Genomic DNA, 576,716 nt, shown 5'->3' with positions numbered 1-576,716 from the left:
CAATACTATATGAGCATCAATTCTGATGGAAGCGGCTCTCTTCAACAATGAGAGAATCCAAATCAGTTCCAATTGATCTGTAATGAACAGAACCAGCTACATCCAGAAAAAGAACACTGGGAAATAAGTATGGACCACAACATAACATTTCTACTCTTTCTGTTATTGTTTGCTTGCATTTTTGTTTTTTCTTCTCAGGTTATTTTTACCTTCTTTCTAAATCCAATCTTTCTTATTCAACAAGATAATTGTATAAATATGTATACAAATATTATGTTTAACATATATTTTAACATATATTTAACATGTATGGGACTACCTGCCATCTAGGAGAGGAGGTGGAGGGAAGGAGGGGAAAAGTTGAAACAGAAGTTTTTGCAAGGGTCAATGTTGAAAATTTAAATTATGTTTTGATAAAAATATTGTGTGTTGGGTTAAAATTTTCAAAAAAGATTTTGTTTGCTTGTTTTTTTGATTGTTTTGTTTTATTTTTGTTTTCTTTTTTTTTTTTTTTTTTTCACCCTTTTTTTTTTTTTTTTTTTTTTTTATTTTTATTTGGTTTTGATGGGTAACTTTTAAAGATTAAAATTAAACCTTTGTTAATTTTTTTTTCCCCTTGAAAAGGATAAGTGTTTAAATTTTAAAAAAAATTAGTTAAGATAATGCAAAGTTATTTTTTGTAAAAAAATGACTGTTTGTTAAAATTAGTTGTGAAGGAAATTGGGTTGAAAATATAGGTTGTTAAGTAATGATTTTTTTCCCAGAGTTTTTTTTGGGATGCTGGTTGGTTCTTTGCAAAGAAATATTTGGTTGATTGTTGCTAATGGTGGTATGCTTGGTATATTGTGTATTGTTGGGGATATAATTCTTTCCTGTTATTTATGGCAAGTTGTGTAAGTTTTTGAGGGTTTCAAATCTCCTTTGGTTTTCCGAACAAAGTAATATTCTAATTTCTATCCCAAAATTTTTCCCTTTTTCCAACTGATGGAATCCTTAGTTTGTTTTAGCTTTTTAAAAAGGAGTTTTTAAAAAAATTCTTTTTAAAGGTCCCTTTTTCTTTTTTTTTTGGGAATAATTGTAAATTGGATCAAAGGGGGTGAAGTTTGTAATTTTTTGAGTGGTTTTTCTTTGGTTGGTTCTTCTTACCCCTTGTTTCGTTTTTGTTAAAAAATTTTTTTTTCCTGTATTTTTTGCCTTGAAGGTGGGAGTGTTCTTGGTTGTTTAATTTTTTTTCTGATTAAAATGGCTTGGAGCACTTTTTTGCGGTTTCAACCTCTGGGTTGGCTTTTTTTGTTTTTCGTTGGGGAATGGGATTTTTTTAAATTTTTTTCATTTTTGGAAATAGTGTTTGCTTAAAAAATTTTTCCCAAAGTTTAGTTCCCAATTTGTTGATTGTTTTTTTTGAAAATTTTCATTTGGTATAATTTGTTTTTTTTTGTTTCCATAATGATTCTGCTTTTATAAATCAGGTTGGAAGGGTTTAAATACTTTTTTTTTTTTTAATTTTTTTTTTTTTTTTTTACTTTTACCTTTTGGATTGTTTTCTCATATTGAATTTTGTTTTTTTCAAAAGTGTTTTTGGGGTTTTGGGTTTGCGCTAGGTTGTAGGGGATGTTTTTTGCCAAATTTTTGTTTTTTTTGCCAATAAAATTTTTTTTTCTGCCTTTAAATTATTTTGGCTGGGGGTGGGTTTTGGGTTTTTGTTTTGGGTTTTTTTTTTTTAAACTTTTTTTTAAATTTTTGTTTTTCGGGTGGGTAAATAATTTTTTTGTTTTTTTTTTTTTGGTTTATGGTTTGGGAAATTTTTGGTTTGGTTGTTTGCGGGGCTTGTTTTTTTTTTTTTTTTTAAATTTTTTTTTAAATTTTTTTTAAAAAGTGATGGGATGGGTATTTTTTGTTTTGTGGGGTGGTTTGTTTTTTGTTTTAATGGTGTTGGTATTTTTTTTCATTTTTTGTTTTTGCTGGGATCAATTTTTTGGATGTTGGGGTTTTTATTTTGAGTGTTTGGGGTGGGGCCCATTTTGGTTAAAGGGTTTAAAGTTTAATTTTTTTGAAAGTTTTTTTAAAGTTTTTGGGGTTGGAAATGTTTTGGGGAGGGGTTTTTTTGGCTTTTTTGGTTTTTTTTTGTTTGGTTTTTTGGTTTGGGTTTTTTGGGCATTTTAAATTTTTAAATTTGTGGGGGTAAATTTTTTTTTTTTGCTTGGGGGAAATTTGGGTTTAAATTTTTTTTCTTTTGGTTTGGAAATTAGTTCATTGTTGGGGTTTTTTTTGGGGAGTTGTTTAAGTGGTTTTTTTTGAAAGGGTTTTTGGTTTTTTGAGTTGGGGTTTTGGAGGAAAAAAGGGGAAATTTATTGGTTAAATTGGTTTTTTTTTCATTTTTTGGTGGGTTTTTTTTTTTTGGGCATTTTATTTTTCTTTTTTAAAATTTCAAAGTTTTTTTTTTTTGGTTTTTGGCAATTTAGTTTTTTTTAGTTTTGTTTTTTTTCAATATTTTTTTCCCAAGAATTTGTAGTTGGGGTTTTTAATTTGGGTTTTTTTGGGTAATTTTTTTTTTTTCTTTGTTTTTTGTGCCTAAGGGCCTTTTTGGGCTTTTTGTAAATTTTGGTTGGTTTAAGGGTTTTTTGGGGGGTTTTTTTTTTTTGTTTTTTTTTTGGGGGCCATTTTTTGGTTTTTCCCAATTTTTTTAAAATGTTTTGTTAAAAGGATTTTTTCCCCATTTTTGCTTTATGTTTTTTAGGGAAATGGTTTAAACTGGGGTTTTTTTTATTTTTTTTTTTCGAAATTTAAATTTTTAAAATTTTTTACTTTTTAATTTTTTTCTTTTGTTTGGGGTTTGATTTGAGGGCGGGTTTTTGTTTTGGCTAGTTTAACCCCAAATTGGGAGTTTGGGAATATGTTTTTATTTTTTTGTTTATGTTTTTTGGGGTTGGCTAATGGTTCCCTTTCTTTTTGTTCCCTAAGTTGTTTTGTTTTTTTTTTTTAATTGTTTCCCTGTTTTTTTTTTTTTTTTTTATTGGGGTTTTTTTTTTGGTTTGTTTTTTTTGGGGGGTTTTATTTTTTTTTTTAAATTATAATGTATTTCCTGTTTAAAGTTTGCTTTATTTTTTGCCCCCCAATTTTTTTTTTAACTTTTGTATTTTTTCCTTTTAAATTTTTTTTTGATTTTTTTTTTTTTTTTTTTTTTTTCCCTTTTTTTGTTTTTAAAAAGGGGAAATTTTTTAAAAAATGAAATATTTTTTTTTTAAACTTTTTTGGGTAAGATTACCTGTTTTTTTTTTTTCCCGTTTGTTTTTTTTTTTGGGAGTGGTTTTTTTTTTCCTTTTTTTTTTTTTTCCCTTTTCTTCCTTTTCCCTTTTTTTTTTTGTTTCATAAATTTAAAATATTTTTTTTATTGTTTTTTTCTAAATTTTTTTCTTTTTTTTTTTGGTTTTTGGGGGCTTTTTTTGTTTGTTTGGTTTTTTTTTAAAAATGGGTTTTTGATTTTCCATCTTTTCCCTGGAAGAAAATGTTTAAAAATGGGTAGTTTATTTTGTATTTTTTTTGGCCTTTTAATTTTTATCCCTTTTCTTTCTTTAATTTTTAAAATTTTTTTTTTTTTTCTTTTATTTAAATGGTTTTTTTTTTTTTTGAAATTTTTTTAATCATGTTCTGTTTAATTTTTTTTTTTTTTGGGTTTTTTAAATTTGTGTTTTTAATGCCTATTTTATTTGCTATAATTGGGGTTTTTTTTTGTGTTTTTAAAATATATTGGTTTTTTTTTATTGTTTTTGAAAGTAAAATTTTTAGTTATTTTCTTAATTTTTTTTTAATTTTTTTTTAAGAATAAATTTTTTTTTTTCCGTTTTCTTTGTTTGTTTTTTACTGTTTTGTTTAATGAATTTAGTTTTATTTGTTGTTCTAATTTTTTTTTTTAATTTTTTTTTTTTTGTTTATTTTTTAAATTATTGTTTTGGTTGGGAATTTCCTTTCCTTTTTTTTTTTTTTTTGAAATTTTTCTTTTTAATTCAATCCATTTTTTTGATTCTTTCCAATTCTTTTATTTCTTCAAGTTCTTTGCTTTCCAATTCCAAAATCCACTTTCGGAATTTTTTTTCAATTTAATCTTTTTTGAATTTTTGTTTTTTCCAATTTATTTTTTTTGCTTTTGGGAATTTTTTAATTTTCAATTTTATTTGGGTTGTTCTTTTTGGGTTTTTTCTTTCCTTTATTTTTTTAATTCTTTTGAGCTTTTAAGGTTTTTTGGGATTTAAAAACTCTATTTTTTTTTGGGTTTTTTTTCGACCCTTTTTTCTTGAAGTTGTCCCTTTTTCTTTTCTTTTTTCAGTTTTAAATTTTTAAAATTCTCCCAAAGGTTTTTTTTTTCAAAAAAATTAAACCTTTCCTCGGGTTTGTTTAATTTTTTCCCTTCCCCCAAAATGGATTCCATGGTATTTTAAGTGCCGTTTGGGTTTTTTTTTCCCCTCCTGGGAAATTTCCCCCAGGGGACCTCTTGTGGGACTTGAGTTTTGTGAAAGCCCGGTAACCCCCCCTTCTCATGAACGCCCGGGAAAAGTCTCTTTTTTTAGTAGGCCTTGGAGGCTTTGGGGGCTTTCCCGGGGCAGGGGCAAAACCCCAAAAACCCCTGAGGGGTTGGGGGGCTTGGTTTGGATTTTTCCCCGGGGTTCCCGAACCTAATTTCTCCCCCCGTTCCGCCCCCCCAAACCCTTTTTGAATGCAATTTTCCGCGGGGGTTTTTTTCTTTTTCCAATTGTGATAAGACATTTTGGGAGGCTGAAAATTTTGAAAAGGGGGGGCTTAGAAAGCCGGGCTTCTTGCCACCCCCCCCCTTTTAAACCTAACCCTTTTCCCCCCCATTAAAAATTTCCAAAAAAAACCCCTTCAAAGTTTCCTTCTTTTGTGATCTTCCTTCCTGTTTTGAAACCCTTTGAACTTTTTTTGGCCAATCTTTCCCTTGGCTTGACTTTAATTCTAAGATTTTCTTTCTGTTTGTTTTGTTTACTGATTTCTCATCTTAAAGCCTTAAACAGAAGCTGGTCTTTATCCTTTGTTTTCCTTGTATTATTCAGCTCTGTATTACAATGAAGTTTTCTCTGACCCTGAACATTTCAGATACCAGTGGAATGCCTTACTTTCAATTCTACAAAGGGAAAAAATGGAAAGAAACTTTTCACATACTGAGTCCTATAAGATGTATGTAGTAAAAGTATAGAACAACTCATATTTCCTTTGTTCATTCAGTCTTTCTGATGTCAACATTTATTCCTAATTACAAGGTCAGTTTTCTACATATAATCAAAACAGAAGGCTTTGATGTACAAAATAGACAACCATATGCGGTCACTGAAACTCCACCTGACCTATTCACAGCATTTCCCATTGGCTTATAATTCAAACTTTATATTCTGGTCCAAAGTATATTTGGAATCTATTTTATCCTCTCTCCTTTCATAGGTTTTAAAACCAGAAGTAATTTAAGTAAAATCTAATCTAAGCCCTTCATTCTATAGAATAAGATAATGAAATAAATGACTTGTCCAAAAACACACAGAGAGTAATTAGCAAATATAAAGTTCAAACCCAGAACCTCTTATTTAAATTCAGTGTGCTTTGTGCTACTTTTCTTTTTTCCTTCATTCCTCCTGATTTAGCTTAGCCCATAATTTAGAAACCAATTCAATCTATATTCTTGCATTCCTATAAAACTCCATTTAATCCTCCACTTTGACCTACCTTCCTTCTAGCTGAAAGTCATATTATCGATAATAGGATATAGTACAAAGAATACAGAACTAAGAGTAAAGAGATCTGGTTTGACATCTTGTCTTTGATACTTGCTAGCTACCTAAACTTACAAAATTCATTTTGGAGAAGAAATCTGGGAAGATGGCAGAGTAAGTCAGAAAATTATAAGCTCTCCAGATTTCTCCCACAAATAAAACAAAATTGTGCCTCAGGGTCAATGTAGACTGGTAAAAAATAAGACTTCAGGCAGAACAGAGGTCCTACTGGGACAACCAACTAAGTGTGGAAGTAAGACCCCAAGGCAGAAATTTGCCTGGTCCTCTGGGACAGCATGGGAAGTCAGAAGTCTGGGAACCTCTGCTGACAAGGAATAGGAGGCCCCGCTGTGCTACTGAGAAGTGGCCCTGGGCAAGAAGGAACCAGCAGAGAGTGCAGGAGCAGTACAACAATGATGCTGCTGGCTTCAGTGCTTACAGGAAGGTGGAGTTCTTGGTTTTGAGTTACGGCTAGAGGGAAGAACTGAAGTTAACAGTAACATGCCCTCCACCCTTAGGATTAGAGGCAATTATACTAAAAAATAAAAATTAAAAAAAATAAACGGGCAAAAGAGAAAGAATCCAACCATAAAAAGTTACTATGGAGAGAAGACCAGGGTTCAACTTCAGAGGAAGACTGGCAAAGTTTTAAAAAAATCCTCTCCTACCCCAAAGATTAATGTTAAATAGTTACCTGTCCAAAAAGAATTTATGGGAAAACTCCAAAAAAAGACTTTTAAAATCAAATGAGAGAGACTGAGGAAAAACTGAAAAAAGAAAAAGAACAATTCAAGAAAAACAAGATTATGAAAAGAAAGTCAATGAACTAGAAAAGGAGATTAAGAGTCTTAAATGGACATTCAATGAACTGTCAGAGGTTCAGGATTTTGTTGCAAACAAATCTCAACTGGAAATTTTACATATAGAACCAAAATCAAAGACTGATTTCAAGTAACACAATAAGGACTATTTATGTTATATACATTATATATATAATGTGATTCTGAAATACAAAACCATGCAGAAAAAAGATAAAAATAGTAAATATAGGGGAAGAAGGATTGGTAGTTCTGAAAGCCTAATCACATTGAGAATGGGTTAAAGAGGGAATAATACATAACTATATACCAAAAAGGGTATTTAGCACCCTCCAAAATCTATAAAGAAATGAGAGAGGAAAGGAAAAAGGTAAGGTTCAGTATAGAAAAATGTGTAGATTAATGGGAATGGGATAAGTTGTGTAGATTAATGGGAAAGGGAGAAAGGGAGGAAGGATGAGTAGAGAAGATAGGATTCTTAGGGGAGGTTAAGTAATAGCAAAGCAAATTAGCAGGTAGAAGTAAAGTAGAAGAGTTAGCAATGACAAGAAATGAGATAATGCATATATGTATATGTGTATGTGTGTAAACATAAACATAAGGAAGCAATAAAAGATGGGCAGTTCTGAATACAATGTGTTTTATTATTATATATGATTTTTTGAAATGAAAATGTGTTGTATATTTTGAATCATCTTGTATATTCTACTGTGCACTTGACAATTTTTTTCTTTTTCTGTTTTTTCTTTTTTATATTTTCCATTTCAATTTTGAAATAAAGAAAAACTCATTTTTACCATTCTGAGTCACAGTTTCCTCTGCTGTAAAATGGGGTTGACATACCTGTACTGCCTTTCTTGAAGCTAGGTTGTTGGTTTGTTTATTTGCTCATTTGTTTTAATATGGGCATGAATTGGTAAACCCCTCAGCCCTAATTTAAATCTCTATCCTAGTTGCTACTAAGCACATTAGATAAATATAAAATGGCCCAAACTAGTTGATTTGCACATATAATGCAAGACATAATATGTACAATTGGAGGGGAAAAGAACAGAAAAGGATGGTTATAGTCATATTCTAGTGTGAGCCAAATACTTTACATTTGGGAGAAGACATGATTAAACTCTCCCCATTCCAGAAATACACTAGAGCAAACCAGTGCCCTCCAGCAATAATGTTATCATAAAATTCCATAATAGTAGGTTATTTGATGATGGGTTAAATCCTGAAGCTCCAGAGACCTCAGGTATGCGTGCAAAACATGACAACTACAATTCCACTAGAACATCATTTGAGAAATAATACCATGGGCATATTCTGTCTCTTGAATAAAATAAGCAAAACTCCCATCAAATTACTATGTGAATGTTTCCTACTCATCTAGACAATTCTTGAGACACAGACTAAGCTGCAAAACAAATGGAGATCAGATTCACAATATTCCATTCTAATGACTAAAATGAGGTGGTTTACTTAGCTGTAGATTTGGGTAGTATTTGCTATTTGTATATTTCATTGACCTCATAATATATTTATTCTTGCTAAGATGAAATCTAAGTGATTGTTTTAGCAATGCTAATCTTCAAAATAATTATTTTTATTGTCAGGGGCAATGATGGCATAAGCCCAAAATGAAGAGATTAATAAGGGATTTGAACTATCTGACCTTTGGTGTCTCAAATAGCACTACAATTATGATCCTGTAATCCTGCTTCTAAATAAAGACTGGGAAGTTACATAGAGAATTAGAGACAGTCTACCTGTAGAACACATCTCTTTCACTATCCCAAAATTTCCATTGAAGAACAGGTGCCCATTATCATGAAGGCAAATAAGACCTTCACTTTCTATTGCACTGGAGGAGAGAGACAATTATTATATAGTAAGCAAATGTGTTATTTCTTTTATAAATGAACCAGAATTAATACTTTCTGAATAATAATGCATTTTTAAAAAAATTCATATTCTCCTATACTCCTAGTTTCTTTCAATTGGGCTTTAAATAAAATATCTAAACATTGTTTACCTGCTCAAACATCTTCTATGGCTCCCCATTGATTCTGGAATAAATTACAACCTCTCCAACCTGGCAATTTAACCTCCCTACAATCTGGTTCCAAGCCACCTTCCAAAATATTCCATATTAGTTATAGTTACATACTTTGCATGCAGTTTTAAATAAACTGTTATTCTGTTCCCCATATTAAGTGATTTCTGGTATTCAGACTTTGTGCAGTTTATCTCCTGTATCTGGAATATCCTTCTAATTTCTTCCTCTTAGAATACTTAGTTTTCTTTCAAAGTTCAGCCCAAAGGCCAGTCCTTCCACATATCCCAGTAAGAAGGTAAGCTCCTTAATGGTCAAAGTCTGATTTTTATTTTATCTGTGTCTGACACTTAAGAAATGATCTTGAATTGAGATGAGTTTAATTTAATTGAATTAGATTGGATCAGATAGTCAATTCCCATTGTCTCCAAAGGAACAAATAAGAGAAGCCATCATATTCAAGTTCTTCAAGTAATAATAATTTATAGACTATATTGAGCTCCTTAAGAGGCTTTCTACTTCTTATCAATATTTTTAAAAGCCTGTTTCTGGCATTTGAGTAAGCATTTGATAAAGAGATTTTAAAATTTTAGTTGAATCATTTTCAGGAATATCAAATATGTTTAGAAATAATGATTATGAGAGTTCTACATACAGAAAAACAATGTATGAAAATGAGATTTTGAGTACCTTTTTATTCAGATATGATCCTTATCTTGATATCAGGGGTTTTCTTTTCTTTTTCAGTGTAAAAGTAGCTATAGCTCTAGAATAGTACAGCATAACCTTTTCCTTTCTTTCCATAAGACTTTATAGTCTTGTGTTAATAGTTTGCAAATGGCTCTTTCCAAGCAGCCTAAGACTTTAGGCACTTTTAAAATCTACTTTCCCCCTGGGCAAGTTTAGGGTACATTTCTGTCATATGAAAATTTTACATTGGAATAAAGGTGAAACAGAAGGAATTATTAGCTCAAGATATGATTCATTCTATATGATATCTATTTCTATTTCTATGCCAAAGGGATTGTTTTAAAGGTTGCATCAGAGGATTATTTAAAAGGTCTAATCAACCAATGTAACAAAAAGTTTAATTCAATGTAGGCCTTCCTGGGGAAATATCAGATGAGAAGTAGGAATGAGAGGGGGAGCAAAAAGGGAGACAGAGAGAGACAGAGACAGAGAGAAAGATAGTTTTGGTTTCAAGAAGAAGCTTGAGATCATTAATACCACTACATAATTTTCCAAATGTAATTTAACTTCACTCTTTTCTCTCTAATCAATTACAAGCTCTTATCATTAACCATTCATAGAATCTATCTAAAATATATGTGTTTTGGGGGCTAGTTCTATAGCTTGCATTGCCAAATCAAAATCATAAAGTGGATAATAGACACTTTTCATCCACTTTTTGCTGTTGCAGTTCTTGTTTCCTCAATGTGGATATTATATGTCTGAAAATCATGTAATTCCCCACTCAATGAAGAATTCATCTTTTAGATCACATGAACTGCAGTGGAGAAGTATGCAATGGATTGAATAGGTACAACATACTACCAATAAAAGATGGTATAGGTAAAAAATCAAAAAGATATAAGAGATATACTTGATCAGAAAAGAAAATGAATGGTTGTTGCAAGCCTGAAGGCTCCACTTGCATGTGCACAATGTAAAAAAATCTGTTGGAGAAATTCATTTTGGTTATTTAAAATGCCATTTGTTGACCTTGTTCCTGGTCTTTGTGATTCCTCTCCCTTGGTAGTGGGGAAGGGGTGGGAAGAGTGAGGTATTTGAATTCATGATTACAGAAAAAATAAAGGGAATAATAATGACAATGTATAAAAGCCATTCTTTATGCAGATATTCTTTATATTATTTAAATACTATACAAGAAGTATAAAAATCTGTTCAGAATCGCTAGATGGATTCAGGGGCATCAAAATGACATTAGATCTGAAGTCAAGAAGATTCATCCTCAAATACTTACTAGCTATGTGATCTTGGGTAAATTACTCTACCTCAGTTTCCTCATCTATAAAAAGTAGATGAGGCAGCTAGGTGGCACAGTGCATAGAGCAACAGCCCTGAAGTCAGGAGGACTTGAATTCAAATCTGGTCTTAGACACTTAACATTTCCTCTCTGTGTGACCCTGGACAAGTCACTTAACCCCAACTGCCTCAGCAAAAAAAAAAAAAAAGTAGATAATTGTAATGGGCTGAAGCTGGAGTTGATATACTGAGGTCCCAAGCACGTGAGGCTAAATAGTAGTTGGGCCATACTCTATTACTATATATGCTTGGAGAAAGAATGGCTCCACCTATTCTTTGTGCAAGTCCTGATGTGTTGTATAGGAAATGACGATTTTGGTGAGTGGAGGCAGAGGGGCAGAGAAAAGCGGAGAGATACTGACTGGCTTCTTGACACAGCTGCTCACATTGCTAATCCCCCTTCACCTCCAATCCTTCTTCACCTCTATTAAGAATAAAGATTGAAGATTTTCCCTTAACCTGAATTCCTGACTCCGGCTGATCTTAAAATATGCAGTCATCACAGATAACACCTACCTGTGTGAGGCAGCTAGATGTGAAATCAAGAATATTTAACTTCCTGAGTTCAAATCTAGCCTCAGGCACTTACTCATTGTGTGACCCTGCACAAGTCATTTAATGCTGTTTCTCTCAGTTCCTCATCTATAAAATAATCTGAGAAGGGAATGGCAAACCACTCTAGAATCTTTGCTAAGAAAAGCCTAAATGGAGTCATGAAAAGTCAGACATTATTGAACAAGAAGTGAGGTTAAAGTGAATTATTAATCAAGTGCTTTGCAAACCTTAAAATACTATGTAAATCCTAACATATTATCATTGTCACGCAAAGCAAAATTAAAAACTAATTCCATGGGAATTATCAGCTCAGAAACAAAACCTTAAAATTCTAACATGTTCTATTTCACCATTCAAATACAGAGTCCTTTGTGGCATTCAGTTCCTTACTCAGAACCATTCTCCAAATTTTGAAGCTGGCTCAAATCCAGGCTGAAATTAGTTTAGGCACAAACATCTTCTACTAATTAAGAGAAGTACAATCATTATAGAACTAGGCTTGGAGTAAAAAGAAAACATGAAATTCAAATCTGCCCCTGATTCTACTAGTATGATCCTAGACAAGTATTTAACCTCATTTAGTCACTGTTCCTTATCTTTAAATTGAGAGGTGTTGGATTCATTGGCCTTTAAGGTCCCTTTTAGCTTGAAATCTATAATACAATGATAATTGCTGGAAGTTCTTTTTGCACAGAAAAGATACTCAAGTCATGAGAATTATCAGTCTTTAAAAAAAAAAAAGAAAGAAATCAGATCTGGCATTGAAGTGTCCTGATTCTATTGGGTGTTCTCTGTTCCTCAAAAGTTTTCAGCATTGACAAAAGATTGGGGAAAGGAATACCTTGAGAGAGAGGGGGGCAGAAACCAGATCTATGATTTCTTATTGGTATAGGGATTTTTCAATTAAAAAAAAACTCCTTTTACCAGTGCAGATGTGCACTGGCTCTGCCACTTATAATCTTACAGAATTGCTTGAGGGTATTGAGAGAGAGGTTGTGACATATCCAGGGTTGCCATCATCATTCATATCTAACACCAATACAACACTTTGAAGTTTGCAAAGTCTTTTACAAATGCTGTCTTCTTTAATAGTCACAACAACCATTATGGCAGAGGTTATAGTATACCCATTTTACAGTTGAGGAAATTGAGTCTGAGAGAGGTCAGGTGACTTGTTCAAGATTATATAGCTAGTGAATGGTTGAAACAGGATTTGACCTTAAATCTTCCTGAATCCAGATCCACTATTCAGCACTTTATCAAATACCCTGTATAACAACCACATAAAAGATGCTTGTTTAAAAAAGATAAGTATCTTTTGTATAATTTCACAGTTCCACTTAAGCTGTTCAACATATTAAAAGTAAACTTGCAATACTTTACAAAAGTCTATCCCCAAGTGACTCTTCAGAAAACAAAGGGATGCTAGCTCTTCAGGGATTCAGGGATTCAGGGATTCAGGGCCAATGAGACCATTGGCCAGAATGAACTGTGAAATATCAATGTATATTATTTATATTTTTGAGGGGATCAGAAACAATGCCATATAAAGATGTTTTTGTCTCTATTTTTTACAAAATCACTAAATCACAATATCTTGGAATTTGAAGAAACTTTAAACATCCCATGAAACTCCAAATGCAAATCATGATACTTAACTCTCCCAACTTCCTCATCATCACCTCCCCTCCCCCAGAACCCCAGGAACCTGAGAACCTCCTTGGTGCTCATAGGTGAACATTTGCTTTATCTTGCCAAGAACCAAGTCTAAAACTTACATTGCCCCAAAATCATGGTACACAACACGACTAATTCCAATTCTCCTTTGTAGTTCTGGATGGCAGCCCTTTGGGAGAAGATATTATCTATCTTGTGAATATTTGTTTCTTCAACAATTAATACAGTTCCTGGTATATAATAAGTGCTTTAAAATGCTCTGTTTATCTCTTTACTTATCTAAGTATCTATCTTTCTAAATAATTTAATGCCCAAACATGAATCTCCTATAAAATATGTGTTGAATTCAATTCTCTTTTCAACATGAATTAATAAAACACAACTAGGAAAACAAAACAAATGACAAAAAAATCAATTGGACATGAACAAATGAAGCTAAATACTATGTAATGAATAAGTTTGGCCAATGGAAAAAAATGAGAAAATATAACTCCTTTTTTGGAGAAGTGTAAGATTTTAGAAATAAAATATTCCATATAATGTCAGATATTTAATGCCTTGATTGGCTTTGCTGAATGGGTTTTTTTTTTCCTTTTTAAAATCTTTGTTATAAGAGATAGTTCATTGGAAATAGGAAGAGAAAAGGATATATTCAAAGTAAAGAAGCTATAAAAATAAAAGAAATTGATAAGAAATAGGATCTTTAAAAATAATGAAGGCAATATTGGAGGGGATGTGGGGAAACTGGGACACTGATGCATTGTTGGTGGAGTTATGAAGGGATCCAACCATTCTGGAGAGCAATTTGGAACTATACTCAAAAAGTTACCAAACTGTGCATATTCTTTGATGCAGCAGTATTGCTACTGGGCTTATATCCCAAAGAGATGTTAAAGAAGGGAAAGGGACCTGTATGGGCAAAAAATGTTTGTGACAGCCCTTTTCATAGTGGCTAGAAACTGGAAATTGAATGGATGCCCATCAATTGGAGAATGGCTAAGTAAATTGTGGTATATGAATGTTATGGAATATTATTGTTCTGTAAGAAATGACCAGCAGGATGAATACAGAGAGGCTTGGAGAGACTTACATGAACTGATGCTAAGTGAAATTAGCAGAAGCAGGAAATCATTATACACTTCAACAACAATACTATATGAGGATCAATTCTGATGGAAGTGGTTATCTTCAACAAAGAGGATCCAAATCAGTTCCAATTGATCAGGAATGAACAGAACTAGCTATACCCAGTGAAAGAACACTGGGAATTGAGTGTGGACCACAATATAGCATTTACACTCTTTCTGTAATTGTTGGTTGAATTTTTGTTTTTCTTCCCAGGTTATTTTTACTTTCTTTCTAAATCCAATTTTTCTTGTGTAGCAAGACAACTATATAAATATGTATATATATATATATATATATATATATATATATATATAGTATTTAACATATACTTTAACATATTTAACATGCATGGGACTACCTGCCATCTAGGGGCAGGGTGGAGGGAAGGAGGGAAAAAGTTGTAACAGAAGTTTTTGCAAGGATCAATGTTGAAAAATTACCCATGCATATGTTTTGTCAATAAAAAGCTATAATAAAAAAGAAAAGATCCAAAATAATGAAGGCAAGCTGATCCGGATGTATGTATATATATATATATATATATATATATATATATATATATATATATATTTTATTATAATAACTTTTTATTGACAAAACCCATGCCAGGGTAATTTTTTACAACATTATCCCTTGCACTCACTTCTGTTCCAGTTTTTCCCCTCTCTTCGTCCACCCCCTCCCCTAGATGGCAAGCAGTCCTATATATGTTAAATATGTCACAGTATATCCAAGATATAATATATGTGTGCAGAACCGAACAGTTCTCTTGTTGCACAGGGAGAATTTGATTCAGAAGGTAGAAATAACCCAGGAAGAAAAACAAAAATGCAAACAGTTTACATTCATTTCCCAGTGTTCTTTCTTTGGGTGTAGTTGCTTCTGTCCATCATTGATCAATTGAAACTGAGTTAAGTCTCTTTGTCAAAGAAATCCACTTCCATCAGAATACATCTTCATGCAGTATCATTGTTGAAGTATGGAATGATCTCCTAGTTTTGCTCATTTCACTTAGCATCAGTTCATGTAAGTCTCTCCAAGCTTCTCTGTATTCATCCTGCTGGTCATTTCTTACAGAACAATAATATTCCATAACATTCATATACCACAATTTACCCAACCATTCTCCAATTGATGGGCCAGATGTATATTTTTTTCAGATGTATATTTTAAGTCATAAACAAATTCATCTGAGGAACTAGTTATCTATATAGGTAAGAGCTAGAAATTTGGTCCCATGTGGAAAAATAAGAACCATCTAATGGAGGATAACAGAACTATGAAAATCATCAAAGGATATAGAACTACAGAGAATAATTAATGAAGATTATGAAGAGCTACCGCCACTAACTGTAAGCTGAGAGATACCAGACAAGAAAAGTATGATATAAGAAAACAAAGTGACCCCAGAAGAGAACACAATCATGGGAAAATGTTCTCCAGCCTCTCATACTACCCAGTCTGAAACACTACCCAGAATATGCCAGGTGCCAGAATATGAAACGGAATGGATGCCTAGAAATAGGATTATTTATTAAAAGGTCTCTTAATTTTCTGTAAATTTAACTGTGAGTTTTTCTCTGTTCATTAACTTGTAAACAAAAATATTCTTATATGTAGTAAAGGGAAAGGGGAAAATGAAAGCTACCAAAGGTGAGAAAGAAGGCTTGACTTACCTAATAGTTACAGGCTCCGATTAGATAGTTAGGTTTTTATCACTAGTCTAGAAGCAGAAGCTGCACAATCACTTCCAAAGTATATTGTAAAAGAAATTCCTAAGTTATTAGTTAAAATAGTTGATCTTCAAGCTCCTTTCTAGCTCTGAGATTTCATGATAATATAATTTTAAATGTTAATTTCAAAAAATTGCATTTTCAGATTTTTTCTATTTTATGAGAAAAAGAATTTATTCATTGATTCATTTAAGTATTTATTAAATCCTTACTATACATGAAATGTTGTTCTAAATAATGAGAGGAATAAAAGAATAATGCAAGATCTCCCCTTCAAAGTGATTATAATCTTATTAAAAAGAGAAATACCTAAAGACTGAAATTAAAAAAAAGAAGAAGAAGAATAAAAATGAGCAGATTATTCTGAGTTCAAAAGGATAGTAAAATTTTTGGTTCTGGATGAAAATCTTACATAGAATTTATTTTTGAGCAGGATCATGAATAGTAATCTAATTTCCACAAGATGGAATAGAAAGGGTTCTATGTGTAACAAGTGGCATAAAAAAGTAGAATGGCAGGGTAGATAGATAGGTAGACAAATAGATAAAACTAAAAATACCTACAGAACGAAATCCTAGTATTAATTCACCAAGAAACATGACTGTCAAACTTTAAAATTATTTTTTCATAAAACAAATTTTATATGTAATCAAGACAAAAATAAAAACCTTTCCACATTCCAATCAGCACAACATTATTGTTTTTAAAGAAATGGATGGAAGAGGGAAGCAGGAACTCACCCAACCTCTCCCCCCAAACTGCTCTAAATTCCTTTAAATAATGGCTCTAAATAAATATCAGATCATCAAAACACCAAAAAGATGGAGTAGAACCTTTTCCAGCTGAAGATAACTTATAAGGTCAGTAGAAAAGGTCTGTGGAGTCAGGGTGGGAGCACAGCATGCCTCCAGTGTAGGCCACCCCACACAGCCCCATTCCCAATCCTAACCTACCCCAAACATCAGCTTCAACACAAGACTTATGAATTAGTGGCAGTACTCGTGACTTCCAGACTTCTCAGCCCAAAAACACCAAAGAGGATTTGAAAGATCAGTGGAAAATGTCTATGGCAACAGGGTGGGAATCTAATGTGCAATTCCAACACAGCCGCAGACCCAGACCCAGACCCAGCATGAGCCAACGCTCAGCACTAGTCTAGCAGGATTCTATTGCTTTAGCACACTAGATCTTACAGCTACAATGGGGTGGGGACACTTCTAACAGTTCCAGGCAGAAAAGAGGACTTGTGGTCAAGTTCCTAAAAGGGTCTCTGAAAACAGCTTGGGATCTTCTACCCTGAAAACAAAGCCTACTTTAATAAAGAGTTAGGAAAATGAACAGACAACAGAAAAATTTTCTGACAATAGGCAGTTACTATGACAAGGAAGATCAAAACATATATTCAGAAGGAGATAACAAAGTCAAAGCTCTTACATCCAAAGCCTCTAAGAAAAAATAAGAATTGGTCTCAGGCTATGGAAAAGCTCAAAAGGAATTTTGGAAATCAAGAGAGATAGAGGAAAAATTAGGAAAAAAATTGAGGGTAGTGCAAAAAGAAATACAAAAAACGAATGAAGAAAAGAATGTTTTAAAAACAAACTTGGCCAAATGGAAAAGCAATTTTCACTCACTGAGGAAAATAATTCCTTAAAAATTAAAACTAAGCAAATGGAAACTAATGACTTTATGATAAATCAAGATGTAATAAAGCAAAAAAAAAAAAAAAAAAACCAATGGGGGACATGATATATCTCTTTGGAAAAACAGCTGACCTGGAAAATAGATTTAGGAGAGATAATTCTAAAATAATTGCTCTACTTAAAAGTCATGGTAAAGAGAGAGAGAGAGAGAGAGAGAGAGAGAGAGAGAGAGAGAGAGAGCGCACCTAGACATCATCTTTTAAGAAATTTTCAAGGAAAACTGTCCTGATATTCTAGAACCCGAGGCTAAAATAGAAATTAAAAGAATCCACCAATCACCTCCTGAAAGAAATCTCAAAATGAAAACTCCCAGAAATATTAAAGCCAAATTTAGAACTTCCAGGTCTAGGAGAAAATATTGCAAACATCCAGAAACAATTCAAGTATAGTAGAGCCACAGTCAGAAAAAAGAGAGGGCATGCTGGGGGAGGGAATGGTTAGTAGCAAAACATTTTTGAGGAGGACAGGATAAAAGAAGAGAGAGAAAGAATAAATGGGAAACCCAGTTGGCAAAAGTAATTGTAAAAAAGAATTATAAAACAAGTTTCTCTGATAAGGCCTCATTTTTCAAATATAGAGGAAACTGAGGCAAATTTACAAAACATAAGAGTCATGCCCCAATTGATAAATTATCCAAAGATATAATCTATGCCCAAAGGACTATAAATTCATAAGTATCCTTCGACTTACTAGGCATGAATTCTAAAAGAGACTTAAAAATAAAAGAATAATTACCTATATGTACAAATAATATTTATAGCAGCTTTTTTCATGGCAAAAACCTGGAAACTGAAAGAATATCTATCAATTAGGGAATGGTTGAATAAATTATGATATGTGTTTAAAATATTATATAACAACAATATATGGAAAATTATGAGCAAGATACTCCCAGAAAAAAACCTGGAAAGTCCTCCAAGAACTCAAGTAAAATGAAATATACTATATCCAAAGAAATAGCAATGTTCTGGGACGACCAGATGTAAACAATTGCTATTCTTAGCAGTACAGTGATCCACAACTATTGGGAAGGATTAAAAAAATCCTGTCCAGACTAGTATTCATTCTCATTCTTTCTCTCTCTCTCTCTCTCTCTCTTTCTCTCTCTCTCTCTCGGATTTTTTTCGCCTAAGAGTGGGAGATCCATGTTTTCTTTTACAATATTCATTTTATAGAAGTCACATATTTTGCATTCACGTGTGGTTTCTTAATTGGGGTGAGATAGAAAGCCAAAAGTTTTAAAAACAAATATAAAAAAATTGTAACTGGGGAAAATATTAAATAAATAAATTAAAAGTGAATTAGAAAAAATAAAATATTAGTTTTTAAAGAAGAAATTAAAGGAAAAATACTTTTATATTTCAAAAAGCAAGAGATTAATTTACATTTAAAAACTATAGATCTAAATTTAAGAATCTAATAAAATATTTGGATATTCAAAAGGTCAGAATAAGTGTCATTCTTTCAAAAGAACCCAGAGGTATTATGCAATATAAAAATTGATCAAATAGAAGATAAATAGGTTTAGGTAACAGTTGAGAGATAACATTATAAATATAACATATGACAACAAAAAAATTCATATTTGTATGTGTCAAGAACTAAACAAGACCACGAATATGGAAAATTGTAGTCTGATGGGAGGTCTGGATGTTTGTTTGTTTCACAACAATTTGTACATTGAGAGACATTTGAAAAACAGCAGTGAACGAAAAACCTATAGCATTAAAGAAAAGGGAAGGGAATCAGAAGAATACAAGTGATCAGTAATTTAATTGCAAAACCAAAAAGAAAAACCTCATTTAGCCACTAGCAAATCAATATGATGTGGCAATAAGTTATTATAAAGGTATTTTTGAAGTAGAACAAAGAGTCAGGATGAAGATTCCAGGAAAAAAATTATTTAGATTTAATAGGAGAAATAGAGGGTAAGCTTTTAATTTTCCTCCTGTCTTTAGGGTTGTGAGAAAATAGAAATGAAATATTAGTGGGGAAAAAATCACAGAGGGAAAAGTAAATCTTTGAAACCACCAATAGACATGGAATATTCTGGAAGCATGGAGAAGTAATTTCACAGAGTTGAGAGATAATGAGACAGAGATTTGAAATGAAAGATATTGAGATGTTGGAGATAATTCAAGAAAATAGCTTCTCCAAGTCAGGGCCATGCTTTTCCAAGAAACCATTCTGGATTTGGGTTGAAATAATTAGAATATTATGGATTCAGAACACAGAGAATATTGAATAATCTAAAGTAATGAGAGCATGATATGAAAAGAAAAATTACAAGTAAAAGATAAAGAATCAAAACAGGTTCCATTAGAAGGTATGTTCCAGAAAGGCCTGGAAAGACTTACACGAACTGATGCTGAGTGAAATGAACAGGGCCAGGAGATCATTATATACTTCAACAACAATACTATATGATGACCAGTTCTGATGGACCTGGCCATCCTCAGCAATGAGATGAACCAAATCAGTTCCAATGGAGCAGTAATGAACTGAACCAGCTACACCTAGAGAAAGAACTCTGGGAGATGACTAAGAACCATTACATAGAATTCCCAATCCCTATATTTTTGCCTGCCTGCATTTTTGATTTCCTTCACAGGCTAATTGTACAAAATTTCAGAGTCCAATTCTTTTTGTTTGGTCATGTATACTTATTTTGTATTTAAGTTATACTTTAATATATTTAACATGTATTGGTCATTCTGCCATCTAAGGGAGGGGGGAAGGGGGGAGAAAGGAAAAATTTGGAACAAAAGATTTGGCAATTGTCAGTGCTGTAAAATTACCCATGCATATAACTTGTAAATAAAAAGCTATTAAAATTTTAAAAAAGAAGAAGGTATGTTCCACTATGTTCCATTGCCTCTTTCAAGAATAACATCCATGAGAATAATATTCCTTGGGGGAATTTCAAAGTACATTATAAAACATTAATTATCAGATTATTTAGTTATGATTTTAATAGAGTATATAACAGGGAACTGTCCAATAGGAGCCTAGACCTTCCAGAATAAGTAAGCTGCTCTACCTGTCACCAATATGATGGGGGTTGTAATGGAGGAGTCAGTTTGGTGAGCTTGCTTCTGGAAATGTACGATGTTAGTGCAAAGTCTCTGCCTTCAACTTACAATATTGCTCATATTCTGAGACTATTTCCTGTCTATTTCTTACATGGAAGAGAAAAGCCTTTTAACTGACTGCTGAGTAAGAAATTAATGTGCATATGATAGACATGAACAGGCAAAATAAGTCTCTCTTATTCTTGGTGGTAATTAAGGCAAAAAAATTTTTCTAGGTATATAGAGAGATGGCATAACTAATCTATTCTTCCTACTTAGGCTGACCATTATATGGCACTGTTGTTACTTCTTTATGTTTTGTTTCTTCTTTCTTGTTCTTATAGAAGATAAAATGAAGTTAGTTGTGATCTTACAAGATTCTAAGAGTCAAAAGAGTAACCAGAATGATGAAGGCAAAGCCTAGAAAGAATCCAGACCTGTATTGACCTACTGGATCTGTTAATGGATTGAATCAGAAGCTGAGATTTCTGGTCTTGCAAAAAAAAGAAAAAGGTGCAACTCATTCATTGATTATATTACACTCAGAAGTCAACTTGATTAAAATGTCTTGTAATCACCACTTTAAATCTACATCTATCCACAAGGACTAAGAGGTGTGTAGAAGAGAGAGGATGTGCTTAGTATCAGAGTTGGTATACTTTGGTTCTTGTATGTTTTTTCAGTAAATATGTCTTTGTTAAAGTAATATTGAAGACATAGTAACAGCCAAATGATATTGAAGCATTAATTATTGAGGTTAAATTAACTAGTCAATGGATATTGAAGGAAATATCTCAGAATGGGGGCCCAGTAACTTTGCTCTAGGGACATGAATCACTGCTGTTAGTGGGATAGGAAGATCATGAAACTCAGAGTATATATTACCTACATAGATCAACACAATAGTTTAGATAAATATGGGTCAGAAGCAATAAAAAATTAACACTCAGTGTCTGATAAATATAAGAACACCTTTTATTTTTACAAGAACTAGTGGATAAACTAAAAGCAGTTTGGCAGAAATTAAGTTTTGATCAATATGTTGTACCATATATCTAAGATAGATAGAATAGAGTGCTCAAGCTGGAGTCAGGAAGACCTTAGTTCAAATCCAGATACTTACTAATTGGGTGACTAAACAAGTGCACTGTACCTCTGTCTGCCTCAGCTTCATCAACTGTAAAATAAGAATAATAATAGCATTTATCTCTCAGAATTATTATGTGGATAAAATTAAATAATTCTTGCAAAGCATTTTGCAAACTATAAAGAGTTATATAAATTCCAGTGATCATTATTATTACTATATATGAAAATAAGTTTAAAATGTACATGAGACAAATATAGAAGACCACATCATTCTGAAAAATAGAGGATGACCAAAGGAGATAGTTTTCATAATTCTAAGAGGTGCATTATTTTTTTAATGAATATATTATTTTTTCCAATTACATCTAAAAATAATTTTAGCATGTATTTTAAAGCAATCTTAGTTTAAAATTTTCTTCTTCCCTCTCCTACCCTCTCCCTGAGATGGTAAGAATTTGATATAGGTTATGAATGTACATTCATAAAAAACATATTTCCATATTAATCATGTTGTGAAAGAAAAAGACACTCCCCTTCCCTTCCCCCCTAAAAGAAAAATATGAAAAAATAAAGTGAAAAATAGTATGTTTCAATCTGAATTTGGACTCCATCAGTTCTTTTTCTGGAAGAAATCATAAGCTTTCAGAATTGTCTTGAATCATTGTGTCTGAGAATAGCTAAGTCATTCAAAGTTGATTGTTAACATGATATTAGTATTACTATACAATTCTCTCCTGGTTCTGCTAACTTCGCTTTGTATCAATTCATATAATCTCAGATTTTTCTGAAATCATCCTGTTCCTCATTTCTTATAGCACAATAGTATTCCATTTCAATCATATATCACAATTTGTTCGGTCATTCCCCAATTCATGAACATTCAAAGAAAAGTGCAGTTAAACAAATGATAGATGCAATCTTGAAAGGCAACCTTGTCAATTCAGATTACCTAAATCAAAGCTTCTGTATGAACAAAATCAATGAAGTTAAAATAAGAAATTTAGTTGAGAAAAATTCTTTGTCACTGATAAAGATCCAATATCTCTAAGGAATCAAGAGTGTTTCCTCAATGAAATACATATGACCAAGTTAAATTCAAAAGAATCTCAAGAATCAGAGCAATTTTAGGAAACTAACAATCATGTGTGCACATGCATGTATATGAAACAGTTTAGAAAAGGTGGAAGGATCTTATTTAATTTCACCTGATTGGCTTTATATTTCTAAAGTTACAAGAAAGGATGTAGTAATCCGCTAGCCTGCAAATCCTAAGGGAAAAATATTTCAGCAATAGGAGTAACCCAAAGCTTGGATCATTTTACAGACTCTCTTTAGTGAAGAAAATGTCTATATAAGAGGAGTAACTCCTCCAGTCTGTCTCTTTTCATCATGGAAGTGAAGTTCCAGATAGAGTCTACAAACATCTCAGAGAAATAAAAGAATGTCTCTTCTCTCTAAAACTCTCCCACCAACCCCTTCTCTCATACTGGAATACAGCTTTGAATGAATGCTGACTTTCCACAAGAGTCTCATGCAAAATGATTCAGGCTTTGCTTGAAAACTGGGTTCACATATAGTATTGGGGGAAAGGGGAAGGACAGTACAAAAGGAAGAAAATACAAGCAAGGAGCAGTAAGTAGTAAGAAGGAAGTAAGGACAATAAAGGTCTATCTAACAGAAGAAAAAAGATTTAGTTCAGAAAACCAAAAGATTTTATGAACTCTCGCAACCAAAGAATATGTAGTTTCACAGTGAATAATCATTATGAACAAGCCTCTGATTATTCTCTAGTGTTTGGAAAGTTATGTGTGGACAAATTATGAAACTGCGAAGGACATTGAATTCCATTCCTAGCTTTCAAGCATGCATTTCTCTGGGACTATTGATTGGTTGCAGCCCATTTAGCATATTCTCATGCACTATTATATCTAGCAGAATCACTCTAAAAAGAACATGAAATGTTTCCACTGAGACAAGCTTGTTAAAGTAACTCGAGTGTTACTCCTCCTCCACAGATTGTTTGTCTCATTCCCCACATCATGTGTTTGAAATCTTCCTTTTCATTCGATTCAACAAGCACCTATTATTTACTGTATAACAAATATAAGAATTGTCAATACAAAGACAAGAAGGAAACTGAAACTGTGTCCTCAAGAACATTGTGTTTAATTGGGAAAGGGGTGGAGGTAAGGGCAATACCTCTACAGATAAGTAAATAAAAAATATCTAAAAAATGAATTTAAAAATATTTTGAAGGAGAAAGAGTGAATCACTAACAACTGGGAGAATGAGAAAACAACTCTTGTAGGAAGTAGCCCCTGATCTGAAATCCAAAGGAAGCTAATGACTCTAAGAAACAGAGATGAATAGAATCAGAGAGAGGAACAGAGTGAAGGAGGGAAGGAGGAAGGGAGGGAGAGAAGAAGGGAGAGAAAGAGGGAGGGAGGGAGGGAAGGACAGAGGAAAGAAAGAAGGACAGAGGAAGGAAGGAAGGAAGGAAGGAAGGAAGGAAGGAAGGAAGGAAGGAAGGAAGGAAGGAAGGAAGGAAGGAAGGAAGGAAGGAAGGAAGGAAGGAAGGAAGGGGGAGAGGGAGGGAGGGAGAAAGAGAAGGAGAGAGGAAGGAGGGGAGAGAAGAAGGGAGAGAGAGAGAGAGATTAACAGAAGTTAGTTGACTTGCATAAAAGACAGATTGTGTCTGAGGTAGCATTTGAATTCAGGTCTTTCAGAAGACTCCAGGGATAGCTCTGTACCACCTAATTGCTTCAATTAGAGGAACATAGGATTAAAGACTTTCAGCTAGAAGAGAACTTAAAAATCAACTAGCTCAATACCTTTTCCCTTTCAATGTATTGATAAACGCAAAGACTAGAACCCATGAGTTAAGTGACTTGTTCAAAATCACACAGATAAGAATATTATGTACAGCTAGGAGGACAGTTTGCCTGGAATACTGAATAGGTGATGGGGAGTAATGTCTGGTCGGAACAGCTAGATTCAGAAGGGCTTTAAATGTCAGCGAAATCTGTATTCCATTCTAGAGGCAATAGTAAAGCTCTGAAACTTCCTGATCAGGGAAGTCAGGGATATACTTTAGCTCTGAAATTTGGTAGCTGCAAGGAGGACAGTTAGAGGACTGAGCATGGGGCAAGGAGATTATTTTGTTTGCTACTGCAGTCATGTAGGTAATAAATAACTAGAGTCTGAACTACAAAGGGAAAGTTCTTTCCTTCTTGTAATTTTTCTCTTTGCATAGTAACTATTTCTCTTCCCCCCTAGATTTTAATCACCCTGAGAACAGGATCCTCTCTCTCAGTTAGGTAATCTCTTTAGCTCTTCCCACAAAGACTCATTAAATGTTTATTGAAATAAACTTACAATTATGTGGAGGGCAAATAGTATGGTGGCAAATGGGATAAAGGTCTATACCTAGAGCCAGGAAATCCTGAATTCAAATCCTGTTAGAGATATTTGCTAGCTCTGTGATCTTCAGTAATAATAATAATTATTAATAATAATAATAATAGTTGATATTTTTGTTGCACTCACCATATGCCAAACACCATATTAAACATTTTGCAATTATTATCTGATTTGATCCTCACAGCAACAGGAGGAGGCAGATGTTATTATCCTAATTTTATAGTAAAAGAAACTGAGGCTTACTAAGTAACTTACCAAAAATCATATAGCTAATAAATGTCTGAGACTGCATTTGAACTCAGATCTTCCTGACTCCATCTAGGTTGTCCATAATAAGTAATATATTACTTATATAGGCAATTACTATTATAATTAATATATTTATATAAATGATATAATAAGTAATATAACCTGTCTCAGTTCTTGTTTTCCTAACTATAAATAGAAATAGAATTGTTTAAAGCTCAAATGAGATAATATGTATAAATCACTATATAAATGTTAGTTTTTATTATTGTTGTTAATATTATTTCCCAAGAATCGTCAGCCAAGATACCACTATCCTGAAAGTCCCACATCTAGATTTAGCTATTCAAGAGAAATTTATATATTTGAACTGCACTTGGGCCAAAAACATTTTATAATGATTAAGATGGTGACAACAATTTAAAGCAGCATCAGCTAATTGCAGAATTGAGGAAAAGAAAGTAATTAAAATTAGAGATGAGCCAGCAAGTAATTGACCTAACTGTGAGCTTGGAACACCTACCAATCTGTATGTACTATTCTACTGATCCCCTTAAAAAGGAAACACAAAACTTTAAAATATTTTTCTGCTCCTCTTAATTAAGGTATATCATTACTTATACTTATACTTATTTATTTATATATACTTATTACTTATACATTACATATACTTATACACTATAAAATAACAACAAAAATTACCTCACCTAGAATAACATAGAATGAATTATGACTTAGATCAATTCAATAAGAATTATATCTTTCATTTGCCAAGCACTGCGCTACATTCTGGGGATACAACAACCACAACATAACACAAACAAACAAACAAACAAACAAAGATTCCTTGTTTGAAGGAGCTAATATCTTAGTTAAATACCACTGAGTTAAAATAATAATAATAATAATAATTTTCCTTTAGGTAGGAAATTTCTATTCAGCACTAACACACTTTGCAATATCAAATCTAGCCTAAAACTTTGTTTCAAAAAATCACTTTCAGTGTTATGAAATGAGACAACATCACAGTTTTCACAGCTATGACCTAACTGAAGAGTTCTTAACCAGAAAGGTGCAAAAAGAATCACAAGGGATAAAACCAGATGATTTCAGGTACATGAAATTAAAAATCTTTGCAAGAATCAAATCAATGGTGCAAAAAAAAGAAAACTATAAAATAATCATAAAAATCCTATCATTAAATATCTCCGATAAAGATATAGATCTATATAGATATAAATATCTATTTATATCTATATATGTAACATATAAACACACAGATATACTTGACTACAGAGCATTGAAATAGGAACAGTTGATAGAAACTACTTAGCACAGTGTCTGGGGCATTATAAGTACTTTATAAAAACTAGTTTTGCTGTTATTATTTTACTACTATTAGTAGATGCAGAGAGTTAAAGTTACAACTGATTTAAAGAAAAATTTCCTAATGATTAGAAGTATCCAAAAGTGGAATGAACTGCCTTAGAAAGATCCCCCTTACATGGAATCTTCAGAGACAGTATGACCATTTAGTAGGCTTGTTGTATAGGGCGTTTTTTAAGGACTGAGTTAGATAAAATGGCTTCTGAGGTTCCTTCCACCTGTGAAAATCTGTAATTTTGTGATATATTACCTTACTAAAAGTTTAAGACTGAAATTGAAACAGAAGGCTCGCTTCATTGTAATTGTCCCACAACAAAAGGCACATGTTCACTAAGCAGCACAGTTGAGGAGAATACTTGGAAAATTCCATTAAGGTTGAGAAAGAAAAAGATGATCACTGGAGTTGATATCTTTGGTGTAGAGGGCAGGAACTCTGGAGAAATATACTTGAAACAAGGTGTTAACTCAGTGGAATTGATGAGATGATTGTTCTCTAGTTCACATATATTTAGTATTTAGCATGGTGATGGAATGGTTCTCTAGTTCACACATATTCAGTATACTGTAATGATGTAATTGTAATGGGGTATTTAAACTGGGGACAAAGTCAGACTCAGAGAGAGACTTGTTGAGACTAAGATTGGCAGGCTGTTGGAGGAGACTGGGAACAGTCAGACTGTGAATCAGACTACTGGAGGAGACTGAGACTGGGTCAGACTAAGACTGCATCAGACTCTGACAGACACAGACTGTGTAAGGGACAATAAAGACTCTAGACTCTTGTCCATTGTCGTGGTGTCTATCCTGTTGAGAACAAGGCACTTCCAGAGGACCTCCAAAAAGCAAGCCTGAACAATACACTTTGGTATAGTCTCTAGGAGCTTCAACCTGAAATATCTAAGCAACTTCAACAAAACAGCATGGAACCAGTCTCTCACTCTTACCTAGGATCTTGCAATCAAGGGCAAAGTGAGGCTAACACAGAAAAGGAACTGCCAAGTCTGAATTATTGGGTGTAGATGGCCTAACATTTAATCTTTACATATTTAATTGTTTTCCTTCAGAAACTAACAATGAAATTTTGCCAACATTCTGTGCATACTAAACAATATGACTTTGACTTTTAGAATAAGTAAAGAAAATTAATATAATTTGATCATACTATTTGGCACTTTTTAACTTCCAGAGTCAATGCTTACCTGGCATAGTCTCAGAATTATTCTCCAAGGGGAAAAGTGCCATGAAATTTTTTTCTAACCTAGTGCTGATGCTTACAGCAAAATGTTTAGAATGCTATACTTCTGACAGGTTATAGTTTCTTTTATCTTCCTTCCAAGTCATACAGATGAAAGCTAAAATATGGGTTGATAACTCTGTTAATATCACTTCACAAAAATGGCCAAAAAAATTGTGAACTATACATATAATGATGGACACGGCTGTTGACACAGACTCAGAAAATGCTGGCAAGTGGGTTTAAAATCGTAAAGGTTTATCTTTATTATACAGTTGGACAAGGTTGAATGCCACATGGGGAAATGAAAAAGGGAAAAGGAAAAGACCTTTCAAAAACAAAGGAAACATCCTGCACCTTGGAAACACTTGAATAACTCAACTATATAAGGAGAGATTAGTGAGACAATGAATTTGACTTAAGATACGTATTGGGGCAGTGAGGCAACAGAATGGGTAGAATGTTGAGCCTGAAGTCAGGAAGACCTGAGTTCAAAAGCATCCTCAAACATTTACTGGATATATGTTTCTTGTTTAAAGGTATTAAACATCAGGGAAACAAAGAGGAATCTACTTGCAATCCCAAGCTAAAGTTTATTGCTCTTGCTGAACAAAGTACTGTAAAATCTCAACTGAAGAGAGATTTATACTACCCAACTGTGCCAGAAGCTGAAAATAATGAAAACTGCAGTTTTCCTTTAAAGAGTGAAGTCAGAGAGTCTAACAGATTGATATGTTGAGCTGAGATGCCACACCCTATGAATAGTCCAGTTTCATAGCAATTGGCTATATCCAGTGACCAAATGACTGGTCCAGTCTGTCCTGGCAGCCTAGGAGTAGGGCCACTTTCCTGGCTCAGTTCCACAGTATCTACCCAGCCCATAATGACCTGCCCATAACAGTTCAACCACAGTCCAGTTGACAAGTGATCTTATTGGACTAAGACAGCTAAGCCTGATAAGCAGCCAGTTCAGCATTCAAGCCCTCAACATGACTAGGCTCATTAGCAGATTGACCTGTCAGGTCAGAATACTTTATCCTATGAGTATAAGGGGTAAGCCTACATGAATGAGCCATCAATCAGAGATGCCCTTCCCTAAAAACAATCAGCCCAGTCAGACTAGCAGCAAAATAATTCATTCATTACTACCACCAAAATCTGACCCCACAGGGGATTTTGTATGTATTTGTATGAGATTATAACCCAAGTTTCTGATGGAAAAAAAAAAACTTTGCAACCATTATTTTTGAGTAAATGTTGCATCTATTGACAAATTGTTAAAGGGAAGCATATTTGTGAACATGAATTACCAGTATTAGGCGAATAACTACCCATAGCATTATCCCTAGAACCCAAAGAGTAGTAGCAGTTGTCCCTCTGGGAACCCAAACTCTCAATATTAGTGCAGGGTACTGTATAACTTTAAGAAACCATTTCAAGAGCCCAGATGAAACAATCCAAGATTTTAGTCTCAAAGCCTCTCTATGAAAATCTGAATCTAGCCCATTTTAGCTTTTCCTAAGGATATCCTATTTTCCTCCCAAAACCATTAAGTTTCAAAGCATGGAACATAGAAAAGATTTTATTAATTTGCCTGTAACGAACAGATAAGGGATTTACACCCAAATCTGTTTAGCAAGGGAATGGATATATATTCCACTGCCAAACAAGTGCCACTTCTTACTTTCCACTCCCAAAATCGTTTGGTTTCAGGCCTCACAATAGATTAGGACCATTGCAGCCAGAGTTCCAGTAGCCTGAGCACCCTGCTCTCTTGGTTATTTGAGCCAAATGAGCAATTGCTCTCTCTTCAGCTCTATGTCGTCTTTAGGGTTCACATCATCTGTATTCTAGTATCTGCTACCTTTATCCAAGTTTTTGCTGCTTTCCCTGATCACTACCACCATCACCATCACCATCCCACCACATTTTACAGAATTTTTCTATAGTTTGCAGATTGAGCAGACAGCCTAGCAGTCTTTACCTTCACCTATCATCTGAAGTGGCCTTTCGCATTCGTGCCATCTATATTTTTATGCCTGTTAACATCTCCTGCCCAGAAGTATTTGATGTCCTCCAAAATCCTTCAAAAGAAATACTTCCTATCAATATGTCTGCTACACATATGCATGTGTATTAGAGTATATATTACATACTGGGTAGAACCTGTAATTTCATTGATACTGGGAGCTCACTGGTAAAAGAGTTCCCTTTGCTTCTGCATATTGGAATATACTCTTCAATTTACAGAATTAAAGAACTTCCTGAGGCAACGAGAGGAGATTAAGTAATTTACTGTGTCAAACTGCTAGTAAGTATCCCAGGCAGAACTTGAACACAAGTCTTCATAGCTCCCAGTGCAACATTCTATCCATAACAATCCACATGTAGTATATGTTCTTACAAGTATGTAGAGATGCACAAAGTCTTCTAATTTATAAAATTTGGGTCAAAATTACAGAAATCTTCAAATTAAAAGAACAATTAGTTTCTAAGCTCCAACTTTCAGAAGTAACAAATTGTGTGGCCTTAGGCTAATTATCCTCTGCCCCTCCCCCCAAACAAAATTATAGGAATTGTCTCTCTGGTTTTCTGTAAAATGAATAGATTAAATTAGATGATATCTGAAGTTCACTGAAGTTCTAAATCATTGAATTAACAATATTTGAATCAAATTAGAGCTCACTTATGCTTCCTTTCTATTTTTTCCCTCATATCACTCTCCCAGTCTGGGATGCTCAACAAATTTGACTTTATCTGATCCTTTCTTGCTCCCAAAAATAATATATAAATCTTTTAATTTTTGTCCTTTCCCCTTAATTCCCTAGACAAAAAGAATTTTTTTTAACTTCCAGCAATTTCCTGTTAGACTTTAGTGATCATCACTCAATCTTCTTTTTCCTTTTTACAAATCCCAATAACTCAGACCTTCAGGATTTTCCATTTTAATGTCTCAGTTAGCTCTTTACTTTGGGGGAAGTTAACTTTTCTACCCATTGACCTAGAATGACTTCTGAGCATCCTCTTTACATTCTTTCTCTTGAGTGTGAAATCCAATAGTGCTCCCAGCAAGAGTCCCCCAAGACAAACTTTCATTCTTTTATAAGCTCTCCTATCTCCTGCTAAGAGATAGATAAATAGAATGTTGTATCTGAAGAATAGCAAATAAGTCTCTTTGGCTGGAACATAGAATGATGGAGTGATAAGTATTCATCCTAGAAAGATGAGTTGGAACTAGATTAGGAAATGACAAGTAACAAATAGAGGAATTCATGATCTACTCTAAAAGAAATAAAGAGTTACAAAAGTTTATATTTATTGGAACAGAGCAGCATCCCAGATGGGTGCTTTGGGAATATCATTTGGCAGTTGTGTGGAGAATTGGACAATTAAAAGACTGGTGATGTTCAAGTGAAAGGTGACAGAGACCTGAATTAGGATGGTGGTTGGGTAGGTAGCAAAAAAAGCATAGATTGAAAAGATATTGCAGAGGTAGCATCAATACACATTTGAAATTTATTGATTATGGGACAGAGAATGTGAGTGAAGAGTGAAGAATCTATTTTTGGAACAGCAAGAGGGTTGTTAGGATTTGTATTTTTGTTTGTTTTTTTAATATGTTTTCTTTAATAACTTTTGTTTTTCTATTATACATCTTCTATATCATGAATTTTACAACATTCAATGTTTTATGGTTATCGTTATTCCCCTTTATATTGTTGTACTCATGCATTTTCTTTCATTAACTCTACTTAGTTCACTCTGCATCCATTAATGTAAGTCTTTCTGTGCTTCTCTATAGTCATTTTTTCATTTCTTACTGCACAATAATATTCCATTACATTCATGTACTACAATTTGGTTTAGCCTCACCAATCAATGATATACTTTGTTTCTAGTTCTTTGTTACTACAAATAGTCTTTTGTAATTTTGATGTATATGAGGAATTTTTTCTTATCAATGATTTCCTTGGGATATATTTCTAATAGTATAATCTCTGGGTCAAAGAGTATATACAGTTAGCAATAAATTCACATAATTCTGAATTGCTTTCTAAAATAATTTTATGGATGCAAAGCTTCATTATCAATGCACCAACACACCTATCTTTCCATAATCCCTCCAAATCTATTGTCCTCATCTTTTGTCATTTTTGCCAGTTTACAGAATGTGAGGTGAAACTTCAGAGTTGTTTTTGACTTTCCTTTCCCTTATTATTAGTGATTTGGAACATTTATTCAGGTAGCATGTGTGTGTGTGTGTGTGTGTGTGTGTGTGTGTGATATCCCATTTAAAATATGCCATAACTCTTTTAGCTGTAGCTTCTTCATCAATTTGTTTGAGTCTACATTTTCACTTTTGTTCATCTTTCTGATAGATTTGTTCAAATGTTAAAGAACAGTATTACAGTCTGCTACTTTTATTCTATTACCATCTATGTCATCTTGTAAATTAGTTGTTCCTTTATAAATTTAGAAACATAGCATTTCAAGCATAAAAATTTAATATTTAATGAAATTTCCTTATTTCCATATCTACTTTGATTTTTGTTTTTGCTTTATTTGACAAGCAAGATTGCAGTTCTTCCTTTTTTGGGGGCGGGGGGGTATTTACCTTATTCAGTTAATTTTGCCCTAACATCCCATTTTTATTCTGTTTTTCTCTTCTTTTTAGGTTTCTTTCATATAAGCAACAGATTGTGAAACTGTTTTCTTATTGAAATTGTCACTTGCATCTCATTGGCTTGCTTAATGAATTCATCTTTAAAGTTATTAGAATAAAGTTTATATTTTCCTTCATTTGTATATCTAATACTGATTTTATTTAACTACAACTTTTTTGTTTCCCTTTTCTCTTTTAAAACAGAACTTTGTCTCTTTGGTTATTATTATTTTTTATTTTTTGCTTAATCTTAGTTTGGCTAACCTATTTACCTAGCAAAATCTTTCTTCTCCTTAATTCATTCTACATGTATAACATCTTTCCCTAGTTTCAGAGTTTTATTTTTTTTTCCTTCTCTTTTTCGACCTTCATTTTATTGAGATAACTGATTCTTCCTTCTCTTTTTTTCTCATTTCAATTGTTAATTAAAATCTTCCTTCTTCTTCTTCCTCTCAATTTGTTTGAGTTTGGTTGTTGTTGGGTTTTTTTTTTTCATTCTCTGTGCACTTTTTTCTATGTAAGTTTCTTTATCTTGTTTGCTTCATTAATTCTCTTTTTGTCTACTCTAAACTTTATTCTTTGATTCAAAATCTTTAAATTATTCCTTCTCTAATCTTTTTATCTTCCTCATGGAATTAAAGTTTCTAAAGTCAACTTTGACTTCATTCTTTAAACAATTTCTATGCCATTGTTTTGTAGATCTTTCCTTCTCTCCTTTTTTTCCCTCCCTCATTCTAAGAAATGTCAGTTCCTATAGGAATAGAAGTAATTCTATATATTAGAAAGTTCCCCATGTCTCTGATCATGCATCTAATTTTACACCTCTTCTCATGATCAAATCATTTCCCATTTGCCTTTGGATCTTTGATCCATGACCTCCTATCTGGAAGAACCAGTTTAAGGAAAAGATAATGGCTTCTGTTTTGGATTTAATATGTTCAAGATCCCAGTGGGACATCCAGGCAGAAATTTTAGCAGGTAGTTGAAGATTAAGGATTAGAGTTCAGGAGAGAAATGAGAGCTAGAAATATAGATTTTGTAGCCTTTTACTAATTTCTTATTTTTCTGGCATTCCTTTCCTGTAAATAGCATTATGCTCCAATCAATCATAGCACTTTTATAGATCTCCAATAATTATAGCTATCATTTATACAGCACTTTCAGGTTTGTATAGCATTTTACAATTAGGATCTCTCAAATCTCACAATCAACCTAATAGGTACTATTGTTAATAGTTCCAATTTACAGATCAGAAAATTGAGGTTCAGTTAGTCAAATTAGTTCCCTGTAGCCATACATCAAGTAATTCTCTGGGGTAGATCTGAACCCAGGCCTTTCTGCCCCAAGTGAAAAATACTATCAATTTTACCATGCTATTCCACTCTTATACTTCTAATGAAAATACTATATTATGGTTGTAACACTATTAGTCTTCCCTTATGTTTAAGTTACTTGAAATGCTATCTCATTTTTAAGGCATTCTGTGAATCAATACTTCATAAGCCTCTATCAATGTGTTCATTCTTATCAGTGAGCCAGAGGGCACTTGTTCAAAATGAAAGGCATTTAATAAAATAGTATAGTAAATAAAGTGACAAGAATAAATACTGGTCCCTCTTACACACATAGAATATATTTTCTCATAAGTTGTTATATTACTATTGGAAAAAAATTACAAATGTAATAACTATGTGGATTCAGAAAACACATACAAAAAGAAAGTATACATATAAAGATACAAATAACCAGAAGATATGTATTATGAAGCACACACCAAGAAATTGTGTAGCCAAGAGATATACAGAACTGTTACCAATGTTTTCTGTTAAACGTCTCTCTACACTTGTTCATCATATCTCTTCTCTCTGCTGAGCACTTGTACTGAATGGCATCATGGTCAAGTTACTTTATATTATAATTTATTGGGTTCCACAGATCTAAACTATTCAGGATTGGGCAACTATTCTCTATTACTTTCTGCAATACAATTATTTTACTGACTAATTTTGAGTTATAAGCCACAAAACTTCTAGTCAAGAACCCAACAAAGATAATAGAAAGTCCCAATCTAAAACTAAATCTGTTCTTTGAACCCAATAAGGAACTCAGAGTTATCTTTCCTCTGTCCCCTAGATCCACATTCCTTTCTTTTTATGCACATCTGCCAGTAACAGATGCTGGTTGGCCCTTTTTTGTTTATCTCTTCATATCTACATAGTTATCTATGATAAAATCAAAGAAACTATTTCTATTTGGTCCGATTTCCCTACTTGAATGTAAGCTCCAGGAAGGTAAGAATCATATCATGTGTAAGTCAGATTTCTGTATATAGGAGACCCCCAATAAATATCTATTGTGTTATTTATTATATTATACTATAATATCATGCCTCAAAACTTTAGCTCTCAAAAATATATTGTAAAATCTAATGAAATGCAGTGCTTCACTCAGTCTTTATTATATCCTCACTTCATTCTGTGATATTTTTTCAACCATTCAAGTTAAAAACAGAACTATACTAGATATAAGAATAAATGAGCTTGAACAAAGAGCTCATGTGACAGTTTGGGTTCAAGAGTTTCAAGTGACTAAGCAGAAGCCCTACATTTCATTGCAAATGTAAATTAATATAAGATTCAAACATTAGAAACTATAAAAGAGTATTAGTTATCTGAGGTTATGGATACATGAAAAACAAAAAGAAAGAGAAGATAAAAAACAAGTCTGAAGATGATGAATCTTGCTATTGTTAAATGGTGTGATTTGAAAGAGTGCTCTCTTCATGATTAAAGGAATTTTATCAATCTGAAAAAAATTATAATTCATATTCTTTGTTATGATGTAGTTTACTTATAACAATACAAATATGAACATACTAAAAATAGTAAATTCAACAGAATTCACCACAAACTTATAAGGAATTAATTAGTTGTAAGAAAGTACAAAAAAAAAACTTCTTCTTATATATTCTTTAGAGATATAGAAGATATAAGGATATAGAAAGCAATAAAAAAAAACAATACAGCAGTGGATAGAATACTGAATTTGGAGAAAGACATGGATTCAAACGCTGCTTTTGACATTTACGTATATATATTATATATACACATATACATATATACATTATATACACCTAAATAATTGTATATAACACAAAATATCTAAGCCTCAGTTTCCTCATCTGTAAACTGGGGGAAATAATGTCTATTGTATCTCCTTAACAATGCTCATGTGAGATAAGGCATTAAAATGACTTTCAAACTTTAAATAATAATAATAGATACCAATTACACAAATAAAGCTCCTAAAAAGTACCAGATTTTGTGCTAAACACTTTACAAATATTATCTCATTTCATCCTCACAACAACCTTGGGAGGTAGGTGTCTTTGTTATTCTCCGTTTTACAGATGAGGAAACTAAATCAGACAGAGGTTATGTGATCCAAGGCCCCATACTCAGTAAGTGTTGAACTTGGAATTGAACTCAGATCTTGACTCCAGTTCCTACACTCTACCCATTGTACCACCTAGATGACCCTATGTAAATATAAGATATTATTTATCATTATAATTATAAAATTAAAAACTATTAATAAAGATCAAAGTAGCAAAATCACAAGAAGTATATCTTTGACTTTTTAAAATGTTTTCATTTCTAGAGACTTTATATTAAAAACTTGGACTTCAGAATTTGAGATTTAGCCTACAATAAAAGGTCACAAGCCACCACTGAACTTGCATGCACCCTAAAATAGAAAGAATACTATCAAAGCTTGCCATCTTAAAAATCTGACTTTTATTTAAAGCCTATGTTTCATCTATAGTTATCTGGTTATTGGTGGTAGGACAGTCATTAGGGAAAGTTAAATCCCATGTGTCTAGGCAGTCTTTTGCTGTTAATGTTGTTCTAGTTGGCACTTTTTATTTAAAATCCTAATAGCAATCATTAAAATTCATAAACCTCAATACTGCCAAAATATGGCATGGTAATGGTGATGGCATTGTAATGGTAATTGCATGGTAATATGACCCAGTGAGAGGTAAAGCACAATTACCGACTTCATCAGCCTGATCAGAAGATTTGACAATATTAAAAGACAAGTCCAGAGAGACTGAAATAATCCCTATAATTAAGATTCCATTTCTGAGGTCTCTGGCCAACCTTTTGATTCACCCCAGATTTCAATAAGGATGTTTAGTTTTATTCTTCCATAAATATATCCATAAAATGATATTCATTTTCTGAATCATGCTATGAGTTACTATTTGCAAACTGACTACTAGAAAATACTTTTGTTTACTGAAAACTAATGAAGTGAATGCTATTCATTAATTCTTTATTTTCACCTTTACTTTTATCACACTATAAATAAGAGTAGTTCCAATTTTTACAGGCTTAACAGTTTATAAGGCACTATCCTCACCATAGTCCCTTGTACAAAGAGCTATAAAAACTGACAATTGTTGTATTTTAAGTATGTTTAAGCAGAATCAAATCATAACTCTAGCAATTGAAAACTTGTTTTTATTAAATATGCCTCTCTTATCAATGAGGGTACTCTTTCCACCTTTGAAGATTGAAAGCCATCTATACTTGATCTTGTATGAATTTTCTGGATACCATAATTGCTCCCTAGAACAAGCATTAGAGGGCTTCTTTTCTCCCTCAATACATGAATATGTACTTTGTCCGGATTTTGATATGCAGTTGTATGGGCAACTTATAAAGCTGATCCATTAAAAAATTGATATTGAACAATGAAGATGAACAATAAACTGTTTTCATAATTAGACAGAAGGAAAGAGAATGTTTCATGGCACTTGATATACAGGATACAAATAGGAAGCCTATTATCCTATACTCTCTCAATTTGACTGGCCTATCACTTTTTCAATTAATTCATTTCCTTCTTACTGCCATTTATAATATTTCTTGTTATAAGACATTGTTGGGAATACAATGCAAAAAGTTACACCCACTACTTCTATTAATTCATCATTAGCTTTGATTTTTTTTCTGATATCATGGCATTTTATAATTTGGAAGAAATTTGTGTGAGGAAAATAGGAAGTAAGGATAGAAGGGAGGAAAGAAATAATAATAATTACTGTACATTTTTGGCAACTATGCAAAATTCTGAGAATACAAAAACAAAACAAAAAAAATAGTACCTGCTCTCAATAAGCTTGCATTCTATCAGAATAGAGGGGGATTTCATATGTATATAAAACTATATACAAAATGCATGCTGAGAAAATACAAAATTAATCTGGTAAAAGAAACACTAACAACTAGAGGGATTATGAAAGATCTCAATAATTCCTAAATAAATATTTATTTGATTTGAATTGTTGATTTGAACTGAAATGAACTGGGGAATGTTATAACAGAGAAAAAAACTTTGTTCATGTCTCTCTGATTAGTAATATCAAATGATTCAAAATACAGTGAAATATGTGCTCATGAAAAGGATTTTCCACTGGCATGATATCCAATTCCAAGTCTAAATCTAAGGAGGATCTCTCAGAAATTATAGAGTATTTCAGAATTTCCTATTTGATTCTAACATTGCTCTGTAACACTACTGAGACTCCTAAGTGATATACATATCAATCAAAAAGTATAGCTATCCATATGGGAAAAATTAAGTGGATAAAGAATGAACTTTGTCAAGATTTTTATTTGCAGTTATATGGCAACCCATAGAGCTGATCCATAAACACACTAACCTCAGACAAAAAAATGACAATAAATGAAGAATAAACTGTTTTCAGAATTGGACAGAAGGAAAGAGAGTGTTTTATGGCACCTGATACATTACAGAATTCTTTAGAATCCTATTTAGACTCTAGGATTTTTTTACCTGAAATATAGGTCAATTCCTATTCTTCTGGTGATGTTATAAAGCTGTATCATAGATTATTACTGATTCAGAAGATTTAAAGTTGAATGTTAGCTGAAGGACAGCTAATAGTAGTGGCTAATAGTAGGCAAGAATAAGTTGAAATACATTATAAATGAAGAATTGTGCAGCAGGAGTACAAAGCATGTTATCAGGGATAAATAACACAAAAAAGGTAGACTGATAATGTAATTAAAGAAATGGATAGCTAATGAGCATATTATGTACTTTACTAGCACATTCACTATGTCAACAGTTTTTCTCTATTCACTCCCTTCTTAACCCCATACAATCTAGCTTTTGACTTTATCATTCCACCAAAACTGCTCTCTCCAAAATTGCCAGTGACCTTGCTTACCAAATCCAATGGCCTTTTCTTACTACTCATTTTTCTTGATGTCTCCACAGCTTTTGACACTCTTAATCACTCTTCTCCTTGTTACTCTCTTCTCTCTGAGTTTTCAGAACTTCAGAACATTATTAATTCCTGGTTCTCCTCCCACCTCTCTGACTACTTCTACTCAGTCTCCTTCACTGGATCCTAAACCTCACATCCTGAATGACATCTTCTAACCATAGTTTGCTTTAGGGTTCTGTCCCAGGTCTTCTTTTCTCCCAATACTATTTCACTTGGTGATCTCAATAACTCTAATGGATTGAATTACCATGTTTATGATGATGTTGATGATTCTCAAATCTACCTATCCTGCCTCACCTCTCACATCTTCAATTGCCTTTCAAACATCTCATATTGTATATTTCCAAATATGTCCAAAACAGAACTCATCTTTCCCACTAAATTCTTCCCACCCCCTTCCTCTCTTATAGATGACAACAACATTATCCTAATATCTGAGTCTCTAAACCCACATGTCATCCTCACTATCTCTCACTCCCTATATTCAGTCTGTTGTTGAGGGCCAGTCTGGTGCGTGCCCCTATTACCTCATATCATAACTCTTGAAATAGTCCATTGGTGGGTCTGCCTGATTCAAATCCCTACTCACTTCAATCCATCCTAAAGTACAGCTCCCTCTCTATCTCTGTCTCTCTCTCTGTCTCTCTCTCTCTCTCTCTCTCTCTCTCTCTTTCTTTCTTTCTTTCTCTCACTCTTCCCCTTCCACCCCCCCATCTCATACCCACCCACCTACCCACCACATACACCACTATTCAGTAAATTCAGGTGGCTCTCATCTCTAGGATGATAAAATATAAAATACTGTTTGGCATTCAAAGTTTTTCATAACCTTACCTCCCTCTTATTTTCTTAGTCTTCTTACACCTCCCTCACTATCCACCAAAGCTTTGACACACTGACACTTGCCTCCTGTCTGTTTTGCAAGCAAGATTCTGACTCTTTGTGTGGCAGTTCACTATGCCTGGAATGCTCTCCCTCCTCATCTCTTCTTCCTTCTGACTTCTCTTGCTTCCTTTAAGTCCAAGATAAAATTTCATCTTTCATAGGATATGCTTGAGAAAGAGCAGTTTGATATAGCAACTAAGATCATTGGTAACTTTGGAGAAAACAGGTATCCTAATACCTCATAATTCTAGTGCTTTTCTTCTCTTAATTATTTCCTATTTTTCCTGTAAAAAATCTTTTTTGTATATATTTGTTTCCATGTTGTCTTCCCCTTAGATTGTAAGTTTCTTGAGGGCAGGAACTGTCTTTTGCCTTCTTTTATATCTCCAGCACTAGGCATAGTGTCTGGCCAGTTGTAGACATTTACTAAATGTTTATTCATTGATTGATCAAGATATCTAGAGAAAAGTTCCCAGCACAGTATCCAGGTCATTTGTGGAATTTTAAGAGATGCACAGGATGAAAAGACAGAGATGAGTTGTAATCTATTTTTGAACTAAGCACCTGCATCATTTAGATCAGCAGTCCACAGAAATAGTGCCAAATAACAAATAGTTAGCAATATCCAAATAGAGCCAAACTCATACCAGAAAATATTGAAATAGACAAAGAAAGACATTATATCCTAATAACTTTTTTGAAATATGAGGATATATCAAATGTATTTGCATTTAATAGCTGCATCAAAATTCATAAAGAAAAACCTCATAGCTTTTTTGTTAAAAAAAAAAAATAGGGGATTTTTCCACCTCATTTCCAGTGCATTTTATGTATCCATCAAAGAGATAAACAAGGAAGAAACTAGGGAGCTAAACAGCATTAAACTAGACTGCATTGGAAAACTTAATAGGACAAAGAAAAAAATACAACTTCTTTTCCAGAATTTATGAAATTTGTAGAAATGAATTGATCAATTAGCAAGCATTTATTCAGTGCACACCATATGCAAGGCAATGTGCTAGGACTACAAAGAAAAATGTGAAAACAGTCTCTGTCCTCAAGGTACTTATTTTCTAGCTAGATTAAACAATATGCACATTTGACAAGAATATATAAAATAGATACAAAATCAATACAAAGTGAATGAGGCTGAAGAAGGTACCAGCACCTAGGGGTAATCAAGAAAAGTTTCATATAGAAAGTATCACTTGAGCTGAACCTTAAAGAAAACTAGGATTTGGAGAGGAGGAGAGAATATATTTTCTAGGCAACTAGCACAAGGTACAGAGTCAAAAAATGGAGAGCCATGTATGAAGAACAGCCAGAATGTCAGCTTCTCTGGATTATTCATAAGGGATCGTAAAATTCAATAAAACTAGGTAGGAACTTGATTGTGAAAGTCTTTAAATGCCAAATAAAATTAATATTTGGTCCAGTAGCTAATAGGGATATATAAGCAGACTGTGGCCAGATCTATATACATTATTTGGGATGAAGAAAGTCCATAGTAAGAGCTGGGATTTCTAAGAGGAAGTCAATCTTATAGATAAGACAGCATTATAAGACACAGAGATTTGAGTATACACTAATGGACAGAGTACCATGACACATATGTAGCTAGAACATACGTACTTCTTGATTTCATACTTAAGAAAAGCTTCTGCCCAGGTTGTGTGATATCTAATAGATCCTAGATATGTAAAATGACCCCATGCAAGAGAAGTGATGCATTCTCATTTTGGGCAGATTCCCCAATCCCAACTGGCTGTATTGACCACCTCGCAAATATACAACTAGAGATAGGAAGACAAAAAAGATCCTGGGATTCAACCAAACCAGAGGCAGAACTAGTATCATAACTGTTAGCACATATTATTGTTCTGTTTTCTACTCTATTTTATATAAACCTAAGTAATTCTATTCTTCCATAGACTTTGTTGATCCTGGGTCAACATTTATGACATTTTAATACTTGAACTTCAAACAGCTTTCTGAGCCCCTTAGCAGAAGAATCATTGAGGTCTGACAGACTATTAAGCACTAAAATTACTAATAAATAATTATTCAGTAAATCAAAAATGAAGACCCATATAGGAAATAATGATTGGATGAAAACAATGAACATCAAATTATTTCAAAGATAATGAAAATATAGATACGATACATCAAAAAGCAGTATATGCTGTATTTAGCAGTAAATGCCATATTTATAGCCCTAAAAATCTATATCAATCAGAAAAAAGAGATTAACTAATAACATCTGCATTTTAATTGCTTAGCAAAGCAACAAACTAACAGAAACCAAAGAAAAATAAGCAAGGTCAAAATAGAATTTGCAAAACAGAGATTTTTAGAAACATGTAATTCATGTGTCATGATGTAGCTGAACTAACTATAAATTGCTTGCCTTGGAAAGCCTGGTTTTCTTCAGGCAGAAATTGAATCATAAAGAATGAACCACGGGAAGGGAAATGCCTAAGGGGAAGGAGGACAATGGGTATTAGATGTGTACTGGCAGACCTAGCTCTGGCTTTATGCACACCTTCAGACAATATTATCACTTAAAACGTTCTTGTTCAAATATGGGATAAACTAGATGCCCAATGAGGTCCCTTGCAAATCTGAAATTCCATAATTCTGTGACATCAGCAAAAGTAATAAATTAGAAACAAGAGATTACAACAAGGGCAAAGACATCAAAAAATCATAAGTGATTAAAAAGTTCTATTGCCAATAAATTCTAGAATCAAAAAGAAATGGAATGTTATCTATCAAAGGATAAAATAAGCAAACTATAAAAAAGCAAATAGTAGGCAAAATGAATGAGTCAATCATATAAGAGAAAATTGGTAAGCCATTAAAATTTTTCCCAGCAAAAAATCTCCAGTCAAATTCATAAGCCAATTCTTCCCAACTTAAAAAAAAGAAAACAAATAAATTCTATATGTAATGAACCTATGCCTGGGAATTTTTGCTTTTCTCTCCATGCATTACTTTTCCTAAAAGGTTGCGAGTCAAGAGTTTTGTAAGCATTGTAAGTGATTCCACAGGGACTCACATGAAAAAAACACAAGGACCCTCAATAGTCCTTTAACTTTGCATTTGAAGATCTGAGAGAATGGGATGTGTGAAATACAAAAGGAATAGATGGGAACTAGGGAGTCAGCAAAATGAATATGGTCTTTTTTCCATAGTCAGAGAATGACATCAAATTACTTCCACTAAATACATATGGATATATAAAGGTAAATCTGATATGGAAGTAGAGCTCTGTACAGAGCAAATTAATTTCTGACTAGTTGAGTTGATGACTGAACAGATTGATATGTTTTTATAGCTGTTTGAGTCAAATTGAAGAAATGCTTTTCCCAGTTGACTATATAACTATCCCTCCTAAACTCAACCAGAGTCAGGATATTTGCATGAAGTAATATATTTATTGTTTCTTCCACAATGAAGTGAGAGCTTATAAGTATAATTTCTCCTTTAAAAAATGGATAGACAAAATGGTTGTTTCTTATTAGATATACATCTTATAGTAGCATCTTATAACCCTCTTACTTGATCCAATTAAACTGCTTCCTACACCTTCTATAAATCTTTGATTGTATATACTGAGAAACAACAAAAGCATGCTGAATTGGAGTCAGAGGAGATAGATTCAAATCTGGCTCCTGGCTAATATTTACTTTTTTATTTACTGTTACTATTCACTATCTGTTCTCTGTCAGACAGGAAGAGAAGTGAATCAAAGATGCATATTGAGGAGTGGGTTTTAGCAAAAAAAAAAATCACATCTTTGTCAGAGACTTCAGTAGAAAAATAGTGAGGGTTAATGTTAAAAGAATATGAGATGAGTAGAGAGGGAGCATTCACTGAATGGCTTCAGTTTCTTAGATTAAGTATGAAATGAGGTTGAAATTTCTATCATAAAAAAATTCTAAAAGATACTTTAAATAAAAACTAATAAATATGTTGACTAAGAACCAAAAAGAAGGATACCAAAAAATCCCAAAAGTATACAGAGCAACTTAATAAAAAATTAGTAATTCACAAACAGGTTGCTGCCAAGTGGCATTGTTGGTTGTCACAAAACTTTCTATTTAGTTCCACATTCCTTGATTATTTATGTAAATATGTGTGTGTATGTGTGTATATATAAACATAAAACATGAAATTTTTCATAGTTGCAGTTTAAGCCCATTGTGTCCTTCCTAGCTTTAAATCCATTACTATTTCTCCTAAATAGAATCAAGTATAGATTTCAAATTAAAGAAAGAAGTTTAACAAAAATGCCATCTTGTTATATATGACTTATACATGTATTTATATGTACAAATGCATGTTATATATGAGTAAGATAAAGTTACATAGTTCCACTGAAAGCCAACTCATGGAATCTTTCTCTGTGATATCAAGATGTTATTTGGACTCAAAAAGTGTAACATTTTGAATAGACTCCAAGAAAAGATAAAACTTCATGCTTGAATCAGAAAACTTTATTGAACCAATGAATGAAGGTGATTGCTAGAAATAGCTTCATTTCATATAAAGATACCATATAGAAGGTTGTGTTTGAATTAAATTAGAAGACTTGTTTAGTATTCTGAAATAAAAGATGAATAAGAAGAAAACATTAAAAGTAATTAATAAAAATACAATGTATTTCTTAACATTCACTTTCAGAATTGAAAAACAGACTAAAGCAGATTTGTGAAGTACTATTACAAAAATCCATATCATTGTAAGAAAACATAGGACCCATCACCCTAAAATATCTGTTGTTGTTCAATTGTTTCTGAAGCATCATGATCCAATAAGGGGTTTTCTTGGCAAAGATACTGGAGTAGCTTGCTATTTTCTTCTCCTGATCTTTTTACAGATGTGGAAACTGAGGTAAACTGGGTTAAGTGACTTGCACAGGACCACATAGCTAGTAAGTATCTGAAGCCAGGTTAGAACTCATAAAGATGAGTCTTCCTGACTCCACACCCAATACTCTATCCACTGTACTACCCAGCGGCCCTAGGAAAAAAATAACATTCACATACCAAAAAAGAGGATAAAGATTGATAGATATTATTACAACAAACTATAAACAGGTCAAAAACCTATATAAATACTTTTGAAATAAGTAGAAATCATTTCTTTGAACAATAATAAAAGCTGATAATAGATATATCCCAGTGGATTTGTCAAATGCAATTTAAAGTAGCTTATCTCCAGACAAAGTCTGTGAAATGGTTAAGTTCCAAGAATCTAAAGTCTTGCCCTAGGTGAAATCCACATGAACCAAGCAAAACATATGTCAACAGCAACAATTGTTGAACAAATGGCTAAGTCATGAAGAATTGTTCATGGAAAAAATAGTGGTGTATGAAAAATTACAGCAATGTGTCTTAGTGATCAATGTAGATTATTCAAGGAAACAAAGGAGAGAATGCAATCCTCCATTGTTGGCTCTAAAACTTTAATACTCACTTACCACCTAGAAAAATATATATTGGTGGCTTTCAATACACATCAGAAATTTACTTTCTTTCTTGAACTATTGAATGCAAAGTCCCTCTACTATAAACTTAGACTTCAAAAAATCCTTCAAAATTTAGTTACATTAATCAATTGCACTGCAACCCATTCAACCAAAATATGATCCACTAAACTATAAAAACCTAAGCATGAAGTTTTTAATAGATGTGGGCATATCAAACCTCAGTCTTAAAGTTACAAGTAATAAAAAGCTTTTGGAATATAGATACAAGTCAAAATCTACAGGAAAAGAATATCATCCCTACTATCCTTCAGTGCCATTAGAGAAGTACTAAGAAAATACTAGTACTAAGTACTAATAAAGTATTTATTGAATTCATAGAGGATAAGCAAAATCCTAATTTTTTATTTACCTAGGAAATAAAATTATTTTATCTATATGTTTAATAGTCTATAGAATATTGAATACAAACCAATAATAGCAGATTAGCAATTATATACCATTGTCACTATCCTTAGTTCCTACCTCTAACATTGCTGTCTATTAGTCATTTCAAATTGGATTGCACATAAACATCCCAAATTAAACATTTTGAAAAAATAATATAATAATATATAATAAATAAATAAAATATTATTTTCAGAAATTCTCAATCACTATCAAAAACACCTTTGACTTACCTAGGTATTTAACCTTGTGGTCATCTCTGATTCCACAATCTTTCATCTTTTGCACTAGCTATTCTCATGGAGTTATCCTCAACCCCACCTCTTAAAATCTATGGTTTTCAGCAAGACTCAGCTTACATGCTGCTTTCTGCAAGAAGACTTTCCAAATCCTGCTAACTGCTACTGCCTTCTGCTCTAGAGTCCCTTGTCTCTTTATATATCTCATGAATCCCTACTCATATGCATGTTGTCCTCAATTAAGTTGTAAGTTTCAGAAGTAACAAAATTCTTTTCATTTTTTCTTGAATTCACAAGCACAAAGTAAGCTCTTCATAAATGTTCATTGATTGATTGATTTTTTGCCAGGGAAAACATTTAGAATAATTATGCTATACTCATCCAAGAATTTGAAATACTTTCCAAAGGGAACAGAGTAGAACTTAAATTTCACTAATTTTTTTTTATACTTAAGGAAAATTTTACCACTCTATTATATGAAAAATGTTACATTGGGATGACATGGAAATGTTAGTAAATAAAGCATATTAAATGAATGAAAACACATTAAAACATTTAACAAATATAACTATTAAACTTTAAGGTATAAAAAATAATTTCTTACTATTTGGTAAATTCATTTTCTTTCCTACATAAAACCCATTTCAAATCCACCAACCTTTTCATGAAGTATATTAGGATTTTGAGCCAAAAGGGAATAAAATCAACACTTCTGAAGATTCATACTTCATTATTTGTTTCCTTTTAATTTCCTTAATATCCTCTTTATATGTGTGATTTTTATTCATTTGGACTTTAAAAAGACTGTGGAGTTACCTTAATTATTTACACTAGAAGGAGTATTTTTAAAAACCTAAAGAAGCCAATTATGATTTCAGAGAAGAAATAATTCAACATAGTTAAGGCAGCATGTTGTATACATAGTCAGATATGGTTGCTGAAACAGGAATTTTTTTCTTACTCATTTTTTTATTTGTATAATAAAGAATTTAGCCTGAAATAGGATAGGGATAGAGATCTTTTTTCAGAAATAAAGACAAAAGGAATCAGTAAATCATGTTGAGTAGAGAGGGGAGGGATAAAATAATTTGCTATAGCTTGTAAAAAAAAAAAAAAAGATACAGAGGCACTGGACTGGTAAACAGAGAGGCAGCTTCAACACTCCTCAATCTTCTTGTAATGAGGATGAATTAATCATTCAATGATTTTATATATATATATACCCAAAGGGAGGAAAGAGTTCTGTGGCAATGTGAATATCTTCACACATCTACCTTTTAAAATTGAGAATGTTATGAATGAATAAAAACTTGTTTTGTGGGGTTAAACAAGAATCCAAATTAATTTATGCAGGTTGAGATTGAATGAAATTACATGTGTGTTCCCACAAGGTTAAACTCTTCTATAACATAAGTTTTGTGAGCTAAGCTATATTCGTCACATGTAGAGAGAGCACTGGGCTTGGAATCAGGAAGATTCACCTTCCTGATTTCAAATCTTTGAAATATTTCAAATAGTTGAGTAACTATTTGCCTTAGTTGTTCCCCTGTAAAATGAACTGAAGAAGGAAATGGCAAACCACTCCAGTATCTTTGCTAAGAAAACCCTGTATAGGATCATTAAGAGCCAGACATGATTTAAACAATTGAACAGCAGAAAGAAAAATAAAATATTTATAGTGTATAGAATATAAGGAATTGATGGGTTGGTTGAGTGTTGTCCTTCATTCTTGAAGAGGACCACAATGGCATTACTTTGTTAGAGTCATGTTACAGTATGTCTGACTATGGCTGATCAGACCAATATGAGCTCAAAATGCTCTGCCAGAAACAGTACATAAATAGCCCCTATCAATACTGTGTGGCTTCTCCAACTTTGCATATCTCTTATTTATTCTGAACTAACTCAGTTCTTTGTTCATAGAGCACAGCACCTTCTCTGATTAGGGCATCCCATGCTGGGTAGTCCTGTGCCAATATCTCCCATGTCGTACAATCAGTTCTAAAGTTATAAAGGAGACCTTGAGAGTGTCCTTGGATTGCTTTTTCTGACCACCTTGTGAGTGCTTGTCCTGTGTGAGTTTTCCATAAAAAGGCAAGAGTATATTCGGCATTTGAACAATGGGACCAGCCCCATTGGAGTTGTGCTTTCTGAAATAGAGTTGGAATGCTTGACAGATTAACTCACGAAATGACCTCAGTGATTAGTGTCTTATCCTGACAGGTGACCTTCAGAATCTTCCTGAGACAATTCAAATGGAAGCCAATAGGTTTTCTGTCATGGCGCTGGTGTATTGTCCAGGTTTCACAAGCATAGAGCAATGAGGGTAGCACAACGGCTCTGTAGATCTTCAGTTTGGTAGTCAGTTTAATGCCTCTCTTCTCTCACACTTTCCTTTGGAACATCCCAAACACTGCACTAGCTCTAGCATTGTGTGTGTTAATCTCATTATCGATAAATATGGATATCACTGAAAAGTGTACTGCCACAATGAGAGAATTTATTCACAGCATTTTAACAAGGCAAATAAGGAAAAGTGCATAGAGAACCAAGGTGGAGTTAGGAAGACTCACTTCTGAATGTTGACTGTGTGCAAGTATCTTAATCTCTCAAGATCCCCGGATACTCTATAAAACTTTGAATTCCAAAGAAAGTATTGCTATTTATTGGGGGCTCCCTCATTAAAAGTCCCTTATGCCAGTATGAAGAGCAGTCAAGTGGTACAGTAGAGAGAAAGGCAACCAACTACGTACAACCAAAATCTAGAAAGGATAAATTGGAGATCATCTCAAATGAAAGGCACTAAGATTAAGGAATATAGGGAAGGGAAGAAGGAATTTTATAGAGAGTTGAAGGAAGTCAGGAGGCAGAAATGAGGAACCGAATTCCAGGCATGAAGAACAGCCTATAGAAATCCTCAGAATTTAAAGATTGTGAATAAGGAACAGAAAGGAGGCAAATGTCACTAGATGAGAGAGTATGTGAAAAGGAGTAAGATACAAGAAGACTGAAAAGGCAGGAAGGAACCATGTTATGGAGATTTTTAAAATCCAAACAGAGAATTTTAGATTAAATCTTGGAGGATTCACTGGAATTTATTGAATTAAAGAGGTGTCATGGTCTGACCAGTACTTTAATTCATCAGATGAATTAGAATGGAGAGAAATTTGAATCAGGATAACCAACCCATATGTTATTGCAATATGTATGTGTGTATATAAAGACACACATATGTATGTATATGTAATATACAATATCGTATTTTATATAAGTGTTTAAATATTCCAATAGATCAATAATTATATCACTATAGATACTCTCTCCAATGATGCAGATGGAACAATTTATATGAATTTCTCAGTGACTCTCATTCTATTTCTCATAACTTCACTTCAGAGAAGTCCATATAACTTTTTAAGGCCTTACTCAAATCCATTTGACATTTCATAGATACTAATGATGGACCCTAGCTGTCTATCACTCTTGCTATGTGTCTGGTCCATCTCTTCAAGGATCTGATGATGTCATTTACAATATTAATGCTGTAATTTTTTGTAATTTCTCATTTGCAATCTATTATATCCTAATAACATACTCACAATGAACTTCTTAGTCGCCCTTTGAGTGATTCTTAACTTTAGTTCTTTAGAGGTGTCGTAGCTCATGACTCATGGTCATGCAACAATACTCAAAGTATATTGAAATGGAACATTGCTTCAGAAAGAAGCTTAGAATTTATCATTAAATGCACTTCCCCACAGACCAATACAGACTGTTTTTCATCAATTCAAGTCTTCATCCAGTCCACTGTCCATTTATATTGTGTCTTTCATGAATGTATTGTTGGACAAACTCTTTTTGTGTCTATCAAACTTCACATGATAATGTAATCAATAGTCATTCTCTCTTAACTTGATTTTTCTATTGTAGACAGATAGGAAATATTATTTTGAGTGATGATGGAGCTAATTTAAGAGATCAGATAATGTTTCAGTGCTTAATGTAATCTAACAATGTCTTACACAAACAAAAGCATCTATAGAACAGGAGTGGGAAAACTATAGTCCACTGGCTATTTTTGTATGTCCAAGAAGCTAAGAATATATGTTTGCATTTGTAAATAAAGTTTTATTGTATTTATAGATGTAAAATCATTCTTATTTCTCAGACCATACAAAAACAGGTAAATGTGAAAAATAGTAGTTTGCTGAACCCTACCAGAATAGCATCTGTAAGATAAACTGTCTGATTTATATGATTTGTTTTATCTCTTTGGTGAAGGTGAAAGAAGCAACATGGTACAGAAGAAAGAACACTGAACTACAGTGAGAACACTGTTCAAATTCTCTTTCTGTCCCATACTATTATGTGACTAAGAATCCCTTAATGTCTCCAACCTGTTTCTTCATCTTTAAGATGAAAGATTTGTATGAGGGTCTCTGAAATTTCTTTGACCTTTAAATTTTTGATCCTATGAAACTTTGGAAAACATATATCTCTTTGTTTTATGCCCCAATTTATGATGATAATAGGAAAAATATATCTATTAATATACTTTTTCAAGAATTTTAAAATTATTTTGAAATAGATATTGATAGACATTTTCTTAAAGGAGTATCGTTAATCTTGCTCTAGAGGGTCAAAGATTTTGTTTGGTTTTTTTGTTTGTTTGTTTCTTTAACACAATAATAACATAGTGATATCTTGAATCTCTCCACTGTCAATTGTGTAATTACAAAGATAAGATCTCTTTTTAGCATATTATTTGCAAAAATGTATATCATTCATTCTCATATCATCAGCAAGGATATCATTGATGCATGTATAGATTATCCTGATACAATGTTTATATAGATAGAAAATTAGACCAAATATTGATATTGTCTCAACAACTACCTTTTTCTGATTATATTAGGATCCATATTTTCCTTATACTTTTAGTATCTTATTTTTAGAATCAATACCCCCCAAGAGTTTCTCAACATGTGCTTCCTTCAATTCTCCAAACTTTATTTTAGCAAATGCTTCCTTTTATGCATAATAGATGTAGTGTAATTATTTCCCTTAACTTTGGTTTCTTTAGTGTTTTCTTCCTACTCGTTTAGATTATGTACTGTCAAGATCCAAACATGATGAAGAGTTGGTTATAAAATCCTATAAAAATTTCTTTTATTTTTTTGTTCATTTATTGACATCCTTCCAGTTTCATCTATAAATATTCTTAGCAAGAAATGTTTTCTTAGTTTTCTCACTAAGCTTTCTTTAAATTTGTTTTATCCTTTGTTGCTTCTCGGTGTTTTATGAGGCGATACATATTACAATCTTCCACTATCTTCCATAAAATTTTATAAACCAATTTATATTCTAAAACCTGTATCTTTATTGCCATATCTTTTTACTTGTCAAGGAGTTTAAATATTTACTGATTAAGGTAGTTTCTTGATATTCCATAATGGCAATAAATTTTACTAAACTTTTTTTGAAAATGATTATTAATCAGAATCAATGTCCATTCTTTCATTCATTTCCCATTATTTTTTGCATTAACTGCTTATATTGGGTTGGAATTGTTTTAATATCATATATCTGCCTTATTTTTACTTTTTTTTAGTGTCATGTGCTGTTTGCCCTAACAAGTCATTGATTTGACCATGCAGACAGCTAATTCAGTAACAACTCTATCACCAAGAATTGGATTATTTCTTATCAACTAAAATTTACTGGGTTTCTTTTTTATATTATTTGGTGCTTTGCATATTCAGTGTCTTTTAGTTATTTTATCAAAGAATATATTTATGATGTATAGGTGTAGTATTTCTTTATAGTTCAAAATATTTGTCTCTTTTATTTCTCACACATCAACTAGATTAGGTTTTATTTTTTCTTTACTTTTTTACTTCAGATTCAAATCAGTCTTATTATATGTCTACCTCTGCATTAATGTCATCATATTATCAACATATATGTTGATCTATTTTCAAGAATATGATCAAGTACCTTAGAATTTCTTTACTTCTTTGTCCTCTGCAACAGATTTGATAATAAACTATGATTATTTTTTTGTTTTTCCTTTTGATATTTATCATGAGCTCTGTAATATAAAATAGCCAAATGTCCCATTAAATGATGTTTCTTGTTGCTATTAATTATATAATAAAGACCAGCTCTGACAAGTAATTTACAGAACTATTTAAGGAGAATCTGTGATCAATCTTTCCTTTTGGCCTTAGCATCCTTTGTCTCCTTTTATTTATGGGAATAATGCAAGAGTGATGCAATTAAGTATTTTTTACTAATTATGTCCACTTGTAAGTCTTTGAACAAATACTTCACATTTAAAGCACAAACAGTTTTTGTTAATGGCTATTGATAATCTAAAATCCATAATTATTGGCACTCTCTTACTCGTGTTCTAACATTCTCCCATGAACACTGAAGAATGAAAGATTACTTCAGAGGGCTGAGGACCATTTTGCATTTTACTTTGTTTCATAAGTGTCCACAGAAAAAGAATTTATCTCTGAGTAGCAAGCTTTACATAACAATGAGGCCTCTCTATATTTAGCAAGAGTGGTCCATTATATATATATGTTATTAATATCAATATTGATAGTATTATATTATGTATATACATGTATTATTAGATGAATAATACATTATTAATTACATATGTATGTGTTGTAAAATGTGTGCATGAGTAGATGACAAGTAGATAAATTAGATTTTTTAGGTGAGTATAATTCCTTAATGTGGGTATTCCATCTTCCCATGTATATTTAAAGAACTCTTCCACACATTAGAAGGTAACCTTTATAAATTATTATACCAAAAAAATTAACTCAGTAGCCAACTTTCTACTTATGAATCTCTTTACGCTTAGAGAGATTTGTCCTCAGTCAACAATCCATCATTAGGAAAGCCATTATACTTTATTATAACCTACTGGAGCTTTTAAGAACCAAGACTACTTCCACTCCACAATAAGACATTAGAGGAGAATATTAATAAAGTTATTATTGGAAGTCCAGAGATTAAAAATAAATAGGTTCTCCCTTCAAGGAGACTACAATCTAGTTATATCCTACTTTTAATAAAATTTAGGAGCATGACACCATGCATATTTGGGGACTATGAAACAAATATTAGTTGATGCCTAGTATCCAAACTACTGATCTACTCATCCTGTTGTAGAAATAAATAATATATTATTATACCAAATTATTTTCATTGAAAACCATGAAACTCATTCTATCTTTGTTTTCCTCATAGTAAAGCAAAAAGGAAATGTAAATACTGAAATTCCCTTGCACTAACACTCATTTGTTTTTCTATCAGTCACCCTAAAGCTTACCTAGCTTAATGAGCTGTGAAACATCCTCTCACAGTGTGGTGATGTTATGGGATGAAATCAATACTTTTTTCCCCATTTCCCCGATCCTCTTCAATATAACTTAGATATTTCTCTCAGTGTGCTGTATCTTCTTGTTCCTTGGAGGTAGCCAATGACAGAAAGAGAAAACACTGACCACTCTCAGGTTTTATGCTGCTATAACTAACAGTTCAATCAATAAACATCCTTAAAAGTTGGCTTAAAAAAACTGCTCCTAGCAGAAAGGTGTGAATAATATGCAAAACTCTACCTTCACTCGGAATTCTATGAATCTGATATGAGGCTGAAGGATGCTTTATTTCTAATTTGAAAGCAAGCAACAAATGAAGTCACTGGAGGCAATCTATAATGTCTTCTATTACAGAGAGTACTTTCAAAATGACCTATTCTAAAGCAGAATGTTCCCTGTAGTAAGAGAACAGTGAAAATAATGAACCATTGCCCCCATAAAACATTTTGATAAATATCTAGTTTTAATAGGCCACTTCACCAAGATTAATCTTATTGGAGGACAGTCTGTTTTCTGTCAAAATTAGCTAGTAGTATCAATAAAAAATATTTTGTCTAAATGGCAACTAAATTGCCATTTAGTTTTTGGCAAAATAACTATTTTTAGTCCTTAAACATGAAAAATGTCAATTAACATCATTTCTTCACAGAACATATCATTATAACTTTCAAAAGAATGTTGAGTCTTGATCTTTTATTAGGTTAAGGAAATATTAATGTAAAGCCATGATCCCTTAGATGTTGCTAGTACTGACTCAAAAATCATTGGTAATTTTTGTCCCATAGTTGGGTTGACAGAAAAAAAAATCTATTTTTCTATATTTTCTAAAAAATATATTCTAATAGGTTTATTTAAAACAAGGAGTATATCTTTGAAATCTCATCACTTCTCACAATACTTTACACATAATAGTCATTAAGTGTTGTCTAGTACCTTTCAATCTTGGTGGAAAAGAATTGTAACCACTTTGTAAACTCAAGAATAGATAAAGGATCTCATTTATCTTTGGATATCTCTCAGTGGCTAATATAGCTAATTGTACAAAGTAGGTACATAATAAATGTTATCAAATTGAATAATTGCAATCTGTGAGGTCCCCAAATGCCCCTCAAATGTTGACCTTTAAAAGTTTTTCTAGATTCAGTGGAATTTATGTATAATCATCCACTCAAAAATTATAGTTGATGTGTGTCCCTCCTTTGTTTTCTTTTGTTAGATCTATCAGAAGATGCATTTCATGGGGCAGCTAGGTAGAGCAGTAGATAGAGCACCAGCCCTGAAATCAGGAGGACATGAGTTCAAATCTGGTCTCAGACAACATTTCCTAGCTGTGTGACCCTAGGCACAACAATTGCCTCACCAAAAAAAAAAAAATGCATTCGTTAAAAACAAAAGCTATTTAATAGCTAGCATAACAAAATAAGAAAAATTCCTTCCTTATATATAATATTACCTCAGTACTCATCATTAATTAGTTCCAGAAGGCCCAAGAAATACTGAAAACAACAAGTACCAAGTGATTATTTTTCCATAAAGAGTATATTTCAAGTCCACAGCTTAACCACCCCTTCCCATCCAATTCTACAAAAGAGAAAATGGGTCTTCCCGCTATGAAGAAATGAGCCACAGCCCAGCCCAACTGAGTTCCTTTCTTCTTAACCCAACTCACTTTCCTCAACCTTAATACTACTTTCCTAACCCATTCTTGGGAGTGGGGAAGAGAGATTGATGTCAAAGTGGAAGCTAGGTCTGTTCTCTCCATTGTACAAGGGCTCTAGTCAAGGTTCAGGGCTCAGGGCTACCCATGTCCTGCCTCTTCTGCTGCTGTCGCCACTGCCTCTACTGTTTGATCCACCTGCCCTGCTGCTGCTCCTACTACTTCTCCTCCTGCTGAGCATGCTAGCTGCTGGATGCCCCTCCCAGTACTACTGTTTGGTAGCTGGTAGACTACCCATTGCAGCCACATGGTTCTGAAGGAACTGCCCGAACCTGCTCTACAATGTGCACAATATATCTGGTCAACCTCACATTCCCACTGCTCAACCAAGACAGCAGGCAAGTGCTATGAGTGCTGAGTAAGCATCAAGTGAGCAAGCATTTTTTGAGTGTCAAAGCAGATGAGAGCTGAGGTACCACTGGGATTACATTCTTCTATAGGTTAAACCAATATCAATGGGACAAGGTGCATTTATCATGAACACATGTGTAAAGAACAACCCATACCTCTAATATTAAAGAGATTCTGATACCCTATAGAAATGTCATGTGCTGCTCTTATTTGGTTTCTGCTGAACTTCTCTAAGCACCCCCACTATCAACTGTTGTCTACTGGACTTTAGCCATGATATGGCTTTTTCCCCCTAGGGGAAAATTGGCTAATTCTGCAGTTTATAGCTCGTAATGCTGGCTTTATCACTTTGTGATATAAACTTCAGCCACTTGTCTCAAGAAGCTAGCTAGAAAATAACACAAGTATATTGTCTATATTTTTAAACTCCTTTTTTGTGTTCCTACCAAATACATTATAGTTCAAAGCTTCTCATAAGAGATATGATCCCATATGGAGTCACATAACTGAACATGAGGGTCATCAAAAATTTGGCAACAGTAAAAGATACCAAATATTCCACCAAGATTTAATTATTAGTATGCATGTCATTGGTATACAAATTTACTTTCATCTTTAATAAATAATAAAATTCTATGTATACCAAACACTTATTTTAAAATAAATTTATTTGTAATTTATTATCATTAAATGTTTGATTTGTATATCTATCTTACATACCTATATGCCCAGGGTAGCAAAAAGTTCTCAAGCAAAAAGAGGTTACAAGAAAAAATTTTAAGAAGTGTGCTCTATTAAGTTATGTTGAAAGTATTCCTTTTAACTTCTGTCATAATGCTGAGACAGAATACCTTCATATCATCCTGGAAGTTCTACTTAATAAAATTGCAAAGGCACTGTGAGAAACAGTGATAAAGGAGTTCCCTTTAAACCTATCATGCCACTGGTTTCTGCAGAAATCAACTCAGACTAAAAAATTAATTATTATAGTGATATTATTATTAGTGATATTAGTGACTTTTACCTTCCCATTAGTATTCAAAATTATTGTAATATTTACTTTTAATTTGAAATATTTAAATAAGATCCTCAATCTTATAAGAATTAATAGAAAGTTATTTAGCTAAATTTAGCTTCTGACTCTATTAATACTAGATGATATTCCCATTACATGGAATTTGGTACTTATTCAAATATTCATATCATCATAATGACATCAACACTATCTAGATGGTAGTTTTGAAGTTGGAAACTACTGGAAATACAAAGAATCTCTCACTATGTGAGAGTAGAAGAGACATTAAGAATTATCTAGTACAAATATTTTTACAATTAAGAAAACTGTGGCCCATTCAGGAAAATTAACTATTGGTCAGTCACATGGAAAGTTCATGGCAAAGCCAGAACTGGAGTTCTCTTGGTGTCCAAGCCAGTGCTTTTTCCATTGAAACATGTTAAAGTTTCAGTCTTATCAAATCATTTAAAATAGAAAATAAATGCCAGGTCATTAAATCCAGAGAACAAAAACTACATTAAGTATCAAATTCTATAAACTATAAGGCTTTTCTTTAAGTTCCCAAAGCAGTACTAGGAATCCATCCTATAATATTTCTAATATCATTATCTTGCCCAAAATCTTTTGAATAATCTTTTCTCTCAGTGGAAATAGTGTGCCCTCACTAATTGGTTATATAAGATACTTTGGTACATTCTAAAAGCCTGTAAAGACTAATGATGTCATGACATATAGTCACATTCAAGCCTATTTATAACCTCAAGATAATACCTTATTCAAAAATCCTCATACTCAAGTGGGAAGAAATCTTCTACAATGTGGTGCTATAAAAAATAAGCTTAAGAATTCATTGTTTCCAAATTTTGAGAAAAATGCAGATGAAGACTACTGTTTCAAAGCACAGTAGTTTCTTCAACTCTAATTCCAACCTTACCAAACCTTAATCTGTGTGTGTATGTACTGAGACTACTTAAATTAGCAGAAAAAGTAAATCATAGTAAGGCAATACCCTAGATATATATTTTTTTTCTCTACATAATCTAATAGGACCACTTACCCCATAGAAAAAGAAAAAAACAAGAAACCAGTAAGATTATCATTACAGAAATTTTAAAGGCATTTATGGTCTATTCCGAGCATTCCTAAAAACTTTTTTAAATTGCTAAGAGTTTTGTGAAGATATTTCTCAGCATTGTTTTCTTAATGCCTTGATACCATGAAAGTAAGCATCTGTGTTTCAGAATGTTTTACCACCAGTTATGATCCTTCCCTTCACCTTTCTTAATGCTGTCAATTCTTCAAGGTCTATGTCAAGCCCTACATCCTTTCCCAAATTAGCATGGCTAGCAGTGAATTCACTCCTTCCTAACATCCTACAATTTATAGGACTCAATCTGGTACTTATGTATGGCTTCCATTGCTATTTGCTAACTATGATTCTGTATCTGGTTTTTCACGAGAGGCTTAAGTTCCTTAAAAACATGAGAGTGTTTTCAGTTTATTGTAAATTTTCCCACAGTTCACTGACATATGGTAACCACTTTTTAAATGGAATTGAATAGTGACTTCCCCAACAGAATGTCAGTTCCTCAATGACAAGGACTTTTTATCTTTGTATCCTTATTACCTAGGACAGTGGCTATAGAAATAGGTGATTAACGAATGCTTTTTAGTGATTAGTTGAAATGCTTAATCAAAAGCTCTTCCAGATAACAAACACTCATCATCTTCAAGGTATATCAATTAAAAGCTTTCAAATTATAGGGGCCTAGCACAATAATACAAAATCATGTGGGAATAGAATGAGGCAAAAAAGTATTTACCTCTTTCATGGAGCCTGTGAAATGGCAAAGATCCAAGAAGAGAAGCAAAATACTTTTTATGACTAACATATTATAAACTGTCAACAATATGCCAACAAAGAAAAATGGCTCTCAGACAGATTTGTTTATCATTCATGTTGCCCTATGTGTTATTGGACTTGGACCAAGAATGTTTTCAGAGAACTTAAAAAGGATGACCTTACATTGTAACATTTTTATTCAACCACAAAAAGCATTTATTTTGTTGTTCTGTGTAATAATCCTCAGAACATTAAATATAAAAGAGTTACAGTAGGATAGTAACTTGTTGCAAGTTTATATCTGAGCCCCATAAAAAAGATAAGAATGAGATGCTAATAATGATGGAGCATTATTACAGACAACTGTTGTCTTCACTCTCCTGGTCATAACACTGAGTCATAAAAATTAAGAATAAATTTAATAGATATTGTCATATCAAATACACATAAAATCTAAGATACGTGGAAACAAAAATAAATTTTAAAATATGAGAACATTGAAGAAAAAACAACACAGAATTATATGGGAACAGCATTCCCATAATCATGTCTTTTAGTGCAGCTAATGAGGGCTGAGGGTACCAAAGAAGAGGTAAGGCAGGAATTGGTGAGGGTCAGCTATCCAAGGCGCCAGTTCTGATGAAGGAATTTCGCTAAACCCAAAGACTATGGTAGAAAACCTTATTGTTAAAGAAATACCAAGAAGTATTCTCTTGGCAGGCATGTCAATCTCAAGAGAGAAGTGATCTGCAAAGAGTCATTTTCTGAAGATCCATTTTATGTGAGTCTAAGGGGAGTCTGGAGTGGATGTGAAATCTTGCCGGGGGTTGTGACTTCCTCCAAAAAAGCTTATCTTGCTCCAGAGGATGTAAGACCATTTGGGTTTGTAGATTAAAGGAGACATTTTGTGGGTGATTTTACATAATTTTACAGGGCTGGTTCAGATCAAGCAGAGTTTTACTGTCATCATAGCTATACCAAGATTCTTTTGCAGAACCTACAGAAAATGAGTTTATATCTGAATGGAGTTTATTAAACTCCAAAACCATTATTTTATCTATCTCTGAAACAGTTGGTAAAAGTGAATATATAAAAGAATAACAGAATGATAGTAGTTTTGTGCTATGACTGTTTCTATCTGAATTCTATGAAACAATATGAAAAAAGATATTCTATAAAAATATAGATAATAATAACCCACATTTATGTATGAGCCAATTCTGTCACAGATACTGTTCTATGTGACTCTGAGCAAGAATCTTTTAGGCTGTTTTTTTATCTATAAAATGGAGATAATGATAGTACCTACCTAACAGGACTGTCAGAATGAAATAAATTTTTTTAAATTGTATAAAGGTGTGTAGTTATTATATTGTTTCAGGAAAGATAGTATAATAGAGAGTTATACACCTGGAGTCAAAGCACCTCAATTTGGGCCCCAGCTCTTCCCCTTACTATGGGTGTAGCCTAAGGGTAATCTCACTTTCTTTCTGTTGATCTCAATTGGCTCTTTAACAAAATGAGGGATTTCTACTAACTGACCTCTAAATTCACTTCGAGCTCTATATCTCTGATTCTATGATCTTCCCTATCAATCTGTCAAAAAGCATTTAAATGCCTACCAAGTGCCAAATACTATACTAAACTCTGGGAATGCAAATAAAGACAAAAGATAATCTCTGCTTTCAAAACATTCACAATCTAATGGGGGAGACAACAAGCAAAGAAATATACACAAATAAGGCATATCAGGATAAATAGGAAATAATTAACAGAAGAAAAATTAAGAAGGACTGGGAAAAACATCATGTAGAAGATGGGATTAGAATTTTGACTTCAAGAAAGCCAGGAGATAAAACTGAGAAGAAAGATCAGTTGAGCCACTGGGAAGAGCCAGAAAAAATGCTGGAGGCAAGAGATGGATTTTCTTGTTTGTGTTATAGCAAGGAGATCAGTGTCACCAGATTAAAGAGTACATGGCATTTAGTAAGGTATAAGAAGTCTGGAACAGTGAGGTGGGGGATGGGTTATGAAGGACTTTGAACATTAGTCAGAAGAGTTTGTATTTCATCTTGGAAGTAAAAAGGATGCACTGGAGCCTATTGAGTGGGATCTGGGGAATCCTCATTTTAGGAAAAACACCTTGGCTGCTGAATTGAGGACAGTTCAGAGAGACACGAGTTTTAAGACAATCTGACCTACCAATACTTTATTGCAATTGTCCAAATGTGACGTAATAAAGACCTGTGCCAGAGTGATAGATGTGTCTGAGGCAAAGAGAGAGTATATTTAAAAAGACATTGCAAAGAGAAAAGCAACAAACCTTGACAACAGATCAGATATGAGGGATGAAAATAGTGAGTTGAGGCCTTTAGTAGGTTGTGAGCCTGGGAAACTGGGGAGACAGTGATACCTTCCACAGCAAGAGGGAAGTTTGGAGGAAGGATCATTTAAGGGGAAAGACAATTAATTCAGTCTTGGGTCTTTTAAATTTAAGATGACTACTCTATATTCAGTTCAAGATGGTAATGTAACATTGGAGGTCAACAGAGATGTTGAGGAAGGATAGTAGATTTGAGAATCATCAGCATATTGTTTTCTTTCTAAGAATGTTTCAAATACCTCTTTATTACTGCATGTCCATTTTTCTCATTTATAGTCAAACTTCAGTATACATTCCCAATGAGTACTTGTTGGAGTCCAGCTCCTGTAGGTAATTAAGCATGTGGAAACTGGGGACAGGAGAAAGAATTTGGTTAGAACTCTTCAAATTTTATTGATCAGAGAGACAAATATATATACTTCCAGTGCTTATAGGCTTAATAGGAAATACATTTCTTGAAGTCCCGACATCTTTCCTAAGAAACATGATGTAAATGATTAGGCCCTAATCTCGGTTACTTAAACAGACATATAAATAGTCCAGCGTGAACCTTTTCCCCAAAATGCATTTAGTATCCACTGCGAGCTGCTTTTCCTGTCCTAAGATCAAAGATAAGCCTTTGATCCATTATATAGTATTTTTTACATTTTGTTTCAGTCAGTAGATTTCTAATCACATATTAACAAATATTTCTCTGCAATTTCAATCAGAAGAGGGAGGATGATGAGCCAACTTACTGTAAGATTCAAGACCTAGAATGGATTTTTACTTCCTGTCCCTCTACAAGTACTAATGTCAAAGAGATGGATGTTGAGGGGTTGTCAGGTCAATTTAGCATCTATTGATGCACACAACAAAAGTATACAACAAAGAATGGCTCTAAAAAGAATGACAATAAGGCTTTGGAATGTGGTCTTGAGCCACTAGCCCATGATCCCAAATTAAACTAAGAGAATAAATCTCATAATGAATTTGTTTCAAATATCCCAGAAAGTCAGGTAGCCTTCTCCCTGATTTTAGCAAGGAATCATTTTACTTTCCCCATGGTATTCACTCAAAAGAAATAGAAATTGTTGGTCAATGTATATGCCTCTCTCTGAATGGCTAGCAAATAGTCTAGGGATATTGAGTTGCCTAACACCATTTGAATTTAAAAAGTTAGGTTCTTGTTTAATGAACACAACTCAGTGGATACCCAAGTCACTGGCATGTGCTCTTGGGAAGGTAGAAAAACTCAATTATATGCTTATGAGATTGATCTTTCTGAGTTCAAATCTGGCTTAGAGAATTTAGGCTTAGCAACCATGTAGCCTTTGCCAAGTCACCGAACCCCATTTGCCTCAGTTTCCTCATTTGTAAAATGAGCTAAAAAAAATGGCAAGTCACTCCAGGATCTTTTGACAAGAAAACTACAAATGGGATCACAAAGAGTATGACACAACTGAAGAAGAATGTGAAGAAACACAACTGAAGAAATACATACCAAGTATCAGAATATCCAGTGCAAATATATAAAGAAAGGAAATGAAATGGTATTTTGAAGAACAGCAGTTTTGAAGAACAGTCTACCTGGTCTACAAAGAGCAGGAAAGGGGAGTAATATAAAAAGCTTGCTAACAAGGTTGTAAAGGACTAAAAGCTATCCAAAGAAGCATATGTTTTATTCGAGGAAGACATTCAAGATTTTTCAGTTGTTTAATGACTTTATCAGAACCACAGTGAAAGAAAAGTCACTTTGCAAGATATATGGATGACTAATTAAAGTAGGGAGAAACTTGAGGCAAAAATATGAAATGTGAAATTATTGCAATACTAAAAACAAGAGATGATAAAAACCTGAACCAAGATGGCAGCTGTGTGAGTAGAAGGAAGGGCATGAATATGAGAAAAGTTATGGAAGAAGAAATGATGGGATTTAGCAACAAATTGAATATGTGGGGTGGAAGATAGTGATAACTCAAAAATAAGGACAAGGTCCTAAACCTAAGAGACTGGAAGAGCAATGGTGTCCTTTTGTAAGGGAAAAAAACTCAGAAAAAGGATGTATTTGGGGGGAAGATAATATGTTTTGTTTTGGACATGCTGAGTTTGAAATGTCTCTGGGACATTCATTTTGAAATATCCAATAGGCAGTTGGTGATGCAGAGCTAAGAATCTACATAAAAATAATTAAACCTGCAGAAACTGATGAAATTATAAAATAAAAAAATGTAGAGAAAAAACATAAGAGACTCTTGGACAGATAAGGTCAATATGGGTTCATGACATAGGCATAAAGAATGTGATTATAAATAAATTAGAAGAACATAGGATAGTTTACCTCTCAGACCTGTGGAAAAGGAAGGAATTTATGATTAAAGAGGAACTAGAGATCATTGCTGACCATAAAATAGAAAATGTTGATTATACCAAATTGAAAAGGTTTTGTACAAGCAAAACTAATGCAGACAAGATTAGACGGGAAGCAATAAACTGGGAAAACATTTTTACAGTCAAAGATTCTGATAAAGGCCTCATTTCCAAAATATATAGAGAATTGACTCTAATTTATAAGAAATCAAACCATTCTCCAATTGATAAATGGTCAAAGGATATGAACAGACAATTCTCAGACGAAGAAATTGAAACTATTTCTAGACATATGAAAAGATGCTCCAAGTCCTTACTAATCAGAGAAATGCAAATTAAGACTACTCTGAGATATTACTGCACACTTGTCAGATTAGCTAGAATGACAGGGAAAGATAATGTGGAATGTTGGAGAGGATGTGGGAAAACAGAGACACTAATACATTGTTGGTGGAATTGTGAATACATCCAGCCATCCTGGAGAATGATTTGGAACTATGCTCAAAAAGTTATCAAACTGTGCATACCCTTTGATCTAGCAGTGTTACTACTGGGTTTATATCCCAAAGAGATTTTAAAGAAGGAAAAGGGGCCTATATGTGCAAGAATGTTTGTAACAGCTCTCTTTGTAGTGGCCAGAAACTGGACACTGAGTGGATGCCCATCAATTGGAGAATGGCTGAATAAATTGTGGTATATGAATATTATGGAATGTTATTGTTCTCTAAGAAATGACCAGCATAAAGGCTATTAAATAAAAATTAAAAAAAAAAAAGAAATGACCAGCAGGATGATTTCAGAAAGGCCTGGAGAGACTTACATGAATTGATGCTGAGTGAAATGAGCAGGACCAAGAGATAATTATATACTTCAACAACAATACTATTTGATGATCAATTCTGATGGACATGGCTCTCTTCAATAATGAGATGAACCAAATCAGTTCCAATAGAGCAATAATGAATTGAACCAGCTACACCCAGCGAAAGAACTCTGGGAGATGACTATGAACCACTACATAGCATTTCTAATCCCTTTATTTTTGTCCATCTGCATCTTTGATTTCCTTCACCGGCTAATTGTACATTATTTCGAAGTCCGATTCTTTTTGTACAGCAAAATAACTGTATGAACATGTATACATATATTGTATTTAACTTACACTTTAACATATTTAACATATTGGTCAACCTGCCATCTGGGGAAAAGGTGGTGGGAAGGAGGGGAAAAGTTGGGAGCAAAAGGTTTTGCAATTGTCAATGCTGAAAAATTACCCATGCATATATCTTGTAAATAAAAAACTATAAAAAATATAAAATAAAATATGCACAGATAAAAAAGAGAGACTCTTAGACAGAACTGTGGAGTACATTCACAATTAGGAAAAAGAATAGAAATGATGATGAAGTAAAAGATACAAAGAAGAGCAGTCAACTAAGAAAAGAATCAAGAGAGTGGTGCCATGAAAACCCAGAAGAAAAAGAACATCAAAGAGGAAATGTTCCATATTATCAAATGTTGCAGAGAAGACAAGAAAGATAAAGCTGTGAAAAGATCATATTTGGAAACTAAGAGATCATTGGAAACTATAAAGAAAGCAATTTTACTTAAGTGATTATGTTGTAACACAGATTGTAAAGGGTTGAAAAATAAGAAAGAGAAATAGAGTCAAGCAAAACAGACTTGTTTTTAGTATCTCTTTCCAGAATCAAACCCTAACTCCAACATTTACTAATTTTGTGATCATTAGTAGCTCAACAAAAATTTATTAAATTTGCTGTGTGCCAGGAATTGTGCTTTGTATATGCTAAATTCACATAAGAAAGTCACTTAAATTGTCTGAGATCAATGTCCTTGTCAGTAAAATGGAGGTAATAAAAACTGAAGTATCTATCTCAAAGGATTGGATTGAGAATCAAATAAAATTATGCACATGTGATATATTATATATAATGATAATATATAACATATATTACCCTTTAAACCTTATAGTATTGTATTAATGCTAGCTATTATTATTATCCCCATTTTATTATTCCCATAATCATACTGTAAGTGGCAGAGCTGAGGGCTTCCCTCAAAGGTTAATGGCATTATCTTTGTTCAACCTGTAGTGTCAGAGAATGAACTATTACCCAAAGGAATACTGGAATCTTAGATAACTATAAGTTTATATGCTGAATATAAAAGTGTCTTTGAAAAGACAAGAAATATTCAGCTCAAAATAAAGAGACCTATATCCCTTCCATGTGTTAGTCATGAAAGTCTAGCTGCACACCTTATTTTAAAGTTTTCTATTTGTGATTTGTGGCCTTTTCTTCCTGACATCAACTCATTTCCCCTATGACTCTGTGCTCCTTTTGCATTCATATAGCTTTTCTTGGGCAAATCTATCTGTGGCAATACTGTAGTCCCAATGACTGATTTCTGATGCTCACCTATTCTCAAGCTAGATTGGAATGTTTCCTTACTTCTGAGAGACACAGTAAATGAGGCCATCTGCAGCTTTTTGAAATCACACTTAATTTTGCATTCATAGCTTTCATATTACAAATTTCATATTTCTGAATTACAATTTGCCAATGCAAAGATTTCTTGTTAACAGATTCCAGCCTCCACCTGTGGAAACCATTTTTTCCCTCTATAGAATCCTGGAAATTTATAATATGTAAAGTCAAACCCAAACATTTTCATTTAATTAGGGTCCAAAATAATAAAGTTACTTCCCCAGAGATATCCACCTAATTAATGGCTGAGCTGGAACTAGAAATTAGATGAGCTTTGTCTCAATTCAATGTTTTTCACTCTTATTAAAACTTTATTAAACTTTATTTCTAAGTACAAGAAATCTGTGATTTACAGATTTCCTTGTGTACATGTGACTCAGAAAGCCAGGTGATATAAATAACCCCCTTCCTTCATACTCTTTTCCTGCTATAGAAACTGTCTCTAACTGGAATCCTCACTTCTCACTTCATTTTAGTAATGGTAAATAAAAACACACTACCACTCCCTTTGAGTACATAGAAAATGGAATTAAGTGGAAGGAGGTCAGAATAAATCTGATCCACCCTGCATTATAACCCTAAATTCATTTACCTTTGACTGACTCCCCATCTTTAGCACCTGACTCATAAATATAAGTAAAAGGAAAGAGAATAAAGCGAAGAGCCAATGGAGGAAAACTTATCTAGTCCCATCCCCTTCTCTGGAGCCCAAATCTCCACCCCACAATCCCATCCCTTCTACTGAATCCAGCATCCCAAGTCATTGGAGTCATTACCAATAACCTGAAGTATAGAACCTCTTACTACAAGAGACTATTGAGTGAGAAGACATATATTCCTAGCAATGCAAGCTCAGTGAGTTCTTTCCTCCTCCAAAAAAAATTATCATGTATGATACTTAAGTTCTATAGTATTCTTAGTCCTTTGGCATCAAGAACTCTGGTTCCAATTCCACCCTTGACATTTCCTAGTTGTGTACTTGGGCAAATCAGTTCTTTAAGCTTTGGGGTCAAATTAATTTTACCTCTTTTTTTTTGAAAAGGTTACCAGGCTAGATGAAGAAGTTTATAGATAAAAATTGCCTAAATTTTAACGAAGTATTTGACAGAGTTTCTCGTGTTATTCTCATGGATAAAATGGAAAGACATGGGCTTAACACACTATTAGGTGAATTTAAAAATGGCAAAATGTCTAAACCCAAAGAGTAATTGTTTATTGATGTTAATTAAAAATGGCATGTCTAACAAAGTAACTCAGATGTAAGTCCTTGCCTTTGAGATGACATAGTCAGACATGCTTTAGAAAGTGTTACTCAATCATAGAGTACATGCAGGATAATAACATATAAGAAAACTGGAAATATAGGAGGGATGAAAAATTATAAATGCCAATCCAGGTTCAAATATAAAATACTCTAGCATTCAAAGGTCTTCATGCTGGTGCTTCCAACCTTTCTATCTTTCTTATACCTCACTCCCCAACATGCACTTGGTAATTCATTGTCACTGACCTCCTACTTTAATCATACAAATTTGTCTCTTAATCCTAGACATTTTTACTGTCCTCCAAGCATTCTCTCAATCTTCATTTCTGCATCATAGTTTACCTAACTTCCTTCAAGTCCCAGCTAAAATTTCACCTTCAACAAAAAACCAATCCTGATACTCTTTAATTCTAGTACCTTTCCTATTGATTATTTCCAATTTATTGCTTAAATACATGTAAAGTATTTGTAATATATATATATATATATATATGTGTGTGTGTGTGTGTACATGTTAATTACACATAGTGGTTTGCATATTGTCTCTTTCATTAAACTGTGAGCTCTTTGAGACTAGGTATACATTTCTATCTTTCTTTAAATTCCTAGTATTGCAATGCCAGGTAGAGAATGGATAATTGATTCCAATGCTTTTGTTATAGATGATTCTCTGTATGCTCTGTAAGAAAAGAATCATGATAGTTGCACTATCCCTCCTCTGCCACTTGAGAGGGTTGCTTAAAACCATAAAATGTAATTTCTTATTCATCTCAGTAGTAGTAGTAGTTTTAATAAGTCTTTTTTTCTAGGTCAGCTTGAGAACCTACCCTTCACATACAGCATTGGCTCGATGGGAAAATATACAAGATACAAGTAAACTTACATATAAGTCTTTGGAACAATGTAATTGTTTATGAGTTGGGTTGTGTCCATGATCATCCTTTTGTTATGTGTTTAAATGAAATATCTAAGGACCCCAAATAAATTAGAATATCTGCAGCCTGAACCACAATCCTATCTAATCCTTGAAATGGGTTTTGGATCAATTCCCTAAATTTCCCCAAAAAGGGCTTTAACCTATTGAAAATGATAGCATCTGTATACTGCAATTTATGTTACATTATTATAACAATCTAGGGCAATATGAATTATCATTTCCATCAAAGGGACTGGCATAAAGACATAAGGCAGGGTACTATGTTTACTCACTTGAACTGCTCAAGCTTGCAATAACCCACTCTGCAGCTGCCATCTAGTCCTCTAATTGGAATTATATTCCTTATCTATTACTTCAGAAGTAGCCCCTTAACGTAAATATCCTTTACAATGATGACTTCAACAAAAATATTTATTGTATTCCCATGTTATTAGTTGCAAGCCACTAAAACTTGCAGTGTTTTTACCATCCTTTCTCTTCTGTCCTCTTGTCAGAGGAAAACGTAGTCCTCCATTTTCCTTACCAAGGCAAACCCATTCACCTCAGCTCTCTATTCCCTCCCATCTGCTTTTTACTCTGTCAGTTCATGAGATTGTGCATATAGAGATAAAAGAGAGCTAATTGCCAGATATCCCCCAATATCAAGATTACAATATCCAAAATTGAATTTTCCTTCTTAAGCCAGCTTCCTCCTTAACTTTTCTCTTTTAGTTTATCTACTGCCTTGCCTAGTTTCAGCAAAATAAGATGCCCACTAATCACTTCCCAAATCACCATCATGCTGCTAACTCAAGCCCTAATTGATTTCACCTCCCTCAATTTCTTGTTCCCTCTATTTAAAGGGCTTATAGACACTGTTAAACTCCTCCTATTGCCTTCTTTTACAAGAGGGCAGAAACTAGCCTTGGCTCAACTCCATTTTACATCTGCCCTGCCTGGTTTCAACTCTATGTAACAAAATGTCTTTTAACCAAATGTCTACCCATCCACCCTTTTCTGCCTCATTTTCATGTTATTTAGCTATTTAAATTTTAAGATCCTTGAGAACAGGGACTGTCTTTTATATATTTTATATTTATTATTATTATTATTATATTATTATTAATTATATAATATATAATTATATATTATTAATTATTAATATAATTAATATAATATATATTCAATATAATTCAATATAATTATATTCAAATTATAATTTGATTATATGTCAAATCAATAGGGATACTGATTGATATATCCCAACACATTATCTGGAATGTCATAGAAGGTTAACAAATGTTTATTGGATTTATTAGAATTCATGGTTCTTTTTGTTCTTCTTACCAGACTCCTTTTTCCTAATGTTGATCTAGATGTGTTTACTGGCTCCATGATCTTAATCAAATCATTTACATTCTTTGAACCTGAGCTTCTCTCTCTCTGGAATGACAATATTATACTGAATCATTTCTAAGGTCCCTTACAGTTCTTACATCTAGTCATCTGTGATATGTAATTACAAAATCAAGAGTAATTTTTTCATGATGTTACAAACACAGTGAAAATTTGAAATCACAATTTTACCCTACTAAACTTATTTTCTGTTCTGTCCATTAAAACATTTTCTTATGATACAAAATCCTCACCTTCTCAAAGTTGTGTGTTCTTAACCTTCATAACTGATTTATGCATAATTAATGCACAAAATATCAATTTAATGATAAAAGGTCAATCATCTCAATAATAGGCATTTTAATACTATTTTAAAGACAATAGTCTAATATATATAATAGTAAAAACTTTTGTATTTACATGTTATTTTGAGGATTGCATATAATTTTACATATATTATAGACTCAGAACTGGAAAGTATTTCATAGGTCATCTTCTAGTCCAATTCCTTCATTTTATAAAAGAGGAAATAGATCCAGGGGATCAAGTGCCTTGCACAAGATAATGCACAGTTAGTACAGATGTGGGATTTAATCTACACCTTAAAAAAAAAAGTCTGCCATCACCGTAATGAAAATAGCTAACACTTGTGTACTATAGTAAAGGGATCAATTAGAAAACTCCTGATCAATTGAGTCCCTCAAAACCCACTTGTTGAAATTGTAACATTTGAAGCAGGCATAAAAAGAATGAGCTGTCAAAGTTTTCTTCTTTTCAGACTTTGAAGAGTAGCACTCACAGCTTATAAAAGACATAGAGCTTTAAATGACCCAAACTCTAAGTGACATCTTCACAGATTGTAAAGATAATGAAACTGAATATAGTCCATTTGTTTCTTATAAAGGGTTCACCCCCTTTCAGTATCTGATGAGACATTGTAAAGAAGTACTTACATCTTTATCCATTTAGGAGTTATGGGTGGATTAGGGGAAAACATCTCTCAGATCATATGACTGTACATTTTCCTTTATCCCAATAAAAGATCAAATTTCTACAAAAGAGAAATTAAACATCAGAGATCAAACAATTTCAGTTGTCTCCATGATTACCTAGAACCCAAAAGAAAGGAGAAAAAAATTAATGCCTATCCTGAACTCATGCACTATCACCCTCCCTCAATGCATACCACCAGCAAAGTTGCACTGATTCAAACAATTTACTCATGCTTGCAACAAAACCCAGTTTTACTCTCTGACTCCTCCATCTCCTTCCTCTTTTCAATGCTATGAGGATCTTGGCTTCAAACTACAGAAATTTGCCAAGATCAAAATAGACACCACTCTATCATCACTGTGTTGCAAAATATCTCTGTAGGAAAATAAAAAACATACAAAGTGGAAAGGATTCAGGTCTGGGCTCGAAATAGAGCCCAAATCCACCTCCACCCTACCACCTGAGCCTTGGATAGCCATACTACAGAAATCAATCCCAATCCCATAAAAATTATCTAAATTGCCAGCACTGTGACAGAGAACTGAAAAACAAAAGAAATGAGATCAGATACTATTTGTGTTAGGGAGCTGTACATCACTCTAAACCTGGAGGAAAGAACTCAGTACCCAGCTGAGGCCAGTTCTATCCCTTCTCCTACTCCCCTCCCCCCCAAAAAAAAATACTTGGAGCTCAGATCTATGTTGGTAAAGTATCAAATGCCCAGCTTGTAATGAGATTAAGACATGTTAAGATCCAGCCTCCAGAGAAATGACATCAGAAGAAAAAGAGTTAGCAAATGAGAAATATAGGGGAAATAAGGGAGGGAGAAAGAAATTAACAAAGATGTCAGATGAAAGAAAATTCAAAGACCTTGAACATAAGCAAATAAATCAACAGGGAAAACATTAACAGAAGAAAAAATATGGCATTTAGATCCAATCCAATTCAAGCAGTAATGAATAAATACTATACAACGAAGAAAGATGATTCAACACTTGATGAGGCAGAGGACCTTGTGGAATTTGAGGTAACATGGAACCACAGCATACTGCTCCTGAGTGGTTTAAAAGAGAAATGAGAAGTGTGAGAGCAGAATTAAGATCATGCACAGCATAAATATTTGACATAATAGAAAAATTTGAATCTGAGATGGAAAGACTCACCAAAGAAATAAAAGAGAGAATAAGAAATTAGAAACTCAAATATATAAAGGACAATCTAAAAGCAGGAGAGTAAAGATTAATAACATTAAAAGAAAATATAAGGATTCATAGAACAATCTTAGTGCCATAGAGCTCTCCCAAAAATAAACCCTGAACACATTGTAAGGGAACTGAACAGGACTTCTTAATATAGAAAATTAAGTACCAATTGAAATAATTCTTAGAATTCCTCCAGAAAAAGCCACCAAAACTGCAAATTACAAGGTACCTAATGGTTAAATTTAACAATTAATTTCTAAAACTAGGTCTGCAAGGGATGAAGAGAAAACCTTCAAATACAAAGAAAAGGAAAATCAAATGATACAAGACTATTCTTCACACACCAGAAAATGCAAAAGGGAATGGAATGATATATTCCAAAGAGCAATAAAGTTCAGGATGTAGCCTACAGTCACCTACTTTACCATTCGAAGCTTGATTATAAATGAGAAAGATATGCAATAATAAAGAGATATTTGAAACATTCTTAGAAAGAAAACAATATTTGAAGAGATTGTTTGCTTCTTGAATATTCCAGTTAACAGAAAGCCAGGAGGTATGAATCAATATAGTAGTGAAGGACAGCAACCTCAACAAATTGACAACAGAGAAAGCAATAAGAAATATTCTAAATGTACAAAAGGAGAGAGAGGTGAAGGAAAATGTTAGGTGGAGTTAATGGTTAAAAAAAAAAGGTACACATGGAACATCTGGCAACACCTTGCTTAAAGGAGAATCATGGGAGAGTGGGGGGGGAGGACAGAGAACTACATTGCAAAATAGGAGGGTGAAGGAAAGGAAAAGCAAAGCATGGGGATAGAGAGCAGTGGATGGTATGCTGGGGTGATATCTTAATCTAGCAATCAGTGGAAGGTGATCTCTGAGGTTTTTCAGGAAAAGAAGAGCCTGCAGAGGAATTAATGAAGAGGAGGGGAAAAGGGTTGAAATGGGATTTAAAAAATGAAGGAGGCCTTGTTTCCATATTGTGAAAGAATTCCACTGATGACTGTCCTTTTGGGTGAGAGAAAAATTCTGTGAAGAAAGAAGAATGTTTTGTATTAGGTGTTATTTGGGGGACTTGACACTCGAAAAGACCACTTGTCCTACATTGGGAGGAGGGGAGTTGGAACACCTAGAAGCAACTTGCCACTGGGAGTCTGGGAGCATATGAGCCCAGGAAAAAGGTTTTGAGGCAAATGAGGAATTACATAATTAGGGATATAGTGGAAAGAGCCCTACTCTAGTGTCTTCTCTGATACCTGCCATGATTGCATTGTTCTGGGAGTGGAGCACAATAGAGAAGGGGAATCTTTGGAACAAGCTCTATAACTATCTGGATGGGAGAGTCTAGAATAGATATCTTAGAACCTTTGATTGCATTAGAATGCAGAGAAATAGAAAGGCTAGGTAATTATAGGGCCATGAATCAGAGAATAGACAGAAAGAGGGAATATATAATGAAGAGAATGTGAGAAATTCTTTCTGAAAAAGGCACAAAAAATGTAATAAAGGAAAGGAAATATATTTGACTATGGAGAAAAAAAGGAGAATTATAGTCAGATAAAAGCAAAGCAAGAAAAGGGAATATGGAAAACCCTTAAAAGGAAAAGGATGAAAAATGAGAGGAAAAATTCAGGGATGAGAGGAAGAGAATCAGTAGAAACAAGGTCACGTCCTCTGCTGCTCTGTTGTTCAAATATGAAATCCTTGAGGGGAGAGACAGTATTTTGCCATTTTTTTTTCTTTCTAGCTCTTAGAACAATACCTGGCACACGGTAGGAATTTAATAAATGTTTCTGGACTGACTATGCCATTTCAGTAAGTGCCTTTATTTTTAGTTAATTGTGTTAACTGGTAAAGTAAACATACTGGTAAGGTGTATTTACTATTCTTTTGGGAATGTCATATCACAGAGAACCTTGAAACTAAGGTAGTTATCCCTCAGGAGATTCTACTAGTTAGTGTGATTTGGGAGAAGATAGTCCAGAACAGCATTATACATTTACATACTACTTTAAGATTTATAAAGCACTTTATGTACACATGGTCTCATTTAATCTTCACAACTTGCCTATGAAGCAATTGCTGTACAAGTCTGATTATTTCATTTTACAGATGAAGACCGTAAGGCTCAGAGACAGTAAGTGATTTGTCTAGTGTAACATAATTTAGTAAATACTAACATAGGATTCAAACCTAGGTTTTCTTGACTTCAGGTTCAATGTTCCATTCATTATATCATGATCCCATTTGAGCCTCTCAAAAGCCCTATAAGATAGAAACTACAAGAATTACCAACTCATTCTATAGATGATGACATTAAGCCTAAAGAAATTAAAGAATTTGTCCATGGTCATATAGCCAGTAAGTGTCAATAGGATTTAATTTGAGTTCTAGGATCCTATCCATTATCCAAATGCCTCTCTGAATCACACATCATAGATATACGACTCATTGCAAAAAATGATCCTCCATTAAAGTGCTCCCCTCATGTCTCCTTGTGGTGGGGTTCTTGCTTCACAAAGGGTATACTAGTAAAGCACAAGCTCTGTCCAAGCTTATAGAAATGAAACTGATAATCACTGATGCACCAAAAATACAAATATAAGTCAGCAAGAAAGCTCCTGCCCTCAAGGGGTTTACACTCTAATGAGAGAAATTAATGTATAAAAGAATGACAGGGAGATGGAGATGATGGCCAAAGTGCTGGCAGAATAAATCTCACAATCTGCATTGGTAGTAGGAATTTCCTCACTGGTAGTTCTGTACACCAATAAAAACATAGATTTCAACAGTAATAACAACAACAAAAAGATTTCAACAAAAATAACAACAAAAATTTAAGGAGAAAATAAGCATAAAGTTTTTTAAGGTCTCAAATAACAGAAAAATTGAAGTGAAAAGGGGTTATCTAGAAGGTTCTAGAGAAATTTGAGAAAGTTTAGTTTTATAAATCTAGGGAAAATATTTAGAGATTTCTAATATATAGTAGAACCTTAACTTAATCAATCAATAAACCTTTATTAAGCTCTCACTATATGCCAGGTACTCTGTTAAACAGTTATAGTATATTACCTTTTCAATCCAATTAAATGGATTCACATTTTATGTATAAGATATAAAATCATTTGATTTGATAATTCTTTACATCACCAATGAATTAATTTTATTAAAAGTCAATAATCAATAATCACAGTTCTAATACTAAATGATGATGGCAGCAGGCTTCTTTAGCTATTTATGGAATACAGTAATAGCATAGATAAAACAAGCTCTATGGCTGGGTTGTTACTTGTGCTGAAGTCAATGGAAACACCAAAGGCAGAAAGAATCTACACAGCTGGAATTAGCTTGTCTGTCCAGATCCATTTGTTTCAGTAATTACATTATTTTTATCTAATTCCCCTACCAGCAACCTCCTGTGAGTTTCAATTGGTTACAACTTTTTTCACTTACCATCATCTACTCAGTGTAGTGTACTCAGCAACACATTTCAAAAGGAAATGAAATGGGATGATTTTTGTGATGTTTTGGGATGGTGATTTGGACTGTGGGTCTTCTTTTGAAGCTCCTGCATTCCTGAATACAAGAGTTCTGTGCTTCAGTTTTATATATAAAAGGAAGTATGAAAAGGCATCTTACCCAAGAGAATAGGATATATAACGCATAGCTTGACAAATCTGTGCACAGGAAAGAGACATGAAGTAAGAAAAACAGTCTTTAAACTGGACATCAACCCTTTCTTATTAAAGGGGTTGTCTGTAAAGCACTTAACACATTCCCTGCCACATAGTAGGTGCTAAACAAATTTTTGTTTCCTTCCATCCCCTCCTATATGAAGGTAGTCATTCAGAGATGGAAAAAGCCAGAATTTGGCTTTATATAGCATTTCTAAAATGGAAATTCTAGGATTGCTTTAAATAGTTATGAATCACTGATTCCATAAAATTCAAAGGACAAATACTGAGTCACTTTCTGAGTCTACAAATCTACACTATGATGTTTAATAAAATTTCTTGATAATGTGCATTTCCTAGAATACATGAAGAGAGGGAAAGCCCAGATTATCTTCTTGGTCAACCATCAAGAAAGCTTAGCCCATCTATCAACAAATTCCAATCAGAAACAAGGTTATGTGATGATAAAATATGATGGACTTGATGGACTTGACTCTTTTCAACAATGAAATAAATCAGGCCAATTCCAATAGTCTTGTGATGGAACCATCTTCAACCAGAGAGAAGACTATGGGGATTGAACATAGATCACAACATAATATTTTCACCTTTTTTTAAATCGATGTTTCCTCGATTTTTTTTCTCATTTTTCTCCTTTTTGATCTGATTTTCTTGTGCAGTATTATAAATGTGAAAATATGTTTAAAAGAATTGCACATGTTTGACCAATATTGGATTGTTTGGTGTTTAAAGGAGGGGAGAGAGGAAAAAGGAGGAAGAAAAATTTGGAACACAAAATTTTGCAAGGGTGAATGTTGAAAATTATCTTTGCATGCATTTTGAAAATAAAAAGCTATTAATTAAAAAATAAATCTTAAAATTCCATCCCTTTGTCTCCTTATCTATATTGCATCCAATAATTTTTTACCTGTGTAACATTTTAACTTACAAAATTATTTCCTCAACAATCCAATGAGCTGGATGATATAAGATCTTTTTCATTTTTGGTAAGCAGTCTGAGGTCAAGAAGGTGTCATGCCAAGTTTATATTGTTTATGCTTCAGCTCTGAAAATGGTTTAAATATAAAAGTAAAATTATGATAAATTTAAAGGCAATACAGAGCAAGTGAAAATTTCTTGAGAATAATATGGTCACTTATTAAGTGAAAAATAGGAAAAGTATGGGCAGAAAAGAATAGAAGAGAAATAAATCTAGCTTTGCAATTGAGTTATTTTTGTTCTAGAGTATCTTTTGATTTCGGCTAGTTATTTTGGCTTCTCCTTTGAGTCAAACACAAACCAAGATCCTATCCTTGAGATGTTCTCTCCATGAGCCATTTCTTATATAGGAATGCCAACTTTGTCCAACATTAGCATTTAACTCCAAATAACAGCTTAGTATTTCTTCTTATTGTCTTGTGAGGTAGACATGCCATGTTCATTCCAATTCCATAACTGTTTTCTAAAAGTTTCTTAAAGAGAAAAGATATGGAAAATTAAAATTCTACTCCACATCTGCCTCATCACACTCTTAATTAAACCCTACTTTAACTCATGTTTAACTCGATTCAACAGATATTTATTAAGTATGTGCCATGCACAAAGAGAGAGGAAGTGGACAGAGAGCCAGCTCAGAATGAGTAAGACTCGATTTCAAGTCCTATTTTGGATACTTCCTTGCTGAAAGCTTGTTAACATTAATGTGTGTGTGTGTGTGTGTGTGTGTGTGTGTGTGTGTGTATGTATGTATTGAATTGAGTTCAGACAAGTTCTGGTCATGAAGCCCTGCTACAAGTCTCTGGTAGAAATCAATCTTTTCTCATTGTTGCTGTTACTCCTCATTGTTAGGGCTACAGATCATTGTGCAATCATTAGTATAAGTATTAAGATCTCCCCTCACTTTCTTGGATTCTCCCACTAGACTTAGTTAGAAGTTAAACTTCTGTTTGATTCCTGACTTTCCTGACCCTAGCCTGTTCTGTTCCACTCCAGTCAGCCACAGGTTAGAGGCTGATTCTATCTAGCTGACATTAATTGGTGTCAGAAGTGGGATTTCAAAGTGAAGGAAATAGCTTGCAAGCAAAGATACATGTGCCAGACCCTTGCCCCTAGTGGGGTGAGAGAAGGAGGAGGGAATCCCAAGGCAGTGTGGGGAGATCTCAAAACTTATACCAATGATTACGTAGTGAGCTGTAGACCTGACAATGGGAGGTGACAATAACAATGAGACAAGTTTGATTCATAGCAGGTCTTTATGACCAGAACTTGTCCAACCTCAGAGAACACCTGGTGTGATTTTGCCAGAGAGTGAGTTCAAAGGCTTACTGTGATGCCAAATTTAGGGCAGAGTTTGTTTATTGGGCTTTAGCCCTGAAAAACAAGGTATCGCCTAATATCTTGATAATATAAGCACACTCCCCCGCCATATATGCTCATTCCCTCCCTCCTCCAGATCTCTTTATTTAAATAGATTGCCCAAGGCTGGGGTTAATTTAAGAAATAAATCATTTAATGTTCAGGTCTAGCCCCTCATTGTAATATTCATCCTTCATTAATTGTTAACCAATCAAGGTTGATGCCCACTCTGGGAACACCTATTTTTCAAAGGGTATATAAACTGTGAGCCTGACACCAAGATTGTCTTTGGTCTAAGAGAGAAACTGCCAAGTGACCACTCTTTTATTAATAGAATGATAAGATTACCCGAAAATTATGTCTCTTGAACTTTTTTTAATCACAATAGTCTAAAAACTATTTATCACATTCTGCTTCATATTGAAGTTATTTGTGAAGATAATAAGTTATGTTATTATTGTTATGCTACCTTCTAGAATCCAGAATGAGCCTTTGAGCACTAGACTAGGAGTTTAAAAACTTAAGATTCTAGTTCCAGCTCTGTTTGTGAACTTGGGCAAGTCTCTTTCTCCCTGTGAGCCTGAATTTTAAAATGAAATTAGAATAGATTGATGATTCTCGAAACTGTATCATGCCATGAGTGCAGAAATGTGCCAAGAGCTTTCCTGAGTATAACACAAAAAAAAATCATGTTCCTTTATTCTAAATAAAAGAAATATAAATTTTACTTACCAAGATTATATAGTATATAAGTATAGTCTTTTCAAAATGACTCTACGTAGTCAATGACATCAAAACATGTCAGATATTGAGCTCTGAAAGAATTCAATAAAAATTTATGTTCTCATTGAAGGAAAATTGTACATGTTTAAGTCTTTTAACTGTCTCAGAGTCTTGCATATTAAAACATTCAGTGAGCCTTAATTGTTTCTGACAAAGAATAGGTATCATGAGCAAAGTTTGTGAATCATTTTCCTAGATGATCTTTAAATTTGCTTCCGCTCTAAAAGAACACTACTTAAAAAAAAAAAAAAAAAAAACACTCACACAGTTAATATCTCCTACCAGCTATTAATTTTTCTGAAACAAAATTCTATTCACCTCCTTGGAACAGCAAAATTGTTTTTGTTTAATCTATCCATGAGCACAAAACTCTGTAGAAAGATATAGATATTTGGTTCCAAAATATTGAACAAGAAGCCTTTTGAAAATAGTCTCATTTAGCAATCATTCAGAGATAGTAAGACTGAATATACTTTCCATAAAGTCACTCTAAAGTCTGAAAAAAAATGAAATGCATTAAAATAAAGTTTCATAGCCTCTGTTATGGTCATTTCCCCTTCCTTATAGTTACCAAAGCAAACATCAAAAAGCCTGATGATCTGCCCATTTGTGAGGGTAAAGAAGCTACATAGATGTTTGTTCACTTAGCTTAGAGTAAAAGACAAAAATTATGGGTTATAGGTCTGAGTCATATTCAAAGCATCATTGATTTGATTTCATAAAATAACTTCCTTGCAACCTTTTATTCCTGGTCTATGATACTGTCATTATTTTTTAGTTCTAAAATCAAAACTCTCTTAAACATTGTCGTTTTGATTAAATTACCCCAAACTGCCAAGTTGCTGAAGAAAAAAGGTCACTCAAGTTGCCCTATGAATATGCAATAATAACCTTAAAACCAAAGAAAAAACCCCACATTTTAATCTGGCAACTTATTATTCATTATATGTTAGCATAAAAAATACAAGATAATATTGCCTTTCAGCATCTGTGTAATAATGTCTTGCAGAAAAGGTTATTAACTCCCTTTAATTGCAGTCAGCATTTATTAAGCATCAATCCACAAAGTACTGAGCTAGACTCTGAATAAACAAAGGAAAAAAACTCTCCTTGGCCTCAAGGAGCTTACATTCCATATAAAGAACACATATTAAATTAAATTAAATTAAATGCACAAATTAAAAAAAAAAAACTTTTCTAAGTCAAGAAGATCTGGGTTCAAGTCCTACTTAGTGATATGTGATTCTAAGCAAAACACTTATCAGAGTGTCCCCTGTCAACTCCTATTAAGTTGCATAGCAGCAGTTGCACCTGGGAAGAGATATTTACTCACTACGTAAAAAATTTACACAATGAAATCATAAGTCTGATTTTTAAAAAGAGAGAGAGTAAAAGAATATATGTTAACAACTGTGGGATCAGGAAAAGGTTCATGTAAAAGGTGACAACTTTGTCCTATCTCAAAGAAAATTCTGAATGCCAAGAGTTCTAATTATGGAGTCATTTGAAACATAATGATTTGTTGTTGTTCAGTCATGTCCCCTTCATAACTTCATGACCCCTTTTGGGGAGTTTTCTTGGCAAAGAAACTGGAGGGGTTTAACATTTCCTTCTCCGGCTCATTTTACAGATGAAGAACTAAGGCAAAAGAAAAGAAAAGAGTTAAATGATTTACCCACAATTGAATAACTAGTAAGTGTTCAAAACCAGATTTAGACTCAGTTCTTCACAGCTCCAGGCCCAGCATTCTGTCCACTCTGCCACTTAGCTGCCCTAGACGTTGTGTTAATGAAACTCACAATGGAATTTAAATTTGAAGACTGAAAAAAGATTACAGTCAGCCCATTTTTAAGACTCTGAAGTAACAATTCATTGTCTATGACATAGCTGAGGCTTTCAGATTTCCTCCTACGTACAATAGAGAGCTGACCTATTTCTATTGCCATTATGTATGGGCTGATTGCTGGGATGATTAAAAACTTTCAAAAGACATGGTTTCTGGGTAACAATCATTTTATTAATAAGGCCAGCCAGCACATTGTTAATAAAAGGATGGTCATTTAGCCCTGTGTCTTATACCAAAAACAATCATGGGACTGGGGGTATATAGGTTCTTTTGGAAGAGGAATGGCAAACAATTCTGATGAACACAATAGGAGGTGGGTTATATTAAAATGAAGGGCTGAGAGTGACATCATGTCACCTTTGGATAAAGAAACTATCTCTATACTCTCTATACTCAGACCAACCCAGGCCCGGACTACCTCTTCTAAGAATGTGTGCCCATCCAAACCTGAACAGGAGACAATAGTCTCACTAGGGTGGAGACTAGTCATATGATCAGATGCCCTTCAGGAGACTGAATAACATCAGGACTTTAGAAAAGCAGGGAACTCTGAATCTTTCCAAATCATTAGTTATTAATAATTATTTCTCTTATTGCCAAGCTGCATTACAGCCTCTTCTTCACCATGCTTTGTTTTCTACATGAAGCCTTTTCTGATCCATTTCCTGTCCTCCTTTCCAAACTACCTTGAATTTAATTATTTTATATAAATTTGTATTTATATGATGTTTATATGTTTATGTACTTGTTGCCTCTCTATTAGTTAAATCAACCAGCATTTACTAAGCCCCATGAAAGTGAGGATTGCTTCTTCATACTTTTATCTCCATCATTTAGCACAGTACCTGTGGTGTTTTAATACATACTTAGTTCCTGTTAAGAAAAGCCTACTTTCCTTTGTTTGCCCATTCTCATTACAAAGGTATGATGAGAAAACCCTTTGATAAGAAAAGACAGCATTAGTTGAGAGGGAGATGAAGAGGCATATTATCCCTATAGGCAAATAAGATCTTCTATTGAGTTGGGAAAATCCTTGAGAAGCAATAGCAGGAAAACAATTTGCTAAAACATCTGTCGAAGCAAAAAGCTCCAGCTCATTGGAATTTCACTTATTGAATGCTCAAATGCCTGCCAGAAAAACAGAAATCCAGGCACCACTATATCAGCAAGAAGAAACTATGAGCAGTAGTTACTGTATTGGCATCTATTCACTGCTAGTTGGTTTAGTTTTTCTTCTTTGCATAGCTCAGGAAAAATCAGGTTGAGTCTGAACTTGTAAGTCAGGTCTTCATTATCACATGCATCTCCCCAACAAAGGTTTCTCTAATTTGTCCCTTGTAGGATTCTGTCCCAAAGCCAAATTAGGGGCTTGGAAGAGCCATGGCAAAAAAGAACACAGATATCCCACTCATTATGTAATTTTTCAATCAACTAACATCTGTAGGCTTGGAAATAACATCATTTGAAAAGTATAAAAAGGCCTGAGCCAAGAAACTCACTGTTTACTGACACAACCCACCCCCACTTTGGTATAGCTCTATCTTTATAGTAAATGAAATATATAACAAAGGAAATGACCCTTTGAATGTTTTAACTAGATTTCTGAATTCTATCCTGTCAATCAAATAGGAATCTAATTCCATTCTTCATTCTCATTTCTATAGAAATTTATCCATTCCTCCTTTACCCCCAGTCTCACTTTCCTCCATTTGAAATCACCTTGCTAGACATAAGTATTTACACTATTTTCTACCTTTGAATCCTTTTCACCATTATTCTATTGTTGCTAAACCTTTTCCAAACTCCAAATTAGGTTACCCACATAATCTTCCTTCTTTTTTCTCCACTTCTAGATGCTACTGAAGATAGTCACACATCAAGCTGAACCCACTTCAAATTTATATTATCTGTTCTCAGTTGGGCCTTCACTAGTACACAGCAAATTTTTAATCCTTTTCCAATTGACTTTTATTGTATTCCCTCCCCCAGACCCTCACATCCTCTTCCTTGAAAAACTATCGACAAAGTCAAGATCTATCTAATTTTACTATCATACAGACTTCATCTCTCAATATTGTGCAAAAGAATAACACAACAGACTTCAACAAATACTTTACTGAAATTGAAGTATTTAATGTGTATAGCATTGCTTTAGCTCTACCTATTAATCTATTCAGGGAAAAAAGAAAATGAAGTGAGTAGAATATTGATGAAGTCATCCTGGCTCTTAGTGATTCTTGTCTTCCTAACTGTTCACAAACCATCTCTAGAATTTTGCCAAGAATTGAAGTCATGCATCATTCTGGAATGTGAAGACTCTATTCCAGGGGTCCTCAAACTTTTTAAATAGGGGGCCAGTTTACTGTCCCTCAGACTGTTGGAGGGCTAGACTATAGTAAAAACAGAAACTTTGTTTTGTGGGCCTTTAAATAAAGAAACTTCATAGCCCTGGGTGAGGGGGATAATCATCCTCAGCTGTCGCATCTGGCCCATGGGCCATATTTTAAGGACCCCTGCATTCTCTTTTTTTTATTTGAAAAATTGGATTTTTGCCCATCTTGGAGCACTTCTGTTTTACATGATTTTTTAATCAGTTATCACTTCTTCCCCTTCTTTCCAAATCATAGGGTATATAGTTCATCTGGGCCTGGTGACTTGAACTTTTATGAGACTAAGTACTCTCTTACTGTTTCCTCTCTTATTTTGGATTTCAGTTTTCTGCTAGTGCCTTCTCTATTTCCCAGTTTTAAAAGTATTGTCCTTGGTAGAATGAGAGAGAAGCCAGAAATATTCATCAATTTCTCATGACAAATCACTGGCAAGATTAGCACTGACACAAGTCTTCTTGACACTAATTCCAGGGTTCTTTGTACTATATCACACTTCCTTTCTAGATAAGACATGTATGTTTTTTCCTCAAGAAGCTTACACTCTAGTAAGAACTGAAGACATAAGGTAAGAAGATGAGATAATAGATCAATTTTAGCTAGAGAATCAAGGAAAGTTTCCTGAGGAAAAAAAAGTTGGATTTAATTTGGATCATGTATTTGTTTCTAATGTATTAGAATGAAACCTAACAAACACATATAGAAAAAGCATCTAGCCTTGAGCTGCTCTGTATCACCAGTTTATAATAATTTTGTATGGAACATTTAGAGAAAAAGCATGGTAGGCATAGTGGTTGGAAAGCCTGCCTCATAGTCAAGAAGATCTGAGTCATACAAATGACACATATTGGTTATGTCATGCTGGGCAAATTACTTAACTTCTCAGGATCCCTAGGCAATTCTCTAAGACCAAAATTTTTAGAGTAGGTGGCAATCTGCATTTATAAATGCAGTTTTCTCACTAAAAATTTCCAATTCCAATGAAATCATAACTCTAGTTGTAAAAAATCTCATATTATTTGGAATTTCTGATTTTATTACTATGGAAATTCCTTTATCCAGCAATAATGGCAATCTCTCTAGGAGATGGCAAGTAGTTTTCAAGAGACATTGAGGACAAATCATTCTAAGTCAGTATTAAAACAATAGAGATAGAAAGCTCATTTCTATACTTATATACAATGTTTTTAGTCTGGAAGAAGATACCAGAGGAGACATTATATTAGTACATGATATTAGTATATCAGTATATTAGGGCAAATTCTAGAACCCTGAATCCTCTAGAGTCCATGACAAGGTAGAGGAATAGAATTAAAATGCTACAAGGATCCATCTTTCAATGACAGTTATTCCTTCTATCCTACTCTACAACAAAGAGATCATACCCTTTCTTTGATTTAGCAAATCACCTTCAAGAATTGCAGCATTCAAAAAAAAAAAAAAAAGACAAATCCTCCATTGGCCAACTTAATGGTAGGTCTATTTAAAGTTATCTCAGTTCCTACTCGAATTCCCTACTGGGAAATATCTGCCAGAGATTGTATTCTGAGGACCCAGAATTGCTTCCTCTCCACAATGAAGCATAAAAGGAGGGCTTCAATGGAGAAAATTTGTAATGAATATGATATTATGATAAATTACTATTTAACAAGAAAGTCACAAAGCCTCCAGCTACTATAAATAGGAGAATATCTATATCTTCACTGTTCTCTCCCTTTTGTACTACCCTAAATAACTAAACTATAGCAGGTTATTTTACATTTCTTTCACTGAGCATACATCTTATGCTCAAGGCAGCAGACAATTGATAAGTAATGAGAAAAAGTGGATATCTACATCATTTTCTTTAACACACCAAAGATTTCTCTTATTTTACTTCAGGAAGAAAGAGATGAACATGAATAAGGCATTCAGTCAATGCCAAGTGAGAAGTAATAGAAAGACTGCTGCCACTGGAAGTAGAGGCTCAGAGATCAGGTGTTAACTCTACTATTTATTAACTGTGTGACTCTGACCAAGTCACTTCTCAGTGACTCACTGAGCCTCTGTTTTGTCACTCATAAAATGAAGACAATCATTATTGTACTCTCTACTTCATAGGGTTGCTGTGAAGAAAGTCTTAGTAAAACACAAAAAACTCCAGAAAGGTGACTTGTTCTGGTGTTATAATGAAGCACTATTAGAATAGTAGACTATACCTTGCTGTCTCTAACATGCACATCAACCATATTTGTTATGCATAATGCTCCTGTAACAGCTCCTTCAGGGATAGAAGGACTATAATTATTTCCCAGTCAAGTCCACCAGTCAAGTCTGCAAACAAAATCTTTGTTTCACTCTGGCATCTGGTTTCCCTTGTCTGCTAAGCTTGGCATTTGTCCCTTTTTTTCTCATCCAACAGCTATAAGATGAGCGAGCCAAGTGACAGGAATTGTTGTCTTATGCCTCCCCTAAGATGGTTCTCATTCTTTTTGTTAACTCACGTACAAACAGCTACAAAGCTAGATGTGTTTCCTGAGTAGAAAAATTCATTTAAGAATCTAAAGGTAATACTGACACTGAATCTTAGCAGATGTTAAACAACTAGATCAGTTATTCTACAGGAAGACTATGTTCTTCTGCTACTCATAATCAAAATGACCATTATTATCATGAAACTGAATGTGAATAACATGGAAAATATAAAATACTTGCCTAAACTATATGCTATTAATCCGTATCAGTCACAAAGTAGGAATGTGCCCCAGGTATATCTCTTAATGTCAAGGGAAGTAAATTATCTAAAGTCACACATTCATATACATACACATATACAGTACCAAATGCTATATTCAAACCCAGCTTTTCTGACTCAAACTTATGTCCTTTTCCCCTGAATTGTGCATGGACAGAATCTATGGAAATTAGCTAGGATGATCAGCGAGTAAGTAATCTCTGCCTATGACCCCAAATGGAAACATCATAGCACAACATTTCAGAGGCACAGAAAAGTGATTTTCTCCCCATTGTCAAAATATGCTAGCTAAGTCAAGGTAAACTCTGTATCTCATTTTGCCAAAATATGAGCTGGTTCACAAAATTTCTGATTTTTAACAAATGAAAACTATCAGGTGAATAATAAAACAAAATACAAATCCCATTTCAGGGATAGTACTCCACATTATTTTTCATAAGAATAGGATACATTGATGATAATTTAGAATGAAAATATCTTTTGAATCCACAGTTGTCTCCAGTATTTTTAGCATGCATTCTCTTAAAAATGGTAACATAATCCTACTCCCTAAGTTTGTAAAATGGAAATAATAGTGGCAACTACTTCCCCTGGGTTGTGAAGATAAAATGAGGTTATATTCACCTAGCACTTTTCAAACCTTAAAGTAATATGTAAATACTAGCTATTTTTTGGTATTATTATAAAGCAAATCTGTCTGATAGGCACTACCTCAAAATTGCCCCCAAAATGGCATTTAAGAGTAATGCCTATTTCTTATCTTATTAAACATATCTGACTCTATCCATCCTAACAGAATTGACCAAACTCTAATAACTCTTGTCGTTGTTTTGGCATCTTAAAGGTAGGTTTCTTTATAAAGTGATATAATTTTGAGGGGAGAGAAATGACTTTACCTTTAGGAGCTGTGAGATAACACAAGTATAAAATTAATGTGAAATTAGATTAAGTTTTTACTGTATAGACATAACTTTCCTATTGCTGTTCAAAATCACATTTATCAGCAGGTGTTTCATTTCTAAAAGACAACTCTTTGAGACATTAAGCATAACTTCATACCACACAGGAGAATCTTTAATCATATTTGCCAGCATGATGGGGGTTAGGCAGTAGCAATTCAGCTGGGAGTAACCTGGAGCCATCTGGCCATAAAAATATCAGACTAATACAATGAAGCTTTAGTTTCTTCCTTTCCTTACTTTAAATAAGATTAAACCAACCCATATAAAGGGAATTAAATACTAGGATAGTAATGTAATGCTGATAATCTGAATCAGCTTTAACCTGATCTTATCATATACCATTAGATTTCAAAGTCTGTCCTTTTAAGAACAATCTTGGCTATAATTCTATACTTCAATGGTTCTGTGATCTCCTTAATGTGGTAACTCCTTCCAGTGGTGAATATTATGATCCATCCATGCCTGTCCATACTATTTGACTCTTGACTACAACTTCCAACAAATTTTGCACAGAGGGACCATCCAACAAGCTAGAAGTCTTCCTCTAGCTCTCTTAACACTGCATTGTCAATGAAAAATGTATTTTAGGCACAAGAATACAAAAAAATACTTTTATTAATTTATTTTTCTTCTAAGTTCACTTTGTTTTTCTAATTTAGAGAGGAAAGTAGCTTCCAGAGCTTTTATCCCACAGATGGTAAGGGGATAGAAAAACTGCTGAAAAGGGGATTGCCAGAGTCTCTTTGCTAGCACTGAGGCAGAACTCTGTTGCTTTGCCTATGCTTGAATCCAGGTTACAGTTCTATATGGTAGTCCCAGGATGAGGAGAAACACTAGCATACTTGTAGTTACAGGAGAGCAGTCACTCTCTTCACGGTTCCAGGGCAGAAAAGAGTGCTTGTGGTCACTCACAGGCCTGAACAAAGGCCAGAAGAGGAATGAACCCCTCCCTTATATTATACCACCTTGGAAGAACTGAAAATTTATAGGTCCCTATAAAATAGCTACACAAAACCCATGGAGCTTGTGACAATGTACCTTTCACCCTAGAAGCAGAGCCTTACTTTATTGTTATTTTTATTTTTATAATAGCTTTTTATTTTCAAAATATATGCAATTTACCCTTGCAAAACCTTGTGTTCCAATTTTTTCTCCCTCCTTTCCCTTCTCTCCCCTTCCCTAGGCAGCAAGTAATCCAATATGTTAAACATGTGCAATTTTTCTAAACATATTTCCACATTTATCATGATGCACACACACACAAAATCAGATCAAAAAGAAAGAGAAAGAAAAAAAAGCAAGCAAAAACAAAAAAGGTGAAAATACTATGTTGTGACCCATAATCAGTCCCTATAGTCCTTTCTCTGGATGCAGATGGCTTTCTTCATCACAAAATTATTATAACTGCCTGAATCACCTCATCATTGAAAAGAGTCAAGTCCATTTCATTTAATAACCACTTACTCTTGTTGCTATATACAGTGTTCTCTTGGTTCTACTCACTTCACTTGGCATCAGTTCATGTAACTTTCTCCAGGTCTTTCTGAAATCATCCTGCTAATTATTTCTTATGGAATAATAATATTCCATAACATTCATATAACTTACTAAGTCATTCCCCAACTGATGAGCATCCACTCAGTTTCCAATTCTTTGCCGCTATAAACAGGGCTGCTACAAATATTTTTGCACATGTGGGTCCTTTTCCCATTTTTATGATCTTTTTGGGATACAGTTCTAGCAGAGACACTCTAAATCAAAGGGTATGCATACTTTGATAGACCTTAGGCATAGATCCAAATTGCTTTCCAGAATGGTTGGATCAATTCACAACTCCATCAACCATGTATTAGCATCCCAGTTTTCCTAAGTCCCTTCCAACATTTATCAATATCTTTTCCTGTCATCTTAGCCAATCTGAGAGTTATGTAGTAGTACCTCAGAATTGTCTTAATTTGCATTTCTCTAATTGATAATTATTTAGAGCATTTTTTCATGACTAGAAATGGTTTTAAATTCTTCATCCAAAAATTGTCTATTCATATCCTTTGACCATTTATCACTTGGAGAATGGTTTTTATTCTTATAAATTTGAGTCAAGTCACAACATATTTTAGAAATGAGGCCTTTATCAGAACCCTTGGATGTAAAAAATTTTTTCCAGTTTTCTGCTTCCCTTCTAATCTTGCCTGGATTAGAAAGAAAGAAAGAAAGAAAAGAAAGAAAAGAAGCAACTTTTTAACTTAATATAATCAAAATTATCCATTTTGAATTTTATAATGTTCTTAATTCTTCTTTGGCCATAAATTCTCTCCTTCTCTGCAGATCTGAGAGTTGGACTATACCTTGTTTTCCTAATTTGCATATAGTATCACCCTTTATGTCTACCTTATCTTGATTAGGGTGTAGGGTGTTAGATGTTGCTCAATGTCTAGTTTCTGTCATATTGTTTTCCAATTTTCGCAGCAATTTTTGTCAAATAGTGAGTTCTTATCCCAGAAGCTAGAGTCTTTGGATTTATCAAATATGAGATTACTATAATTACTAACTATTGTATCTTGTGAACCTAACTTATTCCACTGATCAACTACTCTCTATTTCTTAGCCAGTACCAAATAGTTTTGATGACTGCTATAATATGGTTTTAGGTCTAATACAGCGAGACCATCTTTGTTTGCAATTTTTTCCCATTAATTCCCTTGAAATTCTTGATTTTTTTTTTGTTCTTCTAAGATGAACTTTGTTATTACATTTTCTAATTATGTAAAGTAATTTCTTGGCAGTTTGAATGGTATGGCACTGAATAAGTAGATTAATTTAGATAAAATTGTCATTTTATTATATTAACAGAGCCTTAATTTATTTTTAAATTTTTTTATTATAGCTTTTTATTGACAGAACATATGCATGGGTAATTTTTCAACATTGTCCCTTGCACTCACTTCTGTTCCAACTTTTTCCTTCCCTCCCTCCACCCCCTCCCCTAGATAGCAGGCAGTCTCCTATATGTTAAACATGTTAAAATATATCTTAAATACAATATATGTGTACAGATCCACACAGTTCTCTTGTTGCACAAAAAAAAATTGGATTCAGAAGGTAAAAATAATCTGGGAAGAAAAACAAAAATACAAATAGTCCAAATTCATTTCCCAGTGTTCTTTCTCTAGGTGTAGCTGATTCTGTCCATCATTGATCAATTGGAACTGAATTGGATCTTCTCATTGTTGAAGATATCAACTTCCATCAGAATATATCTTCATATAGTATTGTTGTTGAAGTATATAAGTGTTGAAGTGTATATCTCCTGGTTCTGCTCATTTCACTCAGCATCAGTTCATGTAAGTCTCTCCAAGCCTCTCTGTATTCATCCTGCTGGTCATTTCTTACAGAACAACAATATTCCATAATATTCATATATCACAATTTACCCAACCATTCTTCAATTGATGGGCATCCATTCAATTTCCAGTTTCTAGCCACTACAAAAAGAACTACCACAAACATTTTGGCACATACAGGTCCCTTCCCCTTCTTTAATATCTCTTTGGAATATAAGCCCAGTAGTAACACTGCTAGGTCAAAGGATTTGATGCACAGTTTGATAACTTTCTGAGCATAGTTTCAAATTGTTCTCCAGAATGGCTGGATCCATTCACAACCCCATCAACAATGCATCAGTATCCCAATTTTCCTGCATCCCCTCCAATATTCGTCATTATCTTCATGTCATCTTAGCCAATTTGACAGATGTGTAGTAGTACCTCAGTGTTGCCTTAATTTGCATTTCTCTGATCAATAGTGTTTTAGAACACCCTTTCATATGAGTAGAAATAGTTTCAATTTCATCATCTGAAAATTGAACAGAGCCTTGATTTACCAAAGAGTTAGGTTAAGTTATAGGCTGGAGAAATGAGCAAACAACAGAATGAGATTCTAATCATAGAAAGTTACTATGATGACAAAAAAAAAAAATACACATTCAGAACAAAGTCAAATTTTCTACATCAAAAGCCTCAAGAAAAATATGAATTGTTCTCCAGCTGTGGAAGAATTCAAAAAGAATTTTGAAAATCAATAAGAGAGGTAAAGAGAAAATTGAGAAAAGAAGTGACAGTGATGCAAAAAAAAAATCATGAAAAACAAGTCAACTTGATAAAGAAAATACACACACACACAAAACACTGATTTTATATATGGTCATAATTACACTTTATAAAACAGTTTAGGCCAAATGGTAAAATACAAAAAGCCAATGAAAAGAAGGATAACTTAAAAAAACCAGGGGTAACCAAAGATGGAGGGGAGATAGAGGAGGGAAGGGGAATTCACTGAAGATAACAATTCTTTTAAAAGTAAAATTTTATTAATAGAAAAAGAGGTGCAAAAATTCACTGAAGGATGTAGAGTACGGGCTAGCTCCCTGGAGGGCTTCAGGGTCAGCCAGAGTCAGAATAAATCAAAGTCCTTGGTCTTTAAAGGGAGAAGTGAAAGAGGCAGGCTATCAGAATCCTGGATTCAGGAGTCTGGAGTCAGCAACTTCTCTCCTCCTTGTCCTGCCACCAAGTGCCTCTGCCTCCCTCCCTCCACCCTCCAATCCTTGCCTATGATTATCTTAAGGCCAAACATTCAGCAAGCACCAACAGTGAGAAGAGCCATTTATCTAAACATATGCTAATAGAGTCATTGTCTCACATCAAATAGGTAATTAGCCTTAAGTGCTTAGTTGTCTGATTCAAGCACACGTTTTTTGGAGTTTCCCCCCTCTCTACAGAAGGAAATAATTCCTTAAAAATTAGAAATGAGCAAATGGAAGCAAGTTACTATGACTCATCAAGAAACAATAAAACAAAACCAAAAGTGTTGGAATACATGGGAGCCACCTGACAGTGGCTGCTGGAGATCCAGCCCCAGACCTGCAGAAGAGATCTCTTTTTATGAGAGGATTATACAAGAAGATTGAGAGGCAGTTGCTGTTGTCTGACCTCTATGAAAGGCCATTGCATTGTCTGACCTCCCTCCTCTTCTCTCTGCCTCCAATTTTATCTCATTCCCAATCCACAATATCTGTGTCAGCAAAGGATGCCTTGCAACTCCTTCAGATGCTATGATTCACAGCTGTGGAGGCTCCCAGAGAATTGACCTGTCCTTTAACACAAAAGATTAAAACAATAGAAATCAATGTGAAATATTTCATGGGAAAAAAACCTGACTTGGAAAATAGGTGCAAGAGAGATAATTTAAGAATTATTAGACTATCTGAAAACCATGATCAATAAAAGAGTTTGGGTATCAAGAAACTATCAAAGAAAACTGCCCTGATATTCTAGAATACTCCAGGAATATTAAAGCCAAATTCTAGGCAAGGAGAAAATATTAGAAGCAGCCAGAAAGAAACAATTCAAATATCATGTACCCACATTCAAGATAATATAAGACTTAGCAGCTTTTACTTTAAAGGATCAGAGAGCTTGGAATATGATGTTCAGGAGGGCAAAGAAGCTGGGATTACAACCAAGAATCACTTGCTCAGCAAAACTGAGCATAATTCTTCAGGGAAAAAACTAGAAATTCAATGAAATAAAGAATTTTCAAGCATTCTTAATTGAAAGACCAGAATTGAATAGAAAATTTGACTTTCAAATAGAAGATTCTAGAGAAGCAAAAAATAAATAAACAAGAAAGGGAAAATATAAAGAACATAATAAGGTTAAGCTGTTTATATTCATAAATGGGAAGATGATACTTGTAATTCATAAGAACTTTCTCATTATAAAGTAAAATATAAGAATATTTAGATAAAGAGCACAGATATTAGTTGAAGGTGAAGGGATAATATCTAAATAATTAAATTAAATTAAGGGGTGAGAGAAGAATGTACTGGGAGAAAGGAAAGGGAGAGGTGAAATGGCATAAATTGTCCACCATAAAAGAGGCAAGAAAAAGCTTTTACAATAGAGGGGGGAAAGTGGGAGGTGAGGGGTAGTAAGTGAACCTTACTGTCATCAAAACTAGGTCAAAGAGGCCATAATATATATCCTCAATTGGATATAGAAATGTATCTTGCCCTATAGGATAGTAGGAGGGGAATGGAATAAGGGAGTACAGATTGGGAAAGGGGCTAGTCAGAAGCAGGGTGAAATGAGAAATAGAAAAGAATATGCAGGGAGGAAATAAAATTATCAAGTGTAAAAAAAATTGAAACAAGTTTCTCTGATAAATATTTCATTCTTAAACATGTAAAGAACTGAGTGAAAGTTATAAACATAAGAGCCATTGCCCAGTTGATGAATGTGACTTTATTTCCCTGAATTTGGCTGAGATTAGGACCCAAGAGTGGTGGTAAGATTGAAGAACATGTTTCTTTGTATCATTTTCATATCAATGAATGTTTCACAACAGTTTTGAAGTTATTAGACATTGTTAGCTGAATTAAAAATGGACATAGTCTAGTTTATTTTTCTGGAGATTCAGAACCATTCTAACAGTTCCAAATGACAGTCAACTTAACTGTAGACAAATTGAGGAGTATAATAGGAAGTATTTAATAAGTGTTTAACAAACTGTGTGTTTAAGTTTAATTAGTATTGTTAATACTTTTAAAAATCTAGACAACAAATAAAACAATAAATTAAGACCTAATTTGTAGCAACTACTGTTTTCTGAGATATAAATGCTCACATTTTATTGGAAGGTATGGCACAAGATCATACTCATATCAAAGAAACTGTTCTCTGTGCAAAGCAGAATTGCAGTAGCTCAAAAGAAACATGACATGCACAAATTTAGGAACTTCTCTATCCCAAATATTCATAAGGACTATTTATACCTGACATGTAATACAGCCCTCTAAGATACCATTGGTTTGATCTGCCACAGCTGGACATACTGCATCACTGACACCAATATTGTGATGTCATTTTGATCTTCTTTGACTATGAAGAACAACAATGAATTAATAAATAAAATATCAACATCTGGAATGCCAATTAGAAAGCCAATTAGAAATAGTTCTAGGTTATCTCTGAGTGAATTCCAAAGAAACCTTGTCTTTAAATTCTTCTTGACATTGTCACTCTCAATTACTCTGTTCATATTAATGATCTTCGGTTTGTTCAAGTTCCTAAATTGTTAAGAGTAAAGAATTTGTTATGTCTACTTATGCCATGGGGAAAAATGAGAGTGAGTGCAGAGAAACCAGCTTTATTTTGTGTAGGGACTTGCTTGAGTCTAAGATACATGAAATGGGTGCTATTTACTAATCATAGTGACAAAAACAGTCTACTATGACATTGCTATGGTTCTTGATTATAATTACTATTATTAGTTAATAAAACTACAATAATACTATAGTTTAAATGTCATGAGCTACAGATTGGGAAAGGGGCTAGTCAGAAGCAGGGTGAAATGAGAAATAGAAAAGAATATGCAGGGAGGAAATAAAATTATCAAGTGTAAAAAAAATTGAAACAAGTTTCTCTGATAAATATTTCATTCTTAAACATGTAAAGAACTGAGTGAAAGTTATAAACATAAGAGCCATTGCCCAGTTGATGAATGTGACTTTATTTCCCTGAATTTGGCTGAGATTAGGTTTCTGGGGCTAGATTGAAAACCTCATCATCATATTTAACATGATTATTCTGTGGGGAAATGTTCCATGTTCCAAACAGACAAGTCATAAACTTATGTAAGAAAACCAAATAGTTTGTTGGGAATTATCTCTATAGAAAAAAATGTCCTTTTATTTAAAGAGAGTCGTGAACAACTCAAATCCTACATTTTTAGATATTTTCCATTTGTGAAAGATATGAGAAACTTCTTTAGACAACTGTTATATCAAAATGTTCTTAATAGATCTCTGAAATGATTTTTCAAGGTTAAAGGAAATATGAGTAAAATAATTAGTACTCATAAATCCTAAATGCATAGTGAATAAATACTTCCTTGTTTTTATTATGATCCCATTTGTGTTTTATGTCTGCCATATATTTAAATCAAATAATCTGAATTGAATTTAATATTACAAAATAATTTTAATTCATAGCTAATGCAATTCATACTGTATCCAGGGAGTTTGGCTTCTATACAGAAAAGGAATCAAAACTTTCTTTTGGATATGAAGCAATTATATGAGTTAGAGAGAGAGCTCTAAGATATCTCTGTTGTCTCAGTTTTGCAAGTATCATAGTTTGCTAAAGACATAAATATAAAAATCCTTTAAAAAAAAAAAGCAAAAAAAGGACACTATATTCTCGGGACACTTCATTAACAAGCTACATGTTTTTCACATGTAACAAAACTACAACTTTTCCACTATTTACATATTTGAATATGGAAAAGATTTTTCTTTATTGTTCAGTTGTTCTCTAATTTCACATTGACCTGATATTTCTGGGACTGCCACTAAATGTCTAAATGTAAGTGAACATAAATAAGATTTTCTGAAGCTGATGTCAACAGAGTGAAGACTTAGTTATTAAAGAGCAAATATTAGTGGGACTACAATCAATTTATTTGGGGAGAAAAGGAAAGAACTGGCATTTTTTTGACCTTGAGATTATGAAACTATTCAATGAATAGAATAATTGTATAGCTGGGTCTAGTATATTATTTGACATTCTCTTTCTAAAACACTAGTATCATAATCATCAAATATATGTTTGATTGTTATGTGCATGTCATACTTAAAATTTTTATTCTGAATTACATTTACAAGAGAAGCAGCTTGGGGCAATGGATAGACAGAATCCAAAAGACTAGCATTCAAGTCTAGCTTCTGACACATACTGGCCACTGACCACAGGCTCATGACTCTAAGGGTAACTTCTCAAAGTTAACCAGGCAAATCTTTTATTGCTAAGAAGATATGATATACCTTGAAACTAATTGGTTTGTTAATAATTATATGCAGCAATTTTATTAGCTAGAATCAGAAAGAATTTCCTCACTGGGAATTGCCTGCATGATGATGAAATCCATGGGTCTAGAACTACAAAATCAAAGAAATCCAATTAAAAAAGAAATTGACACCATAAAGAAAAATTAAGTAAGAGCATTCAGGTAGTGTGCTACATGAATTAGGGGAAGTATTATTAAAATTCATTTCATGATTTCATTAATTTAATGAAGCTTCCTTATCCAAATTTCCAATACATGGCCTTGTGTTCTCTACATTTTTTGCAAACAAACCACTTAACAAAGAAGTCACTGAGTCAAAACATAATATTGAGAAGAATCCAAGAATTTCTCTGAACACAATAATTTTTTTTATCAATTCCTTTGGGGAAACAGAGCAACTTAATATTAAATTATGCCATCAAAATGAGACAAGATGGTTATCAATTAAGAATAAAGAGGAAAAATCAAGTCTTAAATTTCTAAGCCAGATAAAGAATTGAAAAATGATGAGCTAGAGGAAGAGACTACAGAGAGACAAAGTCTTTCAATTCCTTTCCTTTTTTCATCATGATAGTAGTGTCTCTTTTCCATTTCCTGGCTGATAGGTACTACATAAAGATGTTCCCTGAATTCTCTCTCTGAAAGTCCAGGTTGTCTATTAGATTTTACTTTTTGTTTCAGATTGTGGGGAAAGGACCAAAGTGGTGAAGAAAATTTTAATGAACTAGTCTCAAGGAAATACCAAAGAAGCATGGTGTAATTTAAAAATCACTCTGGTCTTGTGAGTCAGGAGAAACTTGAGTTCAGCTTCTTTCTCTGACATTATTTTTGTGAGTTTTCGTTTTCTTACTCAAATGAGGAAATAATATACTGTGATAATATACTGTACTGTGAAGTAATATTTACTTCACAAACATTGTAAATGAGGTTTTTATATATTGTCATTGTGTTTTCCTGTTGATATCATTCAATTGTTTCAGCCATGTTGTACTCTTTGTGATCTATTTGGGATTTTCTCAGCAAAAATATTGAAGTGGTTTTCCATTTCTTTTTCCAGCCCATTTTATAGATGAGGAAATTAAGGCAAGCAGGGTTAAGTAGGTCTTTTTATGACCTAAGGTGGCCAGGAAGCCATAACAATATAGTAAGAGATCAATAGGAAGCAAGTCAAAAAAGTTCTGGAGACAAGTTTAACACCTTTCAGGGAAATCTGGTCTAATTCACATGTATATATGGGGTTGGAAGACACTGGAGGGAACATGATATATCACTATCTACCAGAGTGATTTTAAACCAATGAACAAGCATTAATTAAGGGTTCCTATGTGACAGACCCTCTCTTAAGCACTAGGAATAAAGAAAAACTATAAACAATTCTTGCTTTCAAAAAGCTTATATTCTAATATGGAAGAAAACACATATATAGAAAGGTGTCTACAAGATGCATATTGAGTAAATAGAAAGTTTTGCCAGGAATGCAGAAGAAGCTGTCATCTGAAAATTTAATGAGTGTATAATCTATGGCTTTATAGAAATCATTGATAAAAATGATAAACAACATAGGATTAAGTACAAATCCCCAGGAAGCTCTTCATTAGAGGTCTTTTTCCAAACTAATTTCAGTTAGTGACTGGGTCTATTTATTCAACCATTTCATTTACAACTTAGCTGTATCATCATCTGTCCATATTTTTATATTCCCTCTATCAGAATAGCATTTTTTCATTAAATCTAGGTTATATCTATTCACAACACTGCCCTGATGTACCAATCTAGTAGCCTTTTCTAAAAATGCAATGAAATTAAACTATTATATCTCATTTTTGGTAAAGCCTCAAGAAACTTCTTTTTAAAACAGATAAATCTCTATTCTTGATGGTATTGTCATTAAAATCATCATTATCAGGGCAGTTAGGTAGTGAAGTGGATAGAGCACCAGCCCTGAAGACAGGAGGACCTGAGTTTAAATCTGGTCTCAGACAATTAACACTTCCTAGCTGTGTGACCCTGGGCAAGTCACTTGACCCCAATTGCCTTAAAAAAAATCATCATTATCTGAATCTAGCATAACAGGTGGAAAGTTACTAACCTCCTCAAAGTAATTCTCAAACTCCAGATAACTCAAGAATTATCTATAAGAATATTTAAGGATATCCATCAACCATAGGAGAGAGTCACAGGACTTGGAATCTGGAAGTCTTAAGTTCAAATTCCTGAACACTTTACAGCTATGAAACCACAAACAAGTTGTTTAACTTTACTATGTCTCAATTTCCACCTTTGTAAAGTGAAAGTGTTGGACTCTGTCAATCCATAGCAAATTCTAAGATTCCTATCCTATTCTGACTAGCAATTTTTAATCATACTCTGCTCCCAAGGTAAATTCCTGGGAATCTCTGCTGTTTATAAGCAGTTTCTAATCATCCTTGTTGTAGGACACCTCTGCAACCCCTGCCTTCTTGCAATTCAACTACTCTGTTGATGCTACCAGTGATCTGCCTAAAGATCTGTCTAATTAGACTAGAAATGGTCTAAAACAAATCCTGTGGTTTTTCTAGGAATGTGCTATAATCTTGCAACAAATAACTTATGATCCACCTGCTGTTTCATCTATATAACTAGCTGGCCCTCCTAAGTGTATATAACTTCTCTCTGTAACTCCCTTTATTGAACTTCCCTATCTGAGTAAGACAATGATTGCTATGAACCATAATTTTTTGACCTTCAATAAATGTCTTACTTCATTTATTAATTACCACTTTAATCTCATTTTTACATAGGGTTAAAAACTCGATAGCCTTGAAGATCTCTTCTAGACTAATTATATGACACTAGCAAAACCCCTTTGAGCTGAGAGGGGTGTCACTATCATTAAGGTGACAGCATAATAACAGTTCATGAAAGCTATATTAGAAGAAGCTGTTTTACAGTTTCTCCTTATGTAAGTTTACTCACTGCTTTCATTCAGCAAAAAAAAATCTCCTTTTTACTCCATGCTTCTTCCCCATGATTTCTACTCACTAGTATCTCTCTCTTTTCCAGTTCAGAAATTACTAAAGTGCCATTAACCATAAACTCTGTAAAAGCTTTCTCTCCACAGTTTCTCCAATTGCATAAATAATGTGTAGGAGAAATAGGGACCCAAAGCTACATACCATCTCAGCTTTTTAAGCATCAGAAGAAGTTATTAGGCCCCACCTTGCCCGAACACCCACTTTCTCCATGCTCAAAACAAGGACAGTAGAAATAAATACAACTCTCATAGAAATATATATGTATGTGTTTTTGTGTGTCTGTGTGTGTGACACACAAACACACACACATACTATCACCCACAAAATGATAACGATCCATATCCAGATGAAATTCCCTAGTGCCATTCTCTGAATTTTCACAAGGTCTCATTGATCTCTGAATCTAAACTCTCATCCATACTTCTACCAAAACACTGCCTATCCATCAATACTCCCATTCTTAATTCACCTCTCTATAAGCTCAAGGGCCCAACTTCCTTCCCACTTCCATTTTAAACAATGATCATTAGAATCAAAGGGACAACTAGATATTAACTAAATGTCCAGAGAATTTGAAAATATTACTAATGGTAATAAGAACTCATCTGACTGCAGTACCTTCCCTACATAGCTGTTTTCAAATCAGGTATCTCCAAATGTCAAATATCTTAGGAGACAAAGATGGGAAGGCATAAGGTGTGGTCTGTGTAAACCTTACTCGATCTACTAGATACCTTTTGATGACTGATTAGTTCACAATGCTATTGTAGTGAAGGAGAGCTTTGATTTTCTCTTCCCGATTCAGTTGATGTAATCACAAGATATAGTCAAAATAAAGAGTTATTGATTGTTAACATATTGTTGATACATGGTGATTAAGTATAATCACCCCTCTGTTTCACTCTAACTGAGAGAAGAGGCAAAGTAAATGACTAGACAGAAAATTTCCCATGCCTCTAGAGACTTCAAATAGTGAAGTCCTGGTAGCAGCAAGGATTAAAAAGTTGAAGCCACTTTTCAACAAAGGAGTGATTCAAGGCAATCCCAATAGTCTTGTGATGGAAAGTGCCACCCACATCCAGAGAAAGAACTGTGGAAACTGAATGTGGATCAAAGCATAGTATTTTCATTTTCATTTTTGGTGATGGTTGTTTGTTTGTTTGTGATTTTTTTCTTTTTCATGTTTTTTTTCCTCTTTTGATATGATTTTTTTATGTGTGTGCAACATAACGAATATGAAAATATGTTTAGAAGAATTGTACCTGTTTAACCTATCTCATTTGCTTGCTGTCTTGGAAAAGAGGGAAGGGGTAAGAGAAAGAGAAAAATCTGGAACACAGTTTTGGATGGATCTATCATCTATTAAAAATAAAACATAACCTTGCAAAAGTTAATGTTTATACTATCTTTGCATGTATTTGAAAAAATGAAATACTATTAAATTTTTTTAAAAATTGAAGTCAGCAGTCAAGAAAGAATTCAATTAATTGTCTCTTGAAAGAAGAGGAGAATGTTTCTTCTCCTCTCCTCTCCTCTCCTCTTCTCTACCAACAATGGTAAGAACACACCCTATCCAATATTTGAAGAGTCCATTTGGAAGGTTTCAAGGAACAGTTAAAAGAAAAGAGATATGCATTTCAGATAGATACAGAAAATCAATCACTTGATTCTAGAAGCAGCTTCTTAGAGGGGGACCTTTGGAAGCAAAAAGGAGAACCAGCAAGACTACTCAGGAAAAAAAAAGACTTTAAGAATCAGTAATACCAGGGAGGAGAGGAGCATGGTCATATATTAACTACACCATGTTGTCAGTCAGCTCTTAGTATTCAAGTTAACAGGCCTGAATAAACTATATCCCAAGGTGTTGAAAGAATTCTTCAAAATTACTTCATATCCCATATTAACTAACAAGATTATAAGATGATCAATTCCAATGGACGTGTCTCTTTCCAACAATGAGATGACTGATGCCAGTTCCAATGATCTTGCGATGAAGAGAGCTATCTACACCCAGAAAGAGGACTGAGAGAACCAAGTATGGATAACAACATAGAATTTTCACTCTTTTTGTTGTTGTTTGCTTGCATTTTGTTTTCTTTCTCATTTTTTCCTTTTAACCTCATTTTTCTTGTGCAGCAAGATTATTAAATAAATATATATACATATGTTGGATTTAATATATATTTTAACATGTTTAACATATATTAAGATTACTTGGCATCTATAGAAGGGAGTGGGAGAAAGGAGGGGAAAATTTGGAATATAAGGTTTGGCAAGAGTGAATGTTGAAAAATTATCCATGCATGTTTTGAAAATAAAAAGCTTTAATTTAGAAAAGAAAAGAAAATTGCTTTATATCTTTGTAAAGTATGTTCTTTTGGGGCAGCTAGGTGACATAGTGGATAGAGCACCAGCCCTGAAGTTAGGAGGACCTGAGTTCAAATCTGACCTCAGACACTTAACATTTCCTAGCTGTGACCCTAGGAAAATCACTTAACCCCAATTGCCTCAGGAAAAAAAAGTATGTTCTTTTCATAGGTGAGGAGTTTGGTGCTGAAAGTATAATTTTATATAAATAAAAAAGGATGGAATAAAGATTTTATGTAAAGATTTTAATTTAATACTGTTAGCCTGCCACAAGTTTCTCCCCATTCCAGTCTATCTTCCACAAAGAGATTTTCTTAAAACACGGACCTGACCATGTCACCTGATTCAGTAAATTCCCATGGCTCTCTTTCATTTTCAGGATCAAACACAAAATCCTTTTTTGGTATTCCAAACCCTTCATAACCTCAATATCACTCACTCATCTCCCCTTTCCAGTCTTCTTACTCCTCACATTCTCTCCTCAACTCCCATACAAGACATACATTCTCCCAATTCTGAAAAATGTTTACTAGCTGTGTCCCCCATTCCTACAGTGCTCTCCTTTCTCATAGTCATCTCTCATGAGCCTTAGCTTCTTTAAAATTCTAGCCAAAATCCCACTTTCCACCAAAAGCCTTCTCTTTATTTAACAATATTTTATTTTTCCAAATACATGCAAAGATAAGTTTTCAACATTAACCTTTGCAAAATCTTGTGTTCCAAATTTTTTTCCCTTCTGTCTTCCCCAAGACAGCAAGCAATCTGATAGAGGTTAACAAATGCAGTTTTTCTAAATATATTTCCATATTCATCATGCTGCACAAGAAAAATCAGATCAAAAGAGAAAAAAATGAGAAGAAAAAACAAGCAAATTAACAACAAAAGGTAAAAATACTATCCTTTGATCCAAATTCAGCTCCATAGTTGTCTCTAGATGCAGATGGTTCTCTCCACCACAAGTCTATTGGAATTGCCTTTAATCATCTCATTATTGAAAAGAGCCAAGTCCATCACAGTTGATCATCATCTAATCCTGTTGTTACTGTGAACCATTGGTTCTGGTCACTTCACTCAGTATCAGTTCATGTCAGTCTTTCCAGGTTTTTTCTGAAATCAGTCTGCTCATCATTTCTTGTAAAATAATCCAATATATTCATATACCATAACTCATTCATGTGTTCCCCAACTGATGTTTATCTACTCAATTTCTAGTTTCTTATCATTACAAAAAGGGTTGCTACAAACACTTTTGCACGTGTGGGTCCTTTTCCCTCTTTGATGATGTCTTTTGGTTATAGACCCAGAAGAGACACTTCTGGATCCAGGGGTATACACAGTTTTATAGTCCTTTGGACATAGTTCCAAATTGTTTTACAGAATGGTTGGCCCATTTCATAACTATATCAAAAATGCTTAATGCCAATTATTCCACATCCCCTCCAACATTTATCATTATCTTTTTCTGTCACCTGATCCTCTTTAATTGTAGTACCTTCCCTCTGTTAATTATTTCCAATTTTTGGAAAAATATTAAATGCTCTTGGATAGGGCGACCAAATATAATAAAGATGACAATATTACCTAAACTAATCTATTTATTTAGTGCTATACCAATCAGACTCCCAAAAAATTATTTTAATGACCTAGAAAAAATAACAAAATTCATATGGAAAAACAAAAGGTCAAGAATTTCAAGGGAATTAATGAAAAAAGAATCAAATGAAGGTGGCTTAGCTGTACCAGATCTAAAATTATATTATAGAGCAGCAGTTACCAAAACTATTTGGTATTGGCTAAGGAATAGATTAGTTGATCAGTGGAATAGGTTAGGTTCAAGGGATAAAACAGTCAACAAATATAGCAACCTAGTCTTTGACAAACCCAAAGACCCCAGCTTTTGGGATAAGAACTTACCATTTGATAAAAATTGCTGGGAAAATTGGAAACTAATATGGCAGAAACTAGGCATTGATTCACACTTAACACCGTACAGCAAGATAAGGTCAAAATGGGTTCATGACCTAGGCATAAAGAATGAAATTATTAATAAATTAGAGGAACACAGGATAGTTTACCTCTCAGACCTGTGGAAGGGGAAGGTCTTTATGACCAAAGAAGAACTAGAGATCATTACTGATCACAAAATAGAAAATTTCGATTATACCAAACTGAAAAGTTTTTGTACAAACAAAACTAATGCAGACAAGATTAGAAGGGAAGCAATAAACTGGGAAAATATTTTTACAGTCAAAGGTTCTGATAAAGGCCTCATTTCCAAAATATATAGAGAATTAACTCTAATTTATAAAAAATCAAGCCATTCTCCAATTGAAAAATGGTCAAAGGATATGAACAGACAATTCTCAGATGAAGAAATTGAAACTATTTCTAGTCATATGAAAAGATGCTCCAAGTCATTATTAATCAGAGAAATGCAAATTAAGACAACTCTAAGATACCACTACACACCTGTCAGATTGGCTAAGATGACAGGAAAAAATAATGATGATTGTTGGAGGGGATGCGGGAAAACTGGGACATTGATGCATTGTTGGTGGAGTTGTGAACGAATCCAACCATTTTGGAGAGTAGTTTGGAACTATGCTCAAAAAGTTATCAAACTGTGCATACCCTTTGATCCAGCAGTGTTACTACTGGGATTATATCCCAAAGAGATTATAAAGAAGGGAAAGGGACCTGTATGTGCACGAATGTTTGTGGCAGCCCTTTTTGTAGTGGCTAGAAACTGGAAACTGAATGGATGTCCATCAGTTGGAGAATGGCTGAATAAATTGTGGTATATGAATATTATGGAATATTACTGTTCTGTAAGAAATGACCAACAGGATGATTTCAGAAAGGCCTGGAGAGACTTACACGAACTGATGCTGAGTGAAATGAGCAGGACCAGGAGATCATTATATACTTCAACAACAATACTATATGATGACCAGTTCTGATGGACCAGGCCATCCTCAGCAACGAGATCAACCAAATCATTTCTAATGGAGCAGTAATGAACTGAACTAGCTATGCCCAGAAAGAACTCTGGGAGATGACTAAAAACCATTACATTGAATTCCCAATCCCTATATTTATGCCCACCTGCATTTTTGATTTCCTTCACAAGCTAATTGTACAATATTTCAGAGTCTGATTCTTTTTGTACAGCAAAATAACGTTTTGGTCATGTATACTTATTGTGTATCTAATTTATATTTTAATGTACTTAACATCTACTGGTCATCCTGCCATCTGGGGGAGGGGGTGGGGGGGTAAGAGGTGAAAAATTGGAACAAGAGGTTTGGCAATTGTTAATGCTGTAAAGTTACCCATGCATATAACCTGTAAATAAAAGGCTATTAAATAAAAAAATATATATTTATAACACATAAAAAATAAAAAAAATTATTTCCAATTTTTTTCCTATAAATAGCTTATTTGTACATGGTGATTTGCATGATTTGTCCTCAGTTTTTCTGAAAGCTCCTTGAGGACCAGCAATGGCAATTTGCTTTCTGTGTGTACATAGCACTTAGTATGTGCCAGTTCTACAGTAGATGAGCAATAAGTATTTACTGAAGGACTAGATTTATTATTCTATGACTTGCTCATGTTCACATTTGTAAAACTAGTTAGCAGCAAGACCAGTAGTAAAGTTGAAAGTGGGTGATAGAGCTTCTAATTCACTGAAAATATATCATGTGAAATTTAATTCCAGAATATCTAGAAGAAAGGAAAGTTAAAAACAGGAGGAAAAGAAATTTTAAAGCTTAAGAGTCTATACTTGGTAAAAAATCTCTAAGCCTGTTATGTTTATGGTCTGTAATATGTCATTACAAATTTGACTAATTTTTATTTGAGAGAGGATGGGTAGGTGGAGGGATCATCTATTGAACAAATTTTTATTAAGCATCTTCTCTAAGGTTCCCAAAGATACTGAAAGCCTTTTCAGGCTGCCTCACAATTGCCAGCATCATTATGGGGAAGGGGGAGGGGAGGTTTGTTTCAGAAACAGCCTTGAAAATTGTCTTCCTTCTTTTTCTCCGCTGAATTTTTACCTAAACTCATACTAATCTTAATGCAGAATTTTTTTCCCATCATAAGCTGAAACAACAGCTTTATCTCAAGTAAGAATTCTTGTTTTTATCAATTACTTCAACAACTCAAATCATTGGGGGAAAATGTGTCTTTTCATTTGGCTTCTCAGGTGCTAATCAATTGCTAATTATCTTTACCCATATCGACCTTCTCCTGCTGTTTTTGCCATATAGATTAATGAATGACATTATGAAGGGCCCAATATCACACATGGGGAGAAATGGATTGATTCATGCATTATTCACTACACATAAACACATACACTTTTATGGAGTCTGAAGGATTTCAGAAGGAAGCACTAGGGAGGGAGACAATCAAACATGCAAAGACAAGAACCTAGGACAGGAAAATGATTTACCAGAATTTTAAAGGAGAAAAATAAACCAATCTATGCAAAAACTTAGAGGCTTGAAGGGGGGAGGTGGGGAATGAAAAGAGGGAGAATCAGTATATGCCCCTGAGTGAATAATCTACTGTATAGCACTCAAGTGATCTGGGGCTTAATATAAAGAAATGGAGTCCATCTGTGCCTGTGGACAATAGCAATTGAGTACTTGTGGCTCCTGTTCAAATACAGAGGGGGATTTTTTCAGTCTTATAACAAAGAAATGAACTCAAAGTAGGTAAAAACCATCCTGCCTCATTGTTGGCACCCTTTTTTCAATTATACTAATAACAGTTCATATCTATAGGATGCTTTCTTTACAGTGTCACATAACTGGGAACAAAGGAAAAAGAGTTCACTTTTAATTAGGAGAATCAAAACTAGTTTCATGGAGAAGGGGCAATTGAATTAAACTTTTAAAAAGTTTTTTTGTATTGATGTAGAATCCACCTCCCTTTATCTTCTATCACTTGAAATAACTGGGACTGTGGGGTATGGGTAGAAATTAGAAAGAAGCTGAATTTAACTGAGTATAGACAAAAGCTTTCTAAAAATTAAAGTTTCTCCAAGGAGACATTTTTCATCATTATTATATATGATAATGTCCTTGAAGTATAGCTTCTCCTTTCTTCCCAACCCAAATGAAGACAGCACATGGCAAATATATTAAGCCTTTGGATTGAATTGTCTAGGTTGCTTTAGAATTTTCCCTTATCATTAACTCAAGCTTAGCAATGCAGAGTTAGTGATGAAATTATTCTCTGTAGTGAATGCCTCCTATATAGACTAGGAACATGATAATGATAATAATTGCCCCCACAATCTAAAGCACTTCCAGCTTGGAAAAGGATTTTCCAACCTGACCTCATTGTACTTGTCAGTAAATTGAAACAATGTTATTAATTTTTTTTCTATATTCTTATTAAGTAGCCCTATGGAGGAGATACAAAACACAAACAAAATGAAACAAACTGTAGAAAATGAAATGGGCAAAATTGAGGAAATTCAAAGACCATGTTTTTCCTAGTGTAACATATAAGGATCTTGAACACAGGAACAAAATCTTTCTTTGTATTCTTAATAGTGCCTAGTATATAAATACTCAATAAATGCACAGCAGAATTAATAACAGCAGAGAATAAAATGGAAGAAAGACTAGTGATCATGATGAGAATATTCTGTTTATATATTACAGTAAATTTGGAGAGTGAGATTAGAAGACAGATAGGGGTAATTTCAAAGGTTATGTGGGGGAGTTTATAAGGGAAAACAAATCAGTGAATTTCAGGGCCAAGCTAGAACATGGAATACCCCAACTATACATAAAATCTGGGTTGGAAAAATTATATTTGACTAGATCAGCAACCTAGTTGCTAGTGTCCCCACAGTGTACACCACTAAAGCATGAAATACAATAAAAAAAAAAAAGCTGTTAAGATCAAATTCTTTTAGAATATAATAATAAATCAACAAAAAAAGCATTTATTAAGCTCCTACTATGTAACAGCACTGTTAAGCCATAGGGCCATAAAGATCAAAATGAAATAGTCCCTTATCCTCAAATAAATAATTATAAGCAAAACCATATACAGAGTATAATGTAATTAAGAGGCTTTTTGAACCCTTCCTAGTTTCCATTTCATATTCAGAAAGGGACTTTCTGGGGATCTGAAAAGAGCACAGATAACAGTAACACCAATGTGAGTAGACATCATGACAGGTAAACTGATTCTGAGTCTCAAGACCCTGAATCTGGCTTGTCTTCCACATCACTTGCAAGTTCAAAAAGGCCTGGAAATTATTGTGTCAGCTGCTTCCTGAAGCCTTGCAACAAAAGTGTAGATGCACCTGGCCATTGCAAATTTCTGCAATATATTTTTAAAATATTTCTCTCTTTTTTGGCATCTTCCTTGGAATTGTTGGGGTTTTATGGATTTTCATCCTCCATCCTTCCTCGCAAAGAACACCCATCCTAAAGCAGCTGACAAATGATTAATATGTACTTTCAAATACTTTATTGGTTTGTGTATATAACATAATAGCAAGAGTATACCTTCATTTGATAAAATCGATTAGAGAATTCTATAACTATTGTTTGATAAACAAAACTTTATCATTGTTAGAATCCTAGTGTTAACTCAACTTGAAACAAGGTGATAACTCAAGGGAGAGGTTAGAATTCTAGTGTTAACTCAATAAAATTGATATAATGCTTATTGGTTCACACCTTAGAGCTAATCCTTACAAAGTGATAAATCAGTTGCCTAATTTAGCATGGTATTTAGCAAATCCTCTAGCTCAAGCAGTTAACCTATCTAACTCCCTTCTATTTACCACTTTGGGGATTTCTCCTTATCATCTGGTAATTACATTGGAAGTATTTTGCATTAAAAGGCCTGTATTCTCCCCAACTGTAAACCTGATTGCTTTTCTGTTGGTTGATGACATCAGAGTCCTGAATTTCTAAATACCCTCTGGGTGTAACTTCAGCTGCTATCATGGGCCCTGCCTCTCACTTCTCTGGGTCAATCTACATTCAGAGGCCCAGTGAAAGCCTCGTACATTTTGGACATGGGATTTTGGGTTTCATTTTGGACATGGGGTTTTGGGTTTTATTCTCTCACCCTGTCCTCTCACTCTATCTCTGTACCTACACTGAGCTCTAAGATTACCTATTTTTTCACATTGAAAACATCGACAAGTTTCTCTAGAAGTCCTTTGCTAAGAGGGACCCTGTCTTCCCATGTTCATCATAGTTTGGGTATAATAGCATTTGTGCCCACTGTGGCACAGCGTCTTATGATCTCCTCTAAAGGAGCATCTTTGTCTAGTCCCCATATAGTTCTTTTGCAAACCTCATTGACATTTTCCTTAGCCAGATGTCTGTTCATTATTTCTGTGGCTGCATTATCTCCAATGGTTCTTATTACAGCTATTTGCAAATGTCCCACAAAATCTGCAAAAGGGACCTTGCTCTATTTTTGTGAAAGCTTTACTTCCATCTTTCTGTCCAGAGAGAGGACTCCAAGCTTTTATTGCAGCCTTAGAAATTTGCTCATATACTGGTATGAGATAATAAATCTATTCTGAATTCTCTCCATTCTGACCTTCACCAGCTAGTTGGTCAAAAGTGATTTGTCCAATAGCTCCTCTTTGCCTATTGCATTGGGCTTGAATCCTACATAATTCATGAAACTCCAAAAGCCACAACAAATTTTGTCCAGGTTCTAACATATCTTTGCTATGGATTTCCAATCATTCGGGGTTAAGATTTCATAAGACAAATTATCTAGTAACAGCTTAATATAAGAGGATGTAGCCCCATATATCATGATATTCATAGCAAAAGGATGATTGAAAGGATGATGAAAAGCTGATTGATTCAGGATTAACTTCTGCTGACTATTGATATTGTAAATAGTATAAAAATTGTTATACTTCACTAACCCATAGGATTGCCACTTCTTGGATATGGGTGTTCAAGAGTTTAAGGATAAATAAAGCAAGAGAAGAATCTTCAGAGACATTAGGACTCCAACAATAGCTCTAACACTTCCGAGAACTAGAAGCCTCCCAAAACAGAACATTGCTTAAAGTTATTAGCACTGAGTCTTCCAGCCATATGGTGTAACTTGATGGTAAGAACAAGTTCTCATCTGAGGCAACCATTGATTGGTTCTCTTTTTTGTAAGACCAATAGTTAGTTCCCAATTTAGATTCAGAAAAGGCTGGGTTTGAATTCTGAACAGACAAGTTCTATTTGTAATCCTGAGCAAGTCAATGACTCTTTCTAAGTCTCTGCTTTTAAAACTTTAAATTATTCATATAAACATAAGCTAATATTATTATTTATTATTATATGTAGCAAACCTAAGGATATATCCCAATATATTCAGGAATTAGGGAGCAAGAGGTAACAGCTGGCAAAGTGCCAATCTAGAATCCTTGCCAATAAACAATTTTATTCTAATAAGTGGTAAATGTGGACTCTTTTCTTGACTCCCAACAAGCTTTAATTTAAAAAAAAAAAGTCTTATGATATTAACAAAGTAGATAGCACCCTGATGGTGCTATCGACTGGCATACTTGCATCAAAGAACTAATCCTCCAGTATTAGACAGTTAATTCTACCAATATGTAAAATCAAGAATACAGTAGTAGCAGCTTCCTTCTTCCCTCAGAAACTGAGAGGCATTAAGTAAAAATAATAATAAGAAGAAGAAACTAACTCACATTGGAATTTTCAAAGTTCACTTCTCACAACAACACTGTGATAAAGGTAGGCATGGTAGTATTATTATTCCCATCGAATGAAATGACATGAAATTTCAAAATAAAATCATGGAATGAAAAAAATTAAAGATCAGAAAGGAACAAAATATTCAAACCTAGATCTCTTGACTTCAAACACAGTGCTATTTCTACTATGCTATGGGACCTGTAGCATCCTGACAAGTTTATGGAGGAAAATCATTGATATTGTTTGGTTAGAACAATTTTGTAGATAAGATAAAGAACAAAAATTCTTTAGCAAATTTTCTTCATAATCTCTGGCAAGTTAACATGACATATTACACGGAAATACATTATACTATGTATGAACTCTCAATTAAACAGCAGAATTGGGACCTAAAAAAAACTTTAAATAAAAACCTTCCCAATTATTCCCACAAATAAAATCTCCTGCTAGGAAATGTTTTATAATATTTATCATGTGCTTTCTTTTTCTTGTTTCAAAATCTTCACTTCTATTGTGCTCCTAATTACACAGTGTAGTCACTTTCTTTCCCTGCAGACATTTCTACCAGCTGGTTACCCAGAGATTGCTATCCTATCTTCAGATTGTAATTCAGTCATTTAGTTGTATCTGACTGGTTGTGACCCCATGGACCACAGCACACAAATATTGTTCATGGGATTTTCTTGGCAAATTTACTGGAGTGTTTTGCCATTTGCCTCTCCTTGATTGCGGCAATCAGAAGTTAAGTGACTTTCCCCACTGTCACACAGCTAGTAAATATCTGAAGCCCTATTTGAACTCCTGACTCCAGGCCTGGTACTCTATCCAATGAGACATCTATCTATCTCCTAACTTCAACTTCCCTTGTAATCCTTTAACTTCAATACTTAATTATGCCTGAACATGGAGAATATGAGCTATTTGGAGTCAGAAACTGTTTCACTGTTGTATTTAAGGTGTTAGTCTTCATGATTTTGTTTCTTCATCTAAAAAGGAAAGTTTTGGTTCTGATGTGTTCTGAGATCTCTTTCAGCTTTAATTTTCTATTAAGTTAGTGTTATTGCTGTTTTCCCCTTTGGTGGATGTCAGCAAACATAGACTTTGAATTTCCTGCTGTTTGAATCTCATCCTGAAAACTTCACAAAACCTTAGCATAAATGCTTGTAAAAGTTCCATCCCTAAATCATTATCAGGATTCCAAAATTCATTCTATTTCAAAACCTCATTTTGACCCATAATCATTTCTAACATAGGGTTTGTTCACTCTATGTTTGTAGTAACATGGTAGAGAATGACCTTACTAAACATTTTTCTGAAGAGATTTTTGTGGCTGTAATAAATGAAAGAATTTCTAGTATTCCTTATGTTTTCCACCAATTGCATTGATTCGTGAGATTTCAAAAGGAAAAAAAAGTATAGTCTGTGTTCTCTATTGTTTTCCAAAGAACAGAAGAAAATAAAGCTTTATGGTTGGTTAGCAAAGAATAGTAGCAAAAGTTTTGTCAAACACTACATTCCTATTGGTTATGCACTAAAGTTGGGAGTTATCCCAGGCAGATTTTTTATTATAATCTAATATATATAAAGGAGCTAAAATTTATTCACAGTCAACCACCACGTGTTGCTTTCTGTGCTCAGATACAAAACAGTATCTCGATCTTAACATAAGACACCATGAGAAAAAATACATCTCATCATTTACCATTGCTAGGCAATGAAACTCATGTGGGACCCAAGACCTCTAATGAATGGTTTATAAATTGTGTTAAATGTAACTCCTCTCTGGAAAACTCCCCAAATTATCAGTCTCACTACCCAAAAGGCAGCTAACTGCCACTCTCAGGGACCTAGGGATAATACTATGCAACTATATTTTTAACATTATATTTCTTGAGCCTCCACCAAGGTGCTTCCTATTAACAATCAGCAAGACCTGAGTAGCTTTTAGCAAAGGCATTTACAAATATATTATATCAGGAACCATTGGTAGAAAGCATTCTTCCCTAAATAAACTCTTCTACAAACATATACAAGTCCAAGGGGAAAGGAAGCAATTGTAATGAGACACATGTGTAGGGAACACATGTGGCAAAGGAATGACATCTCTTGGTAACAGATGTCCCTTCTCCATAGAATTTCCATATAGCTCCCCTAGTGTACATATCTTTGCTAGATTGGCCATTCAGCTGGGTTACTAAATATAGTCTTTTCTTACCTTACAACCAATACTTCAATCCATCATTAGGGGTCACACTTTCCGAAATTTATAAGACAAAAAACACTGCTGTGTACTCTTGGACTAGACACCTATCTTGTGTGTGTGTGTGTTTACCCAGTATTCTAGACAGTGCAAAAGTTTACTCTCTCCATATCTATAAAAGGAACTTAAATCTACCCATAAAAGGGACTACTATGTATAGAAGGATTTTACATCATTGGATACAAGTTCCCCTGCCACAAACTAAATTATATGTATTATATCATTCCCCACCTAAAAGTTAGAATATATAATCATTCTACTATGTCTGGTACAGGGTTAACTACAAATACCAGAAGCAAAAATTCTACTTCTCCCTACTTATATGAATGGGTTAAAGTTGGCTCCAACACAAAAATAATTCAGATGCCCTTCCTAGAGCTATTAGAATTGAACCCTTCTTACCTCTATATCCCTATTGTATTATCATTTTTACCTATATTTTAATCCTCCATGTGTCAATTAGGGCTAAGCCTTGGTAGGATATGGTCAATAAAGTGATTACACAGACACCCAAATCTTAGGTGCAACAAATAAAATTGCTGATATTCAGGGAGGTATCTATATGGGAAGAAGGAAGTGATGCTAATAGATGGATTTTAAAAGGATCAAAATGATATAGATATTATTGATAAAAATATAGAATGTTATTACTACATGGTACCTTAAAGATAGTGTAGTCCATCCTTTTTGAAGCTATAATCTGATTTCACTCACAATTATAAAAGCAAAAAGTTGTTGGTACCCTTCCCCCATTCTGCAGATATTACCCTTCATTCATTCAACAAACATTTTAAACATCTACTTTATCCAAAGCACTATGCTAGAGACTGATTCAATATAAAGAAGAGAAGATTACTGTTCTCAAAGAGCTGACTGTCTAGTATAGGGATAATATGTCAAATTAGAAAATATGTGTATATGTGTGTGAGTGTGCATCTGTGTTAAGATACATACAACATTCCTATAAGTTCATTAGAGAAATACAGAACAAAGTTCAATTCTTAATTCAACCTGTTTTTAAATTGCTAATGTGAAAACACTTATGGTTTTCCTCTGAGTCTCTGAACCCACTAGGAATGGCCTCAAGATCCACTTTAAAAAAGACCAGCAATGTATTACAATGAATTAAAAGAAGAATATAGTAGGCAATGATGATGTTAATGGATAGGGCTATCAGTATTAGTAATAGATCCTATATACAGTTCCAAATGGGGCATTATAGAATCCTGAATCTCTCTCAATGTCAGCTCCAGGTAAAAGATGTTACAATTTGTAGGAATACCACATAGAGCAAACTGCAACATCAATAACTTTCTTTGGCACTAAAAACCTAGTGGAACTCATTCTGACTTTAGAAAAATGGCTATTTAGAATCCATCTGGCTTAGGGATTTCCCTGGTTTGTAGATTGAGTTGTAGTGATTATTCAGAGATAACAATTAGATAAGGGAAAAGCTAAAAATATTCTAACAGGATTCACTTTTTTACTTGCAAGTATTTTTCTCCCATTAAATATTTGTTTAGGGTTATTTTCCCCTAGTATTAAGTGATTCGCCATTTCCTTGACCAAAACACATTTCAATTTTTATTCACATTTCAGATCCCTAGAATTCTACTTTCTCTTCATTTATCTTTACTAACTGAACCGCTAATCTTCCACACAGCATAGATGACAAATGATTAATACTTTATCTAGATATCTTATAACATTTTGTTTGGACTTGTTTGTTACTTTCCATTCTCCCTTATATTTTAGCTATTTTTAGGCAAAAAATGAGTTATCAATCCATAGTTGCAAACAGTCAACCCAGATCTCATTTTCCATAACCCTCTTTTCCACACATTCTTTCTGGAATTTAAGCTAACTTGTCCCTATTATAATTCTTATTTAATTCTGCTTCTAAAGAAGCCAAAAAAAATCTTGGTCATTATTTTTATTATAAATATTGGTTTTTAAAAGATGTGTCCATTCAGCATCCATATTTGCTTTAATTCATTGATGGCAAAAGCAAAAGAAGTAAAGAAGATTTTTAGCAGAGTAGTCTCTAGATATTTGTGCTTGGGCATGTTCTGCTTTACAGTTTTATCAATGAATTAAATAAAGGCAGTGATAGCATGCTTTTTAAGCTGTGGATGACTGACAAAGTTAGAAGAATTGGTTAACACATGACAGAGTCAAGATCTAAAAAGATTCCAACAAGTTAGACCTTTATGCTTAATATAATAAAGTGAAATCAATAGAGGCAGAGCTCATAAAACAATAGACCTTGCCTTCCACTCCTGACCAGTATTCCCCGTTCTCTGTCTCTCTATCATAGATACATAGAAAGACATACATACATACAATCATACATAGAAAGACATATTCATACATAGAAAGACACATTCAGCTTCCATTGGGTCAACTGTAACTTTTATACAGATGATTCCCAGCTGCATATATGTATGTGTGTGTGTGTGTGTGTGTATATATATATATATATATATATATATATATATATATATGCCCTAGTCTTTTCCCTAAATTTTCTTTCTCCAACACCAACTGCCTAATCTATATATTGGACTGAATGTCCCATCAGGGCATTTCAATCAATATGTCCAAAACAAAATTCGTTATCTTTTCTCCAAAACTCTTCTAAATGTCTATATTTCTGTCTTGGGAACTACCAGCTTTCTATTGATTTAGGTTTATAATCTTCAGGACGTCTTTGATTCTTCACTCTTTCTTATCCCTCAAATCCAATCAGTTACCAAATCTTGTAGCTCTGCCTCCACAATGTATCTCATATCTGTGTGTTTCTCTCCATGCATATAACCACCACCCTAGTTAAAACCATCATTATGTCTCTCCATCAAGAACTCCCCTTTCACATCTCAGGAATTAGGAGCACAGTGCCCGTGCAATCTAAAAAAAATCCAGGTAAAAAATTTTAGACCTTCTTTCATACCAGAGAAAAAGCCTGAATTATTATGATATTAAAAGATAAAAACTATATTGATATTGCACAATACTCTACATATATTTTATGCATTTCTGAATTTCTAAATTTTTTTTCTGTGTCATCTGTATGCTGGTTTCTCTATGTCATCTGCAGTTTCACAAAACTTCCAAAAAATTCCCATTTAATTTTTTTATACCAACCTGCAATATATCAAAACCATGATCGGAAAAGTCACAGTGTGAAACAGACAATTGTATTTCAATAATCTGTTAATTTGTTTTTCTGTCTACATTTTTTTCCCACTTCGATTCACATATCTTTCAATTTAATATTTCTAAAGTATGTCTGCCCATGTAATTCATCTGCTCAAGAAACTTTCTCTTGTGTCAATAATGAAATACAAACACTTAAAAACCTTTCTCAATTTTGTTCTAACCCATCTTACCAGACTTATTATTCATGTCCTTTTATTTTTTAAACATTTTAGCCAAACAGCCCTGCTTGCTTTGTTGTCTTTCATATTCAGAATTCTATCTCCTGTCTCCATGTCTTTACAAAGTCTGGCCCTCCTTGAGGTGAGTGCTCTGGTTTTTATTTTTGAATCCTTATAGATCTGTGCTGTGCTTGACACATAGTAAGCATTTAATAAATGTGTGAGAAGTTGAAGCACTTGTTGAACAATATGTCTTAAGAAATATAGCATCTCATTATTGGTGGAGTTGTGAACGAATCCAACCATTCTACAGAGTAGTTTGGAACTATGCTCAAAAAGTTATCAAACTGTGCATACCCTTTGATCCAGCAGTGTTACTACTGGGATTATATCCCAAAGAGATTATAAAGAAGGGAAAGGGACCTGTATGTGCACGAATGTTTGTGGCAGCCCTTTTTGTAGTGGCTAGAAACTGGAAATTGAATGGATGCCCATCAGTTGGAGAATGGCTGAATAAATTGTAGTATATGAATATTATGGAATATTATTGTTCTGTAAGAAATGACCAACAGGATGATTTCAGAAAGGCCTGGAGAGACTTACACGAACTGATGCTGAGTGAAATGAGCAGGACCAGGAGATCATTATATACTTCAACAACAATACTATATGATGACCAGTTCTGATGGATCAGGCCATCCTCAGCAACAAGATCAACCAAATCATTTCCAATGGAGCAGTAATGAACTGAACCAGCTACACCCAGAGAAAGAACTCTGGGTGATGACTAAAAACCATTACATTGAATTCCCAATCCCTATATTTATGCCCACCTGCATTTTTGATTTCCTTCACAAGCTAATTGTACAATATTTCAGAGTCTGATTCTTTTTGTACAGCAAAATAACGTTTTGGTCGTGTATACTTATTGTGTATCTAATTTATATTTTAATATATTTAACATCTACTGGTCATCCTGCCATCTGGGGGAGGGGGTGGGGGGTAAGAGGTGAAAAATTGGAACAAGAGGTTTGGCAATTGTTAATGCTGTAAAGTTACCCATGCATATAACCTGCAAATAAAAGGCTATTAAATAAAAAATAAAAATAAAAAATAAAATATCTCAGTAAAAAAAAATTTTTTTAATTTAAAAAAAATAAATTTTATTAGTTCAGTCTACTCATGAGCATTTGTATTTTCCCAATTGTTTAGATCTGACTTTATTTGTGTGAGTAATGTTTTGTAATTGTTTTCATATAGTTTCTGAGTTTGTCTTGACAGGTAGACACCCAAATATTTTATTTTGTCTACAGTCATTTTGAATGGAATTTCTCTTTTAGTCTCATGCTGCTGGGCTTTGTCACTAATATATAGAAATGCTGATGATTTGTGTGGGTTTGTTTTGTATCCTGAAACTTTGCAAAAGCTGTTAATTGTTTCAAGTAAATTTTTGGATGATTTTTTGGGATTCGCAACACAGTGATAGTTTTATTTTCTCATTCACAATTCTATTTCTTTTCATTTCTTTTTTTTCTTATTGATAAAACCAAAATTTCTAATACAAGGTTGACTAATGGTGGTGATAATGGGCATACTTTTTTTTTTTTTTTTTACCCCTGATCTTGATGGGAATGCATGCGGCTTCTCTCCATTGCAGATGATGCTTACTGTTGGTTTTAGATGAATATTGCATATTATTTTGGGGAGTGCTCCCTTTATCCCTATGCTCTGTAATGTTTTTTTTAATAGGAATGGGTGCTGTATTTTGTCGGATGACTTTTCCGTATCTATTGAAATTATCACATGAAGCTCCCATTTTTTTTTTCTAGTGTGTGTGACTTTGGGTAAATCACTTAAATCCTCAGTTTTCTTATCTGTAAAATAAAGGAATTGTATTTCCTTGCCTCTAACATCCATTTTTAAGCTCTAAATACATAAATCTCTTTATTGCTATATGTTATACTTCTCTTAATGAATACTAAGACTATGTAAATAGTTTTTTATGTCTATATCACTTTTATGACTCACATTCAGCTTGTTGTCCATTAAAATTCCAGATCATATCTCCTCCTTAAAAAAAAAAAAATATAGCATCTGAGGACAGCTAGGTGACACAGTAGATAAAGCACCAGCCCTGAAGTCAAGAGGATCTGAGTTCAAATGTGATCTTAACCCTAACCCTAGCTGTGTGACCCTGGGCAACTCACTTAACCCCAATTGCCTCAGCAAAAAAAAAAAAGAAAAAGAAAGAAAAAAGAAAAGAAAGAAAGAGAAAAAAGGGAAAAATAAGATAGCCAAGAAAGAAAGAAAGAAGAAGAAGAAAGGGAGAAAAAAGATATCCAAGAAAGAAAAAGAAAAAAGGGGGAAAAAAAGATATTCCTACAAAGATAGAAACTATTTTACAGCCTTTGCCTTTGCAAAAAATAAAAATTAAAAAATGGATGAGAATCAGGGAATACTCAGTCTTCAAAGTACAAGAGAAAAACTGACTTCTCACCAAGTTGAGAATAATAATAAAAATAGTCTTTAATAGCACTATGGCACACTTTTTGCTAAGTTCTGCGTTCACTTCCAAATGTGGTCTTTGCCAATTACTGCTCTGGTAACTATACCAAAATAAAATTCATGTGATTGTTTAAAACTTCCTTACTATGTAAGACACTGTTGTACTTCATTCAAATGTAATAAATTTTTAGATATTATTAAAGAGTGTCAATTTCCTTCCTAGGAGGAAGGACTTTGAAGAATTGTATTAGATGACAGGAGAACTAGATAGCTAATAATAGCTCCAACCCTTATATTTATCCCAGAATTTTCAGCACAATTTATTAATGATTTGGAGAAGTCCAGAAACAGTTAATATGACATTTCTAAGTGGAATACTATCTATGCTTTTGCATTCCTTTATAGTTCACGTCCTGGCTAATTTACCCAAGCTTTCTAGGCACCCTTAAGTCACAAGGAAGATTCTAGTTTTCCTCTACAGCTTGAGAGCCATACCAAGTGGTCTGTGTTCCAGCTGGCCTTCCACACATTCATTTTTTTATGTGCTAGAGAAAAAAAATATTTAAACAATGTATGGATGAGACAGAGAATCAAGTTTTGATATCCAGCCCACAATGGAAATCAAAATCATCTCAACAGAGAACATGAATAAACCACTAAACAAGACTTGAAGAAAGAAACTGTCGATTTCTGAACTAATACAAAAGGAAGAAGCAAATAAGCTCTCTGAACAGTCTAGAGTGAATACTCAAGGTACAGGATTTAAAAAGAAAAAAAGATAAATCCTAGGATCTCATACTTGTAAAATTTCCCAAAGGCTATCAAGGCTATCCCCCCATCCAAAGAATGAATTGTTAGGGGTATTGCAGAGAAGATTCTTATTCTGGTAGGTAGACGAGATGGCTGATGAGACCTCTTGATACTTTAAGAAGAAGTTGAGATAAGGGAGGTAAAAGATTAGAAGTTCAGTATTGAACTTATTGGTAGAGGCAGCTAGGTGGTGTGTCAAAGAGGGGGAAAAATGAGAAAGAAAAAACAAGCAAGCAAACAACAACAAAAAAGGTCAAAATACTATGTTGTGATTCATATTCAATCCCCACGGTTCTCTTTCTGGATGCAGATGGCTCTCTCCATCACAAGTCTATTGGAATTGGCCTGAATCTGAATCACCTCATTGCGAAAAAGAGTCACGTGCATCATAATTGATCTTCACATGATCTTGTTGTTACTGTGTACAGTGTTCTCCTGGTTCTATTCACTTCATTTAGTATCAATTCATGTAAGTTTCTGTAGACCTTTCTAAAATCATCCTGCTGATCATTTCTTAAAGATCAATATTACATAACAATCATAAACCACAGTTTATTCAGCCATTCTCAGTTCCTTGACATTACCAAAAACAAAAAAAAAAAAAAAAATACTGCTACCGAACATTTTTGCACATGTGAGTCCTTTTCCCTTTTTTATGATCTCTTTGGACACAGGCCCATCAGACTCCCACTGATGAATCAAAAGATATGCACAGTTTAATAGACTTTTGGTCATAGCTCCAAATTGCTCTCCAGGATGGTTGGATCAGTTCACAACTCCACCAACAACATATTAGTGTCCCAGTTTTCTCAAATCCCCTCCAATATTTATTATTTTCTTTTCCTGTCATCTTCGCCAATCTGAGAGATGTAAAGTGATACCTCAGAGTTGTCTTAATTTGCATTTCTCTAATGAATAGAGATTTAAAACTTTTTTATATGACTAGAAATGGCTTTAATTTCTGCATCCAAAAATTGTCTGTTCATTTCCTCTGACCATTTATCAATTGAAGAATGGCTTATATTCTTATAAATTTGAGTCAATTCTTACATATTTTAGAAATGAGTCCTTTATCAGAATCTTTGGATATAAATTTTTTTTCTCAATTGTCCATTTCCCTTCCAATCTTGACTGCATTGATTTTCTATATACAAAAACTTTTTAATTTAATGTAATCAGAACTATTCATTTGCATTTCACAATGTTTCTAATTTTTCTTTGGCCATAAATTCCTTTCTTCTCCACAGATCTAAGGATCTGAGTAAAAGACTAAGGTTCTCCTAAATTGCTAAAATGGATAATTTTGATTATATTAAATTAAAAAGGTTTTGTACAAACAAAATCAATGCAGCCAAGATTAGAAGGAAAGCAGAAAACTGGGGGAAAGGGGGAATGTATATCTAAAGATTCTGAAAAAGGCCTCATTTCTAGAATATATAGAGAACTGACTAAATTAATAAGAATACAAATCATTCTCCAATTGATAAATGGAAAAAGGAAATGAATAGACAATCGAAAAAATTAAACCCATATGAAAAAATGCTCCAAATTACTATTGATTAGAGAAATGCAAAATAAGACAGCTCTGAGGTACCATTTTACTTCTCAGATTGGTTAAGATGAAAGGAAAAAATAATGATAAATGTTGGAGGGCATGTGGGAAAACTGGGATATTAATATATGGTTGATAGAGTTGTGAAATGATACAACCAAACTATTAGGTCTGTATTTCAAAGATCATTAAAAAAGGGAAAAGGCTCACATGTGCAAAAATGTTTGTAGCAACTCTTTCTGTAGTAATTGAGTGGATGTCCATCAGTAGAGGAATAACTGAATAAGTTATGGCATATAGATGTAATGTAATATTACTGTTCTGTAAAAAATGATCAACAGGATAATTTCAGAAAGACCTGGAGAGACTCAAATGAATGGATACTAAGTGAAGTGAGAAGAACAAAGACATTATTCTACACAGCAACAACAAGATTACATGGTCAACTGAGATAGACTTGTCTCTTTTCAACAATGAGGTAATTCAAGGCAATTCCAATAGTCTTGTGATAGAGAGAGCCATTTGCATCCAGAGAGAAGACTATGGGGACTGAATGTGGATCACAACATAGTATTTTCACTTTTTTGTTGTTTTTCTTACTTGTTTTTTTTTTTCTTTCTCATGTTTTTCCTTTTGATATCATTTTTCTTATACATCATGATAAATATGGAAATATGCTTAGAAGAATTGCCTTTGTTTGACATATATTGGATTACCTGCCATCTAGGATTGGGAAGAGGAAGGAAAAAAGGGAGAAAAATTTGGAACACAAGGTTTTGCAAGATGAATGTTGAAAACTATCTCTACATGTATTTTGAAAAACAAAAAGCTATAATTATTTTTTTTAAATCACTTCAATGGCTAAATGGAGAATGGATTAGAGTAGAGAGATTTGAGGCCGGCAAACCCAACAGCATGCTATTGCAATAATTTAGGTATGAAGTAATGAGGGTGTGCACTAGGGTGGTAGCAGAGGAAAGAAGAGGATAAGTGCTGGAGATGGAAATATAAGCAGGAAGATAGTTCCTATCCTCAAAAACCTTCCATTCTAACTGGGAAAAATATCACATAAAAGAAGGACAATACTCAATGCAGGAGCATGTTAAAGAAAGCTCTGTGAATATGTCTCAGCAGTGTTATCCTGGAGAGGAATAAAGTCAGCAGAGACCTCAGTTCACAGACTACTTCAGTTACTTATTAGCTATTTAACAACAAATAAGTCATTTAACCTTTCTAAAATAACCTTAAAGTGCTATATAAATGTCAGCTATTCTCAAATCCAATATTTTTCCTATTACCATTATCCTATACCACCCTGACCACACACATTTCCGACTGCCCTTCTGTTTCTTTTCAAGGTTTCCTTGGATATTCACTTAAATCTGTTGGGGAATGAGAACAAAACAGTGAGATTTTCCTTTTCACACACACACACACACACACACATTTTCTCTTGATCTATCTAAGGATTGTCCTGTTCTGATGTGTCTGTGAAAACATATTAGATTCCTTCTAAAATGTGAAGTATTTATTGGAACTCAGGATTATGCAGCTAGAGCTGGAAGAGATTTTAGGGGTCAGATAGTCCAATGCCTGCTACTGTTCAACAAATGAAGAAACAAGACCAGAGAGGGAAAACGTTCTCACCAATAGTAAAGAGCACAGCCAAGATTTGAACTTTTTTCTCTGTTGTACTATAATTTGATTTATTTTATAAACATTTCCCAATTTATTTAAGATTTTGTGTAATATTCTCTCTAAAATGTAATGTTCTCTGTTGAGTTTTCTTGGGATCTCTGGGAACAGCAGCCTTCCTTTCGGTTCAGTAATCACCAAAAGAGTAGCCAGAGATTAAAGTCCAAATCCTTTATTGTCTCCTTCAAAGTCTTGTCTCCTTTCCTGGGGTCCAGTTAGTTTTCTTAGAGGCCTATCTCTCTCCTTGGTTCCGAGAGCTTGAGCTCCCATCTGCCTTCTCTGGCTTCTGAATCTCCCCGAATTCCAAAGGTTTGTGCTTCAAACTCCAGCCACAACAAAGGTGGAAGATGGAATGAATCTGTCCCAGCCTCCAAAAGCTTCTAGTGTGCTTGTCTCTTCTAGCCCTGGGAGCTTCTTTCTTATATCCTCCACACTGAGTATATACCAATCATTATATCACTAGGAAACCATTATTTGTTGTAGGATTATATCAATACTAAACTAGATTTAACCATTGTCTTCTCAAATGCACTTAGCACCTTGTTTCAAGTTCTGGCCCATAACATCTCCTTGTAGGATTAAATCAATCATACTGAACCATGCTAAATTAGATAACTATTGTCTCTATCAATTCCACTGATTTAGTACCTTGTAAGAATCCTTTGTTTCAAGGTCAGAGTTCTGGCCCATAACAATTTTGAGTTCCAAATCTCCCCCTTCTCCCCTTCCTCTTCTCAATATAGCAAGCAATCTGATATTAAATTTTATATGTACAATCATGTTAAACATATTTCCACATTAGTCATGTTGTTAAAGAAGAAAGATTTGAACTTCCAACTTGAAATTTTATGCATTTTCCTCTCTTGCACATTGATTCTTTTCCAAAACCAAATGATCAGAGAGTCAGAAAAATAAAATAAAATTATAATTATCTCTGTGAGTAAAAAGTATATTATTCTACATTAGCCAGAAACAGTTCAGATAACTTTGAAACAGCTTTTAGCAAATAATCCAAAACCAAAATTTGAGGCTTGTACAAGCTCTTACATCTGTGTAGTGACCTTGAATATGTAAAAGGTTAAAACTGGAAAAGGAAACATTTTCTCATCTGTATCAGGGAAAAACAGTATCTGGGTAATAGATTTGTTTTAGTCTTGCTTAAAAAGCATTTTCCTGTTACATTTCTTCAGAAAAGAAAGGCCTTGATGAGCCGCAATCAAAAGAAAGAAAAAAAAATAAAGTTAGATGAAATGGTATGGACAGATGGTCAAATAAAAAATTACACATAAATCAAATAACAATAAACTTTGAGAGTGTCCGCACAGTTGCTGGCTCTCCCACATGGAGTCTTCAAAACAAATTCAGGAGCAAATGGTCCCTTTGTATCTACCCAGTGAAATAAAATAGTATGCTTAGGATTTAAAGAAGGAAATCTTTTTAAGGGCTCATTTTTGTTAGCTCCTTTGGTTAAATCATTGAAGGATACAAACTCTAGCACATCAAAAACAGTCTTTAGTGCAGTGAAAATTAGTTTTATTCTTGAACTTGCAAAAGGAAAAAAAAAGTCTATGGCTACTGGATTTCTGTAATTCCTATGTGTACAAAGTCTCTGAGTTCCCTTTTAAATTTGGGGACTTGAAGCAATATGCTTTCCTGCGAAAGAAAGGGAAAGGGCTCCCTTTGCTCATATCTCCCTTTACTCATATTAGTGCCATACACTAAACTAAATTAAGCTAATTGTCTATATAAACAATAAGTGTATAATTCCTTGCCATTTGCAAAGATGTCAGTAATACTGCTATACATAGAATACAGAAAACTCAAGAGGCAGCTAAGTGATACAGTGGATAGATTACTTGGAATCAGGAATACCTGAAATCAAATCTGACCTCATGTACTTGCTGGCTATTTGACCCTGTGTAAATCACTTAACTTTGGCCTACTTCAGTTTCCTCAAATATAAGATAGGTATTATAATAATAGCAGTTGTATTCCAGAATTGTTATGAAGATAAAATGAGTTATTTGTTAGATGTTTTGCAACCTTAAGCATTATGAATGTTAACTATTATTATCATTTAACCTATCTAAAAGCATTTAGATCTACAAACATCTAGTAGACTTCTAATAGGCAATCTACAAACATCTACTAGGCAGCTAGATATTACATTGATTTAGAATGCTGGGCAAGGATTCAGAAAAACCTAAATTCAAATACAGCCTCAGATGCTTATCACCTTTGTTTGCTTTGGTTTCCTCGATTACAACATTGGAAAAACAAAAGCATCTACTTCCCAAGGTTGTTACAATAATCAAATGAGATAATATTTGTAAAGTGCTTAGCACAATTATTAAGTTTTTATTAAGCTCTTAAGGATTGCACAGATTGAACGAATCCAACCATTTTGGAGAATAGTTTGGAACTATGCTCAAAAAGTTATCAAACTGTGCATACCCTTTGATCCAGCAGTGTTACTACTGGGATTATATTCCCAAAGAGATTATAAAGAAGGGAAAGGGACCTGTATGTGCACGAATGTTTGTGGCAGCCCTTTTTGTAGTGGCTAAAAACTGGAAACTGAATGGATGTCCATCAGTTGGAGAATGGCTGAATAAATTGTGGTATATGAATATTATGGAATATTACTGTTCTATAAGAAATGACCAACAGGATAATTTCAGAAAGGCCTGGAGAGACTTACACGAACTGATGCTGAGTGAAATGAGCAGGACCAGGAGATCATTATATACTTCAACAACAATACTATATGATGACCAGTTCTGATGGACCAGGCCATCCTCAGCAACGAGATCAACCAAATCATTTCTAATGGAGCAGTAATGAACTGAACTAGCTATGCCCAGAAAAAGAACTCTGGGAGATGACTCAAAACCATTACATTGAATTCCCAATCCCTATATTTATGCCCACCTGCATTTTTGATTTCCTTCACAAGCTAATTGTACAATATTTCAGAGTCTGATTCTTTTTGTACAGCAAAATAACGTTTTGGTCATGTATACTTATTGTGTATCTAATTTATATTTTAATATATTTAACATCTACTGGTCATCCTGCCATCTAGGGGAGGGGGTGGGGGGGTAAGAGGTGAAAAATTGGAACAAGAGGTTTGGCAATTGTTAATGCTGTAAAGTTACCCATGTATATATCCTGTAAATAAAAGGCTATTAAATAAAAGAATAATAATAATAATAAAAAAATTTTTTAAAAAAGGATTGCACAGATTGCACTTTGGGGACATAGTATAGAGTAAAAAGAAATACAGTTCTTGCTCTCAAGAAGCTTATATTCTAATGGAAATGAAAACATATAGATAAATAGGTACATTTAAATACACACACCCACACCCACACACATACACATACACACACATTTGTATGGCAACTTTAGAGGGAAAGACACTAGCAGCTAAACAGACCAGGAAAGGTTTGCAGCACAGGGAGTCATTCAAGTACCAACTTAAAGAAAGTGAGGGAGACTGAGAGATAAAGTCAAGAATATACTAGATATGTGGAATAACCAGGACAAAGACATTGGGAGATGTAGCTACATTGGGAGATGTAGCTACATCTATAAGGAATTACAGGTACAGCAATGTGACCAGATTTAGACTACATAAAAGAGAATAAGATGTAAAAGGACTAAAAATTTGGTAAGGGGCCAGATTATGAAAAGCTGTATATGATAGGTGTGATTCTAGAAGTAATAATGAGTCAAAGTTTATTGAGTGATGGTGGCAGAGGAAGAGAGGGAAGAAAATTGAGTATGAAGTCAACTGAGTCTTTAGAAAAATCATTTATGTAGTTATCTAGAGGCTGGATTGGTATGGAGAGAGACTTAAGGCAAGGTGGCAAATTAGAAACCTATTGTAATAGGAATGGAAATTCAGTGGGAGAAGTCAAAGTTGACACCAATGTTGTGAACATGGAAGACTAAGAGAAGAAAGCTGGACTTAGGAAGAAATATGATGAGTTCTATTTTGAACATCTTGAGTTTGAGATGCCTACTAGTTCAAGATGTCCACTATGCAGTTGGTGACGAGGAACTGAACTTCAGGAAAGAGTCTAGGGATGGATCTGGAATCATCAGCATGATTCCAGAATTAATGAATTGATGAAATTACTTAGTGAGTTAAGGAATTGATGAGATTACTTAGTGAGGTTGTACAGAGACAAAGGAGTTCTCTGGAGAGAACTTTGGAAGACACACATGCTTAATGGACAGGGCATGAATAAAGATCCAATAAGGAGACAGAAAAAACAAAAAAGTAGTAGGAGAAGCAAGAGTGAAAAGTGTCATGAAAATCCAGAAAGAAGAGACATCCAATCCTTATACTGAATGGTTATAGAGAGAAGTGCAGTATAGGTCAAAGAGTATTAAACTTGGATTTAGGAAAGATATGAATTTAAATGTCACCTTCAATTTTTACTAGCTGTATCATCATGTCTAGATCTTTTAATGACTTTGAACCTCCATTTTCTCCATTATAAAATGAATGTAATACCACCTGTGGTACTGATCACACAGAATTGTTGTAAAGGTACCATGAGATTACATTTACAAAATATCTGTTAAACATACAAAGATCAGATCAAGAATAGCTATGATTGCTACTATTATGACTTCACAGCCCCTCATCATTCTGGCTGTTCTCCTATCGATTTTCCTTGTCAATGACCTTTCTAATACATGGCACCCAGAACTGATATGAACTAGATATGGTCTGACCAAAATACAGCACAAAGGGACATCTGTACCTCAGATACCATGTACTTCTTAATGTGACCTGTTTGCATTGGCTTTATTTGACTAACTTATCTTTCTCAATTCATACTGAATTTGCTGTAAACTAAAATCCATAGTTCTTCACGTTAGCTGCTTCTTTCTAGCCATACCTTCCCTCATTTTGCATTTATGAAGGTGATTTCTTTGCCCAAATAGAACTTCATATTTCTCATTAAACATTAATCTTATTAGATTCACCCCATTATTTTAGTCGATCAAGATAATTTTGAATCTTGTCATCTAACATATTAGCTTTCTGTCCTAACAATGTAATCTACAAATTTGATAAATATGCCATCTATACCTTCATTCAAATCATTGATTAAAAATGTAGAGTAACACAGAGCCAAGGGCAGATCCCTCAGGCTATTCACTAGAGTAAAATCATAAAGACAAAAATGAAATAATCTCTTCCTTCTCTGAAAAGCTTATGTGGCATTCCTAGACAATTAAATATATGGTCATTTGAGGAGGGAAAGAACATTAACAAGTGGGACACAAGGGAACATTTTATGAGGAGATAAAGCCTGAGCTGAACCTTAAAAAAAGATAAGGATTTTGGGGGGCAGAAATGAGAGAATACATTCCAGGCAAAGGGAACAGTTTGGGAAAATGCACTTCAGTGGTAGATAAAATGTTATTTATGCAAAACAACTAGGAGAGCAGTTTGGCAGAGTTTGTAAAGGAGAATAATGTAATATAAGAAAAGAAAGGATTTCCTACCAAGGTCATGACCTGAAAAGAAGACAGATCAATGACCTCTCCTATCCCTATTACAGCAAAACCTTAAATTCTTACTACATTAAATAATTACCAAAAAAGTACAATAGGTTACTTTTTTCCATTCCAGATTATAGGAAGTTGGAAGCCTAAACAAAATAGGAAGTAGAGTCCCTCCAGCAAAATAAGCAACAGCATACCAAAGATAGTACACATAGAGCATGCAAAGTTCTTTTCAGTGGCAATAAAAATGGAAGGCACCCCTGAAGAAAGAAAAGCCTGGGAAAGAGCAGTAGATAGAGACTACATACCAGTGTGGTTCTGCTCTGCAACAGAAGTGCCAAATGAGTTTGTTGTTCATTCATTACATCCAAGTGTTTGTGACCAATACTGTTCAAGGGTTTGGGGAGTTTTTTTGTTGCTATTTCTTTGGGATATGAACAATTTTCTGATGAAGAAATAGAAACTATTTCTAGGCATATGAAAGGGTGTTCCAAATCACTGTTGATGAGAGAAATGCAAATTAAGCCAACTCTGAGATACCACTACACACCTGTCAGATTGGCTAAGATGACAGGAAAAAATAATGCTGAATGTTGGAGGGGATGTGGGAAAACTGGGACATTGATGCATTGTTGGTGGAGTAGTGAACAGATCCAACCATTCTGGAGAGCAATTTGGAATCATACTCAAAAAGTTATCAAACTGTGCATACCCTTTGATCCAGCAGTGTTTCTACTAGGCTTACATCCCAAAGAGATACTAAAGAAGGGAAAAAGACCTGTATGTGCAAGAATGTTTGTGGCAGCCCTCTTTGTAGTGGCCAGAAACTGGAAACTGAGTGGATGCCCATCAATTGGAGAATGGCTGAATAAGTTGTGGTACATGAATATTACAGAATAGTATTGTTCTGTAAGAAATGATCAGCAGAAAGATTTCAGAAAGGCCGAGAGAGACTTACATGAACTGATGCTGAGTGAAATGAGCAGGACCAGAAGATCATTATATACTTCAACAACAATACTGTATGAGGATTAATTCTGATGGATGTGGTTTTCTTCAACAATGAGATGAACCATTTGTTCAATAATGCAGAGAACCAGTTACACCAGTGAAAGAACTATGGGAAATGAGTATGAATCACAACATAACATTTCCTCTCCCTCTGTTTTGTCTGCTTGCATTTTTTATTTCATTCTCAGGTTGTTTTTGCCTTATGTCTTAGTCCAATTTTTCTTGTGCAGCAAAATAACTGTATAAATATGTAAACATATATTGTATTTAACATATACTTTAACATATTTAACATGTATGGGTCCACTTGCCATCTAGGGGAGGGGATGGGAAGGAGGGGAAAAGTTGGAACAAAATGTTTTGCAAGGATAAATGCTGAAAAATTACCCATGCATATATCTTGTAAATAAAAAGCTATAATAATAAAAAAGTGAAATGAGTAGAATCAGGAAAATATTGTATACAGTATCAGAAACTATATGATGACCAACTATAATTAGCTCAGCTCTTGTTAGCAACACAATGATGCAAGACAAGTACTTTTAAAGGACTCATGAACCAAATTGCTATCCATAACTAAATAAAAAACTGGTGACTCAGAATCTAGATTGAAGCTTATTTTTTCACTTACTTTATTCTTCATGGATGTTTTTTCCTTTTTATCTGTTTCTTCTTTCACAAATGTTATTAATATGGTAATGTTTTACTTGATAGTACATATATAAACTATATCAAACTGCCTACCATCTTCAGAAGAGAGAAGAGAAGGGAGGGAGAAAAAACGAGAGCTCAAAATCTCATAAAATTAATACTAAAAATTTTCTTGACATGTAATGGGAGAAAAATAAAATATTATTCAAAAATAAAATAAAAATACCCTCTCATCTTCATTTTTATATTATCTTTTCATTAAAATCTCCCAATTTCAGTTGAGAATATAAACATTGTTTATTATTGAATTTTTTTGAATTATTTTAATTTATTGAATTATTGAAATTTATGATCTCAAAGATAATCTTATTTCTTCCCTCTCTTTTACCCCACCCTCATAACTTTGGCAAATGCTATAGTCTTACTATCTTTTGTATCCATCCTCTTCTTTCCGTTTACTTAGACTTCATCAACTCTTGCCAAAATGATCTCGATAGTCTCCTTTATTTTCCTGCTTTCAAACACTCACTCATTCTATCCCAGCTTATCCTCCACAGAACAATCAAAAAAATTAGTTCTTTGAGTGCAGAATCATAGATTTAGAATTGGAAAGGTTCTTAGCAGTAATCTAGTCCAACTCTCTAATTTTATATATGAGAAAACTGAGCCCCAAAGAAGTTAAGCATCAAGGTCATACATATAATAAGCAAAATTTGAATTCAGATTCTCTGATTCCAGAGTTAATATTCTTTCCTCTGTGCAACAAAGTATTTCTTTGTGTAAGTATAATGAAGATTTGAGTTATAAGAACTAAAGAGTTTGATAGGGCAATTGAGAAAACAACAACATGCTATTATAATCCCTAGATATGAGATTATGGATTGGGGTAGAGAGGACAGTGAGTCAAGTGCCAAATATCTGAGAAGAGAGTATATAATTCAAAACCCAGAATCCAAAAAATTCAGAATTTACCTAAAGCAGATTTAATCTTGGAGACTACCCCTGAAATCATGCTTCTTTGATTCATTTCATCCAGGAACATTAGAATAGAGTTCATGTCTAGGTTTCCTTTAATATAGTTTAATGGGTTTCCAGTTCCTATCTATTCAGTGTAATAGTACATATCAGATACAGAAAGGTTTTTTTTTTCATCCCTCAGAAAAATGTAAATCAACAGAAAGGACTCATAGTAACATAAAAAGTCAGTACAATTTTTCCCTTTCTAGTAAATTCTACCTTCCATTTCTTGTAGAGGTCACATACAATGGGGAAACTCTGGGTAAGGTATAACACCCTTCAGGCCAGAGAGATCCTGCTAACAATGTCTGGTTCTGCTCCCCATCTCCCCTAAAGGCTCTTAGCCTTCCTGAGAAGTCAAGGGGTGGTGACAACCTATGTTGTGATTGAAGCAGAATGATACCAGATGGAAGAGTGATACCAGGTGGCAAACTACATACAATAGCAAATTGTGGCACATGCCCAGTGTTTTTTGTTACATAAAGGAATGTAAGGATGAAAGAACTGGGAATAAATGGACTGCACTTTTCCACCATCCTTGGGAGTCTCGCCTCATCACCTCACCACTAGGATAGTATATTTTAATCATCCCAACTTGGGGGATCTAGAAAGCATGACACAACATTTGGCGCCCAACATGAGACTTTTAAGTAAGGTCCTATACACATCAGCTTGACTGGCCTGATAGGCCCAGTTCCATGAAGAAGTCCCGTGACCCGAGAATAGGGTAAGTATAAAAATAGGCAAGCAGAAAGAATCAGTAAGGGCTAATCTAGTCGCTTTTGTTTTTCAACTGAAATGAGGCAAATACTAAGAAAAGAGCCTCCCTTCCCAGGGAAGTATGAAGCAGGCTCAGTTAGGCAAACAGAGAAGCAAGGTTTGTTGGTAACTCAGAAGCAGATCACTGAGTTCTCAGCTGCTCTGGAATGCATGTCTCTGTGGCTTTATAAAAAAAAGTTTGGAGCCAAAGATGTGGAAGTTAGTGGGAGAACAACAAACTGAATACAGTGGAGTAAAATAGGTTTTAAGGAATCGCACAAATTTAAAAAAAAAAAAAAAAAAAAAAAAGGAAAGATTTTAACTTGGGCAGCCAGACAAGGAAGTATGAGGAGAAAAACAAGCAGAGGGTTGGTACCCATAGCCCTGAAGAGTACAGCATGTGGGACTGAGCTGAGGAAGTTTTGTTTTTTGGTTTTTTTAATTAGCATTTTACTGATCTATATAGCTTGTTACTACTCTAGGAGATCTGCAGGCCATGGCCAGTTGGGTGAGAAAATAGCTAAATATCTTAAGTACCATTGTCTGTTGGGCAGAAAAGGAATTAAGTACCTTAAAGTACCTTGCTGAGGAGCTTGCTTTTCACATCCAAAGCTCATTTTCAATTCTGCCTACATCTGAGCATGTACTCTGAGAGTAACTCCTGAGAGGTACGGTGTCTATCCATATGCTGATTTGGGAAGCTGGAGAATATGCAGCTAATATCCCAGTCACTAGCCAAAGATTAAACAGACACCCATATGTCTGGCATAGGAGGATCAATAGCAGCTAAATTTAGTGCTACCCCTTTGAGATGGAAATTTGAAGATAAAACAGGAGTTTTTACTCCTTTTGTAAAAAAAAAAAATCTTTATCAATCTATGGGGAAGAGACATTTTACAACAATTAGGATTACAATTATGTATTTTGGCTTTTTAGGCAGCGCTGCTATTGAAGGCCTGCCAGCACTCTCACTTGTTCCCATTCAATGGAAAACTGATAGACCAGTATGGGTAAAACAGTGGTCCTTAACCAGTGAAAAAAATTCAGGCCTTATTAGATACAGTACAGGAGCAATTTGATGAAGGACATCTACAACTTTCTCTAAGTCTTTGGAATTCCCCTGTATTTGCCACAGTATCAGATTTCACACACTACTGGCATACCTTTTAATCCCCAAGGACAGTCAATAGTAGAGAGGAGAAACACAGACATCAAGATGTTCCTCCAAAATTAAATGACAGGGTGAGCCACAGATAACCATAGAGAACTTCTAAACTTAACTCTATATATTAATTTTTTTTTATTTTTGATGGAGATATACTGGCTCTGGTAGACAGGTTTATAACCCACTGGAAGGGCAGCGTCCAGTAAGAGTAACTCCACTGTCTTTAGATAATTGCCTAGTGTGGAGAGATCCAGAAAGTGGTGAATGGAAGGGACCAGATAGGTTAACTGCTTGGGGGAGAGAGTTTGCTTCTATCTCACAGATGGAGAAGGAACCTGATGGGTACCAATGAGCTGTATCTGTCTTGTCCATCAGAGACAGAAAAAGAGAAGTCCCTCAAAACGAAGGAGACAACCCAAGAGATATTGGATGGTTCCATCGCTGACTGTGCCCACCACTGAAAGAGCCTGGTAGTTAACTCTAGGTGTATGGCAATTGACTCATGAACATCAAAAATAATTCTCAATGACACTGATGTAGGACTTCAAAAACTGCAAGAATCATTGGATTCCCTGACACAGCTTTAGACTATCTCGTGGCTGCTGAAGAAAGTCTATGTATAGTTGTGCATTGAGTTATTTTTTACATCTTCCTCCTGGAACTCATGGAAATCTTTATAGTATTTTGTTTATTCATATTGTTTGTTACTACTTGCTTGTTTGATAATACAACTTGCCTGTGTAATTCCTCCCATGGTGATGGATTTAACCACTGATATATACCTGCTTCAATTAAAACAAGAAAAAGGGAGAGCTGTAGAGGGTCATAGACAGTGGGGGGACTCTGGGTGAGGCAAAAGACCCTTCATCCCAGAGGGAACCTGCTAACAATGTCTGATTCAGCTTCCCATCTCCCCTAAGGGCTCTCGGCCTTCCTGAGAAGTCAGGAGGCAGTGACAGCCTGTGTTGTGATTGAAGCAGAAATACCAGGTGGCAAACTGCATACAATAGCAAGTTGTTTATGTGGTCCCATGCACACAGTATATACTTGGCACATGCCCAGTATTGTTTGTTACATAAGGGTATATAAGGAAGAAAGAACTGGAAATAAACAGACTCCATTTTTAAACCATCATCAGGAGTCGTGCCTCATCACTTCTCCTCTAGGATGGTATATTTTAATCACCCCAGCGTGAGGGCTCTAGAAGGCAGGACACAACAACTTCTGAGAACTACATCCTTATAGTAGTGCCCTATAAACAAAGGTCTGGACTTCACATCTGAAAAGGCAGCTAACTCTATAGAAACTCCAAGTTCAAAGTATTCCACTAAATAACTTACACTAGTAACAAATGGCAAAATTTAAGCTTTATACTTCAAATCCTGGCTCAATCTTTTTTCCTTACTTCATTCAAATGGAACAACATCCTCTGGAAAAAAAATTACCTGAAATTCAAAGTTCTCTGGAGACAGCCAGGTTCCATGAGCACTGGAAGATGGGGAAAGTATAAGATAAAGAGATCTAGGATGACTATATCATAGTTCCAGTGCTAGTATGGACCATAGATGTCATGTAATTCAATCCCTTAACTTATGAAACTGGGGCTAGAATGATCAAATGATTTTGCCCAAGGTTACACAGAGAGTAAATAATTGAGACAAGATTGAAGTGAAGCATTTTGATGATGATGTCAAGCCCTCTGATTTGTTAACAACAGACAAAGAGCTCCACAGGGAAAATGAAATGGGTAGATAAAGGAAGACAAGGTTTATGGAGAAGAAAGACTAAAGTGGATAAGAATATGCGTTTGGTGAGAAGCAGAAGAGGGAAATAATTTTGCATCTCCAGCATTTAAATCACAGCTCTTTCATTGAGCAACTATGTGACCTCAGGCAAGTCACTTGTATAATACCCAATTTTGTCACTGGTAGCTAACTGTGTGACCCTGGGCAAATCACTTAACTTTTGTTTGCTTCAATATCCTCATCTATAAAATGAGCTGCAGAAGACAATGATAAACTCCACTATTTTTACAAAGAAAATCCCAAATGGAATCACGAAGTGTCAGATACAACCAAAAACAAGTGAACAACAGCAACAAAAGTCAAGTCAAGAAACATTTATTCAGTGCTTACCTTGTACTAGACATTCTGCTAAGTTGGTGTGAGTATAAATATATGAAAAAGATAGTTCTTTCCCTTAAGAAGCTTACATCCCAACTGGGGAAGTTGGTGAAAAACTGAAGGGAGTTGGGAAGAACCCTGTTCAAGGAACAGTAGAAAGAACTGGAGAGCCAGGAATGGAGACAGAAGGTAAAGAAAGGTGTAAATATGACTGATCTAAGCACTTCCTTTAAATGAAGGTTCTAACAGGAGATTACCAATTGTAGAAAGGGATTTCAATATCAGAGAAATGGTTCAGAGTGAGAAAACCATGGGGTAAGAAGTATCTAATAGGGTTTAAAGGATGCTGAAACATGAACAAGAAGTCAAGAAAGTATGGAATAAAGTCAGGAGAAGCATGAAGGAGGGGTACCCATGCATTACTAACCTACTGAATTTGTTTAGAATCAAAGGAGAGGAGATCCATAAATGTACTTTGGAAGTGGAACAAACTATGTGAATGTGGGCTATGAGTATTGTGAAATGGGTGGGAAGGGATTGTTTGTATACAGTCACACCACAGTAACCCAGTACATAATCAGGGAGAATGAAAGTGAAAGTCTCTCCCAAGGAACTCAAATCCAAGAATGGCTTCTTTCCTTTGGTAAGTTTATGAAAGGTTGATTTCTTTACTACAGAACAGAATCTAGCTCAGTGCTCTCTAGGGACCTGCTGTGTTCCATGTTTGTTTCTTCTTCCCAGGTAACAGGAATGATTTAAGCATCATGTTACATAAAGAATATTGACGAGCTGGAAGTGTTAGATATAAAAAAGGCAACAGCACTGCATGCCAAATGAAGTTTATACTGTTTTCATGGAATAAAGAAGGATAGATAAATAGATAATAGAAAGATAGATGATATATAAGTAGATGATAAAGGATAGCAAAATGATAGAGAAGATAGATGACAGAAAAACTTAATAAATAGATAACAGATCATTTAATTTATAGAACATAGTGTCACAGGATTTAGAACTTGGAAGGATTAGGGATCCCTTAGCCCAAGGTAATTTTCAGATTTGAAATCTGAGATTGACAAAGGGAAATGACTATTTTAGGTCAGAGTTCTCTGATTATAAATCCAATGCCCTTTCTACTATACTTGATGATTAACCCAATCCCATTTAATCCCAAAGCACTATTATTTAAGGTTATTTTGCACATACATAAAGAGATACAGACAGACAGACAGACAGAAAAAGAGAAACAGAGACAGGGGGAGGAGTAGGGAGGGAGGGAAGGAGAGAACACTTGATTTTTTAATATACCTTTACTATAAAAGGTATAATGACCATAGGAAAATTGTCTCAGAAAACTGCCATGTAACAGTATTTCTCAAACTAATTTTGCCTCAGGACACTTTGGGATATGAAATACATTGACAGAACCCACAAGATCATAAGGTGAATAAATAGAAGGAATCTTAAAGATCATTCATGCCCCTCATTTTAGAGATTAGGAAATTGAGACCCAAAAATTATAAGATGAAAAAATTCAGAATGAAAGAATGTAGAGTTAGAAAGGACTTTAGGGGTCATCTAGCCCAACTGCCTCATTTATAAGAAAGATGAAATTGAGGCCTATAACATTAAGTGACTTGCCCAAATAGCATCTAGGAGAGGTGGGTTTTGAATTCAGGTCCCCTGATTCTAATAGTAGTGATTTTTTGGAGCTTCTTACCAATACAGGACAGATTCCAGAAGGCACCAAAGCAAAACAGGTAATGATTATACCTCCCACTCTGATTCCATTCAATTCTATAAATATTAAGTACCTGCCATGTACAAGATACTGTCCTCAGTGCCATAGATATGAGACAAAATAATAAAATAATCAATTCACTCAAGAAGACCACATTCTACAATATACCTACTAAGTCTGCAACCCAAAGAGATCAAAGAAAAGGGAAAAGAACCTATTTATGTAAAAAAATATTTATAGAAGCTCTTTTTATGATAGTTAAAAAAAACTGGAAATTAAGAGAATGCTCATTAATTACGATTTGGCTGGACAAGTTGTGGCATGATTGTGATGGGTGTACTATTGTGCCATAAAAAATGACAAAGGATGGTTTCAAAAAAAACCTGGAAATATGAATTCATGGAAAGTGAAGTAAACAGAAGAAAGAAAACATTTTCCACACTAATGACAATATTGTCAGAATGATCAGCTATGAAAGACTTAGCTACTTTGATCAAGACAATCCAAGACAATTCCAAGGCTCTATGATGAAAATTATATCTATCTTCAAAGAAAGAACTGATGAATTCTAAATACAAATTGAAGCATACTAGGTTTTTTATTTTCTTGATTTTTTTTGTCTGTGGTATCTTTTTAATATGGATAATATGGAAATATGTTTTTCATTATTTCATGTATGATTGATATCGTTAGTGCCTTCTCAAGGAGGGGAAAGAGAAGGGAGAGAGAGAGAGTATTTGGAACTTAAAAATTTTCAAAATGAATGTTAAAAATTGTTTTACTTGTAATTAGAGAAATGTGTAGTGTCATTTATATATTAAGAAGGGTGTAGAAGGGATAGAAAAGAAAACATGTACACAGATGAGTAAATGCATGATATTTAGAAGAAGAAAACACTTAAAACTAGAGGGATCCAGAAGGGCTTCCCAAAGAAGGTGACAGATAATCTGAGCCTCTAACAGACAAAGGTAAGGAAGAAGAAGTCTTTGGAAGATAGCAGTAATCTGATGGGAAATAGAAAGCAATGAGGCCAGTTTGATTTGAACCCAGGTTCTCCAGTTCCAATGGCAGTGATCTTTTGGAATTTCTCAACAATAGACATAGATGCCAGAGAATACAAAAACGTGAGTTTGTATATTATCCTATGAAATTTTTTGAGGAGGATAGTAACTTGGTCATGCCATTGCTTTAGAAGCATTTTTGTGGAATTAGAGCAATAACATGGTCCTATTATTGCTTTAGCCACATTATTGTGTCAGCTTGGTGAGAAGTGAAATAGAAGAGAGACTGAAAGCAGAGAGTCCAATTAAGAGGCTATTATATGACGATTGTTGGAGGGGATGTGGGAAAACTGAGACACTGATACATTGCTGGTGGAATTGTGAACAAATCCAACCATTCTGAAGAGCAATTTGGAACTATGCTCAAAAAGTTATCAAACTGTGCATACCCTTTGATCCAGCAGTGTTACTACTGGACTTGTATCCCAAAGAGATACTAAAGAAGGGAAAGGGATCCATGTGTGCAAAAAAAGTTTGTGGAGCTCTTTTTGCAGTGGCTAGAAACTGTAAATTTAATGTATGTCCATTATTTGGAGAATGACTGAATAAACTATGGTATATGAATGACTAGCAGGATGATTTTAGAAAGGCCTGGAGGGATTTACATGAATTGATGTTAAGTCAAATAAGCAGAACCAGAAGAACATTAAGATTATACAATGATCAACTCTGATGGATGTTCAACAATGAGATGATTCAAATAAGTTCCAGTTGTTCAGTAAAGAAGAGAATCAGCTACATCCAGAGAAAACTATGGGAAATGATTATGGACCACAATATAGCATTTCCACTCTTTCTGTTATTGTTTTCTTGCATTTTTGTTTTCATTCTCAGGTTTTTTTCTTTCTTTCTAGATCTGATTTTTCTTGTGCATGAAAATGACTGTATATATATATATATATATATATATATATATATATATATATATATATACATATTAGATTTAACATATACTTTAACATATTTAACATGTATTAGACTACCTGTCATCTAGGGGAGGGGATGGGGAGGAAGGAGGGGAAAAGTTGGAACAGAAGGTTTTGCAAGGGTCAGTGTTGAAAAATTACCCATGAATATGTTTTGTAAATAAAAAGCTATAATAATAAAATAAAAAATATGCTATTATAACATTTCCAGGCAAAAAGTAATGAGTACCTGAACTAGAGTGGTAACCCCAGAAAGAAGGGGACATTGGAAAGAGGCTGTTGCCTATGAATGGATAATGAGGTGTTGTGAATAAGAATGAAGAGTCAAGGAAGACTCCAAAGTTTGAAACTGAAAGATTAAAAAGATAATTGCACCCTCAACAGAAATGGGGGGGGGGGAAGGTGAGGGGAAGGGAGTTAAATGAGATATTGAATTCTGTTTTGTGCACGTTGATTTTGAAATCCCAATTGGATATGGTCCAACTTTTGCTGACCCCTCAGAAATCCTTTATCAAGTCTTCTCAAAAGCTAATGCAGCAAATAAACCAACCCAGGTGCAATCTTTTATAAATGAGGTGCTGAACAGTCCGGATATGTGCCAGCTCCATTTATATAGCTGTTTGCAAAGTACTTTTCTCCCAACTCTCTGAGGGAGATAGAATGAATATTATCATCCCCATTTTACAAATGAGAAACAGATGGGTTGCAGACAGGTGAAATGACTTACTCAAAGGCCTTTGGATAGTAAAGTAGCAGAACTGGGATTAAAATTCAGCTCATCTAGTTCCAGTACTTAATGAATATGCTATGTTGGGAAATAGCTAATGCTGAAATGAAAAGAAGAATTCAAGACGTGGGCAGAGGAAATACTTTGTCTATATATATATAAATATATCCATGGAATATTTACTTCCCAGACAAAATGGGAAATGTAAAGTTCTTTCCTTCTTAAAAAAAAAAAAAAAAAGTGAACTCTGACAAATCAATTAGATGGGGTACTGAGCACTTCTTGCTTGAATTATTCTCAAACTATTGCAGAAAAAAACAGTGGTTATAAATCTTTTAACATATGCATTTATGGGAATCTTCACTTAACCAGTCTGATTTAAAGAGCAATATCCATACTGAAAGCTTTGTGCTTGATTTTGTATGATGTTTTAACTTTTTTTCTATAATTAGTTCCACTGGACTTTTAGACAAGCAGATAGAAAAGCAAAGCTGTAGGAGTGAAAAATGAGTCAGAACGGGGGGGGGGGGGGGGGAGGGGAGGGGGGGGGGCGGGGTAATGAATAGGGATTTTCCAAATTCTGAAAAGATTCTTTTAGATTGATTGAAGAACCCAGGAAAGGAATAATTAGAAAGCAATACTTGGATTTGGATTATGATAATGAGAAAATAATAATCCCAAAATTGAGGTTGGAATGGTAAATGTCAAAGGTTTCCTTCTGCTCTAACCTTTCTGTGATTCTATTGTGATGTGAAAGGGGAAGATTAAGAAAGTGAATATAATCTACCCTATCCCAAGGAGACTGTCCTTGTAGTTGCACATAAGAGCAAACACTATAAAAATCAAGCTGAGTCACAGGACTCTTTACCTAACACAAATAGTTATCTTAAATTTTGCCCTGTTTTTCCTTACCTTTGAGGACCCAGTGTCTCTTCCTGAGACTCTATCAATAAGAGAGTACCTCCTTTGTGATAGACTTTTCTCCTTTAAGATTTCCTAAAAAAGAGAAAAGGCTGATCTCCAAATGTTATACTATTATAGTTCAGGGAATATCAAGCAACATTTTATTATACTAATTTTAGTACTATGATGTAAAAGAAAATCTAACTACAAAATGTTCAATAATAAAATATGTAAATGTGGGGGGAAAAAAGTTGGGCATGTATATTTTCAGCAATCAGAATTTGTGTACTTAAAATAAAAACTGGTCTTTGTATCAATGATTTTTTTTTACTAATAACACAGGTTATATTTCCTGCAACTAATTTCCCAAACAACTAACCCAAAAGACTGCACTATTTTTTGCAAAGCTTCCAACTGAGTTACTCTTTCCAAAACAATACTCCTAACAATAAACTAGAAACATTCGGAAAGTAACTATCTGGCATATATTTTGCTAGAAAAGATGTTGCTGAGACAGTAATTTTGTGAAGGAAATCGTCCTCCTGCTTTATGTATCTTGCTCTGTTTGAGAGTTTTAAAGCAGAGCAGCACCACCTAGTTGTTTTGGAATTGAACTTTACTTTTCTCCCTTCCTGACTTTCATTTTGTTCCTAGTCCCATTCCCAGACAAATGAGAAATTTGACTACAGGTGTCATTGTTCTTTTATGTCTAACTCTTCCTGACCTCTTCTGGGATTTTCTTGGCAAAGATACTGGAATGGTTTGCCATTTCCTTTTCCAGCTCATGTTATAGATAAGGAATTGAGGTAAATAGGGTTAAGTGACTTGCCCAGGGTCCCACAGATAGTAAGAGTCGCAAGCCAGATAGGAACTCAGGAAGATGAGTCTTCCTGACTCCAGAGTTGGCACTTTATCCACCATGTCACATTGATGCCCCTACTACAGCTGCTTGACTACAGGTGCTAGCCAGTTTTACAGGGAAGAGAATTAACTAGATAAAATATGAGTTTTACCCATAAGCCTAATTGTGAAGATTTTAAAAACTATACTTACTGAGTAAAGCAAGCATAAGTAAAAGGATCAAGTAAGCTTTATTCTTTTAAAAAGTTTTCATTTCCTACCTCTCCCAAAACATTTTACTTTATTATTTTGCAAGACTATGTCATCAAAGAGCAACACCAGAGAATATAAGAGCCAGCCACAATTGTGTGGTGTATAGAACACTGGGCCCAGAGTCAGGAAAACATAAATTTCAATATGATTTCAGATACTCACTGTGTGATCCCAGATAAATCACTTAACCTCTGTCTGCCTTAATTTGCTCAGCCGTATAGTGAGATGATGATAATAGCACCTCCCTCCCAGGATTGTTAGGACAAAATGAACTAATCTTTATAAATCTTATAAACCTAAGGTGCTATATATATATATATGTAAGCCATTATTATTAATATCAGATAGAAGACTGAGAAGACCTGAGTTCAAATCAGACATTTTACTGTGTAAACCTGGCTAAGTCACTTAATCCTCTTTGCCTCCAGGTTTTTCAGCTGTAAAATGAGCTGGAAAAGGAAAAAGCAATCCACTCTAGTATGTTTTGCCTTGAGAAGCCAGATACAACGGAAACAGCTGCACAATGATAGAAGACTAGTCTCAGAGACAGAAACCAATGGATTCAAATCCTGCCTCTGATGCAAATTGGCTTGGTCATGGAACTCTGATTTCTTCAGGGCTCACAGATAACCATCTAAGATTACAAATTACAGAAGAGTTGTAGATCTTTATCAGGAGAGGGATCTTCAACAAGAAGGTCTCTGGTGAATGAAATTTGGTCCATAGACCAAATGTTTTCAAAATCAACTAGATTTCATGATATTTTCATAAAAATCATGATTATGTAATCAAATTAATTTATTTACTTATAAATTTATTATGTTATGTTATTGTGGTAATTGTATATCATAATTAATTAAAATAAGTAAGTCGAATAATTATCTTTGAAGTTTTCAAAGAATTTTATAAATCTGGTATCATTTGCACCTCATAATAGTCCCATGATGTTGGCATTTCTAATATCACAATTTTCCAATTGAAGAAACTATTGCTCACTTACCTGTCAATGATAATAGAGCTAGTGCCAGGGACATAAAGTAAACCCAAATCTTCCTGACTCCAAATCTAGCAGATTAGCTAAATGTCACCCTGGCATCTCTTTATATAAAACTAAGTGTGTTTGAATCCAAATTTATGTTAATGTATATTAGGAATGAGAGACAGTATATGCAAGCTCTAATTATTTCTAATGTCCCATCCTTCTTTCTAATTTCAAGAAGGACCTAACATAAACTATCCAAAGTACCAGTCTTACTAGCAAAGGGCATTCCATTAATCTGTTATTATTGGAAAAAGTCAGCATTATATGGTAGGAAGAAAACTAAACTTTGAAACAAAGAAACTTGTATTTGAATCATATGACCATAAGCAAGTCGATTAGCATCTCAGAGTCTCAGGCTCATTATCTTTAAATGAAGATAACAATATCCTTAGTTCAATATATTTTGTGAACAAAGCATTGAACTCAATATTTGATTCCTAATCCTCAATGCTTCCTAGTTATCTTTCACTATGGTCAAATCACTTATCCTCAGAAAAGCTGTTTGTGTCAATTAACTTATTAACTTTACATTAAGATATTAGTAAATTTAGTAGCTTATTAAGGAAGCATATATACTTCAGTTTCTTAATAATAATTCAATAGCACTTACATCACAGGGATGCTACAAAGTCAAATGATATGAATATAACAAAGTATATCAACAACTTTAAAATGCTTTGTAAATATCAACTGTTATTATTAGTGTGTACATTACAAGGTTGTTGTCAGCACCAAATGCAATAAGCTTTCCAAACTTTAAAGGACTATACAAATGTCAGATATTATCATTATGTAAGTTATCTGGTGACATGACAAATGTCTAAAAAGTAACAACTTTGAAAATGTTTCTAAAACATGATGAATACCTAGCTCAGCCAGATGTTCAAAAACAAAATAAAAACTATTTCAATTGTCAGGAAAACTGGCTTCATCTTGATATTCCTCAGTTTCCAGATTTGCATTAGCCTTTTCTACCAGAGTATATACTTTAGTTATTTTTCTTTTAATGTTTTCACAAAATAAAAAGAAAAAGGTTTATTTACCATTCCAATAACTAGAAATTCCAATTATCTGGTATGCTAAATTTCATCAGCACAAAAACTGGTGATAACAATGATATTATGATAAACTTTTCTTCTTCAAGAGAAGTATACTGATTCCCAGGGCCAAACTCTTTGGAACACAAAATAGCCAGCAATCTAAATGGTATCTGCAGACATTAAGTTTATTGTTAACCCCAACCCTTTGCTCACTATAGGTAGTTTTTCTTCCTGGAACCTCTATTTCAGGGTGTTTATCTTCTGATTGCCAAACTGTTATCATTCAGCATCATTTTAATGTCTACCCTTCCAACAATCTTCAGAAAGTAATCTGGGTCATAGGAATCCCAGTTTTTTCATATGTGATTTTATTTTAGTGTCCTTTGCAAATAAATAATAGGGGGAAAGGCTAAAAGTGATACCACTAGGTGGAGATACCTGGAAGATGTGTATGTGTATGTGTGTATGTGTGTGTATATGTGTGTGTGTGTATGTGTATGTGTGTGTATTTGGAAGGAGAAGAGGGGGGAAGAGGATGCAAGAGGGAGGGAGGGAAGGAGAAAGGGAGGAAGGGAAGGAGAAAGGGAGGAAGAGACACAGAGAAAGAGAGACACAGAGACAGAGAGGGGAGACAGAAAAGGGGAGTGGAGAGGAGAGGAGGTAAGGAGAAGGGAGGGAGGGAGGGAGGGAGAGAGAGAGAGAGAGAGAGAGAGAGAGAGAGAGAGAGAGAGAGAGAGAGACTGACAGACAAACAGAATTATCATTTGGGAGAGGTTTTGTGCATTCTACTTGAGATTTAATCATCAGTAATCCACTTAATACTAAACCTCTACCAAATGTAAAGTTTTAGCATTACTATAGAAAGAAGCAATCAACCAAAACTATTAATAAGTACACACTACAGCTTAAATTGATTACCAGGCACCATGCTAGGCTTTGAAGATATAGTGGCAACTGAATAACATCCACCCTCACTGAGAATATAGTCTAGCTTGTATGCAGCTGAGCTACATATCAGCATGTAAATGAGTAGGAATATACAGAATTGGAGAAGATTATTTCCTTGCATAAGGAATTCCCTTTTTGAATGATGAAGGAACTCCTACCACTACAAGTTAACATCTTCTCTGCAATTATGGTCTTAGAAAGTTCTTCAAAAGATTGAGAGACTAAGTGACTTATCTTGGGTAAAACAATCATTATATATCAGAGGAGAAATTTGAATTTGTGCCTTGTAGATCTGAAGGCAGCTCTCCATCTACTATTCTACAATTTCCTTTATACATAAAATGGATATAATACAATTTTAGATGAAAGTCTCTAACAGCTAGGACTATCAGGAATGACTTCAGAAAAAAAGCTGAGCCTGAACTGATCTTTAGAGATTCTAAGAAGTAGAGGTTTTGAAGGAGTTTGGGATAAGAATTTACTATTTACAAAATGGAAACTAGTATGGCAGAAATTAGGCATTGACCCACACATAACATCATATAACAAGATAAGGTTAAAATGGGTTCATGATCTAGAAATAAAGAATGATATTATAAACAAATTAGAAGAACACAGGATAGTTTACCTCTCACTCAGACCTATGGAGAAGGAAGAAATTTGTGACCAAAGAAGAACTAGAGATCATTATTGATCACAAAATGGATAATTGTGATTATACTAAATTAAAAAGATTTTATGTAAACAAAATTAATGCAGACAAAATTAGAAGGGAAGCAATAAACTGGGAAAACATTTTTATATTCCAAGGTTCTGAAAAAGGCCTCATTTCTAAAATATACAGAGAATTAGCTCAAATTTATAAGCATTTGAGCCATTCTCCAATTGATAAATGGTCAAAGGATATGAACAGACAATTTTCAGTTGATGAAATTGAAACTATTTCTACTCATATGAAAAGAAGCTCCAAATCACTGTTGATAAGAGAAATGCAAATTAAGACAATTCTGAGATATCACTACACACCTGTCAGATTGACTAGGATGACAGGAAAAGATAATGACACATGTTGGAGGGGATGTGGGAAAACTGGGACATTGATACATTGTTGATAGAACTGTGAATGGATCCAAACATTCTGAAGAGCAATCTGGAACTATGCTCAAAAAGGTATCAAACTATACATAACCTTTGACTCAGCAGTGTTTCTACTGGCCCTATATCCCAAAGAGATCTTGAAAGAGGGACAGGGACCCACATGTGCAAAAATGTTTGTGGCAGCCTTTTTTGTAGTGGCCAGAAACTAGAAACTGAGTGGATGCTCATCAATTGGAAAATGGCTGAATAAGTTATGGTACATGAATGTTATGGAATATTATTGTTCTGTAAGAAATGACCAGCAGGATGATTTTAGAGAGGCTTGGACAGACTTATGTGAACTGATGTTAAGTGAAAGGAGCAGAACCAGGAGATCATTATACACAGCAACAAGACTATACATAGCAACAATACTATACGATGATCAATTCTGATGGACATGACTCTCTTCAAGAATGAGATAATTCAAACCAATTCCAATTGTTCAGTGATAAAGAGAGTCATCTACACTCAAAGAGAGGACTGTGGAAGCTGAGTGTAGACCACAACATAGAATTCTCACTCTTTCTGTTGTTGTTTGCTTGATTTTGTTTTCTTTCCCAGTTTTTTTCCCTCTTGATCCAATTTTTCTTCTGCAGCAAAATAACTGTATAAATATGTATACATATATTGGATTAAACACATATTTTTAACATATTTAACATGTATTGGACTACCTGCCATCTAGGAGAGGGGTGGGGAGAAGGAGGGGATAATTTGGAACAGAAGGCTTTGTAAGGGTCAATGTTGAAAAATTACTCAAGCATATGTTTTGTAAATAAAAAGCTTTAATAAAAAAAGAAAATTATCCATGCAAATGTTTTGAAAATAAAAAGCTTAATTTAAAAAAAGAAAGAAAATGACTTTGGAAACTAAGTGGAAATGGGTTAGAATGAGAAAAGACTTGAGATATGGAGCTCAATCAAGAGGTTATTGCAACAGTCCAAACCAGTGATGATAAGAACATAGCATGGTTGTCATGTAAGTAGAGAGAAGGAGACTGATATAAGACATATAGATAAAGAAATAACAAGATTTGGAGAATCATACAATACATGGAGTGAATGAGGATAAGCAGTTAAGAATGACACTGAAGTTACAAACCTGGGTGAATAAAAGGATGGTGGTACCCTCAACAGGAATAGCAATAAGGTGACTCAATGAGTTGACTATCCAACCATATGTCATTGTTTTAGGCAATGGACATTTTTACTTATTTCATTTATTCCACATAGATTGTTAGCATAATTTCCTTTGAAAAATATATTAGCAGTATCCACAGGACTCAGAATAAGGAAGATGGGTTTGAATCCCACTTCTAATATTGACTGTATGATCATGACAAGTAACTTGAGCTTCGATTTCTTCATTTTTAGAAGGGGATAATACCTGTGGTACCAGCATCATATGGTTCTTGTGAGGCACAAAGGAAATAGCATACAAAAATTTCTTTGCAAGCTTTAAAAAAAAGATTATTGTTTAGTAATCATGGAGCTTATTGAAGATATCTCATATTCTCTAACTTGAAACAACAAGTATAATATTTTTTGTCAAATAGGAGCTAATGGAAGACCTTATTATCTATAGGAATTCCCTCTTCTGCTTGTACCTTGTACTGAATAACTTGATGGTAGTTAAAAAAAATTATTGAAAAACTTATTCTGGATAAAAATATAATAATTTCCTAACAAACAGGTTACCAGATGAAGCAATGATCAAGACAAAAAAAGGTATTTATTCAAGAAGACAGAAACCCATGAGTACTCAGAACAGGGATACACTAGGAAGAAGCAGGCAGAAGCCAGCAGGATTTCAGCCCTAGCCTGTCAAAGTAAGTGTGGAAGCCAGCCCAAATGGATCAGAAAAGGAACAGCATGGAAAATGAATGCATGCTTTAGACCTCTCCAAGAGGCCTAAAGCCATTTCTCATGTAAGAACTCCAGTAGCCAAGACCAATGTAGCACCCAAAAGGTCTTATAATGAGTGATTCTTTAGGAGGCCAGAGACCAGAATTATCTTCAACACTCAGTCAGTGCCTGCCAGGAACACATCAAGTTGCTGAGCCAATCTCCTAGTAGGTCAGTAAGTGGGGATACAGGGGCCAGACAATGAATAATGACTATATGCCTGGGGACACTCCAGGAATGAAGGCAACAAAGGCTCACTGTAAGTAGAAAGGGGGAGAAGGGAGTAGAGGAAAGTACAAGAGTTCTGAGATCAGCATAATTGCTGACATTCAATGGGTTCTCTTGAGACTATAACAAGGGATAGAACCAACTCCAAATTGAGTATTTTGTAAAGAAGGGGGATCTAGGGCAGTACTAGATTAGGAAACCAGAAGATGGAGACAGAAGCCAGGTATCATCGAAAGGCATGGGCATAGTCCCTGATACTTATACAGAACTATAATTGCTGTGACATCCTGATTGCAGAGGAGAAAACACCAAATAGAACCTGCCCACCACATACAAGAAAATAAGAGGGGAGACCTAATTCTAGCACAAAATCCCAAACCAAAAATGCAGACTGGAAAAGAAGAATCTGAATATAATGGGTTAACCCATAATACTATGGGTTAAGTAATATGCAAGAGGTAAAACCCAAGTAAATAAATAGAGCTTCCTAGAAAATAATACCTTGGCCACAAGGACTCCAAGAATGCCTGAAAGAAATTAATATAGAGATAAGATATGAAATTAGAACTCTTTAAAAAATGAAAGGAGAGCAAATACCTTAGAACAGAAAGTTTAAAGTGTTATATAAATAGTGGACTCCTTGAAATATAGAATGGAACGAACAAAACTAAAATAAATATTTTAGACCAAAGTCAAAGGACTAAACATTATCTTTAAAATATCTATTAAAAATTTGTATTTAAAGTATCTACCAAAAACTACTGACCTGCAAAGGATATGAACAGACAATTCTCAAAGAAATTGAAACTATTTCTAGACATATAAAAAGATGCTCCAAGTCATTATTAATCAGAGAAATGCAAATTAAGACAACTCTGAGATACCACTACATACCTGTAGATTGGCTAGAATGACAGGGAAAGATAATGCAGAATGTTGGAGGGGATGTGGGAAAACTGGGACACTGATAACATTTTGGGTGGAATTGTGAATATATCCAGCCATTCTGGAGAGCGATTTGGAACTATGCTCAAAAAGTTATCAAATTGTGCATACTCTTTGATCCAGCAGTGTTACTACTGGGCTTATACCCAAAGAGATCTTAAAGAAGGGAAAGAGACCTGTTTGTGCAAGAATGTTTGTAGCAGCCCTCTTTGTAGTGGCCAGAAACTAGAAACTAAGTGGATACCCATCGAGAATGGCTGAATAAATCGTGGTATATAAATATGATGATGATGAATATGATGATCGATTCTGATGGATGTGGCCCTCTTCAACAATGAGATGAACCAAATAAGATCCAATAGAGCAGTAATGTACTGAACCAGCTACACCCAGGGAAAGAACTCTGGGAGATGACTATGAACCATCACATAGAATTCCCAATCCCTCTATTTTTGTCCACCTGCATTTTTGATTTCCTTCACACGCTAATTGTACACTATTTCAAGTCTGATTCTTTTTGTGCATCAAAATAACTATATGGACATGTATACATATATTGTATTTAATATATACTTTAACATATTTAACATGTATTGGTCCACCTGCCATCTGGGGGAGGAGGTGGGGGGGGAGGAGGGGAAAAATTGGAACAGAATGTTTTGCAATTGTCAATGCTGAAAAATTATCCCTGCATATATCTTGTAAATAAAAAGCTATAATAATAAAAAAAAAACTACTGACCTAAAAAATAAGATAATTTTAAATTATTTTATTAAATCTTTCCCAATTACATGTTAAAAATTTTAACATATTTAAATTTTGAGTTCCAAATTCTCTCTCCCTCCTGTCACCTCCTACCTCCCTTGAAAAAGCAAGCAATATGCAATGGATTTCACATATGAAAGCCAAGCGTATTTCCCTATTAGCTACATTGAAAAAGAAACACAAACAAAATAAACCAATAAAAATAAACAAAACTTTTAAAATTATGCTTCAATCTGCATTCAGAATTCATCAGGTCTCTCTCGGGAGGTAGACAGCGTTTTTCCATAATGGGTCCTTTTTGAAATTGTCTTTGATCATTGTCTTGATTAGAGTAGCTAAATTTTTCACAGTAAAACATCCTTATGATATTGCTGCTATTATATACAATGTTCTCCTGATTCTGCTCACTTCATTTTGCAAGAGTACATATAAGTTTTCACCTAATAATATCACTACTAGGCATATGTCCCAAAAGAGATTTTTTTTTAAAGGAAAAGGAAAAGAAAATATATGTACAAAAATATTTATAGCAATTCTCTTCTCAGGCCAAAGAATTGAAAATGGTGAGGGGATGCCCATCAACAGGGGAAATAACTGAATAAATTGATATGTGCTTATGATGGAATATTATTGTGTTATAAAAAATGATGACCAGGATGCTCTCAGAAAAACCTGGAAAGATTTTCATGAGCTCCTGCAAAGTGAAATGGAATGTGTAAAAAGTTACAATAATATAAGATGATCAGCTGCGGATGACTTTGCTATACTCAGCAATATAATGATTCCAGACAATTCTGAAAGACTTATGACAGAAAATACTATCCATACCCAGAGAAAGAACTGAATATAAATTGAAGCATAGGTTTTTTTTTTACTTTATTTTCTTGAAGGGTTTTTTGAGGGGGGGGGGGGATATATGTTTTCTTTCACAACATGACTTTACATCTGCCTTCTCAATTGAGGGGAAAGGAAGAAAATTTGGGACCCAAAATTTAAAAAACAAATGTTAAAAATTGCTTTACATGTAACTGGGAGAAAAAATAAAGCTTATATATAATAATCACATATCACAATTTGTTCAGATACTCCTCAATTGATGGACATCACCTCAATTTCCAATTCTTTGCCAATACAAAAGAGCTGCTATAATAAATATTTTTTCTGTACAAATAAGATTATTTTCTCTTTTCTTTGATCTCTTTGGAATACAGGCCTGGCCTATTAGTGATGTTGCTGGATCAAAGAATATGCACAGTTTAATAGCTCCTTGGGCATAGTTTCAATTTGTTTTCCAGAATGACTAGACTATTTCACAACCCCACCAACACCATTTATTTTTCCACATCTTCTCAAGTACATATCATTTCCCTCTTCTGTCAAATTAGCCAATTTGTTAGATGTGAAGTGGTGTCTCAGAATTGTTTTAATTTGCATTTCTCTAATAAGTAGTGATTTAGAAAAAAATTTTCATGTGACTATTGATAGCTTTAATTTCGTCTTCTGAAAATTGCCTGTTCATATCCTTTGATCATTTATTAACTAGGGAATAGCTCTTATTTTTATAAATTTGGCTCACTCTCCATATATTTGAGAAATAAGACTTTTATCAGAGAAACCTGCTGTAAATTTTTTTCTTATTTTCCTGTTTTTCTTCTGTTTCTGTCTACATTAGGTTTGTTTGTGCAAAAAGCTTTTTAATATCATGTAATCAAAATCATTCATTTTGCTTCCCATAATTCTTTCTATTTCTTCTTTGGTCATAAACTTTTCCCTCATTCATAGATCTGACAGGGACATTTTCTTGTGCTCTCTTAATTTAATGATACTGTCCTATATGTCTCAATAATTTATCCTTTTTGACTTTCTCTTGTTATATAATATGATAGTAGTTGCCAAACTGCTTTTCTGTCATCCCAACAATTTTTGACAAATGTTGAGTTCTTGCATCAAAAGCTTGAATCTTTAAGTTTATCAAAGATAAGATTAATATGGCAAGTTATTTAAAGAATAAGAATTATATATTCTGTACCTAATCTATTCCACGGATCTACCAGTCTATTTCTTAGCCAATACTAGACTGCTTTTGCTTTTTGATATTGTTTGTAATCTGAAATTACTAGATAGGATGACTTCCTTAACATTTTTTAATTGATTCCTTGACTTTTCTTGACTTTTTTTTTCTTCCAGATGAATTTTTTTTTAAAAATTTTGGGGGGTGCTTTATAAAATAATTTTGGCATGGTACTTAATAAGTAAATTAACTTAGGCAGAATTGTCATGTTTATTATATTTAATTGCCTATCCATGAGAAATTAATATTTTTCCAATTGTTTAGATCTAACTTTGGGTGAAAAGTGTTTTATAATTGTGTTCTTATTGAGACTGGGTTTGTTTTTGTACATAGACTCCCAGATATTTTATATTACCTACAGTTATTTTAAATAGAATTTCTCTTATAGTTTAATCTCTTGCAGTTGGACTTTATTGGTAATATATAAAACTGCTGATCATTTATGTGAGTTTATTTTATATTCTGCAACACTGCCAAAGTTGTTAATTATTTCAACTAGTTTTTTAGTTGATTCTACAAAGTTCTATTATTTAGATAATAGTATCTAAATCCATAGCTCCTAAGTCAAAGAAAATTACTGCAGTAATCATGTTTTGTGATAGTAAAGAACTGGAAACAAAATAGATGTGCACCAATTGGAAAATGGCTAAACATATGGTAGTATAAAGATATAATGAAATGTTACTATAATATAAGAAATGATAAACTTTATGAATATATAATAAAATATTGAAAAATATTTTATATGTGTATTTTTCATGTATATTAAAAGATTTACATCAACTGATGCAAAGTTAAGTAAATATGACCAGGAAAAACAATATACATAATGATTACAGCAAAATATTTGGAAAGAAAAAAACAGCAATAGCCAAAAAAAAGAGAAGATACTGAATGTGTCAAAATTCTACTTGGTATGTTTAATAACAAAAAAGGGATATGGGATGATACCTTCGTTATGTTCTTTGCAGAAAGGAGATCAAGGAGTGTATAACACTGCATATTACATAGACTTTTTTCAATATATTTATTAATTCTGCTGAATTTTTTGTTCTTTTTTATCATTTATTATAAAGTATTAAGGTGAAGGAAAAGTTACTATGAGAAATGTAGGTGATATCAAAACAAAGGATATCAGATAAAAAATCTATTTTTAAAAAATAAAGTAAAATAAAGAATTTGAACTTGATTATCTCTATGATAAAAGACAATATACTAAAAACATCTAAAAGGTAAAATTTCTGATAAAACTTCCAATAACAGTCACCCAAGACTATGTTGAAACTACCACAAAAGAAGAAATCATGACAAAACAAAAGGCAAAAGAAAAAACCTTAAAATAAAGAATATTTACCTTGAACATATTATTAGTTTAAATCTATGATCCTATGTTAACCACAGAGGAATGATGTAGAGGGTAGGAGGGAAAATACATTTAATAAAATAAATGATTTTCTAGCATTCCTATAAGAAGACCAGAGTTGAACAGAATCTTTAAAAACTAACAAAACAAAACAAAACAAAACCACTGCAAGCTCTACATTTGACTTTATTCACTCTGTGATCTTTGAAGAAAAGAGTCACTTTGTCTCTCCTCTCCCTGTTAGGATCACATACTGTCTAAAGAAAGATACATAGAGCCTGGGATAGTTTTAATAGTCTTAAGAGAGACTATTCCCTTAAGAGAGAGAACAAATGGGAGGGTAAAGAAATATATTAAGAAATAAATGAAAAAAAGGGGTGAATATCATACTAATACTTACAATTAGTATACCAGAAGAAGAATATACAAATGTGGAGGAAAAGGGGAGGGGAGGAGGCATCTCATGAATATTGCTCTTAACTGAATCAGAAAAAGGACACACAAAGAATTTAGAGGGAAAAAAAAGATCAGATTAAACAGGGAATCAGATGAGAACATGGACAGCAAAAAGGAAGGATTAAAAGGGATAGGAAGGTTGAAAAGAAAAAAGTCACAAATAAAACAAAATTCAGCTTTAGAGGATGGACCATAAAAGGGATTGGGTTAAATGGAGAAAAAATAAAGTAGAAGAAATCATAATCAACATCTGAACTGAATGAAAAGATGAAAGGCAGGATGGCATTTCAAATGTAAATTACTAATGTTGATAATTTTTTACTTTCTCTACTTGTTTTTTTCTTAAAGAAGGCTACAGGAGAAAAGGTAGAGGAAAGCAAAGAGGATAGGATAAAGGAAACTACATAATTAATAAATATATCCGTGGCTGTGAATGAGATGGACCAACATAAATTGAGAAAGATACCAGAATGGATTAAGAAATAGATAGAAAAGAGAGTATAGTTGCCTTTTATGAGGTCAAATCACCAGGCCTACATCCTAGGAACTACATCCTCACATTAGCAAGTATTAAATGAACTAGCAAATGTGACTGCTAAGTCAATGATCATTGAAGATAAGGGAGGTGCTATAGGTCTGGAGGACAAAACTCTTCATTTTCCAAAAAGAGGAATGAAAATCTAACTTCAATTCCTGGGGAAATTCTAGCATGTATTATTAAGAAGATAGTTAGTAAAAATCTAGAAAAGGAAACAATGACCAGAAAAAACCAGGACAGAAAAAGGCCATTCTAGTCCAACCACATTTTATATATATATATATATATATATATATATATATATATATATATATATATATATATCCCAGATTTTAGCAATGATTTTAATAAAGTTTCTGAAACAAGGCTTAAAGGAAAAAAGATGGAGAGATGTAGAATAGATCGGGACTTCTTAAGTTGTTTCTACATTTTCTTACCCAAAAAGTTTTTGTGTGATTTATTTATATGAGTATATAAAATAAGTATGCAAATCAAACATTTACTGATAATAAACATATGTCATGACTCTCATATTTGGTTATAAGACCTATATGGGGTCACAACCCAGAGTTTAAGAAATTGAGGAGCAGGAAGATTCTGGGAAGATAGTAGAGTAGGTAAGAAAATTTCAAGCTCTCCAGATTTCCCCAAAAAAACAAAACAAAATTACTCTTCAGAACTGAACATAGACAAATGCAAAACAAATAAGACTTGGGATAGGACAGGGGTCCTCCTGGGACAACTAGAGAAGACCCAAAGAAAGACGCTAGCATTGAAGTACAACCGGGGTGAGAAGTATAATCTCCAGGCAAGCTCCACAGAAACAAGATAAGAGCCCTGGGGCTAGTTGAGTTTAGAGGTTACCTAATAGAGACAGTCCTGGGGAGTCCAGAGTCTGAGTCTGAGAAGACTGAGTCAATCTCTGCTCTTTAGGAATGGCAATCCCAGCTGTGCTGCAGAGTTATAGCTTTGGGTGAAAAGTGAATGCAGAAGAAATGAGGCAGAGGCGCTGCTGACTGGGGGCACTTACAGGAGGGCGGAGCTTTGGGTTTGAGGTTCCAGGTCAGAAGAGAGAGCTGAAGTGGTTGGTGGTACCATGCCCCCATCCCATCATTAGAGGTGCTTATACTAATACTTTTCATTAAAAAAATTAACTGACAAAGAATCCAACCATAGAAACTTACTCAAAGGAGGACAGTGAATTTTTTTATAAAGCTCTTCTACCCCAAGGAATAACATTAAATGGCTCCCTGCCCAAAAAGAATTTATAGAACTCAGAAAAGACTTCAAAAATCAAATGAAAGATACTGAAAAAAAAACTTCAAAAAAAACTATCCAAGAAGCTGGGATTATTAGATGATAGTAGATTAGATACAAATTTAATAACCACATCCAAAGATTCATCAGTAATAAGTAATGCTTCAGTATTAACTTGGATGAAGGCTTTTACTTAGGTGATCCAAGAATCTAAGCTTGTCAATGTTTCTGTTTAACATTTATCAGTAACTCGATTAGGGACTACCATCTTTCCATTGTCTCAGGTTCACAAAATTGGAATTACTTTCAACTCCCTGCTCTACTTACCCCACATATTCAATCAGTTCCTCAATTTTTACATTCTCTCTTGAATCTTTAGCCTTATTGCTGCAAAGATAAAATGTAAATCCCAGTTTGTTTGTTTTTTAAATCCTTAACAACTTGACCTTATCCTTTAGATGAGGGATGAGGATACTGATGTAGAGGTTAGACAGGAATGGGTGGGGTTCCTTCACTCCAATGCCAGTTCTGGCAGAAGGAATTTGCTAAACCCAGAAGCTATGGTAAAAAAAAAAAAAAAAAAAAAAAAAAAAAAAAAAAAAAAAAAAAAAAGCTTTGTTGTTAAATATATATAAAATCCCAAGAGGGATTCTCTTGGCAGGCATATCGTTCTCAAGGGAAAAGTGATCTGCAAAAAGTCATTTTTTGAAGACCCATTTTATGTATGAGTCTAAGGGAAGTCTCAAATGTGAAATCTTGCCTGGGGTTGTGACTTCCCCCAAGAAAGCTTATCTTGCTCTGAGAGGATGTGAGACCATTTGTGTTTGTAGATCAAAGAGGACATTTTTTGTGTGATTTTACATAATTTTACAGGGCTCACTCAAGTCATACAGAGTTCACTCTCATCACTTTTATTTCACCCCATTACAAATGACTACTTCTTGAGGTCTATAGTATAGCAAAAATTTCCTTCTTTATGTTTTTCACATACAGTACTTCGTGTCCTGTTTTGTTTCCAAAGTCACATCATCTCTTTTTAGCTTTGCCCTGGCCAATGAAAAGTGCATACATGGAATGTACTTCCCTTACTTTCATCAAAATTGAGTTCATGAACTTTGTACATGAAATCCTTCCTCATCTCCTGAGACAGGTTAAGTGGTACAATGGATAGAGTGCTGGGCCAAAAGACAGGAATATTTGAGTTCAGTTTTGGTTTCACACACTTATGATGTGTTTGTTACCTTGAGTAAATCAATTATCCTCTGTTTGCCTCAATTTCCTCAACTGCAAAATGGGCATAATAACATCACCAATCTCCCAGGATTGCTATGAGCCACAATATCATATTTGTACAATGTTTAGTACCTGGCCCATAATAGGTACAATATAAACACAAACATAAAAGAGAGACTATCAGTTGCATAGTCTGCTCAAAGAGTTTTTCATGGAATTTTCATGGAATCATTGGATTACAGATTTGGATGTCACCTATTCCAATTAATAAATGAACAGATCAATATATCCCAAAGTAGCCATCTGGCATTTCCTTGAAGACCTTGTCTTTTCCTCGAAGACCCATTATCTTAGAGGGAAGTAGATTTTTACTTTTGAACAGTTGTCATTCCTAGAAAGTTTTTTTCCTTTACCTGACACCTGAATTTATGTCTTTGTAATCTTCACTCATTGCATTCAGTTATACCTTTGGAATGAACAGAACAAATACTATTCTTTCACATAATAGCCTTCATATACTTGAAGACAGATATCATGCCTCTACCGCACCTCAAAAACTAAATATTACTAGATCCTTCAACAATTTTTCTTATGGTATAATGTTAAGGATTTTATCATCCACATTGCCCTCTTGTGGATATTCTCCAGTTTATAAATTACCTTTCTAAAATGTATCAACAGAACTAAAAACAATACTCTAGAAGATTTGACTATGATAAAATAGGACCTTCCTTGTGTTTTTTTTTCCTTTCAAGGCAATCAAGTAGGGGGACAAGATGTAAACAGAAATAATTATTATAGAAATAATTAAAATATTATATAAGAAAGTTGCCATCCCCCCAAAATTCTAAATTTTAGAAAATATAAAAAATACTAAATTGTACAAGTTGCAGCTTTCGAGTGAGGCTTATGAGTTTTGTCATTCTAGGTATATAATCAAGAGAATTCTTCATCTATTTAATGATTTTAAGAGGTTGTGATAATTTGTTTGTAAATTTGAGATCATCTCTTAATGGAAAGTATAATTTTATCTATTGGTAATCTCCTTGAAAATACTAAAATATATATCTTTTAATTAGGTCATAATAATTAAGGAGGAATTGGTTGCTTTAGATAGAAAAAAAATTATGATGGGAATATCTAGGAAGTTGTTCCCCTAAGAATCCTAAATTTATTTTCTTTCCTAGGAAAGTAAAAATCTCAATGAAATAACATAAGGTTGAATGTTAGTATAGTCTATAATGTGAAATAAGGTTTATTGAAACATCTAAGGCTGGGGAATGCCAGGTTGCTTCCATTCCATTCTGAAGAATCTAGATGCAGAAAATGACTATGAATTTGGTTGATTTGGGAACCCCCCCCCCAAAAAAATGCTTAATCTAATATAGAGGAAAATTCTAGCGATTGCTTCTGGATTACTACGGGGTTTTAAATTTTCTGTGTTTGTTTGTTTTTATTAGGTGGAATAAAGACTATGCCATATCATGATTGGTACCATGGAAGGTTGGATGGGTGTTAGGGACCCTTTTACCTAGACACAAGCTAGTTTTTTCAGAGGCATATTCTAGGTGGGAATAATTCATGCCAGAGAGGATAACTTTGAAGAGCTGTCCCAAGATTTGACTTGTTTTGAATAATTATAAATCTTGGGGAGCTGAGCCAGTTTATTTCATTGTCATCTGTAATTATAATTGTAATTCTTGTAATTATTTTTAATTATTTTTAGGTCTATGCTGAATTATTTTATAATACCAAAAGAGTATGTTGGAATGAATACTACAAATGCATATATTTTTAATCTCATTCCCTGAACTGAGAAAAAGGTATTATTTTCTTCTCTAGTGAATTGAATGCTTTCATCAACTATTCTTAAATTGCTCAGTTATGAATCACTCTCAAGAGCAAGAAGCCTAGATATTTATGACTACCCCTTAGAACTAGATCTTAAATATTTGTGATTAGTAAGTTCAATTCACAGAATCATGTGTATTTAAAGCTAGAAGGGAGAGATCACTGATTAAAGACCAAACTGACTGTGTGTGATAATTGACTTTTCGTTTTATAGCTACAAAAACTTTTTTTCAAATGTATTTAAATGTCATGCTAGAGTAGATATGGTATTAAATGAGAGGACACAGGAGAACTTGAGTTCTAGTCTTGGCACTAACCAGATGTCTAGCCTCTCTGAATTAGTAAATCTCTCTTGGCCTCAGTTTCCAACAATGAAAAATCAAGAGACTGGGCTAGATAAGGCTAGAAAATTTAATTTTTTTAGTACAAAGATCCCTTTGTAAATTCAAATTGTTCATGGATATGATACATGATTGTAACTGTTTCAATTAATCAATGACATTTATTAAGCATTTACTATGTAATTATGTACCCCAAGCTATGGTAGATATTGGGGTTATAAAATAAAAAAACAAAATCATACTATATATCTCCACTGATTGTAAAACAAAATACATAATCAATAAATATGAATTCTACAAATGATAAATTATAAATTTAATCCCCAGAAAATTTTTATAATCATTTGACAAACAGAAGGCTCAAGGATACTTAGAAAATGAAGGAATTTTCTTTGGGATCTAGCATAGTTTCTTTAAGAGTAGGACATTTTATCCTAACCTCATATCTTTTTTGACAAAGTTATCTACTAAAAAATCAGGGGAATGCTGGAGGCATTATGAATTTGGATTTCACTGCAGTATTGAACCTGGTCTTTTCGAACAGAGTCATAATTATGAATTTTTTATCTTAAGAAATTATAACAGTAGTACAAAAAATGCCCTCTGCATATGGGAAGTTCCCATAAAAGAGAGAGAGAATTTGGGAAATGGATGTCGTTGGTAGATATCAGAGATACCATTGTTCTGGAGGCTGCCTCCACAACAATTTTTTAACTTAATTAATTCTATTTTTCTCCTTATTTGAAAATAATGGTAATGCTTCACATAATCACAGAATGTGAGTGGAAGCTGCAGCCAAAACTGAGCCCAGAGTCCTAGCTGAGTATTAAGCATAAAAAAAATTCCAGAAATGTAACTGTGTGTTCATCACAAAAGAGCAATTATTCAGTTCAAACCCTTAAAGCTTAAACCAATACATAAGCCTGAAGTGGAAAAATCAGGGCAGTAGACCAAGGCTAAAGGGAAACTAGCAATTCAGTCACTCTGAACCTGAAGAACCTCTCAACAGGATAACAGTAACTAAGTCTAGTAAAAGTCTCCTAAAACTCAACTACACACAAGCCAACAAGCCTAGATCATGAATTTGCAAAGCTCATACCAGAAGGACTGTGAACAGACCCAGATCACATCCTTTTGGAAGCATCAAAAACTTGTAAGTCTCAAAACAAAGTTGTAAAGCAAAAGAAGTTCAGGCCAGATATCCTCCCCAGAAGTGAGTAGAATCCAACAAACATAAAGTTCAAATGCAAGAAGTAGGCTGGAAAGATGAACAATCAAAAGATTAACCTACCATAAAAAGCTACTACAGTTATAGTGAAGCTAAAGACACAGATACAGAAAAAAACAATAACTTTAAAATATCTGCAAGTAAAGTCTCATAGGAAAAATGCAGATGAAATTCAAACCCAACAAGAATTCCTGAAAGAGTTTAGGCAAATGCTAAAGAAAGATTTTTTTTTAATTTAAATAAAATAAGAGTGATAAAGAACAAAGGATGAAAAGAAAAAAGAAACAAGTTTTCCAAAGAAGTTAGCAACAGCTTGATAGAGGTACCCAAAAAAAAATACTGAGGAAGATGATTCCCCCCAAAATTAAAACTAAGTGGATACTGATGACTCCAAAAGACATAAAAACAAAGTTAAGATCTAAAAAAAAAATTTAAAAACACGATTAAAAAAATCATGATACATAGGAAAAGAACTGACCTGAAAAATAAATTAAGGATAAGTAATTTAAGAATTTTGGATTATCTGAAAGCTATGATCTAAAAAAACGCCTAAACATCATATCACAAAATATGGAAAGGTAAACTGCCCAGATACCATAGAACCAGAGATAAAATAGAAATTGAAAGCATCTATCAATCCCCTTCTGGAAGAAACCCCAAAATGAAAACTCTCAGTAAAATTGTAGACAAAACCCAGAACTCTAAGGTCAAGGAGAAAATACTGAAAGTAAGCAGAAAGAAATAATTCAAGTACCAGAAAGCCAGAATCAGGATCACATAATATTTAACAGCCATCACTAAAAGAAAAAGAATTAAAATGTGATATTCCTAAGAACAAAGAAGCTAGGATTGCAATTAAGAACAACTTATCCAGAACAACTGAGTATCATCCAATAGAGGAAAATTTTGATATTTAATGAAATAGAAGACTTTCAAACAGTCTTAATGAAAAGATGGTGTTGAAGAGAAAATTTGACATTTAAATGTAGGAATCAAGAGAAATATTTAAAAGTAAATATGAATAAGAAGACTTGGGACAAAAGGAAATGTGAGTAAGAAGACAAGAGGAAATAAATTTAAATTATTCACATTATCATAAGAGGAGGTGATAGATATAATCCCTCAGAAGTTCCATCATCAGGAACTGAGAGTCTAATCAGACAGAAAGTCTATGTGTAATTCTATTATGTTTGAATGATTTTAAAAGAAGAATGAAAGGTAGAAAGATATATCCCCCAGGAAAGGAAAGAAAGAAAAATAATGGCAAAAAAATCTCATATAAATAAGGCATATAAGGAAAAGTTTTTACAATAGAGAGGCCACTGTAGAGGCAATTAAACCTCTCTCTTTTGAACTGGTTCAAGGAGGGGAGAATACACATACCACACACTTGGGTACATCTTATCCTACAGGGAAGAAGAAGGAAAAAGAGTTAAGGGAAAGGGTCAGAGAAGAACAAGATGGATAGTAAATTAAGGCAGATGGGTCAGACCAAAGAGGAGATGGAGAGAGGAATGTGGTACAATAGAATAGAATGGAGGGAAATTACAAATGGCGATTTTAGCTATAAAAGTGAATAAGATGAAATAACCCATAAAACTGATTAGAATAATGGAATGGATTAGAAACTACAATTCAAAAATATATTGTTTATGAAAAACATACTCAAAACAAAAAAGTGACATAGAGTTAAAATAAAGGGTTAAAGTAACATCTACTATGCTTTATCTGAAGTTAAAAAAAAAAAAGGCCGCAATGACAATCACAATCTCAGACAAAGCAAAAGCAAAATATATAATTTTTAAAAATCAGAGAAGAGTTAGACAGAATGCTGAAGAATAGTGAATGGAAATAGAAATGAGTATACTTATTCTTATCTGTGTATGGAATCTTCACAAAAATTAACTATATTAATCTAAAAGCCTCGCAAACAAATGCAGAAAAGTTAAATAGATTTTTTTCTGATTATATGAAAGTACAAATTATGTTCAGTAAAGGACATTTGAAGCACAGATTTAAAAATTGATTAGAAACTAGATAAATTTAAAGAATGGGTAGGAAAAAGAACAATCAGAAATAATTGATAAATTCATTAAATATAAATTCAATAAATATAAAAATGACAACGAGGAGGCAGCATAACAAAGTTTGTGGGTTATGGACAAAGCAGTATTTAGGGGGAAATGTATATATCTCAATGCACATATCAACAAAATAGAGAAAGTAATAGTACAATGGATTGGAGCATACAACTAAAAAATTAGGTCAGTACATTAATCCCCTCTCAATTAAATCTCAAAATTGAAATCCTGAAATCAAAGATGAAGCTAACAAAATGAAATAAAAAAAATTGAACTAATAAAACTAGGAGCCAAATTTAAAAAAAAAAATAAAATAGATAAAACATTGATTTTTAAAAGGAAAACCCATCAATGTCTTGTTATCTTGACATAGTTTGATAAATTCCTTTCAATTCTATTTGTCCTGAGTAAAAGCCCAAAAGAAGAATTTTCCTTATAATACAACTATTTGAGCATGATTGATTTATTGGTCAGGCTAGCAATAATCAACAAATTGGAACAATAGCCTCTCTTGAAGACCAAAATCCCTAAGTTTACCAGCCTTAATATAGTTTTGGGGAATACAGAGGTGGATAGATAGAGAAAACAATATAGTTATTTAAAGAATGACAGCATCATGGAGGAGAGGACCATATGACTGATTAAAGAAAATAGGTTGGTGACCACCTCTCTCTGACAATAAGGAATGTTAATTGCTTTATGGGATCTATCAGCGTCTTTGAGGCCTTGTTAGCAGCCATGATAAGTTGCCAAACTTCATGGGTCAAAAAAGGTTTGTTAAGGAGATAAGAATTTTGCAAGGATAGACCATATATCTTTTGGTGATGATAATTTTGTGATAGCTATCCTAGGTCATACTGGCATGAGAGATAACAACCTTTCTGTTAAACTAAACTAACTTTGAGCTAGGTCAGCAAGATTTTGAATTCAACCTAAGTCAGGTAACTACAGATTGAGGTGGGTTCCAGAGCTTAACTTAAGCCATGCAAAATCCAATTACAAAATTAATATAGAATAAATTCTATCACATTGTAGAATCAATATAGTAGAAATCAATACAGAAATAATAAAATTTTGGATATTTTCACATTATTTTTGTTATTGTTTTTCTTTGGCTTTTGACATAGTTTTTGCTTTTAGTTGCCATCCTATTTATAAGTTTTCCTGTGGTTTTCAAGTGCTATTCAAGATTATTTTTTACCAGTATTTTAAACAACCATTGCAAGATCATTGGCTATAGTTGCACAAAGGAAGTCCTTAAAGCTTCAAGCTAAATTATGCATTTTTTAAACAACATTAAGACACTAATTGACAATAAGAGCTATTTTAATTGAGTACCATCTAAATCTTTGAAGTATAGTTATTGCAGTCACAGTTTATACTTTATAGCAATAAAATCCTCAAACAGATCCTGTTTTTTTCTCCATTCACTGTCTTTGAAGAAAGGTAGTACATAAAGAATCTTGTTTATTTTAGAAATTATTGAAACTTCCATCCTGCCCTCTTTAGAAAATGATACAAGAATAGCCTAAATCTCCTCTTCATTTTGTGAAGAAAATAATACTACCTCAACTCATTATGAGGACTGGTAATATTTAAGAATGACCCACATAAGCAGAATCCATATAGCTCTTGTATTGTAAGGGTATGGGTTCTTTTTTTCTTAAAGACCTACTTATATTTTAATTTTCTAGATAATTCTTGTTTAGTTCTCTTAATTGTGTCTGACTCTCTGTAATCCTATTTGGGGTTTTCTTGGCAAAGACACTAGAGTGGTTTTCCATTTCCTTCTTCAGTTTATTTTATAGATGAGGAACTAAGGTGACTTGTCTGCTCAGGGTCATGAAGGTAGATTTGAATTCAGGTTTTCCTGATTCTAAATCTAGCACTCTATTTACTGTACCACTTAAAATGCAATAAAAGCAGATGTATCTATATAGATAAATGAAAGGTTAATACAGATTTTTTTTTACACTAACAATTTGAAAGAGGGTATGACCTTAACTGCATTCATCCCTCTCATTTTACAGATGAGGAAACTAGATGGGAAAGATAAAGTAACTTGTCCAAAGTCACTGAAGAAGAGCTATGATTCAAACCCAAGTATTGAGACCTGAATATCCAGGGCTTTTTCCATCAACAAATAATCCCATGTGTAACCAACAGGTGTAAATGAGTGTTGCACTGGACTTCAAGTGACAAAGAATCAAATTCAAGTCCTGCCTCAGATATTTACTAGTGATATGTTCTTGGGAAACTCATCTGAACCTCTCAGTATTTCAGTTTCTTTATATGTAAAACGGGAATAATAACACATGCCCCCATATGGTTATCACGAGGATCAAATAGGATAACATAAAGTGCTTTGCAAAACATAAAACATCATATAAGTCCTGCTCTTGTGGCAAAATCATTTTTGTGGAGAAGTTTTTCTCTTTTGCATATTCCTTGCCTTCTCTCAATCCCTAATATTAATTACTTTATTCTCTTCAGCTTTTTCTTCTATTAGTTCAATCTCAGTCTATGTATTGCAACTTTGTGCTTAGGTCAGAATATTATCTAATGTTCTTCAGTGCAGTGATTAGTCCCTAACTGGTCCTGGAGAAAGTGGCTAAGACTAGATACCAACCTCTGCAGGCTTGTCTCCTAATAGATCAACTTAAATTTTGATTTTAGGCCCATCTGGTTCTCCTTCCACACTTCAGAACTCCTAATCAGTGCCTTCCCTTGCTATTACTCTAGCAGAACCCAATCAGATTTTCCATTTTCTTTAAACTACTTCCACCTGTATCGCAATTTCCCATTCTAGTTCCTTCTATATTCCTTATCCATACCCACACCCATACCCACTTCAGTCAATAGTATTTTGTAGGCCTTGATCCCTCCTTAACATTTCCTGCAAACAAGTGAAAGGGGTGGAGGGAGGCAGCTCTAAGGAGATTTTATATTTCACAGAGTATTAAATTAGATTATCCAGGAAGGCTCACAAGATATTTGTTAAATTTTTATAAAACTCTTCAAATTAATTCAATTAAAGAGGGATAATTCCCCCTGAATTCCAGATCATTTACTAACTGCTTGGTATTATAATCCTGGTATGGGAATTCACTGGTGCAGACCCCTCAAGTGGCCTGGAAAGAGAGGCAAACTGAGTGGCTGCAGAGGGAGCTGGGAGAAGGAGCAAATAAAATAAAGAATGTGTGTGTGTGTGTGTCCTTAGTTTTGATTTCTCTCTGCATCTTAATCTAAATTTTGTTATTTTTCCCATCATAGTGACATCTTGTGGTTAAAAAAGAATCATAAAACATTTTTTTTTAACTACAAGGAAGTTTAGAGTTGATCTAATCCAAAATAGCTTACATTTACATAAATTGAAGATCGAAGTTTTCTATGCATTTTCCTCACAACAATCCATGAAAATATCAAGACTTGAAAAGGCTGACTTGACTAAAAGTTAACACAGATTTTCGGAGGCAAAATCAAAAACAGAACCAATATTTTGAGAAAAGTACATTTCAATAATGCTCTCATGATTTGCAAAATGCTTTCTTCACAACAATCCTGTTGGGTTGCTGTTAAACTCATTTTAAATAAGAAAAATGTTGAGATTAAGAAGGTGAATTGACATGCAGGACAAATTAGGAATATTAGAGCTGAAATTCAAACTAGTTTTTCCCTTGACAAAGGCCTACCTCTCTCTCTACTCCAGTATTCTATAAAGGTATATATGTGCATTATTAGGATTTGGGGGTTAGCCTGAGGAAGACACAATGAGACACATTTGGAGAGTAGGAATAGTTCTCTGAGGAATTAATGATATTCAATTTTGGATATAAAAATAATATCACATCATCATTAAATATTGCGTTCTTGAATACCATGTTTTTACTCATTTGATGTAGACATTTTCTGTTATTTTGGGAATATTATAAAAAATCAAGGACAGAAACCTAGAGAAAGTTGGTGCTGGGTGTGAAACTGCAGGATCAATAGATGGCTATGGATTTTTTCTGTTGATGACCTTGACTTTAGAGAAAAGATTCATCCAGAGTAATGAACTAAGAGGCAAGAAACCTAGTTTGGGGTGCATCTCTGATACTAAATGTATGATGTTGGACAAATCATTTTATGGCTAAACACCTCAATCTCATTTGTTTAAAAAAAAAGAAATAATAATAATACTTCTATCAGACACAATTTTTTGAAAAAAGCATTTTGTAAACATTTTATATTTCATCAGTATCCCTCTCATTACTCTCCAATTGTCAGCGGTGTTACCATTTCTGTTTAATAATGGCTCCTTTACAAGGGTGTTTGCATATTTCTTTTAGGGTAGTTGAATGTACAGCCCTCTCTTTTAATTCATGTGTAGTGTAGCAGCTGTTATTTCCTTTCCTCAAAGATTTTTTGTTGCCTCATATCTGGAAACAGCAGTGGGTATCAATTGTAAATCAATTAGAAGGAACTTTGGGGAATTAAACTATTTGCCTACAATCAAATGTGGCAGCTAGGATAACCTCTCTCCTACTAGATGATTAATTGGATTTAGGATTTTCTCTATATGTGTATATGTGTTTACATATCAATATATATATGCATAAACATATTATAAATATAATAGATATATAATATATACATATACACATATAACGGTCCTATGAAATATGTGTATGTAAATGTGTGTGCGTACTCTACCTTGAAAAATATATTTAGCCTCTCAGTAGTTTGTGCGAATTTATGTGACTTAATTAATTAATTAATTAATATGTGACTTAATTTTCTCCTTTACAATTTCACCTTTCTTCAGTTCATCTAATAAAAACATCCTTGGAGCACATCAAGGATCCACCAAAATAAACTGAGGAGAGATCAAACAGCAAAAACAAGAAGGTGCCATGAAGTACCAATGGTAATTAGTATCAATGATATGGTTATAGGCATTTATGATAGCTTCATTTCCCCGCCCCCAGCTTTCCTCTGGGTGGGGTTCCTGACTATTGTCCCTATTAGCTCCACTTTTAATTTTTTTTTTTTTTTTTGCTTGTATGCCCCTGCATTTTTAACCTACTTGTAAGATTTGCTTCCTCCAGGCTCCAAGCTATGAACTTCCAACTATTTGTTCACCCTGAATACCATTGGCTGAATACCCAGCATCCATCTGAATGCTGCTGCCACCATCTTGTCTCCTCTCTCAGTCTAGACCCCACTAGGGAGGGACAGCTCTCTGCCCCTTATCAGCATGAAGCACTCCAGAAGATGAGATCTCCATCCCTTTGTCCCAAATGAATTTGAGATGGATGACTGCTTAAGGAGGAAAAATGATTTAATATGATTTTGTGATTCTCTGACCTTGGTGGGGGGTGGGGGATTCTGTTCTAAAAATAAGTCAGTAGTCCTAAATCTTCTAGCTTTGATATCTGCCTCAGGAAAATCCCACATCCAATGTCTGACCATCCTCAGTCAAATAGCTTCTGACTGAAACAAACTCCCACTGAGACAATAGTGAATAAGACCACTCCTCAATTCATTGCTGAGTGGTAATCTTCTCAGTAATAATCTGATCAACCAAGAACCACTGCTTTTAGAGATCATTCCTTCCCACCTATGACTAATAGAATTGGCATATTTATGATTGAAAGTTGGATATATCTCCTTGCTTCTGTTTCTCTGTTGAATTCACTTATAATTTAGTCTGCTTTGTAATGGCAATATGATTACTATTGCAATAAAGCTTTGCCCTTGACTAGGAGATGGATTCAAACCTGCAAATTCTTTTGAGACACTCCATGACACCAGTCTAAGTCCCCTTTTGGGGGGGGGGAGTCCCCCTTCTCAGCCTCAACAATATGACTTAGAGGTTGAAATCGATATAGGCACAAAATGTTGGGATTCAGTTCTGTGAGAAATTCACAATGGCCATTCTCATTAGCAAAAGATATGTTTGTTTAGGAGAAGAGATTACAGACAAAATGATGAGATAGAATAGACACCAGGAATAGTAAATGTGAAATAGAGTTGGGAGAGCACATAGCAAGAAAAGGGGTTTTAATAATTAATGTTGGAAAAGACAAGTTCCCTAGGGGAGCTTATAATTAACTAGGAGAAATGGAACATCTCATGAAGCTGGGGTATACTCTTAGCTTACAGGCTAAATCTTAAAAGGGATTTAGCATCCTAAAAAAGTTAGGTAGCTATAAGAAGGTGAAGTCATTATAAAGCATAGTGAAAGGTTGAAGAAAGAGAGACACCATGAAGTGTCTTCATAGGGTGAAAGGGGGAGAATCAAAGGAGACACTGTAAAGCATTGTGGGGGATGAGAAGAGGGACCCCACATGGCATAATGGAGGGATGAGAGGAGAGACGGCATGTGGCATAGGGGAGGGATAAAGGGAAAGACACCAAGAGGCAGAGTGCTGTGGTAGGCTATAATCCCAAGAAAGATTGAACAAAATTGAGGGGAACAATAGACAGGTTTATAGAGGAAATTTAACTTAAGAGGTTTGACATAACTTGGATTTCTTGGCTGGACACAGCAATGTGGGGCCACCCATGGTAAGGGGAACCTTGAGGCTAAACTGATTACTATCAATGTCCTTCTGAAGGGAGTAATTCCATCAATACTTCATTTTTTCTCTGCCAATCACTCCCAGGACCTCATCATCAAGATTTATCTTCCAGAGTTCAAATCTGGCTTCAGACATTTATTGTGGCATCTTGCGCAAGTCATTTAACTCTATTTACCTTTGGAAATACAAGGGGGATATATACAATTATAGATATAATATACACATACACACACAAGTGTGTGTATGTGTATATTATATCTATAATTGTATATGTGTATGTGTGTATTTGTGTCCAAAGATAGCCAACTAGGGTGAGGGGGGAAAAAAAGAAAAAAAAGAAACATATAACTTTATTAAATCTTTTAAAAAGAAAACCAATTTGTACATAACAGATTTGCAGTTTCATATGTAATCATCTTTTCCCCCATTCTACTGTGTCATGGAAATTTTTTTCTAATTTCTTATGTTCAGAATAAAATAATTTTTTAAAAAAATAACCCACTTGTACAAAAACATTCATAGCAGCTCTTTTGTGTTGGCAAAGAATTGGAAATTGAGGGGATGTCTATCAATCGAGGAATGGCTGAACAAGTGGTTGTAGATGAATGTAATGGAATACTATTGTATAAGAAATGATGACCAACTGGATTCAGAAAAACCCGTAAAGTTTTTTTCCAATGCAAAGTAAGTAGAATAAGGACACTGTACACAGTAGCAGCAACATTGTAAGGTGATCAACTATGAATAACTTAGCCCTTCTCAGTTATACAAAGATCAAAGATAATTCCAAAGGACTTATGATGGAAAATGCTATTCACATCCAGAGAAAGAATTGTTAGAGTGTAAGTGTAGCTTGAAATATATTATTTTCACTTTATTTTTTGTCATTTTTATTTTGTTGTTTCTTCTTTTACAACATGATTTGTGGAAATATTTTATATCATTGCATATACATAATCTATATATATTTGTTAACTCTGAGGGAAAGAAGAGGTACAGGGAGAGAAAATTTGGTACTCAGATTTTTAAAAAATGAATGTTTAAAATTATCTTTACATGTGATTGGAAAAACTAAAATAATATTACAAAAACAAAACAAAAAAACATCCATGCTTCACAAATGCTAGCTGATAAAAATTTAGTTACATTCTGGAACAGTTATCTTTTCTGACTAAATAAAACTAATCTCACATCTGAGGTGCTCTTCTTCCAGTCCTACCAATTTTCCTACACTTCCTTCCAAAGTTTTCATTTAAGTAGAATGCAAAGGAAAATGCTCAAACAGGTACTAGCTGAAGGAAATCAGGAAAAAAAAATTAAGGTCTTTGAGTAATATACATCATCTTAGAAAGTGGGTGTGGGCTTAATTCAGTTGCTTTCTTCTTGATTTGCAAATGATTCCTTAATTGCATGCTTTGCTAGTCAGCTAGACTTTGGCTTCAGGTGAAACAGTTAATTAATTCAATATTTTACAGGTTTGAAACAACAATTTCATTCAACAAGTCAGTGTCCCTAGGGGCAAAAAGCTATGGCGTTCTCTCCGCCCCCCCTCCCGGCCCCGCCCATGGTTTCAAGAGAATTAGCGACCAATTCAAGGAATGTCCTATTGTTTGTAGCTATATTTATGTGTGGTCCAAGTATTGGGGAAAACTGAATGAAAATAATTATGCAGATAATTAAATTATGCAGATAAATAAATTAAATTATTAGACAGAAAATCTTAAATCTTGAGTACACACAAATCCTTTCGAAAAATCTTGGGTCAGAAAATCTGCTCTTTCTTTTACCACAGCTCCCGGAGGAAAAAAGAACCCAGTCCAAAGTTTGCTATCAAATTTATCCAATTGTTTTCTAATTCAATTCAAAAAGTGTTACCTTACTTTTACATTACTTAGCTTTAACACTAATCTAGAATATAACATTTATAGCGAAGGACCTAGCAAGTAAATCCTGTTTCTTGCTGCTAGTAGGCTTTTTGATTTAAGATATATTCTCACAGCCTAGTTCCAAATCTAGCCTGCTGGCTGTTTCTCTGGGCTTGCCACTTAATCTCCATAAATTGGTACTCCATAAGAACTTGAACTTCGTGAATTACTGGGGGGTAGGGGGGCCCGCAGGCTTGTTGGAGAATATCAATGTACTCTAAAAATATCAAGAGGAGAAAAAGCGATGTCATGTTGAAAGCCGTAAAGACACAGCGATTTTTTTGGTTTGTTTTTCTTCTCACTCTAAGGATCTCAGACCTTTCCTGGGAGTAGAATTTTAAACGCATGTTTTTTGGGTTTTGTTTTTTTTTTCGCTCTGTAACATGCCCCTATCTTTGTGCCTTCCAATATGTCTCTCAAAACCAGGCCAAATGGAATGGTAAAAGCATAGACCATTAATTTAGCATTGGGAGGGAGGTCAGGGGGTACCCTAGTGACCTAATTTTTCAGTTGAAGAGATTGAAGATGAGTTCATTGACTTGCTGTAAGTCACAGAGTATACAGGAGAGTAAGAATCTACAGCAAGGTCTCCTGAGCTGCTTAGATCAGGATTCGTCTCGCCCCTTCTAGTCTTTGAATAGCCTTGGGCAATTCCATCCCCTCCCTTCTCGTGCCTCAGTTTCTCCTTTCTGAAGGGCCGGTGCTACTATCCTCGGAGCCCTCTTTTTCGTCTGATTCTTCAAGGAAGCTAGATTAGAAGACTAATAGCTACAGCGAAGGAAGCAACCTTCTTTGGTCAAAGACCTCAAGAATTTGCGCATGCAACTTTGTTGCAACCTACTAAGGGAGAAGCGCCCCGCGGTAAATGAGGCTAGATGAGAGCCGCTGCTGGGCAACATCAAAAAGACTCCCGATGTGCTGAGCCCTAGGCCGGAGCACTTGATCATTTAGGTGAACCTAAAGTAAAATACTTAGGGATCAGCTCTTAGGGACTTGCCGGATCTTCCTAATATGCAGACAACCAATGCAGAGCCCGGGAGCTGGGGCGGAGCCAGATCGCGCGGGAGGTTTGAATTAGGGAAGTCTAGAATCAAGTCGAAACTTCTTGCTCTGGCTCAGCTTGTCTAGTTTAGCAGGTTGCTGGACTGGAAGCGAGAGTTACTCCGGGTTTTGGATCCGGCAATGAGAGGGGAGGGGTGGTGCCTGGAAGGGGATAGTGTCCAAAACAGCTTTTGTGCCTTTCCTTAAGTATAATAGGAGCGTCATAATAATATATTGTGTTAATATAACTTAATATTATCATGTTACCGCATATTATACCTATGTAATAAAAACATTATACATACATAAGAAAACATTATATATCTATAATAAAAACGACATAACCTCTGGACTACTGTGTGAAAAACGTTTCCTAAATCTTAAAACGCAATGTAAATTAGATCGGGGAGTGAAACAAATACACGTTCCGCGGCTTAAAAACTTAGAAATTGTTAGCGGAAGATAGCAGCTGGAAAAAGATCTGTTCCGGCCTCCCGGAACTGGGGGGTGGGGTGGAGGGTGGGGTGGAGGGTGGGGTGGAGGATGGGGTGGGGGTGGGATAGGAGGTCCTAAAGCGTTTTACTAAAAAACGGGCCAGTGAGACTTGGCCCCGCCCCCCACCTTTTTCCCGGCTTCGTGAGCGCCTGCCTGGGTCGCCACGAAAATGCGGATAAGGCAGATTTCTTCCTGAGAGTAAGAACCAGGAAGGGCTTTAAGAGTTTTTCTCGGCGCATGCGCAGTGTTCACAGTCTGAAGGAGCCTAGGGCCAGAGAGTAGGAAGCGTGGGCAGCTCCCGGCTGCATTATGGCTGCCCCCGACTCTACGGGTTCCCCAAGACCCCGAGGCGAGCCCATCCTAAAAGGTAGAGAGACCCTGGGCTAGACCCTCCCTAACCTTCTCACCCCGTCCTGTCCCAGCTCTTCCTTTCTGGACAAACTTTCAGCTGTCAGGTAGCCGGCTCCCGGCTTTGGGGGAATGGGGTGGTAAAAGGTCGAGGGGAGGGCAGGGATAGAGGGAGGTTTGGGGGGAAATTTTAGGGAGGGGGAACTAAGAGTCCGTTACGGGAACGTGAAGACAAAAGAGATTGTCCCTTCTGACGCAGGTGGTGACCATTTCCAAGTCACTAAACCTCTCGGGACCTTAGTTTCCTCATCTAAAATTTTAGGATATTGGACTAGATGAGCTCCAAAGTTCCATTCCTTAGTCTGTGCTCTTGGGATTGAGGGGATGGATCGGACTACAGCTAAAATTTCGAAACTAATTCAGTGGTCCTCGAACTTTTGTTCTCAATATCTTTATCCTATTAAAAATGATTGAGGATCTGTCCAAAGAGTTTTTGTTTATGTGGTTTATAGTTATGGATATTGATCACATTAAAAATAAAAACTAATTATAAATTTGTAGACTCTCTGAAGTTCCCAGGATGCTCTAGACCAGACTTTGAGAACCACTGAACTAATTGATTGAAATTAACCCGTACTGTTTGTTTCACCTTCCCGCCCCCTCCCCCACCCCAACCTCCTAGCATCTTAGGCACTTCCATTCGTTCTAAAAGCTATTCCAAGTACAAAGAAAAGAACGCTGGAGAGGTTGCTGTAAAAGGACTTGGGTTCCACTTGAAGCTTTGTTGCTTAACTTCCTAGCTGACAGAGAAGTCCCTGAACCTGTCCTGGTCTCAATTTTTCTTTAAAAGAGGAAATGCCCTAAATGGATCTTAGAGCACTAAATCTCTTATAGTAAGCATTTGTTAAGCACCTCCTGTATACCTCGTTTAAATTAGGGACTAGAGACTTGGAGATGAAAACAAAACAATGGCTTCAGAGTATTTTTTTTATTGGGGAGAGAAACATGTATACTTACAAATAAGTACAAACTTAGACAAAGTAATTTCCCATTGACAAGTGGGAATAAGGAATAAGCTTCTTCTAGAAGCTGGCACTTACTTGAGCTGGAAATTACTAGGAGGGAATTTTTTAAGAATAAGGGAACATGTGTGTAAAGGCAAGGGTCCAGAGATGGAATGCCCTGAAAAGAGACAGCAGACACAGTAAGTCAGAAACAGTAGGGAGTCATTCAAATTTCTGAAGCTGAGTAAAGAGGTGACAAGGTCAGATATTCCTAAAGTTTGGTAGTTTCATAGAAGATAATTGATTGGAGAGAGGACAGACTAGATGGAGGGAGACCAGTTAAGGAGACTTTTTTAAACAGACTGCTGATTTTGTACATATCTAATAACATTTAAGCAAAAATTGGGGAGCTAGGATAAATACCATTTGGCAGTTAATTGAATATAGGAGGACAAGAAAAGTTGATAATGATTCTGAAGTTTCAAGTTTGGTTGTCTGGATAGGGTGGTGATGCCCTTCAGTTCTCTGTTTCTAAATTTCCTCAGTTCCTTAGCTCTTAAGATCTCTCAGAGTATCTAAGATAGAGAGCTGGAAAGGACTTTTGAGGTAATCTTGTCCAACCCCCTTATTTTACAGATCAGGAAACGAGTCCCAGAAAGGTTGTTACATATCTGAGGTTATAAAGATTACCAGAAGGGATTTTCCAGCCTATAATTGTAGGATTCTGAGAAAAGGAGAATGAAGTTGCTTGATGGGACTGAGAAGACAAGCAAGCAAGAGCTGAGGAATTAGACAGCTAATTAGACAGGTTGGATGAATAGAAGCTGAAGAATCAAGAAACTGAGGCTCTCAAATCTGATGGCAATGAGATTTTGAAGGAATAAATCCTCTGACTTAATTGAATAAAGGTTTTGAGTAACCCAAACTGCCAGTGGCCATTATCTGGGGGTGCCCAAAGCTAAAACTTTTCTTTGCTCCTATTGCTCCAATATCTTCCCAACAATCTCTTTGCTTACTCTAGTCTCACAAGAAAAATTGATTCTTTTCCATGCCAAGGACAGTACCTCTACATGCATTCTTGACTCCATTCTCTGCTGCCTCTTTCATCACTGCCACACTCTTTAATTTTAAGTGTCCCCACCTATTGGTCTTCTTTGCTTCCTTAAACATGGGTGTCTGCCCTAAACTTAAAAACAGGGTGAAGGGGGTATTAGATACGTGTGTATGTATGTATATATGTTTGTATTGCTTTCCCCATTAAAATGTAAAGTCTTTGAGGGCAGTAACTGGATGATCCCTTATAGACATATCAAACTCAATTTGTCTAAAACAGAACTCATTGTCTTTTCCACAAATCCCAAACTTTTTCTAAATTTCTGCATTTCTGATAAAGATATCTCTATCCTTAAAATCTCTCTGCTCCATAAACCTTGAGATCCAGCTACAGTGGCCTATTGTCCCTCAAATATAACACTCCATTTCTGATCTCTGAGTCTTAATACTAGCTGTTTCCTATGTCTAGGATACTGTTCTCTTTCCTCACCTCTACTTCTTAAATTCCTGGCTTCTTTTTTGACTTAGTTCCTGTGTAATTGTACATGATTACCTTCTATATATTGTCTTGTCTTTTAAGTACTTTTTTCTTTATTGCCTACATCATTAGAATGTAAACTCCTTGAATATCTTTGCCTTTATATATCTTCTCCCACATAGTAAACACATTAAGTGTTGATTGATAAATTAACGTGTGGTTCCTTCCCTTGTGTCCCATCATACCTAGGCAAAGCCACCCTAAATGGAATAAGATTAAGAACTGAAAGGTGGTAACATCAAGTCCAGCTTAAATCCTAGGCAGGGAAAAGGAAGGAAGGGAGGGACAGAAGTCCAAAGTGACACAATTACTAGCAGTATACAATAATTGTTTCCATTATATGAGCTCTCTTCCCTCCTTCTTTTAGCTCCACACATTTCTTTTTAAAGGTTCTGTTTCATTTGTCCGGTTCTTCCCCTCTCTCCTCATCTCCCACTGCTCTACATTACTTGATTCTGCTTTAAAAATCAAAAACTTTTCAGTTTCATATATTTCTTGTATTGTTTTAAGCTTTAAAAAGCTTTCCTCATAACAATTTGGTGATTAGGCCAGCATTGTGATTTTCTAAACATGACTCTTACAAAGATATATTGCTCAGTTTTCCTACAGTTTGTAAATTCTAATAAGTTTTAGAAAATAATTATTGACCCAAATCTTCTGTTTTCAGGTATGACAATCTTTTCATTCTCTTATAGCAATGAAACACAATGGCATCCTGGAAAGGATTCAGAATATGGAGTCAGGGCACCTGGATTCCAGTCATCTCTTGACCTCTTAATTATGTGATTATAGATTTGCTTTGAGGACTTGACATAAGAATCACTTGAACATTTCTCTATATTTGTAGGATTCAGTGGAGCTTTACAAATGAAAACATAGAAGAGAATTCATTAATCTAAGACTAAGGAGCAGCTAAGTGGTAAAAAAGATAGAAGGCAGGAAGACCTAATTCAAATAGGCCTCAGATTCTTACTAGCTATCCGACCCTTGGCAAGTCATTTGATCTCTGCCTAAATCTATCGGAGAAGGAAATGGCAAACCCCTCAAGTTCGATGCTAAGAAAACCCCATGGAAAATAATGGTGTGCTGTGGTCCATGGGGTCATGAAGGGTCAGACACCTCTGAACAACAACAAATGAGCCAAGGTTCTCCTTACTTTTGTGAGGCTTCTTGTTAATGGGATAATTTACTAATGAGACTTAGGCACTGTGACAATAGGTCCCTGATACAATCAGGGATAACAGAAACAGTACAATATGACAGCACTTCTGGAGTGAGACCACAAGGAAATGAGGGGAAGCATAGGGATCTTCTGGATGCCTGAGGAAAAACTGCCTGCTTACCTTTTTGTTTAGGCTTATTTTTAGAACTTTATGTAATTTAGTGGATAGAATATTAGACTTGAAATCAGAGCAATGCCTGGAACATAATAGGAATTCACTAAATAGTTATTAGACCTCAGTAAGATTCCCTTGCTCTACTGCTCAATAGTTTATTAACCTTGGACAAATCACTTAAATCTATTTGAGTCTTAATGGCCTCATCTGTAAAATTGGATTAATCATGATTATCTCAAAAGAGTAATCACAAGAATCAAAATGTATGTGAAATCCCTTATATAACTTAAAAGCACTATGTATATCAGATAGTTTTATTCTAGCCTTATATCTTTCCAGAGATGGTTTCAAAACATGGGTTGAATTTTGTTTTCATTTAAATTTTTTTGGAAAAATTAAAAATATGAGATGCAGGTGATTACAAAGAAGAAAAGGTTTCTGAAATCCTATTTACCTTTTTTAATACACGTACATTGTCTATGTATATCTGGGTCAAGTAATCCAATGAATACTAAAATTAGGCTAATATAATACAAATGCCAGTTTCTTACTAATAAATCTTTTATTATAATTCTCATTGAGCAGCAAAAGAATGATTTGCACATTTCACTCTGGTGAAACCCAAAACATAGGCCCTGAGGAAAAAGGAAAAGGATCTAAATACTTCAAAAATTAGATAATTGGATTCCTTTATTAAGTATATCCTAGTAATTATTGATTGTTATTGTTCAGTTGTTCAGTTGTGTCCAACTCTGTGACCCCTTTGGGATTTTTTTGAGGAAAATGGTTATTTCCTTTTTCAATTCATTTTAAAGATGAGGAAACTGAAGCAAATAGAGTTTAATTACTTGCCAGGATCATACAGCTACTAAATATTTGATGAGCTTTAAACTCAGAAAGAGGCATCATTCTGAATCTAGGCCCAACATTCTATCCAACTCACCCCCCAGGTGCCCAATAGCACTATGTAAAAGGTCATTTGTTTAAAAAAAAAAAATTAGCTATTTTGCTGATTAATAATTATTTCAGCTTTACTGACAGTAGCTTACTATTGACATATCTGTGAACACATTTAAAAATCAAAGCTAAAAGCTTCTTGTTCATAAAAGGGACTTCGTGACAAAAATAAAGTATTTTAACATCTTTGGGGAAAGAACATTTGTGTGAGTATTGTGCAGTTCATGTTAGTGTATTTCTTTTTCAGATGTTGTTGCTTATGTTGAAGTATGGTCATCCAGTGGAGTAGAAAATTATTCAAAAACTTTTGTGAATCAACTCCTGGGTATGGGAGCAAAAGTAAGTAAAATTAATTACTTTTATTCTCACATCTGACCTTTCTTTGATCTCTAATGAAAGATTGTTTTTTTTCTGCTTTGTGAATTACTAGTGACTATGGGATACAGAAAAGATCAGGTGGTAGGTGACTAAGTATTGCATAGATTATAGGATCATAAATTAAGAGCTAGCTGGGAATTTCCAGATTTTTGAATCCATCCTCATTATAAAATGTTACGGTCCAGAGAAAAGAAGCAGTATTTTTAGAAACACCCGGGTAAAAGAAGCAGAGCTGAGATTAGATTGCCAAAGCCTGTTTTTACTGTTAGACTGGGCATTTTATTACAACTCCAAAGGAATTATCTTAATTCTTTTATTACTGTTGAATTTTAGTATAGCAAGTATTTTAATGAGTCTATTTCAATTAATCAGTCAATTGTTAAATATTTAATTGCCTAGAATATACCTAGTACTGTACTTGGATAAAGGATATAAGAATACAAAGACAAACAAAAGACAAACATTCTTAGCCTTCTAAGACCTATTCTCAGATGAGTGGAGGAGAAAATGACATGCACATGTGTAGGCATATTAAAAAAAAAACACTTAACAGATAAAAAGTAAAATGAGAATGGAGAGGGAGACACTATCATCTGGGAGATCATGAAAAACCTCTTTCAGAAAATGAATTGGGCATGGTTTAGACATAAATATTAGTATATTTATTTTTCCTGCTGTGTGTTGAATAGTTTGGGGTGAGGAGACTCTGAAATCGATTAGAAGGTTATTTTTTGAGTCTAGTCCCGAAGTTATAAGGGTTGGAAATAGACCTGTGCCTATGTGAATGTAGAGAAAGTTGTATGTGAAAGATATGATTGGTCATGTGGCATTAATGCGTGTGGGGAGTTAAGAATAGCATTAAGGTCATGATGAAGCCCTTAATAGAAATAGCTTTAATGGAATGGTTCATAATCTATCTTTTTTCATTTCCTTTTCATCTTGTGATGCTATGCCAGATGAGAAGACAAATGTCAATATGAATTGATAGAGCAAATAAAATGAAAACAGTATATATATAATGATTGACAACTTAATGCAGTATACTTAAAATTACCAAAGTTACAACCTAAGAAGAAATGAGGAAAAAATGCACCTTCCTCAATTCTGTGCTGTGATCACTTATCACTAAATTCAAAAGTTGAAATGTTGCCTCCAGTCAACCCATACAGACAAAAATCTCTGCTATAATATTACCTCCAAGTGGTTGGACTTATGGTGGAGGACTTAAGTGTCTGGAACATTTTATATGCTCTTAGATTTGATTGATATATTTTGTTTCAATTGCTTTTTTCCTTTTTTATTTTTGTTATAAGGCATGACTTCCTGGGTAGAGGGAGGAGTATTAGATTCAGAAATTAAGTTCAATTAAAAGCTGATAACTAAAAATAATGGAAATTTAAAGTGGAAAAAAAAATTCTCCCTTTAGCAAAACTTTATTAAAGATTCCTATCTCATTCGCTTTTGTCTTTTTAGTAGATCCATTTTATTCAGGTCATATATTAATTTTGAGTATGTTTGGTAAGTTGTGTAATATGTTGGTGTATGCTATTTTTATCAAATGGATTTTACAAATTGTTTCTTGGATTTATCAGATACTGAGCTCTTATTTTTGATTATCTAATATGTTGCATTGACATATTTTTCTTTTGCTGTATGATTTTAAAAGAATGAGTAAGAATTTTTTTTGCCTGATAAACTCATGATTTTAAGTGTTAACTATTAATAATTTATACATTCTTTTTCATTATGATTCCACAGGTTTCAAAAACTTTTAACAGAAATGTAACTCATGTTATATTTAAGGAAGGATATCAAAGCACTTGGGACAAAGCACAGAAGTATGGTATAAAGCTTGTTTCAGTCCTGTGGGTTGAAAAGTAAGTACTGCTTAAAACTGGATCTTAGAAATAGACTTTTTCTTCTTTTTAAAAAATAAAGTATGTGAAATCTCTTTTATAGAGCACCTTTGCTACAAAATTGTCTATTGTTTTACAAAAGTATCTTTTTACTGATAAGTTTTATTTTGGTTTTAGAGCAAGTTAATTTCATACTTTATAAAGCAGATATAAAAACAAGTTAAAATGCTCTTATACATTCCAGAAGCAGATAAATCAGAATTAGTATTATTTAAGAACTTCTCAGTCCTATGGGTAGAGTTTGCATTTTGGCATTTGAATTTCTCTTCTGGACATGAAGAAGCTGGTTTTACCCCTTGTGCTCACCTCTTGCAGTCCTACCTTAGTAGGAATAACTTAGAGTGTTCGGACCACATTTTATTTATGTGTGTATCTCACTCAGTACCTTATACAGGTTGTTGAATGAAAGAAGTGGACAAAGAGTAAGTGTAAAAACACAGTAATGAACTCTAACCATTCCTTTTATGTTATCCACTGCTAAATTCCCCTGAAAGTCATAATTCCTTTACCTTGTCTTTTATTATTTAGAAATGATTTTGATAGCTCACATTTATAGAACCTTCAAAGTTTTGTAAAGTGGTTTACACATGTTCTTGTTTAGATTAAAAATACCACAAAGTGTTTCTTACCATTTATTTGTACTCAGTACACTTTCAGTGTTTGATTGGAATGGGAAGGGAAGAAAAAGTAATATTTTTATTAAGAAACTTAGAATTTTATATTAAGATTCAGAGTAGCCAATTCTGTGCAATGAGGATGGATCTCATTTAGTATAAGTCCAAGAATGGAATGGACATAATTGTTATTCTCAAGTTCATGGTTGTTTCTGAAACTATGAAAGGTCATGATTTGACCCTGTACACATCAGTAACATGACATAGTGTTAACACCAACACAATGATGCTAGTTTACCAGTATGTTTGATATAAACAATAAACACCTACTACATATATGCCAGATACTGTGCTAAGTAAACACTTTTATAAATAGTATTTTATTTGATCTGCACAATGCCCTGATAGGTGAGATGCTATTATTATCCTCACTTTACTTTTGAGGAAACTGAGGCAATCCAGAGCTAAATGACGTGTTCCAGGTCACACCACCAGGAAGTATATCAGGCCAGATTTAAACTCATCTTCTTGATTCCAGGCCCAAAGCTCTTATCCACTGTCAGCTGGAGAATATATAAATAATATAAATAAGAATAAAAACTCTTTAATAACATGTTTGTATATCATCCATATGGGGATTCCTCTTTAATGGTACAGATTACAATCCCTCTAATCTTGTAGGATTTTTCTGGACTTTCACATTTGGTGGATACTAGTCCATCTTTTATTCTACATGCTTTAAAAAATTTTTAAATAATTTTTTATTTTCAAAATATATGCAAAGGTAGTTTTCAACATTAGCTTTGCAAAACTTTGTTCCAAAATTTTTTTCCCTCCTTCTACCTTCTCCTCCTCCCCTAGATAGTAAGTTATACAATATAGGTTAAAAGTATATAATTCTTCTAAACATATTTCCACATTTATCATGTTACACAGGAAAAATCAGCTGGGAATACAAAAAGAGGCAGAAGAGTCAAAGCTTACAATCCAATAGTAGAAATCTCATACAAAAACATATGTAAAGCAACTATACACAAGATAAATAAGGAAATAATTAAAAGAGAGAGAAAGCACTGGAATTAGGAAAGACTTCTTATAGAAGATGAGATTTTAGTTGGAACCTAAAGGAGACCAGGGAGGTCAGAAGAAAATTCCATAGAAATAGAAACCACCAAACCCATTGCTCTAGGAACCACAATGGAGTTTGGGAATAGCTGTTAACATCCATTACTTTCCTGAAGTTATAAAATCTACTTACCTTATAAAATTGACCACTGAATCTTTTTTTTTTTTAAATTAAAGCTTTTTATTTTTGAAAACATATGCATAGACTATTCTTCAACATTAGCCCTTGCAAAACCCTGTGTTCCAATTTCCCTCCTCCCCTTCCCCCGTGCTCTGCCCTAGATGGCAAATAATCCAATATATGTTAAATGTGGTAGAAATATATGTTAAATCCAATATACATATACATATTTATACAATTATCAGATCGCTGAATCTTAAAGCAAAATTCTAGTCTTTTATTTCTTTCTGGACTGGTTATAAAAACTTAGCTACTTTCTGAACTGCTGGAAGTTATCTAGATATCTATGCTCTCTAGGGATAAAGCAAAAAGCTTTAGGAAACTAAAGTTTGAAGTCATCCCATTGTGTATCATTTCCTTAGCAATATTTACTACCCACTATTATCTATTTCTGCCAAATACTTGGATGTGTGTAGGCACATGTGGGAATTTGGATGGAGAAAATGGGTCTTCTTTAAGATTGGAGTTCTTTGCAAATTCTGCATGTCTTTGTGTTATTAGTTTGTTGCTGAAGGGATTTGGGAACTGGTATTCTGAACTGGATTAAGAATTGACAAATGGTAAACTTTGACCTAAGTCTAGTGTTTAGATCTAATTCTTAGATCTCTAGTTCTGAGATCAAGCTTATATTTGGCAGTAAAAGGACCCCAGGAGATGATCTTTAAACTATAGATCTAAAATCGAAAGGGACATTAGGTTTTCTCCCTATCCGCATGTTATAAAAATGGAAATTGAGGTTTAGTGAATTTATATGACTTCCCAAAAGTCACAAAGAAAAGCAGGATTTGAACCCAAGTCCTGAGACTACAAATTCATTGCTCTTTCCACTGAACCCTCCACAGTAGGAATAATAGAAATTTACAATTATGAAGAAATTCTTTCATTCTCACTATACTATAAATCTAACAGTACGAAGAGAACTGCCTCTGAAATCAAAGGACTCACCTTTGGTAATCACGCCTGTGTGACTACTGGCAATTCCCATAATCTCCTTGGGCCTCGGTTTTCTCACCTCCAATTTGAGGTGTTTTAAAGTAGCCCTTGACGTTCCTTCTAGCCCTACATATGGGATGTAATCTTCATTAAAGCTTAGGGATAGTTATAGTACTAATTGAAATTTATTTTCATTTACTCTGTCAACTCAGTGTTAGAAGTGTTAGTAAAATGTTTCATTTTCATTTGGACTGGATAATCTCTAAAAGACTCTTCTAGTTCCAAAATTCTATGCTTTTATTCTCTAATTGCAAAGAGAAATAGAAGACAAAAGAATGGGATAATAATCTGTCATAATCGCTATGTTAGGGTTTTTCTCCTGATCTGAAGTTGTAGGGTATACTTTCCATGAATTTCTCAAACTTATTGCTTTCAGGCAGATAAAGGTCATTCCTGCTGTCTCCAAACCTAGTTAAACTTGCTAGCAAATATAAAGGTACAGACGCTCAAAATAAGGACACGTTTATTTAATGACTCTGACATCTAAATATAGCTCATATCAGAGTATAGGAAATCATCATGGTACCCCCTTCAGTTCTTACGTCAGAGGCTTACCTGGCCTCTTACTGTTAAAGTATTCCTTAAGTAGGGCTTCCTAAGAGGCAGTAGCCATTGTACCTTCAGAGCAGTAAATGCTTCTTTCCACAACTCCTGTCTCTGCAGCTCTCCTATGTCCAGAACTAGCCATTTTATAAATTTCAGTGCCTCTAACAACTCTCTTCTCTCCCTCTCCCCTCAAAAAACATTGCTTTACTTTCAGACCTTGCCATTTGTGATATTTAGCAGATAATATTATATCTTTAGTCTTGATTTTTATCTTGTCTCTTTTATCTTCCTGTAACCTTCCAGTTCTCTGCTGGGGAAAATAAGGATAAGCAATCTAGCTATATCTATCTTTGCAAAGAATGTATGTAATTTGATACCCATGTCTACCAGGATGCCTCCATTTTGCTTTTCTTGGCTTGACATATGAGCCTTTACAAATGTTTCTCTTTCCAATTAATTGTTGGTTTATGTTGGCATATTACAATTTGCATCTTCCCCCTTTAGCACCCAGTGGGTCTAGTAATAAAGAGTTCCTAATCTACTTTGTGTCATATTCCTTTTGACAAGTCTGGTGATGCTAGAACCCTTTTTAGAGTAATGTTATTAAATGAATAAAATAAAATACATAGGATTGTAAGGTTATATTGAAGTAAAGATACGATTTTATTCCTATTCAAGTTCATAGAAACAATGAAATCTGATTGCTCGATTAAAAAGCCCTGGTCTAGATCTGAGGGGAGAATCTTACTTTCCTAAAAGTTTTCTGTGAGTTGACCCCAATTCCTCCTAAAAGATCTGGACTGTTTAATTTTTCAGGCTCTTTGTAGTACTATTTAGGGCAAGATATCTTAGCTTTTTTGTCATGGATCCTTTATTTTAGTCTAGTAAAGCCTGTGGAACCTTTTTTCAGAATGTGTATAAATGTACAAATGTACAAGAGAATTGCCCAAAAAATAATTATGTTGAAATAATTATTATTTTTAAGTTCATAAACTCCAGGTTAAAAATGCGTTTCCCTACTTATTTATCTATGGAGTACTTTCTTCCTTATTACCCATCCTGATGATTCTGCAGTCAACATATAACACTTCTTTAGTTGATTTTAAGGGTTTTTGTGGTTGTGTTCAGCCCCCTTTGGCATTTTCTTGGCCAAAATACTACAATGCTTTTGCCATTTCCCTCTCCTGCTCATTTTACAGATGAAGAAACTGAGGGGAGAAATAGTGACATGTCTAGGATCTGTAAAATGTCTGAAGCTAGATTTGATTTCAGGTCTTCCTGACTCAAGCCCAGGGCTTGAGCCTATGCTAATGTTAGCTAAGGGTTTTTACTCTTTATCAAATAGCAGTTTCGGTCACTAATCCTGGCCTTCCACAGAAGCTTCCTTTAAGCCTTAGATTTTCTTGGCAAAGTAGTTTGGGTTTTATAAAACTGATATGTTGTTCTCCAGTTCTAGCATGTTTTGTAATCTTAGCTCTATGGATAGGATCTTCTGACCAACCCTCTAAGAAAATGGTGTCAAATTCAAAAATATTGAATCCCTGTGGCCTGCCTATTGGTTTAGAAAGCCACAAATTAACATTATGTTGTGTTCTATTTTGATTTGTTTTGTTAAACTTTTCCCATTTGAATTTTAATCTGGTTTGGCAAGCAGCCTGTGGATTTTGAGTTTAACACTTCTGCCCTAAGGTATCTTTTGGTGCAGTAATGTAAACTCAGAAAGAGGACCGTTAAACCTTATATAAGGAATAATGAGGGCTGTCTTTTTTTATTTATTTTTAAAATGTAACATTATATTTTATTGTACTTTTATTTATTTTGCTAAGTATTTCCCAATTACATTTTAATTTAGTTCTGGCCACACTCAAGAGTGTTGTGGATTGCATACAAAAATGTGTTTAATATCTCTGCTCTGATGGGTTAAGGCATATTCTCTAATGATGTGCTATATCCTTCTCGGAAATTTTTTGCTTTCCTTTGCTTTGAGAATTAAAGATTCTCCTCTTGATACCTTCATACCTTGAGTATGAAAGATCCTTTCTTTTGTCTGATCTTGAGTGTTATCTTCTAGGGTTTCACTCCTCTTATAGTATCCGGAAAGTCCTTTCCTCACCCATAATCAGTAAGCATTAATTTAGAGCCTGTTGTGTTTCATAAATTGTACCTAGGGGCTAGAGCTATTTGAAAGTCATATTGTTTCTGCTTTCAGACCAGTTGATTTTCCTAAAACATTATATATTTTTTAATAGCTAGTTCTAGTCATATCTTTATATATTGCCCTACACTGAGCTCTTATCCTAGCTGGAGAAATGTGCCATTATCTTTGAACTTAGATTCCTCGTAGAAGCTATCTGGAAGATTCCACCAGACTGAAATCCTTATCCTATTCAAAGACTGACTTCTATTGTACTTTCCAAATTCCTATTTCCCATGAAAGTTTACAGCTCACTTGCAGAAATGAAGTAACATACAGTCTGGCACCAGTATTATTTCACTTATTTACTAACCTTATTAATTTGACCATCATCTCATTGTTCTTTGCAACCATCCATTTGGTTTTCTATGTGTGACCTCCTTTATTAGAGGTTCACAATAAGGATAAAAATAGATGGCAATGAACATATTAACTTTTTGTGCTTAGAAGTGAAACAATTTTCCTTTTCTTTAAGGACAATATATTTGTAATTTTAAAAGCTTAATTTTATCTCATGGAAATTAGTAATTAATACTTGACTAAAGGCCAAATGTCAGACTTAAAATATGAATATTATGACATTTTGAACTGAAAGTTTACTGGCATTCTAAATAAAAAGTTAACTCATTTTTTTTTGCCAATAGTTTATGAAATAATAATAATGATGTCAGTTAGCATTTATATAGCACTTAAAATATTACAAAGTGCTTTTTTATATGAAATATTTCATTTGAACTTCATAACAAACCCTTTGAGATAGGTGCTACAGGTATTATTTTCCAGATGAGGAAGCAGAGAGAAGATGAAGGACTCCCTCTTAGTCATGCAACCAATAAATATCTAAGGCCAGATTCAACCTGACACAAGTTTTCCTAACAGTATTATATTTCTCTAGTTTTATCTACGTTTTACAAAACTAATTACTAATTTTGATTCCTATCCATTTTGCTGTGATATTTTGGAAAGCTGAACTTTAAATATGTGTGATCACTAGATGTCACTAGAGTCCTATTTTGTTCTACTGTTTCTGGGAGCAGTGTCAGACAGCTGAAATACAAGACATAATTGACTGTCCTTTTTCTGTGGATAGGATGGGTGATTTTTCAAGCAGTCGTAATATTTTTTCCCTAGGTTCAGAAGAAACTGAAAGCATTGAATTTTGAAGTCACTTTAGTCATTGCAGAAAAACATGGCCCTGGAATCAACTACATGACTTCTTGCATTGGAAGCAGGGGAAGGACATTATCAACTTCTTACCTTTTAAACTGGTCTCTTGATCCTGCTTACCTGCAGTTTTGTTGTGAGGATTAAATATAACTGCTTTGATGGATATCTGGTTTCACTGATAAGAGATATCTTCCCCCCACAGATGAGGTCATAACATTTATACCTTCTCATTCTGTTCTTTTCACTTATTCATATTCTTTTTTAAATTCCCTGAGTCTTCTACCCACTGGATTAGAACTTATCAGAACCTACTGCTAGGTCTTATTAAAGCGGAATAGCAGCTCATATGCTTTTGTTCAAAAAGATGTCTTTGCAAACATTGGAAATGGGTTGAAAGATGCAACGGAGAACTTTGGCTCGCATTTTTTTTTTTTTTTTTTTAAATAAGGCAAAGAACAGGGAAACCTAAAAGTGCCAGAAGTAATATATGCCAGAATTGTGAAAGATACAACCTCCTGGCATAGAAAGCCACACCTTTATTCCTTCCCCACCCTAATTTCATACTGACCCCACTCTTGCAATATTATATTCCAGCCAAACTGGCATTACTAAACCCAGGTCTATCTTGAACATTTATGCCTTTGCAGTCTGACTCTCATTCCTGGAATGTTTTTTCTTCCTCATCTCTACCTCATAGAATCTTTACCTCCCTTCAAGAACACAGCTCAGGTGCTACCTCCTAATGGAGGTGTTTCCTAAACCCAACTATTCATGCTTTCTTATTAGAATTCATTTTGCATAAGCTAAGTATATTTAATATATGCTTATTCTAATAAAAAATTCCATATGTACATACAAACCAGCCTTTAAGATAAATATGTAATATGTATAGATTTTTAACTTATGAATATATTAATAATTATTTTTATATGTTGTATGGACCTGTCTTTTGGTGTATAATTTCTCAAAATATGGTTAAGGACACACAACATATAATTCATTTTCAACTATTTATCTTTTTTCTTTTATAATTTGTCCTCCCATACTCTTTCATTGAAAACATTTTTAAAAATAAAGTAGAACCCTCAGGATTTACATGCATGCATGTAATTCTCTGTAACATGTTCCCCTATCTCCCAGTAAAACATAAATTACTGGAGGGCATAGACTTTTTTTTAAATCATCAGTGCCTAGTATCCCTGGTACATGGTAAGCAATTGATGACAAATGCTTGTTTAATTGAACTGAATGTATAGGATTATATTTAATTTATCAGATTAGGGTTCCATTTACCTAGTGAACTTTTCGTTATCTCTTATAAGGTCCTTTGGTTTTGCAGGAGGCATTGCTGTGGCAGAGATAAACATGTATGGGTTTTGTGTTCCATTCCACTTGGTTCATACTTTGAATAATCTTAAATCAATTAGCAATTAGGGAAACCTGTTTTGTACTATAATTGTCTAAGTGCTATGGAATCATATAAAAAGTATAAAACAAAATCATTGTTGAAAAATACCCTATTAAATACATTGTCATAAGAGTATATTTTAGGAATTAAAAAAAAAATAAGGTAGCGATAAATCAAGGAAGAAATAGGCAAGATGTGAGTTAGACCAGTAAGTCAAAAAACTTTTTTTTTTTTAAATTTACTGCTATAAAAAACAAAGATTTTCCTTGGAAAAAGCAATGGATTTGTAGTCAAAAAACCTAGCCTAAAGCACTGCTTTGCTACATGCCAGGTCTAGGGCCTGAAGCAATTTACTTTTCCTCCGAGGCCTATTTATACTATGAAAGAGTTGTATTACTTTTATAAAAGGTTGTTGTGAGAGCCAATAATGTATATAATGCACTTCACAAACCATAAAACACTATGGAAATGTAAGGTATAGACTGAGGGAGAATTAAAAAGGGATGGTAAGAATGGGAGTGTATGAGCAAAATTATTGGGTGGGAATAAATGTGCTATGTTAGAAACATGGAAAAGTTTGGCCTACTGGAATATCTATAGGTGGGGAGTGATGGCTGTGACAGTAGGGCTGATGACTTTGCACAGCTCTGCCTTAAACAATTCACTTGAATATCAGGGTATTAACCTTCTGATATCTTCCCAAGGACCAATAATCCATTGGATTACCATTGGACCACTGGAGAGCTGATAAGTAGGTTGGGACTTATATTACAGTCTTACTGAGAGCTTGAAGTAAATTCATTTAGAATAGAACCAGCCTGAGGAGCGAAATGGATTTGCTGGTAGGGTGAACAGGTAGTTCTGGGAATGGAGTAGGATGGCACTAGAAATTAAGGTATCGTTTGGAAAGAAAGTTGGACTAGGAGAAGGGTGATGGCTTACAGAATAAGGAGGGACTTATGCTGAGAAAGTTCTCGTGATTCAACATATTATACGGATTTTGCTCGTTGGTCCTGAAATAAAAGTAAGTTACAATCATCTGATCCATTCTTTGAGAAATCTCTATTTGCCCACTAGATGGCGAGATTTTACTATCTTTCATTTAAATAATAAAGTAGTTTGGTGAAATGTCTTTTAACTTAAATCACCAAAGAACATTTGGTGTCCTACATTATTTTTTAAATAAGGTGTTCATAAGTGTTTGAATTGTTTTTATAAAAATAAAGGTTATAGTGGCCTTGAAAGATTTTGTAGATGTGTAATTATGTAATAAAATACTGTTATTTAAATCAGAAACCCCAGTTTATATTTAGAATACCTGTGTTTATTCATAAATCACTTATCTTTAGGCTTCAGTTTCTATATCTGTAGGATGATAGTGTTGTTCATTCCTTTTTCAGTCCTGTCTGATTCTTTGTGACCCCATTTGGGGTTTTCTTAGCAAAGATACTAGAGGGATTTGCCATTTCCTTCTCCAGCTCATTTTACAGATGAATAACGGAGGCAAATAAGTTAAGTGATTTGTCCAGGGTCTCATAACTTATATATGTCTGAGATCAGATTTGATCTCAGATGAATTTTCTGACTCTAGTTTGCCACCTAGCTGCTTACTCTAATGATTTGGATTTAAATCACTCGGCAAACTTTAATAAATACTCTATGTCAAGTATTTTGCTAAGTGCTAGGATACACAAAATAAAATAAATAAAAGACAAAAATGTTGCCCTTGTTTTCAAAGAGCTCACATTCTCATGGGGGATAGATAACATGTAAGTAGCAAACAAGATATAAACAGATTTAAAAAAAGATACTATCTAAGGAAATTGAGTGGAGGAGGTAAGGGGGCAAAACATTCCAGGCATTAATCTTTAAAGCTAGGAAGATCAATTAGTCTAACCATTCAAAAACAAACAAACAAACAAAAACCCTTTGTTCTTTTACTGATTTTCTGACTTCCAGCCAATCTTTTCAATAAACTCTACATCATTTCCCCTATACTTAAAATGGCATAATGCCACCTATCTTTATGAGACTATGGGGAATAGGGAAGTTTGTTCTAATATGCTTTGTAATAGATAGTAACAGAAAATTTAAAGTTTTCAACAGTCTTGGATGATAAATTATCAGTTGTACATATACAGTTATGATTTTTTCATTGTTAATTCCAATGTTTACTTGAAAGCAGAAAATAAAATACTCTATTATCTTTTAAAGATGTAAGTGGTAACATCTTGAAAATTGTCAGGCTTATGCAGTTATATCTGTCATATAATAATAATATAGGCAAGTTGTGGGTTCAGTCCTTTTATGGATAGGTTAGTTTTATTGTATTTGTTTCTTGCTCTGTCCCCTAGTCAGTTAGCATGCAAATATGCTTTGTTCATGAGGAAAACTAGGCAATATAATATGATTGAATTAGAGTAACTCCATTCCTACTACTAGAAAAACAACTGAGCACACTCATGATAAGTGATAGTTGCATTATTTACATGTGCAAAAAATAACCCATTATTATATTAGACAACTACTGCATCAGTTAAATCTGTAGGACAAGAGCTACCTTACCTCTATTTCTGTTTCTTTCAGTCTCCCTCAACCCTGTCCTACTTCCTCTATTCCCTCTAGTATCCCCAGTCTGTAGTAGAAAAATTTCCCTTCATTCTAATCCTTTTTGTTTCACACTTCTCCTATCTACTAACTCACACCAGCAATGCTGGCCAACCTCTGTGTCATTGGTCATCCTCTTTGGTGTTCAGTCATTTTTCAGTGTCTAACTTTTTGTGACAACATTTGGTTTTTATGGGCAAGGATTCTAGAATTGTTTGTCATGTCTTTCTATAGCTTATCTTATAGATGAGGAACAGAGGCAAATAGGTTTCAGTCACTTTCCCAGGGTCACACAGCTAGTAAGTGGCCAAGGCTGGAGGTGAACTTGGGTTTTCTTGATTCTAGACCTGGCATTCCATCTACTGTGCCACCCAGCTACCCTCTGTACTGCCTCTCTCTTCTTTCATACCCTGTCACAGACATTTTCTGAAAGGAGAGTTAGGAAATACTTTGTTTCCCACTGCCATTTCTAGACTCTTTCTATACTATACATCAACTTGGCCCCAACCAATTTCCCCCACCTTATTGGACTGTATTACCCCTTCCACATTCTTCAATCCACCAAAACTGTTCTCTCTACTACCCTATACCATGCTTTCTCCTCTCTTAGTTCTGTGCCTTTTACTTGGCTATTCCTCATTCTAGAAATGTCCTTTCTTTTCCCTCATGGAATCCCTCTCTTTCTTCAAGTTGTAATTCAAATACTACTGTATGCATAAATAATTTTCCGAGTTTTCTGTGCAGCCACACTGGGTAAAGCTCCAGCCATGTAGTCAGGAGGACCTGAACTCAAATCTGACCTCAAACACTTAACACTTACTAGCTTTGTAACCCTGGGCAAGTTACTTAAACCCAATTGCCTCAACCCCCCCCCCCCCCCCAAAAAAAAAAAAAAATTCCTAAGCCACCTACTAGTATTGTCCTTCCCAAATCATCTAATTAAGATTTTTTTTAATGTTTATTCTCCATGTGCTTTATTTTAACATTCGTTAAAACAATTTTTGATTTCCAAATTCTCTCCCTCCCTCTTGCCCCTTCACCAACTCATCAAGATAAGCAAAGTGATGTCAATTATTATATATGCTATTATATGCAACTGCCTCCTCCATTAGAGTGTGAGTTCTTTGTACAGAGGAATTCTTACATTATTTTATAGTTCCTTTGCCTAGTACCAGGGCTTGCATTTTTGTTGGTACTTAATCAATGTTGGTTGATTGATCGGTTATTAGACTATAAACGTTTTAAGGATAGAAACTGTTTTGTGCATTTCTGTTCCCTGATATTCTTAGCTAAGTGCCTTGGATATAGTAAAAAGTGTTTAACTGCATTATATTGCAGAAGAAGTAGCTAGTTCTTTGTCTAGATAATCCTATAAGCCATTTCTTATGAAAATATTCCATGACATGACCCTGTACCTCCGTATTTCTCAAATACATATTCCAGTTGTCCTTTACACTATAGTGTCACATCATATTGTGGCAAACACATGTTTGGGCTAAGTGCTGTGGGATATAATTTATAAGCAGTGAAACCCAAAGAAGGAGGAGGAAAAGGGAGGGTAGATTTAGGAGGAAGTGGAGAAATTTTGGAGAAAGTTCTTTATTGGTAGATTTCATACTTGTAGAATCTAACAGTGAAAGTTAAAAATAATGTTTGACCTAATTATTCAGTTGTTGATTAGATGCCATTGAAACAAACAAAAAGAACAGTCTCCTCTGATTTTCTTTTAAAATTTTATTTGAAAAAGAAATGAAAAAAAAACCCAAAAAGGAATATATAAACAAAATAAAGCAAAACAAAAGAGAACATTTGTCATATGCCGAACAGAACATCAAGGAGGATTCAAAATATATAACAATAAATTACCACATCAAGAAAGTATATATAAGTAGAAGAAATTATTTTCATGAATGTCCATTTTTTCTTCCTTGTAAATTGTCCTTTGGTTCTCTACTGCACGCACCTTATTTATTTTTTCCTTCTTTCATCCCCACCATACCCCCAAGCAAGCTACAGTAAAGATATATTTTATGTATACATGTGTAGATATATGTACATACAGACACACATCTTTCCCATCTCTACTGACTCTTTAAATTTTGTTCCACAGCTTGCCTTGCTATTACTTAACCTCCCCCTACCCAAGGATCCCTCCCTTGTCTTCTTCCCATTCCCTTTGCTTGCCTATCTGCCCATGCCTCCCCATCTATGTCTTTATAAATGTTGGAGGGTGCTATGTACCCTTCATGGTATATATGTAATATTGCCTATTGAACCCATTCCAAATTTGAATAGATTTTTATGAGCTCCCCCCCGCCCAATGCCTCTGTCTAGTCTTCTTCTGTACTTCATTTGTATAACACAATTACCATTTTAACCTTAACTCTGCCAGTCTTTCTTTTGAGCAATCCTATAGTTGATATGAATCTTAAATATATAGTATACATTTCCCATGTTAAAAACAATTTGTCCATGGTTAAACAGTTTCCATATTGGGTTCCTTTTTTTTTTTTTTTAAATATCTTTTTAATTTACAAGTTATATGCATGGGTAATTTTACAGCATGGACAATTGCCAAACCTTTTGTTCCAATTTTTCCCCTCCTTTCCCCCACCTCCTCCCTCAGATGGCAGGTTATGGGTTCCTTTTTAAAAAAAAAATTTTTTTTCTAATACACATTACTTTATGAATCATGTTGGGAGAGAAAAATCATAGCAAAAGGGAAAAATCATGGGAGAGATGTAAAAACAGAAAAAAGAAGTGAATATGACATGTGTTGATTTACATTCAGTTTCCCTAGTTCTTTTTCTGGATGCAGATGACATTTTCTGTTAAAGTCTATTGCGATTGTTTGGGATCACTGAACCTCTGAGAAGAACCAAGCTTTTCATAGTTGATCATCACACATTCTTGCTGTTACTGTGTACAATGTATTTCTAGTTCTGCTTATTTTGGGTTGTGAGATGTATATCTATGCTGAGTTTCTGACATATTATTTTCTAGTTTCCCCAGCAGTTTTTGTCAAATGATGCATTCTTTTTCCAGAAGCTGAAGTTTGGGGTTTTTAGCAAATACTAGATTACTATAGGCCTTGATTATTGTGTCATGAGTATCTAATATCTATTCTACTGATCCACCACTCTATTTCTTAGCCAGTACCAAATGATTTTGATGACTGCTGCTTTATAATATAGTTTTAGGTTTGGCACTGCTAAGTCACCATCCTTTGTAATTTTTTTCATTAATTCCCTTGATATTCTTGACCTTTTGTTCTTCCAGATGAACTTTGTTATTTTTTCTAGTTCTATAAAATATTTTTTTGGCAGTTTGATTGGTATGGCACTGAACCTAATAGACCAATTTAGGCAGAATTGACATTTTTTATTATATTAGCTTGGCCTACTCATAAACAATTGATATTTTTGCAATTGTTTAAATGTTACTTCATTTGTGTGAGAAGTGCTTTAAGATTGTGTTCATATAGTTCTTGAGGTTGTCTTGGCAGGTAGAATCCCAAATATTTTTATTTTGTCTACAGTTATTTTAAATGGAATTTCTCTTTCTATCATTTGATGATGGGCTTTGTCAGTAATATGTGATTTGTGTGGGTTTATTTTATATCCTCCAACTTTGCTAAAACTTGTTTTGAGAAGGTTTGGGGATAATTTCCTAAGATTCTCTAAGCATATCACCTGTAAAGAGTGATCGTTTTGTTTCCTCATTGCCTATTCTAATTACTTAAATTTATTTTTCTTTTCTAGTACAATGTTGATAATAATAGTGATAATGGACATCCTTGTTTTACCTCTGTTCTTATTGGGAATGTATCCAGCTTCTCTTCATTACAAATAATGCTTGCTGTTGCTTTTAGGATAGATGCTACATATTATTTTCAGGAAAGCTCCCTTTATCCCTATGCTCTCTAGTGTTTTTAATAGGAATGGATGCTGTATTTTGTCAAAAGCTTTTTCTGCATTTATTGAGATTATCATAGGATTTCTGTTGGTTTTGTTATTGATATGATCGATTATGGTAATAGTTTTCTTAATAGTGAATGAACTCTGCATTCCTAATATAAATCGTACTTGGTCATAGCATATTATCCTGTGTTTTCCACAAAGGATCTCTTTGAGGTGGTGATCAGTGGATTTTTTCTATTTCTATTTTTCCCTCCTGTTCTATCACTCCAGAAGAATTTTCTGGGATTATTTGCTGCATTTTTGTATCACGATCCTCTTTGGTCAGAACTTTCTGGCAGTTAAGTTATTCTTAATATTTTCTCTTCTTGATCTGTCATTTTCCTTATGTTTCACATTCTGTTCTACTTTCTCATTCTTTATAATCTGTTTTGTTATTTCTGCCTAGCCTCTCCCAATTACATGACTGGGCCAGATAAACAGATGATTATATGCACTTTTCTAGGGTCATTTGATCCATATTAACAACCAAAGAGGAAAAGGTTTATCCAGAGCCATTTATACTGGTTTACCATGGGGCAGCCAGATGTTGTAGTTGATGAAGTACTGGTCTTGAAGTCAAGAAGACTCACCTTCTTGAGTTCAAATCTGGCCTCAGACACTTATTAAATGTGTGACCTTGGGCACGTCACTTAACCCTATCTGACTCAGTTCCTCATCTGTAAAATGAACTGGAGAAGGTAATGTCAGACCAATTCAATATCTTCCAAGAAAACCCTAAATGGGGTCACAAAGAGTTCAACATGAATGATATAACTGAATGATTATACTATAAAAAATCCATTTACAACCAATAATAAGGAAAAGGTAGTTTCTTCACAGATGTATAAGAGAGCAATACTGTAGACAAAGGGAATAGTTAAGAGTCATAGAGTAGTTCAAGCTTGAGATGAAAAGAAATAAATGTGAGAAATATTCCACAGAGAATTGACCAAACTTAGTGACTATATGTTTGGAGAAAGAAAGTAATCAGAGGTGATTCTAGAATTTTTAATTTTGAAGAATGTGAGTACCATTATTAAGAGAAAAAGAAGAGTTCAGAGGGTACTTGTGTTTAGTAAAAGAGTTTAGTTTTTGACATGCTTAATTGGTAGCATACCCTTATTTAAATAATGAATACCAGTGAATACCCCTATTTAAAGTAATGAATACCACTGGGGTGAAATTATCTGAAACTGTTGCTGCATTAAAATCTGTGGCAGGTCAGACTACTTAAAATATATATATGACTATCAAATTGTAATTAACAATAACTATGTTTTTAAGGAAATTTTTAAAATGATATTCTGAATTCAGATTTGGCCTTAGACACTTATTAGTTGTGTGATCCTGGGCAAGTCACAACTCTGTTTGCCTCAGTTCCTCAGATTTATAATAAGCTGGAGAAGGAAATAGCAAACCACTTCCAGATCTTTGCCAAGAAAACCCCAAATGGGGTCACAGAGAGTTGGGAAGTGATTGAATGACTAAACAAAAAATAAGAGAACAGTTGCATTGTCCTTGCTGCTTCTGCCTTATATCTACTATAATATGAAGTATAGGAAGAGAATTTAGCCTTATACATATATTGTTGAAAATGGGAGGAATATTTAAATATTCTTTTCAAGTAATGGTTGATCTTGGATACTACACTAAAAGTTGACAAGTGGTGTTTTTTTCAAAGCTTAATTGCAGTGTGGAATCTGAAACCATATCAATGAATTTTTTATATCCTGTACAGTATAAGCCATTGATCTGCTGTCTTGTACTTTGCCTTTATAGTCTGATGAATATGACTCTTTGAGTGGATTTTTTATCCATGCATGATTTTATAATACCATGCATTGGTCATTTAGAAAATATTGGTTCGTTGAATCATGGAAATCTTGTAAATATTGACACATTTCATTGTACAATATCTGTGTTACCAGTATCTTGTTGTAAAAGTATTTTAAATATTAGTAAGCTATCAAACTGACAGTGATAGATATAAGGCTTTCAAAATTCTAATTTTTACTTGAAAACTTGAATTTTATAGTTAGCAACTTATACTGTCAGCCATTTTCTTTGTTATGACAGTCCCTTTTTATTTGTTTTTGAGAAAATATGTGCCAAATACTTAGTCTAAATAATCTTAGATTATCATTTGTTTCGAATAAAAATGGTATTCCATGAAAAAAAAAGTGGCTCCTTTGGGTCACAATAGGCAGTTGCACAAGGACTTTTTTCAGTATGCAACAGAACTGTTTTATGTGGGCTTCCCATTTTATCATGTAAAGCAGTGTACTCAAGGGTTAAAATTATTGCTTCATCAAGGATATTATTGTTTTTCTGTTTTTTGTTTTTTTTTTTTTAACTTTGGTAAAGAATACAATGATGACTCAAAGTTTGGTCACTGCCTTAATTTGTGCAAAGGCATTGATTTATCTACTATTGCTTTTGTACCATCAGTACAAATGACATCACAATTGATCCAGGGATAAACCAAGAGATTCAAATATTCAACACTGAATATTTCAGCACCATTGTGCTTGTTGCCAAGTATTCACATAAGACATTTTTTATTAGTTAGTACTGGTTCTGGATGAATATGGGCAAACCCTCAAGTCTAGTAGGTTTGTGTAATCTTCCATTTGTTGGGCAAAAGTACAGTTTTGTAATAAGATTTTGCAAAAAGACTTTGCATTCTAAATTTTGCATGTTTGCAACTAAAGTTTTAATTCACAAGTCATGTGGCCTCTGTAAATTCTGCTGCTAGAGAATGAGAATTTAAAAGAGCAAATAGCATCTTAGTATTATTGTGAAATTAATTTTGACCTCATAGATTCCCTATGTGTATGGGACATTCAAGGGTCTCCAGACAACACTGAACTGAGTACTAAGAACTTAAATGACTTGGCCAGGGTTAAACAGTCAGTAGGAATCAGAATTGAGACTTGAAACCCAGGTTTTTTTTTCTGACTTTAAGACCTATTCTCTATACATGATGCCTTGTTTATATTGCTTCACTTGTTACAGTTACAAAATTGAATACTTTGAATATAATAGGAATTCATTTTCATTGAAGGGCAATAATGAGTTATAAAATTTGTTGTACAGATGCAGGCTAGCTGGTGTACGTGTTGATGAGTCTTTATATCCTGCAATCAACACTAAAGAAGGTTTATCAAGTGTAATTAAAAAAAAAGTGAGTATATAATATGTACCTCAAAAGTGCATGCTTCTTATAATTGTGAGAATACTTATTTTTTTATATTTACAGATAACATATTTAGACATTGTTAATCCACTTAAAGTTGTTCTATATATTTTGTTTTTGATCTAATGTTGATTTGAGCCAGGGATAGAAAGGCTGTTACAGGGTTGAAGATAAAATGATTAAGAGAAAACTAGTATGAGTAGGTATGCCACAGATATTCCACAGAGATCTCTTATTTCAGTTGGTTTGTTTTATATTTTGGTAATATTCCTTGGCTGTTTTAAATTGGAGATTCTGATCCAGGTGAAAAGTGACTTTTCAGGATGTCTTTATTATAATTTTTGAACCTTATTAAAATAAGTAGGGAACAAGAACTTTTTGCCAATAAAGAGGCATGATAGTGATACTTAGAGAATTCTCTTTCAGAAGAAAATAAGCAGCTCTCCCGTTTATTTATTTCACTTTAAGTTCTTTGGTTCAAGGTTGGAAGAAATCTCAATACCCCACTCCCATATCCTTCAGCTAATTGTGTGTGGTGAAAGAGAATCTTTTACACTTAAATGTTGCCATGAATTGGCAACATCTTCTCTTTACCAAGGCTTATTTTCGCTTTGTGTGTCTTTTCTCATGTCACAAAATCCTCCTCCTCTTCCTCCTCCCAACATTTCTTTAGGCTACAAGATATCTGAATAGGAAGCAAAGATAAATGGTAACCTTTTTTGAATATTTATTGTATTAAATATCTTTTTTAGATACTGTGAGGAGTTTCACAGAAAGGATAAAATTTAATTTCTGTACTACAAGAAGATAAAATTAGCACAAGTTGAAAATGGGCATCAATAGTATATAAAAATGTGGTTGGAAAAAAAATCTTACTGTTCCTCCATCTATTAAAAGGTAATTTTAGGGGTAGTAGAGATAATATACAAAAGTGAGAATTCTTATTGTTTTTATCATTTTATTTTCTTCTCAAAGAAAAGTTAGTAGAAATTCTGATGTCTTATATTCATTCTTGGAAAAATTATATTCATAATTCAATTATACACATATAACCATCAAAGAGTCAAATGTATGTAATACAATTTGGATCAAATCAATAATTTCTTTTTAATATATAAGGAATTATCTGTAGTAACTTATAATTCAGAATCACTGCAATAAATAACATACTTTCTTTAGAAACATAATATAAATGCATGTGAAAGCATTATTTTCCATATTAACTAAATGTTAGTAATAGGGTTTTTTTTTAAATAAATCTTTGGTTAAGTTGATTTAAAAGAAAGAAGAAAACCAAATTACCAATATCAAAAATGAAAAGTATGAATTCACCACCACTGAAGAGAAAATTAAAGCAATAAACAGGAACTTTTGCCCAATTGTATGCCAAAAAATCTGACAATGTAAATGAAATAGGTGAATATTTACAAAAATATAAATTTCCCAGATTAACAGAAGAGAAAATAAAATATTTATGTAACCCCATTTTAGAAAACAAAAGTGAAGAAGTCATCAATAAACAAGTGAATTCTACCAAACATTTAAGGAACAGTTCATTCCAAAACTATATAAATTATTTGGAAAAGTAGGTGAAAAAGGAGTCCTACCAAATTCTTTTTTTATGACACAAATAAATGCTGATACCTAAACGAGGAAGAGCAAAAACAGAAAGAAAATTATAGACCAATTTCTCTAATCAATATTGATGCAAAAATTTTAAATAAAATATTAGCAAAGAGGTTACAGCCATTTATTACCTGAATAATATACTATAACCAGGTGGGATTTATACCAGAAATGCAGGGCTAGTTCAAATTAGGAAAACTATCAGCATAATTGACTATATAAATAACAAAACTAACAGATCATATAATAACAAATGCAGAAAAAGTCCTTGACAAAATACAGCATCCATTCCTATTAAATAAAACTAGAGAGCATAGGAATAAAGGGAGCTTTCCTTAAAATAATAATTAATGTCTGTCTAAAACCACAGACAGGCATTATATATAATGGGGATAAACCAGAAGCCTTCCAGGAAGATCGAGATAAAACAAGGTTGTACATTACCACCACTGTTATTCAATATTGTACTAGAAATGTTACCTTCAGCAATAAGAGGGGAAAAAAATAAATTGAAGAAATTGGAGTAGTCAGTGAGGAAATAAAGTTATCAATTTTTGCAGGTGATATGATGGTATGTTTAGAAAATACTAGAGTCAACTAAAAACTACTTGAAATAACTTTAACAAAGTTGCAGGGTATAAAATAAACCTACACAAATCATTGGTATTTCTGTATATTATCAGCAAAGCCCAGTAGCAAAAGATAGAAAGAGAAATTCCATTTAAAATAACTAGACAAACTATTTGGGAGTTTACCTTCGAAGACAAATCCAGGAACTATATGCACATAATTACAAAAGTTTTCATACAAATTAAATGTGAACTAAATAATTGGAAAAATATTAATTGCTCATGTGTAAATTGAGGTAATATAATAAAAATTATAATTCTAATTTATTGTTATATAAAAAACTACCAAAAAGTTATTTTTTAAAGGTAGAAAAAAATAATAACAAAATTCATTTGGAATAACAAAGGACAGAAAATATGAAAGAAATTAATGGGGAAAAAAAGCAAAGGAGGGTAGCCGAGTCATACTAGATTGGAAGCTGTATTATAAAGTAACAGTCAGAAAAACTATTTTATATTGGCTAAGAGAATGGTGGATCAGTGGAATAGATTTGGTATGTAAGATCATGTAATAAATGACTATAGTAATCCATTATATGATAAAACTCAAGACACCAACTTCTGGATAAGAACTCATTATTTGATAATAACTGAGAAAAGTGGAAAATAGAATGGCAGAAACTAGGCATAGACTAACATCTCACACCCTATACCAAGATAAGGTTGAAATGGGTACATGATTTAGATGTAAAGAGCAATGTCATAAACAAAGAAAACAAGGAATAGTTTATTTAACATATATGTAGAGAAATGAAGAATTTATGGGGAAAAAAACAAGAAATGGAGAACATTGTGAAATACAAGATAATTTTGATTGTATTGAATTGAAAAGTTTTTGCACAAACAAAACCAATGCAGCCTTGAAGGAAGAAGATAAATGAGAATTTTTTACAGCCAGTGTTTCTGACAAAGACTTCATTTCTAAAATATGTACAAAATTGAGTCAAATTTATAACAATATAAGTCATTCCCCAAATGGTAAATGGTCAAAGGATATGAGCAGGCAGCTTTCAGCTGAAGAAATTAAAGCCATTTCTAGTCATGAAAAAAATGCTCTAAATCTCTAAATTGATTAGAGAAATGCAAATTATTACAGCTCTGAGATACTATCTCATATCTATCAGAATAGCTGAAGGAAAAATGAAAAATGTTGGGGAAGATGTGGGAAAATTGGAACACTAATGCATTGTTGGTGGTGGAATTGTAAATTGATCCAACCATTCTGGAAAGAAATTTTGAACTATGCCTGATGGACTATAAAATTGGGCACACCCTTTAGATTCAGGTTCCAGGAAATTGGAAACTAATATGGCAGAAACTAGGCATTGACCCACACTTAACACTGTACACCAAGATAAGGTCAAAATGGGTTCATGACCTAGGCATAAAGAATGAGATTATAAATAAATTAGAGGAACACAGGATAGTTTATCTTTCAGACCTGTGGAAGAGGAAAGAATTTATTACCAAAGAAGAACTAGAGATCATTACTGATCACAAAATAGAAAATTTTAATTATACCAAACTGAAAAGGTTTTGTACAAACAAAACTAATGCAAACAAGATTAGAAGGGAAGCAATAAACTGGGAACATATTTTTACAGTCAAAGGTTCTGATAAAGACCTCATTTCCAAAATATATAGAGAATTGACTCTAATTTATAAGAAATCAAGCCATTCTCCAATTGATAAATGGTCAAAGGATATGAACAGACAATTCTCAAATGAAGAAATAGAAACTATTTCTAGCCATATGAAAAGATGCTGTCATTATTAATCGGAGAAATGCAAATTAAGACAACTTTGAGACCACTACACACCTGTCAGACTGGCTAGAATGACAGAGAAAGATAATGCAGAATGTTGGAGGGTTTGTGGGAAAACTGGGACATGGATACATTGCTGGTGGAATTGTGAACACATCCAACCATTCTGGAGAATAATTTGGAACTATGCTCAAAAAGTTATCAAACTGTGCATTCCCTTTGATCCAGCAGTGTTACTACTGGGCTTATATCCCAAAGAGATCATAAAGAAAGGAAAGGGACCTGTATGTGCACAAATGTTTGTGGCAGCCCTCTTTGTAGTGGCCAGAAACTGGAAACTGAGTGGATGCCCATCAATTGGAGAATGGCTGAATAAATTGTGGTATATGAATATTATGGAATACTATTGTTCAGTAAGAAATGACCAATTAGAATGATTTCAGAAAGGCCTGGAGAGACTTACATGAACTGATGCTGTATGAAACGAGCAGGGCCAGGAGATCGTTATATACTTCAGCAACAATACTATATGATGATCAATTCTGATGAACCTAGCCATCCTCAGCAATGAGATGAACCAAATCAGTTCCAATGGAGGAGTAACGAACTGAACCAGCTACACCCAGCGAAAGAACTCTGGGAGATGACTAAGAACCCTTACATTGAATTCCCAATCCCTATATTTTTGCTTGCCTGCATTTTTGATTTCCTTCACAGGCTAATTGTACAATATTTCAGAGTCCGATTCTTTTTATACAGCAAAATAATGGTTTGGTCATGTATCCTTATTGTGTATCTAATTTGTATTTTAATATATTTAACATCTACTGATCATCCTGCCATCTAGGGGAGGGGGTAGGGGGAAGGAGGGGAAAAATTGGAACAAAAGGTTTGGCAGTTGTCAATGCTGTAAAGTTACCCGTACATATAACTTGTAAATAAAAGGCTATTAAAAAAAAAATAAGCCCACAAGAAAAAAAAAAAAAGATTCAGCTTCCAGGTCTGTATGCCAAAGAGATCATTAAAAAGGGAAATATTTATAGTAGCTCTTTTTGTGGTGGCAAAGAATTGGAAATTGAGGAGATGCCCATCAATTTGTGATATATTAATGTAATGGAATACTATTGTTCTATAATAAATGATGAGCAGACAAATTTCAGAGAAACCTGGAAAGATTTATATCAATTGATGCTAAATGAAGTGAGCAGAACCAGTAGAACATTGTACATAGTAACAGCAACACTGTGTGATGATCAACTACGAAAGACATCTTTCATAGTTCTCTTAGCACTACAATGATCCAAGAGAATTCCAAAAGATTCATGTTTTAAAATGCTATCTACATCCAGAGAAAGACCATTGGAGTTTGAATGCAGATTGAAGCACGCTATTTTCACTTTTTTGCGTTGTTTTTTCTTTCTCATGGTTTTTTCCTTTTGTTCTGATTGTTCTTTCACAACATGATTAATATTAAAATATGATTAATATAGTTTTATATGTATAATCTATATCATTGCTTGCTATCTTGGGGAGGGAAGCAGGGAGAAAAATTTGGAACTCAAAACATTATAAAAGTGAATATTAAACTGTACATGTAATTGAAAAAACTAAAGTATTAAGAGGAAAAAATAGTTTTCTATTTTTTTTTTAACAGCGAAAATGCATGCAACCAAAAGACTTTATTCCTCGAACACCAGAAAATGATAGAAGACTTCAAAAGAAAATTGAGAAAATGGCTAATCAACTGAATATTCAAAAAACAGCCATAGGTAAATTAAGTTACATAATGTATTAATCTTTGATGCTGCTGATTCTGACAAAAAACCCTGTTAGTAGAGTACCAAAAAGGCAATTTAAACCAGCTCTGTCCTTTCATAGCTAAAAAATCTAAGGCCTGGAGAAATAACCTAAATTCACAGTAGAGAATACAACTCTGTATTACAGTAGAAAGTAGAGAAAGTATATCCAATGCCCTGTGACTCTAGAGCTGTTAAGTGACTGAAACTAATTGAAAGAACGAGGGCTAGATGCAAGTTTTCCTGATTTCAAATCTAATGATTTTTGTTATTATTGTTGTTTGTTTGTTTTTTAAATATTTGGCTGATTCACTTTTATTTTTCCTTTTTCCACCTCACCAACTGCCTCCTCTTTTTTCCATTTTCCATTATTTCATTTATTGATATAATTTCAGATTTTGTTCATGTGTCGTTTATTGTTTGGGAGATGATGGCAGTTAAATGTTGAAAAGTCTGATTATTGTGGAATGCTCTATTTCTGGGAAACAATTACCAGCAAAGAATTAGATCTGATGATTATGAATCTGATGATTATGAATTTAGCTGTGGCTCATGTCCTCAATGGAGGTTATTACAGCTTTAAAAATAACTTTTGAGTCTGCCAAAATCTGCCAAAGTGGAGGAGTTGAAATATTAGATACTCAAAATTCAGAAATTCAAGAAACATTGATCTTTAGCATAAAATGTAATTAAGCAATTCATTAATTTAGTGGGAGCTATCTGTAGATAGCAATAGAATAGCAATAGGCCTTATACAGTAAATAGAAAATGTAGAAAATCAAAGAGACTAAAAAGTTGCTCTGGACGAGTTTGGAGTGAGAATAGAAGAGATAACCCAATTTTTAAGGAATATCTGCCTATATTAATTATTATATGTCCTTGGATGTCTTTAGGTATGAAGGTGTCTGAAATAGAAATTCTATCAATTTGATTTTTTCCCCTCAGATAATGATGTACCTGTTCTGTTGTTTGAAGCTGATGGTTCATTAATATATAGCCCCACAACTAAAATTAAGGATCAGTGTAATGCAATGGAAAAGAGACTACAAGAAATGAAAGATAAAAGGGAAAATCTTTCCCCTACATGTAAGTAATGTATCCTGTATACTTTTAAGGAGTTAGGAATGAAACGAGAAGCATAGCACTTTTTTTTTTTTTTTAAATAAATTCTGAACTTAAATATTTCCAAGCCCCCAAATGAGCCTGTCTATTATATCAACAACAGCATAGAAGAAAATTACTTGTGAAACCTTGAGATTCTATTTCATATCTATTCCTTTCAAAAAAGAAAAAATATTTAATTAATTTCACATTACTTTAAAAAAAACTTTCCTGCTTGTACTTCTTTCTGAACTTCTCTTTTCTTCCATGTACTTTAAACAAAAATGTCAGGGGTCCCCTTTTTTGACAATATTATTATTAACTCTTTCCTTCTACCCAATCCTTTTCATTGTTTCTTTCCTGTTGTTATCTTACTCCCTCTCTGCCCCCCGCCCCCGCCCCCAATCCCGTCTCGTCCTGCAAGGCACTTGGGGTTAATTGACTTGCCCAGAGTCACACCTGAGAAGTGTTAAGTATCTGAAGTCAAATTTGAACTCAGGTTCTCCTGACTCCAGGACTGATGTTCTATCCATTGACCCATATTACTGTCCCTATTATCTTCATTTTAACTTCCCCTAATATATTGCTTTTTTGTATTATATTTGATAGCAAACTGTGTGTGTCAGTGTTTATATGTGTTCAACTTTTCTTTGTCCATTTTACATAAAAGTGAAGCTCATCTGCTATCTGTTCTCCTGATCCCTTCTGCCATTTTTGTCCTCCTTTTTTATGCTGATATATTTTTTTATCTTCTCTTTATCCACTTAAAAACTTCTTTTAAAAAAAAATTACATCTTTATTATTATTTAAAATATTTTTCTTATTTTTTATTCCATCAGTAGTCTTTATAAACCTTAGGGTTTTAAAAGGATACTTGTTTCTCTTCTTCTTGTTATATTGTTAGCACTATATCATCAAACAGCTCGTTCCTTCTGCTTAAATAAATTTATTTTCCTAGGTTAGTCTAGACAAGTATTTCAGAGTTCTTACTAGCTCTAGCCTTTTCATTAAGCTGCACTGAATCTCCACCTCCCAGTGTTAGTTCTACCAGAATTTTTAAGGTTTATTGTGTTGGGTTTTAAGGTTCAGTATGTTGTAGCATTTCATAACAATGTTAGGGACCTCTGGGTTTTAACAGTTCTCTGCTATGTGCCCTGCTGTGCCTATATTGCTTGTGGCTTTCAAGGTCTCCTTTGTGGATTTATGACCACCTTAGGGCTTTTTCATGGGAGTTCTGTGCTCCTTCTGCCTCCAGATGCAGACCCAGTCCCAACAACTAAATTTACCACTGACTATTCCCTGTTTAAGCTAGTATTCTGACATTTCTGAGAATTATGTGCTGTGTTTTCAGATAGCCTCATTTCCTATTACTTTTGGACTTCTGTCTGAATTTTTATGTAGTTCTGTGGTGGATGAAGTCATTTGTTTTTCACTATTTCTTGATCATTATTTGTCTTAGTATGATTTTTATGTTCTGGAATAGGTGTGTGGGAGCTGTCTGCTTGTATTTTTTTTCAGGTAACCATCCTGACTGGGAATCTTATAGCCATCAGGCTACAATTACAACTTTTAAAACTGAAAGTTCTTCCAAAATGTTTCTAATTCTAGTAACAGTGAAAAGTAATTTTTTAAAACTTTTAATTGTGACTTCAGTTAGCATTTTAAAGTCTTTCTCAGATTATAAATATGTTAGAAGTAAGTTACTCAAAAAGACATTATAAAGTGCCTACTATATGCTGGGACTGTGGCAGATGGAATGGATAGAGCTGATCTTGTGCTGAAAACTTGAGAATAATATCAGTTGCTATTATATGAATCCTAGAAACATTGTTTCATTTTCACAATGTAGGATTAATTTTAATAGTCACAGTATGTTGAAAATACTTCTTAATGTGCATATTATCAGACTCTCCTTTATATCAAATATCTAATGGGACTATGATACGAATATAGGTATGTAGGAATAATTAAATATGAGGAAAAAATGCTAGCTAGCATTAATAATACATGTGCGATAGATTGTTTCCTTCAAACAGGCCTGTGCAATAGGTTGCATATGTTGTTCATTTAGATCCAAAATATTGAACCTTAGTGATTAACTGTTTATTTGGGTGACATAACTTTGTTGAGTATTTTTAAAAATAAAAACATCTTACTAATATCTTTTATGTTATGCTTCTCATTTTATCTCTTGCTCTAATAATTTATTATTGAATTTCATATGAAAAAATCTTTTGTCTTTATAAACTCCTAATGGGACTAAGCCAAAACTGTTGCATAAGATGAATCATTTGACAGTGATTATAAGAAATATAACTTATAAGGAAAGTAACTTACCTAGAGTCAATTAGATGGTACAGTGGCTAGGAAAGACCACAGTCATAAAGGCCTGAGTTCAAATGTGACATCAAATAGCTTTATGATCTTGGGTACCTCAGTCTCCTCACCTGTGAAATGGAAATAGTAATAGCATTTGTGTCTCACCAATTCTTAATACAGTCAAATGAGATAATATTTGTAAAGTGCGTAGCATAGTGCCTGATACATAGTAAGCTCTTATTAAATGCTTACGACATTCCTTTTTTGTAGTACTTTACTTGCAGTCAAATTGAACTTTGTGAATTCACATATTTTGAAACCTACTTTCCTAGTTCTGATATCACAACAATAGCTGACAATAACCTTTGTTTTATAAAACTCATTCATTTTAACCTGGAAGCAACTTAGCATAATGGAAAGGCAATTGATGTTTGAACCAGGAAGATCTGGGCTTATGTCTCTACTGACATACTAATTATGTGTCCCCGGATGAGTTTTAACTTTTCAGTGTTTTAGGGCGGTAAGTTGTAAAGAATATGCAGACCTGTATTGGGAGAGGGAATCCCTTTATCTGGGAGTTTCCTAAATCAATAAAATAATAATAATAATAATAAGTCCATTACTTATTCCTAATTTCATCCATTATTTCTATAGGAACTGGATTTTCCAGATTGATATACTTTATATGAATAGATTGATATAGATTATCTATCTATACACACTTAAACACACACATATACACATACATACATATATTTAAAACAGCAAGCCATGGAGACTTGTTTTAAAATTACAATAAAATTTTAGAATTATTTGTAACTTTTGAGAAAAAAATCATAAGATAAGAGAATTAGAGCAAGGATGAATCTTAGGGCATCAAGTCCAATCCCTCATTTTACATGTGAGGAAATTGAGGCTCAGGTAAGTTTTAATGGTTTGCCTAGGGTCACAGAGTTAATAAATATTTGAGAAAAGATTCAAAATTGGACTTTCCATACTCCAAGTCCAACACTCTAAAAGCAGATATATAGGATGGGGTATTGAGGAGGGGTGGGGAACAAAAACAATGGCTGTCACTACTGTGATGCTATGAGCTTAATTTAGGTTCCTAGAGAAATCATTAGAAGATAATTTGGCCCACATCTTGAGTAAAGTTGATAAGAGAATGGATAATAAGATATTTTCTTTTTTAAAATTTATAGCTTTTTATTTTTCCAAATACATGCAAAGATAATTTCAACATTCATTGCATAACCTTATGGTCCAAATTTTTCTGTCCCCTCTTACAACTCCTTTTTTCCCCCAACCCCAGACAACAAGCAATCCACTGTAGATTAAACATATGCAATTAAGATATTCTTAAGTGTAGGGTTTGTGTCATCCCCAACCTGCCTACATTGTTTTACATTTTTCTCCCTTGCCATTTTTGACCCATGGGTCAACTCTAATTGAACTCTTAACTGTCCTCTGTTTCTGAATTCTCTATCCTACTCCTATTGCTTCTCGTGCTTGCCAAACCTTAACCTGAAATTCTCTACCTCCTTTGCTCCTCAGATGTTGACTAAAACTGAAGGAAATCATACAACTAATAACTGTGTCCACTACAAATTTAGGATACCTAATCTCTTCTGGCCTCTCCCCACAGCAATGCATAGCAGCTGAGTTCTTTTCTAATTGATTCTTTCTCACCTCATCCACAGAGATTGTTCTGAATTGCCTCTCCTAAGACTCCCACAGTATCCACTTAACCCCATCCCTATATCACTGCATAGTAGTTTACTGAAGACTTTGTATCATACTTTATCCAAAAAAATGAAAGAAAGAAAAATTAGTCATTTTAGACTCTATCATTTCATCTCACATTCCCCCAGCTACCTCTTTTTCTCACATTTCCTCTTTTATTGCATATTGATGAACAAATAGTTCTCTTTACTCAATCTAATCATTCTTTCTTTACCTTTGATTCTTACTCTTCTTTTTTTCAGCAATAGTCATCAATCCCCTTCTGTATTTTTTACTCTATGTGTTTAGGAGTTTCAGGGCAATAACTGGAGTAATAAATAGAGTGCTGGCCTGGGAATTAGGAAGTCCCAGGTCCACATCTGGAATCCGAGATTTAATGACTATGTGCCCTTGGGTGAGTCTCTTATCACTGTTTGCCTCAAGTTTCCTTATCTGCACAATGGAGCTGATAACAATAACTCCCAGCATTGTTGTGAGGATAAATGAAATATTTAGAAAATATTTTACAAATTTTAAAGCATTCTATAAATGCTAGCTTTTTTATTATTACTGCTTCTGATTCCTTCCCTACTGCTGCCTACAAACATCCTGATTCCCTGATCCTTTAAAAAGCAAATACCTCATCAGACTTTAGCACCTCCACTAATTATGATCCTATATCTTCCTTCCTCTTGGTACCACTCCTTGGGGAAAAAAAATCTATACTTACATAGTACCTCTCTCTGCTCTCCTTTAAACCCTTTGTAGTCTGGCTTCTGACCTTATCATTCAACTGAAACAATGTGATTTCTTAGTTGCCAAATCTTCTTAATCATCTTTCTTTCCTCCCCCACCCCACCCCACCCCCGATTTTTCTGCAGCTTTTGACACTGTTGAACACCTTCAGCTCCTTTCTAATCTTTGAATTTTCATGACAGTACTCTCTCTCATTTTCCCTCTTGTCCTGACTTCACTGGATCTTGGTTACTCAGAACATTCTTTGAAGAAAGAAAAAAATAAGAAAACGTACAACACAGAACTGATGTTTTTGTAAATATTTTATTGATTTTTATGTTCTTTCATAAAAAGCATATTAAAATATACATTTTTAAAGATATGTATATTTAAAGACTGATTGAAAAAATCTTTATTACTAATAAAACTCTGGCAGTTCTGATTAGTATTGCTGAGTAGGTGGTAGATTATCTGTGTATGGTGTTTTCCAAATGAATCTCCCACAGTCCTGTGGATCTTTTATCCATTTACTGTGAGCTACTTGAGGGTTTTTTTTTTTTGTTTTGTTTTGTTTTTGGCCCATCTGTTATCTAGGAGCCCAAGGCCAGATTTATACTTGTCTTGCTCATGGATAGACTGGAAAATAATACCTGATGCCACTTACTCTTTCCCTCCATGAGTTAATACAATCAAAGAATCTATTCAGGTATCCCTCTTCCGAGTACTCACTATAAACAGATGCAATTATAAGTTAAGATATTACATGGCAATATGATTTCATAATGCATGCTCCTTAAGCTTAGCATGGAATCTTCTTATGAAAAGTAACTATGAAGTATTGACTTTCCTCACACATTAAAAGCTGTTATTAATATTAACTACAATAAGTCAAGCCAGATAAAGGCAGTTATTACATGTTTCCTACCTCAACCATGCAATTGTATTAAGACTCTTATTTGTGCTGCTGTAGCATTACAATTTAGGCTAAAATCCTGAAGGGGGAAAACCAGTAAATATCTATGTTTGGGAGCTGTTCATCCTGTGGTTTCTCTGCAGTAATTGTAAATCAATGTACATTTATGAGGATGGTTGGTCACTAAGTTATTTATGAGATTAAATCTTCCTTAAGTAATAGTATGCTTTCACTAACAACAAATCTGTGATTTAAAAATATCAAGAGCTAATATGGAGCCAGGATTACAAAACCAGCACATTAATAAAGATGTGAGAACATTTTTTCTTAAAGAGGGGTTACTTTCATTTTTTAAAAAATTGTAATGAGTTGATATTTCATGAAAATGGTGCTTTTTTATAAGAAGAACATTATTGCTAATTAAGACAGAATATTGGAAGCTGGAAGTGAAAAGATCTGAGGATAAAGTCCCATTTTGAACTCTTAATTGAATGATTTTAGCAGACTCTTGAACTTGCTTCAGGTTCTGTGAAATTCTCAGGATTGTAAGTTTAAATAAAATAATTATTTTAAATGTTTTGTAAGCTTTAATGTACTAAAAATATACTGGTTAAATTATCAGTTATTAATTTATTAAGTGCCTACTATGTGCCAGCTGTGGTGCTAAACTGTGATATATAAAAATATGGCCCCTGTTCTCAGGGAGAAAATAAGAAATACATATAAAATATATGTAGGAAAAAAAGAATTAAAAGATAAAAGGCACTGGAATTAGGATTAGCTGGAAAAGCTTCCTATAGAAGATGAAATTATAGTTGGGATTTGAAGGAAACCAGGGAAACTTATAGGCAAGGATGAGAAGTTATGGAGGAAAACTGGAGAAAGTGCCAGGAGCCTAGATTGTGTGTGTGTGTGTGTGTGTGAGAGAGAGAGAGAGAGACAGACAGACAGACACACACCAAAAGGAGACTAATATTACTGGATTAAAGAGTTGAAGAGTATGAGTAAACATTAATAGAGGTTTGAATGTTAAAGATAGCATTTTTTATTTGATCCTGGAGTGACATGATTGGACCTGTGCTTTACGAAAACATTTTAGCAGCCAAATGAATGGCTGATGGACTGGAGTAGGAGAGATTTTAAGTGGGCAGACCCACTAGCAGGTTATTGTAATTGTGCAAGTATGAAATGATATGGGTCTGCACTAGGATCCTGGCTTTTCAAAGAAAATATATTTGAGAGGAGATAAAAAGATGAGAATGATAGGCCCTGACTATAGATTGGATATGGAGGCTAAAAGATAAGAGAGGAGTTGAACTTGAGAGACTGGGAAGATTGTGTTGCTTTTAACAATGAATAGGAAAGATAGAGTAGTGCTAAAGTATTTAGGAGAAAAGATATATAGTTTTGGACACATTGAGTTTGAATTGTCTATTGGATATCTACTTCAAATTTTCTGAAAGGCAATTGGAAATATGATATTGGAGGTCTGCAGAGAGTTAGGGTAGAATAGATAGATTTGAGAATTATCAGTGTAAAGTATGGGCTAGCTCCCTGGAGGGCCTCAGGGTCAGCCAGAGTCAGGATAAATCAAAGTTCTTGGTCTTTAGGGGAAGAAGTGAAGGAGGCAGGCAAGCTGCCACAAGGCTTGCCAAAGATGTATCCTGGATTCTGGCATCCAGAGTCTCCAGCCTCTCTCCCCCCTGCCCTCCAATCCTTGCCTATGATTATCTCACTACCATTCAGCAAGTACTAATGGTAAGGAAAGCCATCATCCAAATATATGCTAAAAGAGCCATTATTTCCCATCAAATAGGTAATTAGCCTTAAGTGCTCTCTTGTCTGATTCAGAGTTTCAGCCCTCTATATCTCCTGCTTTCTTTTGTTTTAGAACACAAGTAGTCACACCATCCCTGACTTCTCAGGGAGGTGAGAACCCCAAAAAGGAGGTGATCACACCCTCCCTGACTTCTCAGGAATAGAGAAGAAAAACACCAAAGGGAAGTAGGGAGTCAAGCCAGATATTCTTAGCGGGTTTCTGGGCTGAAGGATCTTACTAGAAACGAGTATACACAAATCCATCAGCATGGGAGGTATTACACAAGCACATAGCAATAAAGCACAGGCTAGTAGTGATGACTCTCCCCACAGCTGGCACAGGTTCAATGTGGTGTAAAAAACATGAATTTTACATGCAAGTAGTGATATAACAAACAATATGAATCAACATGGTATGTAAGAGATTTCCAGAAGTTCTAGAAGGAGGGTATGTAAACAACAGTCACACAAACGCCTTCTAAATAGCCAAGAGATAGTCCAAAACCAATCTATTGTCCATTACTTCATGTGTTAGGGAATCAATCTAGTGATCCCTGCAAGTTGTTGAAGTCCTGTAACAGTTTTATGTGTTAGGGAATCCAATGATTCCTGCAGATTTTGAACTCCTACAACAATCTTTTCATGTCTCGGGGATTCCAATGATTCCTGAGGGTTTTGAAGTCCTGCATCAGTTTCATTAACAATTTTTGATGTCCATGAGTCAATCGCCATAACTGCCAGGTTCTTTCAGTGGTGGACACAGTCAACGATGGAACCACCCAATTTTTCTTGGGTCTTCTACTTCATGTCAAGGGTCTGCTCTGTCTCTCTGCTATGGACAATGCAAATACGGCTCGTTGGCACCCATCTGATTCCTTCTCCATCTGTAGCGATATAAGCAAACCCTCTCCCCAAAGCAGTTAGCCTATCTGGTCCCTTCCATTCACCACTTTATGGGTCTCTCCAAATCACCTGGTGATTATCTAAAGATGGTGGAGCTGCTCGCACTGGACACTGACCTTCCGGTGGGTTATAAAATCTGTCTGCCAGAGCCAGTGCATTTTTGTCAAAAATCAAGAAGTTAATAGCATAAATGGCTAGATTTAGAAGTTCTCTAGGGTTACCTGTGGCTCCCCCTTTCTTTTGTTTTTGAACCGTCTTAATGTCTCTGTTTCTCCTCTCTATTATTGCCTGTCCTTGAGAATTAAAAGGTATGCCAGTGGTGTGTAAAATCTTACACTGTGCACAAAAGTGTGCAAAATGTTTAGAAGTATATGCAGGTCCATTATCGGTTTTTATTCCTTGTGGCACACCCGTAATTGCAAATGCTTGTGTGAGGAATTCAGTGACTACTCAGGCTGTCTCTTTTGCTGCTGATATTGCAAAAGTAAATCCCAAAAAGGTGTCTACCACAACAGGGATAAAAGACAGACGACCAAAAGATTTATAATGGGTCACTTCCATTTGCCAAATTTCATTAGGTCTCAAAACACAAGGGTTCTTCCCTGGAGAGAGCGTAGGAGCGTGGAAAGGAAGGCAAGCTGTACAGGCTTTTACTATGCTCCTAGCTTCCTCTTTGTTATTCCAAATTGTAAACATAAAGCTCGAGCAGCCTGATGATATTTAAAATGAGATTCTTGGGCTTCCTGAAATAAAAGAGTATTGGCCAACATGTTTAGAAGGCTATTTGCCTTTGAATTACCATCAAATATAGGACATGGAAGTCCACTATGAGGGTGGACATGCAAGATACAAATCTTACCTGGATGCTTTCTCACTTGCTCTTGAAGTTCCTTAAAGAACTGATATATATTGGAAATTACAAATTTTATTTGGGCTGTGGCAATTCTTTGTACCACACCTACTAAATAGGCTGAATCAGATATTATATTATATCTCCTGGATAATAAGAGCTAGAATGATTGCATACAATTTATTCTGCTGAGTGGATTGAAAAGGAGTTTTGATTACTCTCTTTATAGTTAAGTCATGAGAGTATACAGCACAAATATTATGTTTGGATGCATCTGTAAAGATAGTTGGTCCTTTAAAAGGAATTTTAGAAACCTTTACTTCAAGAATCCATCACCAATTATGTTATATCTGTGTTACCTTTACTGGAGACTCGTGTGTAAAATTTGGAGCTGAAGCCAATATAATTTGCCACTCTGGGATGGTTTCACAACATACATTAATTTGTGCATTCGTATAAAAGGTGTATATCTTATCAGGTCTTATCCCAGATAATTGTACTACTCAATGGCCTTTAATAAAATTCTAGCCACAAGCACTGGGTAAGGAGTAAGGCTTTGTTCTGGTTGTGCCGGGAGGTTCACCCACTCTACCACACTGTCTCCTTGATGAAGGACTGCTGTGGGTACCTCTTATGTAGCAAAAACTGATATTTCCAAGGGTTTTTGAGTGATAAAGCTAGTTCAACTTCTCTCAAAGCCTCTTGTGAGCTTCTTTTGTAAGCCGGCGTGGTGAGTTTAAAGCACTGTCTCCCCTTAAAATGTCATATAATGGTTGTAAATGGTAGATAGTTAAGCCTAACACTGGACGCATCCATTGGATATCTCCTATCAATTTCTGAATGTCATTTAAGATGTTTAGCTTCTCTGTTCTTAAGGAAAGTTTTTGTACTGTAAGCACTTTAGAGTATACTTCACATCCTAAATATTGAAAAGGAGCATGTCTTTGAATTTTTTCTGGAGCTACATGCAATTGTAATTCCTTAGTGTTTCTATGGTCTTTTGTAGACATACTTCTAACATTTGCTCCTCAGGTGCCCATCCCAATATATCATCCATGTAATATAATGGAATAACTTTTAGAAATGCTTTTCTTACTGGCATAAGAGCAGCAGCAACATGCTTTGACAATAGTAGGGCCTTTTTTCATCCCCTGTGGCAAAACTGTCCATTCATATCTTTTAAAAAGCTCAGCTGAGTTAACGCTGGGCACTGAAAAGGCAAATCTTTTCACATCCTCCTAATTTAGAGATTTAGAATAGAAACAATCCTTAATGTCTATAACCCAAAGAGGCCATTCTCTAGGCAATTGAGTAGGAGATGAAGTCCAGGCTGAAGAGTTCCCATAGTTTTCATCTGTTCATTTACTTTTCTTAAATCAGTCAACATTCTCCATTTTCCAGATTTCTTTCTTACAACAAATGCAGGGGAATTCCAAGGACTTAGAGAAGCTTGTAAGTGTCCTTGGTCAAGTTGCTCCTGTACTATATCTAATAAGGCCTGAATTTTATTGCTAGCTAAGGGCCACTATTCTATCCACACTGATGTATCAATTTTCCATTGAATGGGAGCAGGTGAGAGTGTTGGCAGGCCTTCAACAGTAGCCCTGCCTAAAAAATGGAAGTACTCATTTGCAATCCTAATTGTTGTAAGATGTCTCTTTCCCACAGATTGATGGGAATTTTTTCAACTATAAAAGAAGTAAAAACTCCTGTTTCACCTTCAAAAGTCCATCTCAAAGGGGTAGCACTAACTTCAGCTGCTATTGATCCTCCTACGCCAGACATGTAGGTGTCTGCCTTAATCTTTGGCCAGTGACTGGGCCATTTGGCACCTCTAATAACTGTACCATTTGCACCTGTGTCTACCAGTCCTCCTAATGGTAGACCATTTATGTAGATTGTGAGCATAGGTCAGTCAGCTGTCACAGCTGCTGTCCAGAATATTCCTGGACTTCGCTACTTGGTGTCAGAATCTGGGCAACTATCACCAAATTGCTTATTAGGAGAATGTATCAGTAAACCTAATGCTGCTATTTCTCCTGGTTGATAAGTCACACATTGGCTACCTGTATTAGTGACTGGTATATTATCTGCATATTCCCCAGTTTCCCACATCAGTGTATGGATGGACACTGTTTTGTATGTGCTCTCAGGAGGTGAAATGGTCAAGCCTACTGCACCTGGAGGCAAGGGATCCATAGGCTGGAGAGGAACAAAACTCTCCAGGTGGTATCCCAGTACTCCCAGTTGCATACAACTCTATTCTGTAATCCCTTTCTCCCATCAGATTGCTTCTTAGCTGATTGGTCATGTCTGAGTACTGAACTTCTAAAGACACTCTGGGTGTAGCATTGGCTGCCATCATGCCCCAAGTATTTTTTGCTTTGGGCTCTGGCCTGGGGAACCCCCATCCCATTTCCCTGAATCAGTCTACATTCTGATGCCCAATGGAAGCGTCTGTTTCATTTTGGACATGGAGTTTTGGGTTTTGTTCTCCTATCCTGTTTTCTCACTGTCTTTATGCCAACATTGAGCTTTCAGTGCCCTACTTTACCACATTGAAAGCATTGGCGAGTCTCTCTGCAAGTCCCTTGCCAAAAGGGACTCTGTCATCCCATGTTTGGATCTTGGGAAGTCTGCATCATAGCCTGGCTATAAAAGGCATTTGTGCCCACTGTGGCATAGCGTCTTATGATCTCATCTAAAGGAGCATCCTTGTGTAGTCCTAGTATAATTCTTCTACAAACCTCATTAGCATTTTCTTTAACAAGTTGCCTTATCATAATTTCTGTTGCTGCATTTTCACCAGTAGTTCGTATGACAGCTGCCTGCAAACATCCCACAAAATCAGCAAAGGGTTCATTTGGCCCTTGTGCTGTTTTATTGAAGGCTTCTCCTCTGTCTTATTTACCTGGGAAGAAGCCCCATGCTTTGATAGCAGCAAAAGAAATTTGTTTATATGCTGCTATGGGATAATTAATCTGTGCTGCAGTGTCTGCATAAGAACCTATACCTGTTAGTTGGTCACAGGTGATTGCCTATTTCATTGGGCTTGTATCCTACAGTGTTTACTATATTAGTAAAGCCCACACGTTTTATCCAGGTTCTAAACATGTCCTTGCTATAGATTTCCAGTCACTAGGGGTTAAAATTTCATAAGCCAAATTCTGTAATAAATCTTAACATAGGATGATGTAGACTCGCAAAGAGTGCAAGCCTTTTTCAGGTCTTTAATGATTTCTAGATCACAAGAATTGTATCTTCTCCTTTCTTGATCTGAAGAGTTAAACTGTTGAATAACAGGATACATTTCTATTCTCAAATCAACTGTATTTTTCCCTTCCTCTGTGACTTTAAGTAGTGCCTTTTGCAATGGAATCATAGGGTGAGGTGATTGTTGGGGGAGAGGTGCTGGTGATGCCACTGCCCCTCCTACTTTTCCTCCTCCCTCTACGCAGGAAGGTGAAGTTGATGGGGGAAGAGTCAAGAGCCTGCTCAGGTGTAGGCGGAGTTGAAGCTGGGTTGTGAGTGAAAATCACCATATCCTTTAAGTTTACTTAACTCCCCATGCCTTTCCATGATATTTTCATTACCCTCTCCCTTCTATTCCTTTTTCTCCACAGGCTTCCTTGTTTGACTGTTCTCCTTAGAGCTTTTCCTTTTTCTAGAACTTGTGGCATTCTTTAAGGCAAATTGTATTGTGTTGTATATCCATAGAATGTTTCCTTAGAAATTGAATCAGGACCTTTATTATTGTAATATTCACATAATTGATCTCCTACTAATTTCCAATTATCTACCTCTATTTCTTTTTCCTTGAAGAACCAAGGGGACATGCATTCTAATGTTTCTAAGAATCCCACCAGTCTGTTCCACGTTACAAGCAAACCTTGCATCTTTATTAGTCTAAGTATCCTCTATGGGGGAGAGGAGAATCTTTTCCTAATATCTGCCCCATTTCAGCTAGAAAACAAGTTACTAGTTTAACCCTTGACAAAGTTCCCTGTTTGTCTATTTTAATAATCACTCTATTTCCTGGTCACAGAGACTTCTTCACTGAAATTAGGGTCTTTGGTCCACGTTGGGATGCCAGTTGTAAAGTATGGGCTAGCTCCCTGGAGGATCTCAGGGTCAGCCAGAGTCAGGATAAATCAAAGTTCTTGGTCTTTAGTGGGCGAAGTTTAAAGAGGCAGGCAAGCTGCCACAAGGCTTGCCAAAGATGTATCCTGGATTCTGGAGTCCGGAGTTTCCAGCCTCCCTCCTCCTTGTTCTGCCACCAAGTGACTCTTACTTCTCTTCCCCAGCCCTCCAATCCTTGTAGGTAAGGATTATCTTACTACCAAACATTCAGCAAGTGCCAATGGTGAGGAGAGCCATCATCTAAATATATACTAATAGAGCCATTGTCTCACATTGAATAGGTAGTCTTAAGTGCTCTCTTGTCTGATTCAGAGTTTCAGCCCTCTGCACATCAGAATAGAGGTGATAATGAAATCCATCAGAAGTAATGAAATCAAGTGAAGTAGTATAAAGGGAAAAGAGAAGAGAGCACAGGACAGAATTCTGTGAAACACCTACAAATGGGAGAGACCTGGATGAGGATCCAACCAAAAAGACTAAGGAGTAAACCAGCAGAGAACCAAAAGAGTAGTGGTATCTCAAAAACCTAGAGAAGTATCAAAGAGAAGGAGGAGATCAGCAGTATCAAAGCAGAAGGGTCATTAAGGATAAGGATTGAGAAAAGGATGTGACATTTAAGAAATCATTATTTCCTTTTTATGGGTATACTTCAGTGCAATAGATCTTTTTCCACCTAGCTCATAAAAATGAAATCATATTTCCCTTTTGAATTATATACAATCACATTTTAATCCTGATTATTTTCAGTTGAGACTACCTTATGTTTCCTATCTCCCTTTCATGTTTCTAGGTAGTTAATAATTTAGAGATGGTGTATAAGAAAAATGATATTTCTAGAAGCCAACAATGAATCCTTTTGAGCTATAGTTACACACATGGATTTGTGAGTTAGGGTTTTCTTTTAATATATGAAGTCTTTCCTATTTGTAATAGGTATATTCCTCAGATACCCTGAAAGAGGAGATCCTCTGGTCAGTATGGTATGTGTCATCAGTGAGAGAAAACCTTCACGTAGCAATCAAGGTTCAAGATATTAATAGAAATTCATGTCTGTGGATTTGTTTGCAACACTAACTACTAAAAGCATTGTTTTATGAAAAGAACTAGATTAGGAGAAGAGAACACCTTGATTCAAATTCCAGCCTTGCTACTTGGCTATCTATAACTTTGAGGTATTCTTAACCTCTCAGAGCTTTGGTCTCTTCATTTGATATTTGAGGGAGTTGAGTAAAATTGACCCCAAGATTTCTTCCAACACTCTCTTATCCTATGAACTTTTTTATAATCTCTCATTCTATGATAAATATGAGGTATTACAAATTAGGATATTTGAAATTAGAATCCTTAGTTTTCCTGTCTTGTATATTCTTATTTTTCTTATTACCTCTTATTGAGTAGAATCATCTTTGGAATTTTTGATATGCCCTTATTTTGCCTTCTCTCTTGTCTTTGAAGACACACATCATTGCATTTTAGTTAGTATACTAATATCCTGACTAATGTTCCCAATTCCTTCAGTATTTTAAAAAGAGAACTACTTTTAGTGCCAGCCCATGGATGTAATAAGCAAATCAAATTAGCATATTGTTTTGAATGGGTTTAATTTATTTGTTTGAGATTCTGCCTGCAGATGGGAAGGATAACTTTTTAAGGTCTCTTCCAACTCTTAAGATTTTATGATTTTACGCTTTATTGAAATATAAATAATTTTTTATGGTCACAGAAATATTTAGTGCTGAGTTGTCTGGAATAGATTTGGGTAAGATGTTAGCATTTTGTACTTGTTTGGTGGTAACTTTGCAATTTGAAATGCAAGGAATAAATTGATGTGGGTAACAGTATATATGACTTAAAGAAAAATATTCAATACATATATACAGTGAAATACCTACACAAGTGTTCATAGTTAATAGTAGTTAAGTGGTAGAACTTTGGCATTGAATATAAATTTAATAGATAAAATAAAAATGTTTCAGTAGAATTTATTTGTCATACTTTAAAAAATCTTTATCTTTTTTTTTTAGTTTCTCAAATGCTTGCTCTTAATTCAGACCCATCTTCATCTGGAACATGTTTGAATACATCACTTAACACTTCACATTCAGGTAAACAATTATTTTAAAATCTGTATTTCTTTTAATTTCTTATTGCTCTAAATTGTAAGTTCAGATCATCTTTGAATCAGTTGGTCATATAAGATAAAATTGTCAAAATATTGTTATTACTCTATTTAAATATTATAATGTAAGAATCCTAATGAAACTCAGTCATAAGAAAGCACTTGAGGTAAACCTTCCTTTTTCATTCTGGTTATGTTCCCTCCTGGCTCTCCTCCTCCCCCCTCCCCCACCCCCCCCTACCCCCACTCCCGGAGTTTGCTTTCTGGCACCATATTAGTTTTTTTCTTCTTGTGGTCTTATGTAAACAATTCTGTGTATAGTTTAAACAGTATGATCATAAGAGGCATAGAAGACCTAAGGACAAATTGTTTTGCATGTTGTTTAATGAATGTATAGAACTTGTATTGCAAAGAACCAACAAAACAAAGATCTTCAGTGAATCACTCTTATTAAAGTGTGTGGATTAATGACAAGACAGTAGAAACAAGATGACCAATTAGGATTTTTCCTTATTTTTTTTCTCTTCATAGAAGAGCCCTAGATTATAGGTTAAAGGTTTTTCATTAGTTGTAACAGAATTTTAAGCTATCTCAACAGAACACGATCTGTTTCTATGCATACAGTTGTGTCCATTAAGTCTAATTTACTCATTGCCTCTTGAAATGCTAAGATTATGTGACAAATTAAGATTTTTAAAAATTATTTGACATTAAAGTCAATTCAGAGAAAAACTGATTTGGAATTCTTACAAAGAAATTAAAAAATGTATTTTCTTTTAAGTTAGGAACAAAATAAATACATTCTATCAAACTAAGATAGTGCAGAACAAAGATCTAAACAAAATCTGTTCTTTCTGCCTGAACCCAATTTATCAAGCAAAATTAAATTTTAATATCTGGAATATAACTTAGACTGTGGTTTTATGAAAAATGAACAGTTGTTCAGCAAATCAAGTTAAAAACAGGGAATTTTGCCAATTATTTTAATAGAGAAAAATGATTTTGTATAGCTTATCTCCTCTAGGACATTTAATTGATTTGACAAGAGTTTGTGTTAAGACCCATCCTCCTTTCAATCTATGATCCTATGATCCTCTTCTTAAAGGGGAATATTAGTCATCTCAGTTACTGACAAACATAAGGGAGTACTTTGTGCCCAGTTTCAGAGAATATAATAAAAGTATCAATAGACCTTAATTAGCAAAAAATTTAAAAAGTGAATAGAAGCAAAACTAATTCAAAGATACTTAATCTGAAACTCAGTCTGAAAGTAATAGAAATACAAGACAATAGATATTGATGTGGCTTGAAATATTCAGGGAAGGCTTCCTGAATGCAATGGCAGAACTTGAACAAACATAAACTATTACTTTGAGCAATAGGTAGTTTGGTTAGGCAAAAATAAAAAAGTACAGTCCAATTAAGTAGAATAGCATAAGAAAAATCAAGGAGTTTGGGATAATAATACCTGGTGTTTATGTAGCTTCCTAAGGTTTATACTTTACTTATGCTATGACATTATCACAACTGTGTGAGGAAAATTGTATCAGTATTATTTTTCTATTCTAAGGGGAAGGAAGTCAACAGAAGTTGTGACTTTCCCATAATTACATAGTTAACACATAAGTCTTGGAAGTGGTATTTGAACCCAAGTACCACTGGACTCCACACCCAGAATATAGTGTCGGAAGGAGGATGGAGAGACCTTCGGCTGGAATAAAAGTAGTTAAGACATTATAAAAGGTCTTGAAAACCAGGCAGGAAAATTTAACTTATTTTGATATGGAATAAGGAATATTTATATGTTCTTGAGCAAGTGATGGCTAAAGACGTGTCTTAGAAATAGACTCACAGTGTATAATGCTGTATATAAAAATAACAATATGCTTTCAGGTCAGAGAAAGTTTTCCTTACACAAATATAGATAATGCTGTCAATAAAAAGTTATTAAAAAAACAAATATAGATAATGAATAGTACTCCCAGTTAACTGGTGCCCTTAAAGGAAGCGACTTGGCCAAAGTCTTATCTAGTGATACCTAGTAAATATTAACACTCATATATAATCATTATGTTTAGTTCTTAAGACTTTAGAAATTATTTGTTTTTACATGATTGTTATAATACAAAATTATTCTTCTAATTCTTCCTTATGCATGTCTTCATTCCATATCACTTCATGCAAATCTCACTAGTTTTGTCTGAAATGATCCCTTTCTTTGTTTTTTACACTACACTACTGTTCTATTATATTTATTTACCATAATTTAAGTATTTCCTATTGATGGCTACCCTCTTAGTTTTCAGTTCTTTGATGTGTCAGAAAGCTTGATATGTGCATGTATAGTTCCTTTTCCCCTTTATTATCCTTGGGACATAGATCTAATAATCATGGTGTAGCTGAGACAAAAGGCATATAAAAATTATTAATGTATTTTGGTATGTGGTGTGAAGTGTTGATCTAAACTAATGTCTGCAAATCACTGTCAAAATAGTGAATTCATACTCTAATATCTGGGTTCTTTGGATTTATTAAATACTAGGTAGTTAGGTTATTTTTCTTTGCTTTATGGTATACCTAATTTTTTCCAGTTTTCAACCTCTTTATTTTTTAACCAATAGCAAATTGTTTTGGTGATTGCTTCCTTGAAATACAGTTTGAGATCTAATACTACTAGGCCCCATTCCTTCTCAATTTTTTTTTTTAACATTTTTTCCTGTGAGATTCTTGACTTTTTGTTCTTCCATCTGAATTTCATTATTGTTTTTCTGGTTTTACAATGTAATTTTTTGGTAATTTGATCAGTATGGTAGTGAATAAATAAATTTAATACTTAATGCTTTATAATTAATACTTAATGAAAGTATTATTATCATTTCATATTGTTCTGTCTACTCATGAGCAATTAATATTTTTCTAATTATTTAGGTTTATCTTTATTTTTCCTAGCAGCTTTTCATAGTTGTATTCATATAGTTTTTGGGTATGTATTGGTAATGAGATTCCCAAGTATTTTATGCTTTTTCTAATTATTTTAAATGAAATTTTTCTATATCTTCCTATATAATTCCTATATAACCTAGGGCTTATGGTAATATGAACATCCATATCTTAAAACTGACATTGAAAACTTTCCTTAGTCTTTGCATTATTTTGTCATTAATCTCTGAATGGTTTATCGATATCTTACAGATGAATCCATTTCTGATGTTTTAAATACTTCTTTTGATGATATTTGGAGAAACTCTGAAAACGGGAAACATAAAGTAAAATCAGAAAAATGCATTCAAAAAGCTAAAGCTGATGCATGTCTTTCTTCACCTTTATCAAAAACTGCATCCAGTAGTCTCTTTGAAAGAGTAACTCCCCAACGATCTAAGAGTAACCTTCCTGTAGAAAAAAGGAATTTCCAAAGCACTTTGGTGACTGAAATGCTCACTCCTGAAAAAATACAATTTGAAGAAATATCTAAGAAAATATTTTGTGATTATATGTCCCCTTCTTTAGCTGTAGGAAAAAAACAGTCTGGGAAAAGTCCAGGTCCTACAAATTCTTCAGAAAAACAACTGAAAAGTTTAATGCACTTAAATTTTCCTTCAAAAGCAAAATCAAGGAAAAAAAGATATACCAGTCGCAAATTGCATCTAGATAAGACTGAAAATTTTTTAGAGTTGATGACCAGCCCTGTAAAGATATCACCAGCCTGCAAAGAAGCAATATATGATGATTATTTTTCACCCACTAATTTGAAAGAAGGGAATTCAAGGAATTGTACTTTTGAAGCTAAACAGAAATTACAAAGCCCTTCACATTTGAAGTACCAAAAAATAGTCTATAAGAATAAAAAAAAAAGCATATTAGAAAATACTGATTTTCCCAGCGTTAGCAAAAAAATGGAACCAATTCTAGCAAGTGATACTTTAGTGGAAGACAACAGGCTCAAGAAACTTCCAAATTATGAAAGAAATGTAAACTTGAATTGCAGTTCATACAGTGAAATACCTGATGGGAAAGAAACTTTAGGATGTTGTAATGAGATTGATTCTCAGAAAAGAGAAGGAAAAATAACCATAAATGGAAATAAATGTCTGTATACTACTGATGAATCGGTTCTTATGAGTGAATGTATGGAAACAGAACATTATGATAATTTAATTGCTTTGGAAGGAGATGCTAAAGAATACCTCATCAGTAAGAAAGAATCAACTATTCCCATGAACATACAAAAGAGAGAAAATATTAACTCTAAAATGTTGAATTCTTGTGAAAAAGAAAAACAAGAAGATAATAACTTCATTTTCAAAAGTGATGCTGCTCTGAAGATATCAGTGAAAGAAATGGAAAATCCCTCCAGATGTATTCAAAGTATGTGAACCTCTTTTCCCCTCAAATACCTTTGTTTTAGGATATGTAACAAATAACATGTATGTTATATATCATTGCACTTTTAAGTAAGGTCTTAATTTTCAGATCCTACCCTCTAAAATAATAAAATAGCAACACAAATTGATCTCAAGTCAGAATTGATTCAAATGAATTTTAGTTATTTTTTTTTATTTAGAATTTCTAGGAATATGAGTTAAATCCTTTTATTTGAATATAATTCTAAGCCTGTGTTGGAGTTAGTGATATAGTTTTTAAAATTTTTGTTGTTATCCTCTGCAATGAATTCAGTATTACTGTTTTCATCAGTATTTTTCTGTGTAATAGCCATTCAGCATAACGGAAAATCACCATACGCTTAGCACTTTTGAAAGGGAACACTTAAAACTATAGATTAATTGGAAAGAAAGAGGAAACATGAGTAATTATGTTTAGGTGAGAAAAATCAAAGCATAATCCTTTGATTCTAGAAGGGGAAAAGAAGTAACTGTAACCAATTATTTTGACAACCTTATTATGCTCATGTTCTTGAAAACTGGAACTTGAAGCTTCCAGTTTCCAGAGCTGAAAGGTTCTTATATATCTCCTAAGCCAACCTCTTCCTTTTATACATTAAGTAAATGAACTTGCAGGAAGTTAATTTTAAATAGTCAATAGAGGTAGGATTTGAATCCATGCCTTTAGAAGCTGAATCCAATATATTTTCTATGATAATATGTAGACTCTTAAATTTATATATTAGAAGGCATTCATAGATCATGATAATTAATCTTATTAGTGATTTAAAAGTGAAAGACAGATGTTTTGATGTTACTTTGAGCTGTATTCATTATAATGCAATTTCATTGTGGAACAATTTATGCATCTGTGTGAAGTTTTTTTTAATAGATTTAACATAGAGTGACTTTAGGTTTAAATATATTATTTTAAAGTACATTTTTTGTTATTTCTCGTTATTAGTTATCTAATTAGAATCCTTGTCATCTATTATTTAAAACTATAATGGGTATTGGGAAGAAGAAATAGAAAACAAAATTGCATTTTTTTCATAGGTATCGATGTAAATCAAATTGGAATTCAAGAAATCTTATTTCAATCCCTGCCCACAATTTAGGTTAAAATCTAATAAAATTACTAAACTATCCTATCATGTTTATTTTTCAAAGGGAAAATAATGTCAGTTGTTTGAGGCCAATGACTGCCCATGATTTTATTTTTTTCCCCTACTTAGCATAGTGATTGCCACACAGTAAGTGCTTAATAAATTAATAAGTTTGCTCTGGGTATGGGTGATATCTATTGCAAAGGCATAGAATAGAAAGGTAGCGTTTCATATTCAAGAAATGGCAAGAATATAAATATGTTTGTAATGTAGAATACATGAAGGAAAGTAATGTGTAATGTGGCTAGAAATATAGATTGAGTAAGGTTGGGAAGAGTTTATATTTGATCCTATAGGGATGTACTATAATTGATTGAATAACAGAGTATCATGGTCAGACCAGTGCATTAGAAAAATAAAAAAGTGTGTGTGTGTGTGTGTACATATGTATGTATATAACAGGAGAAGAAGGAAAGCCCTGTATGAAGCCCCTCCATATAGCATGTATATAGGTATCTGGGGTTTGACATTCCCTAGTAGTTTACAGTATTTTTTGCCTTTGACCAATGTACTCACCAGTAGCCTCAAACTCTCAAAATAACAGTAGTTGACTCCAGTTCTCTAGAAATCCATTCTCAAATCATTCATCTTACGCTGGATAATGATTAAAGGATTTTTTTTTTTTTTTTTTTTTTTTAAGGATTAGTGCTTTCTTTCTGTTTTTTCTTCAATAAACACAGGATATAATCTTTCCCAAATGCATTGTACTGTTAGATCCTCACAGGATCTTTGTAAAAATATTTTTAAGATACTTCCTCTCTTTATCATATAGATATTCAATCCTTGTGAATGATAGATAAGCACTCCCTTCTCTTCTTACAGAGAGATGATTCACCTTAAGTAATTTTCTCAGTGGACTTTAGATCTTGAAGAAGAAAAGATAAGCATACATACCTTCTGACTCCCTAGATGGTCATTTCTCAACTGCATCTTCTCCCAACATTCTATCTGAGCTCTTAAGCCTATAGTAACAATATTTGTAGTCTTTGTGATATATAGGCATTTGAAAAAATGGTGCTATGTATCTATATATAATTATCATTTGCAAAGAGATAACATGCATAGGAGCTAATGAAGTTACCAGTATACATACAGGCTAAATATTGGTTTTGTGTTATATATACCTTTGATAATCCAGTAAAGCTGAATTATTAGAATATTTTTTTAATTCAGTTAAAAAGAGAAGACTCGATTTCAAAAGTATGTGAAAATATAAGTCTAAATTTTTCAAGTTCATGGTCGTAGTGAAATATGTGTATGAGCTCTTTGGAGATCTGTGAAATGAAGAGAAGAAATCCAGGATAGCCATGAAATTTATGTACCTATTGAGAAAGTTCAGAATAGGTATAATGATCCAGCAAAATTGATAGAGGAGCAGCAAATGAATAGGAGGAATGGAGTAATTCAGGGTGAGATTTGGCAAGGCATAAGAGGTGGTAGGACAAGAGAACAAGTATCTGAGAAACATGTAATGGATAAAAGACTTGGCTAACATACTACCTTAAATATTTACTAATTATGTGGCCAGCGGACAAATCATTTACTCACTTTGGGTCTCAATTCCCCCATCTAGAGAAGGAAGGAATTAAAATTTAATTAAGAAGGAATTAGAATAAATTGCCTCTAATGTCCCTTTCAGCCCTACATCTGAGATCTCGGACAATGACTCAGGAATAGGAGTTATATCTCTTATGTGAAATCAAAACCCTATGCAATATCTTAATTTTCAGTTTTTTAAAGTTGTTTTAAAAGTTAATTGACCAATTCATTGTATAGGGCAAGAAGCAAGAAAAGAACAAGAAAGTGATTGTAAACTATTGTATCTGTAACCCTACAATTCCATTTGATTTCTTTTTGAGGTGTTTGTTAGCTTCCCACATTTATAACAAAATCCACTTATTTGTTGCAGTGATTCCTTTTGAACTTTTATATGTAATTTTTAAAGATTTATTGCTTTTATCATGAATATTTGTAGTTATAGTTAAGTGTTATTGTGACTTTTAAAAATAATAATAACTTTAATAAAATAAGAGCCAAATGAAATAAACTATGAAGCATCTTCTAAACTTCAAAAGGCAATATATACACAAATGTTATTTATTTTTTCTTCATTCAATATCATTTCACATAAGTACTTCTATGTTTCTATGTATTTGTCATTTTTTATGGTACAGTGGTATTACAGAGAAGTAGTATAATACTTCAGTGGTAATACCGAGAAGTAGTAAATAAATTACTACTGTGCAAAAATTAATGTGTTTGGAATCAGTAAGCCTAAATCATTCATCTATTCCCTTTCTAACTGCAGGCAAATTGGGCCTTCGTGTCTTTACGTACAAAGTGAAGGTAGTGGACTGGATAACTCTCAGTTCATGTCCGGTCTTAATCTGATGATTATGTGATCTCTTACATTCATAGATCATAATTTGTTTGATAATTCCCTAATTTTTGGTCACCTTTTAGTTTGGGAGATATGTGTGATTTTACAAATGGTGCTGCTAGGATATGTTTCTATGAATAGCGTTTTTTTTTTTTTTTTAATTCTATCTTTAGAGTTAATAGTAGAAGATAAATTGTAAGGGCAAAGGATATGAACATTTCTGTGGTTTTTCTTGAATAATTTCATGGTGTTTTCTCAAAAAAATTGAAATTGGAGTAATTCATTATTCTACTTGTATCCCTGTTTTTCCATAACTTCAATATTTAATTTTGTTGTCTGTTACTGTTCATGTTATCTTTGCTGGTAGTAGCAGCAGCAGTAGCTGTAGCAGCTAAAACAGCAACAACATCAAAAGCAAAAGGCATTTACCTCACTATTAGAGGGAAAATCCTTTTTATATGAATTTTTGTTGTTTCTTCTGAGAAGTACTTGACCTTAAATATTTAACATTTAACATTTGCCCATTTACCTGTTAAGGAATAGCTCATTCTTATAGTTTTGTATAAATTCTTTATGGATTTTGGATATTAACAACTATATATTTCAAATGCTTCTCTCCCCCCCCCCCCCCCCAGTTTTTCTTCTTAAATGTTTTGTTTTCTGATGAGCAGAATTTTTTTATGTGAGAATCTGGAGGTCATGTGACTTTATTACAGTATAATATAAGGAGTATACATCAGGCAATTAAATCTTCAAAAACAAAAAAAAAACCTAACAGTTTATTAAAATTTGATTTTTTTTAACCCACTGGTGTTTTTGTCAATAGTATTTTATTCTTCTAAATACAGATAGAGATAGTTTTCAACATTCATTTTGTAAAATTTTGTGATCAAAATATTTTTTCTCTTACCTTCCTCCTCCTCCTCAAGACAGTCTATTATAGATTATATGTGTACAATCCTTTAAAATATTTTCAAATTTGTCATATTGTACAAGAAAAATCAGACAAAAAGGAAGAAAAAATGAGGGAAAAAAAAAAAACAAAAAGGTGAAAATTTGCTGTTAATTGTGTACAATGTTCTCTTAATTCTGCTCACCTCACTCAGCATCAATTCATGTAACTTCTTTCCAGACTTTTCTGAATTTAGTCTGCTCATCATTTCTTGTAGAACAATAATATTTCATATACCATAATTTATTTAGCCATTCTCCAATTGATGAGTATCCACTCAATATCCAATTATTTGTTACTACAAAAAGAGCTGCTACATTTTTGCACATTTTGGTTCTTTTTCCTTTTTTTATGATCTCTTTGAGATAGAGTTATGTAATGGATAAAAGACCCAGTAGAGACACTGCGGGATCAAAGGACATGCCCAGTTTTATAGCCTTTTGGGAACAGTTCCAAATTTTATTGAGCAGAGTTTTATTGAATTTTTTTTCTCAAAATCTTTTTTGAGGATCTGGACAAGAGAGGGTGCTAGATGGCTCAATGGCTATAGCACAAGTCCTGAAATCAGGAGGACCTGAATTCAAATGTGACCTCAGACATTTAACACTTCCTTGCTTGTGACTCTGGGCAAGTCACTTAATCCCACTTGCCTCCAAAAGAAAGAGAGAGAACATGCCTAAGAGGTGTATAAAAGAGGCAATTATGAATGAGTTTCAGTATGGATTTTGAAGGACACTTCCAAATCAATGAGACTATATTCATTTGAATGAAATCAAATTCATCTGTTTTATCTCATTTCTTCTAATTCACATATAGCTAAGAATATTTTACTTCTACACTCCAGTATATCAGAACAATTTTGGGGGTGGTTAGTGGGAGTGAGAATTGTTTTTTGAGACTATAAGTAAAAACTATGTGTAGTACCACATCTGTGACCAGAGGCAATTAGGGCTAATTGTCCATTGTGCTTATTTTATAGTCTTTAATAGGTTGTATTAGGGATAATATTGGGAGAGTGACAAAGTAATTTTTTCTGCTCCCTGATTTTGAATGATTATAGTTTTAGGCCTTTTTTGACCCTTTGATTAATTATGGGCTTGCATATAGAATTATCTACTGGCATGTAAGCTTATATTAAGTCTAAATATGGAAGGGACCTCAGAAATCATTTAATCCAAGTCTCTAATTTTATAGATGAAGAGATAGGAGTCCAACAAAGAAGATTAACTTGGTCAAAGATAATAAGTGGGGCAAAGCCAGAATTTCAACACAGGTTCTCTTTCTCCAAGCCCAATACTAAAAAGGCTGCCTCAGTGACCTTGGGGGCAAAACTAATTAATAGGATGAGTTTCTGAAGGAATATATTAAAAATATTTCCTTGTAAGCTAAAGGTTATATATATTTAAGTAATAACTATTTATTTAGTGGAGATGTGAGTTTTTGTGTATGGTTATATCAGAGAAAGCAAAACTGGAATTATACAAGCAGAAATACTAATGGAGGTTTCTTAAATGGGATTTTCACTTGGTGTTACAGGTGAACTCTTCAAAGCTTATAAAACTTGGAACCAATTTCACAACTTTGAACCCCAATGAGCTATCAAAATATAACTCTACAATGATTTTATACAGTATCTTATTTTTATTTTTGTGTCCCAGTGCTTAATGTCTGGCACATAGTAGTTATTTAGTAAATGCTTGTTTATTAATTTAGGTAAAATATTAGCAATGCCTCTGTATAGCTTCACTGCTTCTAAGAAGTCAGAAATCAGTGAGAAGGCATTTAGTAGCACAATTGTGGCAGAGTGAGAATTCTCATCAAAGAGTACTTCAGTTCACTCCATAAAAGATATTTATGAACAAATGTCTACCATAGATTAATATTTGAGGTTAGAAAGGTAAGTATTGCATTTCCATTGAAGAGTGGGTTTTCTGGCACCATTAGTTGCATAAAGTTATGGGGTTTGTAATGGAGTAGGGTCAATCAATTGTTTAACATTTATTATTAGTCTATGTACCAGGCACTGCTAAGTAATGGAGATTCAAAAAGAGGCAAAAGACAATGTGTAACCTAAAAGAACTTGCCATCTAGAAACAATATGTAACAAATACATCCAAAGCAAGCTATGTACAGGATAAATAGGAGATAATTAATAGAGAAAAGAGAAATTAGAATTATAGAAGGGTTAGAATTATAGAATTATAGAAATATAGAAGAGAAAATAGAATTAAGAAGGGTTGAGGAAGGTGTCTTTTAGAAGGTGGGATTTTAGTTGGGGCTTAGAAAAAACCAGAGAGATTAATAGTAGGAGCAGGGAGATAAGCAGTAGGAACCAAGGAGGGGAGTGTTTTAGATGTGGGAGATAGTCTGAGAAAATGCCTGGGTCGAGAGATAAGGACTGTCTTCTTTGTGGACCAACAGGGAAGCCAGTGTCACTAAACTGAAGAATCACATTAGAGAGTAAGAGATAAGACCACTGAGCAAGTAGGAGTGGAGGACATTATGAAAGGCTTTAATTACAAGAGTATTTTGTATTCATTGTTGGAGGGAAGAAGATATTTCTATAGTTGTAGGGGAACTGTATCTGAACTTTAGGAAAATCACTTTAATGACTTGAGGTGAGGAGAGACTTAAGATGGGCAGATCTAGGAGTTATTTTTTTTTAACTTCATTTTATTTTGTGCTACATTTTAAGTTCTGAACCATCTCCTCCCTTCCCCATCCCAGCTAAAGAAGGCCACCATTCGATACACATATATGTATATGTGTGTATGTGTATGTGTTATCCATTCTTTCTCTGGAGACAGATAGCATCTTCCTTTACCAGTAGACTACTGCAGTAATCCAGACATGCAATGATAAGGGTTTGCATTAGAGCAATGGCCCTGTCATTGGAAAAAAGAGGGGAATTTTGGAGAGATGTTGCAAAGGGGTAAATTGACAGGCCTTGACAACAATTTGAATATCGGGGTAGTCATGAGAGATCAGAATCCACGATAGCCCCTGGATTGCAACCCTGGGATCTAGGAGCATGTGTCCTCTACAGTGATAGAGGAGGGAGAAGGAGAAAGAGTTTAGGGGACAAAATGATGAGTTCTGTCTTAGACATAATGAGTTTAAGCTACCTAATGGGCATCTAGAGGTGATAATTAAATCCATGGGAGCTAATGAGATCATCAAGTGACATAGTGGAGGGAGGGAATGATTAGAAGACTTAATGTAAAGGAGGTTCCAGCAAAGTAGAAAAAGCAATGGTCATTTTCACAGGAAGAGAATCAGGAAATAATGATGACCCAAAACCCTCTAGAAACAAGAGATTATCAGCTGAGGAGACACACACATCAACAGTGTCAAAGACTGCAGATAGGTCAAAGAGAATGAGAATTGAGAAAAGACCATTGGATTTAGCAACCAAAAGCTCATTAATAATTTTGGAGACAGTTATTTTGATGGTAGTGCTAAGTTTGTTTCCTGTATTTGTTGAAAGATTTTTTGGATTGGAAACTGACTCAGGAGAGGAATTAACTGGTAAGTGATGATTATAGTAGTGGTATTCTCATGGGACTTTTGACATCTTGCTCTTTGTTGTAAGAAATATTATCAGACTTATTGTGTATCTAAGTTATATTTTAATATATTTAACATCTACTGGTCATCCTGCCATTTAGGGGAGGGGGTGGGGGGGGGTAAGAGGTGAAAAATTGGAACAAGAGGTTTGGCAATTGTTAATGCTGTAAAGTTACCCATGTATAAATCCTGTAAATAAAAGGCTATTTAAAAAATAAATAAAAAGCTATTAAAATTAAAAAAAAAAAAAAAAAAAGAAATATTATCAGGCCTGTTCCAGTGACTGTATGGGCAGGTATATCAGGTAGCTTATCCTGAAGAATAGCTTAGGAGAAAGCCTACCTTATTTGTATTGATAATGAACATGATCTCCTTGGAAACTATTCTGCCTGTCCAAAAATCTGATGCGTCTGTGAGAATACAAATAATTCATTTTGTTTACTGTAAGAGCAACTGAGACTCTTCAGATCAGGATATTAGCATGTCATACAGAGTGCAGTTTTTTATCAGTTGCCTCCAGAAGTTGCCCACATAAGACATATTCTGTTTATGTAGATTCAAGTTTTCATCAAGGATGTGAATTGATGATAATTTGATTTTCTGTACTTCTGTGCTTTGCAGAAAATTAATGTCCTTTCATTGCATGTCGGCCTTATCAGCATCCAGCTTAGGTAGGGAAAGGTTCCTAGATGAGACAGCTAAGCATGGTGATAAAACAAAAGTGTTAACTATTAGGCTGAGGTCAAAATTAGGAGTCAGTCATTAAACATTTGTTAATGATCTACTATATGCCAGCACTGTGCTAATTGCAGAAGATAACAAAAAATAAACAAAAGGTCTTCTCTTAGCGCTCACAGTCAAAGGAAGAAAAATAACATGTAACAAGAAAGTGAATGAGATTGAAGAGTTTGAAGGGCCGCAATGGCATGGTGAAGTCTAAAACATTGTAGCAAGGTAGAAAATTATAAGAGTTGTCCTGGCCACCTTTTTAAATGAAGGATATAGCAGGAACTCTCTATTGTCCATCCTTCTTCCTCTTCAATCAGAGGAAGGGAGGAGCCCAGGGGTTTTGACTGTTGAAGAGGTATAAGTTTCAAGGCTAATATAATCCTTTATTATATTTATTTTCAGCAGGACGCTGAAGGAATTCAGGAAACATGATAAAATCCAAAAATAGATGAGAAATGATGATGCAGTGTGTAGAGAAGTACTGAGACAATGAAGTAGAATATCAAACATGAACATATAGAACAGAAATGTCAGAAGCTACCAAAAAAGAGTGAACCACCTAGAGAAAATCAAGAGAATCTGGGGTTGGAAACGCCAGATATTTCTGTTAGAATTTGTATCAAAGATGTGAGACAGTTTACTGAACTTGATAAATTAGTTGAAAGGCAACTCATTTCAGCCACACTTCTTAGTGCTTTGTAAAGAAATTGGAATTCTAGAGATTAGAAAACAAATAAAAATATTATTGGCTGACTCATACTGCTTCCAAAAGATAGGTTCACATTCATCTGCTGTTTCTTGTATGTCATTCTTGTGCAAAATATTGGTATGCATAAGCCATCCAATGATTGGCCAGAGTTTAGAAACTGGTTTCTCATATAAAAATGTTTTTAATGAAAATAATATGGAAAGGTACCTTAGCAGCTAAGTAGCACAAAGCATTATTTAAAAATCCATAAAGTAAGACCTTAGAGAAGTTAAAGGATTTACCCAAGTTTACTTAGAATACCCAGACCCTCTGACTCAAAATTCAGGCCCCTTTCCAATGTCTCATGCTATTTCTCTTAACCTAATAATGGGATGTGACATGTAGTCACTGCAAAGCTTCTCTGCTAATCATTGATTTGCTGTTTCTTTTAGTAGCTGGAGATGTTGACTAAGAAACAAGACATACTATCAGTCAATAGAAATTTATTAAACACTTGCCACATGGCAGGTATGGTGCCAAATGCTCAGAGATATAAAGAAATGCAAAATGGGACTTTATACCTGATTTGATATAGGAACAGAGACAATAAGGAGTCAAGGATAACATCTAGATTGTAAAGGGAAAGTTTTAGGAGAAAGATAATGAATTCTGTTTTGAACATGAAGATGTCCAATAAACATCTGGAGATTCAAAACGAGATCAATAGAAAAATTAGGCTTAGAAAGATAGATCTGAGAGTCATCCACATAGAAGTGATTGTAGACATCTTGGGGGCTGAAAAAATCAGCAAATCTCATCAGAAGAAATGAAGGTCCAGTAAAAGCTTTAGGAGACCTTGACAGTAGGCATGACATAATTAAAAATCCAGTGACAAAGAAGAAACACATATGTAGGAAGAAAAACAAGAGAATAGTACCATGAAAACCTAGAGGGAAGATAATATTAATAAGAAAGGGCTCAATAGTGTCAAAGATGACACAGTAGATAGAACTCTTACCTCAGTCACAAAGACCTGAGGTCAAATCCAGCCTCAGATAATTAATAGTTGTGTAGCTTAGGCTAAGTAATTTAAACACGATGGCCTTGGTCTCCTCAACTCGAAAATGAAGATAATAGAACTTACCTCCCAATGTTTTTTGTGAGAATGGCATAACATTTGTAAATATTATGAGATAGTATTTGTAAAGTGCTTAGCACAGGCCTGGTCTTTTAAGTTTTTAATAAATGCTTGTTATAAACAAGGGATGAAGATTGAGAAAAGATAATTCAATATGTTAAGAGATCATAAGTAATTTGAGAGAGAATACTAAATAAAGAGCCAGAAGTCAAGAGTTTCTGTTGGAAATGTCCCTGTTTTGGAGTTTAGCTATAAGAAAGAAGAGGTGTGTAGGATAATAGATAGTGGGGATGGGCAGAATAATGAAGGTTTTTTTGAGGATGGAGGAGAAATGAGCATGTTTGTAGGGAGTAAGGAAGCAACTAGTAAGGAGGGAGCAATTAAAGTAAGGGTAGGGATGATAGAAGAGGCAGTCTATGAATGGAAGGTTTTGATTGACTGGAAGAACCACCTTTTCATGTCAAGTGGGTGAAGGAGGAATTGGTGGCAGAAGGCATCTTAGTGATGTGAGATAAGGGAGAAGGAGTAGTTCTCTGGGAATTGAGCTCTCAATTTTAAGTGAAATATGAGAAAAGGTTCTTAGTTGATAGGGTGGGGTGAGAGGGAGCTTTGGGAGGAGATATTAAAAGGTTTAAAAAAAAAAAAAAAAGCACTTTGGTGAGAGCCATAGGGAATCAGATAAGGAGATAGAAAAGGATTTCCTTACTATAGTGAGGGCCCATTTGAAATGGTGTAACATAAACTTGTAGTTGACCCAGTTAGCACAATCTCATGTTTTTCCCATCTTTGTTGAGTAACTCCTAGGTAGGAATGAAGGCCCCAGATAGTAGGAACAATCCAAGGCTGAGGACCAGATTTGAGATAAAGGGACAAAGCACTATAGAAAGAAAATTTTAGTGTAAAGTTGAATCAGTTCACCAAAGCTCAAGATGAGTAAAGAAAGGATATAGCCATCATGAGTCATGTTCTGGAAAGACACTGTGGATGGAGGGATTGATGGTCATATTAAAGACAGAATAGGGCATAAGATTTGCAAGGCAGAGAGAGAGGTAGAATGACAATCGACTGATCAAGAATTTCAGAGATCACAAACATGGATGTGGAATATTTGTGAATGACAGCAATGATAATCTCTTTGGGTAGCTATTGGTGGAAGTCATGAGAAGTGAGTAAATTGAAGAATTGGGAGGTTAGGGTATTGTATGTATGCTTAAATCCTATAATATTGAGGGAAGAGAGAGTCTGGGAGTCAGCACAGAATTCATTGGGGAAGGAGGAAAAGTCCTGTAAAATCTGTAGACAACAGGTACAAGGATTTTGAATAATAAATATAGATTTAATGAACTTCAAAGCGAAGTTAATGAATGATTAGTGACAGGGAGAACCTGGAATTGCAATGGGAAGCAAAGGAGTAGTCCAACACCCTCCCAGTGACCAGGTAGTCAAGAGGTATGAGTAAAAGTGCAACCAGTGTTAGGAAAGATAGCTGGGGAAACTATTAGGAAGGAACCAATTCTAAGTGCAAGAAAGAAGAGATGTAAGTTGACATTTAGTTTTTTTGAGTTTGGGATTGGATTTTTGTTTGTTTTCTTAGCTATAGAGCAGTATTCCAGAGTGCACAAAGGTTTGGACATTTTATATTGGGATGTTAGAGAATGTGATTTAAATTGAGGGCCTTAGGAATAAGAAAGAAAGGTTGATGGGTGAAGATCAGGTTTGAACCATGGCAACAAATGATTCACAGTCATTCACAATGATTTACAAGTGTGAAGAGAAAGAAGTATACTAATCATGTGGAATGAGCTCCACTACATGATCATTATCCTTGGACAGAATTAACCTAGTGTATCAGGACTCTGACTAACGATTGATAGGAAGAAGTAAGGAGTAGCAGAGCACCTGCCTGGAATGGAAGTGATGATAAAGTAAACCCTATGAAGCTGTAGCTGTACTTATGAATAATGGTATTTTAAATAATTTTTTCCTTACTTTGAATTAAAAAAAATAATTATAACTGCCCTATAAATATAAACTTTAACAGCATTCTTTTTACAAAATACTAAAAAGGTTTGGGCTATAATCAGAATCATAGAATTTGAGAATGGGAAGAGAACTGAGCAGTCATAAGGTCAGATGATAATGTACATAATTAAATTGTTTTAAATGTTATCTTTTCTTTTTAAGATGCTGCCGACCAATGTGATATTCCTCAAATTGGACATCTTAATAACTATAAAATTTAAGTCCATCTATTTCCCGAAAGTAATTACCAATTTAACAAATAAATTCCTTTCTTTCTTGGAGTTTCATCTGGAGAAGACTTTTGCCTTAGAATTTGATGTCACAAAATTAGAAATTACAGTTTTCAATAGTTAATATACCTTCACATTGTAAGTTCTCAAGAATCTTTGTGTAAAAAAGATAGATCAATTCTTATACAATTTTGATTAGTTTATCTCCTGTTTCTCTTACCTAAAATAGTTCTAGGAGAGAACCTGAGTGAGATCTTGATTCTGTTGGCCTCAGTATGCAGATCTGCAAATTCCACTTCCCCAAGATTCTCTTATTTACCTTTGTTTTTTCAAAAATAGTGAGAAATAAAAGGTTTTTTTTTTTTTTAACAAAATCACAAGGCTTTGAAATTTAGATTGAAAAGAAAGTGATAACATTTATGAAAATATTAGATATATTATTAGTTGTCAATGTTTACTGAAGTGATGTCAGTCAGCCTCTCATGTTCAAGCAGTGATCTCTGGTGGTACAGATTGTGCAGCTGTGATAGCAGGCAAGTGATTTACCATAACAAAGCAATGATGTGCTACTTATGAGGGGAAATTATTTTTACCTACTTTCCTGTACTGGAAGAGAGCTGTGATCATTATGCGAAATCAGCCATGGTGTGAACAAATATGGTTATGTGAATTTAAAAAATGATTGCTATTATGTGAATTTTTACTTTGATAGACCATTTAAATAAATAGCAGATGGTACCTATCTCTATCTCTTTGAAATAGACTGTTTTTACACATTTACAACGTCTGTAATTTACAACCTTTGTATGAAATTATTATTGATATTTTTCAAAAAGAAAATTGTATGGCTTGAGTTAACAATTACTCGGTACTCGGTAGCTTTTAAATTTCATTAAAATTTTAGTTTTTGATACTTGTTAGGGAGCATAGTAACAGGTGTACAAGTAAAAGCAAATACTGAGGTTAATATAATTAACTATTTGTCTTATTTGCTACAATTAAAATAAAATTTTTTCTTTTGGAATGTAAAATCATGCTTCCTCTGGTTAACCTTGTAAATTGAAGTCTTAGTTTGTTTAAAGAGTTTGTTTTTAAATTATGTTTTAAATTTTTTAAATTATGTATGTAATAAACAAATTAGATTGCATAAACATACCTCCAACTGAGTAGTTGTTTTTTAGTCATTTCTTCTATGATAGTTTGATAGATTGATTCTTTCTTGTCTATACAGTATTCATAAATCTAGAGTCAGTATTGCTTTTGGGGAAAATATATACTAAAGTACTTCTCAACTTTTCTCAGTTATAACAAATTTTTTTAGAGATTTGTAGTATAATGTGGAATTTTTAACATAATGAAGGAACAAGAGTGATGATCCCAGTTTGATTTGGACCTTACTTCTTATTTTAAATAACAAATCTGGACTGGCAAAGTGGCTACAAAGTGCTAAAATTTGCTAGTTTTTTTTTCCCCCAATGGATATTTGCAAGACCAAATTTATTGTAGGGTTGATCATCACCATTATTCTACAACTAAAATGTAAAATTTGTTGAGTGTGGTATTTAAGAAATATTTTCCAGCAGTTATTTATGTAAGGGAAAACTAAAACATTTCTGTGTTCAGTTTCACTTTGATTTCCCTGAAAGTTAGGATCCTATATTTATGATTTTTCTTTTTTGAATTGAGCTAATTTACATGAAATAAGATTGTAGAGTTTGGAAATATAAGCACGGCAAAAGGAACCAGGAAATCAGGTTTTAGAAGAAATTATGTTAACTAGAGAGTCAGTTTTGAGTTAACATATGGTAGAGAGAAGAAAAAAATTATCATTCTTCTTAAACCTTCCCCTCTTCCATATTTTCTTATTATTTTCAAGAGTAGTGCGATTCTTTCATACCCAGGCTCTAAGCCTTGATTTCTCATTTTCTCTTACCCATCCCACCACATATCCAGTCTGTTGCTATGTCTTTTGTATATGCTCCTTTCTCTCTGACACTGCCAACCTGGTGTAAGCCCTTATCACATTATACCTAGACCTTTGCAAAAATCTTACTGGTTTCCCTGACTCAGTTTTCTTCTCAATTAGTCCATCATCCATTCAGCCACGAAAATTATCAGTTCTGACAATGTCATATGCTCTAACCTCCACCCACCCATGCAGTAAATTCTGGTGTTCCTTGAAATCCTCTCGAGTCATATAACATCTTATTTTTGGCTTTTAAAGCTCTTCATAACCTAACTTCTGTCTACCTTTCTATTTTTCTTCTTCTTTACTACTCTTCATGTAGGAGAGGTCTATGAACAGGATACTGTTTCCTGAGTTGGTGTCTTTTCACTGGCTCTTCCCCCTACCTAGAATTCTCTCCCTCACCACTACCTCCTGGGTTCCCTGGTTTCATTCAAATCTCAATCAAAATCCCACTTTCTGTGAGGCCTTTCTTGGTCCCCTTAATGCAAGCACTTTCCTCCGAGATTACCTCCAATTTACCATATTTATATACACACACACACATATGTGGGTATGTGTTTATATGTGTATAAGTACATGTACACATTTGTATATAATATGTAATTGTTTGCATGATGTTTTCCCATTAGGACTTGGCTCCTTAAGAACAGGGAATGTTTTTGCCTTTCTTTGTATCCCCAGTATTTAGTAACTGACATATAGTAAGTACTTCATAAATACTTTTTTCCCTAACTGAAACACATATCTTGACATAGATCTATACAGCACAAACATATGTAAGTAGAGAATGAGAACCAAGTAATAGGAGGTTATGCAAAAGAAAGCTTTCATCATTTTTTTTGGATACTGTTACCGACTGTAGGGCTTTATTTGATTTATGTTTGCAAATTGTAAATGCCTGATACATACATGCCTAAAAGTTTTGAGAAGAGTTGTTCCTCAGAATTTTTTCATCCTGCTATTGTGATTGAAGCAGATGTAAATGGATTTTGGGGGGAGGTAATTTTATGGTTGTCAATTTTTATAAGGAATATAGATGTGGTGAAACTTAACAAAATTTTAATTGTGTGAAAGCTATGTGTATGCCTGTAAAAAAAAAAAAATGTGATTTTAAGAATTGGTGTTTCTATATAAAATTTTCAAATAAAAGTTTTAAATATAACCCTTGGAGATTTGAGTATTTTTATAACTTGTTTTATTCTGGTTGTTTATTTAAATATTAAAGATGATCAAGCTCATTTGTTTCTTTTTAAAGAAAGTAAAAAGATATGTAGAACATATGTAATCAAAGAAGTGAACTCATTACAGTTTATAATTTGAGAGGATCTGTATGTTAGAAGATAATGAATACTTTTTAGACCTACAAAGCATAAGTTTTGAGGGATATAAATAAATATTTCAGGTCATCAGTCCAAAGGGAAATATAAAAAATATTAAATAGAATTAACATAATTAGTATATAGAATGAATCTCAGAAAATCACCTTGTAGAAATAGAGTTTTATTTTTATTTATAAAATATAATGCTTTTACTTGTAAGGCAGTTGCTACTCAATAAATAGTTGATTTGTAATATTTCAGTTCTGTTCAAAATAAACTTACCTGGACATCTTGGTAATAATCACATTTAAGTAATTCAGTGTCACTTAACACACATTATTGAATACTTTGGGTAAGGCATAGTTCCTATTCCTGTCCTTGTGTAACTTGCTGTGTCACAAGGAGATAAGACAAATGAATGATAGTAATGTCAAATAATACCCAGTAACCAGATCTGAGTCCTGAAAAACAGAATACTTGTGATATATGTATGGTTCCAATGGGAAAAGAAAAAACTGACCTAAATCACAACTAACAATCTATTCAACAATTATTGCAGTTTTTTTCCTGGTTTTCTTAAAATATTTATTGTTTCTTATGTTAAACTGTTATTCAACTGTTAATTTCACATGCACTCCTTTTTTCTCCCCCAGCCATTCTGAACATGGTGGGCATCTACATCATTTCCAGCTTTTTGCTAGAACTTCCCAATTGCAAGGAACTTTCTTCGTTACAGGGCAATTCTTTCAGTCACCAAGAGCTGCCATCTCAGAATTATCTTCAGCTGCTTACTTGCTCACCCTCCATATCTAATCACAGTTGCCAGTGTTTTGTTCTATAACTTCTTTTGAATCCAGCCCCATCTTATTATTTCCATAGTCATCACAATAGTTCAGATCCTCATCAGGACTCACATAGACTATTGTAATAGTCTCCTAATTAATCTCTCTCTCTCCAGGCAGCTTTATTGACCATCACTTCCCTTCAGTAACACTACTTTTCAGCCAAAGTAGGGTTGGTGTTTTGGGGGGTTTGTTTTGTTTTAGGGCAGTCTTCCTATCTTATCCAGACTAGAAATGTACAAGCAGCCTCTCAGGCCTAATCTGGTGCAAACTTTAATCTCCTTTTTTCTGACTTGAGCTATTTCTTATCTTCTTTGTTATCTTGATGGGCCTGGCTCCTGATGGCTCACCATAAATTAGTGCAGGCACCTGATTGACTTTAGCCCTGCTGTAACTAAAAGTTCCTTTATTCAAGTGATTCACTAGCCTCAAACCTTGTCATTTGCAGGAACTCCTGATATGTACCACCAAGCTCATTTTTGCTGCTTATCCATTTAAAATTCAATTGCCTATTTCCAATCATTTGCATTGGAAGCCCCTCTTGTCTGAAACAATATTTCCATTCATATCTGTCTCTTAGAATCTCAAGTTTCCTTCAAAGCTCAGCCCAATACCATCTTCTACATCACACTTTTCCTGATCTCAGGTCCTCAGGACACTTCCAACACCCTCAAAATTACCTGGTATCTATTAAATATTTATTTTGTACATATTTGTATCTCTTCACCTGCTTCCTGAGACATTTTTCTGCATTAATGTGGTTCCTTGTTTTACATGTTCATTAACACGGATTTTGTTTTTCTTTTTTTCTTTCTTTTTTTTTTTTTTTTTTTTACTAATTAGGGGAGTGGGAAGAATAAAAATAAGTTTTTGTTAATTGAAAAAATTAAATGAAAATTTAGAAGAAAGGTTAGATGAGCTAAGAGAGTCTTTCTATTCTCATAATCTGATTCTCTGATCCTGAAGCACAGCAATCCAGCATCTGCCCTGTTTCTTTCCCCCTCTCTATAAGGAATAGAAACGCCCAATCCCACAGAGTTGGAGCTTGAGTCAAGAAAACCCTAGTTCAAATGTTGTCTCACCCTATTAATTGGGTAAACCTAAGTAAATCACTTAACTCCTTCCTGCCTCATTTTTCTCAACTGTAAAATGAGAAGGATAATAATAGCATCTATTTCCAGAATTGTTGAGAGGATCAAATGGATAATATTTGCAAAGCACTTAGTGAAATGCCAGGTGCACAGTAAGTACTTAACAAGTGATCTATTCTTCCTTCTTTCTTTTCTTCTCTCTCTTCCTTCCTCCCTCCGCTCTTACCTCCCTCCTCCTTCCTCCATCCCTTCCTTCCTTCCTTATTCCCCACCTCCTTTCCTCCCTTCTTTCCTTCCTCCCTTCCTTTCTTCCTTCTGTTGAGGTTGAGAAAGGGACCCCAAAAGTTTGGGGTCATAAACCGGTGTAGTGAGGTGTCTCAAAAGAATTTGCAGACTTTAATCCATTTCCTAGTCAAAGGGGCAAAGTATAATCGTAATTGTACACCAACTACAAGCAGATGGAATTACAAAAAATTAGCTAAGTCCCAAGAGTTGTCTCATCTCTATGGTGAGTAGGATTGTCAGTCAGTTATAGAGGTGTAAAAGGATTGCCTTGTTTCAGTGAAGGCCCACTTGAGATTATGTGACCTGAAATTGTAGTGAGCCAGTCAATAGACTGTGAGAGCAATTCACAGATTTTTCTAGTTTTTTTCAGCACGATGTGAATAGGAGCAAAGAAGGCAAGCAGGAGAATTCCAAGACAGTTGTTTAGCAAGATGTGATTGGTAATAGGACGAAGAGCATGTGATTCAAGTGTGTATTGGGGCACTTTTGTTTTGCAAAGTTGTTAGGTCAGCTATCCCAAATGTAGACAGAAGGGCAAGCATTATGGTAAGCAACTTATTCCATTAAACTAAAGTTTCAAAGTTTTATTTGTAACATTCCTCTAGTCAAGATCCCAGACTGGTTGCTTGGAAAGGTTCAGGCCCAAGTTGTGAGCCATTAATGAAATCTTAATGCCCATAACCCTTTGAGACTTGGGTTTAGACAAACCAGATGCTAACCATAGCATTTAGTTCCTAAACTCTCTCTTAAATCCTTGAGATTTTTTAATTTCCTTCCTATTGTATTTCCTTCCCACATTTTACCCTGTTGACTGCCTCAGTCCTGCTGTATAAGGCCGTTTCTGGGTAGGTGGTTAAATATGTTTAAAGGAATGAAGTTTCTCATTTTATAGTCAGCTCTGTTTAGAGATTTTTGTTTTAAACTCAAAAAAGAGGGCTGAAGTCCTACCTTCCCCCAATCATCCCAGCAGCATACACAGTATTCACTTGCTTTTTCCAAAATGCTGAAAACTTTTCTATACCATCAGTATATCTCCCTATATACTGATATCCCCCCATATCTTAAAATTTGTCTCAAATTATAATATTAATTATATATGTCCTAACATGTAGGCAACTATGTGCCACAGTGAATAGAGTGGTTGGCCTGGAAGCAGGAAGGCCCAAATTCATATCTGACATCAGATACAATAGCTTTGTGGCTCTGGATGATTCATTTAATCTGTGTAAAATAGAATGGACAATAATAGTACTTATATAGTACTCCCATAGTTGTTAGAGGATTAAATGAAATAATACTTTTAAAGTGTAGCTTGAGCTGAGTAATTATTATTATTCTTCCCTAGCTCAGAAAAAGGTTAATAACCTCTCAGACCAAATTTTTGCTAATAATAAAAAAATCATAAAACACTTTATAAAAAATAAAGAGCAAAAATTACAAGCTTTAAAAATTTACTGATTAGAAAATATTTGAAGAAAACAAAACTTTTCATTAGATAATATAGTAAATGCAAAGTGATGAATAGTTTGTACTAGAACAAGTATTCTAACATTAAAATGTTATTTTGCAGATTATTATTATTATTATTATTTTTGCTGAGGCAGTTGAGGTTAAATGACTTGCTCAAGGTCACACAGCCAGAAAGTGTTAAGTGTCTGAGGGCAAATTTGAACTCGGATCTTCCTGACTTCAGGGCTGGTACTCTATCTACTAATTGACTAATTGCCCCTATTTTTCTGATTTTAAAAAGTATTTTCTTAATTGTTACTGATGAGGGGGAACCCTGAAACTGCCCTGACTTTGGGGTAAATGCTTGAGAACTCCTTGAAGGGGAGAAACTCCTTGAACCCTACTGGGAGAGGCCTGCCTCAGGGAATCAAGATGGTGGTTTCATTTTGTTACCTCGGTGGGATTAGTTGAGTCCAGGACCAATCCCTACTAAGCTCAAATTTAAGTAATCTCATTTAGCTGGAGATCTAGATTTCTATGGATCCCTATTGAGCTGAAGATTGGCTTAGGACCACTCTCAGTAAATGTAGACTTGGGGACAGTAATCTCATTCAATTGAAATTTCAGTCTCAAATCTCTTTTAAAAGAGCAACTTTGGGGCTCATTTCTTTGCAGAGGGCCAAAGCAGGACACGCCTTGTCAAGGAACCCCCCTCTCTCTTTTGGCATAGCTGCTTGCTAGGACCCCCTACCCACTAAGAATGCGTTCTCTTCTCAATGTCAGCCTCCATTTCCCTAACAGGACCTTGCAGAGGGCCAAAAGCAGGAATCATGCCAGGCCAAGGGATCTCTCCTTGGCACAGCTGCCTGCAAGGACCCCCCGCCCACTGTGAAGAGACTCCTTCTCAGTGTTAACACCCCTCTTTTTCCTTCTGCCAAGATTTCTCTGGTAGGAGATTTTTCTGCTAGGAACTTTGTCTCTCTTTCTCTGTCTGGACCTTGCCACTGAAGAAGTCAGTCTTCCTAGCAAAGGCTGACTTCTCAGAGCCAACAATAAACTTTGCCAGTCTAACTTTTTGGGTTTGTAGATTCTTTTATGAAGGATCTGCACCAACTGGAAGGGGTTCCCACAATTCTCTGCCCTGCATCGAACTTCATCATTACTACAACCAACTCTCTCTTATTTGAGAAAACATTTTTAAAATTCAGCATAAAATTTAATTCCCAATTTTAATGCCTTTTTGGATATAGTTCCAAATTGCTTTCCAGATTGGCTATACCAGTTCACAGCTCCTCCAACAATGTAGTGGTGTGTGTCTTTTCCCACATCCCCTTCAAAAATTATCATGTTCCTTTTTTATTTTTTTCATCTTTACTAACAAGGTGGGCATACTTTTCTCTTATTAGTGGTTTGGAACATTTTTAATATGATTATTGATAGCTTCGATCTTACCTTGAGTACTGTCTTCATACCCTTTGCTCATTTATTTAATGGTGAATGGTACTACTATATTTTAAACAGTGGACATTTGAACTGTTAAAGAAATGCTAGTCTTTTCCCCAGTTAAGTGTTTCTTTTCCAATTTTAACTACATTGATTTTGTTTTTGTAAAACTTTACAACTTTGTTAAAAATTATCCATTTTATCTCGTGATGTTCTTGTTTGATCACAAACTCTTCTATCCTTAATTGTGAAAAGTATAACCTTTTCTAGTTCTCTAATTTGTTTGATATTAATCCATATCTTTCCAGTAATCTTCCATAGGTGATCTCTAATAAATGATGATAATCTGTCAGTATTTTCACTTTTATCTATTTTGCATCTATCAGTCAATAACTTATATATTGTTGTTTGCCCTTCATTTTCAAAGAAAACAAATGACATCCAGGATGAAATTTTAATTTGCATGTGAATTGTTATTAGCCCAGAATCCCACAACAATAATCCACATAAGACTTTGACAAAAACTACTGAGGTAGTTAGTTCAACAATATATTTTTCTCCAGACTCAGATATTTTCATTGGCTCTTCTCTCTGAATTCTATCCCTCCTCAGTTCTGCCCACTAGATTTCCTGCTCTTTCAAAATCTTAGCAAGAGTTCTGCATTCTACAAGATGCTTCTCCTGCTTCTTCTTAATGCTAGGCCCTCTCCTCTGAGGTCATTTTCAATTTATCCTGTTGAAATACACGGGAGCCACCTGACAGTGGCTACTAGAAATGCAAGTCAGAATGGATCTCCTCATGTGAGAGGATGATACAAGGAGACTGAGAGGCAGTTGCATTGTATGACCTCTCTCCTCTTCCCTCTGTCTCTAATTTATCTCATTTCCAGTCTGCAGCAACTGTGTCAGCAAAGGCTTCCCTGCAGCTCCTTCAGATGCTATGATCCACAGCTGTGGAGGCTCTCGGAGAACTGACCTGTCCCTTAACATCATCCCATATACAGTTTTTTGGTAGTTATTTACCTATTGTCTCCCCCATTAGACTTTCTTGTGAGCAGGGTCAGCCTTCTGCATTTCTCTGTATAACCAAAATTTATTAGCACAATGTCTGATACATAGTAGTTAATAATTATTCATCTATCAACTATATACATTTTTCCCTTCCCTGATAGAATGTAAGTTTTCAGAGGTCAGAGTCTGCTTTTTTTTTTTTGTCTTTGTATCTCCAGCACCTAATACAATGTGGGGCAAGTAATAAGAGCTTAATAAATATTTTCTGGTTGAATAAGTCAGCACCTAATTATGTTCTGCTTTGCATTTACTCAGGTGTGCAAATTATTGAAATGGTCATACATTGTCTTTTCTGCCATTAATATACCATTCTGAGGCTTTATTGTGATATGAAAAAAAAATCTTTTCTATTTTCAAAAGTTTTATCTACACTTCATTTCAGTTAATCATATTCATTTACATTTCCAGAAATCCTATTTTAAAATCACAATACTTCTAGGAGGCTAAGAAACATTCAAGTCATACCAATTATCCCTTTCTTCTCAATAGAAAATGTGCTGGATTTGAAGTCGGAGGACTTAGGTTTATATCCTGTTTTTGATACTGATTGTATGACCTTATACAAGCCACTTGAATTCTGTTGGTCTCAGTTTCCTAAAATGTAAAATTAGTTTTGGGTTAGATAAGCTTTGACATGATTCTGGCTGTAAAAAGATTTGTGATGCTATGAACACACCATGGTCATCCTACGTCTTGTTTGAGAGAGGTAACATCTTTTATACAGATTTTTGTGCATAGGTTTTTGGTAATATTTTTTCAGCCTGTTCATGCTAACCATCCCTGTGTCCATTTCAACTGAGTAAACTCACTTATAATTTTGATTCTTTAGAGACTATTTTATTTCATGAATTGTGTCCATATGGCATTATTGGAAGAATAATCCTGCAAGAAGAAGTAGGACATGTGTGTATGTGTAGTGTGTGTACTCCTGAGCTCCTATTACAGTACTTGGCACATGATAGAGACTTATTGATTGATTAGTACTAAGAACTTTGTCTCAGTTTGAGATATTTGATAGTGATAGCTACAGCAATTATTACATATTCTTCATCCAAAACAATTTCTTTAAATTTTAGGAAGAATTCTAATATGTAATATTTTATGGTAATCTACAGACAGGAACTTATAAAAAGACAGTTTTATTTCAAATAAACAAAAAATCTAGAGTATACTTTTTTTTTGTTCTAGACAAATTTGATAATATTATACTACCAAGGGAAAAATACTTTTTAAAAAAATATTGAATAATATAACCTACTTTGGCTATTTGAAATGAAACAGAATGCAAAGCCTGAGTAGTTCAAAGAACTAAAAGTATATGATGTTTATATCTTTCAACAAAACCTAAACTAAGCCTTCTTACTATAACAAATAAGGAAGTTTTATTTTTAACTTTTCTCTTGATATGTCAATTTGAACTTGTCTGTTTTAGTTTCTAATTAAGTTTCAATTCACTTGGATTTTAGGTGTTGAAAGTGGAAAAGTGAAGCTTGATATTTTAGATGAAGTCTCTGAAGGCTTTAAAGACCAAAAGATCAAATCTCCAGAGGAACCCAAAAAAACTAAAAAAGTCAGAAAGGTCAGTGTACTTGTATAAAAATATTATTTTAAACTTTTAAGAGTTGGTACATCTTAATGATCTGCTCTGAAATTATGAAATATAAACTAACCTATCAAACTGAAGGGTTTTTTCCAAAATTAATTTTGGGTAAATCTTAAAAAGTTATAATGTTCACAAAAATAAGAGCCATGGTCACATTCAGGCCTTGGAGTAATGTACATTTATATTCATGCAATGTGAGCTTTCTCAAATCTTGCTTCCAAGACATCTTTAGATCTTCAGAATACTAAAGTCTTTTAGTTATGCCAGTACTTGTTGTCGTCTGTAATCTGAATAAATATTCACTAGGTAAGGCTTAAGAACATAAACCATCTTTCACTTTAGAATTATCAAATTTTGAGTTCAAGTCATGCATAGTAAGAAGTGTAAATACTGACTAAAACCAACTTTTAAAAAATATATTTTTTTAAATGAATAATTTACAGCACAACTCATTCTAGAACTGTCTATTTCTGTTATCCTAACCTTAGTTTGGCTCTATTTTCCTTTGATTTTTTTTGACAACTTCTATCTCCTAAATTTAAAATTGGCAGCTAATAATAATTGCCATGTCTGTGAGACCAAAGAAAAATACAGGATAATTTAATGGAACTTGATTTCAAGTAGATAAAAAAATGCTTTATTATTTACACAGTAAATGTTTAAGTAGATTGAGTTTATAGTGAACCCTTTTCAGAAATATAGAAATCTGGTAAATGTATGTGAAAGTGCCTGAAAAGTTTGATGAAAAACCTCTCAAATAACTCTTGCATTACAGTAAGGGAAAGCCAACATGACTTTCAGTTTTTTTGGCTTCCATCAAGACTTCTCCTTATTTTTTATTTTTTATTCTATCAGCCCTCCTTCATATCTAGCTAACTAAAAGGTAACACTTATGTAGTGCTTTAAGGTTTGCAGAATGTAATACGTGTGTGTGTGTATGTATGTATGCATATAAACACATTATATGTAGTTTTACATACACGCTTAAATATAGATACTAACTCATTTTATTCTCATAGAAGCCCAGGACAAAAACTAGTCCTTGTCATCAAAGAGTTTCCATTCTACTGGAGGATAGGGAATATTACATGCAAATAATTAAATATATATGTGATAATTTAAGGTGGGGAGAGAGGGAGAACTGACAAGAAAAATCACTAGACTTCCCAATAAGTACATGAATCAAACTTTGAAAGAAGCTAGAGAACCTTAGAATCTAATAAGAGAAAGGAGGAGGGAATACTTTCCAGCCATGGAGGACAATTATACAAAGAAAGTGAGAGAGAGTGGGGTGAGGGGGAGACAAAGATACACAGAGAAAGAGACGGAAAGAGGGAAAATGCCTCTTTTAAAAAGTTAGCGAGAACTGGATAGGCCAATTTAGTGGAAACTAGAGGAAAGAGTCATGTGTAGCAAACCTGGAAATGTGAACTGGAACCATTTTATAGTTTATTCTAGATCAAGAGGCCATTGGTAATTCTTAAGCGATAAAATAACATGACTAGACTTGAACCATCTGAAAATAATTTGGCAGCTGTGTGAAAACAGAACTCAGGAATACAAATATTGTTAATATTTTCTAAATGATGTCTTTTATTGAAATCTGTTGAAATAATTGAGTCTTAGGAAAATATCTTGCCATGTTGATTCATCTCATATTGAGTATCTAATGAAATAGAAACCTTTCAGCTTTGGGCTAAGAAGTGAAGTAATTTGTTGATTCCTGTGATTTCATTGCTATAAGAACTATGGATGAGGAATCTCTTGTAATCAGTGGAAGTCAACAAGTTCTCTTCAATTTAAAATCTTAGAGGGTTGCTTGAAACACTTGAGAGCACTGAAATACACCAAAGACCACAGAGATTTGGCTCAAAATGATGAGGTTTTGAAATGATGCCGTTAAATAAAAGCAAATTTTGATTTGATACGATTTTATTGTTCTAGAAACTTTGAATGGCTTGTTTCCTTTAAAGTTTAAGGTTAAAGGTTGATGGTTCCTTAAAGTTTAATTTACATATTTTTTAAAATTCCAACTGAAGGTAATTTTACTTAACTTATTTATAATTCTTTCTTTCTCCTTACCACTCCTATCTCAAAGCTTTCTGTCAGTCTTTTCTTTCACTTTACTGGGAAAACCAGTCTACTGTTGAGAGCTCTATTATCTTCCCTACTCTAGACCTCAGAATACTCTACACCACTGCTCTTTTCCTTCTACCTTCCTTCTAGGTCCTTTATCTCATTTGCTCTATAGCTTGTTACTTTCAGTTTTTCCTTTTCTACTCTTTCTTTCCCTGCTGGCTACAAACATGCTATCTAAGCACATTTTTTTTTTTTTTTAATTACCTTTATCTCAATGTCCTTTCAAGTTGAAATGATACTTTTTTCTGTTGTATTGCTTAAGTCCTAGAAAGTTATTTACACTACTTTCTCTACTTTCTTAGTTCTCACTTGTTAGTCCCTTGTAATCCAGCTTCTGTCCCTACCTTTCTACTAAGACTACTCTCTTTAAGACTATCTCTTAGATCTAACTGTTGATATTGTTTCTTCTGTCTTCATCCATGTTTATTTTACTTTTTTTGTATATAAGCATTTTATTTTTCCCCAATTATATGTAAAGATAGTTTTCAACATTCATTTTTATAAGATTTTGAGTTCAAATTTTTTTTCTCTTTCCCTTTTCTCTCCCCTCCTCAAGACAGCAAATAATAAAATATAATAAACATAGTTTTTAACACTGTTAATTATACGTTATTTCCAGTGCTTTCCCTATCTTTGCCTTTCATGAATCTGATCTTCTCTAGTTTTTCTCACATCTAATAGACCATTTCCTTTGTTATATTATCATCTATGTACCATTCTCAAAACATAGGTATTCTTCCTAACTTCTATCCAATATCTTCCTCTCTACATACATTCCTGTAGTGATCATCTTCACTTGCCATAAACTAAGTAAATCGCTAAATCTTAAAGATTCCACTTACATAATATTCCTTGTTTGGATTTTCTCTTTACTTCCTTGACTACTGTTCACACCTATATTATGCTTTTTCTCCTTTTTCAACCTCTTACCAATTATCTTGCTATCTCAAATGGAAACCATTTTCTGGAAGATGTAAGCCTTTTAACTCTGAAGCTACTACTCTGGGGCTCCCCCAAGATTCCTGGTGAATGCTTCATGGATGACCCACTTTATCAGGCCAGCTTCAGCCCTGACTTGCTTGCTGCTGCCTTGTTGCCATGTATATATTTCCTCTCACCTAACTACTCAATCCTGTAATCTAAAATGTAATGTTATCTTGATGGAGTTTTCTTGGGGTCTCTGGGAGCAGCCTTTGTTTCCGTTCTGAGTAATCACCCCAAATGCAGCCAGGTACTAAAATCCAAATCCTTTATTGTCTCTTTCCAAGTCTTGTCTCCTTTCCTGGAACCCGGTTAGATTTCTTATAGTCCAGATCCTTTACTATCTCCTTCCTGGGGCTGGGCTTTCTGGAGAGCCTTTCAGTTTGGCCTGGAGAGCTTGAGTTCCCTCCTGCCTTCTCTGGCTTCTGAATCTCCCAGACTTCCAAGGATTTTTGCTTCAGCCTCCAGCCACAACAAAGATTGAAGATGAAATTAATCTGTCTCAGCCTCTGAGAGCTTCTGGTGTGCTTGTCCTTCCTGGCCCTGAGAGCTTCTTGCTTATATGCTTTACACTGAGTACAAACAATCCTAGTATATATCACGAGGAAAACATTGTTTGTTGTAGGATTAAATCAATGCTAAAACTAGATTTAACCATTACCTCCTCAATTCCACTTAGTACCTTGTTTCAAGTTCTGGCCCATAACATCTCCCTATAGGATTAAATCAATCATACTGAACCATGCTAAATTAGATAACTATTGTCCCTATCAATTCCACTGACTTAGTACCTTGTAAGAATCCTTTGTTTCAAGTTCAGAGTTCTGGCCCATAACATAATCCCATTGTCATTGTATGGAACCATAATCACATCAGTATTATCATTGCTAATAGAAAGTGTTTTATACATCTATTACCATATTAATCTATCTCACTATGCTTATAGCTTTCTGATCCAAAATACTTTTCCCTGGCTATCATTTTCTTACATATATTTTCTCCTACTGTTAGAATGTAAACTTCTTAAGGAGCAGGGACTGTCAGATTTTATTTTTTTTTTAAGCTGTCTTGACTTATGTGTTGGTTACTGGACTCAGTTGACTCTGGAGGAGAGAGTGAGGCTGATGACTTTGTATATCTCTGCATCACTTCAATCCAATTCTTTTGCAATTCACCCATGGATATCATTGGTCCTCTTAAAGAATGAAGGCTAAAAAAAAGTAACAATTTTTTTGTCCTCCAGAGCTTAGCATGGTGCTTGACATATAATAAGTACGGATTAAGCAATTAATAGTCATAATCATAATAATTGCTTTTTTAAAAAGTACTTTTCAATACATTCATTTGTTCTTCCATTGTTTCCTAGGACAGTGCTTCATTATTGATCTCTCTGTCTTTTGTATCATTCTTCTGCAATACATTCTTTACAAAATTTCTAAAATAATCTCCCTAATAGAGAGATCTGACATTGTCACACTCCTGGGGGGAAAAGCCAGAAACAAACCATTTAGTGACAATTTGCTTCTGGATAAAATATAATTCTCATTATGACATTTAAGGCCTTCTGTAATATGGCTTCAACTCATCTTTTTTTCATATTTCTCCACTTAATGAAGTTCCAACAAACTAGTTGCTAGCACCTAGTTTGGCTTAGCCATTTCCTGAACTCAGCATTTCATTTCCTGTCTCTGTGTCCTCACAGAATATATTCCTTGACCTGTAAAGTGCTGCTCCTTCCTCCCTGCTCCCCTGTCTCTCTTCTCTTAAGGATTACCTTGGAGGCCAACTCCTCAGTGAAGCCCACCTTGATCCCCTGAATTATTTATAATTTATCTCTTCAAGTTACTTTCTGTTTACTTATATGTTTATATGTTATAATTCTCATTAGAATGTAAACTTCTTGAGCACAAAGGTTTTTGTGCATTGCTTGGCCTCATTCTGAGACAATAAACACTTAATAAAATTTTGTTTAATTGAATTGTAGGCAACTGCAATGGAAATTTATTTCATTTTAAGATGTTCTATTTTAAGGAGTATGCACAAATTTTAAGTAGAAAAGATTGACTATTAGAAATGGTAGGGGTTCAGAAGCATTTAGCATTTTTAATGCTTTTCCCTGTATATCATGATTTTGTGGAAGTAAGTATGAGAAAAATGTTCACATTAAGTTTTACAATAAACATTGCTAGATCTGTTAGTTTTGCCCTGGACTCTAGCCACAGATTGTTCACATCTTGATACCAACCACTGCACTGTTGTTCCCTGATATTCTGTGCTCCCATACCTCAGGGGAGAGAGTCTGGCTGTAGTAATGGAAATTTAACAGCACTTCTGGAAAAATATCTCAAATTACATGTCCCTCCTTGGGGTGAGTTAGTTGTGTTTTCTTTGTGCATTTACCTTAGCATCTATTTCCTACAAGACATTGTGCTAACCTAGGAATACAAAGACAAAAGTAAAACAATGCTTTCTTCAAGGTACTTTCATACGCTAGGAGAATAAAACATGCACAAAGGAATTTTTTTTTTTTTTGTGGAGCAGAAGTGAATAGGTTTGATAAACTCAACATAAGAGATGGCACCTAAACTATGTAATAAAGGAAGCTAGACATTCCAAGAGGCAGAGGAGGAAAAAGAATATATTCCAGACATAGAAACCACCTGTCAGAAAACAAGAGATCCAGAGTTGATATGGAACAAAGCAAGGGGATGAGTTTGACTAGAGCAAAGAATGCCTAAAGTATAGTAATATATGATATAACATTAAAAAGGTCAGTGGAAACCAAATTATGGAGTCATAAGTGCCAAGCTTAGACCTTTTATTCAGATAAAGAACAATCTTTTTTCAGTTTTAAATCATTTGATCAGTAAATATTTATTAATCATCTACTCTGTGTCAAATTGGTCAGTTAGGTAACACAATAGATAAGTGTCAGACCTGGAATCAGAAAGACATCTTCCTGAGTTCAAATCTAGCCTCAGACATTTAACTAGTTTTGTGATCCTGGCAAGTCTCTTAACCCAATTTCCCTTAGTTCCTCATCTATAAAATGAGACTGAGAAGGAAACAGCAAACCATCCAAATATCTTTGCCAAGAAAATCCCAAAAGGGGTCACAAAGAGTTGGAAACAACTGAAAAATGACTAAACAACAAAAATGTACCAGATATGATAAACACTGGGAATACAAAAAGAAACAAAAGATAGTCCTTTCCCCAAAGTTGCTTACAATCTAGTGCGTGGGACAACATGCAAGCAAATATATACAAAATTAACTATAAATTGGAAATAATTGATATAAAGAAAGCACCAGAAATGAGAGGGGTCAAAGAAAGCTTCCAGTAAAAGAAAGAAGTATAGTTGGGAAATTTGGGAGGTCAGTAGGAGAGAGAATATTTCAGGAATAGGGAACAGTAAAAGAAAATACCTGGAACTGAGAGATGCAATGTCTTGTTTGAAGAAATGTCCAGAAGGCTAATGTTACTAAGTCAAAGAGTGCATGTTGGAGAGTGATGTTTTAGAAACATTGGAAAAACAGCAGGAACTATCATATGAAAGGCTTTTGAATGCAAAATCAGAGTATATTTGATCCTAATGGTAATAGGGAACCACTGGAGTTTATTGAGTAGAAGGGTGATATGATCAGATTTGTACTTTAGAAAAATTACCTTATTGGCCGAATGGAGGATTATGAAACAGGCAGACTTGTTAAAAGCTTCTAGAGAAATCCATTCATAAGATAATAATGAATTTTGTATATATTTGACATTTGAATTCATAAAATGTATCAAAATTATGTTAGGGAAAAGCATTCACCTTCAGGCAGATTTCTTCAGAGGAGCAAAAAAACAAAATAAAATAAAATTTGTAGGTAATCCTAAAGTTTCCTGTAGTCATAGAATCGACTTAGTTTAAATTAGAGGGATAAATGGCCTAGATAATTCAAAGAATGGAAAAGTAATTCCTGATTACCAACAATAATAATAATGATGAATTCTTGAAAGTTAAAGATAGAATATTTCATTTTACCCTAACAACTTACCCAATAGATGATTGCTACAAGTATTGTTTCCATCTGATGACAGAAGGTAAGAGATTTTGTTAAGGTCATATGGCCAGTGTTAGGTATTGACTCTCTAGTGTCATCAAGAGATTGACTATCTTATTTAATCTCTCCAATTAGTTTCCACTGTAGATTTTAAGTTATTTTTTATTATTATTAAAAACATATTTGAGTAAAATAAGAGAGTAAAGTAGAGTTGTAAGAAGGTATAACACTGAAAACAGGAACTCAAGACAGTGGAATTGGGAGAATACCATTTTATTTTAGGATACCTAGAAACAACTTACTATGTCTTTATTGTCTTTCTCCCTTCATATATATATATATATATATATATATATATATATATATATATATATATATATAAAAGTTACTTGTACTAACTTACTGGGTTAGAGTTGTAGATGGAATATGCTTCTAAGAGTTTTTACTTATCTGATTTTTTCTTTAAAGTTTATAATTAGCCATCACTTTGGCTCTCATAAATAGACAATTTACCTCTCTTGGAAAAGTATCACTTTGTAGCTTATCATGAAATGAATTGGAAATGCTGATAGTGATATTATCTATATATTTATGAAATGCATTAGTAATAAACCAATCCACTAAAAAGCTCTATTTATTTTTTTTTCTAGAAAAATCAGTATGTATTCTGTTATACATTTAGGGGAATTGTCACACTTCCTAAACGGTGATTTAAGTGTTCACTAAATAATTTTCTATTACTCAGATCTGCTGGATATGGTATGATAGGGCACTATCTGCAAAAGGGAACTCTTAGGATAAATTGATAGTTGATCCTGCAAAAATTGAAAGTTCTCTTAATTTCTGATGCACAAATTTATCTGTTAATAGTTTTTATAAACTGCCTTTGGTTAAAGATGCTAGAACTTGGCAATGATAGGAATATGCTAGTTATAACAGATATCAGTCCAACAGATATTACGTCAAAGAACATCTAAAAAACAAATCTTTCATGATGATATCACAGAAGTAATTTAAATCTGTCCCACTAGTGTTTAACATCAGAACTTTTTAGAAAAAGCAGGGAACTTTTGTCTTTAACATTAAATACTCATTTAAAATATTGGTATCTGAAATGTAAATAGAATCTAAAAAAACCTATACCTTTTCATTGAGTATATTTATGTAGAGTGCCTACTTACATTCAGGATTAGAACTGTTATAGAGTCCACATGATGGCTTAATGATCTCCTTTATTGTAGATATTCTTTAGGAGAATTCTTTAGGTATAGTTTATATTCCTGCCAGGGTTTCTTCCAACTTTCCACATGGATACTCTTAGTAAATAGGCTGATATGTGTCACTTTCATATTCAAAAAGATTGATCTTGCCAGCTCATAGTTTCTGCTATTTGAAACTATGAGGTTCAAGTGAGTCTAGGGGAAGAAAGGTAATCAGAGTAAATGCTAAAAGGGTTCTATAACAGTGGAGATATGATTAATACTCTCAGTACCAAATAACCATGGGTTTCTATCAGATTTTATTCATATTTTCACTTGACAACACACTAGAAAATAGATGTTAATCTTACAGATACCTCCTGATATTTTGTTAGTAAAATTGTATGGTTTGGTAGTATAATAGGAAGAATACTATGCTGGAAATCAGAAGAGCTCTCTTTGGACTTCTCATCTCTGAGTAGCTGTATTATCTTCAGCAAATTTCTCACTGAATTTCAGTTTTAGCAATTATAAAATGGATTGAAAATCCAATAAGATTTTATAAAAGTTGGGAAGAGGGAAGGAAAAAGCTGTAAAAATAGTGGAAAAGCAATAAGGGAACATGTTATAAGGGGTTTTAAATACAAACATGTGGGTTATAAGATCTGACCTGAGTATGATAAAATCTAGGAGTAAAGCCTGGTGGGAAATTATGAGGTAGGTGCCCTCCTTAAATGGAAGGTATGTCCTTAAAATCACAACATGCAAAGAATTATGTTCAAACAAGATATCTACAGGATGAACTGAGAATAACACTAGAGGGAAAACACTAAGATTGAGGAAGACTGGGAAAAGAATCTTACAGAAGGGGAAACTTTAGCTGAGATTTGAAGGAAGCCATAGAGGCAAGAAAATGCATTGTTCAAGGCGTGAGGTTCATCCACTGAAAGCAGTGGGTGGAGTTTAGTGAGGGTATATCCTGTTTGGAATACATCAATGAGAATAAAGTATAAAAAGACTGAAAAGAGACCAATTATGATATACTTTAGATACAAAACAGCGATTTATATTTGATCTTAGAGATAAGAGAGTGCCACTGGGATTTATTGAGTAGATAGGGTCAGACCTGTGTTTTAAGAAGTTGTTTTCTTTTGTTTTTTTTCTGAGGCACTTGGGGTTAAGTAACTTGCTCAGGGTCACATAGCTAGGAAGTATTAAGTATTTGAGGTCACATTTGAACTCAGGTCCTCCTGACTTCAGGGCTAGTGCTCTATTTACTGTGCCATTTAGCTGCCCCAGGAAGATCATTTTGACAGCTAGGTGGAGAATGATCTGGAATGGTGAAACACCTGAGACAGAGAGACTAACTGACAGGCTATTGCAGTAGTGCAAGTGTGAAGTAAATGAGAACTGAACAAAAGTGAAAGTTTGTCTAATAAAGGGGTCAATCTGCTAGAGAAGATAAATAAGATCATTTACACATCTTAAGGGGTTTGCATTGCAAAGAAGGGTGACCTCTTCATGTGAGAAAGAGATTCAGGAAGAGCAGAATGCAACTGAGTGATGTGAGATGAAGTGGAAGGGAAAAGAGGTAGCTCTTAGCAAAGATGCTCGATTTTTTCATTGAACTATGAGGTATGGTTCTCATTTGAGAGAATTGTCTGAGGTAGAGCTATAAAAAGTTTGAGAAGAGATGAAGAAGTTTAGAAAAATTGCTTCAGTGAATTAATTAGGGAGGTGTAAAAAGATTGCTTTGCTCCAGTGAGGGCTCAGTTGAGATGATGTAATATAAACATTGTGGATCCAGTCAGCATGATTTCATGATTTTTCTGTGCTACAGGAGAAAGATAATGGATTGTGAAAGTATCCCAAAGATGCAGTTTGGCAAGGCAAGATCTTAGATAAGGGAGAAAGGAATTTGAAAGAATAATGTAAAATTGTTTTGGTTCAAGTGATCAAAGTCAAGAAGGGAGGAGAGTATAGTTAGTGTAGGAGTGATAACATGGGGGTGGAAAAACAGAAAAGGAAGTGTTGGAAGTCACAGTGAGAACAAAAGACCGGGATTTGGGATTCCAAGACAGATGGAATAATGGAATGACAACAGTTTGTGATCAGATAAAGGAATTATAAAGTTCATATACATGGAAGTGGAACTCTTATGGGTGATAGAAAGATTAATCTATGTGTAGTCGAAGTACGTGGAGGAACAGGGCATGGGAAGTGAGCAAGTTGAGTAACTGGGAATAAAATTGTTTGAGGGAGTATCTTTATCTATGTTGGAACCCTCTATTATGAAGATAGTGTTTGGGAGGAAAGAAGGAACAAGCAGCAAAGTCACAGAGAAAAGAAGTGAAGTATCTTGGAACTAAGGAGACAACAGCTTCTAAAATATTGATTGGGTGCTACATACTTAGAAGTAAAGCTAAAAGGAGAAGTTAGATTTTTTTTTTTTTTTTTTGCTCAGCATAACATATGGAAATATGTCTAGAAGAATTGCACACTTTTAACCTATATCAAGTTGTTTGCTGTCTTAGGGCGGGGAGGAGGAGAAAAAAGTTGGAACACAAGATTTTGCAAAGGTGAATATTGAAAACTATCTTTGCATATATTTGGGGAAATAAAATGTCATTTAAAAAAGAGAAATTATTGAGTGATGAAGATAAAGAGAAAGCATTGAAGTACCAATGGGAAGCATGAATTATTTCCCCACCATGATCAGAGAAGAGGGTGATAGAAGTGAAAGTATAACCACTTTTTGGAAAGTCTGGCCACATAAGCCTAAATTTGGCTAAAATGTAAAAAATGTAAAAAATTTTAGATGATTATTTTTTTAAATTGTGACTTTATCCAGGGTTCTCAGTTAATTGATTGTAAACTACAGATCTTACTCATCTCAACATTGGGTGCATCAGATATTGGCACAAAGGTCTGGCATAATCGAAAGAGTGGTGTTTTCGTATATGACCTGGGTTTAGATCTTAACCTTTTTACTCTTTAGCTTTGTTATTTAGAATAATTCACTTCTTGATGGACCTCAATTAAAAAAAAATCTGTAGACAGGATCTCAATAAAAATTGAATTCCTCTAAAATATTATCTCATTTTATCCTTATAACAATCCAGTTAGGTGGATACTAGTATTATCCCTTAAAAAAACAAAACAAAACCATGTAGCATAACATTAAGTAATTTATCCTTCCTTATAAGGATAACACCGCCAGTAAATTTCTTTTCTTTTTTTTTTTTTTGTCTTTTTTTTATTATAATAACTTTTTATTGACAGAATCCATGCCAGGATAATTTTTTACATTATTTCTTGCACTTATTTCTGTTCCGATTTTTCCCCTCTCTCCCTCCACCCCCTCCCCTAGATGGCAAGCAGTCCTATATATGTTGAATATGTTGCAGTATATCCTATACAATATATGTGTGCAGAACCAAACAATTCTCTTGTTGCACAGAGAGAATTGGATTCAGAAAGTAAAAATAACCCAGGAAGAAAAACAAAAATGCAAACAGTTTACATTCATTTCCCAGTATTCTTTCTTTGGGTGTAGCTGCTTCTGTCCATCATTGAACAATTGAAACTGAGTTAGATCTTTGTCAAAGAAATCCACTTCCACCAGAATACATCCTCATACAATATCGTTGTTGAGGTATATAATGATCTCCTGGTTCTGCTCATTTCATTTAGCATCAGTTCATGTAAGTCTCTCCAAGCCTCTCTGTTTTCATCCTGCTGGTCATTTCTTAGAGAACAATAATATTCCATAACATTCATATACCACAATTTACCCAACCATTCTCCAATTGATGGGCATCCATTCATTTCCCAGTTTCTAGCCACTACAAAGAGGGCTGCCACAAACATTTTGGCACATACAGATCTCTTTCCCTTCTTTAGTATCTCTTTGGCCAGTAAATTTCTAAAGTGGGGTTTGAACTAATTTTTTCCTAGCTCCAAGGCTAGCACCCTATCCCAGGAACTATTTAGTTGCCATGATAAGAATAGTTAAAATTTAGTGCTTTAAAGTTTACGAGGCACTTCACACGCATTATTTTATTCTCTCAACAGCCCTGCAACAGTATTATTAGCCTCATTTTATAGAGAAGAAAATCGAAGCTAAAAGAATTTCAATACTTGCATAGAGTTACATAGCCAGTAACTGCCTGAGGCAGGATTCTAATTCCTGTCTTCCCAATTTCCTAATCTAGTCCTCTAACTACTGTGCTACCAAAATACCTAATTTATACTTAAATCTCTCTGAGGAAAGCAGTTAAATGTGTTTTCTTGTTAAAAAAAAAAAAAAAAAGAGGAAAAAGGACTTAAACATCAAAAGTTCCATGTATTACATATTTGTCATTGCAGTAATAGACTATATAATATAGACTGTTCAAAACACTGAATTGTTCTGTTCTTCACTTACTAATCTGCAGTGATGATCTCATAGTTACTAAAATTGGAATAAACCTTATTCGAGAAATGAATTGTCAAATGGTTACTTTTCTCTTGCATTGTGGATGGTCTACCTAATGATGTTTTATTCTCTGCACTTTCTCTATATTCTCAAGATAGACAATGGTGGAGCAATCTCACTCTCCACTGGGTGATAAGAAGGTATTTTTTTTTACTTGTCTCTCTTATTGCTACTCTATTAAAATTTCACTTTTTATAAAATTAACTGCTAGTCATCTAATATTAACAAATTTAAATGATAGTATACTAACATGACTTAAAGATTTGTTTTAAAAAGAAAAAGTAAAGAGGGTAAAGGGTTAATGCTAAAATTCAGAATCAACGAGGCATTCATCATGGACTTTGTTAAAACAACAAGATATGAGGAATTTCAAACAAATTCCTATTGGCATGCACTTGTGTGGCTTTTGGACATGGTTAAATGTTCAGTTAATATATCACTTCTGAAAGTCTTTTGTAAGAAAAAGAATTTTCTAATCTGTGATTAAGTTCCTGCTGTGGAGAAACAAGTGTGGAACAGGTCTTTTCTAGTCTTCATTATCAGTTTGCTATATTTTTGAAAGGATTTTGTTTGAAGTAAAATTATTCAATCACTTTTCTAGTACATTTAAAGAAAGCTGATTAGCTGTTTTGAGCAAACAGAGAGGGAAGATGTTCTGCTTATAATTTTAGTTAGGTGTGTGTGATTACAAATATGTAATACATGGAACTTTTGATTTTCAAGTCCTTTTTCCTCTTTTTTTTTACAAAAATACACATTTAACTGTTTTCCTCAGAGAGAATGCTTTGTTATATAAGGCATGGTAATCTTTCTCACGATTGCATGTGTTGTGATCTTCTTCTTTAGATCTGTTAATATTTTGCTTTTGTGCTTCAGCAACTGTCCTGATTCCTCTTATTTAAATATGCCATGCCCCCCCCCCCCAAAAAAAAAGACGTTATTCATTTTCTCTTTAATAAAAGTAATTGCCCTGTGACATTATGATTAGTTAAATTGTCTTTGTACTTGTGTTATTACTTTTGTCAGTTTCATTGGTTTCCTCTCCTTTGCCAAATTTGATTTAGATTTGTCCTCAGGATTTTCATCTTGTTAAGGAACATACTCTGTTCTACTTGGGGGGGTGGCCAGTTACTTCTCCCTTCCAGTTTTGGCATCCTTTCTTTCCATTTATCATGCATAATAAATAGGACATTTCCCTTTTGCAATTTTATTCATTTACTGAGATCTTTCCCCCTCAATTCTTATTTCAGTAATCAGTATGACTTTTATAGAGATTTAGAGATGTTAAATCATGGTCTGATTTTTGCATTTAATTTTTATAAGATTTAGGATAACAAAGGAAATTATTATTATCAGAATAGTATTTGTTCTAAGACAAGTTGGTTGCAGATAACTTTCAGTTTATTTTATAAAATACTTAGAACCGTTTTTAGCTGAATCTTGGAAACTGAATATTCTTAGTTGACAATTTGTGAAAAATTACTTAGAGGTCTTTCATGATACATCATTTGAAATTATACCAATCCATTTAAATATTCTGAAAGTAACCTGAATCTAAATCTATTAGTAGGGGACTTTGTCCTTATTTACATATAGATCAATGCCCCTTTCCTACATGAGAGGGAAGGCACAGCAAAATTAGCAAGAGCCGAGATAAAAATTTTTTCCCTAGACTAATAATAATTAAGAGAGCAAAACTAGTTTACTTAATTGCAAATGTGACCATGTCCTTACTTACTAAATAAACTCTTTTGGCTTCCTATTGACTCTAGGATTCCTCTCTTTGACTTTAAAAGCTCTTCACAATCTGATCTCAATCACTCTTTCCAGTCTCATTATATAATACTTTCTTTCCTTTACTTTATAGATGACCTGCCTAAACCACCTTTCTGTTCCTTCCGTTTTGTCTCTTCTCTCTGGGCTCTTGTACTGTCCATCCTCAGTGGCTGCAATGTACTTACACATTTCCTCCTTAAAGAATCACTGACTTCTTCAGACTCAGCTCAAGCAGTAATGCTGGAGAAACTGAGGCAAAATAGAGATTAGAGAGTTTGTAATATTTTATTTGAAAGGAAGATATTTATTAGGACCAAATGGATCCATGGTTTGGTCCCAGGGCTGAATGAGGCTATGGTCTCCAAGAATGCAACATCCAGCCAGCATCCACAGCCAAGGTGAGTTCTCCATGACATATTTATACACGGTAGCTAAACAAAGGCAGGGGGTTGGAGTCCAAACTCTAGCAAGTGAGAATCTTCAGGCAGGAACCATTAATTCAGTTCTGACAGGTTGGGGGGTAGGGACATAAATTCTAATAAACTAGGAGTTAAGAAAATGTCTGACTACAGACATAAAGTCTGGAGTTCCCCTTTCTGAATTTACACATTGACAATTTATAACCTTAGAGCAAATAGCCCTGAGTTATATCAGTCTTTATGAACCAGGGTGGGGATGGGGATTGCAATTAAGGGGATTGAGACAGAACAATTAGAGAAACTGAGACAGGACCAATTAGGAAAACTGAGACAGGACCAATTAGGGAAACTGAGGCAGAACCAATTTAGGGAAACTCAGGCAGGGCAATTAGGGAAACTGAGTCAGAACAATAAGGGAAACTAAGTCAAAACAATAAAAGAGAACTGTGGCACAACAAAGCATCATCTTTAATAAGAAGCCCTTCCTAATTCCTCAGACTGCAAGTACTCTTCCCCATCCCTAACTCTCTTATATTTATTCTTTATTTAGGCAAATAGTGCTGCAGAGGAAAGAATGTCGAATTTGAAGTCTGAGAAACTGGGTTCAAATCCTGGCTGTCCCACTTCCTACCTATGACCCTACCCAAGTCACACAATTTCTTCTGGGCCTTGTTATTTCATTTGTAAAAGAATGAAGTTGAACTAGATTAGGAATATCTAAATCAGATAGAAACAAATCTCTGCAGATCCCACAATGACTTAGAAAACCACATGTATTAATTAAAATCAATGTTATCTATGTTGTATTATACTTTTATTTCTTTTGTTAAACATTTTAGAATGGTTTGGGCTGTGTCAAGGCCTGAGTTTGACTGACACTTCAGGAATATACTCTTGAGGTTCCTTTCAGCTCAAAATCTGTAATTGTATGATTTTACTTATATGTGTGTATACATATTGACTTTCTTAAATAGAATGTGCACTCCTTGAGAATGGAGAGGTCTTTTTTGTCTTTGTGTTCATAGGTCCAATTTTTAAGTCTGGTAAATTTGTTATGAAACTGTCAGAAAATTATATCTGTGCATCTTAGAATGCAGTGGCTATTGTAAGTCTGTTAAAAGATGGCCTGTTACTATTTTCAGATAAAGTAATCTATTTTTTTTTTTTTGCTTGTTTGATATATATATTTATTTACATGGAATTGAAGCCATGGTGAGTCAGTTTATCACACAGGAATTTAGGAGATAGGCAAATGAAGATCCTAAGGAAGAAACTTGTAGGAAAGAAAACAAAGAATAAAAGCTAAGTCAGATGTAAATAAGGTAGAGATTTAGAAACTTTTTAGATATGAGAACAAGACTAGGCCTGATTAATTAAAAAAAAAAAGTATTATGTCCCTCCTATGTAAAAAGTACTATGCACTGTACGGGGAAGATAGAAGGATTAGATAGGACATTAAGCCTGCCTCATAACGACTCCAGTTTATTAGGGGGAATATGACATAAGAACAAATACCTTTAGTACAAAATCAGTAATGTGGAGAAGGAGATGGCAGACATTTGAGGCTCCCATGTGTCCAGTTATCTTCTTTAGACAAATGTCTCCCAAATTTATCTGTTCCTAGTTTTTTCTTCTGAGTTGCAGTTCTCTAGTCTCATCATATGCAAAAGAAAATCTTTCCATCAACATTCACTCCTAATCCTAACTTCTTTTTGTGGAAGTTTCCACCGTTCTCATAGTCACCTAGGCTTGCAATCTCAGAGCTATTTTTGATTTTTCACTCCCCTTTAGCACCCAATTCTATTAGTTGCAAAGACTTGTCTGTCTTATTGTCATAACATTTTACATACATTTCTTTCTATCTATATGATAGTCTGTTTCAGTACTCATTTTTATTTCAATAGTCTTTCCTTTGTAGATTATCATCTACCCAGTTAACAAGTTAATGATCTGAAACAAAAATCTGACCATGTTACTCACCAACCAAAGAAACTTAAACGATTCTTTATTGACTCTGAGATAAAATACATAAATATATATAAAAACTATAAAAATTTGATATATAGCGAGAAATTTCAATATAGAAATATATATGTTCCAAATTAGATATTAGTTCCCCTTAAGTATTCCATAGTCTAGCCAAATCTAAAATTACTTGTCACTGCTCGCACTCAGCATTCTATCACATGTCTTTGTACATTTCCAAAAGTATCCTCCAGTCTTGGAATGTACTGCTTGCTCACTTCTACATGTTAGAATCCTTGTAGTTCAAGTGTTGCTTTCTTGATAAAATGAAGGGGTTAGACTCAATGATACCTTGTTCTTAATTATCTACTCTTATTTACTGTTCTCCCTCACATTACCTTGTAATTATACTGTAATTTACATGTATTCTTTATTTACATATATATGTTTTTGTAGCTTTAGCTCCTGGCTCATTTCCTTATAAATTTTCATCCTGATTTTAAGTTAATCAAGCACTATGTTCTGATATTTTATTATTAAACAACAGAAACATAAAATCTTTCTCAATTAATTATTTAACTGAATTTCTGAACCAGAAAAACAATTTATACCCTAAGCTGCTTCTTCTCTCATTGTCTCAAATACCTTGACCTCATAGGCTTAAAAATATTAATATAGCTTATTCCAGCAGCATATAATAAAAAAAATGTATATTCTTTACTTGGCCATCATTTCTACCTCTTATCTATGGAAATTCAGATGCAACCAAATTTTCTTATCAGCTATGTTTTATTTTATTTTGATCAAATCCACATGTCTACCTCATTTCATAGCCATCTCTATTCTATTCATATCCTTACCTTCCACTCTGAATCTTTATATATTTTCTTTATGTATGATCTTCCCCAATTAGAATGCAAGTTCTCTGAGGTCAAAGATCGTCTTGTTTGCTTATATTTGTATTTACAACATTTAGTACAGTATCTGACACATAAATACTTGCTCTATCTCAGTTTTCCATCTAATTTAAAATGCATTGCACTGAGTAAAATTCACAAAAAGAGCAAGGGAAAAGAAACATGGAATAAAACACTTTAATCAATGCTGCCACTATTCTTTTAGAATATTAATTATGAGTAACAGTAATGAATCTCAGAAGTTCTCTTTTTAATTAGCTAGTCAATAATCCTTAGATGCCTGCTATGTGTCAGGCACTATGCTGAGCACTGAGGATACAAAGAAAGGCAAAAAACAGTCTCTTCACTCCAGGAGTTCACAGTCTAATTGAAAAAACAGTACATTAAAAGAAATTGAAAAAAGAGGGGGGAGAAATAATCTTGCATGGGGGGATGATGTCACATTATCTAATCATAAAATAATAGCTAAACAGTTTCCCAAAATAGAATATAAATTCCTTGAGGGCAGGGACTATTTTGTTTTTTTCTTTGTATTCCCAATTCATAGGTAGGTGATTGGCACACAGTAGGGGTTTAATGCTTATTGGTTGATTGATACTGTTTTTCTGCTTAATTGGATTAGCCATAGTGTTTATGTCAGCTATATCATATATACTGGGCTACAAATTTTAGAGGAAATGATACTTGACTTAAAGTTTGAAGATAGGTGTTCCAGCTCTCACTTCCAAGCGACAGCACCGTGACCTTGATAGAACCATTTTAAACTTAATGAACTCATTTCTTTATCTCTAAAATGAGGGTGATAACATTTTTTAGACTTATTCTATAAGATATGAAGCTGTATGTAAATGAATGTCAGTACTATGGAATCCTACAGTCTTGTTGTAAAGAATCATTTCAATGAGTTCTTAAATGAAATATGAATCCTTATCATTTACAAGAGCCATGATAAGTAGTCATTGAGTTTATGCTTGAAGATCTCTTGACAGAAAATTCAACACCTCCTGAAATAGTTATTCCACTTTTAGTCAATTCTGATGATTAGGAAGTTTTCCTTTAAACTGAGTTCAAATCTAGTTTCTTCTGACATTCCTTTTGATCTTAGTTGAGAAGTTGTGTACTATAATACATAGTGTTGGTAGTCCTAAGAAACCTGAATTTGAGTTTTATTTTAAAATTGTACATGCTTTGTGACCATGTTACATAACCTCTTTGTAAGTCACTTAACTGCTCATAGCAAATTGTCTCAACTGTGAAATATTTTAATATATATAGTAACTATTTTGCCAGCTTGTTGTGTGAATCAAATGTGAATATGTGCATTTTATAAACTTTAAAGTACTATATAAATATCAAATGTATTATGGTAGTAGGATCTATGATTTCACCAGCACTGGAAACTTTTAGTGAAGAATCTTCCTCAGTCAAAGCCAGTTGGCAGTTAAACTGCAATTTACAGAGTTGCCTGTAAGATTTTAAGTGACATTCCTAGCCATAGATGTCAAAAGCAGTATTTGAACCAAGTCTTCTTAACTCTGAGGACAAACAGCCTCCCTGACTTTTCACTAATATTATTTACATTGTCATCATTATCATTATTGTTTACTTATGTCCTTTAGGGCTAGAATAAATCATCCTACTTTAATTTTCCTCTTAAATCTCTTCTTCTTTAGAGTAAACATTTTTAGCTTCTTTAACTAAATCACATATACTCATATAATGAACTTATTTGGGGTTGTTGTTCCTTTGGATTAATATTACTATGTTAATGATTATTTTACATTTGTTCAAACAACTATGTATAGTTGTTTGTCCATTATTCTCAAAGAGGACCAGGAAATCAGGGAGGCAATGCCATGATGTGCAAGTGAATTAGATTTAAATGAGGGAGGGCTGTGTGAGGCCATCTGCCTCACTTTCCCCTCCAAAGCCCCATCATATACATATATTTTTTTTTTCTGGCCAAAATAGAAATGATTGCTATTTACATTCACTGTGAGTCAATCACAATTCAAACAATGACCAATTTTGACTTGGTAGTACTAATTGTTAGCCAATCAGTGAGAGTCAGAGTGTTTTTGGTTTACAGCATGGTCTCTATAAGAGCATCTGTAGGTAAGAGTTTGATGCTCTGTTATGGACAGAGAAAAGGAAGGGAAGGAGAAAAGGGAGGAAAAAGAGAGATAGAGAAGGAAGGAGGGAGGGAAGGAAGGAAGAAAGGAAGGAAGGAAGAAAAGAAGGAAGGAAGGAAGGAAGGAAGGAAGGAGAGAGGGAGGAAAGAGGGAGGAAGGAAGGAAGGAGGGAGGAAGGAAAGAGGGAGGGAGGAAGGGAGAGAGGGAGGGAAAGAAGGGAGAGAGGGAGGGAGGAAAGGAAGGAAGGAGGAAGGGAGAGAGGAAGAAAGGAAGGAAGGAAGGAAGGAAGGAAGGAAGGAGGAAGGGAGGGAGGGAGGGAGAGAAGGAAGGAGGGAGGGAAGGAGAGAAAGACGGAGGGAGGAAGGAAGAAGAGATGTAGATAGGAGAGTTTTCCAATTGATCAGTACTAGTTGGGTTTCCAATGGGGCAGCTCTATTCACAGAAGAGGTTGTTTGTCCTGAAGAGGACCATGATGTCGGGGAGGTATATGTAGGATCCCAAATGAAAGGTATTTTGCTAGATATTGCAGGGAATGCATGGAAATGAGCAAGACACAGACCCTGTCATGCAATATCAGAATGACTTACCAATGTCTTAAAACTTTTGTAAACAAAATTCTAGGAGATTTCTTGGGAGTTGATTACTTCCAACTTGGGAGAATTAGGGAAATCTTATTGAAAGAGATGAACCTTGAAAAATGGGTAGAATTTCAGTTTGTAGAATTGGGGTTGAAGGAATCTAGGAAGGTGGATAGGCATGGTGCATAAATGAAGAAGTACAAGAAGTTACTGTACTGAAATCAGCACTTTAGCCATTTTGATCTTCTCAGTGATGTGCTGAAAAGATTGATGGAAGACATAAAACAAAGCGACAAGGTTCATTTCAATAATCTCCACAAGAACCAGATTAGAAGAAAGCTATAGGGATGGAAAGGGATGCCAGAGTGGTTGAACAGAAAAATTTTTGGACAAGATTTGGTGAATGACTGTAGATGAAGAAAGAAGACTCCTAAATTTTAAGACTAGAAGAATAATAGTGCCATTTAAAGTATCTTGAGGAGTAACTATGATATTATTTTATATCTGTCGAATTTGATGTTACAGCAGAAATATGAGTTTGGAGAGAAGGCTGTGACAACTATTATCAGAAATTTTTCATTATTATCTTTTCATAAGTACTCAGATTATTGGGGAAATAAAAATCTTCCTTTTTATTTTCCATTTTCAGACTTTCTCCTAGGAAATGTAGTAATTATTTTTCCATCTTTGAATTGTCTGAACAAAGAGTTTACTCTTTAAGAATGCCTAAACTTAAAAGGATAAACAAATAGAATACTATTGGAGAATAATTCATTTTAACTATTCCACATATTGAAATAAAATGGTTTCAGTTTTTATTGACTTTGTCCATGTAATACTATTTTATAGCACTTTTCTCCCTCATTTATAAAAACCCTTGGGGCCACTTCTTTCTAAACTTCTGTTCTTTTCAACATTTGGCTAGAAGTACTAGAGGACCAAGCCAATGCATTGTACGATCTTATTTCTTGGAAAGAAATGAACATATTTTGGCCAAGGGGGTGGTGGATGGGAAGTTTTTTGTATTTTTTTCAGTTTTCTAAAATTGGGATTTTGTTTTTTAATATTTGCAAATTCAGATACCTATTTTAGAGAAGTATCCATTGAAATAAATCATCAAAGGCATAACGTTTTTAGCAGAAAATGACAATTATTTTATAGTATATATTTTTTATTTTGTTTTCTTTTTTTGCTACTCTTATATTTCCTCTTCCTCCCCATCCCCTTCTTAGTAAATTAGTCTTCCTAAGTAAGCTGAACATTGGGTGTATACATACTGGTACTCTGAAAGCAGAAGTCATGGCTATAGGATTTCAAAGACTGCCTGTGTCCTACAAGTATCCTTCCTGGCAAGAATTTTGGTTTGCTCTCTTTGAAGTGGAGCAACATAATTCTTTTAGGTCAAGTATTCTTTATGTTTTTTAGGAGGAGCTAATTTTCATTTCCCTGTAGACATGAATCTTTATGGCTTCCATACTATCTTTTACTGACTTTTGTAATACAGTTGCTTCTGGTATAGCGAAAGGGATTTGATTTGATCAATTCCTATGACCTGACTAGGCTCTGTCACCATATTTGAAAGCTAGCTCTTCCTTCATTCCTTTAGGTATTTATTATTGGAATTTTTAATGTTGCTTCTATTCCACTGAAACATCTTCAAATTGTTTACTTTATAGTTGAACTAATGGGCATAATACAGAACAGAGCAGAGATAACTTTTGTCATAGGAAGAATATAGGAATGGATATATAGAATTTAAAACTTTTGAATTAACAACCTAAAATTTTAGACATTGTGTGGAGTTCATTGTGTATCTTGATAGTAGCACAGACTGATAAAGCATGCTGAGATCTTTCTCTATTGGATAATTTTTTGTACATTTTTTGAGGAGAAAAGCATTAGGAGCAAAGTTCTAAGAATTTAATGTCATTCAAGGCGTCCTTGGAAAGGGATACATTTCTTTCTTTTTAAATTATTATTTATTTATTTTTGTCATTTTCTTTTGAAATTTTGAGTTCCCAATTCTCTCTCTCACACTCCCTCCTCAAACCACTGAGAAGTCAAGCACTATAATATCAATTATATATGTGAAAGAACTATAAACAATTATATATTGTAAAATTATGCAAAACATTTCCACATTAGTCATATTGCAAAAGAAACAAAAAAATAATATGAGATTATACTTCAATTTATACATAGAGTTCATCAATTTTCTCTATGGAGGTAGAAGCATTTTTTCATCCTAAGTCTTTTGGAATTGTTTTGGATCATGTTATTGATGTTTCCAGTTACTGAATGCAGTGATCTCCCAGTTCCCCTGGTCATTTCTTATAATAGAACACTACTCCATCACAATCATATTCAGCAACTTGTTTAACCAGCCATTCCCCAGTTGATGAGCAAAAGGTGAGTGCATTTCTCTAATCTTGAGATGTTGTTGTCGCTCCCAAAGAGTTATCAAACTGTGCATACTCTTTGATCCAGCCATGTTTCTACTGGGATTGTATCCCAAAGAGATCTTAAAGGAGGGAAAAGGACTCAACATGTGCAAAAATGTTTATGGCAGACCTTTTTGCAGTGGCTAGAAACTGGAAACTGAGTGGATGCTCATCAATTGGAGAATGGCTGAATAAGTTATGGGATATGAACATAATGGAATATTATTGTTCTATAAGAAACGACCAGCAGGATGATTTCAGAGAAGCTTGGAAAGACTTACATGAACTGATGCAAAGTGAAATGAGCAGAACCAGATCATTGTACATGGCAAAAAGATGATGTGATGATCAGTTCTAATGAACGTGACTTTTTTCGAAAGTGAGATGATTCAGACCAGTTCCAATGATCTTGTGATGAAGAGAGCCATCTACACCAGAGAGAAGAGTGTAATAACTGAGTGTAGATCACAATATAGCATTTTCATTCTTTTTGTTGTTGTTTGCTTGCATTTTTTTCTTTCTCATTTTTTACTTTTTGATATGATTTTTCTTGTGCAGCAAGATAATTATATAACTATGTATGCCAATATTGAATTTGACATATATTTTTACCATTTAGGGTATGGTATGGTATATTCTCTAACATATGTTGGATTACTTGCCATCTAGGGGAGGGGATGGGGGGAAGGAGGGGAAAAATTAGAACACAAGATTTTGCAAGAGTCAATTTAGAAAAATTATCCTTGCACATGTTTGGGAAATAAAAAGCTTCAATTAAAAAAGAGAAAGAGAGAGATGTTGTTGTTGCTTCTGCAGGGTATCATGACATCAGGAAGGTGAAGTCCTGACTTGCAAATGAATTGGGGCAGGGCCATGCAAAGTCCCCAGCCTCACTCTCCTCTGGACCTGTGGGAGTTTGGAGGCAAGATACAGATTAGGACAATTGGAGATGCCTCTGTATGTAATAGACAATCTTGGTCTCTTTAAACTAAGGTCTTTCCCAAGTCTTAGTTTGTCTGAGGCAATGCCCATTCAATGTTTAAAATGAGGCAAAGAATGACCTCTTTGACCTAGTTTAAAAATATATATATATGTCTAAGAGGGAAACACTCTCAGGATTTCTGGCCAGAACAATCAATTGCTATTTACACTGAGCTGTGTTACTCTGAGCTATAAGAACCCAAATGACGACCCAATGAGATTTAGTCTAGGATATATTGTTAGCCAATCAATGAGAGCCAGAGTATTTGGGTTTAAGGCATGGTTCATAAAAAGAGAAATCTAGCCTGTAATCCCTAAGATACTTTTCTAGGTTTCAGTGATTTATATTCCTTTGGTCAGAGTATACAAAGAGTATAAGGTATGATTTCCTGTCTAGATAGACAAAAAAAAGAGAGACGAAAGAAAGGAGTAAGCTAGTTGCACTGTCCAGCTGGAACTGGCCATTTGTGTCCCCATTGGGGAAGCTATTCCTTTTCACGGGTTGTTGTCGGTCCTTCAAGAAGGTGATGTCATGACCTCCAAGTGAATTGAATTTAAGTGAGACTGGCTGGGCAAAATCACCAGCCTTACTCACTTCTGTGGCACCATATGAATCTGATGGGAAGAAATAGATTAGAACAGCTGGAAATGGCTCCCAGTTTTAAGATGTAGTGAACTAACTCAAGGAAAAATATTACAATTAGAAAAATGTTCAAAAATGAAAATGGATTCTTAGCAGGTTCAGTAGAGCATAAAAATGAACAAAATAAATTTTCTCTAATGAATGATTTTTAGTTAAATTTCACCCAAGACACTGACAAAGATGTTTTTATCAAGCTAACAACTTTTGAGCACTGTACTACATATTTGTGCTCATAGTTAATTACATCAATTCCACTCAAGAAACTTGCATTAAATGCCTGCTTTATATGGGATATTGTGCTTGATCCTGAATATTACAAAGAAGACACAAAAAATTGTCTACATCCTGAAGGAACTTACCTTTTACCAGGGATTCCACATTTAAATGGAGGAATAGGAAATAACATCAGAAGGAAAGAGAGCCCAACTAGGCAAATCTACTAAAGCTTTCCAAAGGAAATGGCATTTGTATTGAGCTATATGACCTGTTTCAGATCCACCCAACTGAACTAAACTTTTTGATCACAAATATTTTCCAAATGCTCTGCTGGAATCTAGATAAATCTTACCTATAGTATTCTACAGTCTAGTAATATGGTTAGTCTGGCTTTGATCTGTTCTTAGTCAAACCATACAAGTTCTTTTTTGATTTGTGATTTTCATTCATCTTAATGATTATTCCAAATGTTTGATACCTATAATATAATTTATTTTTTTAAATGCAAAATTTACTTTTATAAGCATTTCTTTTTTTCTTTTACTACTACCTCCAAACAGTTAAAAAAAAATTAAATCTCATAATGAATATGTATAGCCAGCAAAACAAATTCCAGTACTGGACATATCCAAAAATGTATATTTTATTTATTTTAATTCATTACCTTTCTGGGAGGAGATATGTGGAATTTCCTTGCATTGATTGGAATTCTAATGCATTCTGAGTATTTTTTTCTTTAAAGACTATTTAAAGTAATTTTCTTGTTCTACTTGTTGCACTTTGCATCAGTTCATAGAGGCTTCCTAATTTCCTATCAATTGTCATTTCTTACGGTAATTAATATCCCATTACATTCACATGCCATAATTTACTTAGTCATCCCTCAGTGGATGGACATCCCCTCAGTTTCTATTTTGGGGTTGTTATAAAAAAGGCTACTAGAAATTTGCTCTTGTTTTGATTTCTTTGGGGATAGCCTAATTATGACATAAGTAGGTCGACAGATAGACATACCTTAATGACTTTTGGGACATAGTTCAAAATTGCTTTCTAGAGTGGTTGGGTCAATTCATAGCCTCATCATTTTGCATTAATGTGCCTGTTTTTTTGCAGTCCTTTCAACATCTCTCATTTTCCTCTTTGGTCATCATTGCTAACCTGATGAATATGAGATGGAATCTCAGAGTTGCTTTAAGTTTCATATTCTAATTTCTAGTGACTTGGAATATTTTTTCATATTATTGATGACAGGTTGGATTTATTCCTTTGAGAGCTATCTATTCATATTTTATGTTTAAATTTTCTATTAAATAATGGCTCTCAGTCTTAATAAATTTTAATCAATTCTAAATGTATTCATATATGTATAGCTGTATATATTCAGATATGTGTATGTATACATGAAATGGAACCCTTATCAGAAACTTGACTGTAATTTTTTTTCCTAGTTACCTATTTTCCTCCTAATTTTTAGCACATTGGTATTGTTTGTGTGAAAACTTTTAAAGTTTATGTAATCAAAATTGTCCATTTTGTCTTCTTTAATCCTGTCACTGTCATGAACTCTTTTATCTCTACTGATCTAAAGGTTAATTTGTTCTTTGTTCTTCTTATGTCAGCTTTTTGTCATATATATATTTGGAATTTCTTTTGGAATACCATATTGAACTATACATTATATCTTCCAAACTGCTGTCCAGTTCTCCAAGAAGTTTTTGTCAAATAGTGAGTCTTTTGTCCAGGATCTGAGATAATAGTTTGATCACAATGCTTTGCTTCTGTGTTTATTTGTGTTTTTGTATGGTGCACTGATTAATCTATTTGTGAACTCGTACCAGATTATTCTAATGATTACTGATTTGTGGAATAGTCTGAGATCTGATTCTTATGGAGCTCTGTTTTTTCTATTTTTGTCACTATTACCCTTGAGGTTTTTGACCTTTTTTCATAACTGTACATTTCACTGTTATTTTTCTAGCTATACAAAATAATCCTTTGGTAGTTTGGTTAGAATAACACTGAATAAATTAATTTTGGCATTTATATTGGCATGACCTACCCATGAGAAATTAATGTTTCTGCATTATCTATCTACCTGTCTTTCTACAGATTGTTTTATAGTTAGATTCATATTTTTATTAAGCTTGCCTTTGTAGATATACTGTACATTGTTTAAAATGTCTGTAGTTATTTTGAATGTAATTTTTAATATTAATCCTGTCTACTAGGTTTTGTTGGTAACACATAGGAATGTTGATGATTTATTTGAATTTATTTACATTATATAACATTCCTGAATTTAGAATTTCAATTAATTTTTAAATTGACTGTATACAGTTTTCTAATAATCAAATCATCTGCGAAAGTGACCATTTAATTTCTTGAATTATATTATTCGCTCAATTTCTCTTTCCTATCTTATTGCTTTAGGTAACATGTCTTGGTCTATTTTAAATAGTAGCTATGATGATGAACATCCTTGGTTTTCCCAGTCTTTTTGGAAAGACCTCTAACTTTTCTCCATTACATATAATGTTTATTCTTGATTTTAGATAGATATTATCTGTTATTTTAAGAAAAGGTTCATTTATTTCTATGCTGTTTGTTTTTCTTTCCTTTTTAAACAGGAATGGTGTTGAATTTTATCAAAAGTGTTTTTCCACTTCTATTGATAAAATCACTGGGTTTCATTATTTATGTCATTGATATATTGTTATTAGATTTATAGTGTTTCTTCCTTCTTTCCTCTTAGAACCTATTCTGCATTCCTGGAATAAAATGAACTTTGTTAAAATGTATAATCTTAGTAATATGTTGTTGTACCCTATTTGTTAATATTTTATTTGATATTTTTGTATCAGTATTTATTAGCAATATTGATCTATAATTTTTTTTCTGTTTTATTTCTCTTGGGTGTAGACATTAGTATATTATATGTATCACAGAAAAAGATTAGAAAAACAATTTCTTTTCCACTTAGTGCAAGCATTTATGTAATATTAAAATTAATAATTCTTTTAATGATTGATAGAATTCACTTGTAAATCTAGATGGTCCTATACATTTTTCTTTGAAAGTTCATTTATCACTTAGTTTCTTTTTCTAGTATTAGGTTACTTAAGTAGTATATTTCTTCTTTGGCTAATCTGGGTATTTTATATTCGAAGGTATTCATCCATTTCCCTCAAAGTTATTCATTTTATTAACATGGAATTTGGCAAAATTATTTCTGATAATTTCTTTTATTTTACCCCAAGTTGTGAATTTTCCTTTTTATTTTCGATAACTAACAATTTGGTTCTCCTTTATTTTTAAATTTTATTTTATTAGTTTAAAAATAACTCCTACTTTCATTTATTAATTCTTTTTTTTTTTTTGCTTTCAATTTTGTTAATTTCTTCTTTAATCTTCAGTTGCTTAATTGGAATTTTTAAATTTATTGTTGTTCAGATCTTTTTTTCCAGCAATGTGCCCATTTGTTTTTTCCTTCTCACTTTTGCTAAGGAAAATAAAGATAATAATAAAAAAAAAAAAACTTCCCTTGGAACTGCTTTAACTTTGTTTCCTTATATTGTCTTGTTACTCTCATTTTTATGCTATTTTCCATTCTTTCTATAAGTTGTTCTTTATGATGGGGTTGGTATAGTGATACATATTTTGAAATAAACATATGACAAATTCACAATGGCCATTCTCTTTGGCAAAAGATAGGTTTATCTAGGGGAAGAAATTTCAAACTAAAATAAGTGTTAAAATAGGCACCAGGAGTGGCAAATATGAAATAGATTTGGAAGAGCATATAGTGAAACTAACAAAGTTAACTAGAGTAAGGAGAAAGACCCCATTAAAAGTAAGGCTCTATGAGGAAAAGAAAGAGTACTTCAGAGTGGGCTTAGACTTGAAAAGAAATTAGCAATGATCTTCATTATAATCAGGTCTTTTTAAGGGGAATTATAGCCTCGGGGCATAAAAGGGTATCAGCAAGAAGGAGAGTCAAACTGCTAGATGGAATGCACCTGGCAGACCAGGTCTCAAATTTGTCCAAAAATATGCCAATCAAGATAGTCTGGGAAAGCTAAATTCCCATCTAGGTTATATCAGAACGTTGTTCTGATTGTCTTTAAAGATGCTAACTAGAAGGGAAGGATGAATTAACCATAGATTCTAACTTCTACATTTGGACTTTCCATTTGGGCTTCTTCTTGATGGGGGAAGAGAATCAGTTTATATCACTTTTCATTTATATATTCTGTAGAATTATCTTGTCTTTAATTCTTTCATAATTCTTTAATTTTTATTGAATATAATTTATTGCACAGTAATTAGTAAATTATATGTTTAGTATTTCTACTTTTCTAGAATTTTTGGTTTCTTTATGCCCAACATATGTTCAGATTTTGTAAAATTACAATTTAGAAGTATGCCTCGTCTTTTCTTATTTAGTATAATTGACAGAAATTTGCCATCGCTAATTTTTCTAAGATTCTATTCAGATCTTTAACATATTTTTTGTTTATCTTTTGATCAAGTTTGTCTCTGCGTGGAAAAGGGTATCTTTGCAATCTTTAGTTTTAAAATAGTCTTACTATTATCTGCTTTGAATTCTGTTTATTTATATTCTGCTAACCTCTTCCATTTTATAGTTGGGCTCATGTATTCATGTTCACAATTAATTGAACATTCCCCTGCATCCTTTCATTTTATAACTTTTCCTCTCTTTGATCCCATTTCTCTCTTGACAAATAAAAAAATGTGGTAAAAGAGAGGGATTTTGCCTGATACTTGAAATGTCTTGTGATTTGAAAATGAAATGACCATATTCTATTGTTCTTCTCTTCCTGATTACGTATTCCAAATCCTAGATTTTTGTTTGTTTTTTCTTTCCTTTTAATTTTTCCTTTCATGTTTCTTTCTTTGACCTTCAAGTTTGTTTATTTTATGACTATTCAAGTTATTTGTTTTACTCTCTCAAGTCTCCTTCCCCCTTCGATAGTCCTGTCCCTCCTATTTTGAATTTAATATATTTCTGTACTTCAATTTTTATATGTTTATGAGTATGCATAATTGTATTCAATTTCCTTTTCTTATTAATATCTGATTAAAGCAAGATGTGTAAGATTCCTTTTTCTCCAATTTATTCCTCTTTTTAAATACTCTTCATCTTATACACCTCTGTTGTGTGATGATTTCCCTTCCTATACTCCTTTTTTTCCCCTACTACTTATTTTCCTTTTTTCCTTCCTATTTCTATCTTTCCCTGAGGCCATCAAAACAAAACAAAACAAAAACAACCATAGACTCTCTGAGATATTTATCTTTTGCTAGAATATTTAAGATTCTAATCTTAGGGTTCTACTGAGACTTTTTTTCTTCCTTTTGATATGCAAACAATTCTTATCCATATGTTCCCTAACCAGTTTCAGTTACAAGTTTTTATTAAGTTCTTAGTGTATTTTAAATACCAATCTAAACACTGGAAATAACAAGATAGGCAAAAACAATCCTTACTTGCAAGCCATTAATCTAATGATTTCCAAACTCTTATTCATTAAGTGCTAAGAGGATTAAACACCTGATCAGAAAGACATTACTGTCTCCAGTGTAGTCCCTAGGGTACAGGATCAAATTTATCATCCCAGTTCTAGGTTACAGTTTCAGGGTAGAAAGGAGCAGAGTAGAAAGAAGTAAGAGAATAAGGGTCTTCCTGGGTAAGGGTAAAAAGAACAGTGACCACACCTCTCCCCAGATCACATTATCTTGAAAGCATTGAAAACTTTCAGACTACCAGAATCAGCTGTGAAAAAAAACCTGAAGCTTGAGACAGTGACTCCCTACCACTTCTGATCCACATTTGAACAGAACCCAACTGTAACATAAAATTCAAAGTCAAGAAATAGACTAGAAAAATGAAAAAACAATAATAAATTAACCTGACCATAAGAAGCTACTCTTGTGACAGGGAAGCTCAAGACAAACTTAAAAGACAACACAAAAAAAATTTATAAGCAAAGCCATTAAAAAAAAAATAGATCAGCCAGAAGTCCAACAAGAATTCCTGGGGAGGGGAAGGAGCAAAAACAAGATTTTTAAAATAAAATAAGAACAGTAGAGAAAATAAGAACATTTGGGAAAAGAAATGGGAGCAATATAAGAAAATTATGAAAAGAGAATTAACAACTTGTAAAGAGTCACAAAAATATTAAAGAAAATAATTTCTTAAACAGCATAATTGGCTAACTAATAAGATACAAAAATAAACTGATGAAAATAAAATCCTTAAAAACAGAATTAGCCAAATGGGAATAGAAGTACAAAACATCACTGAAGACTTAAAAATTAGAATTGAGCAAGGCAAAGGTTATGACTCCATGAGGCATCAAGAAACAATAAAATAAAGTCAAAAGAATGGAAAAATGGAAAAAAAATGTGAAATATCTCATTGGAAAAAGAACTGAACTAGAAAATAGATCAAGGAAAGGTAATTTAAGAAATATTCCTCTACCTGAAAGACATGATTTTAAAAAAAGAACCTAGACATCATATTTTAGGAAATTGCCCTGAAATCGTATAAACTGAGGGAAAATAAAGTTGAAAAAAAATCTATTGATCACACCTTAAAAGAGGTTACAAAATGAAAATTCCCAGGAATATTAAAAACAAATTTCAGATTTCCCTAGTCAAAGAGACAACTAAGTAGCTTGGAAGAAAAAGCACTAGACCTGGACTTAGAAAGACCTGAATTCAAATATATCCTCAGATACTTACCTAGGATATGATCCTGGGTGAGTCAGCTAACTTTATTTACTTCAGTTGGTTTCTATGGACCTCTTCCCAAAATGGAGGCTTTTAGAAGAACTCAGCTATAGCAAAACTTGTTAAATTGTAAGTCACGATCTCATGAGGTCATGTAATTGAAGGTAGGGATAGCAAAAAAATTGGCAACAATAAAAAGGTTTCTGAATTCTCTGAGTCCTGCAGTAATCAAATATTATACCAAGATTTCTCTTTTTTATTTATTTATTTATTTGTTTATTTGTTTATTTATTTTTTATTATGGTAACTTTTTATTGACAGCATCCATGCCAGGGTAATTTTTTTACAACATTATCCCTTGCACTCACTTCTGTTCCGATTTTTCCCTCCCCACCCTCCCCCCCCTCCCCTAGATGGCAAGCAGTCCTATATATGTTGAATATGTCCTAGTATATCCTAGATACAATGATTATACCAAGATTTAATTCTTTATGTGTAAGTAAATAAGCACATCCATCTCATTAGTATGGAAATTTGCTTTCATCTTTAATAAATAAATAAATATATATATATACCAAAGAATAGTTTTAAAATACATTTCCTTATGATTTATTATCAGTAAATGTTTGATTTATATACCTGTTTTATGTACCCTGGATCTTATTTTAAAAAAAAAAGGAGAAAAGGGGTTGTGAGTGGAAAAAGTTTAAGACTGAGTTACAGGAGAGAAGTGTGTGTTCCATTGTTTGAAGGCAGAAGTGTTGTGGGGCAGTCTGGAAATGCAAAAACAGAATGGGGAGGGAGAAAAAGGATGGTCAGCCTGGCTGGAATATACATGTATACTCTACTTTATATGCATACCAAGTATGCCTACAATAATACATCAAGTATGTTAAGTATGCACTATCAGTTCATAGAAGGATTAATAGTTGTTTAATGTTAAACATGCTGTTTGAGATGTTAATAATGTATTTCCATTGTTTGAAATAAATAGTGATCATTTTTCCTCTTTTAAAACCTTGTATGTTAATTAATAAATAACATTATATTGTTAAATTTTTAAGTTTGGAATGTGTTTATAAATGTTCAACTTGAAAATAGGATGATTCCTTTAATATATAGCCTAGAATATATTTTTATTATGTATATACATGTATAAAAATTTCTGATGTAGTTATAGATATGTTGTATGTGTGTATTAGACAATACAGTAAAATAAATATTAAACAACTGTTATGTACCAGACACTATACTAAACACTGGAGATACAAATAAGAAAAAAATAGGCCCGGCCCTCAAAGAGCTTATAATCTAATGCAAGAACACAACTAGCAAAAGGAAGGTAAAATGTGAGGAGATATTCCACCATGGAGGCATGATGATGGTGGAATCAAAACTAAGCAGTGAAGGTAATAGGAAATGAAGAGTTGGCTGATCTACTAAACCCTCTTTAAAGGGAGACTGAGTGTTTTTGCTCTGTCTTCTTGCCTTCTAGAGGAACAGCTATTGCTGAGGATAACTAAGGAGGTGTGAGTACCAAAATTGAAACAATTTTTGTGATGATGAGTTTACTTACAGTGAGCTTATCAGTGTGGAAAGGAAGCATAATGTTTGTGGAATTAATAGCAAACAGTGCAGATGGTGGGAAATGAAGTTGTTAAATGTATTCAAAGAGCACTATAGTTTCTGTTAGTGTTTATATACTCTCTTTGCTTTTGTATATACTCAGTATTTAAGTATCTGTTTTGTAATCTAACTTTTTGTAGATAGGAGGATTCAGAATTCTTAGTTTCATTGATTCAATCAAGATAAGCAGATTAAGCAAACCTTGTCCAAATAGAAGCAAATTTGGCATGACCATCATCATCAAACCTGACATTTATGTAGCATTTTGAAGTTTACAAAGTGCTTTCATACATTATTTTTTTTTTGGCCCAAATTTTCAGATTTCTCAAAATCTAAGTGCTCAAGAATATACTCGACTCCTTTATTGTTTTGATTTATTCTACTTAGGTCAATCCAGAAGTAACTCAACATTTGCATTACAAATAATTCTTTTTCAGACTTACATGTCCAATGTGTTTCTGGCTATGCAGAGACCCCATCTTGGATTACTCTGCAAAGAGGTGGCTATTGCCCTCTGAGTTGTAATTATTTGTAACCCTTTTTAGTAATCTTAAATACACAGCTCCAGGAGGCACTGATGTTATGGCTGCATAGCCAGAATGTCTAAATGAACACTTAGTCTACTAGATTTTTTTGATGTAGGTCAGAGGAATGTGGAAGTTCAGTATTCTTTTTTTTTTTTTTTTTCAGTTGTTTTCCTGCCTTTTGTATATTTTTCCTTCCCATTCTCTCTCCCATCTTGAGTTTTAAGTTTCCCTATGAAAACAATTCCTCCATGTCTGTCTGTGATGCAGTATACTATCCTACTTAGGTTTCTCATTGACTTGGAACTAACTGCCCTTTCCTCCACCCAAACACCACAACAGGGGCCCTATTCATAGCCCTATTTCCTTTCCAGATATTAATAGATAGACCAGACAGAGAGGACTGGAAACCCTAATGTCATTGACAATCAGTTTCAACAAGAAGGCTAAAAGAAAAATTAACATCAGCATTTTCTAGATTAAAGCATGTTCATTGCAAGAATATTCTTATGACTTTATAGAGCGAAATAATCACAGGAATAAAACATCAAATAAAGAATCTAGATTTCTGGGTCCTCTTCTATCTTAATTTATTGTTCTACTGTGAGCAAGTCCTTTTATTATCTACATCATCCTTCCTCTATCATACAATCATGATCTCAATCACTGCTTCTCATGTGAGAATTTTATCGTGGCCATGACTTCTTATTTCCTTAGCTGAAAATGACTGAACACAAAAATGTGCTGATATTCTCTTCCAGTGTTCCAGGAAGTATTAAAGCAATACAGTAAAATAAATATTAAACAACTATTGTATGCCATTCAACATGCTAACTGCTAAGGATACAAATAAGAAAGATAGGTCCTGCTCTCAAGGACCTTATAATCTAATACAAGAAGACAACTAATAAAATTAAATCAAATTCAACCTATATACTAGTTATGAGATCTGATTTAGAAGAAGAACACTAGAAGCACACATCTCTGCAAAAAGTAATTCTAAAGCCTGTAAATGTATCCTTCTCTTTCATTCACTGGAAAGAAAGAAATTTAAAGGAAAATTGGTATATATGGTGTGGCTGACTATTTGAGGGAAAATGGTCATCTCCTAAACTCCCACATGCCTAGTTTTATTTTGTGTGGAATATATATTTATATATGTACTTGTGTTTCCCCATAGTAAAATGCAATGTCTATGAGGTCAGGAATTATTACCTTTTTTCTTTTTATATGCCAGTCACATTATTTGGCTATAGTAGACATTTAATGGTATCCTGGATAAAATACTAGACTTAATGTTAGAGTCTGAGTTCAAATTCAGACTTTAACACATACTAATTTTATAACCCTAATTATGTCACTTAACCTCAATGCCTGCTTCCTCAACTTTACCTACTTTAAAGGGTTTGAGTTCAAATGAGATATATTGTAATTTTGTAATCAATAAAATATTATATACATTATTTTTAATGCTGATTGTTTAGGCCTTACATTTTGAATAGTTTAAGGTTTGCCACCATTGTAAGGTTTTCTCTTCCAGGAATGTGAAACCTTTTATTGTGCCACTGAACTAGCCCTTCATTCTCCGTCCTTGTTTAATGCTATAATTTTGATATAAACTACTCAAGTTTCTGTGGGAAAAAATGATTTTCATATTTTTGACCTTTTCTTTTTCATTCCTTTTCTTTTGAAATCTCTAGCCAACAAGAACATTAGTCATGACAAGCATGCCCTCTGAGTAAGTACTAGTTATTTTGATAACTTCCTATTCTGTGCAAAATGTTAGCTGAACATAAATGACATTTATTTTCACATGCTGAACTGAATGAAACTTATTTATAGTCAACACAAGAATGTAGCTTGTATAACGATTTAAATGGTTGCCCCCATTACTCTGTGCCAGCTAATATCATTGTTAAGAAAAAAAAAACAACAGAAATAAAACTGAGAACATTTCTTGGGTTATATGGGAAGTAAAAGGCAGTGCTTTTACAACACTTAGCTGTTTCTTATGCCCATAAATTAATCACAAACTAAGGATTTGATTTTTCCCCCTCCATGTAAAGTATAAATGCTTTGTAAAAAAATTTTACCATGTTCTGAGTCTTCCCTGGGCTACACATACATTTTTTAAGCTCTTAAAGAAACAGCCATTTTAATTTGGAAGAACACTGTTTCCTCTGTGAATCACTGAAGGCGGTGTGATATGAATATTTGTGGAAGAGTTAATTTTCTGGCATCTCCTTATCATTCTTCTTAAACACTTACACATGAAAGAACATCCAACACAAATATGGTTCCATGTTCTGTGTTGTACTTGGTTGCAGTTTTTAAAATTCTGCTTTTAGGGAAGGCAAAGAAAGGATTATATGATTTTTTTTTTACCCCCCACAGATCTCTTTCAGATTTTGAGACATTCATCAAATTGTAATGACATTTATATGAAAATCCAAATTGAGGCATTATTGGAGGGGGAGGATATGTATATTTAAAACACTTTTTAGCAAGATGTTTGTTTTTGTTTCACAGCATGAAATAAAGGGGCCAATATTTAAAACACTGTTCATGATTAATGTTTTTTTTGAAAATTCCTATAATTTTCTCCATATGTATCACTAAATGGGTTCAATATATTCTAAGTGAAATAATGTTGAAATTATTTGACTTTGAATGTAAGTATAATTTTCTTTAAGTGACACATTTTTGTACTCCTTATCTACTCATTAAATCTCATACTTACAAATATAACTTTTATTGTCATTGTTTTTTCTTTCTTCTTCCTTTCATGATTCTTTTTCCTTTCCCTTCCTTGCTTTTTTGATATATATATAGATATATAGTTCCTATCTTATGTAGAATAGTATCACAGAATCACATAGTCAAAGTTTGGAAAGACTTCAGAGGCCATGTAGGCTAACCTCAATATACATATGAGGAAACTGAGGCACTATGAAGTTCTAAGTCTCACAAGGACTAAGTTTCAAAGATTGACTTATTTGAATCAGCTTCTCGAGTTCTAAAGCCAATATTGTTTTCATTGTAACATTTTGTATCCTTGCCTTGGAAAGACATTTGTCAGTCATGTAACAGCCAGACTAACAGGTGCTAACGCTGATATCTATAGAAGCATAGAAATTTAGAGGAGGCAAAGACCTTAAAGATCATCTAGGCCAACCATTAATACCTTAGGAAATTGATACCTGTGGAGTATCATAGGTTAATCACATAATTAATGAGTGATACAGAATTGAGGTTCATTCTAGGGAAAGGATATAAAGATATAAGAATGTAAAGACCTAAATTCTAATTCTAGGTCTGCCATTAATTAGTCTGTATGGTCTTGTATAAGCCACTTACCTTCTTTGGATATCTGGTCCCTTTTTGAGACAGAGAGACAGAGAGACACAGACAGAGACAGACAGAGAGAGACAGAGAGAACGAGAACGTAAAAGATAACGTAAAAGTAAAGGCATTCTGGCTTCAAGAACTGTAAATAATATTAAAACTGTGAAAACAATATACTATCCAAAGGAATATCTCAAATTGCTGAAGAATTAAATATAGGAGAAATATAGGCTAAGAGTCAGGAAACCTAGGTTATAGTTTCAGCTCTGCCATTAATTAACTAACTTTGGACAAGTCATGTCACTTTCCTGGGCCTCAATTTCCTCTAAGGGAGGCATTTGTCAACCTGTTGCTTCCTTTCTTATTCCCTCACATAACCCCATACTCTTTCTACCCTTTTTAGGTATTTACAAAAAAAGGAGATGAGTAGATGGTGGGGGAATCAGGAATTTGAAGAAATGAAGAATTCAACATGAGGCAGAGAGGAGTATAGTGGGTAGAAAGCTAACTTTAGAGTCAGAAAGAACTGCGTTCAACTTTTGCCTTTGACAGGCACTAACTGTATAAGCCTGGACAAATCATTTTAGTTCTCAGGGCCCCAACCAACTCAAGAACACTTAGTTTGCAGAGCAAGGTCCAGTCTGCACAGTAAAGAGGATTTTCCCATCCAAACTGCTAAGGAGCAATGAAATCAAAAGTCTGTTCCAAAATTAAAAAAACAAAAAAAGATACAATTTAGTTTTAGCTTTCTTTTTATTCAAATTACTTGAATGTAAATGCTAGTGTAGGAAATATTTGACTTAAGTTCTGTTTTTTAATATACTATTTTGCAGGAAACAGAACATCATCATGCAGGTGGTAGACAAATTGAAGGACTTTTCTTTTTCATGTAATGTATGTGAATCTACAACTCATGTAGTTGCAGGGGAGCCTCGTCGAACTCTGAATGTACTGTTGGGAATTGCCCGTGGCTGCTGGATTGTTTCTTATGAATGGGTAAGTAATGTATTGGCATTTATTAATCTACAACATTTTTAAATGGGCAGTTTACATACTGTTCTTCCTTTGAACTGTACTCTCAGTGAACTGTCATTTTTTTGGCCAGTGTTCAACCCAAGAAGCTGAGAATGTGATAAGAGTATAAGTTAAGAGAAAAGAAAGGCAAGAAATTATCTTTCATTGGGATTGTTGCTTAGCCAACAGCCAAATGAAGGTTAGAATAGACTTAAGATGAGTGTTCTTACAATTAAATGATTGATCTTCCATGTTTGAATCAGAAATAATGTTATATACATGGATCAGAACTGTTGGTGATCCTTTAAAAAGCAAAAAGAATTCCATGGTTATTTTTACAGATGGATTTGCTTAAGATGAAACATGTTTTTTTTTATCTTATTTGGATATGTTTAATCATATACATAACTACCTATAGTTTATAATTTCCAGCATTTCTGTATGTTCAATGTTTTCAATATTAATAAAATTTAATTTGCCTGCAATTCTTTCTAATTTTTTTATGCACTTTTAAAAATTTCCAACTTAGATTCTTTCTTCCAAGGAATTAAAGACATTTTGAAAAAGTGAGTTATATTCATTCCAGCCTAATTTAAATCAGTAGAATAATTTTCTGGAAACAAATTTCAGATATAGCGCTGAAAAATGTTAAGTGGAGACATTTTCTCCTGTCATGATCTAGCTATCAGATGTGTGTAGACTTGGTACTGTAGCAAGTATGTAGAATTAATAGTTAAAGAGTAGAAAGCTGATAACTGTAGGAATTTAGCACCAATTTTGAGTTCCTGTTAAATTTTAGACTATCAGTTAAATTATTAATTAGTTATAGATTTCAGTTATGAATTGGAGTAGATTTCCTCTTGAGGGAATTTCTCTAACTCCAAGATTGTGTGACTGTATAGAATTGTTTGAAATTAATTTTTATATGAATTAATTTTAACTTTTTTGATGTAGTTCAATTGATTAGTCTTGTCCAATTCTTTGTGACTTGTAGAGTCACTGTCCATGAGGTTTTCTTGGCAAAGATATTATACTGGATTCTCTAGTGAATCCAGTGGATCCTTTTTTTAAACAGTCAGAGATTAAGTGGTTTGCCTGGAGTCATAGAAATAAGAAAGTTCTGAGAGTGATTTTGAATTCAGGTCTTCCTTGACTCCAGGCCCAGTGCTTTTATCCACTGAATGACCAACTGCCTCATTGTAACTCTAAAATGTATTTATTGAAGTAACTGTCTCATTTGACTGGTATTCTTCAAGAAAAGAACATTGTAGCTAACTAAATTTGTAGGTTATTGGTGTTAACCATTATTATCTTAGGTAAGAAATATATTCCTTTAGACACAAAACTCCCTAACTAACATTTTATTTTGATATGTTTCTTTTTTTATTTTTTTATTTTTTTTTTTTTGTTGAGGCAATTGGGGTTAAGTGACTTGCCCAGGATCATACAGCTATGAAATGTTAAGTGTCTGAAATCACATTTGAACTCAAGTTCTCCTGACTTTAGGGCTGGAGCTCTATCCACTGCACTACCTAGCTGCCCTTTGAAATTTTATTTTGGATGTCCACAGATGTGTTGGTCTCTCCACATCATATTCTTGTAAAGTTAGCGGTTTATCAGCTTCCAGAAATGAAAGAAGATTAACAAAATAAAATTAATATTTAAGAAAACTACTTTGAAAACTATAAGATAATGTCATATACATATATGTATATAAACATATATACATATAGTATACATGTGTGTGTTATTGACATTTTTATTATCATTTCTCATCTTTATGTTTCATGGGACTCAGATAAAAATAGCCTTGAGGCAAGTCACTAGCCTACTATTATTCTTTTATTTTTAGGGTTCAATAAATTATTGCAAAATACTATTATTTCTATAATTGAATGAAAATTTTGGGATGTAGGCTCCTATATTCACTAAATGTACCTTCAAGACAGTAACTTTAGTAGTAGACAAAATGATGGGGATGCTATTTCTTATTTTTATGTTAAAAAGACAGTCTTCTGCTAGGTCTCTATTTTTTTTTTCTATCTATTTCTTCTTGCAGCTTTCTTAACTTCTCTAGGAATTTTAGATCTATACCACTTGGTGCATATATTTTTAGTATTAAAATTGCTTCATTGTCTATGGTACCTTTTAGCAAAATATAGTTTCCTTCCTTATTTCTTTTAATTAGATCTATTTTTGCTTTTGCTTAATCTGAGATCAGGATCACTACCCCTGCTTTTTTTATTAAGCTTTTTATTTACAAAACATATGATTGGGTAATTTTTCAACATTCACCCTTGCAAAGCTTTCTGTTCCAAATTATCCCTTCCTTCCCCCTGTTCCCTCCCCTAGATGGCAAATAGTCTAATACATGTTAAATATGTTAAAATTTATGTTAAATCCAATATATGTATACATATTTATACAGTTATCTCCGATCAAGAAGAGGGAAAAAAAACTGAAAAAACAAATGTAAGTAAACAACAACAAAAAGAGTGAGAATACTATGTTGTGGTCCACACTCAGTTCCCATGGTTCTCTCTCTGGGTATAAATGGCTTTTTTCACTTGAAACTGGTTTGAATCATCTCATTGTTGAAAAGAGCCACATCCATCAGAACTGATCACTGTATAGTCTTCTTGTTGCTGTGTATAATGATCTTCTAGTTCTACCCCGGCTTTTTTAACTAAAGCTGAAGCATAATAAATTCTGTTCCATCCTTTTATCTTTACTCTTTATATATCACTCTGCTTTAAATGTGTTTCTTGTAAACAATATATTGTAGGATTCTGGCTTTTAATCCAGTCTACTATCTTTTTTTGTTTTATGGGGGAATTCATCCCATTCACATTCACAGTTAAAATTACTAATTCTGTATCTCCCATCTTTTTATTTTCCCCAAGTTATATTTTTCTCTTTCCTTTCCCCATTTCTCTCCTCCCCAGTGTTTTGCTTCTGACCACCACCTCCCTCAATCTGCCCTTCTTTTCTATAGCCCTTCCCCCTTTTTTATCCCTTTCCCCTTCTACTTCTGTTCTCCCTTCAATTAGCCTCTCTCTTTTCTTTCTCCTTTCCCCTTCTACTTCCCTATAGGATGAAACAAATTTGTCTATCAAACACAATATGTCTGATATTCTCTCTCTGAGCCAAACCTGATGAGATTGTGATTTAAATAGTGCTCATCCCCCTCCTTTCTTTTTCTCTCAATTGCAATAGGTCTTTTTTGCATCTTCATGTGATAAAATTTACCCCATTTTATTTCCCATTTCCTCTTCTTCCTGTACAATCTGTTTTCCACCCCTAGTTTTAAATATATTTTTAATTTTTAAAAGAACTTTTAAAAGAAAGTTATTTGTTTTTCTTTCCTTTTTAAGGAAAGAAGATAAAATTTGATCTTTTTGAAGATCAAATTTTCTATTCAGTTCTGGTTTTTTTTTATCAGAAATAAATGAAAGTTATCTGTTCATTGAATATCCATCTTTTTCCCTGAAAGATAATGTTTAATTTTGCTAGATAGTTGATTCTTGGCTGCAGTTCAAGCACTTTGGCCTTTGGAATATTTTGTTCAAAGTCCTTTGATCTTTTGAAGTAAAAGCTCTTTGGTTCTGGGCAATCCTGATTATGGCTTCTTGAAATTTGAATTGTTTCATTTTGACTGCTTGCAGTATTTTTTTCCTTGATCTGATAATTCTAGAAAATAACTATGATATTCCTTGAAGCTTTCATTTTGGGGTCTCTTTCAAGAGGTGATTGGTAGGTTCTTTCAATGGCTATTTTACTTTGTAGTTCTAGATCATAAGGGAAGTTTTTCTTGATGATTTCTTTGAAAGATTTTGTGTAGGTTCTTTTTTTTCATTGTGTTTTCAGGTGGTCCAGTAATTCTTATATTGTCTCTCTTGGATCTGTTTTCCAGGTCAGTTGTTTTTCCAATGAGGTAGTTTACATTTTCTTCTATTTTTTATTTATCCTTTTTTGTTTGTTTGTTTTTGGTTTTGTTTGACTGATTCTTGATATCTTATTGTCATTCACTTTATTTGCTTAATTCTAATTTTTAGTGAATTATTTTCTTCAGTTACTTTTTAAACTTCCTTTTGCATTTGGCCAATTGTAATTTTAAATGAGTTGTTTTTTTTATGGGATTTTTTTTCCTTTTCATTTTACCAATTCTGTTTTTCAAAGTAATGTTTTCTTTTTCCATTTTGTTAAATCTATTTTTTAAGGAATGATTTTCTTCAGATAATTTCTCTGTTTCCTTTCCCAAAGCTCTCAATTCCTTTCCCCATTTTTCTTCTCTAAGTCTTTTTTAAGAATTTGAATTCTTCCAAGAGAGCCTTTTGAGTTGGAGAGGAACTCATATCACCCTTTGAGGCTTCATCTCGAGACAGTGTCTTCAGAGTTTTGAGTTCTGTTCTCCATAATACTCCATATTATGGAGTTTCCATAATAACTATCTATGGTCAGAACTCTTTGGTTTTTTGCTCGTTTTTAAAGGTTGAGGTCTGCTCTTAGGGCACAGGGGAAATTGACCCAAGCTTCCTGTATAGGCAAAAGTGGCTTCACATTGGCCTGGGGCCCGTGCTGCCGACTTCCTTCTCATGCTGGGTAGGCATGATCAAGTGTCACTTGTTATGCTGGGGTTCAAGAGCTCACTATTTGCCTTCTACAGTTGTTTTGGAGGTTTCACAGCTAGTCTGCTGATTTACTGGCTTCTGAAACAGAATAGAGTAATTAATGCTACTGTATTTTGGCTAAGGGTCTCTTAGTAGATTTCCCTGCATGGGTTCTGTCACTCTAAAACCTGTTCAGAAACTTAATTTGATGTTGATTCTGCAGAAAGCCAGGAAAACTCAAACAAAGACTTGTCTACTTTCCGCCATCTTGGCTCTGCCCTTAGGTCTCTATATTTTGAAAGATTTTATTTCCACATAGTTTGAGGATTATGACTGTTCAGTATGGCAACATGTATGAAAAATGTTTTTCTTAAATTTGTGAGCTAATCCTGTCTATGTGATTATTGACTATAGTATTATCTGTGATATCACTCTTGTTCCAGTAGAGAATATTCTTAAGTTCTCAAGAATATTTTGAGATTTGCATTTTTAAATATAAGGACATATTGTCTGCTAGTTTTTAAAGAGTAGTTATTATTTATATAGCATTTTAAAATATGCATAACATTTTATCTCATTTGATTTTTTCAGCAATCATGTGAAGTAGATGCTAGCCATCATTATCCCCATTTTACAGATGAAACTAAGAAAATTTAAATGGTCAGGTTTATATAAGTGTCTGAGGCAGTCACTCAATAAGTATTTTTTAAGCACTTATTATGTGTACTGGGGATATAAAGAAAGTCAAAAGACAGTGCTGATGTCAGATTTCAGAATTTTATGAAGGAGAGACAATATATAAACAAATTATATACAGAATGAAATGGAGATATCATCAAAGAGAAAGCAGGAAAGAGATTAAGAGATCAGGAAAAGAAGATTAGGAAAGCATCTTACAGAAGCAGATAGGAATTAAATTTGGGTCTTCCTGATTCCAAGGCCAGTGTTATATGCAACGCTCTTAAAAACAAAAAGAAAAAAAAAGTAGAAAAATGAACTTCTGGCATATCAGTCTTGGCTGCTTGTCCTTATCTTTCTAGATAATTTGATAGTTTCTAGTTTGTTTTTTTTCCCAACCTACAGAATTGTTGCAATTTCTATAATTCTTTGAAAACTCTTTCCTAATGAATAAGATTGAAGTTTTTAGGAATAAATTTTCTTCAGTTTCTGATATTGACATGATCCTGTCGCTATCATGAATCTTTCGATTTCTGAAAGCAAATCTGCTGAATATAGCCATTTATTGGATGTTTTTTATTGATATATTGTTGCATGATTTTACTGTAGTTTTATTTTTATTTTTCTTGTTCCAATATTCGAATGATTCTAGTATATCCCTATCCTATAACTTTTTATGATTAATGTCTGGGAAAACCATTGATCAGATTGATAAAAATTATTGGGTATTTTGGCAATTGAATTAAGTGTTGCAGCATAAACTCATCTTCAGATGCTCACTGAAAATATCTTTGAATAACTCTGGTAGCAGATAAGAAAGACTTCATTCTCTTCCCATGTGGTTTTGATTTCTTCTGTTAGAACTGTTTATTTTGATAAATTTTTACTCCATTCTATAAGTTTGAAGTTTATGACTCTAGTATGAGATTGTCTATATTAAAAACATCTTCCTTCTGATTTTTTGGGTCAATGTGATTGGGTGCAACAATTTTATCTGTGATAATTCAATAATTTCAGTACAGTTTATTCACTGATTCTTAAGGATATTTTGATGTTTATATTTGTAGTAAAAGATTTATCATCTATTTGTGAAAAATAATAAGCTTCTTTCATATAGCAGACTAACTTTAGTTTCCCTTTATAATAACATTATTAAATTAGTAGTTAAGGGGATTATATCAGGCATATTTTACTTAGATTTTATCAAAACATTTGACAAAGTATCCCTCTCATGGTAATACTTGAGAAGATAATGGGATGTGGAAGAATCTTTATAATTATCAAATCTATCTATCCTACCTTGTATATCCTATGCTGAGATGTAGTCCCCCATAACTAACTGCCCTTTCAACATTAAATACTGAATGTCCTGTTGTCATTTCAACTCCAACGTGTTTAAAACTGAACTCATTCTCTTTCTTACCAAATCTGCTTCTATTTTCAACTTCCCCAATTTTATCTAGGGAACCACCATCTTACCCATTAAGGCATGTTTACAATCTTGATATTATCCTTTACTCCTTATTCCCCTCTTTCCACATTTCCAATCAGTTGCCAAATCTTGTTTTTCTACCTGCACAATATCTCTTGTGTTCCCTTTTTTTCTATTCACAGTACTATCTCCATAGTTCAGACTCTTGTAACTTCTTGCCTGATCTATTATTGTTGCCTTCCAAGTGGTCTCTCTGCTTTAAGTTTTCCTACTACAATCAATCCTTCTCAGAAATGCCAATGTGATTTTCCTAAAGTAGAAATGTTGATCATGTTCCCCCTCTTCCTTCCTCCAGTGCCTTCCCATTCTAAAATTAAATATAAACTCCTCTGTTTGGCCTTTAAAGCTCTTACAATCTGTTTTCACCTATCTTTATAGCCTTTTTACATATTATTCCCTTCTTGTGCCATTAAGAGAATTGAAGAATGTCTATGCTTTGCTCTGACCCCAATCTATCATATTCCTTCAGAGGGAGTTGGTTGTACAGTGCATAGAGTATGGACCCTGAAGTCTAGATAACTTGAATTCAAATACAGCCTCAGAAACATAACTAGTTGACCAGTGCGTTTGCCTCAGTTTCTTCAACTATAAAATGGAAATAATAACTTCTACCTTGCAGGGTTGTTAAAGGTCAAATGAGGTGAAATTTGTAAATTAAAAAAAAAATTTAAATGGTTACTGACACATAGCAGATACTATATAAATAAATGCTCGATTCCCCCTCAATTTCCATGTACTTTATAGTTCAACTGGTCTTCATACTGTTAATCAAACAGTATCTATCTTTCTTTTGTATTGACTTTTTCCCGTGTCTGGAATGCTTTCCTTCCTCACTTCTGTCTCATAGATTCCTTGGCTTCCTTCAAGACTAAATCCAAATCTCATCTTCTTTAGCCTGATCTGCCTAGCTGTCATTGCCTTCTTCTCTGACATTACCTTCCACCTATTCATTATATACTTTGTATTGATGAATGTATGTGTAAAGTGTATCAATTGTATCAACAGTGTATCAACTGTCTTAGTGCTCAGGATCTGAAAATCGTTCTTCTCAGTTTTCCCATACACTTAAGAAGAGTGGGGAAAGTCAGGGTAGAAAGGTTTCAACCTCCCAGTTCTCATTTTTCCTGAAGTGTAGAGGTTGTACCTCAGTACCATTTAACCACTAAGGTTAAGATTAGCTTTCATATACAAATATATATTTCAAAATCTATAATAAATATACAGAGTTCTTCCCTAATACATGGATCTTAATCTCTTCTATATCTCTTATAATAGACCTTCTGAAATGTTTTCCACTCACAACTCCTTTTTGCCTGAGAAATTTTTATGCAACCCTGGGCATAGAGGTATATAAAATAAGTATACAAATCACATGTTTACTGATAACAAATCATAATTCCACAAAACCACACTGAGTTATGTGACCTCACATGAGGCCACAAACCCATAGTTTAACATGGTTTATCTTATACTTACCTTAGCCCCTGAGAGGAAAAGGAGATTAGATTCATTGCTTAGCTCATTTCTTATAGAGTACCGTCCCATTTCCAAGTCCAAATCTCTCCTTGCACTTGAGTCCCAGGCATCCAGGCTTCTCAGGGCTTCTGTGCCTAGCTGGCCGCAACATCCTGCCTAGAATTCTGACTCTAAAGTCACAGTGGCTCAAACTTTTAGGTCCAGCAAGGACTGCCTTCTGCAAGTCCTTGAAACTGACAAAGACAAACATAAGACAAACTCTAGACAGAGAAATTTTGTAGTCATAGGATAAAAGGGAGAGCAGGGGAAAGGAAGTTTTTCCCTTTTGTGGGCTCATTTCACGATGCTCTCATGAGTGAACTATATTTTTCAACCTTTTGATTGGGACAGCCAAAGCTGTTCACTCTGACAGTTTCTAAAGACATTGCCTGTTTTGTCCCTGCATTTACTCCAAGGAGATTGTTCCCACCCACATGGTGAGAAGTTAGGAGGGAAATCCTTTCCAGGAGCAGTATACTTCCACATTAGGAGATCTGAACATAGACAAAGCAAGCCAAATTACACATGTAAGAATTGTGTCAGGATATGAGCTCCTTGAGAAGAGGCTTGTTTTGTTTTCTTTTGTTTTTCTTTGTATCCACAGCTCTTATCACAATGGCTGGCTCAGAGAAAGCACATAATACTTGTTTACTGCCAGATAGATTGATGAGAATACAATTAGAAAAATGTAGAACTTGTTTGATAACCAAACTCAAGTGTAGTTAATGTTTCAATGTCAACATTATGGGAAATCTTCAGTGTAGTACCCCAGGGATCTATACTTGGTGCTGTGCTGTTTAATATTATTATCATTAGTCTGGATATAGATATAGATGGTATGTTCATCAGATGTGCATATGACACAAATCTGGAAGGGACAAGCTAACTCTGGAGGAGAGTCAAGATCCAAAAAGATGTTGACAGGCTGCAGATTGGACTAAATTTAATCAAATAAAATTCAGTAGGGATAAGTATAGAGTCATAGTTAGGTTCAAAAAATTAATTTCAGAAGTACAAAGTAGAGGAAATATAGTTAGAGAGCAGTTGTAAAAGAACATTTGGGCAAAGTTGGTAACAGTCAAGAGTGTGATTAAACAGCTAAAAAAAATTAATGTAACTTTTAGAAATTTATTTTTAATTTGTTGAATAAAACAGGCAAATAAAACATTGTATGTTTGAATTATCATGTAAATTTCTTTTTCCTATCCCTTTCCTGCTCCCTTTCAGAGAGCCATTTCATAAAATAAATAGCATTTTTAAGACTAAAATTTAAGAAAAAGAGGGAGAAAAATCAGCATAACTGATAAGTGCTTTGAAAGCCTAATGTGCTATGTGCAACACTTTCAGGTCTCCTATCTTTCTACAAAAATGTACTGGGATTTGGGAAGATCCTCTCATATCTTTTCTTTAAAGACATGCTTGTTCTTTCTGATTTTGCAACAATTACTTTTGGTTTTTCATGGTTATATTTTTTGTTTACATTATTGTAGAAATTGTGTACATTGTTTTCTTTGCTGAGTTTGTTTCACCCAGCATCATGTAGATTTTTCAGTGCTTCAGAATTTGTCGTATTCATCATTTCTTACAGCACAATATTTCATTACATTTATGTGCCATAATTTATTTAGTCATTCTCTAATCAATTGGCATCTGCTTTATTTATAATTCTTTGCTACAATAAAAAATACTGACATAAATATTTTGGTGTATATAGTAACTTTCTTTTTATCAATGGCTTCCTTGGATAATAAACCTTATAATGGAATTACTGGGTCAAAAAGTATAGACATTTTAGTCATTTTATTTGAAAAATTCCAAATTTCTTTCAAAATTGTTTCACAGCTCCAACAACAATGCACTAGTGTGCCATGACCTTTCTAAAAATAATTATTCTTACCTTTTGTCATCTTTGATCATTTGTTTGATGTGAGGTGAAACCTTAGAATTGTTTTGATCTATTTTTCTCATATTTTGGTTATTTAGTATATTCCATCATTAATAATTTATAATTCTTTTAAGAACTATTTATTCAGGGGCAGTTAGGTGGCACAGTAGATAGAGCACCTGACCTGAAGTCAGGAGGACCTGAGTTCAAATTTGGTCTTAGATACATAACACTTCCTAGCTGTGTGACCCTGGGTAAGTCACTTAACCCCAATTGTCTCAGCAGAGAGACAGAGAGAGAGAGAAAGAGGAGGAGGAGGAGAAGAAGAAGAAAACTATTCATATCTCATGACCACTTCTATATAGAGAAATGGCTTTTGGTTTTATATATACATATATATATTTATTTATACATATATGTGTGTATATGTGTACACACACACCACAAATTCATACACATACACATATATAGATATAGTCTTTATATCTTTGATAGCAAACTCTTATCAAAGAAGTTTGATGCCTTTTTCTCTTATCTTAGATGCATTAATTTTGTCTATGGCAAAATAGAAGCTCCCTCATAATAGAAATGACATAATGTAGCAAAATTGGGATAGAAAATACAAGGTTATTCTGTGTCAAAAATGTAGAAAGAATAAGGCCTAAGTGCTTGCACAAGACATGGGTTAATATTTAAGGGTATATTAACAAATGCATACTGACACTAATTTGCTCTACAGGATGTTTATTTGCACATTGTTCCCCTTCATACCCTATGTAGTTCAGCTAAATTGGCCTTCTTGCTATTCTTCATACATCACCAAACTCTTAAAATTCCTATTTTCCTTTAGAAGTCTACTCAAGTGCTACCTTATATATGAAGACTTTTCCGATTCATACCTCTCCACCCTTGCTACTAGTGCCTTTGCTCCAAAATTATCTTGTACTTCTTTTGTATGAGACAATCTAGAAAAGTGGAGAAAGAATTGGCCTCAAAACTGGAAAGACCTGATTTCAAACCATGTCTTGACACCTATTCTGGGTATGACCTTGAACAAGTCACTTCACCTTTTAATACCATGGTCATTGTGAGACTTTAAGTTGGAACAAAAGTGCTACCTTGTATTGGAAGAAAGTGTGTTCTTCCTTAGCCATTTTATACTAATAAAATTACAGGAAAAGTCCCTATTTATTTTATATATATTTTGAATTTATCTACATATGTCTCCTCAAGTTAAGGCAAGCTCATTAACAACAAAAAATTATTTCATTTTTATCTTTATTATCCCTACTATCTACTACAATTTTTGGTACATAGGAGTTCACAAAATGTTTGTTGGTCAATTTTTAGCCTGGAAAAGAAAAAAAAAATAGGGAAGACATTATTGTAGTCCTTTGGAATTTGAAAGAATGTCTTGTAGAATATTTTTATTCCTTTTAGTTAAAATAAGTAGAATTAGGGCTAATTGAAGATTTTATATAAAGAAGGATTTTATAAAAATGAGAACTGTCCATTTATAGAATTTCCTGTTTTGTGTAAGTTGAATTCTGTCACTAGAATTATATTATTAGATAATGCTTCTATATCATGGATCTCTAGAGCAGATTCTTAATTAAAGTAGGTGGTTAAATTATATCATTTGTGAGATCCTTTCCAACTCAAAAGACCTCAGTTACTTTTAGAGTCAAAGAAAGACAAAAGACAATGATAAACCAGACATGAAATAATAAAAGTCACAAGTAGAAAGAGTAAGTTCATAGTTCTTGAAAAAAGAAGGTAGAACCTACTAAAAGGGAAGGTTTATGTTTATTCCTATTATATTCATTTGATTAAATTTCAATCATCATATTCTAACCTTTCAAAAAATTATCATAATTTCATCATCAAATGTATAATTCTTTGCAGATTTCTATCATTTGCATATTTGATAAACATTCTCTCAATGTCTTTATCCAGGTCTTTGATAAAAATATTGAAGGATACAGGCTACAGACATCTCCCTTGGGCAATTCATTACAGATTTCATTTTGAATTCAATCAACTTGTTCTGTATCTGTCTAACAATATTGTGATTTAGCAAACATGCACATCTCCACAAGTTTAGAAAACATGACAAATTTTGTTAAATTCCTTGTTCAAATCCAGGTATTGTATCCCCCTAATCTACAAGTTTAATAATCCTATTTAAAATGAAAATGAGGTCAGTTTGTCATTGTTAATTATTCTTGATGAAGCCATAGTGGCATTCAATGTTCACTGATCATTGCTAGATGCTCACAAAGTATTCTTTGAATTATGTGTTCTCTAATCAAATTCTGGCATTTGAAGACTTCATCAGCCATTTGAAAAATCTACTTGTAATTTTTTATCATCTGACTTGAAAACTTGCTGAAACCACCTAAGTGCTCTTTTAATACCTCCTTACTTTTCTTTTTTTCGAAAACCAAGACATTTTTCCATTGCCAACTTTTTGTATCTTTCCTGTTCTATTCAGATGGATCTTCTATACTTAATGGGCCTTGAGTCAACAATGACATTTTCCAATTTGGGGGGAAATATAGTGCTTTAATACTGGGAAATATAGTATTTTAATCTTCTGACCTGGATGTTCAATGAAGATACCTAAATGATGTTCTATTTCATTTTTTATCTTGTATTTTAGCTGCCTGATATTTCTTCTTGTTTTGATCTATATTTTCCAGTTCAAGTTCATTTTCATAAGCAACACAGGTATTAAATAGTTCTGCTTTTTTTGAAGTACTTTCAATACTTTTCCAAAATTTGTCATTTTTTTTTCAAAACCTTGGATATGGATTAATTTCTCTAGTCTTGTTTTCCTTCACTTTCATGAGTTCAGATATAGAAGTGTAATTTCTGTTCGAGTTTTATCATTTCTTCTTTAGCAAGTACCTCTTTCTCTTTTGTCAGAATCAGATTCAAAAGTTTCCATCCTTGCTTCATTCACCTTTTAAATAAGTAAATGTTATGCATTTGGCAAAAAAAAGCGAGATCCTACACATATCCAAATATTTAAAATCTTCTATCACTGTTTCCAAATGATGTTTCCCAAATACTTTATTAAAAAATTTTTTTGATTTGGCTTTTATCATTTTGCATCAGTTCATCAAACACTTACTATGTTTCTCTCTACTCTTAATAGTCATTGTTTCTTAGAGCACAGTATTAATTCTACCTTTTTTCCTCTAATCTATATTATTTTCTCATGACAATAGCATTTGTTTCTTTTTTGCCATTAATCCCCATGCAAATGATTTGTATTATGTTTCTCCTTTCAATTTACATGTTTTCTTCTGTGGTATATCTTTCTAATACAAAATGTTCTATTACCCCTCTTTTTTCTGTTTTTTTTGAATAAAGTTTATCTTTTCAGATGGATATATATTCCTTTTCTGAATCTTATCCTATCAGGTCTCAATATCTTTCACATAGAATATAACTACTTACAGGGTGGAAGCTCTAGTTCATCTTGTTTAATATCTCTCCATATTTTGTCTATAAAAACACTTGAGGTCATCAGTCTTATTACCATTTTTTTAAGTGTTATTTCTTGTCGATTTCTTGTATACTGTACTAGTGTTTGTCTTCTGATGCCATAACTGCTACTCACTATGGTATATATTTAGTCAGATAAGAATGGACAGTTTTCCATGATTAGCTACTTTATTTGCTTGAGTCATAATCAGATTCATAAAACTTCAGGCATCCATATTTTTAGTGATCTGGTTAAGTGTATTCAATCCTTATGCACAAGCTCATTATTCCTATATTTTAAGTCTGATCTAGAAATCTTTATCCAATTTTAAGACAACATATTACCAGCTCTTAAAGCTTTTAAATTTGCTTTTCTTTTAAAGCCCTTTCCTCTTTCTAGGAATCAGTTTTTTTATTTTTAAAATAACAGGCCAGATGATCTCTAAGATTCCTTCTAATTCTGGCATTTTGTGCTCCCCTGATTTTAATTCATTGAAGTGGAGGGTTTACTTTCTTAGGTTAAGAGACTCCTGTTGTCTCTCTGATGCTTTTAGAGTTCATGCTGAGTTTTACTTCCTCCAATGTCCTGCTACAAGTTATTAACAGTGGTATCAGTTATGGCATTTGAGGGTTGGAAGACTATTCTGGGTTTGTTTCCTTAAAGCCCTCATTGAATGTAGAGTGGTTAGGATAATGTTTATATTTAATGAGGGAATGTAAAGGTGAAACAAATTCTTTTGACATATTACAAACAATAGAATTCAAGTCTAGGAATGTATCAAACACAGCTGCAGGAACAGGAAGTCCTTAAGTTAACTTCCAGAGATCTGTATAACAGTTGGGTTACATTTGTTGTAACTCTTGCCATCAAAAAAATTCTCTAGAATTTTAGTAGAAGACAAAGTGAGAACAGTAAAGACATGTATAAGCTGTTCTTTCCTTTCCTTTTCTTTTTTTCTTTTCCTTTCCTTTGCTTTTTTCTTGTCCTTTTTTCTTTATTTACAAAATATTAGTATGATCTAAATAAATCTATTTTCTGCTTCATAAAAACATATCTTTTATAGAAATTCATGAATTTAAGATTTGGGATTTTGAGTATTTGCTGCCAAATCATCATGGAATTTAAATACCTCTACCTTCCCCTGTTTCCACTAGGCCCATTCTTTCTTTGTCAACTGTTTATTTCTCCTTTCTGACCTTGAGCCTGGAGCCTTCCCAAATTCAATTTTCAGTACATTTATTTAGCACTACTATATTCAAGACACTGTACTCAACTCTGGGATGTTTGGCCAGGATCGTATAGTCCAAATACCTATGTCTTGAAGTCCCCAACAGGTTACCAGCAAAATTTTTTCCAGAGAAAATTTAGCATTTATTAGGATTTTTCATGTAATGCCAGAGAAACTAAGACAAGATAGAGATTAGAGAGTATTTAATATTTTATTTGAAAAGGGGAGATCCACTGGGACCAAATGGATCCATGATTTGGTCCCAGGGCTGAATGAGACTCTCTCCCAGAATCCAGCAAACAATGTGAGTTCTCAATGACATATATACATGTGGCTCAGATACAGAGGGTAGACAGAGGCAAGGGTGGAGTCAGAGTGCTGAGAGCAGGAACAGGATTATTGATTTAGTACTGACAGGGTAGAGGGAGACATCTGATAAATTGGGATTACAAAATGGGGAGAGGCACCCAACATTCTGATGATGTCTAAGATAGAAGGTCTTTCTCCTTATTTGGATCATCATGATTAGGAGGGAGGGGTAGTATTACAGGATTGACCAGAACAATTAGGAACTGAGGTAGATCAATTCAGGGAAACCAAGGCAGGACAATTTAGGGAAACTGAGTCAGAATAATTAGGGAAACTGAGTCAGGATAATAAAAGAGAACTGTGGCAAAATATTCATAGGCCTAATCCAAAATTTGAAAGGATATTGAGCGTTTTTTTTTTTTAAGTGAAATTTGGAAGAAGCATGGTTAATTAATTATCTAAAGCAATCTCAGATTTCTCATTTTGTGAGACTTTTTCGAACCTTTCCCCCATGCATTGGAACTGTGTCTTAATAATAATTATGGCTAACACGGCATGGTTCTATGACCCTGAGCTAGTAGCTTAACCTTTCCTTAAAAAACAGACTCTATATAGGGGAATAATTGTAACATTTACACGAGATTGTTATGGAGATCAGCTAAAATAAGGTGCAGTGTAAATGCTAGTTATTTTCATTATTATGTTTTTAAAAAATATTTATTTTCAATATTCATTAAAATTATTTTTGAATTACAAATTCTTTTCTTATGGTTTGCTCCTCTTCCACTCACTGAGAAAGCAGCCAAAATGATATCAATTATACGTGTGACATTATGTAAAACATTTCCATCTTATGTTGTAAAATAAAGCAAAAACTAAGACACATAAAGGATAAAAAAAAAGGTTTGGTTCAATCTATACTTCTAAATATGGATAGTATTTTTCATGGATCCTTTAGAATTGTTGTGGATCATTTTTTAATCAAAGTAGCTAAATTTTTTTACTTTTGATCATCTTTACAGTATTCTTTACTGTGTACGATGTCTGGTTCTACTCACTTCACTTTATATTAACTCATATAAGTTTCAGATTTTTCTGAAATCTCCTTCTCATAATATTCTATCACATTTATATACCACAAGTTTTTCAGCCATTCCCCAGTTGATAGACATTCCTTTAATTTCCAATTCTTTATCACCACACAAAAAAAGAGCTCCTGTAAAGTTTTTTGTACAAATAGATCCTTTTCCCCTTTTTTTGATCTCTTTGGGATACAGATCTAGGAAAGACATTGCTGGATCAAAGGGCATGCACAGTTTTGTAGTCCTTTAGGCACAGTTACAGATTGTTTTCCAGATTGGTTGAAGTAGTCTACAACTCCACCAACATTCTATAGAGTCTATTTTTTTTTTTAATAACCCCTCCAACATTTATCATTTTCCTTTTCTGTCATGTTAGCCAGTATGATAGGCATGAGGTAGTACCTCGGAATTGTTTTAATTTGCATTTTTCTAATCAATAGTGATTAAGAGAATTTTTTTCACATGATTTCATAGCTTTAATTTTTTTTTTCTGAAAATTGTCTCTTCAAATCCTTGGAGCATTTTTTCAGTTGGAGAATGACTCTTATTTATATAAATTTGGATCAGTTCTCCATATATTTAATGAGCCTTTTTCAGAGAAACTTATTGTAAAAATTTTCCCCCCAGTTTCCAGCTTTCTTTCTAATTTTTCTGGCTTGTAATGATTTTGTTTCATGCAAAAACGTAACATTTTTTTAATTTTTTAAAAAATATTTTTTTATTTGTCAAATATTCTCAACTACATATAAAAAAATTAAAAAACATTCATTTTTAAAATGTTGAGTTCCAAGTTCTTTTCCTTCCTTCCTACTTTCCTTCTTGAGTAGGCAAGAAATTTGATATCAGTTACTCATATAAAGTCATGCAAAACATTTCCATCTTAGTCATGTGTAAGAAGAAAAAACAAATAAAAACCCAAGAGAAACAATTTTTTTTTTTTTTTTTTTTTTTTTTTAGAAAAACAGAGCTTCAATCTGTATTCAAAGCTCATTAATTCTTTTTTTTCCATTTTTCATCATGGGTCCTTTATAACTGTCATGAATCATTATCTTGATCATAGCATCTAAGTATTTCATAGTTGATCATCTTACAATATTGTTATTACTGTGTGCAATCTTCACCTAGTAAACTTTACTTTATTTTGCATTGGTTCATGTCTTCTCAGGGTTTTTTGAAACAGTCCTGCTCATTATTTCTTATAACACAATGGTATTCCATCTTGAATATCCCCTTAGTTTCTAATTTTTACTACAAATAGGTCCTTTCCCATTTTCTTTGATCTCTTTGGCATATTGATCTAATAAAGCTATTATTGAATCAAAGGAGATACAATTTTGAAACCCTTTAGGCAGAGTCCCAAATTATTTTCCAGACTAATTGAACTAATTCAAAACTCCACCAGCAATGCATTAGTGCCCCAATTTTTTTGGATTCCCTCCAGAATTTGTTATTTTTCTTTTCTATCATGTTAGTCAATCTGATAGGTATAATAAAATACTCCAGAGTCTTTTTATTTGAATTTCTATTGTCAGCAGTGATTTAGAACATGTTTTTCATGTAAGAATTTTTCATTGATAAATTTGATTTGTTCTTCAAAAAATTGCCTGTTCATATTATTCAATCATTTATCAGTTAGGTAATGGCTTTTATTTTTATAGATTTGGCTCTGTTCTCTATATATTTGACAAAAGTGGCTTATAATCAAAGGAACCTGCAAAATTTTTTCCCAAGTTGCTGTTTTCTTTCTAATTTTGCATTGGTTTTGCTTGTGCAAATTTTTTTACTGTCATATAATCAAAATTATAGGTAGCTAGGTGGCTCACTGAATAGAGGACGGGGCCTCTCTCTCTGACTGGAATCAGGGAGATTGATTTTCTTGAGTTCATATATTCAGACACTCAATAGCTGCATGATCCCTGGGCAAGTCACATTATGCTGTTTGCCTTAGTTTCTCATCAGTAAAATGAGCTAGAGAAATGGCAAAGCATTCCTGTATCTTTACCAAGAAAACCCCAAAGGGGGTCACAAAGAATCAGGCACAACTGAACCAACACAAAAACAATAATAAACAAAACTATCCTTTTTACTTTTCATGATCCTTTCTATATATTATTTGCTGGTAAACTCTCGAACAACTCTGACATAGATTTTCTATGCTTCTCTAATTTACTTAGGATATCACCTTTATGTGTAAATTATTTATCTGTTTTGAACATATCTTTGTATACAGTGCGAGATGATAGTCTATGCCAGTTTTTTTTTTCAGACTGCTTGCTAATTTTCCTACCAACTTTTATCAGATAGTGAGTTCTTACCCCAAAGGTTTGGATCTTTTGAGTTTATCTAACATTAAATTATTATTGTCATTTACTGCTGTTTCTTATATATCTAATCTCTTTCACTGATCTACTGTTTTCTTTCGTGGTCAACATCAGATTGTTTTCATAAGTGCCACTTTGTAACATAATTTGAAATCTGGTTCTGCTAGACCACCTTCCTTCATATCTTAAAATTTTATTCCTTTGATATTCTTGACCTTTTATTCTTTCAAATGATTTTGTAATTATTTTTTCTAGCTCTTTTTCAATTTCAAAAAATTTCAAATAATTTTGAGGTAATCTAGTTGGTATGGCACTGCATAAGTAAACTAGTTTAGTTAGAATTGTCAAACTGGTTTAGTTAGAATTGTTATTTTATATTATATTGGCTCAGCTTACTCATGAGCAATGAATATTTCTCCAGTTGTTTGAATCTGTCTTTAATTGTTTGAAAAGTTTTTTGTAATCATGTTTAGTAGTCTTTGAATTTCTTGGCGGTCAGACTTCTAAATAATTTATGTCTGCAGTTATTTTAAATGGCATTTCTCTTGGGTTTTGTACTTAATATATAAGAATGTTGATGATTTATGTAGATTTAATTTATATGCTATAACTTTTCTGAAGTTGTTTTGACTAGTTTTTAATTGATTCTTTAGATTTTTCTAAGTGTACCATGCTGTTATCTGCAAAAAAATAATAGTTTTGCTTCCTCATTTCCTATTTTTATTCCTTCAGTTTTTTTCTTGTCATATTTCTATAACATTTCTTTTCTTTCTTTTGTGTTTTTTTAAAAAAAAATTTATAGGTCACATTTCTAACGTAATATTGAATAATAATAGTGATGATGATCATCTTTGATTCATTCCTGATCTCATAGAGAAGGCTTCTTCCTTATCCTCATTACTGATAATGCTTCATCTTGGTTTTAGATAGATGCTACATATCATTTTAAGAAAGGATTCATTTATTCCTGTGCTTTCTAGTTTTTAATAGGGTTGGTTATTACACTTTGTCAAATGCTTTTTCTGCATCTATTGATATAATCATGTGATTTTTGTTGTTTCTTGTTTTTGAGATGGTCATTTATGCCTAGGTTTCCTAATATTGAACCAGTCTTGCCTGCATTACTGATATGAAGCCCACTTGCTCATATTGTATGATGTTTGTGATACATTATTGTAATCTCCTTGCTAGTATTTTATTTAAATTTTTTCATCAATATTTATTAGGAAAATTGGCCTATATTTTCTTATTCTATTTTGTTTCCTCCTGGCTTAGGTATCAAAACCATAGTTGTATCATGAAAGGAAACTATGTATTTTTTTCAAATAATTTATATAGTATTGGGATTAATTGCTCCTTAAATGTTTGATAAAATTTGCTTGTAAATATATCTAGTTTGGGGAATTTTTTTCTTAAGGAGCTCATTTATGGCTTGTTCAAATATTTTTTCTAAGAAAGGATTGTTTAAGTATTCCATTTCTTTTTCTGTTAATATGAACAGTATATATTTTTTAAAGTATTCTATTTTTTAAGGAATTCTTTTCATCACTGAAATTTTGTGTTTCTTTTTGACCAGTTTTTTTTTAATAACTTTTTATTGACAGAACCCATGCCAGGGTAATTTTTTACAACATTATCCCTTGCACTCACTTCTGTTCCGACTTTTCCTGTCCCTCCCTCCACCCCCTCCCCCAGGTGGCAAGCAGTCCTATACATGTTAAATAGGTCGCAGTATTTCCTAGATGCAATATCTGTGTGCAAAACCAAACAGTTCTCTTGTTGCACAGGGAGAATTGGATTCAGAAGGTAGAAATAACCTGGGAAGAAAAACAAAAATGCGAGCAGTTTACATTCATTTCCCAGTGTTCTTTCTTTGGGTGTAGCTGCTTCTGTCCATCATTAGTCGATTGAAACTGAGTTAGATCTCTTTGTAGAAGAAATCCACTTCCATCAGAATACATCCTCATACAGTATCGTTGTTGAGGTATATAATGATCTCCTGGTTCTGCTCATTTCACTCAGCATCAGTTCATGTAAGTCTCGCCAATCCTCTCTGTATTCGTCCTGCTTGACCAGTTTTTTTTAAGCTGTCATTTTCTTTGGTATTTTTTGTGTCTCATTAAGTAATCTATTATCTTTTATTTATTTATTTATTTTTGCTGGGAAAGTTGGGGTTAAGTGACTTGCCCAGGGTCACACAGCTAGGAGGCCACATTTGAACTCAGGTTCTCCTGATTTCAGGACTGGTGCTCTAACCATTACGCTACCTAGCTTCCCCAACCTATCATCTTTTAATTGTTGTTTCATTCATTTTCTCAAAATTTTTCCTTTATCACTTTAATTTTTTTAATCATTTTTAGTTCTTTCTGGAATTTTTATTGGACTTCTGTCAAATTCATTCTTTTTTTAATATTTTGCTTGTGCTATTTTCACATAATTTTCTTCTTCTGAGTTGGTGTCCTGATCTTTTCTGTCACCTTAGTTGCTTTTTATAGTCAGATTCTTTTTATTTGTTTGCTCATTTTTCCATCCTCTTTTTTCTAACTTTGGAATTTATGTTAAAGTTTGATTCTCTTCCTAGGTATGTATACAGTCAGCAGGGTGAGGAAGGGGCACTGTTTAAAGTTTTAGTCTTTTTTGCACTGCTGTTTTCAGGGTTGGTTCTGGGGATTTGTACATTTTCAATGTTCCCAAGATGAGGAAGATAAGGAGAGAGGTGTGCTAACTGTTCCTGGGTGATCAAAAGCAATACTGCTCATCAGACTCTTTTTTCTCTTATAATGAAAACAGTACTGTTCTTCAATACTGAAGGATCAGTAGGTGTTCTTATCTATCTGGAACTGTTATTCAGAAATGGGTGTAGGCTATGAAGTTGGCAAATAGCATCAGGTCCTGTATGTAGTTCTCTCACAGAGGTCCCACAAGATCTTGTTCTGACCAGATCGTTTTATGGTCTCCAGTTTAAGATCTCCTGTAACTGATGCTGCTAATGTTGCCACCATTAAGGTCTACTGCTGGTGTTGCTGTCATGTAGGCTTTTTGGTTGGAGCCTGCTCTAGTGTCACAGATCCCTACTTCAGCCTCTCTAGTTGTGCTGGGATAGAAAATTATTCACCTTGACTTTTAACTGCTTTTGCCTCTCCAGAATCCAATTTAAGTCATTATTTTAAAGTTATTTGGAGGGCAATGTTGGGAGACCTTGGCTGCTTTTGCTGCTCTGCCATCTTTGTTGTACTCCACTAGAAGTCATAGTGTTATGATTTTGAAGCTCAAACCAACCCTGTTAAATTAGATGCAATTATTTCCTCCATTTTGTAAATAAAGACACTGAGACTGATGGAATTTTAAGTGACTTGCTATTAAGTATCTGAGCAGGATTCAGACTTTGTTCTTCCTTACCCCAATTCCAATGTTCCATCCATTATGCTGCCTAACTGCCTGGTAAATGATTTTATAACATACAACCTTTCAGATTTTAAAAACAATCCAATTAAATAAAAAACCTCAAGAAAACAAGACTTTACCAAATGTTGTTTAGAAGAAGCCCATTTAGAAGATGTACACAAAGTAAAATAGATGGGGAAAATTTTATTATACATCAAGTAAATCCAAAAAAGCAATAGTTGTTGTCATGCTGTCAGACAAAAGAAAAAAAATAAACATTCAAAAATTAAAAAGGGACAAAGAAGAAAACTAATTTTTTGGGATAATTCTCAGATAAGCAAAAGATAAAATATGGAATGAACAAATTTCTGGAGGAACTAGAGTTAAAAGACTTATGACTTCTAAATGGAACAGAAAACCAATATACACATTTCTCTGCTTCATTAATGTGTCACAATTTACATTCCTTGGTCAATGGATTCATCAATTGCTGCTATATTTTGTATATATGGAGTCTTTTTTGTTTCTTAGTGCCCTCATGATAATTATGCCCAGCAATGGAATCTCTGCATCAGAGGTTATAGACATTTTGGTCATCAGTTTTATTACATGGATTACTATACATTAATATATTTTTAAAGTTAAAGTCTTTCTTCTCTACTCACATAGTCAAAACCCACATTCAGGTCCTAATCACCTCTCACTTGAACAATTGCAACAGTCTTGCCACTGGTCTTCAATCCTCAAGTCTCTCCCCTCTTTTGTCCATCCTACATTTAGCGATCAAAATGATTTTTCCTAAAGAGAAAATCTTCTTGTGTCAGTCCTCCCCTATTCTCTAAGCTCCAATAGTTCTCTACTAGTTCTCTAGAAACATATATAAAGCCTTTTATTTGGCATTTAAAGATAGGCCTCCCCTATTTTTCCAGTTTTTAGACTTTGCTCTTCTCTTTAAACTACACAATATGGCCACTAGCCTACTTTCCACTATCCCTAACATAAAATATGCCTTATCCTATCTTTATCTTCCATTCCTGAAATGCTCTCCCACCTTCCTTCTACTGCTTCTGGACATAATATGTCAGAAAAATAATTTGTTCTCTCAAACTTTCTTCCAAGCTCTCTTCCAAACTCCTATGTCTGTTGAAGGTATCATTCTTCTAGTATCCTAGGTACTTAAACTTAGCATTATCTTCTCTACTTACCTACCCTGATATTTTCATTTCTACCTCCACATTTCTTACATCTGACTTTTCTCTAATCTTATATCCACCTCCTTAGTAAGATCTTTTATCGCCCCTCACCTATATATTGAGATATTCTCCTATTTAATCTTCTTACCTTAAATTTCTTATTACTTCAGTATATTCTCCATGCTTTTGTCAAAATGATTTTCCTCAAACACTGATATGACCATGTCATTTCTACTCAGTAAACACTTTTTTATTTAGTGTCTTCTTATTGCCTCTAGAATAAAATATAAACTCCCTTTTTAACTTCTAAAACCATTTACTACATAAACTATCTTTCCCATATCATTGTATGTGACTCTTCCTACTGAATTCTGTAATCCTTCCAAACCAACCTTTTCTGTATTCCTCAAACATGACACTCGCCTCTTCCTTCTCTGCCATTCTCCTTACTTCTATATTATAGATCCCTTTCTTTTATACCTATCTCAAGTATCATCTTCTATGTGAAGCTTTTCCTAAATCCCTCAATTGCTGATGCTTTCACTCTCAAACTACCTGGTATTCAACTATTTTGTATTTGTATACATTTATTCTCTTTATGCTTAGTCTGTAAATTCTTTTACATAGCTGTATTGTGTATATGTGTATGCATATATATACATACATATATGCATACACACAAATATGTATGTTTTTTTCTTATACTATTGAGTAGGAATTGTTTCATTAATTGTATCTTTATCCCTAGCACCAAGCACAATTCATAAAACGTAGTAGGTGCTTAATAAATTAATATTGATTAGTTTCTGTGGCTTCCTTCAAGTTATTTCAATTCTCACTTTCTGTAGCAAATCTTTCTTCATCCCATTTTCTGCTAGTACTTTATGCTCTGAGATTTTTTTTATCTATTTCATATGCATATTTTGTACCTTTTTTTTTTACATGTACATTTTTTTACATTCCCATCTTTGAGTACAGAGACTGTTTTTGCCTTTCTTTGTATTTACAGACTTGAGGATGCCTGAAACATAGTAAATGTTTAATAAATGCTTGTTGACTGAGTGATTTGTAGATTTCAAATATGCTGAAGATGACATGTATTATGTGTTTGTTATGATATACATAGTGTATTATTTACTCGCTAATGTTTAATATCACTTTGTTAGTCTCACCCTTGTATTCTTGAACTAAGACAGCTCCTTGTCTCCTACTTTGTAAATTATAGTGATAACAGCTTATGACTCTCTGGAGAGCTGCCTAGAGGTATGTAGGCACTTAGATTCATATGTCTGTCATTTTATTTCTGTTTAATTTATGGAATAAAACAAGCATTTCCATAATGAAGTATAATAGAAAAAAGGATGATTGCACATGGAAATGCTTATCTATTTTGTACAACTTGCTGTTCCTTTTATATATATATTAAAGCTATCATGTAAAAAATTTTTTTCTAATTTTTCTTCTTTTTTTTCTTCCTTCTCTTTCTCTCACCCTAGAGCTGGCTACCATTAAATATATGTGTGTGTATATACAAATATGTGTGTGTCATTTTATACACACTCTTTTTTACAAGTTCTTTCTCTGGATGTAGATAATATTATCCTTCATAAGATCTTTGTAGTTGTTTTGAGTATTTATAATAGTTAGAATCACTTAGTTGCTCAAAGTTGTTCTTAGACTAATATTGCTAATAATGTGTACAATATTTTCTTGGTTCTTCTTATTTCACTCTTCCATTATTTTATACAAGTGTTTCCATGTTTTTCTAAGATCATTGAAGTCATTTTAATAGCATAGTAGTATTCTGTCACAATCATATACTACAATTTGTTCAGTCATTCCTCAATTGAAGAACATCCCTATAATTTCCAGGTCTTTGACACCACAAAGAACACATTTTAGAATATATAGTTTTTTTTTTTCCTAACTATCTTTGGAAACAGACCGAGTAGTGATATTGCTGAGTTAAAGAGAATAGACAGTTTAATAACTCTTTGGGTATAATTCCAGACTACTCTCCAAAATGGTTGAATTTTACCAACAGTGAATTAATAGCCCAATTTTTCCACATGCCCTCTGACATTTGTCACTTTTGCCTTCAATCATTTTAATTAATCTGGTAGTTATAAAATGATGCAACTGTCCCTTTTGCCAAATAACCATAGGGAGTATATACAACCACCATATCTAATACTTGGATTCTCTTAAGTCCTCCTTGGTCTATGTTTCATCATATATTTCTATTCCAACATTCCTCTGGAAGATTACTAATTAAGATCTTCTTTTCTTTTTCACACCCTACCACAAGGTCTTAGAGTACCAGTTTTAGACTAAACTACCCCTCCTAATTCAACAAAGTCTCTATGATCTTACTAAATAAATAGCTCCCTCTCCCCACTTGTACCAGAGGGGTGTGGGAGCCTCAGAATAAGGAAAATTAGGCAAAGATGATGGCCTTATGAAACAGCCCATCATAGTCTCATAGCATAAACTTCATACTATTACTTAAGTTCCACTACTGTTTTAGGAACAGGTTTAGTAATTCCTAGGGAAGAAAATATAGATTCATATACTGGACCACTCTCCCATCCTCTGCTTATCTCAGTTATTAGGAGAAATTTTGTATTTGCTATCTTTAGTAAAGAGAATGTATGTGGTACAGTAATTGATTGAAGACTCAAGAAGACTTGGGTTCCAATCTTACCTCTGACACATAATAGCTGTATGATCCAAAATGAATCATTTAATCTCATAGTAGTCTAGGTAAAAAAAAAAATTTCCTCAGGAGCATTTTATTTTTCCAAATACACCTAAAAATAGTTTTCAACATTGATTCATTTTTGTAAAATTTTGTTTTCTAAATTTACTCCCTTCATTATTCCCCCTTTCCCAAGATAGCAAGTAATTTGATATAGGTGAAACTTTTACAATTTTTTAAACATATTTCCACATTTGTCATGTTTCATCTCCATATTCAATCTCATAGTTCTCTCTCTGGATATGAATGGCATTTTCCATCCCAAGTCTATTGGAATTGTCTTGAATAACCTCATCGTTGAAAAGAGCCAAGTCCATCAAAGTTGATCATTACATAATCTTGCTATTACTATGTATAATGTTCTCTTGCTTCTTCTCACTTCATTCACCATCAGTTCATGTAAATCTTTCCAGGCTTTTCTGAAATCAGCCTTGTCGTAGTTTCTTATAGAACAATAATCCATTATATTCATATGCCATAGCTTATTCAGCCATTCCCCAATTAATGGGCATCTATTCAATTTTCAATTCCTTGCCACTACAACAAGAGCTGCTACAAAAATTTTTGCACATGTGGGTTCTTTCCCCTCTTTTATGATCTATTTGGCATATTGATCCAGTAGTGACACTATTGGATCAAATGGTATACATAGTTTTATTGCCCTTTGGGCAGAGTTCCAAATTGCTCTCCAGAATAGTTGGTTCATTTCACAACTCCACCAACAATGTATGAGTGTCCCAGGTTTCCCATATCCCCTCTAATATTCATCATTATCTTTTCCTGTCATCTTATCCAATCTGAGAGGTGTGTAGTGGTATCTCAGAGTTGTCTGAGATATCATTTCATGTGAGTATAAATGGCTTTAATTTCTTCATCTGAAAATTGTCTGTTCATACCCTAATACTATATATTGCATAGAAGCTGTAATTCTTAATTGGCAGTATAACTTCTTATCAAGGATTTACCTACACCAATGAAATTACAAATCCATTCCCTATCCTTTCCTTTTATGTGAATAGCACAAGTTGTCAATTCAGTATGGAGAACAACCATATTAGAAGCCTATGTGGATCTTCAAGAATCATCTATTTTGAATCTGATGTATAAATTAGCATAAAAACTCACAGGTAATATTTTTCTACATTTTCATTCAGACAACATTTATATCTGACATAATATTGATGTCTGACTTATTAATATCATTTTATGGTAAGGATTAAGAAATCATAATATTTAAGAATGGTAAGGTATCACTACACACCTCTCAGATTGGCTAAGATGACAGGAAAAGATAATGATGAATATTGGAGGGGATGTGGGAAAACTGGGAAACTGATACATTGTTGGTGGAATTGTGAATGGATCCATCCATTCTGGAGAGTAATTTGGAATTCTATCCAAAGAGTTATCAAATTGTGTATACCCTTTGATCCAGCAGTGTTACTACTGGGCTTATATCCCAAAGAGATCTTTAAAAAAAGGAAAGGGACCCACATGTGCAAAAATGTTCATGGCAGCCCTGTTTGGAGTGGCTAGAAACTGGAAATTGAATGGATGCTTATCAATTGGAGAATGGCTGAATAAACTGTGGTATATGATGTTATGGAATATTATTGTTCTATAAGAAATGACCAGCAGGATGAATACAGAGAATGAATTGATGCTAAGTGAAATGAGCAGAACCAGGAGATCATTATACACTTCAACAGCAATACTATATGATCATCAAATCTGATGGATGTGGCTCTCTTCAACAATGAGAGGATCCAAATCAGTTCCAGTTGATCAGTAATGAAAAGAACCAGCTACACCCAGTGAACTATAGGATTGAGTGTGGACCACAACATAGTATTTCTACTCATTTTGTTTGCTTGCATTTTTATTTTCTTTCTCAGGTTATTTTTTACATTTTTTCTAAATCTGATTTTTCTTTGCAACAAGATAACTATATAAATATGTATACATGTATTGGATTTAATATATACTTTAACATATTTAACATGTATTAGACTGCCTGCCATCTAAGGGAGGGAGTAGGGGAAAGGAGAGGAAAAGGTAGAACAGAAGGTTTTGCAAGGGTCAATGATGAAAAATTACCCATGAATATGTTTTATAAATAAAAAGCTATAATAAAAAAAAAAGAATGGTCAGGTATCTCAGGAGCCATCTCATCCAACTCATATCCCAAAAGAATCCACATTACAATATGCCCAATAAGTGTCATCCAACCTTTGTTTGCCTATCTCCAATGAAGAGGAACATTTTGCCTATTTAAACGGTCCATTCCACAGTGGGTCAATTCTAATTAGTAGGAAGTTTGAACTGACAAGAATCTTAATCTTGCCTTTTTATAACCTCCATCAATTACTTCTAGTTCTTTCCTGGAGTACCAAATGGAACAAATACACTCTCTTATAAATAATGTCCCTTCAGATATTTGAAGATGGGTCTCATGTTGTTTGTGAAGCTTTTCTTGAGAATGAATGTTTTTCAGTTCCTTTAATATATTTGTTACTGATGGGCCTAGGAACTCATCTATGCACCCATCATCCTTGGGTCAGCATGTCAACACTTTTTATCAACAAGCAGTGTGGGGGGAATTCTTAAAATATGCTTCTTGGCCAGGAGTAAAAGTCATCCTCCAAGAGAAACAATACTGGGCATATTTATATTTCAGGATTTCTGCTGAATTCTCTGGAAATTACTTGGGAAGGAGAACTCCAGCAGAGCTTCCCAATACTGTGGTTTATATGTGGTTCGGTTATGCATGTTGAAAAGTTAAAACTTTTAAACCAAATTCAGTTTTAGCCTCAATTGTTGTTTTCAAGAATGATGTTGGTAATTTCCATATGTTTACATCAGTTTATGCTTCTAATGTTCAGTGTATTGTTTTCAGCAGAGGGAATAATTTGTGTTTCTTTCTACTTCATGAGTAAATTGGCAGCTACTCACAAATTCAAAACCCAAACCAGAGTTTATTTTCTCTTCATAAAGAGCAGGAAGTGACACAGCAGTATAAAAATAAATTAGTTTGACCAGGGTGGCACCTTTGGTATGTGTTTTTTCTATTTCTTAAATAAAAATGTAGCTTGGTCTTAGACAAACATGTTTAAAGGGAAAATGTTACAACTGTCAAATATTTGAATAGTACCATTAGATACGTTCTCTTTACATTATTTTTTTCCTTTTGATTTTCTCATGTTTTAATACAGTTATACCTTTTGTTTATTTATGGGAGACATGCTAACTTGAGTTCATAGGCTTTTTCTGTGAAAATCCCCAATTTCTTAGGTAGCTACTGGATGCATAGATAAGGGCATTCAAAGTAGGAGGTAATCTAGAGTTGTGAAAAATGTATGGTTTGGATTCAAAGTAGCTGAATTTAAATGCCAACTGTGCTAAATCCACCTTTGTGACATTAGATAAGTGACTTCTCTCTTTAAATCTCACTTTCCTCATCTATGAAATGAGGTGACTTGACTAGATGATCTCTTTGGCCCTGAATTCCCCTAGGGAATCTCTAATTATTTTCTGTTTTTAAATGGTTTCCTTTTTTGCATTTTTATCCAAAATGCCTAGCATAGTGACCACTTAAAAAATGCCTGTTGATTGAATGCTTCCTTCTAAACCTTACCTACTGGTAAATCAATTAAATGTATATAGGACAGAGGATATGTTTTCTCCTGTGCCTTTCCTAGTTTTTACTCCCTGTCCTTTTCTTTCTAGCCAAAGAGATATACACATATCTACCTCAAATTATCTGAATTCATCCACCAAGCTATGCTGCTCCATGCATAGCTTTTTTTTCCCCCCTATCCATCTTAAAATCTCTTATGTGTCATAGGTTTTTCCCATCTATTTGATTATCCTTTTTTAAGTCTGAAAAACTGTCACTGAAAAAAAGTCACTAGACTCCCTAAACTTCCTTGAACTGTGACAATTTCCAAAGAAAGCAGACCTTAACTCCTATTCTTTTAGATTCTTTAAGCATTGAGTAGCCCAAATCCTTCTTAAACCAAGTTCTTAGTGATTAAGAAATATTGTTTATACTGTATTCCTATTTTGATATAGTTGTGTCTCTGCTAAGGGATGTGTCTGTTTATGTGTCTGTTCTTCTGTTTTGTAGAACATGAGAACCAATAATTCTTCAAGTATGCCTTCCTTTTGGGCAGCATACTAGTTTTTCTCTTTTATTTTTTGATATTATTTTTTTAAATTATTTATTTATTTTAAATTTAAGCACAAAATAAGGGGAAAAAAACATTGCCATATGCACAACAGAATATGAGAGGCTTGAATTTAGAAAAAAGAAAAAAAAATCACTTAATAACTAAAAACCATATTCTAATATTAGAAAAAAATTAAAAGAGTGATCTGCAGTACAATGGATCCTATTCCTTTGAAAGTTCTGCCAATTTAAGTGCTCTCTTTGAATAAATTGTCATTGAAGATTTGTTTACCTCCATCCAGCCTGTTCAGGATATAAATACAATATTATTTTATTATTAAAAAATTTGCCACTTAATAATTCTGAATCTTTTCCTCAACACATTTAGAGCAGTCTTAAAATAGCTATATCATCACAGATGTTCTTCAGAATTGAGTCCCCATCAGGTGTATTCATAGACAAGATACTCATTATCCCCAAGATAAGAGGTCTTTATAGTGAATTAAGAAATGGGGGAATTAGCATTTCCTCTGTAATAATAGCTTTAAGGTAATGACCTAATGTAAAGATTTAAAATGTTAAGTTTAGTTAAAATAGAATTAATATATTCTTCCAGGTTTTCTTTTTTTAAGAAAATCTTTTATTTGGAGATCTTTATGAAAAACTTCTGGGTCTTTGAATGTCTTAAAGAAAAAAAATAGAGAATTGAGACAGTAATCATTATCACCACCAATAACACCATCATCATCATCATCAACAACTTTATTAATATTTATATCTCTTCAACATCCAGAATATAGAGTTTTACTATAGCACAACATAAACATTTCCCCCCAATACCTCTACTATGCAAAATCATACCATAAAAGCCACAGTGTTTATAAAGAAAATGGGACTAGGGATCCAATGGCTCAAAGATTTCATCAATGATCCATCAAAAAAAATAGGAACCTAGAAATTGCATTAAGTCAAAGTGTTCCTTAACATATCAATCACATTGGAACAAATTCATGTTCTTGAAAAATTGTAGCAGAACTGACTGCAGATTGTATATTATACATCATATAATTTCTAGCTTCAAATATCTTTTAAAACTTCATTCTGAATTAAGAGTTAAACTGTTGCTTTTGTATTTTAGTTCAGAAATAGTTTTTCTCAATGCCCATAATTGTACCTTTATGGTATTTATAGAACACATATTGAAAGCAAATAAGGAGGTACTTAAAAAAGACTGCCAAATCCTACTATTGCCTCAATCCAATGAGAAGATGACCCTAAAGCCTGCCAGAGTGCAGGATTGTGACTATAACTCCCAGTGTATCTATAGCTGCTGTTTTGTCATTGGGCTGTCATCATAGGACTTTGAGGTATATAAAAATGGTAAAATGGTAGGGGTGATGTCTTTTGACTTGAACACAAATTGAATTTAAGTAGTCAGAGTTGTCGTCAGAATCCAATGGCAAGAAAAAAAGTCATGAGGACTGGTGATGGCTCAAGTGCAATGAATGACCTTGCATCTTTGTTGTTTAACCACTTTCTAGGCCCCCCACAGCTCCTGCTTCAGCTGCCTTCATGTTCAGTGGTCTACTGCACCACTTAGCTGCCCCAAATGAGTTATTAATCCTGACCAAAAAACCCCAGAGAATTATGAAGTGTGTACAAAATTAGTTATAGATCTTTTTTTTTGAAGTGGCAAAGAATGGGGATCTGAAATGGTACCCATAATATGGGGAGTGGCTGAATAATTTATAGTATCTAAATGAGATGAAATACATATACTTACTGAAAGAAATTATTAAAACCCTATCTTTTTTTTTTTTTCCCTGCAGGAAGCTCTTTTGTTTTGCCCTTTGCTCCCTGAGAATAAATATCTTTATTATGTTTATTTCTACCTCTGCCCTCACAAAGAATAGATTTCAACTACTGACACAACCTTTAATCTGCAATAGTGCTAAAAAAAAAAAAAAAAATCAGAGATTCAAACAGATGAGAACCTTAGCATCTTGGCAACTTCAGGTCCTTAACCTCACTTGTTCCTAGATGTGTCTGTCAAACTAGTACCATTCAAGAGACAGGGACATAACATGTTCATTAGAGCTGGGGCAGCCACTATGGCAGTGATTGGCTCTAAAGCTGAATTCAGAACTGTATTTTTAAGTCTCTTTATTGGTTATTCCAGAAACTCCTCTCTGAAGTAATAGCTCTTCTCCTTTGCTTTGCCTAACTTTGTCCCTTTGTAAAAAAAAAAAAAAAAAAAAATGCTGGGGCTTTGATGCCTGATGGTACCTTTCCTGTGAAAGATAGCAGGGAGGAAGGAAGAAAAAGAGAAAGAAATGATGGATTTTTAAAAGAAACCTAGAAAAGTCTATTGAAATAGTTATTGCAGAGTGAAATGATGAACAGAATCAGAACAATAATTTATTAATTCAATAATACAGTAAGAACAAACAACTTTGAAAAAATTAAGAACTCTGAATGGTGTGATAGCTGACCAGCATTCCAGAGGACTAATGATGAACTGTCTACCTCCCAATAGAGAGGCAAAGGCTTCAGAGGACAGAATAAAATATATTTGTTTTGAATATGATCAATGTGACAACGTGTTTTGTTTGATTATAAAAGTTTGTAACGAGGGTTTTGTTTTTCCTTCATTCCTAATAGGAGATGGGTTTGGTATGAGGGGGAAATAAGGTGGATTTTTGCCAATTGAAAAAAATAATTTAAAAATAAAATGACCACAGCTTAGTTGTTAAGGTTTTGAAATATTTAGGCAGTCATTTAAGGAGGTTTCTCAGGATTGCTGTTTTAATTTTTTACCTAGCTGCACTCTGAAACCTTAACATCCTGCAAGATCACATCTGAAAATCACACCTTCTCAGTTCCTCTTGCCTTTTGGACCTCTCCTTCCCTCTGGTTGGAGATGATGTAGGGTGACCAGTGGAGCACTCCCCCCATATCCTCCACTTAAGAGGAGCGCACAGGTCAGCCACCTTTTCTACATCTCAGTCAGTTGCACCCCTCTGTATTTCAATATGCCCAATCTTTCTCTGCCCTGCCCTTCCCCCACCCCAACACACACACACACACAAAATCCCTGCTTTTTTGAGTGTTGTTTCCCTCTCATTTGATTGGGAGCTCCTTGGGGACAAGGATTATCTTTTTCTTTTGAATCCTCATACCTTAGCACAGTATATAATCTGCATCCAGGGCCATCTCTAGTCATCTATATCTCACCATCAGACCCAGATGGCTTTGGGCAAAGTAAGGCAGGTGACCTTGCCAAGCCCTTCCTCACTCAAATCCAATTCATTTGCATGTCATGACATCCCCTCCCTGATGTCATGGTCCTCTTCAAGAATGATGGACAAACAACAACAGGTACATAGTAGATATATAGAAAATATTTACTGACTGAGAAGGAAGTCTTTTTTAAGTGCCTACTATGTGCCAAACACTGTGGTAATTGTTTTACAAACATTATGTCATTTGAATCTCCCAGCAAACTTTTGAAGGAGTACTATTATATACTCATTTTACACTTGAGGAAACTGAGGCAGAGATTGTTACTTGTCCTTTGATACATGGTAAGTGTCTAAAGTCACAGGTTTTTTTCCCCTTTTTGCTGACTTCAAACCCAACTCTTTATCCAATGTGCTATCCAGAAGTTAACCCCCAATTAGACTCTTTGAGGAAACAATATAATTAGTGTCTCAGAGCAGAATCCGATTTGGCTAATAGGCAGTGGTTAGTAAAATAAAAGTATATTCTATTTCATGGCATTTAGGTGCAAAAAAATCTGCAAATGGTAGAAATTATTGGCAAAAGAGGTTTTTTCCAAAAAATCTTTATTAGGAGTAAAACCATACTAATTCTAAAAGGCGAACTCATATCTCTTGGGGAAGTAGACAAAATAATCCTAAACTAGAATTATCAGTGTCTTGCTAATTCATTTCCTTTTTTGACAAGTCAGCGGAGGACTAAAAAGGTGAATATTATATTATGTATTTAGATTTCTTCAAAGCAGTTATCAGAAGCTCTAGTACTCTCCTTATGGATAAGATGGTCTGTTTTTGCTAGGTAATAGACCCATGTGTAACTTTTTAAATTTCCCTGAGAAGTCATAATTAAAGGGTTTAATTTCAAATTGGAAGAATCTCCCTAGATGTGCCTCAAGGGTCTGTGTATGGCCTGCTGGTGATCATAACTTTTTTATCAGTGGGCTCAATAAAGATACAGGTGATAAGGTTATTAAATTTTCAAATAACTAAGCTGAAAGAGATAACTTACATCTTACATGACAAGAAAAGGAATTAGAAATATATCAGGATAGAACTGTGGGCCAAAACCAATAAGATGAAATATAATAGGCATAAATTTAAAGTTCTATTCTTAGGTTCAGATAAATCAACTTCACAAGATAGCATGGGGGAGGCATCACTGCACTACAATTTGGAATAAGAGCAGAACTTTGTCATTAAAGGGCTTAATATGATCTTTGGCTGTAATAAAAGAAAGAATGATGTCAAAAATAAGGAAAATAGAGTTTTTGTTTTTCCCATGGGCAGACTACATTTAGAATGATAGTACAGCCTCCATTCTAGTGTCCATAGCCTAGCAAAGAAACTACAAACAACTAGTAGAAGTGAAAATAGAGACCTTACCCTCTACCATGAATTTTTCTGGGTTCTTTTATATTTCAGGCTGTAGAATACATGTATAACTATTTGCTGGAGCAGGGGAAGTAGCATCACAATTTTTCTTAAGGGGATGTATGAAAAAGGGTCTGTTCAATTAATATTTTTCTTTAAATGACCTAAAATTACTTTCCAGGTGAAAGAAAATAACAATGCTAGTTATTATTAGCAATTATTATGATAAGAAAACAACAATTGTATCTTTTCTAGAATTTTCTTAAACTATAAAAACAGCTGTATGCCAGCTATCTGATGATGGTCATCATGATTAGAGAGGCAATAAATTTAATTTTTTTTCCCCTTAATCACCTAATTACCAAAATTTGGTCTTCTATTGTTTTCTTTCATGGGGTCCATCATTAGATATATGGCATAAAGTTCTGTTTTTATTTTTAAAACATTCTAGAAAAAAATACAGTTAGGGCTTCTGATGATGATAATTACTAATATTAGCTAAAATTTATGTAAATCTTAATGTATGCTAGGCATTGTGCTAAGAGCTTTATAATTACTGTCTCTTTTGATCTTCACAACCCTGGGCGATTAAGTGCTATTATTATCCTCATTTTATACATGAAGAAACTGAGGCAAATGCCTAGAGCCACTAACTTTCTTAGGTTGGATTTGAGGCCTAGCAGTGTATCCATTGTATCACCTAGCTGCCATCCAGGCTATCCCTCATAAAATAAGAGTTTATTAAAAAGAAACATTAAAAATTGTTCAGATTTTATTTTGTTTAAGTACCTAAAGTTTGAGGAAAGAGTAACAAATTGAGTTTGGTATCATTGACTGTCTCCTTTTGAAAAATAATAGACTGTTTGATAAGTTCATTTAAGATTTTTATTGTTAACAAAAATTCCCTTCTCCCCGACCTTCCCATGAATGTGAAGAGTACTGCTGTCCTTCTTAGCCATCGGGGTTTATAATCAATAGTGTCATCTTTGACTCCTCAGTCACACTCATCCCACAAAAATAATATGTTGGAATATTCTTCATTTCTGCCTTTACATCATCTCTCCTTTATATCACCTCTCCATTCACAACCATTACCCTGTACAAACCTACCTCTCTCATTTGGATTATTATAACAATCATCTAATTGGCCTTCTTGACTTGAAATCTATTTGTCTTTCTAGGCTGTTCTATATTTAGCTGTCACAGTGATTTTCCTAAGGCAGAATTCTGTCTCATTCTCCATACTCTGTAATATCCAGTGGCTCCCTATTACCTTCAAAGTCATATGTAAATTTCTCTCATTGGCATATCAATTGTTTCATAAATTGGGTTCTTCCTACCCTTCTAGTTCTTTTATACTTTACCATACTCCTCTTACAATTATTAAAATATCTCATTTCTTAGAATGTGAATTCCTTGAGAACAAAGAGGATATTTTTGCCTTTACTCCAATGATAAATATAGTAGTGTCTGGCATACAATAAGTGCTTAATAAATACTTATTGACTGACTGATTAGCTTGGTCAAAAATATCATAGCATCATAGAATTTAGAGTTGGAAATGATTTTTAAAATAATATAGATGAACAAATAGGTATAGAGAAAGTAATTACTTTGCTTGGGGTTACAGGAATGTTGAGTAACAAAGCTAAATTCTCACCCAAATACTTTGCCTGCAAAGCTTAAGTTCTCTTTACTGAGAACTTAAAGTTCTATTTGGTGTCTAGCAAGAGAAATTGGGATACCTTATTCAGAATTTTTCACTTTCTGACAAATTCCTAATGAGAATTATCTCTCATTGTTATTGCACTTTATACATGAAATACATGTATTTTATTGTTCACCTCTTTTATGTAATACATAAGTTGTCCCAAAAGTCTTAGTGTAGTTTTAAGCTACTAAAGCTTAAGGTTTTTGGAATACCTTTTATAATAAAGGGAACCCTCATACCAGGAACTCAAACAGTTGGAATATAGAGCTAACTAGGGTGTCTGCATCATTCAAAAAAATTTAAATCTTTCCCCAAATATAAACATGTTTTACTTGTAAAATAAACTTCAAAAATACCATTATATTGATCAGATTCTTATGGTTAAATCTTTGGTTACAGACTTCAAAGTTTAAAAATAATTGACTAGATTTTTATTTTGTTTTGTTTTATGTTGTCTGAATCTCTTTATAAGGAAGAGAGTATATTGATCCCAGCTTTCTTTTCCTAAATTTCCTAGAGGAATTCTCAGTTTGACAAAGTTTAATGTGAAGTGGATCATATTGATTGAATTAGGTATGCATCAGTATATATATGTAAAAATTATTGATTTTATCTCATTCCTCTTTACTTATCTGTTTATGAAATGATGGTAAGAAATTCTGAACCTGACAATTTTCAAGCAAAGAAATTTTTTTTGCCTGTCTCAGTTTTGTTTTTTTTTATTATTTTTTTTTATTTTTTAATAACTTTTTATTAACAGAACCCATGCCAGGGTAATTTTTTACATTATCCCTTGCACTCACTTCTGTTCCGACTTTTCCCGTCCTTCCCTCCACCCCCTCCCCCAGATGGCAAGCAGTCCTATACATGTTAAATAGGTCGCAGTATTTCCTAGATGCAATATGTGTATGCAAAACCAAACAGTTCTCTTGTTGCACAGGGAGAATTGGATTCAGAAGGTAGAAATAACCTGGGAAGAAAAACAAAAATGCGAGCAGTTTATATTCATTTCCCAGTGTTCTTTCTTTGGGTGTAGCTGCTTCTGATCATCATTGATCAATTGAAACTGAGTTAGATCTTCTCTTTATAGAAGAAATCCACTTCCATCAGAATACATCCTCATACAGTATCATTGTTGAAGTATATATAATGATCTCCTGGTTCTGCTCATTTCACTTAGCATCAGTTCATGTAAGTCTCTCCAAGCCTCTCTGTATTCATCCTGCTGGTCATTTCTTACAGAACAATAATATTCCATAACATTCATATACCACAATTTACTCAACCATTCTCCAATTGATGGGCATCCATTCATTTTCCAGTTTCTAGCCACTACAAACAGGACTGCTACAAACATTTTTGCACATACAGGTCCCTTTCCCTCCTTTAAGATCTCTTTGGGATATAAGCCCAGTAGAAACACTCCTGGATCAAAGGGTATGCACGTTTGATAACTTTTTGAGCATAGTTCCAGATCAGGCAAAGAAATTAAAACCATTTCTAGTCATATAAAAAAATGCTCTAAATCATTGATTAGAGAAATGCAAATTTTAAGACAACTCTGAAGCACTACAGATTGGATAAGGTGACAAGAAAAGATAATAATAAATATTTGAGGGGAACCCAAGTGTCTCTACTGGGTCTGTATCCAAAGAGATCATAAACAAAGGAAAAGGACTCACATGTGCAAAAATGTTTGTAGCAGCCCTTTTTGTAGCAGTAAGGAACTAGAAATTGAGAGAAATTACCCATCAGTTGAATGACAGAGGAATGGCTGAATAGGTTATGGGTATATGCGAATATGGAATGTTATTGTTCTATAAGAAATGACCCAGCAGGATGATTTCAGAAAGTCCGGGAGAGATTTAAATAAAACTGATGCAAAGTGAAGTGAGTAAAACCAAAAGGACATTGTACACAGCAACAAGATTATGTGATGATTATGATGGACTTGGCTCTTTTCAACAGTGTGGTGATTTGAGCCAATTCCAATAGATTGGTGATGGAAAGTCATCTGCAGCGATGATTTTAAGGATTAAAAGTGTATCACAATATAGTATTTTCACTTTTTGTTGTTGTTTGCTTTTTTTTTCTCTCTCATTTTTTTCTTTTTAATCTGATTTTTCTCATGCAGCAAGATAAATGTGTAAATATAGAAATATGTTTAAAAAATTATACTTGTTTAACCCATATTAGATTAATTGTTGTGTAGAAGAGGGGAGTGGTAGGAAGAGAGAAAAAACTTTGGAACACAAAGTTTTGCAAGGGTGAATCTATTTATTTGTATGTATTTTGAAAAATAAAGTTATTTTAAAAGGATTTATTTATTTAAAAAAAAGAAACTCCAAACCTTCTCAGAATTAAATTCTGAGTTGAATTATGTGGTTTTCCAAGGGAAAAAATGGTAACTAGTACATTCTACAGAAAACATGTTTTCAGGATGATAAAGAATTAAATTTTTTTGCTATTTTGAACTAAATACTGGTTGATTTCTATGCCTGGAATATTTTTCTCACCTCAGCTTCTTAACTTCATTGACTATTAACTAGTATTTAGTATTTAGAAAAATATTATTGTGAATTAATTAAGGGATTAAAAATTGTGATGCTTCAGAAACAAGTGTATTAAAAGGTCTTTCAAAATAGTTAATTTTTTTTGAATTTTTTTCATATTACATTGGATGCTCATTAACGTATCTACATCAGACTGTTTTAATTATTTTTTTCCTGACAACCTGTTTCAAAAACCATTATTAGAATAGATCTTTTTTTTATTTAACCCCCATTATTTTGATACTTATAAAAAAATTTCTCTTCTGTAAACACTTAGGCATCAAATTTATTCTGTATAGTTTTCAATTAGTCTTAAAAGTACTTTGCAATCATGTATACTTATTGTGTATCTAATTTATATTTTAATGTACTTAACATCTACTGCCATCTGGGGGAGAGGGTGGGGGGTAAGAGGTGAAAAATTGGAACAAGAGGTTTGGCAATTGTTAATTCTGTAAAGTTACCCATGCATATAACCTGTAAATAAAAGGCTATTAAATTAAAAAAAAAAAAAAAAGAAAAGAAAAGAAAAAAAAAGTACTTTGCAATTAGACCCTCGTTATTTTGCATAGGTGTGGAAGAGACCTTAGAGCCCCTCTTGTTCAACTTATACCTATACAGGAATCTTTTCTACAGCATTACCAGCAACTAATCTGTAACCTCACATGATATTTTCATTTCCACTTTTTCTCATTATACTTTTGGATAGTCCTAGTTGTAAGGAAGGTGTATTTGAGTCTACTTCTGCCTTCTTGAGCCAAGCAGAACAATTCTATTTCTCCTTCCATAAAGGAGCTCCTCAGATACTTTTCTCATCCATAGCATGGGAGCATTGATACTTACATTGCCCGTCTCAAAGACTTATTGTGAGGAAAGTGCTGTACACAAATCTTTGCACTGAATATTTCCCATTCCTAGAACGATCTCTTCATATTTCTTCTTCTTGGGGAGGTGGGGAAGAGAGAATCATGACAGGGTCAACAGGGAGAATTTGGGGGGAAAGATCTTAAGTTCAGATTTGGGTTTTTTTTTTAATTATTATGTAACTTTTTATTAATAGAATCCATGCCAGGGTAATTTTTTTTTACAACATTATCCCTTGCACTCACTTCTGTTCCGATTTTTCCCTCCCACCCTCCACCCCCTCCCCTAGATGGCAAGCAGTCCTATATATGTTGAATATGTCCTAGATACAATATCTGTGTGCAGAACCAGTTTTCTTGTTGCTCAGGGAGAATTGGATTCAGAAGGTAAAAATAACCTGGGAAGAAAAACAAAAATGCAAGCAGTTTACATTCATTTCCCAGTGTTTTTTCTTTGTGTGTAGCTGCTTCTGACCATCATCGATCAATTGAAACTGAATTAGGTCTCTTTGTCAAAGAAATCCACTTCCATCAGATTACATCTGCATTCAGTATCGTTGTTGACGTATATAATGATCTCTTGGTTCTGCTCATTTCGCTTAGCATCAGTTCATGTAATTCTCTCCAAGCCTCTCTGTATTCTTCCTTCTGGTCATTTCTTTTTTTTTTTTTTTTAATTATAGCTTTTTATTTACAAGTTATATGCATGGGTAATTTTACAGCATTGACAATTGCCAAACCTTCTGTTCCAATTTTTCCCCTCCTTCCCCCCCACCCCCTCGCCCAGATGGCAGGTTGACCAATGCATGTTAAATATGTTAAAGTATAAATTAAATACAAAATAAGTATGCATGTCCATACCGTTATTTTGCTGTACAGAGGGAGACAAAGGGCATCGGAAGGTTTCCAATATGGAAGAATTGGAAGATGGTGGGACCAGCAAGAGCATCAGCAAGCTTGGGAACCAGAGCAATAATAATAGTAATAACTGATGTCGACAAAGCGCTGGAAGGCGTTCACAAAGGCCTTTGTAGGTCTTGGCCCATTGGAACTCCCCCGTAAGCCTTTTTTTATTTTATTTTATTTAATAGCCTTTTATTTACAGGTTATATGTATGGATAACTTTACAGCATTAACAATTGCCAAACCTCTTGTTCCAATTTTTCACCTCTTACCCCCCACCCCCAGATGGCAGGATGACCAGTAGATGTTAAATATATTAAAATATAAATTAGATACACAATAAGTATACATAACCAAACCGTTATTTTGCTGTACAAAAAGAATCAGACTCTGAAATATTGTACAATTAGCTTGTGAAGGAAATCAAAAATGCAGGTGAGCATAAATATAGGGATTGGGAATTCAATGTAATGGTTTTTAGTCATCACCCAGAGTTCTTTCTCTGTGCGTAGCTGGTTCAGTTCATTACTGCTCCATTGGAGATGATTTGGTTGATCTCATTGCTGAGGATGGCCAGGTCCATCAGAACTGGTCATCATATAGTATTGTTGCTGAAGTATATGATGATCTCCTGGTCCTGCTCATTTCACTCAGCATCATTTCGTGTAAGTCTCTCCAGGCCTTTCTGAAATCATCCTGTTGGTCATTTCTTACAGAACAATAATATTCCATAATATTCATATACTACAATTTATTCAGCCATTTTCCAATTGATGGGCATCCACTCAGTTTCCAGTTTGTAGCCACTACAAAGAGGGCTGCCACAAACATTCATGCACATACAGGTCCCTTTCCCTTTAGTATCTCTTTGGGATATAAGCCCAGTAGTAACACTGCTGGATCAAAAGGTATGCACAATTTGATAACTTTTTGAGCATAGTTCCAAACTACTCTCCAGAATGGTTGGATTCGTTCACAACTCCATCAACAATGCATCAATGTCCCAGTTTTCCTGCATCCCTTCCAACAATCATCATTATCTTTCCCTGTCATTCTGGCCAATCTGACAGGTGTGTAGTGGTATCTCAGAGTTGTCTTAATTTGCATTTCTCTGATTAATAATGATTTGGAACACTCTTTCATATGAGTGGTAATGATTTCAATTTCATCATCTGAAAATTGTCTGTTCATATCCTTTGACCATTTATCAATTGGAGAATGGCTTGGTTTCTTATAAATTAGAGTCAGTTCTCTATATATTTTGGAAATGAGGCCTTTATCAGAACCTTTAACTGTGAAGATGTTTTCCCAGTTTGTTGCTTCCCTTCTAATCTTGTTTACATTAGTTTTGTTTGTACAGAAGCTTTTTAATTTGATGTAATCAAAATTTTCTATTTTGTGATCAATAATCGTCTCTAATTCGTCTTTAGTCACAAATTTCTTCCTCCTCCACAAGTTTGAGAGATAAACTATCCTCCAATTTGTTTATAATCTCATTCTTTATGTCTAAATCATGGACCCTTTTTGATCTTATCTTGGTATACAATGTTAAGTGTGGGTCCATGCCTAATTTCTGCCATACTAATTTCCAGTTTTCCCAGCAGTTTTTGTCAAATAATGAATTCTTATCTCAAAAGTTAGGATCTTTGGGTTTGTCAAACACTAAATTGTTAGAGTTGACTATTCTGTCTTGTGAACCTAACCTGTTCTACTGATCAACTAATCTATTTCTTAGCCAATACCAAATGGTTTTGGTGACTGCTGCTTTATAATATAGTTTTAGATCAGGTACAGCTAGGCCACCTTCATTTGATCAGATTTGGGTTTAAAATATCTCTGGAATATCTAGTATGATATTGGCAATTGGAGATGAGGGACTGAAGTTCAGAGAAATTGGGGATTTATATAATTATAGCTAATAAAAATAAATAGATTTTTAGATAGACATATGTAAGATATTTTGTAGCTATAGAGATGTAATATCTATGTGTATTTTGGTTCTTGGAATGTAATAACAATAATCTAACACTTTAAAATTCTGTATATTGATAAAAATTATTATTATGGTGTTATCCTGAATATGGTGACTAATATATCATATTAAGTGCAGCATTGGTTATGTATCTCTGAATTTGGATTTTTTTCCCCTCAATACAGATAATTAGGTTTCTGTTGTTTAGTCATTTAAATTGTGTCTGAATTTTTGTGACTCCATTGGGGTTTTCTTAGCAAAGATACTGCACTAGTTTGCCTTTTCCTTTTCTAACTCATTTTACAGATGAGGAAACTGAGGCAAACAGGATTAAGTGACTTGTCCAGGGTCACAAAACTAGTCAGTGTCTGAGGCTAGATTTGAACTTAGAAAAATGAATCTTTCTGACTCATGGTCAGGAATTCTATCTACCTGCTACATAACTGTCCCTCAAAATTAGATGCCACTAATTGTGTTTTAAATATAGAGAAATCCTTTACCTGTTCAATCACTTCTCATTTTTTTTGCTCATCTATCATCTGTATCACAGTCTCTAATTGTTAATAAACCCAGGTTTCTCATGTATCTTTAATTTTTCTCAATCAGTGGTTTTATCAGTTCCATGAATTAATAATTATCATCTTCATGATGATGACTCCTAGATCTATATATCTATTCCTGTTGCTCTAGATCCAGTTCCATAGATATTTTATCTCAGATTCAACATGTTTAAAATAGAAGTCAATATCCTTTCTCCCAAAACTGTCCCTTTTTTTAGACCTATTTCTGTATGGCAGCATTTTCCTTTTAATCAACCAAGTTTTGAATTTCAATGTCATCCTTAACTTTTCAATCTATAAATCTCATATCTTCAAACATTTGCTGGATCTTGTTATTTTCTATCTCCACAACATTTCTTCTCTTAGATGCTTTGCTCTCCATTTAGAGTCTCTTCACTCACTTAAGTCATCATTGACTCTCATCTAGACTATCATATAGCTTTCTAATTAGTCTCCATTTCTCAAGTCTTACCTTATTCTGATCTGTCATCTACATAGCTGCCAAAGTGATTTTCTCAAAGCATCTCTAAACATATCACTACTGTATTCATTTAGCTCCAGTTGCTTACTGTAACTTTTGTGGCCAATCTAAGCTCCTTTTTGGAACTTAAAGCACTTAGTACCCCGATCTCATCCTTTCCAGGTTTGTTACATATTAGTCTACCAGGAGTCCTCAAACTTTTTAAACAGGGGGCCACTTCACTGTCCCTCAGACTGTTGGAGGGCCAGACTGTAGTAAAAACAAAAACTTTGTTTTGTAGACCTTTAAATAAAGAAACTTCATAGCCCTGGATGAGGGGGATAATTATCCTCAGCTACCTCATCTGGCTCTCAGGCCATAGTTTGAGAATCCCTCTACACCTTCAAGATTCTAGCGAACTTGGCCTTGATCTTCCTCTTACAACTTCTGTTATATAACTTTGCAATGACTTCCCTCCAAAATTGTTCCCCTTCCTTATTTACCCCTTTTCAAGTCCTTGTTTCCTTCAAAACTTCACTCAAGTACCACTTTCAGCATGAGGTTTTTCCTGATCTCCTTAGCAGTTAGTGTCCTCCTTAACTAGGTTATCTTTTATCTGGTTCTAATGCTTTTTATATGTACCTATTTATTTACTTGCTTTATTCCCAATAAACATCATAATCTTTGAGGATGGGATATTTCTTGTTTGCCTTTGTGTCCCCAAGCACCTGGAATAGTGTTTAAATACAATAGGCATTTAAGTACTAATTGATTTTTTTTTTTAAGTTTGCTCTATGGAGAACATTGTATGAGGTACTTTTGAGAATTTTTTTTTTTTTTTTGAAATAGCACATAACTGGAAAGGATCACAAACTTAAATCTGGAAAGGATTTTAGAGGCTATCAAGTCCAGTATCTTTGTTTATCCTTCCTTCAAAGAGGAAACTGAGGAACAGGGAAGATGAGGAAGTTGTCCAGTGTCAAAGATTTCTTCAAGTTGTTTATAATATTTTGTTTCAATACATAAAGTGAAAAATGATTCTACAAACGGTTCTCTTTTTTTTTTCTTTTTCCTTTTCTTTTTCTCTCTCTCTCTCTCTCTCTCTCTTTTTTTTTTTTTTTTTTTGCTGGGTAGTCCTTCCTCATTTAAAATGAAAATGCTTATAAGAGAATGTATTAGCTTAATAATAAGGCAGTTATGTAACAAAGAATGTTAACCATATGGTTTGACAGCAAAAGTAGTAAAACTATCACTTTCATTTTATAATATTATGTTGGCATCATATAAAGGTTAAAGAAGTATGCTGTATATGTGTAGTGCCTTTATATTTCTGTGTTTTCTGATTCTAGAAATGTTATTGTCCCCATTTGCAACAGTCTTCTCAAATTAAAGATGATTATCTAAGGAAAATGCCCAAACCAACATAAGAGTAGTTTTTCATACATACGATTTGGATTTGGATTATCAAGCAAATTAGGAAACAACAGTATTAACACAATTATCTTCAGTACTTTTGCATTTCAAGTTATAACTTTAAATGCCCTATATATTTTTTTTAACATTTAGAAAGGGCATAAATACAGAAGACACAAATTGTCTTTCAAAAGTTGTTTAGCTTCACTACATATTTTAATATGGACTACATTTGAACCCAAATGCTGTACCGATCATGAGACCTATTCCCTTTTCTGTTTGGCACGCTTTGTAAGATTGCTTTTTCCATTTTGGCCCATATCAGAAATAAAATAAGATTTGAGATTTTCTGTTTCTTTTTATTGGGCAACTTAAATAAGCTTCTGAAAAGACATTCATTTTCATAGTATATGTGAAAATAGTAATTCACATTGAGCTTTTTTTTTTTTTTTTTTTTTTTTAATGTAAATACTTTATTAGTTCCTTATATGTTTAAGATAGCAAATATAAAAATGTCACATAACAGAAACCAAATGTAAAAAACACAATACCATCGTATTTCCTATTCTCTATATTTCAACGAGTAGTTTAAATACTTATTTTATAGGAACTCAAGCCATTGCACCCTAGAACATTGTAACACACTATTTATGTATTATAGATACAAGCCTGGTTATGACTAGTTACCATATGTCTTTATGCAAACTGAAACTTTATGCATACATATATTTAATATATCTAAAGATATAAACACACACACATATATATGGATAAATAGGAACATGTATTTATACATACATGCCTGTTCTTCCCTGTCTATCTCTCTTTTCTCCTACTCTGGATCCTTGGCCTTCTGAAATAGTTTATATTATTGGCTTCCATGTTCCTCTTACTCTTTAACCTCTCAGTTTCTGTTCTGCTGTTTTTCTTTCCTAATTCTTTTTTTTCCTCATCCAACTTCCTGTATCATAAACTGTTCTCTGTAGTTTTCTCTTTGTTTCTATTTTTCTTCTTTTCAGAATGTTCCACAACATTGACTTCATTTGTCAGCTCTATTTGGATGATAATCTAATCTACCTTTCTACCCTGGGTCTCTCTTTTGAACTCTAGCCCCATGTTTTCAGATGTCTGTAGAAACTAAATTCAGCTGGATATTCAGACAGCACCTTATTAAGCTCAATTTATTACAAACTAAACCCACCTTTCCCCAGAAACCTGTCTCTCCTACCAAGTTTGCAATTTCTGTTAAGAGCTTTTTTCAAATTAACCAAGTGAGAAACTTCAGAGCCATTTCATTTTCTTCTCTCTTCCTCAGTTCTATCCCACACCACCCCTCATATCCTCTCAACTGTCAAGGCCTGTCAATTCTACTTCTAGAATATTTGCTTGTTTGTCCCTTCACTTTACTCACATTGCCACCATTCTAGTCCAGACCCTCATTTCCCCTTGCCTGGACTTTTTGGGATATAGCTTCCTAATAGATCTTCCTCCCTCCAAACCATCTTCCATTCCCATCAATCAGCTTTGGCTACCAAAAACTTTTCCTGATAAGTAGATCAAATTATTCTTCTTCTTTAAAAATAAAAATAATAACACTAGCTACTCTTTATTGCAGAGGATAAAATTCAGTTTTCATAATTTTATAGCATGCCAAAATCTTGTTTCAGCTAAAATTTTCAGTTCTTGAAAATCACTGACTTTAATTAAAATTTTATTGGATTGAATTCTACTCTACTAAACTGCTTGGGAATTGTTCTGATTTCAATAAAGTTTTAACATTTTTAAATAATCTTGGCCTTATAATTTGATTTTCTGTATTAGACCCATAAGAATGGTACTTTGCCTCTTATGAATTAAATGTTAGAATGCTGCAGCAAAGAGAAAAACTTAAAATATTACAGAAACATGTAAAATACATATCTAGGTAAATATGTATGCTGTGGATTCAGATTTGTAAAAGCCCGATCACTCTCTCCCATAATTTAAAATTAAAGCCATGTACTAAATTTTTTATAAAAGATCTTTCTCAATTTCATTTGCAAAATCTGTAGTTTGGTTTATAAAGATGTCTTCAGTCTATCAGAGTAAGTATCTCTTTTACCTTTTGGACATTTCAATTGATTGTGTAAGGTATGTTTCATGGTTTTCAGTATCCTCTTATAGTTCCTTAGACGTTTTAAAAATTTCTCCATAATGAATTTTAATCCAGTTTTGATTTGTTCTGCCTCATTTCTCTAAGGCAATTATACATCAGCCATTTTCAAAAGACTTTTAAAAATAGAATATCATTATAAATATTTAATTTTCCTCTTCCAAGGTAGTCTTCTAATTCTTTGAGACTTTCTTATCTTTTCATATACACATATACGTACATACATACACAGATACATATATAATTATGTCTCTCCCTCTGATCCTTTTCCATTCAATACTGTTTTATCTTTATTTATCAAATAAAGACAAATCTGACACTTAAAGCCCACTTATTATTTGAACTCATCTTAACCATTTTCCTGCTTTTTTTTTGGGGGGGGGGTAATGTATATAAACTAATTCCTTTGCCATTGGTAATCATTCATCACATTTTGTTTTTTAGCCCTATCAATTGAGAGGCAGTATGATGTAATGGAAAGAGCCCTGTATTTGGAATTAGCAACCTGGGCTCAAACTTCAGTTTTCCTATGTAATCAATATGATTTTTGGACCAGTTCATATAATTTTTTTGTGCTTTAGTTTTCTTAGCTATGGTCTTATGATCTTCCCATAGTCTTGCCTATATAGATCTTCTTATTCAGCCAATTTGAGCTATTCTCCAAATATATCTTATATTTCCTTCCGCAAATCTTTTGTTCATACCATTTCCTCTGCCTTTAAAGTCCTTACCACGTCACCAATTCTGTTGTACACATCCATGAACACTTAATTCAAATTTCACCATCTCTATGAATCTTTTTTGTTCTCTCCAACTTTAATTGATGGCATAAAAATTCCCAAAATTCTTATAAAATGTTGAAATTAAATCTTTGACTATTCCCTTAAACTCAAAATAAGATATTTCTCTCATTAGATATTTACCCTTCTCCTTCTCCTTTCCTTTCCCTTTTCACAAAATAGGAAATTACATATCCTAAGTTCCATTTCTCTAAAGCCATGCTTTTAGATTTGCTCTGACCTTGGGGATTTAGTGTCATCTTAGCAGAAAATGATCTAAGTATTATCTTATTATTAAGATTCCTACAGATTATCAAAAGATCATATTTATATCGTATCTAATATAATAATGTGGACAGTAATGATCATGAGGTGATGAGATGGAGATAAAAAAAAAGTCATTCTGATAATCTTAAGAAATCTTTCTACATCCAGAAAAAGATATGAGGGGATTGAATGTAAATCAAGGCATGCAACATTCATTTCTTTTTTCTGTTTTTTTTTAATCTTTCCCATGATTTTATTAAAACAAATTTATTAAAACAAAAGCAACAAACAATCATGATAACCACAGTAGGGCAGAGTTCAACTTTCTTGCTAACTTTTTGCCCTGATTTTTCTCTCCCAACATGATTCATAAATCAATGTGTATTAAAAATAAAATTATTACAATAAAAAAAGGAAAAACTTCAGAAATCTTAAAGATCAACTAACAGATATTTAAAGACAATGCTCTAACTCTCTAATGTCAAAAATAATTTTAAATGAGGTTTTACAAAAATGGAGAGTGGAATTCTGAGGTCCTTGGTTTAAAGGAGACTGAATAGGAGGAAAAGGGGGATGCAAGTAGAGCCCTGTGACCTACTAATTATACCCTTTCCTTGTTTAACTATCTTTTTGTTTGATTATATAGTATCTGTCCAATTAGACTTTTAGCTCCTTGAGAGCTGGGAGCACGCCTTATTCCTTATTGTGTACCCACTTAGGTACCTACTTACATAGGCACACTATGCATATTTGTTCACTGATTAATTTTACTGAGACTTGAGCATGGTCAGAATTCTAGGAATACATTACTTACTTGAGGTATGATATAATTAAAGGAGAACTATATGTAACATCAGGAAAAATCAGGGTTAGAATATATCCTCATTTGGATGAATGTGTATAGGTGGTATATAGGAAGTATTTTATAAATGTTGTATATCATATGCCATATTTTATTTATGTATTCTAGTATCATGATCAGGTCTTTCTTTTTTAAAGCCACATCAATGATTCAAGCTGGTTAAATACATACATAGTAGATAAACATAAAAGGTTGATGTGAAAAATTGAAAGTTTTAATATACATGACTCTAACCTTGATTACTTTTAGAATGGAATAATTAAGAATCATTCATTGAAAAAACTCAAAATATCTAGTCCACCCCATGTGTAGAAACCATAGAAAACACTTGGATTCATTGAAAAAAAAGAAAGAAAACATATTGTAGCTCTTCTGTAAGTTGTACCAATGTAATTTAATTCTGCCAAATTAATTGTGATTAGAGTGATACATTTAGTAAAAATAAAAGAAAATATTTGTTTTCAGGGTGTGTAGACCCTGACTGGAATTTACTGCTGTGAGTCAGATATCTTGGTTGAATTTAAAACAAAACATAACTTTGAACCTTAACAATGCTACAAGCTAAAATAATAAGAGTCATTAAAGCCTGCCTATGGGATATTGCATGCCTCTAGGACCATGGAAAGATATTTCCCTTTACAAATCATTAAATAGTCATAAAATGCATTATAGGAATTTTCCATAATGTGAAAATGCTGGCCATTGCTTAAGATAGAGATGCTGATTTATGAATCACTGTCATGATTGAGGTTTGTTATTATTATTATTGATCTTATTATTTCATTATTATATTGATAATTATTTTGATTAATTTGTCTTTAAGAAATATAGTAATGATAATAAACCTGAATTATCCTTTTAGTCAAGCTCTAAATAGCTTTGAAAATTGAGTTTCTTTAGGATTTTTCCAAAATATTATACCATATGTGTTTATTAAAGATATTACTTTCCAGCATTTGGGCAATGCAAGGTTATAATTGAGTCACCATGAGACTCTTAACCAAATTTTTATTAAAATTTTTAATTTTGTGCAATATTATTATTTTGAAAGTGATTTGATTTTCAGATACATGTCTGTTGCAGAGATATGGAATGAGTAACTGCTGCTGTTCAGATTTTCTTCTTTTTTTATTGTTACCTAAAAGTATAGTAAATCCAGAAATGAACTGCTTTCTGTTCCATTTGTAGGTACTGTGGTCTTTGGAGTTTGGCTACTGGGTTTCAGAGGAGCCATATGAACTTTCAGACTACTTCCCTGCAGCTTCTGTAAGTCTAGTGCCATTTTATATTTGTGAGTGCCATTTGACTTTCTCGCCAGATTGTGACAGAATGAAAAACAAAGAATAATAAATTTCTTTGGTAAGGATGGCAATATGTCTAACTAGGAAGATATGGATGAAACATATCCCATTTGTTGTCTACCTAATTCCTAGGAACATTCAGAAAATTAAGTATTGTGAACTGAGCCAGGAATAAAAGTTCCCATAAAGTACTACAAAAGTTATTTAAAATGAAGCAAATCACATGTTTAAAATAATTGAATCTGCCTAGAATGGCAGTAGTATGTTATTTCCTGCTATTATTTTTATTTTTTCCAATGACTGTACAAGCTGTAAATGAAAATAGAATAATAGAGAAATATAGAATTTTAAAGTATTTCATATAGTTCTACAACGAACTTGAACATTACTAAACTCTGAGTCAAAATTCCCAGTAAAACTATTCTTGTATCCGCTTTTTAAAAGAGAGTAATTAATATTGTTAATAGTCACTTGAAGACCGTGGTAGGGCAAGGTTATACTGAGGTTGGATTTATTTTTCAAAAGTGTTGACAGAGATGTACAACAATTTAATCTCCAAAATTATATCTGTTCTAAAGATGAATTGCTTGTGTTTTTTCTGTTTCGAGTCTTTTTTCTCTGTTAGTTTAGTTGATTATGCTACATGGGATGAGCTAGCAAGAAAGTTGAACTCTGCCCTACTGTGGTTATCATGATTGTTTGTTGTTTTTGTTTTAAGAATACTATTTTGATTTCCTTCTGACTTTACAATTTTTTTTAGTAGAATAGGAATGTCCTTCAGCAGGAGTATGTCTTTTGTTTAAAATAAGGTTTTCAGAATTAAAGTGTAAAGGAAAAATATCACTAAATTCCCCCCCTCCCCTAATTAGAATATCTGTAATAGCTTGAATAAACTTATGTGTTTTGTAAGTTAAAATCCACAGTATTGTAGGAATTTTCTTGCAAAGTTTCCATTCCAATTGAGTAACAAGTTTGTCTTTTTTCCTTTCACTCGTCCCTATCCCTCCTCCCCATATCTTTTTCTTACCCACTGCCGGTCATACTATTCACTACACTTGATTCAGAACTATACTATAGGTTAATTGTAGTCCTTTAAATATTTTTTCTCTTACCAAATGCTTTTCTTTTAATATAATACCTATGATGACCTTTTCATCATAAACTTACTAGTAAATTCATATTAAAAACTTCTAAGATTCTTTGGCTGCTTGGCCACCATATTTTCTTAAGTATAGTAATATGTGAAGGGAAAACAAAATCCATGATTTGATTTTGAACTTCTAAGTTTAAGGGATAGTTTCATAAATTGAGGCTTAGTAGCAGTATAAGGATCCAAGTCAGCTTTCCAAAATCACTTTAGAATATGTAGAAATTATCTGTGAGTCAACTGGTCTGTCTATGAAAGAAATTTCAGGAATTTATAACTGGAGTTAGAAGAACAAAATTGTACTTATAAAATATATAGGAACTGTTTTGGATCTTAAATATTTTTCATGGTTAGAGGACAAATGAAAATAAAATCTTATTATCTTTATTGATTATTTTCTTCAGTTAAGAAGAAAATTTGGTGGGTAAAATCACTGTGAAATTATAGTACCATAAGTGCTTTTGATTGAATTTGAAGCCTTGAAAAAAAAGGTTTTAAATGGAAGCTGTTTGTAAACCACAAATTAAATGCTATTCTCTCTCTGAAGAGTATCTCATTAGATGATGGGGGCAAAGGATGGGGGGACAGAAATAAACATCCTGCCCCAAATTTCTTATTCATGAAATGACATGTATCGTTTTCTTCTCTCTCAAAAGCCATTTTTTCTTGGTTTGAGTCATAATCATATAGCTGAATTTCACAATCATACAAAGTTTAATGATCCTAAGTAAATTTTTAAGAAATTTAAAGTAAAACAATTATCTCATTTGATGAGTGATATTTGAGATCACTTTATTTTTGTTTTATTTTATTTTAGATGGTAAGAAAAATAGTTTACTCTTCATATAAATTGCAATGAAAAGACCACAATAAAAATATCAAAGATCTAAATTTTAAATATAAGACCAAGAAGTATGAAATCTAAATGTGTATGAAATTAAGCAGTCAACAACTCATGTGTAAATATGCTGTTTTTCTGTGATAAAATTCAAAGCTCCTAAATGGAAGAGTAAAAATGTAGATTTTATTTTCTTCTTCCCCATGTATTAATTAAGTCATCTTCTATTTGACTCTGAGGAAATCCCTGGATACATGTTTTAAGGGCTTTTGGTGGATTTTACAAAGTACAGTTTTTATCTTTTTAATACTAGGATGCAAAATTAAGAAACTATGGATATTTACACAATCTACAAACTGCATAAAACAAAATAATCTGGATTTCACGTTTATGAAATTGAATACTGTAACAAAGCATTATGTTTAAAGTTAGTGATGCTGTTATTTATGAATATTGCACAGTTCCAGTTATTTACTTGATAAACTCACACATAACACCAATGATTGTGAGAAGAGTCCTTATGTTATTAGAATATCTCTTGAACATAAATTTATTTTCGACAGTCTTTCTAATAGATCATTTTCATTCCATTTATTTCATATTGTAGATCTTGTGTTGACTAGTCAAAAAATATAGGTTAAAGTGATGAATATTACAGTGTTGAGGTTCAGAACACGATCCTTTGACGCACAAATGCATATTTTCTGAGGTGGAAGAAAAGATATGATGCAGCTGTGTGTTTAAATGCTTGGCAAATGAAGTCTCACAAGATGCCAGTCACAGACAAAGTCAAAAAAATCAGAAATCTGCTGGTCGAATCATCATAGTTGTAGCTTTGAGAGAGTACCCTGATCCTTTCCAGTAGTACCACTTAATGCCATTAAACTTGTTTGTGTTCTGCTTCTGTGGGTAGTACATTCCATTTAAGTTGGAAGGACCACAGGCATCAAACCACCAACCTATCAAAAGTGGAAACAAATAAATCAGGAAATAGGAAAAGTTTCTTACAAGGGAAAGTGTTAATCCAATGCTTTTCTTATCTTAAATACATTTCACAATTTTGAAGTGAGATTTTTTTAAGATCATAAGATACATTACAATGCATATCTTAACAAATTTGATTTTACACATTTTCCTTCTTTGCTACCTGCTAATTGTCCAGACTTATAGAATGCAAACAACCATGTGCATAAAAAGAGTTGTTCTACTACAACTTAGGACTCCCATTAAAAGAAAGCATAAGGAAAAGCAGGAGAATGAGTAAAGAAAAACTAGATTAGTAATTTTAAGATTAACTTCAAAGATGTGTAATTTCATGAATATGTGAAAACTTATTCCATTGATGAAAACTGTAATTACTCCATACCTCAATACAGGTGTAGAAGTTTACTTTCTCCCCTCCCCCCCAAAAAAGGACTCTATAGACACATTTCAGAAGGTCCATGAATTTGAATATAGAAAAAAAATTATATCTGTATTTTTATCACTCCTAACTGAAATTTAACATTTCCTTCGATTATTTAAAAACATTATACTAAGAAAAGATCTCTAGGTTTCATTAGACTGCCAAAGTGCCATGACAGAAAAAAGATTAAGAATCCATGCTTTAGTAGCTGGTCTTCATAAATTCTGAGAAATAAAATTTATCATTATTTATCACCCAGAAGTCATATTCTTGATGATGAGCCTTTCTGAACTTAATTATACTGAACTTTATCTATCATTACTATTGCTAGCCTCAGAGTCGAAACCTATCCAGCTTGGTAAATCTTTGAGATTATCAAACACTAGATTACTATTGCCATTAACTACTGTGTTTTGTAAACCTAACCTATTTCACTGATCTACTATTTTGTTTTTTAGCCAGTACCAAATGATTTTGGTAACTGCTACTTTATAATATAATTTTAGATCTGATACAGCTAGGGCACCATTTTTTGCATTTTTTCCCATTAATTCTCTTGAAATTCTTAACTTTTTTTTTTTTCTAGCTCTATAAAGTAATTTCTTGGCATTTTGACTGGTATGGTACTGGATTTTTTTATTTGTTTATTCTTTGTTTTGTCATTAAGTATGGAGGATCTACTAGCATTTTGACATATATTATTTCTAAGTGTAATTAAGTTAGTATTTTGATTTAAAAATCTATGTCAGGGGTCCTCAAACTATGGCCCTCGGGCCAGATTCAGCAGCTTAGGGTGTTTATCCCCCTCATCCAGGGCTATGAAGTTTCTTTATTTAAAGGCCCACAAAACAAAGTTTTTGTTTTTACTATAGTCTGGCCCTCCAACAGTCTGAGGGACAGTGAACTGGCCCCCTATTTAAAAAGTTTGAAGACCTCTAGATGTGGTTCCAATTGAATGCAAATAAGATCTTACAAATTTTGTCTTATCAAAATTTATGTTCTACTGTTATGTATATATATTGCTGCTGCTGCTACTGCTACTACTACTACCACCACCACTTACTATTACTATTATTAAAACTACTATCATTGGTTACTCCAATCGGGCCCCTAAATTATAACAAAATTTACATAGTCTGATTTATTATTTAAATTGATTTAATTAATTATTTAATTTGAAATTGTTAATGTATGTGATTCACAAGCCTATAAAATACTCAGGCCTTGTGTATACAGATTTAAAGATATGTATTTTCTAAGACCAGTTGAATGACAATTATACAATTTCTATGAAATTTAACCCACTGAATTATTATACCAGACTGAATTATTTTAATCGGACATGGGGCATGTCTGATTCAGAAAAGAAATAAGAATTTGATTTTTGTTCAATAAAAAGATCTATACTTTTTCCTTTGAGTTGGCTATTCTTCTTCCAAATCTGTTTCCATTTCATTTTCAGACCTTAAATTAACATTTAAGTGACAAAATATATTTTCCCTTCTGGAGCTGCACTAATACTTTTTTATACTTAATTCTTAAATATTTCAAAATGTGTGGGTAGGCCGAAAATGTTAAAACCGAGAACTGAGCTAAGAACATAGGAATGGCAAATAAAAGATGCATACATCTACATATATACATACATACATATATATATATATATGTATACATACATACATAATATATATATGTACATAACATATGTATGTGTGTACATACATTTTTTTCCTTTTTCTCTCTTCCATTTAGTTCTAAGGAGAATTATTATGGTACAGATCAAGTTGGGATAGTAGAAGTAGAATGAAGATAAGCTTATTTTTATTAGCATTATAGAATGTTTGTTGGAGTAGTTATGATTAAGAAGGATGACCTTGTTCACCAAGTAAAAACTAAGGACCCTTACTTTTAGAAATGGTAATTAATCTGGCATAATAATTCTCCTGGGAACTAGACAAGTGATTTTAGAACAAATTTCCTCCTCTAATTCTTTCACCATTATTTCAAAACCATTATTATTACTGATTATTTGAATTATTTTTACAAAGTCTGGTCATGTCTGGGGGAAAAAAGTTGAAATTGAAATGATATGATATGTGCTATAAACCTGTCAGAATTTCTTATTTGTTTATTCTTTGCTTTGTCATTAAGTATGGAGGTCACATCTACTAGCATCTTGGCATATATTTCTAAAGGAAATTAGGTTAGTATTTTGAATTAAAAGTCTATATGATTCCAGTTGAATGCAGCTAAGACCTTACAGATTTTGTTTCTTCATACCTGGGGTTTAGGATATTACTACATTTAAAATTTTTCATGACCTAGCATCTCTGAACTAACAAAAAGCTACTATGTTATTTTTGGTTTTTTTTATTTGTCACAGTAATTAAAAGTTAATGTCAATTTCTGAGACTTCTGGTCTAATAAAATAAGTTTTCTAATAAGAAATAGCTACCATTTAAACATTAGTAGTTTTGTTATTAAAACTTTGAATAGCTTGTGGCCATTATTAAAGTTTTTTTTTTTTTTTTTATGAACAAGTCAGTTATTTTCCTTAAGAAAAAAAAAAACAGATTGGAACATATCGGGCAAGGGCAACAGTGAGAATATAACAATATATATCACTCAAATTATCTAATAATCACTGTGCACTTTAAAAATTATCTCTTTTTTCATTTTGTTGGGTGCTTTTGATTTTCCCATCAAAGAACTAATTAACAAGGCATTTTAAAAAAATTATGAATTAAGAATATAAACTGATTTAGTGGAATTCTTGAATTCTTAAGATCTAGATTAGTGTTCTACCACTGCTTTTTTCTTCCTCATTGATTAGGCAGGTAAGGCTAAGTGACTTTCCCAGGGTCACACAGCTAGTAAGTGTTAATTAAATGTCTGAGGCCGGATTTGAACTCAGGTCCTCCAGATACCATCTACTGCATTATCTAGCTATCTCAGTACCTCTGCTTTTTCTTAACTATGTAGTGTTGGGCAAGTTACCTGACTTCTGAGCTTTTCTCTTCAGCAAAATGGGATCAGTAATATTTGTTCTATTCACCGCATAGGGCTATTGCTAGAAACAAATGACATAATAAATATGGAAGTGCTTTGTACTCATACATCATTATAAAAACATCATTCTGCTATTATAATTATTGATGGTATTTGATTTTTAAATGTCAAAAGTTTCTTAAAGAGAATTAGGAAACCCTTCTACTCAAACAATAGCTGGTATTTGTATCACTTGTATATATTTGTATAACTGGCAAAGTAAATATTATGGTTATTCTGATTCCCATTTTATAGAAGAAGAAACTGCAGCCTATTGAGATAAGTAATTTAGCCATAGTTACAGAGCTAATTTGAGGGACAGGAATTTAGATCATGAATTTAGACTTGAAAGTAATCTCAAATGTAATCTAGTTCAATCCCCTCAATGTAAATGAGGAAACAAATCTAGGGGAAATAAATGACTTTTCTAAAGTTGTAAGTAACCATCCAGGTCCAATTTCTTCAGGAGCCAGTATTCTTTTCAGTGTACTTTGAGGTATGCTGTGATTTGAACCCAAGTTTCCAGGTCTTTTCCTACTACATCATGCTGCTTCTTACAGTATTGAATTATAAATTTATTTCTAGGTAGACATTCTGAAGATTTTCATCTCTATCTTTTTTCTTCTTTTCTTTCTCTTTTTGTAAGAACAAAACATGAACCTCTATATTTTAGGAATATGCACAAGGTCAGAAAAGATCTTCCTGATATCAGATGTCACATCTCTTTGCCAATTTCTCAGTTGTTGGTCTTAACACACGTTTTAAGATATAAAAGCCTTAACAAAGAATTTTAGCTTGTTATTCAGGAGCCTAAAATAATGAAAAGCAAATTTTACCTGTCATTGAAACACCTTCAGTTATGAGGTTTGGACTTTGTCAGTAGTCATGCTTTGGAAATTCAAAATTAACTCTATGATACTCATCCTTGCCAATAAAAATAGGAAGACTGAGAAACACAAATTCATTCCTACCTCCTGTTAGCATTTGTGAACATTTGCAAATACATTTGTCATTGTCTGCATCCTTTGTGCTAAAATCATTTCCTGGTTGGCTTATGCTGCTTATTTTGCCTGCTGTCCCAGTAAGTCCTTTAAGGTGAATCCTGTAGCAGAAAGAAAAACAACCAAACAGAAGCTAACTTGTTGATGTCCAGTTGTGGAAAAGTGTTTCACAATGAAAATTCTGGTCAACAGAAGTTGTGTTCTGTCCAAGTACTGATATACACTGTGTTCAAAATATTTTGTAGTAGCATAAACAGGAACCAACTTATCAGCAAGGTCTAAGGTAAAAGCGAAACTTGTGGTGTTTCCTTGCATTTAAAGCAATGGGGAATACATATGTTCTTCAAATGCATTTTCCTAGTGTTTCAGATAAACAGAAGAGAGAAAAATGATTAAAAAAAAGATCTCATGTTGTCCAAGGATGATTGTCCAAAGGAGGTGAAGTGATTGGACGAGGATGAGTATTAGGATAAATGAAGTAGGAAATGAATAAGAGAATTCTCAACACTTTCTCAACTCAGTATCAAGTAACTTTTATATTAATAATATAGATAGCAAGATACAGATTTTTGAAGGTGTGTAACAGTTTGTATCACATATTAAAAGTGTCAAGAGATGGTGATCTTTGGCAATGAGAAAGTACTCATACCAATGAAATTCTGTATCCTTGAAGTAAATAATATTCCATAGGCAATATCATGAGATATTGAGTCAAGAAAGTCCTTAGAGATTAGATAGTTCTAAACGCTTATTTATCTGACTGGGAAACATAGTTGTTCTGCCTGTTTTTCATGGTTTGAGACCATGTCGAATTTCAAGATAGCACGTGGAGTTGATAGATAAGGTAAATCCTCAGACTTATCTAGCTCTAAAATAATATGATTTCATCTTAGTAGAGGATCTCCTACTTACTTTTTTCCTCACAAATAAATTTACCCTTGATTTAGATTATATATGCACATGTGATATATGCACATATATATAATGCTATTTATATTTATGTTTAATGAATATATATTTATATATCTATTTTCTACAAGCTTTTTATATCAATTTTATTAATAGTACGTATCTATTATTTTACATATGCTGTCTTGTGTGATCCTTATAAAAACATTATGAAATATTATCTACATTAAGGATTCTAAACCTGGGGTTGCTGAACACTTAAATAAATACATTCATATATAAATATACATATATGAGGAGAGAAGGGGGAAGGAGAAAGAAGGGAGGAAGGAGATAAAGAGAAAAAACATTCTATTTGAATATAATTGGTTTCTTTTATACTTATTTTATTTTACACATTTAGAAACTATTCCAAAAAGAGATCCATGGGCTTTACCAAAGGCTCCCATGGCACAAAAAAGGAGATAAGAACTCCTAAAGTCATTATTTATTTTTTTCCCCAATTTAAGAATAAATTGAAGAATAAAGTGATTTACCCCAAAGCTAGTATACATCAGAAACAATACTCAAATCCAAGTCTCATTTGACTCAAAATTCAGTGTGCTTTATATTGAATCACTCAATTTTTTATTTAGGTAAAAACTTCTATACAATAGGGCCATATCTCTATGACTCACTCTTTAGCTCCTGCAAACTGTATGTATGTATGTGTGTATATATATATAGAAAGTCTTTCAAAATATTATATTGATGAATTATAAATGATTTCAAATGTTTTTCATAATTATAATTTTCATTAATGTACAGAAACATTACAAATATCTAAAGGTGTCTTGAAATTCATTTTTAATATTACTGATGGAATAGGCAAAGCTTATGTCCAAGAGAATTTTTTGAGGAGCTTCTTATTAACAGTTCAAATGTTCTGTGTCTGAAACAGAATTGTACATTTAAGCACATAATAAAATCTATGATTAGCACTTTATAAAAGCAGACTAAAATTTCTAAAAACTTTGCTGAAGGTCAGATTAGAAGAGATCATCATAATATTAACAATAACATATTCATTATATACATAATCTCACTTGATCCCCACAGCAACCCCTGGAGGTAAATCTTATTAATATCCTTGATTTACTTGTGAAGCTAGCCAATAGCTAGATGACTTGCCCAGAGTAACATAGCTAGCAAGTATTTGAGAAAAATTTTGATGGTAGATCTTCCTAGATCCAACTTCATTACTCTTTTCACCAAGCCACACTGCTGCTCAACAATTAACATAATTGATATGGTAAATATTAAAGAAAAATACAATAACCATATTTTAATAATATATTTTATAACATAATAATATATTTAATAACATATTTTAATAATAGTATTTTAATACTATTGGTAGCTTCACAAACAGGTCAATAGCCAAATTTCTGAATCACCATGTTACCCTGTTTGTTTCAAACAATAGGATTGATTTTGTTAGAAGTTCCTGATTTTTTCCCCAACCATTTTTTATTTTCTTATTTGAATGCCTACTTCACAGAACAAGAAATATTATTTTCTTTCAGTATTCAAAACAGGTGAATTGTTGGGGGGTTTTCTGATTGCTAAATTCTTTGTTTTTCCCACCCAAATTCTTTCACAGGAATTTGATAATTCTTGGTCAATCACTGGGAACACTGAGATTAACTATATTTTTTTTCTCCTCTTCTCTGTTGTATAATTTTTAGCATTTTGGGTATTCATTAAACCTATTAAACTTGTCCAAAAGGAAAACAAAACAAAGCAAAAAGAGGGTCTGTTGTTCATTAGCAACTCTTATAAAGACTATATAATTTTAATTCCTACATGTAAATTTTAGTTGGTCACTTCTGAATCTTATAAGTTTCTTGAAATTGGTTTAAATTGAAATCTGCATGGCATATTCAAAGGTGACAAAAATAGTTGATGCAAATATTGATCATATCTCAGATTTTATATACATTTAGGTTAAATTTGAGGATTTGTGCACACATTTTTTCTTTGTTATCAATAACGATAATACCTGTTCTGATAGGTTTATCTATTCTGACAAAATGGATCTGTTTCTTTTCCAACATTTGAGACAAATGGAAAAGAAAAAAATAAGATATTCTGTACTTTTGTTACTTTGTTCTTTTGCAGTTATACAAAAGAAAACTCTCTTTTAGCCACAACAAATTTCTTCTTAGCACTGGCATAACTTTACACAATAACAAATTCTTAAAATATATAATATCTCATTCAAATAGCCAAGTAAATTAAACCAGGTTTTAAACTGTTGCTTTTTATGGCCCATTGAAACATTGATTGAATGTCACAAGGAAGTATCTCTTTACAATTTAGTGTAGAATAATTATGTTTTAATAATGTCAGTGAGCAGGGGTAATGACCCATTTATCAGTGGTTTCTCTAGAAACATTCTAATTCTTTAATTTTTGCATGTGTTTTTTTTTTTTTTTAAAGAAGTGTACTGCTGTAGATTTTAAGTGCTTCCAGATGAAAAACATATTTAACTTGGAGTTGAAACAATGGTATACTATTTATAACTTAAAATGCAGTAAAGTTTTGAACCATGTTAGAGTAAATATGAGGCTAGGGTAAGATTAAAGGACCTTTCTCTCCCCTCCCCCATCACCAGTCCCTCTAAAGAAATAATAAAAGCCTCTTCACTGTCACTTTTTTGAGGAGCTTCCCAGTTCAGATGCTCTGTTTCTGAAACTGAATCACCCATTTAAGCTACAAGGTTACAAGGTGCACTACACTAACAATTGTATAGGTTTTTTTTAGCTGAAAAAACAAGGGGGAAGTTTGGACCTTAGCCAACTTTTCACGACTATCCTGAGCTTAGAATGTTTGTTCTGAAATTCAGTTTATTTCCGTACCTGCTTAGATTTGTTCTTTCCATTAAGTGTGGAAGATGTGAGTCAGGGAATAATGAGAGATGAGTATGTAGAGGTAGAGGTTCTAGAAGATTTTTGATATAAGTTTTACATTTCCCTACTGAAAATAATTCTGTTTCTGATCACTTATCTTGAAATTTAAGAATGAGTCTAACATGTTAAGCAATGCATTTGCTACCTCTGGACACATTTTCCTGATTTCCAGTCCGTCAGTTTAATATTTATAGGTTATAGATAAATACCTATTATGTATTGGGCACTGAGAATAACCTATAAATATTACTTATACTTAGAAGGAAGTTTTTCCAGAATACTGAGAAGTTAAATAATTTGCTAAGATCCTAAAGCTAGGACGAGTTAGGCACAGAATTTGCACCTACTTCTTCCTGAGCCTAGCACGGTATGATATTACACTGGCTCTTTATTTGGATAGACAAAACTCAAACATTTCCTCCCACTTAGATCCTATGTTCTACTGGCTCTTGAGCCATGAGTGGGTAGAAACCCACTCTTTTTTTTTTTTTTTCTGAAATGGTCTCTTTATTAAATTCTACTAGGGAATTCTTTTCCCTGTCTTTTCTCAAAATCCTACATTACTGTAACTTCTCAGATCCTTTACATAGGAATCCAATAATTCTGCTACCTCCAGGATCTCTAATATCTCTTATTTTCTTTTCTTCAGTCCAATATATAGGCAAGTCTCTGTACTTTTGTATTTTGGTTTATTTTATATGTTTATGTGTTTGTTTGATTTTCTCATTCATTAAATTCTGTGACAACTGTTACTTTCAAATGCTTTACAATTTTCCTGGGAACATAATAGATCATCTCATCATTTATGTTTTCCTTGGTTTTTTGTTTTTTGTTTTGAGATTCCATCAACAGGTCTTGATTGGTTATCAACAATATGTCAGGTACTTTGCTCTGTGGTAGAGATGCAGATACAAAAAATGAAACATTCTTGTTCTCAAAAAGCTCACAAGATTACGCACCCTTAGCACAACTTAGCACACATAAGTACTTAAGAAATTCTTGTTTCCTTCCTTCTCTTATTTCCTTCCATCCTGTTTACTGATAATTATAACTTATTGACATAAAATCCTTGACAACTATTCACCAAAGGCAAGAGAACTTGAATTCTACTTAAGAAACTACAAGTATGTACAAGGCAATAAGTACAGTGTGCTCTGACTACAACCAAAAAAACATGAATCTCTAGCTCCTTAGCTAAAAGCATTTTTATAAGACAAAAATAACATTTTGGACTTGGAATTAGAAGATTTAAATTTATATCTTAATCTCTGTTGGAATCCTTACAAAGTGTTAACTCATTAGAGTTGATAGAGACAATAATTATCTAATTTAGCATGGTTCAGTATGATTGAGCTGATCTTACAAGGAGATGTTATGGGTCAGAACTTGAAACAAGGTACTAAGTAGAACTGAGGAGACAATGGTTGTGTTCACACCTTTAGAGAGCTCATATAAGCAAGAAGCTCTTAGGGCCAGAGGCACTCTGGGACAAACACAGGAGGACTCTGGGAGGAAGCCCACAAGCCCACTCTTGGAGGTGGAGTCAGATTCATTCACTTCATCTCATACCACCGTGGTGGCTGGCCTCCTGCACTTCCCCCACTGAGACCAAGGCTGGTCTGAAAGGCTCTCCAGAAAGCTGCCCAGCCCTAGGCAAGGAGACAACAGATTCATTCCATTTTCCACCTTTGTGATGGCTGGAGCCTGAAGGACAAACCTTTGGATTTGGGGACATTCGGAGAGAGCTCTTGGAACCAACCAGAGAGATAGGCCACTAAGAAAACTAACCGGGCTATTTTGGAGGAAGCAATAAAAGATCTGAACTTTTAACACCTGGCTGCATTTGGAGTGATTATTACTCTGAACTGAAACTAAGACTGCCTCCAGAAAACTTCCCCAAGAAACCTGCTCAGAGAGAACCATTATATTTTAAAGAAGAGAACACCACAAATCTGTGTTTTATTAGGTGTGTGGCCATAAGCAATTGTCTTCTCTTGAGTTTCAAAGATACTTCTATCATGAGATTGTTGTGAAGAAAATATTTAAGGTACAACAGTAATATGAATTCTCATCAGTATATTAGAAAGGGGAATGAGCATTTTACATTTTATAAATCCAAGTTGTTAATAGAGTAGGTAGCAGGGTAGATAGAATGCTTGACCTGGATAAGGAAGACTCATCTTCCTGAGTTCAAGTCTGGTCTCAGATACTTATTAGCTGTGTGACCTAGAAAAGTCATTTAATCCTATTTACCTTAGTTTCTTCATCTGTAAAATGAGCAAGAGAAGGAAATGGCAAGCCATTCTAGTGTCTTTGCCAAAAAAAACTCTAAATGGAGACACAAAGAATCTGAAATGTCTGAACAGTAATACATTGTTAAAAAAAAAAAATGCTGGTAGCTTGTTCTGCGCTTCCACAATAATAACATTATATACCCCTCCAAGTAACACTGTCATTCAGCCAATCCATAGGTAATCTCAAAAAAATTATTTTTGTTTAAAAGCTTCTGAAGGTAAAGGCATTAAAGTTGCATCAATTTTCTAATACTCTGTCATTATGACAAAACTATCTTAAAAGGGATGAAGTGTAAAGAAAAGGCTTTTATGGAGATGAAATTTCTGTGGTTTTTAAATAAAATAAAGGAAGAAAATGAACTCATCTCAAAAGAATTTGGATTTAGGGGCAAAAAGAGATGTTGGTTTATAGATTTACTGCCATTATGATTCAAGATCTAAACAGTGGTAACTAAGATCAGAATAAAGCAGTATATTGAGGTGGAAAATGAATTGGCTTTGGAGCCAGAAGACCCTAGGTTCAAATTTTAGTATTGTCATTTTGCTTCCTAGGAGATGCTGGACAAATCGCTTCACCATTCTGAAACTGTTTCCCTATCTGTAAAGCCTGGGGAGGGGAAGGAAGAAAGAAAAGAAAAAGAAAAAAGAAAGGAAGGAAGAGAGGAAGAAGAGAAGGAGAAGAAGGAAGTTTTAAAAAGGAGAGAAAAAAAGGAAGTACTAAGGACTGTTACATGGCAGCTACTGGGCAAGCACTTTACAAATATTATCTCATTTAATCCTTACAATAAACTTAGGAAGTGGGTGTATTATTATCCCCATTTTACAGTTGAGGAAATTGAGGTAGACAATGATTAAGTTACTGTGGCCAGAGTCACACATTTCATCATAAATGTTCAAGGCTAGATTTTTACTCAAGTCTTTCTGACTACAAGCATTCTATCCAATCTCTTAGGTCCGGTCTTGAAGCCTATTAGAAAACAAAATATAAGTACATTTTACCTTATTAATTTATATAGTAAATTAATGACCAAATAAAAGTGTAACATGCAAAATGTTTTCCTATTTCCAATAGTTTTGTTTGTTTTTTTGTTTTGAATATTTAATGAGCATCATTTATAAGAAATTTTTAAGTTGATCCAACAATCATTTTATAAAATTCCTTACTTGTATTCAATATGCTTACCTATAGTTGAGTTCTTCACTTGAAAGATAGAAATGTTCATATAATGAATATGCCTCATTTCCTTCCCAGTCTTTAAGATGTATTTTAAGAACATAGCGTTGTTGATTAGTCAATTGGGAAACAAGCTCATTTCCTAGCCAGTATTCTCCAGCAGGATCACCAAATCCCTGTAATTTAATTTTTAAATTACTTATTTTGTTTTCCTTTATAGTTTGAAATTAACAATCTGTCAGTTTAAGTTGTAATCACTGAATCTTTCTACGGAAATTCATTTCCTCCATATACATTCAGGGTCTGTAATGCTGAGGAAATAGATTTCACCAGAGACAAATTCATGTAATAGAAGGGGACAAATTTATGGAATAGAAGCATTACAAATAAACTGGTAGCATAAGAATGATTAGAACTTAGAAAGGGGGGCAACTGCCTGAAGAAATAAAAATAACTAATTCCATGCAAATTATAGGTGTAAAGACTCATGAAATAGTTTATTAAAAAAAAAAAAAAAAGATGGTGAACCTTCCTTTAAAAACAAACTTTCCATGTGCTACTCTCTATTTAGCTATGTTTTCATTACATAAGTTGTCTTTGATTTAGAGACATATTAAACAGAAAACCAAAGAATGAATGCAACCTTTTCTTTTTTTCAAATGACAAAGAAATGTTTGGTAATTTGGGATAAGTTCTTTTCCTTAAGATATGTATATTTAGGAAAAATGGTTTTCATTAAAAATAATATAATTTAAGATAAACTGAACCCTAGCATTGTGCATACCATTTTATATTCTTTCCAAGTTCGCTGAAAATCAGTGCTGCCATCTTCTCGCCTCTGAATAACTGTCCATCCACCTCCATTTGTTTCCATGTCACAATATGCCTGCCAACAAGAAATGTAGACTTATTTTATGCAATAATACAGACTTAAATACCTACATAGTTCCCTGACTTTTATTAATAATTGTTTTTGAAGTTGAGTGGAAGGAATAACTATCTTTGGTAAAGTAAAAAATTATGCTGAGAAGCTTTTCTAGGGGATAAAGCAAATAAGGTTTTGATGACTATGAAAAAGAGTAGAAAACATGATAGATCTTCAGATATACTGACCCCACCTGCCTTCTAAGCCAATCTGCAGAACAGCTGGAAGAATGTCTAGTTTTTTCTCCACATAGTAGAGATTTTTTGGACATAAAAGTACAATTCGTGATCCTTATTGATCTCCTTAAAATATATAGAAAGGGATTTGTCTCCACTTCAAGATTCCCAAAGCTCTGTGGCAGGAATTTTTTGCCCAGTCCTGAAACCTCCAACTATGGAGTTCTTTAGAATTCAGTATTATGGAATGTAGATCATTGTCCCTAGTTCAAGAATATGAGTAGGATCAGGTTGTTTCTTAAGTTCACTGGTACATCCTTCTATAACTTCTATTCTTCTGACCCTGGATTCAGTATTTTGGGTACTTTTTTTCCCAGTGAAATACTTAGTAACAGTGCTCTTTTCTCCTTGTGCTCTTTTCTCTATTAACATATTTACTTTCTTATTTCTACTTTTAAAATATTTCAGTGCATTTCAAGATTTATTCTTAATATGAAAAATTGTTTTATAGAATAAACATGCATGCTCACTTTCAACCTAGTTGATATTTTATTATGAAATTACAAAGTTCTGAAAATGATTAAGTAGTTTTCAATAAGGACATTATCATAAAAAAAAAAAAAAGAAAAAAGTTCGAGAATATAAAATAATTTCCCAACAACATACAAAGGGGTGTACATTAAAATTAGGATTCAGAAACATTTAAAAGTACTCTTTTTTTTGGTTTATATTTTTAATGGCTTTAAGTTTGAATTTTATACATTCATTCATTTATTTGATGAAAACCATTTTGGTATAAAGAACAGAGTTAAAGAAAACGCTTCTCATCATTTATAAATTACTCAAGTTCAAAGATCATTTATAATAGTTATTTGTGCATATCCCATCAACCTACAACATGACAGTTAGCTCTTTGAAGGCAAATGCAATGTGTATCTTATGATTGTCTTAAAGTCAGTCAGTGAGCATTTATTAAGCACCTATTATATGCTAATGACTTTATTATTACACTAAAACAGAGATGCAATGAATGGCAAAAACAGCCCCTCCCACCCACCCCCCTCAAATAGAGGGAGGGACACACATAAAATTGAAAAATGTAAATAAAACTACATACAAAGTGCAAATAGAGATGATGTTCAGTTATTTCAGTCATATCAATCTCTTTGTGATCCCATTTGAGTTTTCTTGGCAAAGATACTAGAGTGGTTTGCCATTTCCTTATCTAGCTCATTTTACAGATGAAGCTAGGGCAAGCAAAGTTAAGTGACTTGACCAGGCTCACACAGCTAATAATTGTATGAGGCTAGATTTTAACTCAGAAAGATGAGTGTTCCTCACCATGGACCCTGCCCCCTATCCACTGTGCCACCTCACTACAAACAGAATAAATAGAAATTAATCTCAGAATAGAAAGTAATCTCAGCTGGGAAGGCAAGAGCAGGAAATATAATTTGAATTGAGCTTTGAGGGAAACTAAGAAGCAAAAGTAAAAAGGAATAACATTCTAGACATAAAAGACAGATTGTGAAGAGACCCAGAAAAGGTCTTTTCCTTTCTACATAGTCACAGAGCTCAGTACAGTGCCTGGCAAATAGAATATGCTTAATTGACTAACTAACCACAGATCATAGAGTCTGTGGAATAGAATAAAGGACCAGAAGAGGCCAGGTCATAAAGAGCTTTAAAAGCCAAACTGAAGAGTTTTTATTTGATTCTCAAGGTAATAGGAAGGCTTTGGAGTTTATTTGAGTAGGTGATCACATGCTAAGACATACTTCAGGAAGATAACTTTGGTAGTTGGGTGAAAGAGAGATTCGAGTAAGTAGACTTCAGGCAGTGAGACCAGTTGAAAGAAGATGAAGGTCTGAACTAAAGTGGGGTCTATATGAAAAGAGAGCTTTAGGAGAAGTGCTGTGAGGGTAGAAAGTTAAGACTTGGCAAAGGATTTCATATATGGGTTAAGTGAGAATGATAAATTGAAGATGATAATAAGATGCTATTCTGGTAGTCCAAGAGGATTGTGATATCCTTGAGAGTGACAAAAAAAAAAAATCTAAATAAATATCTATTGTTTTTAACTCCATTAGTGATAGAGCTGTGGACAGTTTTTTTGTTTTGTTTTGTTTTATTTTGAGGCGACTATCGTGACTTGGACAGATTTAGTTTTTAAAGAGGGGTTTACAAAAAATAGATTATGAGGGTACAGTTAACTGGGTTATGTAAGTTTCACAGGAAAAATTTTCAAATAAAATAGTTTGCATAGCCAGAAGGAATAGATGCATTAAGTGGAAACAGTTCAGTAGATTTTATCTAGATCAGAAATGCAGGAGGCCTCAGATAGTGCCAATAAAGGCATTAGCTTCTGGATTACAACAAATCTGAGGGTACTTAATGCATTTGATAAACATTCTGTTGCATGGTTCAAAGATCTGGTATCCTTGCTAATAGTAGAAATAAAGTTTGGATTTTCTTTTAGAAAATCATGCTTGAGTTAATTTTTATGCATCAGCTGTAAACAATTAATTGAAAAACAAAAGCAGACATGAATTCAATGTGATAATCCTAGTAACTGGGGACCTATATTTCTGACAAATAAGGAGACTGCTGTACCCATGAGCAGCCATTCCTGGGACATACATGACTATAGAATTCTCTTTTTTGCAGAAATTTGTATGAATATTGCAAACTAAAGTGTAAGTGTTCCTTAGAATCAAAAGATTTAGAATTGGAAGGAATTCTAGGGATCATCTAGTCCAATTTCTTTATTTTAACAAATGAAAATCTTTCACTTCTATAACAAATTTATCTTCTTACAAATATTTATACTTAATTAGAAGCTATCATTCAGAGGTCAAATGAAATACATAGGCTGCCATTAGGATTTATGGTTATTCTACAACTTGTGGATAGAGAAGTTAAAAGACTTGCCCAAAGTCTTTCATAGCTAGACTTTGGAGGTAGTTCTTTTCTTTCTTTTCTTTTCTTTTTTTTTTTAATAACTTTTTATTGACATGCCAGGGTAATTTTTTACAACATTATCCCTTGCACTCACTTCTGTTCCAATTTTTCCCCTCCCTCCCTCCAACCTCTCCCCCAGATGGCAAGCAGTCCTATACATGTTAAATAGGTTACAGTAGATCTTGGATACAAAATATGTGTGCAGAACCAAACAGTTCTCTTGTTGCTCAGGGAGAATAGGATTTAGAAGATATAAATAACCCGGGAAGAAGAACAAAAATGCAAGCAGTTTACATTCATTTCCTAGTGTTCTTTCTTTGGGTGTAGCTGCTTCTGTCTATCCTTGATCAATTGAAACAAAGTTAGATCTTCTCTTTGTTGAAGAAATCCACTTCCATCAGAATACATCCTCATAAAGTATCGTTGTTGAGGTATATAATGATTTCCTGGTTCTGCTCATTTCACTCAGCATCAATTCATGTAAGTCTCGCCAATCCTCTCTGTATTTGTCTCTTTTCTTTCTGCTATATCATATATGTAATCGTATGTATGAGGGTATATTTACCCTCCACCTGCATAACTTTCTGTTAACACTGTCTTGTGTTCCTATCCCAACAATTTGCAGTTAAAAAAAAAATCTCCCACCTGCAAGTTCCTACTGCAACTACCTATCTACATATTTGCCACCCATAGAATTTTACACACATTAACTATATGACTTGCAATTTAAGTCACTGTCCCATTGTATTAAACTTAAATAAGACAATAATATTTAAGGGACTTTTTTTTTTCTTTCTACCTTTTCAAATAGAATCTGAGTTAGCACATTTTCCCAAAGTGATCAGTTTATTCTCTTGTCTGGTTCACTATTTGTTTTCTAATGAGAGTCATCATTAAGAATGATAAATATGTAACCTAATAGAGTGCTTGGTGACTCTTCTAGGTTTGGAGAAGAATGCTTCTGCTAAGCTTGTTATTAAATACCCTTGAATTCTTGAACAAAAACAAGGAACAAAAGCCCATTCCTTTTAACTCTTTTAATTTGGTCTCTGTGTCTGATAAGGTAAAATATAATTACATAAAAATTGAAATGTTATATAAATATTAAGTATCTAAGGGTGGTTCAATTATTTGCAAATATGGTCCTATCAAAAGAAAAAGGTACTATTGTGTACTATATCCTTTGTGTGGTATACTCTATCCTAATAGAAAGTGTGGAGGCTCTCAGCAAAATTTCTTCAGTCTTGGAACTCTGGCTTCAGCACTTTAATTGATACTTCATCAAAATATATGAATATATATATATATATATATATATATATTAAGCAAACCTTAATTGAATGGGGTTGGAGGTTGAATTATTAGTTGAAACAAATAAGCAAACAAACCTCAATCATGGCTTTTTAAAATAAAAACCAAGATGACAATGTTCAAGTAAATCTTTTTTTAAAATTTGCTCATAGACATAAATTAGTTTTAAAAACATGTTCTGATTCATGCACTCTAAAATTCAATTGAGAAATGAAAATGGAAATAAATATTTCTTCTCTTGGATTCAAGAGAGAATTAGACAACAGAACTAAAATGAATTGATTCCTATAAGTTTCCTCATCTTAGAGTTTCCTCATGAACTCCCTGAGGAAAAGGACTATTATTTACCCCTCTTTGTATTCCCATTGCTAAACATAGTACCTGGCACATAGTGAGCATTTAATAGATTTTTTTTTATGGCTAGATTGATGCTATAGATAATAGAGACCTTTAAAGTCTGGGAGATATAAAAAAAAAAAAAAGCAAAATTGAAAGTTTAGAACAAATACAGGTTTTCAACTTTTAAAAATTGTCAAAAAAATCATGCAATAATCAGATCCAACACATCATCCAAAGATTTGGTACATTTTTCCGTGTTATCTAACATATGTATCACTTTGCTATCCTTCCTCCATCTTCAGCTGTTCATCTTTATCTGTTAATACCAAGCTCAAATATTACCATGAAGTCTTTTTTTAAGTCTTCCAGTGATGATCCATTCTCTCCCAGAACAGTTTTTGCATCTTCCTTATGCACTTATTTTTTTTATCATTTTGTATCATGCTTATTTGTGTGCCTGTGATATCCTTCTGATAGTTGGTGAGGTTATAAGGACACAAATTGTATATTGTTTAATCTTTGTAAGAGCATATCCCAGTAGTTTGCCAAAGGTATACATGTGGTAGCATTATCTGCAGAAATGAATGGGATGTAGTAATAAAAGTAATCGATAAATCTTATGTTTAAAACACCATTATTTGACACGATAAGTCTAGCATCCAGTGACTCTATTAATTGTCCAAACTGATGAAGTTAGCTTGGCACAATAAGGAAACCAAGTGAGATTTGAGATTAGAGAAAATTTCAAGTTGTGTTAAGTTGTCATATTGTAGAGGTTGTATTGTTTCTAAAATTGGCTATTTACAACTAGGTAAGTTAAAATGGGAATAAGAAGAGAAGTAGTTTACCTTGACCTCATCAGTGGAATTAGGAAAAGTTAATGTATAGATTCCATTAGTGGTAAGGCCTGCTCGGAAAGCCTCAGCACAGTCTCTAAAAATGATTTGCTCCTCTTTAGCCACAAAGGAGTTCTTGGCTGCAAAAATAAATAAATAAACGAGAACAGTTGGGAGGCTTATGGTAAGATAAGTTATTTTCTCAAACATTTAGATACTCTTAGCCCTAATTATATATCAATAGCCTCCTCTAATTGTATTTATATTTCTACTTGAAATGAAAAGCAGTTGCTTCAATAACAGAAAGAATGAATATATTGCTACTTTTTAATCTTTCAAAAATTATATATTTAAAAAATTATTTTTCATGTGAACCTCAAAAAATATTTTTGACAGTTGTCACTCATCATTAGCTCATAGTATTGATGATACCTCATACTTAACCTCAATGGGATAGTAAATACTATAAAATCCTTTTAAATATGGAAGAGAATTAGGTACAAGGTGGGTCCATCTTTAAGGAGATTTAGTTACATAGTTATAACAGGGTACTAGCTAAAAGCAGTATCATCTCTAGTACTACCCTAAGGGTTTAGTTTTATAGTGGTGATTAATGACTAATGAGATGTCAAAGCCTTCAGTAATGGTACTTACAGTTTGGTGCTGTTATCATAGTTAGCAAGCTGTGGACTGTCTCCATCAGATCATGTTGCTGCTTTTGAAGAACTGAATTGTTTGCCGTGGCTGTCACTAACTGTTTTTCCAGTTCCTCAATTATGGAATTTTGTCTGGATACTAACACTTGAAGCTGGTCTTTTTCATCTTTTATTGATTGCAGCTGAACTGTATGCTTGTCTTCCATATCAAGTACTTTTTTTTCTAGGAAACTTGTGAGAGAAAGCCAGTGTTAGTGGTTTCCAGCTATCACCAAAGTAAACTACTATACATGTGCACATAAACACACAAAGATGAATTTTAATCAAATAACATATTTAGTCAACAGATATTTATTGACTGTGCAAGACATTGTGGAGACATGCCAAGAATTGTAAGACACACTCCTGCCTTCAAGTAGCTTTTAACGTAATTGGTAAGCTAAGCATGATAGTGAAAATAGCATTAAGCTCAGTATAATAATAATTGTTAAGTTTAGAGTTCTGAGGAAAGAGAGCTTTGGAGTGTATGTGTGGTGGTAGGAGGGGAATAATATAGTCAGGGAGGCCCTCATGGAAAAGGAGGAATTTGATTTAAGTCTTTAAAAGTAGGTAAGAGTTTAAGCTTTCTCCCTAACTACCTTATTTATCTTAATTTGACTTGCTTTTTTTCCAGAGAAGACCATCATACAGAAACTCACATTTAATCTTTCAATTTATAATTTTGCAACTTACCTTGTAAGAATTTTTATATTTAAAAAATATTACTAAAGCTACATTACAACAAATTATGGGTTGAAATTGGATATCTTATTTTCCCAAAATAAAATTAACAGCCCTTCACAAATAACATTATAAAAATGGACTTCAAGACACTGCTAAATTGGTTTCAGAATAATTTGGTTTATTTACTTGATTTAACAAAGACTATTAGTTAAAAGTAAACTTAATTTTAAACTGGAAGTGTTTCCTGTTAGTTAAAATAGAATGGATGTTTCCAAGTGAGTATTGTTCATATGTCTACTGAACTTTTAAGAATGTTAATTGTTTCCCCGGAATACACACAAAGGCTTGGTAAGTGTGGTTGTCAGAAATTCTTCAAAAATAGGATGTAATAGAAATATTGGATACTTTGACCTTTAATTATAAGGTCTGCTTTCTATGTTTTTTTTTTTTTTAATTCCTACATTTTTCAGCAATTAAGCATTCTCTATTTACTGTAGGGGGGAAGAAATCAACAAAGGTTCCTGTTGCTCTCAGTCTGTCATTCTAAACTGTGGCATTTGAAAACTGAACAATTATCTTGATCTCAGAATAAAATCCTGTTTATACAAAGGCCATTGATGAAACATTCAGGATACAGAATCAAAAAATGTAAAAATGAATGTTGTGTCAGAACCTGAATATAGCTCCTTTTTTTTTACTCTAAAATTTATTACAAATAAAATATATATTTCATATGAGGGAGGTTTGCCTGGCAAAATTTGCTTTTGGAAGAAGAGAAAATCCTCTATTACTGTGACTTTTAGGTTAATTTGTATGTCACCTTTTATTATAATAAAAATAAAAATTATAGTATGTTCAAATTCAAAACTTATTTTATGGGTCCTTAAAAAATCATTGACAAATTTTTCAAACTCAAATTCAGAATGTTACAATCATATCTTATTAACCTTCTGGAGGAAATTTGGGAAGGAAGAATTTTTCCTTAATTGAATACTAGATTTCTTTAATATGGATGTCTCTTCTGGACGAGGTTGTATTGTCCTCATCACATGCACATTCATAAGTATGAGAAAATTAAAATCACTTAAACTTCTTTCTATTCTCTTCATTTACTCTTGAATTCCTTATAGCCTAGCTGCTAAACATAACCATTCTTCTGAAGTTAATAATCTCTTAATTGCTAAATCTAGTTGCTTTTTTCAAAAGATCTTTTTGTAAATTTCAAAACTGTTGATCATTGTGTCCTTTTTGATATTCTTCTTCCCTGGCTTCTATGACACTTTATTCTCCTGACTTGTCTCCTATCAAGCATGAGGGAACAGTCAATTCAAAATCATGGAGGTGAGATATGGAATGTTGAATTTGGTGACAAAACAAGTAGGTCAGTTTGATTGGATTGTATAGTGTATGACAGAGAATATTGTGAAATAAATCTTGAGAGGTAGGCTTGACTCAAGTTAGGAAAGGTTTTAAATATCAAAATAAGATATTCACATTTGTATTGTATCTTAGAGGTAATAAAGAGGCATTGAAATTTCTTGAGCAAGGAAATATCACCTGACCAGTTCTTTAGGAAGATTTTTGGGGGGTTAGTTTTTTGGAGCATAGATTAGGGAAAAGAGGGACTAAAACAAGTCAATTGGAAAACAAGTGGAACAATATAAGGGAAAGGTTTTGAAGGCCCAAACTAGAATGATTATCATGGAAAGTGAAGGAATGAAACAAATGTGAGAAATATTTTGAATACAGAATCGCCAAGATTTGGCAACTGATTGTATGTGGGTGATAAAGTAGAGGGTGGGAGAAGCAGGGAGCTTGTAAAACTGGAAGAGTAGAAAGATAATAGTACAACAGGAACAGGATATACTGAGCATTTAGAAGAAAAGACAGTAAGTTCTATTTTGGAATGTAGAGTTTGAGAAAGTAAGAGTGGGCAAGCAAGCACTTAATTTGCAATATAGGATTAGAATTCAGAAAAGATTAAATCCAGTTATATAAATCTGTGAATTAACAACAAAGAAATAATAATTAAACCTATAATACTTGATGAAATCACAACAACAATAGAGAACAGTCCTGAGCAGAGATTTGAGGACCACCCAACTACAGTAAGAAAGTAGGAGAGTAGAAGGATAATTCAGAACAAATCAAAATTTAAATTATTAAGAAACTTGAATGAAGAGAAAATATTCAAGAGAAAGTAATGGTCAACAGAGTCAAAAGCTGTAAGAAGAATAAGGATTTATCAATTACAAGATTGCTAGTAATTTTGGAAGAAGCAAGGGCTGTGACTGGAAACCAGATTTCCAAGGATTAAAAAGTTAGCTGAATTTGAGGAAATGGACAAAATGAATATAAAAGGCTTTTTTCTAAAAGAGATAGGGCATAACAATTTCTAGTTAAGGAATTTGGGAGAGGAGGTTGGTTTGTTTTCATCATGAAAACTCTAGACATACTTAAAGACAGGGAAAAGACCTATAGATAAAGAGAGATTAAGATGTTTTGGAGAACAGTGATGAAAGGGGATCACTTGAAAGAAAGACTAGAGGGAATTAAGCATACAAATAAAAAAGGATTTAGCAGGAAGCAGAACTACCTCTTCACCATATTTGGAACTGAAGAGACAAAATGACATGAGATACAGGGGACAAGAAAGGGATAAGCTTTTATATAATACCTAATGTGTGCCGAGTACTTTTTGAAGCACTTTACAAATGTTATCTCATTTGATCCTCACAACAATCTTTCCAGTTAGGAGCTGTTTTTTTTTTTGTTTGTTTTTGTTTGTTTGTTTTTTCCCTTTTTTTACAATTGAGGAAACTAGGGTAAACAGGGATGAAGTGATTTGTCCAGGGCCACATACCTCATAAATGTTTGAGGCTGAATTGGAACTCCAATTGGATTTCCTGACTCCAAACCCAGCTCTATCCATTCTGCTACCTCACTGCCTTAAGGATACTAACATTCAGAGGATTATAAATCTGGAAATGGAGAAAATCTTAGAGGTCATCTAGCTGAGACTCCTTGTTTTGCAAATGAGGAAACAGGCTTTAGAAGGTTAAATGAATTACTCATAGCCCTCTGTGGCAAATCACTATTAGGATTTTAATCAACTTTCCCTGAAACCAGAGCTAGTGCTATTCCCATGGTATCATGTTGCCCCGCTCTTTTTTAATAGGGGAAGATAAGAAGTAGAAGTTCATATTTGATGTCCTCTTTCAGAAAATTAGTTGAGACCAACTGCTGGGGGCAGGAGAAGGAATAGATGATTTGATAAGAGACTTCTGAAGAAAAGAGAAGGTTTAGAATATTGGTTATAGGGAATGTGATGGTCAGCCAAGGAAGAAAATATTGTAACACTGTAATGAGGTTACATCTGAAATTATATAAAATAACATTAATCTGTTGTAGATCCAGTTAGCATTGTCTTATCATTGGCCCCATCAATGGAGGACAGGGGCAATTTCAATTTTGTATCATTAGTATTCATTTATATATTCTCCATTCTTCATTGCACATGAACTTACCTTCAACTATTTGGGGTGTATACAGTATACCTCTCTCTTACTTTTGGCCTTTGCATAAGTGGCATCACTTATGCAATATCTGGAATATTCTTCTTCCTTACTTGTGTCTGTCAGAATCCCTAGCTTCCTTCAAACTAGTTCTCATTTGCCACCACCTATATGCCACCTTTCCTGATCTCTATTCACTTATGTAGTTATTGGTACTCTCTCCCTCTTGAAATTACTTTGCATCTACTTTGTATTTGCTTACTTTTGTACATGTTGGATTCCTCACTTGTGCTCTAAGGCAGCTAGTGATGCTTGGGTAGAGTTTTGGGTCTGGAATCAGAAGATCTGAGTTCTTCAGACACTTAACCTCAAGCAAGTCACTTAAACCTCTCTTTGCCTCAGTTACCTCAACTGTATAATGAAGATAATTATAGTATCTCACAGGGTTGTTATGAGGATTAAATGTGACAATATTTATAAATAGCACAGCACACTGCCCAACACTTGATAAACATTATATTTACTCCTCCTCTTTCCATTCCCCTAATAAATGTTATTTTTTTTAATTGAATGAATCACTTTTGAAGTTCTTTTGATTCTGCCTCTATATCAGTTCTTGTGGTTGTTCTTTCTTTTCTGCTCTGGTTATTATAACCATAATTCAAATCAATATCTTTTACTTCAGTTATTCTAGTAATCTTTTAATTGGACTTCTTGTTCCTACTACATCCCTTCTTCAATTTGTCCTCCTCATTGCTGTCCAAGACTATTCCTATTCCTAGCCTATCACTCTTATCAGATAAAAATATTCAAATGCTTATTGAATAAAGTTTGAACTTTTGGTTCTGATATTCAAGGCTCTTCACAAACTGGCTTCATTCTACCTACTCATCTCATAGTAGGCCTTTTCCCTTAGTCTACATGTGAGAGAAGTTGAACTATTCTCCCTAATTCTCCCATCTCTTTGCCTTTGTTTCTACTACTTCTTCCCCCATGCTTAGGCAGATATATACAATTCTCATTCATTAAGCTGATCCAAATCTAACTCATCTGTCACTTTCTAAATATCATTTCAAGGTGAAAGTGATACCTTCTCTTCCAGTGTTTCATACTTTTTTGGATCTTCCTTTCTATTTGATACAATTTTGTTTTTAATAATAATATCTAGTATTTATATAGCATCTTTTGTGTGCCAGCACTGTGCTAAATATTTAACACATATTTCATTTGATCCTCAAAACAGATAAGTGCTATTATTATTCCCATTTTGCAGATGAGGAAAATGAGGCAAAAAGAAATCCAGGATCACACAACTAGGAAGTGTTTAAGCTATGTTTTAACTCAAGACTAATAGATGCCAGGCCTAATAATTGATCTAAACTAGCAGCCATGTAGTATATATGCATCATAGTTAATTACCCTTTCTATCCTATCCCAACATACACATGTTATGATTCATAGTTATTTTGAGCTCTGCTTTTCTCACCTATGCTCCCAATTAAATTGTAGGATTTCTGAGATGAGAATCCCTTTCAGCTCTTTCATTATATTTCAGTGCTTAGTTCAAACCTTTAGCATAGTAGGTTTTCAATAAATTGCTGAGTCCACGATTGTCCATTGAATTTAACTTTGATTTCTAACATTATTTAAAAATCATAGTTTATTTTGTTACCTGTTTTTGTCTTGAAGTTTGGTTATTTCGCTGGTCTGATCTAAGATCTGTTTTTCCAGTTTATTTGTGGAAAGGGAATGTTCCAAAAGCTGAAGTTCAAGTCGGGTTGTCTGATTCAGTACCTAGATGAACAAAAATAAAATGTGGAATTCTCTTGAGAATTCTGCAAAACTAGCTGCCTTTTTATTAATTTTTATTCCTAGAAATGAGAAAGTGTTACTTGAAATACATATTTATCCAATTTTTCTATGTGAAATATTGTCAATTTTTTATCACTCTAGTACTGAATCAAAGCAAACATTTTATGAAGTTTTATTTTCAGTACAGCATATTAAATAATAATATCTCTTTGCATTGTTTTAAGAAAATGTTTTATTAGTTTTGGATGTTATGGCAAGTAAGTCCTAGTATATAAAGCACTAGACTTGGAGTCAGGAAGACCCAAGTTCAAATCTGATCTCAGACACTTTCTATACCACTTTAGGTAAATCATTTCAGGAAACGGAAAGTAAAGAAATAAGCATTTATATAGTACCTGCTTTGAACAAGCCTGTAAGGTAATAGGTACTATAATTATCCATATTTTACCTTTATTAGCACCAATTTCCTCTATAGAAAAAAATGAAAATATCTTCAGTAAATATGTCCAATGAAAATGGATTATATTTAGAATGTAGAAAAATTTACATTTGAATAAGATAAGGAATGCTTTTTCTTTCATTTCAACTTAATTTAAAAGGATGAGTTTTTTTCATTACAGAATATATTATATACAACATATAGTCAGCATTTCATTGAAAGTATTTCCTCATTTATGTTTCTTTGGCCAAATTCTTTTTTTTTTTTAATAATTAAAAAAAATAAAATCCCCATCAATTAGGAAATAATAAAATTGCCATAAAAAGTTGATTTTTTTTTCTGCTTTGTGGGAAGTACAGATGTATATTCTCTAGACAATATCACTTTTCTCATTGTATTCAAATATCTCTGCAGACTTTTTTAATTCATCAGTATTTGGCTACTGTTGGCAGGAAGAATTGGTTACTCACATCCTCTCAGTTAATGGTCATTCAGGACATGATTTCACACTTAAGTGTAATTCATAATTGTTGCCAAAGAATCCGTCCTTGAAAGAGCAATTGTTTGGTTTATACCTTTATGTTGTTAGCTAAACCCTTACCCTAGTCACAGAAAGACAATGTACCATTTCAGGGATGGTCTTGTACTTCAAAGCAAAAAGAAATCAAGTTTTTACCATAAAAATCTTATTGTGAATGAATAAAGCCATTCCAACACAATGGTTTTGCTTTTGTTATTGACACCTGGGATGTAGATTTAGTCTACTTCTAATTTGGGCCTAAACATTTTACCGTGTAGAATTTTAAAGGGAAATGGGAAATCACATCATTTTCCTAAGAGTTTCAAATTCTATGAAAATGTTCCTATTTTGGTACAAGATCTAGAAATTGAGATTAGGATTTATTCACTTTGCCCTATCTGAATTATGCATTTTAAAAATCCACATCAATAATATCTAAATGATTTCTGTTAATATTTTTTGAAAATTATCAACTCTTCAAGAATTTTCATAATGGATCATTTTTGCTCACTATTTGAGAAAGTAATATACAACTTTTCCTGGGCTCTTCAACTATTAAGTGTTCTCCCTCTCATACTCATACTGGTTTGTATTTTATTAGGCAGCTAAGTGATGCCATGGGTCAAATGTTAGAAAGATCTGAGTTCAGATCTAGTCCCACACTAACCTAGCTATGTGACTTTGATCAAGTCATTTAATCTATTTTTACCTCAGTTTCCTCATTTGTAAAATGAGGAATAATGATGGCATCTACCTCACAGGGTTGATGTGAAGATCAAACCTTATTTGTAAAGTATCTACAGCAGTACTTGGCACATATTAGACTATATACAAATGCTTGTTCCTTTCCCTTCCTCTTGACTCCTCCTCACTTTTGTTCCAAACTCTAGTGAAGAAGCAATCCACATTGTTTTGTTATTTGGATGAATTTTCTTTAAATATATTACTTTAAACTTATATCAAAATAGTTTTGCCATTTCTGTGCTTTAGCATTTCTGCTTTTCTTAACCAAAAGTATAGTATAGTGGTCAGATTTTAATTTGGAAGAAGAAGACGTGTGAATCCCTGTTCTTCCAGTATGATACTAAATAAATGTTTAATCTCTCTGGGCCTCAATTCTTTATCTGTGAAAATGAGGGGTTTAGGGTAGATGGCATCCAAGATTCTTTCCAACTCTTATCTGCAATCCAATGATCTGTGATCTCAAAATAATTTTGTAATATGTCAACATTGGAAAAAGCATTTGTACAACTTCTCAAAATATAATAAAACCCATCCCAAGTTTCTGAGACTTCTGTATTGGCCTTTTTCCCAAAACAGACATGCCCCCCTTTTTTATCTTTCAATCAGTGTACTGTGTATAACAAAACATTCCCTGTAGATGCCATAGTATCAGTTATTTAATCAGCATTTATTAAGCACCAGAAATGTTTGGGGCATTGTGCTAAATGTCAGGATTACAAAAATTGAAACTATCTCTCCTTCAAGTAGCTTACATTTTGTGTGTAGATGAGGGGGTAGAGAGGAGGTGACATATAATTTGTACACATATATGTAAATATAGAATAAAGACAAGATGGTGTTAATAGGGAATCTTTCTCAGGCATCAGGAAGTTTCTCATGAATGCAATAAGCTAAGATTTCAAAAAAAAAAAAAAAAAACCTTGTCATGGTACCCTTATCAGTGATTGCTTTTTAAATCAGTAATTTCATGGTAAAGAAAACTCTGGATGGGAACATTTTCTTTGCCAAAGATCAGCCTTATTCTGTAATTTGCAATGTCACTTCTTTAAAGACTCAGGACCAAGTCTAAAGACTAAGGACTCTGAGAGGTAAGATGAATTGTCCAATATGTGTCAAAGACAAGAGGAGAACTTAAACTTAACTTTTCCTGATTCCAAAAACTGGCCCTTTACCAGGTAAGCCATGCTATATTTCCAATGACTTTTAAAGCATCTGATTTATGGAATTTCATAAATCTACATCTACATTATTATTCTCAAAGAAGTCAAGTGCAGTAAAACTGACTTTTTTCACAATCTTATTACTTGCCAATTCAAAGTGAACCATCAGAAGCTATCTTTAAGCTTTTTCTTAGAGACTTAAGCCTAACAAATCTTTCTATATCTTACATATAAATGTTTGTGTTTTCATACTTAGGTATACTACCTGATACTTGTTGACTTTCATTAAAAAAAAAAAAAAACACCACAAAAACTGATTTTTAAAAATTTGTTATATTCATTTTGTGTACTAATTTCAGTGTTATATGTAAGTTGTAATTCTTTAGTCAAATTCATTCTATCCTGCCTATTAATACATTGGCTCTACCAATTGACTAAGATTGAGAGAATTTCCATCTGGGCTTAGTTCAAATTTGAAGTTTATAATCAATGAAGATTAAATAAGACAAAATAGAAAATCTTGAAAACTTGGAGCTATCCTTTCTTACCACTATTAACTTATAATCATGTAATCTAGAAAACATGGTGATGTTGTATGTGTTAGAGTTGAGTTTATATATGCATTTATTTAAGTAAACAAAAACATAGATACTATTTGGGCATTCTATTTTAAATATGTGGCCATTCAAATTATGTAAAAATAAAGATACATTGTCACAAAATAGCCATGGAATCATAATTCGGTTATTTATATATGAATCCATTTAAAATTTTTTTCTGATTTTAGTCTAGACTTTCAGTTTCTTTAAATTACTGTAAAGTCATGCTGCATCATCCATACAATGATATATTTACAGTGCGTGAAGCATTTGTGATTAAAATTTCTTACTTACTTGGGCTTCAACATCTGTTAGTTTTCGAGTCTGCTCAGCTGTTTGATTTAATAGGTTTGTTCCTATTTCAATCATTACTGCAGTCTGATTCTGTACAGCATTCTGTTGTATCTCTACCATTTCTTTCTTCATATTATCCTGGATATAATTCTCAAGCTGTAGTAGAAAAAACATTAAGGCAGGCAGATTTTTTTTATTATTTCAACTTTAGAGCTCACATGATCATAAATCTTATTTTCAAATATTTATCATAGGATCATAGAATTAGAACTAGGAGGCACTTCCATGGTCAACCAATCTAACCCACTTATAGTGCTATTGAGACACAGAAAGAATAAAACTTGACTAAGGTCATATGGTTAGAAATAGCAAAGCCTTTCTTAGGACAAAGAAGATCAATCCAGAACTGCTGTCATCCTTTTATACTCTTTTGTCATCATAAAGGTCTTTTGATTTGCTGTAGTTTCAAGTCTTGACTTTTGAAGGCCATTTTCAAGTGTATTGTTTTGATATGAGCATTTCAAATCACTGAATTATAGCACTGTATTTTTAGGGGGAACCTAAGAAGTCTTCTAGTCCAGCCCTGACCAATATATGACTCTCTTTTTTAATATCTCTACTTAATGGTCATCTAGCCTCTACTTGAAGTCTTGGGAATTCACTACTTATTCTTTAAAACAACAAAAATAATTTGTTGATACCAAGATCACATTTTTTATCCAATTTTGGGGGGGGATGATTTAATGCTTTGGAAATTTACTATGTATTTACAGGTTTGGGGGGGTGACAAAAATATATTTGGTTGGTTGTATTCCTCTCATGGCATCTTCTTAAATTAAAATAACCAGTTATTCTTTTCATACCATTACATGATAACCAATAAATGTTTTGAACTTTAAATTAAGTGGGGAAAAAAATACTTAGCCTCAGGCTTTTGATTCACAGTTCAACTCCCTGCTCCAAACCAATACTACTCAAATTCCTTCAGAGGGGCTATTCTGTAACAATTGGCAACAACCACTTGTTTTATTACCAGCCCCAAACCTCTGACCATGTCTTGGCCATCATCTTTTCATGCTTCCTTTGTGTATACTTACCCAAATTAATATTAACATTGCTTCTGAAAAAGGTGCGTCAGTTAACTGTGTGTTTACCATCTATTTACCATCTCTGCAAACAAAATATCCTCTGGTCACCACTCACAAATGTGTTGGCTTTCTCTATTAGAATGTAAACTCCTTAATGACAGGGATAGTGTTTTATTTTAATGTTTAATAAATTCTTTTTCATTCATTCATTCATTTTATATGTATATTCATCTACTCTTTAAAAACATGAGTTGTTTAAAATTAACCTAAACTACTGAAATTGTGTTTAATTTTGTTTCTAATAAATTGAAATATTAGATTTAACACCTGATTGCTATAATGTATTTGAAATGTCATATAGTTTTCCTTTTAACCCAACTTTGGGGTTAAAGTAAGTTAGGACTTTAAGAGAAATAGTTTGATAAATGCCTTGAAAATGAGGTCAAAGAACAACAAATTTAAACTGTTAAGACTTGGGATCCAGAGAATTAGTAACAATCCTATCTCTGCTACTAACATACATTTGTGATCTTGCACAACTCATTGTGTCTGGGTCAGTTTAGTCCTTTGTAGTAGCACCACAGTGAAGCCTGTTTATTCCAGCAAAGAATAGTCTGGCTTGTATTGATGATGTTTTACTTAATCTTTTCTCACAGTACTTCCTGCCTCTTTCCCCCATGTATTGCCTCAGTACTAGGATAGGCACAGTCCTAAGTTAGATCTTTGTTCCTTTCCACTTCTTCCATTTTTATGAATGAAACAAAACAAAACAAAACAGAAACCCAGAATCAGCCCATTGAGATTTCTTCTCTTCCTAGGGAAAAGATTTGTCAGATCTCCCTAGCTTCATTAGATACTATAGTCTTATTGTAAATGTTCCCTCTACCTCTATCCCTCTACCAATACTTGATTGCTTTTTAAGTGAATTCAGTTTAACAAATATTTATGAAATACCTAACAATGTGCCAAATATTGTGCTAAATTCTAGGTCTACTTTGATACTTAAATGTATTTGTGAACTTACTGACATAGGTATTACTTCTGTCTGTTCAGATTTGCAACCTATCCTTGCCTTTCCATTCTATAAAAGTTATGTCTATGGATTTATCCACAACAGAGATTTCATCCATAGTTGGGGTGGGGATAGAATTCTTTAGCCTTCTCTACATAACAGAGCTACTAGTGGAACTTGTGAACTGGCTGTCATTTGTCCCCTATTATCACTATATAATCTGTCCACATCTTTTTCTGGTCATATTTTCCTGAATAATACCCTTTACTCTGCTTTCCTACTCATTTTTTTAAATAACATGTGAATTACTCACCTATAGTGTACCTTTTTCTTACTTTTTGATTAATCCATAACTTTCATTCTTTAGACATGTTGGAATTATATGTTTTATAGATAGATTTTGCCACTTTAAGAATATTGTTGGACAGCTAGGTGGCACGGTGCATAGAGCATCAGCCCTGAAGTCAGGAGAACCTGAGCTGAAATCTGGTCTCAGACATAACATTTCCTGGCTGTGTGACCCTGGGCAAGTCACTTAACCCCAATTGTCTCAGGAGGAAAAAAAAATAATAATAATAATGTTGTTGTTGTTGTTGTTGTTAAAAAGACAGTCATTTCAGCAATATTGTAAAATCAAACAACTTCAAAAGCTATAACTGATTCACACAATGACCAACCAGCAATTTTAGAGAACTAATAATGAAGTATGGCATCCTTCCTAATAGAGAACTGACAGACACAAGGTGAAGATTAAGACATTTATGTTTTGGACATTCAATTCAATTTAGTAAATATTTATTAAGTGTTTTCTATGTACCAGACACTGCTAAATGTTGTGGCTATAAATTAGAAAAAGAAACAGTTCCTGCCCTCAAGAAGCTGATAATTTAAATAGAAGACGATATACAGAAAGAAGCTGAAAAGAGAAAGGAAGGGAGAGCAGAAGAGGGGACCGAGATGTGTGTGGGGGAGGGTGCAGAAGGTGGGAGAATTGGGCGATACTATATTCTATGTTGTAGAAACTGATAGAAAACAGAATATTACCTGGAAAGTTCTGAGCCCTCTTCCATTATAGGAAGTCTTTGGGAGGAATTTATTGTTCCACTCTTCAGACAGAAGAGAGGCAACTGAAGGAGTTGAGAATATTGAGTATCAAAACCTGAGTCAATCTGTATGTATGGTCATATGATTTCAAGTGATTAGTCTATCTTGGTAGAAGCATTAAATGCAATGTAGTGGAAACCAAGAAAATGCCACTAATACAAAATGGTGATTGCACATGGCTAATCAAGTATTTATTCTGATTGAATACGAATATATTTTACAAGTAGGTTTTTTCCCAAGTGGGAAAGGTGGAAGGAGGGAAAATAGATTTTTCATTGGGGAAAAACACCTCACAATTATGACAAATTCTTAAGTAATGAGACTTTTTATTGAATATAGAATATAAATAAAAAAACTAATAATTTACCATCCTCTATAAAATTTCAAAAATGAGTTAATATTTTAATCTGATTCTTGAATTTCTAGATTTATTCATATCTTTTTAAAAAATTCTAGTTAGAAGATTAGAAGGGAAGCAATAAACTGGGAAAACATTTTTAGAGTCAGAGGTTCTGATAAAGTCCTCATTTCCAAAATATATAGAGAATTGACTCTAATTTATAAGAAATCAAGCCATTCTCCAAATACATCCAACCATTCTGGAGAGCAATTTGGAACTGTGCTCAAAAAGTTATCAAATTGTGCATACCCTTTGACCCAGCAGTATTACTATTGGGCTTATATCCCAAAGAGATTTTAAAAAAAGGGAAAACGACCTGTATGTGCAAGAATGTTTGTGGCAGCCCTGTTTGTACTGGTTAGAAACTGGATGCCCATCAATTGGAGAATGGCTGAATAAATTGTGGTATATGAATATTATGGAATCTTATTGTTCTGTAAGAAATGACCAACAGGATGATTTCAGAAAGGCCTGGAGGGACTTACATGAACTGATGCTGAGTGAAATGAGCAGAACCAGGAGATCATTATATACTTCAACAACAATACTATATGATGATCAATTATGATGGACGTGGCCCTCTTCAACAGTGAGATGAACCAAATCAGTTCCAATAGAGCAGTAATGAATTGAACCAGCTACACCCAGGGAAAGAACTCTGGGAGATGACTATGAACTATTACATAGAATTCCCAATCCCTCTATTTTTGTCCACCTGCATTTTTGATTTCCTTTACAGACTAATAGTACACTATTTCAAAGTCCGATTCTTTTTGTACAGCAAAATCACTGTTTGGACATGTATACTTATATTGTATTTAATTTATACTTTAACATATTTAACATGTATTTGGTCAACCTGCCATCTGGGGGAGGAGGTGGGGGAAGGAGGGGAAAAATTGGAATGAAAGGTTTGGCAATTGTCAATGCTGTAAAATTACCCATGCATATATCTTGTAAATAAAAAGCTATAATAAATAAAATAAAATAAAAATTCTAGTTAGAATAACCTAGTTAATATCTTCTACACTTCATATACTGCTGATCTCTGTGACTTTTCAGAGGTCATCCTCCTATGTCTTAGCTGTTCTCTATCTTTTCCATCTCGTTTTATAATACTTAGCTTCCCTTAAATCAGGTACTACCCTCACAAGGAAGAACCTTGTCTGAGACCGCTATTTGTTAATATTCTTGTTCTCTTCAAATTAGCTTGCATTTACCTATCTGTTTTGCCTGTTGTATCTCCTAATATTTAATTCAGTGAGTATTTATTAAATGTCTACTATGTCCCAATGGCCGTGGTAACTACAGGGGATAGAAAAACAAAATAGGGAACAGTCCCTATCCTCAAAAACCTTAAATTCTACAGAAGAAATATAATATATTCACAGATAAGTAAATATAAAGTAGATACAAGGAAAATGACGGTAGAGTACTAACAAATGTAATGGCTTGAAATTTTCAGTAACAAGGGATTCCAAAAAATGGAATCAAATAAGGAAAGCATAGAAGTAACTGAATAACAGTAGATAACTGTTCAACTTGGAATCAGAAAGTTCATCCAGCTTCATACACTTACAAATTGTGTCACTTAACTTCTGCCTCAGTTTGCTCAGCTGTAATATGGAAATATAATAGCACCTACTTCATTTGTTGTTATGAGAACCAAATGAAATGATAAATGTAAATTGTTTATCAGCATTTGGCATGTAATAGGCATTAAAAAATTGTGTACTTCTTTTGTCAGAAATCTTTAAGGACTGACTTACAATAATGCTTATTCCATAGATTATCAGATGCAGGAGAATATCTTCTGGCCCAGGGGATAAGTAACTTCTCGTAAAAAAAGGTGATGAACAAAAAACCTACTTTTTTAAAAGTGTTGAATAACAATACCAGTGACATGACCCTTCCATTTGAGACCTACTTCCAAATTGACATCAATCTGTTAATTCTTTGAGCTTTCTCAGTTTTATCTAGCCCTCTTCTTTCCATTTTGAACATAAAAACTGAATATTAAATTTTTTAAAAAATATATTATTGAGATGAAGAATTTATACCTGTAATATTCCTCTAATCTTACAGTCTTGTCAGAAAAGAAAAGGAAATTAGTCTCAGGTGACCTGTTTCTTTTCATGAAGACATACTGTCTCTTAGTTATGATTATCTCATTTTTTTATTTCTTAAATATAATCTTAAATATGCATTTTATAAAATATAGAATGCATATTTTATATTTTATAATTGTTCCAGTAATTAAAATCAAAGTCACCAGATTATAATTTGAAGTAAGTCTATAGCAAACATCTTAACTAAGTCACTGTCTAATACTTTTTGGAATTGATATAGTAACTCTAAAAATAGATTTTATCTAACTAGGAAATAAAGTTTTAAAAACTGGATTAAAAACAAATAGATTTTAAAATGCCATGGTAAAATATTTTTGAACAACATAGAAAATGTTGAAATATAAAATTGTCCCTCATTTTTTCTTCCAAATGTTCTGAATTATCAAATTTGACAGAAAAAAAATAACTTGATTTGCCAAAATGATGGTGCCAGATTAGTCACATTACAGCATTTCTCCATCTATCTTTCTTTGTGGCCAAGATTATTATCATTAGTTTTTACTGCAAAAAAAAAAAAAAAAAGTAATCTTATAATTGGCAAGAGAAAGAAAAACATGAACAGTTATTTAAATGAAATATATCTTCAACTTTGAGTATTTTATATTTGTCCCTTACCAACTCTTGGTGCTGGCTGAATGACAGCTTCTATCTAAGCAAATTATAACTTTGTTATATGTTTCTATTAATTAGTTTTGTCTATGTGATTGACAAATTAACAAACCCTCTGAGATTTCCTTTAGAAACATCTTCTCTACCATGTAAAATTAGAAACAGACATCTCAATTTGTAATTGGGATTTTATAGAATTAAAGGACTTTCTTGGATTAAATTTTTTTTTCAGTAAACATTTGATAAGTATCTATTCTGTGTAAAGGATTTTACTCATTTGCTCAAGATAAAGTATTTGCTACATATGTATCATGGATACACACTATGAGAAATACAAAATAAATATAATAAATAGCCCCTTCTCTCCAAGAATTTTTAGTCTAAGTGAAACAACCTAAAATTCATCATCTGAAGTCATAGAAATTTTAATGATGGTACCCAGAAATTCAAATGAAAGGAAAAGGTTACACGTTCTCTCTTTTACTGGGCACATGATATGGTTCAAATTTTTAACCAGGCATGCAAAAAAAAAAAAAAAAAAAAAACCAAAGAAAGCACATAACACAAAACTGATAAAGTGCATAGAAAGATATACATATAGATAGATATGCTAATTGACCACTGACTTTCTCTGTGACCACCAGTTTTTTGGGTTTTTTTAATTCCTCCATGCCTCAATAAATGAGAATTATTTTTCTTAAGAGCACTTCAAAGGAAATATGATTTGTGCTAATCACTTTCATGTTTTTGTTTGTTTGTTTGTTTTTACTACTAAATTGACCTGGTAGAGTGAAGAAGGATATATTGTAGTGATATTTCCTTCATAATGGTAGGACCTTATATTTGGGGACACAGTGTTTCTCTAGTGGTCTACCATGGTCATCAACTTTCAGAGAAAATTTTACAAGAAAGCTGGTCTTCCACTTGGTCTGATAGGAAGCTCATTGAGGCAAGTGACTGAGAAAAAACAATAATTATGAGTATCTTGCTAAAACTACAAAAATGGAAAAAATGCACGAATGATTATGACAAATACCAAGCAGCATTTTTCCCTCCCCAAGTTTTCTGAATTCCTAGGATAGTAGTGATTGTCAATATTCCTGAAACTTTCCCCACCATTAGCATTAATGGAGTGAATCACCTTGGTAGAAGGCAGCAGTTAGCTCCTTCTGTTCCATCTGCCCACTCACCAGGGATTCATAGGACTAAAAAGTTGCAAAATTGATGAAGCTTTGTATGAAGAAATTATTCTTTTTTAAAATTATAGAATTTAGAGCTATATAGAAGGAACTCTTGTTCAAGCCCTACATTTTCCAGATCCAGAAACTGGGACCCAGAGAAGTTTAATGACATCTAACAAGTAAGGAATGTAGCTCATAGTCAGTGTTGGAATCTGACCCATGATTGTGATTTTTGCTTTTGTTTAAGCCACATATAATGATAAGCTTATAATTTCCATTATTTATTTTGACTTACTAAATATATTTAGCTATTCTACACATCAATATCCATTCATCCATGAGCACCACACTGCCTACTTTTCTATTTTAAGTTATAAGTTCAAATTAAGATTTTTAGGATCAGGGATATTCTGAATAAACACTTTTTTGACCTTTGAAGTTCTTTGTTCCCCATTGTAAGGAGCATCTGAAACTTTTTTTTGACAGCAACCATATGGAAAGTGGAAAAATTGAACTTTCTTCTTCCTTATCCAATTAACTTTCTTTGACCTAAAGATTTTTATGGGGTAAAACCATTGTACATTCAACCAGTATTTGATGGTACATACAGAGATTGTGGAACAGAAGAAACTAGAAACTGGGTAGATTTGCTCCACAGTGTTTCTTGTAAAAAAAAAAAAAAAATTGTTTGTTTTTGTCTTATTTAGAATTATAGAGGGTAAGTTTTGTCCTGATCTTCTCTTGATGCTTACCTTATAATGAATTCTCATCCCTAGGAGAACCCCTACCCAAGTGACATTTTAAAAAAGGGAAGCAATGACACTTCAAACATGAACAGTTTGTGTAATGATTGCTGGAAATATACAATAAATCTTCAGAGAAATTTAGTTCAGAGTAACTGGATTTTCCAAATGCTTCAAGTCCTAATAATGACTTCATTGCTAAGCAAATATAAATCACCTAGTTCTCAAATTATTACATACCCTGAAATCTTGTAAAGAAATAGTACATGAAACATTTATCTTCTCATTTTTCATATCTTCCTACTAACAATGCATGAATGGGTTTTATTGATCTTTAATTGTTTATAAGCTCCATAATAATTCATTAATGGGGGAAGGAAAGAGAATAAGCATTTATATAAGCATCACTCCATGCCAGGCAGTGTGCTAAGCACTTTACAAGTAGTATTTCATTTGATCCTTACAACAATCCTGTAAAGTTATTTTCTTTATTTAATAGTTGAGGAAACAGAGGTAAGTATAGGTTAAGTAACTTGCCCAGGGTGTCACAGTTCACAAACTCTCTAAAACTTATTATGAGATGATGAAATCTCAGAAGGATAAAGTGGGATATTATAATATATATTATAATATATATAATATATATATTCTAAACTCCCCCATTTCTATAGAAGGCATCATTCTTCAATAACTCTTTTAGGTTCATATCTATATTGTTATCCTCAACTTCCCACTATCCTACTTATCCCACTATTATAAGATATTATAATAATATATATAATATCCTACCTATCCCAATATTATACACCTAGGAAGTGTTAAATAGGGCTCAAACCCAACTCTTTCAGATATTTGCTTCCAGAAAGCTTGCTCCTAGCTTCTAGACTCTTTTCAGGATACCACATTCATGTATTTATAAAGCTACTGCCACTTCTTAGTACTAGGTTACTCTGCCATCTATGTCCTCTATTCCTACATGTGTACTGCTGAATTGATCTATAAGAAGTGATTAAATACTATCCCGATGTGTTATAAATTTATGTTATACAATGTCAACTGAGGTTTTATTGCAAGAAAACAGTCCTATCATTCCTTCCTAGTTAGTTTCTTGTTTCACTCCCCACTTAATTTATTCCAAACTTTTTTTTCTCTTCTTAATGCTTCCAAATCTTTTCTTTCTCTCTTTTTCTCAGTTGAGGGCTGGCCTCTGTCTTTCCTAAACAACAACAAATGGAGACTATATGACATTCCCCTACTCTTTATTTCAAAATCTCTTGCTGTCATCTCCCATTGTCTCTTTTCCTCCATAGCCTCCATCTGTTCTTTTTGTCAAGATCTGGCCCTCAACCTTTAATCCTCTGACTAAGATCTTCAGCTTCTCCTTGTTTAGTGGTTCATTCTTTGATGCTTTCAAATATGTGCAAGTCTCCCTCTTCCTTTAAAAAAACAAAACAAAACAAAACTTTCATTGAACCATGTAATATCCTTCAGCTATCACTTTAAATTTATCCTTTTCCTCAGCCAAACGCTAGGAAAAAGCCATATACACTTACCACCTCCTTTTGTTCTTCCATTCTTTACTTTTCAACTCACTTCAACATTAAAGCCAGGCTTCAGACCTTATTCTTCAGCTAAACATGCTCTTTCCAAAGCCACCAGTGATTTCTTAATTGACAAATTCAATAATGGTTTTTCTATCCTCAGTCTTCTCAATCTCTCTGTAGCATTTAATACTGTTAACTACTCTCTCCTCCTATTTTCATCTTTCTGGTCTTTTAAAATTACTGTCTCCTGGCTATTTTCCTGTCTACCTTGTTGCTCCTTCTCAATATCCTTTGCTAGTTCATAATCCATATAAAGCCTACCAATTTTGTATATTCCCCAGTCTGTTTTTTCTCTCTCTACATTTCTCACTGACCAAATTAGTGCCCATGGGTTTAACAACCAATTATGGCTACCAAATATATATACATTCAAGTTCATTCCTCTCCCCCCTCCTCCCCCTGCTTCTCCCCCCCCCAAATTACTTCAACCCCAAATTACTAATTGCTTATTGATTATTTCAGACTGGATATCTCAGAGACGCATCAGTGGACTCTCTTTCCTTACCCAGACCCTTTTGTTTTCTAAACTCCCCCATTTCTATAGAAGGCATCATTCTTCAATAACTCTTTTAGGTTCATATCTATATTGTTATCCTCAACTTCTCACTATCCTACTTATCCCATATATCCAGTTAGTTGCCAGATCTTGCCATTTTTGCCATGTTGCCACAATAGCTCTCTCATCTAAGCCCATTCTTTCTACTCATATGACTACCTCCTTATTCAGATCCTTATTACTTCTTGCCTAAATTATTGCATCAGCCTTCTAATTAGTCTCACTACCTGAAATTTCTCTACACCCCACTCCCATGCCAAAGTGATTTTCTTCAAGCATAGATCTTACATATCAGTACCTTAAGAAATAGATTTCTAGTTGTGTCTTCCATCAGGCATCAACTCCTCTGTATAAAGTACTAGATAATCTAGTCTCAAAAAAATCTATTGAGGTGTAGTAACTTCCTCTCACCTAGACTCTGGAATCCAAATCAACTATCCTTTTTTCAACACATTCTTCCTCTCACATCTTAATATCATGTTGCTGATTGTCCAGACTGCCTCTAATACCTTCCCTCCTCACCTCTGCTTCAGATTATTCTTTTACATTGAAGCTCAAAGACCATCTAAAGCCTCGATCACCTCATCTATAACTGCTTTCTCTTACAAACTGCTTTGTTTAGCCAGGCAGCTAGGTGATGCAATGGATAAAGTGCTAGACATAGAGTCAGAAAAACCTAACTCCAACCTCAGACATTTATCAACTGTGTGACCCTAAAAAGATTCCTTAATAATGTTTGGCTTCAGGTTCCTCATCTATACCTCCTACAATTGTTGTGGGAACTAAAGAGATAATAATTATAACCACTTAATATGGTATTTGTCACACAAAAAGCTCTATCTAAATGTTGGCAATAATTATTTGTAACTCACTTTACATACCTTAAAAGCATTATATAAATGCTATTATTAAAAAGTTATGTTTATTCACTTTATACTTATATACATACGTGTCTTTGTTGTCTCCCTCATTAAATTGTAAGCTTCTTGTATAATATCAAATCTTTCATTTGATATATTTGGATCCCCAGCTTCTAGAATACCTCACACAAAGGTATGTACTTAATAAATAATTGTTGATTAACTGTAAAATGTTGAATTTTCATCCTATTCTAGGCTTTCTAAAGCATATCTAACAAGAATACCCTCTAATCACTTTGTTGACAATTGATCATTCAGCCTCCTTCTGAGAATTTCCATTAGGGAGACCTTTCTCTCTTCTCAAGATATCCTATTCCACTTTTGAACAAGTCTAATAGTTAGGAAAGTTGATCTTCCATATAATTTAACTCAGCATTTTGGAGATTTCCACCAACTACTTCTCATTCTATGCTCTTAAGCCAAAGTGAAACCATCTCAGGTATATGAGAAGCATAATGCTATTATATTTACATAGTTATACAGGCAATTTGGCATTCCCATAAATTCTGCTAATTTCCAAGTTCAGTGGTTAGATGGTAAATCACTAAATCTGACTTTACTGACTCTACTATTGACACTGATAGCTGAGAACCTTTTAAAGAGGGAAATGTTGGTTTTTATTGCCAGAATTCCTACATATTCCCCATTCCCCATTTTTTTAACCAGTAAAATGTCTGGGGGAAAGGTCTGGATGAGTTAGGAACATGGAATTTCATGAATGCCTATAGGATCTGAGCTTATATAATTTTTGTGGAAGATATCCAGCCCTATATGGATGTTTATTATGGAGCTTAATAGCATCACAGGACTATTATTAATGGGGGATAGAAAGAGTCAGGGAGACTTCATAGACAACATGACATTTATAAAGAGTTTTATAGAATGGGAAGGAAATGATTTTATAGATGGAAGTAGATAGGTGGTTCAGGTTTTTTAGAATGGCCTGCCTGTACAGAAAGGAAATATTATTTGGTGAATGAACAATATAGATTAAGCTTCTAGAGACCATATTATGAGAAGAGACAAGTGTACATGGAATTTTGCCTGTGACAAAGATGTTGTCTTAGATAAAATGATCAATAAGTTTCCTTTATGGAAAGTAGGGAGGAAATTGATATATGAGATTCAAAGCCCATAGGAAGAGTTTATAACTGTGAACAATTAGAAACTTCTGAAATACATTAAGAAGAAAGTAATCAATATAAAGTAGACATTGAAATATGTTATTTAGATCACATATGGGTAACTAACTGAAACTGTGAATACAACACCTAGAGGCTTAAAGTCTGGAAGATCTGAATTCAAATCTGATCTCAGATACTTCCTAGCTGTGTGACCCTGGGCAAGTCATTTAATCTTATTTGCCTCAGTTTCCTTATCTGTAAAATGAGCTGGAGAAGGAAATATCAAATCATTCTAGTATCTTTGCCATGAAAACCCGAATTGGAGTCACAAAGAGTTGGACACCATTGAAACTACTGAACAACAAATGTATTGAAGATAATATTATATAAAACTATCATGTAAAATGTTTGTTTTTTAAACTAAAATTGGGACATTTGTGGTGAGAGGAGGCTGGAATGGATTGCCATGCATGGTCCAGAGTATACAGAGAATGGCCCTAAGACCTGGGGCAGCAGCAACAAATTTACAGACCTACATTTAGATGTGGAGAGAAGGGAAATGAGCCAATAAAGACTAACTCAAATTCCATACTTGACCAATATCTCTTCCCCTAGACTCCAATTAAAGTGATTATAAGCCTCACTTGGGTTTATATAAGCCAGAATTGAAAAAGCAACATAGTGAGGATGGTGTGGTGGAGGGAGATAGAAATGGGAGAGAGAGAGAGAGAGTTAATATATGGGCCAACATGGTAAATAAATCTCTTCCTTGGGCTCAGAAATTTAAATCTTCAAAGATCTTTAGAACTTCTATATTAAGTTCTCATAACTCCCTGAATTACTCCCTGAATTGTTCAAAGTCAGGCAACTAATTAGATCAAGAATTAGAAACCAGATCTCCCAAGCAATGCCCTTTATACTCATGTAGTCTGACTCTACATGCTTATAAAAACATGTTAACAGCATACATAAAAACTGAACATTAGTTCTTTTTTTTTTTTTTTTTTTTTAGTGAACTCACATCTTTACTATGATTTTTGAGATAAGGGAAAGAAAAAATGAAGATTGTTTATAATTTTAAGTAGATCCACTTGTTCCCAATTATCTGTAGATTAACTGTAGATTAATCCTTGATTAAACATCCAAAAACCAAAGACTAATTGTATTATAAATGCCCTTTAAGCCCTAAGTTTTGTGTTTGTAAATATATGCAAAAATACTGAACACAGTTTTACTGAAGGGATACTGGGGAAGGAAAAAAAAAAAAAACACCTACCTAGTAGATTATTTTCTGAATAGACTCTTGGAGAGAGATAAAGAATGAGGGATAAAAGCTTACAGAAAAATTAAATGATTTCTGTCTGGAAGACATTCTCAAACTGGTTTCTTGTTTTTGATACAGAAGGCAGGAAGTTTCTGTTGTTTCTCAAAAAAAAAAAAAAAAAAAAAAAAAAAAAAGAATGAAAGAAAGAAAACCCTTGAGAATGCAGATGGGGAATGCTTGAGAAAGCTACAAAATGAGGGCTTTGCATGCCCTAAGTACTATGCACCAGAACAGACATTTAGCCAAACTTTTCTGTTTCTTTATCTTCTCTTTCTGTCAGTAGTCAAAAAGATAGAGATAATTCTAATGGATAGTCATTGGAATAGATGTAATATGCAAGGCACATAGCCCATCAGGGTTAATTTTAATGAGAATAGTGATAAACAATATATTTTTCCTTCTGTATATAAAGCTAAGTACTGGCTACCATCAGGAGGGCATGCTTTTAAAATTGTTTTTCCACCAGTGGCCTTAAATTTGCACTAATACTCATTTTTTCTTGCTTGTACCCCATTCTGACTAGTGGATCCCTGGCTTTGGATTTTAAGTGACAATTCCAAAATGTAGATGAACTTATGACAGGCAAGTTAAATGGCCTAAATAAAGAGAAACCTCTTGTGGCTATATCTTTATATTCACACTATTATAAAATCACAGAATTTGAGGATTGGGAGAATCGCAGTGGCCATCCCTATCTATAAACAAAAGGAACACCCACTATGACATATTTAACAATCTTCCAGTAAAATCCAAATTGTTAATGAGAAATATTTATTAAGTATTAGAGAAAACATTTTGTCAAAAAATATCATTCATTTTAGCCTTCCTAAAGATAACTCGAATAATGGTATTTTGTCTGACACTAATTTTGTGTGAGTTTAAGTTCATCTATTTGCTCCATCATTTTAAAGGGGAAGTTTATCTTCTTTTATATTAAATCAATTCTGATTTGAACTAGATACAGTTCAATTTCCACTCTTTCAAATATTCAGAACTGCACATTTTTCATATTTCTCGGGGTTGTTATAAAATTCAGCCCCCTAATATGTGTAGATGTTAAGAATTTAGTTCATCAAGAGCAAAGATTTTTATAAATTTTCATTTTTGTCTTATGTAAAAAAACCAAGATTTTTTTTACATAAGTGGATAGGTAATAAGTTAAGTAATTTTGAGTTGTATTCAGCTGTATTTTCACATGTACCCTAGATGCCAAAAGTTTCCCATTGGTTTATATAATATGTTTGAAAAGCAAATAATTTTTAGGGGAATATGTTTATGCTCATGAATTCAAAAACTCTTAAATATCTGGGCACATTTTAAAATGTTATAAAAAAGTTTAATTAGAGTTGGGGAAGCAAGTGGCTATTTTTCAACCCACAAATGTAATGAAAATAACTATTCTCATACTGGTTAGATTCTTCTCTTTTACTATTGTAAAATAAGTATGTTCAAGAGCCAGACTAAACTATATAAGTATTTGTTCTTAACCTTGTTTTATACCAGACCGCATCTCTTTTGACAGTTTGGTGAAACTTATAGACCCACAACTCAATGAACATTGGCTCTCAGTTGCTTCCAGGATCAAATAGGATTTTTTTTAGCTTTAGCATTCAAAGCCCTTCATAACCTAGCCTTTCCACTCCTACCTTTTCAGTTTTCTTATACTTCCTGTCTCTCTTACTTCAATGATATTGGCATCCTTCCCATTCTTTGAACAAAAAGCTCCATTTCTCAAGATAGCCTGGAATGCTCTCCTTCCTTATCTCTGACATCTGACTTCCTGTAAGTCTCAACTAAAATCCCATCTTCTACAAGAAGCCTTTTCCAACACCTCTTAATTCTAGTGTCTTCTTTCTCATTTACTTATTTATCCTCTTTACAGCTTGTTTGTACATATTTGTTTTCTTCCTTATTAGATTGTGAATTCCTTGACTTTTTTTAGGGATAGGGTCTCAATAAATTTTTATGGACTGACTCACTGAGTTATAGAAAGGTACAAAATACAGGGTAAAGCTACATAGCCTCTCGAGTTCACATGAAATTATAACATGAATATGCATAAGTAAATACAGCATATATATGAATAATTTCAAGAAGGAAGATACTAATAATTGGAAGATAAAGGGAATCAATAAGACCTCATTTGGGAAGTGGCACCTGAGATGTGCTTTGAAAGAAATTAAGGATTTTGAAAGTTGGAAGTGAGGACTGCCTTCAAGGCATGAAGGACAGCCTGTAAAACGGCATGGAAATAGGAGATTGGCTATTATCTGAGGCATCTTCACAGAGATGATGATGAAATTCCTGGTTATTGAAAGCTTACCAAAGAGAGAAAAAGAGAACCCTTATCTTGAAATATTTCTTGCATAGGACTTCTGTTTAAGAGGATGGACAGTCTCTAAAAATCTACAGGTTTTTAATATGTCTTAGAGAATTTGGTTCAGAATTTTAAAATCTGAATATCATTAGTTTCTTGACCCACATGGGCCTTCCTGTAGGGAAGGGGTTGAATTAAACAGCCACTGAACTCTCTTTAGCTCTAAGATTCTATGTTTCTAAGATTGTTAAATTGAAGTTTTCTCTAATAAAAACATAGATACTATATTAACAATATTATATACTTTTTATATCATATGCTAATTTTATACTATGAATAAACTCTTAAATACTTTGCTATAAAAAGGATTTTCATTCTACAGTAGCTAGCTACAAGGATTATTAAATTGTAGAAATTTTTCCAGAAATAGTTGGAATCTCATGTTTTATGTCTATGTGGTACCTAATTGCAAATGCTAAATACCATTCTCTTGGTGACTGTTTCTCACCAGTTCTTTTCCCTCAAGAGAATTACTATTTTGGTTGATAAATGTTGGTATTTTTTTTCTCCATGGAGACTGATATGGTTTGTTAATGTGCTTTGTTAACTCATTTTTTTCTGCAATGTAATGGGTTATAGTTAAAATGAGATGTGAATCTGTTCCCCACATTAATGTGGCTTGATCACATTCATTGTTGTCTCCAACTTCCATCCTTTGTTATCTAAAATCATGCCTAAAGAAACTGTTCTGGACAAGTCTACTGAAGTGGTTATGTACAAATAGATGGGGAGTGAATCATTACAGCTGCCTGAAGCGGCTTAAAAGTATTGTTAGGTAAATTATTATAGTAATCTAGCATTCTGAAACACTCTTCTTTCCGGATCAAGAATCAATGGCATTTGCTCTTGGAAGGCAAAGAAAGAATTTATGAAGTTCCCATTAATCTAAAAATAAATATTAAATAAATAAATGCCTAAGTCATGAATTACATTTGCTGTAGTTCAGTAGCATCAAATAAAAGAGGACACTGAGCTCTGCTGTTTGTAGTTAGAATGTCTGTTGTTTGCTGGAGTGAATATTAAAATCCTCCAAGAGAAGTAAGTTAGATAGGCTTAGATAGTAGAAGGTTATATCTTGATTTATACTAATGCAAAACTGTCTGACTTTTGAGAAACAACTTCACCCATATATCAGAACTGTAGTAAAGAATCTTCACAGAGCAAATTCAATCCCCTAGTTTCATAGATGACAGCATGTAGTATAATAGGCACATAATAAAATCTAGTTATTTGAATCCTGTTCAACTAATTTGTATGTGTGTGTGTAGTGGAACTATAATGTTTTTATTTATAGAGTATTTTTGTATTTGATTTGTTTGTTCTCTGAAACTTATTTCTTCTATTTCATGAGACTTATTCCTTTTGAATATCATGTTCATAAAATCTCTCTTCATTAGACTGGTAAGTTAGAGAAGTGTAGTATATTATATGTATGCTTTATTAGGAAATGTAGTATTTTTCTCATAACTTCTAAACAATTTTAAAAAATCCACATTCCCAGCAAGTGCACTAGTTTGTATTGCATTTCCTCTTAACTATCAACTTTTATAAGTTTATTACAGTACTGATCCCATCTTTCCAAAAATAAAACAGAAACAGCATCAAAATAAAAAGAAAAAACATCAAAGGAAGCAGACCATTTTTACAAATAAATGTACTTTATAGATCTGATATGGGGCTAATACATTTGTCCCTTCGTTTTTTTTATTATAGTAATTTCACAATTATTACAATGTACAAAATGCCTGAATTTGCCAGAATATTGTAGAAATTGAGAAAATGGATCTTCAATGTACGCCTCCAACATGCTTGTGGTAAGAGCCATTGGGACTTGAATAACTTTCCCACAATCCATTTCAGTTCCTGGCAGTTTGCACTCTCTTTTGCTCTCTTTAATGATACTTCTTTGCATGTCTGTCTTTTTCAGAGTGCTAGTGGAAAATTCCTGTCCCTTTTCACTTCACTATCATAAATTATAAAAAGCATGTCATTCAAAATTACAGTATTTTTTCCCCCTACAACAAACTTGTATTTTGCTCACTACTGGAATGATTTCAAGGGATTTTTTTTTTTAATCTAAGTGTGATCACTTTGGCCAGCATTGCAATGAGATACTTTTAAAATATATTCTTGGATTGACCTAGTTGGATGAATAAGAAATATCAAATATGAAAAACATTAGGATCACTATAATACTTCATTTTAGTGGTTTAAGTACTTCTGGAGATTTTAGCATTAAACCCTACAGGCTAGCCTGCATTTATTAGTGGTATTATTAGTAAGATCTTAGGACTGGCAAAAGTTCTGTAATTTTCATTAATTTCACTCTTAAAATGGTGTATTTAATCTCTTTAAAATCTATGGTTTAGAAAATTTACTAAGTTCCCCTGAAGACCTAAGGACATTAGAATTTTGGCTGCTCTTTGGGATTAGAATTATCTCTCAAGCCTTAGTTTAGAGCCTTTAAAAGCAGAAGTTAGATGGTAATAAAATTTTTAAAAAAATTTTCTACCTGACTTCTTTTCCCCTAGTACATTTTTAGGAATTTCATTTTAACATTTTTATACTAGAATGGTATATAACCTTTTGATCTCCAGGACTGATCTTCACCCCCAAAGAAGTTCCATTAAATAGGGTTTTAACTTGTACATGCTAAGTCAGTCTTAGATCTCCCATAGCTGTCTCATAGGATTGAAATGTATAAATAAGGATTCTTTATCCTAAATATGAGAGCAAGAGAACCATTGTTTTGCAATCAACCACATAGCATAGAGGTTTGATCCAAACCCTGTAAGACAGTACCTTGAACATATCAGGTGCTTAATTAAGAAACATTTATTGAATTAAATATAAGCAAATTATAAGTGGACCTCTGAATGTTCTAATAGGATTTAAACTACATGTATTGTGCAAATGGAATAACTTTGTGAATGAATGAAAAAAAGTTATTTTTCGGTTTAAAAAATTAACCTATCTAGAATGGAAATTTCACTAATGAATTCCTTAATGATTTTAGTCATTTTTTATAAAAAGATTCACTTTTGATATTAGAAAGAGAGTATGCTCTGTCTTTTACTAACAGATCTCTTACAGTTATTTTGGGTTTAGAGAACAAAAACTGTGTTCAAAATTAAAATTAACTAATAATGGTTTTTATTTAGATTTGCAAGTCAGAAGATTCTCTGAATTTATTATTGTTTAAGATAGATAATAGAAAGTCCATATATTTGATTTTTTTTCCCCCTGGCATATTTTAAGAGTAAGAGTAGTACTCTTTAAAAAAAAAATTTTAAAGATAAAATTATCTAAAGCTATAAAGTAAAATAGGATCATTGATAGGGAGCTACAATATATCTTTAAAAGCTATCTTCTTGTTGTTCCGTCGTTTTTCAGTGCCATGTGACTCTGATCAGATTTGAGGGTTTTCTTGGCAGATACTGGAATGGTTTGCCATTGCTTTCTCCAGTGTACTTGACAAGCCTAGCTTCCCAAATTGAAACAAACACAGCAAAGTGACTTGTCCAGGGTCGCATAGCTAGCGCATCGGAGGCCAAATTTGAAATCAAGAAAATGAGTCTATCTATTACTCCACCTAATTGTCTCAAAAGGAAATTGAGGTTCAGAGAGACTAAGTGACTTATCTAAGATCACACAGGTATATTAAGTAACAAAGTCAAATTTGAATCTGGGTTCTCTTTCTTCTAGTCTAAGATTCTTTCTTTTTTTCCCAGCTATGTTACTTCTTAAATGTCTACCCTTATACTTGTCTGATCTTGGTCAAGTATATAGTATTCTCTACTAAGAATCTCATTTTTCTTATCTAATGAAGATTTTGGAATAATCTCTAGGGACTCCTGAACCTAAAATTATTTAAATTGTCCACAAATAGTCAATGGTTCACTATGTAATAAAACCTAATTCCCATTGAGGTCAGATTTCTGACAACCCAAAACTTCTGAAAATATAGCTCTTAATGAAGAAAAAAAGCCTCCAAGTCCCCAAATAATTGTCACATTGCCATTGAAGTAAAGCCAAATATTCAACTCTTTACATCTCCAGTCACTTTTATTTAACACAAAATTCTTAACAGACTTATTTTGTGGTTTCCCAGCAAGTTACCTACTTGTAGCCAGAGTACTTCATTTCTGGGACTCAGTTTTCTTATGATTAAAATGATTTGCTTAGACTAAATGATCTCTAAATTATCTTCCAGCTTTAAAAGGCTATGCTGTAATAGTAGGGGAAGGTAATGGGATACTGAGGTGTAGACTGTGAAAAACAGACCCTGGCCCATGGATTTGTGAGTCCATAGCTTCTCCTTGAAAGAGGAATAGACTTGGTATAGCATAGTACAATTGTGTAAAATTATGACCCTGAATTTTTTTTAAAAAAAAGATTAAATTATTTTCAGTATATTCTAAGAAAATATAGGCATGTCAAATATGCTTTAGAAAAATTCTATTAAAATCATTAAAATATAATTTGAGGTACTTGAATGGCAAGGTTCTATTTATATGGAAAATACAATTATGTAGAACTATGAAGTAGCTGTCAAAAGTAGCTTTAAAAGACTGAAAATGGCACTGGGCAGGTGGTCAATGGATTCTTTTTCTTTCCTCTTTCAGTTTCTTTTCAGTGAATTAATGTTTACATAGTCTCCTGTTTCTTTAGTCATCCCTAATGCCCTTTTAAATGTACCATTGTTAACCATAGGTTTTGACCTTAGGGAGACCATACCATGTTTGATAATAACTTAGGAAGAAATTTAGACAAGCCTGTCCCAAAAGACTCTTTGGAGTACCCTTGGGAGCATACCCTGAAATCTCTTTAGAACACTGTTCGATAGAGAATAGAATTCATTAGATAGCAGATTAATTTTGCACAGCAGCCAAGAACTTGTTGGTTTTAAAAATACCAAAAGTACTTTATTATAGGGTAGTTTCATTACCGAAAAGACAGTCCCACTGCAAGAACCCTAAGGCTATTATGTCAGTTTTTAATGTAATGGCCCATTGAAGAGTATTAATTTTCATAGAACAGCAGAAGTTGATGAGTGTCTAAACCAGTCAATTGAATAAAAATAAATAAATAAATGGATACCAGCAATCTGTTTGCATCACCACTTTCTATTTCATCAAAATGCTCATTCATTACTGATTAAAAAGCATCTTAAATTCATTTCCCGCCATCTCAAATTGCTTAATCAGCAGTTTGCAATAATCTCTGAAAAGAACCTTAGTTCACTTGCTGCCTGGCAAACCAGCTTAGTCACCATCTTGCCATCAAAAATACATTAGCTCCATCTAGTAGAAGAAAATAATAAATGCAAATTAATACTTAAACAAATTTTTTTAAGTTATAATAGATTTTTTTCTCCTTCTTTCTAACATGTTTTCATATTCAAAAATCCAGTCCTGTATTCTACTCTCTTGTTATGCTCCTCCTCTATTTCTATACATATGTTTACCAATATATATATATATATATAAATACACATACATAATTTATAGGCTTATGAGAACATTTCTAGGAGGATAATTATCAATCTGAAATTATCTTAATGTATCTTAATGCAATGTAACAGAAAAATGAACTAGATTACATTTCTAATTTCAAGATTTCATGATTTAATGTTGCTGTGAGATGAAGTACAATGCCTGCTGAATGCTGTTTACTCCTCACTTTAATTTGCTGAATGCTTTTAACTTTAATTCTTGTCCACCTATCTAATGAGGGTGGCTTCCTCTTTCCAGAATTCAAGATTGAATCATTTGATTTAACTTGTATCCAATATTTTACTCATAATATAGGCAGGTAACTAAGACAATATGTGCTTTCTTTCTGATTTCATTATTTTCCTACTCTCATTGATAATGGTTCTTTTTCAGATATAGTGGGGTATATAATGCCAGATAAGTAAATACTCAAGAGGTCTAGGAAGTCCAAGGATAATACCTTAATGAAGATATTTAGATCCACATTTCTACAACACTGTTAGCTGAAGATATCAATATAATCAAAAATTTATAGAATACAGAATTGGAAAAGACTTCAGGAGTCAAACCAAGAAAAGCGAGTTGTGGAGGGAACTCCCTTTCCCCAAGAAATTCAGCACCTTCTCTAAAATCTATAGTCTCTCAAGAGATTAGGTCATTTTTCTCAGGTCAAGGTAAATATGCAAGCCCAATAGACCCAGACTTCTGTACTATTCTCCATAGTGTCCATTCCATGTTGCTTCTTTTTCAGTTAGAGAAGGGAATCAGCATTTATTAAGTACCTACTATGTGCCAGGCACTGTATTAAATTTTATAAATTTTATCTCATTTGATCAATTTAATGAGAGTTATTTAGTTTTTGAAGAAAAAGTAAGCCTTTTAAAAAACCAAATCCTTGTTCTATGGCCATATGGTCTAGATCAAGGTTTTCTCAAACTATGGCCCGCCTGCTGAGGGCGTTTATGCACCCTGCCAAGTTATGGCAAAATCAGACCGGAAATGACGTTTGACCTAAATTCGCATTAGCAATGCACACTTCCAGCACTGGGCTGAGATGGTGGAGACAGAGTGTGAGGTGATACCGAGATGAGGTGAGTTCCCAGGCCGGGGTGTTTGGGTGGGGAAGGGAGAGAGATGCAGAAGATGGAGAACTGACGGCCCGCGGCCTTGTACAGTAATAGCAGCCACCACAACAGATAGGTGCAGGGGATGTACAGTGCATGCTGCGCATGTCACAGCCGCTGCAGGGGGAATTCACTGCAGCAGTGAAGGTCGGAAGTGGGAGCATGAAGAGCGGGAGAGAGAGTGCGGGAAAAGAGAGGCATCACAGCACATAGGCAGCTTGGAGGAAGTTGGGCATTACAGTCTGTATGTCTCTGTGTGGGCAAAGTTATTGCTGGTATATTGTTTTTGTAGCTCTGTGTGTGTATATATATATATATATATATATATATATATATATATATATTGGTATTTTACTAATAGTAATTTGGAATCCCTAGGAAATAATGATGTCAAGAAAAAAGAAAAATTGACTCGGAGTGTAGGATATTCAAAAAACAGTGGACTTATGATTACTTTTTCATGCAGTACAAGGAAAGAGCTGTATGTCTGATATGCCAGAATATAGTCTCTGTGTTCAAAGAATATGATTTGCATTGACACTATGAAACTCAATATAAAGATAAATATAATATGATTGGTTGGAGAAGTGAGAAAAGATAAAATATTAAAACTGAAAAATGCATTGACAAGTCAGCAAAATACTTCTGTGAAGCAGAAGCAGCTAAATATTTCATCATTGCGAGCAAGTTTTCAAGTTGCCAAGCTAATAGCACGCACTGGCAGACCATTTGTGGAAGGAGAATTTGTTAAAGAATCTTTCTGTTGCTAAAGAAATGTGCTCAGAAAAGGCCAATGTATTTAGTACAATGAGTCTTTCAGGACCTACAATTACATGGAGGATTGAAGAAATCAGAGACAATCTGCATCAGCATTTGCAAAACTCCATAAAAAAAAATTTCATATTTTTCCTTGGCACTTGACGAAAGCAATGATGTTCGTAATTCTGCACAACTTCTAATTTTTATTTGTGGGACGAATGATTATTTTGAGGTCATAGAAGAGCTTGCTGCACTGCAAAGCATCAAAGGAACAACTACAGGAGAGGATATCTTTGAAAAGGTTTGCCAAACTATGAATGCTTTAGAGCTAGACTGGGCTAAACTAGCCAGCATGACAACTGATGGTGTTCCTATCATGGTGGGGGGTCTAAGAAAGGAGTAATTGCTCGCATTAACCAAGAGATGGACAAATGTAACCATTCTTATCCAATAACCATACACTGCCTCATCCACCAACAAGTGCTGTGTAGTAAATCAGTGAAGTAGGACTCTGTTATGAAAATTGTGGTATCTTGTGTTAATTTCATTACAGCTAATACGCTAAATCACAGACAATTTCAGGAATTTCTGTCTGAGCTAAATGCTGAATATGAAGATGTTCTATATCACACAGAAGGCTGAGTCAAGGGAGAGTTTTGAAATGTTTCTCTGACTTACTACCACAGATTACAACTTTTCTACTTTCAAAAAACAAAGAAGTACCAGAGCTCAATGATGCAGAATGGAAATGGCACCTTGCCTTTCTGACAGATGTAACAGAGCTACTCAACAATTTCAATATGGAACTTCAAGGAAAGCGAAGCTCATCTGTAATATGCAATCACATGTCAAAGCATTTGAAGTAAAATTAGGCCTCCTCATCAAACAAGTGAAGGAGGAAAACTGCCATCTCCCCACAACTCAAAATCTATTAGCGGAAAAACCATTGATTACATTCCCAAACAAAACACGTGTGGATTCACCAGAAAAATTACAAAAGGAGTTCCAATTTAGATTTAAAGAGCTTCATCTCCATGAACAGGACATACAGCTTTTCCGTAACCCATTTTCTATTGACATTGAAAATGTGGATACAATTTACCAAATGGAACTGGCTGAACTGCAGAATTGTGAGTCTCTGAAAGACGCATTCAAGTCAAGCAGCCTTCATAATTTCTATGCATCTCTCCCCTCTGAGACATATCCTCATCTCAGGAACCAAGCACTCAAAATGGCAATCATGTTTGGCAGCACTTATGTCTGTGAACAGACTTTTTCTAGAATGAAATATTTGAAATCTCCAACCAGATCAAGACTAACAGATGCACACTTGCATCACTTGTTACGACTAGCAGTGACAAATATGGAACCAGACATTGACCATCTCATTAGCCAAAAGCAGGCCCATAGTTCCCATTGAAATACTAACAAGTTTGTTGATTTAACTTTACTTCATTTTAAATATTGTATTTGTTCCCCTTTTGTTTCTTCACTTCAAAATAAGATATATGCAGCATGCATAGGAATTTGTTCATAGTTTTTGTTTTTACGATAGTCCGGCCCTCCAACGGTCTGAGAGACAGTGAAGTGACCCCTATTTAAAAAGTTTGAGGATCCCTGCCCTAGATAATCACTTATCTTTGAGATTTTCAATAAATGATGTTTATTTGTAAAGTGATCCATTAAGCATTGTAATTTATACCTGTTGCATTTTTAATTAAATCAGTGTTTACTTTGAGTCAAATTGATTAAAACTTTAAAGCTCAAATTTGGTAAAATGCTATACTTGTTGAATAGAAATTATTTTTGTATTTCCCCAATGATTTAAAAAAAAAAATCTAAGTTTCCTTCTTCATCTTAAGTGACATTTCTGCCTTCAATCTATTCTTGCTTCAATGGATTTTCAAATCACTGCTCAAGAAATCTTCTTAATGTACCACTGTGATCATTTCACTTTCTGTTGAATAAATCAACTCCAGCTCCTGGTATTTAGATCCCTCCACAATATAATTTTATCCTACTATCTAGCCTTAGAGCCCTTAAAGCACAGTGAATAGAGCACTAGTGACTTAGAGTCAGAAAAACCTGGATTCAAATAGTGTTTGTGACACTGACTAGATGATTGAGCAAAGTTAGCTCAACATTTTGGGTCTTGCTTTCCTTATTTGTAAAATGAGGTGATTAACTTCAGTGACCGCTAACTAGATGATCCTGTGGTCAAATCAAACTGAACTTTTCTCTGTCATTCTCATCCTACTCTTTGACACTTTGCCTCATACCTGGAATGGATTCTACTAATTCATTCTCTATCTAATGATGTCTCTTTCTTTAAAATCCACCTCAGATACTACTTTCTTAATAAAAACTGGCTTTCCCTCCCTTTCTCTACATTTTTTATGTGAAAGTAAAAGTGATCCCCTCCTCCTGAAGTTTTTTCATAGCACTTTGCATGGTCCTCTGCTGTGCCCTTAACTCACTTTTCCTCCCATCATTGTCATGTGTCTTTGCCTTTACTTCTTATTAAATTGTTAACTCTAAGATTAGTGCCTGTCCCATATATATCTTTATATTCCTATCACCTAACATGGAACCTCAACTACAGTAGATGTTTTTAGTTATAAAAAATATCAATTAGTCATAAGTATCATGGAAACTTGGTATTAAAGGAGAAAGTAAATATGGGTTAGGTTCAACTGTTTGACATTATTTCATTTATTTCTTGGGAAAAACCCTGCCTTCTAATCGAAACTATAAGCAATTGAAATTATGACAAATACGTACTCTCTCTCCCATCACACTTTTTATTGGGCTAATTTGTAGAATTCCAGCACTCCACTTTATAAAAATTTTTAAAAGCAAGTAATCCTTTTCAGGAATTCTTGTCATTACATCTGAGATAAGTAAAAGTCTGACTAATAAGTCTTCTTTTTAGGAACCTTAAGAATCAGCTTCCTTAGCAGTTAGATACAGAATAACAACAATGATAATCACATACAGATTTATTACTAATTGTTTCTATGCCTACTTTATATGTTATTTGAGATTAACAGTTTAAATAATGAAGGCAACATTAGAGTTTTGTTTGTTTTTCAATATTTTGCTGAACAGTATTGTCACTTGGTTAAAAACAACAACAACACTATTTAGGGTTTTCACTCTTATAGGATTTTCACTATATATAACATAGTTTGTTAATTACCTTAAAAGACAAGAAATTGCATATATTAAGTCCCAAGATCATACCTCCATTTAGCATCAAAAATAAAAAATAAAAAAAATCAGGCAACCAAAATTCTGGGATAATGAAATTCTCGATGCTTAAATCTAAAAACTAATCTTGAATCCCAAAAAAATATATATATACTTTTAGAAAGTCTTGAGGAAGAAAGAATGATTATCAGGAATTCTAGATACATCTGTGCACCATTTTACAATAAAAAAAATGTTATCCAAAAAACACTGACCTGCAGTGGCTACTTTCTGACTGATTTAGTACTTGTGTCCAAAGTGAAAAAGAACCATTCCAGGCCATACCAGGGCAGCATTGCTTATAACAGCAGAGTACAGTGGGAGTAAATTTCTCAAGGAAATTGTTCCATAATGACATACTTTAAAGTAGTTTGGATGTAGGTAAAAGTATAAGCATTTACATATTAGTTTAGAAATGCTTTTTTTTTTTTTTTTTTTTGGAGCTCTGGATTTTGTAATACAACGAGCCCTTAAACAAATCTGTGTCTGAGTTATATATGAACAGAAAACATTCTGTGATACCCTTGAATTATTTTCTTCTTCAGTGTTAAAAGGAAAACATTCTCTATATAATTTAGAAATGTTTTTAAAGATGTGTCTTTTGAAAGATTGAATGACCAAACTTGAATTTAGAATACCAGTTGTTATTTGTAAAACAAATTTGTATATTTATTACCACTAGTTAATTCATTTGTCATTATTAAGAGATAGTGAAGATTTTAAAATGATACAAGGCTGATTCACAGTCTTCCTCTCCATCCTGTCCTCTGCCAAAAGGCCCAATGACTTCAATATCTATACAAATTTCCATTCCTTGCATTATCCACAGAAACTACCTAACTTAGGTCCCTATTACTTTTCACCTGCTTGTTGGAATCATTCTGTTGGAATAACCTGCTAATCTCTATCCACTTGAATTCATTCCAGTGATAATAGTAACAACACATTTATATAATACTTTAAAGTTTATATTCTATTTTATCTACAGTTACTTTATAATTAGGTCATGGAAGCCTTCCCCTACATTGGGAAACTGAGCCATTGTGTGTAGTCACACAACTAGCAAGCCTAGGAATCTATACTCAAACTTTACTCCTCTGTGTACTACCCCCAGGTTAATCATACTAAATTTTTCTATTTTATTGTTAACTTAATCATTAACAAACACAAAAATTTAAATATATAAAGAATAAAAAGAGGATAGTATGAAAACCTTGATGTTATTAACATATAGATAGGTTTTTTTTAAAGAATTTCTCTTTCTGTATGTGTGTGTCTATGTGTGTATGCGTGCACATGAACATTTAACAAGGTAGTAACAAAATTATTTATGTCCCCTTCTGCATTGCTTTTAGTTTTGTCCATGTGTTTAATTAAAAGCCTGTTTTATTAATGTTCCATTTAAAGCATATCTTTCACTACCTACTAACCTGTCCCTTCTGGAAATAGAAACCCTCACATCACTGATCTTAACCAAAAACCTTCAACATCTTCTACTGAATAAAGTTCAAACTCATTAGACCAGCATGTATGGCCTCCATCATCTATCTCTCACCTGCCATTTCAGTTTAATTTCAAATGTATCTGTTTCATTTAGTCGTACTGAATAAGTTTTGTTTTGGTGTCCAAACTTATCCCATTCTTCCTTGCCTCCATGTCTTTGCTTCTGCTATCTCCTACACCTGAAATACACTGAAAAAATGTTTTCTCTATCCTTTAAACTTCCATTGTACCTTCATCTCCATTGTATATTTATCTGATCTTCTTTACATTGTTGTTATTTTTATGCTTATCTATCTGCTTCTAGACTATAAGAATTTTGAAGGAAGGAAACAAACTTAGAAAAGCAGTCCTCTTTATTCCTGTATGATCCTTCACCCCAACTAAGCCTCTGTGGCTATCACAATATGCTGCATGCAGCATAGTTTTCATAGTCACAGAATTGGAACAAAACTTAGAAGTTCAGTTGAATTCTCATTTAAAGAATTAATCTCCTATACATCTTGACAATTTGTCATTTAATTTCTGCTTTCTTTGATAACAAAGCTTCCTACTAAAGGCAGCCAGACTTTCTAGTGCAGAATTCTGAGCCTGGAATCAAGGAGATCTAAATTCAGCCTTCTAGATTTAGTAGAAAATCATCTACTAAAATGACTGTGACAAGTTACTTAATCTCTGTCCGTAGTTTCCTAAATTGTAAAATAGGGATAATCACAAAACCTGCCTTTCAGAGTTGTTGTGAGGTTCTAATAACATATTATTTGTATTGCACTTAGTATAGTGCCTATACATAGTATTCACTTAGCAGATGCTTTTCTTTCTTTCTCTATGCAAAAAGAAAACAAAAAAAAACTTTTTTAGACATTCATCTCATGTTTAGAAAATATATCCTTTTATTTAGCTGAAGTCTTCCCACTTGTTTGTTCAAAATTTAATATTCTCCCTAAAATACAGATCACACCATTAAGTGGCCAGTTTTCTTATTTGATACATTCTGCGGTTAATGAAATTAGAGATTGTGAGTATTTAGACTCATCACTTTGGAAAAATAAACCAAAATATATCTTAATATATTGTATTGAGTAATTACATTAATATTAAGAACAGCATCAGTTTTTAAATGTTATCTGTTGTCCTCTAAAGCAACTAAATGACATGCATTCCCAGTGTTTGTTTATTATAGAATATTTATTTCAGAATTATCCCCAGACTCTAGTCTGGCTAGATTTCCAGGGCTACCAGAAATGGAATAAACTTGTGGCTCTGCAGGCTCAAAGTAATCCCTATGGTGATCTAAAAGGCTTTTAAGAGTCTCCTTGGAGAAAGTGAAAAACACTTTGTCAGGCAGGCAGAAGGCAGGCTGCCAGTAAACATTTATTAAATACCTGCTATATATTGGGCATTGTACTAAGCACTGGAAATTCAGAGGCAAAAGAGAGCCCCTACTCACTTTCTAATGGGAGAGACAATATGCAAACAACTACAAACAAGCTATATACTAGATAAATTTGAGATAATCAACAAAAGGAAGGCACTAGAATTAAGACAGTTAAGGAGAGGCTTCTTATAGAAAGTAGAATCTTAGCTAAGACTTGAAAAGCTAAGGAGACTATGAGACAGAGATGAAGAGGAAGAGAATTCACACATGAAAGATAGCCAATAAAAATGCCGAGAACTAAGAACTGAAATTTCTTATGCAAGGAATAAAAGAGGTCAGGGTCACAGGATTGTATAGTACATCTAGTTTTATAAGCTTTAAGAATAGAAAATTGAAGGAAGAGAAAGTTATCAAAGGGTGTTCAAAGTCCTTCATCAATTCCCTGCCTCTTATTACTATTATATATGTGTTCCTGTAGGTCATTAGAAGCCTTTAATGTTTTAAATATGGGAGTGACATAATCAGAACTGCACCTTAGGATGATCACTTTGATGGACTGGCATAGGGAGAGAGTTGTGGCTGGGACACTGATCTCCAGACTGCTGTAGTCATGAGGTAATGTATCCTTGACCCAGAGAGACAGTATTGTCAAAGAAGAAAAGAGGTCATAAACAAGAGATGTTCAGAAGGTAAAGTCGACACAATTTGGCAACAGATTGCACATGGAGATTGAGAGTGAAGAGTCTGTAAGTCTGAGTTATGACAGTGGTATCCGGATAGTAATAAGGAAGTAACAGGGGAATTAAGAAGGAGAGGATTTTGAGGAAAGATAATGACTTAATTTTAGGCACGTCTATAGACATCTAGTTCAGAATGTCAAATAGCTGAAGATGTGATACTGGAGATCAAGAGAGAGGTTAGGAATGCACAAGCCCTTGAACTCAAGATCTGAGTCATCTGCATAGAGACAATTTCTTGAAGTGAAATAGTAGAGTAAGAAGAGAAAAGGATCCAAGACAAACAAACCCCTTAGAGGTACCCCATTAATAGCAAGTGTAATGTGGATGATGATCCAGTAAAGAAGGCAGAAGAAACCATCAGAAAACATAGGAAGAGAATCAGGAAAGAACATTCTCATAAAGAGAAGAGGAGAAAATCACAATCAGAGATTCTAATGGCTTCAAAAAGGTCAGGGTGGATGAGGATTGAGAAAAGGCCACTGGATTTGGCAATTAAGTGATCATTGGTAACCTTGGAAAGAAGAGTTTCATCTGAGTGATGAGATCGGCAGCCAGACTGTAGAGAGTTAAGAAGAAAGTGAGGGAAAAGGAAGTGCACATGTTGTAGGCTACTTTCTGTTTTAATTTAACCATGAAAGGCAAGAAAGATATGGAAGGATAACAAGTGGGGATTGATGGATCAAGTGTGAGGGTGTTTTGAGGACAGAAAAAATCTTGCTCATGGTTGAAGGTAGCAGGGAAGCAGCCAGTAAACAGAAAAGATTGAACACAAGTGAGAGTGAGTATGTTAAAGGGGGTAATCTACCAGAGAAAAAAGATGTAATGGGATCACTTATGCAGAAAAGAGGGATTTGCTTTAAGAGAAGGACCTCCTATTCATATAAACTAGCGGCAAAGTCAGAGATAGTGGCTGAAGGCATCTGTGACATGTCAGTTGAGAAAGAGGAGAAGAGGACTCTCAGCAAATATCCTTAATTTTGTATTGGAATATAAGTTCTTTATCCCAAAGAGATCTTAAAGAATGGAAAGGAACCTGTATGTGCAAGAATGTTTGTGGCAGCCCTCTTTGCAGTGGCAAAAACTGGAAACTGAGTGGATGCCCATCAATTGGAGAATGGCTGAATAAATTGTGGTATATGAATGTTATGGAATATTAATCTGTTCTGTAAGAAAAGACCAACAGGATGATTTCAGAAAGGCCTGGAATGACTCACATGAAGTGATGCTGAGTGAAATGAGCAGGATCATTATATACTTCAACAACCATACCATATGATGATCAATTCTGATGGACGTGGCCCTCTTCAACAATGTGATGAAACAAATCAGCTCCAATAGAACAGTAATGAATTGAACCAGCTACACCCAGCGAAAGAATTCAGGGAAATGAGTGGTTCACACTCACACATAGAATTTCCAATCCCTCTATTTTTGTCCGCCTGCATTTTTGATTTCCTTCACAGGATAATAGTATACTATTTCAAAGTCCAATTCTTTTTATGCAGCAAAATAATTGTGTGGACATGTATACATATATTGTATTTAACATATACTTTAACATATTTAACATGTATTGGTCTACCTGCCATATGGGGGAGAGAGGAGGGGGAAGGAGGGGAAAAATTGGAACAAAAGGTTTTGCAAGTGTAAATGCTGAAAAATTACCCATGCATATATCTTGTAAATAAAAAGCTATAATAAATAAAAATAAACAATAAAAAAAGAAATATAAGTTTTTAGATGACAGAGTAGGGAGAGAGGAAACTATGGGAGTATTAAGAAGGCATGAAAATCTACTCTGTTGAAGATAGTGAGTTTGGGAGTAAAAAAAAATTTTTTTTCTTTGCTGAAGTGAGAGCCCAGATATATTACATAACAAATTTATAATGGTTCCAGTAAACATGGTTTTATAATTTTCTCCAGTTTTCCTCAGTAGCACATGAATAAGAGGCAAAGGAAGTAGATAGTGGGAGTAATTCAGAATTGAGGCTTGTTGAGGCAAACTCAATGTTAGAATAAGAAGGAAAGGAACTCAAGAAAAAACATATATATTTCAATTGGCTCTCTAAAGGGTCAAATCAGAAAAGTGGGAAGATTGTAACCAGTAAATGTGTGATGACCTGATAACTAAAAATTCTAGGGACTAAAAGTAGTAATAAAAATGAAAATCAAATGGAATAACAATAGATTGTAATCAAATAAAGGGATTTCAGACTTGATAAACATGGAAATGGAATATTTGTGGATGGTGGCAGGATCAAAGGGTATGATCATCTCTATGTAGCTGAGATTGGGTAGAGAAATGTATAATGAAAAATCAGCAAACTGAGGAGCTGAGAGGTGAGAATAACAATATGAGTGTTTAAGTATTATAAGGGCAGGAATTGAGGAGGAACAAAAGACTGAACTAAGCACTAAACTCATTGAAGAGTTTAGTAGGTCAGTAGACTACAGCTATTGGAATTTTGACTAAAGAATAAATATTATTGAGTGAAACTGAAAGGAGGAGAAGTTAAGCAGTGATAAAAATAAAGGGAAAACATGAAAATGGCAATGAGGAACTAGGAATAATAGCATTGATGATGGTGATAGTAATTAACATATAGTGCTTACTATGTGAAAGATGTTGGGTAAAGTACTTTATAATTATCTCATTTGATCCTCTTAGCAGTTCTGGGAGGTAGATACTATTATCCTCATTTTGCAAGTGAGGAAAATGGGTAAACAGGCTAAATGACTTGTCCAGGATCACAGAGTTTTTAAGTATCTGCAATTTGGTCCTGACTCCAAGGCCCAAACTCAATGACACCTTCTTAGCCACTCAGTCTAGCCACTAAGTGAAAAGGCAACCAATACTGGAAAAAGGAAAAGGGAAAATTTTGTCATTAGGAGGAAGCCAAGTGTGTAAAAGCCAGAAAACAGAAGGAATAGGAAAGAAAAAGATTCAAGATAAAAGAAAATTTAATTATCTAGGAAGTGGGTAGTGTTTGTTTGAAGAGAATAGGAATTAGAGGATTTATAGGAATAAGAGTGAGGACTGCAGAATAGGGTTGAATTGGTTTTTTTCAGCCATGCCTACCCACTCAAATACTAATCAATTCCATAAGTTCAGGTTGTGTTTCATGTTTTTCTTTATATTCCTCAAAGACTAGCATGGAACCTGGTACAAAATGGGTACTTAATAAATATTTATTGAATTAAATCATTATACATCATTTTGGAACATAAAGAACAGCAAATTACATATATTATCATGTATATCTATAAAACATTATAATATAAATTGATAGTGGAGTTGTGTTCTTCCTTTCAAAATATTGTTTTGTTACAAAAAATACTGTAAAAATTCTTTTGAGTATGGAGGAAGAAAACCCAGAAAATTTAAAATATTAAAACACCTATGTGATATACACCAAGGATCCATGATATTTTAAGAATTTTCAGGATTGAATGTGTAAGCTTTTAATCATACCTGTTCTTAGAGAAAAGTTATTAGTATTAGTTAAGTCTATTAATAAAGGCTGTGAGTTTATTTATTTATTTATTTATTTTTGCTGAGGCAATTGGGGTTAAGTGACTTGCCAAGGGTCACACAGCTAGGATGTATGAAGTGTCTGAGGCCAGTTCAAATCTCTGGTCCTCCTGACTTCAGGGCTGGTACTCTATCAACTGCACCATCTATCCACCCCAAGGCTATGAGTTTAAAAGGGTTTTCAGATATAACGTACAGTTATGAGAAGACAAAGACAAAAAGTTTAGTTATTAAGCAAAGTAATTACTGTGGGGGGTTGAATTAGGTCCTCAGTTAATTGGAAATAGCTATAAAGTTATCACAAGAGCATAGATGTAGTTTTATCTTATAAACTCCTTAAGGGCAGAAACTGTTCCACTTTTGTCTTTGTATGTCCAGTCTGTAGTACAGTGCCCAGCTCATAATAGGCATTCAATAAATGTTCATAGATTGATTCATTGGAAGAAATGTTAAAGACCATCTAGTCTAAAGACCCTTCATCTTATAGGTCAAGAAAATTATGCCCAGGAGTTGAAGTGACTTACTCCAGTCATCATATAGAAAGTATCAGGAGTGTTCTTTGCATCCAAGTCCTTTGACTCCAAATCCAGGGCACTTTCACCTGTACCATACTGAATAATTACATTAAAGAGATGGTGGGGAATCACTGATGGCTTCTGTCCCCAGAGTCAGATAGTGAGTTTGAAAACTTAGTTTATCTGTGGTGAGGAGGAAAGGAAATTTCATGAGTAAATATATAATCAAAGTGAAGCGACCTGCTCCAAATTTTCACATGCTTTCAATCAGCTTTATGTTTAAGCTAGACATTAAAGAGTCATTTTGACCCTGAAAAGTTATTGGAACTCTGAACCACAAAAGATTTCTTTGCACTGTTTCTTATTACATTATATTATTGTCTTACATCACGTTTTTTCTCATCTTAAACACTAACCCTTAAACATTACTGCCATCAAGCTATCTTTAATTATATCAAGATGCAGAATTCTGAGAACAAAACAATGGAAAGCAAACTAGACTAGATTTCTTAATCCAGGGATGGGAAACAGGGTTCACTGAATCTGAATTCCATTTGCTTAGGCTTTCAAGTGGTCCTTTGAAATTAAGAATTTACTCTTAAGCAATTTCCAGGCAAAAGCTGTCACTCTTTGTATAGATTGTGTGGTTTTTCATACTTTTTGCCACACATATATAAAATTTATATAATTTGTACTTATAGTTCTGAAGTACAGTATTCAATTTTATACAATTTTCCCCACAATCTAGATAATTCAAATTGCTTGAAACTAATGACTTCAGCATCATCTTCATAAATGAAGGATAGGAAATGTCATTATATTTAGAGATATAAAACAAAGTCTATGCAATGACCATTCTGTGCACTGGCTGCCAAATCAGTCTTAAACATTTAAATTTTTTTTTTAAATTTTAGCTTGATTAAAACATTAACTTCGAATCTGCCTATTTCAGTATGTAATGAAGCCATTCATGTCTAATTCAAATCAATGATAATAGAAAGAAATCTCAATTTTAAGATACTTAAAGGATGATATCTCCACAATGTAGGTCTTACCCTGGGAAATACCCTGAAATTGAGGAAGTGGGGGAAATGAACTTTGGTTTAGCATTTGTTGTCATCAAAGCTTGTTTCTCCACTAAATTACTCTGGTCTAAAGTAAAGAATGCTGAGATCAGCCAGGAGATAGAAATACCAGGCCTGCCTCCAGTACAGGCTTAACTGAGATAAGTTACCAAATTTTTCTGGCTCATTTCCATTAAAAAGAAAAAGAAATTCCAATCTTAATATATAGATTTAAACTGTGAGATTCTCCCAGTCTCCAGACTCAGCTTTGAGAATTAATGCATACTACTATGGTATTGCCTGTTTTACACATCAGTCACAGGACAACTATCATTGTCTTCAGTAGCAGTGTGATCAAATTCTGGGGCACAAGGCTTAATAAGGCTTACCAGAAGAATGCGTACAAATCCAAAGAAATCTGATTTCGGTAGATGGAAGAAACTTTGTTAAACTCACACTCTTAGTATTTATCTTGGAATTCAATTGCTGGAGTCCAAACCCAGATAATAGATCTAGGGTTATCCCTTCAAAAAGATAGCTAGAAGATACAGTAAATAGAGCACTGGACTTGGAATCAGGAAATCTCATCTTCATAAGTTCAAATCAGGACCCTAGGCAAATCACTTAACCTTGTTTCTCTCAGTTGTTCATTTATAAAAATGAACTAGAAAAGGAAATGGCAAACCACTATTATCTTTGCCAAGCTTTGCCAAGCCTTCATGGCTTTTGGATCAAATTGTTCCTTGAGGACAAGTCTTCACATGTTTGGGATAGACATGCCCCTAAGTTATAAAATGCCCTTTGGTTACCCTCAACCTTGTTTAACCCCTATGCTAAAATAATTTGCCCCCAAACAGGGTGACACAGAGTTGGTCCCAACTAAAACAACTGAACAACATTCTTTAAAAATCCTATGCATGAATCTGTGGATACTATGGAGATTACTTCTTCCCTTAAACTCCCATTTGATCCTCTATATCCTAAATACTGACTGATGTAGACTCACTCTAAGACACCTTTGACCTCCAGTTACATAAGAAAACCTTGTCCACATCCTTTCCTCTCCCTGTAGCCTGTAGTATTCCACACAATCCACTTTGCCTCAACTCAAGGCAAATCCTCCCTACCACAGTGGGACTGGAACCCAAAAGAATATATACCAACTTTTTTTGTGTATGTGTATATATATATATATATAATATATATACACACACACACACACACACACACACACACATGCACGCACACATATATACATATATATATGTTTTAGTGCCCATGGGAACCGGCACCTTGTTTTCATTACATTTTATGTGCTTTTTTCCATGGCAAAACATTCTACATTGAAGAGATATAGAGAGTGTTCAAAGAAGACTAGCACCTTTGGTGTCTGTCCACCTAATCTGCCCAAATCTCACCTGTGGCTCCTAGAAGCTGCAACAGGAGCAGCAACCACATCCCAGCAAATCATTTCAGCCTAAGGGCTTGAGGATAAGTAGGGGGTCTCAAACCCTTCAATGAGTTAGGGACTTGTCTATCCAAAGCATGGGAAGACTTTCCCTCATGGAATAATTTGTTCCAACAGCCATGAAGGCAGCTAAAGCAAGCATTGTGGAGTGCTTAGAGCTTGGTTAACTGTTGACCAAGCCAAAAGCATCTGCTGCATCTTGAGTCATCATCAGTCATCTTGACTTTCTCTTGCCACCCGATTGTGATGACTCTAGAAGAGAGAATGAGGCCAGTGACTTTGCACGACTCTGCCCATTTAAATCCAATTTATTTATGAATCAAAAGATATCACCCATACTATTTTACCATTTTTACCTATCTTATGGTCCTCTGGCAACAGGCAAGTGATGAAGCAGTAGGTCACCTGGCCACAGGTGACTCGGGCCAGAGAGTGTCTTCTCCCTGGAAGCAGCAGTGGAATTAAGCAGTCTTTTAAGGACCACACTATTCACCCTCCACCCCCTTGTTTGAAGGAACTAGAAAAAATGCCCTAAATTTTTTCTGCTTTACTGAATGAAATTAGACTGTCAAATGAAGGCCAGGTTAACAAAGGTGGTACTGGATGCATGTTTTTCTTGAGTGGCCACAGTGAAGGAGAGGGCAGTGAAGCTAGCATGTGTTGTATAATCAAAAGTAATCCAGTCAATAAGCTTGTGTGCATTCCAAGGAGTGAACGATAAGCTCATAACAATGCAATTGCTCCTTGCAGGAAAGCCACCATCATCAGTGCCTATGTATCTACCATAATGAACCCTAGTGAGATCACAGAAAATTTTTATCAAAACCCAGAGACCCTCGTTGTTAATATGTCAAAAGAGGACAAGCTTATAACTCTGGCTGACTTTAATGCAAGAATAGACACAGACTACTAGACGTGGTAGGAAATCTTTGGGAGGAATGCAGGTGTGTATCTCATGACCTCATAACTAACACTGTCTTCCCAATAAACCATTGTGGAGTGCCCTCACATCCAACATTGGCATTTAGTAGACAGTGTCCTTGTAAGGAGAAGAGACAGACAGGATGTGAGAGTGACAAAGCCAACATATGGCACAAGTGTTGGAATGATCATAGACTTATTCTCTCCAAGCTAAATATTTGCATTCAACAAAAGCAGCATCTCCAAGGCAAGACTACTACCAGAAGACTTAAGGTCAGCAGGTGAAAGCTGCTCCGAGTGGGAACAGTTGTTGCTAACTCGGAGAGAAAGCTAAGCCAACACAGGCTTGGCAACAGTGGAGCAGAAAAAGAGTGGGCAACTTTCAGAGATTTAGTGTAAGACACTGCATTTACTCATCTGGGTCAGAACACTTATAAGTTTCATTAGCTTGATTGGCTTGATGAAAATGATGAGGAAATTCAAAAACTGCTAAAGAAAAAACATCTCCCTAGGGTTTAGCAGCAGGATTGTTCATCTGCCTCTAAGAAGGCAGGTTTAATTCCATCAAAAGTAAAGTTCAATAGTAATAGCAACATTATGCAGTGATCATCTATGAATGACTTAGCTCATCTCAATAATACAGTGATCCAAGACAATTCCAACGGACTCATGATGAAAAATGTAATCCACGTGCAGAGAAAGAACTGATGGAATCTAAATGAAGATTGAAGTATACTATTTTCATTTTATTTATTTTTTTTTGCATTTTTCTCCTTTGGTCTTTTTCTTCTTTCACAAAATGATTAATATGAAAATAATGATTTATGTGGTTGCACATATATAACCTATATTGAATTGCTTAATATTTTAGGAAGGAAGAGAAGGAGAAAAAATTCAGAATTCAAAAATTTTAAATGAAATTGGAAAAAAATAGTACTTAAATTGTTTTTACATGCAATTGAGAAAAAAATTAAATTCTAAAAAAAAGCAAAGTACAAACAAAGCTTAGAGAGATGCAGAATTCTTGGCTTAGTAAGAAGAAAGATGAAATTGTTTTATGCTCATAATAACAATATGTAGCACCTTTATGGAATCCTCAAAGCTATTTATGGGCCAAAGGCCTATGGTGCCATCTCATCTACTCAAAGTTAATAAAGTCATTGATGAGTGATTATATCCTTAGACATAAGGTTGACAGGTTGAACAATTCTGTAGTGTTCTCAACAGATCATCATCAATCATTGCTGAAACCATTGACCTTTTATACCTCATGTTGAAGTCAGTCCCTCTCCAACAAAATTTCCAATTAAAAAAGAGATTTTGAATGCAATTAAGCTCCACTCCTCTGGCAAAGAATCTAGTATTGATTCAATTCTAGCTGATTTACAAGGTAGGGAGTCCACAGCTCATACAAAAGCTGACTAAAACTTTGAGTTATATGACAAAAGGAGGTTATTCTCTACTAGTTCAAAGATGCCTCCACTATCCATCTCTATAAAGAAAAAGGGAAATAGATTGGCCTGTGACAATCAAAGTCTCTTTCTTAATCATTGCTGGCAAGATTCTTGCCAGAATTCTCCTTAATAAGCTAATCCTTCACCTTGAAGATGGTCACACTGGCAACCAGTGTGACTTCAGCAAGATCCAAGGAAAGGTTATATATTTGTTTTTCTTTTGGAATTTTTCCTGGAGTTGCTGGATAACGGAGGTCTCTACACAACATTTGTAAATCTGAGCAAGATCTGTAATACTATCAGTCATGAAAGCTTATGGAAAATTATATCAAAATGTGGTTGTCTGCAGAAATTCATTAACATTGTACATCAATTATATAATAGCATACTTTCCTGAGTTTGGGGAAATGGATGATGCTCTGGTCACTAGTGTAGTGAATTAAAGCTGAGTGCTTGCTCCCATACTTTTTAGCATTATGCTTTCAGCAATATTATCAAATGTCTTCAATGATGACAAACACAGTGTCAAGGTGAGCTACCACAGTGATAGTAAATTTTTTTAATTTTTTTAATAGTAAATTATTTAACTTGGAAAGACTACAAGCCAAGACAAAAGTGGAGGGAGAGTGGGTACATTTTTCTTCATAGATAATTATGTACTTGATGCTACTTCTTAAGCTGAGATACAACAAAGTATAGATCAATTATTTGCGACTTCTGCTAATTTTGGACTATTAACACCAAGATAAGTTCTCCATCAGTCAGTATCACACCATCCATATTTGGAACCATTAGTTATAGCAAATGGAGAAATATTTAATACTGTAGATACGTTCACATACCTTGAAAGTGAACTTTCCAGTAATGTCTCTATTGATAATGAGACTGATTGACAGAGCTAGTTCAGTGTTCAGAAAGTCCCTAAGGAAAGTAAGGGAGAAAGGGTAATTAGGCTGCCCACTAAACTGAAGGTGTGAAGAGCCATTGTGCTGACTTCATTGTTGTATGGCTATGAAACCTGGACACAACCCCATGCTAGGAAACTGAACTGCTTCCATTTGGCTTGTGTTAGGAAAATTGTCTTAAGAAGATCACCTGGCAAAATTAAGACTGCAGACATTTTTTGAGCTAAACTTAATATTCAAACTCTGTTGCAGAGAGCACAACTCTGATGGGCTAGCAATGTTGTTCAAGTGCCAAACATACTTTTGCCTAACTGACTATTTTACAGAGAACTCATGCAAGAAAAACGCTCACATGATGGTCAGAAGAAGTGACATAAAGACAATTTCACGATGTCTCTGAAGAACTTTAGAATTAATTACATGACATGGGAGATGCTGCCAAAGAAGGCTCTGTGTTCTGAGTGAAACAGAATTGCAGTAACTCAAAAGAAACATGCGGTGTGCAAATTTGGAGACATCTCTACCCAAATTTTCTTCTTGTGCCCAAACGGTGGTATAGCATTCCAAGTTCATTTTGGTCTGATCAGCCACAGTCAGACACTTTATATTTTGACTCCAATGTAATGGTGTCATTTTGGTCTTCTTAAAGAATTAAGGACAGCCACATAAAAACATTCCTAATTTTTTTTTAAAGATAGAAGAATCACAAAATGCTACTTATGTTAGTCATAAAAAAATATTGTGGAAAGAAAAAGAATAGCTACCTAATCTATATTTCCATAATTATTTTTTTGGAGATAAAATTAAATAATCCACACCAAATTCTTTTAAAAATTAAATAATTTTCAAAAGTTATATACTCTTGCTATGGAACGTCATTTGCTTACTTGATTTTATGGTTGTATTTCATTCATTCATTTGTCAAATAAATACTTGTTGAGCCATTTTTTATTTTCAACACACTATATCATCTCCAATTATGTTATAATTTAAGAATAACTTAAGAAAATTTATAATTATGTTTCTTCTAAGTAAAAGAGTAGAATGAATCACAGAATTTGAGAGTTTGAAGGTGCCTCAGTGGCCATTTAGCCCACCCCATACACAAAAGGAATACCCACTATAAATACCCCCCAAGTCTCAGCTTGAAAAATCCAAAGAAGGGGAACCCAGATCTTCTCAAGTAAGTTCGTTCTATTTGAAGACATCTCAAATTATTGTGCAATTTCTCCTAACATCAGAACTGTGTCTCTTCGCAAATCTCTTCCATTATTCCTCATTCTACTCTTCGGAACCAAGAAGAAGAAATCTAATCCTTCCTTCACAAAATAATCCTTCAAGACTGGAAACAGTTTATAAATTTCTCAAGTCTTCTCTCCTATCTGCTAAACACCCACATGTCTTTCAATCTATTTTCACATGTCTTGGATTGAAGCCCCTTCACCATCCTGGTTGCCCTGCATTGAAAACCCTCCAGCTTATCAGTATATTTTTAATTTGTAGGTCCAGCAAATTAACACAATATGCCAGATGACAAGAACAAAGTATCAAGGGATTATCACCTTCTATTCCAGAAGCTAATCTCTTGGTATAATATCTACAAAAACATCATTTGGGCTATTTCATATGGATGCCAATTAAATTAATTTAGCTTTAGTTCAGTTTTCTTAAATATAGGTCATTTTAAAAGTCCACATTTTAAAAGAAAATAGTTGGTATTTAAGAGAAACAAATAATAGTTATGCAAATTTCTACCTGTTGGTTTCTAATGTATTTTCAAATAAAAACAGGTTTGGGTTATTAAAATTATACAGTAGAAATAATCTGTTTATATATATTTGGGAACCATAAATATACTTTTTTTGCTTTGCTTTATTAGAGTTTAATGAAATGTTTATACTCAAACTAAAATTTGTAAAGACAGTATTTAAACTAATTCTATACTATAGAGTTAGGCACTACAGCAGATTGTCATTAACTATCATCCATATTAATTCCATGAAATTTTTGTCATGATATCTCAGCTGACATAACAAAAAATATTTAATGCTATGTTCACTTCAAGAGGTAAAAATTTTGTAAAATACTGCCTAATTTATTAGGCATCATTAAGAAATAAATCATCATTGGAACACAAGGTTTTTGTTAAGGGTGAATTTTGAAAACTATCTTTGCATGTATTTAAAAAACAAAAAGCTACTATCAAAATTTCAATAAATAAAATCTTTGGAGAACAAAAAAAAAAATTACAAATCAATGAATTTCCCAGATAACTAAAATATATTAAAGTCTCAGACCTTTTATTTTATTGTGACTAATTTCTATGGAAGACATTCAAACATAATAAATAGTAATCTTGGCTTCTTTCACAGAATATAACAAAAATAATGGGGAGAACAATAATAACCTAGAGAGTTGAGAAACTCTTACTCCAGGAGATTGCTTTGAGCTTAGCTTTGAAGGAAGCTAGAAATTCTGAGGAATAAGAAAGAGGAAAGAGTGCCATTTAGGCAAAAAGCATAGGCATAGGAGATAGGATATTGTATACTATCTGTCAAGAAGTTCAGGCATCTACATGTAAAAGCAAATGTATATAATTAGCCCAAAAAGAGAAACTGAAGCCAATTAGTGAAAAAGATTTTTAAATGATGTCCAGGTGAGAGTCTGAGGAATTGGGAGTTATGAGTAAAATGTGAGCTTTAGTGCATAGTTGCAGTGCTTTACATTGTACAAAATAGTAATTAGAACTTTTTTTTTTTTCCACTTGCTTCTTGGTTCTCAGCTGTGCCCTGGATAGCTGAAGCTGTTAAATGTGTAGCCTCCAAATTCAACCACATTCATTCAAGCAAACTATTCAAACTCCAAATTAGTGGTTACTTTTTCTAAAAACACTAATAAATCTGGCATAAATTAACTTTGTTGTAGTTGGAAGTAGGAGAATTTATAGAATTATATGTAGATATGTTTACATGTATTATTAATGAGCTGGAAATGTTCCATATTTCTGTTCTTATTGTACTTAGGCCTAACAGAAAACATAGTGATACATACATACATACTGAAGTCACTCTTGAAGGCCAAGACCCTAGAGAAGAACAAAGGGTTTAATTCTGACCCTTTATTTCAAATCAAGCATGAAACATCCATTGGGTTATCAATTTCAAGCCAACCTGGTGGAAAGAGTATGTCTCTTGAAGTAGATAAAGCCTATGGGTATAATTAGTTTGTGAATTCCAATAATGGAGAAAATATCTATATGGAGCTTAAAATTGATGAACTTGTTCCCTCAGATAGGACCAATAAGATTAGAACATGAAATGTCATCCAACTACTAGCTTGTTTTTCCAAAAATTGAGAAAATAAAGCATATTATATTATCAATAGACAATATGTGCTGCCTGAAAGAGATTAATTTAAGAATATTTCATATATAGAAATGTTTGCTTATGTTCCACTCTCACTTGAAATATGTCTCCCCCTCCTTTCTTTTCTAGCACCCATCTTTTTTCCCCATGCCCAGGGCTGTCTTATGTCAGTAGTACCACCTGGTGGATGATTGGAGGAAAGTGATCCAATTTTATCTTAGTAAGGAATTGTGTGTACGTGCTATGTTCTCTTTTTCTTCCCTATTTAATTAAGTCTGTCTCAGGTAACCTGTTTGTCTCATGTATACACAATATTTTTATCCCATTACTCTTTCCATTCCCTTTTCTACTTTTCTTCACTTATCTCACTAATACCAAGAAACCCCACCCTACCTGCATTCTAGCAGCCTAAAAAGGACTTAATTACAAATAAAACAAGCTTAAGACTGGCAATATTAGTATTCTTGATATCAAATGAAACTAGGCATAAGAACCAATGTTTTCAGCCTCCAAAATATCTAAAAGTTGTTCAAAAGAACCACTTAAAATATCCACAAAAGTCACAGTCCACCTCTAATAAAAATAGCTTTCCTTCAAATATCAGTGTTTAATATAAACTTATGTTTGTTGTTGTTCAGTCATTTCAGTCACATCCAACTCTTTGTGACCCTATTTGGGGTTTTCTTGGCAAAGATAATGTAATGATTTGCCATTTCCTTCTCTAGATGATTTAACAAATAAAGAAACCAAGGCAAACAGGGTTGAGTGACTTACCCAGCATCACACAGCTAGTAAGTGTCTGAGTCAGATTGAAACTCAGAAATGAATCTTCCTGGGCCCAGCACTCTATCCATTGTGCCACCTTGTTTCCCCAAGCTAATGTTTATAGTCAAAAAATATGAGTGATTCTTAGAATCCTCTACTGCTAGCACTGCAGAAATACAAGAAAATGGTGTACTTTTCTTTGTTTTATGGGTTGCCATGTCCAAAAAAGCTTATCTAGCCAGTCTACTTGTGCCGAGTCTCTATAGTGAGGTCAGATCACGAGGAAGTACCTGATAGGCAAGAATATATTTGAAGTCTTTCTATATTGTTAGAAAAAGGAAAATAATGTTCCCTATTTGAATTTGTTCGTAGTAGTGTAAATCTAGATTAGGAAGGAACTTTAGAAATCATGTAGTCCAATCCTTTCATTTTATAGATCAGGAAACTAAGGCCTAATGAGGTGAGATGATTTGGGCTAGATCCTGCAGATAGTTAGCCATCAGTGAAATTATTTGAATTCAAGTCCTCTGACAGTATTTTTTCCTCCTATTTACTTTAATTATTATTATTGAAACTTATTTTTCATTTTAAATATACATCTTTTCTTTCATGATACAAGTCAACAAGGCTTTGTGGAGCTGGTCTAAGAATCAACCATTATATCATCTCTGGGAAGAAAAGTTTTTCTATATAACATACTAAACTCTTAAAACACAATCTATTTTTGATTGCAGATAATAGATTTCAATATCAGGATTATATGGAATATACAGTGTTTGTCCTAAATATAAAAAGGTGTCGTGAACTATGCACATATGCCTGTTTCCCAGCTCAAGTTCATGACAGTTATCCTTTATATTAACGTGAAGCAGCTCAAGACAAAGAAATATTGTTCAATTCCATAATCCTATACACACATAAATATGAGATATGGCAGCCAAAGAGTTTATTAAGTATTCTGTGTGAAAAGCACTATAAAGTAAATTAAGAAGACATAGTCTTCTTCTATGGGAATTTAAAATTGCAGTTTCTGATAACTAAAAAAAACTGGTTAAATTTTAATCATATTGTTTTCATCTGAAAAAAATATAACTATAGTTTAAAGTTTTCTCTAATTTTTAATGATCTTAATTGGCTTAAGTGAATGAACAAAACTTCTTTTGAATATTGAGTATGATTAATTTCGTGCTTTAGAGTACAACCTGTAGAATCCTAGAAAGAATTGTCTTTCTGTTTGTATTGCAAGGAGTTGTTGGCTCTATGCATGATGGTATTTTTTCTTTTTCTTTTTCTTTTTTTTTTTTTTTTTTTTTAATTAACCACTAGGTATTAAGCCAGCGGCAGAAACTTAAATCAAGCAGACCAACATAGCTTGGCTAGGAGTACCTGAAAGCAATTCAAGTTTTGTTTTTCTGAATATATGGCTTAGAATTAGTTTTCAACTGTGTTTGTTGAAAAATAAAATTCATATCTGAGCCAAAGTTTTTTACGAAACATAAGGAGAAAAGTTTCATCTTTCAGCTCCCTAAATTCAATTCTCATGTTTTAAAACCATTGTCTTGCTTCTGAATTGTTGAATTTTTTAAAATTGCTTAACTACTATAATGTCCATTGGTGGTAAATAGCTTTGTAAATAAAAGCTATGTATAGTATATTAAGTGTCCATTACTTCATAAAGGGACATCCATGTTCTTCTAGTGGGAATGAAAAAAAAAAGTACTTTTAAGTAAATAAAATAAAAAAATAAGATTTTTAATTAACTTAGAGACATTATTGGGAGATTTTTTGCAAAAAACAAAAATCTATTTGGAAAGGTAGTGATCTAAACAAATTTTTGTAGCATGAGAAACAATCTTAAATAATGGCTTAGCTCTTCCATATTTTGTGTTTGCTTCACAATCCCAATTAAAGAAGATACCAGTATTAACATAATCTTCTCAGTTACAAGATCATTTATCAGGTTTTAGAAAAGTGCTTTTTAAAGTGTTCTAAATGATACAGGGAACTGTTTATAGAGTGATACAATTAGGAAGAAAGACTATCACTATCTTTTTTTTTTTAATTTTAACAAATTTCCACAATATTTTTATGTACTAAATGAAGTTATCTTTGTCCATTGTTCTTTCACTAAACAGATAAGAGAATGTTTCTGCCATGTCACTCTGTTCATGTACCTCAGTATATACCTCCTTACTCATTCAAATGTATGACATTTCCTTTGGGTGATACATTAAGACGATACCTTAGAAATTGTTTTGTAGTATGCAAAAAAAAAAAAAAAAAAAAAACTCTTTAAACTCATAAACAGATGCTCATCACTTAGAGGATTGAGACGATATTCTTCCACATTATCAGAACAGTATCTGGTTAACTTTTTGATAGTTTTTTAAGAACTTTTATTTTTTTTTTTTTTTTGGAGGACTCCAGTAAGGTGTGTGGATTTCTAAATCTGTGAAAATCTTTCAAAAAGAAATTTCAATATTTTTTAGATCATGTGGCCACGGGGCTCATCTGGCACTCTATTCAATTTATTTTCTCATTTTTAAGCAAAAAGTTGTTTCTATTATCACAGGTGCCAGAACCTAGAGAGAGAACACACAGCAAAGAAAAGTTCCACATACTCATACATTGCATAGTTTTTTATCTATTCTCTTGCTTCTGTTTGCCAGCCAGTTGTAAATAACAATATCAGTGAGTTTTTCAGGTGTACTGCTAGATCTATGAGATAGGGTTGATCAGAGCAGGTGTTAAGCAGATGAAAAGTCAATATTAAGTCATTTTAGGTGATATTTTAGCTGGATATCTAAAGGTTGCATTCTAAAACACTATTGTATTGCTGTTCAAATATTTGATAATTATATTCATGAGTAAAGAATTATTTTGTTTGATTGCCCCAAAAATTCTGATTTCTGGAACCTGGAATAAGTTTGGGACTAACCAACTCATGAAATAGGATTGCTTAACTTTTTCCTTCTCTTCAACATTCTCAAACTTATAGGAAAATGGGATAATTTGGCTGAGAAAGAATTATTAGATTTGGTATTTACCTAAAAATGGCCTTAATTATAGCTAGTATAATTAAACTATTTTGTGTTTGGTAAAACATTCTTTTATGTCCCCTGACTGTTTATTTAGGAAATGACTTACTAGCTGGATAGATGGGAGTGTTTACTACTTTACTTCTTTCATCCCTCCCTGAGCTTCTGTTAGCATTGGCCTTTAACCATGTCACAGTTAAAATGAGTAGATTATTAAGTGTGAACATAACAATGGAAAAAAGGAAATAGGAAGTTAGTGTCAGGTAGATATTTAGGACTTTCAAATATGTGAGCTTGCATTGCTGAATACCTCCCATACTTAGCTAAGCTATTTACACATACGAGAAAAGTAAAGGGTTTTAAAGATAAGAAAGAATAAACCTTTGGCAGAGAATTTACAGAGCAGATATGGGTCTTTTCACAGATATTTTCAAAATTGTGAGAGTTTTGGGTTTTTTTTGTTTTTTTTTTGAGTAAGTTATTGTCATTATTTCTTAGAAGTTTTAATTAAACACTATTGGAACCAATAACTAGTTCAGCTGAGGAATAATGGTCAAAGGATTCATTCATGTATTGATTGACTCCTACCTTCAGTGCCATTTGGTGATTTCCCTTATTTTAAGTAGATAAAAAGCCAGGGAGAGATCTGTTATAAGATTAAGATGGGATATGCTCCTGACAGACAACCAAAAAAGAAATTAAAGATTTGTTTTCCTGCATGAAACTTTGTTAGAGAACTGGTAATTACTTCAGTTATCTGTACAATTATAAATTATATCTTTGTACAAATTTTGACATTAATCATTTCCACCATGCATGTGTAATTACTATTTCATTAAGAGTACTATAATGAATGAATCATTTTTTTCTTTTTCCCAATAGAGAAACTTTAGAAGTTTTTGGTTTTCTTATTTGGAGATAAAATTTGCCAGAGAAAACAGTCATTTCTTGAAGTACAACTTAGCTTTCAAAATACCTCTTTAATTATACATTTCTTGCAAAGTTTGTGGTACAATAGAAAGAATAAGAACAATAATAGTGAATAAAAGGCAGCTGATCTTGACATGGCATTAATTCCTCTTTGCTAAGACTAACAACAATCACACGTGGATAATTTTGAAATCAGTTCACTAGTTTCTAGAGTAAATGGCAATACTGAGTCCCTCCAGAAAGAACACTTAGTAAAAACATAGTAGAGTTTACAAATGACAGACCCATAGACTAAAACACTAAGTTTCTGAAAAACATAAGGTCTATTTAAGTTAATTTCCTCTCTTTTTACAAAAAGCTATAATTGGTTTCAGTAAATAAATTCAGGAAATTGGTAAAGCACTTACTCCAGAAGGTAACGTTGCCACCATCCGCTATTTATCAGTAATTATCATGATTAGCACGTTTTTTCCTTGTCCTGGCGCTGTTGTGCTGCTTACCACTTCCCTCACATGCCTGCAGCCAGTTATGTTAGTAATTGGTGTTACTAAGTTTAAATTACTTGTACAAACAAAACAGCCTAGTTGTTTTGCAAAAAAGTATACTTACCCTCCCCCCCCCCTTATTCCACAACACACACACACACACACACACACACACACACACACACACACATTTAATACTGACCTTCCACCTTAGGGGTAAATTTGCTTGCTTCTCATTCTATCCTTTTCATGCAAGGCTGGATGAGATTATTCATTGAGATATACAGAATAAATGGTAATTCAAGAACTATCTTTGATGAAACTTACTTTATTAGAGCAGAAATAAAAACAACAGAACCTCAGTTTTTCATGCAGCCATAGAAATGGTATTTTCCTACCTTCATAAGCCACTGAGTGTTATTTTCCATGATGTTTTCAAGTACTTGTAGCCTCTGCACAGAGTCATCATAATCCAGCGGGGCATCCCTTTGCACTGCATTAGACACATAGGAACTAGAAGTAGAGCGGCAATTGTCCATCTCCGGCAATAGGAAGGTGTAACTGCATGATCCATGCTGAACCTGATACTGCTTCTTCCCTATGGTGTCCAGGCTTTTCCGAAAATTGTTGTAAGCTGACGCCAAGACAAGATCATAGCTCAAAGTAAAGAAAACAATCAGCCACATACTTTCCTTCGGGGAGAATGCAGCCAACTTAGCAAACTTCAGTGCACTTAAGAGTCCAGATCATTCATTTGTCCTCTGAAATGCTGTGCTATGCTGTCATGTGTAAAGTACACTCTTGACAGTCAATGAGTTCCTGCCCTCACCCACCTTTTCTAGTAGCAAATTTGATTTAAAAGCAAAACAAAACAACAAAATGCTGCTTTCTTTCCAGTCCTCCAGTAAACGGTTAGATGCCAGCAGGGAGAACAGTCCTACCCCAATTGTGTGTTCTGGCTTAGCTTTACAAGTAAGCTTTGGTGTTTCTTCTGTTTCTCTTTGGAGCAAATTCTACAGTGTCCGTATGTGAATCAATCACTTTCCTTTCCTTATATGATAAGTTGATAAGAGCAGCCAGACATGTGTAGCTTAACTGCTCCTCCCTCTCGGCTTCTCCGTTATCTTCCTGTAGGGGGGTCACTCACAAGGCAACAGGAAAATCAGAGCTTACTGCTGCCCAGCCAGTACAGTATGGGAGAGAAAACCTCGGGGGGAAATTGATCAATTACAGGACCCCTGGGTATTTTATAAGCACCACCCTAACAAAGTATTTCCTAAACTAGTACCACAGCCCTTTTGCCTGAAACTGGTGTAATAGTGTTAGTCTTTTAAATTTTTGCGTTTTTTCATTTTGAAGTACAATGAAAATTCCTCTGTTTCCTTTTTTAAGTAAAAAACTATAAATATACCAGGATCTTTGGTTTATGTTAATAATATAAATTAAAAGAAAGAAGTTTTTGTTAATGTAAACTAAGAGATTCACGTTTTCATAAGGAAAAAAATTACAAAGTTATGTGAAATTTGAACCATGAGTGTTTTACTTAAACATATTGAATTTTGAATTCATTTGAATATTGAAAGATTGGATCATTCTATTCAATCAATTTAGATGTGCCAGTGGCTTGGTTCTGAAAATATTATTTGTTTATTGTATTTGAAATATTCAAAGTAAACTTGGATACTATTTATTGAATTTCAGTATTATGTATGTATATGTGTGTTTGTATGTATATATATATATATATATATACATACAAACACACATAGAGGAGGGGAGGAAGGAAGAGACAGAAGACAGAGAGACAGAAAAAGAGGTGGGAGAGACAGACAGAAAGAGAGGAGAGAGGGGTAAGGAGAAAAAAAATTAGAGACATGTCACATATAGAAATCATATCATTTGTAGGAACAAAAGATCAAATCTGCCTTTGAATTATAGTAGTAATTACTTAAAAACAACATATAACCCACAGCACTGTGTTATTTGGGACATAACAGGCCAGATCAACTGCTTTGTAACTAACAGGTATGATTCTGTATGTAGACAGAGGGAGAGAAGAAGGGAATAAAGGAAAGGAAGGAAGGAAAAAAGGAAGAAGAAAAAAAGGTTTCTTCTATCTCCAAAATTTTCAGAGAATCAGTTAATCTGTCCAGAGTTCATAGAACTAAAATATTTATTCTATTGTAAAAGATAAACATTTGGGGATTTTAAAAAAAAAATCTTAATTAGATATGGGCTATTTAGAAGGAAATAAGGGAAGGAAGGAGGGAAGGTGGAAGGAAGAAAAGAAAGAAATAAAGAAGGAAGGAAGGAAGGAAAGAAAGAAAGAGAAAAAGGTTCTTTCCATCTCCAAAACTTTCAGAGAATCAGTAAGTCTGTCCAGAGTTCATAGGACTAAAATATTTATTCTGTTGTAAAAGATAAACATTTGGGGATTTTTTTTAAAATCTTAATTAGATATGGGGTGTTTAGAAGCTGAAGGACTAACAGATTTGGAGTTTAGAATCCTTAGCTAAGTCTTCAAGAGACAAATGAGGGAACTGAGGATGGGCTATGGGAGTAGGAAGAGCTCTTCTATTTTGTGACTTCACTCCTAGCTTGTTTCTGTGTGTGTCATCTCTAGAGAAAAGAAAGAATTGTTTCTTTCAATTATTTGGTATTTAAATCCTACTAAATAGGAGTAATTTTTGCAGTTAGAGAAAAATGCAAGCTATAGGCAATTTCAACTAAAGGCATCACTAATTCAATTCTCAATTCATCTATAATTCATCTATCCTCAGATAAAAACAATTTAGCCTCAAATGGGCTAAATTTGGATTGTTGATCCCAATTAAAAGCATCAGATTTTTATTCTATTACCCCCTTATATCCTAGATGTTTCCATTAGCTATTCACTGGAATCATTACTTAGTTGTATGTATGTATAAATACTTATATATATGTCTGTATATATATGTATATATATATATAACAACTACATAAATGTATATATACATGCATGCATGCTAATTCTATTGTAATTTACACATATATTGCTAAAAGATTAGAGGATCATAGATCTAGAATAGAAGGAGATGTCAAAGTCCATCTAGTCTAATCCTCTAGTCTAATCCTACTCATATTTAGCAGAAAGATCATTTTTACAGTAATTATTTTCTATTTTCTCTCATGATGGAGAAATTGAGGCCTAGGGAAGCAAAATGATTTGCTCAATGTCACAAGTACTAAGATGCAAAAGAAGGATTTGAAATGTAGGTTATCTAACTCCAGATCCATTGTTCTTTCCACTGTACTATTGCCTCCTTATGTTATATTATGTATATTATGTTAAGATGTATGGGGGTATATCTAGGGAATACAATACCAGTCTCTTACGTATGTGATTGCCAAGGAAAAACAAAAGGAATGTTTATAAAGCCAGATTTTCTTCTTTTCTCTGCCTGTGAATACACTGAAGCATCTGATAGATTAGAAGATAAAAATACATAGTCCAGATCTCTCTCTGATGTTCAATAGACTTCATTACTTCAGTTGTCATTTATCACAGAGAAGTTATGTCCAGCAGCTTACTAATGAGAGCTAGAGGCAGATGAGGTTATAAAATAAAAAAAAATTTTTCCTGACTTCAAGTCAGTACAGCCTGCATTGTCTAACAACTCCCTCCCCCCATTCTGCTGAATAGCTCTGAGTTTTGCTATTCACTTAATCATGTCTGTTTTCTCTCATATACCTCATCTAGTTAACTGTGATTTTGGCTGCTTTCAGGTTTGTTAGAAGTTTTCTTTATACCTGTTATTAGCTATTACAGAGGCAAATCCAATTTTATAGGCATTAAAGAAATAATCATTCCTCAAAAGAAAGGGATGAGCTAAAATCAAATATAAGAAGCAATCTTTAGTACCTTACCTCTTTGTTTCACATTCTTCCATTTTAAGCAAAGTTACTAAGATGTGAGTAATAATCAAGAAGGGGGGGGCGGGCGGGACGGTATACTTTAGATGAATCACTTAACCTATCAGTGACACAGCTCCCTAAAACTTTTAGGACAGAGTAGTTGCTGATCTGCATTGGTTGAAAGAGTTTCCTCACCAGGAGCTCTGTAAACAAAAGGAATCCCATATTGGGATCCTACTTCCCAAGAAATCAAAGGTGCAATGTTATAAAAATTAAGATGTTGTATCATAGAGTCAGAGGTTTAGAGCCAAAAGAGATCTTACAGGTTCCCCAGTCCAATCCCTGCTTTTTACTGAACTGAAGCCAACAGTTTTAATACCTTGTTCAGAATCACACAACTAGTGTTTAAGGTGGGATTTGATCTCCTGTATTCCTGACTCAAAGTTTGTCATTACTTGGTTCATTATGCTGTACTGCATTGTGTAAATCACAGAATATAAGAGCTAGACAGGACCTATCTCTGAATAAAACCTTCAACAAATGGGTCATCCAGCCCTTCAATACTTAAGACTATTATCATAGTCCCTCTAAGTCTTATCTTTTATATACTGAGCATTATAAGTTACTTCTACTGATCCTCATATGGCATAATCTCTTGCTTTCTTCATCTTGGCTGTTCTTTTCTGGTCTTCTTCCAGCTTGTCCATATCCTTTTTTAAAATACAGTTGCCAGAACTGAACGTTACTCTTCATGTAATTTGATCAAGGCAAAGTTTAGTTCAATTATTTATCTCCTTCATTCTGGACCATATGTTTTCCTTAACGCTGCCTACAGTAGCATTAGCTTGATTTTCAGTTTCCATGTCACATTGTTGACTCATATTTAGCAGAAAGATCATTTTTACAGTAATTATTTTCTATTTATTATCCCCTCTGCCTGTGATTGTTAGGATGATTTATGAAACTTACATACAAAAGATGAAACTTTCCTCTTTTTTTATTTAATTCACTGTTCTAACCTGTTGAGATTTTTTATTTGAATCTAAGTTGTGTCAAAGTGGTAGCCCTTTCTCCTAGCAAAGACAAGAATGGCATCTATGATTGCATCTGAGTCATTGGTAAAAATATTGAACAGTCCAGGATTAAAGACAGATTCTCCTAAGATCTTGCACTAGAGCTCATCCTCCAAGCTGTCATCAACTTATTAATGACTATTCTTTGAATCTAGTCAATCAAACAATTTCTGATTCACCAAAATATATTATTATCTAGCTTCCATATCTCTCCATTTTGCCAAGCATAAGAGACTTCATTAAATGTTTTGGTAAAACCAAGTATATCATATCTACCTCATACCTCAAGCACGATATACCGTATCTACCTGATCTACTAGCCTGGTAAATCTCCAAAAAGGAAATTAGCTGAGGTTGTACAAGTAAATGTTTAATAATCAATCTTTAGGGGGAAATGTGCATATTTTTTAGTTTAACTTTTGCTATTATCATTTTCTCCATCACTTTTTTTAAGCCTAAAGGCAATTAACAAAATAATAAATCTAGCCCTTGTTTACAAGGTACAAATGTTTACACTGAATATTTAACAATTGTCTCTCCAAAACTGGCTTGAATTAGCTTCAGCATACCACTCAAATTAAGTTAAACTAAAATGACTGTAATTAAAGAGCTGACTTTAGTGACTGTTGCTACCTTTTTAATACTGTTAACAAGCTGTCCTTTTAATAATGTGTTCTGCAGAGGTTGGGGTTTTTCAGGAACATAATAATAAGTCAGGCTCACTGACCTATTCTTTACATATTTCATCATCTGCCATGTTTTGAAAATCTGGATTATATTTGATTTTCTTAAGTCCCACACTTTCTCAAATACAACACTTATTTTCAAAGACTTCTCAAAGATCACTGACAGTGGCCAAGAAATCAAATGTGCCAATTCTTACAGGTTTATTACTTGAACAAGATGTTATCTTATTTTCTCCTTACATAACTTAGGTTTATACTCCAGCTAACCATTTTTATTCTTCCCTACACAGTCCAAAGATCACTCATCTTGGGAAAGCATATAAAACTTTTTCACTCCCCATCCATGGTCTTATCCTTTTGATAGTTCTCTTGTCTGCTTCAGAATTTTTTAAAAAATTGTTCTCATTAGCATTTATCACTAAACTCATCTTATCTTAGATTATATAGTTCTGGGCATCTTTACAATGGGAAAAAAAACTTTTCTTTGTGTTCATCCTAAATTATAAGTTTGCTTCAATCTTCTATACCTTCTTAAAAATACAGGTGTACAATGAAATCTCTGGGCAGATACATTGTTCTCTTTGGGCAACTTCACCATTTCCTTCTCATCAGTATTCAAACTTTTATGCTTAAGAATCCCCCATTATTCATGAGTCAACTTTCATTGTAGCATATTAGCCTTTTGTCTAAAAATTAGAAACTTTCTCTCCCCAAATCTGTGATCCCTGTCAGACTGTCATTATCTCTTTTCCTTCTTTAATATAAATGATAAATTATCCTCAAAATTTACATCATGTCTATTTTAACAAATAATTTTTCCTTTTTGATCAGAATTAAGTTCATAGTAATAGTTACTTCAAATTTTCAAGACTGCAGTAGTCATTAAGGTATGTCATAAAGTTAATGATTCTGCTTTGAGGTGAAAGAATTCCAGTAGGTGTGTGAATATTTGATGTCACCCTTTGCTACAGTATCCCACTTTAGCAACAAATTTGAGATGTTTACCAGACTCTTCTCACTTTCCCTCTCTGGATGTTTTGAAATATGTTCCAATTAAATTATTGGAATTAATCCTTTGATTCTCATCCACATGCTCTTCACTACATTTTACTTCTCAACTTCCTGAATGTCCCTACATTAGCATATCTTTATAATCCGAAATACTAACACAGCATTTCTTCTTTCTTTTATGTTCTTCTCGAGTATGATCCTGCATTGCCATTTTCTAATTTTGTATTCCTTTGTACCATATCTCAGTGACACCGAATTCAACTTTGCCTCTTTGCATTAGGACCTGTAGTTCAACTTGTTTAATGCTTATACTCTTTGCATTTATATATAGACATGGATTTTATATATTTTTGTAAGTGTGCATATCTATATAGGTACACATTGTCCCTCTGGTAAATTGTATGTTCCTTAAGGACAGTCACTGTCTTATCTTTTTATCTCCAGTATTTAGCACAGTGCCCGGCATATAGATGGTACTTAATAAATCTTTATTGATTGATGTATTTATTGGTTATTGATGGATTACTGTTTGATTCTTGGATTACTATTTCTCTGATATATTGGTCTTCTATTTTTTTCTTCTTATTTCTTATCTATGGTAAATAAGCCTGAAAGACATTTATATAGACAATTCTCCTCTCTTTTTATTTTCAAACCCTCTTAATAAACTTCTACCCATTTTTTTCCAGATTACAACTCTGCCTGCCAAAGTGTTCATAATAAATTTTGGTGCAGTGAAGCATCATTTTCCAGTGGACTAATGCTGGCTGAAAGCACATACTGGAGTGCTTATCTAGAAGCTTCTTTGTCCTCTGTAATAACATAAGGAAGGTCTAATAAGTCAGTTATAGACTCAGCTCAGCCCTAGAGTTTAAAATGTGTCTAAGTAGCCTAACTCATAAATAATTGTTTATTAATTCAAATAAGGCCTCTTTCTGACTGATCTTCACAGAGTCCAGATGACAGAATCTTCAATTTAAAATATTAAAAGTCATGTACTTTGTTCCATATCCAACCAAGAGTCCTCTCTATAACTTCATTGAAGATGTTTAGGATCAGGAACCCCAAACTCCTAAAGCAGCCATTTAACTTTGGGACAATTCCAATTGTTAAAAAATTGATACTTTTCCCCCTCTTATCAAAAAAAATGGAATGTTTATATCTATTTTTGTAACAGTTCTACAGTCACGCTAGATCTGCCCTTTGAAACTGAGTAAATCTCTCTTTCTGTATGAAAGCCTTTCTGATTGCTTTATCACTCTTAAGAGTTATTTCTTTTCCTGGATGAAAATCTTTAGTTACTTTAATCAACTTTCATATGGCCTGATCCTCTAGTCTTTTCTCCATCCTTGTTACCATATCCTTGTCCTGAAGACTTTATACCTTAGGGAATCAAAACTCTCAGAGTATCATAGAGTCTTCCTATGCACATAAAATACCTTTCAGATGATGAGGCAATGCAAGTTCATAATAAACCTTTAAAATTCTTAAGTGTCTAAGGTGAAGAATCACTCATATAGCAGGAGCCAAGTACTGTTTGCATTGAACTAGGAAAGTTATTAAATGTATGGATATTCTGAAATGACTAGATTATTGTTGATATAACATTAGATGTGGTAATTTGTGGAATTCTCCAAAATTAAAATGAATTGTTTTAATAAATAGTGAGTTCCCAATTACTGAAAGTGTTTAAACAGTGACTAACTGACTGCACAGAAATGTTATAGAGGAGAGTGCACAAGATATGGATTGCTACTTGGTAGCTAAATGTCTAATGACTAGAATGCCAAGCTTGGGGTCAGGAAGACTTATTTTCCTGAATTCATATGTGGCTTCAGACACTTGCTGGATGACCCTGCAAAACCCTTGTTTGCCTTATCTGTAAAATGAGCTAAGGAAGGAAATAGTAAATTACTCCAGTATCTTTACCAAGAAAAACTAAAGGGGGTCACAAATCAGACCTGAGTAAAACAACTGAACAATAACGACAATGATGATGACCTCTGTTCTTTCTTCCAGATCTGATTCCCCATACTGATACAGATGTTCTAATAATTGTTTTTTAATTAATAAGAGTCTAATAATAGGCTATGAATGAATCAATCATGTTTTTAAAGTATTTGGAAAACACTAAAATTACTGAGTCAAATTAATTAACAACATTTTTGGCTGGTTTATGGTGACCGTTTTGTGCTACTTTTTTTTCCATCTGTATAATGTCACTTCTGAGACAGCAGTATTAATGTAAGAGTTTTTCCTATGACCTAAGTATAATCAATTTTAAATTATATCATCTTTGCCCTCAGGTATCCTGAAATGGTTACTTACCAGATGCTTGTTTGATGATTCTAACCTTAATTTTTAGAAAGTGTGTATGCTACTCTGGCAAGAACTTTCAGTTCCTAAGTCTCCAGACCTAGAAATAAAACTAGGACATAGTGTTTTGATTTCAACAATTTGTAAATATATAGTTTCATTAAATTTACTATATATTTGAATACCCAAATATAATATTGGACATGTGATGAAAGCCTTAAGGTAAATTAAAATAAAGCCAGTGTTTTAAATAAACATTATTATTCATTTTGAGTGGAGCAATTAGATTCACAAAATTCTAAGAAAGTAGCAATGTAAGATAAAAATCAGTGTCTTAACTTTCTTATACAGATTGAACCAAAATTGAAAAATTATAACACAAAAGTTTCATTCCTATAATTCTAATTACTAATACTTTATAGTACTGAAGCTTGAAATATAGTACTGAAGTTTGGAATGCCAAACTTAAAATTATGTTGTGGATTTGTCCATTGGACTCTGCACAAACTTTTTTTTTTTTTTTAAGAATCAATTTGGTATAATGACTAGAGCATTCAGCAGAAAACCTGTATTCATATTCTTCTTTAGACATTGGCAGTGCCATCCTGTTGGAATACACAGGAGCCACCTGACATTGGCTGCTGGAGATCCAACCCAGAATGTATCTCCTCATGTGATATTATGCCACAGTTCTCTTTTATTGTCCTGACTCAGTTTCCGTAATTATCCTGACTCAATTTCCCTGATTGTTCTGCCTCAGTTTATAATTGTTCTAATCAATCCTACAAAACCACCCCTCCCTCTTTATCAGAATATTTGATAAGGATAAAAGATCTTATGTTTCAGAATACCAGAATGCCTCTCCCCATCCCAAGCTATTAGAATATTAGATATTATCTTATCAAGATGCCTTCCCCCATCTCCAGAGGCTCACCCTACCCTGTCAGAGTTCCTTTCCCGCTCTCAGCACCCTGACTCCGCCCTTACCTTGATCTACCCCCTGTGTCTGAGCCACGCGTATATATGCCATTAAGAACTCACATTGTTTGCTGGATTCTTGGAGACAATAGTCTCATTTAGCCCTGGGACCAAACCATGGATCCATTTGGTCCCAGCAAATCTCTCCCTTTCAAATAAAATATTAAATACTTTCTAATGTCTATCTTGCCTCAGTTTCTCAGGCATTACAGTGAGAGGATGATACAAGGAGACTGCAAGGCAGTTGCTGTTCTCTGACCTCTCCCCTGAGAGGCCTTGTGTTGTCTGACCTCTCTCCTCTTCCCTCTGCCTCCAATTTATTTCATTCCCAGTCTGCAACACCTGTGTCAACAAGGGCTGCCCTGCAACTCCTTCAGACGCTATGATCCACAACTGTGGAGGCTCTTGGAGAACTGACCTGTCCCTTAACATTATCCTGTACAATTCACCTGATCTTTTTGTGCCTCAATTCCTCATCTGTAAAAGTAAAAAGAGTTGAATTTTATGGTCTCTCTAACTTCCCTTCCAGCTGGAACTCTGTGCTCCATGATCTTATGATAGCTGTGTATGTGCTAGTAATGGTACCTTTAAAGCAATACTTAATAGCCTTGTTTAAGCATAAAAAAGCTTAAACTACTTTAGAAGATAAGAGCATCACTGCTTAGTCACCTCCATAATACAGTCACACATTTAAGGGATAGAATATATTTTACTGCCAAAATTTCCTGATGATCTGTAATCTTCTGGAGCCAAAGCAGCTGCATAACATATAGAAGACCACCATGTATGCCTTAAAATGTCATTTATCTATGTGAATTGTAAACAGGAAGTCACATATGAAATATTCAAGTCAATTTTTCAATGAAGACTAAGAACAAAATTGGTTTATTGGCTAGAAGGTATCAACACTGGAAATTAAGTTAATTTGGTTAAATTTGATTTGTTTTCAATATAACTTTCATCTTCTTGCTTTAATAGCTATTTTTTGTTATATTTGGTCATCTCTAATTTCATCATGAGTTCAAGGGATCTGAGGCAGGTTTCGAAATGCGTAGTTTATAAATCAAAATACCGATGCCTAGTTGAGCATAGTTTCCTGCTTAAACCATACAAAGTTAAGTGTGTAGCAGAAACACAAAATAGCTGATCAAGCAAATTTAAAGTATGTATTAATTCTTCTCCTCTTAGAAATTGGCATTCACACTATATAATTCACCTTTGAAATAGGCAGCGAAAAGTATATTTTGTTAAAAACTAAGCATTTAACTGCCAGTGGTTTGAAGTGGGGAGTGTTTGCCAGATGTGCCTCAGACAATTTCCTTTCCTGGGAAACTACAATTTCCCCTACACTATCAGTCATGGTTTTATTCCATATGATATGAGTGCACTACTTTAAGTGATAGATGCCTTGATATCACAGACCTTATCTTTCACAATCTTCTTTGTACTTACTATTGCCCAGCTTCGATTTGACAGGACTGTGTTGAAATAACTTCTGTGAGAAGAGAAAGAAAGTTGATGTTAAGGTAATATAAGAAAATCTTGACCATAATTCAGGCTGGTTTTTTAAATGGTCATCCTATTCCCATTAGGGCACCTAAGTAAAAAAGATGCCAGGAACCTACCTTTTATTAGTTTTATTTGACATTTTCATTGAGAAATAAAAACTGAAAACAAGTAAGCAACAAGGCAGTTATAAAAAGAAAATTTACTTTCTAGAGACATCTAGGATATTTGAATCATTTAAAGATTTATCTTACCATGAAACCACATATAAAGTGAACAGCTAAAAAACTCTTTAATTTCAGGTCATAGTGCAAACATGTTGTTTATTTGTGGAAACAACATGGCTCTTAATCTAGTCGAATTGTAAATAAAGTTTCACATTGTCTGAATTTCTGGAAATACTATATTTCTTTTTAATTGGAATGATTTTTTCTTATATAAGAAACCATCTTTAATTCAATTTTATGATTCTGAGATGTGATTTGCATTCTCAGAGAATTATGTAGAGGCCTTATTCCCCCTCATCAAGAACAAATGTCAAAAGAAATCAAGACATGTAAAGCACAAAATATCAAAAAATAGTGACTATATTGTTGGTCATTGTATTGGAGCATTAGGCCCATGATAGTCTTTGCCACTTGTTCCATGTCCTGGTTGTGATATCTTTTGGTTTATCTGCCCAAGGAAAGAAATGTTATGTGTTTTCTTTCTTAAATCAATAAATAGAGTTTTCCTTATGACCGAATTGAATTGAATTGAATCAAATCAAAATCTGCCACTGACTAATACAGTATTTTTATTAAAGAATTTGAAGTGGGTTTCTTGATGTCAGTTAGTTGTGCTTTTATGTAAAGTAATGCTAAATTTAGTTAAACTTTCAGAACAGTTAGCTTCTAATGGTCATGAATAATTAGTAGAGATTATCATAAATTCCATGTTTTGTTGCAACTATGGAATAAAAATTATTCCACTGTTTCAGAGAAGTGTCTTAATATTCTCTAGATCAATCTTCATTTAGTTTGCAGGTAAATTTTTCATCTTAATTATGGAGAAGCCATTAAAATTAAGAATTTTAGAAATCCCAAAAAGGCAATTAATTTTGAGGTATGTTATCCTGTTCTTGATTTTAGGTTAATATAAATAATGTCACTATATCATAAAGGCAAAAACAGATGACCACACTTTTGGTATTCTCATCTATCTTGCAAACTTGATTTTTTTTTTAAACTTCCTGTGGAAACTTAGACCTGACAATATGGTTTGCCCTTTTCCCTACCAAAAATGAAGTTCTAATCTATAATTTTTTTAAAAATTTTGTAAAGTCAATGTATGTTCAAGAAAAAATGATTTCCTGTAAATTTTGATTAGTTGTTTAAAGATACAAAATTTCTTCATTTGTCTTATTCTATCCACATATTTATTAGTATGATATTGGAAATATAATCCAAATAATGTACAAATAATCCCATTTGCACATCTTATCTTTTCCTAGAAATCCTTTCTTGGTTCAGATAAGAACTTTATTCAATATTTCATTTAATATTGATCAATTTTTATGAATGATAAAATGTCCAGTAACATGTCATCTTAACTTATGGATCAGAATTCAAAGGAATATTTAAATAAAGAGAAAATAAAAAGGGAGCAAAATATACATAAAATCAAAGGCTTTAGAAAAATGACTTGTATGACAACATAAGGCATCTTATCCTACCATCTGTTTTCATTATAGAACTCTGTACGTATTCTTTTTTTTAACATGAAAGATATTTTCAGAAAAATAAATAATAAGCTTTTGTCAAAAACCATAGAATACATTTCAGTGAATTTTTTTCCTAAGACAAAATAGCCTTGTTTAAGAAAAAGCCTACAATTACAGAAAACCCATATAAACAGTGAAAGGAAAAACCATTACTTTCTTTGTATGCTCCCATACTCCCTCTGCTGGTTCCATAAATACTAAATGTTTACTTCAGGCTCAGGTACAGTTGTGTAAATAAAGGTCCAAATGAAGAAGTCAACCAGAAACAACTATTCTTTAGCCAGGAATGTTGCCAGCCTTCATCTAAGCTCAGGAAAAAGCTTCATTTTACAGAAGTCTGTCGATTTTTCAAAGTGATGAGAATTATTGATGAACCAGGATATTATTTTGATATTCTGTTTTGTACAATAATCTTCAGTTATTAATCTTTGAATAATGCACATATGTAGGAACATATGCACATATGTTAAAGCAAAAGAAGGTTTTGAAATCTTGATGGTTGGAGGGAACTAATGTAGTATAAATTCATATCTGATTGGTGTGTATTGTCTGAATTGAGGGAGAGAGATTTGTGTCAATCAGACACAAGGAATATCAAAAAAGGGAAAGAATGAACAAAACTGTCTCTCCTTTTAAAAAATGTACATTCTAATGGGGGATAGAGGTGGATATCAATGTTTCTTAGTCGAATGATTATATAACATATTCAATTTTATCCTCTTCACAGTCTAAATCAAAAGGTAATGCCTTCCTACACTACAGTTACTCACTATTTGCTATTACTCCTGTTCAAATTGTCTGATTCCAACTTAAAATTCAATGATCTCTAAAGCTCTTTTATAATTCTACCATTCTATGGTAGTGGTAAAAAAAATTGACCTTTTTAGCCTTTTTTTCAATTTTCATATCTCTGTATTTCAATCAAACTTATTACTTCTGGTCCTATGCCCTAATGGTGCCATTTTATTTCCTTTTCTTTGCTCACACTTTTTCCAGTGCCTGACACTCTTTATTTATTTGAAATACCACTTATATTTCAATACTGCTCAAATACTCCCTTCTCTATAAAGTTTTGTGTTATCACCCTCAGCCATCAGAGCTCTTTCCCTCCTTTGAACTCTCATGCCCCTCATGCATTTTGAAACTACATTGTACTTCCCTCTTTTCCAGATTGTAAATGCCTTAAGGGAAGACCCAAAGTTGTTTTTTGATCTATACAAAATATATAGTAAGTTTCTATCAGCATTTAAGTTAAATTGATTCAAAACTTGGGTCACGTTTTGTTATATATAATGACTGAAAAATATAACAATGACCTGCTTTGTTATTCTTCTTCATTCTTAATGATCAGAGTATTGGTAATTTGGGTATATGGTACTAAATAAAATGTTTATTCATTGTTATTGTTTATTCATTTCAGTTGTATTGGATTCTTTGTGAACCCATTAATGTTTTGCTATCAAAGACACTGACTTTTCTTTCTCTTGTTCATTTAGGAATTGATGAGGATTTGAGATAAACAGGGTTAAGTGACTTGCCTGGATAATTAGTATCAAAGATCAGATTTGAACTTAGGAAAATGAGTTTTTCTGTCTCCAGACTTGGTACTATATACATTGTACTACCTAGCTGCTCTTTTAGTTAAATCCTCTAAATAAAATTAGCCTTCAATAATCTTATATATAGTAGACCCTTAATAAATATTAATTTCATGAATGAATTCTGCATTTTATCAGACATTCATTCACCTGTGAAGGTTCGAGTTCTGTCATCATCAAACATTTAGCAATTGAATTATCAAGGAAGTACAGAATCACACAAGTCAGCGTCATACAAGACCTGGCAGCTTCCACTAAAAATAAGAGATCTTGGAATACAATATTCCAAAAGATAAAAGATATAGATTTTAAACCAAAAGTAACTAATCCTAAAAAGTTAAGGTGCAAGGAGGAAGAGGAGAAATCTTGACTTTTAATGGAATAGAAAATTTTAAAGCATCTCTGATGAAAAGACTAAAAGCTGACTAGGAACTCTGACATTCAAACACTGGTCAAAAGAAACCTATAACAAAATACTTATTTGAGCAATTGAAAGGTAGGATAATGTAGTGCTAACCTTTTGATGGTGGAGAAACAAATGTCCCTTTAGAATCTTAATATCTTACTGGCTTGATAGAAAGAATGCTGACCTTTTTATATCTAAAATACTAAAATTTATAGCCAGTCAACAAGCATATATAGATAGTACTTCCCTATCATGGTTGTGAGAAGCAAGTGAGATAGTATTTGTGTCTTATACATAGTAAACATTATATAAGTGTTAGTTATTACCACTACTATTAACTACTACTACTTGTTGCTGCTGCTGCTGCTACTCTCCCTCCTCCTCCTCCTCCTCCTTCTCTTGTTGTTTTCAAAGGGTATTGGGGGGAAAAAACACATGCAAGGAAGGGGGGGGGGAATGAGTTTGTTCTGTTCTAAGAATTTAAAGAGGGGAAAGAAGGGAAGGTAAAGGAAATAAAATGCTGTAGAAAGGAAGTTTTAACTTGGCATTTCTTTTGACTGAGGACATGAAGAAAGGGGTGGAGCAGCGTATATCAGATGAAATTCACTTCTAACTGAAATGGACAAAAGATGGTTGAATATACACAAAGAGTTTTATGTAGAAAAAGATTAAATTCAACAGAGAAACAAGCATGGATTGAGAAGAATGGATGCTGGGGTAAAGCCAGATTGGAAATAGTCATAACCAAAATAAACTTCCTAATCCTATAGAGAAGATTAAATTGTATGGGAAAGGGGCAGGGGAGATAAAAACAAAGAACTGGAATTTATAGGGGTGCTTTAGTTTGCATCTTAAACAACTGGGGAATGGCCAAACAAAATGTGTGAGTATGATACAGTATTATCACACTGTAAGAAATGACAAAAAGATTTGGTTTTAGATAATCCCAGGTAGCATTAACTGATATACAGTGAATTGAACAAAACCAAGATAACAACTTACACAAAAACAGTAAAACTATGAAGAGAAACAAGTTGGAAAGATTTAAGAATTCTGATCAATGAAGTGATCAACCATGTTCCTAAAGGATTATAATGAAGCATGTTACCCACTTCCTAAATGAAGTGGCAATAGATGCAAAGTGAAAAAAGAAACATTTGTTTTTTGATGTGGCCACTGTATAGATTTTATTTATTTGGTTAGAAGACAGACAAAGGGAGGGGAAGTTAACAATAGTAATATAATAATTATAACAATACCATATTATATGTAGCAATATATAACATGGTAATAACAAATCTAGCATTTTTGTATTATTTTAAGATTTGTAAAACTCTTTAAATATGTTATTTCATTTGATTTTACAATAATTCTATGAGGGAGGGGCTATTATTCTCCCCATATTACAAATGAGTTTGAAAAATGTAAAATGACCTGCCCAGGATCATATATTAGTTAATTGTCTGAGGCAGGATCTGAACTCAGATTTTCATGCTTCCAAGTCCACCATTCAAACCATTATGCCACTTAGTTTTGTGGTTTTGTAAATCATTGTAATCTTTTGGGGGGAGGGTGGGGAAGGAAGTTATGTCATTTTTTTAATGCACAGAATTGAAACTAGTTTCTGAAGAAAGAATGATCAGTATAGTTTTCAAAGTAAAGTATAGTTATATTTTCTGCAAGTAAATTATATAAATGTAAATCTATATTTGTTTCCTCTCCGTAAGACAGAAATCAGATATTTCATATGTGTTTGACAGTCAAAATGATGAGAAAAAAATATTTTCTTTTGTTTTCCTTGTCATGACTAAGAATATCTCTACTCAAAGACTGCTCTTGTGGGCAAGAACATAGTTAGATTTTCTTTCCAAGACCAAACACATCACTTTGTACTTTTGAACCCCTCCTGGTAGATGTTTAAAATACAATCTCTGAAAACAAGCAGTTTAAGCTAATATGATGGCAGAAACTACCCACTGGGAAGGGAGGAGGGAAAAAGATGCTTTCCAAAACTGGTATGCCTAAGAAAACATTTAGCCAGAACTTGCAGCTGTTCACTATCTGTATTCAATGCTAAACAACATTTTAGTTGGCAGAAGATTAAGTGAGAAAACAATAATGCTTGACGCTTAAAAGTTTGGGAAACCCCCTTTCTATAATATGTTCATTTGGGGGCTTAAAAATATGCTAATTTGGCAGAAACATGGGAACAATTCCCAATTTTCCTTTTCCTAAATACTTCTGCTTCTATCATTTGGGATAATATTTTTAAAAATTAAATGTGTAAACCATTAAAATAAAAAACTATTATGAAATCATCCTCTGTAGGACTCCTTTAGTTCCCTCTCTATTCTGTATATTAAGGATTCCTAATTTGGAGTCAGAGATGTTGTTTATTGAATATTTTGATAACTATAACTCAATATATTTGTTTCATTTGCAAGCCCTTTATTTAAGGAATCCATTTCACAAAAATCTTCCCCTGCCAAGGGGACTTCAAGATCTCATCAACTTCAATGGCTTTAATTATCATCTCTAAGAAGATAACTCATACACATTTAAATATCTAGCCCTTAATTTTTCTTCGAATTTCTAGTTCCACATTACTAACTATTTATTAGACATTGAATTCCATACACATCTCAACTTAATGTGTCCAAAGCAGAACTGGTATGTAATATATAATGTGATATGATACAATATATTCAAATGGATATTGGATCTCATGTCTTTGAAAGTTCTCTTCAATGTGTACATTATTGGAATTTACCCTAGCAGTTTTGATTCTCATCCAATCCTTTCATAAGTTTTAGGTCACATCATTTTCACAAAAGTATCAGTAATTTGAAGGAAATTCAAAGAATAGTATCAAATGTCATTATATCATCAGTGGAACTCATATTCAGAATTATATTTATTTCAGCCATGTATCACCTGGGTGAAATGTAAAATTGTGTAAAAAAAAAAAAAAAACTATTTATGTTCCCTGTAGACTATGTTGATAACAAATAAGATCCAACCTCTGAGAGCTACTCTGGATCAAGAGTACCTCCACATTCCTGAGGTCAACACCAAACTAAGTTAGTCTTCAAGGTATCAGGTAGCATTATGCACTTACTTTTGGTTTAGTATCCCCTCATCCTTTATTCTTACATCATAATTCTCCACTTATAACCTTAGTATTCACTATTTGCAGCATCTCCCATTTAAGTTCCTCAGCCTACTAGCAGAGAAAATCACTTTAGGGAGATAACTTTGACCACAAAACATTCTCTCATGAAAATTGATGGCAGCCATTTCATTTTTTCTTTAAGAACTAGCAACATTGCAATCCTATATTGGCAAAGAAAAGGAAAATCTAAAATGTGTATGATTAAATCATATATATTTTTATTAACTTTTTTGTTTGTCTTGGCTTTTTATATGAAAACACTTGTGCAAATATTTTAGTATCTAGATAATATAAACCTAATTCATCTACAGCATTTGAGATCATTTGTGCTTTTTTTTTCACCCATGAAATTAAATCTCCCTTGAGATGTAAAAGATGTGTACTAATTTATGTATTGTTTTGATTAGTGAATAATCAAATGGATTAAGTTCTCAAATCTTGGAGTTGAATGTTAGAGATGATGTGGTCCAAATTAGTTGTTTTATAAATGAGAAAACTGAGATCCAGAGAAATGAAGTTACCTAGAATAAACTAACTACTTAGTGATAGAACTGAGACTAGATAAAACATAGGCCTTTTTAATCTCAATTCAATACACTTTTTATTTTTGAAGCTAAGGGTTCTTTACAAGCAAAATTCAAACAACAAAGACAGGATATCAGGGGTTGTTATATTGATATATGGCATGGAATATGTTCTTACCATTCTTCATTCTGCTTATCTCCATTCTCCATCCATATCATGTGGGCTTCAGGTAATGGGTTGAGAGAAAAAGAAAAAAACATAATCTTACTTAAAGGATCTTAGAGTTCATCTAGTCCAACCAAAAACAGATCCAGAGAGGGGAAGACTATGGGGAATGATCTGTTTTGTCTCATTAATTGGCATTTTTGAAGGTAACCTATCCAAACTCTGTTTGCTAATATGATCCTCTGTGTTGCCTATATTCTTTATTTTTATAAAAAAAAAACTATTAATAAATATTATAACATTTTTCTGAAATATGATTTTAAAATACATTCACATATGAATATAGGTATATAAATAATAGATAAATGTCTTGATAAAATATGTATCTACATGTATCTGCTTTCTTCTGTAGAAGCAAGCATAATTTTCAAGCTGTATCTTTAAAATGTTTGTCCTGCAACCATTGCTATTGACAAACAGTATCTCTGTGTTATTTTTACACTAATATTTACTAATTTAACTTGTGATTATTCTGATGGACCTGGCCATCTTCAGCAATGAGATGAACCAAATCAGTTCCAAGGGAGCAGTAATGAATTGAACTAGATACACCCAGTGAAAGAACTCTGGGAGATGACTAAGAACCATTACATTGAATTCCCATTCCCTATATTTTTGCCTGCCTGCATATTTTTTTAAAATTTCCTTCACAGGCTAATTGTACAGTATTTCAGAGTTCGATTCTTTTTGTACAGCAAAATAATGGTTTGGACATGTAAACTTATTTTGTATTTAATGTATACTTTAATATATTTAACACATATTGGTCATCTCTAGGGGAGGGGGTGGGGGGAAGGAGGGGAAAAATTAGAACAAAAAGTTTTGCAATTGTCAATGCTATAAAATTACCCATGCATATAACTTGTAAATAAAAGTTATAATTTTTAAAAAAAGTTAATTGGTAAGGATAAGAAGAGAAAAGGAGCTAATAAAGTATTTGCATAGTGCTAGGCACAGTTCTATGTGTTATTCAGCCATTTTTCAATCATGTCTGACTCTTTGTGCCACCCATTTGGGGTTTTCTTGGAGAAGATATTGGAATGGTTTGCCATTACCTTCTCCAGATCATTTTATAGATGAGAAAATAAATGCAAAGAGGGTCACACAGCTAATAAATGTCTAAGACTGGATTTGACCTCATGAAGATAAAACTTCCTCACTCCAGGCTCAGCATTCAACCCACTGCATCATCTAGCTTTCCAGAGCACTGTGCTAAGTACTTTATAAATATTGTCTCACTTGATAAAAGAATAAACTATGAACATGGATGGACCCAAATGAAGCTAGCTAAACTATACACAAGATGTATAGTGGAGAGAAAGATTGAAAATTGAGAAATATATTTCTCTCCTAATATGAAAGTTTATTTAACTTATTTAACATGCCCTTTTAAGAATGTCATATTCCTAGTTTAAAACATTTAGTGGCTCATTATGATCTATAGTAGCAAATGAAGTCCAGACCCTTTTAGCAAAGTACATAGGCTTCTCCCCATCTATCCTCAATTTACTTTTCTTTTCTTATATTCCACTTGTGGCCAAGCCTATTTATCTGCCAATCTATATCCCTTGCCATTTCCCAAACATGTTTTACATCTTTCTGTTTTACTACCTTTATTCATTCTGTTCTTTTCACTTGAAAGTCCTTTCCTCTGTTTCTGCTTTTAAAATCTTACCCATTCTCTAAAGTCTAGTTTAAATCTCTCCCTCTCTATGAAACCTTCTATGCTTTCCCCAGTTTTCTATCCTCTAAACTTTTATAGTTCTTTGTATCTTTCACATTTTATTTGTCTTACTTTTGCATCCTATTTATATATATCTTATCTCCCGTAGTAAGTTATAAGCATATAAATATAGACTGCGATTTTATGCCTCTGGTGTATTCATACAATCTCAGTTATTTTACTAAATAAGTCTATATGGATAGTAGGTAATCAATATTAGTTGAATGAATGAAATCTAAGATGAAATGAATTCCAATACAAAGAAATCTTCCCCTTAAAATTTGTTTTAACTAATGTAAAAGACAACATAGGAAACAAAGACTGTTGTTAAAAGAATTCTAACAGTAAAAATTTGAATTTTTAAATTTTAAGCTACTTAATACATTCTTTTTAAAGCTATATATACTTAAATATTAATTTATTTGCAATAGACCTATGTCTAACATGCAGTTATAGTTTTCTTACTTGACTTTCATAGTTGGAAGAATAGTTTATCTTTAGTTATAAGTTACATATTATCATTGTTTGCAGATTGCCTTAATACTATCCAAAATTTTGCAAGCATTTTGATGGTTTTTTAAGCCATTGTAAATTGACTTCCATAGCTTATTATTTCAAAATATGATAAACTTAATTCAGACAAAATTTAACCATTTGTAGATTGGGCAGGTGCCATTTACAAATAAAGTTCTGCCATGTTTCAGATTCATTGGAAAATGTATTGGCTAACATTTACATGTATAATGGTTATATGTTAAATGGGGCAGAGGCAGTTATTATTGAGAAACCAAGGGAACCTGAAAGTCAAAAAACAAAATACAGTTTAATGAAGTTTCTTTTTAAGTCCAGTAAGGCAAATTTGGTCAACATGGCAAGGCCAGATTAATTTCTTCTTCTCCCCTCTACACCTAAGTTTTAACATTCTTGGCAGCCCAATAGAAATGATATTTTGATAAACATTTTTCTCAAACAATTTGGTTTGAATATTTAGGATGAAACTGTGTTTCTAATATTTTGAGAATGTTGTGCAGTTTCTTTGTTTCCTAATTCTTTCTTAGCAGCAAATATATTTATTATTAGTAATGATAAGAAAGACTCTATAATAGTGATTGCTGAAGGAGAAAAATTCTATTAAAAAATTAACATGCCCCCAAAGTCAGATAAACTTCAGTATCCATTTGAAGGACTATGTGCTCCCACAGTAATATGTACTACACTGCAAATGTTCCATAAGTTTCCTGTTTAAATAAGACAGTTTGGGTGAACAGTAGTAGTAGAATCTGACTTGTGGGCACAGCAGGAAATGTGACCTAGAGCAATCACAGCTGTCTCTGTGTCCCTTCCCACAACTGCCAGCTCATTCTCTATTCTGTATTACAACCTAAATCTTATTAAACTTTCTTTTTTCTTGAAAAAACTGATCTAAGAAGGACCATAAATAACCAAAATTTTAAGATATTTATCTGGGTCAAGTAATATAGAAATACTAATACAATTTCCCTGCTACACCCACCTCAAATTCTTCCAATTAAAATGCCTTCCAATAAGTTTGTACTTGTATTTTTTTTTTCATCTTGTCATCAGAGAGCACTGGTGACATATAGGTCACGTTTCTCATCAGTCAGTACTGGGTAGATTCCCACACAGACTCAGTTATCTTTCTTTACTGTCTATGAAGAACAAAGGAATGCTGGAGTTAATCCTTTTTTTTTTTCTTTTTATAAAATAAAGACAGATGGTTAAAAACTGGCACTCATTTTATCCTGTATTATGAATTAAGTCATGAGAACTCAGGATACATTTATTAAAACAATATATCTGGCTTCCACACTAGACATTCTGGCCCAATAGCATAAAGAATGGGGTTTTGTGAGAAAGGTGTGGCAGCAAGCAGAGTGGGGAGGTGACCTTGTTCTTATTGAATCAGGCACTTATATTAATGAAAGTTCAATAAAGATTTGAACAAAGAACTCTGTCCTAATGCCAGTAGAGACTATAGATTTCCCAAGGCAGACATTTGGACAAGAATATAATTAGGACAAAATGGCAATTCTGAAGCCAGAGAAGAAATGTTTCGCTCACTTATGTCACAAATAATTTTGCTAGTATATAGACATATACTCCCCTCTGCCATTATTAATGGCTCTCAGTTGTCACCCTGTTTTTTTCTGTTACTTCCCAGTGGCAATCACCCAGTCCTCCCAATTCCATCTTTCTGAGTATCTCTTCTCTCTCCCTCTATTTCAAAAAACTTTTATTACTATGTGACCTACTGTTACAATACCCCATTAAAAAGTCTTTGGCCATAATCTCTCTTCTTTGCCATTTCTTCACATTCCTATCAAAATATTCTTTTATTTCCTATAAATGTTTTAATACAGATATAAGAAGATTCAGAATTCTAAGGTCCAATATAAGAAAGCATGGATCTGACAAGACAGTAAAGCCAGTCAGTCTTATTGAAAAAATTTTTGAAAAAAAAAGCCCCTTCATTTTTGAAGAGGACTAATGACACACAAGGTGATGTCTTGACTTGTATATAAATTAGATTTCAGCAGAGTTGCACAAAGTTGCCAGTTTCTCTCTCTTTCAAATTCATCAAAAGCCAGTGGGAAACCATTGGTGACCCAGGATTCAAAGGATGACCTTGGTATCTTCTTTTATGACCAAACTCCAAATGCTCCAAAGTGCCTACTTTGCCTGCCTTCATGACCATTAGAACAACTTATTCTCAATCTCTCATTCTGCCAGGAAAAGTCTTTCTCATGCTTAAAGTAGACATATTAAGGGGAAATATTTAGGATATCAAGAGCATCAGAGAGAATAGTAAAAACAGATCAGATTTGCTAAGACTACTTAAGGTAATTAGGTTAACCCTACTCAGATCTTGGAAAGAATGGGGAATCACCAAACCAGTAAAATCTGGCAAATTTTTAAAGAGTTCTTATATGGATCCAGCATCAGGACCAAGAATTGGGGAAAGGGAAGGAGAATCCTGGGTCTTGAAAGTGTTTTATATTCATGCTCATGGGAAGTGAAGGGAAATTTCTGGGGAATTAAAGACTAATTGATGTTCAAATTCCCTGTCAAACAAAAAGGGACTTTGGACCATTACTGTTGGTTTTATACTGACAGTACTGGCAGATTGATTCAGAAATTTAAGAACTTCTCTAGACTTTCTTCCTTTAATAAACTGGGGAGATTTCTATGGTCAGCATAGGTCAGATCAGCTCCTGTTTCTGCTTGAATCATCAGTGACTTTTTGTTGCCTCCTTTGACTGTTAAATGAATGTATTTTATAGCTCTTATTCTCTTCCAGGTTGCTTAGCTAAATTTTATATCTCTTCCAGATTCTAATAGTTCTCTGAACAGAATACTTACATAATAACTGTCTGTTGTATGATGTTATATTGCTTAAAGTTCCATATCTACTAAGCTATCCCAAGGATCAGACCTCCCTTTGGGGAGTGAGTCTAATTTATGTTGTCTTATAGTTAGGACTAGAATGATCATTTATTCCATACTTTTTCCATGATATACAAGAAGTGATTGCAGTTGAGAATTTCCCTTATCATCAGTTTTAGTTTAGAATATAGAATCATAATTCTTTCAGTGTACTATAATGTACTTTACTTGGGATTGAGACTAGTCCATTTCCAGTAGAGCTTTCCAAAAGAACTATTTTTTTACCTTCCTAAATATCCAAATCAATGCTGTGAATGAGTTTGCAATCACTTGCTTTTTTAGGGCTGTGTAGAAGATAAAATTAAATTAGAGTTGGCTCACAATTTTTGGTTTTCTTTTCAGTATAATCTACAGTTTTTTTGCCTTTTTGATCATGCAAATCCTTTATAATATTACTTGCTAACATAGACATTTCCTATATTCCTGAGGCTCCTTGTGATGATTCATATCTGACAGCACTCCTATTAACAAACCACAGAGTTGTGGGAGCAGGGTTTTCTCAGTGAAGACTCTTAACCCTGGAATTCTCTTGTCATGCAGGCTTAGTACTCTGTACCGTCATAATGCCAAGGACATCTGCTTCATTTTCCCAAAGTTTAAAATAATCATTTGTTTTACTTGTTAATGATCTGTACTAATTGGGTGTGAACACACTCGAACATCTGTGTTGGTCTACACTCTAGAGATTAGAACTCCATTCTCTAGAATGTATATGTTTCTTCTCTTAAAAGTTAATCATGGAGTGGAGAAACTTCATAAAACCTAGCAAATTTAGAATCGCTTAAGCCAATTTCTACCTTCTTGTGCACAATGAATTCTATTTGAAATCAGAGCAAAAATATTTAACCTTTGATTTTTTTTTTCTCTGAGATCTTTTTCATTTCCCCAAAGTGAAAAGATTCTAGCTAATGAGGCCTGCTGAGCAGGTTAGGTACTAGTGCCATTGAGTAAATGAATATGTCAGTATTTTAAACCCAGTAAATCCCCTATTAGTTAACTTTACTTACTGAGGATAAAGAGAATATATTAGTCTCTTTTAACAAAAATCTTTCTCTATAATGGAGTTACCTTCAACCCTTAGGAAAGAGGACAAAACTGTAGTTATGGTTGTTATGGCTGGCCAAGTAGAGCCTTCCTCTCAGATAATGAATTAGACATCAGATTTTGGAAACTAGGACATAGACATCAGTTTAATGACTTTAGAGACAGAAGGGAACAGATTAAGCTTATCAAAAGCAAGTTGCATTGCTCTAGAGTCAGGAGTAGAAATGATGATCAAGGTAAAATAAACTCTTTATTTTTTACCCAATGAATTAATTTATCAACTAACAAGTAGGGAAATTGTCTCCACCATTTTATAGAATAAAATAATGAAAATAATTATATTTTAGCTTATTCCAAGAATTAGCCTGCACTTTAAAATCAATAAGAATACTCTATTGTTTTACAGAAAATTGACCAATGTCAATGAGGCATACTACAGAAATGTAACTACCTGGAACACAGTAGTGTCTTCATCTAAAGGAATCAGAGCGCGAATTTAGCCTCTTTAAAGAATGTCTGATAATCAGAGAAGAAATGTTAAAGCCACTGCAAACTAAAATTGTATGATATAGTTATTTTTTTCTACTTCTCTCATATTTAATTGCTGAGGATATTAATATGAAAACAGGATCTTTGTAATGCATGGGTTCATTGACTACTAATTTCCTACCAGAAGTTCTCATCACTGTGACCACTTTGTGTTGCAGTGGATGTCATTTGAAGGATGGACACCTGGAAAGGTTGAAATCATAAACAAAGATCCTGTTTTTAGGATGGGTTGGTGATTGCAAAACGTAACAGGAGCAAATAAAAATTCTGTCAGCCGAGCTGAATGCTGACTTTCTCAATGGTTTCTGAACTTATTAAAATAGTTGCAATTTCCTCTTACAACCAGTTATTATGCATAAATATTTAGAATTTCAACTGATTGTTTATATCATTGTGGAAAACTTTGATTTTGGAGGAAAAGTCAGTGAAGCCAAATATTATCAACACTATTAAAGGGAGAAATAGAACCACCAATAAATGGTGGAATAATTATAGTCTATTTCTATGGAAATTCTAAGAAACTTTGTAATAAATTCCAATTTCATCGATGACTATTAATACAAAATAACCTCCTCAACTACATGTGTTTTCCTTAGTGCAATTTCAGTCATTTGAACAAATATCTATTAAGTAGCTATTATCTGTAGGAAAAGCAATATGGCATAATGAATAAAAAGCCTCTCTTGAAATCCTGAAGACCAAGGTTCACACATCCAGCTGTGTGATCATGGTAAAGTCACTTAACCTCTTTGTTTCACAGACAACTGTCTACATTTATAAATTACTGAGAAGTTGTTGATCTGTATCAATGGATGGAATTCCCCTCTACTGGAAATTCCCCATCATGAATTAATGATAAGTTCAAACCCCTTTCCTTCATCCCCCCTCAGAAACTCAAAACCCAAAATCTTTTAAAATTCTGCACAATTTCATAGAATTTGAATCCAAAGACACTTTAGAAATTGTCTACTCCAGCACCCATATTTGTGGTGAAGAGCTTGAGCCCTTAGAGGTTAAAGAACTTGCATATAATCATATAGCTAGTAACAATGTTAGGATTTAACCCAACTGAGCTCATTCCAAACCTGGTGCTTTTTCCTTTATACCATATATTGTATATCAAGTTATCTTTTTATTTTTACTAGATAGTAAACTCCTTTAAGGCATTTGTGATCTTTACCTAACATGGCGCCTTACAACTGGTTCATACTTAATAAATGTTTGCTGAATTAAATTGGGGATGTGTGAATGAGAGTAGATTAATTTCATTTCTAGGTTTGTGAGAAGAGTGCAAAAGATTTATTTGACATGCATATTTATGAAATGAATACTAAGCTGTATAATCATGATTTAAGAGACAAAAAGACAAAGCTGAGACTAATTTTTTCAGTGTGCTTTTTCAAATGGAAGTCACAGTTAGGAAAAGTACATTTTATGCCACTTAACTTAAAGAGTATCTTTTGTTTTCTGTGGAAGGGCTGGCATGGGGGCCTCACTAAGATTAAATATCTAAAATCATAATTTATCTTGATCAACAAGTCTTGATACCAGCCTTTCATGAAACTCTATGAGCAGTGACTCATTGAAGGAACTTGTCAAGAAAACTCATAGAAACATTCATAACATAGAAAATAAGAAAAGCCCTGTGAAATCTAAGAGTAGTGATGATACTAACAATCTTAATCACAAATCTTTAAGATTACTGATGAGCTTAATAATATAAAACACATTTTACTTCTGTTCCTCTGGTGAAAAGTCAGTATAGAGCCACCCTACCCTAAGTTATATACAGAGTTGTGGTTTTCTAATTGTCCTTCTTTGGTGACTTTTCTTTTGTAACATACAGTTTGGGATCTTGTTAACATCATTGTTGAATCCATGGTATGGTTTGTTATTGATGTGTATTCCCCAATATCATATATAGCACAATAACCTCTGGCTGGTGGCAATGAATTTTTGACTGGTTCATTCTTGATTATGTAAAGGTTTTTCACATGAGGAAAGTATAAAATGGAAAATTTGTTTTTGATGGTTCTTCCAGTGAAACCACCCTGCTTATGTAATGGATGGTAAATGGTCCATGTGGAAGTCCTTCCCTAACCATTGATAAATTTGGGAGTGGCCATCATGATCTATCTCCTGCAAATTCCCATTGGCATAAAAAGCTGCATAAGAAAGATCTGCTTTCCTTTTAATGATGATTAATGTGCCTTCTAAAATAATCATTTTCCTAGTATGCTCTGTCAACTTTCACATGTACAAACCATATACTACCACATATGACTAATGGTAAGACAGATTTTTTTTTCTTCTACCTGCCTCATAATGGCGTCTGATGCCTGAATATCATAAAACCATCGCAAAGATGCTAATGGTCACTACAAATTATTATGAATGAGTGATTTAGAATTATCAATAATATTTAAATTAGTAATAGGAAGCTACTTTTACATAAACATTTAGGTTTTACAAACTGAGAAAAGAGAAATAGGAAATATCTATTATTTTGTTCCAGAATAGAGGCAGAACTGTGTAGTGGAAACTCCCACCTCCTGCTATTCTAGTCCCCATAGTTCAAAAGCTCCCTCTCTCCCTTAATTTCCTATATTACCATTCCCTGTACTGTTATCCTCATCCACTTCAGCTCCACACCCTTCACATTCCTCCTATTTTCCCATTCCATTATGCTCAATAGATTCCTCATTCTGTTGTTAACAAATTTCCCTTCATACCAGATCTTTTCCCCTCTCTCCCTTTTCTTTTTCTTGCAGTCATAGAAACCTGGCTCCCTGACCATCCCTTCTTGTACTGGTTGCTCTTTCTGTCATAAGTGCGTGTGTGTGTGTCTATACATATACACATATGTGTATATATACATATATGTATATATACACACATATACACACAAGCTCTATGTCTGTTTGTGCGTACCTCTGTCTCCGTTTCTCTCTCTCTCTCTCTCTCACACACACACACACACACACCACATACATATCACACACAGAGAATGAGCATACTATTTTCCTCTCACTGTCACTTTTACACTTTCTCTGTTGTACAGTTACTCTCAGGCTTCTTTTTAGAGATTTACTCCACCCTGATCTATATCCTTATTACTATAAATTATCAGCCTTTATAGTAATCTTTCTCTATCTTTATTTCTCAAAGAGTTCAGTAACTAGCTCACAGTTTCCCTCTCATTCATAGTGACACTGTTCTCTCTGGATCAGCAAACCTATTGTAAAATTATTCATTCAGCTTTGGACCTACCAGTCTGAACCTATGCTCTCCTTATTGGTGAGACAGTCAGGCACACATGACTTATTGTATATAACTGACCCTGAAATCCCAGACTATTCTTCACATCCCATCCAACTCTCTAACTTAGCCATCTACTTCTGTGTGACTTCTTATTGTTCCCTCTGAACCTCAAACTGCTTGAGATCATTCTCTGTGTGAGTTAGTCTATTTGGTTTTGTAACTATTGCCTCATGGGCCACACTATCTTGAGAAGTCAGCCAACACAAATACATACAGCCTACTATATCTAGGTGGCCCCACACACCAGACCATGCTTCCATCCCATCTGACCATCTACCCCAGTCATCTCCTTGCCCCCATCCCTTTCTACCCATTCTACCCATTTCCATCTCTTACTCTAAGAATAGTAACCAAATCAGTTCAGCCTAGATTCTAGATTGGTGTCATTTTTCTACCCTTGGGATCTCTTCCCCATCCCTGTTATTTCCCAAGGCAAAAAATTTCCCTGGCCATCACTCTCTTATGTATTGTCTCCTCTTTAGGGACAGGGGTTGTCTTGCATTTATATTTGTTTCTCAGTGCTTAGCCCAATGTTTGATGGTTATTAATGACTGAATGTGTTTTTCTTCCTTGCTTCCTCCCTTCTTTCCTTCCTTCCTTTCATCAGTTTCCCAGTCACTAAGATTCATAATCATCAAAATTTGGAATCATCCTTCTTCCTTACCCCTCCCTCACATATCCAATCAGTTGCCAAGTTGAAAACCATCACCAGTAACATCACAACTCACAAAACCATCACCAGCAATAATATTTCTTCAAAATTAAAGAATTGTACCACAGACATTTACTTCCTTACATCCAGCGTATTCTTCTCCATTCCCCTAATTTTTAATTAGAGCATTCATTAAGTGATTATTATATGCCAAGCACTCTGCTAAATGTTGGGTATAGAAATATAAGGAAATAAGTCCCTGCCTTCTATACATTCAATTAGAGGAAGACATTGCATAAGAAGAAGCTGAATAGGGAAGAGATTGAGGAAGGTGAGGGTAGGGGGTAAATCCACACAGAAGAACAAGGCAATAGTCAGGGAAGTGGAGAAGTCTGTAAGGAATGAAGAGAGGACTGAAGTCTCTCCTAAAATGCATTATGAGCTTTGGAGTCACCAGGCCTTAAGAGAGAGAATGAGAACAAAAAGTCCTAATGAAGAGTATTCATTTCCTTCTGTGCTATATGAGGATTCTTTTTTTTTTCCCCTGAGGAAATTGGGGTTAAATGACTTGCCCAGGGTCACTCAGCTAGGAAATGTTAAGTGTCTGAGGCCAAATTTGAACTCAGATCCTTCTGACTTCAGAGCTGGTGCTTGTATGGGGATTCTTTAAGAGAACTGAGCATATTTAGCCTCAAGAAGGTAAAATTTGGCAGGAATTATAGATATCTTTAAATATTTCAAAGACTATCACATAAAAGAAAGGACAGATTGGCCAAAGCAAAACTAAGAAGACAATTTTATATTTGATATCCATTTGACTCAGTAACAAATTAGAGTATCATAGCCCTAGAGGTGAAAGATGAAATTACCCAGAACACGGTCTTAATAGGTTTTCTGCTCTAAAGAGACCTATATAGAGAAAGGTTTGTTATTCTTTGATTCAGTTCTGAGTCACCTCAATTTTTATCTCTATTTTCTCCCTCTTCTCTTCCAAACCTTTCTTGATTTTTCAAGTAATTCCTTGCTATGAAAGATCTTCTTCTTTCCCTTAATTGAAGCAATTGATGTAAGCAAATTCTCACCTTGCATTTCTCATATAAATTGCATTTGTCCAAAATCATAGATCATTTTTGGTATTCATTATATCCTTGGTCATTAACCTAAACTTTACTTCATTTGCAGACTAAATTCCCCATTTACTTAATTGTTTATAACCTGTTATATACAAACAAGCCATTGGTGTTCCAAAACAAAACAAAAAGTTAGATTTAAGTTATTAATTGCTTTTCTTACAACTTTGAGGCAAACAAGAAAAAAGACAATACACATATAGACATTGACAGCTACAGATTTCTCTCATCAGAGTTATGGGAAGAAATGAATTAAAGCAATATAATCTGAAAGAATAAGAAACTTGCATCTGATACAAAGACAATGATTCTCGATGCAGAATCTTAGGGAGTGATATGGTGAGATGACTATTTGGGCATATCCTTTTTGTTATGGCATTCTGGATTGAGGAAAGAAAAAGACATATTATGAATGGTCAACTATAAAATAAAAACAGAAAAAATGAAAAATTAACTAGATCTTGATTTAGGAAAATGGCATTGGGGACAGTGTGACTAGAAGAGAAACTATTGAAAGATGTGGATATCTAGGCACTTAATAAATATTTATAGAATTAAAGTATAACAGTAACATCTTATAAGTAACGTTATACAGTATAACAGTAACACTCTGAGTAAAGTTACAACAAAGAATCTAAGGTACTTTTGATAGCTTGAATTTAGAAGATGTAAAAGACAGTAAACTTTATGGAGCTGATATTTTGAGTTCAGTCCTGAAACAGAGGATTCTGGTGAAAGGAGGTGGATGGCAGGAGCAAGGCATGGAGAATTAGAGAAGGCAGATTGAAAATAAGGATTAACTAATGATCCAGTTTGACTAGAATGTCAAATATAACAAGGGTGGTTTATGAGAAAAGACTGAAAAGATAAATTGGAAAGGACTCTCAATACCATTCTAAGGAATTTCCACTGAATTTGGTAAGCAAAGAGCCTTAGACTTCACTTTGCTTAGCCTTTGGAGCTTCCATTCCCAGAGGTAACTGATATCTTGGGAAGAATGTTACTCAAGAAGCTATTAGAGCTCCTCAGAGTTTTATGTGTTCTGATACTGAATGTTGAAGATTAAACTTTGACTTGGATATGGAAGGAATTATGCAATGAAGTTAGTTAAAAGAAGGGATGAAAAACAGCAAGGGAAGTCTCATAGTAAAAAGCATCTTCTTGCCTTTGCTTCCCATCACCATTTTAGTATTTTTAATTTTGTATAATGGCAGTAAATAATTTCTCTGACAGTGACCTATAGTTTATGATACCAGGACTCATCCTCTTCTGTTATTCAGACATAGGAATCACTAGATGACATATCAGGAAGACAAGTTTGAATTTTACTCAAATATTTAGTGAGCTGCATGACCTGAACAAGTTGCTTTATTTTTCATCCCCAATTTCTTCGACTATAAAGTGGGGATAATAACACCTGTCTCATAAGATTTTTTTTGAACACCAAATATAATATTTTTTGTGAAAATAGATCTTAAAATACTAAAATAAATAAATAAATACTAATAAATGTTATGAGGGGGGCAGTTAATAGGCAGATAGAATGCTGGACCTCGAGTCTGAAAGATAATCTTCCTGAGTTTAAATCCAGTCTCAATACTTTCTAGCTGTGTGATCTTAGACAAGTCACTTAACCCTATTTGCCTCAATTTCTTTGTAAAATGAGCTGCAAAAGGAAATGACAAACCAGTGCAATGTCTTCGCCAAGAAAATCCCAAAGGAGTCACAAAGAGTTGGACATGACTGAAACTAAAAAAACAACAAATAATGATGATGATGATGATGATGATAATTTTCCTTCTTTCCCAGTTAACCTGGCTGAGGTGTCACCCTATGCTAATTGGAAAAAAACCTCCTTAGTAACATGATCCTAGACAGCATAGTATATGTAGTCAGAAAACCTGAGTTTAAATGGTGACTGTGTGATATTGCACAAGTATATTTGTAGTATAATAGCATATGTGTGTGTGTGTATGGGGGGGGGGGGTGGTAGTGGGGAGGATCAGACAACACTATGCTAGAGTCAATAAATGAAGACTTGGGATGTCCCTCCCGCAAAGTCACCAACTTCTAGAGTTTGGAAGATAGGTCATAACCCTTCATATTTCTGTGGTTCTTTAAGATTCATAGGATCATAGATTTAGAATGAGCAAAGGCCATTAAGGACATAAAGGACAACCTTCTTATTTTATAGACAAGGAAATTGAGGCCCAGAGAAGTTAAGTGATTATTTCAGACACACAACCAATAAATATTTTAGATGAGATTCAAACCCACTTCTTCCTGTTACTGTTCAGTGCTCTGTTTTCTATATCAGGCTGCCTCTGTTTACAAAGCAGTTCCCTCATAATAACCTTTTGAGTAGGCAGTTCAAGTGTTACTCACATTTTACAAATGAGTCTAATGACATTAATAAAAGTCAATTAGCTTGTTCAAGATCACAGCCAGTGAGTGTTGGTGCTAGAACACAGGTCTCCTCACTCCAAGTTCAATGCTCTTTTCACTCTACAACAGTGAGTAAAATTTGGGAACTTTCATTTAAATGGTAAGCAAAATGAAAAGTGTGGATGATATCCATTCAGTTAACTAGAGTATTAAGGAAGATTATCTTATCTGTGTAATTAATGTCCCTTCCTCTTTTGCTAGTCAATGTCCCTTTTTCCCATACATTTCTAGCCTCTATTAAGCTTCTAAAGCAAACACATATATACATTTTCCAAAACTGTGTCTTCCGATGGCCTCAAAAGACTCAGTAGACTGTTGTCTACTGCTAAAATGTATGGATTCAGGTAATGAACAGGACAGTCGGCATGGTGCTTACCTCCTGGTTCATTGTGAATAAGTAAAGCTCATAAAGTTGAGAAAAGGACAGTTAGAAAGACTGGGAAACCCTTTGATGTTAGCCAGGAAATTCATTATCTAATAATAATATGCCTGGTCTTTTGCTAGTTGATCAGTTTTTTGAACTGCTTTTTTATCAAATCAAACACAATTTCAGTACAATTAAATGAACATTTATTGAACCATTACAACAACATTTCATCTTTTTCCTTTCTCTCATTTCATTCATTCTTTCATTTGGACTTTTAACACTATATAATGCCACTCACTAATAGTAATTGTTGGGAGGAGGGAGAGGGACAGGTAATTAAAGATTTATTTTATATAAATATACATATATATATTATATTTAGGATTTTTTTAAAAAATTAACTTTTTAGGGAGGCCTTTCAGGGAGTGACTGAAGGCTGTAAAACATTCTGATAAAAGTGAAAATTGAGAGCTCAAAGGAAGTGGGATTCTTGCTTTCAACTAAAGTTTACATGTTCACAAATAGGAAGGCTTCTTCCTAATCTTAATATCTCAAAAAGAAACCTTGAAGTTGTTACGTGATTACTCAAAAGTAATGCCTTCCTGTAAGGGACGGAAGGACATTTTTTAAGACTCACTACCGGAATTATTGATACTTTTGGAATTTTCTTCTCTAGTGACTAAGGCTTTCTTTAAGGCATTACCTAGAAGTTAGTCAGGGACTGTGTGACGCCAGTATCCACAGTGTCTGGAACTGGGATAACATAGTGAAAGAGCGAAAAAATGAGGATGTGCTTTTGTGCGTTATTCTTATCGTGATGAATGAGGCTTGTTTTCCTCCCCACTTTAATTAGAATGTTTCTACATTTGCCAAAAAAAATGTTGGAATGGAGACAAAAACCTGAAATTATAGGAACAGGGCTTGATGTAATAGCTTATTTGTAAAGGAAACACAACTTGTTTGGTATTTTATTGAAGCAGGAAGTTCAGAACCTCAGTACACACAAGTACAACAAATTCTCAGGTGCTAGTTGAGTCATCTGTTGTTGGAAATAGTCTCCTGGTAGTTTTCCTCTTGATATACTTTTAATCTTTAATTTTTTTAATTTTTTTCAAAGGGAAGGAAATTACATACCAATTCATTTTGACATTATATATATATATATATATATATATATATATATATATATATATACACACTTAAAATATAACTCACCAATATTAAATTAATAAGTAAAAAAAGATGGAATCTCTACAGTACAAGACTGTATGTATAATTGGTGATAGTTACATATATGTATAGATATGTGTATAGATATATGCCTGGTGAAGAAAAATTTTAACATATAAATTAAAGTAATAATATGCTTCTAATTAAATCAAATTTAGGTCCCTAACATTTACTATTTTTTCCTTCTCTATAAAATATTGTGAATTGAATGATCTGTAAAATCCTTTTCATTTCTGTGGCTGTGGCTGGAGTATATTTTGAAAATACATATTCAGAAGTTTGTTTTTTTTTTTTTTTTAATTTTCTAGTTCCAGTGAAAATTTCTTTTGGTAAATCTTTAATTAAAGGAGCTACAGTAAAGGCCAGAACAAAAACCTATGAAAATGTCATGTACTTTAATTAACATAGCTACAGAAACTTTTGTGTTTGAAGTTCCTGGACTTTTCCATAGTTCAGATCTTGACTTTTGATTTTAAAGTGGTATAGAAAGTGGTATTAAAAACCTCAGCAAGCTGCGCCACCTTGGTTAAAAGTCACTGTAGAATCCCCAGTGCAAAATTAGTTATATATCACAAACTAAAATGTAAGTGACTCCTAGGAAGGCATTAAAGAAAAAACAATAGACAGAATCAGGAGATGTGGTTTAGTCTCAGTCTAGCCTATAACTTACCATGTGACCTTGGACAAGCCACTTAATGTCCTTGAGGTTCAATTTCCTTACCTACAATGAAGGTAACATTACTTACCCCATATAACTTGTGGAGCAAGTTTGCTTGTGGCAAATACTTTAATACTTTGAAGAAACTGAAAATACAATACAAACACAGGATATTATTCCATAAGAAATAGTGATAACTTTGAACCTCAGAAACTTGCTACTGTAACTTGTAATACTATAATATTTTGTATTTCCTGTAGGCTTTTAGGAACCTTTATTTTCCAACCTATAACTCCTTTAAAAAAATAAAATAAATAAATAACCACTGTGTGTATAGAAGGCCCTTTTGGAGTTGTGATTTTACTTCTAGTCTTACACTGTCAGGTCTTCTCAATTTATAAATTGTCTTGAGATTAACAACTTTGAATATCCAGAGATATTTAAAATTATTTTTAATAAAGAAAATACTTTTAATCTTGAGTTCATGATCCAGATTGTATTAAATTCTTTGAAAAAACAAATAACGTAGAAATACACCCACTATCATTAAACATAAAAGAGCTTGAGCCCAAATGAGAAAATAATTTCATGATGAAAGTTTAAAAGTCTTAAAAGATCATTACCATCACCTTAGCTAATATTTCTATAACACTTTAAGGTTTGCAAATCACTTTGTAATTAACAATTTATTTTATCTTTACTGTGGGGAAGTCAGTGGTATTATTATTTTATTAATAAAGCTAAAGTAAATAGGTAGTAAGTATCTGAGGCAGGATAGGTCTTGCTGACTTCAAATCCATTACTTGATCCACTGTATCACCTAACTGCCTCTAATATTTGTTATTTAATCACCTCATTCTTATGGAGCCTTCCTACTCTGTATATATCTTGTACACACTGCCATTGTTTTTTAATATATCATCTTCCTCATTGGAATACTTGCTTTTTTACACTAGGGACTGAGGTTTTGTCTTGCTTTGTAATTCTAACATGTAGCTTAGCACAGTGGCTTGCATATAGTAAACAATAAAATTCTTGTTCTCCAGTTAAATTACTGAAAAACAAAATATTCAGTGGACTGGTCTCTCTGTATTTGAAGCCAGACGATATTTATCTCACTAAATTCTTGACTGCCTAAGAGGAAATTATCCTTTCCCTATCTCCCACTGACCTGTCTTACCCATCCACCTCAACCCTACCCAATGAATGGCTTATTCCAATTCTACCTAACCCTTCCACCATATCCTCTGCAAGATTAAATTCATAACCAACAAATTTCTCTTCATTGCTTCTTGTATGTTCAAACTGCTTTTTTAAATATATAATAAATTCTACATGTTACTTTTAAAACTATCCTTATGGAACAAGAACCTGTACTTCCTTCAGAACTTCCTTCTGTTTTCTTCTGTGCATTTAAAAAAATTATATTTCAAATAATTTTTTTCTTGGGATGCTGAGGATCTTACCACTGCTTATCACCTTTCTCCCTTTCCTGTCTCATGCCAACTAAAGCAAGCACAATCAAGTAAAACAAATCCACACCATGGCCATGTCCAAAAATTTGTGTCTATCAGGTAGTAGGTAACAGGCTGCATCAGGGGTCATCTTGAGATATGAATGGACATTGCACTGAGCAGAGTCCTAAGTATTAAAGTTATACAGTAGAGAGAGCACTGTATCTGAAGTCAGGAAGACTCAATTTTAAATCCTGGACTCAAACATTTATTAGTTTTGGGACTCAAGAAAAGTCAATTAACTTCTCTCTGCTTTAGTTTTCTCTTTTGAAAAATAAAAATATTAATATCTACCTTCTAGGGCTGTTATGAAGATAAAATGACATATTTGTAAATCATTTTGCAAATCTTTAAGTGCTACATAAATGCTAACTGCCAGTATAGATATCATCATTTATAATGTTCTTGGCTTTGAATAAGTGTTCTGGAGCTAGTCACTCCAGTTCACATTAACCAGGATTCTCTGAAATAGTCTTTTTCATCATTTCTTATGGTATATTTTGGTCCATTCTGTATACCACTGTTTATTCAGCTATTTACCCAATTTTCTCAGAGGCCATCTAAGATTCTCCCTTATATTCCAGTTGTTTTGTTTTTAATTGATTCTTTAGGATGATGAAGTTTGTTTTGCTTATGACTATTCATCTCTGATATTATCCTTCCTCCCCACCCGCCTCCCATGACCGCTTGTTTCCTTATTGAATTTGATGTATTTATATTCCCAACTGTGGGTGTTCATCCTTCCTGAGTCTGTTTCAGATAAGTGAGGTTCATCTGATGCCCCCTCTCACCCCTTTATTCAGGTTTTTGTAATTTTCTCATTCAATGCAATTATGAGAAATAGCAAGTTTGGCTCCCCTTTCCCTTCTTTCTGCATGAGTATATTTTTCCTCTTGCTCTCCTTTTTCTATCTCTTCTTCAGATGCTCAGAACAAAACCAATCCACTCCCAGCATCTCTGTTTATCTTAAAAGAAATTTAGCTCCTAAGGATAGCTAGGTAGCACAGTAGATAGAACACTTGCCTTGGAGTTAGGGGGACTAAAATTCAAATGTGGCCTTAGATACTTAATAGCTGTCTCATTCCAGGCAAGCCACTAGTTTGATTGCCTTCATAAGAAAAATAAAAAGAAATTAAGTCCTGCATTCCTATAAGGTCCATTCTTTCCCCATAAAGGATAATATTCAACTTTCAGAGTAAATATTACTATTGGTTGTCAACCTATATTTTTTTGCTTTTGGGAATATTGTACTTCAAGGTTTCTTGCTTTTTTTTTTTTTTTTTTTTTTTTTTTTTTTTTTTTAAATAAAAGCTGCTAGGTTATTTACTAGTTTGGGAATACTTAAGCTGTTTATTTCTGGGTACTTGAAGATTTTTTTTTTCTTTAATATAGGAGCTCTGGATTTTGACCGACATTCCTGAATCATTTTTTTTCTCCTTCATAAACAAAACAAACATCATAACCTTAAAAAGTCATTATAAAAAAAAAAAAGCAAACAAACCAAAGAACTGGAATCTCAAAGAGTGCTTTACATTGCCTCTTTCAGTAAATGATTAGTAGAAGCCTACTATTAGGCTTCTGTAGACAGTTTATAACAGAGAGATGAGAGTACTAGGGCTAGAAACATAAATACATATTTATATTATAATGTTGTTCCATTGTTCTAATCTATCTGGGTAGTTTTCATTTACTATATCTTGAAATATCTTGAAACTTTCTTTGACATTTTCAAAATCAATAGTCAGTCTTTTTTTTGTTTTAATGTTAGATATCTTATATTTTCTTCTTTTTTCCAATATTCTAATTTCCTTCCACTATCTCTTACTGTCTTACATGGAATCATTGATTTCTTCTTCAGGCTAACATAGTTTTCAGGGAGTAAGATTTGTCACTTAAAGCTTTAAACTACTTAGTTTCCTTCCAATTCTTCATATCAAAGCCTTCTTTTCATTTTTGTCTTCATTGGTTGCAATCATCTTCAAGTTACTCACTTTTTTGGGGGAGGGAGATTCTCTGAAATTATTTATTTTAGCACCCACATGTAGCACCCTCTTTAGGGTGTGATGATCAATCTGCTTTTTGTCATTCTATATACCCTAGCCCTACATGCTGATCTCCCCTTCCAGGGTTAGATTCTATCTGCATCTTTGAAGAGCATAGGGTTAGATCTTTGGAATCCTCTGTGACATCTCAAGAGAGAGTAGTAAGTACCTGAAAGACCCTGCCCTTGTCTGAGTGCTACCCCAACACTAGTCACTTTGATCACTACCATTCTCAAGGGTTTCCAAGATCCTAACCATGGGATTTTTTTGTAGCTACTATGGATCTTGTTCAGAGGGGCCTTCCTTTCTTGCTGCCATTAAATAGAGAACCCCAAAGGCTACATTGGACCTCTGAATTACCTGTATTCATGCTTGGAACCCAGCAACTTGATTGTACCTTCAACAACTTTGTTTTTTCCTATCCCTTTCCTATTTTCCATTAACTTTTGCCCTGGTTTTTGTGCAGTTCTGAGAAGAAAGGAGTTTCTGTAGTTTCTCATCAAATTTATTGAACTTAAAGCTCTGAAGTGATTATGTGGAAGATGAGCAGCCTGCCTCTGATTCAAACAATCATTTTATTCATTTATTCTGAATAAATAAATATTATTGATTCCATCCTTCCTTACCTTCTCCAGCAGATCACTGTCACTATCATTTTTTGTCTGTCTCCCTTTCTTTCTTTTTCTCACCCCATGTACTATTGCCTACAATCCTATACCTATCTTTTAAAAAACCCTCACTAGACTCTTTCATGCCCACAAATTATAAGTTTATATCTCTTTCTTCTGTCAAGCAAATTTCTTTTTTAAAAAAATCAATACTCATTGTCTCCACTTCTTCCCCCTCTTTTCAACTGTCTTACAATTTATTCTCCAATATAATCATTTAATTGAACCTGCTGTCTTAGAAATTATCATTTATCTCTTAATTACTAAATCAGATGGCTTTTTCTCAGTTCTTATCTTTCTTGACCTCTCTGTAGCATTTGATACCATTGACTACTTTCTCCTCCTAGATATTTTGTTTTAAGGATTTTTTGTTTGTATCTTGGTTCTGTATGTGTACAAAAGAGAGAGACGAAGACAGAGAGATGAGATGAGATGAGATTTCTCTCGTTTCCTTCTATCTGCATTCCTTCTCATTATTCTTTGCTAGATCATCATTCATAACACATCCCTAAGCTTTGGGTGGCCTCCACTCTTTTTCTCTCAGGGTCCTCATCAGCTACTATTAATTTAATTATTATCTCCCGGCTAATAATTCCTATATTTATATTTCTAGCCCTAGCATTCATCTCTCTCTTGTGCTCTAGTCCTCTCTTATAAACTGTCTACAGTTTCAAACTAAATGGCTCAGTCTTGACATGTCTAAAACCCACATACGCATTTTCCTTTCTTCCCCTTTTTCTGAACTTCTCCATTTCTTTGACACCAACATTCTTCCTTTTATCTAGGTTTATAGTCTCTCTCTCTCTCAATCTTGACTCTTCGATTTTGCTTATCCAACATATCCAATCCATTATAACTACTTCCATAATATCTCTCACATCCTTCTCTCTGTCACACAGCTAATTCTAATTTTAGCCCCTTACCACAATTATTTTTACCTCCTTATTACCTGAACTATTACAGTAGGCTACTAATTAGAGTCTTTGTTTTAAATTTCCCCTTACTTCAATTCATCCTTCATTCAGCTGCCAAAGTCATTTTCCTAAAATGTAATTCTGATCATATTACTCCCAAACTCAGTAAACTCCAGTAGTTCTGTATTACTTCTCACAGATCGAATATTAAATCTTCCACTTTTTTTTTTTTAGAGAGTCAGAGTTAAGTGATTTGCTTACAGCCACATAGGTAGTAAGTCTGAGGCTAGATTTGAACTCAAGTCCTCCTGACTCTAGGAGTGGTACTCTATCCACTGCATCACCTAGCTACCCCAATTCTTTGGAACCCTTCATAATTTTGCCACAACCTATCTTTCTGAATGAGTTTCTCATTCTTGGGCAACCAAGTGGCAGAATAGATAAAGTTCCTGGACCTAAAATCATGAGGAGTTATCTTCCTGAGTTCAAATTTGGTCTCAGACATTTACTAGTTATGTAACCATCGTTTGCAACTAACAAACTTAGGTTCCTTATCTGTAAAATGAGCTGGAGAAGGAAACAGTAAACTACTTCAGTGTCTTTGCCAAGAAAACCCCAAATGGGATTATGAAGAGTTGAACATGACTGAACTCAACAAATTGTGACAACTCTACTTTATCCACACTACAACCCAGCCAAACTAATCTTGCCATATATAGTTAACTTTTCTTAACAGATTTAGCTACAAAGGGGAAGAGAAATAGAGTTTGATAAGTAGCAGAAATAGTAAGAGCAAAGGAAAGGATTTGGGGAAGATGAAGAAAGCCATCAATGTTTATTAGTTGCAGAAAAGAAACCAGTAGATATAGAAAGATGAAGATAAAAGAATAGTGAGAATAGTGGAAGCAATTTCTGGGGAAAGGATGGTATGGAATTAGGGGTATATGTAGAAGAATTGGTTTTGCAAAAGGGAAGAACCTCTTCTGAACCTGTATTAAAAGAGAAGATGGTTTGAGAAGATACTCTGAATCTGAAAAGAGGTAGAAAGAGATTTGAACTAGATATTATAATAATGGCATGTGAAAGAGAGGGTATCTGGAAGGAAAGCTATTATAAGCAAATGACAAAGGTAGTGAATTATAAAATATGTTTGGAAGACTACAGATCAATTGAAGTAAATCGGTGGTTGAAGATGTGTTAAGGCACCAAAATCTTAAATTCAACCTATCTTTTCCTTCTGACCCTGCTCCTCCTTCAGACTACTGTTTCTGTCAGTAATTCAACCTATTTTTGACTTTGCATCTTTTTCACTTCTTCCAAGTCAATAATCAATTCTGTCATTTTCACCTGCATAGTTTTTCTTCCAAGAATCCTCACTGACACTCTCAAACTGTTGTTATAACTCCCTAACAAGACTTCTCTTCTCTTTCTTTTCCATTTAAATCATTCTTCATATTTGCTGTTAGAATAGTCAGCTTTTCAGCCTGACAATTCAAAACCTTTCACATCCTGGCATTAAACTCACTTATCAACCATATCCCCTTCAAACTTTCTGTGCTCTTGCCAAGGTAGCATCTCTTTATATCCCCCAAATTCACTATACTCTCCTGCCTCCTTGCTTATGTTCAGGCCTGAAATATCTGTCCCTTTTCCTAATTCATCTGCCAAAAATATCTTTAAAATCTTACTCCAATGCCAGAGTTACGTGAAGTCTTCATTTATTTCTTTGGTTCTAACAATTTTCTTTCTCAGACTCACATAAGAATTGATTTAGCTACTTTCTAATATATTTACCATGATAGAATGTTTTGTTTTGTTTTGTTTTTTGGGGGGAGGGGGTTTTCTGAGCCAATTGGGATTAAGTGACTTGGCCAGGGTCACACAGCCAGGGAGTGTTAAGTGACTGAGGCCATATTTGAACCAGATCCTCCTGATTTCAGGGCTGGTGTTCTATCCACTACACCAACTAGCTGCCCCACGACCAAATGGTGGCAGGCACCAAAAGTTGGGATTTGGTCATGTGGAGAATTCACAGTGACCATTCTCTTTGGCAAAAGGTAGATTTAGGAATTAGATTATAGACAAAATGAAGGGATACAATAGACACCACCAAGAAGGTAAATATGAAATAGAGTGAGAGAGCATATGAAAGACTAGTTCCTCAGTGGAACTCACAATTATTCAGATGAAAGGAAACATTCCATGAGGTTGGGGCATGCCCCAACTGGCATGGGGAAAAGGGAAGAGGAAAGATACCACAATTGTAACACCAATTGAAGAAGGCTAAGTTCCTAAAAGTATTTGGCAAAGAATCAGGTGCAAGAACACAAACTTATAGAAAAAGTTAAAGAGATACCACAGTTTTATGCTACTTATTTGCTAATTTTATAGCTTACAGGTTCGCTATTATCTCAAGAACTTGGTTATCACTGACCAACAAATTATAACTATATTATATTCTTAAGGCCAGCAGATTTTAGATTCATTGACAGATTGTTAGAACAATAGCACTCTAAAGTCAGGGGACCTTGGGATTACTGCTATATTTCCCCTAGAAGCTTTACCCTATCATGTACAACCAAGAGAATGATAGCTATACAGGAGAGAGGAATAGCACACTAGCTCTCTTATCTGTCCCTCTCTTGTCCACCATGTTAGTTCTGTTTATCTCTTGCCTAGACTATGGCAATGACCTTCTAATTAGCCTCTTTGATTCCATTCTCCAAATTTCCCAATTTATTTTCCACAGCTATAAAAATAGACTTATCCTCTGCCCACTTTTCATTTTACCTTGTATTTATTTATCTATGTACATGTTTTATCCAATCAATAGAATATAAATGTTGTCTGGCATATAAAGGTTGTGGAAGCACTGAAAATGTTTATTTAAATAAAGTGGTAAGTGGTATGATCAAATAAGGGTTTTATGAAAATTAATCTACTAAGTGTAAATATACATGTAGATGGACTAGACAGAGGAGACAATGGAGTTAAAACACCAACTCAACTATTAGTAACCCGAAGAGTTTATGGGGTAATAAATTAAAGATTGTGGTGGGAGAAGCATCTGGAAAAAAGAATCTACAGGCTTAGTGACTGCTTAATATGAGCATATCAAAAAGGGAGGAGCTAAAGTTGTTGATTATTTCATATACACAATGAAAAATACTCAAGAAATCTTGGTGTAGGGAAGATTTCCTTGCTTCATTGGATACTTCCTTTTGTTATTATATAACAAATTCCTGATAAGGCTTTGTTGTTAATTTTGCTTTGTTTTGGTCTCTTTCCTAGTTGTTTACTGACTTTAAGTATTTGTAGACAGATGTTATCTCTTTCCTACTTAGTCACCTCTTGGCTATAAGTACATATTTAGTTCTTTGAATCTTTGCTTCTAAGTCTGACTTCTTAGCACTCCTTGAAGAATGTTTGCTTTCGGTTCTCAGAATTCATGCAAATCTGACTTCATTAAGAGGTGCCCCAAAGTGGAGAAAATTTGGCAGTAGGGTTCAGAATAGAAAAGAGGACATTTCCCATTTTCTCCCTTGCAAGAATACTTTTTTAACAATCTAGTTAGGGCATAATAGTTTATAACATGCTCAATTACACACATGAGAACATGTGCTATTGAGTAAATTAGTACTACAATTTCCTGGCATCTTCCTATAACACAGAGTCTGAGCATTCTCCTCAAACTTGAATTCCTTTGAGCACTAAGCTGAAAGGGAGCTTTAAAAAAAAAAGAAGAAGAAGAAGAAGAAACCAACTGTATTACTGCCTGCTACTTGATCTAGTGATTTCTGAGGGATCCAGGGCCCTAGAACCCAAATAAGTAATAGAATTAATTATTTAATTTTAGGATCTATCACTATATAGCCTTTTAAATAAGGCCAACAATTAATAAAACTGCGAAGCATAGCTCACCCTTCCTGGTCAGTGGTCAGTTTTCTTCTCCTCTTTTTTTCCTCCCCTTTGCTCTTCTACTCACATTAGTAGAATTTTAACCAGGGATTTAACTCTGGCTAACTGTATCATATTGGGAAAATTAGCTATTTAATTTCCCCTATTTATGTGATTGATCTAGATACTAGATGATGATAGATACCAAAAATTGGGGTTTAGTCATGTGAAGAATTCACAATGGCCACTGAGCAAAAGGTAGATTTATTTAGGGTAATAGCTTACAGACAAAGAAAGGATACATAGACACCAGAAATGGTAAATATGAAATCGAATTGGGAGAGCATAGGAAAGACAAATATTTCAGTGAAATTCAAAATTACCCTATGAGGTTGGGGCATGCCCGTAGCTGGCAGGCTAAATCCTGAAAAGGACTTAGCATCCTAAAGAGTTAATTAGCTATTAGGAGTAGAAGTGGCATTGAAAAGCATAGTGGAATTAGGGGAGAAACCTTGTGTCATGGAGGGAATGGTAAAGAGAAAGACTACCTATAAGCAGATTTCATAGGGAAATTTAGCTTCAGGGGAGGACATGACTGAGATTCCTGACAGGGCATGACAAGGTGAGACTGTTCAAGACTGAGACCCATCTACTACAGAGATCTCCAACAGTTTCACCTTGTCATGCCCTGTCAGGGTTTGGAGTTAGAAAAGACCATCCTCTTCCTTATATAGATAAAGAAACTGAGGTTCAAAGAGAATGTGTATCTCTCCCAATGTCCATTAGTTTGTAAATTCTGTAATGGTGAACCAGTCTCAAGTCTTTTGACTCTAAATCTAGTATCTGATGTACTTTCCATCACAATCTCTCTTGAAGCTCTGAGATCCTATCGTTTGATAGTAAAATACCACAAAACTTACTCTCCAGGAATGAATTGATTAAAGTCTTAGTGAAAATTTAAGCCAACTTGTTTCCTGATTCAAGGGCATCTTAATTAATGTGTCATCTTGATGTGATCTATGATTGGGGTTGATGAGGTCAGTGAACCAAATGATGCGGTTAGTGGCAGTGCAGAGAGTTGTGGGAACCCCTCTTTAGTCAGCACAGGTCCAATATGAAAGAATTTACAAACCCGAAATATTAGATTGACAAAAAGGAAGTTTATGGGCACTGCAAAAGTCAGCTTTTGCTAGGAAGACTGATTTCTGAGTGACAAAGAGAGATAAAGGTCCTAGCAAAGAAATCCTGGCAGAGAGATAAACAGAGGTGTTAATGAGAAGAGGGTGTCTTCTCAGGCAGCAGGGGTCCTGACAGGTAGCTATGCCAAAGAGAGAGATTCCTTGACAAGGCAGAGTCCTGCTTTTGGTCCTCTGCAAAGAAATGAGCCCCCAAATTGCTTGTTAAATAGGAAATCTGAGACTAAAATTTCAATTGAATGAAATTGCTTCAATGTTGTCACTCCCCCCAGGCCTAGATTTCCAGTAGTTTGAGCTAAGTAAGAATGGTCCTGGACTAATTTTCAGGTCAATAGAGTGTGCAGTCAGTTATTCAATAGAAATATCAGGTCCAGATCTCTAGCTAATTGAAACCACTTAAGTTTGAGCTAAGTAGACAGTGGTCCTGGGCCAATCTTAATGAAACCACTTTTGGTCCACAAGTAGATTTTATAGGGAAATTTTAACTTCAGGGATATGACCAGGATTTCTGACGGGGGATGACAAAGACTTCTCAAGAACTCTACAGAGGGTGGGTCTTAGGGGTTTGACATAACTTGTATTTCAGACTGGATCACCTCCCCAAAGGATGGGACCATGGAGCTAAACTGATCTCTATCAGAACCTTCTACCTGCTTGCGTCAGGGATCAATTTTTTTAGTTTCTCTTGGTCCAAAACAATATTCAGGATCTCATCCATCCAGGAATGAAAGACTTATTTCTAAGATATATTGACCTTATTTCTGAGTTCCCCTAAAAGTCTTCTTATGGACACTCTGGTTTTAAATTTAAAATAAATTCCTAACTAGGAGGCAAGAAGAATACTGGAAAAATTAAGAACTTGAAATTTAGTTCCAACTTACTAGCTAGCCATAGTATCTTAGACAAATCATTTCACTTCTCTGGGCCTCACTTTTTAAAAGGATTGAGATAGATGATCTACAAGATAACTTCAGTGAGTCCATAAATCTTTATACATAAGGAATACATTTTGCAGAGGATATGATTTTGACAAAATGAGAAGAATGGCAAAGATTGGGAAGATCCTACTGTTTGGATAGTTACTTCAGCTTTCTGCCCTTCAGTAAATGTAAACTGTTAAATGAAGGGATTAGACTATTTGGGCTCAGAGGTCCCTTCTAGCCTGAAAGCTATGATTTCTCATCTATGACCTAATAAGTAAATCTTTGAGATAACTTAGAATAAGTGACTTGCTCAGAGTCACACAACTTTTAAGTATCTGAATTAGAAGTTGAATCTAGTCTTTCTGAATAGACCTCTAATACTTGATCTATTATACTACCTTACACATAAAAAATTAGACTATTCCATTTTCATAAAAACAAATACATGTTATATTAATATGAAGTACCAGTGTTTAAAATTGATTAATGAGTTTCTGCTTAGGCACCAAATGATGAGGCTGGAGCCCAGCATCAAATGTTAGGGTTCAGATTGCAATTCCTAGTTCATAATAAGGCACAAAGACCTCATCAGTTTGGATGAAATGTCTCTGAAAGTCAATGACAAACAGTATTAGAACATTAGAATTTAACCATTTGTTCAGCTGATACAAAATATACCTTAGTTCTCTCTTTCCTCCTTACACATACCTACTACTTTACCGACCTTAATTTCATATTTGTACAGGAAATGGATAATAAAAGCAGACTCTTCAAAGTTCATTGTTTCTCCAAGGTAGCATTCAAATTAGAAAATCTGAAACTTGGATTGGAGTCTTATCTTTCAAGGGAGCATCTATACTCTGCCTCCAACTAAATTTGCCTGATTGTTAATGTGAGAATTTTCACTGTGTTGGAAGACCTGGTAGAGGGAAATGGGAAATAGCCTGGAGAATTTGGAGAATTTAGATCTAATCTGTATTTTCTCATTACCTCAAGGATGGGTGATCTCATTGATGTGGACACACCCTCTAACCCTTCAGTGCCTTCAAAGACAATTTCATGGAGTTGCTATAGACAAACAAACAAACAAAAAAAAATGTATCCCGAATAGCCAAATCTCTGAGGTTGAATATCTCTGCACTTAGTTATTCTACAATAGACTGGGGTCTTTTTTTTGTCTAAGGCTCTTACTGATTAATTTTGGCTTTGAATGTTTTTTGTCTCTTAGAGATTTTTCTTCTTGAAAGTCTTCAAATTAACTAGAGGCATGTGAATTCTTTGTTTGGATGGTTAAAATATGGTTGAATTCTCCAGAGGATTACTGCATTCTCCAGTAAATATTTATAGTGTGTAGGCATAGCTTGAGAATATTATTATTTCAAGTACAGTAAAAACTTATGTCAATTCAAGGAGAAAGGGGGAATTACTTGCATAGTAAAAAGACAAGAAAGAGTTTTACTGCTTTGAGCCAAGTAGGTCAGGAAGAATTAGAATTTAGTGAAAAGGAAATTTATCCACTGTCTAGGCCAGCACCTTCATTTTAGATAGGAAAAGAGCAAAGCCTACGGAGGGGAAATGGCTTTCACAAGGTCATTAAATCAGCAAATGCCAGAAGTGGAATAAGGAACCAGATTTCTTACTGGTCAGACCATGACTTTTAAATCTAAAAGATTTGTTAATGATACATGTAAACACCTATGAAACATGATCTTCAATCGTCGTATGAAGAACTTAATCGAATTATATTTATAATATTTCATTTTATAACTATCCTATCTGTGTTCTTCAGACATTTTTCTCTTCCCCCTCTTTAACATTTACAAACAGTTATATAAATATGGAATCTTTCATTTAAAAAGTTGGTCGGTTGGTGCTGTTGTGTTTAAAAAGTTCTAGGGACATACATAATTTCTGGGTAACTTAATAATTTTATTAATAATGCCAGCATTTTAAATTAAAGGCCAGTGGTACTCTTGAATGCCAAAGGAATTGAATCACAGTTTATATGCCGTTGGAAGAGGGGTGTTCCTGAATATGGCTATCATTTCTGATTAATTAACAACTAATGATAAACATTCAGTTTTGTTTTGGAATGAAGTCCACTTGGAGATATGTTTCAAAATAAAACTTGAAACTAATTATCATCTTTAGTGTTGAATAAAACCCTGTGTCTTTCATAAGAAACTGATGAAATCACTAATCTCAAAAAGAACATGAGAGTCTAGAAATCTTTTATATCATTTTTGGAAGTATGTACAATTTTATATATTTAAAGAGAAAACATGAATAATTTCTTGGAAAGCAAAAATAACTTCCATTTTTCTTTGAATAAAATAATGTCTTTGAAATTTCTTGCTCCAAAGGGAACAAGGTAGTGTTATGCCAGATGTGAGATAAGACCCAACAGGAATTTGATGTGGAGATTTATTGAAACGGGAGGCTACAAGGGGGAGTCTCAAATCTGAGCAGGTCTTAATGGAGGGAGCATCTAGCTTATAAGGAATTATAGTTTATAAGGTATAAGGAACAAAAACCACAAGAGGGAAGGTCCTTATTGCCATAAGCAATAACTGTACAGAAGCAAAAAGTCAACCATTAATTCCTTATCTGGGGATTACCAGAATGTCCTTAGGCCTCGTGCTGACCAAGATGTTCCAGGGAGTTCACAAAGGAGAGGGGCTGATTGAAAAACAACCCCTAAAGGCCTAACAAAAGGGGAAGCTTACTGCAGTTTCCCTGTCATGGGACCAACAGGGTGTGCCTGCAGGGGGATTTAGCACAGGATGCTGAGTTTGTGATTATCCCTTGTGCAGGAGGGATGCAGGAGGGATGCACGAGAGGTAAAGACCCATCATGAGTTTTTGCGTGGTGCCAAGAGGATGTCTCATGTTGTCCTGCAGGACAGGTGGGTTAAGTCATTTGGACTATGGTAATTTCAGGCCCCAGGGGTTTCACTGAACTTTAAGTTTATCTAAGCCTCCAGGGTTAGGCAAGAGTTAGTTTAAATGTTGGGATTGCATTTCAGTGGTCCAGTAAATAGAATTCTAGGTCTGAAGTCAGGAAGACCTGAGTTAAATCCAACCTCAGATACTTTCTAGCTGTCTGATTCTGGGCAAGTCACTGTTTGTCTTAGTTTCCCCATCTGTAAAATGGGGATAATAATATCACCTACCTCCCAAAGTTGTTGTATGGATCAAATGATATAATAATTATATGTTTATCATAGTGCCTGGCACAAAGTAAGTTCTATGTCTGTGTGTGTGTGTGTGTGTGTGTGTGTGTATTAATACACACTTTGTAAAATAAAATATAACTAATACACAAATTTTTGAAGCCATACTTTTTTATAGATTTTGTTTTAATGAAAATTTCAAAATGGAAATTACTGTGCCTAAAATATGATCATCACTACTAACCCTGTGGCCCATACAAGACGCACATACCTGTAATAAACTACTCCTTTCTTTTTCTATAGGAAGTCCATAGCCTCTTAACAATTCTTAGAACCTAGGGAAAATGAAAACAATAAAAGTTACTTGAACCTTGTTAGGAACAACAGCCTAATGGTAAACAACAAATACTTTGTTTAGCAAGAAAAATCCAGAAGATAAAAAGATGCTAAAAAACAAAGTCCTATATCTCTTTGTTGTGTAGACAGTATGCTGTTTGCTTGTAATTACATTATCTAATTTGCACCAATCATAGAATAATAGAATGCTAACTCTGAAAGGTATCATAGAGACAAATCTATTTTAGAGATGAGGAAATAGGGATCAAAGAATTGAAATGACAGAACCAACTCTATAACTAATTAATTATGGTAGAATCTAGACTAGAGCTCAGATGGAAATGTGAGGTAGCTAATTCTCACTTAATAGGAGATAGTGCAATACAGTATGGATGCAAACCTTTTGAAATATTGGTAAGCAATTCCAGTGTACTAGAAGTAAGCCCAGCTTACAGGACTTATAATGGAAAATTCATAGCTAAGAGCTTCTGGTATTTGTGAAATTAGGTCCATCATTCTGTAGCACAAGTGTGCACATCTTGATGAATTTGGAAAAGCTTTCCACCAGATATAAAGAAGCGGCTATGGAGTATATTAGTTTTCCCACCACATGTGTGCATCTCTTGAGAGTTATCAATTCAAGTGAACACACAAATTCTGTCCTCCTTGAGAGAATATTATCTGAAGTGGGTAGAAATGGTTGTGGTACCAGTATCATCAAAAGGCAATGATGACAAATCCTCATGGATTTGGCCTCTTGCTTAAATAAAACACTCCAATCTTAAGTGTTCTTCTCCTATCCCTGTAGTGGTAGCTATTTTGTAGTAGTACCTGAAGTAGAAAATATTGTTGAGATCTTTTGCAAAATTTAGTTTTGAGACCAAGAATTTAAGTTTTTCTCACTGGTACCCAAAAATGATTTAAAAGTTTGAAAATAAATCACAATACACTGTTCGTGATGTCTGTTCTTTGACAGGCTCATAAATCTTGATCTGAAAGTGGCTTTAGAGAGATTGATTCCAGTATTCTCACTGTACAGAGGAAGAAGGAAACTAATGTCCACAAATGGAGGCTCTAAATTATAATAACTAATATAAAAAGTTATATTTTTCTGTATTGAAAAGGGCATATTTTGTTGAAAAAACTATTTTCTCTGTAAAAAATAACTAGCAGAACTGTGTTCTCTTCTCACCAGAATGGAAAAGAACAAAATCCAAATGATTCCACTGATAACCAGATTTTCCTAATGTTTGTTTTTTTTTTCATTGAAGTATATGAAAAAAATCCAACAAAGTCAACCCCTTGACAGTTGATGAAAGAAAATAACCTACTGTGTATAAGCTTTGACTTTTTTTTAAGCTATTGAAAAGTGAGATATGAAAGCCAGCTTAATGAGCTTTTTAAAAAAAGTTATAGATTCCCAAGAATCTCTTATTGTAGCCTTTAAAACTTAAATAATACTTTTGAGAAATACAAATTTGGCACACACTGACGTAAAATCTGGTTGTTGTAATGGCAACTAAAAATAGGGAGAAATACACGCTATCTCTGTTTAAATTATAACTTCCTTTTGCTAGGACAGGTCTACTTTATGTAGATTTTAAGTTAGAAAAGCTGAGTGATTATCCTTAGGAGTTTTATTTTAATCATAGAATAAAATAAATTTATTTAAAGAAAGTAGCATGGAAGGTGGCTGTGTAACCCATCATATTTGCCAGACTTTCCCTTTCATCCTTTTCAATAACATCATAGACTTTATTTTTGCTGGAACTTTCTTTATCAAAGTAATATCCATCTGCTAGATACACTAGAGCTGCTGACAGCTTTGTATTTATTATGTTCTGTCAAAGTTCCTGAAAAGAATTATTTCAGTCTCTCCCTCCCCAAGAAATAATTTTTGGAGGTGATTGCTAAGAGCTTTCTACTACCCCTTGTCTTAACATTAGTATCTAAAATATTTAAATACCACTGTGATATTAGGCCAAAACCAATAATATAAACAAACCTGCTATAGTTAACACTATATGTTTTTCCTTTAATGCTATGAATCATTAGAATTCCCTAAATCATTTACACAGTCTTATAGGTCTTCAGGGTCTCATTGTTTTGACACCATTTATCTCCCCCTTGTTATACTCTTAAACATTCTATGCTTCTGATCCATTTGAATCAATACAGATTCGATCTTGAGTTGTTTCCTGTTTGGGGGTTTTCTAAAGCTCTCTAGATTCCAAGGTGCTTTGGAGATCTAGTTCTCAGATTAACACATACACACACACACACACACACACACACACACACACATATATGAGATAAACATGAGAATCATTAAGAAATGTCAAGGTCATTTATTCATCCACATCTCCCTGTATTTTACCAAGGTGAAGTGTTCCATGTCTTGGACATTTTTGTACCCTCAAGCAGTGCATTGCTTTCAGAATGGTTCTTTTGGTTTCCTTCAAAACCCTTTTTTTCAGACTTACAAGTATATGATTTCTGATTTGAATTTTAATGGTATACACACACACACACACACACACACACAAATTTTGGTGAGAAAAAAGAGGGAAGTAATGGAATGTCAACATTCTTATTTGGAGAACAACTAGAAAAAGGGGTGGTAGTTTCTTTTCAGCTCTTTAACTTCAACTCAGAAATAAATCATTTATATTTTCATTTGCTTATTTATTTTGGGGTAGAGGTTGTATTTTTGGTTTTGTTTTTCAATTTGCTTAGAGCTTGAACTATGTGAGAGTGGCTAAGGTGATAAATATGAGAATTGTTCAGAAATGTCAAGGTCATTTACTCATTCACATCTCCCTGTATCCAATTGCTCCATAGACTTCAAAGCTTAATCTGAGTGAATCTTGGACTTTCCTGAAGCTTACTCTGTCCCATTTATCTGTAATGGCCTTTGTCATCTTTGTTGCCTATTTGTTCTTCAAAACCATGTTCAAATCCCACATTCTCCATATAGTTTAATGATCACAGATTCTTAATATAATAGGTCCGGAAAGAATTTTACAGGTCATCTAGCCTAAATCTTTCATTTTGTAAATGAGGAAACAGAATCTAATTGCAGCTTGCTTAAGGTCAAAGAGATGGACTCATTATGATCTTAGATTTAGAACTGAAAGAGACCTTAAACTCATTTAGTAATCTCCACCTCCCAAATAGTGACTATTAGAGCATGGAGCCGAAACTACATCTTCTGGATCCAAATCCACTGCTTTCTATACCATGCTTTTTTCTTTGCCACCCTAACTATGAAGTTATTTTCCTGCTTTGAAAGGCCTGTAGGAATTTTAGCTGTCCTTTTCACTGAAAGTGAACATGTACAGCATTACAAGGCATCATATTATTATCTTGAACTGTTACTGGGATCCATATTTTCTAATTTTTCACTTATTCATGAATTTTTTTCTCCCCAGATAGAATATGAACCCCATGAAAAGTAAGGTCCATATCCTTCTTTCTCAATTCCTCAGCATAAAGCTTAGCACACTGAGAATAATAGTTGCTCAGTAAATATCTGTTGATGTACAAATGGATAGGAGAAAAAAGATAAGTATTACTGTACTAATATTGTGGTGAATATATCTTTACAAGAAAAAGAGAATTTTAAAAATTTAACCAAGTCAAAGTTGAAAATTTATTTGTATTCAGATCTGAGTAGGGAATATATGAGCGTCCATGTTTCACAATTTTTTTTTGCCAAGTCATAGGGAGGAGTTTGTTGTTGTGGTTATTACTGTTAACTTTTGCTATTGTTGTTTTTAAAATATGAGTGCTTAATATGCATTTTCCCAAAAGGCAATATGAGAGTGAGAAAACCAAAATAACTTTTATTTGCCCCAGACAAAGCCCTGGAAAAGTTACATAAGAAAATGAACAAGATTCAAATGATTTAAAAAGGACTAGGGAGTGTAGAATTCAGAAATCACATTATTCTGATCAATAAAAATAACTATTACTAGTCCCCTGGAAAAGCATAGCTTCTTCAGATATTTTATACCTTCTTACTGTCTAAGGAATCTATCATTTAAACACTCTCTTGTCATCACTCAAAATTTAAGGAGTTTTTGATTAACTGATAGAAACAATGAGTACTCAAAAATGAAGATTATATTCCACACTTAGTACCTATCAATTGGTTTTTAGATCCCAAGAAGACATCAAAATCATAATTCTGTTTTTAATGAATGATTACAGTGCTGGACTTGTAATTACCCAATCTTGGTTAAAGTTATTAAATGCTTTTAACAGCATTTTTCTTCAGGAATCCAATTGTATGAATGTGGATATATCATTTTGGAATTCTTCCCTTCCTGTTCCAATGACATGTAAAAATTAATTAGATCCTCTAGAACCAGAGCTCAGACTTTGTTTCCTTGTTAATTCAAAATTTATAACTGGCAATACATAAACATATTTTAGTTTGTGAGAAAGCAGTCTCTTAATGAGTTTGATTTCACCAGGTTCCACTTCCAAATGATTTTTTCCACCTCTCCAAAAAATGTCTCCTCATTTTAGACATGCTGCCATCAGCTGGTGGTGAGGTGCCCATCAATGCAATTCAAGAGACAAAGCAAGTTTTTTCTAAGAGAATGGCTTCCTGCTCAGGTCTTGAAATTTTTAGCCATGAATTTTCCACTCCTAATGTTTTTGAAATAAATTTATTATCATAGCAATTAAATTTAAGCCATTTTAAAGAAACTATATTTCAAAATATTTTAAAATATTGAAACCAATTCTAAAATAGAATTACATATCTTTGCAACATAATCCTTAATTTGACACATTTAAATATTGTTCTAATCAATTTTTATAGACAAATTTCTAAGATTTTACCTAAAGTGATTTAAGTCATAAAGTCAATTCTAGAAAAATAGTGATAGCACTAATATAAATTATTTCACTTAGAAGGGGAACTGGTTTGCTGAGACCAGAGAATAATTTAATTGTTTTTTGGGGGGGAGGGCCCTTTATTTGATGGACAGATAATTCAAGTGAAGATGCCTTCTAAGCAATTGGAAAAAGGAACTAAAGATCAGAACTTGAGGGGTGTGTGTGTGTCTGGAGAGAGAGAGAGAAAGAAAAAGAGAGAGAGAGAGAGAGAGAGAGAGAGAGAGAGAGAGAGAGAGAGAGAGAGAGAGAGAGAGAGTAGTTATCCAGAGAAAAGTGATAATTAAGGCCATGAGAGTACATGAACCCATTTTCTGTTTAATTTGCTCTTCAAGACATTCTGATATAAAGTTAGATTTTGAAACTTTAAACTTTGTTGCTGAAACAGTTTCTTTTCTTAAATTGATTAATTTAAAACTTAAATACAAAATACAAAAAGAAAAAAAAAACTTTGCCATGAGCACAGCAGAATATAGGGAAGGATTCAAAATAGAAAAACATAAATTTCCATTTCAAGAAAGCCTATATAATAAATATTACAGATTGTATTTAAAGAGTTTCTGAAGATAATTGCAAGACAGTTTGTTGTGCCCCAGTCTCTTTGGGGAGACACAATCAAACTAGTTTCCAATGTCACTATAATTGAGAAATGAACTGAAATGTAAGCAAGTAATACTGCCATTTTACAAAGATCAGGACAGCAGGTTAGATTCTGGTTGGAGGTAGCTATCAGTGTGGGGAAAATCAAAGAGAATATTCTAAAAATGGGGAACAAGGGAAAATAGAAAGAAACATTCCTTATAGTTAGAAGAAACATGAGGCTTTTTCAGTGAGGTTCTGAAAAGAGATATTCCTTGGGGAAAAAATAGAAGAGAGACATTTTATGACCTTACACATGTGACTTAAATTCTCTGAGCCTTACTTTCTTCATCTTTAGAATGAGATTCTCATATCACGCATACAGCATAGGGTTGTTGTGATCGTGAACTGAGATAATATATTAAAACATTTTGTAAACTTTAAAACACCATATAAATGAGAACTATTATTACTACTTTTCTTTCTCTCAGTGTTTCTTTTCCTGTTGTCTAAATGAAGAAATTTTGAGGAAAGTGGAAAATTTTGAATTACAGGATAGAGTTGTAGAAACTTTCAAATCCAAATGATTGCAAATCCAGAGTCTTAGAATTTTGACACACAGCTAAGATTTAGGTGTCATTATAAAGGAGCCGTCCCTTTCAAATGGTGGCAACCAGCAATAGAGTTTTCCTTCTGACTAATAAGCCATATCCATCACCCCTAACAGCTGCAAAGTACATACTAGAAAATTCAGAGCTGGCACATTCTTTGACTCCAACTCTGCTCTTACTCCCACCATGTTCCTTTCTCAGTCTGTGTACCAGATGTGAGGTTGAGGTTTTGTCACAACATGGATTGTTTCAGTCTTTTGTGTAAAGAGAACACAGTTCTTATTGCCTCCTTTGTAAGTGCATCATGGCTTTATACAAGTTCATGTTTTAGCAAGCCTTTCCTCCCCAGCCTTCCCCTCTAAAGGGAAAGTAGTAATAAGCTGTGATGTTCTAGACAAGGCATAGCAAGATAAAAACATATCTATAAGTAAATGAGTCTCTTGTTTTTCTGTTAAACATATCATGTATTGTGATTCTAACACTTCATCAGTGGGAACCCTGGGTTTTCAAAAGCTGAAAATCTTCATGTATGAACTTGGCAATGGAGTATATGTCAATTATATCTGAGGACCAGCCTAGACAATTATGGAAAGAGGCTCACTTCATCTAGGGAGGTGAATTTTTGTTGCCCCCAACTTATGAAACAATTTAGTAAGATGTGAAGGAGTAGAATTTTATTTTAATATGTGCTGAGTATGTGGGGGGGGGGGGGCGTTGCGCACTTGCGCGCACACACAAAGAAATATAGCTTCTAAGTGAGATTTTGGAGAGTTTTGGTGAGAAAATGATGTGTAGGTTAGATCAAAATTCATTGTCAACAAGGTAGAAAGGTATCTCACTTGTAAGGGAACAATTTAATAAAAAGAGACAAAGATATTGTATTTATTAAAAAACTAGAGAAATATGATTTTAAAGAAGTAGTTCTTAGTACTTCAGAAATACAAAACATACTGGTATATCAACTAATTTACTTATATTTATATTTTTTATTCAAGAAAAAACTAAGAAAATTAGAAAGCATTAGAAACTTAAAAACTGAGATATTATTATAAAGGGTCTGTGAATTTATCAGGAGAAATTTGAGGAGTGGTAGCATTTGAAGTAAAAGAGTCACTGAGAGTAAGATGTGGCAACAATAATTATATCACAGCAAAGATAGCAGCAGGAGAGACCAAAAAAAAAGGCAAAGAAGTGAAGTCCCAATTATGGGTTCAAAAAGCTGCTCATTTGGCAGGACCAGGAGATCATTATATACTTCAACAACAATACTAGATGATGACCAGTTCTGATGGACCAGGCCATCCTCAGCAACGAGATCAACCAAATCATTTCTAAATGGAGCAGTAATGAACTGAACTAGCTATACCCAGAAAAAGAACTCTGGGAGATGACTAAAAACCATTACATTGAATTCCCAATCCCTATATTTATGCACACCTGCATCTTTGATTTCCTTCACAAGCTAATTGTACAATAATTCAGAGTCTGATTCTTTTTGTACAGCAAAATAATGTTTTGGTCATGTATACTTATTGTGTATCTAAGTTATATTTTAATATATTTAACATCTACTGGTCATCCTGCCATTTAGGGGAGGGGGTGGAGGGGGGTAAGAGGTGAAAAATTGGAAAAAAAAAAAAAAAAAAGCTGCTCATTTGAAACTATGGTCCTTGGAAGCAACCAGTTAAGAGAAAGCTTAGTTGACCTGTTCCTGAAAGATCAGGACTGATTTTATTGGGCAAGAGTGCTGGTGACATCACCAATATTTTAGCTTAGAATGATAAGTAAGGAGGCTAAACTTCACTGAAGGATAGATCTAGCCTTTAAAATTGAATATTGTGTTTATAAAAGCAAATTGAACAGGTCAGAGAGATGTAATTCAGAAGCAACAAGCATCTATTAAGTACTTCTTCTTTTACATGATACTGTACTAGGTATTGAACATAAAAATATAGATAATAAATAAGTAATTACTAAGTGTCTGCTATGTGCCAGGCACTGTGTTGGGACTGGAGATAGAAAGAATGAAATAATCCCTCCTCACGAGGAATTTACATATTAATGGCAAACTTTCCCTATTCTCAGAGAGTTTATAGTCTAATTCAAAGAAAGTCCAAGCAAAAAAATAATTGTGACACAAGTCAAAATGGAGAAAATACAAAGAAGAAATTCAAGTCACAGGAAAAATTCAGAAAGGAAACAATATTTCTACCTACAAAAGAGCAAGAAAGATTTCATAAAGCAGTACATCCAACTTGGACCTTGAAGAAATGGAGGAATTTCTATAGAGATAGGATTATTTCCATTTCCAGGATGGAGACTAACGTAGGTAAAGGTACAGTGGCAACAGAGGATAAAATGAGAACAGATAAGGATGTGGACCTGTGACTTCATTAGTATATGGAGCTCCCTAATGAGGAAATTTCCTTTATCAGTGTAGATTGTTACCTTCTCTGCAACTTGTAGTTGTGAAAACTTGCCTAGAGTATTGAAGTGAAAGGTCACTTGTGTATATATAACTAGAATGATTTCCGCTTATATAACTAGCATGTGCCAGAAAGGGGATGGAACTCAAGTTATCCCAATTCTGAAGCCAGATCTCTATCCATGACATGCTGACTCTCCGAATGACAACAAAGGAAGAAAAATCATCTAGTTTGGCTGGAAGATAGTAGACATGGAGAGAAGTGTATATGGCATAAGTCTGGAAAAGGTAAATTGGAACCATATTATGCAAACCTTGAATGCCAGACTGTGAAGTTTGTACTTTATTCTGTAGAAAATGGGTTGCCTGTTCAAGATTCTCTAATAAAAGAGCGACATTATCACATTGTTGTCTTAGGTTCACCTACATGGTGATCTGTATTTTAGTTATAGCTGCTGAGGTGTTCTCAACCCTATCATCCTTCAGAGATTCTCACTGAATTCATTCAACTTTCCTTAGGTTTTAGGCATGAAAATTCTCTCCAAGTAGGAATTTGCCTCCTTTTTGTCCTGCATCAGGATGCTCCCTGGAATTTTCTAGAGTGACAAGAATACCCAGCTGGATATGGATCCTCTTACCTTAATCACCTGGTTATTAACATAGCTACTTAGTAGTGTTTCCCTGCAGGGGACCATAAAACACACATTGATGAGAAAAAGCATTGCTGAAATACTTGCCTCTTCTACCAAGCCAGAGAATCCCCTGGATTTTATGGATAGGAAGCTCTTAGAATGTATTATTTTCCATGCTACTGCGCTAGGGTGTAGAATAAAACATGTGTATGTATAAATACACTTAATAATGTTCATAGAGACTGTGTCCGACCTGTGGTAGAGTATTGCAAACTCATATTGGTCTGATCAATCAGACACACTGTCTGTCACTCGACTCTAATATAGTGATGTCAATTTGGTCCTCTTCAAGTACAAAGGACAACAATCAACTAATATATACACTATATGTGGTATATGTATGGATAGACATATAAGACACACATATATAAAGGACATGTGTACATTTTGCATATGGCCAATGGAGGAATTTGTTTTGTTTCACTATAACTATTTGTAACAAAACTAGTTTTTCTTTGTGTTCTCAGTTGAGGAAAAGTAAGAGGGTGAAATGGCAGATTTTTGCTAACTAAATAAAAATAAGAAATAAATGTATATTCATAAAAAAGTACTGGATTTGAAAATCCCCTGGGTTCAATACCTGATTTTGCTCCTAATAATTTTGTCATTTGACCACTTATTTTCCTTCATTGTTAAATAAAGAATTTGGACTCAGTGATCTTTAAGGTCATAGGATTTAGAATCTTTTTATATTTTTATAATGTAAAAAAGTCATTGTGGTTATTAGAATGAAAAGAAGAGGAAGATTCAAGGGAGATACTATGAAAGCAGCTGCACAATTTGGCAACAAATTGCTAACTGAGGCTATTTTTCTATTCTTTCCTCCCTGGGTTTAAAAAAAAAATGCCCTATTATGAAATAATAAATCAACAAATGCTTTTTTTTTCTTTACTTATTTTTTTATTAGAAAAGACACAGGATAAGTAAGTGTTGGTCATTAAAAAATCATCTTTGTCTTTGTCACTAAAAAGTAATCTATGGATTCAGTATATCGTAGTGAAAAACATATTAAAGTAGAAGATAAAGGACTAGATTTGAATTCCTGGCATTAGATATATAACCTTTGGCAAATGGTTCCACCTCTCCAGAGCCTTATTCATCACAATAAAAACTAGATGAACTGGATGACATAAGTTTCCTCCAACTCAGGTATTCTATGACTGTGACATCCTGAAGCAGAAGTCATTAAAGCTTTCACTATTGTAAAATAAGTTTTTCTTTGGGTTTGGCTTCTTATATCTTTTTATAATGTGGTCTAGAAGTGCTCTTTCATCTTGTATCTCTAGAGCTATTTTTCTGTACCTAAAGCTGGCAGGAAGAAGTACCCAGCTCACTAACAGAATAGCTGTGTGCCAGCCAAAGCAATGGTGTGCTAGTGGGTATGATAGTGAACAGAAATAGTTGAAGGCTGTCTGGAAATTGAAATGAGAAAAAAATAAATAAAAGAAGTTATTAATATCCATAGTGAAAATATATTTAATTGCTCTTTTATAGGGGTTACTTACTTCTTCAGAGATTTTTCTATAAGGATCATCTCTTCACAGATAAGGATCATAATCTTTGTGTGCCTTAGTAAATGTTCAGAAATACTATGGTTGGAGGTGTTCATTCTTGGCTAGCCAATTCAGTAGTAATGAAAATTAACTTAAAACCTTGCAAACCTTAAAGCTCTTAATAAATGCCATATTATTTTTAAGTACATAATAATCAACTGCTTATTCAAGTCAGTTCTGATATTATAGGCCAGAATAGAAGAAAAATAAAAGATTGGACCTGTAGAAATTAAGGTTTATTCTCTGAATATATGTACTCATGAGCAGACCCATGTTTTGTTTAACCAAATACAAGTAGGTGTTAGGGAATAAAATCAGTCATCCCATAAAAATCTTTTTAGAAGATTTTTTTCACATAAAGTAGACAATATTTTAAAATAATTTCACATTTATTTTTAAAAGTTAAATAAATTTTTTTTTGAAGTTGGTAGTTTTTCTCCTTCCCTCAGAAATGTTGGCAATGGTTGATATGAAATTGACTCTCAGCCAAACAGTAGATGTATTTGCCAACTTTCTCGTGCAGTGTTCCCCCTGGAACTTGGTCTTTTAGAAAATATATTGTTGTAATTAGACTTTCTTATCAGTGCTTGTGATTTAAGAGAAGTGCAACTTTCCTGCCAACATATTTGACAGTGTTAGGGGAAAAACCTGTTAAAGAAATTGTCAACAGCTTGGATTTTTTTTTTCCATTTTGAGACAACACTTTTATTTTTCCTTCAAAGTCCAGGTTATAACTGCATTCCAATAAAATTATTTTATAACAACTAACTTTATGTATGTTTTCATATTTTAACCCTTTTCAATATAAAGAGGGAACTTTTAAATTCAAGATTAGAAGACAGCATGGTACAACAAAATGGACAAAGGAAGGAGCTTTAATTCTGTAATCAGAAGATCTAAGTTCAAATGCTACCTTCTATAATTGTTACCCATACAACTTTGGGCAAATCACTTAGCCATTCTTTTTTTTTTTTTTTTTATGAAAGTTTTTTATTTTTAAAACATATGCATGGATAATTTTTCAACATTGACCCCTATAAAACCTTGTGTTCCAAATTTTTCCCTTCTTCTCCCCACCCCTTCCCCTAGATGCCAAGTAAACCAAAATATGTTAAACATACTTAACCATTCTTGACCTCAGCTTCCTCATCTATAAAATGAAGTTGAATACCTATATAGTAAGGTCCCTTTTAAGCTCCAAATCTATGTTCTAATGATCTAAAACTGTTCCTTTATCTTAAACTATCAGATAATAGTATGATTAATTAAAAGATTAAATGACTTCTATACCTACACAAAGAATAAATCTTAATTCCTATAACTTCTGTATTTTTTCTTTCGTCTGTTTTGGTTTGTAATATCTGAATTGATATGAATAAGCAATTAAGTAATGATTTTTTTTTCTGATGCAGTTGGGGTTAAGTGACTTCCCCAGAATCACAGCTGGGAAGTATTAAATGTCTGAGATCAGATTAGAACTCTGGTCCTCCTGACTTTAGGGCCGTTGCTCTCTGCACTGCACCAGATAGCTGCCCCCCCCCATAGTATCTCACTTGATTCTCACAGCAATCCTTTGAAGGGTATGTTATTATGCTCTCTTTACAATAAGGAAACTGAGGAACACAGAAATCAAGGAATTTGCCCAGTTAGTGAGAATCTGAAATTTGAACTCAGGTGCTCCAGCCCCAGGACTCTACTGCATCACCTAACTGCCCCAAGCCTGTGTGACGGGCAGCATAGCCCACAATCAAACTACTCCTGAGCCATAGCAGGAGCCCCAGGAGGAGAAGGGGCCAGGACAGCACTTGAAGTTACAGCAGGAGGCCTGCTGCCAGTGTAAACATCAACTTCAAAATGGGACTTGTCAAGATCACAACAGGAGATAGGGGCCATTCCAGGTTCAGGACTCTGCTAGGAGAAAGAAACAAAGAATGAGCCAACACCAAAACCTGAGTTACACCACCAGGAGTCATAGCAACAGATAGGACCAAAACCCAGGAATTCCTGCAGCTGTTAGGGTCTCATCTGAGCTGCCACATCTAGAATCAAGCAGAATTGATCATCCATCCAAGAGTATCTCAGGGTGTATCACCAAGCACAAAGACTAGATCCAAAAACTGGGATTGGAGATATGAATAAAGAGAGGAAAATTCCAAAAATTATTTTAAAATATGAATTGAGAGAAGCTTAAGAAGTATGACTATTGTTGTTCAGTTATTTTTCAGTCATGTCAAGTCTTTGTAACTCATTTAGAATTTTCTTAGCAAAGATACTAAAATGGTCTGCCATATCTTTCCCAGTTCATTTTATAGGTGAGGCAAGCAGGATTAAGTGACTTGTGCATTGCCACATGGCTAGTAAGTATCTAGGCCATATTTGAATTCAAGAAGATATATTTCTGACTCAGGCCCTATATTCTATCCACTGCACTATCTAGCTGCTTCAGTCCAAGAAGTAAAACTAGAAAAAAAAAGACGCAAAAGAGACAATGATTGTAAATAAAAGCATATAGAAGCAAAGAACAATCTGAGAGAAGAGAGTGAAAAGCTGTCATGTAAAAAGAATGTGATCCCTGTACAGGCAAAACACATTGATCTTGAATACAAGATTCAAAAAGATAATTTAAGGACTATTGGTCTCCTAGAAGAACATAACAAACCAAGAACATATGGCAAGAAAACTATTCCAGACTTTCTAATTATAGAAATCAATGTACTAATTAAAAGAATTCACAGATAGCTCCAGAAAAATTAGTTGATTTTGATTGAGTATGCCAAATTATCTGTAACATAAGAGGACTGAAAGTTCCCTTCTAGTCTAATTGTATGATCTTTTAATCCTCTTCATGCCACCCCTGGCTCCTATAAATTTCAGTATGGTGGTAGAGCTTTAAAAATATAACAACCAGGATAGCTAGGTGGTGCAGTAGATAGAGAAAGCACCAGCCCTGGAGTTAGGAGGACCATACATAACCCTTGGCCATCTGTCCCACAAGGATGAGTTAGGAGGACCATATATTTAAATGTCTCAGTATTATATAAAATTCATGCCTTGGAAAAAGTGACCTGGAAATAGGTGGTGCAGTTATTATGAATAATAATTCTGATTTATTTATATAATGCCTTAGTTTACAAATGCCTTTTCATACTTCTTTCTACCAACCTTATGAATTAGAAAGAGGCCACATTTTTATCACAAATTTTTACTCAAGAAGAAACTGAGAGTTAGAAATATTAAATAATTTGCCCACAGTCACATACAGAAGCAGCTTGATTGGGATTCAAAATACAAACCACCTAACTCCAAATCCCATTTTCTTTCCTTTATAATAAATCCCACATTGTATGTATTAACAAAAGTTTGTTGAATTTTCATATGTCATTCAGCAAGAAAGCTACATCATAAGGTTTAAAGTTAGTTTTCTCTTATAATCTTGAATCATCTTCATTTAAGTCTGCTATCTAAAAGGATACAACTGTTGTTAATAGCAACATCCAATAGAAGCAGCAAGGTTGCTGAGAGGGCTTAGTAACTATGTTGTAATGGGAAAAGTAAAGAATTTGAAGATATTTAGGCTGTCAGAGAAGACTTGGGAGGAAAATTAAATATAATCCCCATCATCAGTTATTTTTTAAAATATTCTATTAGTAATTCTCTTTTTAGAGAATTTTTTTATGGTAAGTCGATAAAAACTATAGAAAAGTAGGGTTTAGATTCTTAATTGTTAGAGTTGTTTAGAAGTGATTTGGACTGCCTTTCTAAGAAGTGAGCTCCCTTATATTGAAAGTGTTCAAGCAGAAGCAAGGTGGCCACTTCTTAAAGCTGTTATAAGGGGAATTCTTTCATTGAATAGAACTATATATATATATACTAGGGATACTAGGATGTTACCTCTAAATGCTCTCTCAATTCTAAGATTCTAGAGAAACTATATTATATTTTGAGAAATGACCCTGATTCCTAAGATCTTCCTAGCTATTAATCTTATCTTAATTACTCCCTTCCTAAGATTTAAATTTAATAAATACACATTAGCAAGCCTACTAAACAAGGCAACCATTTTTTCTTTTGACCTAAACAAATAAATATATGAAGGAGGAAAAAAAAAAAAAGAAAACCGTCCAAATGCTGAGAGTAAATAAATCTCCTGTAAACCTGAATCCTTAAAATTTATGACCTGGCAGAATTAGAATCAAGTTCAATTATATGCCTTCCATTCAAAATAACGTCTCATTGGGTTTTTAACATAAATAGAGATTTCCAGTACTCATTAGTTTAAAGTTAGCATGTGGGCTCACAAAAGAAACTAGAAAAGCACTAGAATCCCTAACTTATTAACTTTAAATAAATTAAATTGAATTGAGTTTGGAGGAAGCTTATTTTCCTTTTTTTTTTTCCTGAAACAGCATCTTAGCAGATATGGCCAGTCATTTCAAATGAGAGATTACATTGTTTATCAACCAAAGATCGATTTCCCCCATCCCTTTGGTTTTAAAAAGGGTTCAAAAAAGAAACAGTGGAACATATTGTTTGTTTTTACCTGTGTAATGCTAATCTTAAATCTCATGAGATATAATTTTAAGATCATTGGCTACTGTAGTTATTTATATCACATACTTGGTAGGCTATTAATAAATCAATCAAAGTATGTAGTGCTAATATTAAATAGGAAATTAAGTTTCACTTTAAATTCTGGTAAAGCTTGAAAATATATGGAAAAGAAAACATTTTTATATTATTTTTAAATTAAGTGATATTATTTTTTTTAAAGATAGCATGGTCCAGTGGTTGGGGGGAAATTTTAGAATAAATTCATTGATGACTCATTATTTGGCACAAAGCAAATCTTTCACCTTCCTTTGACCTTTGCTTTTTCATCAGAAAAATAAATGTAAGTAACCCTTGGCCATCTGTCCCACAAGGATGTGATGAATATTGGCAAATGCTTAAAATGGTTTGACAGTTAAATATAAAATGTCACTCATGTTACAAAGGGATAATTTATTGATGAGGTAAGATAGTTAAATGATCAACTTTAAAAGAAACTTATTATGTTGATTCAAAAAAGTCACACAGCTAGATTTATAGATTTGTGATTTCTTAAAACCAAAGCAATATTATATGCTGAATAAGGAGTTAGGAGAATGCCAGCTATTCCACTGATGAATCAATTCATGACCAACTTTGGCAAGTCATTTCTTAGATGTTACAATGGAAAAAGTCTTGAATTTGGACTTGGATCTGGATTCAAATCCTAACTCTGCCTTCTCTTACCTTTGTGAACTTGGACAAATCTTAATATCTGTAGTCCTTCCTTCCTAAATTTTATAATAAAGGTGTTGGTTGGATGAACTCTAAGTTTCTTTTTATCTCTTAATCATCTTATTATGATTCATTGATGGACCTTATTTTTTTTAAGTTCAGTTATTCTTTCTTCAATTACTGACTTCATACTAGAATTATCAACATATGATATGCCTGCATACATCCTAATTCAACTTCATATACTACTTAATGATGAACATACTCTTGTTTTTGTCATCACCTACTAATATTCTGCTTCCATAATCTTGAACTCCAAAACTTTTTATCAGATTACAATCTTTTATCATTTCATCTTTCTGTCTTGTGACCTTCAACCCTGTTCTTCATCCTCATTGTGATTTCTAATCCTTCCAGTTAGGAAGATGAATCTTCCTGAGTCTAGGCCTGGCACTCTGGCCATTGCATTACCTAGTTACACTAAGCAATACTTTTTATACCTGCTCAATCAATTCTCTAGCTACTCAGTTTCAAAAACTTCTTATCCCTCTCCAAGTCTCCCTCCAACCTCTTACCTGAGGATCTGGCCATATATTTCATCCAAATTAATGGAGATTATTCAACTGGCATTTCTGCTTCTCCCCTCATCTCATCTCATTCAGATTCCTTGCTCTGCTATCTCTTCATTTATTTCTGTTTTACATGAATTAGTCCTCATTGCTAAGGTGAACCCCTCCGTTCATGCACACTTTATCCCATTCTAGCAGATAACCCTCTTATCATTCTCAACCTTTCAATAATCTTCATTTTCTTATCAACTACTGCCCTCTTCCCTGTTATCTACATCTCTTCCCCATCCTTTAAAAAGCCATTTTCTTATTTGATTATCCCTATTAATGTTTATCCTATTATCTCTCCTATGGTAGCTAAACTCCTTGAGAAAATTATCTACAATTGACACCTCTGTTTATTCTCTAACAAGCATGTATTAAATAAGTACCGTACTCAGTGCTGGGAATATAAATATAAGCAAAAACAAAACAAAACAAACAAAAACAGTCCTTGCTTTGAAGTTATATTACAGTGGGAAAAGACACATAAAAGAAGTTTAAAATGGGAGAAAGTACCTTCAGAAGGACATGGTAGAGAAAAAAGTCTGGAGAGTCAAGAAGGACATCAAGGGAAGAATGAAGATGTGAATATAGCTGAGCTAAGCACTTACATTAAAATGAAGTTTTTAATAGAAACTCACCAATCACTGGTCTTCATTCATCACTCATGTGATTTTAAACCCTCTGCATTCTGGCTTGGAAATTCATCATTCATTTGAATCTGTTCTTTGCAAAGATACTAATTTTTTAATTAAATTTTATTTTTAAAATCTGCATTTGATCTTTCACATTCCACCTCAACTTAGAAATCAAGAAAGAAAAAAAATTTTTACAAATGTATATAATCAAGAAAAAAAAATCCAACATTGTCCATTCCTCAAACCCATTCCCCCAAAAATGTGTCCATATACTAAGTCCATCACTCCTCTCTCAGGAGGTAAATAGCATGTTTCATCTTGACTTCTCTGGAATTGTGATTGCTCATTATACTAAGAGTTCCTAATTCCTTCAAAGTTACTTATCTTTGCCTCAGTTTATACTAGTCTTCTTAGATTTTTCTGAAAACATATCCTTCATCATTTCTTACAGAACAATAGTATTCTCCACACATATACAATAACATGGTTAGCCTTTTTTTCTTTATGGTTATAGCTCAATCAACTGTGCATTAATGTACCTATTATCCAAAACCACTCCAGTAGTTTCCTTTTTTTGTTAACTACCAATCTAAAGGGTATCAATTTGAATTCAAGAATTATTTAAATGTTCATTTTTCTAATTGTTTATAACTAAGTTAATTTTTCAGATGGTTATTGATAGCTTGAATTTCACTTTCTGAAAACTGCCAATTCATACCCTTAGTCCATCTATCTATTGGACAATAGATCTGATTCTAATAAATTGAATCAGTTCCCTATTTATTAGAAATGAAACCTTCACTGAAGAAATTTTCTGCAAAGATTTTTCCCATTCACATGTTTCTCTTCTAATTTAAGCTGCATTAATTTTATTTGTGTAAAAACTTTAATTTGATGTGATAAAAATTATTCATTTTATCTCCTGTGATCCTCTTTATCTCTTCTTTGGTCATGAATTCTTTCACTATTAATAGATTTGATAATTAATTTCTTCTTTGTTTCTCCAATTTATTTTATGATGTCACCCTTTTTTTCTTTTCTTCTTTTCCTTTTTTCCTGAGTAATATATCCACTTAAAGTTTGTCTTGGTCTATATTATGAGATGTTGCTCTATATCTATTTTCTGCAAGATTGCTTTCCAATTTTCCCAGTAATTTTTTTTTGAATCATGAATTCTTGCACATCTTAGTTCTTTGGATTTATCAAATAGCAAACTATTATCTTCATTTTCTCATATATAAAGTATATCTAATTTATCTTCTTAATAACCTCTCTGCTCTTGAGCAGTACCAAATTATTTTAATGACTACTGCTTTGTGATATAGTTTTAGATCTTATACTATTAGGTCCTTTCTTTTCTACTTTGTTTGCATTAATTCCCTCGATATTCTTTTCTTTTATTCCTCCAGATAAATTTTCTTATTTTTTTCCTACCTCTCTAGAGTAATACTTTGATAATTTTTAATTAGTATGATACTCAATCAAACAATTAGATAATAATTTAGGTAATATTGATATTTTTATTGCATTAGTTTGCCATACTCATGAACAGTTAATATTTCTACATTTCTACATTTAAATCTGTCTTTATTCATATAAATTAAGTTTTATAACTGTACTACTACAGTTTATTTAGCTCTTGGTATTCTGTTTCTTATTTGCTAACCACTCCCCCCTTGCCATAAGTCCTGACTCCCCCCACTACCAATTTCAGTGATAATCAGCATTTTCTGACATGCAAGCAGCATAGTAAAAAAAAAAAAAATGAGATGGACGCTAAAGCATAAAGTACCTGAATATGTTTCTGGGAGATGACTTTGTCACTGATACCCACAAAATTGAGTTAGAAGGATACACAGAGAAACCTAGTTCTTCTGTGAGCCACACTGAGTGACAAATAATGTTCTGTGAAATATTGATATCTTTTCGTATACAAGTTGTTGTATATTCCCCAGAACTGAAGTCTTAATGGAAGTACAAGAATTAATGATTAATGTTGCACATAAGTCCATTGGTCACCTGTTGAGTTAGAATTCTGTTTCACATAAACAAATCATCTAAATGACTTTGATAGACCTCATATAGGTTACAGTTTTTCCCTACTCTAAAACTGGTGTTCAATGTTACTTGTTAAACTTGGGGGAATAAATAAACAACTTAAATGATGCAAGCTAATGTGTTTGTGTAATAGGTTTTTAAATTGTTATTATTATTATTATTATTATTATAGGCTTACTTGGAAAATTTTGTTGTTATTCATTCATTTTTCAGTCACGTCCAACTCTTCATGACCCCATGTAATATTTTCTTGGCCAAGATACTGAAGTGGTTTTGTCATTTCCTTCTCCGGCTCATTTTACAGATGATGAACTAAAGTAAACAAAATTAAGTGCTAAACAAGGTTAAGTGACTTGTTCAGAGTCACATAGCTAGAAAGTGTCTGAGGCCAGAAGAGGACTCAGAAAAATAAGTCTTTCTGACTCTAGGCACAGCACTTTAGCCCCTGCACCACCTAGCTGCCTCCTTGGAAAATATCAAGTATCAATTATGTGTTGTGATCAAATCTTTTCCAGACCTTCTAAAGTCAAAACTTGAGAATGTGAAAGTTCAAATTATTCTTTTCCCAAATAAGAAGATGAACTTTGCAGTTAGGAGATTTGGAATTAGAATGAATCTTTTGAAAAAATGTCATAATTCTTTTCTCTTTTCTTTTCATTACAACAGATATGCCGGCTGCAGCGCCATTTGTCAATAGACCAGTACCAAGGAGACCTTTTTGCCAGTCAGCCAGTGATGTTCATAACTGCAGCCTGTGAACCTCCTTGTGCCACCCTAAGGGAACTCGTGCAGCTATGTGGAGGCCAAGTGTCCAGGAGCACCGTAACAGCCAGTATCTACATTGGTCCGTATAGAGGAAAGAAACAGCCAGAGATCAAGTACTTATCAGAAAAATGGATCCTAGGTAGGAAGTTGATTATCTCTTTAGGAAAAAAAAAAAAAAAAAAAAAGATTCCTATGTAGAAAACATTGTTTGAAATAGAGTTCTGATCTCAGTAAGCATAAGTGCCAACTATCCAGTAATACATTCTTATGGGCTCTAGGGGAGACACAAAGATAAATTTTGATCATCCATCAACAAGAATTAATTAACCATGTACTACTACATGCCAGGAACCATCCTAGAAACTGGGGAGTACAAGTACAAAGAATAAAACAATACTTGTAGGGAGACAAATGCAAAAATACATACACATACAGCATAAATATAAAATTAATATAAATACAAACATACAGAAAGTAGTTAAATGTAAGATAATTATGGGATTCAGGAAAGCTTCCTGCTGGAGCTGAATATTAAAGGAAGAAAAAAACTCTGAAGAAGAGAGCTAAGGAGAAAAGGCCTCTAGGCCAGTATATAGAGTTCTGGAGTCATGAGTTCAAATCTGACTTCAGACACTTATTAGTTGTATAACCCTGGGCCAATCACCCTGTTTCCCTCAGTTCCTCATCTATAAAAAAGAGCTAGAGAAGGAAATGGCAAGCCACTCCAGTATCTTTGTCAAGAAAGCACCAAATGGGGTCATAAAGAGTCAAACATGCCTGAACAACAATAACATTTTCTAATGCTACAGAGCCAAAAATCAAAAGGTCCCTTTGATGCCTTTCTGAACAAAGGAAACTGTATTTAACTTACTTGGCTTAACCAAAATATCACAGCATGCCTAAAATCATAGGATTTAGATCTAGGAAGGATCTTAGAAATCTAGATTTAGGAAATTGACTTGTCCAGGGTTACACAGATGGGAAGTTTCAGAACAAGATTTGAATCTATGTTTTCTGGGTATGAATTCAGTTCTCTTTCTCCTACATCATGCTGAAAATTCTCCTGTGTTTGGAAGGAAAAGCTCATTTCTTTGTTTCTTATTTTTAATAGAACTAAGAAAATGGCAAAGACTTCTAGCAATGTAGAATTACACCATAAAAATATATTATTCAGCTAATGGAACTTTGCACACAATTGCTATTAACAACTCACATCAACAGCTAATCTTTTGAGAGTTTGGAAATTTTTCACTGTACTGAGAGCCAAAATCTGGATCTGCACTGTTATTATTTCCAGGCTGGATAATCCTAATGCTTTTTTCCTGTTTCTTGTGTAGTTTTATTTAGAGTCATGAACAAATCAACTGCTTTTCTTTAGTTCCTGTCATGACTTTCTGTTCCCTGATGTTCCTGGTCCCTTGATCATGTTCTTGCTTCTTAAATCCAGACTGGATTTTTTATCTTGTCTTTTATAATGTGAATCTGTAGAGTAAGTTTTTGTTTACACAATAGAATCCCCATTCTGTTTTTTATTTGTCTTTTGGTATGCCATCTATGGCCTGGATGACATCCGGCTATTGTATATGTTGAAATTTTTAGCTCTCAGGCCTCTGACATCTTCACCTATATAAGATTATGGCTTCTGTGTCACAAAATACCAGCCAAGTTCAAGTTCACCATGTCATGTCTCTCCTAGTTCTTTAGATTTCAGAGCATTTACTTGTTGTAACTCTTAGTTCAGATGCTACCGTTTCTGGAATATTACAATGAAAGGAAATTTTTATTGGTAAATGTAAGTCAACTCTTTCTGTGCATAAATAACTGTTTCCAGAGGAAACATGATAGTGAAAATAACACAGAATTAAAATTCATGAGATTTGGATTCTAGGCCAAATTCTGCCACGATGTCCATAACCTTGGACAAGTCATATAATCTCTTTATGTCTCAGTTTCCTTATCAACATGCTAGAGATATAATTCCTATTATATCTCCTTCATAAAATTGTGGTAAGATTAAAATATATATACATATATATTTTATATGGATATGAAATATATATGAAAATATATATATGAAAAGATTTTTAAAAGTAGAAAGTATAATAAAAATGTATACTATTGATGCTACAAAAATATTACATCAATACAAATAGTGACATATATTTATATATAATATATAGGTAACAGTTGCATTTTGGTAGCACCTATAAAGCAAAATCAGGATCAGCAAATTTTATCTTCATTTTGCCTTCTATTTTGTAAAAAGAGAGACATTCCTGTAAATTGTGTACCCCAAATCTTTTAAAGTCACCATAAGAACAAAGTAAATCTTTCTTAAATACAAATCAGATAGAAAATCAATACTTTTTACAATGAAATAAGAATAGTAATTCTCAAAAACTAGATCATAAACTAAAAATTTTCTAGCTGGAAATACTAGAAGGTATGATATGGCAGTTTTGGAGAGCCAAAACCCTAACTCCCTGTAGAGTCCTAACCAATAGTCTGGTTTGGATTCATAGGGCTTTGAGCAGGCCAGAATCTTAAAAAAATAATCTCATCTAATCTCTCTAATTTTTCAAGTAAAGAAATTGAAACCCAAATGGGTTAAATTACTTTCCTAAGTAAGTAGCAGAACTTAGATTCTTTGACTTCAAATCCACTGTTCTTTCCACTTGAAATTTTGTCTTTCTGGCTTTGAACCAGATTCTTAGCCACTGGAAACAGATCTTAGGGGACCTTCAAATTACATTATAGCAAATTTAAGAGACGTAGTTCAAGGATGATTCATTTTTTATCCATTTGTTTTATGCAAAATTACTGTGTATTTAGTTTAGGTTTTTTTTTTTTTTTTTTTTAATAATGAAGGTAGATTTTACAATCTTGTTTTCCCTATTCATTCCCAAGAGCAAGTTGTATTTCCCTGAAATACATTTATACTAGGGATAAGATTCCTATTGAATCATTGAAACATAAGGGGAAATGAGGACAGTTAAAAGAGAAAGCACTTGTTGACACTTGAGACTTGTAATTTTATTAGTATGGGTTCTCCTTTCATCCACACATATCCCAAGCCCAGTAGGTCTTAGTAGATGGTCTTAAGAGAGTCATTATGGGAAAAAAAAATTCATCATTCTACATCTATCTGGTAATGAGCCTCCTTTAGCCAGATTATTCTTCAGACATCCAGTTGGAAGCTCAAAGCTTTTTCTAACCTCGAGAGGCAATGTGAAAAAGTGGGAAAAATACTGGCTCTGGAGCCAAAGGACCTAAGCTGATATTTACTACTTTTATGATAATAGGTAAGACACATCTCTTTGGGCTTCATCTGTAAAATGAGGGTGGTAAACTAGAAAGACACTTGCATCTCTTAATCAATAAACCTTTGCTGATGTAGTTTTGGGAACCTAGAAAGACATTGAATAGTGCTTAAGAGGAGTCTGCTTGAAAATAAGTAAGACAAAGTAAAGTAAATTTCAGACTTTCAGAGGAATTAACTATTATTGTTACGTGATATTGGGCATTACATTTTATATTTGAAAAGTACTTTATATTTTAAAATATTTTATATCTTTATAAAGTGCTTCTTTATATCGCTTTATATTTGTTTCCTCATAACAATTCTGAGATAGGATCATAAATCTGGAGCTGGAAGAGACCTTAAAGATCATTTGATTCAACCCCCTCATCTTAAAAATGAGGAAACTAAAATATGGAGCAGTTAAATAATTTATTCAAAGTCATATTGGAAGTACTAAGTTTTTGAACCCAAGTTTGTGACTCTGAATGCCATTTGGCTCTTTCCTATGCACCAAGATCTCTCTTAAGCTTAATATTTGCTTATCTAATTTTACTTCTCAGAAAAAAAAAAAAAACTTCTCTTTTTTCAGGGAAAAAATTTTGAATCATAGGATTTTAGAAGTTTAAGGAACTTTAGAAATAATATAGTCACTCATTTATTTAATAAGCAAGAAAATTGAGGTCCAGAGAAAGGAAAGAATTAGCCCTAGGTAACCCAGAAGGGGAGATACGGGACTTAATCCTAGATCTCCTATTAAGCATTTGCTCTTTTCCATGTATATTATATTCTAGTGATAAAGAACAGCTTGGAAGTCTCTGTCCATGATAACCTCCCAGGTCTGTTATTTTTTCTAACACAATTATCTTCCTTCATCCTTTCATCTTTTTAGGCATTATCACTGATAGTTGGCTTGTATGTCTTGTAAGACATTTCTATTGTGAGGTTTCTTCATTATCTGTGCCATATTCAAGGAATAAGACAAGGAATAAATTATCATATAATTTAGTGGAAATATAATGAAGTTAGATTTTGCCAAAAACAACTCTTAACCTCAGCATGATTTCCTTATGTAAACTTTTTTTTTTTTAAATTTCAAACCTTCCTATAATGTAGGGGATAAAAGGATTCACTTATGTCATAAAATCCTTTCACACATCAGAGATTGTTTTTCCAGATTGATAACTTCAGCCTAATGCTCAAACTGCTGTCTATTTCCTAAATGTACAGATCTATCCAGCCAAGGTCAATCCTTTAGAATTCACATAAGATTTAGAGCTAAAGCAGACTTTAGAGATCATATCACAAAAGAGAAGGGTGAGGCAAAGACTATCCTCCAGATTCTTTGACTGGTAGTCCAGGTTTCTTTTCTCCATGCCAGGCTGCCTGGACTTCTTATTTTCGAATCAACCACTTAAATCACACTGAGACTTTAGCAACCAATAAATAGTTTAACAACAATTTAAGAAACGGCTATATAATTTGAAGCTATGACTTCGGGAAATATGGAAGGTTATCTTCTGTGTCTAGTTGTTTTCAAGGCATTCTTTCAAACTGTTAGCACTGAAATGATTGAAAACTTAAACTGTTAGTTAAAAGGCTATAATTTTCCAGAACAAGCAGGACCAGAATTACCAAGGATAAATGTGGTTTTGTTTCAGGCACCACCAACATGAGGCAAGATACTTTTTCCTTGCGAGGGCATGTGTCCATATTTCTGCACAAAGTTACTATCTTACTTAGTATTCCTCTAGAGCTTCAAGATTTAGTCAACCTGTACAACTCTGGCAGAGACAGTGAAATGATTTTCCACAGAGTTTTAACTCCTTCCTGCAAACTGTGCTTCCTTCTTCTTTGGTTTTGGTCTCTACCATCTTGGAACCGAACAACAACTAAATGAATGATCTCCAAACACAATTTTACATAGTTACTCTAATTATATCTATTGACTTTTTTTGGCCACAGAGAAAAGACTCATGTGTGTTTCTGTGTGTGTGTGTGTGTGTGTGTGTGTGTGTGTGTGTGTGTGCAAGAGCCACCTCTTCCTGAGAGAGGTGAAGGAAGGGTTGTAGGGGAAAAATTCTAAATGTAACATGAGGAGGAGGGAAAAAAGTGCTCTTATGAAATTATCTTATCTTTTTCCTCACCTGAGAATGTGAAGAGAAGGGGGTGCCATGGGAGAGTAGAGAAGAGTTGAAAAAAGGTTTGGAATAGCCCCTGTGGTTAAGGAGAGAATCAATTAGAGTGATTTGATAGTTGTTGGCACTAAAATGAGAGAGAACGAATTAAAATATGAGTGGATAGAAGTGGATAAATGGAGATTCTGAATATTTAAAGTATTTGTTAACAAATTCCAAAGCATGACCATAGCATTTCTTGGTGAGTTAAACATGTAGTATATTTCTCTCAGATTTCATTGGGTTCCATTCATCTGATTTTGCTCACTATTTGCTATGTGCTGGGCAATTTTATTATCCATTTTCTCAATCATGATATTTGAGATCTTTATTTCAGTTTTTTTTTCCCTCTGATCTTTGGTATCTAGATAGGAGTATGATAGAGCCAGCTTTAACTGACTTTTAAGAGTTGATTATTAAATTTTCATTATGAGCATTTACACCTCAAAAATAAATAATTGCTACAAAATAGAGCTGATTTATTGTTTTGCTAATTATGTAGATTGAAGAAAGTGTTAATATTGCATATTTTGTTTGTTAAATATTTACCAGCATATCTCTGATTTGCTCTATAGTATAGTGGAAGATTCAGAGAATGAAGTCATCACTGGACTGAAGGCTAGGTGACTGGAAGTTAACAATTACAATAACAATGATGATGATGATGATGATGATGATGATGACATTTATATAGCTCTTTATAAATCTCTTTAACATTTGTAAAGTGATTTACATTTATCATCTCATTTGAACCTCATGATTTTCCTCTACATACAGTTCTCAAGTGTTCTTTCAATCTTTTCTTTTGGCAGCCCATCAAATATTCCATTTACCTTTCCTTACTTATCTTGCTTTGCCTTACCACTTAGCTTTTCTTTTTCCTTCTTGAGCCTTCCTCTTCAGATACTTATTCCTCAATTATCTTTTTATCTTCCTTAATCCTTCCTAATCCTGTTATAAGCACAATTTAATCTATTTCATGCCTGTTTTTTCAGGCTTTTTTCAAAAGAGAAAGGAAGGAAATAGGAAAGAGCATTTATATAGTGCCTACTTTATGTTAGGCTCTCTGTTAAGCACTTTTTATTTTAGTTTATTTATTTATCCAATACTTTTCCTAAGTTACATTCAAAACAAAACAAAACAAAATTCACATTTGTTTTTAAAATTTTTGAATTCTAGGTTCTCCCCTTTATCCTTTCCCACAAGTAGGAAACCACATATGAACTTACGTAAAACATTTCCATAAAAGTCAAGTTGTGAAAGAAAATATAGATCTGTCTAGTGAAAATAAAATAAATGAAAATAAAAACCCTGAAGAAAAATTAAGTTAAAAAGAGAGAGAGAGAATGCTTCAATCTGACCTCAGACATAATCAGTTCCTTCTTTGGATATGGATAAGTTTTTTCATCATAAATCCTTCAGAGCAGTAATGGATGATTGTAATACTGACAATAGCACAGCCATTTATAGCTAGTCATCCCAGAACATTGCTATTACTTTGTATTTAATACATTTCATTTTGCTTGAGTTCATGGAGGACTTAACTAGTTGTTGTTGGGTTGTTATTTTTTTTTTCTTGAGAGCATCCTGCTCATCATTTCCCATAGAGCAAATAATGTTCCATCACAAACATATACCATAGTTTATTGAACCATTCCCCAATTGATGAGCATCCTCTTAATTTCCAATTTTTTTGCCCTAAAAAGACAGCTGCTATGAATATTTTGTGTACATATAGGTCATTTTCCTTTCTTTTTTTTATTCCCTTTTGATATTCATGCTTAGTGGTGTTGTAAGGCCAAGATATGCATGAATAGGTCAAGATATGCATGAATTTCTAGCTTTTGGGGCACAGATTATATCTTTTGATTGTTTATCAATTGGGGCATAGCTCTGATTTTTTATAAATTTGACTGTTCCCTCTAAATTTAAGAAATGAGGCCTTATCAGAGAAACGTGTATGCTAAGCATTTTTACAAATGTATTTCATTAAATCCTCTGAGCAATACTGCATCATAGATATGTTATTATCCCTATTTTATAAAAGGGAAAACTGAAGCAAATAGAGCTTACATCATTTGCACACAATTAGTAAGTGGCTGAGGCAAGATCTGAATAGATTTCTTCTTGATTCCAGGATCAGCACATTCTACTCTATAGCTACTTGAAAACCCAGAAATAATATTTAAACTTGGAAAGTGTTCTTCAAATTTTCTTTTATTTCTTCCATATGCAATTCCTGGCCTTTTCCACTAATCAAAACCTCTCCAAATTGCCTCTACAATTTTCTTCTTAGTATTTTAATGCTCAAATTTTCTCTAATCCTATTTTTTTGTCATGGAAACAATTAGTCAAATCAATTCTATTTATCCTACTCTAGATCTTGAGTAACATTTCAGGAATTCAGGAAAAGGATTGGTAGAATCTATGGATTAAAATTTTACAATGGAATCTGTTATGATAGGGAATGTTCAGAAATGAAGTTTTGAAAATACAGAAGGAAACAATTTGAAGAAATTAATGAGGATGCATAAGAAACTCACTAACCAATTTAAGATTTTTTTTTAAATGTATAGATCATGGAAACAAGAACAGGCAAGAGAGGATAGATATATGAATAGAAGAACCTTAATATAAGGAGTCCTCAATCTACAAATGAACTAGTGCTGTCACAGGCAGTCAACAAAAAGAGGGATTTTAGCAACATTGAAGAAAAAAAGGAAATTTCAGAAGGAATAGGACTTTGCTTGAAAAGAGAGACAAAGTGAATTTAGCTATGCATTTCTTACTTTCCATATGTTCTCTTTCCCAAGGAAAATGACCTTTGCTCAGGAAATGAAAGAACTAAAATTTTAAAGAGGTAGGTGTCAGCATACTTGAGTTGCCAGCACATTGCAGTTGCACGGCAGATAAATGATGTTTGTAGATTTGCTCTGCCTGTTCATGTAGTGTGATTTAAACCTTTTTCTTCCTTTTGTTTTTTCTTTTTTTTTAAATCAGTGATAGAGAAGGAAGGTTTGGGAAGGGGGTGAGGGGAGCAATCTAAGTAGAAGTGAAATAAAATTTGAATCATTGTCTTTTTCTGAAGGAATCTGGTAAAAAACACCTTAAATAAATAAATTACTTTAAAAAAAAAAAAAACATTCATGTCCTAACTTAGGACTAAGAGGATTTTATTATGAACAAGTATCCGCTTAAAAATAGTGAGGAAACATTCATTATGTATTTTCTTTGTTTGGAACACTGTGCTACACATTGGTAGAGGTTGAAGGAGAATCCTTTAGAAAGCTGTCAGTATAAAGGAAACATCATCATTATTAGGAAAATAAAACACATAGATCAAAAAATGGAAGACAACTTAGGAAATAACTTACATTTCTAACAAGTTCAAAGTAATGTTTTCTTGAGATCTGATTAAGCTGACACCATCAGCTTAATATATGTTTGTCCATAGGATTAAAAGTAATAAAGGGGTAAAACCTTGATTCCTTTCTTTAGGAAGGAATCAAGATCACCCAGACATATCACTGGATATAGATTTCTGACTGCAAAGCTACATGTCAAAGATCAATGCCTTAAGTACACCTTATATTTTTAAATACAATTTTAAAGCAAAATTGTTTTGTTCAATTGATAAACAACCTAAAGATGGTAAATGAAATTCCAAATTTCATAAAAAATCATAAAACAATGCTATTAAATGACTGCCTTCCCTAGCTTCCCTTTATTCATCTGTAATAGGAAAAAAAGTGAGAACAGGAAATGGAATATATATGTATGTGTGTATGTATGATGGGGGGGGGGTGTATGTGTGGGTGTTGCTTAGTGTATCTTGCTTGAATAAAGATCATTTGGTTTTGATGGATAAATCAGTGTCTCTTCTTAACTTTTGATAAGTGGACACATTCATTTGTTTAATTTCATTTCAATTGCTTTAAATTTCTCATTGGTGAGTCTATTCTTAGAATGTTTCCTTTCTGATGGCTATGGTTCAGATTAATAATTTCATATTCCCATTGATTAATTCTTGCCTCCTACCCCACCTCCTACCAATTTGACAACCAAATCTTAAAACCAAAATATCCAAAACATGGAGCAGAGGAAATCAACAGAGCACAGTGATATATCTAGATCCTATTAGAAGCAAAAGTTCAAGCTAGAGCTGACAAATAACCTAGCAGATATTTTCTAATTGCTAATAAATTAAAACATTCTTAGATTCTCATATTCCATAATTATAGTTATTTTTGTTTACTTTTAAGAGATTTTCTCAAGGGTTTTTTTTTTTCATGAAAATGTTTTTTTAATGTAGAAAAATGTATCTTTTAGATTTTTCTTGATGCATTATTGTCATTAAACTGCCATTAGCAAGCAACTTTGAACCAGTGAACATTGTGTATTGCAATACAAAATGTGCTCTGTTTTTGGCAGCACAAGGTCCAAAAGCATAAAGGAAAATTTTATGAACAAAACCTTTATTCCTGATTTATGCCAACATCAATGATGACGTATTCTAAAAATCAGTGGAAAAGAGGAGGAAATGCCAGTTAGGGACATACTGAGTTGTTTGCCTGAAATTAAAAGTTCTGAACTTTTATGTTTAATCCTTCGGAAGTAATAATAGCATCTCCTGCTTCTATAACACTTTAAGATTTGCATAACACATTCATCACAATAACCTCATGATAGATAATGGAATAGTATATATCTCTTTTTCACAAATGAGGACACTGTTCTAGAGGTAAAGTGACTTACCCACAATCACACAGTCATTCCAACTCTGACTTTATTGCTCTTTCTACATACTGTGGATATCTCTATAATACCTAGCAAGTATTTTAAAATTCACAAAGTATTTTGTGTTTGCTATCTTATTTGGTTCTTGCTTGTCCTTCTTGCTGCTAAACCACCAAAGGTGGAGACCAGGAAGTCTAAATAAGATCATCATTACAGTTGGACTTATTTGTTGCTATATTTGATGAGTAGCTGAGAGGCTAAGTTTCACTTAGTTAGTTTGACTAAGAATTTAATAGGAAATCAATTATTCAAAATTCCAGTAAGGTAAATTGATTCAACCACTATTGTCCCTCAAAGTATTTAGCCTCATCTTAGCTAATCCTTATAGTTTTATCCTTAATTTACTTTGTGGAATCAGAAGCACTTAATGTTTTAGGCACCTTCTTTTTCTTTGTTAAACAATTCTCCTCAAAGATCTCTAGTTTTGAAAAAATAATAAGCCACAGACTCCTGAGAACCCATATTGCATCCTATTTCAAATGTTGTACTGTTCTATTCATAACATTATATATAATTGATAATATTAGTTTCTACACTCAGAGTATTCAGTGGAATCAATTCCTTCTTGCAATCTGCCAACATCACTTCTGCTCTCCCCTCCTCATTTTCTACCTTCACATTATTGTGATAAGAAGGCAAGGTAATAGAGTGAAAAGAGCACTAGAGTAAGTCATGAAGCAGGTATTTGAGTATTGCCACTAACTATCTAGGTATGATTCAGGACAAGTCATTTTACCTTTTCAAGACCCAGATCTTCACCGATAAAAGAAAAAATTTGGACTAGCTCATTATTTCCCAAATTACTTTCTCCATAATGCTTTGTCACAAGGTAAAAAAGAAGGCCTTCTCTAAGAATACTTCAGTGCTTGTGATAATTTAATTCCTAAAATATTAAGTACAAAATTGTGTATATATCAAAAGAAGATGGAGAAAACACTGGTGTGCATGCAGGCCTGTTGGAACTGTTTGGAAGAGGCCAGTGAGGGCAGCAAGGTAAGAAGAAGGTAGTACTTAATAGGAAATGAGTAAGCCAAATGTAGAGGGAAACAGGTAGGCAGGAGTATAAGTATATACTTCTGCTGAAAGCAAGTAGGGAAGTTTGCCTCTGAAAAAGTATGGCTCATTCAAAAGAAATAGCAGAAGTAAAAGGATGACACAAGAAATGCTAGTGTTTGTTCAAAGATATATACATGTAAGGAAATCTAGGAATGAACCAGGACAATATAATGGAGATCATTTGTGTGATAAACAAAACAAGAAGCTGAATGTAGACACTGGAAAATACTGCAGACCACCTGGACAAATAGGAAATAGATGAAGAATTCAGGAAATAGATGACAAAACTGGCACAGAAGTACAGAAGTATGATGTGTAGTAATAATGGAGAATTCCAATTATCTCAGTATTACCTAAATCCTCTCTCTGGCCCTAAAAGAGAACTAATAATTTCTTGATTTGCTTAATGAAAACATCTTCTTTCAAGAAGTTGAGGAAACAACTTCGAGAACTTCTTTTTCTAGAAGTGATTTCCAACAAGAAGAAATCTAGTTAAGGGACTAGAAATGATGATAATTTGGGAGAAGTGACAGCTCCATCTTAAAATCTGGGCAAGAGGAATAGAGGGAACACATTCTTGTATAATATTGGGAGATATTGGGAGAAGTCTTTTTGAAAGGTTTTAGAGAAAGGAGAGATAGGATCCCATGAACTAAAATTTTTCAAGGGAAATCAGCCAAATATGGGAGTACCTGTAGGAGAAAATATTGAAGACACAGAGAGGGGAGTTGGCTAAAGAAATCAACATTGTTGCACAGGTAATCATTTGCCAATCAATTTATATTTTCAAAAGTCACAGACGGGAAGTAGACTGAATATTTAAAAACATGGCATAAAGTCATAAAAAAAGTTTTGACAGTGCAAAAGCTCAAAATGAAATTGGTAAACAAACCAAGAATGATAAAGGTAGAAAAAGGCATTCTGAATTATAGTTGGGGGAAGAGAATAATTAAGGAAAAGTCAAGTCCATCTTAGAGAAAAAGTATTTAGAAAGTACATGACAGCAGTTTTCAAACATTTGAAAAGCTAATACAGTGTGTTCAACTGTATCAGAGACACATTTAGTGTGTCTACAGTAAGTTTTAATGACTTAACACTGCCCTAAAACATTGGGGATACCATATATGGGGATAATAATAGGTTACTTTGATATAACACTTTAAATTTTTCCCAGTGCTTTAAACAAAACTATAGGTACTAGATATTATTGATCCCCTTTTACAAATGAGGAAATAGACTTTGAGAAGTTATATGATTCATCCATTATCACAAAGCTAGTAAGCTGCAGAGGCAGTTTGAATACAGGTCTTTCTGCTTAGTCTCAGAAATGGAAGGAAAGTACAAATGATCAAAAAAAGAGAAAATGTTTGAATAATTGCATCCATTCAATAATGAAACATTTTTGTGTGTAAGAGTGAGCTTACTCAGATTACCTTCCATTTATACAACATATTACATTTATGTACATTTTTTGCATATTTTCTCCATTAGAATTAAAGAATTTTAAAAACAGGGTCTGTGTTCTTGCCTTTCTTTGTATCCCTAGAATATTTTTTATAGCATTTCATAGTACTTGCTACAAAAATAAGTGTTTAAAAAATGCTTGTTAACTGTCACTGGAAGTGTTCAAACAGTCTGGATGACCATATGAAAGGCAGGATTCTTATACTGAATATCAACTTAGATTAGATGATCTCTAAATTCACTCTCAGATTCAGATCTCAGATTCATGATTCTTTTGGTGAGCAACAAAGCAAAACGACAATAGTGACTTATGTTCCAAAACCTTTCATCATAATATTCTTAAACACATTATGCAAATACTTCTAGGCCCATTAGACAAATAGAAAACAGACATAAACAAATAAAATGATTTGCCCACTGTACTATAAAAAGGGTAAGTGCCAGTGGTCTCACAGGTATATGTCTAAATTAGACCACACAGAAATATAGGCACTAAATTCCTATTTCCATTTATGCCAAAACTTGTCAGAATGATTTTTTAAAGTTGTCTTGGGCTTTACTCCTATATAGCTCACTTTACTACTGCTCTTTTTTTCAGCCAGATAGGATTGACATTATTCTAACATCTGTCCTTACATTTGCATTTTATTGGGTGTTTAAGGAATATTCATATAATCTGACAGTGGAATTTCTGGATGTGGTTATCTTCAGATGCCAAGTAAACTTGGATAAAAATCATTTATCAAGTTTGTGTTTACAGTCAGGAATTTAGGGCTGTAGTGAATCCCTAGACACAGATATTTTGGCTTCTAGCCATCTTTGAGCTGTCAAATGACCCTTTGTTCTCACACTTGTGTTTATTTAGTGCTTTTATATATATTGTGTCATGAGATCACTTGTTAGAAGACCACAATGTAGAGTTCTGTTCTCAGGCAGAGGCAAAAGGTCTTAAGGTATACCACAGTGAAAGAATTTCCAACTTTTTTGTTAATTTTTTTCATTATTTTTCAATATCTTTTTTTCTCTTAGTTATGTTTTTGTAGTTAGCTAGTTTGTTCATCCTTTGCAGATATTAAGGTTGTTGAAAATTAAGTATATGAGGGGCCAGGACATAAGAATAAATGAATGAATGAGAATTTAAGAGATCATAAACTAAAGGAGCTTGTATTCTTGGTGATGGCCAGTAACTGTAGAGAATACTGTGGATCTGAAAGTGTTCCAAGATTTACAATCACCAAGGAAAAGATAATGATAAATGTTAGGGGATGTGAGAAAACTGAGACACTAATGCATTGTGGGTGGAGTTGTGTTTTGGAGAGCAATTTAGAACTATGCCCAAAGGGCTGATAGCCTTTAATCTAGCAGTGCTACTACTGGGTCTGTATCCTAAAGAAATCATAAAGGAGGGAAAGGAACCATATATGCAAAAATGTTTGTAATAGCTCTTTTTGTGGTAGCAAAGAATTGGAAAATGAGTAGATCTCCATTAGTTGGGAAATGAATAAATAAGTTATGATTTATGAAAGTAATGGAATATTATTGATCTATTAACTGATGAATAAGCTGATTTTTAGAAAGGCCTAGATTTACACAATATTTACACAAACTGATACTGAGTGAAACAAGTAGAACCAGGAATACACTGTACATAGTAGCAACAAGATTGTGCGATGATCAACCATGAAAGACTTGGTTCTTCTCAGTGATTCAATGATCCAAGGAAATTCTAATAAACTTTGGTACAAAATGCCTTCTGCATCCAGAGAGAGAAATATGAACTCGCTGAATGTAAATCAACACTTGCTATGTTCACTTTTTTTTCTTTTTCTTCTGGGGTTTTTTTTTTTTCTTTTGTGCTTTTCCCCTTTTGCTTTGGTCTTTCTCTCCTAATATGAATCATAAAGAAATATGTATTTTAAAAAATTAATGTACATGTATAAGGAGAAACAATATAAAAAGGGAGAAAAATTTACAGTTGCTTATCAGGAAAGCAAGGCTCTAGGATGGAAGTTCCTTTAGGACTTGATCTCTGGTACGGATAAAAAGGCAATTAGAAAGCTATGGAGGGGATGATAGAAGAGAAATGTAAGTGCAAGGTCCCCAACTATGATATCCTTTAAAGAGATAGTGATACATCTTCCCAGCAGGGCTGATTATGAATAATTATTTTCCCTGGTTCTCACATCAAAGAGTTGTCAAAGAAAATTGGGTAGTGGTGGTTGGGGATTCTTATTGCTTAAAGAGTTGGAGAGAGAAATTCCCTCCAGATTAGAGGGATAGCTAGTTCTTAAGTAAAATGGTTGCATTTCTAGTACTGATGGCTGCTCCCACTTCTGTTATATCCTATGGAACTTGGCTTTCCACTTGAACAGCTACAGCTGTTCACTGAGTAACTATGGGTAGCTTTGTTGTACTGTCTGTCTCCTTACTCAGCAGTCTCTCACATAGCAAGAATGAGCCTCAAATATAGTTGCATTCCTCCCTCAAGTCCTGAAACCATATGCTCTGCTATAGCTCTTTCAGTCTATTGTGCTGCAGATGAGGTCATATCTTCAGGGTTACCTACTACTACTTTGTGCTTCATATAAAGAAAGACCAGTGATTGGGATCTCTTTTCTGTTAGCTCTCCCGGCCAATGACTACGAGGTTGTCTTCCTCTCAGAGAGCTAGACTGCATGAGAAAGTCAAACAAGGCCAAAATCAGTTCTGCTCTTTAATACTCTTCTGTTTGATTCTTCTTTGAACCAATTACTCCTCTGTTCTATTCTTTAAATCTTTCAGTTTAACAATCATCTAACTTACAGTCAGAATCCCATTTTACTTCTTGCCTGTTATATCTTCCTAGATAACCAAATATTCCCAAAGTTCTACTTCCTCAAATGGAATATAATGGAGAAACTATTCTATCTTCAATGTTCTATCTATCTATCTTCTCCATTATATTCCTCTGTTTTATGTAAATGTTAAATAATACACTAACCAGAGAAGATTAAAAAAGATTGATGGACTTGTTTTCCCTGGCCACAACATCTTATAGTGCTTTCTCAGGTCTCTGCAGGTATTTGGGAGTTAGAACACGAAATGTGTAGCTTAAATTTTAAGATCTCAGTCTACCAATACTTTTGCCTTTCATATTTTATGTATTATGCTATTAACAAAATCAAAAGCAGTTGGTTTTTTTTTTTAGTAACTTCATAAACTTTCAGTGTGTGTATGTGTGCATGTGTATCACACTAGGCCTGCTTGAATTTCATCACACAGTACAGTGATTCTTTCATGTCTGTCAGAGAGTTGTCTTTTCTGTCTCTCATGGAAGTGAAGTAAGGGATAGGAAGGAGAGAGAAGGAAGGGGAAGGAAACAAACACTAATTTAGTGCCTACTGTATACCAAACACTGTGCTGAATACCATAAATATTTTCTCATTTTATCCTTATAACAACCCTGGGAGGAAGATGCTGTTATTATTTGCATTCACAGATGAGAAACCTGAAACAAACAGTAGCTAAGGGCTTTGTCCTGGGTCACACAACTAGTATCTAAGGTCAAATTTGAACTCATCTCTTCCTAACTCTAAACCTAGTACTCTATCTCCTGTGCTACCTAGCAATTTGTCATTAATTTCATTACTAACAAACATTTCACACTTTATTTTCAGTGCCAACAACCTAGTTCAGTACTTGCTCTTCACTTGCATAATAGGTAATAAGATTAACTAGAGATCCTAACAAAAATGGATTATTTTAACCTCACAGATATTAGTAACACATTGTGGGATAAAACCAATAACTGTAATATGACTTTCATTATTCAAAAGATAGAATAGACAAATCCTACCTCACACACTACCTTGGTCAGGTCAGTCAACCCCAGTTGCCTCCTCTCCCAAAAGAAACAGAACAGGCCAAGAAGTGTTGGAAGGGGGTGGAGAAAGAATTGGTTTATATATTAAGAAGATAAACACGTGTGATTTTATATTTTTATTTATTCTCTGTATACCTGTATATGTACAATATACCTGTATATGTATTTGTCTTCACCATTGGAATATACGCATCTTACAAGTAGGAATGGATGATCTCTTGAGTTCCATGAGAGGAGAAAATGTTTTGTTCTTTGTATTTTAATCTCTAACATAGAGCACAATGCCTGATAATACAGTAGGTACTTAATAAATATTTATTGATTTATTTATTGATATGAGGAGATCCAGGAACCATTGAGGAAAATCTTATGGAGAGAATTTGAGTAAAGATAAAGTCTTTAAAGATAAGTCAATAAAGAATTGATATTATTACTGGATTATACTACAAATAATACATATAAGAATATAAATCTGGTACAGAAGTATGATATAGTAGTATTAGAAGATCTTGGTTATCTAAACAACTCCAGAGATCCTGCTATCTTTCTCATAATTATAACAGCTCATAATTTCTAGATTTAATAATAATCTCATTTTTTCAAAAAATAGAGAAACCTAAAAAAGAAATTCTCTTCTGAATCTGACTTTTACAAACTTGAAAGAAGTGCCTCCTAGGCTGGAAGGGATAGGAATCTTGGGGGAAGTGACCAATCCATCTTTGTGATAAAATAGTAGAGGAAAGCTGGTATAGTTTGGCATGCATATTAAATTTGGATAGCACAGTTTCAAAGGTTCAGAGAAAGGACAAGAAGAACCCCCTACCCTAAAATTCTTCATGGAAAATAAGCCCAAAATTCTGATGACATAAAAGGAAGCAATTCCCATAATGAGAAAAAGGGATATTGCCTACAGATACATAACTGCAAAAATAACTAATGAACCAACTTCTATTTTTAAAAGATATAAATAGAATATAGAAATAACAACAGCAAATATATGGTTTTTTTTTAATTGTATCAAGATCATTAGAGCTCAATAGAGGATAGATGTTAGAACAAAATGTATTATGTTAACAAAAGGAGGTTTACTTAGCTCTAACAAAGCAAAAATATGTAATAAGATACAAAAGCATTTTGTTTCTATAGATGTGTCTCCCCTTGTCTCTATAAAGAAACATGTCTGAGCAGCAAGGCAGGCTTTGGTCTCTTATTATCTTCAGACACCAGGTTGAAAGATGCCTGTGGAATTTTTTATGACTAGGAATATTTGTCAAAAGAAGCAGGAGCTAACCAGGTCCTGGGAACAACTTTGATACCTTTTATAGAAAAATAGATGAAAGAGAACCCTAGTAAAAACTGGCTCTATCTCATTCAAAATAAACGAAGATCAAGGAGGAAAAGTAAAATAATACAAATGAGGTTTTTTAAAGTGAAATTAAGAGAAGATGAAAGTTAAAAAAAAAAAAAAAAAAAGGCTATGATCAGGACTCAGGATGAACAGGATGAAAGTGACACTTTGTTTCCTCTAAGAAGATAGTGAGAGCATTTTGTAAGTTCAAGTTAATAGACCTAGATGAACTATATAGTATGATAGGACTCTTGGAAGAAGTGATCACTCTGTCAGAGATTCTGTGGCAAAGAAAATAGCTGGACATATTAACCATACTTATAATTTCAATACCTATAGAATTGAAAGAATTGTCAGATTTGAAAACTGAATGATTTCTGAAAGATCTGGAAATTGGGATCCTTTTCAAAGTCCTGGAGAAGTCAAATGTCCTGATTTTCAAAGAAAAAAAAGATAAACTGCAAACTAGAGATCAGTAAACTTGATTTCAATTTCTGGAAAAATTATTTGATAGATAATTAAAAGGATAGATTATTAAAGATGTAGTTGTTAGAATGCTGACCTTGAAACTAGCAACTTGGTTATACTCTGATATGTACTATGTGACTTTGGGCAAGACATTAAATTTCTTAGTGCTACAGACAACTCTTTTAAGTCTGTAAGTCACAGAGAAAGTGTAAACCTATGTTGGTAGGAGAAATTTTCACACCTTAGAGATGATTTTGCCAATGAAATCACAGGTCCAGTTCTTATTTCTATTTTTAAAGGGATGATTAATAAATATTTAGGAAATGAAGCCATAGTCACACAAATTCAGTATTATTTCATTAAGAACTAGCAGCATTTTTAGACTTAGATCAAGGGAGTGCTAAATGAAAGATAAATAGCATCATGAAGGGTCTTTAGATTATGCCATTTAAAGATCAGATGAAAGACCTGGGGATTTCTTGCCCAAGAAGAGGGGTACATGATAGCTGTCTTCTAATATATCATGTAGAAGCCTGCTTAGACTTGTTCTGCTTTTTCACTAGGGAGCAGTGTGTGAAGATACAGAAAGACAAATTTAGAAACAGAAAGAAAAACTTGCTACCAGTGCTTTCCAAAAGTAGAATCAGGTACTTCCCCCTCATTGTAGGTCTTCAAGTAAAGACCAAAAGACAACTTGTCTGATATGTTCTAAAGTAAAGTTTCTTAAATTTTTTTCCACTTATGACCCCTTTTTACATGAATCCCCCAGGGATATATGTATATCAAATAAGTGTACAAATCAAACATTTAATGATAACAAATCATTATTTCATGATCCCCACATTCAGTTACATGTCTCCAGAGGGGATCACAGCTCACATTTTAAGAAAATGAGTCCTAGAGCATATTTTTGTTTATTTATGATTTAAACCCAATAACCTCCGAATTCCCTCCAACTATGAAATTTTCCAATTCCAGCCCTAACACTGATGGCTTTTAGCCCCAGTCAAAAGAAATTAAAATGGCCCTGATAAAGAAAGCCAAAGGAAGTGTTTGCTGCCATCTGTCAATAACAATTGGGTTCACTTGAATTATTATGATATCTCGGCACCAAACCAAGAATCTGCTCATTAAATGTTTTCATACAATCATAAAACATTAAAACTAGGTGGGATTTTAAGTCCAAAATTTCAGAGTTGACAGGAAACAAGTGAAAACATCCTTGCTAGAAGAGTTCTTGGAGAGCTAAGCCACCCCATCCCTTTACAGAGGAGGGAAATGAGGTCCAGAGTGTATAATTATCTATGAACAGTTAAGGAGCATCTCTTCTATACTGGTGATCAGTATATGCAGCTATTTAAGAGCAGAGCGAAGACTAGGACCTTCATTTCTGATTCTATCTAGTTCTCCAACTATACTACAAGCATGATTTTCTTTTTGTGGAATTAGAAATATCTTCTTTTTAATTGAAGGTATCATTCTATGTACATATGCTTTATGCTGTCATTGTACTATGTCATCATCCTGAATGATTAACTTTCTTTTCTTCTTCAGATTCAATCTCTCAACACAAGATCTGTCCCTATGAAAATTACCTAATGCCATAAGGAAAAAGAAGTCATTCATCATTTAGACGGCCATTGGGAACAAGTTATGAAATGTTTTTTTCACATGTAAATTAAAATCATAAAGTAAAAGTATAGAAGAAATGAATGATACAATTTTGTGCATCTTTAATGTGGTTTTTTTATTGCATGTTTTTGTCCTCAAGTAAACAATGATTCCCTGAATCTTGTACATGATATTGGATTAATAAATCCAAATGGTGTGCTGGTATATTAATGCACTGATGCCTTTGTCATAAATATCAAGTCTTAAATGTTTTCATAAAAACAAAAGAAACAACATGCTACTAAATAAAGTCTGAGGTTTTAATAAGTTATGGAAAAATAATTACACAATAGCAAAGAATTAGAAATTGAGGGGATGCCCAGCAGTGGGGGAATAGCTGAACAAATTGTGTTATATGATTAAATGGAATATTACTGTGCTATAAGAAATGACAAACAGATTGATTTCAGAAAAACACGGAAAGAATTATGTGAACTGGTGCAAAGTGAAATAAGCTAAACCAGGAGAACATTATACACAGTTAATAGCAGTTTTATTCATTGTTCAACTGTTAATGATTTAGCTGTTCTTAGCAGTACAGTAATCTGAGACAATTCCAAAGGTTTCATAATGAAAAAATACTATCCATCTTGGAATCTAAATGCAGATTGAAGTATACTATTTTTCACTTTTTGGATTTTTTTTCATACATGTTCAATCATATAAAACATTATTACCATATTAGTCATGTATAACCTGTATCAGATATATATAAGCTAAGAACTAGATATCAGACAGACTCTCAAAAGGATCTCTTTTTTTTTTTTATTATTATAGCTTTTTATTGACAGAACATATGTGTGGGTAATTTTTCAACATTGACCCTTGCAAACATTTCTGTTCCAACCTTTCCCTTTCTTCCCTCTACCCCCCCTCTCCTAGATGGCAGGCAGTCTCATACATGTTAAACATGTTAAAGTATATCTTAAATACAAAATATGTGTACATATTTATACAGTCCTCTTGTCGCACAAGAAAAATTGGATTTAGAAAGATAAAAATAACCTGAGAAGAAAAACAAAAATGCAAGCAGTCCACACTCATTTCCCATTGTTCTTTCACTAGGTATAGCTGATTCTGTTCATCACTGATCAATTGGAAATGAATTGAATCTTCTTATTGCCAAAGATAGCCACTTCCATCAGAATTGATCCTCATATAGTATTGTTGTTGAAGTATATAATGATCTCCTGTTCTGCTCATTTCACTTAGCATCAGTTCATGTAAGTCTCTCCAAGCCTCTCTGTATTCTTCCTGCTGGTCATGTCTTACAGAACAATAATATTCCATAATATTCCTATACCATAATTCACTCAGCCATTCTCCAATTCATGGGCATCCATTCAATTTCCAGTTTCTAGCCACTATGAAAAGGGCTGCCACAAATATTTTTGAACATACAGGTCCGTTTCCCTTCTTTAATATCTCTTTGGGATATAAGCCCAGTAGTAACATTGCTGGATCAAAGGTATGTATAGTTTGATTAAAAAATAAAAGAAAAAAGGATCTCCTTTGTGCAACATATTAATCCGTAGGGATTATTTACTCTGCAACTCAAGATTTATGATTTTGGCCCCACAGTAATACTTGGTGTTGCTGAGGGTCAACATATCTCAAGAAGCCAAAGCTCATTCCCAAAATAAAAGTTTATTGCATCACACTCATAGACAGTCTTTACTAATACAAAAAATATAACTGAATTGTATAATATTTGCAAAAGAATTGAGTTGATATATTTTAGAAGGCTTAGAAAATCTATATCGAGGGCAGGAGTCAAAATTGCAGAAAGTAGACAGGACATTACCTGAGCTCTTCCCAGCTTGCCTCAGAATCAATGTAAGATCAAACCTCTAAATGGAGTTTGAAATGACAGAAGCCACAAACATTTGGAGTGTAATAATTTTTCAGTTCCAAATATCTTGAAAGGACATCAGGAAAGATCTGTCTCATTGGGCAGGGGAAAACTCAGCCTATTTAATGAACTCCCTAAGAAAAACTCTCCAGAGCCAGATGGATTTACAAGTGAATTCTACCAAACATTTAAAAAACAATTAATTCCAATACTATACAAACTATTTGGAAAAATAAGAGAAGGAATCCTATTGAATTCCTTTTATGACACACATATGGTGCTGATACCTAAACCAAGAAGGGCCAAAATAGAGAAAGAAAACTATAGAGCAATTTCCCTAATACATATTGATGCAAAAATATTAATATCTTAGCAAAGAGGTTATAACAACTTATCACTATACCACCACACTATAACCAACTGAGATTTATACCAGGAATGCAGGACTGGTTTGATATCAGGAAAACTATCAGCATAATGCCCGTATCAATAAACAAAAAGAAATGATATGATTATCTTAATAGATGCAGAAAAAGCATTTTTTTAAAAATCTGTTCTTATTAAAAACACTAAAGAGCATAGGAATAAATGGAGTTTTTCTTAAAATGGTAAGTAGCAACTATCTTAAAATCATCAGCAAGCTTTACATATAAAAGAGAAAAGCTTGAAGCACTCTAGTAAGATCAGAGGTAAAACAAGGTTGCCCATTATCACCACTATTATTCAATAGTGCACTAGAAAATGTTAGCTTTAGCAATGAGAAAGAAAAAAAAAACTGAAGGAATTAAGAGTGGGTAATGAGGAAACAAAATTATCAGTCTTTGCAGATGATATGATACTATGCTTAGAGAATCCTAGAGAATCAACTAAAAAGCTACTAGAAACAATTAACAACTTTAGCAACGTTTCAAGATATAAAATAAACCCACATAAATCATCAGCATTTCTATGTGTTACCAACAATGTCCAGCAACAAGGGATAGAAAGCAAAATCCCGTTTAAAAATAAATGTAGATAATATAAAATATTTGGAAGTCTACCTGCCCTAGACAAAGTCAGATTTACAAAATACTTTTCACACAATACAGTTATATCTAAACAATTGGAAGAATATCAAGTGCTCATGGGCTGGCCAAGCAAATATAATAAAAATGACAATTATACCTAAATTAATGTACTTATTCAGTGCCATACCATTCAAACTGCCAAGAAATTAGTTTGTAGAGCTAGAAAAAATAATAACAATTCATCTGGAAGAACAATAGTCAAGAATTTCAAGAAAATTTATTGGGAGGGGATACAAAAGAAGGTGCACTAACTGTACCCAGACTTAAACTATATCATAAAGTGGCAGTCATCAAAGCCATTTGGTACTAACTAAGAAATAGAGTAGTGGATCAGTGGAATAGACATAATAGTCAATGATTATAGTTATCTAGTGTTTGATAAACCTACAGACTCCCAGCTTCTGGGATAAGAACTTACTACTTGACAAAAATTGCTGGGGAAACTGGAAAATAATATGGCAGAAACTAGGTACTGAACAACACCACCTAATACTCTATACTAAGATAAGGTTGAAATTGGTTCATGATTTAGCCATAAAGAGTGATACTATAAGCAAATAAAGAGAACAAAGGATAGTCAGATCTGGGGGGAAAGGAGGGATTTATGACCAAAGAAGAATTAGAGACCATTATTAAATACAAAATGGATAATTTTGTGGTATATGAATATTATGGAATATTATTGTTCTGTAAGAAATGACCAGCATGATGATTTCAGAAAGGCCTGGAGAGACTTACACGAACTGATGCTGAGTGAAATGAGCAGGACCAGGAGATCATTATATACTTCAACAACAATACTATATGATGATCAATTCTGATGGACGTGGCCCTCTTCAGCAATGAGATGAATCAAATCAGTTCCAATAGAGCAGTAATGAACTGAACCAGCTACACCCAGGGAAAGAACTCTGGGAGATAAGCTATGAACCACTTCATAGAATTCCTAATCCCTCTATTTTTGTCCGCCTGTACTTTTGATTTCCTTCACAGCTTAATTGTACACTATTTCAAAGTCTGATTCTTTTTGTACAGCAAAATAACTATGGATATGTACACATATATTGTATTTAACTTATACTTTAACATATTTAACATGTTTTGATCAACCTTCCATCTGGGGGAGGAAGGAGGGAAATGAGGGGAAAAATTGGAACGAAAGGTTTTGCAATTGTCAATGCTGAAAAATTATCCATGCATATATCTTATAAATAAAAAGCTATGATAAAAAAAATGGATGATTTTGATTAAATTAAATTAAAAAGGGTTTGCCCAAACAAAACCAATGCAGCCAAGATTAGAAAGGAAGCTGAAAGCTTGGGGGGCAGGGGAATTTTTATAGCCACTGTTTCTGATAAAGGTCTCATTTCTAAAATACATAGAGAATTAACTCAAATTTATAAGAATACAAGCCATTCCCTGTTATGGGCCAGAACTCTGAACTTGAAACAAAGGATTCTTACGTGATGTTAAGTGGAATTGATAAAGACAATGGTAGTTCAGTACATGCACTTAGTACTTACTATAGTTCCACACGATTCACTTATGATAACAGATCATATAAGCTCGGACAAACTCAGCTAGAATCAGAACTGGAAGACACAGAAACCAAAACACATTCAGGAGGACCTCAAGAAGCTGGGAGAGGCAGAGAACACAAAGGACTGGTGGCAGGAACTCAAGCTCTCAGAACTAAGAAAAGAGATAGATTCTATCTCTAAGCTAACAGAGTCCGGGAAAGGAGATAAGACTTTGAAGGAGATAATAAAGGATTTGAACTTTAACACCTGGCTGTACTTGTGGCAATTACTGAACTGAAATGAAGGCTGCTTCCAGAGATCCCAGGGAAACCGAACCAAAAGAGAACTAAAATATATTTTGGCGTCCAAATGTAGGATCAAGAACCTTCATCTGTGACTCAGAAATTAGGGTGAGTACAAGAAGGAAACTTAATAAAAGGCTAAAGTAGCATTCCAGTTAAAATGGGACAAATGTTTAGAAAGCAGATTTCTCCACCTCAAGGAAAATTTGTCAACAGCTTGGGTAAACTCATTAAAAGCCAAGGTGCCAACAAGCACCTAGAGAGTGAAAGAAAAAGAGAGAAATTTCGAAACAAAGAAGACCTAAGAAACATCTGACACTGAAAGAGCATGACTGATAATGAGACTGTTATAGAACTTCAAAACCCTCAGGAATCATTGGATTCCCTGAGATAAAAAATTATTAATAAGATTGATACAGGACTTCAAAACTTGCAGGAATTATTGGATTCCTGGCACATGAAGTAATGGACAATAGATTCCTTTTGGACTATTTCTAGGATTTATGGACATAATTCCTCATGTTGATTCATGTTGTTACATAACTACTAGCCTGTGCTACTATGTGCTTATGTAACTTATGTAATTATGAGTAATACTTCCCATGTTGATGGATTTATGTATACCTGTTTTAAGAGTGAGACCCTTCAGAAACCCACTAATCTGATTTGATTTCCCATATCCTTTGGTGTTTTTAATCTCCCTTCCAGAGACATCAGAGAAGAACCTCCCTTTATGGTGTTTTCACCCCTTTTTTGAGGAATCAGGGAAGGTGTGATCACCTCCTTTTTTGGGGTTCTCACCTCCTTCAGAAGTCAGGGAGGTCATGACCACCTAGGTTCTAAAAACAAAAGAAAGTGGAAGATATTATGGACCAGAACTTGAAACAAAGTGCTAAGTCAGTGGAAATGATAGAGACAATGGTTATCTAATTTAGCATGGTTCAGTATGATTGATGTAATCCTACAACAAATAATGGTTTCCTAGTGATATAATGATTGATGTGTACTCATGTGGATCATATAAGCTAGGAGCCTTAGCCAGGATTGAGATTTGGAAAGAAGGCAAAGGACTGCTGGAAGGAGCTTAAGCTCTCGGAACCAAGGAGACAGATAGGTCTCTAAGAAAGCTAACTGGTGATCAATAGAATAGGTTAGGTTCAAAGGACAAAACAGCCAATAACTTTAATAATCTAGTGTTTGACAAACCCAAAGAGCCCGGTTTTGGGGATAAGAATGCATTATTTGACAAAAATTGCTGGGAAAATTGGAAATTAGTATGGCAGAAACTAGGCATTGACCATACTTAACCCCATACACCAAGATAAGGTCAAAATGGGCTCATGACCTAGGCATAAAGAATGAGATTATAAATAAATTGGAAGAGCATAGGATAGTTATGAGATAGGAATTCATGACCAAAGAAGAACTAGAGATCACTATTGACTACAAAATAGAAAATTTTGATTATATCCAATTGAAAAGTTTTTGTACAAACAAAACTAATGCAGACAAGATTAGAAAGGAAACAATAAACTGGGAAAACATTTTTACAGTCAAAGGTTCTGATAAAGGCCTCATTTCCAAAATATATAGAGAATTGATTGTAATTTATAAGAAATCAAGCCATTCTCCAATTGATAAATGGTCAAAAGATATGAACAGACAATTCTCAGATGAAGAAATTGAAACTATTTCTAGCCATATTTTTTTTATTATGCTCCAAATCATTATTAATCAGAGAAATGCAAATTAAGACAACTCTGAGATATCACTATACACCTGTCAGATTGGCTAGAATGACAGAGAAAGATAATGCATAATGTTGGAGGGGAGGTGGGAAAACAGGAACACTGACATGTGATTGGTTGAATTGTGAATACATACAGCCATTCTGGAGAGCAATCTGGAATTATGCCCAAAAAGTTATCAAACTGTGCATACCCTTTGATCCAGCAGTGTTTCTACTGGGCTTATACCCCAAGGAGATACTAAAGAAGGTAAAGGGACCTGTATGTGCCAAAATGTTTGTGGCAGCCCTGTTTGTAGTGGCTAGAAGCTGGAAAATGAATAAATGCCCATCAACTGGAGAATAGCTGGGTAAATTGTGGTATATGACTGTTATGGAACATTATTGTTCTATAAGAAATGGCCAACAGGATGAATACAGAAAGGCTTGGAGAGACTTACATGAACTGATGCTGAGTGAAATGAGCAGAACCGGGAGATCATTATATACCTCAACAATGATACTGTATGAGGATGTATTCTGATGGAAGTGGATTTCTTTGACAAAGAGAAGATCTAACTCAGTTTCAGGTTGATCAAGGATGGACAGAAGCAGCTACACCCAAAGAAAGAACACTGGGAAATGAATGTAAACTGTTTGCATTTTTGTTTTTCTCCCCGGGTTATTTATATCTTCTGAATCTAATTCTCCCTGTGCAACAAGAGAACTGTTCGATCCTGCACACATATATTGTATCTAGAATATACTGTGACATATTTAACTTGCATAGGACTGCTTGCCATCTGGGGGAAGAGGTGAAGGGAGGAAGGGGAAAAATCGGAACAGAAGTGAGTGCAAGGGATAATGTAAAAAAATTACTTCAGTTTAGGAGTTTCACTGATGAGAGACAGTTTATCCCTCTCATAAAAGGATTAATTTTAGGATTGTGACAGACTTGGGTGTGTAGTCCTTTAGGTATATCATCCTAAAAGTAAATGCAGATAGAGTAAGCAAGATAGCTCCTGCCCGGGAAGAAAGAAATCCCCAAAAGATCTAAATGTAAGTCATCACTACATTAGCTGTGCTCTCTCCATCTTGCACTTGATCTACGAGTAGAATTTGGTGAGGTTTCTAGTGCCCTTTTTGCCAACTTCTGAAAATTACTTTGTATATATTTTGTACTTATTTATCTGTGGTGCATATTCTCCCCCCACCTTCCATCTCCATAGGCTCTATTTTTGTGTTTGTATCCTGTAAAACAGCTCTTAGAACATAATTAGCACACAATACATGCTGATTCAAGACTGAAAGAAATAAAGAATTGAATTTAATATGTTAAGAAAATAATTGTGACAATTAAACTTTTTGTTCTCCTAATGAGCCAATAACTATTTTGAGTGGCTGTAGCATGCAGGACACTATATAATACTAACATAGCTGGAAATATGTTTAAAATGATTGTACATGCAAAATTTATGTCAGATTGCTTGCTATCTTGCGGAAGGGAAAGTATAAGAGGGAAGGAGAAAAAATTTGGTAGTCAAAATTTTACAAAAATGAATATTGAAAACTCTACAGGTAATTGGAAAAATAAAATACTATTAAGAAAGAAATACTAAAATAGTATGAGGGCTTAGTGTAAAAATACTATCAGAAAATGAATAATACATTCTGCAAATCATAGAAGTATTTTACAACTTTTAAAATTCATATTTAACATAATTTTTAACACCTCTGGTATGTGTAGGAGGGGCAATTTTCACATGTTTAGGACAACATTCTATTTAGTAAGAAATTGTCAGTCCATAATCTCAGCCAGGATACTGAGATATATCTTCTCAAAGTATTTTTCTCCAGTTTCCCAGGCAACACTGTCTTTAGAAGGGGAAAGAAATAATCCAGTGGTTGCTGAAATTCTAAGTCTGGGAATCAAGGCCACTGGTTTGTTCCCAGCCAAATTCTGTACCAAATGAGAAGAAGAATTTCTTTTATGACTCAGAACATATTTTGTGATTGACATTCAGCAGAGAGAATGCCAGAAAGAAATCCAATGTAGATTCATCAGCTCTCAGGGCCCCCAGTTTCTTATGGGACCTTTCTTAGATAATTTATCTTAATTATTCTTATTCTTCTTATACTCTTTTTCCTTTTTGTTACTTGTTCTTGGTATTACATGCTCAGTCTTTGCTAAATTTCTAGGTTTGGGCAAGGGCTGACTCACATAGTTTTTTAAGACACTTATAATTATAAAGCCCTTTCCCCTAATCCTCAGAGTGACTTTGTATGGTGAGTAATAGAAGCATTGTTAGATATAATTTATAGATCAGAGTCTATAGAGAACAAGTTTTCCTAAGAGAAGTGGCAAAAGAATGTTATCAGACAGATGTATGATCATAATCAAAAGTGGGGTCATGTAGTGAGAATGAGAGATAACCTATGTGAACTCTGTATTCTTTGTAAGAGAACTAACCCCTCCAATGATACTTTTCTGCACTCATATTTATTAGTTAACTGATCAATAATAATTGATAGCATTTATGTAACACTTTAAAGGTATCTTCATATCCTCATAACAACTTTGGGAGATGTGATATTAATTTCATTTTAAAAATAAGAAAACTGAAGCAGACATCAATCAAATATTACATATGAAAAACCTCAAGAAGGCTGGTATTGCTGCTCTGTGAAGAATGTTATTTAGAAAGAGATTGAAAACATTTGATAGGGTCAAAGTTGTGAGGAGATTGAATTGCCAGGAAAAAAAATGTATATTGAATCTTAGGCAATAGAAAATCACTGGAGTTTATTGAGCAGGGATTGTATATATGTTTCATGTGATCAGACCTGCAATTTAGAAAAATTATTTGATGTCTGTATGCAGAATGGATTCAGCTTGGGGGTAGGGGTGAAACTTGAAGTAGAGAGACCAAAAAGGAGGTTTTTGCAATAGTTCTGGGTAACTAAGGTGGTATCTGTATAAGTGAAAAGGTAGCCTATGCAAGAAATGTTTGGAGATAGAAACAACAAGGTTTGGCATCTAACTGGATAGGGGAAGTGAATGAGAGTGAGAAAGACAAGTGTACTCCTTTGTTCTTTACTTTCTGGCCCCAAGTTTCAGCAATATTACTGACAGTTACTGTTTTTATTTTATCTGTGTATCTCTAGAACTTAGCAGAGTGCCTGGCACATTTTAGGTTTATAATGAATAGTTACTGAATGAAGGAAGATAGAAGCAGAAAAATGACTCATTATTTTAACTTTGAACTAAAGAACTACTAAACTGACATTGCCAAAGAGATTATTTAGCTAAGACCCTCCAACGGTGAAGCACAGAAACAAGTAGCAGAAAGAAGCTCAGTTACCATAAGACTACCAGAGACATTCAGCAGCCCAACAGCCATCACAGACACCACACATTCATTGTAAACACATTGTTCATCCTTCATTTTGAAAAGAACTTATAATATCACAAACAAGTAAATTGTGTGTGAATTGAATTCCCTGAGATTTAACCTACTTTTAATTATGATGGGATTTTTTACTTTCAATATAACCTGTTTTTGCCTATTCCTTTTATGCTGAACATGAACAATATGGTGTTATTCTGAACTTAACACCATACAAAATAAATATTTCCACACACAAAATAGAAGAAGAGAATTTTATATGGAACATAAAGTCTCAATTATGTATAATTACTTTTTCTTTAGTTGTAATTAATGTAGCATTCTTACATTATAAATTAACCAATCAACATTTATAAAGTGCCTTTTATGTGTCAGGCATTGTATTAAGCTCTGGGAACTCAAAAAGGCAAAAGTGAACCAACAGATTCATAGAAAAAAGCACAAAGAGCTTACAATTAATGGAAGGCCTTTAAAATAATAAACACAAGTGTATTTTAGTGTTCTTTACTTTTTTGTTTTCATCAAAAACATCTTAATCTAAACTCCAATTTTATTTTTTCTATTTTTATTATACATACAAGTTCTTATGTACATAGACTTATAATTAAGTAATAATTGAATTTCAGTATATTACTGTTTATAAAAAAAACTTATTCAGTCTCATTTACTATTACTTATAGCAAATCTCCTTAATTATGGAATTTTATTATTAAATCCTTAAGGTTCTTTGTAATGTTCTGGTTAGCTTTCTGGAGTTGTGGGGACCAGCTTTGTTTTCAGCAGAATAATCACCAGGAGAATAGTCAGGGATAAAGTCCAAAAGTCTTTGTCTTCTTCACAGTCTGTCTCCTCCCCCTTTGGCTCTGCTAGCTTTCTGGAGGCCCTCCAGAATGGGTCTTGGTTTCAATGGAGGAATGCAGGAGAGCCACCAGAAATTGGTGAAGTCTTCTCTCTCAAAGTGCAGGAAGCTGGAGAACCTCCAGGAACCTAATCAAAGATGCAATGTACTCTATTATACTCTCTTATACTCTATTATAAGTACATTATCATAGGTGTCAATCTTGTAGAATAGGTGTCAACTTGTAGAACTATACTAAGTACATGAAAACTAGAGAATCATTATATTAATTCTACAGAGTTAACACCTTTTTTTTTTTTTTAGGATTAAATCAATCATACTGAGCTAGAGAACTATTAATTATCATGCTAAACTAGATAACCATTGTCTTATCAGTTCCTCTGAGTTAATACCTTGTTTCAAGTATACTTCTCCAGAGTTCTGCTCTTTACAATTCTTGTCTATCTTTAAAATTTATTTTCTTGTTTTCATGTATGACAAATGATGTCTTTTGTATGTTTTGTCCAGCTTTGTGATTTTTTCTTTCATATTTTTGATTAATCTTATGATATTCTGCCTGCTATTTTTAAAATATATTTTTCTTTCTTGATACTTCAGAGGGTTGTTTTGTTTCTGTATAGCCAGTATGAACTTTGAAGAACTATATTTGTAATTTAGATTTCTTTTGTTGAGGTCTCTTAGATAATTTGAGTTTTTTCCTGATTATGAGATGTTACTTCGATTTTGAAATGTTTTCTCTAATTTGATCTTCAGATATGATAGCTCTCCCAACCACTTTTGGTGCTATTTAGTAGCCACTTTCATCTAATATATGTACTGTTTTCTTTGTCTTTCAAATGGGTTTATTCTGTATATCTGTTGGTTATTTTTTAAGCTCTGTAACACTCTAGATTTTCTTCTTTCATTGCCAAAGAAATAGAGAATATGAGTTTCAAGTGACATCAACTATTAATTAGTCCAATTTATGGAGGAAAGGAATCTTTATTATATACTCAACATTCAGGCCATTTTTGAAAACCTTCGAATAAGGCATATTATTTCTTTAGATAGCCTATTCCACTTCTAGAAATCTCTAATTATATGCAAACCTTTTTGAAACTAAGGCGATTTTTACCTCTTTTCAACTTTTTACCTTTTGTTCTGCCTTCTGGGCCCAAGCAGAACAATCTGTCCAATATACAACTGCTCTTGAAATACTTGAAAATGGCTCTTACATTCCCTGAGGCTACTCTTTTCTACACAAAATGTACCCATTTCCTTCAACTAATTCTTATGACATGGACTCAAGGTCCTTCATCATTTTAGTTGACTTCTGTATAATCTTCAGTGTATGGATCCCCTTCTTAGTTATTGATGAGGTTAGTGACAGTCAGAGAGTTGTGGAAATCCGCTTTTAGTCAATGCAGATTCTTTGTAAAGGAATTCATGACCCGAAAAATTAATTGGCAAAAATGGAAGTTTATTGTTGGATAGGAAGCCAGTTTTGCTAAGAGACTGACTTCTATAGAGGCAAAGTTCTATTAGGGAAATGGAGGCTGGCACTTAGAAGAGAATGACTTCTCAGAGGGCAGGATCCTAGCATATATACCAAAGAGGGACAGCAAGCTGCTTTTTCTGCAAAGAAATGAGTACAAAGAAACCTGTTATATGAGTAGCTCTTGGCAGGGATCTGGGGCAGCCTGAGACGATCAGACCAGGATCTCCCAAATGAAATTGCTTTGAAGTCTTCCTCAACCTGAATTTGAATAGACATCAGGCTTATCCTAGAAATGGCCCAGTTAGATGACACCACTTAACTTGTCTAGGGAGATATGACTTCCCAGGAGGGCCTGAAACTCCAAGATCAAAAGGGAACACAGTTTCAAAGTGTTAATTTTAAAGGGAACACAGTTTCACTCCCCCTTAAGTTATTGCTGTTTTTTCCCCTTAATCTTGAAAAGAACCGTGACATCAGGGAGATGATACTATGACATGCAGGGGAATTGGATTTATGTGAAAAAGAGCTGTACAAAGTCTTCAGCCTCACTTTGTGCTCTAAAGCTAACTTGATCCAGTGGAAAGATAAAGATTAGGATGCCTGGAAATGGCCCTGAATACAATGGAAGGTCTTGGCTTTTATAAACTAACAAACAGGTCTCAGTTTGTCTGAGACAACACTCCTTCAGAGATTAAGATTAGGTGAGAGATGAAGCAAAGAATGGCCTCTTTTACCTAGGTTTTTAAAAAATCAATTTTAAAAAAATCAAAAGAAGAGAAAGATCCTCATGGTTTCTGGTCAAAATATGAACAATTTCTTTTTACATTCACTCTGAGCCAATCAGGTCCCAAACAATTATACATGGACTGGATCTGAGGCCTATTATTGGTCAGTTAATGAGAGTGAAAGTTAGGTATAGTCTTAGCTTATAAATTCCAAGATATCTTGCAAAGTTTCAGTGATTAAAATCCATATTCCTTGGGCAGAACACCCATAGGTTAGGTATGATACTTTATGTGGACAAAGGAAAGGGAAAGGGAAGAAGAAAGAAAAGAAAAAGAAAAAGGAAAGAGCTATGTTTCCCAACTGGCCAATTCTAGTTGGGTCCCTAGTGGGAGGAAGAGCTCTTACTACTACTCACAGAGGTTGGTGTTAGCCCTTTGTCCTTGAAGAGGACCATGATTTCAGGGAGGTAATGCCATGACATACAAAAGAATTAAATTTAAGTGAGGGAGGGCTGTCCCAAAATCACCTCCTCTTGTTTTGTTTTTGCTATTGTGTTGAGGTATAGATTTGGGGTATCTAAATGAAATTAGGGTTTAGTTGAGGTCTAGTGGCAGGTTTGGGGTACAGGAAGTCAAGCAAAGCTCCCCTGCAAACTCCCCTTGGATTCAGCGCAAGAATACGGCAGTAAATGAGGTCTAGTAGTGGTGCGACTTCCCAATAAAATCATTTATTGGTCCGAGAGCTAGATTGATAAAAGAGGTTTTATTATTGGGTTTGGAAGTAGGAGATAGGTGAAGGTAGAGATAAGGAGGGCACTGGACAGAGGGTCCAGTGGACAGAGGGTCCTCACATGGCTAGCATGTTTGGAATCTCTGCAAAGAGGGGTTCCCAGTGTGGCCCTATATATAGGAGACTTAGCTCGAGGGGCTTTTGGGTGTAGCCCCAAAGTTAGCTCAGATCCAGATGGGGCTGGGACAGTTCTGGATCTTCTATTAGAATTCAAAGGGACCAGGATTTGTGAGTCAAAGGGCAATTACATTCACTAGAGGGGTTTGGGAATCAAAGATAGGAATCTTTCCTACATCAGTTGGATGAATTTACCTGACACATCCATTGTATTTTTATTTTGTTGATAATTATTCACATTTTCTCATCTCTTCTTGATTTTAAGAGATTGCTACTTTTATTTCTCTAATATATCTATTATCCAACTTTGATTTGTCTTTTTCAACCAATAAACATTTATCAAGCACCAAATTCCAACATGATAATCCTCTCAGGAAATTAAAAGAATAAACAGGAAAACCTATATTGTCTCTCCCAAGCTTACTCTCAACCCCACCCCACTCCACCCCACCCCCACACCCCAGGCTACCCTTAGTTTTACTACCCGGGTCCTTGCTTGAAATAGTGTTAACAATGGCAATTGAATCCAAGAAAGCCTTAAGGTAGGGAGGGACAGAGGCAAAAGGAAGTCACCAACTATCATAGAATCTTTTATTATCCAAAGTCCATAGTGGAAAGTTCCTAACAATGGGTTCCTTTCTTATAGAAATAATTACATCAAGTAGGAGAAAAACAATTAGGTGGTATGATGGTAGGTCAGCAGGTAACCAAAAACTTTCAACAAACATCCTCACTGGATTTCTTTTTCATCTATTTTGTGTCATAATTTTAAAATATATTTGCTAATTATTCTTTTTTGTTGTTCTGAGAAGGAAATATTATAAGGGGTAGACTTAGTAACATTGATCTTTTGTTTTTTTTTTCAGTATGTCTGACTGTGACCTCATTGGTGTTTTCTTGGCAAAGAAGTGATTTGCAATTCCCTTCTCCAGCTCATTTTACATTTGAGGAAATTGAAGCAAACATGGTTAAGTGATTTGTCCAAGCTCACACAACTAGTAAATATCTAAGATCAGATTTGATCCCAGAAAGATGACTCCTCCTGACTCCAGGCCTAGTACCTTATTTACTGAGTCTCCTAGCTGCTCCCAACATTGATCTAAATTTGCAGAAGTGTTAACCCTGCAGGCAAGAGCTAGAGATGATATCTGCAATATTCTTGCAGCCTTTAAATTTGGGACAAAACAAAGAAGAAATGGAACACATAATTGAACACCAAATAGATAATTTTGGTTATAATAAGTTTAAAAAATTTTGGACAAACAAAATTAATGCAGACAAGATCAGAGGGGAAGCAATAAATTGGGAAAACATTTCTACATTTAAGAGTTCTGATAAAGGCTTCATTTCTAAAATATAGAGAGAATTGACTCAAATTTGTAAGAAGCCAAGCCATTCTCCAATTGATAAAATGATCAAAGGATATGAATAGACAATTTTCAGGTGAAGAAATTAAAACTATTTCTAGTCATATGAAAAGATGCTCTAAATCACGACTGATCAGAGAAATGCAAATTAAGACAACTTTGAGACACCACTACACACCTGTCAGATTGGCTAAAATGACAGGAAAAGATAATGACGAATATTGGAGGGGATGTGGGAAAACGGGGACACTGATAAATTGTTGGTGGAACTGTGAAAGGATCCAATCATTCTGGAGACCAATATGGAATTATGCTCAAAAAGTTATCAAACTGTGCATACTCTTTGATCCAGCAATGTTTCTACTGGGCTTCTTATATCCCTAAGAGATCTTAAAGAAGGAAAAGGGACCCACATGTGCAAAAATATTTGTGGCAGCCCTTTTTGTAGTGGCAAGAAACTGGAAACTGAGTGGATGCCCATCAGTTGGAGAATGGCTGAATAAATTATGGTATATGAATGTTATGGAATATTATTGTTCTGTAAGAAACAACCAACAGGATGATTTCAGAAAGGCCTAGAGAGATTTCCATGAACTGATGCTAAATGAAATGAGCAGAGATCATTATACAGATCATTATACATGGCAACAATAAGACTATATGATGATCAATTCTGATGGATGCCATTTTCAACAATGAGATGATTCAAACCAGTTCCAAATGTTCAAGATGTAGAGAGTTATCTACACCCAGAGAGAGGACTGTGGGAACTGAATGTGGATCACAACATAACATTCTCACTCTTTTTGATGTTGTTCGCTTGTATTTTGTTTTCTTACTCATTTTCTTTCCTTTTTGATCTGATTTTTCTTGTGCAGCAAGAGAATTATATAAATACATTTACACATACTGGTATATTTTGACATGTATAACATATATTTGATTGTTTGTTATCTAGGGGAAGGTGTGGGGGGGGAGAAGAAAAATCTGAAAAAGAAGGCTATGCAAAGGTCAATGTTGAAAAATTATCTGTGCATATATTTTGAAAATAAAAAGTTAAAAAAAAATTGGGACAAAAAACATTTGCAAAAGTCTTTTGTCCTTATCAAAGGACAAAATCCTGATAGGCAGCTTCTGGTCATTAAAGTTATAGATTTTGCCTTTTGACAGTTGTGACTTATGGAAAGTAGTCAATCTAGAAGTTGTTGACTAGAGTTCAGAACTATGGCTATGGGCTATCACCTTAGTGATTGTTGGATTCTAGTTGTTATGATAGTGAATGGATAGTTTGTTGTCCAGAGCCATTCAGGTGATATTTAGAGTCTGGGCTATAGAGTTGTCAGAAGACCTGGTTTAGAATCTTGGCTCTGTCATTTGTTAGCTGAGTAATAATGATCAAGACATGACTTCTTTGGACTTTCGTTTCATCCAATGAAAAATGAGGTACTCTATAATATATATAAACACCTATATGTATATACATATATAATAATACATAATGTAAGTAATGAATATGTATATAATGTGACATAATGAAGTACTTTGTAAACCTTAAAGAACCATACAAATGCAATTTAGCATTATTATAAGCTATTTGAGCAGATAAAGGATTTGGAAGGAAAGGTCATACAATAGAATGAGATGAGATTGAAAAGAGCATCAAGATTATCTAATCCAATATCCCTTTTAAGGTCTTTGGGGCCTTACCTATAACATGCATTTAAACAGTGGTTGATGAATTATTAAACCAAATTCATAAATACCAAATATATCATGCAATCAATTTTGCTTCCATTTCCATTAAATAACAGCATTATCAATTTCAACTAAGAAGAGAAAGCTAATGGGCTATCTAATCCAAATCCTTCAATTTTATAGATGAGAAAACTGAGGTCTGGAAATCATTGATTTGATTCCCATAACTGGCATCAGGAAAACATTTCCTCCCTTTATTTCAAAATGCTAATTTATAGATGTCACCATCCAGCTTATGAAATTAAGCCTCAGAAAGAATGGGCACATAACTTGCATGTTGCTAGGGATGAGCCTAATTATAAATCTTAGTGTTATTTTCATTTCATCACTGTTCTTAATTTCTTGCATTTTAATAATAATAGTAGTGGTGGGAGTAATGGGAGTAGTAGTAGTAGTAGTAGCATGAGAAGGAGGACAAGGAGGAGGTCAAGAGGAAGAGTGGCAGAGTGGCAGAGATGATGGTAGCAGCAGCAACAGAAATTGGAATTTAAAATAGAATTTTAAGCTTTTCCAAGCACTTCATATATGATATGCATTTTAAGAGAGGAAGAGCTAATTTTCAGTCATTTGTATATGTATTTCCCTACTTTTAAACTATGTATATTCTACAAGCCATTCCCCAATTGTTAAGTGGTCAAAGGATAGGAACAATTTTCAGATGAAGAAATTAAAGCCATTTATAGTTATATTTTTTAAAATATTCTAAATCTCTTTATTAAGGAAATACAAATTAAGACAACTCTGAAGTGCCAGTTCATATCTTTCAATAATGATAAATGTTGGTGGGGAAACTGGGATACTAATCATTGTTGGTGGACTTGTGAACTGATTCAACCATTCTGGAGAGCAATTTGGAACTTTATCTAAAGGGCTATTGATCTCATGCCCTTTGATCTAGTAGTGTCTCTATTACATCTGTATCCCAAAGAGATCATAAAAAGGGGAAAAGAACCCACATGCACAAAAATTTTTGGAGTAGCCCTTTTTTGTAGTGTCAAGGAACTGGAAAATGAGTTGTTGCACATCAGTTTGGGGAATAGCTGGATATGTATATGTATATTGTATTTAACATATACTTTAACATATTTAATATGTATTAGTCTACCTGCCATCTGGGGGAGGGGGGGAGGGGAAGGAGAAGAAAAATTGGAACAAAAGGTTTTACAATTGTCAATGCTGAAATTACCCATGCATATATCTTGTAAATAAAAAGTTATAATTTTAAAAAATGTTATATATATGAATGCAATGGAATATTACTGTTCTATAAGAAATGGTGACTAGGATGATTTCAGAAAAACCTGGAAAGACTTATATGAACTGATGTTAAGTGAAGCAAGTAAAACTAAGAGAACCTTGTACACAGCAACAACAAAAAATGTGATGATCAACTGGGATAGACTTGGCTCTTTTCAAAGATGAGTTGATTCAAGGCAACTCCAGTAGACTTGTGATAGAAATAGCCATTTGCATCCAGAGAGATGATTAGGAGACCGAATGTGGATCACAGATTAGTATCTTCACCTTTGCTGTTGTTGTTTATTTACTTGGGTTTTTTTTTCCTCATTTTTTCTGATCTGATTTTTCTTGCGCAGCATGATAAATATGGAAATATTATTAGAAGAAAAAAACAAACTATATATATTCTATTTTTGATAGAAGATAGAATTGTCATTACAACTTTTCACACAGTTAAAGGTCACAGAATTTGTGAGACAGAAATTTCCCATTCATTGGAAGCAGTGTACCATTGACAACTTCATTATGCTGCAGAAAGGTGCTATGTTGTTATAGAGCTACAGAAACATATTAAACCAAAACAATCAAAAGAATCAGATGATCAGACATCTCTGCCCTTTCAAGCAAAAAGTTTAGACTCTTTACTACATATTCCAGGACTAATTCCCTTTTGAAGTAGTAAGGCATAGTAGAAAGACTGTTGGATTAAAACTTGAGAAAAGTTTTGTTTTGGGATCCCCCTCCCAACAATACTCATCTCACCTCTCAAAAATCTGTTTCCTTCTTTGAAAATGTATTTAATATTCCACTGGCAGCTAGGGAGCTCAGTGAATAGAGTGCTGGAGTCTCAATTCAGTAAGACCTGAGTTCAAATCAGGTCTCAGATACTTACTAGCTGTGTGAACCTGACAAGTAACTTAACCTTTGCTTGCCTTAAACCACTGAAAAAGAAAATGGCAGATCATTCTGGTATCTTTGCCAAGAAAAATCCATGGATCATATTGGAATGCTGTTGTGCAACGGGTCACAAAGAGTTGGAGATGATTGAATAATAACAAATCCTAATACTTATACTTCTTAACTAATTGGATAGTTTTTAATGATTAAATAAGATAACGTATATCAAGTGATTTGTAAACCTTAAAATTAATATTATGATCTTTATTTTTTTCTTTTCTGAGTCTGTTTCCTTGACTATAAAATGGAAATAGTTATATTTGTACTTATTTCATAGAGTTATAGTAAAGAAAGTACTATATTAACTGAATGCCACCGGTAGAAGAAGATATAGTCAATTCTCAACATTCATACATTTAACTTTTTCAACTTGAAGTAGTTATGTGATTTCATTACTTCATTTTCATTTTTGTGGGAAACCATATAATTTTGAAGCTACACAGAGTAAAAAAAAAAAAAAAAGAGAGAGAGACATGATGAGTAGTCTGAGGAGTAGCTAATATTTCAGATGCCTCATTGGTCTTGTTCAGCCAGCCTATCACTTATAAAGAGATCCACATGCATAAGGTGCATATTTTCATTGTTTGCCTTTAAAATTCAAGATTTGGGTTGCAAATATAGTTCCAAAGCATAGTACGAGTTCTTTGGGCTCTGAGCCCAAGTGTACAGTCAATGATGTGGCTTAATGAGGAAATTAAGATGTTAGATAAACTTTATACTAGAATATCTGTAATTTGCAGATTTTGGTTGAGAAGTTTGGTGTTAACAAATTAACAATTCATTATATCTGTACAAAAGAGGAAAATATTTATGGTACTTAGATATCATGTGTTATGAAAGATTAATATTATCTGAAATCAATGATTGATAGCAAGAAAAAATGTTTTGCATGTTTTTATTTTGTGTACTATATTTTATGCATTATTTTATGGTAACTGTGTTTGGAAATGTGCATATTAGCAGAAGTAATAATTTTGTTATAGAGAATTGTATGCAGAAAAGTGTCTTTTCAGTAATTTCCAGCTAAAGATTATAGTTTTTGATGGTCCTGAGAACCTAACCCCCTGTTTCACATAGGTTCAACATTTGTACTTTTCACTTTTGTGTAGTTTTCTAGGAATGTTATCCTCACAAAAGTTGAGGGTTGACTGTATTCATAATCTGGAGAATGTTCAGTTGAAGATGACCAGGATGGTAAAGGTCCTTAAATCAATATCATATGAGGATCACTTGAGGGAAATGAGGATGTAGTCTAAAGGAAAGAAGAATCACAGGGATAAGAGAGCTGCTTCAAATATTTAAAGATAAAGGAAGAATTGCATTTTTTCCAGTTAGATCCAAAAGACAGAATCAGGAGCGATAGAAAGAAGTTGAAAAGAAGCAAACTTAGGTTTGATGTTAAGAAAATTTTCATTATAATTAGAGCTGTTTAAAAGTAAAATAAGCTACTTTGCAATGTGGTAGGTTTCTTCTTTTTGGAGATCTTCAAGGAAAGATTGGATGACTGCTCACCAAGTAGAGAGACTTTTCTTCTCTGGTTTAGACAAGATGGCCAGTAAGGTCACTTGCAATTCAAATTCTCTAGTCTTGTGATAAATATGATTTCATCAATGTAAATGTTCCCTTTCCTAATGCAAATAGCAATCCCTCTACAACTCAGTAAATTATCTTCAAGAATTACTGTAATCCAGAAAAAAAAATAATATGTGGTCAACCTGGAAATAGGATTCTCCAAACTTAGTGAAGCTCGACCTATAACATTAATAGATAGTCAACAAATCCATGCTGAAGAGACGTAGAATTTGCCAGACAGAGGTTGTGCTTTACTTTACATAACCTTCTAGCATTCGAAGTCATCTCCATACCATAATAAAGCACTAGAACAACTTTAGGACTTCTGAGATAGAGTATTATAGTTATACACAAATGTTACATGAGAAAAGGTTGGAGTCATTTAGAATCTGGTAAAGATGTCTAAAGTTTATCATATAGATTTGGTCTGAGGATTTCATAGGGTTTAGTTTCTTAATCATGCTAATGAATAGTGTTGGAAGAGAGTCTTAAATTTACCAGAAAATTTCAATAAGGCCTCTTTCACTCTCCCTTCTGCCACTAGTAAGGTCATAGACTATATCCAGAATTGAGTTGGCAGATAGAGAAAACATACAAAATGCAAAGAACCACTTAGCTTTCCCCACCCCACAAAAGTTATTTTTTAAATAAAACTTTTTGAATCCTATATTTCTTTTCTGCAAAGATGTATTTATTATCTTTTCTAGAACTACTCTTATGCGTAGTTCTTGTATCTACTTATCTTAACCACAAAAAGACAGCTTATTAGTTTCAACTGCTGCATAAAAGCATGTAGTTTTTTCAAAATTTCTGGCTTCACCCTTTTAACCCAAAGAATAACTATAAATAGATGGTAATGTCTGGGATTTCCACAGCTAAGTGCTGCTATAAATAGTTTTTAAACATTTTCCCACTTCATGCTTTCTAAAAGAACATTCTCCACTTCCTTTCTTGGATAACCTCTGGGAATAATATTAGAGCACATTCAGAACTATATGAAGTTTAATAAAACATTCAAAGGAACCTGCTTTTAAAAATCCATCCTATATCAAAAGGCAAAAAAAAGAAAAGTTTCTGAAAATTCATACAATAAACATTTATTTTTCATTAAAAAAAAAAAATCAAGTCTTATATTGCTGTCCCTGATTGTTCTTTTATATACAGTATCCCCATTTTTCTTATTACTGGGAATTTTCTTTAAAAACAAACACAAAAATAACCATATTCAGGGTTCAACAAGAATCTATTCTTACTTCCTTGAGAAAATGTTTAAGCAGAACATTTGGTTGGTTCCAAAGTCCAGGAAAAGCACTCCTTTCTCTTTTTTTTCTTCATTTTAGTCTACAGAAACTGAGGTATAACTTGATCTTCTTTTACTGATGCTTTACCCTAGCTTCAAAGTTGAGGAATATTTGTGAACTAAAACAAATAAATAAACAAAAACATTAGATAATCTTGGTCTTAATGTTCTTATTTCTTTGTAAAATTTTCTTCATCAAAGATTTTCCCACGACATCTCCAGATTTTTTTTCAGCTACAGACTTGAAGGCATGCATGCACAGTTATCTCATTGAATTTTTAATATCCTTACCAGCTGAGTTCTAGCAGCCTCTGCTGGTAATCAAACGAAAATATTCAATTCACAATGTTGGAAATGGCAGTTTCAAGGACCTTTCTAAACAGGCATATAAAGCCAAGAGGAAAAGATAACGTAGGGACAAAAATTATCTTTGTATTTAATTTGTTAAATTCTTTAGGGAAAAAAGAAAACACAGATTTACAAATAAGTTAATTGTTTAAAAACTGGAAACATTGTCATCACAGCAAGGTCAAAAAGAATGGTTTCTTTATAAGATCATATTATCACATAATTCTTTCACCTTGGGAAAATACTACAAATTTTGCTCAGGAAAAGCAACATGAGGGGTATTTTTAGTTATTAGTGGAGGTGGGGAAAGGTAAATACTATTTGGATGAGAGAGGTCTTAGGATACTACAAGGGGACTGATTAAATCAGAAGCTGCTTTCCTCTAGAAGAATGAAGCTACTTGGTAACTTTCTATTTAAGCAATTATTTTTAAAAAGTAGGTGGTAATACCAATTTTTCTTCATCTTTAGCATGTAAAAAGCCTAATTAATAGAGAGGGGAGGAAGTGATTTCTTAACAGCAAATGTGTAGATCATAAATCTCAAGCCAACAGTGACTTCAGAAAGCATGAAGTTTAACCTTTTCTTTTTTTGCCACTGAGACACGGTGAAGACAAAGTAGAGTAGTACTGTTAAAAGAATTTGGGTCTGGAATCAGAAGACATAGGTTCAAAATGATGATATAAGATAGCTTCTAGGGGAGGCAGCAATGATTTTGCTAAATCCTTTTGGAACTTAGCCTGCTTCAATTGGTGATACAATTATAATAAACTTTGCCCTTGACTTGGATATGGGTTCAAGCCTGAAAATTCCTTTGAGACACCTTGAGACACTGGTCTGTGTCCCCAATCTTTTGGAGTCTCCTTTTGAACCTCAACGAGGGACACTGAGGCAGTGTGAGGATATCTCACTAATTATGCCTATGGCTATACAGTTAGCTTTAGCCCTGACAATGAGGGGTGATAGCAACAATGTGACAAGTTTGATTAATAGCAGGATTTCATGACCAGAAATAATTTTGGGATTTTGCCGTGGCTGAGATCATCCAGAGAATAAGCGCAAAGGATTGTTGTTATGCCAAGAACAAGAACAAGACACAGGCTGCATGCTGGGCCTTAGCCCTAGATTGTCAGTTTAACGTAAGTCCTTACTTAAGAGTCTCTAAATGATACATAATTTCCAGCCAAACAGGGTTAGATTCAAACAATGTAATAAAGGTTTTCTTGTATTTCCCATCATTGCATAATTTTTCATATTGCCCAAATTGCATAAATACACTAAATGAGGTAGAGATCAAACTACTTATCTCTTACAATGGACTAATTCTAGGAAGGGAGATTTACATGTCATCAAGGTAATCAAGAAAATTTAAACATAAACTTCAATTGATTCTTTTTAATTTAATATTTTCCCTAGTTAAATTCAAAATAACATTTTTCCATTTTTAAGATTTTTGAGTGCTAAATGCTAAGTGCTAAGTGCTCTCCTTTATCCACATCCACAATTAAGAAAACACATGTAAAGTGTTGTAAAACACTTCCATAAAAGTCAAGTTGTGAAAGAAAAAGATCTCCCACCTTAATGAAAAGAAAAACCCTTAAGCAAAATTAATGTAAAAATAAAAAGAGAGAGACAGGGAGAGAGAGAGAGAGAGAGAATGTTTCGATCTGTATTTAGACTCAGTTTTTTCCCTGGGTATGGATAGGATTTTTCATCATAAGTCCCTTAGAATAGTTGTGGGTAATTGTACTACTCAGAATAACAAAGTAATTTATAGCTGGCCATCCCAAAACATTGCTATTACTTGTATACATTATATTTCACTTTGTTCATGGAGGACTTTCCAGTTTTTTTCCCCCTGAGAGCCTCCTACTCATCATTTCCCAGAAAACAATACTATTCCAATTATTTTACAATTACTATTGCTAATTGTATTTCCCTCCATTTATTCTCTCTTTTCACCCTGTCTGTCCTCAAAAGTGTCCTCCCTTCCCCAATATGCCTTCTCTTTTATCATACTCCCCCCTTCCCATGTCCCATCCCCATCCTATTTTCCTGTATTTTCCTGTAGGGTTTCTATATATCTATTGATTGTAAACATAAACTTCTTAAAATAAAAGACCAAAATAAAAAATAGTTAACAATATTAATATCAAGTCTCGTTAATATTCTTGGTTAGTTGATTAATTGTCCATTCTTAAAGAAGATCAAAATGACATCACTGTTTTAGAGTCAAATTAGTATGTCCAACTGTGACTAATCAGACCATTATGAGCTCAGAATGCTCTGCCACTGTTCAGATACAAATAGTACCTATGAACATTTGGAGTGGATTCTCTAACTTTGTACATCTCTCATTTCTTCTGAGCTAATTCAATTTTGCTTTGCTTATAGAACACTAAGCCTTCTCTGATGAAAACACAGCATGCTAGGTGGTCCTATACCAATATCTTCCATACAATCAATTCTAAAATTCTTAAGACCTTTATAGTGTCCTTGTATCACTTTTTCTGACTACCTTGTGAGCACTTGACCGTTTGCATTCCCAAAATAGCCCTTTTGCCAAGCGTAGTACATTTGTCATTTGAACACTATGGCTGCTACTAATCACCACTGCTGTTGTTGCCACTGTTATTGCTGCTGCTGATTTAGTGACACCCCCGCCCAGCCCAGAACTTCTATTTTGCTGGGGCTATGGGCTGTGCTCCCCTCTCACCCTAATGTGATAAATTTTTCCTGGAGTCCTTATAAATTGTCTTTGGTGTTTGTGGGCTGAAAAGTCTAGAAACTGCCACAGCTGCCACTGATTCAAAGGCTCTCAAGGACTTTTCCTAGTTTGCTGGGGCTGGGATCATGTTGATGGGCACATAGGAGGTGCTTAATAACTGTTTGTTGATCAATGATTGATTTTCTCCATTACACAGAATGTGTAAATGACTTGTCCATAGTAGAAAAGTTAATAACTGATAAGAGATGAGATTGGAGTGCTAATAAGAAGAGGAATATTTTTCATTGTAAGATAATGAAATTTGTCCTAGCCACCTCAAAACTTTTCTGTGAGGCAGGAATGTGAAGGTAAGGCAACTCCTAATTGCCAGAAAAAAATGTAGGGTTTTACTATTAGGTACTCATTATATTCTGTTAAGTAGGTATGCTACCCAAGGTAGAAGGTATCACCTCTGGACTTGGACAATTAAAAATGGGTCACTGAGAAAATTCAATCTTTGGCCATGAACAAAAACTCATTTTTAGTTCTCCTTATCTTTCCTAGTAAATCCTCCATTGATTGGATAAATTCACTATTAACAATAGTTAATAAATTAACTATTAACACCATTAACCATGGCCAAAATTCTAAGATTTAAAAATTAGATTATCAGATGCTGAGTCCTTTCCCTTTAGAACAAAAATAAAAACAATCCCAAAGTATTATGTTAGAGCTGGAAAGAATTTTTGGGATCTGTTAGTCCAACTCCTCAATCCTCAGGTCCAGAGAGAGAACTTATTTGCCCCAGGTTACGGAGGAAGTCAGTCTATTGACATTTTCATGAAATTTAGGTTGAAGAGAAATGCCAAAAAAATGGAGCCTACATTTCATCTAAGTCAATACAAAGTCAAACAATATTAGAGATCATCCTAAGACCTAATCTTAAACTAAAACCCAGTTCTTCTTACTTCCAGCTGAGTATTTTTTCAGGCATATGTTTTTTTTAATGGTTGAAATCTCTGGAAGACTGGGAGATCAATACTTCTGGGGTTTCAGTCAATCCTTCAATCAGCTGTCAAAGTGATCTTCCTAAAGTGCAAGTCTGACCAGCTCACCTCTCCCTCTCCTCCTCTTCCATTCAGTAAATCCCCTATTATATCCCAGGAACAAATTTTAAATCTCTTATTCAGTTTTAAAGCGCTTATATCTTAGTCCCTTCTGAATACTTATGAGGTTATAAAGTGACATTGACTTTCTTGCTAATCTTTCTACAAGACACTCTTCTTACAATTCCACTGACTTTCTTTAAGTCGTAGAATTCTCTCTCACCTCTGTTCTACTTTCTGGTTTCCCTGACTTTAGTTCTCAGCTAAAATTCCACCTCCTGAAAGAACCATTTCTAATGCCTTTAAACACTAAGGCCAACTCTTAGAAATTTGTTCAACTTTTCCTGTATCTATTTTGTTTTTTTATACAGATTTTTGCACGCTGTCTCATCTATTAGATAGTTAGGATCCTTGAGGGCAGGGGCTGTTTTGTTTTTTTTTGTGTGTGTTTTTTTTTTTACCTCCAGCAGTTAGCACTGTGCTTGTACTTAAGTAGTTATTTAATGCTTCCTTCCTAGTTTCAAGTGAAGGTGTGTATAAAGGAGACTTTGTTCTTATCAGAAATATCATAGCCTTGAACTTATCCCTTCAGATTGGGAAGACAAAATTTTGAGTGAGAAAAATTCCTGGGATGAGGAAGGCAAAGCCATTCCCAGAGAGGTAGTACTGTCCAATACGTGCTCCTGGGATGAGGAAGGTGGAGGCATTCCCAGAGAAGTAACACTTTCCAGTTAGGTGCTCATGGACTGGATTCTTCCTCTGTTTTGTTCTTTATTTTATTTTTATGATAGCTTTTTATTTTTCCAAATACATGAAAAAATAGATTTCAATATTCCTTTTGTAAATTCTTGTGTTTCAATTTTTTTTCTCCTTCCTTCCTTCTCTCTTTCCCTAAACAGCAAGCAATCCAATATAGGTTAAATATGTGCAATTCTTCTATTTCCATATTTGTCATGTTGTGCAAGAAAAAGCAGATCAATAGAGAAATGCAAATTAACACAACTCTGAAATACCACTACACACCTGTCAGATTGGCTAAGATGATAGGAAAAGATGTTGGAGGGGATGTGGGAAAACTGGGTCACTGATATATTGTTGGTGGAACTGTGAAAGGATCCAGCCATTCTAGAGACCAATTTGGAACTATGCTCACAAACTTATCAAACTGTGCATACCCTTTGATCTAGCACTGTTTCTACTGGGCTTATATCCCAAAGAGATCTTAAAGGAGGGAAAGGGACCCACTTGTGCAAAAATGTTTGTGGCAGCCCTTTTATAGTGGCAAGAAATATATCATCATGGCCCTCTTCAACAATGAAATGATTCAAACCTATTCCAATTGTTCAGTGATGAAGAAAACCACACATTCAGAGAAGAGGCCTGTGGGAACTGAGTGTGGATCACAACATAGCATTTTCATGCTTTTTCTGCTGATGTTTGCTTGCATTTTGTTTTCCTTCTCAGGTTTTTTTTTTCTAGATCTGATGTTTCTTGTGAAGCAAGATAACTATATAAATATGTATACATATATCGGATTTAAAATATATTTTAACATGTATAATACATATAACATGTTTTGGACTCTCTGCCATCTAAGAGAGGGGGTAGGGGAAAGGAGGGAAAAATTTGTAACAGAAAGTTTTGAAAAGAGTCAATGTTGAAAAATTACCCAAGCATATGTTTTGTAAATAAAAAGCTTTAATAAAAAATTAATTAATAAAAAGATAAATTTTTAAAAAAGAAAAAGCAGATCAAAAGGGGAGCGGAGCATGACAAAAAAAAAAAAAAAAAAAAAAAAAAAAAAACCCAAGCAAATAAACAACAAAAAGATAAAAAGTGAAAGTATTCTGCTGTGATCCATATTCATGCTCCATAGTTCTCTCTCCAGATGCAGATGGCATTTTCCATCCCAAGTCTATTGGAATTGCCTTGAATCACCTCATTGTTGAAAAAGCCAAATCTGTCATGGTTGATCATCACAATTTTATTGTTGAAGTATATAATGTTCTCTTGGTTCTGCTCACTTCACTTAGCATCAATTCATATAAGTCTTTCCAGGCTTTTCTGAAATCAACCTGCTCATCAATTCTTATAAATCAATATTATGTCATTATATTTGTATACCAAAACTTATTCAGCTATCCCCAACAACTGAGTGGATAGGCATCCACTTAATTTCCAGTTCCTTGTCACTACAGAAAGGGCTACTACAAACATTTTTGAACATGAGTCCATTTACCTTTTTATACTCTCTGGATACAGACTCAGTAAAGATACTGTTGGATCAAAGGGTATGTATGCACAGTTTTATAGATCTTTGGGCCTGTCCTACTTTAAATGACTATTCCCTACTATCCATCTCCTCAAATAAATCAAACTATTAACAGAGAATTCCAAGGCCTGAGAACGCATTTCCTTTTTTTTTTCTTACTCAGAAGCAAATTGAGATATCTTTTTCTTCTCTTCACTTTCACCCTTTCCATCCATCAGGTTGCTGAGCTCTAAGAACATTTGAGAAATAAGAGAAGTCAAAACTTTCAAGATAAAAAGAAGTCCTGAATGTCTAAAGGTGGAGGGCCAGTCTCCCTCCCCCATCTAGCCATTCTTTCATATCAGAAATCTCTGCTAATGGGCTAAAGAGCAGCAAGGGAAGAATCATTGCTGGTTTGGGAGCAGTAAAACATTGTAAAAATAATTATTGACATGAAGAAGATGGAATTATTGAATGAGGGGAATGAGTTCACTGAGCCAGGTCTACACATCCCTTCTCCTCTGGGCTGGCCTCATCTCTGCCTGAGGAAGTCCAGGAAACAAATTGCTTTCACCTCCAAAATAACCACCAAGTCATAGGTATTGCTTTGGCATAATTCTGTCCTTTGCATACCAGATTTACCACATTTACTTTTCTTAAAAATATTCAATCTCTTTAAATCTCTCATCATAAAGCAAATTCCTTACCATTTTGTAAAGGGCTGAAACTCTTAAAAGGTGTGCTTGAATCAAGACAACCAAGCACTTAAGGCTAATTAATTGCCTATTGGACAATGACTCTATTAGCACATGTTTGGAATTGATCTTCTCACAGTTAATGCTGGTTCAATGTTTGAAGTTAAGAGAATTGTAGGTAAAGATTAAAGAGTGGGTTGAGAAAGGTGAGAGAACTGCACTTGGCTATAGGACAAGGAGAAGAAAAGTGTAGAGATTCTGGACTCTAGAATCAAGGAAGAATCTTGGTAAAACTCCTAGCAGTTTTTGTCCATCTCCTTCACTTCTCCCCCTAAAGACCAAGGACTTTTACTTATCCTGACTTCGGCTGTTCCATTGCCAGGCCTAGGGCAAAGCTCCTTCCTATCCTCTGGGTCTCTACACCAACATAATTCATATTTAGTGAATTTAACTACCACCAAGTTAATTCCAGTGAATCCATGATTTATGATCCCTCTTTAATAAATATACATATCAGCCCTCTGATAAGGGGAGGGAGATTGTACAAGAGCATAGCCCTTTTGTATGTGCCAGCCCTTTTGTAAAGGGGGCTATAGTACTTGTCAATATGAACAGGAAAGAGCAGCCACGTGTCTTTTGATCTCCTTTAGAGGAAGATAGATGGAAAAGATAGAAAGTTTCCTGAGCTCTCTCCAGTTTCCCTCAAAACCACCCAAAAACAATTTTTCAGCCTCAGATAACTTAGAAAGACTGCAAAGAAAGATATGTCCTGTATGAGTAAAAGGGGAGTATAGTCCAACACAGGGAGTGTCTAGGCAAGTCAGAAGGAGATCCCTAATTCCAGCATAGAGCAGTAACAGAAGCCCAGTGTATTCCTGACTCAGCCCCCTAGCAGCATAGCTAAAAGCTATGATGCCTCCAGTTCCAATACAACAGATGAAATGCCAATCCCAAAGGCCCAGGTACAATTAGGCATTACTAGGTTGGACAACTCCAGCACAAAAGGTAAATCACCAGCACCTGTAACTAGACCTCTAGCCCTCCTTGCAAGAAGCTTGTCACAGCTTGTCTGCTCTATGAGCAGAGGAAAACTATCATCATATTGACCATATCATTAATCAGCAACAAAAATCATGATTATGTCAATAGAAACAGAAAAAGCTTTTGACAAAATGCAACAGCCATCTCTATTAAAAACATTAGAGGGGATAGAAACAAATGTAGCTTTCTTCAAAATAAGTAGTTTTTAAGACCATCAGCAAGCATTTTTTGTGATGGAGATAAGCTAGAAGACTTTCCAATAAATCAGGGGTGAAAATAAGAATGTTCATTATGATCGCTATTACTCAATATTGTATCATAAATGTTAGCTTCACTAATAAGAGGAGAAAAAGAAATTAAAGGAATTAGAATAGGCAATGAGGAAACAAAACTATCATTCTTTGCATATGATATGATTGTATATTTTGATTGTTGTTTGATTGCCTAGAGAATCAACTTAAAATCTATTTGAAACAATTAACAATTTTAGCAAAGTTTCAGTATATAAAATAAATCCATATAAATAATCAGCATTTCTATATATTATCAACAAAGGCCATAAATGAAAGATAGAAAGAGAAATTCCATTTAAAATTACCATAGACAATATAAAATACTTGGGAATCTACCTGCCAAGACAAACCCAGGAATTATATGAAAACAATTATAAAACATTTTTCACACAAAGTCAAATCTAAATAGTTGGGGAAATATCAATTGCTCATTGTCAGAATTAATACAATGAAAAATGACAATTCTACCTTAGCTAATCTACTTATTCAGTGCCATACTATCAAACTACCAAAAATATTTTATTGAACTAGAAAAAAAATCATCTGGAAAAATAAAAGCTCAAAAATATTAAGGGAACTAATAAAAAGTGCAAAGAAAGGTGGCCTACCTATACCATCTGGGAGATGGCTGAACAAATTGTGCAACGCAATGGAATAATTATTATATAAGAAAAGATGAGCAGGTGGATTTCAGAAACCCAGAAAGACTTACATGAACTGATGCTGAGTGAAGTGAGCAGAATCAAGAAAACATTGTACATCATATCAGTAACATTGTATGATAGTTACCTATGATTAACTCAGCTCTTCTCAGTAACCCAATAATAACATAACAAATACAAAGGACTTGTGGAGGACAATGCTATCCTTAACCAGATAAAGAACTGATGGAATCTAAATGTATTTTTTTCACTTTATTCTTTCTCATGTTCCTTCCTCCCTTTTCTGATCTGTTTCTTCTTTCACAACTTTAATATGGAAATATGGTGAAGCTCTAATGAAGTTTTTAAAAAAAAACAAAACAAAACAATACCCCCCCCCCATGCTAATCTGCCCATCTTCTCTTTTTAATTTAAGTGCTTTTAGGTAATGAATATGAAATCTTCTACAATTATGGGAATTGAATACTCTCTATAATTTGAAATGGCCAGATCTGTCTTGATATATAATGACTTAAATACATTTATATTAAAAAGACAAGTTTGCTTGTTTTACTTCATGGTTGAAAGGGACAAAAATGACATCACTATGTCAGAGTCAAAATATAGTATCTGACTATGGCGGATCAGACCAATATGAGCACAGAAGGAGCTACCACAGTTTGGTTACACAAATCTTTGGAATGGAGAAGTTTCTAAATTTGTGCATCTCACTTTTCTTTCTCTGCTAAGTCATGGGGATACAAATACCAAAAAACAAACAAACAAACAAACAAACAAAAAACACTAAAAAACAAAAAACAAAGACAGTCTCAGTCCTCAAGGAGCATTCCTTCTCATTGAGAAAATAATTCATACAAGGGAGAGACAACCAAAACGGGGTATTTCAATTTGGAAAATAGTGAACAGAGCCATGGTACACTGGATTGAAACAGCTTTTTCAGAAACGAGTCAATATTGGGATGAGGATGCCTAACCAGAAATGATGCAAGAAAAGATGAGGGAGGGAGGAATAAAGAAAAGTATGCCTGAATGCTTCTTGATATAGTTGGCTCTTAAGACAATCACTTATCAGGAGGGTAGGGGACAAGGAAAAATTTCTGATCCAGTAGCAAGGGGCTGAAGAAAGTCATACAGTAACTGATTTATAACCACTTGACCCACTTTCAAAATGGTAGCAACAGGAAGCTAGGATTTTTCAAAAAACCTAAATTAATTGACTATAATACAAAAACATATTTCATTCTCTGAAAAATCTCAAATGAAAAATGTGCTGATTTTTTTAAAAAGCAGATATAATTGACTTTCAAATTATTTCAATAACTCAGATATCTTTGAGATTTCTATCAAAAGTTATGGAAATTAACAGACTGGGGAAAAGTTGGCTGAAACAAAAGGAAGACAAGCAAAAATGACAGAGGTCTTTTCCAATTCTATAACTGTCAATAAAAATCACTAACCTATCCTCACCTTTCTAACTCCATCTTTTTTTTTTTTCCAGGCTCTTATAGTGGAATGCTACCAGGACAACTAATTTATTTTAAATTGAGGAAGTCAAAACTACTTAAAATTTTGTAGGTTGACGAAAACTTTTATACAGGACAAAAGCAATGTATAGGCAATCTCAAAAATAAATCCAACTTTTTATTCAAACTCTAGAACTTCCTGACAAATGGTCATCAAACCCTTGAATGAACATTTCCTTTGAGAGAAATCTCACTAATTCATATGTCAACGTATTCCATGCATCAAGAGATTAATTGTTAGTCAGGAATGATATGAACAAATACCTCAGATATTGCAACAACAAATGCAACAGAGATTGTAAAGCTGCATATGTTAGACATAGCATAGTGATTTAAATAGAAAGTCTGTCTGAAGCAAAGGGTTTTAGAAAATAGCAGAAAAAGGGAAAATTAATAAAAATATAGATTGCATAGGGTGTTCAAGCTAAATAATTTATATTTTTTGTAGGTAATTAAGTAATTGAAAATTTCTGAGTAGGAGAATAACATTCATTCAATTCTTTTCTTTTCTTTTTATTTTTGTGCAACTATTATATGCTAGGCAGTTTAGCTTAAGAAAGGACTTGTACCTTATCTTCCCAGGCAATCTTCAGAATCTTCCTAAAACAATTCAAATGGAAATGATTCAGTTTCCTGGCATTAGGCTGCCTACCAAATTGAAGGCCTATTTAGTCTGTTGTACTGGCTTCATTGTTGTATGCTTGTGAAACCCCAACAATCTGAAAATCTTTCTTGAGCTGAACTGCCAAGCATTCAAACTTTACTGCAGAGAGCACCACATCATGTTGTTAAAATGCCAAATATACAGTTGCCTAAAAGACTATTTTACTGAGAACTCACCCAAAGTAGGTACTCACATGGTGGTCAGAAGTAACACAAGGACATTCTCACAGTCTTTTTTTTTTTTTTTTTTTAATAGCCTTTTATTTACAGGTTATATGTATGGATAACTTTACAGCATTGTCATTTGCCAAACCTCTTGTTCCAATTTTTCCCTTCCTTGCCCTCCCCTCCCCCAAATGGCAGGATGACCAATAGATGTTAAGTATATTAAAATATAAATTAAATAGACAATAAGACCAAACTGTTATTTTGCTGTACAAAAAGAATCAGACTCTAAAATATTGTACAATTAGCCTGTGAAGGAAATCAAAAATGCAGGTGGGCAAAAATATAGGGACTGGGAATTCAATGTAATGGTTTTTGGTATCTCCCAGGTTCTTTTCCTGGGCCTTGTTCAGTTCTAACTCTCCATTGGAACTGATTTGGTTCATTTCATTGCGGGATGGCCAGGTCCACCAGAATTAGTCATCATATAGTATTGTTGGGTATATAATGATCTCCTGGCCCTGCTCATTTCACTCAGCATCAGTTCATGTAAGTCTCTCCAGGCCTTTCTGAAATCATCCTGTTGGTCATTTCTTACCGAACAATAATATTCCATAACATTCATATACCACATATATTCAGTTTCAATTGATCAATGATGGACAGAAGCAGCTACACCCAAAGAAAGAACACTGGGGAAATGAATGTAAACTGTATTTTTGTTTTTCTTCCTGGGTTATTTTACCTTCTGAATCAATTCTCCTTGCAACAAAGAAACTTTGGTTCTCACACATATATTTATCTAGGATATACTGCAACATATTCAACATATAAGGTTCCACAGGGGAGGGGTGGAGGGAGAGGGGGAAAAATTGGAACAAAAGTGATGCAAGGGATAATTTGTAAAAAAATTACCCTGGCATGGGTTCTGTAATAAAAGGTATTATAATAAATAAAAATAATTTTAAAAATTCAAAACCACAATTTAAGCCATTCTCTAATTGATGGGCATCCACTCAGTTTCAGTTTCGCCACTACAAGGGGCTGCCACAAACATTTGGCACAACAGGTCCCCCTTCTTTATGATCTCTTTGGGATATAAGCCCAGTAGTAACACTGCTGGATCCAAAGGGTATGCCGTTTGATAACTTTTGGGCATATTAAATTCCTAAATGGTTGGATGTTTCACAATTCCACCAACAATGTATTGTGTCCTGTTTTTCCCCATCCTCAACATTCCAATTTCTTTCCCCTTCATTCAAGATCTGACAGATGTGTAGTTTTCTAGAGTTGTCTTAATTTGCATTTCTCCGATTAATAATGACTTGGCATCTTTTCATATGGCAAAATAGTTTCAATTTTTCATCGAAATTGTGGTTCATATCCCTTTGACCATTTATCAATTGGAGAATGGCTTGATTTCTTATAAAGTCAATTCTCTATATATTTTTGGAAATAGGCCTTTATCAGAACCTCTGACTGTAAAAATATTTTCCCAGTTTATTGCTTCCCTTCTAATCTTGTCTGCATTAGTTTTTTTTGTCAAAAACTTTTCAGTTTGTAATAAAAAATTTTCTATTTTGGATCAGTAATGATTTCTATTCTTCTTTGGTCATAAATTTTCCTCTTCCACAGGTCTGAGAAATAAACTTTCTTTGTCCTCAATTTATTTATCTCATTCTTTTGTGGTCCTGAACCCATTTTGACCTTATCTTTGTATGGTGTTTGTGGATTGTGCCTGTTTCTGCCATACTAGTTTCCAATTTTCCTAGCAATTTTGTCAAACAGTAGTTCTTATCCCAAAAGCTGGGGGTCTTTGGGTTTGTCAAACACTAAGGTTTATATTGTTGATGGTTTGTCCTTTAACCTAACTTTTCACTGATCCTAATCTATTCCTTAAATAAAATGGTTTGGCAATTGCTGCTCTATAATATAATTTTAGATCTGGTACAGCTAAGCCATCTTCATTTGATTTTTTTTTCATTAATTCCCTTGAAATTCTTGACTTTTTGTTTTTTCATATGAATTTTGTTATTTTTTCTAGGTCATTAAAGTTTTTTGGGAGTCTGATTGGTATAGCGCTAAACAAATAGATTAATTTACGTAGTATTGTCATCTTTATTATATTTGCTCACCCTATCCAAGAGCATTTAATATTTTTCCAATTGGTTAGATCAGACAATTTGTGTGGAAAGTGTTTTGTAGTTTTGCTCATAAAGTTTCTGATTTTCCCTTGGCAGATCGATTCCTAAGTATTTTATACTATCAGTAGTTACTTTAAATGGAATTTCTCTTTGTAACTCTGACTGTTGGATTTTGTTAGTGATATATAAGAATGCTGATGATTTATGTGGGTTTATTTTGTATCCTACAACTTTGCTAAAGTTGTGGATTATTTCTAATAATTTTTTAGTAGAATCTCTGGGCTTCTCTAAGTATACTATCATATCATCAGCAAAGAGTGATAATTTGGTTTCCTCATTGCCTACTCTTAATTCCTTTAATCTCTTTCTCAACTCTTATTGCCAAAGGTAGCATTTCTAATACAATATTGAATAGTAACGATGATAGTGGGCAGCCTTGTTTCACTCCTGATCTTATTGGGAATGGTTGCAGTTTTTCCCCATTACATATGATGCTTACTGATGGTTTTAAATAGATGCTGCTAATTATTTTAAGGAAAAGTCGATTTATTCCTATACTCTCAAGTGTTTTTAATAGAAATGGATGTTGGATTTTATCAAATGCTTTTTCTGCATCTATTGAGATGATCATGTGGTTTTTGTTAATTTGGTTCTTAATATGGCCAATTATATTGATAGTTTTCCTAATATTGAACCGGTCCTCTCACAGTCTTTCTTAAGAACTTTAGAATCACTTGTGAAATCTGGAAGACACTGGCACAGGATTGTCCACATGACATGCCTGCATCAAAGAAGGTACTAGGCTCTATGAACAAAGCATAACTGTGGCAGCTCAAAAGAAACATAAAATGCACAAATTTAGAGACATCTCTCTCCCAAATGATCATCTAATTTGTGCCCAACTTGTGGTGAGCTTGTATATGTATTGTCAAAATACACTGTATATTGATCCTGACATTGCAGTGTTTTTGTGGTCTTCTTTTGAGCAAGAAGGACAAATAACAACCACCTTTTATGTGCCAGGGACTATACTATAGGCTGGAAATAACTTTTCATATTTATAACTAGGGTAAGAGTTTTTTACATCTAAAGAAGAAATATAAGTGCTCACAAGCAACAATAAATAATTTTTATCTCAAAGTTGAAAAAAAAGTTTGCACAAATAAGTCTAATAAAAGTAAACTAGAAGAACAAGTAACTGGAAACAAACAAACAAAAAAAAAACCTTTACAATAAATTTAAAGATACAGGTATCAAAATTTTAAAAAGAAAAAAATACTTTCCTGTGTTATGAGCCAGAACTTGAAACAAGGTGCTAAGTCACTGGAATTGATAGAGACAATGATTATGTACTTAGTACTTATTAGAGTTTACACCTTTAAGAGAGCATATATAAGGAGAAGCCCACAAGCCCACTCTCTCGGAGGCAGTCAGATTCATTCAAACTTCCACCTTTGTGCTCGCTGGAGGCTTTGGATTCAGAGGGAGCTAGAGGCAAAAGCTGGCAGAACAAAGGACTAGTGGCAAGAGCTCTCGGAACCAAGGAGAGAGACAGGCCTCTAAGAAAACTAACCAGAGAAAGCTAACTAAGAAAGCTAACTAGGCTATTTTGGAGGAGACAATAAAGAATCTGAATTTTTAGCTCCTGACTGCATTTGAGGTGATTATTGATCTGAACTGAAATGAAGGCTGCCTCCAGAAACCATCCAAAAAACCTGCTCATAGAGAACATTATAATTTAGAGAAGAACATTACATTTTGGTGCTCGAACATGGGACAGACACGATCCGGATCTAGTGGAAAAATCTCCTCGACCTAGAAATTAGGGTGAGTACAACAAGGAAACTTTGTTTAAAAGAGCTAAAATAGTATTTCAGCTAAAATGGGACAGATGTTTAGAAAACAGCCTTCTGTTTCTCTTCAAGGAAAATGTGTAGAGAGCATTGTCAGGGTTATGAAAAGCCAAGGTTTGATTATAATTTGGGAGTAGATCACTGAACTTTTAGAAACTGTACAATACACATCTCCTTGGTTCTCTATGGAAAAAAAGAATTGGATCTAGAGGAATGGAAATTAGTAGGAGAGCAATTATATCAATTCTACAATAAAAATGAACCTGACTCAATTTCCAAAGACACACTTAATACATATATTTTAATACAACTGGCTTTAGGAAATTATATAAGTGTTAGAATAAGGAAAAAGAAGAAAGAGCAGGAAGGGGGGGTGGCAACTAAACTAGGTGAAAAGGATGAAAAATCAGATAAGAATTCACAGCAGGAGAAATTAGATCATTCCCAATCCCCTGACCTACCTCCCTCAATTAACCCTTCATGGGTGGAGGGAGAAGGAGGAAGGGGAGAGGCAGTGACACAAACAGAAGCACCTATTAAGCAGCCTATGACAAGATTACAAAAAGCACTGGTGAAGGCAAAAAATGAAGGATAGGATGTATTTTGATTTAATACATGCATACTCTGTGATGGAAGAGTTTGACTCTTCAGGTCAAAAAAGGAGAAGATACACTCCTTTTGATTTGGAAAAAATCAAGGATTTGAAAAAAAGGTTGCACTCTTTATGGGGCTACATTGTCTTATGTTAAGATATAACTAGGATGTCTTATGAAATCCTTACCCCTAGTGACTGGAAATCCATAACAAGGACATGTTTAGAACCTGAACAAAACTTGTGGCTTTCAGAATATCATGAATTATGTAAGATTCAAGTCAGACGCAATAGGCAAACAGGAGTTAATTTACAAGTCACTTTTGACCAACTAGCAGGTGAAGGTCAGTATGGAAAGAATTCAGAATATATTAATTATCCCATAACAGTGTATGAGCAAATTTCTAAGGCTACAATAAAAGCTTGGGGTTCCCTCCCCAGACAAAAAGATCGAGGGGAAGCCTTTACAAAAATAGAGCAAGGTCCCAATGAACCCTTTGCAGATTTTGTGGGACATTTGCAAACAGCTGTCACAAGAACCATTGGAGAAAATGCAGCTACAGAAATAATGACCAGACATCTGGCTAAGGAAAATGCTAATGAGATTTGCAAAAGAATTATATGGGGATTACACAAAGATGTTCCTTTAGAGGAGATCATAAGACTCTGTGCCACAGTGAGCACAAATGCCTATTATACCCAAACTATGATGAGGGACTTTCATTGTGGAAAAGTTGGACATTTGAAAGCCCATTGTAGATATGGAGATAGAGTGAGAAAACAGGGTGAGAGAAGACCTAAAAACCCCCTCTACCCAAAATGACACAAGGGCTTCCACTGGTCCTCAGAATGTCGATTAACCCAGGGAAATGAGAGGTGGGACCCAGCTTCAGGGCCCCAGGTGGGGCATGATGGCAGCTGAGGTTACACCCAGAGAGTCTTTATAAATTCAATATTAAGACATGATCAATCAGCCAAAAAAGCAATCAGATGGTAGAAAGAGATTATATGATCAACCAGCAGAAAAGCAATCAGAGAGCAGAAAGGGATTACAATTGGGGAGAATACAAGCTTTTTAAACTAACAGGGCAGTGTCCAGTGCAAACAGCTCAAATGTAATTGCCAGGTGATGAGGAGAGATTTAGAAAGTGGTAAATAGAAAGGATTAGATAGGTTAACTGCTTGGGAGAGAGGGTTTGCTTGCATTTCTACAGATGGAGAAGAAATCAGATGGGTGCCAATGAGCTGTATTCACCTTGTCCATCAGAGAGAGACAGAAAAAGAGAAAAATCTGGAAACAAAGGAGAAGACCTAAGAACAAAATCTGCAGGAATCATTGGATTCCCTAACACAAGATAAGACTGTTGCAGGTCTTGAAAAACAGCAAGAATCACTGGATTCCCTAACATAAGATGAGACTATTGCAGGACTTCAAAGTTTGCAGGAATTATTGGATTACTGGCACATGAACTAATAGGACAATAGATTCCTTTTGGACTATTTCTAGGACTTATGGACATGTATAATTCCTTATGTTGATTCATGTTATTACATCACTACTAGACTATGTTATGTTACTATGTGCTTATGTAATTTATGTAATTATGTGTGATACCTCCCATATTGATGGATTTATATATACCTGTTTTAAAAGTGAGCCCCTACAGAAACCAGCTAATCTGATTTGATTTCCCATGTCCTCTGGTGTTTTCATTTTTCTTCCTGAGAAGTCAGGGAGAGTGTGATCACCTCTTTTTGATGGTGTTTTTATTCCTTTTTTGAGCAGTCAGGGAAGGCATGATCACCTTCTTTTTTGTTCTCACCTCCTTGAGAAGTCAAGGAGATCATGACCACCTTATGTTCTAAATCAAAAGAAAGTGGGAGGTGTTATGGGCCAGAACTTGAAACAAGGTGCTAAATCACTGGAATTGATAGACAATGCTTATGTACTTAGTACTTATTAGAGTTCACACCTTTAAGAGAGCATATATAAGGAGAAGCCCACAAGTCCACTCTCTCAGAGGCAGTCAAATTCATTCCAACTTTCACCTTTGTGCTGGCTGGAGGAAAACAAGCACACTAATTTAGTTAGTGGAACTGTATAGCTATTGTGAAAAGCAATTTGAAAGTATATTCAGAAAGTCACTAAATATATTTAATTCATCAGTACCACTACCAAGCATATATACCAAAGAAATAAAAGAAGGAAAAAGAACATATATACAGAAAAAATATTTATGGCACCATTTATTGTTGTAACAAAGAATTGTAAATTAAAGGGATGCCTATCAATTGATGAATGTAGAACTATTTATGGAATGTGAATGTAGTGGAATATAATGCCATTTTAAAAAATAACAGGGACAAATGAAAAGAGTTTTACAAAATGACACAGAATGAAGTAAGCAGGAAAAGCAATTTACATTTACAAATTACATAAGTGAAGGTAAACAATTTTGAAAAATTTCTAAACCCTAACCCTAACCCTACTTTAAATTCGCATCTCCTACAATTCCTATCTAATGGGTATGAAGTGATGGATATGAACCTGAGTAGTTTTAATATGCATTTCTCTTATTTGTCATCTGAAGGATTTCTTTTTTTCATATAATTATGGACTAACTTGGATTCTTTAAGAATCAAAAAGAGTCCCTGTACTCATGAAGGTAACATTCTAATGAGGAAAATATTTAAGTACATAAATAAAAGGCAAATCAGGTTGTAGGTTAGGAAGTTGTTTCTGGAAAGGTCTACTATGGTGCTATTGTTCATTTGTGTCTGATTCTTCATGGCTCTATTTAGGGTTTTCTTGGCAAAGATCTTCCTGATTCTAGGACTGATGATCTATTCACTGTACTACCTAGCTGCTCCCAGCTGTGGTGCTACTCTGTTTTCTTCCCCATCAGTATGGTGCTGCATTGTTCTGACTCAAGAACTTCCCATTGGTGCTGCTTCTGAGAATTAATCTCTTTACCTGATCTGATGCTTGCTTCCTTCTCCCAAAGCATGTGGCTTCTGTTTAGTCTTTTTGTGAAGTATCAGAAGGATTTGCTTACTGATATTTAGGATTTCTTGAACATCATCCAATATAGTATTCTTTTAGATAACTACTAAATTGTATATGGGAAACCTGGACTCTTCAATCTTTTATGCTACCCTCCTAAATATAGTACTTTTAAATAACTTCTTTAAAGAATTATTTAAGTTTTCATTTATCAAATTAGTGATTTGTAGCATTTTCATATGATTATTAATAGTTTGCATTTCTTCACTTGAGAACTGTGCAAGTGTATCTACTTATATCTTTGGTCACTTATCTTTTGGGGAATGGCACTTATTATATATTTGTTATAATCCTTTTTACATCATGCATAAAGCATAGAGCTTTATCATAGAAAATTGCTTTGAAGTTCTTTCTCAGTTTCCATTCTAATTTAACTATATTTACTTTGCTTGTGAAAAAGCTTTTGATTCACATAATAAAAATTTTCCATTTTATTTTTATCTTACCTCTATGTCTTGTTTACATAAAAATTCTCCCTCTAGCAATGTCTTAATAGCTTTTTATTTTTCAAAATGCATGCAAAAATAGTTTTCAACATTCACTCTTGCAAAACTTTGAGTTCCATATTTTCCTCCCTTCCCTATATAACAAGTAATCTAATATAGGTTAAACATATGCAATTCTTCTAAACTTATTTCTACCTTTAACATGCTGTACAAGAAAAATCAAATCAAAAGGAGAAAAATGAGAAAGAAAAATAACAAGCAAACAAACAACAACAAAAAAAGGTGAATACACTATATTGTGATCCACATTCAGTCCCCATGCATCTCTGGTTGCACATGGCTCGCTCAATCACAAGTCTATTGGAATTTACCTGAATCACCTCATTGTTGAAAAGAGCTGATCATTTAATCTTCTTGTTGCTGTGTGAAATATGCTTTTGTTTTTACTCACTTCAATTAGCATCAGTTCATGTAAGTCTCCTCAGGCCTTTCTGAAATCATCCTGTTGAACACTTCCTATAGAAATAACTTTTTCAGTTATTCCCCAACTTATGGGCATCCACTCAGTTTCCAGTTCCTTGACACTATAAAAATGGCTGCTACAAACATATTTGTTGATATGAGTCCTTTTCCCCTTTTTTAATGATCTCTTTGGGATACTAGAGAAACTGCTGGATCAAAAAGTATATATAGTTTGATAGCCCTTTGGGCATATTTCCAAATTGCTCTCCAGAATGGTTGGATTAGTTCACAATTCCCCTAACAATGTATTAATGCCCCAGTTTCTCCCTACTCCCTCCAACATTTATCATCTTTTCCCATTATTTTAGCTAATCTGAGAGGTGTGTAGAGTGAGAGTTGTTTTATTTGGCATTTCTCCAATCCTTTGATCATTTATCATTTGGAGAATTGTGAAGACCGTGTATTTTAAAATGAGCCGGAGTCAGGAATTCAAGTTAGGAGAAAATCGTCAGTCTTTATTCTCAGTGAAGAAAGATCGGAGGTGGAAGGAAATCGGCGATAGCAATGTGTACAGCTGAGTCAAGAAGCTAGCTAGACCAACAGCCACACGACCAGCAGCTACAAGCATGGAACCCAGGCCAATCTCTCTCAGCTTCTCTTTCTGTCTCTCTCACTGCCTCTACCCACCAAAATCGTCATTTCCTCTACAACACATCAGGACTTGCACAAAGAGTGGGCGGGGGCCATTCTTTATCCAATCATATATATTAATAGAGTATAGCCCAATTACTATTTAGCCTCATGTACTTGGGACCTCAGTGTATCAATTCAAACCTCAGCCCATTACGGAGAATGACTAGTATTCTTACAAATTTGAGTCAATTATATATTTTAGAAATGAGACGTTTATTAAAACTCTCGGATGTAAAATTTTCCCCTAGTTTTTTTCTCCCCTTCTAATCCTGGCTGCACTGCTTTTCTTTGTACAAAATCTTTTTAATTTAATATAATAAAAATTATTCATTTTTCATTTCATAATGTTCTCTGGTTCTTCTTTGGCCATAAATTCCTTCCTTCTGCATGGATCTGAGAGGTAAACTATCCCTTGTTCTCCTAATTTGCTTATAGTATCTAGTATCACCCTTTATGTTTAAATCAGGAACTCATTTTGACCTTATTTTGGTATAGCAATGTTTAGATGAAACATGCCTTCCCCAAATGTAATATCCATTTTTGGACATGGACAATCTGTTTCATTTTTTTGAAAAAGAATATTTGTTACAAAGGAGTGATTCTACCAGGAATGGGAGATATGTTATAGGGTAGCAATCAATACTAATATATAATTTAATAATTAACATATTAACACTATAGTAAATGTTATATAAAACATGTATATACAATAAAACATTTATATAATATTTAATATAGTGTTCATATGTCATATGTTAATTGTATATATAAATATATATACAATAAAACTTTTTTTAAATACACAGAAGGAAATACAGATAGATGATACAATACCTTTTTAAGTAAAAAGTTTTAGGTTTGCAAAATGCTTTGTGTTATCTCATTTGATCTTCAGAAACCTTCATTTGATTCTGAGAGACAAGATATTATCCTAATTTTACAAAATAAGAGGTGGATGATACATTGTTGGTGAAATTGTGAATACATCCAATCATTCTGGAGAGAAATTTGGAACTATACTCAAAAAGTTATCAAACTATGCATACCTTTGACCCAGCAGTGTTTCTATTGGGCTTATATCCCAAAGAGATCTTAAAGAAGGGAAAAGGACCCACATGTGCAAAAACGTTTGTGGCAGCCCTCTTTGTTAAACCTAACCATGGCTTTCCTATTAGCGCTTGCAGGAGTCTTAATTTATTGATCCTATCTAATATCTACCCTCCTATGTCTGGAGGGAATAATGTTGTCCCTATTCATCCTCATAGCCCTCCTAATTACTCTCTTCCAAATATTCTCAATATCCATAACCCCCTTAATCCTATTAGTCTTTTCAGCTTGTGAGGCAGGAGTTGGCCTTGTACTGCTAGTCAAAATCTCGGCCACTCCATGGTAATGACTACATCCAAAATCTTAACCTGCTACAATGCTAAAAATCCTCACATCAACTTTCATGCTCATCCCACTAACATGATACTCCAAAAAACCCTGAGTATGAATCAATACCACTACGCACAGTTTTCTAATTAGCATTCTTTATCACAACTCTGACCTAGCCTACAACTATAACTCCTTCTCACCAGATTCCCTATCAGGGCCACTCCTAGTTCTGTCATGCTGACTTCTTCCATTAATAATTATTGCTAGCCAAAACCACCTAGCCCATGAACCCCTAACATGAAAAAAAATCTACCTAACTATACTTATTATTCTTCAACTCTCTCTAATTATAGCCTTCACCTCATCAGAACTTATTATATTCTACATTTAGTGGCTAGAAACTGGAAACTGAGTGCATGCCCATCAATTGGAAAATGGCTGAATAAATTGTGATATATAAATGTTATGGAATATTAGTATTTTGTAAGAAATGAGCAGCAGGATGATTTCAGAGAGGCCTGGAGAGACTTACATGAACTAATGCTGAGTGAAATAGGCACAACCCAGAGATCATTATACACGGCAACAACAATATTATATGATAATTAGTTCTGATGGATATGGCCCTCTTCAACAATGAGATGATTCAAACTAATTCCAGTTGTTTAATAATGAAGAGAGTCAGTTACATCCAGAGAGAGAACTATGGGAAATGAGTGTGGACCACAACATAGCATTTCCAACCTTTCTATTATGGTTTCCTTACATTTTTGTTTTCCTTCTCGGCGTTTTTTCTTTCTTTCTAGATCCAATTTTCCTTGTGCAGCAAGATAACTGTATAAATATGAATACATATATTGGATTTAACATATACTTTAATATATTTAACATGTATTGGAATACCTACCATCTAAGGAAGAGGGTGGCAGGAAAGAGGGGAAAAGTTGGAACAGAAGGTTTTGCAAGGGTCAATGTTGAAAAATTACCCATGCCTATGTTTTGTAAATAAAAAGCTATAAAAAAAGAAGAAGAAGAAAAAGATAAGTGGAGATTAAATGACTTGCCCTAGGTCACATAGCTAGAAAGTATCAGAGGCTGAACTTGAAAAGAGATTGGCCTGATTCCAAGTCCAACAAGTATTACTATACTTCCTAGTTCCTTAAATACTTTAAAATATTATATTTAACATACACTCATAGTTTCTTGTATTAATCTTTCTTTCTCTTTGTATATTGGAATGTCTAATAATTGAGTTCACAATAATAAAAAGAAAATTTAATTGGCTCTTACAATCTCATCTCTTTAGCACAAATATTCTAGGGATACTATATGGCAATAAATCATAGAACAACATTATTTCAGATGGATCAAAATGACAAAGGACAAAGTAAACATGCATAAGTAGGCTATGACATATTACATGAGTTATTCATGAATAGTAGAGAAACATGTATGATTGTGGAACCATATTACCATCCTTCTTTCTTTCCATTCTTCCTTCTTTCTTTCTGTGTGGGACAGGTGCTAGACCCCCTTACCCAAATTGACTACTCAGAGGCATCTTCAGATATAAACAGGAAGCATTTATTCAGTCCTTGCACGGAGGTCCAAGCACACCAGCTATGCACAGAGCCTTTCAGCTCCCATCTCCCAGCATGATGTGCCTCACTTGGCAAGCCGGAAATAGTGAATTCGTTAAATAGCAAAAGACACGTTAATTGGATGGATTGAAAAGGAAGTAACCTTTGACCAATTGTCAGCAATACTGTCTACTTCCTGTGAGTTGCATAACTTCCTGAAGCTTAGGCCTAGGGTCTGACCTTTTCTGCTCTACAACCCTCTGAGAATAGGGATCACAAGACTTCCTGAAACTTAAGCCTAAGAATCCATTCCATCTTACAGACTTTTTGAGAAATCTTCACCTGGTCCCATTCACTCCCTCTTCTTTATTGCATACGTTTGAAGATTTTTCACATCAATCTTTATAATTTCTTCCACTAACAAGGATACACTAGATCCTTGTTATCTAAATCTTCAGACTTGTCTCTCCCTTCAGTATCACTCACCCTCTACCATTTAGAACCTATACCCACACATCAATGGAAGCTTTTAGGAGCCATTTTAGCTAAGAAATTTTGAATTATTCTAGTGATTAAGTGCATAAGCAAGCTGGTGATAGGATAATGGTGCTTAAAGCAATGAGTAGGAATCAGAGGCCCTGTTTCCACCTATTCCCACTATCTGTCTCAAAAACCCTGTCAGATCAACAGATTGGTATCCCGCAGCTAGTTATCCATAAACTACAGCATTGTTGAGGCCAGGTGGCTTTAGGGCCATTATCCCATAATTTCTGCCTCAGGCAGTTCAGACCCAAATTCATCTGGGACAAAGGGACCAAGATTTCATTTTCTGGAGCTGCTTCAGGAAGATAAGGGGTTTAGAGCCATTCCTACCTCATGGGGTCCAGATTGAAGAGAGGAGACTCGTGACTTACAGGTGGCCTCAGCAGAATCCGGTGCTGAATGTCAGAATCAAGTATCAAGTGATTTCAATTTGACCAAGTAATTGGAATTTCATGATTTGGAGTCTGGAAGAAACAATTCTCACAAGTAAATTAAAACTGCAAGGACTAATATAGAGGAGAAGTTAAGAGAGCTGCAAGAAGAATTAGACAGCAAAACTAGACTAGTGGGGGATCTCAACCTTGCTCTCTTTAAAACCACAAAATAAATAAGAAATAACTTAAGGAAATAAATAGAATCCTAGAAAAGTTAGGGATGACAGACCTTTGGAGAAAATTGAATGGAGACAGAAAGGAATATACTTTTTTCTTGGCAGTACATGGAATCTATACAAAAATTGACCATGTATTAGGGCATAAAAACCTCAAAATTAAATGCAGAAAGGCAGAATAGTAAATGCATTTTTCTCAGATCGTAATGCAATAAAAGGCCAAGGGAAAATAGACCAAAAATTAATTGGAAACTAAATAATTGAATCCTAGGATAGAATGCTAGGATAGTAGCATCTATCCTAATCCTCCTAATAATCCCCCTGCTCCATACTGCTAACCAACGAAGCATGATATTTCACCCAATCTCCCAAACCCTATTCTGAATCCTCACCGCCAATCTAATCACACTCACCTGAATCGGCGGCCAACCTGTGGAACCACTAGTGAGTGAAACAACAAATCATAGACACAATCAATAATTTCATGCAAGAGAATGATAACAATGAGACAATATACCAAAATTTGTGGGATGCAGTTAAAGCAGTTATTAGGGGAAATTTTATATCTCTAAATGCTTACTTGCATAAAATAGACAAAGAAAAGATCAATGAACTGGACTTGCAACTAAAAAAAACTAGAAAAAGAACAAATTAAAAACCCTCAATTGAATACCAAATTTTAAATTTTGAAAATCTCTGAAAACAGAGAAAAAAATTATAGACCAATTTCCCTAATGAATATTGATGCAAAAATCTTAAATAAAATATTAGCAAAGAGATTACAGAAAATCATCCCTAGGATAATACAATATGACCAAGTAGGATGTACACCAGGAATGCAAGGCTGGTTCAATATTAGGAAAACTATTAGCATAATTAACTATATCAATAACCAAACTAACAAAAATCTTATTATCTCAATAGATGCAGAAAAAGCATCTGATAAAATTCGACACCCACTCCTATTAAAAACACTAGAGAGTATAGGAATAAATGAAATTTTCCTTAAAATGATCAGTAGCATCTATTTAAAACCATTAGCAAGCATCATATTGCAATATTATCTTCTCTATAATATAATGTTCTCTGGGTATAAGTTTTTTGGGGAGCTTCTGGGAGCAGCCTTTGTTTCAGTTCAAAGTAATAATCACGTCAAATGCAGCCAGGAGTTTTATTATCTCCTTCAAAATAGCCTGGTTAGTTTTCTTAGAAGCTTATCTCTCTCCTTGGTTCCAAGAGCTCTTGCTGCTAATCCTTTGTCTCTTCCAGCTTCAGTCTCTAGCTCCCTCTGAATCCAAAGCCTCCAGCCAGCACAAAGGTGGAAAATGGAATGAATCTTGACTCCTCCTCCAAGAGTGGGATTGTGGGCTTCTGTCTCTTCTGACTTTTAATGTCCTGAAATCTCTAGTAGGCTTGTCCTTTAGTAGGTTCCTCCTCCTATATGCTCTCTTAAAGGTGTGAATTCTAAAGGTGTGATCTATGTACATAAGCATTGTCTCTATCAATTCCAATGACTTAGTACCTTGTTTCAAATTCTGGCCCATAACATCTTCCACTTTCTTTTGATTTAGAACATAAGGTCGTCATGACCTCCCTGACTTCTCAAGGAGGTGAGAACCCCCTATAAGAAGGTGATCATGCCTTCCCTGACTGCTCAAGAAGGAAGTGAAAAACATCATAAAAAGGAGGTGGTCACATCCTCCCTGACATCTCAGGAAGGGAGATGAAAACACCAAAGGAAATGGGAAATCAAATCAGATTAGTGGGTTTCTGAAGGGCCTCACTTGAAACAGGTATACATAAATCCATCAATATGGGAGGTATTACACATAATTACATAAATTATATAAGCACATAGTAACATAACACAGGCTAGAAGTGATGTAACAAATTACATGAATCACCATGAGGAATTATACATTTCCATAAATCTTAGAAATAGTCCAAAAGGAGTCTATTGTCCATTAGTTCATGTGTTAGGAATTCAATAATTCCTGCAAGTTTTGAAGTCCTGCAATAGTCTCATCAACAATTTTTCATCTCAAGGAATCCAATGATTCCTACAAGTTTTGAAGTCCTGCAATAGTCTCATCAACAATTTTTCATCTCAAGGAATCCAATGATTCCTGCTGGTTTTCAAGGTTTTCAAGTCCTGCAACAGTCCTATCTTGTGTTAAGGAATACAATGATTCCTGCAGATTGTGTTCTTAGAAGTCTTCTCTTTTGTTTCCAGATTTTTCTCTTTTGTCTTTCTCTGATGGTCAAGGCAAATACAGCTCATTGGCACCCATCTGATTCCTTCTCCATCTATAGAGATACAAGCAAACCCTCTTCCCCAAGTAGTTAACCTATCTGGTCCCTTCCATTTACCACTTTCTGGATCTTTCCACTTCACCTGGCAATTATCTAAAGATAGTGGCGCTGCTTGCACTGGACACTGTCCTTCTGGTGGGTTATAAAACCTGTCTGCTGGAGCAAGTGCATCTTTATCAAAAATTAAAAAATTAATGGTATAGAGAACTAAATTTAATTTCTCTAGGGTTACCCATGGTTCCCCCTTTCTTTTGTTTTTGGAGGACTGTCTTAATGTCTCTGTTTCTCCTCTCTACTATTGCCTGATCTTGAAGATTAAAAGGTATGCCAGTGGTGTGTAAAATCTTATACTGTGAACAAAAGTGTGCAAAATGTTTAGAAGTATATGCAGGTCCATTATCTGTTTTTATTGCTTGTGGCACATCCATAATTGCAAATGCATGGATGAGGATTCAGTGACCACTCAGTCTGTCCCTTTTGTTGTTAGTATTGCAAAAGTGAATCCTGAAAAGGTATCTACCACATGGATAAAAGACAGATGACGGAAAGATTTATAATGGGTCACATCCATTTGCCAGATTTCACTGGGTCTCAAACCATGAGGGTTCTTCCCTGGATGAAGTGTAGGAGCGTGAAAAGGAAGGCAAATTTTTACTATATTCCTAGCTTCCTCTTTTGTTATCCCAAATTGCAAATATAAAGCTTGAGCAGCCTGATAGTATTTAGAATGAGATTCCTGGGCTTCCTGAAATAAAGGAGTACTGGCTAACATAGTTAAAAGGCTATCTGCTTTTGAATTTCCATCAAAAATAGGACCTGGAAGTCCACTATGTCAGTGGACATGCAAGATATCTTACCTGGATGCTTTCTCACTTGCTCTTAAAAGTTCCTTAAAGAGCTAATAAATATTAGGAGCTGAAAATTTTATTTGGGCTGTGGCAATTCTTTGTACCACACCTATTAAATAGGCTGAATCAAATATATTTATCTCTCCTGGATAATAAGAGCTAGAATGATCCATACATTTCATTCTGCTAAGTGGATTGAAAAGGAGTTCTGACTACTCTCTTTATAGTTAAGTCATGAGAGTATACAGCACAAATGTTATGTATGGATGCATCTGTAAAGATAGTTGGTCCTTTAAGAGGAACTTTAGAAACTTTTTCTTCAAGAATCCATTGCCAATTATGTAATAGTCTGGTTACCTTTAGTGGAGACCCATATGTAAAATTTGAAGCCGTGACTAATAAAATTTGCCACTCTGGGATGGTCTCACAGCACACATTAATTTGTGTATAAAAGGTGTATATTTTGTCAGGTCTTGTCCCAGATAATTGTAATGCTCATTTAATGGCCTTTAATAAAATTCTAGCCATAAGTACTGGGCAAGGAGTAAGGCTTTGTTCTGGTTGTGCCGGGAGGTTCACCCACTCTATTACACTGTCTCCTTGATGAAGGATTGCTGTGGGTGCTTCTTTTGTAGCAAAAACTGATATTTCCAAGGGTTTTTGAGTGACTCTTTCAACCACATTGGATAAAGCCAGTTCAATTTCTCTTAAAGCCTCTTGTGCTTCTTTTGTAAGCTGGTGTGGTGGGTTTAAAGCACTGTCTCCCCTTAATTAAGTCATATAGAGGTTGCAATTGATTGGTACTTAAGCCTAACACTGGATGCATCTATTGAATATCTCCTATTAATTTTTGAAAATAATTTAAGGTGTCCAACTTCTCTGTTCTTAAAGAAAGTTTTTGTACTGTAAGCGCCTTAGGATATACTTCATATCCTAAATATTGAAAAGGGGCATGCCTTTGAATTTTTTCTGTAACTATATGCAATTTGTAGTTTCTTAGTGTTTCTATGCTCTTTTGTAGACATGCTTCTAACATTTGTTCCTCAGGTGCACACCCCAAAATATCATCCATATAATGTAACAATATTACTTTTAGAAATGCTCTTCTTACTGAAGAGCAGCAGCAACATATATTTGGCAAACTAGAACCATTCCCAATAATATCAGACATGAAACAAGCTATCCACTATCACCATTACTGTTAAATGTATTAGAAATGTTAGTTTTGGCAATAAGAGAAGAATAAGAGATTAAAGGAATTAGAATAGGTAAAGAGGAAACCAAATTATCACTCTTTCCAAATGATATGATGGTATACTTAAGAGAACCTTAGAGAATCAACTAAAAAACTACTAGAAACAATTCACAACTTCAGCAAAGTTGGAGGATACAAAATAGATCCACATAAATTATCAGCATTTTTATACATTACCAATAAAGTTCAATAGCAAGGGATATAAAGAGAAATTCCATTTAAGATAATTTTAAATTATATAAAATATTTTAGCATCTACCTGCTAAGACAAAGTCAGGAACTATATGAACACAACAATGAAATACTTTCTACACAAATAGTCAGATCTAATCAATTTGAAAAATATCAAGTGCTCATGGGTAAGCCAAGAGAATATAATAAAAATGACAATACTACCTAAACTAATGTACTTATTCAGTGCCATACCAATCAAGCTCCCAAGAAATTATTTTACAGATCTAGAAAAAATAATAAAGTTCATCTAGAAGAATAAAAGGTCAAGAATTTCAAGAAAATTAATGGAAAAAAATATAAATGAAAGTTACCTAGCTGAACTAGACTTAAAACTATATTACAAAGTCATGGTCATCAAAACCATTTGGTACTGGCTAAGAAATAGAATAATCAATCCGTGGAATAGGTTAGGTTCACAGGATAAAATAATTATAATAATTTAGTGTTGGACAAACCCAAAGACCCCAGCTTTTGGGATAAAAACTATTTGACAAAAACTGGTGGGAAAATTGGAAATTAGTATGGCAGAAACTAGGCATTGACCCACTCCTAACACCAGTATACCAAGATAAGGTTGAAATGGGTTTATTATTTAGACATCGAGAGTGACATTATAAGCAAATTAGAAGAACAAAGGAAAGTTTACCTCTTAGATCTGTAGAAAAGGAAGGAATTTGTGGCCAAAGAAAGACTGGAGTTAATTATTGAACAAAAAATAGATAAATTTGATATATTAAGTTAAAAAGTTTTTATACAAACAAAACAAATGCAGACAAGATTAGAAAGGAAGCCATAAACTGGGAAAACACTTTCATATTCAAAAGTTCTGATAAAGGCCTCATTTCTAAAATATATAAATAAATGAATCAAATTTATAAGAATTCAAGCCATTCTCCAGTTGATAAATGGTCAAATGATATGAGCAGACAACTTTCAGATGAAGAAATTAAAACCATTTCTAGTCATATAAAAAGGTGCTCTAAATCACTATCAGAGAAATGCAAATTAAGAGAACTCTGAGGTACCACTATATACCTCTCAGATTGACTTAGATGACAGGAAAAGATAATGAATGTTGGAGGGGATGTGGGAAAACTGAGACACTAATACATTGTTTATGGAGTTGTGAATTGATCCAACCATTCTGGAAAGCAATTTGGAACTATGCCCAAATGGGCTATCAAAATGTGCATACCCTTTATTTCAGCAGTGTTTCTACTGAGCCTATATCCCAAAGAGATTTTATAGGAGGGAAAGGGACCCAGATGTGCAAAAATGTTTGTGGTAGCTTTTTTTATAGTGGTAAGAAACTGGAAACTGAGTGGATGCCCATCAGTTGGAGAATGGTTGAATAAGTTATGGTTTATAAATGTTATGGAATACTATTATTCTATAAGAAATTTGATAAGCAGGACAATTTCAGAGAGGCCTGGACAAATTGACACGAATTGGTGCTAAGTGAATTGAGTAGAACTAGGAGATCTTTGTACACAGCAAGAAGATTATACGATGATCAATTCTCTTCTGGTTCTTTTCAACAATGAGATGATTGATGCCAGTTCCAATGATCTTGTGATGAAGAGAGCCGTCTACACTCAGAGAGAGGACTGTGGGAACTGAGTATGATCACAACATAGCATTTTCACTCTTTTTGTTTACTTGCATTTAATTTTTTTTCCTTTTTGATTTAATTTTTATTGTACAGCAAGAAAGTTCTATAAATATGTAAGCATATAATGGATTTAACATATATTGGATTGCTTGCCATCTGGGGAGGAGATGGGGAGAAGGGGAGGAAAAGATTGGAATACAAGGTTTTGCAAGTATTAATGTTGAAAAATTATCCATGCATATGTTTTTGTTGTTGTTTTGCTGAGACAATTGGGGTTAAGTCACTTGCCCAGTATCACACAGCTAGGAAATGTTAAGTGTCTGAGACCAGATTTGAACTCCTGACTTTAGGGTTGGTGCTCTACCCACTGCATCATGTAGCTGCCCCTCTATGCACATGTTTTGAAAATAAAAAGCTTTAATTAAAAAAAAATGTAATGACTAAATATGAGCAAAAGAAAAGGAATAAACAAAAGTGGAGTTAATATGGGGGTCACTGAGGACAGTAATCAGGGACCCCACTCAGAGAAAGACTCAGTGGGGGTGGGGTGTAGATGATAAGGCTATCATGAATGTCTCTCATCCAGGCAGCTTTTCCTAAAAAAGCAAAGAATGTTTTCCCCAAATTCCTGCTTTTGTTTCCTCAAAGGAGATGGGGCAATGGGTGGAACATTGTAGCCTTAAGTATGATTTTCTTCCTTCACCAAAAACTCTATAGCCTTTTTAACAGTCCTTTCAGAATTTACTTACCTATAAGCTATACAAGGAAATGCTGGGGAATTCAAGAAGCCATAGTCAGGGACAAACAGGCAGGAGCATAGGCAGCTGAACCTGCAAGTTTGTTTCCCTTGGCTTGAAATGAATCCCTCTTCTTTTACAAAACATAACAGAAACCTCTCTAGGTCCATGACAGCTTGCAGTAATTGTTCCCCTGCATACTTAATGGGGGAATGTTTGGCTGTCAAAAATCTCCTTTTTCTCCATATAGCCCCCATAATCATGCAAAACATGAAAAATGTATTTGAAGTCAGTATAGATATTCATTCTCATTTCTTTCCCCAATTCTGAAGCTCTGATACAGGCAAAAATGCTCTAAACCTGGTGAGGACCCAGAATTTCTGATTGACCCAGGATTAGTTTAGGGGCTTCCTCAATTAGCAGGGCTGTGGCAGCTAGTTCTAAGGCAGAAGGGTCACCTCTAAGAGGCCAAATTTCTTTGAGAAGCAAGGAGTCTGGGATAGGGATACAGAGACTGAATCTAGACCACTATGACTTGGCCCCCATTTTTATCAATGTACAGCGTAAAAGGATAAGGTAAAAGGTAAGGGATAAGGCAGGGAAGAGGTCAGTTTAGCCTGTCAAAGTCTTAAAAACCTTGGTCTGATCAGGGTGTGATAAAACTGTCTGTTTCCTCTGCCAATGAGCAAAAGGCAGGTAGGAGGTGGCCCAAATACTCAGGCAAAGTGGGCTTTCAGACAAAGAAACTCTTGCTCAGGAAATAAGAAAGTTAAAATTTTATGGCAGCAGCCAGAGAAGCCTCCATGGCTGGGCTGTAGATCAAGATATCATCTACATACATGTATTGTCCCTCATGTTTTCTACTGACCACTTGATCTGATTATAGACATTTGCTATAAGAAGAAAAAAGCCGGGATATGATTATAATATAATCAGTCAAAACTGATCCTTCAAGGCCTCAATCAGAGAACATATATATAACAGGATGAAGCATCCTTAACTCCGACAACCAATCAAACAGAACTTGGAAACTGAGTCAGAAGGATCTCCCCTTAAGCAGAGGCTAGGGTTGTCTTCCCAACTCTTGCCCAGATAAGACATCTACCTGTAATAGTCCAGGAAGGCATCCTTCTGAGTAACTTTTGGCATTTCTCTGGAATGGTAGGTTATTGACTTAATGATTCACCAAACAATCATATCCAAATTCAAAACAATATTAGTTACAGTCCCAAGAGATTTCATCTCAGTAACAAGTTTCACCAATCAGGGGCTTCAGGTCTATATATATTAAAATTTTTTACAAACTATTGTGCATAATCTATCAAATGTACACAGTCAAAACTAGTACAGGCATATCAGTTAAAATTCTTCTATAAGTATTTCTAGAAAGCCCATATTTGAGCTATTCAGATCATATTTGTTATCATATTCATTAAACAAGGAGACCATTATGCACTTAGATAAATATTAAATAATTTGCTGAAGATAGATGGAGGCCTTGGTAGAAATAATCATTTTCAGAGAACTTGCAGTTCTAACAAACCTCTTAAAAGTTTTTTGCATTGCTAAGCAATGGAATCTTTTATATAGCATCCAGCATCAAAATGACCTTATCATAAACTTGAAAAATAAGTAGTTATAAACTTGAAAGTAGTCATAAACTTGAAAAATAAAAATAATCAGTTATTAACGCCATGCAAACCATAAAAGCAATTAATGTTAATTTCATTTAACCAGCAAGGGGGTTGGGGGGTGGGGGAGGTGGCAGAAGTTGGGGAGGGAGAGTTGAGTTCCAGTGAATAGGCTTATTCTCACTTCTAAGAAGCAGCCATATCTGGGTAGGGGAAGGGTGAGTAAAATCTTCACCTTTCCAAGCTGACAGATCTTTCCCTTTTTCCTTCCCCCACCATTTCACCATGCTTCCCAATCCCACTTCTCCTCCTTATAGCTAATTCTTTTAGGGTGCCAAGTCCCTCCCCTCCAGGACCCAGCCTGCCAGCTAAGGGCATGCCCCAACCTCATAGGGTGTTTCCTTTCCCCTAGCAAATGGCAAGTTCCATTAGGAGTTTGCTTCTTTCCATAATAAATTATCTTTTACCAAAGATAATGGCCGTGAATTCCTCACATGACACCCAAATTGGTGCCTATCATCATCTGGTGTTTACATAACCTACATAATACCTAACAATTTTAGGTTTCAATATTACAATAACCCTAAATAATTTAATTAGCAATTTCACAATTTTCATAAGTGATAGCCAAATAAACATAATATAGCCTATCACAGAAATGGATAGAAATCTCATGTAATTTACATTCATTTCCAATTTTAATGTATACACCAATTAAAAAGTTATTTTAAAAATTAATACTTTACTTTGTGATATTCTAACTAGATGTTCTATTCAAACTATTAAATGCTTTTGCAACTCAATCTTTCTTGTCTCTTGTTTTTAAAAATCTCACAATATAGCTAATATACAAATAATTTTGGACTAAATGTAATAAAACTTATACATGTGTCTAGGAAAGCTAACAAAATTTTAAAGCATTACTCATAATTTTTACAAATTATCCAATATACATTCTAAAAAGCAACATACTTCATCTAATTGAGGGATACAAAAACATGTAACCCCCTAAGGTAAGCTACCAGAACCATGTTTTAATAACCTATTTTTTAAACTAGAAATCAAATCAAATACAGATTGAAATTTCCAGTATTAATTTTTCAATATTTGCACACATTTCTAAGATCTTGTGCTTAAAGTATACAAACTCACAATTCTAGCACATATATTTAATAGTGATCATCTCATATAATTGTAATAGTAAAATTCATCATGTAAAACTTACAACTCATCTTGATATCAAGGAGGTAACCTTAAGATTCCTGATGTAAAGGCCTATCATTAGAAGTTGTTCCTTCTTAATAAAGTTGTAGATTATCAGTAAATTCATTCCTTCATTGGGAGCTATATAACTCAACAAGTTATTTCTCAGTGGTAACTTTACAAAATATTTTAAAGAAATTTAATAAATTTACAATTTAAGAAGAATTCCAGAAGAATGCCCTTCTTGACTAGGGGGTGGAGAAAGACTAGCCAGAGTCACTTCTGGGGTAGACGAGGAAGAAGAAGATGGCAGAGATTCTACTTCCATCCCCTTCACTTCTACCCCTAAAGACCAAGACTAAGGACTTTTGCTTTAAAAAAAAAAAAAAAATACTCGTCTTCACTTCCTGTTTGTTTACTTTCTTTGACTGACATCAGCTTTCTTTGTTCTCTTTTGCTTCCCCTCATTCAGAGCTGCATGCTCTCTGGTCTCTAGCCTTTTAAAATGCAAACCAGATGAAGATAAGGTTTTTTTTTTTTTTTTCCTCTATGAATTTGAGTGTTTCTGGTTTTTTTCCCCCAAAGTTCCCAAGCTCTTCTATTAACACAGTCAGTGCAAAGAGATTATAATTTATATAAAACTGCTTTTACTATCATATCTCAAATAACAAATTTTACTGAACTGATTGAACATATTTTTTCTCTCACTCACCCTTCCTCCCATGTGTCCTTTTAGCCTATGTATTATCCTCCTCGTAGAGGCCTTAATTTAGTTGAATGTTTCCAAATTACTTTACACACACAAAATTCATTCTATTTAAACATTGATATTATATGTTGGTCACAACTAAAAACTCATGCTACGAAATACAAAGCAATTAAATCCAACACAGCAGTTAACACTCACATAGCATTTGTTTTATACTAAGTACTTTTGCAGTCTTGAAATGACCAATTGCCAAAAACTTCAATTATTGCTCTCAAAAATTATTTAACTTTTTCTGTAGCCCCTACCTTGGCCAGATCTGAAGTGCACAGGAAAAAGTCGGACCATTTTTTAAAAAAAACAAAATCTAGCTCACAGAACAGACATGACATTCTGCACAAAGACACGAACACCAACTCAGACAAAAATTACATGGAAGAGGACTGTCCCTTCCCCACACACAAAACAGCAATATCTCATCAAGTGCACTTTTGCTGCAAAGATTTGATTTGGATTACTACTTTCCCTTTCCTTCTTGGGAGAGCAGCTTCAATCTCATGACTTGAGATCCTGTAATACACAGAGCCAACCTCTCCATTTGGATCCCCAAATCTGGAGGGGTTGCCGTCATCCAGAGTGCTCTGTGTTATCAGGACTTCTTTTGGCTTACTAGATGGCACTTCTTAACCTTGAACCACTAAGCCTTGGTGATCCCAAAGTCCCCTTCAGTCTAAGGGCAGCCCAAGGACACAGACAATGCCCTGGGGAGAGCCATTCCAATCTCTGGACTGCTCCTTCCCCTGTATCCCCAGATTATACCCACACAAGTTACCTGACTGACCACTTTACTTGTCCTTGGGCTTCTTTGGAGACTTGGGCTCCTGTTTGTATTTGTATGCCTCTTTTCAGAGAGGGAGGCTGAAAATCTGTTCTTAAGGATGGTTAGAAAAAAGCAAACCTGGTGCCTGTATTGAATCAGAACCCCAGCTATCTCTCTGGGAAGTCACAGATCCTAGAATGAGCACCCATAAACTGTGTGGGATGGGTACTAGATCCCCTTATCCAAATTGACTACTCAGAGGCATCTTCAGATACAAACAGAAAGCACTTATTCAGTCCTTGCAAGGAGAGGTACAAGCATACCACCTGAGAAGACACAGAGCCTTTTAGCTCCCATCTTCCCAGCATGGTGTGCCTAGCCTGGTGAGTAGAAAATAGTAAATGTTAAATAGCAAAAGACATACGTTCATTGGATGTACTGAAAAGTAACCCTTGACCAATGGTCAGCAATGCTATCTACTTCCTATGGGTCACGTAACTTCTTGAAGGTTAGGCCTAGAGTCTGACCTTTTCTGTCTTACAGCCTTCTGAGAACAGGGATCATATGACTTCCTGAAATTTAGGCCTAGGGTCTGGTCCATTCCATCTCATACATTTTTTGAGAAACCTTCAACTGGTTCCATTCATTTCCTTCCTTCCTTTTCCTTTTTTTCTTCCTTCATAGAAATATTAAGAAAAAAATATTTTCTTCTAAAGTTCCTTCCAGAAAACTGAAAAACCCCTTAGAATGGTGAATGGATAAAAATGGATTAAAGGTGATAATCTAACTGGAAATGATTGTTCTTAGGACCCACCTTTCTCTATAGAGAAAAAATTAAGATTATTTTGGGAAATTTATTAAATTCTTGTAGTGAGGGTGGTTCTGGAGGCGAGATGTCAGCTTGGTTACTCAACAATTCTGAAAAATTTACCCAATCTCTATTTTTACACATTGTGAGGATTATCTCCAATCATTTTGATCTATATCTTGCCACTGGACTCAAGATGGCACTGGAGGATAAAGTAAGGGTAGTAACTTTGCACAGCCTATCCTCAACTTAAATCCAACTCACTTTCATGGCATCATCTCATGTTGTAGTCCTCTTCAAGGAAGAGTGAGTAGAGCTATCACCCCATCTCCCTCTCTCCTTTCCTTCCTTCCCTTTTCTCTTTTTTTTTCCTTTTCTCCTTCCCTCATTTCTTCCCTCCTTCCCTTTCCTTCTCCCTTCTCCCTCCAAAAGCTCCAAAGATATCTGAGTTTATCTGTTACATTTCTTTCTAAAGGATCTTGCCTTAAACTCAAATCACTGTCTTTCATTTACTGGTCTACAATAGGTTGCAGGTCACACCCCAATTGATCTTTGTTTGGGCCCCAATAGACTCAGAGTAAATGTAAATAGGAATTACTTCTCTATTTTGGTCAGAATCCCTGGGGGTTTTTCTCTCCAAGATTGGATTTTTCTTTTGACTTGGTAAAAGAAGCTTTTCTTTACCTCAATTCTTACCTAGCCTCAGTCAAACAGATCTTTTAAATACCTCAGCTTTAAAAAAGCCTAGTTTGGTCACTTCATCCAGGGCCATACATCTTGCCACCTAGCCTAGAAGGTAGTGGAGGAGAAAGTAAGTCTAGTGACTTTTCACAGTGTCTATTCTCACTTAAATTCAATCCACTTGCATGTCAGGGCATTGATGAGGGGAACTCCAAAAATCTCTTTTACTCTCTCTCAGACTTTGGGAGTAAGCTTGGGAAATTCCCAGATAAGCTCTTCCCTGAGAGACCTGCCCCAGAGAATCAAAATAAAGTAGATTCATTCTGTTATCTGGGTGGAATGAGTTGAGTCCAGGACCACTCCTACTTAGCCAAAGCTGGAGGATGATCAAGATTTCTATCTAAATCTTTTGAGTTAGAGATTAGTCTAGGGACACTCATTCAAATTCCAAGATTCTCCATTCTGATTCCAGCTCAAAATGCTCCCAACCCCCACCAAGAACTGCCATAAAAGAAGCTTCCTTCAGTTCAATCCCTTGCAGAGGACCTAAAAACAGGAACATGCCATGCCAAGGAACCTCTCTTTCCTTGGCATAACTGCAATCCTCTGCCAGCTGAAAAGACATTCTCTTTTCAGCGTTATTCCCTCTTTATCTCTCTCACCTATTTCCCTAACAGGACTCTATCGCTATTTACCTCTCTGTCAGGATTTCTCTGCTAGATCTTTACTTCTCTGTTGGGAAAGAAGTCAGTCTACAAAAGCTCACTTCTTAGTTCTAATAATAAACTTATTTTGCCAGTTTAACTTTTCAGGTTTGTAAATTCATTTATGAAGAACCTGCCCTGACCAGAAAGGGGTTCTCACAACTCCCTGCCCTGCACCGAACTTTATCAGCATCACTCCCCAGATGTTGTGGTTCTCTTCAAGAATGAAGGACAAACAACAATACAACCATACTATAATCTTTTTCCTTGATCTAGATACCTGAAAGATTATCATGAAATTTTTAGGATGAGTTGTAGTGTCACAGGGCATGATGGATCATTCTAGCTTGCCCATTTCTGTTTCTAACTCAAAGGGGCTTACAAAATAATGAGAAATTAAATTGTTTTTGACAGATATTAACTAAAAGTACAGAGTACATTACTAGTATTACTATGTTTCTTCAATAATTTGATAAGTGGGGTCAATAATGGAGGAGTGTTACAATTACATCATAACTGACTTGCTTTCAGATCAAGTCTTATTTGCAATCAATTAAAATTTATTAAACAAAGCTGATTGGTTGCCCATTTTCAAAGAGGATCAAAATGACATCACTATGTTAGAATTGAGTTTCAGTGTATCTGTGGCTGATCAGACCAAATATGAGCTCAGAATGTTTGGGCATAGGTTGGACACAAATAGTCCAAATAAACATTTGGGGTAGCTTCTTTAATTTTGTGTATTTTGTGTTTCCTTTGGTTTAATTCAATTCTTACAAAGCTCATAGAGCATAGCACCTTCTCTGATGAGGGCACACTATACTGGGCAATCCTGTACCACCAGTTTCTCCCATGTCATGCAATTGATTCTAAAATTCTTAAGATACCTTAAGAATATCCTTATATCACTTTTTCTAAGACCTTGAATGTGCTTGTCCTGTGTGAGTTCTCCATAAATTTTTTTTTTTTTTTTTTTTGGCAAGCATACAATTGGCATTTGAACAATGTAGCCAGCCCAATGGAATTGTGCTCTCTACAATAAAGTTGTAATGTTTGGAAATTTAGTTCTAGAAAGGATCTCATTGTCTGGTATCTTATCCTGCAAGGTGATCATCAGAAACTTCCTAAGACAATTCAAATGGAAGCAATTCAGTTTCCTGGTGCTGGCACACTGTCCAGATTTCATAGGCATATAACAATAAGGTCAGCATAATGGACCTTCAGTTTGATAGTCTGACACTTCTCTTCTCCCATACTTTCCTTTGGAGCCTCCCCAGTGCTGAGCTAGCTCTGGCAATGCATGTGTCAATTTCATTATCAAAGTGGGCATATCCCTGGGAAATATACTGCCAACGTAAGTGAACTTATCCACATCATTCAAAATGTCATCATTTATTGTAATAGATGGTTGCACATATGGATGATGTGCTGATTGATGGACTTGTGTTTATTTGCTGTTATTAAGCTGCAGATAAATGATCCATACTTTGTTGCATCTCTTCTTTGGAGATTGCATTAAGTGTACAATCGTCTGCAAATAAACAAACAAAAAAAAAAATCATGCAGAATATATTCAAAGACAAAAGTACCTGCTCTAAAGACTTTTCATTCCTTTTTTTTTTTTAATGAGATACAGCAGAAATATAGATAATTAATTTGAAAATAATGCGAGGAAAACAAACATTAAAAACTGGTAAGATCAGAAAAGGGTTTTTTAGCTGTTAAAAGAAAAATTAGAGATTTGAACAGATTAGCTATGAAGAGATATTCTAGTCCAGGCAACAGGTAAGCCTATGTGAAGGTATAGAGACATCAAGTATAATGTGGAGTACAGGAAACAGCAAGTAGGGCAGTTTAGCTGAATGGAAGAGTGTAAGAAGGGGAATAATATGAAATGTTTGTAAAAGTTGGTTGGATCCAGATTAGGGAGAACTTCACATGTCAGATTGAGGAATGAATATTTTATGAGCTTAGAAGGAAATCATATTACTTTTTCTGAACCTGACTCATTATTTATAAAATGTAATTATATGTGTCTATTTATCTAACACAATTGTAGAGTGTTGCAAAGAAAGTACTTTATAAATGTTAAAGTGCCAGTTATGAAGTTCTTACTATGTGCCAGGTACTGTGACAAGTGCTTAGAATGAAAAGAAAATAAAAATACAATCCCTGACCTCAAGGAAGTCATATCTTAATGAGAGAAAATATGTAAACAACTATGTTCATAAAATAATTTATATTCATATAAATATATATCTATATATCTCAATCTCTATTATGAAGAGACAGAGAGACAAAATGGATAAAAATGGCTCCCCTCAGCAGGTAGAATTTGATTTATAATTTGAAGCAAAGGAAGATAAGAAGAAGAGATAAAGAAGAGCATTCCAGGCATGGAGGCCTGGGAGAGGGCATGTTATGTGCAATTAACAGCAGGAAAAGTGTCTCTGGAACATAAGAGTATTCAGAAGGGAGTATAAGGAAACTGGAAAGGAAGGAAAGGGGCCAAGTTGTGAAGATTTTCAAATGCCAAATAAAACTATTAAGTGATTACTGTATGTCAGGCATTATGCTAAGCACTGGTACAAAGAAAGGCAAAAACAAAAAAACTGATGAGGTTTAGATTTGGGGAACCTCAAATTAGGGTTTCTGGTGCTCAGGGAGTTAAATGAGGTCTAGTGGCAGATTCGAGATTCAGGGAATCAAATGGAGCTCCCCTGCAACCCCTTGGGATTCGGCACAAGAGTAGGGAGTTTTGGGGACTCCCTTCTGGTGGCACAGAGGTTCTCTGTAAAGGAATTTACAGACCCGAAAACCTAGATTGATAAAAGAGGTTTATTATGGGAATTGGAAGCATAAAGTCTGGTTAGGTATTGAAATAGGTGAGGATAAAGAGAGAATGGCACTGGAAAAGAATATTATTCCAGTGGACAGATCTATGGAAAATGGAGTTTTGCACTAAGAATGCAGATTTCAATGGGCAGAAGGTCCTGGCAATAAAGGGAATTGCCAAGGTCCATCTGCAAAGACCTTAGTTGATGGAAGCTCATTATATTGCTCGTCTTGGTGGGGGGTGGGAAACCCGAGCAGATCATCAGAATAGGGGGCTGGGACAACCAGAGCACATCAGAACCTGTGGGGGATTGGAGAGCCCAAGTTGGCTCAGATGCGGTGGGGGCTGAGACAAGCCCGGATCTCCTATTGGAATTCAAAGGGATGCTTTTTACCAGGATTTGTGAATCAAAGGCCCTGGCATCCTGGACTGATAATGCATCAGCCAGAAGGGACTGGGAATCTGAAAGGAATCACAAACCAATAGGAAATGCAATTTCTTAAAGGGATCACAACCTGCTTCAAAACAAACAAAAATGCTCCAAAAAAACAACAACAACAAAAAAAACCCCATAACAAACCCAACAACAACAAAATCCCCAGGATTATATTTTTGATCATAGAGGTAATGTGAAGTCCCTGGAGTTTATTATGATAACATAGTCAAATTTATATGTTAAAAAAATCACTTTGGCAGCTGGGGGATAGAGTATAGTGGTGATGCATTGAAGCAGGTAGATTAACCAGTTATGTTAAAAAACCTAAAAGTTTCTCCTTGAACTGTATTTCCAGAGTGCCACTTTGTGATAAGAAAAAAAAAAGAGAGAGCCAAAAGATTATGTTTAGTAATACGATTAAGAATTGTAAAGGACTAAAAACAAAGAATTTTATGCATCGAATAATGAATAAAAAGATGAGGGTAGGTTCCCCCAGGGTAGACAGAGAAAACATAGTCAAGGTGATAAGTAAAAGAAAGGGAAACATTGTAAATATGATAAAAGTTTGAAATGCTTGATGTGACAATAGGTTGCAAAATATAATAACTTGATAGATTTGTGATCTCATCAGCTTTAGTAAATTTTTGCCAATAGCAATCTATTCATGCTTTTTTGTCCATGTTTTTCTGTGAATACTCCAATTATGGAGCTATTCAATGCACTGGAGGTCTTTTTTAAATTTTTAAACTATTTATGAGAATATAATACATAGATTATTCCTTTCTCTCTTTATGCTCTACAATACATAACCAATCCTTTTTTTCTGGCCATGTTAACAATGTATCATATCATTTCATCAAACAAGTAATTGTTGACAATACGTTACACTAGATTTTTAATAACCATCATGCAGCATATTGTGATTTTATAAATCATATAAAAAACTTTGATACAGATGGTGAATGGGAATGAGAAGTGTTATATTACTCAGGGAAAACAAAATTGTCAAAAGTCTTGAAGGAAAAATTTTTAATCTAGATTTTAAGTGTGAATAACAATAATGGTCAGATAGTACTATAGTATCTTGGAAGACAGATTTATAATCTCTTATGAACAATAAACAAGACACTTGCAGTTAGAGATTAATAGGATTTCTGTTTCTAAAATGTCTCAATAGTTTATGAAGTGTAGCAATCCACATGCAATTCTATCTAATGAAGATTTCACAAAAACCAGCTAATAAAATAGTTTATAAAACCTAGGACACATAGTTAATGACATTTATAAAGACTTAATTGTTGATAATCTGTGGCAGAAAGGAAATGCAAATCTCATAGTATATTAAAATGATTGATATTCAATGGTAAATTACTATAACTTACTTAAGTACTCTGTGTCCAATGCTGAAAGTTTTATTTGTATAAATTAGAGGAACATTTCCAATGTATCTTTAAATGACAAAAAGAACAATTTAAATGGCATGAGTTGTTTGAACATTACTGATTGGAGACAGGACTGGAAACAAAAGAGGACCATCAATCTGGGAGTGGTAAGAAAAATTATACATGAATATTGTAAGTAGTAACAAACATGAACACAGAGAAATAGACTTATATGAACTGATGTAAAGAGAAATAGGTAGAACACTGCATTGTAAGTAGAAAAGAACATGAATACAGATAAAATGATTTATATAGACTGTTATAAAGAAAAATAAGTAGAGACATGAAAACAATATGCACAATGATCTTGTTTGGATTTTGATGTTTCAGTTTGAGTGTAAATAGTAATTGTTTCTGTTCTGGTAAGAAACAACAAGGGTATTCCCCTCCAAGTGTTTTTTGTTTGTTTCTTTTGTTTTGTTTTTTAGAAGTAGGGTGTTGCCTCAGACAAACTGAGACCCAGGAAAGACCCTAGCTTAAAAAGGCCAAGATCTCCCACTGCATCAGGGGTTATTTCCAGTTGTTCTGATCTGTGTCTTCACACAGGATTCAGATGACCCTAGAGAAGAGAGTGAAGCTGATGACTTTGCATGGTTCTACCTCAATTAAATCCAGTTCACTTGCAAGTTAATACATCACCTTCCTGATTGTCGTTTTTTTTCCCCCATGAACAACAATCAATTCACAATGATCCCCAAAAAGTAAACATTAAGAATAACCACAAAATTAAACTGGATGTTCTAAGATATAAAAGTTATATATCCAAAATATGGGAAGACATTGTGTGGGATGTAGAAGACCCTTACCCAAAATGACTATTCAGAGATCACTCAAAATAGAAAGCAGGTTTATTAAACCTCCAAGGATTAGCCGTTCTATCACACGATAAGGGAAAAAGAAAGCTTGTGATAGGAGGGCTAAAGTAGTAAAGATACACAGCTTTTACATAAGAGATTGTATTATAAGTAAGAGCATTGAGAAAAGGAGGAGGCAGGGGGAGCATCTAATTGGTTATTGCTATCCGGAGAGACTGGAATGGGAGGTTTCTATTTCCCTGAAATCGCCTGATTTCTAGGAAACAGAAAATCAGGCCTTCAGGCTTCAGCTATAGCTGGCCAAGGCTAAAGTAAAAATGGACCTGCACATGTTATATAAGTCATAGGTTGAAACACAGAAATAATGAAAATAAAATACAGAAAAAGAATTCACACACCCCTGTAAGTTCTTCACCTTATCTCTCATTCCACACAACATTTTTCTTCTGTCCCTCTTCTTTGCTAAGAAGGGGGTTGTGTCTTGTATATATTCTTTGGAAAGAGTTCTGTGGAAGATTTATGAGAGGAAATGGACAAAATTTAATATGCAAGCCTAGATGGATTGTAATCTATTATCACTGAAAAGGCTATTAACCAGGATAATCATCACAGATTCATTTAGGTATTATCAGGAATTCTTTCATTAAAAATTTTTGGCATGAAAGTAATGCTTAGTTCTTAAAGGTTGTGGGTGGTACAGATTCATTGATGCAAATCAGTCATTTTCTGTTCCTAATCTCAAATTTTCCTTAGGCTTTGGTCAATTTACTTTCAAATGATCAGCCCTAGACAACTGTATTGACCAGCTTCAGAGATCTGGATCAGAATTCAATGTATTATCACTTCAAACTGGTCCATCTTTCCAGTTCAGTACCCTTACAAATTGGGGCCCTGTAGGATGAGTTCCCAGCAGGAAGTGAGATGAAGATCAGAAGATGAGATCACCTCATACCCCAAAGAACTTTGGGCCCCATTTGCTTGGAGGGAAACCAATTGTTGGGTTGAATGGACCCCAACAAAATATTACCCAGGCTAAGTGGGCCTCCAGTAAGGTACAGACTGAACCTATGTTAATCTCTGCTATTGAGTCATGGTAACCAATTTTGTATCCCTATGATGTCACCAAAACTTGGCTTCAGTTCATCTCTGTAATAGATTCATTGCTGTATTATTGTGTGTCAACTTAGGACCACACAAGTTAAGACTGGAAAGACTAACCATAATCAATAACATTGTAGGCATCGGGGATACAAAAAGTGAAATAAAATAGTGTCTACTTGAAAGTTCACATTCTATTAGGAGGGGGCTCTCTTTTTTTCTACACACACACACACACACACACACACACACACCATAAATAATTTGAAGACTGTAGATAGAAGCTATGAAGATGAGGAGGAAAGACCTTACAAAGCAAAACACATTTGAGCTAAGATTTGAAGGAAACTATGAATACTGAGTATTAATACTGATTCAAGGACAACTAGTTTGGCTGAACTGTAGTGAATAAAAAGGGGAGTAGTATTTAAATGGAAAGGCAGGTTAGAGCAAAGATTATTAGGGGCTTTAAATATTAGAAGTTACATCTGATGCTAGAGGAAATGAGCTACTTGAGTCTAAGTAGAATACATAAATAAGACCTATACTTTAGGAATATCAAGCAGTGTAGTATGGAAGATTGGACACGAATGACTTGAGGGAGATAAATGAGCAAGTTAATGCAAAAATCCTGGTGAAAAAGTCGTTGAGGTCTTAAAAGGTGGTGATGGCTATCTGAAAGAAAAATGTGAGATATTTTGTGGTGGTAGAAATCACAGAACTTGAAAACTGTTTATATTGTAATAAGTATAAGGAGTTGACTACATCAAATTTTGCAAATCTGGGTGACTGGAAGAAATAGAAAATTTTGTTAGTTTTTTAGAGGTGAGTGAGTTTTTTAGAGGAAAATGGGCTCTGTTTTAGGTTGTTTGAAATGCCTACAGGACATTCAATTCCATATACTCAATAGGTAGTTTGTGATATAGAACTAGAGCTTTGGAGATATACTATAGTTGGATTATAGATATGGTTAAATTTGTTCACTAAGTGAGAGAGCACTAAGAGAAAAGAGGGTTCACAGCAGTGACTTGGGAATTAAGAGAATACTATATATTTGTGACATATCTACAGATTTTGAGTTTGCAAAGGCAACTAAGAAAAATCAGATTAAAAAAAAAAAACCAAGATAAAATATCACAAAGACCTGAAGACACAATTTTCATAAGAGAGGGATCAACAGTAATGAAGGCTTTAGGAAGATAAAAACTAGGTCTGAGAAAATCTCTTTCTATTTGGCATCATTCTCTTTCACCAAGTGTTAGGGGCCAGAATGCTTGTGCTTGAAACAAGGAGTCTTACAAGGTACTAACTCAGTGGAATTGATGAGACAATGGTTATCTAGTTTAGTATGGTGATAGTTCTCTAAATTCAGTATGATTGATTTAATCTAACAACAAATAATGGTTTCCTAGTGATATAATGATTGATTTATATTTAGTGTAGAGCACATAAGCTGGGACAAATTCAGCCAGGGGCAGAGCTGGCCTCCTGCAACTTCCCCCACTGAGTCCAAGGCTGCTCTGAAAAGCTCTCCAGAAAGCTGGCCCCAGGCCCCAGACAAGGAAACTAGATTGTGAAGGAAATAATAAAGGACTTGGACTTTAACACCTGGCTACCTGGCTATTCTCTTGGTGATTACTCTACTGAAATAAAAGCTGCTCCCAAGACCTCAAGAAAACCAACAAGAACAGTACAAGAAAAATTACTTTGTTCCCTATATATGACATTGCATCTTCATGACCTAAATCCTAGAATTCATTCCTCTTTCAGCTTTGTCTCATAACATCTCTTCGAGATTCTGCTCAATACTGCTTCTTATAGGAAGGCTATCTTGATCCCACTTGCTAGTGTCTTTTCTTGTAAAATTACTGTTTATACACACAAACAAGTATTTTTGTGACAATGTTGGTTTCTTTCAACAGAAAGGTGAGTTTTTTAAAGGATTGTGTTTTGTTTTTTTGTATCCCTGATGCCTAACATTGTGGTCACTTAATGCTTACTAGTACATGTTATCATTCAATGTTTATTGAATAACTCACTCAAATGTATCTATATATGGATTGTATTTCTCTTCCTTTGACCCCCAAGGAAATGTAACCTCATTGGGGGCAAGTATTTTCTGATTTTTCCTATTTGTATTCCCAGTGCCTAGTATGTTATTAGATATAAATAATGTACTTGGGTAAGGATATCAACAAAAGAGAAGTTACTGGAAAGAACCTCAATTATTTTATAATTTTGCTAAAGACTGCTTAAAGATGACCATACTCCATATACCAGTTTGCTGTGTTTTTGTGGTGTCAGGCATATCATTTTACTTCAATCAGTCAATTAACATTAATTCTTGATCCAGCAGTCTTTTCTCAGTCCTCTTTGCCACCTGTGGTATATGGCAGTGTCAAGCACTGTATCATACTATTGAACAAGTTTCTCTTTCCTTGTCTTTCTGTACAGCACATTTGCTTGTTTTTCTTCTTACCTCTCATCTTCTTTTCTGCCTCTTCATTTTTTTAAAAGTGAGAGTGCCCTAAGATTCAGTTTTCTATTCTCTTCTCCATTATACTCCCTTTGGCCATGCTATTTATTCCAAAAGCTCAGCTATTAGTAGTATGACCTCTTTCCTAGCTACATCTCAAACTTGACATGAATCAAATAAATCTTGTTTCCTTAAATTATCTTCTTCCTTTTTTCTACTTCATCTTCTCTTTCTCTTCCTCCTCCTTCCCACTATATCTGCTGGAGGTACAACTTATTCATCAGATCTCCTGTATTCAAAACTTAGCTATGATTGACTTTTCTCTCTCCCTAATGTCTCATGTCTAATGAATTACATTTAACATCTCAATGTCTTGCTCATTTCATCTCCACATTTCTGGAATCTGTTTCCTGCTCAGCATTCCCACTGACACCATCCTATTTCAGATCCTTATTACTTTCTACCTGCATTACTGCAAAAT

The 576,716-nt window shown here is 33.8% G+C and overlaps 2 protein-coding genes across 8 annotated transcripts; one reads left to right on the top strand and one right to left on the bottom strand.

Moving 5' to 3' along the window:
- Positions 1-170,553: 170,553 nt before the first annotated feature.
- Positions 170,554-507,033, top strand: MCPH1 (microcephalin 1). Of its 6 annotated transcripts, XR_004231848.1 has the most exons (15): positions 170,556-170,811; positions 175,929-176,020; positions 177,818-177,936; positions 195,866-195,953; positions 201,641-201,755; positions 202,728-202,868; positions 218,308-218,388; positions 221,595-222,767; positions 246,589-246,701; positions 282,240-282,277; positions 284,718-284,880; positions 335,346-335,423; positions 486,492-486,729; positions 505,624-505,707; positions 506,615-507,033. XR_004231848.1 is itself a non-coding variant. In XM_031951142.1 (14 exons), exons 1-14 carry the CDS (start codon positions 170,754-170,756, stop codon positions 486,520-486,522), a joined length of 2,469 nt encoding a protein of 822 aa, XP_031807002.1. In that variant the 5' UTR covers positions 170,554-170,753; the 3' UTR covers positions 486,523-486,688. The 6 variants fall into 6 exon arrangements, 5 of the variants coding, with proteins under 5 accessions (XP_031807002.1, XP_031807001.1, XP_031807003.1 ...); XM_031951142.1 differs by lacking the exons at positions 505,624-505,707; positions 506,615-507,033 and adding an exon at positions 325,669-325,847 and having other exon boundaries at positions 170,554-170,811; positions 486,492-486,688; XM_031951141.1 differs by lacking the exon at positions 505,624-505,707 and having other exon boundaries at positions 170,557-170,811; positions 506,615-507,032.
- ANGPT2 (angiopoietin 2) lies at positions 336,219-417,407 on the bottom strand. 2 transcript variants are annotated; one of them, XM_031951147.1, is made up of 9 exons: positions 416,016-416,188; positions 367,236-367,391; positions 363,340-363,461; positions 357,428-357,660; positions 356,786-356,913; positions 351,010-351,111; positions 350,235-350,401; positions 342,868-342,998; positions 336,219-338,402 (listed from the first exon to the last, which is right to left on the bottom strand). In XM_031951147.1, exons 1-9 carry the CDS (start codon positions 416,037-416,039, stop codon positions 338,242-338,244), a joined length of 1,224 nt encoding a protein of 407 aa, XP_031807007.1. In that variant the 5' UTR covers positions 416,040-416,188; the 3' UTR covers positions 336,219-338,241. The 2 variants fall into 2 exon arrangements, with proteins under 2 accessions (XP_031807007.1, XP_031807006.1); XM_031951146.1 differs by lacking the exon at positions 416,016-416,188 and adding an exon at positions 416,492-417,407 and having other exon boundaries at positions 336,220-338,402.
- Positions 507,034-576,716: the final 69,683 nt, after the last annotated feature.

This window comes from Sarcophilus harrisii, chromosome 2 (assembly GCF_902635505.1).
Source record: "Sarcophilus harrisii chromosome 2, mSarHar1.11, whole genome shotgun sequence".
In the NCBI taxonomy this organism is placed as follows: domain Eukaryota; kingdom Metazoa; phylum Chordata; class Mammalia; order Dasyuromorphia; family Dasyuridae; genus Sarcophilus; species Sarcophilus harrisii.
The sequence above is the reverse complement of the archived record's forward strand: the minus strand, read 5'-3'. Positions and strand labels throughout refer to the sequence as shown.

What these genes read in the sequence shown, in the direction of transcription:
- MCPH1 (XM_031951141.1), top strand. Translation starts at nt 170,754, where the DNA reads ATGGCTGCCCCCGACTCTACGGGTTCCCCAAGACCCCGAGGCGAGCCC. An exon ending in ACTACTTCCCTGCAGCTTCT is followed by an intron (nt 335,424 to 486,491) that starts GTAAGTCTAGTG and finishes TCATTACAACAG; the next exon opens with ATATGCCGGCTGCAGCGCCA. An exon ending in ATCAGAAAAATGGATCCTAG is followed by an intron (nt 486,730 to 506,614) that starts GTAGGAAGTTGA and finishes TTTCTTCTTCAG; the next exon opens with ATTCAATCTCTCAACACAAG.
- ANGPT2 (XM_031951146.1), bottom strand. Translation starts at nt 416,779, where the DNA reads ATGTGGCTGATTGTTTTCTTTACTTTGAGCTATGATCTTGTCTTGGCG. An exon ending in TAACAGATGTTGAAGCCCAA is followed by an intron (nt 363,462 to 367,235) that starts GTAAGTAAGAAA and finishes TTGTTCATCTAG; the next exon opens with GTACTGAATCAGACAACCCG. An exon ending in AAACTTCAAGACAAAAACAG is followed by an intron (nt 357,661 to 363,339) that starts GTAACAAAATAA and finishes TTCTCTCACAAG; the next exon opens with TTTCCTAGAAAAAAAAGTAC.